Source organism: Mercenaria mercenaria, chromosome 3 (assembly GCF_021730395.1).
Source record: "Mercenaria mercenaria strain notata chromosome 3, MADL_Memer_1, whole genome shotgun sequence".
Lineage (NCBI taxonomy): Eukaryota > Metazoa > Mollusca > Bivalvia > Venerida > Veneridae > Mercenaria > Mercenaria mercenaria.
Window position 1 is genome coordinate 37,217,550 of NC_069363.1, and position 576,396 is coordinate 37,793,945.

At 34.2% G+C, this 576,396-nt stretch overlaps 10 protein-coding genes and 1 long non-coding RNA gene across 20 annotated transcripts in view; 6 read left to right on the plus strand and 5 right to left on the minus strand.

The window, feature by feature from the left end:
• Window positions 1-13,123, plus strand: part of LOC123548167 (uncharacterized) — a 13,884-nt gene extending 761 nt beyond the window's left edge. Inside the window, exons 2-3 of the mRNA XM_045335396.2 lie at window positions 9,121-9,231; window positions 10,485-13,123. Coding sequence (XP_045191331.2) covers window positions 9,121-9,231; window positions 10,485-11,638 — 1,265 coding nt within the window. The 3' untranslated portion in view covers window positions 11,639-13,123. The remainder of the gene's footprint in view (window positions 1-9,120; window positions 9,232-10,484) is intronic.
• Window positions 13,124-20,494: 7,371 nt separating this feature from the next.
• On the plus strand, window positions 20,495-21,670 carry LOC128555878 (uncharacterized). Its single transcript, XM_053539662.1, has 2 exons — window positions 20,495-20,603; window positions 21,053-21,670. Exon 2 carries the CDS (start codon window positions 21,068-21,070, stop codon window positions 21,668-21,670), a length of 603 nt encoding a protein of 200 aa, XP_053395637.1. The 5' UTR covers window positions 20,495-20,603; window positions 21,053-21,067.
• A 3-nt stretch (window positions 21,671-21,673) lies between these two features.
• Window positions 21,674-24,183, plus strand: LOC123546345 (ATP-dependent DNA helicase PIF1-like). Its single transcript, XM_053539917.1, has 3 exons — window positions 21,674-22,036; window positions 23,142-23,247; window positions 23,534-24,183. Exons 1-3 carry the CDS (start codon window positions 21,826-21,828, stop codon window positions 23,739-23,741), a joined length of 525 nt encoding a protein of 174 aa, XP_053395892.1. The 5' UTR covers window positions 21,674-21,825; the 3' UTR covers window positions 23,742-24,183.
• A 50,851-nt stretch (window positions 24,184-75,034) lies between these two features.
• LOC128555562 (uncharacterized) lies at window positions 75,035-80,127 on the minus strand. Its single transcript, XR_008370167.1, has 3 exons — window positions 79,570-80,127; window positions 77,560-78,476; window positions 75,035-75,511 (listed from the first exon to the last, which is right to left on the minus strand). It is a non-coding gene; the product is annotated as an uncharacterized LOC128555562 (long non-coding RNA).
• A 57,226-nt stretch (window positions 80,128-137,353) lies between these two features.
• On the plus strand, window positions 137,354-385,275 carry LOC123525056 (collagen alpha-3(IX) chain-like). 9 transcript variants are annotated; one of them, XM_045303754.2, is made up of 42 exons: window positions 137,354-137,505; window positions 157,677-157,755; window positions 332,322-332,600; window positions 344,843-344,905; window positions 347,730-347,786; window positions 349,452-349,569; window positions 350,815-351,037; window positions 352,174-352,392; window positions 353,210-353,278; window positions 354,200-354,223; window positions 356,350-356,442; window positions 356,949-357,056; window positions 357,419-357,472; window positions 357,940-357,993; window positions 358,496-358,549; window positions 359,111-359,173; window positions 359,443-359,502; window positions 359,757-359,801; window positions 361,563-361,616; window positions 361,936-361,998; window positions 362,871-362,915; window positions 363,206-363,259; window positions 363,922-363,966; window positions 364,462-364,515; window positions 364,805-364,858; window positions 365,062-365,097; window positions 365,402-365,464; window positions 365,951-366,034; window positions 367,520-367,573; window positions 367,998-368,051; window positions 368,895-368,939; window positions 371,261-371,314; window positions 374,683-374,736; window positions 375,616-375,678; window positions 376,042-376,113; window positions 377,161-377,199; window positions 377,519-377,623; window positions 379,690-379,722; window positions 380,314-380,460; window positions 380,919-381,075; window positions 381,331-381,498; window positions 381,953-385,275. In XM_045303754.2, exons 4-42 carry the CDS (start codon window positions 344,848-344,850, stop codon window positions 382,147-382,149), a joined length of 3,093 nt encoding a protein of 1,030 aa, XP_045159689.2. In that variant the 5' UTR covers window positions 137,354-137,505; window positions 157,677-157,755; window positions 332,322-332,600; window positions 344,843-344,847; the 3' UTR covers window positions 382,150-385,275. The 9 variants fall into 9 exon arrangements, with proteins under 9 accessions (XP_045159689.2, XP_053394192.1, XP_045159686.2 ...); XM_053538217.1 differs by lacking the exons at window positions 137,354-137,505; window positions 157,677-157,755 and adding an exon at window positions 167,062-167,083; XM_045303751.2 differs by lacking the exons at window positions 137,354-137,505; window positions 157,677-157,755 and adding an exon at window positions 187,425-187,569.
• On the minus strand, window positions 158,069-159,390 carry LOC123525058 (transmembrane protein 74B-like). Its single transcript, XM_045303759.2, has one exon. It carries the CDS (start codon window positions 159,062-159,064, stop codon window positions 158,621-158,623), a length of 444 nt encoding a protein of 147 aa, XP_045159694.1. The 5' UTR covers window positions 159,065-159,390; the 3' UTR covers window positions 158,069-158,620.
• On the minus strand, window positions 384,500-424,470 carry LOC123525055 (uncharacterized). 2 transcript variants are annotated; one of them, XM_045303746.2, is made up of 19 exons: window positions 424,202-424,470; window positions 416,775-416,894; window positions 415,606-415,698; window positions 414,663-414,755; window positions 413,984-414,067; window positions 413,527-413,606; window positions 413,036-413,210; window positions 412,618-412,818; window positions 412,179-412,376; window positions 411,400-411,658; window positions 411,024-411,117; window positions 409,291-409,743; window positions 408,318-408,382; window positions 405,354-405,499; window positions 401,400-401,527; window positions 400,344-400,450; window positions 399,323-399,462; window positions 394,463-394,587; window positions 384,500-388,075 (listed from the first exon to the last, which is right to left on the minus strand). In XM_045303746.2, exons 2-19 carry the CDS (start codon window positions 416,868-416,870, stop codon window positions 388,003-388,005), a joined length of 2,610 nt encoding a protein of 869 aa, XP_045159681.2. In that variant the 5' UTR covers window positions 416,871-416,894; window positions 424,202-424,470; the 3' UTR covers window positions 384,500-388,002. The 2 variants fall into 2 exon arrangements, with proteins under 2 accessions (XP_045159681.2, XP_045159680.2); XM_045303745.2 differs by having other exon boundaries at window positions 414,642-414,755.
• Window positions 424,471-444,285: 19,815 nt separating this feature from the next.
• LOC123523575 (uncharacterized) lies at window positions 444,286-452,562 on the plus strand. Its single transcript, XM_045301236.2, has 7 exons — window positions 444,286-444,416; window positions 446,347-446,520; window positions 447,685-447,782; window positions 448,690-448,829; window positions 449,673-449,783; window positions 451,358-451,509; window positions 452,232-452,562. The coding sequence occupies exons 4-7, from the start codon at window positions 448,714-448,716 to the stop codon at window positions 452,402-452,404; spliced, it is 552 nt and encodes a 183-aa protein (XP_045157171.1). The 5' UTR covers window positions 444,286-444,416; window positions 446,347-446,520; window positions 447,685-447,782; window positions 448,690-448,713; the 3' UTR covers window positions 452,405-452,562.
• Window positions 452,563-463,280: 10,718 nt separating this feature from the next.
• LOC123523574 (glutamine synthetase-like) lies at window positions 463,281-469,532 on the minus strand. Its single transcript, XM_045301235.2, has 7 exons — window positions 469,404-469,532; window positions 468,000-468,147; window positions 467,289-467,456; window positions 466,817-466,957; window positions 466,061-466,191; window positions 465,453-465,655; window positions 463,281-464,440 (listed from the first exon to the last, which is right to left on the minus strand). Exons 1-7 carry the CDS (start codon window positions 469,431-469,433, stop codon window positions 464,128-464,130), a joined length of 1,134 nt encoding a protein of 377 aa, XP_045157170.1. The 5' UTR covers window positions 469,434-469,532; the 3' UTR covers window positions 463,281-464,127.
• A 28,959-nt stretch (window positions 469,533-498,491) lies between these two features.
• LOC123523573 (glutamine synthetase-like) lies at window positions 498,492-514,867 on the plus strand. Its single transcript, XM_045301234.2, has 6 exons — window positions 498,492-498,631; window positions 511,372-511,539; window positions 511,881-512,021; window positions 512,633-512,763; window positions 513,335-513,537; window positions 513,696-514,867. Exons 1-6 carry the CDS (start codon window positions 498,511-498,513, stop codon window positions 513,997-513,999), a joined length of 1,068 nt encoding a protein of 355 aa, XP_045157169.2. The 5' UTR covers window positions 498,492-498,510; the 3' UTR covers window positions 514,000-514,867.
• Window positions 514,868-521,869: 7,002 nt separating this feature from the next.
• On the minus strand, window positions 521,870-524,878 carry LOC123525053 (uncharacterized). The gene is made up of 3 exons (XM_045303744.2): window positions 524,435-524,878; window positions 523,647-523,869; window positions 521,870-522,728 (listed from the first exon to the last, which is right to left on the minus strand). Exons 1-3 carry the CDS (start codon window positions 524,753-524,755, stop codon window positions 522,259-522,261), a joined length of 1,014 nt encoding a protein of 337 aa, XP_045159679.2. The 5' UTR covers window positions 524,756-524,878; the 3' UTR covers window positions 521,870-522,258.
• Window positions 524,879-576,396: the final 51,518 nt, after the last annotated feature.

Below are 576,396 nucleotides of genomic sequence, written 5' to 3' on the forward strand. Positions count from 1 at the left end.
CTGGTATTTTACAAGTTAATACGAACAGGCAGAAAAAAAATCCGTATTGTACCTTTTATATTGTAATTTGCCGGATTACTTTCATTTAATATACGACCGGTCATATTTTGGGAGACAATCAAAATCCCCTTGATCAAAATCCCCTACACTAAAAAGTGACAGGGTGTTACAAAATCCCCTTCATACTTCTGCAGGGGGTATCATAATCCCCTCTGTGATTTTTACTTATTTCATCAAGTTCAAATACAACTATATACAATTTAAAAGTCTATTGCATAAAGCACGTAAATATAATGTCTTTAGCAAACATAATATAATTTGGAGCACTGATATCTATATATCTATAATGAAAATCAGAGAGGGGATTATGATACCCACGTGCACTGCAAAAGTATGAAGGGGATTTTGTAACACCCAGTCATTTTTCAGTGGAGGGGATTTTGATCAAGGGGATTTTGATATACACTCCATATTTTTACGGCGTCTCCCATCTATAAAATACGCTGTCGTTGAAAAATAAAATCTGACATATATATTTAAGAAATATGATCTGATTTTACACTGTTTTAAATAAGGCTTTCTTTAAGTATAATATGTGTCTTTTACACATTAGGTACCACCGCCCCCTTTCCACCTCCCCCCCCCCCCCCACACAAAAAAAAAAAAAAAAGATCGAACCATGTTTTATCCGATTTTATAACTTTGACGAATATATTTTAAAAATTGTCTGATTGATATGTATTATACCTGCTGCCACTACCACGTCCATTCTTATGTCACAAAAATACATACGTAAGTTATTTTGTGTGTTGTTTTTTTTTTAAACAGCTATTTACAATTTATAATTACACAGGTGTAGGTTTTGAATTATTTTATTCTGAAATGGTTGAACATCACACGTATATCAATCCAGTAATTCTTAACATATAGACAAAATAGGAAGTTTAATGAATCGAAAATTATGGTATGTTTGTAAAATTAAAAAAAAAAATAAAAAGATAGAGGCAATCAGCGTGGTACAGGTATTTTGCCGTATTCAAGCAGACATTATTCATTTTAATATAACTACACATATTCCACCAATATATGAAGACTGTTTGCAAAATAAAAAATATGCAAAAGATTAAAATCGCATGATAATTTTACCTTGTAATTACAAAAAAAAATACCCGTATTGAATTCAAAACGCAATTACAGCCTCATCAGTGTTATAAACGTCTGTGTTGATTTAACGTTCCTTATTTAGAGGTATTTGGCAAGTTTTATTACAGGTCCAATAAAAAGGATTTATGCTGATGCATACAACATTTTATTACTTCTATAAATTATCATTCAATAGGATTACAGTATAGAAATTTGTTTCATGTAAAATTATCTTGAATTGAACATGTACAATAATTTATGAAAGTAAGTTAATCACGACGACATTTATGATAACTGTAAAGATCATGAAACCAGGTAAAATTTTCACGAAAACAAAACTATATCATTAAGTTACTGAAGTAAAATTCAATTCTGTTTTAAATGCAGATATTATTTACATTGCAAAAACATTCTTGTACACAAAAAATGCTCCGGACATATTTTCCAGCTTTAATTTGATCAAGGCGGACCTTGAATTTATTTACTAAAAATTATTAAGTAAAATATATACAAAAAATTCTGTATTTTACCTTTTTACGACAGTTTGCATTTGTGATCCAAGGGTCGATAGTCGATAGGAAAGCTATCTCTTTTAATGTTTAATTGACATAATTGGCATAATTGACACTTGATATTTAAATGTATATGAAATAAGGTGAGAACAACAACATAAGAAGAAATGCGCATCTCTTTCTTTTTAGAACCGAAATATTGAAATGCAATATTTATCTTATATTGTTAATTTGTGATATTAACACAAAATGAATTACTCGCGAAGTAAAATTACATTAAATGATTAAATCATTACTTTAACCTTTTGATTACAATACCGCATGTTCACACGGCATACTATAATATCGTCTGCTTATGACGCTACAACAACAACTGCGCGCTGAAGTTAATTTTTCTTCGAAATTAGTGGAAATAAACCGTCTGAGAACGAATCAAATTTTTATTTCACAAAAATGAAATAAATATCATTCAAAAGATAAATTCAATGAGAGTAGGAAAGTTCTTGCACCTAAGCTTTCATATCAATGGTTTTGTACAAAAAATGCTTTGAAGAAACGCATGTATGAGATTTTTGCACATTTTATATGGAAACAAAGAAGGGAAAAAATGACGAAATGATGGCATCAAACTTCATGCGAAGAACGAATCAAAAATTAAGATAAAATTTAATTAAAAAAAACCTTGTGATGAATCAAATGTTGAACTTTGGTAATATGTTTGCACCTAAGGTTTCTTATTTTTAGTAATTTTGTTATTAAGTAAAATGTGTACATGCCCTTCTTATTTCTATATAGAAAATCTGACCGCTATCGATTAATGGCCGGAGGAATATTCTTCGGTATGGGTAACTGAGATACACCCATTTTAATTTGAAACAAAGGGAGGTAATTTGACATAAAATCAGTCCATAGTTATCTACCCTGATTGTCTTAGTCCAACTTGTGTCAAAAATGAAATCCTATAAATGCTTACTGTCAGTGAGATAAATCCATTTTTAATAAAATCAGGGGAGATAATCATGCATTGGTAAATGCATGTAGAAGATACAGAGTACAAGCCTTTACAACAAGATATTAGAAAAGTTTTCATATTGATAAACCTTCAATCAGTTATCTAACATGACTGTTTCCTACCTTTTGGAGGGGAATATGAGTATTGTCAGCCATCTTTAATGCATTTTGGTTGGATATTCACAAATACACCACATCATCTAAAATATTGGAATTTTAACCGTTGTGGAGTAGGTGCAAATGTTTAATTATCTAATATAGTTGTAAAAGGACAAGTTTAAGTACATCTATTTACACTATATTTGAAGCTGATGATTTTAAAAGTCATAATGACAAGATTTTCATACGTTTTCATGACAAAGAAAGTTCTTTAAACAAGATCTGATGCATAGTTACTACCTAGTATCTACCTAGTATCTTACTCTTGAATTTTGTAATTGCTATACTGTAAACATTTTACTTACTAGATCATTTATTTTGCCATTTTTCTAGTATTTGCTTCCCTTTCTAGAGAATTTCTATTCATCCTATAACCTTTTGTACCTTTGTTTTAGCCCCTGAAAATAACGCCCTCATTTAGGCATATTCACAGCTGCAACTGCAACTGTAAGTATTTTTACAGCTATTCTCGTATGCATAATTCGAACCGTTTTACATTCGTGTTACAGCTGTAAATTGAAATCTACATTCTTGCATAAAACCTTTGTTTTTTGCCGATTTTGGGCATGCACAAACAGGGAAAAAACGTGTTCAAACAAGGAGATTCTCGTGAGCACGCGCTGTTGGTGAACGTTTTGAATATGCTGTTGTGGGTCCAACGTAAGCAAATTATGGATCCCGAATCAATTTTGGCCGAAGTCGAAAGGTCCGAGATTTATGAAATCTTTTCATCTGCTATATTATATAAAAATATCATTTTCAACCTAACTTTACTTTAACTTGTAATAAGCGCTACCTCTCTTGATACGCGATGAATTGACGTTCCTTATTATTGTATTATTACGCGTATTAGACTCAAAGTAAGTTTACACGCCGCGATTTAATCCCTGAAAATGATAGGCAAACAGCAATTTACAAAAATACAATTTCGTTTTCCAAATTAATTTGAGTCGAGAAAGTTGACATGCTAACTTTAAATCTTACACTAAAACTTTTAAAAAATGTTTGTGTCTACTTTACACATCTATGCAGTCTACTGATGCAGTGATGGTGTGTAATGTAAAGCATAAACATGACGAAGCGTAAAGTTTGAAGGATTTTTCCACAGTTAATGAACATTTGATAAACAGAAGGTATTTATTATATATTTTTCAATTTATTTGTAGATCTCACCAACCATGTTTGAGTTTATAAATCCAATCTAAGTCACAGGTGGCAGTATCATTGATTGGACACCCCCTCCCCACCCTAAGACCCCTGATACAACCCTGAAAAAAAATTCTGACATTCTCCGGTGTTCCTTAATATCCCCACCCTACAAGGCCCCTGATACAACCCTGAAAAAAGAATTTCAAATAACAAAACAGTACTTATTAGAAGGTATAAAGTCTGCTATATGCCATTTGCCAAACAATGTGGAACATACGATATCGTCGTTTCGGCGACTCAGACGCATTCTGACGGCATATCGCTATCCCTATCACTCACTTGAATAAAAAGGTCTGCAATTCCACAGTTTACCTAATTCAGATCCAATGAATGACTATATTCTAGCAAAATATTTCAATTTCATGGTATTTTGAGTTGTTGGAAGCCATCTTGGATTTGGCAGTACCTGTGTTGTAACACACGATCTGATTGGACGAGCGTTTCAGTTTCAAGATGGCTTCCAACAACTCAAAATAATGTGAAATTGAAATATTTTGCTAGAATATAGTCATTTGTTGGATCTGAATTAGGTAAACTGTGGAATTGCAGACCTTTTTATTTAAGTGAATGATAGGCATAGCGATATGCCGTCAGAATGCGTCTAAATCGCCGAAACGACAATATGATATGTTCCACATTGTTTGGCAAATGGACATATAGCAGACTTCATACCTTCTAATAAGTACTGTTTTGATAGCTGAAAAAAAAAATTCAGGGTTGTATCAGGGGTCTTGTAGGGTGGGGATATTAAGGAACAACTGAGAATGTCAGAATTTTTTTTCAGGCTTGTATCAGGGGTCTTAGGGTGGGGAGGGGGTGACCAATCAATGATACTGCCACCTGTGATCTAAGTTGATTATATCAATGTTGGAAAAATTCAAATTTTTGTGTTTATCAAACTTTGATCGCGATGGGGTGGGGTGTAAAGCAACATTTTCTAGTTATAGGCCTAGAGATTTCATTCTTAATGACATGAAGAATATAGGTATTGATACCAGTTTCTATTAAACGATAATATTTACATTTAAAAAGCGTAAGGGGCAGACTATTAATTTAAACCAAGCAGAATTGTGTTCTGTCGGCACCTCACCTGCAAATTGTGTAAAGACAGGATGCCGTGTAGGGTAAGTCCTTTTCTCATAATTCCGAGCCTCTAAAGCTAAAGTTCCTACCGATATATCGGAAAAAGGGGAAGTCATGCTTATTTTACATATATTTAATATTAAAGAAATTACCACAACAAGAATGTCCGTTCGACATGTATAAAATACGCACTGTTTCTGTATGCCCGGGAAATGCATAAATAAAACATGTGTCCATAACAACCTGAAACGGCCGACTTCGATCGGCTAATGTCAGCTGGATAGTCTTGTTTTTTCGATATTTCCAGCACTTAAGTTGTGTTTTATGCAAGAATAGCGATAACACACGTTTGTTTCGTGAAACAACATCTGCAGAATCCCTCGGGCTATGTTGGTGCACTCGCCCTACGGGCTCGTGCACCAACCAATCCCTTGGGATTCTGCAGATGTTGTTACACAAAAAAAACGTGCGTTAACCCTACAACTGTAAAACCAATGTTGTTATATAAAATCTGCAGGTGTAAATTTTAAAATAAGCATGACTGTAATTTTGAACAAAAAAGGTCTTTTACAGCTGTAAAATTTCGTACAGGAAGTTATGTATTATACTTTGCCTATATATCTGCTAATAGGTATGCTAACCTTAATATATGGATTGACGGCGGAAATACACAATCTTCAATGTTACGAATAAATATTTAGGACTGTTTCGAAAATGCATGTCAGTACGATAATGAGGCACTAAAATACTTGATTTCGCGTTTGAATGTTGTACATTGTATCGCAATGTGGTTATGTTATGTTGCATTGTTGTAATGTTGTGTGTTGGTTTGTGGAAAGATTTTTACGGAATTCCGTTAGGGCCATCGCCTTTGAATGTATTGATCTGAAACGCGATACCCGATAGTACGATGATGAAAACGCGAAATCACGAAACTACGACAACGAAAACGCGACAACACGATGATGATAACGCGATACTACGATAACGAAAACGCGATAATACGATAATACGATGATGATAATGCGATATTCTATCGCGTTTTCATACGGAATTCCGTTAGGGCCATCGCCTTTGAATGTATTGATCTGAAACGTGATACCCGATAGTACGATGATGAAAACGCGAAATCACGAAACTACGATAACGAAAAAGCGACAACACGATGATGATAACGCGAACTACGATAAAGAAAACGCGATAACACGATAGTACGATGATGATAATGCGATATTCTATCGCATTTTTACCATCGTACTCTCGCGTTTTCGCCTTCGTACTGTCGCATTATTGCATTTTCGTTTTCGTAGTATCGTGATATTGCAATTACATTACCGTTCTATCGCATAAGCATCATCGTACTGTCGCGTTATCATCATCGTACTGTCGCGTTATCACCATCGTACTGTCGCGTTATCATTATCGCACCATCGCCTTCCGGTTCGCATGTGCATGTTTAAGATTAGAAGATTAGAAGTTATAGCTCCCGCTCTCGATATACGGATATATGCAGATTCGAACACGGATCCTCGCGTGTGAAACTCATGATTTTATTGATGCTCCTCCTATAGCTACAGCTTCTAGTTAGCCAAAAGCAACATAATTAAGCATTCATTTTGTATCGGCAACTTAAGAGACATTTACAGAGAATTAATTTAAGGAGGCGAAGCGTGTGGCATGTTGATTGTAGAACAGGTTCAAAATGCTATGCAGATATAATTTGACTGCATTTCTTATTTCTGTAACATCATAAATACAATTTCTAAGTAAAGGGGCGTTAACTTTGTCACTTTTGGTTGGAAACTGCTTTACTTTTTATTTTGACAAAAGCAAATCGAAAATGAAATGCTATTTAATTTTTGCAGAAAATTGCCAGACGTTGATGCCTTAAAATGAAAATATATGCCATGAAAACTGCAAAAAATATTCTTCGAATATTTTCGAATGGTGTCTTGCGATGCTCCGATTTCAGTGGGATTATGCGTCTTATGGAATTCAACATCGATAAGTTGAGCATTACAAGACATGCATTTGCTTCTTTTTTCAGTGAAGAAATAAAAGCCATCATACTTGCGAAAACAGTTATCATCATATTTGTGAAAATATTCATGTCAGACAAAAAACCCTCTGACTATGGTACAAAATGAGAATCTCTTTTGTTGTTATTAATCTTATACTATATAGAAAACTCGTATCGATTGACCTGCAGAGTTTTTGCCAAATTACATATTCGGTTTTAGCTGAAAAACGTTGTACAACCCATGAAAAGACAATAGATATCATTTTGAACTTTAACAGTGCTTTAATAACAAGACAAATGGAAACAAGAACACTGAAGGGGAAATTCGTCTATGCGCATGGGTACCGGAAGGCGATAGTACGATGATGATAATGCGATAGTACGATGGCGATAACGCGAAAGTACGATGGTGATAACGCGACAGTACAATGATGATAACACGACAGTACAATGATGACAACGCGATAGTACGATAACGAAATTGCGAAATCACGATACTACGATAACGAAAACGCGACAGTGCGATAGTACGATGATGAAAAGCGACAGTTGGATGGTGAAAACGCGATAGTATATCGCATTATCATCATCGTACTATCGTACTATTTCGTTATCATAGTATCGCGTTATCTTCATCGTGTTGTCGCGTTTTCGTTATAGTAGTTTCGTGATTTCGCGTTTTCATCATTGTACTATCGCACTGTCGCGTTTCAGATCAACACATTCAAAGGCGACGGCCCTAACGGAATTCCGTAGATATTATGTAACATGGCATCACACTGTTGCCACTTAATTCGACATTATTATATAACAGTCTTATAAATGCAACATAACAGAATTGTGACGGGACGAAAAATTGAAAACATCAGCATAGCCTTTACATAATTTCGTAGCTATATCATGACAAGTGAAAAAATTGAGGTTAACGTTTAAAGGGGTATTATCCCAAAATTTCTTATTTGAAACAGAAAACGATCAATTCAAACACTGTTTCTCTATGCAAGCATAGTTTTGATATTTAGCCAAGTTAAATTCCTTTTATTGTTATTAAGGATTCGCTTAGTATAATTATGTTTAAAAAATAACGATAAATAAAGTCAATTTTATTTCTTTCTTAAAATTCTTTAAATAGTTCTTCCGAATTCACAGAAATATAAACATTGAACATAAATATGCCTTATCACTTTTATCCTTAACACAACATTTATTCATTCCCTTTGATGAAGATTATTTCGTGTAACGATATAATGAAATTATGCACTAAATAAATCTAACAAGCAATCGGACCTGTCTTGGTATTGCACAAGTTTCTTTGAGTTGATTATGCGGTCCAGTGGTAAGATACGAGAGCATAAGAGCTAAAGAGCGTTCGATCCCTCGCTCCTCCGACTGAAAACAAAAAAGCAACAACAACAACAACAACAAAAACAACAACAAAAACTAACAGTTAAACATTCTTTCCCGCGTATGAGCCCGCTAAAGGATTCAGGAGGGAATTACTTATATTACACTATAATGAATAATGAAAAACAAACACCCATGTTGCTTAGAACATTTTTGTCATACGTAAATTTCAGACAATATTACAAAAGAGTTCTTCCTTTCTGCATGCAGAAAGTACAAAGTGCAGGTATGATGAGTTTTAAAAACCAACCCGTCGAATGTTATTATTATTATAATTATTATTATTATTATTATTATATAGCATATTTATATAGCACTCTTTTCATATAAAAAAACGTTCAAAAGTGCTTTACATAAAAACATCTATATAATGAACAATAAAAAATGAAAATTGAACTTGCAGTTTCTTATGCCAGATGGGAGGGCATTCCATAATCTCGCAGCTGCTGTCTGAAAGCTCCTGTCACCAAAGCGCAAATGTTTGTTCCAATGTATGTTTATAGAACACAATTCGTAATGTAGAATACTTCAGAACAGAATAGACATAGTATAAAGTTTGATGTTTCATTTTATAAACAGCTCGCCCGAAGACAGCGGGTCTCGAATATCAACTAAAAGGAGGCCAGGATGAACATCAACATCTGTCGTCTTCTTCTAGACTATCAGGACCGATACGATATGGGAAATATGGTACAGTTTTTGTTTTAACAACTACTAAAATTTCAGTGGATGCTACAATCTATAGTTCATTAACCGACACGGTACGAAATCAAAAACTGTCACGTAACTACAAATATAAGCAATTTTGTCATCCTTTATGTTTAGATGACATGTTTTATTTCTGTTATATAAGACAGGAGACACTTGTCAATCAATGAACAAAGGCAAGGGTGTTCCAGGTGGGGGGAGGGGCGCACCCAGCGCGCACCCCCTAAAATCGCCAAAACATAGGTAATTTGACTTTTGTTTTGGGTGAAAAAATGCAAAATATGCATTTTTCTCGCTCGCTACGCTCGCATACGTATCTTAATAAGGGTGAAAAATGTTAAATATGCACTTTTTCTCGCTCGCTACGCTCGTATATCTTTTGTTCTGGGTGAAAAAAGTAAAATATGTATTTGTTCTCGCTCGCTACGCTCAAATACGCAATTTGTCTTTTGTTCTGGGTGAAAAAATATAAAATATGCATTTTTTCTCGCTCGCTACTCTCGCACAATAAAAATAAAAATCCGACAAAGTTTGCACGAGCTCCTATAACGCTCTTTACGATTTCTATGTTAAATAGCCCTTGGTAACCCCTCGCCATACAAATCTTCAGAAATCGGGCTAAAACATCCCGAGATACTTACACAAGAACACTGACATGTTATTTGGGTTGATTTTGTCACAAAACCACTAAATAAAGTACCTCAGTACGCCTAGAATACACCAGATGGAGCCATTATTTTCAAAATTTTTCGGAGGGGGGTGGGGGGGGGGGGCTGGGGGCGGGGGTGGTGGCATGCTCCCGGACACAGCTTGTAGCCCTTCTGTCGTTTCGACCTCACAAAACGTCAGTTTGATGTTTTAAAAATGAAATAAGCTAGGCTTATAATCATTATATTAAACTATTTCCTTACATACGGTTAATAGCTAAAATAGGATTTAAACGGATAATGGCACATTACATGACAGATTCTATTTCCCTGGAATAAAGCATTTACCGAAGCCTTAAATGTGGGATCTCTCTCATATTACGGCTATTTTACTTTGTAACCTAAAGTCTGCAATAAACAGAGTCTAATTCCAAAACCTCTTTTTTCGACAGAGGTCCATTTTGCTTGTAAAAAAAGAATATATACCATTTGGTTGATTTAATTAAAAAGACACAGAACTTTGAAGAAGATGTAACTAACAAAATATAATAAAACGTTAAAGCTACCTTAAAGGTATCTGTTTTTCAGAAATGCAACGCAATCTAGCGAAAGCCATTCAAGCAAGCGTGATGAATCTAGTAGAAGAACTGCCATTTAATGAAAGTGAAATACCCGACCTTCTCATCCAAGAAGGCTGCATTACAGAGGACGAATGCAAACAAATACGTGAAAAAACAGACAGGAAGACTCAAGTTAGAAAGCTAATAGTTTTGATAAAAGGGAGAAGTTATGAAACAATGAAAATCTTTTTGGATAGTATAAAACATTTTTGTCGTGAGACGGTTGAGAATATTTGGAAACAATACAATGAATTGATGAAAGGCAATACAAGAGGTCACAAATGTCCTACTTGTGAACTGAAAGAGAATGTAGATATTAAATATGTAATAGATTATCTATATGCAAAAGATGTTCTTAAAACTCATTTATTTGATGAGATAAGTGACAGTAACAATAAAGTAGGCGACCAAAATCATCTTTGGGAAAAAGTTCTACAAGCGTGTATCGGAAGCAATTTCAAGCATCTGGTGGACAGTTTGGAAGTAAAAGGACGTTACAGTCACATTGCAAAGTCATTAAAAGCATACTACAGAGGCGGTTTCCAAGATCCAATTTGTTTATGTTCTAGCGACGGATTTAGTCATATTAGTGCACTAACCGCCAATTTTGATGCAAATGAAAGTTCCGCTACCTATTCACCAGAAAGCACATGTACTTCAGCATCTGACCCGGATACTGAAGTGGAAAGTTTATCTGACGAAAACACGTCGCTGAAGCGTCCGTTCTTATCCAATAGTTCTAGTACTGAGACTATTTCTGTAAAAGATATAGAAAATATGACTAACATTGACATACCGAGTGATTTCGATTACATCTTCAAGACAAGATCAGAGGTAGGCAACGATACTGAAGAAAACACGGATATGACGCGTAGTGCAAGTGCGCTAAGTATAGAAACTCTCGTAGAAAACAGCAGCGTGCATTCATTTGTTCCTGTTGCAGAGGATGACAACCAAGAGTTAGAAGATGATCATGAATACCTAATCCCAGAGGATGAGCTTGGCAACCAAACCACATTTGAAATAGAATCACATAGGTCGCTAGACGAGTCACCAACTTGCCCCTGCTTTTGTTTTAAACGTTGTAAGCAAAGAAGCGATATCCCATTTCAAAATTTATGACGCAAAGAACAAAACTAGAAACAAAAATAAGACTCCGATTGCAGTGTTACAGAATAAAGTCCGTACAAGAGGAGCAGAATAGGACGTCCGCACAAGGTATATTTATATTTGGATTGCAGAAGTATAAGAGTATCGAAATTTGACTCCATTACAAGAGCAACGTAATGAGACTTCCGAACAAGAGGGGCAGAATAAGACTCCAGAATAAGAGGGGCGGAATATAACTTCATTATAAGTCTAGCGAATTAAAACACCAGTACAAGAGGATCGAAATAAGACTCCAGTATATGAGGAGCGAAATAAGACTCCAGTAGAAGAGGAGCGAAATAAGACTCCACCATGAAATTAGCGGAGTAAGACTCCAGAAAAAGAGTAACGAAATAAGACTCCAGTACTAGAGGGAACCGACAATTCTGTCAGAGTTGTTCAAAATATGGAAATACATTCTGAAGAGTTGCTTCTGTTTATCTTCGGATTGCTGACTGTCAAAACCCTTTACATTGAAATGGAGTTTATTTGAAGCATTTTACTGTTTTGCCATTATAAATTTATCAATAATATTATTATATTACATGTTCTTACATTAAAATCTATAATATCTAACTTCCGTGTGATCCGTGTACAAATAAGTAACAGTATACAATAATCATAATAGTGAATAATAGTTATCTAAGTTTGCTTGAATCTTTCTGTTTAATTTCAGTGTTGTTATATTTTCTGGTCCTTCAGGATCATTGATTTCAACCCATTTAGATTAGAAGATTAAATACTGCTTAAGCCGGTGCTAGGGGGCGTGGGCAGCGTTGTATTTTCCATAACTGCTCATGAACAGACTCAATCAAACCGAGTCTGAAATTATCATTGTTTGCCTTGTTCTCGATGCTTCCGAGGGATCTACTTTCAAGATTTATTTTTATTTATATATCATGAGCAATCCAAGTACACAATAGCTCATACTAAGCCTCAATATGTTCATGTAAGTAATATTCGCTTCTAGTTACTAAATGTAAAATTAAGAAATAATAAGTTCCCAAGTGTGGTTTATCGTAGAATAACCCGAAAACGAAAAACTCGGATTATTCTACAACAGATCACATTTGGGAACTTGTTAATTCAATTCTAACATGACATAACTAGTATCAACAGTGTTAAAAATGGTAACTACTTTTTATGACATGAACTACACGTGCTTCGCTCCTGGATCATTCTGTACTATTCTAGAGGATGACGTCACTACCTTGCACGTGCATGGGTTATCGCAAAATAACTGTTGATTGATTTTCTACCATGTGTATATAGGTTATTTGCTGGTCGTGTTAGAATTAAGAATATTTTTTTTATAATAATACTATTCATGTTTTAAGAAATAATATCTCAGTGGTTATCAGAATGTTCAGCATATCTACCAATGTTTCAGTATAATGTACATTGCTGTAATGTCACCAGAGACTATGTTTTACAATATAATTTGTTTATAATATTGCATTTAATACATTTTCTTTATCTTTAAATGTTTCAAAGCGACTTTATTTACTTCTCTTTTATGCATGAAGTCGTGTCGTAATTTTCTGCCTTGAACTTTAGATCACATTTCTTGCTAGCCAATAAATTTCATGAACTTTAAATCTAAACTTGTATCGAGTTGGGGCGGGGTCCTGTGGTGGACTGTTTCGCTGACTTCAAATAACTAGCCCCTCACCGATGTGGGTTCGCAACCTCGATTTGGGTGTAGAATGCATCATGTGAGAAAGCCATCCAGCTGGCTAACGAAATGTCGGTGGTTCTACTCAGATGCACGCCCATGTATGAAAGAATGTTCAGAGAGGCATTCGGGGTCCCCCCTCCCCACCCCCTCCATCAAAAGCTGGAAAAGTCTCCATATGACGATATATGTTTTTATGATCATATAGATTTCTGTGTTTTTGCGGCTATTTGTCCGAAAAAGTTCTGTATGTGTTCATTTAGGAGTACCTTCGTTATTTTTCAAGATGCAGATGGATATTTTCATGACAGTATGTTGACTGTGAGTGTTAAGACTATAAACATCATTTTAGCTTCAAACACGTATACATTGTCCTCAATATATTTTGTAACATTTTCATTTTTCCCGACTTCTTCTTTCCAGTTTTTCATCTCATTAATTCTTAGCATCGTATAACGTTCTTGACAACTTAACAACAGCAAATTATTCCTACTTTTAAAATGTAAGATTGGGTTGTAGGGAATACAAATGAATTAAATTCCAACATTATACGGCGTTCTCACGTAAGTGACGATATTTGACGTTTTTGACAAGCTTGACCTATATGATATACATATACACAAGATATTTTATGGAATGAAATTTAGTGTACTTTACTAAACACAAAAATAATTTTATGGGTATCTGTCTAACATCTAGATTTGATTTATACTACTTTGTATAAGTAGTTTAAAGAAGATAATAGGTAAGGGTAGATTTCTCGGAAGCACAGAGCACCTAAAACACAGCCTCAGAGCCACGCATTAGCAAAGTAGGCCCACAACAAAAAGAAGCTGTAATGGAAAAATATTACAGACGGGTTGCTTCAAACATCTAACAAGTACATATTACTTTATGTGAAATATAGATAGAGGGTGAAGAAGTGGTAAAATGGTGGGGTGGGGGTGTGGGGAATTTGAAGAGGAAAGAAGAACGAGGATGAAAATACAAAGGGAATGCTATGTTCCTTAATAACAGTCACTCTACAAAGTATTTGTTTTTGTTTTGATTTGGGTTTAACGCCGTTTTCCAACAGTATTTCAGTCATGTAACGGCGGGCAGTTAACCTAACCAGTGTTCCTGGATTCTGTACCAGTACAAACCTGTTCTCCGCAAGTAACTGCCAACTTCCCCATATGAATCAGAGGTGGAGGACTAATGATATCAGACACAATGTCGTTTATGAAATAGTCACGGAGAACATATGCCCCGCCCGAGGATCGAACTCACGACCCCGAGATCCATAGACCAACTCTCTTACCTATTGAGCTAAGCGGGCGGGCTCTCTACAAAGTAAGCGCAGACACTAATGTACCACAATCAAACACACACATACCCAAATAAATAACATAGAAAACAGTAGGGCATCGTCTTACACTCACAATCACGCAAACGCACCCATATAAGCAGGAAAAAAAACAACAATTGTGTACCTCCTTAGGATTCCGTCAGCCTGAATAAATGAGAGTCACGAAAACTAACACAAAGTAAACGGGGAGGGATGCAAAAAGTAGCGCAAATGCAAGGGGAAAGGAGGGGGGCAATAGGGGGTGTAAGGAGGAGGAAAAAACAAACAAGAAAACATACGCAACAGACAATACAAGACAGACAGAAAACCAGTTGAAAATAGGGGCACCGCCTTGGAACGGTCAGTAAGGAAAACTGGGGGTTTAAAAGCGTTTAGGGCATGCCAACCTCGCACTTACCCTATTTTCAAGAAATATGACAACACAATGTATATAAAATCCGCGCTAAGAAAAGACTCAACAGATAAATAAAGTAAAGCATAAAATTAAGGTAAATCTAAGGTATAATTACATCAATATAGTCAACAACTTGTCTGAAATCAGAGCACCAAGACCCTAACTTTTAAGGGCACAACTAAGAAAACTGTAAGACAAAAATCAACTCCCTCCGTCCATTGTATGTACGATTTAGGAGAAAAGCATCATGGAGTCTTACACTTTATTAGTCATCGCACCATCAAATAGGAAAGCGTAGCGATTAACTGTACAGGGGTCAATCACTAAACATGCACTGTGCTTCACAATTTTCGCATCGTATCCTCTTTTGATTAACTTTTTTATCCCATTTTACAAATATTTGATTAAAAAATTAAATAAGGACTATGTTTAATTTTCCGAATTTTATAAACTACATCTCCATAATATTGCGGGTGTGTAAGTTAAAGGTGTTTTTAAGTTCGTATTGTATTTTTTCTGACAGGTTTTCGTAGCTTATGATAACGGTAACCCTGTTGTAACAATTTCTTAGTGATATGAAGATTTCTGTCATTAAAATCATCTATCTTTGAGAAGCTCTTGCAAAACCAATAAGTTGTGAAATATAGACTCCGTATGATGTTGCTCGAAGGACATCTCCATCAAGGTGGGGGAAGTTGACAATTTCAAAATTAAAATCGTCACTTTTATCATATATTTTCGTTTCTAGATTATTATTCACAAATGTTAAATTTAAATCCAAAAATGACGCTTCTAAATCTGAAGAATTAGCCTTGTTTAGCTGTAACTCTTTTGGGTAAATATGTTTCACCATTTCTGAAAAATATTGGTTGTCCATATTTAAAATATCATCAAGATACCTTGAGGTTCCATTAAAAGCTTCAATAATTTCAAATTGTGTCTCAGTGGATAAGCTAAGCATGAAATCTCATTCATAACAGTGTAAGAATAAATCAGCAATGAGTGGGGCGCAGTTGGTTCCCATCAGGATAACAATTACTTGTCTGTAAGTTTTATTGCCAAATTTGATAAATATGTTATCTAGTAGAAACCTAAGAGCTTCACAAACCTGATCACAACTCCATAGGTTACATCTCTTAAATGCACTGTTAGAAAAAAATGCTCTAGTTTCATTGCAAGCCAGATAATTAACGTTTTCTCTTGCAAATGTTTTCTGAATTAAAGCTACTAGTTTGTCTTTAATAAGATTATGTGGTAAATTAGTATAAAGAGTAGAAAAGTCATAAGTACTTATATTCGAACATTTGAAGTGTTTGTTTTTTAGCTTTTTGATAACATCTCCAGAATTTTTAACGGACCAAAACAGATTAACAGTTCTCATATACCTTGGAGCAATACTTCTGTACGTGGTCTTTTATTTCAGTAAGGCAAGAAGTCAAAAGTAGAGAAATATTTTTTTGTAGCGTACAAGGTTGAATTTGCGATGAATCGAGCTTTATTTGGAGTTTTGTGAAGTTTAGGGATCCAGTAAAGAGTAGAGAGCTTTATCTGACTGTCGTCAAGAGCGACATTAAAATTCATACATTAATTTACATGACTTTTTGCAACAGTTTTCTCATCTTGTTGTGATAACTGGTAACTAAGTTCGTTTTGTAATATTTCTGTGTAGTGAATACGCCATATAATAATAATATTATTAGAAGCTTTGTCCGCAGGAGTAAAAACGAAATTCATGTGTACCTTTGATAAAGCTTTCTTTAAAGTTCGAAGTGAAAACTTGGGTTTAGGAGGTAATAAGGAAGTGTTTGATCCATAAAATTCAACTCGAGACTTTATGATTTTAAATATATTCTTTTTCCATTCAATGAGAGCGTTCTGATCTGCATTTTCTTTCCGACACCATTTTTTAATATAGTCATCAATAGAGTTATTTCAGAGAGACATTTTTCAAAGTTAGGTGACGAGGGAATTCTATATTTTGGACCTTTTGGAGAAAATATTTCGGATTCTTTTATCATTAAAAATCTTAAAATTACCCATTATGATATAACCGGCTGGTTGGTAACAGTATTTAGATTCTTTACAGTTACAACTATCTGGAACATTAAGCTCTATGTTTATATCCGAGACAATTTGATTGTAATTAGATATAACGTTTCTAACTGGTGTATTATATTTGTAACAGATAATAGGTGTTTCTGTATTCTTTAAATATTTAGGAATATAGTTAACTACAGATTGGTCTCTTAAAATACTAGGTACATCAGTAAACTCGATTCCTTTATTTATGAAAGATTATTTTAGAAAATTTCGTTTATGATCGGATTCAGAATCAATATGATTTTGTTTGTTTGTTTTGGGTTTAACGCCGTTTTTCAACATATTCAGTCATATAACGGCGGCAGTTATATAACCTAACCAGTGTTCCTAGATTCTGTAAGTACAAACCTGTTCTCCGGAAGTAATGCAACTTCCCACATGAATCAGAGGTGGAGGACTAATGATTTCAGACACAATGTCGTTTATCAAATAGTCACGGAGAACTACGCCCGGCCGAGATCGAACTCACGACCCCGCTATCCGTAGACAACTCTTACCTATGAGCTAAGCGGGCGGGCTCAGAATCAATATGGTCTAAGAAAATGCTGTTATAGTTTGAATCAATGAAGCATGTCGTAAAATGGATGTGTACGCATATAAATATTATCAGCTTCTTGATCAATTTGCCTCAACGAAGAAACAGATAAAGAGGTTAAACATGATAACATAGCACGTCTACCAGAGCGTTTTAGTATCATATGGCAATCAGCAACAGTCATTCTTTTGCGAAGTTTACGTTTGATATTCCCATTTTGTCGAACACCATGAGAACGAGTTTTGCGTCTTCTTGGGGAATAGATAGAGAACATATCAATTCCAGAAACTTTTGAAATATTTCCCTTTTGATAAATATTATCATTTAAATCCAATGGAAAGGGTGTTTGTAGAAATTTAATCCATTTAAGTTCAGAGATATGTCTGAGTTTTGGCTTGAAGCCAGAAGTCATGTTAACCTCATACTTTAATTGTTCAATGGCTTGAACAGAAACATCTTTAACGGAATGTCCAGTTTTACGAAAATGATTGTATAAAAAGTTTCGAAATTTATTATTATTACGAATTTTGTAACAGTGTTCCCGAAATCTTGTTTTAAGAGGTCGTTTCGTTTGCCCAACATACTGTATACCACAATTATGGGCATTTCATGTAAGAACATAAATAACATCAGAGGAATTTCAAGAAATGTCTGAATGAATATTTATACTGAAATTTCTGTTATTAACAGTAGAACGTATTGTCGAGTTACAATTAAGATGGGGACAGCACATGCACCTATTAGAATAAAGAAGCAAAAGTAGTTCACTCGTCTTATTATGTAGTTCCTTCTACAGAGAAAGAAGCCAGGATATCATAAATTTAATCATCTTTAAATGTATTTGTTAATAAACTGAGAGCACAGGAAGTTTCATTTTCCTTTTTTGTTTTTTAATTATTTTACATTTTCTCACTCAAGTGCAAAAACAACCTTACCAACGAAGATTGGGTGATTTGACTCCTTTCAATGTCTGCTTGACCTGAAAAAAAATACATATAAACGACTTCTTCACATTTATTGCTTCATGTATCTTCGTCAGAATGTTATAGGGTCCTTTGTTCAAAAGAGACCACTCAGCACCTTTAAGGGGCCACCAATTCTAAAGGCAGATTTACCTTTAAATGACTTCTTTTGAAGACCATCGTGAGTGACCTGCCTCAAACTTGATATTTTAACATGAGTATAAAGTCCTCTCTCAAGAAAGCTTTGTTTCAATTAGTTGCTATCAGAGCTAAAAATATAGAAATATTTCTAAATGACTTCTTTTCGTGCACTGCTTTATTGATCTTTATCAAATTTGATCTAGGTCCTTTCGCAAATGTTTTCAAACGGATGGGGAGTAGGCGTTTGGTCCCGTTAGGGATTTACTTAATCTAACGTAGAAATACCTTTAAAGGACTACTTCTCTTTCATGACCTGCTTGATCGATTTACACAAAACTTGCTCTGTAGTATCACTCTTACTTCCGCTCCCAAAGTTATTCATTATCAGTAATGCTGGCATGAATTATAAATAGTCAATGAAAGCACCGTAGGTTGTCGTGTCGGGATTGACATACAATTTCTCTCTGTCTCTCTCTTACATTGTGCCAAGGCAAATCGTAAACAGAACGGAGTTAAAATATTTTAAATTCCAAACGACATACTTGTATCCACTTTTACCTGCTCCGATAGACCGACTTTTCTATGCTAACATCTGTCAGTCCAATACATACTTTGAAATTACTGAGAAGTATTATACCGCTTGTACAATCCCAAAAGACAATATACAGACAAAAGGACATATTTCAGCCATAGAAGGAGTTTCTCTCGAAACGTTTAACCGTGTTTTGTTAGAGACCAAATCTACATAAAATATGCAAGCATTGCGCAAATCTGCAAACAGAGGGGAGTTTTCTACAAGCGTAATAAAGAAATGTCGGATATTGGAAACACAGGCACCAGTATCGGACCTGGGACCAAAAAAATATGACTAGACTGATATAAAACACTGTTTTCATCTTAGAAATGTCCAAAATGAAAAATACATAGCGAAATATGAGCCCCCTTCGAATAATACATATGTCTAGAGAAGGCCAGAATCTCGAGATTTGAGCCTGCGAGCAACGGGTTCACTTCCCGGACCGTTGTGAAATAAGTTCTCCAGACAATTAAATAAACGATGTATCACTATTTCACACGCATATTTAGCTACAAAATGAGACCGACCCCAAGTCTCTAGCCCTTCCCGTTCTTGAAATATCTACCAGGAAACGAGTGCTTTCCTGCGGCGAGTCCCAGGTAGACAGAAATCCGGCACAACGAATCGGTACGTAATCATCGACTAACACACGTTTGTCAGCCGAGTATAGGTCATATTCACCAGAAATTACTAAAACATATTACTAAATACATAAAATGGGACCACTCACAACAGTCAGTAGCAACTAATACACGCCAGATTGGCGTTTCAATTTTCTCCACGGTCTTTCGATTGCAGTCTACGCCATTGGCACTGATACGATATTATCCGAGAAATCCCAAACATATGTCAATATAAGCAGATGTAATCAGCAGTTTCATTGGACAATGCAATAAATACTTATTTTTTAAAAAAAAAAACATTTCTAGACATTTAATTTAACCAAAAAAAATAAATATTATTAGCAAGAAACGTAATATTTTCAAATACAGAAATGAAACATAAAAAAATCAAAACATTTGGGTCCCCGCTTGTACCTAACCAATTATTGCTGGACGGAGAACCAGTTAAAAGCGCGTGACATATGTAAACAAAGAACAAATACAACACAAATTCATCGTGAATAATTTGCTGTTTTATCACAATTTTGATGATCTCTTCAACAATGTGAATAGCTGTTATTGTACCAAATACGTCGATTTAAAGGTAAGGTTGTGTATAATCGAGAAATTCTGTTAATTTAGTTTGTTACAGAGAAAAGATTGTCTCCGTTGAATTTTTATGTAATTGTCATGATTGTGTATTAGTCTTCCGTGTTTTGAGGATAGGTTGATCATATTTGCATTTAGACTGAAAGCGTTGTGTGTGTTTTTAGGTGACCAAATTTATGTTTTTGCTTGCAGACTAACATTCTGTCATACATGTAATGCGTCTGTTGTCTTGTGATGAAAACCACAGGCACAAATATAAAATTTTGACCTGGGACAAAAAATATGGCCTTGTTTTCATCCTGAATGAGTCCAAAATGAAAAATGTGATGAAAACTTTCATCATAATACGATGTTTATTTAAAAAAAATATTTTCAACCTATTTTTTCTTTTGACCATACTGTAATTGGGCCTGTATAATAAAAAACACTTTAATTCTTTTTAAGGTTGGAATACTGAGAATGAATACCAAACAGATAGAAGCGTTGGATTTGGCTTTAGCAGGGCACAATCTTGTTATTACTGGCCAGGCTGGAACTGGAAAATCCTTCATTGTAGGCGAAATAGTGAAGAACTTAAGAGCTAGTGGGAGGAAAGTGCAGCTGACATGCACAACTGGTATAGCTTGTTTAAATTACAGTAATAACCTTGACACTCAAACCATTCACAGATGGTCTGGAATGGATGATGGGAGATACTCATCAAAGGAGACCGTCAGCATCATCAAGAACTCGCCAAATAGTGCACTAACTCTTGAGAGAATACGGCAAACTGAGGTCCTCATAATTGATGAGATATCAATGCTGAGCCGAAGTATGTTTGAACAAGTAGCTGAAATATGTTCTATTAAAAACCCGGACTTTTTGTTTGGAGGGATGCAGGTTATTGTTGCTGGTAACTTTTATCAGCTGCCCCCGGTACCAAATAGGTTATACAGTGACAATGGGGAAATGTGTTTTGAAAGTAGAACATTTCAGAAAGTTCTCCAACACAAAGTAACACTAGAAGAAATAGTAAGACAGAAAGATGCAACTCAGGAGACTATCTGTGGGAAATGTGGATGATGACGTCATAACATATATGCAAGGTTTGAATAGACCTCTGTCTGATACAGCAAGTGAACCAGTCATGTTATTCGCAAATAATAGACTGGCAGATGTGCTAAATAGGAAGAAGATAACAAGTCAGACTGGAGAATTGTACGAATTTCAAGCCAAAGATGATGGGGAAAAAGTCCCTGCTTGAACAGTTCACAGCTCCAAAGGTTCTTTGGCTGAAAATTGGTGCGCCAGTGCTTTTGTTACGGAATTTATCGCAGAAACTTGTAAATGGCCTTAGAGGGATTGTTGTGAAGGTCGAACCTGATGGTCCAGTTGTGCATTTCAAACAAGTTAACGTGACAACTAAAGTGAAGAAGATGACTTTTTCTGGTGAGTTTTACTGCACAATTGATTACAAGTTAGGGATGCTTTAAGTATAGGGGTCTGTCACAAGTTAAGATAAGATATCTAGGGGAAAGAAGAAGGAAAAAAACCCTGTTTGTTCTTTTTTTATTTTATATTTTATTTTAAATAATAAACACATGTACGTAAGCCATATATAGACTCTGCAAAATATACACTCATAACACATAAAATTGAGCCGCGCCATGAGAAAACCAACATAGTGGCTTTGACCAGCTTTGATCCAGACCAGCATGCGTATTCTGGTCAGGATCCATACTATTAGCTTTCAAAGCCTATTGCAATCAGAGAAACTGTTAGCGAACAGCATGGATCCTGACCAGATTGTGCGGATGCGCAGGCTTGTCTGGATCCATGCTGGTCGTAAATACACTATGTTGGTTTTCTCATGGCGTGGCTCATATAAGTTTGACACTGTTTAAAAATATATTTTTTGATACTAAATAATTCTGATTTGATGTTATTGTATCCATGGTATCCAGGGTTTGAAAAAAAATTCGTTGATTTTTTTCTTTATTTTCGCATTAATACAAAATCTATAATTAATGAGCCGCGCCATGAGAAAACCAACATAGTGGCTTTGCGAACAGCATGGATCCAGACCAGCCTGCGCATCCGCACAGTCTTGTCAGGATCCATGCTGTTCACTAAAGGTGTCTGTAATTGAAGTAGGCGATGAAAGCGAACAGCATGGATCCTGACCAGATTGCGCAGATGAGCAGGCTGGTCTGAATTCATGCTGGTCGCAAAGCAACTATGTTGGTTTTCTTGTGGCGTGGCTCATATAAGTTTAAAAAAATTTTTGATTTCATAAAAAAACCTACTTGGTATGTTTTTCTTTAGAAATTGCTTCTTCCCTTATATATGTTATATGAGTGATATATTTGCATAAAATTTAGTTAACAATTTTCCCCAAAAAATTAAATATTACAAATTTAAATATTAAATGTGTCTCTTGATTTTTTGCTATAATATTTTTTTAGAAATTTAATTATGTTCTTTATAACCATTAACCAAGTAGGTATGTTCATTTGCCAGGTATTATAAATCCTTGTAACTATTTATATTTCAGTATTTAGTCCATCTCTGAACAAGAATATCTGTACAAGGGAACAAGTTCCTCTCCGGCTGGCGTATGCTCTCACCATTCACAAGTCACAGGGAATGATATTAGACAGGTAATTAAATGATTCAACTTAAGTGTCTAGGCCCCAAGTTATGAAAAGTTATTCACCGTGGCTGAGATGAAATGTAGGTCCACAAATCAAATCTTTATTCTGTTAATCTATGAATTTGCATGTTTTCAAAGACATGAAAACATGCTAGTTTGTCTCGAAAATGAGGAAGCCACCTGTTTAGACTTCACAGAATGTTGATTGAATTGCTACATTGTATATAAGGCTGGTCCTTTATTTCTGATTTAATTTAAAAAAATACTTTAACTAAAAATTGTTTGTTTTTCAGTGTAGAGGTTAATTGCCGGGAAATATTCAAAGCTGGCCAACTAGGCGTTGCAGTAGGGAGAGTCAGGAGTGAATCTGGTCTCAGGGTCATAAACTTCCACCCAAGAGTGTGCATGCCACATGCGGAAAATGTAGGACACTTCCAGACTGCTCTAACTGTCAAACCTGAAGCTGACCTGAGGTGTTGCAGAAACAATATCAGGTTATAATTATAAACATTTACCATTTCATACTCTTTACAATTATAAAAGGGCCAGATTTAGTTCCCTGTTTAACAAATAAGACTGAGAAATGTGTGTAATTATGAAACACACCTGCACAGTCTGTAAATCACTATTATTACATCATAGTGTTAATGATCATAGTGGCTGGCTGAAAAATAAATCCTTGAAAAACAAGCAAAATATTCATGGATGAATACAGTCAAAGTTGTTGAAAAGTCTTAGAATCAAACTCATTTATCTGAAAGAGTGAATTGCTTGTGGAAAAAAACGTTGTTTGCTGTCAGATGCTATTATGATATAACTATAGAAGCATAATCTGAATTTACTGTATAATTAGCACTATTTAACATGTGTGAAATAATTTTTCCAGTTTATTCAAAAAAGTTACAAATTGTGTTTAGTCAAACATTGATTGGAATAAACAAACTTAGAGATCAGTATGGTATTCACCTTGAAATACAGCCTAATAACTTCTATGTGATGAGAAGTGGTATCAAAAAATAAAACCATTGAGCAAGTTAAGAAAAATAACCAAAATTTTTAGATATTTTAATTACAATTCATTTCAATACTAATATAATATCATGTACAAAATGTTGTAATCACATTTACAATAAATATTTTAAATGTACACATTATTTTTATCATGAACATAAGAGAGGCATATCATCAACCTATAGGACTGGAAACATAATTATGTCAATGTTCTGGATTTAAAAAGTCATGGAAAATTTGTGAAAATAATAAAATCAAATGTTGGAAAACAGGAACATGCTTAAAGCCACATGAAATATCAACAACTGAATTTTACTGATAGAGTTTAAAAATATCAGGTGTTTCATGTATAATCATCAAATTGCTGTCATATGATATTTTGACTTTGGTGCTTCTTTTATTTAAGATATCAACTGGTTTTATGAAGAACAAGTAAAACTGTAAAAGAATCTTGATATACAGTGAACTGTACTTGAAAATTTACAAAGCCCATAAATTATTGAAGACAGGCAACATGATATGAAAACAGTACCAATATCATCACAAGAAAGTTGTCTACCATCATTTAGGTTTCAAACATCTAATAGCCAGATGTGCTCATCAAAAAACCTTAACACTGTTTATAATCTTATTGGTTTGCATTTTTTACTGTCTGGAGATACGTCATCAGATGTTGTTCTTTTTTACCAGCACTCTTCTGATAGAATTTATAAGAATGGGCCGGTCCATTCTTTGAGGATTTTCCAGCATTGGCTTTATTAGAGATAATATCCTGGCCTAAAATTATAGCATTTATGTTACTGCGATACTGTAATGCTGTTGGGTTAGTATTTGCACCGTTATAAGTGGCTCGGTGTTGGTAGAAATGATTTTCAATTACGTCCGAATTGATTAGTGCAGGCGTTACAAATGCAGTTTTACAACTTGGTATCACGAGCTTACATAATTCACAGAATCCTAGCAAACATGCTTGAATATCCTCGTGACATTGGTAGGACATAACCCTTTTCGATTTCTCCTTACTTGAAATATCTTCTAATTGTGTACCATTTAACCACTGATTGAACCATTCATTTATTTCCATCAGTTCATAAATCCTTTCATCATTTATGTTTTTAATTGGACGCATGTCTTTGAAAAGTATAATCATTCTTGCGGTTTTCTGCAGTAACTCTATTGGTCCTGCCAATACAGATTTGTTTGTCAATGATGCCTGATACTGTGACAATAGATCTAACATTTCAGCATTCAAGACTTCCTCAGCCAAGTGGTTTCGCATTTTGGATTGCTGATTAGGATAAAGGTGATCATTTCTTAGTTTTCTATGTATGTATTTGCAATGCATTTTTTTTGGTCCCACTCAAAGGCATCTATCCATATTTGCCATTGTACAATTTTATCACCAGGTAGAATTATATTTCTAGTGCAGTGTTCATTAGTGCCACTTTTGATTAAATTGTTTCTTATTTTTTTGTACAATGAGAGATATTCATAGTGAAAACAACTGGATTAGAGGGGTTTGATGGATTTTTGGCAACAAATGTTGATAATTCTTTTCCAAGATTAATATGTAAGAAGCTCCTGTTGCTTTGTGCTCCATCCATAGAGGTGAATGCCACTGTAAAACCATACAACTGTAACTTGTCAACTGCTCTCCAAAAAAGATTGTGCAGATCATAGGATTGCACATTTGTTGTTATGAAATGTGCAATAGGAAAGCGAAAAGCTGTCAGTCCAACAAACATAAATTGTAAAGCATGTGTGCCAAGTTCTTTGTTGACTTTCCCTCTTCTCAGAATGCTGTACATATTCCCCTCATTTCCAACATCTTCAAAGCCGCACAGTTCTATAACATCACCAGATTTTGTTTCCTGTATATCTTGTTGTATAGACATTTCATCCAAAATAAGCCCGCCATTCCACCCGTCTGGTGGAATTTCGCGCCGTCTTGCCTCATGAAACATCCACCTGATTTTCAGAAATAAAAAAAAAATATGTAAAGAATAAATCCAACGACAGATATGCTGTGAAAATTTCTATTTATACCTTTTACTGCCCTCTAACTTATTTAGAACCCATTTCATGGAGTAAGAGCTCAGTTGGCATTGGCTTTTATTACTTTTTATGAAATTTATTAATTACCTCCCTTTATCATGAAAGTCTTAAAAGTGTTGAATATTTCTATTGATTTCAATATGTTTTACCTTTGCATTTGATAAGTATTGGGATGTTTCAGTAACCTGCCTGAAAACAGTGTGTACCTTAAGAGTTCAAAGAGTTCATCTGCATTAATGTATTTGCACAACCGAGGTAGGCGAAGGGAGATAAAAATTATTTCCTAAGCTTGCATTTCTGTTTGATTTTGGAAAAATATGTACTTCTTTGTGTAAATCTTTGACAAATTTAATAAAGTAGTGCATATATTCATATAATTCAATGGATGAAATATGAGCCGCGCCACGAGAAAAACAAAATAGTGGCTCTGCGATCAGCCTGGTTCCGGACCAGCCTGCACATCTCAAAGCCTATTGCAAATAGAGAAACCGTTAGCAAACAGCATGGATCCTGACCAGACTGCACAGGCTGGTGTGGATCCATGCTGGTTGCAAATGCACTATGTTGGTTTTCTCATGATCAATATCATCACAAGAAAGTTGTCTACCATCATTTAGGTTTCAAACATCTAAGAGCCAGATGTGCTCATCAAAAAACCTTAACACTGTTTATAATCTTATTGGTTTGCATTTTTTACTGTCTGGAGATATATCATCAGATGTTGTTCTTTTTTTACCAGCACTCTTCTGATAGAATTTATAAGAATGGGTCGGTCCATTCTTTGAGGATTTTCCAGCATTGGCTTTATTAGAGATAATATCCTGGCCTAAAATTATAGCATTTATGTTACTGCGATACTGGAATGCTGTTGGGTTAGTATTTGCACCGTTATAAGTGGCTCGGTGTTGGTAGAAATGATTTTCAATTACGTCCGAATTGATTAGTGCAGGCGTTACAAATGCAGTTTTACAACTTGGTATCACGAGCTTACATAATTCACAGAATCCTAGCAAACATGCTTGAATATCCTCGTGACATTGGTAGGACATAACCCTTTTCGATTTCTCCTTACTTGAAATATCTTCTAATTGTGTACCATTTAACCACTGACTGAACCATTCATTTATTTCCATCAGTTCATAAATCCTTTCATCATTTATGTTTTTAATTGGACGCATGTCTTTGAAAAGTATAATCATTCTTGCGGTTTTCTGCAGTAACTCTATTGGTCCTGCCAATACAGATTTGTTTGTCAATGATGCCTGATACTGTGACATTAGATCTAACATTTCAGCATTCAAGACTTCCTCAGCCAAGTGGTTTCGCATTTTGGATTGCTGATTAGGATAAAGATGATCATTTCTTAGTTTTCTATGTATATGCAATGCATTTTTTTGGTCCCACTCAAAGGCATCTATCCATATTTGCCATTGTACAATTTTATCACCAGGTAGAATTATATTTCTAGTGCAGTGTTCATTAGTGCCACTTTTGATTAAATTGTTTCTTATTTTTTTATACAATGAGAGATATCCATAGTGAAAACAACTGGATTAGAGGGGTTTGATGGATTTTTGGCAACAAATGTTGATAATTCTTTTCCAAGATTAATATGTAAGAAGCTCCTGTTGCTTTGTGCTCCATCCATAGATGTGAATGCCACTGTAAAACCATACAACTGTAACTTGTCAACTGCTCTCCAAAAAAGATTGTGCAGATCATAGGATTGCACATTTGTTGTTATGAAATGTGCAATAGGAAAGCGAAAAGCTGTCAGTCCAACAAACATAAATTGTAAAGCATGTGTGCCAAGTTCTTTGTTGACTTTCCCTCTTCTCAGAATGCTGTACATATTCCCCTCATTTCCAACATCTTCAAAGCCGCACAGTTCTATAACATCACCAGATTTTGTTTCCTGTATATCTTGTTGTATAGACATTTCATCCAAAATAAGCCCGCCATTCCACCCGTCTGGTGGAATTTCGCGCCGTCTTGCCTCATGAAACATCCACCTGATTTTCAGAAATAAAAAAAAATATGTTAAGAATAAATTCAACAACAGATATGCTGTGAAAATTTCTATTTATACCTTTTACTGCCCTCTAACTTATTTAGAACCCATTTCATGGAGTAAGATCTAAGTTGGCATTGGCTTTTATTACTTTTTATGAAATTTATTAATTACCTCCCTTTATCATGAAAGTCTTAAAAGGGTTGAATATTTCTATTGATTTCAATATGTTTTACCTTTGCATTTGATAAGTATTGGGATGTTTCAGTAACCTGCCTGAAAACAGTGGAGTTCATCTGCATTAATGTATTTGCACAACCGAGGTAGGCGAAGGGAGATAAAAATTATTTCCTAAGCTTGCATTTCTGTTTGATTTTGGAAAAATATGTACTTCTTTGTGTAAATCTTTGACAAATTTAATAAAGTAGTGCATATATTCATATAATTCAATGGATGAAATATGAGCCGCGCCACGAGAAAAACAAAACAGTGGCTCTGCGATAAGCCTGGTTCCAGACCAGCCTGCACATCTCAAAGCCTATTGCAAATAGAGAAACCGTTAGCAAACAGCATGGATCCTGACCAGACTGCACAGGCTGGTGTGGATCCATGCTGGTTGCAAATGCACTATGTTGGTTTTCTCATGGGGTGGCTCATATGTTTATAAAATTTGTACTTCGGGTAAAATAACGGTATCTTGGTTTGGCAACCAGGGTAGAAAATCAAATGTTAAAAATACTTCAACTGAAAATCTCAGGTGTATTAAGAACTGGATGGAACATAGATAAATGAAAAGGATTTAAACTTGATTTACCACCTTTAACACAAAAAGGAAAGATTTAAATACCTGAAAACGTCATCCTGGAACCCAGCTTTATTTTTTATAGTGCTCTTGTACAGGATAAGAATCTTAGGAGATGGGATAACTAGGAGCTTACTGGCTCTTAGATGTTTGTAGCCTGATGGGGATCTTGTATAGAGTTGCAGACATGAGTTCATGATTTCTCTACTCCATCTTCGACCTCTTGGATCTCTGGCATCATTTTTTGACTGACAAATTAAAAGCAGCAGCATTTCATCAATGGCATTCGGAATTACCTTTCGAAATTCTTCTTTCAAATAATCATCACTTATCTCATTACTGGATGCTTTACTATCTGCATTTTGATTTTCTTTATTATTGTTTTTCTCATGAAAAGTCATGTGTTTACAATTGCTGCAGGTATTTATTCTTGAATTGAAATTCAAAACTTTCCGACAGTTTACAGATCTTAGAATTCGTGATTCTGCATCGTTGTTACAGTCTTTTAATAATTCTACTGTGTGATATCTGGAGCATACAACTGAAGATGTAACTTTAACACCTTGACATATTTGCATGTTCTTCACTATTCTGCATATTGTTTCAATGTTGTCTTTGTTGTATTTATTACAAATGTGAAGGCTCTTCAGGTCTACTTCTTTTCCCCCAATACTAACTTTAAAAGTACCATCATTTCTAAATGTTAGCAATTTCATAACAGAGTGTCCATTCACACAGAACTCAGTTTTACATGATGCTTTAAAGTATTGTGTGAAAGAGCATGTGTTAAAGCAGAAAACTTCTAGGTACTTATCAAGTGTAGAACAGCAGCAAAGGTCTTTAACAGATGCATCTAAATCTAGGTTAAGGTATATTGGAGGATACTGTATTAATAAACTGAAAAGCCATTATGTGAAAAAAATGCATTCTACAATGTATGACTTGAATAAAGAAGAAGAGTACGAGAAGTGTCTGCTTGCAGTTGAACTTCTTCAAAGTGTGCGTGAGGAAGAAGAGTACTTAAAGTCTAACACAGATGATATTCAGTCATTGCAGGACGTAATCAGAAAGCAAAATATTGGAAGAGGGCTCACACACATAACCGATAACCTTTATTCATTCTTCTGCAATTTGTGTGAGAAGACTTTAAAGCTGCTAGTTAAGGAAAATCTGAACAAAGCCGGGGAAAATATGTATCAATATTGCATCACTGAGTGATGAAGAACTGCAGACTTTATTCTTTAACTGTTGTTCAAGTGAAAGGAGAAGTGATCTTTTGTCTGAAGAGGTAGATGGGGGTGAACAGTTAGTGAAACAGGAATTATTCCAAGAGATACGCAAAAGATTCCTGCATATAATGTTTTCCCAGTTCCGAAAGGATCTTTAACAGTCGTACAAGTTTGGAAAGACAATGGAGCATAGGAAGCAGGTACTTGTCAAAAAAAAAAAAAAAAGAAAAAAGAGACAGTGATGAAGTCAATTTCTTATGATTCAATTATAAAAGACAACACAAATGGGAAAGAGATGTCCCATTCACTGATGCGACGTTTGCTCCTTAATAAAAGTGACTTTCTGTCCCTTATGCTGAAAAGTCAGCTTGTCAAATTGTGTGCAGCATACAATGTGAGACCTCAAGGTAAAAAGTTAAAGGCTGATTTGATAGAAGCACTCTCCAAAACAGTTCCGGAGCATACTTCCATGCCTAACCCTAATGTTTTTCAATCAGTCGCCTCTGAGGAAGAAACAGTTGCAAGAACAGGTCCTACACAAGGTATGTCAACTGATGTTGAAGTTAGTGCAGAGGAAAGTAGACCCCTACAAATTGAAGAACCAGTACCTGGCACCTCTGGTCTTCATACAAGAGAGATTGCGTCTGGTACATCTACTGTCGAAACTGTAGATACTCGAGCGACGTCTCATTCTGTGGAAGGCGAGGATTTGTCAGCTGGTAGTCAAATGGAAGAGGAATCTGATGAAACGTGTAAAGTCTGTGATAAAGCAGAGGGTAAGACATGGATATTTTGTGATTCTTGTCAAAAATGGCTTCACGGAAATTGTGCTGGACTTAGAAGTAAAAGCAAATGGAATAGATACCAGAAACCGGGAGTACCATTTTTTTGTGAAGACTGTAAGTGAGATGGAAACAATTTGTGTAGACATAAAATGACAGAACATGTATAATGGAAAAGATAGTCTATGTATCATCTATTATCTATTGTGATTATTTTCTAAAGCTTCTCAGACTTTAAAAGTCTTATCAAAGAATTGTTTGTTGAACTTCACAGAGATGATTTGCCAACTTTGTTATATGTATATGGCAATAAGTTTATACTAAAGGCCATGTTTTCAGTTAAAACACATTTTTCTGAAGATTTTGAGATAACATGTATGTTCTATTTTAACACAATAAATCTGTGAGCAAGTCTCTTTCAAAAGGATTATTCTTAGTTGATTTAGAAGTTATTTAATGCTTTGCATTTGAAAATTCTAAATGCACTATTAGATGAGCTTAGCTCTACAAGTTACAAACGGCTTTCTGTTTCTGAAGGGAAAAAAAGAAAACTCCACGAAAAGATGAGCATTGAATTATAGCTCCAACAAAAGAAGAGTTATTCATGTAAAAAATGATTCTCAACAAAAGAAAAAGATGAGCATAATTGGCTGCTCCACAAAAAAAAAAAAAAAAAAAAAAAAAAAGCATTAACTGCGCCACTGCGGGTCCCAAGCCCCGGAATCAATTCTTTCATAACTGACAGGGTTTTAAGCAGGAGGGATGCTTTTTCACAGAAAAAATGTTACTGACTTTTTTAATTTTTTATATAATCTGACTATTGCTTTTTATTTGATATAAACTTGTTTCATGATTGCCATATCAAACAACAGAACCAGTTTTCCCTGATTCATTAAGTCTCTGCTAGTAATTCTCTGACAACCTCAACAGATACAGGAAAAGGGGATGGAGACAAATATTATCCGACTTTAAAACATTTGGTTGAAGAGCCTGAATACATGACGGAAATATATTTTCATTTTTCTTTTTCATCAAGTTTTAACTTTACCTCAGAAAAATTCAGTGTTGAAACATAGACCTGTCAATAGCACAAACTATGAAGTGTTGATTTGTATTAGAAATCTTGTAATAAGATAAACTGGCTGAATGCCTTGCTAGTCAAGGACTGACGGCAGATAGCTTTGAATATTTACCGGAAAGCCATTCAATCAAGGTTGTTTTTTTACATAACATCATTAATATGTTTTTCACTCACTTCATATCTTAAAGTGTTAACTTTAGCCCTCATAATCATGTGTTGAACTACAGGCCAGTCGATAGCAGAAAGTATGGATAGGTGATTCCTATTTGAAAACATGGAAAAATATCTGCCGCGCCATGAGAAAACGAACATAGTGCATTTGCTCGTTTCCTGGTAGATATTTCAAGAACAGGAAGGGCTAGAGACTTGGGGTTGGTCTCATTTTGTAGCTAAATATGCGTGTGAAATAGTGATATATTATTTATTTAATTGTCTGGAGAACTTATTTCACAACGGTCCAGGAAGTGAACCCGTTGTTCGCATGCTCAAATCTCGAGATTCTGGCCTTCTCTAGACATATGTATTATTTGAAGGGGGCTCATATTTCGCTATGTATTTTTCATTTTGGGCATTTCTAAGATAAGATGAAAACAGGGTTTTATATCATTCTAGTCATATTTTTTTGGTCCCAGGTCCGATACTGGTGCCTCTGATTAGAAACACTGTTATTTCATTTGAGGCTATGTTCTATTCAGGCGTAACTTGGTATATTTAATTCAATAAAGCGGTAAAGTTATAATAGGGACTAACAGATTTAAGGAAAACATGTTATAGTAATACAAACAGTGCTCAGCAATACCGCAAATGTCAATTTTGTTTTTATGCAATGTTTCACTTAAATAGCTAGCACTTGACATAATACCTGTCGCATTCCATGTAAACGTATTAAGCTTCTTTTTAAAATACTTGAATACAATTTATGGTAAACTGAACATTATTATGCTGATTCTGTCTACATCAACATCAAGTTTTGCGTATCTGTTCAAAGATTCACAACTCCAATTTCTTTGGTATTCTGGATATTCAGTCAGAGATGAATAACCACTCTCTAATACTGACTGCGTTGACCACGTGTCATCCATGGCCTGCATGACTCCTGGAGGCCAAACCCGTTTTTATCTAAGAGAGATATGTTTTACAACATTTAGACGTATGACAATACTATTTGCTGAACGCTTAAGAGGAAATATGCGCACCATAGTAACTAAGATACATATGCTGCTTAATATTTTGTCGATTACCCTCTACCTCAACTTCCTGTTTGTCAGTTGCCATGTTAGAGCAGGATTTCTCGGGATCAATAAATGACTCAGTTGTATTAAGTCTTTCCTCAATCTTAAACATATTCTGTTCAACAGCACTTACGTGCTTATTAGCTACATCTACTGACCCTACAAACACGCCTGCAGCCTCCATGACAAATGTGCTGCATTCAGATATTTCTGAATCAGATTTAAGTAGATCAAGGGACTTGGCTATGATTTCCGTTCTGCTATGCGCGTACTTTTGCATGTATTGTTTGCTTAAGTAACAAAAACTCAGCTTGTAAAGAGGAGACAGCATCTTGAAGCATGGTTATCTCTTGAGCACAATGACAAGGGTTTATAGAGTTAAAGTATCTATTTTGCAGTGATGAAAATGGTGTTGAACAAATTAGTCTGAAGGTATTTCCCTGTACAGTGCGACAAGGATATTATATTCCCGGACAAATGTATGTCCACTCTCTCTATTTAAGCAGAGGCTCTTTGTCTCGACCTGTACTTAAACCTCTGTGTTATCACTAAATAATAAAGGTTGTAACTCGAAGTTATTGTTTTGCAGCCATTCAAGGAAGAAGTAATTTCTTACCTGTTTACTTGTCTGATAACTTTGACAATAATGTTAATAATGTTACGTTGTGAGTGATCGCTCGCTCAGTATCTATTGTTCTTCACACATTGTCTTTTAACCGAGAAATGGTAAATTGTCTACATTTTCTGGAAAGTCAATCAAAGTCCGCACAATTTAACAAACACTTTGGTATAAATATTATTCCACAATTTGATATATATCCATTTATATTCTTGTTGTTTTTGGCTGTGCTCAAAACTTGAATTTTTACACCTCACACTACTTCACAAAACCTTTCTGAAAATACTTTTCATAACTATGATGGCGATAAGGGTCAAGTTGTTCGAAGCTTTAATGGGATATTCAAGGCTAATATTGCCTTTGTTTAAAATGTGGCTGCCACATTTTCCGTTATAACCATATAGTACATTAATTTCTTGTTAAATTCTATTTATGATGCGCAGACGATTAATTTGCCTGTGAGACGTAATCAAGATCAACAGGTCAACAATTTTGGGATAAACCTGTTAAATATTTGTAAAGAAAATGACATGTGTATTATAAATGGCCGCCATGATGACGGAAGGTGTTATTATCATTCTACTTTGAAAAATAAACCAGTTTCTGGTTTAGTTGACTATATTGTTACGGGATATGAGGGTTATCAAGATATAGCATATTTTTGTGTTCTTGATAAACAAAGTTATCGGATCATTGTCCTATTGTATTTGCATTGAATTATTGTATTGATTTACCACAAAATGATTCTGTAGAATACGATAAGATTTTTTTTGGATATATCCAAAAAAAGACTCTTTTCTAGAAGTAAATAGCAATTGTTTATTATTTGACAGTATTAATAGCCAATTGTTATCGGGAGAATATGATATAGACCACTGTATGAACGAGTTTTCTAATTTAGTTCATGGCATTTTTATAATTGTTTTGCCAGGACAGTGAATAGTCGTGCGAATTTTAAAAAGAAATAAATCTCCTTGGTTTGATGAAAATTGTAGAACGACAAAGCATAACTTTTTTGAAGCCAAACGGCTATATATATTTGATAGGTCTGATGAAAATAAATTACACTTTTTAAACTCGAAGCGGGTCTTTAATGAAATAAAGCAATGGCAAGTCAAGCTTTTATTATAAAGAGAAAATTAAATTGAGCAAGAAGTATCCACGTAAATTTTGGAAATATATTAAGAAATTTAAAGCCAATAGTAACACTGCTAATAACGTGAAATCTGGAAGAATTTGTCACTCGTTTTTTGAATATTTCTAATGAATCTCAAGGTCGATTTGATATAAATGATCACAATGTGTCACGTGATGAAACTGTAAATATTGATCAATTAGATAGATCAAATAACTGTAGAAGAAATAGAAAAAAAACTATCTCTACGTTAAACCGTTATAAGAGTGATTATGAATATAATGTATCTGATTTTTTCATTGATACAAAATTTTTTATATCACCTTATTTATGTAGTATATTTAATCATATATTTGAAAACTGTGTTTACCCAAAGTCATGGGTAAAGGGAGTTATTGTACCCAATTTAAGAAGGGTGATACGAGCAACCCCTCTAATTATAGAGGAATCACTTTAGTAAATGTCATTGGTAAAATCTTCTCACTGTTATTGAGAAATCGGATAAATAAATGGTGTGAATCAGAAAATGTTTTCACTGATACAAAATTTGGGTTTCGTGACGGGCGTTCTACAGCTGATGCTATTTTTCTTTTACATACTATTATTCAAAAAGTTTTACCAAAACGTTCTAAGCTGTGGTACATTTTCTTCGATTGTCAGAGAGCCTTTGATACCGTTAATCGTGATGCATTGTGGGTAAAGTTACTCGAAACTGGTATCAGCTGTAAATTGGTCAATAAGATTAAATGTTTTTATAATGTTGTTCAATCTTGGGTTAAATTGTCAAGTACAATGGAATTGTCAAAATTCTTTGAAGTTACAATCGGTCTCAAACAGGGAGAACCTTTATCCCCCCTTTTATTTATACTATTTATAAATGATGTTATTGGAAATTTGGATATTAATTCGTTAACAGACAGAGACAGAGATCTTGATTTGCTAACAATGTATATGATATTATTTGCCGACGATATGGTCTTGTTCACTACTGATCCGAAAAGCCTGCAGGCACAAATTGATAGTATTTACCAGTATGTAGAAACAAAGATAACATGAAAAGGGAGTCGAGCACTATGTGTGTTTATGTGTTATGTTAACAATACATCAAAATATACAAATTATTCTGACACTTATCATAATCTTTTATCATTGTTTGATAGAGTAAATTTTGATAATAAAACCAAACTCTCATTGTTTGACAAAATGGTGGTACCAATTTTACTGTATGGTGCTGAAGTGTGGGGAATCTGTAATTATACTAATTACAAATATGTTGATAAATTACATATAAGTTTGTTTGTTTGTATTTGGTTTAACGCCGTTTTTCAACAGTATTTCAGTCATGTAACGGCGGGCAGTTAAGCTAACCAGTGTTCCTGGATTCTGTACCAGTACAAACCTGTTCTCCGCAAGTAATTGCCAACTTCCTCACATGAATCAGAGGTGGAGGACGAATGATTTCAGACAAAATTACATATAAGATTCTGCAAATATATCCTTGGAGTCAAATATCAAACTCCACATAGTGATGTACTTTGAGAGTTTGGAAGATTCCCATTATCAATCATCTGTAGAGAAAGATCAATAAAAATTGGTTGAAAATTATGGAAAAAAATGATTCACCTATGTTTAAAATGTATAATGATCTCTGTCAAAATGTACAAACGAATTGTTGGGCAACAAGAATCAATTCAGTGATTGATCATCTTGGTTTTGGTAATGTAAGGCGTAATTATGATGTAAATGTAAATTATTACCCGATTACACAACGTAGAATTCGTGACCAGTACATTCAAGAATGGAGAGATGCCAAAATTGAATTACTATTGTAAATATTAAACAGATTTTGTATTCGAAGATTATCTTTCTAATATCACAATCGATGACCTGAAAAAAAACAACATTTTTCTAGTTTAAGATTGTCTTCTCACAACTTAAAGATTGAATTTGGTAGATATAGAGGTATTGAAAGAGAAAACAGACTGTGTAAGATATGTAGTCAAAATACAGTTGAATCAGAATATCATTTTATGCTGTGTTGTGACACATATAGAACAGTAAGAAAAACATATTTTAACAATATTTCATGATCTTGTGTACAGATTTTTTCACGCTTATATCGACAAACAAGGAGCTGCGTTCAATAAACGATTGATGCCCCAGGTGGCATCCTTGTCGATACAAAGCAACCTAAGTCCAAAAGGAGGTCAAGGTCAAACTGAGGTCAGGTGATGTTTGAAGATGAGAAATGGTCACAGGTTACATCTGTATTAGTATCAATTCATTCGTGTAAGCGGTATTGATGCTAGACGAAACGGTCCCATTTGGTTAACCAAGAGATGGCCCATATAAAGAAACCTAAGTCCAAAATGAGGTCAAGGTCAAGGTCAAACTGAGGTCAGGTCATGTTTGAAGATGAGGAATTGTCACAGGTTACATCTGTATTAGTATCAATTCATTCTTGTAAGCGTTATTGATGCTAGACGAAACGGTCCCATTTGGTTAACCAAGAGATGGCCCATATAAAGCAATTTAAGTCCAAAATGAGGTCAAGGTCAAGGTCAAGGTCAAACTGAGATCCGGTGATGTCTGAAGATGAGGAATGGTCACAGGTTACATCTGCATTAGTATCAAGTCATTCTAGTAAAGGGTATTGATGCTAGACGAAACGGTCCCATTTGGTTAGCCTCGTACGGATGGACGAACGAACGAACGGACGGACGGACGGACAGGACAATCACTATATGCCCCCCGCATCAGTAGATGCCGGGGGGGGGGGGCATAAAAATAAACATTTGCAAGTAAAAGTATTTAAATATATTAAAGAATGTATGTTAATAAGAAAAAATGCCTTGGAAATTTTAACTGTTTCATTGTACATGTATTTATTTTTGTCTTTTTCATAGTTTTTTTGTGTTGTAAATGGCCAAAGGCAACTTGTTTGCTGATTATGCCAATAAAGTTGAATTGATATTAATTACTTTCTTTGAAAACTGTCAAAAGTTTGAATATTGCTGAATGTACTAGAATGTTTAATTGAATTATCTCCCTATATGGCTCTAACTATAACAATTCATGTACAATAATAAAAAAGTGCTTTTCTAACCATACGCATAACATCTATTTAGAAAGCTGCTTCATCTGTTTTCAAGATAAAAATTTAAAAAAATGAACCGCCTAAAAGCATTATGGACTTTAAAACTAATCAGCTGTTAAATTTTGATTCAAAATATTTCTTTTAGTAAGAAACACTAGTACTAACGTACTAATGTTATAGTTTTACTGTAAAGACGATAATTAATTCATACAATTGTTTTTTGTTTTTTTTCTAAGTTTTCTAAAATGTCGAAATATAACTCCAAAAGTTAATTGACCGTACTCAAATCGAACATTTCTTGCACATACACATCAGAAAACCAGAAATGTGGACAATTTTTGAGAAAATCTATTGAAGATTTGTTTTGCTTAAATCAGTTATTTTTACGTTTAATTTCGACAGATTAATCCTTAATTGTTGCTACCCATTTCAGCATTTAAAAAATGCAAAATGCAGGCAAAACATTTTTTGGTAATAACATTATAATACCAATTTCGTTGTGTGAACTGCGTTATATAGTGAGTGGATGCATTCATTATACCCGTATGACAACTAGAATAACATTAGATATACAATTTTCTTTTTATAACATTTTACTGAAACAATAAAAAAACTGTTTCACAGAATATATTTACCATGGACATATATCTTTGTCAGATTTTTGCGTTTAAAATTGTGTCTGTATTTAAAACAAAATTGAAGTTTAACTGTGGACGGCAAAATAATGTTTCAATACAGGACAATACATTTAATTACAGGTATTATGACTTTACTTTATAAACAGTCCAAGATTGGACTTTAGAAGAAGCAAAGTCTGCAATACACGTTGAGACAAAAACAAATGGTGTTTGGTAACGTAGTTCACCGTTCTATAGTTTGCAGACTATTGTGTTTCGTTGCCATTAATTTATGCTATATATTTTTCATAACCAAAGCCATACATTTTCTTGACAATTTGATATTGCAAAACAGTACTTTTATACATCTTATATTTTCACAAAATTCCTATTTTACAGTGTTTTAAGAAAAGTTGATTATGAAAGTTATAAATTCACTTAACTGGACTAGCTGTGATGTAAAAAAATTCTAGTATATTTAATCAAAATAGACATATAGTCATCAAAGTTAACGAATATTGACTAGAGATCTCTATAAAAACAGCAGAAATGTAAGGGGGCATAGCTAATGCTGACTAGTAATTAATCATTATATAACTAACAGGAAGTGTAATAAAAAGATTTCAGTCGAGAGTGTTTTGATCAATTACTTTCCGCTTAATATTACAAATAAAAGTTGTCACAGTTAACGTAAAGAAGTGTGATTAGATATAACTCATTTAAAAAAACAGGAAACAAAAATGGTATATAGCTGATACCGACTGGTATATGCATTTGGTAACGTAGTTCACAAAAATGCGTAATTGTAAGACCTATATCATTGTCAAGCATGCTCTCCATGCATTATACCTATGTTTGCATATAATGTAGCAGTAACACACCATAGAGTCATCATATTACAACCAGAAAATGTAGAAAATTAATATATAGCAGTTGGTTAACTTATTTGATCTGTTACTAAACAACGATTGGTTAAAATCTGATTATTTGTGTCACTTTTATTTGATGAAATCATACATTGGACGCACCATCTTTGTTTACACAGAATACCGTGAGGAGTAGTCAGTGCCTTTGTGTATTGCTTCCCTAGAAATTAGTCCTAGGATTAAATATTAGACATTTTGCTGTTTTGAATGTAACATAGTTCACAGTGACGTGGTCTCAATAATAGGTTAAGTCTGTCTGACTTAATAAATATGATGCACAGTAAAACGTTTTTGCTTTAATATAATACTGTTCATTAATATGTATGTAGTGAGAAATAGGAATACCTTTGTTTTTTATTGCATATAGCACTAATGTATGGTAATGTAGTTCACAAAATAATGTAAAAATAACGGGGTATCGATTTTAAGGGGATTTTTTTTTAATTTTATCAACGGCATATGAACGAAATAATTTCATACTGTACCTTTTCTATGTTTTCACTGTCTTCGAGACTGATCATAGCACATATCTATACAAGTATTAGGTTTTAAATGATTAGCTAAAAATGGTAACGTAGTTCACAGGGACTTCTGTGATAAGACCGGGAAGATAAGCACTTTTGATCATTTGAATCTTGTTTTTCGAAAAATCTAAATATCTGTAACCTATAATTGCATCTTGAGATTTTATCTCACAATCCGGAGATTTTATCTCGCAATCAATGGAACACAAAATGTATATTAAACAAACCTAAGGGATAAGGTCTTTAAGTACTTGACGGAGAGGAAAACACTATAATTGTGAATGTACCTTCATTTTTTGTCTGTCAGTTTAAAAATGGATATGACGAAAATATTAAACTATCCCTTGTATTGAAATGGACTTTGGTAATCATTATAATAAAAGCACCTCAGTACATGTATTGAAAAATATAACACTTAACAATTTTATTCCAACGTAAAGCCTAGTGGACGTTCTCATATACAAAATGTCAATTTAGTTTGGCTAAGTATTGTTTTCTAGAAGTGGTAACAAATAAAACATTTCTTTTAACTGTGCCACGTAATTCACTAAGTTGTTTGGACTAGTTGTTACGATGAAACAAATGTTTATTTCTTTTTAAATGCGAGGTATAATTAACCAGTTTTGAATAACAGGACAGAATTAAAAAATTCAAATAGTGTGATGTTCACCAGTGTTTTACTATATCTTGTATTATGTAAATTGCATGTCATCATGCATAAAATGTGCTATTTCAGAGGCTTAAGATTTTGTTATATTGCTTGCAGTATAACCATGCAGCCAAGCAGCCAGGCTAGGTGCTTAGTCGATATGAAAGTCATAAAGTTGAACTGTCATTATAATGAAACTCGCTTTCTTCGCCTCGGCTTATCTCTATAATTGCTTCACCAGATTTTCGCCTTATTAAAACACGCGAATAGAATACATTAGTGCCGTAAAGTGTTGTAATCTAATCAGAATATTATACGTGCATGCCTTGAAATTTTGTACATTCGTTATATGTAACAGTTAGACTGCCGTAAATGAAATATGCGGCATGATTTTATTCCCTTCGTGTGTTTTCACTGATTCTTAAGTTTGGTTATATTGAATTATAAAGTTTCGTAGTGATAAGAATTGAACGATATACAGTTGTGTTTCTCTCTATACGGCTTATATTTTGTTTTCAAAGAAGTTATTTAATACCAGTTCATAAACACTGAAGAAAAGAATCATTCAAAGCATACGATTTTTATCAGCAGTTTTAGATGCAATTTATTTCTATACACACTATACGCGGCTTACTTCGCAAACGTCACGAAACTGATATCCCGTATATTATGTAACATGATGGTAAGTAATGTCATAAAAGTAACAGTTCATAAATTAAAAGAAGTTTAAGCTTGTTTCATCATCTTTTAATATTTTAATGCATTTACACGACAGGAGCTCAGAAACAAATTAGTATACGCTGACAAAATAAGAAACAAAAACATTTACTTATAAATCATGTTTTTATTCTTGCAGTGTGAAATAGTTTGGTGGCATTATGTGTCTGACTTTTTAACATAAATCTTAACGAACATAATTCCAACTATTATTTCTTACATTTTACTACTATAAATCTAATAAAGCCAACTTATATCACATTATTAGATTTATTAGATTCTATTCGGTAAAACAGAAAAAAAACCCTGATAGTTCTTTTTTATGCAAAAAAGAAAACAGGTCAATAGAGGGAATAAAATTGCCCACCCGCTTAATCATAACCTCGTTTATCCTCTCTAAATTCCATGTTGTATAGTTCTTGTCAATATTTTCCCATTTAGGGCTAGTCCATTACTTTAACTAAGGGCCATATGCAGCTTTTCATGGAACTGCACTCGAAATTGCCGGTTAATTAATATTTTCATTTTTGTCTTGGTGGGCGACATATTGCTTTTCCATTATTTTCCATTTTATTGCTAGCTCCCATGAATGTTACTGCATTTCATACACTGTTTTCTTCTTGACGCAAATATGCAAAAAGTGATGATTTAAAAGTCTTGCAACCCATTTTGTATTTAATTTAGTTTAAGGGTGAATAACCCTTTGACACTGTACATATATGGGCATAGGATTACGTAACAAAATTCCTTCAAGTAGGAAGTAATGTAAACAATGTAATGTGAAATATTTGGGTACAGGGATTCATTCCTAGCTGCAAGCCTTGTTGAAAAACTAATGGTTGATAAAAAGGTGTATTTACTTTAAATAGTGATAAATGACAAGAACTATGATCAGTGTTGTTTTATCTGTTAAGAGATTCAAAAATTAGAGTTCATTTAATTTCTTTATGCATTTATAATGAAACATGTACAAACCTTAAAAGCGTTTTACGCTACTTTAAAGGGACTAACCCACACATTTAAGGAGAAAAATGATTTCCCTAAAAAATCCATATAAAGTGAGAAGGCTACTCTGAAAGTGACTATAGTGGTAAAAACTTATAAACATAAGATTATTGCAAGATGTTCGTATAAATAACCAAAATTGATGTGCAGAAGGTAGTAAACCGTTGCAACGCTTTTGAAATAATGCAGAAAATGTTTGCATCTTTACCAATATCTAACTTTTATATTCATCCAGTTTAACATTTTTCAGTGTCATATATACAGACCGGTGCGACGTCATAAGTTGGAGCTAAAAGCGTAACGTCAGAAAAACGTCATTTTCTTACATTTGACGCTTGGATATAACTCGAGCGTTTACTTGTTCTTAAAATCATACAAAGTTTCTATTATTCTGTTTTCCATGAAAGTTTTTATATAAAAGACAAGAAAACTTAATCTTTTTTATTCCATTTCTAATTTTTCATATTTTTACGCTAAAACTTCCGAGCTTATAAGTTTATACTTTTCTTAAGTATCATAATGCACATCATGTATGTATGTCAACGAGTACAAATATTTTCAAACAACATATACATGTACAGTATTTTTTTTAGATCAAATGACAGACTCATTATAATTCTATGCCAAACTTGGTGGAAATGAACATGTTGAAACATTTCACCCAAACTGTAGGCGAGTAGCTTTAAGTCTACATATGTTATAGTAGTATGAATTTATATTATTGGCATTATAAAAAATCTATTCAGTTTTCGTTAGATCTATTTACACTAATGTAGACTGATTTCCGTATCTTATAGTATGACCTTGACATTTGCTTCAGAAGATTACAAAGTGTCCTTGACGTTTGCTTCGAAAAACTACACCAAGATGTTATCATGTTCTTGATACGATGTCTGGATGTTTAATTTGTTTCTGCTTGTATGCCTGATAAACTAGACAGTGCAAACTTTGAAAGTTTTAATTTTTCTAAACAGTACAGTTTTTAACTTGTGCAAGTAATTAATTATTGCTAGCATTATATATGTGATGACTATTATATGACATGATTTAACAGGCAGAAAGGTATTCAAAGCGGAAAGTGCTAAATTCGTGTACCTGCTGACGCACAACAGACTTTGTTTATATTTGGACTTTTATACGGAACTTTTCCACCGGGAAGTAAGTTTTTAAAAATCATTTACAGAGAGCATATTTCAGTTTTCCTACTTCAATAAAAGAAGTCGTAAGGATTAATGAGCTGTCTGCTATTTGTATTGATTCGGAATCTGAGCACCTTACTGAAATTTTCACACTTGCTGTATACTGGCGTCGCTAGACTAGCTCCTAGACTATGATATATCTTTTTTACATTTTATGACTGAATATAGTGAACTGAGCTAGCTTATATCCTATGTCCAATATCATGATAATTTCAACATCATTCCTCTGTGAAAATCTCTAAAATAGATTGGCTTTTGTCTCTATGAAATTGAATTCGACAAAAAGGGGAATAATGTAGAAATATATTTATTATCAGTCTAGTGCCTGGTCTATGGCGTCGCATGTGCATATCTCTTTATGTCTTCGTATTTTGCATTAAATGTAATATTTTATAAAGAAATGTTTGTCAAATGTAACAATTTTGTATTAGTGTAAAGGTCTAATGACTACCTGATTTATAATAACAAACATAGATATATATTCATATCAATATGTAGAACAAGGACATTTTTACAAATCTTAGTGTATGCAGTATGATGATACGTTAATTGTTTAAAAGCACTAATATAAAGCACTTTATTAGACTAAAAGGGAGGGTTTTCTTTGTTTCTACTTAAACATTCCTTTTCACACCAAACTAATACTTACGTAGGCGATTACACAAAAAACTTAACACAAAAATTATCTTATAGGTGTATCTTTCATACATCTAGATTTGATTAATACCGCTCTGTATAAATGTAATTCATCCGCCGTATTATGTAGTTGTTTCGAGTCTTCCGCAATTTCTCAATATATTAGCTCGATTTTATATCAGATTTATTATACATAAGAAATTGCAAGTTTGCATTCCCTCTGTGAATGAATAGCTTCAAATATAAATATTCATATTTAAACACCACTTTACTTGTTAAAAGATTTATCCGTATCAAGGAATGTTATGTATGACGTACTTCACATAATCTGCCTAATTCAACGCACATGGGGTGGCAAAGTTTTGTTCGATATATAGCTGGCAAGATTTCATGTTATATTAATGCAATATAATTACAATAATAGTTGTAATTTATTCTGAGACATTTCTTGAAAGAATAGCTGACATTTATAGAAAGAGAAGCCTAGATATCATAAACATAATCATCTTGAAATTTGTTTCTAAATTAATAGAGAGCACGGGCATTTTCATTTTCCTTTTATTTTCAAATTATTTTGACATTTTCTCACCAAAGTGCAAAAGCTAGCTTATTGACTTTTTTCCCAGAAACTGAGCTTTTTTCATTAATGGGTTCGAAACATTGATATGCAATTTTTTTTATTGTAATTCAAGATATAAATTAAACATAAAAACCTTTTGTCAAAAATAAAATAACAGATTAAACTCTGGAACATCATGTTAAATCTAGTGCTACTCTTAATGAGTTCAGGAGTGGTCTAGATTACTGATGTTCAAACCTGAAATATATGTTTTATCATCTTTTAACCTGTCACTTGTAATATAATAGTAGTGATTTTAATATTGCACACTAATTTGTGTTTGCAATAAAGGCTTAATCATCAAAGTGTTGATCAGACAGTCACCTCCCAGTCACAGTCAGTCATTGACAGTGAGAACTATCTAGTTCTGGCTTTCATAACTTATCTGACGCTGTTTTTATTTTCTGATGGTCGCATCCATTAAGTTATGGGAAAACCCCATTCGTTTAACTAAACCAGTGTCAAACCGCAACATCTCGCAAGTCTCTCGTGAGAAACTCATGATGTCATGCAACAGTTCTGAGCACGTGGATATTCTTGAAAATCAATATCAAAAGTTTCCCTTTTTATGAATTTAATTTAATCACAAACATAACTATTTTCGATAAACTCCATAAAACGACATACAAGTTCTCAGAAAATGTCAGTAGATAACGATTCTATACCACCTATTGGTTTTTCAAAATGAAGAGTACCCTGGTCAGGTGCAACTGCAATGACAAACAAAATACTGCAGACAGCGGTACCAACTTGAAACTTGTGTTCAAATTATGCTGCATGGATTATTAATGCAAGATCAAAAGCAAAATATTAGAAATATTGTAAAGTAAAAGGTGAGTCCATTGCATTTGACGAAATTATGGCGTGGCAGACTTCTGGCACGATTCCTGGTTAAGTGTCAGTACGGGATTCGTTTTAGCTCAGAGATACGTAACAGCATATTATATAAACCAAAGATTTAATACCCTTTTGTTTAAACATCTCTGAGCTGAAATTTTTACTAGGGACTACTGTGCAGATGTAGACAAATTGATTGTTTTGTACAGGACCGTAAAACGAGCCACGCTTAATGACTGTTCTTACGGGACCGTACAAACAGCCATGCTAAATCTATTTTAAGAAACACAACAACGACATGTCTTGCACATTCGTATCGCATTTTCTGGTAAACTGCCTTTCCTTTTATTGAACAACAGGTTTAATATAATATTAACATTAATGTATTGTTTGTAGAAATGGCATAGAAAAGCAAACTATTTGTAAATTTCTGCATTTATCTGCCGTCTTTACACAAAATCTTATCACGGCCGATCAGCCATTGTTGTTTCCACGTATTTAAATTTATGTCACGTGACACTGTCTTCGCTGGTTTACGGATTTCAGCGAAGCCTGGCGAGTGAATTAGTGACCAGCTGGTCATTAAATATTTTATGGTTTATATCCATTCGTATCTCAACATTATTTGGCCATCCAAGTCTAACTAACGGGCGAATTTGTTCATTAGACTGTTTTCTACAAATCTACAGAGTTTTTTGCTTTATTTTAAATAAAATTATTCGCGTTTCGAAATTACTTTCTTGGTAGTTTATCCCAGTACTAGTTTGGTCTGAAGTTTATGCTAGTATATTTGGGCGCTCTTTGTCACGTGAATTTCGTGAAATATTTCGGCGTATATAAGTGTGAACTGATATTGTTCTCACCACTCGAGGTTTATGATTGGCAGCAAACAGTCTGTACCCGCCCTCCCTCCCATGATGTATGTTGGTGCTTGTATTTCAGTTATAGCTTGCTTCAATGAAACAAACTGGCCTGAAAATTTCTTGTCTAGAATATTAAGTTTATTTTATTATAAAATAAATGTTGTTTTTGGTTTATGTTTACTATTCTACACAGGTTATGTTAAGTTTTGAATATATATAATGTGTGTTTGTTTTTTCTAAGTAAATCACTCCGATTGTTAGTTGTAAAGCTACAATTTTGGTTGTATCTGTTTGGTTCTGGTGATGTTTTTTCTAATAAAATCTTAAACACCAGATAAAATTAGAGATTTTATTAATTATTCACGCCTGTGTTTTACGCAAACTTGAAACATTTATCTTAACAACATGATTAAATTTACTTTTAGTCTCGTTTCAGTTCAAATTTACCCGGATACTAGATCGCTTGGAACCATACGAAGAACATTAAATCGATTGTTGAAATATGAATTTACTTCGCGAACAATTGTACACTTTTATGCTGCCAATTATATACCTTATTCCTACTTTTATTGTTTCTTTTTTATCTTGTTGAAGGTAATTGAGATTAGAGAATAATTGATTTACTCACAGCTTTAGCGTGAGTAAAGGTGATTTTAACAGGATTATAACTTTAAACACACAAAAACTAAACTTAAAAAAAGTCAAAGTATAAAACTAAAAATATAAGACACTGTTTATTCTAGACGTTTGTACTGTGTGATAAGTGTGGTGTTGAATACCGAAAGAGGAATGGGCATAGCCATGCCTTCATTAACATGACAGAGCCTTGGAATTGCAGTGTGAGATTTAAACTTAATACATAGGAACAACGATTTAGTAACAACACGATACACAATATACAACGATCCTTAACAAATGCACAACTATCCTTAACAAATGCTTATACAGAAGTAGTAGTATAAAACTTACCTATATACAATCCGATAAAAGTAACACAATAAAATGTGTTTAAAAATTAGCATAAAGGAATTTTACAAAGCAGATTTGGAATTTGGATTGGAATAAAAGGCCTATACCCCCCCCCCCCCCCACCCACATCCCTATCATATGAAATAAATGTGGCATATAACAATGCCTACGACATAATAAATCGATATTTAAAATAAAATAAAAATATTACACACAAAAAAGGGCGCATTCATCAAACTAAAAACGAAAGAAATTTTCCACGTGATGTCCGACACAAATTGCATTCTTTTCTGCTCTTTGATTTCTTTCCTGCTTCTTTTTTTTCTAGTGAAACTTATTTTTCTCGTTTGAGTTGTTAAATCTGATGCCATTATTAGGGCCAGATCAGACATTAAAAATAAAAATTTGAAATTTTGCAAATCGAAAGGAACATACAATGCACCACTGCGCTCACAAAAAGCCATCATAAATACTCCGCCAAATGTCGGATATGGGAAAACACTGTTACTTCATCTGATGATATGTTCTATTTAGGCGAAACGTATAGGAATCGACGGTTGTGCTTTACCAGAAAATGTGATAATACTCGTGAGGACCTGAAGATCTTTAAGCTTGATCCTTTTATTGCTGTTTTTTTTGTTAAGCTTGAGTATCGTTTCAAGGCAACACAACAAATTAACTATAGTGAACTCTACATGCTCTGCATAAAATGTTTTAATGAGATATTTACCTTTATTCAGCAAAATGTCTTTAGACTGTTTCAAGAAGATATCGCTTAATACATAGTAAGTAGCGATATACAAATGATTAACTGGCTTACTGAGAAAGTATAGAATATATTGCCTCTGTACGCAGACCGGCCAGACCCAATAGCTTACGAATCATGAAGTAACAACTGCAGAAACTCACTGTAAAAACCTACAATGGCCAGGAGAAATAGAAAACAAACTGGGAGAATAAAGTATTAATACAAAATTTCCGTCATGGTGTCAGCATTGCAAAATAATTTATTACCACATAGGATCTGAAATCGAACATTTGTTGCAATTGAACATAATCGTATGTTTGTAAAGTATTCAACAATAGCCTTGAAACTGTAAGCTTCTGCATATTCGAATTAGAAGGATGAAATATAACTTTAGCCTTAACTGTTCCGGATTTACGACCCTTTCGCTACAGAATTGAGCGATATGCCTGTCGCTCACAGACGTTCTTACAGGCATACAATGCAATTTATGTATATGAATTGCCGCTATTTCATATAAATATTATCATATTCTAGTATGAACTGTTTTTAATTGACATTGTATTTGTTCTATTTATCAATGTAAAGCGTACAAGTTTAACCTCAACATTGAGCATTAATTTTACATGCGACACTTTCAGCCCAGCCAGTTCTTTTTCATTTTATCAAAGGATCATACTGGACATCGAAACACCTTACAAGGCCATCACTGAGTCATTAAGTACATAAAAGGGATGATTGTTATAAATAGGGGCATTATGATTATTTTTTTTCTACGTACTTTGTAAGATATATAATAGGCTAGTCTGCTTATACCAATAAACTTGAGCAGTTTTTTTTACTTAAGATTTATAAAAGAGAGAATTATCAATCAGATCTGAGCAAAAGTGATTGCAACCGTATAAAATCTCAGAATGGAAAAAAAAGAATAGCTGCATTTCCGGGAGCTTTGATAAAGTGTTTCGGCTGCAAGTGTAATGAAGCATTACAACTGTAATCTAGTTCTGGATTGGCGTTTGTGGTAGACAGGAAAAGGTACAGACACGCAAAATACAGTTATAAGTGGTGAGGAAACGAAAGAAACAGAACAGAATGTTGTATTCTATCTTCATACTTAATCTCGGTAACATACTGATATTTAATTTATCTTTTTGACACACTGCATTTATCAGTATGCATGTAACAGATATTTTCGTCTGTACTGTTGTGTCATACTAAGATTAACACTTTTGATCATTTGAATCTTTTATTTCGAAAAATCTAAATATTTGTAACTATGAATTGCATCTGGAGATTTTATCTCACAATCACGTGTCACACTTTTGCTTGCACTTTGATATTTCTACATTGTGCTACCAAATGGATCAGAAAATGTATAGGGATAAGCTCTTTAACTTCTTGACGGAGGGGAAAACATTATAATTGTGACTGTGCCTTGAATTTGTCTGTCACTTCGAAAATGGATATGACGAAAATATCAAACTATCACTGGTATTGAAATGGACTTTGGTAATCAATATGATAAAAAAATTAACAACCTAAACCTCAGTATTGAAAAATATAACACTTAACAATGGACACGTTTCGCAATATTTAAGAATGGTTATCAAGCAAGACTTTATTTGTAACATAACGACTTCGCGTAAAAGTCTAAGTGATATAGCTTTACAGGTTAACAGTTTAAAAAAAACATTATCTAGACAATTTATTATTACTTATTAGTGTTTTGTTTAATTTATTAAGCTGCTGTTAACTTTCTATACAACACAAAGCCAAGTGAACGTTCTCATATACAAACTGTACAGTTTAGTTTGGCTAAGTATTGTAACAAATAAAACAGATTTTATAATTGTGCCACTTTATTCACTAAGTTGTTTGGACTAGTCGTTACGATGAAACAAATGTTCATTTTTTAAATGTGAGGCTGAGTATAATTAACCAGTTTTGAATAACAGGGAATAATTTAAAAAATCCCATAGTGTGATGTTCACCACTGTTTTGCTATATCTTGTATTATGTAAATTGTATGTCATCATGGGTTTCGTAGCCTGTATGAAAGTAATAAGTTATCTGTCATTATAATGAAACTCACTGTCTTTCTTTGCCTCAGCTTATCTCTATAAATGCTTCACCAGATAACACTTGAATAGAATAATATAGTGTCGCAAAAAAGGTTGTAACCTAATCTTAATATTATACGTGCATGCCTCAAATTTTTGTACATTCGTTATATGTAACAGTTAGACTGCCGTAAATGAAATATGGTTTTATACCCTTCGTGCGTTTTCACTGATTCTAAAGTTTGGTTTTATTGAATTTGATAAGAATTGAACGATATACAGTTATATCTCTATACGGCTTATATTTTGTTTTCAAAGAAGTTATATAATACATTCAAAGCATACGGATTTAGATGCAATTTATTTCTATACACACTATACGCGGCTTATTTCGCAAACGTCATGAAACTGATATGCCGTATATTATGTAATATGATGGTAAGTAATGTCATAAAAGTAATTGTTCATAAATTGAAAGAACTTTAAGCTTGTTTTCATCACCTTTTAATATTTTAATGCATTTACACGACAGGAGCTCAGAAACAAATTAGAATACGCTGATAAGATAAGAAACAAAAACATTTACTTATAAATCATGCTTTTATTCTTGCAGTGTGAAATGGTTTGGTGGCATTATGTGTAGACTTTTTAACATAAATCTTAACGAACATAATTCCCACTATTATTTCTTACATTTTACTAATATAAATCTAATAAAGCCAACTTATATCACATTATTAGATTTATTAGATTCTATTCGGTAAAACAGAAAAAAACTGATAGTTCTTTTGTATGCAAAAGAAAACAGGTCAACAGAGGGAATAAAATTGCCCACCCATTTTGTTAACAAGGCTTAATCATAACCTCGTTTATCCTCTCTAAATTCCATGTTGTATAGTTCTGGTCAATATTTTCCCGTTTAGGGCTAGTCCATTACTTTAACTAAGGGCGATATGACGCTTTTCATGGAATTGCACTCTAAAGTGTCAGTTAATTAATATTTTCATTTTGTCGTAGTGGGTGACATATTGCTTTTCCACGTTTTTCCATTTTATATAATAATAATAATAATAATAATAATAACGACTTTATTTATAGTCGATAACATATTTGGCTAAGCCAATTTACAATATGGTCCATCTAGGATAACCTCCCATGAATGTTACTGCATTTCATACACTGTTTTCTTCTTGACGCAGATATGCAAAAAAATGATGATTTAAAAGTCATCCAACCCCTTTTGTATTAGTTTAAGGGTTGTTCACCCTTTGACACTACATATATTGGCGTCAAATAGGAAGTAATGTAAACAAAGCAATGTGAAATTTTTGGGTACAGGGATTCATTCCTAGCTGCAAGCCATGTTGAAAAAATAATGGTTGGTAAAAAAGTGTATCCTTTAGTGATAAATGATAAGAACTACTAACCCACACATTTAAGGCGAAAATTAATTTCCCTCAAAATCCATATAAAGTGAGTAGGCTACTCTGAAAGTGACTATAGTGGTACAATCTTTTAAACATAAGATTTTTGCAAGGTATTCTTATAAATAACCAAAAATGATGTGCAGAAGGTATTAAACCGTTGCAACGCTTTTGAAATAATGCAGAAAATGTTTGCATCTTTACCAAAATCTAACTTTCATATTAATCCAGTTTAATCTTTTTCAGTGTCATAAATACAGACGCGACGTCATAAGTTGTAGCTAAAAAGCGTAACGCCAGAAAAACGCCATTTGGTCAGAGACCACCAATTCAAAAAAAGTACAGGGAACTTACTTGGAATGAGGTAAGTGTATACCTTGGAATAAGGTAACGTCTTTGCGTTCTGATTGGTCAGTCATTTAAACAAACCCAGGAAGAGATTATGTTTTCAAAATTGATATTTTTTTCACTGCATTTACAGTATTTTATTATACATCTTGACAAAATTTGCTACATTTTATGTGTATTGAAAAAAGTTTTATCAAACGAATTTCTCCCGCCATGTCAATGATGTAAACAGGGGGTCATCTCATTCACACGAAAATTACTTAGATAAAGTATCACTATTCATATGTTTTTCGTCCGATATATTGGTAGAACTAAGATAGTTCTTGAAAAACTTGCAATTAGATATACATGTTACGATATATGGAAGGCCGTACACGCCATAATGTTACAATGTAAGAATATGGGAAAACAATTGGTGGTCTCTAACCATTTCCTTACATTAGACGCTTGGAAATAACTCGACAAGAAAACATAAATCTATATCCTATGTCCAATATCATGATAATTTCAACATCATTCCTCTGTGAAAATCTCTAAAATAGTCTGGCCTTTGTCTCTATGAAATTGAATTTGACAAAAAAGGGGAATAATGTAGAAATATATTTATCAGTCTAGTGGCTAGTCTATGGCGTCGCATGCGCATATCTCTTTATGTGTTCGTATTTTGCATTAAATGTAATATTTTATGAAGAAATGTTTGTGAAATGTAACAATTTTGTATTAGTGTAAATGTCTAATGACTACCTGATTTATAATAACAAACAAAGATATATATTCATACCAATATGTAGAACAAGGACATTTTTACAAATCTTAGTGTATCAATGTGCAGTATGATGATACGTTAGTTGTTTAAAAGCACAAATAGAAAGCACTTTATTAGACTAAAAGGGAGGGTTTTCTTTGTTTCTACTTAAACATTCCTTTTCACACCAAACTAATACTTACGTAGGCGTTACACAAAAAAACTTAACAACACAAAAATTATTTTATAGGTGTATCATTCATACATCTAGATTTGATTAATACCGCTCTGTATAAATGTAATTCATCCGCCGTATTATGTAGTTGTTTCGTGTCTTCCGCAATTTCTCAATATATTAGCTCGATTTTATATCAGATTTATTATACAATAAGAAATTGCAAGTTTGCATTCCCTCTGTGAATGAATAGCTTCAAATATAAATATTCATACTTAAACACCACTTTACTTGTTAAAAGATTTATCCGTATCAAGGAATGTTATGTATGACGTACTTCGCATAATCTGCCTAATTCAACGCACATGGGGTTGCAAAGTTTTGTTCGATATATAGCTGGCAAGATTTCATGTTATACCAATGCAATATAATTACAATAATAGTTGTAATTTATTCCGAGACATTTCTTGAACGAATAGTTGACATTTATAGAAAGAGAAGCCTAGATATCATAAACATAATCATTTTGAAATTTGTTTCTAAATTAACAGAGAGCACGGACATTTTCATTTTCCTGTTATTTTCAAATTATTTTAACATTTTCTCACCCAAGTGCAAAAACTAGCTTACTGACGTTTTTTTTTTTCAGAAAATGAGCTTTTTTCATAAATGGGTTCAAAATATTGATATACAATTAATTTTTACGATTCTGTTAAAATTGTAATTCAAGATATAAATTAAACGTAAACAACTTTTGTCAAAAATAAAATAACAGCTCTTATATTGTTTTTGTACTTAAACTTTAAATATATTCATGCGAAAATCTTAATGCAGAAAGTGGAAAAATGCCATTTTCTTCTATCAAAACATTATTTGAACTCAAATGAATATTTTCATCTAAACAGTTCACATTGACTGTAAGCATTAAGAATTGCAGCAGTTTAATGTTAAAGTTACTTTCATTAATTGTGGGTAACGTTAACTTTACTGTTGAAATACAATAGAAATATATTCCATTGCCTTGCTTCAACTTTTATAGCACATGCTACAACTTTAAAAATCTTGTAAACAAAGTAGGTATCAAGAAAACTTTTGATCAGGGTTGACAGTAACTAACCTTTGATGTCGTTTTCAAGAAGGTATATTCAGATTTTATCAGCATGTCATAATAATCCAATCGGCGGAGAAGAATACACAAGACAATCACTAACTCAGTGACATTATGGAATCAAATTTATAAAAGATAGTTTTGAGGTGTTTTTATGCATCTTTAAATGATTATCAATTGCTACTTCATTGACTTTCAACAGCTACTAGAATAAATTTGCACGAGCGATAAAGTTTTCAATATATATCACAGTAATCAATCACATCAGTGACAATTTACCAATCTTGAAAGTTTTCAACGGTTTGCAACGAAACTTTTAGATAATATTTGAATATGCAAGACAGGTTTTTTAAGCAATGTTTATTTATTCAACAAATTCTCAGTTTGTATACATACAAAAACATGAGACAAATACAAGAATTTAAAGAAAACATTATATATACTCACGCAAATCAATGCGGGCAACTCACAATTACATTAATTTGATCAAATTAAGGAATCTTTAATTTCTATTAATAGCAAATTAGGCCGGGTTACAGGTTAAAAAAAGGTCAGATTATGTCATTCAGAAAAGCGTGTCGGTAAAGTGTAATTGATGGTAGACACATGTGCTTGGGATAACCATTTTGTTCATAACGGGATTACACGTGGGGAAATAAGAAGATAAATGATTGAAGTAATTTTACTAGAACTACGTTGTTTAAGAAGAACTTTATAATACAAGCTATGTAGAAGAAATTTGTTTCAAAATGTGTAAGGAAAAAAACGGAAGTAAGATTCTTGATAAGTGCCACATATTCTGTGTAGTTGTCACTGTGAAATGATCCAGTGACTTTTGTGTTTTGTATTAGAGAATATGTTGCTGTTTTAACTCGTAATAATTAAATTTGGTATGCATTGGGACATCAAATGTAAGGCTGTGGAGCAATAGTTATGGATGATATTTGAATGTACAACTCCATCTCGTACTTATATCACGGCTTTGGTAAATAAAAGTGAGTAATTATATCAAAAATGGAATCACCTTTTAAACACTGCAGAAAATAATAAGCTGAAGAAAACTCTGGTACGAATAAAATATTTTCTTAGGTACCTCTATCAGGTTACTGGGTACATTGGTGTATTCATAACCCCGAATTATATGTGTTAATTTTATACAACCATTCACTGATGTTAGAGCTAGCTAGAAATTGTTTTCGTATTTTTATCTTATATTTAGAATGTACCATCATTATGTTTAAGACTGTTTTCTTTATATTAATTACGTTACCACAAAGTCTTCTCCCTCTCTATAACCTCCCCTTTTATAGTTTTTTTCAGTACAAAAAAAATAAAATGTATTCTATTAACTGGTATTGGAAGCATCCCATAGGTTATGTTATTAAAACCGAGACAATTTGTACGTGTACGTGTGCGCGCGCGTGTGTGTGTGTGCGCGCGCGTGTGTGTGTGTGTGCGCGCGGTGCGGAGTGTACGGGGGATGTATGAGGGGATGGGCTCGTTTTAGCTTTTGGCTCAATGATTTCGGAGATTCTATTCATACCCTACGCTTATTTTAATTTTTGAACTTTACAGCAGGGAACTGACTGTTGCAATTATTCTTCAGCAAAAATACAGTGCAATATGGAAAATGATCATTTTGCTTAAAAATAGTCACAGGAAATGGCATACCTAAGTGTATTTAAAATTTGTTTGAATCACTTTTTTTCCTATATTTTACGACACTGCAAAAAGTTACAATCCTGAATATAATACAGATTTGAAAATGACACCTAAAATGACCATATTCCATCAACATTATCTCTCAAATAATGACAAGATAAGTTTTGAGTTGTAAGGACTAGATTAGAAAAAAAAGATAGCATTTGAATAGTATTTGCAGTGAACAAATTGGTGCAAGAGTTAAGATTTTATATTGTTTTTCCACAAAAATATAAGGTAAGTAATGTTTTTGAAATTGCTCTTTAAATGTATAGATTATATATTAGAGAAATGTATACAACATTTATCATATATTTACAGGTAAACTATATGCAGCACAAATGATTCTAACAAGACATAAATGATAAGTTTTCAGTATTTCCTTTGTTATTTTTATTTAGTAGTTAGCAGTCTATTTATTAAGCAAATGATCAACATAACCATCAAGCTATGACCTAATATTGAACAGAATCTGCATTCACTTCAGAGACAACGAATACAGCCCGTTATAAACTAAAGAAACACCTGAGTCAAATAAAAACTACAATAACAACAATTCTACACATTTGTGACAGAATCTTTGTTTTGAGATAAATAATTTTCTTCTTATTTCCTTTAAACAAATGAAGTATAGGTTAATATTACAATCGTCTTGGCCAGCGTTACTGCAATAAAAGTCATAAATAAACAATTTTGTGGGTAAATGGAGTAAATACTGAGTGCCAAAATCAGATATATTCGAATTTATCAGTGCCGCGATATAAGATTTTAAGGCATGTGTATTATATGCGGTCATAAAATTGACGTTGTGCTCTTGGTCCGAGAGCTCACGGACTTTTATTGCAACAATTGAGGCCAAAAGAAATTTTTACTTTTTTGGAAACAATATTTCATATCCTCCATGAAAACCCATTTCTTAAGTGTCAAAGCCGTGCCTATCTATATTTTGTTCACTTATGTTTGTGATAGGGGAGATAAAACTCACTTGTAAAAATTTAGGGGGTAGGGTAAAGTTAACGTCTACCAGTTTCTTCACTGTTTAATTACAGTAATTATCTGATTGTCAGTAAATGTATACATGTCAACCAATGTCAGCAAAAAGAAATTCATCATAAAAGAATGAAGGGCAAACTTGATATTTAAGGTCAAATGTCAAATTTATGTACATATCACAAAAATTGGCCTATTTGAAATTTATTTTTCTTCTTAAAAATTAGTTTGTTATCATAAATCACTCAGTTTTGTATATGTAATGTGTATATATCAGCCAAAGTCAGAAATGCAAGTCTTATTGCAAAACGTCAAGGTCAAACCTGATAATTGAAGGTCAAAGTTCATTTTCATGCGAAAATGTGAAAAAAGTTACCTTTACTTTTTCTAACCTGTTTAATATGTATTCATATTATTAGTCACTGAAGTTAATTCGTTTTAGTGTCTGTATGTCAGGCAAAGTCAGCAGTGCAGATGTAACCCCAAAACTGCCAAGGGTAAAGTTTATATCAAAGGTCGAAGGTCAAATTTGTGTGAAAAATAGCATGAATAGCTTCCTTTTTGAAATATAACAGCTATTTCAAATCATTATTAGTAATTGCTCGTGATTAATTTTAATGTATATATGTCCCACAATGTCAGTAATAAAGATATCGTCGGAAATCAGACAAGTTCAAATGTGATATTAAGGGTCAAAGGTCATTTTCATGTAAAAGAATGGAAAAATAGCTTTTTAACCTTTCTTTTTGTTAATAATATCTTGTTGATATTAGTCAACGATATCAGTTCATTTTAATGTTTAAAAATTAGGCGATGTCTGGTATGCACATATAATTTCAAAACATTTAAGGTCAACCATAATATCAAAGGTCAAAGGTCAAAAAAGTAAGTAAAATGTTGCAATAATATTACCTATTTGTAATAATTTTTATTGTTTAAAAGTAATTGTTTTGCAATTAAGTAACTGATCGTTGTTTATTTTACTATATATATGTCAGACGATGTCATGAAAGAGAAAATAAGTCAAGGTCCAACCTGGTATTAAAGGTCAGGGGTCATTTTTGTGTAAAAGATCAAAATGTAGCATACTTACTCAATACTTTGTTCAAAAACAATAGCTCGTTGTTATAATTTACTGCAATTTATTTAAATGTATACATGTCAAACAAGGTCAGTAATGTAGGTCTTATCCCAATAAGGCAAAGCCAAACCTATTATCAAAGGTCAAGGGTTAAATTTGTGTAAAAATTAGCAAAAAACAGCATTTTTGCAATGATTTTTCTTTATTCATTTAGGGTATTTCAAAACTAGTAACTGATCATTATTCATTTTAAAGTATATAATTATTATAATAGATGATATCATTCTTGAAATAATAATGAAAACATAGTCAAGGTCAAATCTGACATTAAAGGTCAAAGAAGAGGGCCTTCAAAAAACTCGCCATTATGAAAAAAACTGGCTGGAACAAATTGGGGAGCAAATGCAAAGATCCTACGGCAAGTCTACACAGGCACCGTACGGTCCATAGCAGAGTACGCATCCACCTCATTGGTAACTGCTTCCAAAACCAGTAAAGATAAACCGGACAGAGTTAAATTTCAGGTTTAAGGATAATCCCGGAGCAATGAAAACAACTCCAATAAAAGAAATGGAAAAGACAGCCAACGCTGAGCCATTAGAGACAAGAAGAGAGTACAAACTTTTTATGCATGCAGAGAAGGCAACGAGACTACCATCCCACCCACTCCACTCAAAACTCGAGAGCAGAACCAAGAACAGACTGAAACGACAGAGTCTCAACCACATCGTCAAAGAACTGCGAAAAGTGAAAGCAGCAGCACTGGACACAGAGGCAGAGCCGCTCGAGCCCGATGAATGGGTTCCCAGACAATGTGCTCCCAAGATCAGATTGGAGGTGCCAGGAGTAGAAGAAAAGGGAAAGCAACATCAGGCTTACCAACAATCTCTTACGCTAGAAATGATCAATAACCGCTATCAAGTACACTTTTGGATCCAAGCATCTACCGATGGATCAGTGGAAAATGCAGTTCAGAATGCTGGGAGTGGTGCCTACATCAAATTTTCAGACAGCTCTACTCTCACACTATCTCATCCAGTCGGCAAGAGATGCTCCAACTACAGATCCAGATGCAAGCCCTCACATCGGCGACATTCGAACTGTATGAGCGAGGAGAAAAGGAACATACTCCAAGTCAGCTCTTCAGGCTCTCTCAGCAAGTCCATCAGACAACTTAACCAGTCAGCTGCTGAAAAACATGAATCTCCTGTCTGAGAACAACAATGTAGCATTTCGATGGATTCCTGCACATGTGGGCATAGCTGGAAATGAAACTGCGCACAAACGTGCGAAGGAAGCAACCAGCCAAATACAATCCCAACCTCCAACTTCATACAGAATAGCTCAGACTCTGTGGAAGAACAGCTTTGCGTCAGACTGGAAGAACATAAATGGAGGCTACCCGCCAAATCATGACAGTCTACACAAGCTAAACAGGCACAGCCACACAGCCAATTAACTGTCTTCCGTCTGCGCACTGGAGACTGTGGCCTGAGAAAAAAACATATGAAGAAGCTGGGTGTTGCAGAGACAGCTAAATGTCAGTGCGGATCAGAGGAACAAACACCATTTCACATTCTGCAGAGCTGTTCCTATCTGAAAGAAGGACGCCAGAAAGTTTGGCCAACAGACATCCCATTTGAGACCAAGCTGTGGAGAGATGCCAGCGACCTGCAGAATACGGTGCATTTCATTGCCCAATCTAATCATAAGATATAAAACGGCCATAAGAAGATGGAAGGCTGTAAGGAAGTAAGTAAGTAAAGGTTAACATTAACATGAATTAACATCAAGTTATAACGACAAGATATGTTTGAACAAGGAAATAAAATAACAGTGCTATCTTTTGAATTTATTACCCGAAAATGAATTTTAAACTGATCTAGACTCTTCTTATGATATCTTCATTGTTGGCACTGACCCATATGTATATGGAATAACTATAAGATACTAATAATGACAAAATACCTTTAAACAATGAAAAGTATTGCAAAAATGCTATTTTTGCAATCTTTCACGCAAATTTGACCTTTTACCTTTGATATAAGCTTTACCAATCACTGTTTTTGAAATAAGATCTGCATTGCTGACATTGACTTACAAATAAACATAAGACATAATATTTTCAATGAAAAAAAAATGACAAGATTATTTTTAACGAAGAAGAAATTAAAAATGCTGTATTTTGAATTTTTACATGAAAATGATCTTTGACCTTTAATGTCAGGTTTGACCTTGACTAATTTTTCATTATTATTTCAACAGTGATATTGTATGTTATATATACTTTAAAATGAATAATGATCAGTTTTACTAGTAGTGACAAAAATAACCTACACAATAAAGAAAAAACATTGCAAAATTGCTGTTTTTTGCGAATTCTTACACAAATTTGACCTTTGATCTTTGATAATAGGTTTGCCTTTGACTTATAGGGATAAGACCTACACTGCTGACCTTGCTTGACATTAATACATTAAAGCAAATTGCTAACAGTGAATCATAACAAGTTATCTTTGAACAAAGTAATGAGTATGTATGCTTCTTTTGTTATTTTTTATACAAAATTGACCCCTGACCTCCAATACCAGGTTTGACCTTGACTTATTTTTTCTTCCATGACATCGTCTGACATATATACAGTAAAGTGAACAACGATCAGTTACTGAAATGATAAAAAACAACTACTTTTAAACAATAAAATTATTACAAATAGGTGATATTATTGCAAAATTTTACTTCCTTTTTTTGACCTTTGACCTTTGATATTATGGTTGACGTTGAATGTTTTGAAATTATATGTGCATACCAGACATCGCCTAACATTTATACATTAAAATGAACTGATATCGTTGACTAATATCAACAAGATATTATTTACAAGAAGAAAAGTTAAAGAGCTATTTTTTCATTCTTTTACATGAAAATGACCTTTGACCCTTAATATCACATTTGAACTTGTCTGATTTCATACGATATCTTTATTACTGACATTGTGGGACATATATACATTAAAATAAATCACGAGCAATTACTAATAATGATTAGAAATAGCTGTTATATTTCAAAAAGGAAGCTATTCATGCAATTTTTCACACAAATTTGACCTTCGACCTTTGATATAAGCTTTACCCTTGGCAGTTTTGGGGTAACATCTGCACTGCTGTCTTTGCCTGACATACAGACATTAAAACGAATTAACTTCAATGACTAATAATGTGAATACGTATTAAACAGATTAAAAAAGTAAAGGTAACATTTTTCACATTTTCGCATGAAAATGAACCTTGACCTTCAATTATCAGCGTTGACCTTGATGTTTTGCAATAAGATTTGCATATCTGACTTTGGCTGATATATACACATTACATATATAAAACTGAGTGATTTATGATAACAAAGTAATTTTTTAGAATAAAAATGAATTTAAAATAGGCCAATTTTTGTGATATGTACATAAATTTGACCTTTGACCTTAAATATCAAGTTTGCCCTTCATTCCTTTTTGATGAATTTCTTTTTGCTGACATTGGTTGACATATATACATTTACTGACAATCAGATAGTTAGTGTAATTAAACAGTGAAGAAACTGGTAGACGTTAACTTTACCCTACCCCCTAAATTTTTACAAGTGAGTTTTATCTCCCCTATCACAAACATAAGTGAACAAAATATAGATAGGCACGGCTTTGACACTTAAGAAATGGGTTTTCATGGAGGATATGAAATATTATTTCCAAAAAAGTAAAAACTTCTTTTGGCCTCAATTGTTGCAATAAAAGTCCGTGAGCTCTCGGACCATCTGTGTAATACAAGATATCCCTACGTTTGCTAATATCACTTTTAAACGCTTTACTGGTCAGTAACTATATTATGTTCCATGTAGACTATCAATGCATCATTGTCTCAAACTAACAAACCATATTCTTGCATTTTGGTGTCTTTCTCGTGACCTAAGTTTGTAACGTTGTAATACGCTACACGTCTGCTTAATTATGTGATGTATTTTCCGTCTTTACCTGTATAACTATTAACCGAATTACGACAGAATTGTTCTGTTATTGATCTTATCTTTTAGGATTCTATTTCTAAATGCGTGATTTCCTCGCAGTTAATGTAAGTGATGTGTATAATTGTTGTTATTTATCTTCATTTTATTCAAATGATTTATAGTCATTTTATCATTTAAATTAGAAACGTTTCCAAATTCTCAGTTATAGCTATACCGCTGAAATAGTTTCGAGCAGATGTTTTAGTGCATCTTTGTGATAGCGTCTACCTTACAACTTGACTTAGATAGGTCAACCAATACGATTTTACAAGATATTTTTATATATGTTTTTATCTCGATGGTTGATGCATTTCTTATTATCATCGTATAGTGTCCTCCTTTCTATATTATTCTGGAACTTTGAAACTAGCGAAGAGTTTTATATGACACTTGAAAAATTAAAACGTAACTGAAAATTTCGATTTTGTTTATTTTTGTAATTGTGAATTGACCTGATTACACAGAAAATGCATTTTTTTTGGCAATTGACATTAATGAAGATGTCATAATAAATCAAAATGATCAAACTTCCGCTCTCGGAGACATTTGGAATGATATATGGTTTACATGTACGTCCGGATCCGCAAATGGATTTAAGAAGACATTAGCAGATACTGGTTAGTTGTTCAATAATGAAACAAAAAGAATTTTGTACTCTATCATGGCATTAATCTCTGTAACGAACTGACGTATTTCTTGTATGAACATTTGCGCAATAAAAAAGGATTTGTCAGTACTTTTATGAATGTAAAAGTATTAAAACAAAACTTTTCTTATATATTTCACTATATTTGTTGAAGTATGCTGTTATGTAGAGTAACAAGCTTTTGGATTCATTCTATAGTCAGGCTGAAAGGTTGTTGTTGTCTAGTCAAACAGCTGAAACTGTGTAAAGTATGAGAGATTACATAACAGAATAAACATACTAATAAACAAATTCATAATATATCGTCAATGTACCAGCATACATTGTAGAATGTTATGAAGTCAGTAAGATATCTCCCTGTAACCTGAAATAAGAAGGATTTATTATGACAGACATCACCAAAATTAAAGTTGGTGTACCTTAATTCATTACAGAGTTTGTCAAACGAACACTTATCATTTCCATATCCATGCATGCATTCGAATTTAAAGGACAATTTTGTTTGCAAATGAAGTGTATAATTGCCATTCAAAACACTAGTGGACACAACATACGGATTTATTCAACTGCTAAAGATACAATTTATATGACTTATTTCTAAAAAGTCCCCAAAACAGTAGGAAACAGTAGGGAAAGATTATATATCTTACAAATTATGCAATATGATGCAGAATAATGCTTATGTGTTGAAATTAATTGTTAATAAAATTACTCGCAGTGCTTGTTTACCATCTTTACAATATTATAATGCATTTTACGCTACGGGAACTCTATAAATAAATGAGTATACGTTGACAACTAAATAAACAAATAACTCTGCTTATAAATCATGTTTTCATTTTTGTCATGAGAAATTGCTTGGCAGCATGACATGTCTGACTTTCGAATATAAATCCCACTAATATTTCTTACATCACAATATTTAACAGTTAAATTATCGCTTGTCTTGATACGTCATACTGATATTTGGACTCATGTAATGTCTAATTATCTATTAACGCATGAAGGCATTTTATTCAAAATAAAAAATATGATATAATATAATCAGGCAATTATAGCAGAACAGAACAAAACAGAACAGAAAGTTAATTAACATTTTGGATTTAAACATAGTTTATCATCCATACACAGAGTACATATATAATATACCATGTCAAAACATTTTATCATATCAAAAACTGAAATCAAAATAATTTGAATATTAAAAAGAAAATACAATCAGAATTTATTTAATGAGGGTAGATGTACAACTACAATAATAAAATATTAGGTACAGAATTAATAAAACTTCATCCAGATTCTCGTAAAATGTTTTCTCGTATTTTCTATGCAAAGCTTATGTACAACATTATTTATGAAACTATAACTGGGTCGCTAAGTTTAAACAAAGTCACCAGTTTAAACATGTTCGAACGACGTATATAAAACTCAGGAATGTAATGTTTGCGTAAAGCCTTATATTTATTACATACTAGCATGAAGTGGTATTCATCTTCCACTTCACCACTTCCACAAATCTGACATAACCGTTCAGATATTTGTAGTTTGTTGTTACCATAACGTGCAGTCTCTACACGAAGGCAATGAGAAGATACTCTCATACGTGTTACATAAAATCTTTGTGACCAACTCAAAATATTTAAATAGTTTCATATGCAAGATTTTCTTTCACGTATTTATACAGTGTCAGTTTATCGTTACTATCTATATCACTTCTCCATTCTTGCATAAAACAGTCAAACACTCTCTGTTTAAAGTACGGGATAAACATTTTACCGTGTATGATACTGTCTTGCACTTCCTACATGTATCCAAACCCATACTTCTCAAGTAAAGTTTTTACCTTATAAGCCCAGTTCTTTTTACCCACAAGCTTTGCAAGTACACAAACTTAACAATACAATTTTCTGTAGTCAATACTTTTATCCATAGCTTGATTATTTTCACAAAACGATTCACATACAGCGGATAACGCCGAAGTTCTCCATAGACACAAACATTACTAGTATTACTAGTTGACGTTTTAACATTCAGGAGTCTTTTACGATACATTAACTGCACTCTCTCAATATCGTTTGATTTACAAAAGCCCCATATAGCGTTTGATTTGTTTCTAATGTTTCTCCCGAATCAAACTACTTCAAAACATGTGAGATATTTCTAACGTATTCAAAACAGACAACTAATGAAGGCTTGCTTCGAAAGCTTTGATGAGTACATATTCTCTGTCTAGAGATACTCGACCAGTGATTTTTGGGGAAAAGGAATTATAAAATATTTTCCTATATCTTTATTTTTTCCCGTCAAAAGAGTAAAATTCACAATCACTTAAAATGTTATGTGAGTTCCATGGGCTTATTTTTGTAGTTCAACATTGCAATATACGATATAATAGGAGAGTTGAATGTACAAACCTGAAAGAAAATTACTTCTTTTAAGAACAGCTTCCGTCAGGTCTTTCTGCAAATATTGAAAACGTGTATACAGTTTAGTTGAAAATAAATGATGACACCAAACAGTGTAACTTCATCTTAAACTTTTGATTATATTATTGTTCAAAGTGACACATACATTAACGTTAACGTGAAGTGTCTTAGTTCGAATGGCAAAAACCTGAAACTGGATATGACTACATCTTAGTGCTAGAGAACCAAGTTATTATGAAAAGTTTTCACTACGGACATATTATGGTCTGCGTATAACACTATATTGTCGTCTTAACAGGGTTAAAAGTTTCTTTACAAAATTATGTATGACGTTTTGATAAAAAGATTTCTTCACGTACTTTGATTTTGGTAATGGACTGTTACTTAACTGTGCACCGGTAACGAGTAAATTTAAACAAAGGGCTTTATACTTTGAAATGAATGAACGGCAGTCGATAAAAATAATATTGATCGGCAGCGAATGCTAGTGAATTTGTGTGATGCTCGGTGGTTGAAATCCTGTCGGAAATATGAAACACGGACGTCTGCATGTATTTTAAAGCCTTTAATCTTTATACATATGTCATGCAAAGTTGTGGCCAATAAAGGCCGCTTAAAGTAAGTTTTATGATCTTACATTTTATCTTTTATGAGTACTCTGCTGGGAGAGTTAGGTTTGTGCTAATCGTCAGCTTAAATGCAAGCCTAAAACATATGCTAAATGTGTTTCAAACCGAGAATCAAATTAAGATGAAAGTAAGTATTATTATGAATTGTCTAACTAGAGAATGTTTCACACTTGCAACAGGCATTGAATGCATACGTTTATCTATCATATCTCTGTATAACATATGTTGACATTAACGGTTACAAACAATGCAACTTAACATTATGAATGTCGTTAAGATAACACTTTCATTTCATAAAGTACATCTAATTGGTAATAAACAATATAAACAGTTATAACCTTTATATACTTCCATATGCTGAACAAGGGCATTTTCAGAATTTTTTGTGTAACTGATATGATCCATAACGCGCACCTCACAGGCATATTAATCTTGCTTATAATTTTTCTCTACTAATAAGACATCCATTTAAATCTTTACCTGCATACAAAAAGCTAATATTTACTGTGGATAAAAAAATACACTAATAGTAGTAAATGTAGTAAAGTGTTTGTCCTTAACCTGATATACCGAACCATAAATCGCCCCGACTTTGCTAGTATGAGAACATTTTAACTTTTATTGTAATGATGGAGACAAATGCATTTTTGCAAGGAATTATTAGTTTTATTATACCACATTTATACATTCTTTTCATGTTTATAATTGTATATCTTAAAAACATTTTCTTCTTCATTGGTAGCGTAGTAGCACAAGTATTCCATTGGTTATAAAATGTTATTTTAGGGTTTCTTAGATTTTACCATTTTCAAGGTAAGGTGTTCAGTGAAATTTTAAGTTTTCATTATTTTGTGAATTTATATCTTCAGTCAAAATAAATATACTAAAACTACGATATAAAACAATTACATTTCTACAGAGTTGTCACCTAATACCGAAAAAAAAACCCGACTGAAATTGGATTTTCCGTATCAAGAAATTTTTTTAAAAGCCGTGTGTTTCACATTATCTTCTCATATTTTTAAAATTCAGAGCACCCTAGTCAACAAAGTTATCTTCGATTGTCCCAATTATCAGTGCAGTGACGTAAATGTTATACTGTATTTTGTAGTAATACTTTATGTCATTTAATTCAAGAAAGTTGACATTTTGTTGGATGAGAAGCTTCCATACTATTGGCATAATCAACTCGAAATTAACACAGTAAACACAGAAAAACTAAATTATCATGACATTTGATTCTTTCGAACGTCAATGATGTATTTTTTGTTACAAGGCAAATGCCATGGCACCTACTTTAGTGACATATTCACGGCGCAAAACACAAAATAGCTTTCAAAATTATTGTCATGCAAGTTGGAAATAGATTTTTTAAATAAATAGTCGATAACACTTAAGGACATCTATTACCATTTTGCTGTGCAATCTCCGTAAAATGTTGGAATACGTATATAAAATAACGCGAATAAATACGAAAATCATAAAGCAATGACAGAAGTTGTCAAGAGTGTAATGGTCTGAAGGATGGAAATTTGTTTTTAAACTGATATAATTGAGTTTATATACCTTGACAAGGTTTTATATTGCGTTTCTTAAAACTTTAAACTGCAACCATTACTTTCTGAACATGCCAGATACCTTGCCGGGGCTCTGCTTGCTTATATAAACAGAAAAATATTTCTTTTTTTTTTATTTTATGAATATGCAATCTTTACAAACGAATATCACATTTAAAATGAAGCCATGTTATCCATTTCACTGACATTTTTAGGTCCACTGAAGTTGAACGACCAAAGTAAAGTCTAGTCAAGCAGCCAAAACGATATAAGGCTATCAGTTACATAAAATGCATGTTCATTGGCCCAAAGTGACAGTTAAAAGGTGTGCTATCGTATTGTGTCATTTAGTGATTTATGTGTAATTGCATATAACTTAAACTGCCACGACGTTGAAGTGTTCTATAAGGAATTTATCGGATTTTTGCTGCAGAAACGCAAAGGTTAGTCTGTATTTCATAAAGTGTTTTTCCTTCTTTTTTTACTCAAAAGCTACATATATTTAGTTACAAAGTATAGAGATAGTACCTAATGTTTTTAATTATGAAAATCAACCTACCTATCGAGTCATTGATCAATATTTAATCCGTAATTATACCTGGATTATTGCAGGAAGAACTTCTCTCAATGCAAAGAACATTATTGTATGACATCGAAAATGTTTTAAGTCTATTAAGATAAATTAAGATCCACTATTAAAGCAATGTTATTTCTACCATATCAGACATCATGCATAAAATCAAGAAGAGATGTGAACGTTTTTGATTAACATCATACTCTAACAAATTGTATTAGCATTTAACAATGGAGAGGGGATTTGGATATAGATAAAATGCTTTGTCTATAAAAGAACAATTAACTTTGATATTTCCAAGTAAGCTACATTCAACAGCCCATATTTTGCAAAGCTACAGAATTCATTATACAAATTAAAGTGAAAAAAAACTTTCTTATGTTCGGACATTAATTTAGAGTGTATGTCTGACTTTTGATGCTTTAGGGAATCGAAGGTACGTCTGGCGATTAGGCTATTCCATCTATATTACAACGCCAGCTGAGTGACCGCACAGAAAAATTAGTCTGTGTCAATAACATCAACATGGCTAAAAAACGAAAATTGAATGCTAGCATAACTAAATACATGCCTTTCCTGGCGGGTTACTTTTCAGTACCTGGCGGGTTACTTTGCAGATGCATCATAGGAACTGCTTTTTGTAATATATTTCAAATCAATAAAGGTATATCTGGCTATAATTATTGTAATTTTGTTTAATGTTAAAACATTAAAATCTATAAGATCCTTTTAAAGCATGAAGCATAAATAGTGTCTATTACTAAGGTTTGTTCAACACCTGGCTTACAAGCTCACCATACTTTGCGCCACTGTTTGAAAAGAATTCCTTTGCGACAGTGATTCTCCCTGTAGAGTCCTTATTTTACAAATCTATTTTCAAAATATTTTTTAACACACGCTTAGCAAAAATGAGAGTAGAACTTATTAGTGTCAAAGCCACTTGACAGCGATTCTCCCTGTAGAGTCCTTATTTTATAAATTTATTTTCAAAATATTTTTTTACATATGTTTAAAGCAAAACTGAGAGTAGAACTTATTAGTGTCAGATCCAGTTGTTTTCTATAAAACAGGGGTTGGAATCGTTGTGTTTTTGTATTTAACATCCAGTCAGATAAATTTGCCACTAACTCGACTAAGCAGAAACTAAAGGACAATGTTATTCTCCTGTCATTTGGTCTCAGTGGTGGTGTATTTTCTGGTCCTTTAAGATCATCGAGTCCGTTGTGTTTATCTGTATGACAGAAGTTCGCTTACGCTGTAACAGTGGCAATAAAGATGAACAGAAATTAGATATATGGATGTACCCGTTGTTTTAAAAGCGACCGCTCTAATAAAATTTGCTTGTGATTGGCAACCTTTAAAAGTAAAAGATGTTTTTATGCACCTTGGTTCATAAACTGATGACAGCAAATTAATGCAGCGGTAACAAACAGGCCAAAACTATGATAAAAGTGGATAGCAAATAATATGATAGAGATTATGTTTTCGCTGTTTATCCATAGGTTCGTCCGTTTGTCAGTCGGTCCTTCAGTCAAAATGGTGCATTGGATCATAACTGGAACATAGATAGAAGGCAATATGGAAAATACGCAGATCATTTTATTTTTGTCTGTTTTATATGTCGCTAATCGTAATTCACAAGCGACATATCCTGTACAAGTCTTGGCTACTTTTTCATGAAACCTTCTTTAAAGATAGTGTGTGATTGGAAGACACTGCTTGTGTCTTAATTTAATTTCAGTATAAGAAATGCAGTTCGTTTGGCAACAGTTATGGCAAGAGCGCCTTCCTGTAGGGAACTTCTCGACAATAGACTTGTTATTTCTTGTCTTAACAAGAGTTTTATCTATTCTACCCATTTTGTAAGCTAGTGTTATTGAATTATTACACTTTGAAATTACCAAATCTATTCCACTATTATTTCACGCTGGTGCAATGAAAGTATATTAGAAAAGAACACGACAAATAATTATACCTTGGCACTCATGACGTAAAGCTTCAGCTTCTCAGACAAACTGGCAAGATACTTATCAGTGCAATGTATAACTCAAGTTTGTTTCTAAGAATTTTTGCTCTTATTCTTCATTTTGAAAGTGACATCTAATTTATCATTCAACAATATTTTAGAAACTTACTTGTCTCACACACCACGATTTTAAAAGACAAATTGACCCGTGTCGTGTGTGGCATTTAATGTGATTACTAAAAGGGTTGCCACTTTATTATTTAGAATTATATTGTTGACGCTTGTTACCAACATGCTTTGGATATTTTGACAACTAATTATTTACTTGCATGTTTTTCCCATGAATACTCTTAGAAAATTAAGTTTTCTAGATTCTTACATTCTTGTCAAAAATGCATATTTAAAAATTAATCAGAAGCCGTTTAGCGGTACTGAATAATTATGACATTTTATTGAAACGAAAATACATTGTAATAAATTAAATATACTCAAGGAAATATTTCCAGATGTGTTACTGTGATTACCTGTTTATAAGAATCATTTAACTGACATCTAAAACAGAAATTTAACAAAACGTATTTTTCCTCGGTTTAGAAGTGTTTAGCAAACGGTCCATTCAATCTTCAATCTTGTGTATTTTTCTTTTCGACCATATGATGTTCGGTTACGAAACGTTCCTACCTTCTAGAACCGATCAGTTTTGTAGTGTCTCATTTTTAGACGGTTTCACTTTAACAGAATAAATTATTCCAGACAAAGACATTTACTTTGTTTAGAAAAGGGGCTCATAATGCGTTTTATGTAATGAAAACTATTTGTGTAAAGCAGCAATTCAAACATACTTTTGAAACAACAGTTTAAATAACGGTAACAACAAATGATAATTTAAAACTTAGTGACCGTACTATTACTATTGACAATATTCAATTGAAATAGAATTATGAAATAAAATACTTCTAACTGTATATGATTGAACAAACTGTCAGAAAAAAGTAATGATTAAACTTAAATGAAGCTAAGACACAACTAAAGTGATAGAAAAATAGAAAACAATGTTATCAATTACTTCATCATATTAAAGGGAAGTAATTCTGGCCAGAGATGTTTATATTGGTCCATATGACGCATCAACTTATTCTGTTGAATGTTTATGCCATAATATCTGTATATCCGTGCTTGCTTGAAATTACATATTGTATAAGGAAAATGACAAAACTACAAAGTAAGTTTGACATTAAAGCTAGGGGTGTGGATGTTGCTTGAAACACAATGTCTCGTTATGGAATTCATTTGTGCCAAGTTATTTCAAAATCCATTGATTGCTGTATGACACAAAGCAGACCCTGCGTGACACATTTTCTCGTTATGGTGAATGTTTGTGCATCTTTTCGTGTGTGATGAAGTTATTGACCAGATAAGACAAATTATTTTAGTATTTGACTTTTCAGTTTGATCTTTGAGGCTTCGGATAACAAATCGTCACATTGTGGGGAATATATGTGCCAAGTATGATTAGATTATTAGATTCCGATGATAGATATACCATGCTAACCTTCGGCCTTAGTGTGCGGCCTCAACCTTTGAGCTATGGGGTCCGGGAGTTGCCCATGACAGATCGTCTCATTATGTAGAAAGAAAGTGTACCACGTAAAATTAAAATCCCTTGACGAATTGTCGAGTTATGGAACAGACGGGCAAATAATCCTATTGAACTTTGACTTTCCATAGTGACCGTGACCTTTGAACTGGAGGTCTGGGAGTTGTACATGACTTGTCTTGTTAAGTTCTTACCTCAAGGCTGATGACATCATGAAAAGAAAGGTGTTTACGTTCTGTTACAAACAAATTTTGTCTGTTTTTTCTTTAACTCAGTAGATGTTTTTGAAAAAAAAACATACTTCATTGAAAACAACTTGTTAATGAGTACTGCTTCGAAATAAGTTTGTCAGTTCAATTGATGGCGCGGTTGTCCTTTGAGTTGAAAGCTGTAGAATTGAAACTTTGCATTCTTTGCATACTTGTGCATTATATCGACTGTAATTTTATCTGCAATTCAAAAATGTCACAAAAATATGCTGAATTGCATCAATTTGAATCTAAAACAATGTGGTTATACATGAGAAAAAACGTACGTGCTCCTTTTATTTATATCTGGAAACATTAAATTCTTGCAACTTCTTTCTTTCCTTATCACAAAACTCGCATTTTGATAAAGCGTATTTTTGTGACTTTCGAGATCTGGCCATAATCGTAAGTCGCATAATATCAATATGTTTGCTTTAACATTGCGTAAACAAAATAATTATCTATAGGTCTATACACATGTTTTTCCAGAAATGTACATTCACCAATTTTTAAGACATCGTACAGCGAGAAAATAGATACAATATATTATGTATAATTACTATTATTAAAAAACTTTGGTTAGATTTTGTTCTATGAAACCTTAAAGAAATCAACCATGGATACCAAGTTAAAATTAGATAAGAGTGTTTCATATATTTTTGTGTATTTACTTACAGTAAAAATTATACATGTATATTAAAATAGTAAGACCTATTGTGTTCCAGGACTACATTGCATTTTTGCAAACATAACCACTTATATAGGAATATTTCATTTTCCTATCAAACAAAGAAGATCGAAACTCTGCGATATTATATGTGACCATGACTGAGAAAATGGGTCCAGATGAGGAATTTTGACATTTTCAGGTTTTTGCATATTTAGAAAGTATATTCATTCAGAAAAAAATCCTGAAAATTTCAGATGAAAATCTTCAAAATTGTCAATTTGATGACAGATTTTGTAACATAGGTATTAAAAATAAAAACAGTACATTTCAGTTATCCTTTCTTTCTAGTTTATTTCTCACATACTGGTAATGGCTAACAATTCTGAAATAAATTTATCTTTTGTTACAATTGCATGATATAAGTAAGATCCCTTCTTAATACACAAAATGATAATCATTTAAAATCTACAACAATTTCTATAAAAATATTTCTAAAATTGTGTTACCATGGCAACAAGTATATTAAAATCCCTTTTCTATGATAAAACTTAAAAAAAACATGTTAGCTTGAAATAAGAATTTTAAAAATTAAAATATTTTAAGGCATAATTTTATGTATTTACAAAAATAAACTGAAAATTTCCCATGAAAATATTAAGAATGTTTGGTTTTATGACAGTTTTTGTAACATGGGTAATAACCATAAGATAGATTTGTCATTGTGTCTTCATAACTTGCCTTTTACATGCTGATAATAAATGACTACTTTGGAAAAAAAGAACCTTCTATTACTATGAAATTTTATTTTTGTGATGCTTACTTAAAACATAAAAATACAGCTAATTTAAATCTTTCATATTTTCTATGAAAGCATTATTCAAATTGCGTTACCATGGCAACATATGCAATAAATTGCTTTTTCTGCAATAGTACTTAAAAATAAAAGCTTAATTTAAAATAATGTTTCTTGTAACTTGAATATAATGAAGTATATGTATTCGAAAGTAAAATTTGAAAATTATATGTGAAAAGATATAAAATGTTTGGTTTTATGACAGGTTTCGTAACACGGGTAATAACCACAAGAATAAACTATTTCAGTCGTTGTTTCTTCAGTTTGTGTTTTCACTTATTGGTAATCACTGGCTATTTTTAAATAAATGAATCTTCTTTTACAAAGAATATTTAGATATTCACTTAAAGTGCAAAGATCTAGCTGGCTAAAGTCCTTCACATTTTCTATAAAACATTATTAAATTATGTTACCATGGCAACATATGCATTTGATTCTGTTTTCTACAATAGTACTTTAAAAAAGAGCTAAATTTGGAAAAGTGTTTCAGATAACTTGAATATTATAAAGTGGTATGTATTCAAAAATATTATCTCAAAATTTCATGTAAAAAAATTAAAATGTTTTGTTTTATGACAGTGTTTGTAACATGAGTAATAACTATAAGAATAAGACATTTCTGTCATTGTTTCTTCATAACTTGCCTTTTACCTGCTGGTAATAAATAACTATTTTGAAATAAATGAAACATATATTACTATTGTTTTTTTTTTTTGTTTATGCTTATTTTAAAGTAGAATACTAGAAAGTACAGCTAATTAAATTTTTCCATATTTTCTAGGAAAATTGTGTTACCATGGCGAAATATGTTTTAAATTCCCTTTAACTACAATAATACTTAAAAACAAGAGCTTATTTTAAAAAAGTATTTCTAATAAGTTAAATATTTGAAAGTATAAGTATTCAGGAAAGAAATCTGAAAATTTCGCATAAAAACTTTAAAACAGCCATGTTCTGTAACGAAAGTTGTTATGTAAGAATAAACATTTCAGTCATCCCTTTCCTCATAATCTGTTTTTCACTGGCTAGTTATAACTGACAATACAAGAAAGTGAACATTCTTTTACCATTACATTATATACTGTAGATCCCTTACTGAAATACATATCCATAATTTCAATGAAATATAATTTGAATTATGTTACCATGGCAACATACATACTAAATTCCTTTTTCTAAAAATACTTTAATAATTAACACAACAGCTTAACTTTTGATGAAGGTTACACTGCTACAAGCTCTGGTGAAAAGTAAATATTTATTTCCAGCCAATACTTTAATGTAGGTAACTGAAACTACAACCTTTACTTGATGTTTAACCTTAACAGCTAAACACATCTACATGTATGTGAACTAGTCTAGTCCAGATTTCAATAAATGTGAGAGGTACAGGCATTTTGTTAGTATTTGGTCCCATATACTTTTTTAGTATAATTTGGGTACGCTGAATTAAACAGCAAAACAGGCTAAAGTGTTGTGTATTAAAACGTTTGAATCCAACAACAATTTCTATCTTTTACATTCACTTCCTTTTTTCAGTTCTCAGAAAAATCCTCGCCAATCACAATTTCAGTTTTCAGTTGAAGTGGTTTGGGACAAACAGAATCCTTTGACTTTTCAGACAAATACTATTCTCTTATGAGTTCATACAGGTACCATTGTCAGGCTTGTATCATTCCATGTCAATAATATTCATTTGGCAAGGGGGAGTAGATTTTAGTAAGTTAACTGGACTGTCACTTTTAACACTAACAATCCAGGTGTTTCTGCAGACATGATAAAGTGGTAATACTTGGTTATCTTCTTCAAAAGTTTAAAATATTGTGATAAGATATTTCTCCACTGGCAGAATGTGACTGGATTTAAACCACTGTTGACCAACTGTGCAGTGTTATGACCTTTCTTTGATGACTGACACACTGTGTCAGCAATATCATGTATTATTAAAGGTCTCAGCATTCACCCTCCTCCACATGTTCTTCTAAATTCAAAAGTGCAAGTCAGATTCAAACTTTGCATGGTCTGTGATCATTGTTGAATATTCAATCGATCTGTGATATCCTGTAACAAATAAGTAAAACATATTATTTTAAATAATTAACCTAGGAGTCTCTTTATTTAATAAAAGCAGAGTTATCACTACTTGATAATAGATGATTCTTTAATTTCTTACAACCAATGCTCTAAAATATTGACAAACAGACTGACAACAGCATGCTGTCAGTATATAAAATGTACTTTGTTTGTAGATTTTGATTACTGCAAATAGGATGTTCTAAAACAAGAGGGCCAAGATGGCCCTAGGTCGCTCACCTAAGAAACACACCATAACAGTGTAAAACATGTTTGACCTAGTGATTTCATGGAAACAAATATTCTGACCAATTTTCATTAAGATTGGACCAAACAATTGGTCTCTTGCGATAAAACAAGCATTTTCTTAGATATGACCTAGTTTTTGACCCTAGATGACCCATGTTCAAACTCGACCTAGATTTTATCAAGGCAATCACTCTGACCAAAATTCATGAAGATCAATTGAAAAATAAAGCCTCTATCACATACACTAGTTTTTCTTTGATTTGACCAAGTGACCTAGTTTTTTTACCTCAGATGACCCATATTCAAATTCGACCTAGATTTCATTAAGGCAATCATCCTGACCAAATTTCATAAAAATCAATTGAAAAAAAACAGTCTCTATCGCATACACAAGATTTTTCTTTAATTTGACCTAGTGACCTAGTTTTTGACCTCAGATAACCTATATTCAAACTCGACCTAGATTTCATCAAGGCAATCACTCTGACCAAATTTAATGAAGATCGATTGAAAAATACATCCTCTATTGCCTACACAATGTTTTTCTTCGATTTGACCTAGTGACCTAGTTTTTGACCCCAGATGACCCATTTTCAAACTCGGCCTAGATTTTGTCAAGGTAATCATGCTGGCTAAATTTCACGAAGATCAGTTGAAAAATACAGCCTCTATCGCATACACAAGGTTTTTCTTTGATTTGACCTAGTGACCTAGTTTTTGACCCCAGATGACCCATTTTTGAACTTGGTCTAAATTTCATCAAGGTTATCATTCTGACCAAAATTCATGAAGATCAATTGAAAAATACAGCCTCTATCGCATACACAAGGTTTTTCTTTGATTTGACATAGTGACCTAGTTTTTGACCCCAGATGACCCATTTTCGAACTTGTTCTAAATTTTATCAAGGTAATCATTCTGACCAAAATTCATGAAGATCAATTGAAAAATACAGCCTCTATCGCATACACAAGGTTTTTCTTTGATTTGACCTAGTGACCTAGTTTTTGACCCCAGATGACCCATTTTCGAACTCGGCCAAGATTTCATCAAGGCAATCATTCTGACCAATATTCATGAAGATCAATTGAAAAATACAGCCTCTATCGCATACACAAGGTTTTTTTTTGATTTGACCTAGTGACCTATGTTTTGACCCAAGATGACCCACTTTCGAACTCGGCCTAGATTTCACCAAGGTTATCATTCTGACCAATAGTCATGAAGAATAATTGAAAAATACAGCCTCTATCGCATACACAAGGTTTTTCTTTGATTTGACCTAGTGACCTAGTTTTTGACCCGAGATGACCCATTTTCGAACTCGGCCTAGATTTCATCAAGGTTATCATTCTGACCAATATTCATGAAGATTAATTGAAAAATACAGCCTCTATCGCATACACAAGCTAAATGTTGACAGACAGACGACAGACGCCAAACGACAGACGACGGACGCCGGACATCGAGCGATCAGAAAAACTCACCTGAGCATTGCTCAGGTGAGCTAAAAACATTTTTTGCATTTATTGGGTTAACCCTTAACCTGCTAAATTTGTAAAATTGACTACTTCATCTTTAGATAGAGACAGTACCATTTATAGCTTATAGGGGTTCTCATAGAAAATTTGCTAAGTGTCAAACACTGCAGATCATGATCAGACTTCACAGATGAGCATGTTGATCTTGATCTGCACTGGTTGCAAAGACAGACATGATAGCTGCCTCATGCAGTCTAAGGGTTAAAAGTATACACTGTTTTAACAGCTATCAAAAATGGTTGTTACCTAGTAAAAGTCTCCACAGACCGTACCACAGCAAGATGTTATTTCTATTCTAGCTAGCAGCATTGGAATATCAATACAGGTAGTGATGTACCATGCTCACAAGTTGTCTGCCCCTTAACCAACTGAGTTGCTTCATAAACAAGAGGAAACACTTGCCTTCCTGAAAAAAGATTTAAAAGTCTTTGGTAAAAGTATCTGTTATCTTCAGGTATCTCAGGAACCTTTACAGTCTTCATTCTAATCTATATTCTTGGTGCAATAAAACTGGTAAAAAAATTCAATCACATCACAATGTATTAGTCGAGAATGGATTAATTAAATTTGAAAATAATCACATTTCAATTAAACTAAATTACAATTAATTGATTTACTTCGAATACTTAATTAAAATTCCTATTATTTAGAACTATATTCTACAAGTTAATGAGATATCAACTTATACACATGTACATGTTGTGTTAAGCATTCAAATTATCCAAGTACTTATTGAGTGCCACATACTTTTCTCAGGCTAATAGCCAATGTAATGAAGACTTTACACAAACTGATCCTCCCTTTTGCCGCCTCAAAACCAGATTGTTGAAATTAAATTTCAATAATGCCAGTTTTGTCAGTTTAAGCCATTTAATAGTCATAGTACATGTACATACATTGTACAAATCATTAGTGTAGAAGTAGACTTATTTTGAATTGGCTCCAACAAAACCTAGACAGAGGTATAAATAAATAATATATTGCATTAAAATTTTGATAAGAGCCATTAGCTGCATGTTACTTAACTGATTCCTCAAAGCACATCCAAAATATGTTACATTTTCTTGGGATCTTAAAGTAAACAGACCAATTTCCTGGCTGTTGTAGGGTATATGAACCAGTTGTATAGTGGAATGAACCATCAAAGGAACAAGGAATATTATCTGAAAGAAGATATATTACATGTACTGTAAACATCACTAAAAATCAAAAACTTCATGAATACTAAATTAATAATGTGATTGTGAAAGGTTTCATTACCTTACCACAAAATACTATAAAAGTTATTACACTATGAATCTATTTTTTAAAGGATCATAAATTGTTTTACACACAGCAAGGCTCAAAAATTTCAAAATTAAAAAGATTTTCATTATATGGCATAAATTCCCACTATCCAAAAAAAAAAATCATCCTGTTACAAAACATTCTGAATCAATAATAATGGAAAGACAGTAGTCACCAGACAGAAATAACATGACTTATGAGACCCACAGCAAAAACATTTACCGTTTTATAAATGCAAGTGTCATGACATCCGGTAACTAGAAACCTAGCCGGTGTTCTAGCCAACCGGTAACAGGACGCCTCGCCTATCCAAATTTCTATCCTATAGGGGTTTTCTAGGTGTCCGGTAATCAATTTTAAAATATTGTATACGCCTTACAGGTGAATATTCACACCTATGCCAAAAAAATGATACAATAAATTTATTTCCTTACAGTATTCATATATAAAAAGATCGCCGAACAGCTAGAAAAACATTAGCGGAGAGGCTAGTCGTATTGTTGCCGGACAGCTAGAATGCAGGGTAGGCGTCCGGTTACCGGACATCTGCATATTTCCTTTTAAAATACCTTGGCTACTACTTGAGAGGGGACTTTTCGAGAAATGATGCGACACAGGCAGGCATCTATAAGTCTGCATCAAATTTATTAATTATCATTGCTACATGTATATTGTATTTTTCCATAATAATGCTTACTATGGACAATGAACTGATTTGATGAATCCTGGTCACCTCGAGTAAGAAGCTGCCTGCCTTCAATAATCTTTATGATAACCCAACTGGCCATTTTATATTAAATACACAGGCATAGTGAAATCATCTGTGTTTAGTGGCCACAAGATAAATTTCATAAATTTCCCTCGGTATGTTTTGGATTCACTTCCGGGTTAAAGACCGACTTATTTTCAGTGAAAGTTTCAAATATATTAGAGAATCTTCATTAACTACTGTTTATAAACGGTACTTACCTAATCAGTAAACAGTATAACAAGTCTCAGATCCGTTCATCGTTGAACAAAAGGTAGTTAAACAAAAGTAAACTTCACATGCTTCCCTGATAAAATCCGAAACCGGAAACATAGCGAAGGGGAAACAACTGCTTTTGAACGAAATATTTTGCCTCAGGCGTAATACCACTACTTTTTTACAGGTCTGATGTCTAAATATTCTTTCTGTAGTAGGCTGTTTCCAATCATGTAACAAGCAGTCGTACTTTAACGGTCAAACTTTTGCTAATTAAAACATGTGTAAGAAAGCTGCGCGCGTAAACTTGGCGCAACTTTAAACGTCGTTTCTCGATATTACGTCATGCAGCATCTGGACCGGTTTTCAAAGACGACGTCACATATAACAAAATTACAATTTGTACGTCACAATCATTACGTCGAAGTGTCAAACGTAACAGCGGCGCTTAGCAAATGAAAACCACACAGAGCGGGAAAACCTTTGGCGAATAGCGGCAAGGGTGTACATAAAAATCCTTGATAGCGTGTTAGAATTTAAATAATGTCTCAAACTATGATTTCACTTGTTAGATTTGTATTATAATATTTTTTTGAAATTCGCTCTCGTGCATCTGAACTCCAATCAACTACAAATCACAGATGTAGCATTTCTTCAACAACTATATTGTTAATAGCATGATTCTGGTTGAAATTATTTGAAAGTTTAGTGCAGTTGTTGCAATCGCTCACAGGTAGCATTGGAGTAGACTTTAAACAAACTGCAGCATTTATTTAATTTATGTATATATTAGACACTCTGCGCAGAAAGTTAGAATTACAGTTCAAATTGCAGAGACTACTCACACTATGTATGCATTTGAGAACTGATCCGTATGCGTATGATGATATTTAAAGAATACTCTCTACCATGTAAGTTTAGATACCTCCTATGTTTTAAATGAGCGCATGTCAGTTAACAGTTTACTTCACATGATTTATAACCTCATGTGAAGAATATGACTTGTATGTTAATGCCAAAGTTTGTGTTAATCTACAATAAATGACACTAATAATTATCCGGAGTATATTTTGACTTTGAGCTAGTAAATACATAGTTGATGTATAGTGATAGAGATTTGTTCGGACTCTTGTGTCTGTTGCACATCTACCATTCACCCAGTTTGACAGAGCCGTTTGTATTACTATTATATGACCATGCCATCTGTAAAAGTATGCACATACTTTGTGTTCGATATGTAAGCAGTTAAAAGTGTTTAAAGCATTTAAATAACTAAGATAGTACAAATGGATCTGATAACATGGTGTTAGTAATACAAGCTCATAAACAACATTTGAGCCGCGCCATGAGAAAACCAACATACTGCGTTTGCGACCAGCATGGATCCAGACAAGCCTGCGCATCCGCGCAGTCTGGTCAGGATCCATGATGTTCGCTAACCGGGTCTCTAATTGCAATAGGCTTTGAAAGCGAACAGCATGGATCCTGACCAGATTGCACGGATGCGCAGGCTGGTCTGGATCCATGCTGGTCACAAACGCACTATGTTGGTTTTTTCTTGGCGCGGCTCGTTTATCTTGCTTATATTTAACAGGCTAATACAACTGCCTGCTATATCATTACCTGTACTCAGAGAGCCGATACTTGCCTTGAAGAAACTCGCATTAGTTTAATGACAATTTATCGCACATAGACGGTTTCGATGAACCTGATACGGTAAAAGCTAAATATGTTTTCTGCAGGTAAGTAACATTTAACAGAAATGTCAAATACATATTAATCCTAAATGTGTGTATATAAGCTAACTAATTGGTATTCATAATACACAAACTTGCAATAAAACATTTCGTCAAAATTGCGAATTCGTTAGAAGGAAAATAAAAAAGACCCATGAATGCACTCGAAGTCGTAAAGTTTGAAGCTGCAGTACTTAATACCGAGTTTTATCAAATACTAGTAATAGGGATATAATAATTAAAGACATTAATACGACCTATATTTTTTCTAAAAGTTTGTCAGTGCTCATGCACCATTCTAACAGATAGGCAGACATTCAGTTAATGTAAATAACTGATAAATCTTTACAGTTGGAAAAAAGCGAAGTAATAAAATGGTCTTGATATATATATCTTTTTTTAGAATACAGATGTGTCATTGATGTAAAAACCTTGAAACTCACATGCATTATACATTTTCCTCTAGTCATGAGGAGACAAAAGATATAATTACCAAAGTATGAGTATAAAGAATGCACTAAAACGTTTGACCGACTTATACGAGATGCTTATTCACTGTGTTTTGAAATAAAAGATGCCTAAAATATTACGTCTGCATTCGACAAATTATTGTCTAAATATGATTTAGTAAAAAAATACAATTGTTTAAAAGAATTCATTTCACATGATTACTTAACATACAAACGTACAGATTTCTTAGAGAAACAATAAATAAGAATACGATTGTAACCTTAATACAACTGATTAATATATAGTGTTTGAAATCAGGAGTCATGTCTGTATTCTAGTCGCTATATCGAATAACCACGAATTTATATTTTACTTGTATGACATTTTGTATTTGACAATTTATTTGAGACATATCTATGCACTTGATTACTGTTATCTATTTTGTCAGATGTAAATATCTCTTAATTTTTTATCAGCCCGTTCGTAATACGTTGTTCTGCTTTATAATAATGCTATTATCAATTTGAAAAAAAAAAATAATGTTTTTAGTTGGGAGTGTTCTTAGTACTCAAACTGAAGGAATATTCAAACAAAACACAGTACAAAATATACAGAAGACAACAAAATGATCTCAAAGGTAAATAGTTGGTCTATTTTTCAATTTTAATATGCAGGGTAATAGGTTTCTTTCGTCTATTATTTACTTTTTATTCAGCTAATTGCATAACACAATGCATATCTCAGTTCAGTCATAATGAATGTGGGGATATCCATTTTCAAAATATTTCAAAAGTCATGATAAATTTTGATTTGTATTATAAAACAAAAACGTTTTAGAAATTTGTCCGCGTTGATTATTTCTTGATACAGTTCAGTTTTTGCCCTCTATCAACATTTTATCTCTTTAGTAAGATGATGATGTGGTAGTTTAACTTGGCCAGTAAAAAAGTAAAAAGAGAAACATTTGATGCATTTCCAACCTTTCGCTCAACTACATTATCTGACCTGTTGTAAACAATTTAATGTAAGAGTAACAAGAAATATCTTTAAAAATGATGGTCGGCGAATTGTAATAAGGAAAGAAGTTTATGAATTTTTCATCTAACATTCATCTTTCATCTAACATTTTGCAAAACTAAACACCGCACTTTAACAATTTAAATGGTTCTCTTTTAATTTTTCGCAAAGGTTTCGTAGGGTTGCAATTTTATTTCGTTTATCCTTAGACGAATAATTACTGCAGTAGTTTGATGAAGATTCATGAAGCGGTTCATGAGAATAGGTCATTAAACGTGTTTATATTTTTAGCTAAATTGGTCCCTACCCCCATTTGTAACAAAATAGCAAGAGACCTTACGATATTGTTACACATCGAGTTTGATAAAAATCCATTACATTTTAGTGGTTAATGCGAAGAAAGGCATATCTACTTTTAGCTATAGTGGTCCCTAACAGGGCCCAAGTTCCTATATAAATTAATTTGGAAGAGGACCTTATAATGATGCTCCAGACCAAGTATGACAAAGATCCACCAAGCTGTTCATGAGACGCTGTATAAAGGCATTTCTAGTTTTAGCTCTAGCAGCCCCTAAAAGGGGTTAAATGTCCCAGCTGAACAAAGTTGGCTGCGGGCCTAATAAAGATGTTACAAATCAAGTTTGATTAGAATAAATGAGAAAAAATCAATTAAAAATTTTTTTTATTTATTATTTTTATTTATTTCTAAAATAGGCCAACTGATCCCGCTTTAACAAATGCAATATTCGCTATTCATGAATTTTTGGACAATGACGTCACACCTATAAAAAGTGAAGGTCAAGCAAAACATACAATTGTAATTATTTCAATATTTCTGTTTCATAAGCAAAGTTTGACAGTAGTCGTATCACATAGATAAACTGTATGCAACGTACCTTCATTTCAGTGTGATGAGATTCAGTCATTATATAGCATATATATAATAAAACAGATTTCAACTGAGTTCAATATTTGCATACCATACTAAAGAAAGATATTCATATATAATAAATCAGTTAAATAATTTATAACAAATACATCAAAGCAAACAAGTACTCATTTTAATATGCCAGTTGAATATGTCACAAAAGCAAGAAACCTTTTCATATACAGACGACAATTGTAACAAGAAAAATCTTTTCAGAAGCACTACTCTACATAAAAGACTCTTATCACACCCTTATTCATGTGATACGCAGACCGTATTCAGCTCTTTCTTTAATTTGATATATGTTGGTATTTGAACAGGTTTTTATCATATTTATTAAACTTACTTATCATTTTGAGATATATCAATATTCTTGCTAAATATACTGAGCCAAAGTTAGCTTTAAAACTGTGAACAGCGTCGTTTAGGATAAACGCTTTGTCTACATTTCACTCAGCAGAGTGAAAGAAATTGACACTCTCGTCCAATCAGGCAGAGTGTTGCATAAATCTTCCATTTTGATAAATTATCTATAATGCGTTATCAAGTAGTTTGATTTGCTAACTGAAGTCACGTGGCATAGGTAACGAAAACGAATTTAGACGGCGTCGCCGAAAAATATGACTTATTTAGCGTCTGTGATATACAGTACGAATAAACAATGTTTTTAATCAAATAGCTCCAAAACCCAGAAGCACAGGAAGAAATTCCTCATCTCTACACTCAAAATAATTTCATTGGATGATTTATATATTAAACGCAGCTGCTCTGTCTTTCCGAAACGTGGTATAAATCAGATGTACTTTTACGTTATCCCATTTATTACGAGATGAGATTGAATTTTGACAATTATGGCAAAATGTAATGAGTTTATAATGCGTTCTCTAAATATATTATACGTATATTATGTACTTTCAATCCTATATAAACATTTGTCTATGTTGACTGTTTCAGTGTGAGATCGATATATCATTCACTGCCGCTTACCTTTTTTTGTTCAGCGGCAAAAAATCTTCCAAACAATCGCCACAGGGTAATGCGTTACTTTTCATTCAGTTGCATATTAAACCTTTGCTGTTTTTCAAACAACTACGACATCGGCTTAGTAATGAAAAAAGTATCTCAAGAATTTTTTACCAGCTTAAATCTATATAGCATTGGACAATTAAAAATGTATCGCTACATCAATGTTTGTTTATACAAAAAAAAAAAAACAATCTAAAAATAAAAGATAAGTGGACTCCATGGACTCACTGAGAACAGCAAACGCCACAAATCGTAAACTTGAATCTAAAGATATATGCGGAAAGTTGTTTTAAATACCCATCATTAAGTCCATTTCAATGATATAAAGAATAAAACACGGGAAGGAAAGGCTACGTAAAAGGGACCTTTAAAGACCCATCACAACTGGTGACCTATTTTCTCTACAACATGAACTGCTTGAAAATTATTCTGATAATACTGGTATAATACAGTTATTCTTCAAGATGATAATTGAACAATTAATGCATTGCGTGAATTAATGTATGTTCACACCTTAATCTGCAAACTAATTTAGTCAATCAGTTTTAAAAGCGTAGATAGATAACTGCCTTACACAGTCGAAACAAATGTGGTCTAAACTCAACCTAATAATACATTAAGTAATGTGTATACTGCTACATTAATCTAATAATATATTTAGACATTTAACACATTGTCTTGGTCTTATATATGTCACAGTCAATTTGTAGCTAGATACATTAATTTCTCTTTTTTTTTTTCGTGTAAATCATGTTTAATCACCATTATGGTAAATGCAAAAGAATATAGTTATTCTGTGGCGCGTCTTTAAACCCACTCCGTAAATGTGGTATAATGGGAAGTGTAAGTATAAAAGGGGAGGGGTACTAAAACGGAGTGAGTATAAAGGGGCCTTTATACATCTCCCATTTTAAGTGGAACCTTTTTACTTAAACTCACCCTTTTGCCGCATCCAATCTTTTATATGTTTCATATATCTAAGATGTAGGTATGATGGGAAGTAACACCACCAACATAAAGACATTATACAAAATATATATGACGAAACGGACAAAAACAAGTTTAAAAGTGGGTAAAGGTGCGGTTTAACGTGTTTGGGGCATTCAAAACTCACATCTTATAAGATAAGACAGTGTACATAAGACAATTCTCCTCTTAAGTTACGCTCTACCATCAGTGACAAAATACCAGACTGCATAAAGTAAAACATATAGATAGGGCCAATCTGATGTATCAGTATACCACGGTATTTAACAACATCTATGAAGGCAGAGCACATAGCTATAACAAGAGGGCCATGATGGCCCTATATCGCTCACCTGAGTAGAGTTGCTTGCTTGAACAAATTTCTTAGCTCAAGCTTTAAAAACAAAAGAAGTGACTCACAGGGCAGGGCCTCTTTTCACCCGACGGGCATAATTTGAACAATCTTGTTGGAGATCCACTAGGCAATGCTACATACCAAACATCAAAGGCCTAGGCCTTGAACTTTCAGATAAGAAGATTTTTTCCCTATATAAGTCTATGTTAAACTTGGGACCCCCAGGGTAGGGCCTCTTTTCACCCAAGGGGCATAATTTAAATAATTTTGGTAGAGGAACACTAGGCAAGGCAACATACCAAATATCAAAGGCCTATGCCTTGCAGTTTCAGGCAAGAAGTTTTTTCCTATATATGTCTATGTAAAACATGAGACCCCCGGTTCACCCCAGGGGAATGATTTAAACAATTTTGGTAGAGAGCCACAATGCAATGCTACATACCAAATATCAAAGGCCTATGCCTTACAGTTTCAGGCAAGAAATTTTTAGTGTTTTCCTATATAAGTCTATGTACAACTTGGGACCCCCCGGGACAGGGCCTCTTTTCACCCCAGAGGCATAATTTGAACAGTTTTGGTAGAGGACCACAAGGCAATGCAACAAACCAAATATCGAAAGCCTAGGCCTAGCAGTTTCAGACAAGAAGATTTTTAACGTGGTTTCCTATATAAGTCTGTAATGTAAAACTTGGGACCCCCCGGGGCAGGGCCTCTTTTCATCCAAGGGGCATAATTTGAACAATTTTGGTAATACAACATACCAAATATCGAAAGCCTAGGCCTAACAGTTCCAGACAAGAAGATTTTAAAGTTTTTCCTATATACGTCTATGTAAAACTTCAGATCCCCTGGGGCTCGGCCTATGTTCATCCAAGGGTAATAATTTGAACAATTTTGTTAGAGGGCCACAAGGCAATGGTACCTACCAAACATCAAAGGCCTATGTCTTGTGGTTTTAAACAAGAAGATTTTTACAGTTTTTTTCCTATATAAGTCTATGTAAAATTTGGGATCCCCGGTGCGGGGGCCTCTTTTCATCCCAGGGGCACTATTTGAACAATCTTCATAGAGGACCATTAGGTAATATTACATGCCAAATATCAAGGCTCTATGCCTTGTGGTTTGGGACAAGAAGATTTTTAACGTTTTTCCTTTCGGTTGCCATGGCAACCAGAGTTCTGCATAGAATTAAATTCTTTGAATAATTTTGAAAGGGGACTACCCATGGATCATTCCTGTAAAGTTTAGTGTAATTCTGCCCAGTGGTTTTCAAGTAGAAGATTTTTTTTTTAATTGTTGACGGACGCACGACGGACGACGCACGACGGACATTGAGCAGTCACAAAAGGTCACCATGAGACTTTGGCTCAGGTGAGCTAACAAGAAATAGACACAAACCAAGTTCAAAATAAAGGAACCACATTGGAATGGTCTGTGACATATAAAAATGTAAAGGAAACTAGGGAATAAACTCGAATACCAGCCTACATAAATCAAACAACATATATGTACATGTATGCTCAATAAAATAAAAGGTGCATTACAAACGTTGATTTCTTCGGCTATGTTTACAACTCGTAGATTTATATTGTATAATTCTGTGAAAACTAATAATTTTGTATAGAAATATGACTATTATACTTACAGGAGATTTGTTTTATAGATAAAGTATTTCTTGATTTTAAGTCTACTTTTCCTACTATTTCTAATATTTAAAGCTAGCAAAAGAAAAACAAATACTTTTGGCAAGTTACAAGTGCCTCTCAGAAAGTACACTTTTTACTTAGTTTATACCCTGCTGATTGCAAACTGTTTGATGGATTGATATTCGTTGTAATATTCTAAGTACATGTATTTGTATGTAAACACAATGGCCAGCTCAACTCAGTAAAAGATAAAAACTAAAGGATCAATGTATACTAACTAAAGGGGACTAGACGTCTCGTTTAAAACTGGATATTGTAGTATGTCTTCTTTTCCTGAAGTAGTTTCAAAAGCTATAGGAAAATCAAGTAACTTGAATTGTTACTTAAAGTATGTGCAAAGGAGCAGTCATTTATCTATTTGTCTAATTTTAAGAATACGATTTGTGCAACATGTATTCAAGTATGATTTTGTACTAACAATTAGTCGTAATGATATTTCATAATACCTTAATGATCTATATAGCTATTTACATACCTTCGCCCCATTACAGAGATCATCAAAGTCAACATATTGAAGAAAACGACAGTAGAACCTTATATTCACAATGTAATATCATTTACATTCAACGTTATAATGATTACTTGTTAGGCCTTTTCTACAATATTATGTAGTCGAAAAGTTTCATCAAGGTCATTATGCAACAGCTAATGTGCGTAGAATGACATGCATCATTTTCACTGTAAGGTCATTGCAAACGTATTGCATCTAAATGATACGTTTACCTGCTATCGACTGTTGAATATTAAGGAAGAGAACGCATGTCGTTTTAAAATAATGTAAACCAAGGCATACAGCAATCTGTGATGATCTCTGTTGACAAACACAACCCAGGGAAACGGCATTTTAAATTGCATCACCGAAATGTAAAGTAAACGAATGTTGAAATGAGTGCTCTTATCGGTTTAAATAAACAAGCAATGTTAAGCAACCTATTTCAAGGAAGAACAAAGACCTTTTTCAATTAAAAATATTTGTATATGTAAAAATAATGTGTTTAAAGATATTACTATAAGTTTTCAATAGTTAGAAATAATACCCTTTATTCTGAGAGCGATTATTTACTTCACTGAATCCTCTAAATAGTGAGCAGTAAGACACAGCTGCAGTAGTAGGCAGTGAACTTTCAAGTAGGCACCAAATATTTTAGATATATGTTTATTATTATTATTATTATATCAGATTTATATAGCGCCCTTTTCATGATAAACACGTTCAAAGGCGCTTTACATATAGCAAACGGCTAACTTAGCCTAGCTCTTTGCGAATAGAAAGTCTGGTTCTTTGACGTGCCCGGTGTATAGCACCGATACACGCGAAGCCGTCTTTCCTGGGAAGAACCAGTACAGGCCTCTAAGTTAGGTGGGAGACACTCGAGAGCATCTCAGAAATTTCCAGTGCCTGGACCGGGATTCGAACCCCGGATCTCTGGATTGACAGTCAAGCGTGTTACCACTAGACCACCGGCCCACCTATATGTTTAGTTAACTGCATCAAAGTACTTTGTCTGAAAATATAATTAAAATGTCATTTTCCGAAAAAAAGATTTATTTGAGCTGAAAAAATGACAAGAGTAAGATATCTTGAAAAAAAATGGAGACAACTTCGTTAAAACTTCAGTTGTAGGCACATAGTAGGTGACTATTGTACCTAGTCGTCTCATAACAACTCTCATTGTTGCCTTTACGGACCTTCTAGGTGACTATGTACCTAGTATCTCATACAAACCATGCACCTTTCACCTCTAGGCATAACAAAATATGCAAAATTACTACAACGGTCAGCAGTTGAAAAGAAAATTATGTAAAGATCAAATCAGTTAATGCCATTGGGAAAGTGTAACATTTTTTGGTGAAATTTGTAAATAGACGATCTTTTAGAAAGTTATAACCTACAGAATTGCACTAGGTAAGATATGTTGAGAAAGCTATTGCTGGAAAGAGAACAATCTCAGCTACCCATATATATGCGTCAAAGTATGAGAAAAATATCTAGAAATTTGAGAAAATCAAAGAAAACAATTTCAGGACTGTTACATGCATGACTGTGTTATCCTGCGTAGAAGATAGCATAGACACATTACTTTTCCTTTGCATTGATATAAGATGGACAAGAGTAGGATTGACAAACGGTGTTCACTCAACAATATCACTCTATAAACAAATTGTTTCCCTTGTGTAAAGAGGGTTTAGGGTAAGTCTCTACATATAGTAATCCCTATATGTTTTATTAATGACAAACAACATGTGTTATCGTCACTATCTTCCAAAATATCTTCTCTTCCACTTTTTTCAACATCGTATCTTTACTTCCTATAACTTCTGCTTTAAGTACCATTATCTTCAGGCAAGCACGTTTCTGTAATTTGTCAGATAATGCTATTGGAATAGCGGTCTCTGGCTTGCTGAAAATTTCTTGGCTAAGTATGACATTGGCGGTCTGACTGTAAGATTTGTGACTTCAGCCATACAACTGTCTTTTAATTTATTTTTTCCGTGCAGATGAAAATATCATATGGCGGTCCGGCTATTGACCTCTGAAATTTGTAATTCAGTTTGTTAAGTACGATTTGGAAATTCGTTAATATATATTTATAACTCGGGATAAAAGTATTTGGATAAAAATGGGATCGTCTATGTCTATACAAAATGCATTTGTTTCTTCTGAGAAGGCTTTTTGTCGAGAGAGTATTTCATCTTCATTTCTTATGACGTAGCCTATTATGCAAGCAACAGCAGTGTTTGTGTTTAATACTTGAATCTAATCGAATATTTTAAAAATCCTTCTAAATCCACTTTTGTCGTATAATTTTGAACAATTGTAGTGACAGAAATATTCGGTTTCTGCCTTTAAGTTTGAAGAAATTTTGCAAATTGTAAAATACAGGTGGCAGATGAATAATAATTGGTAAAACAGTGATACTCAATTCAAAGTTCATCAATTTTTATTGTTACCCTATCTGTCTGGAAAGATGATAGGCTTTTATTACGACACGTGTCTTTGATGTGATATGATAAAAGAAATTTACCTTTCCTTAATTTTGATGATGCTATTCAGTCGCTGTAGACCATTTAGATATTTTTCAGTCAATTAGCAGACCACCTGGAGAGTCATATTTTATGCCTGTAACTGTATATACAAGTACGGAAGTTGCTGCAAGATGCAGCAAAAGAAAACTCCCCGCCAAACAAAGCAGCATACGTAGTACTGATAGAACAGGTGATGATATAACGATACTGGTGTCTTTGTTGTAGACTCTAGGCAAACGGACAGTCTGATGGGGTTTCATGAATGTTGGAGAAAAAAACATTGCCTTTGAAGTGTGAGCAGGATTTTTATTGTTGTATTTAGTGACCTAAGTATTGACCCATGACCCATATTGACCTATGACTCATATACGAAAATGACCTCTATGAATGAAATGTATCGCATAGACAAGGTTCATGCTTAAATTCAGACTTACGTAGTTGTTCATCTGAAATGACTGAGTTTCAAACTTAGCTCAGATGTTATCAAGACCATTATTCTGATAAATGTCTAATTAGGAATATGGGCCCTATATGATACACATCATTTTATCCCGCCTAGGGGCGTGAAGCTCAGTTTAAAAGGAACAGGAAAGTTATAACCCAAGTGTTATATCTTGACGATAACGTTGGTGTATTTACTTAGAGGGTATTGTTGTTTTATTTTCACCTCCTCGTTAGGAGAACAGCTTATGAATACGCAGCAATGAATATTGACTAAACAGTTTACTGCTATAAACATCTTTACCACTACATACAGTCATATACTGATCAACTGGTATTTTGGAAGGACAAAACAGTCAATGTTTTGCAATCAGCCACCTCTCAAGAAAGACCATTGTTCTGATATCGCTAAAGGTCAGCCTGTAAAAAACCTACATTGAGATAATAAAGCAAGGATACTTTAAAATGCAAGTCACCTTGGTTCAAAGGCCAGTTTTTGCCTTATTGTTAGGTGACATTTGTAAAACGTTTTACTATAATTATGCACATCAAACATTAAACATATAAATACTGAACTTAAAAAGAATAAAGTAATCGAAATATAAAACTAAAAATATATGACACTGTTTATGGATGTTTGTTCCAGACCTACGTACTGTGTAACAAGTTTGGTGTTGATTACCGAAACATGAATGGGCATAGCCATGCCTACATTAAGATGACGGAGTTTTGTACCTTTAAGGAGTTGCAGAGTAAGTTACAAACTTAATGCATAGAAAAAACAACGACATATACACGATACACAACATACAACAATCCTTAACAAATAGACAACAAACTTTAACAAATGCTTACACAGAAGTAGTAATATAAAACTTACTTTTATACATACCAATAAAAGTAACACAATAAAATGGGTTTAAAAAATAGCATAAATTAATTTTACATGCTTGTACAAAGCAGTATCTGGAATTTTGGTTGGAATAAAAGGCCTTTACCCGATCATATGAAATAAATTTGGCAAATTAAATGCCTGCAATATAATAAATCAATATTTGAAATAAAATAAAAAGTAAAACTAATATACACGAAAAAGGTAAACTTCTTTCTGGCGTATTCATCAAACTGAAAACGAAAGGAATTTTCCACGTGATGTCCGACACAAATTTGCTTTCTTTTCTGCTCGTTGATTTCTTTGCTGCTCCTTTTTTTCTAGTGAAACTTAATTTTCTCGTTTGTGTTGTTAAATCTAGTGCCAATATTATGGGCCAGATCAGATATTAAAAATAAAAGATTGAAATTTTGCAAATCGAAAGGAAAAAAGTCGTCAATTACGACATACACTGCATTCACAAAAAGCCACCAAGAATAACATGTATTGCCCTGCTCTGTTGATTCGGTCCATGACATTAATAAAGACAAAAACTAATTAGTATACAGATGGTACAAACTAGCCGAAGCTGATAAGCATTGGTAAGGTTGCCGTGCAAGAGCAAACACGACATCGGTTTGAAGGAGGCTAAGCAATAAGAGTAATACAATGAGTATGACCAATATAAGGCTTGAAAGTGCAATGAAATAGGTCAAAACGGTGTTTTGTAAACATGTCATCTTCAAAGTTTTGAAGGCAACACTTAAAGATATGCTGCTGTCTTAAAACAGTATGTTTTATAATATGTTTGTCAACATTAACAATGAATAACTTTAAATTACTTAAACTACTGTGAAACCTTCTCAAAACTTCAGCATACCGTGATACGTGTGATTTAAACAAATCAACGGTGGCATGACGATATTTTGATTATTTCCACCACCTTTATATAAATACAGCTTAAACACATTAACGAAATTAAAACTATACAAGTAGTTGGTGTATGGTAACAAAGGTAACATGCCAGTTTTTAGTTATCTATCTTGGAAACAAATGGTAAAAGTGTAATGTTTCACTAATCACACATATGCAGTTAACTTTTCACGTCTCTCGTGTCTCTTTCTTTTCATTAATATAAATGTTGAGATTCAGACATCTGATTATTCTTATCTTTGTTTACGAATAGAAAAAGAAGTAAAAGGACAGTTTGATATGTAACATCACATCTGTTGATTTTAACGCAAACAAGCGTGTTATAATGCATGCCGTATCAGGTTTAATCGTCTTCACATAATCTAGCTATAGACAAAAAATTCAATCAGTTGTTTAACTCAAACACGTAAATAGTAACGTTTTCAGACTGCACATCCGTATTATTCTAGTGACGGCTCTAATTAGTGGTTAAGATAAAAAGCAACTAAAATATAATCTAGTTTGTATTCACACTAGGCGCTGGAATGTGGACATGCAAGAGTCATAGATATTTATAAGCATTGTTGCATTATGGGAAGTAAACATGGTTGTTTTAGGGAACGATGTGTAATAAAGAAACAAGATGACATACAAGGAGATGTGGAGATATAAGAAAGCCATTAATAGATTTTAAGCCCGTGATATTCCACATGTGTGTTCACACTAGTAAAATAAATGTAGATGAAATTTTAATGTAACAGTAAATCTGCCTCCGGATGTAGTTTTATGTCTGACACTTGGTTCATTAGAGGTATTTCTACGTTTGATTTCAAGAAAGTAACAACACAAATGTGACTGAATAAGGCCATTTAATAATAAATGACAGAACCTTTATGTGACTACATAACATAGTGCTAATTACACAATACAACAATTATTTTGAAATTGCTAAACTAAGCAAAATTTAATGCTTTAATGTAACTTTTTTTTTTAATCCACTTGACCTTCAAATAATCCACATTCTAATACACACTGTGTGTGGACACAAACTGGATTAAAAAATAAATCTGTTTTAAATCACATTTAAACTATAGACTGAACAGGGTATATATGTTATGTATATAATATTGTTTTCAGTATAAAGATAAAGAAAGTCCGATTTCAGTAATTGTAATGCGAAATTACGGAGCATACCCTAATTAGGTGTTTTAATGCGCACATAATTACCAATGTACTTAAAACATGTATACAAGTGTATTTTAGCTAATAGGCGAAATTCCACTGTGTTCTTTTATGTAACTGAGTATTAATTTTGCTTTATCTATTTATTTCCCTTCAGGGGTCTACGTTTTTGGAACATGGACATTTATTTTTGATCATTGCCCTAAATGCATATCAACAAATTGCATGTCATCTATACACAAGACCTAATATTTGTTGTATGCTATCATACACTTAAGAGTTTCAAGGCAAAATTACGCAGAATGTTTTATTTTTTCTAGTGTTTATCTATAAAATGAAATCATACCTTGGAAACAATTGACCGTAACTTTTGCTTAAACCTATAATAACAACAGTAATAATAACAATAATAATAATAATAACTGTATCTATCAAAAAAATAAACGAATCTTAAGAAGTCCTGATTTCAGGTTTATTGATACAGATATCGTTACGAGTCCTTGACATATAATTATTTAATAGCTTACTCTCGACACGATGTCTGGCTGTGTAAATTGTCTCTGCCTGCTGATCTGATTGGTGAATAAGATAGAATTTCTAAATTTTCTTCAGATTAGTTTTAATTCATTTTAATCATAAATGTTTCCTGAGGATATCTCAAGTCACTGTTGGTGTCTACGGAGTAGCAATCATTTGCAGATATCATCTGATACTTTATAACAAGCTGATGCCGTGGTTCTTTTTGCCGTCGTATATATTTCAACTTAGACCATGTATTTTGAATTAAGAGTAAAATGCAGTTGTTTTTATTCTTCTTTGTTTTGGGTTTTAACTTAAAGACAAATGGCGAGTTTTCTGCTGTAATGTTAGAGAAAGACTCAAGATGCTCCTCTTGAAATTATTGCAGGCCGGGCGGTCACTTAGGCAGAAATTTCAACGTTCCGTAGGTTAGCTTGACAGGTTCCTCTCAGGACGACCCGAACAATACTCGAATCACAACAGCAAGTAATTCAAAAGCATCTACAGTACCTTAAACACTCGGCCGCCATGGAAGCTGCCCCTAGATGTAACGCAAGATTGAAAGTTGTATTTCTGAAACTACTAATTTTAACTAAAACTGTCAGGCGTTATTTATGGCTTTGTTTTTGGATAGCATTCTTTCTTTTACTAGACGTGAAGTGACTTCTTCTTATGTTTTGCTACAGATAAAATGTAAATACGATAACTATGGAAATGGTAGAAAAGACAGTAACACAAAGTCAAGACTAAGGTGTAGCTGTGAATTATCATTAAGATGAATTAAGGTTACAGTTTTCAATATAATTTATTGCACAACTAAAACCCCAACACACAAGCACAATAAAACCTGTATCAGATAAAATCTGCTTTTGATTGCTTCTTAGTGACTTCCTGGCTCCATATGGATAGGGAAACCAGTTACTTTCAATGGGAGACATATGCGAACTGACTTAAAATGTAATGAAGTCATTTTTAACCAGGTTTTCGTAGAAAACCGGTTATTAGATTGGAGTATGTAGTTAGGCGGGCGGGCGTTTGGGCGAGAAGAAACTTGGTTTTCGCACAATAACTTCAGTTTGGAACAAGCTAAAGACACCAAACTTGGCCTATAGGTAGATGGTAAAGAGACGAAGGTTGGGATTGCAATTGGGATCATTTGGGTCAAGGTTAAGGTCTCTCTTGCTAAAAATAGAAAACATAGGTTTCTTCTCAATAACTTTAGTTTGCATTGATGTATTGAAATTAAACTTGGCCTATAGATAGCTATAGCTTATAGAAAAACCAAGGTTGGGATTGAATATGGGGTCATTGGGATCAAATTCAAGGTCAGGATAAGTTATCTAATCTTCACACTTAGAAAATTCCACGGTGATGCAGTGGTCTAGAGCGTTTGGGCCAAAAGCTACTTTTTAGTCAGTGGGACGGAAGGGCGTCGTTTCAAATCCTACTGAGATCCAAAAATTTGTTTTTCTTCTTTTTATATATATATAAAACGTCATTTTATGCCATTTGGTCAAGATCAAGGTTACAGTTATTTTTATTATTATTATTGTACCACATTTATATAACATTCTTTTCATACAAAATATGTGCGTTCAAAAGTGCTTTACAAAGAACACATACATTCATATATATACATGTAAATACATTGGTAAAAGATTAAAAGGAATAGTAATTAAAACGTTAAACGTTAAATTATATTACATACACTATTAAAAAAGAGCAATCCCTTTCTCAGCCTGTCATGATTTTGTTAATTTTTGTTTGTTTGTTCGTTTTGGGTTCAACGCCATTTTCAACAGTATTTCAGATTTTATTATTTTATATAACATGCGTGAAAGAGATGTGTTTTCAAAGAATTTTTAAATGCGGACAGTGAGCTTGAATCTCTGATGCTTGCTGGGAGGGCATTCAAAAGCTTTGGAGCTGCATGCTTGAAACTTCTGTCACCATACTTTACTCCTCGGAACAACCAAAGACGCTGGGCCATTTGCCGACCTTAAGTCTCCACGAGTCTTGTACACATCCAGCATATCGACAATGTACTTGGGAGATTCATTGTGCATGGCTTTGTATGCAAGTCTCAAGATTTTGAACTCAATTCGGTGCTGAACGCAGCTCCTTCAAGACTGTATCGCGGAGTCTTGGTTATGATGCGGGCCGCTGTGTTTTGTACACATTGACGTTTTTGTCCTGTGTCTTTGGAAATTCCATACAGAAGCGAGTTACAGTATTCTACTTTCGATGTGACCAGAGAGTTCACAAGAGACTTGGTAGCATCAGCTGTGATGTACTGCCTAATGTGACCTTTTTGCCGAAGTTGTTTATAACTAGCTCTACATAGAGAGTTAACATGCTGTGTCATGACATGTTTGAATCCATTCTAGCACCGAGATTCTTCACACAAATTGATGGTTTAATCCAAGAGGGCCCTACTTTCACGCAGATATCTTCGGGTTTTTTTGTGTGATTTGTGTGAAAAAAATGACCTCAGGTTTGTCGTTCTTGAGCTTCAGCATGTTCTGATGCATCCAAGAGACTATGTCTTTGAGACAGATCTCAATTCGAGATAGGGCTTCGTGTTGGTAGGAAACATTTTTTGACTTAAACGACAAGTATAGTTGCGAGTCATCAGCATAAAAGTGATGATTCAGTCTATGGCTTCTGCAGATTGAACCTATGGGTTTTGTGTACATGATATACATTTTGTAGTTTTTCCGGTCCTAGGACAGATCCTTGTGGTACACTGTTTTTCATGTGGACTGTAGTAGACAGTTTGCCATTTACTGAGACTGTTTGGTAGCAGTCATTCAGATAAGAAGTCATCCACTCTAGTGGTTTTCCAACAATCCCGAAGTCCTTTTCCAACCGTTTTAGCAACGTTTCATGATCGATAGTATCAAACGCAGCTGATAAGTCAAGCATTACCAAAATTGTGATTTTGATCCGTGGATTGAAGAATGTCATTTTGAACTTTGAGAAGTGCAGTTTCTGTCGAGTGATGCTTTCTGTATGCAGACTGGTACTGTTCATGTAGGTTCTTCGGAGTCAGGTGGCACTCAATGCGTTTATCTACAGTTACTGAAAATAGATTTGTTTCTCTAAAGATAGATTTTTTTCTCATTGTGATCATCAAAAAGGTGGTTTCCTCTTTATGATTTAAAGTTTGGACTTACTTACTGCCACCAAAATGTATGTACAGCAAGCTTATCTGAAAAAATAGTTTTGAATCATATTTGGGGTCACTGAAACTAAAAATAGAAAAATGGTTTCCACTCAATATCTTTAGTTTGGGTGCACTTATTATCAGTATACTTGGTGTGTAGATAGCTTTTATCAAACACAAAAGGTTGGAAATGTATATGAGGTCACTTGGACCAGGGTCAAGGTCAATGTAGCTACAAATAGAGAAATTGGGTCATATTTGAAATAATTTTTTTTTTTGTGCTGTGGAATGGAAGGGTGTCGGTTCAAATCTCACTGAGATCCAAAAAATATTTTGGTGACATTTTAATGCAGTTGGGTAACTAAAATTATTATGGTCATAGTTATAATAAAAAATAGATTTGTTTTCAGTTTGATAATCAAAATGGTGGTTTTGTGTTTATAACTTTAAATATAAGAACTGGTATTTTTGGTCACTGTTACTAAAAATAGAATAATGGTTTATACTCAGTATCTTTAGTTTGGTTGCACCTATTGTCAGCAAACATTTTGTTTAGGTAGCTTTTATCAAAGAATCATAAATTACATAGGGAAATGACACATTTCTTATACCTGAACTTTTGAATGGCATCATTGGATGCAGTCAGATATGTATAATAGAATATGACCATTTTTTAAAAGCACCTGTTGGCTAGATGCAAAGTTTGAAAACCTGGTTTTCGTGGAATTTCCACGTTTCTTGTCAATACAGTTAGAAGAAAGAATTAGTTGAAATTTCACAATAAGATTCCACTCATAATGGAGGGTAATAATCTTTGAGCACAAGTTGCAGAACGATTTGGCAATGCCAGTACATCACATGTCTTTTAGGTGTCTTTTCAGACGTTAATGACGTATTGGTGATCAACAAATGTTTATGTCATAGTTTCTTAAAATGTGAAACGGTTTTGATTTACTTCCACCTGCATCCCGTGTTTTGTCCTGTTTTCTATATAGAAAGACTGTGTAAATATGACACTGATAAAAACTGGTGTTGTTAAGAATCTTGTTATATTACTAGTTTAGAGCAAATCTGGTTATCTTGAAAGTATACATAAATACCCGAGAACGTAAGTAGGCTTGGTAAGCAATTCCGACCCTACTTTTGTATTTTTGTTTTTTACAAACCAAGTTTCTGGCTAGGGGAGGGTCTTAAGTAGAACCAAAGTTTTATGCACTTTATCGCCCGTCTCTAGAGGGCTGGAGACAGCTATATCAAGTCGCAACTGTAAGGCAAGATCTCAAGGGAGGCTTTTCCTGTCACAACCCGTTAGAAGGTTTCCTAGCGGATCCCAATCTTTAGATTTGTTTGACTGTTTACAGCGTTCTAGGGTTTGTTTGTTTACTTTACTCTCGTATTACAAATTCTAACTGCTAATTTACAATTATTAAGAGTCTCATCTGACCCTTTATAGAGCATAGAATTGCCAGAATGTCCATGCTGCGTCCCTTTAGGAAAACCAGCAACAGTGTCTGAACTTGTTTAGTACTTGAGTCTAAATGATTATTTTACAAGTCCTTATGGCGTCTTTTGTCTTATGTTTATAAATACATGCGAAACTTGGTATCTTGAATCCGGGGTGAAAATACATATATTAATAAAATTTTGATCGGATTTGACAATCCATTGAGATAACTGGTATTTCAAGATAGCGTGTTCGAGATATCGAATTCCAACTGTATTTATATTGTCAAAACGATAGTCTTCTTGAATGGAATAGGAATAATCTTTGAATGGAGATTAGATTAAACCCAGACAAGCGATAGGCTATGAAACATTGATATCGCTTAAACTTGACAATATTATACTTCCTGAATTATATAAGATGATTCATTTGCCTGTATCTTATCTCTTTGATGTAACAATATAACATTTTTATAGACAGAAATGTTTCCTCAATTATGATGAATTGCAAACAATGCAACATCGTCGCTGTAGACCAACTACAATATTTGATCAGTGTGTAAGGAGGTCGATGCAATTTTAATATATCTTTGTGATGTTGTTTGATTATCAATGATTTGTTTTTAGTGTAGGATTAAACGTTTCAATGAATTGGCTTTTTATTAGTTGTATGCGTAAATATCAAGGTTTACACATGCATGCCCACCAGAAAAAAATATTTTATCACATTTTTGAGGTCGTGGGAGTAAAATGTAGTCATTACATTATCTTGGCATTACACTAGTGTAATAAAACTCTGACGTTGACGTCATTTTAAGAAAATGAGACGTTAGTCGAATTGACGTTGTCTATAATAAGCAAAGACAGAAGAAATATTAATCCCCTTTATTAAATAAATGAAAAAAAACAACAACATAGTTTCATTCCCATTTTCCATTTCTAATGATTTCGCTGTCCATGCCAAAAAAAAAACAACAACAAAACAACGTTCTCCCAACTTTAAGTCGAAACCATATTCTTTGGTATAGAAAATAATCTAACAAAGAAATTAATGCTCATACTTACATGTCTCTTATAGAAATAAAAAAGTTATCGCAGAGACAACGCTGAAATATGCGAATGAATAAAAAATGATAAACAAGGGGTTCATCAATATTTTAACGTGACGTCTTAGCTTAACCCTATAATGGCTTGTATTAATTAATTGACAAATTAATGAACCGTGAACAGTAAAATAAAAACTTCTTTAATGTCTAGTAATTGTAGCAAAAATATTTCTTAAGAAAAAAACATTCACTCAAGGTTTTGCATCCAGATATTTTATTAACAATATCAATCTGAAAAACTGGTAATTAATTTTATTAAATGTTGTACAGTGTTTAACTGGTTCGGTTCATAAATAATAACTATATTGCATAAGAGAAGAACTGATCCACTTATAATCTATTTTGTATGTTATCCAGCCTGGTAACACAAAATGATACACACAAGAGCAAACGCAACCTTGCTACTAATTGTACTGGACACATAAACGAATACATTTTTTTGGGGAGAGGGTAACGTCACTTGGGGAGAGGGGACGGGGGAGGGGTTAACGTCACACCGTCAGAGTCCTTAAAGGCCCCTGGATAAAGAGGTCGATTTTGGGTAACTAACATATATGTGTACGTGTACAAACACGGTTCATAACTTAATACAGTTTTTGTTTAAAAGAATGTTACGCTGTTTGGTATGCAAGTGCAACGAAATAGCTCAGAACCGTTACAGAATTTTGCACTCGTATGTCAACGTTTTAATAAAAAAATGAAATGAATGGAAACTACCAATGCAACGTCATATAATCAGCCTATTCGAAATTTAAACAAAGCTTAAGCGGAATATTGTAGTCAAGACATGATGTACTTTAATTATATCCACTATCTATATACAAATATAGGTGCAATAAAGATATGAAAACATAGATTTTGCTTGTATTAAGGACCCGACTTATGTCACATGGTGGCTTTTAAAAACATACGGAGATAGCTACATTTACAGCAATGTGTAAGTTAACAAAAAGAACATTTCATTAAGTACATGTATTTTGCTTTCTATCTTGAAAACGAATAGCAAAGTTACAATTTTAATGGTACGGCACATTGTATCTGACATTGTGTACCTTTTCTCAACACTGTTACTGTTAAGATAAAGAAATTTGATTATTGCTATCTTTTTTTTTCAAATTGATAGAAACTAAATTGAAATGTCAGTCTGTCATATTGCATCAAAGTAGTTTATTTAATTTTTGGAAGACGTTATCATTAACTTGAGTGTCAGACAGGGTCTGATATAAGTTCTCTAATTCAAGTTTAAAACAGACTTAAGACTTGTTAGCCATTGCTATTGCAGGAGCATGATATGATGAAAAATATGGAATGAAAGAAAGAAAAAACAATTCTCAGTACGATATAGAACCCTTGATTGTAATTATGAAAAAGTCATCTCGGGCTATTATTCTGTAATTTTGAAAACTACCACTATTTACTGTGAAGAAAAGCGATAAAGAAATAATATTACATGTACATGACTGTGACACACATGTTACCATTAGTTCCTGACGAGGATTACTTTTATTTGCACCGTCCTGTAACATTGCAACTCAGTAGTATAAGAAATGATGGTGCGAGCGCAATTTTGACCCCCCTGACCCCTTGACCCTATTCTAAAAATCCCAAAGTCAAACAATTAAAAAACAAAAAATAAACGAGTTTTCATAGTACTATATGAAAACCTATAGTAAAATATGATTAAACACTTCCACCAAATATTTGCCAAAATCCTGCCAAGTGGCAGCAATGTGGCAGTCGCTGCCAACTTGACAAACTTTTGGCAGAACGTTGGCAAACACAAATTCAACCAATCAAAAGTCTGCCATTTTTCTGCCAAGTGGCAGCAAATGTGACAATGTCTGCCAACTTGGCAGAACTTTGGCAAAACTTTGGCAAATTATATTTATTAATAAAATGTAACTTATTTGATCTTATTTTGAATTAATAACTACATTATTAGTCTTTAAATGATTTTAAATACATTTGATATAGATGAGTTTACAAAATAAAATATATTGTTTGAAAGAAAGAAGATTTACTGATAATATAAATCCTCATTATGTTACAACAAAAAACGGGAGAAAAATGATAAGGGCTACTTGTTCATCTTGTGGAAAAATGAAATCAAAGTTTGTTAAAAGTACAGGGGGTAATTTAGATATTCACAAAGCAATGTTACCTTTATTACCTAAGAAAGGTTTAACACTTCCAGGATATAATTATTGTGGGCCAGGAAATCCCCTAGATAATGGACCCCCTGTCAATGAACTGGATGCAGTATGTATGGACCATGATTTTTGCTATGACAGTGATGTAAAAAAGGGTACATGTGATAAACAAATGCTTTCCAATTTAAATAAAACTAAATCAAAAACATTTGGAGAAAAGATTGCAAAACATTTAGTTGTGAAACCTATAATTAAAACGAAATACACACTTGGGCTGGGACAAAAATCAAAAAACGGGAAAAGGGGGTAGAGTATACCCCCGAAATAAATTGGAGCGATGAATTAGCAGAAGAATTACACAAACCAATTAAAAGGAAATTTAGGAAACGAAGAGTGATAGTTAATGATATTGATGATACTTGGTCAGCTGATTTAGTTGACATGCAAGCTTTTTCAAAATATAATAAAGGAGTAAAGTACTTGTTAACCGTTATTGATATATTTAGTAAATATGCTTGGGTTATTCCATTAAAGAATAAAACTGGAGAATCTGTTACTGAAGCATTTGAAAAAATAATTTCTGAAGATAGAATTCAGGGACAAAAGTCCCCGAAGACTGCAAGGATTCCACAAAATTTATGGGTAGATGAAGGAAAAGAATTTTATAATAAAAAGTTTGAATCATTTTTGAATAAAAATAAGATTAATATGTATCATACATTTAATGAAGGAAAGGCTGTAGTAATAGAAAGATTTAATAGAAGTTTAAAAAGAATAATGTGGAAATATTTTACAGCAAATAATACTTATACTTATTTAAATAATTTGCAGGATATGGTTGATAAATATAACAAAACAAAACATTCTAGTATAAAAATGACACCAACCGAAGCTAGTAAAAACTTAAATAAAGGTACTGTTTACTTTAATTTATATGGTGATTTAAAGATACCAAAGAGTAAAGCAAAATTTAAAATTGGTGATCGAGTTCGTTTAAGCAAACTTAAAAGACATTTTGAAAAAGGATATACACCAAATTGGACAGAGGAAATATTTATAATTTATAAAATTAATAATACAAATCCCAGAACATACTCTATTAAAGATTTAAATAATGAAATAGTTCAAGGTTCATTTTACGGACAAGAACTTTTACCTACTACACAAGAAGTTTTTAGAATTGAAAAAGTTATCAGACGAGACTATAAGAAAAAACAAGCTTTAGTAAAATGGAAGGGTTATAGCGAAAAATTTAATAGTTGGGTTCCGTTTAGCGATCTTGAACAAATTTAATTTAGAAATAAAAAGTTTAATTATATAAATGAGCAATAAAAATCTAATTTCTAATAATAATGGAATAGAAACAATAGATCAATTAATTATTCACTTAACTAAACTAGCTGCTGCTTACAGAAAAAGTTATAAATTTTGTGGGAGAGTAAGTACTGGGTTATATATTACAGCAGGTGTTTTTGGTTGCTCAGCTGCATTAGTACTTGTTCCAGCTATTCCTATATTTGTAGCAGTTGCTGGTGCTGTTCCATCAGTAATTACCATATTTACTAACAGACTAAAACTTGACGATAAGAAATTTATTTTAAAAACACATCATCACAAAATAAAACAACTTATAACAAAAGCACGGATTGGAAAAGTAAATAAAGAAGATCCAAATAAAGTTATTCAGGATATTTTTACAATACTATTAGAAATGCAGAAAGAAAAAAATTATTCAACACCTCTTGAAATGCACATGAAGGAATTTAAACTTAACGGATATAAAAGTAAAAAAGAAGAAGAGCTGTATTAAATTTTACGTGTGTTTTTTAAAGATTTTTTTCTATAAGTATATTATATATAGATGGTTAATAGAAAGGTAGATAGAATGATTATACCAAAATTATCTAGCACTTTAGGAGAAATAATGAATCCAGATGAAAATTCATTAAGAAAGTTCTTAAAAGAAGAAATGTTATAAATCAAAACTTGATCAAATAGTTAGCGATGAATATAAAAACCACGTCATTGATAAATTACAAAAATGTTATAGATCCTTATCTTCGTAAAAGAACTTTATTTGAATGGGACTGTGGTTGTCTATTAACAGAAGAAGAAAATGATGAAAGATTATGTGATTGTCCCAGACCAAATAATTATCGAAACAATCCTAAAAAAGTTATTGTAACCGACTGTGATACTAATGAAGAAAAAATATATAGAAGCACTTACAAAGCATCTAAAGAATTTGGTATTAATGCTGGGTTAATAAAAATGTGTTGTGAAGGGACAAACCGAGTAAAATGTGGAATATCAAAAGTTAATGGAAAAAGATATAAGTTTAAATATTTATTTCTTCTTAAAGATAATTTAAAACTTTATTTATTTATTTTATTACTTTTTTTTTATTATTTTTTTAATTATTTTTTGCTTGAAGATTTTTTTTCTAAATATAATATATAGATGGAAATCGAGAGATCTACAAAACAATATTATAAGAAACTTGAAATTAAAATTACATATAGACAAGATCCAAAAAATCAATTATATTTAACTATAAACGACTCTTATGAAATACTTAAATCTGAACTTAAAACTTTAAAAGGTATAAAAATAAACGTTGTTTTAAAAATAACTTTTGCAAAAATGGATAAAACTGATACAATATATAAATCAGCTTATTTTCAATCAAAGGCTTTAGAAATTATTAACACAAATGAAATAAAAAAAACTTTACATCAAGCTTTTGATGAAATAATAAATAGAATTGGTAATTGGATTTCTGAAGGAAGTGGCTGGAGAATAGAGTCAGTTGATGCTCATTATATAAATAGATATAAGTATAGTCCATTGGCTGCTTCAAGTTATTTAGAGTTACCAAAACCATTACAAAATTCAATGAAAGGATTAATAAATATAAAGAACGATGATAATGAATGTTTTAGATGGTGTCATTTAGCATATAAATTTCCTGTAACAAAAAATTCTGAAAGAGTTTCAAATTATAAAAAACATATAAACGATCTTGATTATACTGGAATTAAATTTCCTGTTACATTAAATCAAATACCTAAAATAGAAGTTTTAAATGAAATATCATTTAATATATTTGGTTATGAAGAAAATAGTATTTATCCATTGTACATATCAAAATATCAATACGAAGAACACTGTGAAATGTTGCTAATTACTAATGATAAAATAAATGATAAAATAAATGATAAAATAACTGATGATGACTGTAAGCCCTCAAGAACTGTAGTCCAACATTATGTTTGGATAAAAGACTTTAATAGATTAATGTTTAACAAAACAAAACATGCAAATAAAAAACACTTCTGTAAAAGTTGTTTACAACATTTTACAAATGAAAGAATATTAAATGAACATATTCCAAGTTGTTTAGCTATTAATGGTACCCAAGGCGTAAAAATGCCAAAAGAGGGAAGTAAAGTACAATTTAAAAATTATCATAAAGGTTAAGCAGTACCTTTTGTAATTTATGCTGATTTTGAATCAATAACTAAAAAAGTTTTAACTGCTTTACCATCAACTGAATCTTCATTTACTGAACCATATCAAAATCATATAGATTGTGGTTACGGCTATAAAGTTGTTTGTTGTTATGACGATAAATATACTAAACCAACCCAGATTTATAGAGGTCCTAATGCAGTTTATAAGTTTATTGAAAAAATGCTTGAGGAAGAGGAATATTGTAAAAAAATATTTAAAGAACATTTTAACAAAGAACTAAGAATGTCTAAAAATGATTCAACCGAATTTAAAAAACAAAAGTTTTGTCATATCTGTGAAAAAGAATATAAGGAAAATGAAAATCCTGTCCGTGACCATTGTCATATAACAGGAAAATTTAGAGGAAGTGCTCACTCAGAATGTAATATTAATTTTAGACTAACACACAAAATTCCTGTTATTTTTCATAATTTAAGAGGTTATGACGGTCATTTTATTATGCAACAAATAGGGAAATTTAAAAAAGAAATTAATGTTATTCCTAACAATATGGAAAGATATATGGCATTTATGATTTCTGACTTGGTCTTTATTGATTCATTCCAATTTATGTCTCAATCATTGGATAACCTAGTAAAAAATATTCCAGAATTTAAATACTTATCTCAAGAATTTGATTGTGAAAACATTAATTTATTAAAGACAAAAGGTGTTTATCCATATGATTACATGGATTCATTTAAAAAATTTAAAGAAACAGAATTACCTTCTAAAGAAGAGTTTTATTCAATTTTAAATGAAACTAATATTTCTGATAATGAATACGAACATGCTAAAAATATTTGGAATAAATTTAAAATTAAAACACTGGGAGAATATCATGATCTATATTTAAAAACTGACGTATTACTTTTAGCTGATGTATTCGAAAATTTTAGAAAATTATGTTTGGAGTACTACAAATTAGATCCTTGTCATTATTTTAGTAGTCCTGGTTTAGCTTGGGATGCAATGTTAAAAATGACTGGAATTAAGTTAGATTTAATAACTGATATTGATATGTATCTTTTTATTGAAAAGGGACTGAGAGGAGGAATAAGTTATATTTCAAACAGATACAGTAAAGCAAACAATAAATATATGAAGGATTATAATTCAAAAGAAGAAAGCAAATACATTATGTACCTTGACGCCAATAACCTTTACGGTTGGGCTATGTGTCAACCTTTACCCTCTGGAAACTTTAAATTTATATCCGAAAACACATTTAAGAAATTAATTGCAAAAGGTAAAACTAACTTTATAGTTGAATGTGATCTTGAATATCCAAAAGAATTACATAAAACCCACAATGATTATCCTTTAGCTCCTGAAAAAATTAAAATACCAGATCAATGGCTTTCTGATTATAGTAAAAATATTAAAACAGAATTTGAAATAGGAAAAAGTAATGTAAAGAAGTTGGTTCCAACTTTAATGAAAAAACAAAATTATGTAGTTCATTATAAAAATCTTGAACTATACACACAATTAGGGTTAAAAGTAACAAAAATACATAAAATATTAACTTTTGACGAAAGTCCTTGGTTAAAAAAGTATATTGATTTTAATACTCAAAAAAGATCTAAAGCAAAAAATTCATTTGAAAAGGACTTTTTTAAGTTAATGAACAACTCTGTATTCGGTAAGACGATGGAGAATTTACGCAAGAGGGTTAATATTAAATTAACTCATGATGAAAATATTTTATTAAAATACATAGCCAAACCTTCATTTGTTAGTTCAACGATGTTTAACTCTAACCTTTTTGGTATTCATAGAATAAAAGAAAGTTTGTTATTAAACAGATCTTGTTATGTTGGAATGTGCATTCTAGATTTATCAAAATATTTAATGTATGATTTTCATTATAATTACATTAAGGAAAAGTACGAGAGTAATTGTAAATTATTGTTTACTGACACTGATTCATTATGTTATGAAATAAAAACCAAAGATGCGTATAAAGACTTTTATAAGGACAAAGATTTATTTGATAATAGTGATTACGATAGTAATTCAAAGTTTTATTTTGATAATAATAAAAAAGTAATTGGAAAATTTAAAGATGAAGCTGCTGGTGTAGTAATTGTTGAATTTGTTGGATTAAGAAGTAAAATGTATTCATATTTATTAGAAAATGAAGTTAACATTAAAAAATGTAAAGGAATTAAAAAACTTGTTGTTAAGAAAACAATAGTTCATAAAAATTACAAAGATACTTTGTTTAATTCAACCCAAAGTAATCACACCTTTAAAGTTATTCGTTCTGATAAACACAATCTTTCCAGTTATGTTATAAATAAAACATCTTTATCATGTTATGACGATAAAAGATATATTCTTGATAATGGTATTGATACATTAGCTTATTCTTAAATTAATTAAAGTTTTTATTAAAGTTTTTATTAAAGTTTTTATTAAATTATAGAACCATAAATTGTTAACTGAATATTTTTAACGTTTAAAGAATTAATAGAAATAACATCATTTACTTTAAATTTATTAGCATAATTAACAGAAATAGATTCATTTTTTCTGTTATTTTTTACATCGTAACTTTGAAGAATTACATTTTCTTTATTTTTTAATTGTAATTTAGCTTCTCCTTTATCTAATTTAATTGCATCAACAAGAATAATTAAGATGCAATTAAAATTAATTGTTATATTATTACCTTTTTGAACTAAACCAGGACTAGCATTTACAGTTTTCCATTGAAATAATCCACCATCGGTATCTTGGGTATAACTTGTTAAAAACAACGGAGGTTTTCTTTTAATTTGTGTCGACATCCATCTTTCTATTTTATTTACTTTTTCATTTATATTATTGAATATTCCCATTATATTAATTATTCCAGTTAAATTTCAGTTAAATAAATGTCCTTTTTAGTTAAAATAATTTATAATAGTTTGTTCATTTACTCTTTGATTATTAATTTTTAGTATTTTATACAATAAATCATACAATGGTACTTTATCTTGTAACATTTTAATGAAAAATAAACAATAATATCCGCAAAGTGTACTTGTTTTGTCTTGATATTGAACATTGTTGTATTTTACATTTGGTATATACTTAATTACTTCTTTCGGCGGAGGAAGTCCAAATGGATCGAAGTATATTTTACCAATATAACAAACCCAATGTGTTCCAGGACCAACAGAGTCGTCCAAATTTATAATTCCACACTCGTCCTTTTCTTTTAATTTTAATAAATTATTTCTACTAAACACTCCCCTAAAGTTTTTAATTTTTAATTGTTTTACCCATTGTTCAATTTCAAAGTTAGAAATAGGTTTGTTTATAAATTTTATTTTTTTTTTACTATAGGAATTCGTCTGTAAGGTCTCCGTTGTGAATCAATCTGTAGACCAAAACCTTTGGTTCCTGGGGAATTTATAATTCCACCCTGACCATGTCCTTTTCCACTTAACAAAGATGTTATCAAAGGTATTCCTAGACTAGCAGCCAACATACCTAAAAAGCCACCGTCTTGTTTTTGTTTTTGTGTTAATTTAATCACTCCAGATCCTACTAGTTGCTTTCTTTGATTAGGTGTAAGATATGGTGATATCATATTTCTCTTATCATTAGCTACTGAAATAATACCATTTCCAAGTATTTACTAACACCAGTACTGGCCAGTCCAGAAAGGGCACCAATGCTAGAGGGGCTAATATTTTTGGAGCTATTTTTGCTGCCATTGGAAGAATTGTTTTTCCTAACAAACCAGCCAAAGCTCCTAAAAATCCACCATTTTGACCTTGACTGGACATTTGTTTCTTTGAAATTGTAATTTCTAATCCCTTCTTATTTGCAACAGCTTTTTTAATTTGATTAATTTGTGTTTTGTTAAAAGTAAAGGGAAGTTTCCATGTAATTGTTCATGTTTTTAATCTAAAAGTATGTGGAATTTTGTTGTTGTAGGCTCGGGCTAAATTTTTCTTTTGTCCATCTGTAAGGTTAATTTATATATCAATATAATTTGATGACATTATATATTTAAAATTTATTTTATTTAAACAATAACAAGTTCATTTCCAATAGTATTTATTTCAACTGTTTCCTCATACAATACAATTGCATAAACACGGACATGTGCTGCCGGCCGAACATTTAATTTAGCTGTTAATGTAATGTGTTTAGGATCTTCTGTTATTGCTTCCTTTTTATATTCCAAGTTAAAATGAACAAATCCAAACAAACTTTGAAAATTTGATCTATTTAGCAGACTTCCAGTAGTTTTGTTATTTTGTTTATAATAATAATTAATTACATCATCATATATTCTTGATATACTTGTGTATTCTGTTTCTGGATAAAAAACACCATTACCAACTTCAAGACGACAAGAGCTCAAAATACAAACATTATCATTTGCTGCATCAACTTTAAATGTATCTAATAAATGTGGATTCTGCCTTTGTGCATTACTTTTTTCAGGTCGTTGTAAATAAACAAATACATGTTGTGGTTTTGTTATACCAGCTGTTATTCTAAAAGTTATGTCCGTCTGTCGTGTATCAGTTGATTGTGTTATCATTTCCCTAAGGTATGACCATCTTGCTTTTTTAAATCTTTCAGTAGCAATTAGATCAAACCCAAATTCATTAAAAACCAAACGTGGAACCCATAGAATTAATTTTGTTACAATTACTCTACCAGCATCAGCAGCATTAGCTCTAAAAATTAATTCATCATCATCTGTCAGCTGTAGTGTTATTTGAATTTGACTTGGAGGTAAAATATTAGTTTCTAAACCCTGAAAAAATGAATAATTATTTAATGGAATTTTAGTGTTTACCTCTTTACCACCCTGGATTAAATCCTTTCTAATAGCAAACCCCGAATTATATTTAGCTTGATCCTTCCTGCTCTCAGCATTCTCATTTATATCTAAATAAATAAACTCATTTGTTCCAGTTGATTTTGCATAATCTTCAGATAGTTCAACTAAATTTTTTACATTTATTATTTTGTATAAATTATTACAATCATATACAATTTTTCCATTTTGTTTAACCACTAACTGATCAATTAATGAAGCTGCATTATTAATTAGAGCAATTTGATCTCCAACATCATAATTATTACCATCAGCAAGCTTATTTACTTTAAAACTTACTTCAAAATAGCCATTAAACCAATCAAAATATGAACTTCTATCATTAATTGTAAAGTGATATCCGTTTTTTTGTTGCTTAACATTATTTCCCAAAACAGATATTAAAGCTGTATCTAATTGAATAGGAGTTAATTCATATCTTTCACAATATTCTTTTGTTCTAAACATGTATATATTATATATTATTTTATTTTTTATTTTAGTTTTTATTTTTTATAAATTAATCTGTTAATACGTTTTTGTTGAGCTGAAGTTCCAGCACGAGCTAAAGTCCCAGATCCTGACAATATTCTATTTATTCTCATATGAATATCCTCCTCATTATCATTATTATTTTTATTATTTTTACTGTTATTCTTTTCTTGTAATTCCTTAGCAATTAAATTACCAACTGCCGGAGCAGGTTTCTTTTTAAGTTTTTCAATAATTTTATTAGTATCTCCAGTGAAGCTTCCAATAAGCTTCGCTGCAGCTAAATTTCCAACTTCTGTTCCAACCTTTTTTGTTCCACTTTCAAGTGCTGCTTTTCCTGCTGTTTCCAAAGCTTTTTTTCCAGCTGTGCTAATTGAAGATGCAACTCCGCTTGAAAGCAATTTCGTTAAAGTGTCAAAGATACCTGTTCCGTGTATGATTTCTTCTCCTGTGTGAGCATCAACATAAATAAATATTCCTTTATTTTTGTCATAAACTTTCTTGTACATTATATAAAACTAAAAGTTTTTAATTAAATTTCTTTTAAAATTAGTGTAAAACTTGTTTCAACCTCATTAAAATTAATTATTCTACCAAATACATCTGTAATATATATTCTAATTGAATTTATAATATATTTATTAATTTCAGAATATCCAACTCTTTGTGGTTCTTTTGTAAATGGATAAGCTCTTGTTAAATCTGCAGTACTTAAAGCATAGATAATATCACTGAAATTACCATCAACAAGTGAATTATCAATAAGATCACAATGAATGTAAATTGTATCCACAGAGTTAGTTATATTTGGTGTTTTAGTTCCCCATTCAGTATTTTCCATTTTTTTTTTCTCAAATCCAAGCAATGTATGAAAATTTGATATTTCCAAATCCAACTTAAAATTATCTGTAATTGAAATCAAAATCTTAAAACTACTTAAATCAAATTCCAAACTTATTGGAGCAATTTCTGATTTATCAAATTCATAATCACCATTACTTATTAATGTTTCCCTAATATAATTATTAATATCTGTGTAACTGTAAGAACCATTTGTAAATATAATATCTTTCCAATCCTTACCATTATGATAACGAATTCTTTTATTGTCATATTCATCACTAATATTATGCCAAGAATAGGTCATAGTGTTAATACTATCCAAACCAACAACATAAGTTTTATTTTTATCTAAAATTAAAGAACGACTAAATCTAATTGTAAAATCACTCGGAGTATTTTTATTATCTTTAACTGTTTCAGAACTTAATACTATTTTTTGTTCCATTTATATATTCAAGAAAAATAATTTTTATATAACATTTCATGTTGTTCTGGTAAAAGAGAATTCATTTTTAATAGTTCATCAATTATTCTAATACCTTCATTTTTTAGTTCTTCATTATTATTTCCAGCATTAATTGAACCACAAATTAACTCCAACTCATTAACCAATTCTTCTGGATTACATGGACAAACGTCATAACCTTGTCCCCTAATTACTTTTTTAAATTTCATAGATCTTTTATTGATAGGTAATCCTGACTTTTCTGTTAATTCTTTAAATATTTTTATTGAATGAATTGAATGTTTTTTATTATTGTTATATCTTTTATTAATCAAATCAATTAAATCATCATCAACTTTAGTGTTAATGACTTCTTTTCCAGTTATTCTATCCTTAGCAATTAATTTGTTTTGACCATAAAGTTTATTTAAGTTAATAATTAAATTACCATATTGTCCATTTGGTGAAACTTTATATGGGTTATGATATCTTATTCCTTTTCCTTTTTTAATTACCTCTGATTCATCAATCATTTTTGATAAGCGTTCACCATATATTTTAAGATTTTTTTTGTCTGATTTTAACTCTGAAACATACTCACCTACAGTCATAGGTTCTGCATCTGTAAATTCAATTATTTCATCTGGTTTTTCTTTACTATATTTATTTATATCACGAGTACATCTCTTTAATTTTTCGGTAACCTTTTTTCTTGTTTTTATCCAATCATTTTTATCTTTGTTTATTACTAACTCTGATAATACAGGTAAGTTCCATTCTGATATTACATCTTTATCAATATTTGCATCTAAATTTATCACAAATTCTTCTTCTGATTCATCAGTTGTTTCACCTATTTCTTCTTCTGATTCTTCAGGAAATTCTCTAGTGTCTTCAAACTTATCATCTTCATCATTCAAACCCATATGATCTTTTGGTGGTAATAATCGTATTGGTTCTTGGAATAGCTGTGGTACACCCTGGTATGTTTGTATGTCTTTCATTTCATCACCTAGTAACGCTAATTGCTCCTTAATTCCAGGTAATGCTTTTAACTGACTTGATAATTGTTCTTTTTGACTTTCTATTTTTTCAGTAATTGGCTTATAAATTTCAGTATACATATCCCGATTTGTAGCTTTTCTTATTTTTTCTCTCATTATTTCTTCTCTAAGATTTCTCATCTTTTGTCCGACTATTTTTTTTCTTATTATCATTTCATTAAGTTTTGATTGCATTTATATAATAATGTAAGATAATGTAAAATAATGTAAGATAATGTAAGATAATGTAAGATAATGTAATATTATATATAAATGGAAATTCCAAATTATGATACAAAAAGTGGTAAATCCAATAACTTTAAACAATTTTATCCTTTTATGCCAGATTCATGTTTTAGAATGTTAATATGTGGATCGTCAGGATCTGGAAAAACAAATACATTAATGCATATACTTCGAAAACCTCTTATATATTATGATAAATTATACTTATATGCTAAAAACCTAGAACAATCTAAATATCAAGATTTAATTAACAACTTAAACCAAATTGCAAAAAAGATTAAATTAGATCCAAATGAAATACTTGAATGTTCAGCTGATCCCGACCAAATTGAACCTTGTGAAAATCTTGAATCAGAAAAACAAAAAGTAGTAATATTTGATGATTTTGTATGTGAAGATAAAAAAGTTCAAAATGAAATAACAAAATACTTTATTCAAGGACGTCACAAAAACTGTTGTGTTATTTATTTAAGTCAGTCTTACTATAAAACACCAAAAGATATTCGGATTAACTGTTCACATTATATTTTATTTGAAAGTCCAGGTAAAATGGAAAATAATAGGATTTGTGATGAACAAAATATAGATCGTGATACTTTTGCTAATGCAACAAATCAAAAATATGATTTCTTATATATTGACAAACCAAGGAAGTTTTTAAGAAAAAACTTTACTGGTAATATATAATAATTATATAATGGGAGTTTTTAATGATGTAAAACAAATTAATCAACCTGACAGTATAAGTAAAGTTAAATTTGATATTGATTTAAGTGATTATGCTACTAAAAAGCAATACAAAAAGCTTAAAAAGGAAACGGAATCGTATCTTCACAGAAATAAGGAACTTGATAACACAATGAATAGAGCATTAGATATGGGAGGTAATGAAATAATCAACCTAGGAAATCCAGATAAACCCAACGATGCAGTTCCAAGACGGTTTGTGTATAAAAAAATTCAAAGTGTAATAGATGACTATAAACTTGAAGACATCAAAAGTATAAAACAAACACTAGAAGTAGAAGTAAAGAATATTGAAGAATTAACAAAAGATTTTAAAAAGAATTCATTATTAATTAATCAATTACAAGGTAAAATGAAGAAGAAATGAAAGCTATGGTTGATTCTATTAAAGAACTTGAAGAGAAATCTGATTTGACAGATGACAACATAAAAGAAGTATTTCGAGTTAATTTAAACATTTTATTCACCCAAATTCAAGAATTAAAAGATAGTATGATTAAACATGAAGAACTAAAAGACAAGATTATTGAAGCTGAGAAAAAGTTACAAAATATGTATCAGTTAGAAATCAGAACAGAAATAAATAAACTAAATACTGAAATGGCAAAAGGGAATCAAGATTTACTCGATACATTTTCAAATAAATTTGCAGAATATAAATTCTGAATTGGAAAAGGCAGCTTCACAAAGAGGTGATGATCATGATACAGCATTAGATAACCTTAAAAAAAGAAATTAATTCTAAAATAGATGACTTTAAAAAAAACAAATTCGAAATTGGATTAGTATTGTTGACAACCGTCACAATTTAAAATATGCAGAATTAAGTATATTACAAAAAAATTACAAGAAGATATTAATGAATTTAATGATCAAATTAAAAAAATAACAAATGATTTGGACTCTGTAGTTGAAATATCAGCTAAACAAGAAGAAGCAATTAAGATAATTAATGATAAAATTAATGATAAAATTAAAAAAATAATAAATGATTTGGACTCTGTAGTTAAAATATCAGATAAACAAGGAGAATCAATCACTGCTAATACCCAAGTAATTACTGCTAATACTAAAGCAATAACCGCTAATGTTGAAGAAATTACCACTAATGCTGAAGAAATTACAAAAGTAAAAAATGTTTTCTTAAAACAAGAAACACAATTAGCTAGAACAAAAGGTGTTGTTGACAATTTATCTGCTTCTGAAGTTGCTACAACAAAACGAGTTGATGATTTAGCTGAAATAATTCTTAAACTTAAAAAGAAAGACAGGAAAATAGAAAAAAGGGTAGAGGAAGTGAGACATGAAGCGTTTCTCTTTGAATACTATTATAATCATACTTTTGATTACATACAAATGAAAAAGTATTTTGACCGTCGTGGTGCCTGGATACATTCAACATATAAAAATATGGCCGATCTGAACTATTTAAATATATTTGAAATAAGACCTGGAATTATCTTAGATTATAAAGATTTTATAAGCATAAACCAACAATATAAAATAGATGTACTAGATATGCTTTTGAGTGGTGTGTTTATAGTCGGAAAAACCGGAACTTATATAATAGATATTAAGATTTTATTAAAGGGTGCGAGCTCTCCGGGTGAACCGTATAAACCGACTAAAAGCCCAATATCACATTTTATATTTAGGTGGCGGAATGATAGGCCTCAGGATGATGTTTTATTTGATATATTTGATAATGTAAATATAACAGCTGAGGCAGCTGAGGACTTTGACACTGATAAGTTAATATCTATGTATAAGAAAAAAATTAAAATTTATCTAAAACAAGGAACAATGTTTGATATTCACCCGTATAACGATTCAGCATCTACAGAATTAACATTATTGCTTTTGATAGGTAGTTACATAGATTCTACATATCGGATGAACCTATATCCTCTGGTAGAAGCAGACTTTTGGATTAAAGGGTTAATTAAAAGCTTAATTAAAGTTTTAATTACTATGTGTACCCTAATAATGTAGTTATTAATTCAAAATAAGATCAAATAAGTTACATTTTATTAATAAATATAATTTGCCAAAGTTTTGCCAAAGTTCTGCCAAGTTGGCAGACATTGTCACATTTGCTGCCACTTGGCAGAAAAATGGCAGACTTTTGATTGGTTGAATTTGTGTTTGCCAACGTTCTGCCAAAAGTTTGTCAAGTTGGCAGCGACTGCCACATTGCTGCCACTTGGCAGGATTTTGGCAAATATTTGGTGGAAGTGTTTAATCATATTTTACTATAGGTTTTCATATAGTACTATGAAAACTCGTTTATTTTTTGTTTTTTAATTGTTTGACTTTGGGTTTTTTAGAATAGGGTCAAGGGGTCAGGGGGGTCAAAGTTGAGCTCGCACCATCATTTCTTATACTACTCAACTCGATGGGGACTAAGAGCTGTTAAAATTACTGAACTTCTCATGGCGATGCCCATTGAGGCCGGCAATGTGTTGAAGTGATCTCTGTCATTTTGTCTATTTCCTTGCTCTTCCACTTTGTATTGTGTGTATAATTATGCTAATATTTCCCAAACACGTACAGAACTTGTTGCAGGAATTAGTGTATATGGATATTCTTAACTTCAATCTTTTCTTGTTTCCTCGTTGAGTATCTTTGTTGGCAAATTGTCTTGTATATTACTATGTAAAGGTACAAATTCATGAACCATCTCAAATACTATCAATAAAATGTTTTGCTATAAACAGAAAGATGACAAGATATCAGTTTTTCTCTCAATAAATTTCAAAAGTCAAATTCGTTTTTTTTATATCATGTTAAAATAATCATCGGCAATGCTATTTTTGGACATTAAATGGATGAAACGCAGACGTACTTTCAGCTTATCGCATTAATCACGTGATCTTTGGTGCTGTAAGAGATTATTTCTGAAAATGATTACAGTTAATAGATTTCTGTGATTGATTTATTTGAGACCAAACATTTAAGGTACAAATATATTGAAAGTATGTAAAATTTAATATGCTTCCAGCCCATACGAAAACCTCAAACCATGCTTTTTTATAAAACGAAGTTAAAGTTTAAACTGTAGATCGACACAACATACATTTTATAGTGGATTCAGCGGTCTTGATGAATTTTGTTATCTATTTATACATAAACGTTTGTCAAATTAAAAGTGCAAAAATTAATTATACTATTATTTCAAGTTTTTACAAGTTATTCTTACTCTATCCGGATAAAACCGAGATAAAAAAAATCAGTTTATCGTATCAACATTGAAATGTTAAAAATCAACTACTGTAAGCAAATCGTTCATTTTATTTTCCTGCTAATAGTATATTATACAGCAAGAGTCATTTCTTCTGGCTTAAAATTAGACAATTTGTTTTAAAAGCTTTAACACTGCAATCTGCCTTTTGAATACCATACGTCAGTTTGCCTTAAACCGTCTTATCTAGCAAGTTGAGTTTACACTAGGTCGTGTGTGGTCTTCGATCTGATTTTCTGCCTTATGCACGCATAGCGCATATGAGGTAAACCTGAAGGAAGTATTCAGAAATGTACCTTCCCATTTGTATAAATCTTCTGAAGAAATCATATAACTAGAAAAAACAATTTAAAGGCGTACGCTAGAATTCGGGCGAAATTTTTCCCAATAATAGATTTTTTTCAAACTTTGGATATTGAAGGACAATCATCTAAGAAACAAATATATGCAATAAAAGTCATAAGTTACCAGTAGTGAAAAAGAGTTATCTGCCCTTGAAAACGGCATTTTCTTAGATGGTTGTCCTTCAATATCCAAAGTTTAAAGAAATTCAATTACCTAGTTATTATATCTTCTTTATCAAACCCATTTTATATTAAAAACAGAACAAGCAATTAATGAAAACAAACTTTGGAGCTAAACTTTAAAATTAATAACTGAATGCGAACTTTATTTCGAAATGCCAATAAAAGTATGTTGTTGTGGTAAATGGTGAACTATACCAGAAGGCCCTTTAAAGCATATAATGTTACCAAGCGAAATAACAGCGGACTAGCTTCGATTATGAATCTGTTAATGAGAGGAGGAACATTGTAAACAACGACGATTAAGTAATTTTGGGTATTTTTCAACATACCTGCATTATGAGCAATTATTGTATTTAAGCCGAGGAAAAATTACAACAAAAATAGTAATATCTCAGTTATTTATTATCTCAAATACCATCTCGTGTTACAATGCATCTGTCAATGCCTAATGAAAGCATTTTAAATTGGATTAAAACGTTTAAACAGAATAAACACGTTACAGACCGACACTGGATATTTGGCTTTAAATGGTCGGATGTTTGGTAGCTTTTTTCCGTTTTCTTGTTTCAGTTGTGTATATTAATCCATTCACGAAAGAAACGTAGTGTTAAACTGTGGATAAATTGAACATCGCAGAGCATGGGTAAGTTTATCTCACATACAATTTATCAAGTAATAATAATAATAATGATAATAATGATAAAGCGAAATGAATCTAAAACCAAACGAAGCCAGCCAACAGTGTTAGTGAAAAACTGCCAAGCGCCGTTAAATATAAATACAATTTTACCATTTAAAGAAATCGTGATATTTCTTATGTTAGTCATAAACATTTTTACTAGACAGTTGGTTCATATCAGATGGAATTTTCCAGGTATCAATCGTTCCCCTTTTTATTTATTTTTAAAAAGAATACAAAATATGCCACTTTATTACAAGCTTTTTTGAGTTTGGTCTACCACGGGAAGCTTACGCTATATTTTAAAATTATTCATCCGTTCGTCAACATTTTTCTTTTAAAGATATTTTGAACAATTTCCTAGAGGCACTTATTTCAAATAAGTTATAAATAATACATCTAAACCGCACTTGGCTAGGAGTTTATGATGTATGTGCATTACCTCATTTTTATTTAATCGACTTTGCAATAACTATATATAATGTCCGCCTTGACATGAGAACGGGAGACCGAATGGAATTGTTCCAGCGTTGTTACGCCAGCCGCTGGTGCCTACCATTAAAGAGGATTTGGAAACAAATAAGCACAAAGCAACTGTGTTGTTAAAGTCAAACATCAAATATTTTCAACATGGATTACACTATAATAAGCAAAAACATTATTTATATAACTCCAGCGAAAATATTTGAAATGCATGACATTAAATGTTTTAATATTCAGTTGAATATTTAGGGCATACTACAAAACATGGAGTGGAGTGGTGGAGTGGTGTCAAAATTGGAGTGGAGTCGTGGAGTGGAGTCAAATTTGGAGTGGAGTCAAATTTACGAGTGGAGTCAAATTTGGAGTGGAGTCATCGAGTCAAAATTTTGAAATGTTGTATTAAGCCTGTGAAGCTCCATCTAAATTCCTGTTAACAAAATAATTGATTTATTGCCCTTTAGAGAAAATGCGAGTCAGTATATATATAATATATTTCTGAAAAAATAAATGTAGTGTCTATATCTATGTTCTAGTTCCATGTATTTCTAACACCTACCATGCGGTTGATTAAATATTTAAAGGTTTTATTAGGGTATATTGGATGGTTGTTGCCTACATTAATTTTCATTTTAAGTGACAGGAGAAAGGACGTGCATTATCATAGTGGTGTTAATTCCAGTTAAAAATGATGAAAAAAATTTGTAGCATTTTATGATGTAGCACTGGATTTATTATTTAAATTTGAAATGGCATTTGCATTTATATATTAAATGTTCATCACATGGAGATAACATGTTATTTTTCTTGTTAATATTAAAAGTAACAGACTTTTAGGTGAAACTTTATAAAATACATGTTTCTTATCTGTGAAATGCATTTGAGACCACTCGGATGAAGGGGATATTGGAATCATTAGGTCAATGTGACCATTTGAAGAGAATTTTCTTTTAAACATTACAAGCAACAGCCCATTTCTTAACGATCTTACCATCACACTTGCACCAGATTTTAATTCTTCATATCATTTGGATTGATGCAGAAATGAAAGTGTAAACGTGGGAATCATTTTATTTTTTATAGGTCAAGGCCTTATAGCTCTGACTCTGCTAGACTTTTTAGTCTGATTTGCCTTGTAATCACTCCTGATCTAGATCTAGATCTTAAGATCACTTCATATTGTATATAAATATGATTAGGATTCCAAAAGAAATCAAGATACATGTAATGTACTAGATCTAACAAGGTGATATGTAACAAATTGTGTTATACTGAAGGGCCGACAACTCTTGACTTACAGTATACAGGTGTAGCCCAGAATCAAACTTGTCTGAGATTTTAAGATTACATGTGCAAGGTATTTTATTTTGATATGTGTGTACATAGATGAAATAGTAATAAATTAACTAAATTATTTGCCCAATATATTTCCAGAAGGTATTTACATGTAGCTACCTGTGATAAACACAGAATGGTGAAAATCAATGAAAAATCCAAGTAATAGACAGTTTTGGATGCGCAGAAACATACCGTAGAAGTGGTAAACTTAGCAAGGTGGAAATTTTGGCAAATTGTAAAAATTCGCTAATATTTGTAAATAAAATTGTAATGTACCATAACAATGTGTTATCATTACACAAGTCAGGAAATCAGAAATTTGCTAAAATTTGTGCACCCCAAACAGATGGATTTCAAAAATTGCTAACTTTTTGACACTCAGAAATACGAGGGTCGTTCAATAAATAATGCTACTCCATGTGTAGTTCCTTAACTGGTGGTTATTTTTCAGTGCGGTTTTACACTGTAAAGCAATTTTTTGGGAACAAAGTAACATCGGAATAAAAAAATCGTTAAAGCCAAATTATAAAAAATAATTATTTGAATGAGGTGTACACGCTGGTTACTGGAGCATATCAAAAAATAATCATAACTTCGGTTTGACCTGGGCATCCAGGTCTCAGAATAATAGAATAACTTGTGAAATCTCATAATTCTATCATTTTTGTACGAGATACAGTAATTTGTGATGAGTTTGAGTTTGAGTTTGTTTTTAAGCACTTATTGCGTTTTTCATTTTACAAGAGAACTAAAACATCTTAACTCGAGGTTAATTCCATCTGAAATGAGTCTCGCTAGCGATTAATCTTAAGTTGTAAGAACTTGTTTCGCAATCGAAAATAAAGAAATTAGTGTAAACTTAAAATACAAGAATTTTTCAACGATCAACATCACACCTGACAAAATTGCAGAGGCTTATTGTACTCAACTCCTCATTTTTCGAGTAAAAATGTGCAACCATTTAATACAGTAACACTAAATTGTGGGTTGCTATAATGGAAAAATGTTTCATTGTAGCAACCTGCAGCCCGCAAAATATATACATGTACACAAAATTTCGGGCTTCGGGCTGCAGGTCGCGGGTTGATACAATAGAAATTTTGTCAGCAATAAAATTAATGAATTTAACACACCAACATGCATGCTACTTATTTTTTTATTTACCCGAGCTAAACGGTAGTCAATATTGCAATATCAGTGGACATAAACAATTTCAAACACTAATAATGCATAATCACAAATATTAAATTATTTATGTAACAAGTTTAAATATCTAAATTTTATCTGACTCATAAATTCCTCTTGTTTATTTTAAATTACATACTGTTGAAATAATTCATCTAATAAGATAATTAAACTTGTAAATTGATATTGATATTTGGTATTTAGAATGGGACTGAAAGGTTCTCATAATAAATCTGTCAACAAGTTTTGAAAATGATCTAAGGCCAAGTGAAAAATTTGTTAAGTAAAACAACAAAAACAACAAACTTCAATAAAAAAAAACACTGATGAGGAGTGTTATATTTGTTCACTGATAAAGGTTATGAAAAATAATGTCTATTATTATACCCAACCCATCAGAGAATACATCAAGTAGTAATTAGAACATGCTCCTACAGTTGTTCAGTTTGAACTTAGTTTTGGAAACTCGGTTATTACTTTTTACCAGTATTTTATACTGTGGTCTATTTGAATATGTTCCCATGGGTTGACCGCCTTTTGATTTGTTTACAACCGTTCTCAAATAAATAAATTTGTATTTCATATCTATGTGATGCTTTAAAATCTCTTCAAATCAACGAGATAAAATTTACTGACAATTAACAATTTGACCAAGCCCTCTGTTCCGTGTGGCTACAATCAATGTAAGACAAAAGCATTATTATGTTGAATAGTTATAAAAATATAAATAAATAAATATTATTGATAAAACAAATTTGACTCCACTCCATGACTCCATTCCAATTTTGACTCCACTTCTCTCCAAATTTGACTCCACTCCATGACTCCACTCCAATTTTGACTCCACTCCACTCCAAATTGGACTCCACTCCATGACTCCACTCCAATTTTGACTCCACTCCACTCCACGACTCCACTCCACGACTCCACTCCATGTTTTGTAGTATGCCAATATTTAGCGGACTTGAATTAGATTAAGTGGTAGATTAGTTTATGCCACCGCCTCGTGAATACATCTCGCATTATTTACTCATACAATTTAAGGTGAAGGAGAAAATCAAACACCTGTTTAGATTTTAACTTTATTTGCATGCTTGTAACAGGAGACTGATTGTTGGGATATTTATATCAGCAGTGAAATATACAGTAAACATACAGTTAATGTTTTAACAACCGGTTTACATTTCAAAACAATTAATATATAAAACCCTATACGTTTCTCTTTATGTCAAAACGCTTTAAATGGATGACACTTAATTGATCGCGCAAATACGAATCATGTTTCAGTATCACAGCTCTTTTGATGTGTTTTTTTTTTCATGAAATAATCTGTATGTAATTGTAAACAAGTAAATATGCAAAGCATGCTACTTCGTCGCTGTAGACCATCTAAGATATTGACGATCTGATTTTTAGTGTAACATTGTGATACCAAAAACAAATTTCATCTTTTCGCAAAGTCAGTCTCGTCATTAATATATTTTATCTGCATACATAAGTATATCTGTTCTTTCATAATTACATGATGAACCATAATTTGCTGCTGTTAATGAAGTAGTTTTGCATTGCCTCGCCAGTTCGTTACGTGCTATCAATGGTATCTTAGCTACTGTACTTATGATAGAGGGCATGGGTACATCTACGTCTATCTTTATTGGAGTAATGCTAAATACAATAGCAGTTTTCAATTACCTTCCATCTTTTTTAACTACTTGTAAACTCTTGAGAAACATGTCGAAATCAGACTTTCGTGTCATCTTTCAGTATTGCAGCTGGATTAATTGAAATGTGTAAATATGGTTGCGTATCAACCAAAAACCACTTAATTTAAGGCCGAGACAATACTTGGCTACAAGTAGTGTTAGAGTGATGCGCTAATTCATTACGCTATATTTAGATAAATGACATTATTAACTATGTCATGATGGAATACCTCGTGGCTGCGCCACTAATGTGAAAGATTTGAAATGCATGCCACTTGATGTTTTCATATTTAATTGGTGAATATTTAGCGTACTTTAATTAGATTAAGCGGTAGATTAGTTTATGCCACCGCCTCGTGAATACGTCTCGCATTATTTACTCATACCCATATTTTTTTAAATTAAGGTGAAGATGAAAATCAAACACCAGTTTAGATTTTAACTTTATTTGCATGCTTGTGACAGGAGACTGATTGTTGGAATATTTATATCAGCAGTGAAATATACAGTAAATATACAGTTAATGTTTTAACAACCGGTGTACATTTCAAAACAATTAATATAAAAATCCTATACGTTTCTCTTTATGTCAAAACGCTTTAAATGGATGACACTTAATTGATCGCGCAAATACGAATCATGTTTCAGTATCACAGCTCTTTGATGTGATTTTTTTTTTCATGAAATAATCTGTATGTAATTGTAAACAAGTAAACATGCAAAGCATGCTACTTCGTCGCTGTAGACCATCTAAGATATTGACGATCTGATTTTTAGTGTAACATTTTGATACCAAAAACAAATTTCATCTTTTCGCAAAGACTTAGTGTTGTCAAGTTAAAGTGAGTAATATGTTAATATATTTTATCTGCATACATAAGTATATCTGTACTATCATAATTACATGATGAACTTATTCCATAATTTGCTGCTGTTAATGAAGTAGTTTTGCATTGCCTCGCCATTCCGTTACGTCTTGTGCAAGTTTTATGGAATACATTATTTATATAACTCCAGCGAAAATATTTGAAATGCATGACATTAAATGTTTTAATATTCAGTTGAATATTTAGCGTACTTGAATTAGATTAAGTGGTGGATTAGTTTATGCCACCGCCTCGTGAATACGTCTCGCATTATTTACTCATACCCATATTTTTCAAATTAAGGAAAAGGTGAGAATCAAACACAGTCCTGTTAAGATATTAACTTAATCAGGGGACTAATTGTTGGGATATTTATATCAGCAGTGAAATATACTGTAAATATACAGTTAATGTTTTAACAACCGGTTTACATTTCAAAACAATATATAAAGCCCAACTCTGATATGTAGCAGAGTTCATGAACTCCTTATGCCTTTCTCTTTATGTCAAAACGGCTTTAACTGGATGACACTAAATTTATCGTGCATATACGGATCATGTTTCAGTTTAACAGCTCTTTGATGTGATTTTTTTTCATGAAATAATCTGTATAATTTGTAATCGTACACAAGTAAATATGCAAAACGTGCTACTTCGTCGCTGTAGACCATCTAAGATATTGACGATCAGATGTTTAGTGTAACATTTTGATACCAAACACAAATTTCATCTTTTCGCAAACACGGTAGAATAGAGGTAACATAGCAGAGTAGGGTCACACATGATAGAATAGTGGCAACGTACTAGAATAGTAGCAACACGGTAGAATAGAGGCAATATGGCAGAATATATGCTCACATGATGGAATAGAGGCAACATGGCAGTATAGAAGCAACATGGTAGAATAGAGGCATCATGGAAGAATAAAGACACACATGGTAGAATAGTAGCAGCACGGCAGAATAGAGGCAGTATAGCAGAATATATGCTCACATGATGGAATAGAGGCAACATGGCAGTATAGAAGCAACATGGTAGAATAGAGGCACATGTGGTAGAATAGAAGCAACATAGTTGAATAGAGGCAACATAGCAGAACAGATGCACACATAGTAGAATAGTGGCATAACATAATAAAATAATAGAGGCATACATGGTAGTATAGTGGCAACAGGGTAGAATAGAGGTAACATAGCAGAATAGAGCCACACATGAAGGAATGGTGGCAACGTACTAGAATAGTAGCAGCACGGTAGAATAGAGGTAATATGGCAGAATATATGCTCACATGGTGGAATAGAGGCAACGTGGCAGTATAGAGGCAACATGGTAGAATAGAGGCATCGTGGAAGAATAGAGACACACATGGTAGAATAGAATCAACACAGTATAATAGAGGCAACATAGCAAAACAGAGGCACACATGGTAGAATAGTGGCACAACATAATAACATAATAAAGGCACACATGGCAGGAAAGAGGCAACATGATAGAACAGAGGCACACATGATAGAAAAGAGGCAACGTTGCAGAATAGAGGCACACATGGTAGAATAGATGCAACGAGATAGAATAGAGGCAACATGGTAGAATAGTTGCATAACATAATTACATAGTAGAGGTACATATGACAGGAAAGAGGCAACATGGTAGAACAGAGGCACAAGTGATAGAAAAGAGGCAACGTAGGAGAATACAGGCAGACACGGTAGAAAAGAGGCTACACGCTGAATAGAAGTACACATGGTAGAACAGAGGAAACGAGGTAGAACAGAGGCAAACATGTAAGAAAAGGGAGTATGGCAGATCATAGGCTTACCTTGGAGAATAGAGGCACACATGGTACAGCAGAGGCACATGCGATAGAATGGAGATACAAATGACAGAAAAGAGGCAACATGGTAGTATAGAGGCATACTTTGTAGAACAAAGACACACGTGGTAGAATAGAGGCAAGATAGCAGAATGGGGGCTCGATAGTAGAATAGAGGCAAAAAGCAGAATAGAGGATCACATGGTAGAAAAGAAACAATACTGTAGAGCAGTATAACATAAGAGTATGGACTATTCAATAACCTTTGTTATACTGGATGAAACGTTATCTCTATATAATCATTTTGTAACATATTTTCTTTCAATGACTTCAGTTATAGATTAATTGTTATAGTGATTTGAAATGAGATTGTGCATCAGTAATAGAAGCAGATATCATAATACTTTCACCTTACCAATGAATGAAAGAATGCATACCTATTAATGTTGGATTTTTGTCTCTAACACTTTGTAACAAAGGAAAATATCACTTTAACAACGCTTAGAGTACATTGACACTTTGGGACAATGTTGTATAACACAACACGGGTTAGTGTTGGTGTTAAAATGCTAATAGGACGTTCTTTTGTAGTGGCAAAATACCCAAGACAAAACCGAGAATAACATATTGTTGCTGATGTAAACCTAAGGTAAAATTAGAAAATTAGTTATTTCATCTGTCACACAGTTTTTGTTAAGTCATTACATAACATGGTGTCATTTGCGAAAGAAACACTAATCATGACTGGGAGGACATTAGTGGTAATTTCACGCATACATTACATTGGCCTAACAGTAAGCTTAATTGCATATAATTAATCACTATCTAGTCAGGCTTTACATAAATAATATGTAAAGTAAGTTACCTTATGATGCAAATCTAAGTCTTAATCGAATATACATGTATAAAGAGTAAATAAAATATATACCACTAGGTAATGTTATTGTTAGATTGCATCATACTTTCATAAATTATGTTATTATTAGTTCATTATTAAAACAAGAAATATCAATAATTTTTTAAGGAAAATAACTGGAAATACTATTTTAACAACTAGAAAAACTATCATCAACAATTTTTGTTTAAAATGACATGTCGAATGTATCCACATATTGGCCACAAGACTAGAGCGTCTACGTTATGTTCGCTGACAGGAAAATTATTACATATACAAATGACAGATAAATATTGCTTGTGATCACACCGGTAATGCAACACATGCCAATACGAGTTAAGATAATATTTAAAGAAAGCAAAACAGTAATATCTTAATTAATTAGGGAATTATCTAAAATATGGAAAGAACAATTAAACACTCATAATTCAGCTTATCATACCATGCTGTAGCATTGATTATGCCTTTTGCGACCAGTGCAGGTCATGATCAGCCTGCACATGCGTGCAGTCTGATCATGACCTGCACTGTTCGCCATTCAGTCGTGATCTTTTTGGTATGCACCCCTTTTAACAATTAATGGTACTGTCCAAATTGAAAGAGGGACAAGTTCATTAAAGAAATTTAGCAGGGTGAGGGTTGGAGTTTGCATTCTTACTATGCCACAGGGAATTGTGAGAATAAACAACTAATTTCAAAGAGAAACCACACAGTCTGTGGATGAATAAAAATTGTGTAGTTCAAGAGAAATTGCCACTAAACTGATCTTGTACTAATTGCTTTTATTGCCTATTCGAAGATTTGAATTTTCAAGATACTAATGTGGCAAGTGGCGGTCCATGTCATTTAGCTTAGCAAATTTGGGAAAATTGGCTGTAAAGTGTAATTTGGAAATTTGAAAACAGCTTATCTTTTTGTAGTTTCCCTACCTATTTTGTCAACGTGACAATAAAAATTAAAGTGAATTGCGGTCATATTTAGCTCTTGGTTCGATCTACGAATGAGTTTTAGAAAAATACTTTAAACTGCCTATCATCCTAAATGGTTTGTATGGCCTTTGAATTTATGTAGTGTATAAATAACATATTTGTGACATGTGAGCTCTAGATAATTCTACAGTAATCCATCAAAGAAACACATCTTCAAATTTGTAATCGTAGTAATGATTGTTCTTGTCGGTCACGCTTGTTTCATAGCAATGCTGTATTTACATATCTCTAGATTCAAAGATTAAGCATTAGAACAAGCTATATCATTTTAGTTGATAAATGCTGAATAGTCTTGTATTATTTTATAAAGACTTGCACATTCATTAAGTCTATCCAATGGTACACATTGCATTCATCAGATAATTATATATCTTTTAAATTAATTATAGATAAACACACTAAGCTGTAATTAGTTTGTGTTATGCAGCATACTATCAGTATGTGCAGCAACAGTGCATCTTTATTGCTGACACAACAAATTTCATGGACTTGAGCTATGTTTACTTTAGACGGTGATTACTGCCACATAGACCACTTACCTGTGCAAAACGAACGAATTTATCTATTCTTTCGCGGCCAAATTGATGACGTTTTCACGCTGTATCTAAATGTAAACAAACTTCCTGCGTTATACAGACACAAACGGGATGTGTGTCTTTGATGTTATTAATGTGAATGGCTGACTGTTTGCTTCTATCTTCCTTTACTCTGTCTCCGTTCCTTTTACTATTTCATTAATTAAAAGCAAGCGGTATTTTTGCTGAATGATTGCATAACAATACATAGCAACGAATAGTTACACATAACACTGATACAGAATAAATATTTTATTAATACCCGTTTTTACTCACCGTTAAGTTAAAGATGGACCGGAAACGTCAATATTTGTCCTTGTCCCACCTTCTACAAGTTTCTTGAATTTCTGTTTGGTCAGTAGACGTCACATGCAGACAGGATATATTCCATATCCTGCTAGTAATTTTCCGATATGAATTTTAATTAAAACAAAATGGCTGCCGATTTGCTTGCATAATTGAATCAAGTCAGATTATAAGCTCCAGCTATAGACATCGTATAGTCGAGAGTAAATTTAGTGGAATTAACATATTTTATATAGCAGTTTGTCGAAGGACCATTTAATCTACGATTTAACAGGAAACGGGATGAAAGCCGAAGTTTCAAGACATTCCAGAAAACGTGAAATCTTATGATTTTCGAACGGATGGAACATAGTTTTTTTGTGTTTCTTATCAAAACCAGTAGACGTCTTGATTCCATATCGGTTGTGTCACGTCATCTTAATGTGTGTCGTTGCGTTAATTGTTTTATTTACGGTCACTATTGTCTATTGAACAACTTCAAAATTATAGCTTTGCAGCGAGAAATATTGACTGTTAATATTGCGCTCCTGAAGTCGCTTCAGAACTCATGCATATAACTCTATACAAAGCTAACAGCCTTTAAAAACCAAAGCCTTTCTATAATCTTGTAATATCTACAAAACTAAGGACCACTTGGATAGGAAGGCAGCAAGAGTCGGTAACTCTGTCGGATTCAAACAACAAATGCGTTAACATGCCACCAGTTTCCTTTTGTTAGCAAAGGCGATGTCCCAAATTTCAACTTACCTTGATTTAAACAAATTTCTAAAATGTTATAACAATTATATCGTCTTCACTGTGTGTTTTTGTTTGTTCTTTTGTTTGTTTTGTGTTTTACGCCGTTTTTCAACAGTATTTCAGTTATGCACCTGTCAATATTTTGCCCGCCCGGGGGAGCGGCGGGCATACACGGGACTTTAGACAGAAGACCATTCCCGACAGGCGGGAATTTGACAAACATTTGATGTACCAACCAGGCTCTAGGGTGGGATTTAGACAAAAAAGGTTGTCCCTAGGGTGGGGATTTAGACAACAAAATTTTTGAAATGTCAAATTCCCCCGGGTCGGCCCGCCGCCCCCCTGGGCGGGCAAAATATTGACAGGTGCATTATATAACGGCAGGCAGTTAACCAGTGTTCTTGGGTTCTGTACCAATACAAACCTGTTCACCGCAAGTAACTGCCAACTTCCCCACATGAATCAGAGGTGAGGTGGAGGACGAATGATGTCAGACACAGTGTCTTTTATCAAATCGTCACGGAGAACACACGTCCAGTCCGGGGATCGAACTCACGATCTGCGCTCTCCCTATTGAGCTAAGCGGGCGGAATTTTATAAACGTACTTTAAATATTATGATCGATTGTTCCAAAAATATTGGAGAAGGTTCTATGTTAAGTATATCAGTTAAGTATATGAGCCGCTGTTCGCTTTCAAAGCCTATTGCAATTAGAGAAACTGTTAGCGAACAGCAGGCTGGTCTGGGTCCATGCTGGTCGCAAAGGCACTATGTTGGTTTTGTCATGGCGCGGCTCATATACTGTTGTATTTGTATGTTTGTAGAAGGCCACATGACGCATGATGCACAATTTGTTTTTCTTCAAAAGCTGGTATTTAAATAAGTGTACACGCCATGTAATGCTAACCCTAGTAAATGTAATAACAGGATGCAGACAGACAGACACACCTATGCTGTATACTTATCATGCTTACATTTCTTATGCTCGTAAAACAACCTGGCTTATCATTACTTTCATACTGCGATTTATATTTAAGGCGAGACAATTCATTAGTTCAATGCAAATGTGTGCACAAACGGTTTTTAGTGATACATATTAACGCTTCTGAATGTCAATTTAAATAATGAAATCTCCTCTAACTGACGCACGTTTATGTATTTTAATAGTTTTGATTTATTTCCTTTTCTATCTTAATGCTTTACGGTATCATTTGCCTTCTAGCAAAACTTTGAATGAAGCTACTTCACAAATTAAAAAAATAAGACCGAAAATATCGTCGTATAGATTGACGAATGATTGGAAAACATAGTGTTTCTACATTACTACTTACACTTTTTGTCTCCGTGACCAAGTGGTTAAGGTCGTTGACTTCAATTCACTTGCCCCTCACCGATGTTGGTTCGAGCCTCCCTCGGGCTTTGAATTCTTCATGTGAGGAAGCCATCCAGCTGGCTTACGGAAGGTCGGTGGTACCCAGGTGCCCGCTCGTGATGAAATAATGCACGGAGGGACACAAAGGGTCTTCCTCCACCATCAAAGCGAGAAAGTCGCCATATGACCTATACTTGTGTCGGTGCCACGTTAAACCAAACAAAATAAATATATTTCTTGTAAGGAATAAAAATAAATTCACGGTAAAATGGCTGTTTCAACATAAATACATTGTTACGGTCGCTCATTTTAAGCCAATCTCTTACAACTGCATCTTTGCCTTAGTGGTTAGAGCATTAGACTAACACTTGAGAGCCACATTCAGTAGGGATTTTTCGTCGTAAAATGCTATGCTCTTTGATTTGTTACGGCTGAAAGTTCTTGAACATGACAGTCTAATTTGAATTCGCATCAGATTTTTTTTCAAGTGAGGTTGGTTGACGAGATTTACTTTTCAAATAGATATTATCCGTAAATTTGCATTTCAAATAAGATATAACAGTAAGCACATTCATCCGTATTTAAGTAGGACTAAGTTTATTCCGTATCTTGTAGATATATCTAAATTAAATATAGTTAATTCAATGATGACTTTCAACTGGTGGGACTTTTTACTATGAGTAATATCTTTTTCATTCGTGTACCAAAATATTACAAAATTACCTAACTTGTATTAATATTGCATATACTGAAATACCAACACGATATCTAAAATAATTTTACAGTTTATTTTATTGATGTTTTGGTGCCTTGCCTTTTTTAAGATAAACACAAACAAGTAAAACGGAAGCTACGTAGCATAAAAAAACGTAACTTTAAATGGCGGGTTTATACTCGTGATAAATATAATATTGCATAGTCAATTATGGTTTGGTAATAAAAACGCATGGCACCCAAAATCACCCAAATGAAACACAAAATACACTATAAAGCTATGGTGAAGTGAAACGTATTCAGACATATCAAATGATCAGTGAGTTATATGAAATATTCACGACCACGTCAAAACGCCATCCCTGTATCATGTACGGAAGCTTAGAAGGGCCTTCAGTTGTGAGAAAATGTTTTCACAAGTGCCGAAAATTAAGGCGAGATCCCTAAAACTTTAAGGTTTTTTCGAGTTGAAATTTCCGCATTGGTTCGAACTTTTCAAACAACTTGATTTGAATCTTCGTACAAAGACAGAAAGATTTTATTTTTCGTATTATTATTGTCGAGAAGTTGTACTTAATTACATCGCGGAAAAATCTTTGCGCGATATTGATAAGATATTTGCCTTTCTCGCCAAAAATACTCGCATTGAAGTAATTTATTTCTAACATCTCGACTTCAGCTTATTGCAATGAAAAACACTTTTAACATTTCGTACATTTCTTATCGACATGGTTTCCTATTCATCTTTCAAAATAAGTCACACGTTCCATATTGAGTGTCTCTATACCTTAACGTTACATTTGCTTTTTATCCTTCCCACAGGGGTATGGATAAACTGCGTTGTCCGTCCGTCCGTCGTCCGTGTTTCAGTCCGGTTGGAGCCTTATCAGAGACATGTCACTGTTTGGAGTATTTCAAATAAAATATGGTAGAAATGTTAATTGCTAGAAGGAAATGCCACCTTGCAAGTTTCAGTCAGATTGTCTGTGAAAGACAATGTTTATCGCCCTTAGTACATCTATATATAGTACAAATTTAGTGTTTTTATTCCAATTTCTGTCCGTCCAAAGCCATACCTAAAATACGGTTTAGACTATTTTTATGAAACTTGGTAGCAATGTAAACTGAGGTAAGGAAATGCGATCATGCAAGTTTCAGTCAGATGAAACGAGTTAATGCCCCTTGTACTTATATACATATATTATTTATGTAGAGTTTTATTGTCTTTCTATCCACCTGGAACCATATCTAAGACATTGTAAGGGGTATTTCAATAAAACGTGGTAATAATTTTGACTGCCATTGGTAAATGCGACACTGCACCAGAATAGTGCCCTTAGTACTTGTATAATGTTTACTATATATGACATTTCGTTGCAAATGGGATGTTGCAACCAAGTTTTGTACATATCAAACTTTCTTGACTGAGGTACGCGTTCTGATCACTGGGGTCAATGACAATGTCACCGTTACTAAATATAGAAAACTTATTTTCTCACAAAAATGAGATAAGCAGACCAAATCTGCTAGCTGTGTAGCCTTAAAAAAGAGCAACGTATATTTGAGTGGAATTTGGTACCTTGGGTCAAGGTCACTGTTACTAAATTATAGGCAAAGGATTCAGTCAAAAATCGGAAGTATGGAAATCTACACTGTAAAGCCCGAATTCTCGATTTTCATTAAACCAATCCTGAAAAATCTTTGACCTGATTATTATAATTAACATATTATAAAACAAGAGCCGTCACAGGAGACAGCGCTCTTGCTAGTTTCGATGCTGGATAGTGACATTGAGCACATTTGAGGAAGCTGGAGCTGTCACTGGAGTGTTTAATGACTCTAATCCGGATGAAGCTTAAGCTTGTGTCAAATGTATTTAGTAATAATAGATATAGAGATAGTGTATCAAAACATTAGATAAGTATAAAAGGGACATAATTCTTGGAATATTTCTGCAAGAGTAATGCCCCATGTTTCATATCATGTGACTAATAATGTGGAATAACTACTTTAAGTTTGAATCACTGAGATACAGCAAAAGTGCATCACAACTTTAACCTGAAATTCTAAGTAAAAAGGGGGCATAACTCATAATATACCGGTGTAAATGCTATTGACCTTATGACATATGATGTAGGTGATGATGTGGAACAACCATTTTAAGTTTGAATCAAATCCATTAGTGACAAAAGAGTTATGATGAAAAAGCTTTAAAATTAAACTAAAGTTCTAAACAAAAAGGGGGCATAATTTACTAAATATTGGTGTAATGGTTATTGCCCTTATGTCATATGATGTTGGTGATGATGCGAATCAACTATTTTAAGTTTGAATCAAATACGTTTGGTACTAACAGAGATAGAATGACAGTGCATCAAAACTTTAACCTGAAATTTTAAGTATAAAGGTAGATCATTCATAAATCATTGGCGCAAGTGTTATGGCCGTTGTGTTAAATGATGTGGATAATGATGTGGAACAATTGTTGTTAGTGTTTTTAATCAAACTCTTTCTATAATAACAAAGATACGATGGAAATGCATCAAAATCAGCCTAAAATCCTTAGTAAAAAACGGGCATGTTTCACGAAAAATTTGTGCCAGAGTTATTGACCTTGTGTCATATGATGTGGGTGAGTATGAAATGGGTGATGATGTGGAACAATTGTTTTAAGTTTGAATCAGATCGTTTTTATTATAATTTAGATAGAAAGTGCACAAAAAACTTTAAACTGAAATTCTGAGTAAAAAGGGGGGTAATTCATGAACTATTGGTGCGAGAGATATTAGCTTTGTGCCATATGATGTGGGTGATGATGAGAAATAACTATTTTATGGTTGAAGTATTCCATCAAGTAATTACAGAGATAAAAAGGTAAGTACATTAAATCTTTAACCAAGGTGTGTTAGCGGAAGGGCCGGATCGAGTAAGATAGATAAAACTTATACAAATAAGGAAGCCGACGTAGATGCAGACAAATGGATGATTGTAAGAACCCTATCTATTCTCTGAAACTAATTGATGTAGTACACTTTGTTCAGAGGCAGCTAAACATACATTCTGAGAAAAAAGTCTTATGCATGTGGTCATGTACCGTATAAAGTCTTGCAGTTACTTTCAAAGAAGTATTTGAGATGCCACTTCCAAAAATAATGTCGACAAAAATACGCGAAATGCAAAAAGTTTTTTTTCGGCATCGTGAAATATTTAAGTCGTCATCACCAAAACTTATCTAGCCATCTCATAAAAATTATTCCAACATGTTTATTCAGAGCTAATTTTCGATATAACAATATACGAAATGACAAAAGATTTTTTCTTTGCAACTAAATTTAAATCGTGTTGATGGAAAAATATACTACAGTGCGAGCATTTTAATGCGAGAAAACCATAAAGTTTTAGGCATCTCGTCTTAGTTTTCTGTACTTGTGAAAACATTTTCTCACAACTGAAGGTCCTTCTAAGCTTCCGTAATCATGTGTATGAAACGGGAAAAAAAAACGCCAAATAAGATGTTTATATTTCTTAAAATAGACAAATCTATACATGACTCAACAAAGTGTTTAACCATTTTGCCAGTGATGTTTTGCAAGTTAAAACCGTTGCTTTTAGATAAGTCGAATAAACTGTATCTAGTTTTTTTTGACATAATGAAAGGTAGATCTGTTCATTGATGGATGAAAAACACATTACCTGCATCTGAAACTGATATCAGACAAGTGTTTAGCTGAATGATGCATAACAGATAGCGGAAATGTGTTAATTGTCTATATATTTTTGAACTAGCTATTTTATAATGAATGCTGTAAAATAAACTAAAGCATGTTTTTATTCTTCTTTTTGTACTTCTGCAAGGTAGTGTTCCACTTTATGATTAGAGTTCAGTTCTGATGGATTTGATGTTTTATAATTAGTTTTAATATTTGAAGGAATATGATTTACTAAATGATTATTTTAGCAGAATCAGCTACCACCCGTTTTCTGAACCAGTTTATATAGTCGTCTGGTGAAAAATATTACTAGGAAGCCAGTAAGTCCTCCACTATTTACTCATACCTGTGTTTCAGTAAGCAGATTGATAAAGCACATATGAGTCGCACCATGAGAAAACCAACATAGTGCGTTTGCGACCAGCATGGATCCAGACCAGCCTGCGCATCCGCGAAGTCTGGTCAGGATCCATGCTGTTCGCTAACGGTTTCTCTAATTGCAATAGGCTTTGAAAGCGAACAGCATGGATCCTGACCAGACTGCGCGGATCAATGCTGGTCGCAAACGCACTATGTTGGTTTTCTCATGGTGCGGCTCATATAAAGCTTTAGTTATCAAAGATATTAGTAATTCCTATATAGTATTGTTGGAAAATTTATATTTACAATAAAGTATTTGGTTTGGCTTTCTAACGACGGCATATTGTATTCCAAAGTGATTATAGGATATAAACCATAAAATGAAAGGTAATAGGTTTCAGAAAACATTGATATGTTCCCTAACTGCCATGTGAAAACAACTGCATTTTCACTATGTTGTACTAATTGTGGAAAGTTGAATTTACTGGCTCGTGTCGTAGTTTTTTGGACTGAACAATATTATGATGTATCGGACCGGGTAATACGATAAGAAATTCCCGCATTGCCCCTAAAAATTTAAGAGAGGACCTTACAATAATGCTGCAGACCGAGGTTGATGGAAATTCATCAAGTGGTTCATAGGAAGAAGTCATTTCTGCTTTAGCTGCCCCTAAAAAGGTCAAGCTAAACCATTCGAAGAAACATAATAGAGGGTATGCCAGGATGCTACTGACCAAGTGTTGCAATTCTGACCAGTAGTTTCAGAAAAGGATGTCACCTAAGGAAAAGTTTGGACGGACGAACGAACGGACGGACAACGGATGATGAGCAGACTCAATAGCTCATTCGGAGCACTTCGTGTTTAGGTGAGCAAAAAACCCAATGCTTAGACATTTCCACTTGGAATATTTTTTATGTCCGAAGCTTATGTTTAACTATAACCACAGCATTTGTTTCTGAAAAAAAATATTCTACCAAAATAACGATAACATTACGGTTCTCTATTATCTCAAAATACCCGGATTTAAAGCATGCTCTAAATTAACCATCCTTGACACACACAATCATATCAGTACTAACGCTGTCACTTTCGATTTACTTACGGATGTTAGCAAGGTTTAATGCCACACACTGTCGGAAAATGTTCATTCAGCTAAAGTGACAGAGGAAATTGTGTTATGGTCTAAAATATTCATTGCAGTGACGTGAACTTTAAACAATTTTGTCTTCAAATTGATATTGTATTTAATCACATTATTTTGAAGGATTTACTCTGTCGTAACGTAAAGGTTAGTACATTTTACAAACTGATGATATGTTATTGTGGCATTCTAAGTATTGTTTAAAATACCAAACGTTCTGCCAAGAACAAACAACAAACCGAGCATTTTACAGACAACACTGTTGCAGGTATAACTTATGAAATGACACAATGCCCACCAATCAAACCGATCAAAGATACTTACTTTTATCTTCGATTCCTGACGCTACACCGTGAAATCATTCATGTTTGTAAGGATACATTTTTTTTTTGAATTTCGTGCTTTGCATCCACCTACAATACTATATCGTAACGAATAAAATAATGTTCTGTCTATTGTTTCTTTAAAAACTGATGTCAGTGAATTTTAATTCTTGCGAAATAGCCGTTTTAGCCTAAGTCGCGAATTTTTATCCTTACAAAATTGATTCACATTTCAATCCTAACATTGAACAATCAGTGTTCGCTGCAGAATAACATGTTTAAATCTAAAACCGCGTGATCTAATTTAATTTTTGTGTTGTTTGTTTTTTGAAATGATTCACATTTTTGTGATATCACGTTGTTTTCGTGAATACTATCCATCTACAGTCAAACACTGATGAAAGTGCATTCAGTAGAAACATTTATTGTCAGATTTCAGGTAAAATATATTGTGGAGAAATTTTTTTTAGATCAATTATGAAACATGTTAAGGAGATATTTCTAAGATCATTGTTAAACCTATTATCAAAGAACGAAAACTTCTGTTTTTTTTTGGGTATTTATGCGGTACTTGCTGTTTCCATCTCTGTTACAATTAGTTTTATAATATACCTATATAAATTCTGTCAAAAATACGGCTTGTATTTTAAAATTAAATGCGAACAGGCAAAACAATCCGTATTGTACATTTATTACGACCTTATCTTCGAACGTACATTAACTTTGCCGTCTTCCGCTTCTATAAAAGCAGTCTGCCAAGTATATAAAAAAATTATATGTATTTTATATCTCAGCTACTTAAAAGATTGTAACCGATTTTATTTTTATTTGTGTACTGGTACTAGTGTCACGCCAGATTTGGGATCTTTATGAATTATATTTTTCTATTATATATAATGTACTTTGCGGTAACGGAATAAGACATAGCGAAGCAATCTTTGTAACCCAGACGCGGCCCCAACTTGTTGCTGGACGAAATAAGTCATTTTTCCACAGTAAGCCCTGTGTTGTTAAAGTCGTTTTGACATGGTGGTAACGGATATCAAATTGTTACGAAACCATCTATTGTTAAATGGTTATTTTCATATCTTTAGTTCTTTGAACGAAAATGAGGCTGCTATGAACCTAAACAGTTTATTTTACTGTAACTATAAATTAAGAAACCCAAACCGAATATAATATGGTGAAAATAAATTTGATCACCATATGATACTAATCACAAGTGTGTGTGATAACTAAACTTTTATATGCGTTTTATTCATCCGTTATTTGAAGTTTACGGGTATGAGATAGACTTATTGGCTACCTGATTTTCTCCACTAGATGTTCGTATAAAATGTCGACAAAACAAATTCCTATTGAATCTGCTTGAGTAAAAAGTAAATCATACTCTTCCTAATGAATTATTTCCTGATTAAAACAAATCATAAATTAATAACTTTTTTTAATAAATCTACTGATAGTTTTCCAAAATATCACGCTTGAAACCTTAGAACAACAAAAACTGTTATTTTCAAGCACATAAACTTAACGCAAAACACAATCGTCTTTTAACGAAACGGGAGTGACTTTAAGATAAAAATCGGCGGTAAATCATGTTAATTTTATTTTAGAATTACTTAATAATCTGAAATATACTGTAAAATATTGGGATCATAGAGTACTGTGTCACCATATTTCAAACGTACGATAGCGGGTTTATACTATGTCTTGTTGTCGTGCCAGAACGACAACACGACACCACGTTAAAAGTAGGGCGATGACACGACATTTCTCTGTCTCATGGCACCCTATTGAATCGTGTCCTCATTCAGGCGGGGGCGTCACGCGACAAGACGAGGATTCGAAAAACGAAAACGTTGCATTCTGTCGTTTTGTCATACAGTCGTACTGGCAAGGATGCCACGTAAGAACATAAGGAGTGGAAAACGCAAAAACGTAGCGTCTATCTTTCTGTCGTACTATCGTCCTGGTGGGGATTAAACGCAAGAACACGAGGACACAACAAATTATTTGGCGTTGTAATGCCGTTTAGTTGACACACACATATTGGCTGATATGGCCGATTTAATGTCACCGTAATACCGATAGAAAATAACTTTACTCGTCTAATGAAAAGCAAAGCGGTCTCGGCTCAGTTGGGTACTAAGTGACGTATACTCTTTTTCATTTACTTCTATTATCGAAAAAATTCGTATGTGTAATTCAACTGCGAATGTCAGCGTGGCTTCCTAACAAGCCAGACAGAACGACAGCTCAACGGAATGCTACTTTGTTTCGCTTGGCACCCTTGCAAGCAAGACAAAACGACAAAATGTTATTTTGTCGTGTCATCGTGTAGTCGTGTGGCTCCCCGCAAGCACGAGGACACAACACAAATGAGAGCCAGCACGACAGAAGGACGCCTTACATTTGTCATGCCCTCTTGCTGTGGTGTCCTTGTGCAGTCTTGCTAGCGGGGGTACCAACAAGACAACACGACAAACATGATTTATCCTGCTGTCGACTTGTCGACAATAGGACTTGGCTAAAACGATCCATCACATAGCCACAGAGAAAAAGGAATCAAGATATCCAATTTCTGATAGAGACCTAGGGAGCCCGTTTGTTTATATTATTCCGTAAGCGTCGGAGATCAACACATTTTTGAAAACTCTACCGTGAAAACGTGGTTTAAGGCATTCGTCTGCAACACTTTTCTGAAATACAAATTTTGACAACTGGCGGTTCGATACCTGATTGGGAATATTTTTGTCATTTTTTCGGTAAAGACGAAACAAAGATAAATTAAAATTTTATTTAATAATAAAGACATTACATTGAAATACGTCCTATAGGCACACATTTGTGTGGTTTTTCATATACATTTGTGTACATCCGAGCATTGCCGATAGTAATGGTTATCAGTCGGGGTCTGTTTCAATTTAAGATGGAAGAATACTACACAGAGCAAATTGGCTCTGCTTCAAAAAGGTATATCATCCATGTTCTGTTAAGAAGGCAAACAATAGTTTCCGCTGTTTTTATCTGATATGTACGGAAGCATGGAGGGGACATCGGATTTTTTTTATGTGCAAACATTTTATAACGATATGCTCTTTTTGTGTTTAGATATAAACCTTTAAATTGTAAGCTCCTTCTAAATGTAACAACGTATTGAACACCAAAGTACATCTTTCAGTTTACACTTTTCACCATACATAAACCGGTAATCAGATATAGGCTTCCGTTGCAGTAAAATTTATGAGTTCCTGTTGTCAATAAAATGATCTGTCTTACCTTATATCTAAACATGGTTGATGCAGACTACCTCTAAGTAAAGTCTCTAAGCAAATCTGTTAAACCTTGCTGACAAAACCAATCATTTAAAAACATCCTTTAGATGCACAGGACGCAGCTATGCAAAATGATATCAGATTCATTTCATGAGAATAATGAAATGTGCCACAACTGTCACGCCCCCACTAACACAATCAGCACCAACTTTAGTAGAAAGCCCCAAATGACCAGACATGTAACAACGCATGATAGTTATTTCAGGAAGGCTCAGTATAGATGAAAATAACATTTCATCGTGTCATTTTATAAATATTTTGTACTTCAGGTTGATCAAATAACAAATTATGTTTGTTTTGATATATAGTTTCATATAAAAGAAGACTGTCATAGTTTTGATGGATGAGAATGGAGCTTATAAAAGTTCTCTAGCTAATTCATGATTTCATAATTATATTCATTTTTAGAAAACCTAACTTAAAAGAAAAAGTTGTAACATAGAGAACGAAACCCCTTGGTACTCAGTTTGATTGATACACACCGTATTATAAACTCTCCCAGGGATATGTTACATGCCACGTTAAATATTCATTTGCAGTGGATTTTTTGTCTTGTCTTGCATTTCTCTTCGTCTAGACATCTAGGTAATTATTCACTGCAAACTGCTTGAGCTTCTGATATACATAATATCCTTTTGTTGCAATAATTTGTAGCATAAAAACAAGCTACCCTAAGTTAATACTGAAGTGTATTTAGATGTACGACAATAATCAAACCATTCAGAAGATAACGCGTGGCGCTGAATACAAATAAGGTAATTTTGTCTTTATTTCGGGATAAGAGCGAAGAGTGTTTAAAGTTGTTCATACTTTTAAACATTTCAGCAAAAAAAAAGTGAAAATAAAAAATAGATCAAATATTACTATGTCTACTTTTAGATTTATTTGAATATCTCAAATTGCCAAACAAAGGACCGAAAATTTCTTTACCTTATACCCGACGCTGATAACACGAAAGGCTAAGTATATGCGAGTTCTCTTTTTAAGTCGGTATTTCTAAATGTTCACGCAGTTAAAATTTGTAAATGTATGCAATTAAGACTAGGAAGTTGCTGCCCAAAGAGCAATAATGTCCGGTCTGTTATCTGTTGCGGAACAACCTCAGTTAATCTAATATTTTGGTCAGTTAAAAGAGTATGTTCAATGCAACTCAGTGTACATAACAATACTTTTGAAAAACGGCGTTAAACCAATACTTACAATCAACTATTGATTGACTGTCTATGATGCGTCGTGTTTACCCGATGTTATACCACAGTCACACATACGGCGCGGATAGCTACGTTTAGCTGGTGGCACTACGATGGTGAAGCGCGACAGTACGATGGCGAAGCGCGACACTACGATGGTGAAGCGCGACAGTACGATGACGAAGCGCGACAGTACGACGGACTGTCACAATCGTACTGTCGCGCTTCGCCATCGCACTGTCGTGTTGTCACCATCGTACTGTCGCGCTTCGCCATCGTACCGTCGTACCTTCGCGTTTCGCGTTTACAGGGAGCAGGCGCTGGCCCTAACGGAACACCGTATTTTGGGGAAATGATCATGCAAACCTGCTGTAACAGCTTGTCGCCCTGCTTATTCATCCTCTTCGTCTTCCTCACTCAGTTTTCTACCAGAATGCCATGGAAGCATACAGTCAGTTACACGTCCATAGATAATAAATTATAACTAAATAATAATAATAAATTTCCCTCCTTGGTTTCCGTAGTACTCATACCCATTTACTTTAAATATTGGAAAAATAAAACACATATAAAACGTTCATTTATCATGTTTGCCAGCGATTAGTATCGTATTATTATGTAATTTATAGTCACAGCAAGATATACTGTTTAGGTTTCTAACTACAGGTTTTTATTTCAAAAGAATTAGGATATAAAACTCGCTGTTTGACAGGTAATGGGCTTCGTGAAAATTTGATATCCCTTACCTCAATGACAAAACGATTTAAAACTGACAGAAACAGCGGTATAATAATATATATATATTGACCGTAAATAAGCGAATGGCAAACACAATATCGGGTTCATTCCGTTAGAAATAATTGTATCAAACCTATACTTCCATGCATTTCCTTGGGCAACCTTTACCTGTTTGGTTAAATGTATCATATGGTATAAAAGAAAATGCAACGTATCGCCTGTCTCTCATTTTTGTAGCAAAAATGTTCCTTAGTCATAAGCAGCAGTACTACTAAAAATCATTAAGTACGCTCAGGCTTGCATATCAAATAATATTTGATACTATATAAGAAGTGTCATTTTCAGTACCCTTTTCAAACACATCAAATACGTCAAGTGCGATTACGTTATTTGATGTCGCTGATGACTTCATAATATTATTTGTTGTTATTTTTCTTTGAAGAAAACTTCAAGGGTAAACACTTCAGAAATGAAATATGTTAACAGAATGTTGGAGTCTTCTATCTATTTTGACAATCTATTTGTAACAAATAGAATGCAAACAAATTCAAATTTTACTAGTCTACTTGTTATTAAGTCTACTTCCAAATAGTCATGTATCATATTTATTCGACCTCATATGAAAAAGGAACTTTTATTATCTAAGTGGTCAATCAGATCGCAGTGATGTTACAACGGTCTGGACTGTCTCACCAGTTAGAGAAATAACTTAATCTAAATTTTCAGCTTGAATGGAGACATGCTAAATTAGTGCTTTCCATCATTTGGACAATTTAGTGATCATTTTAGCACACAAGTACATGTTCACAAGTTATAAACATACAGAAATTAAAATGATATACTAAATGCCATCTATTGGACATTGAGCAACAGGTAAGGAATAAGCGACACCTATATTTTGATAAATGAAAAACTTTATTCTGCAACCCTTAATATAATATCAAAATGCTCTATTGTCTCAAACGCTAAAATAGAAGTCCGAACTTCATATTCCGTGCTGTATCCTAATATAACAATACTAACATTATCACTTTCGCAATCACATACATTTTAGCAAGGTTGAATGCAAGTAAAAACTCTAGCTCCGCAGCCGAAACATAATACAATGCTATCAGTGACGAAAAATACATGTTCATTGACCCAAAGTGACAGGAAAAAGGTGCGTTACTGCATTGTATCATTCAGCAATTACTGTGGTCTCGCATATATTCCTTGCAGGGACGTGAAAAATAAACGTGTTTTGTTGTCAGATTACTGAGATAATTTATTTACAAAGTTTTTAAGGATTTACTTTGTCTGAACGTCAAGGTAAGTCTTTTTCTAACAAAAACAATTAACGAGTTATTGATATATCAGCCTAAACTCAGTTTTATCTTTTGCAAAACAAAGTTTATTCTTCCTTTTAAACAAGTTGCAGGGATATCGTCAGTACGTTGAATTTAAAATTTTCGGGTTTCTCCTTTTAGTTCATTCAAACAGCTGTACCAGTCGACGGACGACATTTTATTTGAATAAATTACTAAATAACAGAATGCCCTATTACAATCAAATTAATTCATTTGAATGCAAGTATTTCCCCCCAAAACGCACTGTTAATTTCGATTTATATGAATCGTGATACTTTTATCAATAAAAGGATGAATTTCTTTCATCTTTGTCTGCAAGATCATTGTTGCGTTAAATCACCGCTCTTTCAGGTTGTATGCATTTAGTATAAGCCTTTTTGATAAATTGATAATGTTGTGACAGATAGGTTAGGCATAACAAATATAATATACGTACGAAAACAAGTCAATGAATGTTTAACCTATAAAGTTATTAAACGTCTTCACATTGGACTGTATGTCATCAAGTAATCTTGCAAAACTCGAACTTTGGAAAACTTGACGATGTGAATAATTTGTAGTACTACTATCTAATTACCAATAATTGCAATAACGTACCATGTACATTTGTACATAAATGTTATTGTATAGTCAAAACTATCGAAATGTACGTATAGCAAAGTAATAGGTTATAGTCCGCCATCACAGAAAAAAGTCGGACTGAACGAGGGTACTAGTGTTCAAACTCGTCATCGTGTAATGTGGTCATCGTCGACCTAGCTGTATATCAGCTAAATACTTTCGTTTCATACGCAGTAAAAAAACTGTATGAATTTTAATGGGTTGTTCACAGCTAATTTGAGTTATGTTATGGAGTACGAATAAAGCAGATTCGAAAAAGACCAAGTTTTACTTAAGCATGGCTACATCTGTTTCGAAAAGTAAAAAATGTAGAACTAACAGATGTATGATTTTGGGAAATCAAAAACAAAACTTAAAACTGCCATGTAAGAATCAGTCCATTTATTCTGCTAACAGTTTACCTAAAACTGTCTTTACTTAACAGAAATAACTGATTTCTGTAGAGTGCAAACTGTTGTCAATATAATGCTACCCTTTTCTCTTAATTCTAAAGGAATGTGTTCTGTTTATGTAACTTCTAACAGAGATTAAAACCGTCAGTGCGGTGAGCATTTTCCAATTTGTTTATCACGGTGTTTTCTAATTTCTATCTAGTTGTTGTATATTATGAAGGGAAATATTTCTGTTCCGTATACTATAAAATGTTAGCTAAACATTCTAACCTGTAAATATACGTGGGTTTTGATTTAAGAGGTGTTAGTCTTGTTTATTTGAAAATTTCAATGCATGACATTATACCAGGACGTTTTCTTTATAATAATACTTTCCAAAACACTGATCTGTTGCAGTAACCACTAGAATAACAAGAGCTGTCCGTAAGACAGCCAAGCTCGACTATTCGAAATTTTGTCCCAGAAGCAGGAAAATATAACCCAAAAAAGGTTAAATATCAAAAGAGTTTTAAGATCAAAAGGGGACATAATTTGAACAAAATGCATATCAGAGTTATGGGACTTGCTGCTATCAACTAGTTTTATAACCCCGAAAGCACATGTGAAGTCTCAATTCAATACCTGCATTAGTTTTGGATATAGTAACTTGCATGTAAAACTTTAACCAGAATTTTCTAAGTCCAAAAGGGGGCATAATTTGCCCAAAATACATGTCAGAGGTATAGGATTTGACCCAGTGAGGTTGGTAATTGATCTAGAAAAAAGAAAATATAAATTTCAAATCTATATGCCTTTTAGTAATAGCTGTATGTATTCTATGTCCAAAAAGGGGCATAATTTGGCCAAAATGAAGGTCAGAGTTATGGGACTTGCTGCTATCAACTAGTTTTATAACCCCGAAGGCACATGTGAAGTCTCAATTCAATACCTGCATTAGTTTTGGATATAGTAACTTGCATGTAAAACTTTAACCAGAATTTTCTAAGTCCAAAAGGGGGCATAATTTGCCCAAAATACATGTCAGAGGTATGGGATTTGACCCAGTGAGGTTGGTAATTGATCTAGAAAAAAGAAAATATAAATTTCAAATCTATATGCCTTTTAGTAATAGCTGTATGTATTCTATGTCCAAAAAGGGGCATAATTTGGCCAAAATGAAGGTCAGAGTTATGGGACTTGCTGCTATCAACTAGTTTTATAACCCCGAAGGCACATGTAAAGTTTCAATTCAACATCTGCATTAGTTTTGGGGATAGTAACTTGCATGTAAAACTTTAACCAGAATTTTCTAAGTCCAAAAGGGGGCATAATTTGCCCAAAATACATGTCAGAGTTATAGGACTTGACCCAGTGAGGTTGGTAATTGATCTAGAAAAAGAAAATATAAGTTTCAAATCTATATGCCTTTTAGTAATAGCTGTTTGCACTTGCACGCAAAACCTTAAGTCCAAAAGGGGCATAATTTGGCCAAAATTCATGTCAGAGTTATGGGACTTGCAGCTATCAACTAGTTTTATAACCCCGAAAACACATGTGAAGTTTCAATTCAATATCTGCATTAGTTTTGGAGATAGTATATGCATGTAAAACTTTAACCAGAATTGTTTAAGTCCAAAAGGGGGCATAATTTGCTCAGAATACATGTCAGAGTTATGGAACTTGACCCAGTGAGGTTGGTAATTGATCTAGAAAAAGAAAAATAAGTTTCAAAGCTCTATGCCTTTAAATGATAGCTATATATACTTGCATGCAAGGGGCCTCCGTGGCCGAGTGGTTAAGGTCGCTGACTTCAAATCACTTGCCCCTCATCGATGTGGGTTCGAGCCTCACTCGGGGAGTTGAATTCTTCATGTGAGGAAGCCATCCAGCTGGCTTACGGAAGGTCGGTGGTTCTATCCAGGTGCCCGCTCGTGATGAAATAATGCACGGAGGGGCACCTGGGGTCTTCCTCCACCATTAAAGCTGGAAAGTCGCCATATGACCTATCATGTGTCGGTGCGACGTTAAATCCAACAAAAACAAAAAACAAAAACAAACTTGCATGCAAAAACTTAACCAAGGTTCGACGCCGACGTTGACGCCGACGCCGACGCCAGGGTGAGTAGAATAGCTAGACTATTCTTCGAATAGTCGAGCTAAAAACATTCAGAAGTTGCGCAGGATTAGGTAATACCTAAGCATTCAATAAGGTCACCAATGGCGTAGGACAATTCCTCGGCTTAACTCTCTTTAACTATCTGTACTGTATCAGATTGTTTAGAATTTAGTGGACCCAAAGTAGTAAGAAATAGATGTGAATAAACTGTTGTCCATATATCTAGTGTGTATACTTCTGGTTTTGGTACCTTATTAACAAAAGTGGTGTTGAAGTGAGTTATGCTAATTGCCACGTAAGTTATGTAGACATTATTATTATTATTATACCAGATTTATATAGCGCCCTTTTCATGATAAACACGTTCAAAGGCGCCTTACATATAGCAAACATCTCATAATTTATGCATTTTTACTTTCGTTCTCAAATTTTTGAAATCGTATCCTCTTTTCTACATACCAGTTTGGATGACTGAACCTGAAAACATATTGAAAAACACCCTTAGTCACTATAAAAAACAAGAGTGATTTATTGCTAAATATGTTGCTTAAAACGTTACATTATTCATTCGTTTTTTGTCAACTAATTGCGTAACATCTTGTCACTCCGTTTAGTGTTATTATTATATAAAGTCAGTGTTAATTTGTTAGTCTTTATCATACAAATGTTTAAGTACAGTGTCTGAACAAGTGGTTACATTGTATCATTTTGCCCTGAGGTGTCTCAGTGGCTAAGTGGTTAAGGTCGCTGACTTCGAATCACTTGTCAAGAACTCTGTCATATTAAAAATTATTCAGCTGACGTACGGAAGGCCGGTGGTTCTTCCCCGATGCCCGTGCCTGAAATAATGCAAGAAAGGACACTTGAGGTGTTCCTCAAATATTGAACGCTTGAAATTTACCATATGACATTATACTTGTGTTGGTATAACGTTGAATCTGCTATTTTTTGAGTTAACAAAATGGCAGTGGAAGCAGTTAACAGATCCAATTTGTTGTTTTGGTAATGCCAAGAAATAAAATCAATCACAGATTAATGTTTGAAGTGACAAAACTTAAAAAAAATATGCTAAATGAAAAAAGAGTAATTAAACAAATAAGCAAATACAAATGCGTTTTCTGTTACAGAATGAAACTTGTGGTTGATAAAATGCAAAAAAAAAGCCAACTGTATTGCTCAGTTTAGTGCAAAACCTTTGGAAAATAATTCTACTCTGTCGAATTAAAGCGCTGTCCATATATCATACATTTTCACATTGCATAACAAAACCTACTGATATATATTTTATTGATAATTTTCAGATATGTGAAAACGATTTTTTAAAAAACATTTTGAATATTCTTCCAGTCTTCTGACTTCATTTTCCCTTCTCAAGTTAACACAGCATTGCATGTTAAGCAAATGTTACATTAGTATCAAGTGTTTCGAGTGTGTAATTGAATTATTTCACAAGGAGTGTCATTATGCATGAATAATTGAATGCCAAAATTTCCAGATAGAATTAAAAAATTAACCTGGTGTTATTAATGATTAATATAAACGCTTTTAAATCTGTCTTTTTCCACATTTTCAAGGAACATGTTAGTACGTTTACACGACGGGTGTATTAAAACACATACAAGATAGAATTACACTGTCAAATAAATGTAATTCATTTTCTTTGTATAACTAATGTGCTTTCTTTCAAAAGCTTAAGTAAGAAAGGGTAACAATTAAGATATGGCAAGTTTTCAGATTAATTCAGATCCAATTGCATACCTCACGAAATATCTGACTTATATCAAGTAAAATAACTTATTCTTTAAGATGACATACATCCTAAGCTGACCACTATGCGGAGAACGGTTAGGTAAAATACCTTGAAGTAACCTCAGCCACAAGACGCAAATAAACCCACTATAACATCGATGCCTTAATGGTTGCAATGGACGCGATTATATATCCACAAACAAGGCACATAGAAGAAGTTAATATAGTAGGTAGGGAGAGCTCACAATATAATGTACCGCGATATTTCAAACGTGACATAAAACATTATGGACAAAGAGCAATCGGTCTCATTATAATGTTCAGTAACACTGAAAAGAAAGAACCCGTTGATTTAATTAAGAAATAATTCGAATATAAATTAATTCAAGCATTTTATTGAGACGTTCCTTAATCGATGAAATCCCATATTTTTCGTGTATTTTGTTTGTTTGTTTTTTGTTTTGTTTTCATGAGCGTATGCTTCAATGCGTAAACCGATAGCCGTTATATTCCAAAACGGTGTCTGAACGAAAAAGTTTTCTAGCACTCACTTTATTAGTTTGTTTCCTATCCTTTGACCAGGGTTTTGATTTAAAATTTGATTTAAAACAGTAGTTTTTGAAATTTCTGATGTCGGGAGAACAAAACCTTTAAAGAAATGAAAAATAAGTGCGGAAACGTGCTTACTTGGAATGATAATGATTTTTTTTCTGGTGTTCATTTACACAGGCATGATAAATGATTTGACGGAATTGTTCTCGTAGTTATGCGAAATGAACGACAAATATGATCGGCAAATCCATGAACTGCGCCAATCTACAAACAAAGCGGTTCATTATCGGTGAGAGTACGGACATGTACATTATTTGAATATGCAGTAACATATCAAGAGTGAGAAAATTCACAATCCAACCTCCTACTTAATCTCAACACAACTTGTTGGACGTGAGAACGTAAACAGACCAACTCCTCGCTGAGCTTTGGTCCAACAAAAGTTACCAAACAATCGATCGGGTCATACTGACAATAAAAATAAACCTGGCTATTTCTCAAAAGCTTTCTCAAATTCTACTACATGTAGCAGAATCTTTGTGTTTTCGACAGTGCAAAAACTGAGATACTAGCTGAAAACAAAGTCCGGATGCACGTACACACTCATATAATTAATATAAGATTTTTATCGTCTCATAAAAACATTGAATTGTGATAGCACATGAATGCATCTATTCTTGTCACCTAAACTTTGGATGCTTTCTAGTTTAATTTACATTATATGTAAAAACTACTGGCGATACAAATTCAAAACGGGATGTTTGTCTTTGATGGTTTTGAAGATAACGATCGCAAGTTTACATATTTGTCGCTGCTTACAAATTTCATACATGGAAGACCAGTAGAGACACTGGTTCACAATTTCTGCGTTTCGTAGCATAGCCTGAACAACTTTAAGGTGAACTATTAGAAGAAAAGGTTGAGCTACTGCACTCTCCCATTGCGTCGGCATCCCGATTTAGTTCAGTTTTGTATGTAAACTGGTATCTGAGACTCCGCAAAATGGAAATAGGTTGAAACTTCATACACCCATTCACTGTGATGATCTGACATGTACTGTACATGTTCCATAGCTCTGTTAGATACTTTAACAATGGTATACACCAAGTTTTGATTATATTTGTGTGTGTAAGCTTGTATCTCAGTAACCACTTGTGGGAATTGATTGAAACTTTACACATCCGTAAACTCTGATTGTATGACATGTACAAGTCCAGTAACTCTGTTTTGCATTTTCATAAACCTATGCCCCTGTTTTCATCTTTGCAATGTTTCGGTATAACCTGTTACATTGTATCTCTTTGAACATAGTAAGAGTAGAAAGTTCTACGACTCAGAATTGTTGCCAATTTTGTACTTGTTTATGTCTATGTTTTAACTTCTTTTAGTTACAAGGCTTCTTCATGGATTTTTTTTACCAATTATACTATCCCAACATCAATCTTAAAGTGCCGTAGAGTTTCTCCGTATTTGGATTCGGTGTTGTTATATTTTCTGGTCCTTTGGGATCATGGAGTCTATCCAATAGATGTGTAATAGAGTCCCGCTTTAAGCTAGAGGGCGTGAAAGGTGTTGCACATTTCATTACTTTTCATGAACATACTCAATGAAACCGAGTCTGCTATCATTCTTTTTGTTTTGCATTATATGCCTCTAACGGATCTTTTTACAAATTTTGTCACACTAGCGTTGCTATCCACCCGCAGGTCTTGTTCAGGCTTCAGTTTATAATCTGTGTATACTGTTGTTTATTTAAAGTGTAACAGACAGAAGGTCACATGATACACAAAACATTGAAATGTAATCCATGCAGATCTAACACATTGGTGTTACAAAGAAACCCCTGTAATACTTCTTATGCATATAAATCTATCTAGATAACCATTAGTTTCAAACAGTTAGCTAGTGTTTTGGAGATTTATGCGCATAGGTGTATTATATGATACGCTTCCGAAAATCGTTTTATATTTAATCAGCATTCCTTCAACTTCATACGTTGCGTTGCTAGTTTTGACTGATTTTAAACTTTTGTGAGGCTTAAACACAGTTTACTTGCTTTACAATATAGTTTTTATTATTATAGAATTTTTAATGAATCACAGGAAATGAAATAGTAACCTAATTTTAGGTAGAAAATGTAATTAACTTGTAGATTATGAAAAGTCTGAACGAACAACTTTCTCTGAATAGCTTGTTGTATTCTTTTCAACTATAAAGAACTGTTTCAAACTCAATATAAGTTAAATATCAGTTATAGAACCAAACGAATGCTTAAATGATTAAAACATATTTCATTGGTCAAAATCACACGAGAGACATTCTGATAGAATGACCGCCTGTAATGTGTGAGTTCCTTCAACAGAGATGTTAATATTGGAATGCAAAGTGGTTGTTAATAAAATTGGCCACCAAGACAAGTTTAAGTGTGTGTAAATAAAGAAGGTAGGCTAGTTTTCGTTGAACCTTTGAGTTAGTACAAGGATGTTTTTGTCTTGCTATCTATTCGTTTGTATTTATGCTATGAGGATATGAGACTTTGACACGAAGTATTTTGATAGAAAGCAAAAGCTTGGTGTCAACTCTGACAGAGGTGCTTTAATATGTGTCTTGTGGCCATTTTTAACGTTTTGCTCTAGGCTCTGCAGTCATTTAGTACGTACGTTCATGTTTCTGTATGTTTTAGTTGAGGGATTACAGAAGTAGGAATCTACGCGAGTATTTTTGCTCTTGTTCATATCGTCGCTCCACGCGTGTTGTGGATTCACCTGGCGCGGATAAGCAATATTTACTCTTTCTTTTATGCCTGGGAAATGTGATGGGGATGAAGAATTATGATGTGTACACATTTAATCGGTTAAAACCCCACATTGTGCTTTTGTCTCTGAGCGTTCCAAGGTGCTGCCTAACCGATTCCCACTTTTCAGTCTTTCTTTCCCCGTTTACTATATTTACTTTTTGTTTATACTAATCATGTTCACGTCCATACGTTAAAGATATTTAATGCCCACCTTTCAATAAAGTATTTTATCATGTGATATTTTCATCAAATATAGAAAATCCTCATCGATTTCATTAATTTCACAGAGACGGTTATTGGGTGATCCTTTCAAATAGATTGTTTAAATAAATCTCACTCGTCAAAACATATGGCCACCACAGTGCGTGGTCCCTTTTCCCTATATGTATTGAGTGAAAGCTAAACAATCTTGTCAGAAATTCGGATGCCCTTTATAAAGATTATTCCAATTATACCAATTCAACAAAAGCATAGACTCTGGAACTAGAAATATTATATTTCAAACAGAATCTGTTCCAAACCTGCTACTATTTTGAAATAATTTCACAAAAGTGTTTCTTGACATCTATCAGGAGTAAAATACTATTCTCGAAGAAATGATGACCGAACTAAATACAGAAAAATCTAAAAAAAAAAAAAAAAAAACCATCTACTCCTTGACAATTGATCTGATTTGAAATAGTTACATACAGACATGGATAAAAAATTACTCCTCAGAATCTGCAGGCCATTGTTAAAAGTAATTTGGCAGAAAACGTTTCTTGTGATAAAAGTTGTGAGCAATATATGACCATCATTTCTTTCTTGTTATACGTTATACTTATATCTGTCATTAGTTATTAGTCATCTTTATATGATGAAGCGTTAAACATTAATCTGAAATGGTATGATCTTAGCTATACGGACATGAACAGTTGTAGGAAATAGCCTTAATGTTTTGATAAATAACTAAACTGTATAAAAATGTTTCGAAAAAGTATAAAGAACTAATTTAAAGTTTCTTTACCGACATGCCATTCTCTACTTCACAAAATGCCCTAGCTCCTCAGGTGAAACACAATAACAGAAAATACACATTCGTTCACCAAAGTGACAGATAGTCGAGCACTACTGTTTTGTATAATTGTGACATCAAACAATTTATGTTGTATCTAGCATTCCTAGACGTAACTTGCAATGCAAACGATTATTGTTTCCATTTTATTTAGGAATTTAATCATATCGTTTTAATGAATGAATTATACTTTTTCGGTTTAAAGAATGTACGTGAAATAGAATGTACGTAAGTCGTTTGGACTTTGAAATAAGTTGGAGTTTGTTTCTTTCCGGCTTAAATCTCTCTATGCACTGAAACAAGCAGATGAGTGACCGGTTTTCTATCATTTATTCGGCTCAAATAATTCCTTTTCATAAAATGAAACCTTCACTATTTTTCAGATTGTGAACTTTGATGCAGTTAAGTAGATATTTATCTAGAATAAATAGTGCCTTCCCTATTCCGTTTGTATGTATAATTTCACTCAAAAAATACTGCTTATTTTGTTAGTTCTTTTTGAAAGCGTGCCTCCTACTACAATTGCTACTGTCACAACAACAACAACAACACTGCTACAAAAATGAGTTACTATTATTTCAGATATAACACTTTATATATACATTTCATTACATATGCATTCTCATTCTAAAATACTGACTTGGTTTTAACATATCGTTTTTGAATAACTGAAACTAAGAGGCATTAAAAAAGCGAATGTTAACAGAACTCGCAATAAAAATCGGATATTTGAGCTTTCGCACGTTTCTTATTGTTTGTGATATATGTCAGTTAGGCTAAATTGTACTTATACTTGTAAAATATCCTTCCTCACTGTGATAAAATGAGAGTGATATATTGCTTAAAACGTAGCATTATTCATTTTGAATTTTTGTCAACTAACTGCATAACAACGTGTCATTTGTATGTTTTTATAGGGATACTGTTAATTTGTTAGTCATGATAAGCCGGTGTCAAAATATATATCTCTATGTATTGTTTTTGTTAAGGTATTGGGCCACTAATAGTAATGTTTAAAAAATGGCATTTGCTTAGTATATTCTTAAAGTTGACCGTGTTTCGCACTGTGTTGCAATTTTTAAACAACTTTTACTGTGCCGTTTTTTATAAATTTCGTATAATTTATGGTATTCCTCAAGCTCAAGTAGAGACAAATTTCAAAGTGATGGCCACTATCCAAAACGTTAATTTTGATTAAAGAAACATCAAACTATCGGTAAACAATTATGAAACACAAAATGAAACTGCCAATATCATTTTTGTCTAGGGTGTCTCAAGTTAACGGATTTAACGAGACAGAATTCTAACTTCAACATTGAAAAATTAAGGTCGAATCCTGCGGGCCTCTGTAGAATTTTGCTCACTTCATTCAAAAATAACATTGGGGCGGAAGTAAAACCTACCTACATTTCTTCCACAATATGTAATCTAAAGAGTGAAGGCAAAATAGAGAACTTTTACCGCATGTAACTCAGTATTTATAAAGATGTCTAACTCTACCCCTTCTGTTTCAGAAGTAAATTCACTTTGAACAGCAAGAAATCGCTTATCAAATGACTTTTTTCCCACTTTTGTACAATAAATCAATAATTCAATAATGAGTCTTGAAAGAAGTAAAAACGTAAAAGTAGGTTTATGGTAGGAATTGAATACTCTTCAAAGAGGAGGTACTCTATTACGGGTTTAATACTTTTAAGTGAATTAATTAACGAAACAAACATAAGTGGCTAAAGAAGCAGAGTACAAAACTACTCTATATACAAAGACTTTAAAGATGCATATTGTTACAATTGTCTTATTTGAAATGATGGATGCTATAAATAAGTATGGATGCTATAAATAAGTATTCAGTTTTAATGGTATTTCTTTATCAGACCACAAAAAGAGGGTAGGATGAAACAAACTAAAAAATTCATATGATAATCACATGGTAAAGATTGTTATTTAATTGTCCCTTTTAAATATCATATGCTTGGACTGTATTACAGGTTTCTTCCAATTTGCAAATTTGATGTTATGCTTTTTTTATGACTTTATACAAATCATTCTTTTATATTCGGCATCCATTCAGTTTCAATTTGTTTGTTTAAACTTTTAGATACTAGAACTGTGGACTTTTCACATCGTTGTCTGTATCTTCTCATCTATGTCAGTTTCTAGTTCTAATACATGGAAAAAAGAAATTACCTGCTGTTTTATCTCGTAAATGTAGTTATGGTTATTAAAGTAGATTCTTTAGTATATATAAATAAACACCACCTTCCTTTTTCGGGCTAACGTTGCACCGCCTGTGAAGCAGATATTACATTAATTGCAAGTATTTCAGACGTATAATTGATATATTTCACCAAGCGGTGTCAATATGCGTGAAAATTGTATGGCAAATATTCCATTTCAGGGTAGAATTAAAATTTAATGTCTGTGTTATTGATGATTAACATAAATAAGCTTTGAACCTGTGCAACAGTCTACGTTACTGCATGTTAAGATAGTATTACACTGTCAAAATAAATGCAATTCATTAGTCATAAAGATCATGTATCGTTATTCTACCAACGATTTTGTTTTCAGTATCTGAATTAGATTCAGTATGATAACATTATTCATGATCATTTTATACCAGCTTCAGTTACTGCTTTTGCATTACCTGAATATAAGATTGAATAGCACGTGTTACAGTTATGCACGTAACTTGACAATTGAATACACAAACCATGACATTGATTAAAGTAAAGATTTAGGAGGTATTTTGCCCTTAACTTCAGCAAGATCTTTATCACAAATATCATTAAAAAGCGACCATTTTGAAAGAATTTAGGGATTCTTTATTGGAATCCGTTAAAACATCATTCGAACTTTTTGAACATTTAAAATGAAATTTTATAACGTTTTTTATGGCAATGAAAGCAGTAGTGGAGGTAACACATTTACCGAAAGCCACTGAACAGAAAACAAGGCACATACTTATTACTTTTTATCTGCATTGGATACGTGTATTAGGCATAGTATTTATATACCCAGGGACAAAAGAAAGTATATAAGAAAACACACAATAATTGTGTTAGAGAGAGCTCGTATAACCAGTGTATATTCAAACAACAAAGATAACATATAAAACGGTACAGACAAAAGGCAAGCTAAAATAGTAACGTTGGACAAAATTAAACCAATGGGTTTAACCTGAAGTGAACATGACGACAAAACAATGTAAAATAGACTAGTTACAGAATTTAGTGTTGTATAAAAAAATATGTATATACTCATGAACCTTTTGAAATTGTACAAGGTTAGAACCCTTAAGGATACGCATTGATAAGCTGTAAGACAATTTGAAATTGAATACTGAACAAAGTTCTTTTTGAAATGGCATTCATTTAAAAACTTATATGATTTTTAAGCTGTTAAGTTATCTATACTCTACTGTTTTTTCCACATTTTTATTGTTTATTGCAAGCGTTAACCTGCGTATCTTGTCACTACACAGCTGAACAGTAATTGTTACATATTAAGCAGCTGTAAGACCCTGAATATATCCGACAATATAAATAAATGACTAACCTTTTTATCATGGCTTTTATCATATATTTTCATTGTTTTCAATCTCATATATATACTGTATTTCACGTAAGAATACAAAACCATGTAATCAGCTCCCTTCGGGATACCGAAAAAGTATTCAATCAGAAATTACATACTGATATCGTCTCTACGTATCACGTGTCAAACGAATTTTCAGTCTTATTTATCTGAAATTTATGTTCCAAAAAGCGTAAAAGTTTATGTTAAAAACTGATAAAACGGCTGTCCAAATAGGTGTTACGCTTGATTACTTGGTTCGGAAAGCACAGCTTTCAATACCGCAAATGAACTTATTCCGTAATAGCCGTAAAGGGAGGTAATAAAACCATAGGTTCAAAAAATAACTTTCTTTTATGTTAATCAATATTCAAAGCTTTTGACAAAAATATGGAGAAAATAGTTATAGAAAAACAAAGGGGTTATGAGCCTTTAAGCTTGACTGATATAACTCTAGAAATATGTATACGTATCTACTAAAAGAGTCATTTAAACAGTAACTTCTTTTACAATGATGCATTCGCCTCTCATGGTTTTTGTCTTTTGACAGGCTGGGTCAAACTCAGGTGTCTCATTGGATGAAAGCCTGGCACAATCCACTATAGCCGAATACAACACTGCTGTTCAAGGTACTGTTATAATATACTTTTATGGTATCTACCAGTGACTGAAACTAGAACTGGATCTTATAAATTATAGATATGGGATAACATCTGTTAACTTTTTCACTGTTTATGACGATTGATTGTTATTCAAATGTATGTAACTTTATACTCAAACCAACTGAAAACTGTTCGTTCAATACCGAGAAAGCAATTATGAAAAAAAAAACACCTTTAGGGAAACGTTTTAGAAACAAGGAATAAAAATAGTATCGCGTAACTAGTGTAAATGGGGGTTTTCTTAAGAAAAAGGAAAAAGGCGAAAAACAACAAATCAATATGTCCTTTATTATGTATTCTACATTCGTTGCTGTAACAGATATAAATACTATCGATTTAATATATCAAATACATATAAAATTGTTAATAAAACATACGCCTTAATGGCACTTTATTTCGAATTGTTTAAAGCAACATTAAGACGTTTAGTTATATGGTATGAGGCTAATAAAATATCTTGGTACTATACTCAAGTCCGTCCCTTCTCAGATCAGTATTACTGTCTTCTCATGTGACGCTAAAGGTACTTGCACATTTTTCATGGTACATGAAGTTTTAGATGTTAACTAGTGTACTTTCCGATGGTTTATACGTATATTTTCAAGTGAATCAAATAATCAAAACAAAAGATTTTTACATTTTATCCATCATTGCTTGAACCATATAAACCATTTCAGGTTAGGGTCCGCGAAGGAGGTTCAAATTCTGTCTTCTTTTCTGCACAATTGATTCATGAAACATGAAGCTTTAGATGTTAACTAGTGTACTTTCTGATGATTTATACGTATATTTTCAATTGAATCAAATAATCAAAACAAAAGAAAGTTACATTTTATCCATCATTGCTTGTACCATATGAAACCATTTCTCGTTGGGTTCCAGTAAGGAGGTTCAAATCTTGTCTGTCTTTCTTTCTGTAAACCTCTCTGTCTGGCATTATAAAATAATACACAAAAACTCCCGAAGTAATAAGCCCACCTGCGGCAATGAAAGACATCCCAATCACAGTGCAAATATCTAAGTAATAAGATAGTTTAGCGTAATGTATTTCGATTTTCTCCATTTCACGGGCCGGAAGTGATGGATCGAACACGTGCTCTCGTGGCACTATGAAACTTACACACATAATAGCTACACCACATGACATTAATATAATTGCAATGGTTGTTAAAAATTCCTGCATGTCTTTCTTTGGGTTGAGACAATCCAGCCAGTGACAGTTTTCTTCCTCATTTCTGATGTTTGAATCCTCTATGCGTTCTAGTTCTGTTACCATTGTTTACTGATTTATTGAAAAGTTACATCTAGCTAAATACGGTATCCCAATATCATTTTACTAGACAATATCAGTTCACCATCTACTCAGTTTTCTCAAAGCCTGTATAAATGTTATACGTGTGCCGGTACGCCCTCTGCCTCATAAATGTAAATTTTCAGCCATATATAGTAACGTCATTTTTCCAGCAATTCCTTTTGATATGTGAGCACAATAGATAAAATATAACTGATAGAAAAAGAAGTCCAGAAGTGTAAGAATATGTATTTCCTCAACATATATGGCATTTGTTGCAATATATTGACTATTCCAAACAATAATCCATACACATGACATCTTACCTGCCTGAATAAGTATATTTAGATCTGGTGACAGCTGTTTCTGATATGATTCAATATCAGGTGAATGAGGCTGCTGATATTTTCATTCAGTATACATTTTCTTAAGAGAACATTTACCTGATATATTTGGATAAAAGGAACGTTCTTTATAATTATATACTTTTTTAATATAAATGAAACGTTACGCGTGAGACAAAATGTCTATCAAGAGATTCAATAGCAATTGTTAAGTTTATATTTTCTTTTTTTGGAAAATGTCATCACTGTTATCACTCTTGATGAAGCGTCTGCGTTACATGAAATAATGTCAGTCGTTCAATCATCAATTTTGAATTCAGGGAATCATTTTTCCTGAAGGAAATTCTCTATTTCTCCAGTCATAATACAGTACAAGAAATAGAGCAACTTGAAATACATGTTCATAAGCTTGTTATACGCCGTTTAGAAACCAAATGTGGTTTCGCATTACCTTTTTTAGCCCACCATCATCAGAGGGTGGGCTATTCAAATCACTCTGCGTCCGTGGTCCGTCCGTCCGTCATTCCGTCCGTCCGTCCGTCCGTTAACAATTTCTCGTTATCGCATCTCCTCAGAAACTACCGGGGGGATTTTGTCAGAATGATGTATTGGTACCCTAGTTGTGTCCTCCAGAAAATCAGACTGGTTCAACAATTTATGAGTGAGTTATGGCCCTTTGTTTATTTCTATAATTTACATAGATTTATATAGGGAAAAAATTTGAAAACCTTCTTGTCCAAAACCACAGAGCCTAGGGCTTTGATATTTGATATGAAGCATCATCTAGTGGTCCTCCAATATGATTCAAATTATTTCCCTGGGGTCAAATATGTCCCCGCCCCGGGGGTCACATGGTTTATATAGACTTATATAGGGAAAATTTTGAAAAACCTCTTGTTCAAAACCACAGGGCCTAGGGCTTTGATATTTTGTATGTGACATCATCTAGTGGTCTTCTACTAAAATTGTTCAAATTATCCCCCTAGGGTCAAATATGGCCCCGCCCTGGGGGTCATATGTTTTACATAGATTTATATAGGGAAAAGCTTTGAAAATCTTCTTGTCCAAACCACAAAGCCCAGGGCTTTGATATTTGTAATGTAGCATCATCTAGTGGTTCTCTACCAAGGTTTTTCAAATTATCCCCCTAGAGTCAAATATGGCCCCGCCCCGGGGGTCACATGGTTCATATTGGCTTATATAGAGAAAAGCTTTTAAAATACTACAACATTCAAATCTGGACCATATGTATATTTTTGAGTGGCAAGATGAACCTTGACATGAGTTGACCTTGATTTTGACCTAGTGACCTACTTTCACATTTATTTAGCTACAGCCTTCAAATTTGGACCACATGCATAGTTTTGTGCACCAGAAAAAACTTTGACCTTGATTTTGACCTAGTGACCTACTTTCACATTTTTGAAGGTACAGGCGTCAAATTTGGCCCATATGCGTAGTTCTGTGTTTCAAAATGAAATTTGACATTGATTTTTACCTAGTGACCTACTTTCACATTTTTGAAGGTACAGTCTTCAAATTTGGACCACATGCATAAATTTGTGTTTCGAAATGAAATTTGACCTTGACTTTGACCTAGTGACCTACTTTCACATTTTCTCAAGCTACAGCCTTCAAATTTTGACCACATGCATAGTTTTGTGTATCGAAAAAACTGACCTTGACATTGACATTGACCTAATGACTTTCTTTCCCATTTTTGAAGATATAGGCTTCAAATTTGGACCACATGCATAGTTTTGTAGTCCGAAATGAAATTTGACCTTGATTTTGACCCAGTGACCTACTTTCACATTTCTCAAGCTACAACCTTCAAATTTGGACCACATGCATGGTTTTATGTACCGAAACAAACACATGCATAGTTTTGTATTCCGAAATAAAATTTGACCTTGATTTTGACCTAGTGACCTACTTTTACATTTCTCAAGCTACAGTCTTCAAATTTGGACCACATGCATAGTTTTGTGTACCGAAATGAACTTTGACCTTAAGATTGACCTAGTGACCTTCTTTCATATTTCTGTAGCTACAGGCTTCAAATTTAGACCATATGCATAGGATTGTGTACCAAAACAAACTTTGACCTTGACATTGACCTAGTGACCTACTTTCACATTTTTGAAGGTACAGGCTTCAAATTTGGACAACATGCATAGTTCTGTGTTCTGAAGCGAAATTTGACCTTGATTTTGACCTAGTGACCTACTTACACATTTCTCAAGCTACAGCCTTCAAAGTTGGACCACTTGCATAGTTTTGTATACCGAATTAAACTTTGACCTTAAGATTGACCTAGTGACCTACTTTCAAATTTCTCAAGCTACAGCCTTTAAACTTGATGCACATGCATAGTTTTGTGTACAAAGAACTTTGTCCTTGAAATTGATCTAGTGACCTACTTTCACATTTCTCAAGCTACAGCTTTCGAATTTGAACCACATGCACAGTGTTGTGTACAGAAATGAAATTTGACCTTGAGCTAGTCAGTAAGTCTTGAAATTTGGAACACTCAAAAATGGCACATTGGTGGGCGCTAAGATCACTCTGTGATCTCTTGTTTTCTTCAACTAGTTTAAGTTTTTTTACGGAAACGTAGGAAACAGATTTTTGTGGAAACGCTACTTTTAGCATATTTCTAATTCTAATACTTTTAAGATTTTCTTTTATATAAACAAAGCCCGGACTTTACCGTGTATTGTCTTGTCGATTAGAACACATATTGCAAAATGACCTACTTTTATTCCGGTTTACTCCATCGTATTTAAAACCGCATTTGATTCCAGATTAGTATCCCTTCCTGGTGTAATTCGAACAAGTTAGAATGGAATTAAATTTTAGTTTTGCGTGCTTTGTTGGCAAATAAAACACGATTTGTTTTTCGTTCAGATGCGTCGTAATTAATCACTCAGGCATTTGACATTTGGCCTTCGTGATTAGATTACGACGCATCTGAACTCGAAACCATGTTTTATTTGCCAACAAAGCACGCAAAACTAAAATCTATTTCCCAGATAACTGTTTCTTATTGGTGGTTTAAATGAGACTATTTGTTACTGATGATTCCGTACAACTGCTCTCTGATATCTGTATGTTGGCTTTGCGTATACTGATATGCGTAATGTATTTCGATTTTCTCCATTTCACGTGCCGGAAGTGATGGATCGAACACGTACTCTATATGCTCATAACACTGTCATTATAAAACCGAGTGTTTTTCTTTCTTTCAAATTACTTTCAGTTATATTGTTTTGACAAATAGACATAACTCTTAGCTCATATATATTTTTCTTTGTTTCTAAACATGCTACAAATCCATCACACGTAAACGTTAAGAATCAATTCATTTTAACGGATTTGCGTTATACCATTTCCACAGTTTACAATTTCTGAATTAAACACAACAGAAACCATGTTCAACAATAACATTTTTGCTTTATGCTGTTTTCTTTTATTACACAGATGTGCTTCATTGACAATTTTTGCAAAATAGATCAATTTCATTGTAAATAAAAGTTATGAATGAATGAATCGTGTATCACAAGTTTAGAATGAATTATATTAAATGTTATTCACATTGTATAATAAAATTAGCAGGCGCTTTGGATGTTTATAATTTGTATGCCCAAAAAAAATGATACATCTTCAATTCAAAGTAAAACTAAAATAAAACTCTTAAGCAGTCACTTAAATTTTGAACAGCGTTCTGCTTTGATATGAAATGAGCCGTGCCATGAGAAAACCAACATAGTGGGTTTGCGACCAGCATGGATCCAGACCAGCCTGCGCATCCATGCTGTTCGCTGTTAAAGCCTATTGCAATTGAGAATCTGTTAGCGAACAGCATGGATCCTGACCAGACTGCGCGGATGCGCAGGCTGGTCTGGATCCATGCTGGTCGCAAAGCCGCTATGTCGGTTTTCTCATGGCGCGGCTCAAATGTATTTCAAATCACCGATCTGTAACATTTGTCATACAGTCTGGTGGGAGTTAATGAGGACGTGCGCACACTGATATTTGAACTGATACACGTCGGTTTTGCCGACGAATTGGAAAATGGGATATATGATGAAGTAGACATGTCACAACAGAGACACAAAACATATTGTAATCGTGATTTAAAAACTTACCTTGTCTGTAATTTGTACTGTAACAAAAGAAACATGGCAGTAATTTGTCCTCTGTCTTGTTACTTAATCCTGTAAATAAATCGTCACGGAGGTATGCTTTACTAGTTTGACATATGACATCTAACATTATACGTCTAAACATACGTTCTTTTCCATTTACTGCAACTTTGAAAATTATAAAATGCCCCATATACTGGTGGAAACAGGCGATTTGGACTTCCATTTCAGCTTTTCAATGACCAATTTCTAATTGATAAAATATCTAAATTCACTACACCAAAAAACCAGATTGATATATTTTTAAAACTTATTATAACAAATAGCACAACAATATTAATTGGCTCTGTAACACGGGATAACTAATTATACTCACAACCTGACATTTGTCTGGTAGTTGTTACTATTATTTATGACGTTGGATCAAAGCTTCTCTGTATTACATAGGATAAACACATCCATTTATCAAAATACATTTACAGATATAAAATATACAATCTACGATAATCGAATTGCAAGCTCAAGGACCAGATGTACTAAATAATAGAGAGGTTGCGACGTGTACGCAAATGTGTAGTTTACATAAACTCTTTACGTTAACATTTGAATCTTTGTTAGAACGTGAACGGCTACATTTTGTAAATAGTTCGTGTAGTAAATAGTCCACAAATGGAGTGCCAAAGGCGGGTGATTGCCTAAATCAGGTGGAATTGTAGACAAAATATCATTCGGCCATTTTGCTGACCGTGACTGTTTAATGCTCGGTCAACTTAACACATTGTTGGTATACAAGAAAAACCACAAAGAGCTCGATAGGCAATGAAAGCATTTTTATTTTATTGATATTGTGGCATAAAGCATGTTTAATTTATTGAAATGAATAGTCCATTGGGCCGGGTGTTGTGTTAAATTGATTATTATTAATATGATTTGTGAACCGATTAGCACATGTCACTATAATAAAATATTTACTTACGTACTTACTTACTTACTTATATAGAAGACGCCTTTCTTTCGGACATCATTATAATTGATATTCGTCCAATATCCTTACATCCGACGTTGATGCTATAAAAGCGATTTTTTACATAGCAAAGTTAGGGTAAAATATGTCTCATGCAGAAAGTTTTGTTTTTTTCTCTCACTCAGGAATACAAATTGAATGAACCATTAATTAGTTATAACTTGCTTATATTTGTACAAAAATGGATTTACAGAACTATAGATAATATAATAACATTTCGCACACGCAGTACTCAGTGAATTAACCCTATATAAAGCAGTTTTATTCAATTTTTGCAGATATGAGACTAAATATTCTACATAATGTAGTATTTCTAAACAATACTGTTAGTTGAACACCAACCAAACATTTAGGTTCTCTTATTTCAATTTCCACAAAAAGTTGTATACAGAAGGAGATCTCATTTTGATTCATAGTCACATATGACTTCTCTATGGTTTGATGGTATATTTATCATACATCTGACATTACTATAGCTAGTAAACTACGATAATAACAGGTGATTATGTTGACTTGAGCTACATGTAGGATAAGTATGTAGATTTGTAAAATGACGAAAACAAATTATAGGTGAAAATAATAAACTAAAATTTATTTTTTTTTTTGGTTTCTTTACACTTTTTGTTATTTGGGCTTAATTGATATAGTAAGTTTTGGATAATATGCTGATGGTTTTCTTTGAATTGCGAAAAGAATAGTTTTATTGAAATATATTGATTGGGTTTTTCTAAAACAATACAAATTTAAAAGAACAGAGGTAGTATTCAGGACAAAATTTATGTTGTATTCGAAGAAATATGATATAAAGTAGCGCTGCGAAACGAATAAATTTTCATGTACATCTATTATAACAGTGTCTGCTTCCTAGAAGTAAACAATGTTCTATTATGATCATTGAAACACATTTTAGGAGTTACTGTTTTGTTGTTTTTTTTTCAAAATATCAAACGAGAAATGATATTTTAGAGGGAGACATTCATTATCAAGAGTAATTACTAATTAAATAATTTCACAAATCGAAACAAATTATCTGACGGCATCTGATAGCGAAAAGGCACATCTAGAGATGATGAATCATAGATTACATAAATTCATCGAAATGTCAAATTGTTAGATACTGACTATTAACTTGTATATGAACAAGAAGTGTCCTTTAAAGAGGATAGACGATTACATGAGCACAATCCTCAAATATAAATACGTGTCAACGTGCCTTCCATGAGATTTAAGGACTAAAACACAAATCGCTATAATTTACCATATTTCTACAGTTATACGATATAAAATTCATTCTGTTACAGATGTAAAGACTTATCTAAGTTCTACTTTTGCCTGCAATGTAAACACCTACACAGACTTCTTAATACAGGGGTTGTGGGTTCGAGCCTCACTGGGGTCACGACCATGACTTCTCATATGACACCAGTACTGGGTTTTCCAGGAAGCGGACTCGAGAGTGGTTCAAATAAACTTTAAGCTTTCATCACAATCGAGCTGAAATAAATTAGTATAAACTAACTCTAAGTTCACTATTAATTTAATTCCTTGTGTAGAACCTACGTAGGCGGAAATACATATATCTATATCAGAAATTAGTTCATATGTGGTGCAAAAGTATTTTCCCGTCATTTGATTTACGAAATTCATTAGTGATGTTTTTTTTTTAAATATATTTATCACATAATCGTACTGTCAGAAATATGTTTCAATAACGTGAAGCTAGACTTAAAATATATTATCAGATTTTTTTCAGGAAAAGAACGTAGAATAACACTATGTTTCGTTGTAGAATTTTCACTTGTTAAGTGCTAACGTTTATCCATTAAAATCAATTCCAAAATAAAGTCCCGGCCCCGTGTTCACAAAACATTTTCAGTCTCAGCTGAGTTTGATAATGAAACTTTATTTGTCATTTATATCAAAATAGCATGATCAAAACTAAAGTTTAAATTAATAACGATTTTCAAATGATTTTTCAGTAATGATGGTCAGTCTCATTTAGAATTTAACCTTGAAGTTTTAGTAAAATTGATATTAAAATTTCAAACTCAAACTCAGCTGAGACCGAAAAACGTTTTGTGAACACGGGGCCAGACCACGCCCTACCAGGCACACAAAAAAACTACATCCGATAAACATTATTTCGGAGTGTATTTTAGTTCAGATGTCGAAAGATTTGCTTACGCATAGGCGCAAATTTTGCGCGAGGTGCAAATCGTGCACATATAAACGGTGATTTAGATTTAATGCTTGAATGATCAGCAGAAAACTCTACTCCCACAACCGTAATACAATACAAAACTATCGGTAATGTAAGATACATGTCCACTGAGCCAAAGTGACATTGCATGCTACTGTATAGTGTCATTTACAGATTATTTATAACCGGTTTCGCATTTTACTTGCAGTTAAGTTCATTTTCTCTCTACATTTCATTCAGGAATTTATCTGTAAACTCGAGGGGAAATTGTTGAATAGAAACGTTAAGGTTAGTCTAGTGTTAACAATTTAACCTTAGTTTGTACTTTTATTTGGTAGCAATAACTTTAAGATGAGGCAGGGTAAAACAATAACCTTTAAGCGTTAATAACATATACTTGATTCTGAATATAAGCCTATATTTAAACAGACAGATTTTATGTACATTTTGATTCGTTCTTTTTTTCGGTCTATCAATCGTAGATGTGGCGAAAAAAACTGATTACATAATGCCTGGTTGTAAAAAAAATGTATATACTGGCAATATCATATATAGTATAAGCAGTAGTTTGTCAACTTTTTCTCTTCGTCACGTGGAACAAAATTTGTTTTGAGACCGTGTTATTGTTGCCTAAATCTACAATAGAAAAAAAGTCGTAGATATACAGGTTTCCACCTTTATGTTAATTTATTTCGAAATTTAGGAAGTATTTTTTGATTGCTATAAATTGTTGACAAAGTGAATATAAGTGTTTCAAGACTGACTTTCTTTCCCATAAGAATTGTATACGAGTTGTGACCGAGTGGTTAAGGTCACTGACTTCAAATCACTTGCCTCTCATCGATGTGGGCTCGAGCCTCACTCGGGGCGTTGAATTATTCATGCGAGGAAGCCATCCAGCTGGCTAACGGAAGGTCGGTGGTTCTACCCAGGTACCCTCTCGTAATGAAATAATGCACGGAGGGGCACCTGGGGTCTTCCTCCACCATGAAAGCTGGAAAGTCGCCATATGACCTATAATTGTATCAGTGCGACGTTAAACCCAACGAAATAAATAAACATATTGGGAAATAAACATCAAAACCCGTTTATCAAAAAGCTGTTAGTCTGTAAGTTCGAAATTTATTTCAGTATATAAAAGAATATCCTCCGAACTGCTGCATTCTAGTTCTTATCTTAGATGGGACATTGCATTTTTGTTTATGTAAGTTACGTGTTTATATAAGATACCTACATTTATCGGAAGAAGTGCGTTGTGACGCGACTGGTAGTCGCATAATGGCGGATTCAAATAGTCCTCAGTTTTTGCTCTGGAGAGCTATTTTCCTTACTGTCTTTGCAATGTTTTGCTGAAATCACATGACAGATCTATGCTTGACATGTAGGTAGCATTTTAAAAATGAAATTCTAATGTGACAGAATTTGTCGTGGATACTTAGATCATACACCACTACTACAATTCAGGGTCTCATTTTAAACTGATTTTGCAGTGTGTGTGTTTGACTGAAAATATTTTTCTTGCATCAAACATGATCCCCAGTTTTCTTTTGATTTTTATTCAGCACTGACAGTATTCTTCAAGAAAGTGTGAGTTACAGACATTTAAAATGGGTCCTGATATGTGCTGCAGCCATTGGAAATATGTCAATTTTATATAGAATAAAGAAGAACAGTTATTTAGTGTGTTGTAACGTAAAATGTTTGCTATTCCAACCGTTGACGATTTATCGGATAAGAGATCTATAATTTCAATGAATGCAACATTAGATAAATTGATACTTTATGAAAGAAAGAAATAATTGAAATGCAAATTAATATGATGTATGAATGATGTATCATTTGGGTATGAAATACACGTAATGGCTCGATATTCACACACAATTAACATGCCCGTGTAGTTTAATCACAGAGACTACAAATCCGCGATTTATTTCTCAAAGGACATTAAATTTTGTCATTTAAAGTTTGGTTGGTAATATTTAAGTTGTATCGTGTTTTCATTAATGAGTTTCAGTAACTTGAACTGTGTTGGTTACCATTACAAAATGTATTTCAAATTTCAAATATGCGTCTCGACAAAAAAAAAAACATGAAAAAAAAACAACTTGAAAATGTTTGTTTTCTATTTTTGTTGTATTTTTTTTCTTCAAAAATAGCAGACTAATACGATGAAATTGTGTAATTTTTAAGCAAAAGTGGTCATTTCCCGTCAGGAATATAAATGAGGAAAATAAAACAATTTGAATACAGACAAATTTGCTCGAGAAACCCCGTCTTTTAAGAGACAAGTTGGAGTAATAGACCACTTTTTAAGTTTCTGTTTTTAGCTCACAAAGTGTGAGGGTGAGCTATTGTGGCCGTTCACCGTTTGGCGTCCGTCAGGCGTTCGTCGCCTTTAAACATCATCTCCTCCTAAACTACTAGGCCAATTTTGATGAAACTTCACAGGGATGTTCCTTTGATGGTTTTCTTATTTTTTTTCTTCAAAGAATTGAATTCCATACAAAACACTGGTTGCCATGGCAACCGAAATGAAAAACTTTAAAAATCGTCTAGTCCAAAACCACAAGTCATAGGGCTTTGATACTTGGTATGTAGCATCATCTTGTGGTCCTCTACCAAGATTGTTCAAATTACCCCCCTAGGATCAAAAATGGCCCCGCCCCGGGGGTCACATGACTTATATAGACTTATATAGGGAAATTGTTTGAAAATGTTCTTGTCCAAAACCACAGGGCCTAGGGCTTTGATATTTTGTATAAGCATCATCTAATATCCTCTACCAAGATTGTTCAATTTATCCCCCTAGGGTCAGATATGGCCCCCGCCCTGGGGTCATACGGTTTATATAGACTTATATAGGGAAAACTTAGAGAATCTTCTTGTCCAAAACCACAGGGCCTAGGGCTTTGATATTTAGTATATAATATCATCTAGTGGTCCTCTACCACGGTTGTTCAAATTATCCCCTTGGGTCAAATATGGCCCCGTCCCGGGGATCACATGGTTCATATTCGATTTATATATATGGAAAAAATTTGAAACTCTTCTTGCACAAAACCACATGGCCAAGGGCTTTGATATTTTGTATGTAGCATCATTTTATGTTGCTCTACCAAAATTGTTCAAATCCCTCCTCCCCCTAGGATCGAGTATGGCCCCGCCCTGGGGGTCACATGGTTAATATAGAATTAAATTGGGATAGCTTTGAAAATCTCTTTGCACAAAATCACATAGCCTATGGCTTTGATATTTATGTTTCCCCGCACCTCCCCCTCCCCCACCCCACACACTGGGGGAGACATATTGTTTTTGCCCTGTCAATCCGTCCGTCGCACTTCATTTTCGATCAATAACTTGAGAACCATTTAACATAGAACCTTCAAACTTCATAGGGTGGCAGGGTTTATGGAATAGACGACCCTTATTGTCCTTGGGTCACTGCATCAAAGGTCATGGTCACAGAGGCCTGAACATGGAAAACCATTTCCGATCAGTAACTTGAGAACCACTTGTTCCAGAATGTTGAAACTTTATAGGATGATTGGACATGCAGAGTAGATTACCCCTATTGATTTTTGGGTCACTGCATCAAAGGTCAAAGTCACTGGGACCAGAACATGGAAATCCATTTCCAATCAGTAACTTGAGAACCATTTGACCTTCAAACTTCATAGGGTGATAGGACTTACAAAGTAGATGACCCTCATTGTTTTGGGGTCACTCCATCAAAGGTCACGGTCACAGGACTCATCCGTCCGTCACACTTCATTTTCAACCAATAACTGGAGAACCATTTGACTTAGAACCTTCAAACTTCATAGTGTGATAGGGCTTGCAAAGTAGATTAGCTCGATTATTTTTAGGGTTACTAGATAAAAGATCAAGGTCACGGGGTCCTGAACATGGAAAACAGTTTCTGATCAATAACTTGAGAACCACTTGACCTAAAATTTTGAAACTTCGTAAGATGATTTGACATGTAGAGTAGATGACCCCTATTGGTTTTTGAGTCATTTAGTGAAAGGTTAATGTCACAGGGACCAAAACATGGAAAACGGATTCCGATCAGTTACTTGAGAACCATTTGACCCAGAACCTTTAATGGATGATCCATATCGTTTTTGGGGTCACTTGAGCAAAGGGCAAGGTCACAGGTGCCTGAACATGGAAAACACTTTCCCATCAATAACTTCAGAACTACTTGACCAAGAATGTGGAAACTTTATAAGATGATTTGACATGCAGAGTAGATTACCCCTAATTATTTTGGGTCAGTCGATCAAAGGTCAAGGTCACAGGGACCAGGACATGGAAAACCGTTTCAAATGCATTACACGAGAACCAGTAGGTCCAAAATGTTGAAACTTCGTGGGATTATTGGGCATGCCGAGTAGGGTTTGCTGCCAACCAATAGTGTCTCTTTGGCTTTTCGCTCCTGTCCCCTATTGACTTCTTGCCTAGTTACTACTATGCATTGAGGTAGACATGCGTTTTTCTACAAAAGCATCTTCTAGTTGTATGTAGTATCGTGTAGTAACCCTTTACCAAGATTGTTAAAATCATCCCCCTGGGGTTAAAACTGGCCCTCTCCCGAAAGGGGGGGGGGGGGGGGGGGGGGGGGGGAGTAAGGCACATGGTTTAAGCAAGCAACTTAACTCAGGCGAGCGATATAGGGCCATCGTGGCCCTCTTGTTTGTTGTTTAAAACACATTTTGTTGTACTGATAAACCATTTTTGCCCTAGGGCTCTTAATGAAGTTGTATTGTACAAGAAAATAAAATCTAATATTAACTGCTTCAGAAATATTTTTGAAGTTGAATCACTGTAGCATGCATTATTTTGAAAGAAGGTGTGTTTTGTACAACTCTTTTTCTCAAACATTCCAAAAGTACATAGAAGATCCTTTGGAACAATAGAATGCAACCAAGCAAAGTTATAACAGACACGGTTTGACTGAGCAAAACCACGACCCTATCATTTTTATTTTCCAAATTTTTAAAATACATTCTGAAAGTTTAAAAAATCAGGGTTTAATCACATCCTATATTTTGTAAACAAGATATTGATTCTAACACGCAGAACTACCTTAATAATGTAAAAATACTTCTCATAAGTTACAGGTAGCCAAAAATCAGCTTCAGATATGTCTTTATTTTGTTACGGATACACGACCATTAGAAAATAAAGATATCGTCAGTTAAGTTATGGAAGCCAGACGTAAACTGGAGTGTTATTCAGCTAGTTTTATTTTCGTTTTTTTTTTGGTTGTTTCATATTACACGGTTTTATAAACAAATCTGTCCGGTGAATAAAACAAGATAGAGTGGAAACATGATACCTTCTTAGAACAGTTCTGTCCAATTCTTTTGCAAAGCAACGTGCAAAGGAAATACTTTCTGTCAAAAAGATCATGAAACATGATAATTATCATTCAAAAGATGTCAAGCATGCAAAGCATAAATCGAAAAGTAAACATGCAAAAAGGTTACACTCAAAATTCTTTATCATTGTATATCTGTACGAGGTTATTGAGTCTTTGAGGCTGAAGAGGGCCTACGTGGCCTCATGACTTAAAATCAGTTACCATCTAGCTGGCTTGTGGAGGGTCGGTGATTCTACTAGGTGTCCCTTCCCGCCTTAAATAATGCCCGGAGGGTGCTTGCGGTTTTCTACAATTTCGTCGGTGTACACGATAAAGCCAACAAAAAATAAACAATAGAAAACGACTGACAAGCAAACAAAGTTTTGTATGTTGTTGTATTTGTCACGTGAAATGAAGAATCATTAATTTCGTCTCTGTTAAACGTTTTTGTCCAACTAACTACCTAACACCGTGTTTGTGGCAAGTGCTTTGTATATTAATTTGATTACTGTTCATTGTTGAGTGGACATCAGTTCTTATTACTTGCAAAAGCTAAACATTTCATCGTCCTAAAGCAATTTTAGACACTGTCATACTTGATAATTGTAAAGCATTTCTGCACGGGAAGCTTTACCTCATAGAAGTTTCTGAAGTACTTTTAGAATAGAAAACAATTTGTGTTAAAACTCATTAGAAGTATGTGCTGCCAAGTCTGATGTAGTATCGCATTTTTCACGTGATTTATTATGTTGATAATTGTTTGACAGTTACAGCAAAAAGGCAAGTATATTGCTTGCCGTAGATTTTGTGTTAAAATCATATAAAATGTCTGGAGACTTTCAAGTCGTAAACCATTGCACGGTAAGATACTATTTTAGATGATACCATCACACACTTTTTATTGAGATTAAAACACCCTTGACGAATAAAGTTAATTATCTGTATAAATATAATTACAATCAGATAAAAAGCCACTCGTTTCCCAAAAACGACATTTCTGAGACAAATTGAGATGTAAGTATTTCCACTATAGGTTTTGAATAAGTCTAGTTATGTTGCATATTATGCTTTGTTTATGCCTTTATGACTTACGACTTTCCATGAATTTATAACCACTAATTGTCTGAAACTAAAACCAATTATAGCTAACACAGTCGTTTCCACTTTATACGGGTATAATTCTATTACAACTTCCTGCAGTTGTTTGGTAATGATTTGATATGCTTAAAATTACCCATATATTATGGATGATCCAGGCGTATTCATCCGATGTTATTAAGGTAGTATTCATAAGGCATGTATTTTAAACATTATATCCATTTTGCAACTTTTGTAATCTTTTTTCAAGCAAAGCTCAATGAACCAATAAAAAAGGCGACATTTAAATAATCTTAGCTTTTAAATGAAATTCTAATATGCTTGTCTCTGTTAAAACACGCTTACGCTAGGATGACGTCACGTTAACGTGCGGTGACAAAGCTTTTGTTGCGACCAAGAAAGAGCTCTAATATTATTTTATCTACTGTTTTAGATTAAAGACATATTAGAACTAAAATAACTTATATCAAAACTATGTTTTAACACTATTTATACACTCGGGCGGTAATACGTCGTACAAATAATTTCACTCGGGCTGTGCCCTCGTAAAATTATTACGCCCGACGTATAACCGCCCATCGTGCACAAATAGTGTTAACGCAGTCTTTTGCTATAAATTATTTTTTAAATGAAATGCCTTGTTTGTGGGTTTAGGGAGGCTGCGTTCTTGGGAAACGGCTTTTCCTACAGGACACTAAAGCTAAGAAATTTGTTTAAAATTCACGCAAAACGCCTTAGATGTGGTTATACGGTTCCGGCAAAAATTAAAAATTGTACAGATTCAATTGTAATATTAACTTCAGTGAAGTTAAGGTATCATTTCATTCAGCCATAATATGATATTGCAATTGTTAACTTATTTCGTATCAAATTTATTTGTAGTTTGTTTTTTTTCGTGTTATTTATTTTTGTTTTTTAGCTCACCTGTCACAAAGTGACAAGGTGAGCTTTTGTGATCGCGCAGCGTCCGTCGTCCGTCGTCCGTCCGTCAGTGCGTCCGTGCGTAAACTTTTGCTTGTGACCACTCTAGAGGTCTTATTTTTCATGGGATCTTTATGAAAGTTGGTCAGAATGTTCATCTTGATGATATCTAGGTCAAGTTTGAAACTGGGTCACGTGCCATCAAAAACTAGGTCAGTAGGTCTAAAAATAGAAAAACCTTGTGACCTCTCTAGAGGCCATATATTTCACAAGATCTTCATGAAAATTGGTCAGAATGTTCACCTTGATGATATCTAGGTCAAGTTCGAAACTGGGTCAAGTGGGGTCAAAAACTAGGACAGTAGGTCTAAAAATAGAAAACCTTGTGACCTCTCTAGAGGCCATTATTTTCAAAGATCTTCATGAAAATTGGTCAGAACGTTTATCTTGATGATATCTAGGTCAAGTTCGAAACTGGTTCACGTGCCATCAAAAACTAGGTCAGTAGGCCCAAATAATAGAAAACCCTTGTGACCTCTCTAAAGGCCATATTTTTCATGGGATCTGTATGAAAGTTGGTCTGAGTGTTCATCTTGATGATATCTAGGTCAAGTTCGAAACTGGGTCAAGTGGGGTCAAAAACTAGGTCAGTAGGTCTAAAAATAGAAAAACCTTGTGACCTCTCTAGAGGCCATATATTTCATGAGATCTTCATGAAAATTGGTCAGAATGTTCATCTTGATGATATCTAGGTCAGTTTCGAAAGTGGGTCACGTGCCGTCAAAAACTAGGTCAGTAGGTCAAATAATAGGAAAACCTTGTGACCTCTCTAGAGGCCATATTTTTCATGGGATCTGTATGAAAGTTGGTCTGAATGTTCATCTTGATGATATCTAGGTCAAATTCGAAAGTGGGTCACGTGCCGTCAAAAACTAGGTCAGTAGGTCAAATAATAGAAAAACCTTGTGACCTCTCTAAAGGCCATATTTTTCATGGGATCTTTATGAAAATTGGTCTAAATGTTCATCTTGATGATATCTAGGTCTCGTTCGAAACTGGGTCAACTGTAGTCAAAAACTAGGTCAGTAGGTCTAAAAATAGAAAAACCTTGTGACCTCTCTAGAGGCCATACTTGTGAATGGATCTTCATGAAAATTGGTCAGAATGTTCACCTTGATGATATCTAGGTCAAGTTCGAAACGGGGTTTCACGTGCCTTAAAAACTAGGTCAGTAGGTCAAATAATAAAAAAAACCTTGTGACCTCTCTAGAGGCCATACTTTTCATGGGATCTGTATGAAAGTTGGTCTGAATGTTCATCTTGATGATATCTAGGTCAAGTTTGAAACTGGGTCAACTGCGGTAAAAAACTAGGTCAGTAGGTCTAAAATTATTAAAATCTTTTGACCTCTCTAGGGGCCCCATATTTTTCAATGGATCTTCATGAAAATTGATCTGAATGTTCATTCTTGATGATATCTAGGTCAGTTTCGTAACCGGTCACGTGCGGTCAAAACTAGGCCAGTAGGTATAAAAATAGAAAAACCTTGTGACCTCTCTAGAGGCCATATTTTTCATGAGATCTTCATGAAAATTAGTGAGAATGTTCACCTTGATGATATCTAGTTAAAGTTCAAAACAGGGTCACGTACCTTCGAAAACTAGGTCAATAGGTCAAATAATAGAAAAACCTTGTTACCTCTCTAGAGACCATATTTTTCAATGGATCTTCATGAAAATTGGTCAGAATTTTTATCTTGATAATACCTAGGTCAAGTTCAAAACTAGGTCACTATGTCAAATAAGAGAAAAAATGACGTCATACTCAAAACTGGGTCATGTGGGAAGAGGTGAGCGGTTCAGGACCATCATGGTCCTCTTGTTTGTTTTAGGGTTTGTTCGTTTTTGCTGTAAGTTACATTTAAGAAACGTAAAATCTATTTATACCTGCAACATATTTTTACTCATTTTGTCTAATTCAAAAATATGCTTAAAAGAATAAACCGTGTTCATGTGAGGTGATCTACATAAGTTTGCATAGTTTCTTTCTTTTTATTTTGATATTTCTGTTTTAACATAAAACTGTTTTGAACGGCTTGCTGTGTAAAACATGATGAATAATGCTTGTTTTTACATTTTTCTTGCGCACCTCTGAAACATTACAGGAAGATTACTGTCAAGACAACACTATTTATATTACTACAATTTTCAGCATAAGATCATGAAAGGATGAAACAGGCGTTATTCAACAGTAGTTGCATTATGTATCTCAAATGCTCTCTCTCTCTCTCTCTCTCTCTCTCTCTCCCGTTCTCTCTCTCTCTCTCTCTCTCTCTCTCCGTTCTCTCTCTCTCTCTCTCTCCCCCCCCATCTCTCTCTCTCTCTCTCCCCCCCCTCTCTCCCTCTCCCCCCCCCCCCCCCCCTCTCTCTCTCTCTCTCTCTCTCTCTCTCTCCCGTTCTCTCTCTCTCTCTCTCTCTCTCTCTCTCATCAGATCGCTCTGTGTCTATATTGGTTGAGGATGGCGTTCTGGGTAGCTGCTGCCATTGTATGTAAAGCACATTTGAACGTCTTTATCATCAAAAGGATGCTGCATACATCATGTAAAATTATGTCTTATCAGATATCTCCGTGTCTATACTGGTAGAGGATGAATTTAGCGTCCTGGGTAGCTGCTGCCCTTGTATGTAAAGCACATTTGAACGTCTTTATCATCGAAAGTGTGCTGCATAAATCATGTAAAAATATGTCTGTTTTCCTGCTCAGCGAAAGGGGTATTTGACTCGGATATTCGCCTTAGAATTGTAGATATAAATGTTTAATTGTCTGTTACTGTTTCTGTGTCTGTGTCTTTGAAATAGCATTCGTGTCTAAGATGAAAAATGTTCAGTTCTTCATTACTTTGCTTAATACGTTATTGCATTACCTGTGAGACAGACTTTTGTTACATTTTTGTTTGATGGTTGTTTATTTAATATTTAGATATAACCTTTTATTGTTACTGTTCGGTCACTTTATTCTCAAATTCACTAGGGTTGAAAATGCAATTTTCATAAATTCTCGACTCGGTTGAAATTAACAAATATCAAAACTGTGTGTACTGAAACATTATCGGCAAGTGTACACCCTGAGTTTGACTAATTCGTAGATTATTTACAGATATTTCATTGAAATTTAACTTTTACTTCTATAACATAACTGCTTAACGGCTCTTGAAATGTGGTAATAAATCATCTAAATGTCATATGCATTATTATTTAACATAAAATGACCTTATCTGATAACGCAAACCACTCATAAAGCACTGAATACCGTATGTCGATTACAATCATTCTTTCAACGAATCTACATTATATTTAACGACATTATATTTAACGACAGATCCGACTTTCATATTAAGCAAATTTGAAAATGTTGAAGATTGTTATGCGCCAAAGGACGGAATATAGTAATTGGACCGTCCATCTGTTCCGTCAGTGGGTGGCCCCTTTTGAGTTTTAGCTGGTTTGTTCGAAAGTCAAGGTCATGGTAGTTTATGTTTATGAGAGTTATTCAACATGTCATTAAGCAAAAGTATAAGTGTGCCAAAATACATCAAGAAAAAAACTCGTAACAAATTCCTACAGTTATACACACCCACATTGTCGGGTAGAATGGCGCGGTTATATATTTTATCAGGGAAGTATATCTTGTATTCTGAACAAACTGCATTATCAGTTGGCTGGTTTTAGTAATTATTTCTTTTAACGTTTAATTGTTTACTTAATGATCGTTTTATAATAACTTGCACAAAGACTCTAATAATCAACTGAAACGCTTGCTTTAAGAATAACACTGAATAAGTACAGTTTCAACCTTCAGCCGATCTTGGTCTGCACTGGTCGCAAAAGCAGAATCACTTGCCACCGGCAGGCTGAAGTTTTTTTTTTAATCAAAGGTTTTGATCAAAATCTGTCCAGACACCTAGCACTAAAAGACGTTTATACTTGCGAAAAGTTTTATAATCATATTGACATGCCTTATCAGGCGTATGTATTATGTCAGTTGAGACCCACTCATATAATGACACAAGATTCATTAAAATTGCAATTGTCAGCATTCACTTTTCTTGAACTAATTGATCACTACGTGAAAGTTCCCGTATATATTGGACTTTGAAATTTACTTTTACCAAATAGCTGTCGTAACAAATAATTAAAATATTAAGCATGTTTTAAACACATCTTTTTTAATAAATTTCTTCTGAATTTCCAATGTTGTTATACACCTAATCCACAATTTCCTCGAATTGGAAAAATATTGAAATTAAAAAAAATCTGCATTTCCTAAATTTGCAATCACTACTTGTCATATCTTTCTACTCATACAACGCACCTTATTCATCTCAGACTCGAAAATATTGACCTTCTTAGACAATTTCCCATTTTTCTGCAGTACACAACTTTGATTTTCCTTTCCTAACTGTAGCCGTTCTGTAAATAAAACGATGCTCAGTGCCAACAGATCTGTTGTATATGCTAAGAAAATGTCGGTCGCAATGAGTGAAATTCTGAAAGTTGCCAAGAAGTATCAATTAATTGCAATAAAAACACATATATAGATGTTAGAGTTATGCTGTTAATGGCATTACACGAAGGAGTGGTATGCCATGTTTTGGACGTGATTTCATAAATGTAATACAGCTGGGATTATTTCTCAAATTAACTGATAACGCAGGAATTTCCATTACCCTATTTATTTCAGTAATTGTGACAGAATTTATTTGAATACTTAAATGTTGTTAAAGGGTTCCTGGGTTCCCCATGTCGCACATGTCTAGACATTCATTGTCCAACAATTGGTACCACAAGCAAAAATAGCCCTAACACAATAAATATTTCATATTAGCTAATTTCTTCTCCACACGAGACATAACCTCCAGACTTACGCGGTTTTGTTTTAAACTGGCAATTTTGTTAGCAGTTGTAAATGAAAAGAAAAGCAAAGAGCCATAACTTTAGTTGGTGTTGGAAGTATTTATATATGAAATCACTTAAGTTGCCTTAGAATAGGTAGTCAGGCAGAAAAAATGTTCAGTAGAATACCAGGAACTTAGCCTTAATTGCTTAACTTGAATGCTTTTGTTCAATAAAAGTCAGTTAACCTTCCAATGTTTTTACATTTTTGCTAGTTTAGTGTTCGGTCAACATGACACAAGCAGTAATCGGAATACACTGTATTTGCAAGTGTTTGATACATATTCTTTTGCTCTATCTTAATTGTTTTTGCGTTACCTATAAATTACATACGTCTGGTCGATAATTCAACAGGTCATTGCTTTGTTTTTGATAAAGATGACGGTTTCCTTGGAATTTACAATTGCTCTGAACTAATTCAGATTTTACAAGCCGACACTTGAACCGAAATAGATCGATGAAAATTCTGAAAATAATTACTTGAAAAGGCAAGGATGACATCGTATTCTAGGTTTCACACGTAATTTTGTTCTATTTTGTCAGTAAGATGCAATTTATGACAATTGACTTATATCCTATCATTTATTTGATTCGTAATGTGTTCCATGTCTTGCTTAAATAGCATTATTATGATTGTTTGAAAGCAAAGTCAGCCATGTCAACTAGAACTAGATGTGTTCGTGATTTTTTTTTTAAAGTACAGAAGTTAGTGCTCTTTCGCCTTTAAATTGATTTCTCGGGTGTTTTTTTTTTCGGCTTCATTATTTCCTTTCATCATCGTATAGTAAAACAATTGTTATGTTTTGAAACGCATTTTAAAGAAAGAAACTTAGAATAATAAAATGCGTTTAAAATTCTGGTGACTTACAATATCGAGATTACATGTAAAATTTTACATATTCATCAAAGTTGATTTTATAATGTTGTGCATCACTGCTGCAATAACGGTACGTTAAAATGATACAGATTCTAGGACGAATTCAAAGAACATACGATTTGCTTTTAATTTCTTAGGATTTTGATATAATTAAGAAGTTTATTTTACCTCATGATTCTTTACCAACACTTGAAAATTCAGTACATCTTAGCTATGAAAACTGAGCCCATGTTACATATAAAAGTGCGAACTGATTAAGGTTCTTGGAATAAGTAGCCAATATACATAGTATTTGTAACTATTTGTAGTTTTAGTATACCGAAAAAGTTGTTTTGATATCCTCAAGGTAAAGAAAATAACTGTTCAACTGTTAATCTGACTTCAACTGACACACTTTTGCAACAAAATATTGTGTACCAAGAGTTATATATATCTACATTTCAGTTGAACTTTCTTTGACTGGAATCAATCATATGTTAAGTAAATATGTGGTTATGTTCATTTCAACTACCCATCATTGGTTATTAATGCCTTTCCTTTGCCACATGGGACTGCTTTTAATTACTCTGTCATGAATAATATTAAAATGTTTTTATCTTGTTTTCGAAATTCCTTTCATATGCCATTACTTTATCACGGTTCCAAATTAAATGCTTCGCTTTGATGTTGTTCCCATGAAATGTCAGATGTTTGTTTCCTTCCACAGTTACGTTATCTGCATTCATAAAATCAAAGAACAGAATGCAGTAAGGTGGAGATTAATTGCCAGTTGGTACACGTAAATGTCTAAGTTATGTAATTCGAATTCGATAAAAGTGTTTATACATTCGCCAAATTATATGCGGAATGCTACACACTTGTCGTGCGACTTTATTTAAAGGTACGTCCGATAGTATCCGATGCGCATCTAAGAATGTATTTCATAGCATATTTCCCTTTATTGTACTTTAGCTATTAGCAATGTAAGACAATGTCTGTCTCATCTAGAAGTGCTATTTTCTTCTACGTTTGTGAGAGTCACAGGGTAGATAACAAGTAAAACTACAAACAAAATATTTCTTCAGTTGACAAAGTCTATTGTAGTCACGTCTGCAGTAGACTGCTATTTAGGCTGTCTTTGAAATATGTAAGATTAGAATCATGATTTATTTGTAAAGGGAGGTAATTATTTAAGTTGTTGATATTTGACGCATAAACGCGCAAGTATGAGATTTAAGAAAGTTATGAGAAAATGTGTTTCTTTAAAGGAAACGTCCATACATGCCTTTCACAAAAATAAGCTGTTAGTATTTTCATATGATGACGTAAGTGTCATACCCTTTGTTGTATTTGTCAGACAGTTTTATGTTTGTTAAAGACAACCTGCACATAATGAAATATGAACATAAAAAAAATTATGAGTTGACACACGTGGCGTATTGTAATCTGCTTTGCTTGTAATATGCACATTAAAAAACATACCAGTGATAACAAAAACAGTAATCAGTAATTGCTCCTGCTACTTGATCGTCTTACGAGGGTCCTGAAAAAAGTTCTGTCACAAATGGGCTTCCGTAGTTTTATCCCAGGCATTGTTAAAACACTTCAATGCACTTTAATGGTGTGCCCAATATCGAACGATATCCGTTTATTTCGTGCAAAGTGCTTTTCAAATGACGAGTTATTTCAAATTGAAATACATGCAGTCATATAGACTGACCAATTTATTTGTACGAAAAGACGAAAAGACTGAAAGTCGTAGATATATCAAATACCGCAAAAGGTCAAAGCAGATATTTGATTAATTGTGTGGTATATATGGACCTCAGGCCATTTCAATGCGTACAGTTTTTAGGTGGGTTAAAGCTTTTAAAGCTAGGAAATTATCTGTCGAAGATGATACCCATTCTTGTAGGCCTAAAATCTCTGTTACCAAGGCAAACATCACTGCTTTAAAAGCTGTGGTCGAACAGGATGCGCGATTGTCGGTGAAAGATATAGCCAGTTGTATGGGCATATCAGAAGACAGTGTGCAAACAATTCTGGAAAAACAACACCTTAAATGTGCCCGGGAACTTTTGAAAACATACAAAGACTGTGATAGTCGGGTTATTTCTAATTTCTAAAAATAGCAAATAAATATGCAGAACGTTAATAAACTCTTAGATCAGTCACAGTATTAACAACGGTACAGGAAGGAATGGTTCTCTAAGTAACTGTAGTAAATTTGACATATGCTCAATAACTTTAACAATGCCTTATATAGTAATAAATATGCACAGTATGTAAGAGTATTAAGCTGTTTTGTTTTCTGTGCTTACTGCTTGTGAAACTTGTTTTCGTATCAGTTTTATTCGGCTACAACGAGTTTCTGTTATTGGAATAGACTTACTGTAACTATCGTTGACGTTATCTAAAATACTCACGTGGTGTTTATGCCAAACTTTGCACAGACGACTTTGAGAAATGCCTACATTTGACAAGAATAAAAGCCGATTACGGCTTTAATGAAAACTCGCTTGATTTCACAAAACCGGGATTTAAAAAACAAAAGATTAATTTTTGTTTCATCAATGTGTTATCGACTTTAACGTGTAGTAACATGTATATATGTTGGTAAATGCACGCTATGAAATATGTTTTAGATTTTTTTAGAACAAATTAAGTTATAAATATTTCTTCTGCAGAAGGGATAATGCAATTTTTCTTCGGGTAAACACGTCAATAATGAGTGCTTAATGAATATAAACACTTTACCATCAAAATCATTAAAACTAACATTACTTATAATTTCCTCCCTTCATACACACTCACGAAACTACCAAGAATTAAATGAATTTTTCACACGTGCAGCAAATAGTTCGTGTACTTTGTCAAATATAACATTTCTCAAGGCAGCTTCATACAATATTTCCTGACATTAAAGCCTAGAAATTCTGTCTCGACCTATATATTTACTATGTAATGTACCACTGATATTTATTTGTTTATGTTTTAAGTTGTCAAGGTTGTTTTGTGAATAGATAGATGGTATCTTTATATTAAATTTAAAGCATTTATATTTTATTGTGCTTTTCATATATTACTTTGAAGGATAAATGCTACTTTTGAAAAATGTTACAGATTAGATAATAAAATGGGAACATTTATATCGTTTGCAGTCATGACAAAATATGTTTAAACATTCGCAAAACTGTTAATTTTGTTGAGCGGTTTTGAAATAAATTATCAAGGAGACGGCGGGTACAATGTCCTTAGCTATTTTTCCTATACGTCACTGACTCCGCACAATTGCTTTATTTCGAAGACCAGTGTAGCAGTAGAAAATACAGTGTTGGCTAACTCGATCAATTAATTTTATCTGGCGTACAAAAACACTTACGCCAATGATTTCTGTGTTATACTGGACCCCCGATTACACAACTTTGCGATGCGATTGATAGTTACATTGGTGATATCCGCCGTTCACAAAGACTGTGCAATTTTATTCAAACTTTTTCCGTCGCTTATCAACGGCCGCTTATTTGAAGTGAGAATTCGATATAGTATATCTATCGTTTGTGTTGTAAAATAGGGCCATGGAAGATTTGGCATTTCTCATCAAGCCTGTTATTTTTCTGGCGTCTAGTTTATTCCGTATACAATTCATATATTACAGTCTTTTCGACCACGTTCGTACACGTTATTAACATTTTGTACGAAAACACATTTGCGTGTGTTTTTATGTGCATGACAAATTAACGAACTTGTCTTGTTCAAATTTAATAATTGATCACGGTATCATTACTCGTCCCATTCACTTTTGTTTGTAATACAACATAAGGAACGTGCAATGGTAGTGATGACGTAACGCGCAATTTGCATTAGGGATAAAATCCAAACGATCCAAGCGATATTTTCAGACTAGTGCACAGTTCACTATGCCATGATTTCATGCGTGTCGTGTTCGAACATAAAAAATAAATGCTAAATTCTAAGTAGTAGTTTTATTGTGAAGATGACTAAAAATCAAAGCCATTTGGACACTTGTTACCGGTTTTCCTTCGATAAAACAAACAAAACACACAAATTCATTTTCCTTGACGTAAGAAATGTACATACAATTTGGCAAATGACTTGTGGAAGTTTTATTTGAAACAAAATAAACATTTGAAGAATTACTGTTTTCCTTATCTAAAATTATCAAACGGAAAATGCTATTTAACAGTAGGTATCAACATTTGATATATCAAGTCAAAGATAAGTACATAAACAAGAAACACTAATGTCGTGACTTGATCTGATAACGAACACACATATCATTGAATGATACATCACAGAAATCAACGTGTCAAATTATTAACCATATACTTTCGTGTGGTATGTGAACTAAACGAAGTATACTTTTTTATCATCGGCGAAAGGTTCAAAATTTGGAAGTTATTTCCTTGAAAGACTATAAATTGAATGATTCTTACTCAAGCGATTCAGCTTTATTTTGATTGGAAGAAATTGGAATGTCTTTAACGGCCTTAGCTTTAACAAATGTTTTTGCACTCTCACGGTTTAAACAAAATGCAAATTTAAAGAACGGTAATGCTTAAATATTGTCAACTCATATAACTAGTCAACTCATATAACTAGTATATGGAAAATACTACAATACATGATACGCATACCCTAACACAGCCATATGTTAAATACTCAAATAAAAATTTTGCTAATTGTATTTCATATTAACCACTTCTCGGTCTTTCGCATTATTTTACTTGGTTCAATATTGCATGGTTTTGAAGGTATTGATCTTTGAAACGACAAAATCGTCAAGTATCTGCGGCTGTTGAACAGCAAACGTTCTACCGCTGCGTCATAATTCACGCATTTAATAGGTAAAATCAGTTAAAATGCCGTAATCTTATACGACGACGAGAATTTCCAACGGTAATATATTTCTTAATTTCTATGACATCAGAGCAAGCAATCTACTTACAACCTGACAGACGTATCAAGACAGAAACACGCAACAGGTAAATGTGCGTATTGGCTGCACATGCAGTTTGATGAATCCTTCAGCGTATGTTGAAGAACGTTATGAAGTACTGCCTTTAGTCAACCTTGCCCGCAAGGTTACAGTCTACATTACTGATCATTATAGAGTAAGCAAGTCTCTTTTTTTAAGGTTATCGGGTTCGGGCACGTAACAATCTTTCGGGCTTCTGTAAATGTTAATCTCTTTGTCCTTTAACTCATACTGGAGAAAGTTACAGGATATTGTTTTTGTCATCCTGGTTTTTAATTCTGCGTGTCATCATGTTCGTTGCACAATGAATATTCACACTTAAAATAAACAAGGATTAATATCAAACAGGAAATGCCATGTTCCAAAAACGCATCCTCCCCAAAACGATATTCACAGCACGCAGATGTGCACACTACCAACACACACACACACACACACACACACACACACACACACACACACACACACACACGCATACAAAGTAAAAATATGGTGGCTGATTTCTTCCATTTCGTGTTGTCGTGTCGGCGGGACGAAAATACGAAAACAAGACAGATTTTACACGAAACTTTTCAAATTTTGAGGTACGGGGGTTAACGGGGGTATTTCGTGTGAATAAGTTAATCTTCATTGAGGCCCACGCATATACGTAATTATTTTTCTATTTGTACAGACCCGGGTCCTTGGCCGGGGCTGATGGCCAGTCCTGGTGGGATTTAAAAACTGCTTATCACAGTCCTCCCCCTCTTCCGTCAGACACAATCAAAAAGGGAAGCGTAGTGTCCAACTGTAAAGGGGTGGAACACTAAACGTGCGGTATGTCTCAAAACAGTTTGGTCGTAACCTCTTTTAATACAGTTGGAAAATTACCGTGACCCAAGATCTTACGAAGTTTGTAGACCACATCCCCATAAATGAGTCTTTAAATTACTACTGAATTTTAAAACCAAATCAGAGTTACGATATTAAAATTTAGCAATATATTTACGCAATTTGTAATAACGGTAGCCTAGAAAAACCTTTCTTAGTGAGTATTTACATGTACTTTAAAAATGTGGTCAGTCTACATTGTAAATCACTTGAGAATAGCCATAGGTTAAAGTTTTATTGTACAGATCTAAATCCATATCCGAGACAATTTAATAAAATAAACTGTAAACACTGTTACCCAATTAAGGATAAAGGGTAAGGAATGTATATATCTCGAAAGGAACGTAATATCTTTTATTGTGTAAATGCAATTTCAGCGCTTAACTTCCGAATTCAATTGTCACATCACCTTACGTTGCAATTGTCGACACATATAATATCAAATGAGTAAATTTGTTTTGTAAATTTTATGCTGTAATTTATATTTTGAAAATGACATACAATTTGTTCACAATTTTCCTTCTGCAGTTTTGTCTAAATAAAAAAATAAAATAAGCGGATGGTCATGTGTGATATTATATCTGATCTACGCAAGTCTCGTATTTTCAAACAATCTTTTTCTTCAAACTTGAAGTTGCTGCATTTTATTTCAACAAGTGAGTCTGTTTTGAGCGGGTATTAGTTTACTTTCGAATGATAAAATACATACACCTAAGTACTCCTTGAAACACTACAGGCTAATTACTGTGGATGATTTTTGATAGCTTAAATATAACGACGTAATAGAGGATGCACATACAATATTATTATACCTCACTTTTGTCTACAATGGTAAAATCCCATTACCCGAAACAAAGATATTTTGACTATCAGAAAAATTTTCAACCTTTTAGACACGTGCAAGCGAAATGACTGTCAGGTCAGGACCGCTGTATTATTTTGATTGTCATATAAGGCAAAATAACTTATTCGGTTTTTGTTACTTCAATATGATTGCCTCTGTACACATTGTCGTACTGTAATGACGTCGCTATTCAATGTGTACACAACTGATTACCGCGCTAAAGATGAAACTGTTGAATTTATTAAATGAATCAAAAATTTTTTTAAAAAACTTTTATTTGTGTTTTGTTTTGTTCGGTATAATAAAATTAATACCATATGGCAGCGTGTATGAATCATTGTATTTGTCAACTCGAACAGAATGGTCACCACTCGGCTTTGCTCGGGGACATTCTGCCTCTGGTTTGACTAATCATATGTCCACACACGCCTGCCTTATTGTATCTTATGATATCGATTTGCATAAGATGTCATGATTGAGTCGTAGTCACATAAAATTCCGTTGAGGCGTCTAGAATAATGTTGTGTCTTTTAACGCCTTTATAAGACATTTCAAGTATACTTTGAATTAACAAAAATTCTCTGGATAATATACTTTTGTATTATCATACAATAAACAACAAAGATAAACAAAATTATATGCTTATTCAACAAGACTTACACTTTACATAACTAGAGTGTGATTAGCAAACTAAGTACCACACACTTGAGACTATAATCACCGCTGTGTTTCTAAAATACCACTTCACATTGCAACTGAATTTAACCTTTTTGTCGCGACGAAAATGAAGATTTGCACATTGTATATAAATTATATGAACTAAGTCTGTCTCAAGTTGGATATTCGTGTTTGTGTTGTAGATACGAAAGGTAGGCCATTTACTTATTTTTGGTCACTCTTTCTTTGTCTTAAAACAATCATGTAATAACAGAGATAGAAATTAGACATTATAATGTGAATGAGATTTTCCTACTTAAATTAAAGATATCAGTTGTATTTTGCATATTTTATCATGAGGCACCGCGCCTGTTTTCGGAAATTATACTGTGTTATCTCAGATCATACGTCCACCCACCGCCCCGCCGTGTCAACTCTGTATCTTTGACTATCCTTATGCCACTGAGGAATCTTAAATGAATTTTGCAAGTTTTTCGTATAATAAGACACAGTCGTTCAATGTTGCAGACATATAGGTGGAATCACAAGTCGCTCTGTATTTTAACTGTCATAACTGTGTCTGCCAGAAAGTAACTTTGAGGTCATGGTCTTATGTTTAAATAATATTTAATGTTCTCCACAGCCGTTTACAGTCTTGAAATATCATCAATTATTTACATAATAGGTTAGTATTTAGAACGAATCGTTCAACATTGTAAATTGATAGGCAAAATAAAATCAAATGTCAATTGTCTTTCATTAATTTTACCCCCTGGACAATTTATTTACTACTTGTCACTCCTACAAGAAATGCATATATGAACATACATACATCAATTTCATACCCCTCTAGATAAAGAAAATCGATATTCCCGCATATTTAATAAAGTTAAACTTTTGAATTGTTATTAATTTATTATGTTGGTGTGATTTATAAATAATAAATATATATTGACAGCCATTGCTGTTCTCAAGTGGCGGCATGAAGATGTATTATTCTAAAGTACATAATTTCCTCTTCCGATCAGCAATTCGCAATAATTTTCTGTACAACGTGACCGTGCATTTTTTTGCTTATTGACTACATTATATTCCGTACAACTTTGATTCGAATCGCCTTGTTTTAACTATATAGGCAATTCATGACGTTGACCGCATGAAAACGTTTGACGTGATGTTTCTTTATACGTTTAAAATGGAATCATGTCTGTCTGGCTGTTCGGAGAAATATAGGCATTAAATAAAAAGATTATTTGATATTGTCTTGTAAAATACGGTATACGTTTCGATTCGTGCCCTGTCGCACCCTATGTGGATGTCTTCGGATATAGCTCCTCTGGGATCTGTATTCGTAGTACGTTTTCGTATATATAGCTGCTGAGGAGCCATATTCTCCGTATGTAGCTCCCTTGCTAAAACTGGAGCTAACACGGAATACCTGTACCTCTATTCCGCATATAGCTCCTCGGTCTCAGTATGCAGTATAGACCATTAAATTGCTAATTCATTTAATTTCTGAAACTCAACTTGAAATACAGAATAATCCGGATTCTCACACTACGTTGAGTAATGTGTGTGAATTTGGCTCTTGAGATTGGCTATCGACATCCACATCTATATAAACTTGAAACTTAAAACTTGTTTATTTGCTTACACGCCTACTTCTACATATAAAAACATATTCAGCGGCGTTGTACAATAATAAACAGTTAAATGAAAATAAAGCAACAATTATTACATTAATATACATGCAAGCCGTCAATGCTAAAATGCACAACATTATATTATAGTACATTATTTACAGAAATTCATTATCCTTATGCCAGTGACATTTAAAAATAGACAGACATCAAATCAAATTTGTCGACAAAAAAACCCCTATGGATTCATGTCAGTGTTATTGCTCTACTCCGACTACAATTTTAAAATAATGTAAAGTAATTTCTGAAGAAATAAGTTTTCAAATGTTTCTTGAATATGTTCACTAATACACTTTGTCTTAAGTTCAAAGGCAGTTCATTCAAGAGCTTATGTTTGACAGTGCTGAAACTTCTGTCACCGAAGGTCTTTCTCTTGTTGTAAGGAACAACATAGCAATTTGATGATGATTCTGAAGATCGTGCGTTTTGGGACTTTACTAGACAACAGGTCAATCAGGTATTGAGTGGCATTTTCAACAGAACAGTTGTACATATAAGTAAGAATCTTAAAGTTAATTCTTGCCTTGATGGGTAACCAGTGCAGATCATACAATGCCTGTTTTGAACTATCACACCTATTGCGACCGAGCACACGTTTAGCACACATATTCTGGATACGTTGTAATTTATATAGTGAAAAACAAATGGCGAGATGCAGTGCCAAGCTCGGCCATCGGTATCCAATTTTATGCAGATGCACAAAAAGAATACGGAGCTGGAATAAATGAATGCCGAGCTTGGCTATCGGCATTGGATTTCTAAACCTCTGGGTCATGGTCATTGTCACAACATTGTCTCGAAGACATTTTTTTTCGCATTCACATGAAAGGTAAAGGCTTCCACACCTCTGCTGGTTGGATACAGATGTCCCCACTTTGACGTTGTACAGTTTTGGGACTTTGGGGCAAACAATTTATTTCGTCAAAGACTATAACTCTGCAGCTACCTGTCCGATACAAAATTAAAATCGTCACATACGCTTAATTAATATTTGTTTCAAATTTGTTGACTGATTCACATAGTTCAGAAGATAAATGCATGTCATAGTATAATCATTAAGTATTTGGAATAAATCAAGCGCCACAACTGCCAGACCAGATACAAAAAGTAAAACCAAGGTACCTAACTTCACTTGCCAGTTATCATTTTTGTAAAGTCTGATGGCTGTCAATCAGATGGTACCAATTTTCGGGACGGACGTACCTACGTACGCTCGCTCTCTTACTCGTTCGTATGCACGGGCGGAGAAAAGCAAATCTGTATGCCTCCCCCGCTTCCCTAAGGTCCAAATAACCCTTCACATACTCGTGTTTCGCATTATTCTCACATTACTGTTATAGCATTTTAATACATGTATAGGGAGTCCTATTGGGATTTGCACATACTTGCGTTTGCATACAGCTCCTCTATAGCAAGGAGCTAATATGAAAACGTGCTCCGAATGTGGTGTCCCGGGGAGCTATATCCGAAGGGAGCCATATATGGTGTGACAGTGCCCATCCGAAATAATAGTATTTCTTTCGTATTGAATTGGTACAATAATGAAGATGTGTCTTCCGTTTTCTCAACGATTTGAATTAGCAATGCATTGTGTTAAATGCATAGATTTTGTTGCAGTATCTTCTTGGTACAGTAGCTCATGTATCCTCGAAAAAGTTTTGTTTGAAATAATTCTACTTTATTTGATATTAATTAGAAATGATGCACATGGCATCACAAGCATTTCACAAATTTCCCAGAATGAAAATGCAATTTTTGTACTGACTGTATATATCAAAAGAATTCTTTGCAATTAAAGTTTTTAGCGACATACTTAAGTATGTCGCTAAAAACTTTAATTGCAAATATCAGCCGTTTGTAGATATTATGTCGTTGGTATTTGAATTTTTTACAGATAGCTCAGTGTGGTTTAAATGGAATTTCACATTTTTACATGAATAAATGACTTAGTAATGATGCTTGAAATGCAATAATAAACATTCAAATGTCAGTTGTATTATTACATATTTACTCATAAATTTCTGCCTACAGATGAGGGTAGTTAGGAAACGTTATTCAAACCAGTAAACATTATATAATACGGGAAGACTGAAACTTAGATGATGTTAAAGTTTCACAGTTTGGGTGAACTTGTAGTATAATCTCTTCGAAGAACTCTGTACATAAATTAAAAAAAAAAAAAACATATAATTTGCATCATTTTCATCATTTTAATAACGTCAAATACACATGGCACTCTCATGGGGTGTTTCACACGTGTACAGTTGTCAAGAGGATGAAATGCAAAATATTTTAAAAAAGAGCGCATGTTTAGTCATTGGCACTTCTTCTGTCAATCGCTGTGCTATTTGTTTTCCTGTTTGATGGTGCGATGACTACTCAAGTGTGATACGCTGTTATGTTTTTCTCCTAAACCCTACAAAAATGGACGTAGGGAGTGGAATTTTGTCTTGCAACTTGCCTAGTAGTGTCCTTAGGAGTTATGATGTTACGTTCTTCCTGCTTTGCCTTCTGATAAGTTACTGAGTACATTGATGTACTGTTACTCGGGTTTACTCTATTTATATGTTTATAAATCCTGATATTTTGTCTTATCTGAGAGGGGAATTATTTTGTTCACATTGGCTTGTCTTATTCGTAGAAAATGTGGTTATGTATGTGTAAAATTGCCATGATCTTCAACTTTTTTTGTCCGTTTCGTTTTATATTTTATGTATATTGTTTTGTATGTTAGTGATGTTTCTTCTTCCTTTGACCATCCCAGTTTTTATGCTATAACTATCCCCCACTTTTTTCTCCCACTTTTGAGTAACCCTTCCTCCTCATTCACTTTTAACAAACCTCCATTTTTAATATAATTTTTTCATACAATTTAAATGTTCTTATTGATGGATATTTAAAACAACCTGTCTACTATATCTTTCCATTACAGTTTCTAATTGTGGGTGGCTACTTTGCGATTTGTGACTGTGGCTGTGTTTTGCTATGCGCAATACGTCCAAAGGGTCGACAGTACCTTTTAGTGTTTAAAACAGAAACAGTACTTTATGCTAAAGAAAACCTTAGAACTAAAGAAATGTGATTAAATTGATTTTCGATATTAAAGTTCTACTAATTTCTAATTAATTAGTTGTAAACTATTCAGATACCGTGTATAGCTTAACTCATAAAACATGCATAAATACAAATTATTGTTTTTGGAATAGTACAATTTGAAAACTGTTTGGTTAATTACCTTAATTCGAACTTTTTGTTGATAAGGACATTACAAAAGTATAAGCTTTCTAGCTATGTATACAGTACAGTATATCAAGAGTCCAAGTGTTTTAAAAACAAAATATTTACACATATTTAATACACGTAGGTAATACCCGTTGTAAATGCTATATACTATCTTTTTTCTATACAATCGCAGTCCACACTATGAACATCTATACTATTCGTTAACGTCTTAACCGAAACAAAAATATTTTTATTGTACCAGTTAACCTGTTAACTGTAAATCATTGTTACTTTATCAAATATTTTAATGCTTGTCTAAATTAGGAAATAGGTTACCAGCAAGAAATGCATGGCTCAAAAACACGAATCCTTTCGCATTTCATACTCGCTTCGCTTAATTTAGCTTATATGATAGTTCATGCTGAGAAACTAAGTACTGTTCAAGAATGATGGATATGAATGAATATAGCAGTTTGCTGAAAAACAGGAAATTGTAATTTACTTGGCATTGTTGACTAATGAAGAAAATTAGCATAGATCATAGGATAGAGAATTGTAATTGAATATAAACAAACAGTATAATAATACCAACATACAGCAAAAATAGAAACATTCTCTTACTAAATACATAACTGATTAGTGCTTACACTTTACGAGTACTTAACACAATGGTAATTACCGGATGTTTCAAGTAACGCTGTTCAAACCACATTGTCTTTATTATATTTTTCATGGAAGTACTAGCTGCAACAATGTGATAATAGTTGACCTTTCCGAAGTTTCAAGAACAATGTCTTTAAAAACTCACTGCCTACTTCTTTAAAGATTAATTGATATCTGTACGTACACGATATCCAGCCGTCTGGTTTTCTTGTTTGATATTGATGATGTTCATTACAATAAAATATGTGAAAAGATCCTTTGGAAGCATAGAGCGCAAGCAAGAACTTGATTTGATTGAGTCTGTTAATCAAATATAATGAAAAGTGCAAAACTGTGCGGTATCCTATTAGAGTAAAAATGAGTGTTCATGTTTTGTGTAAATTGGAAAGTTTGCATGTTTTGTACGATTTTGAAATATTAGTTTTAAAAGTAAGTGACGGTGTAGGACCTGTTATGTCTGGAAGAAGCAATTAATTATTTCTGATTGAATTCAGTACTCCATGGACTGGTACCCAAACACCAGGTAGCCAAAGGCTTCAACTGGACTGGTACCCAAAGGCCCTCTTTAATGAACTTGCCATTCAATATGCCTGCCAGTCTAAAGCACTGAATATCAAATAATAGTTATGTTCATGTCTCCTTGTTCTATGACATATAACTCAAAATGCTTTGGCTAACTGCAGTTATGATAAGGGAAAAGTTTAATGCATTAAAATCTATAAAAAAAGGTCCTTTGAAAGCATAGAACGCGATCAAGCACAATTTCAGCAGACTCAGTTTGATCGAGTCGGTTCATGGGAGAAATGTGCAACACCTCTTACGACTCACACAAACAATCAATACACGAACCGAATTATTCAAACATTATTTTTAAACTTCGTATGGAAAAGATATAGATTTCAGTCGTATATGCTACTGCAAAGCCGGGCGCAGTGACCGACACATCTTATTTTTGTAGAAACAAATACGCTAAGTTCATATTTTTCAAGCGATTTCAATCAAATGCAGGTATAAGAGTTATTTTGCCAATAACGTGACAAGAAGGTTTGGCATTTATTGCATTAGGCACGAGATAACATAGCTAATAAAACTAGCACGAGCTCTTAAAATAATTAACAAAGTAGGAATTGTTATTACCCCTTTCATTTCCAGTAATTATGACAAAATTATTTTGAAACTCAAATGTTGTTAAAGCAATGTCTAGACATTGTTTACTGCCTGGAAATAACAGCAGTATAATTGGAATAATGGCATTTGGAATTGAGAATTTACTTTCCTTGTAATGAAAATACAACAAAAAATAAAACGAAAGCCCTTTTCTAAGTTGACGAAGGTTCATGTCTATAAAAACCTGCAGTCTTATGATATGTAGATAGGCAATAAAGTGTTCAGTTTGAATAGCTGCTTGTTCCGTGGCATTCATTTAGCAATCCAGACTTCTGCTTCTTTTTGCTAGCATAGTTTCAGGTCAGATCGGCATATTGCCTAACTTGCAACTGATAGATGTTTTGTCTTCCGCTTTATCTCTAATGTGTATTTTAACCTTTAGCTTGCTGGCGGCACGTGATTCTGCTTTTGCGACCAGTGCAGACCAAGATCAGCCCGCACATCCGTGCTGTCTGATCATGGTCTGCACTGTTCGCTATTCAGTCAGTAAATTTTCAGTGTACACCCCTTTGATAAACAAGTGGTACTGCCCAAATTGAAAGATGAACCAGTCTTTTTTAAAAATTTATTTACACCAGGTTATTATTCAACAGATATATTGATCTGTGCTGGTGTCAGTAATGTTTCCAAAGGTAATTAAAGTTGCTCTGAAAGGTATCAAGACGTTTTACAAGGATATACTATATCCAAAGATTGAATTGATAATTTATTGATGGCTGCAATACGTTTATTATTACATTAAATGGGATCAAACTTCAAGGTTTGATATTGCACATATATAGTATGTAAACGGTTTGTTGCTCAAACGTTATTTCACTTCCATTTTTATCATTTACTGAGTAATAAAACTCTTACGCATTGACGTCAGTAATGTGCATTTCTTATCATAAAATTAAACGTAAACTCAGCAAGAAGGCCAACCAGAAATAGAAACTGCAGTGGGTTGCTTCAAATATATATCAACAAGTACATCTGAATTATATTTGAGATATGAAAATGTGGATATGATAATGAGATGGGGTGGGGTGGTGGGTGTAATATCAACAGAAACAATGTTCAAGGTGAAGGAGATATTTCAGACTGTTAAAACATTTCTTATATTTCTTATATTGTAAGAAACGAACTATAGAACTCGCGGTAAGATTGAACGCCCATCGGTAGGATTAAGCGTCTTTCGGTAGAAATTTTGAAAACTGATCTTCATAAATTTGTCTTATAAATTATCAACCAATCCGACTAGTACGCCCTTAATTCAAGATCTCTTATCTACAATCATTTTTAATTATTTAGGATCATAGATTTTGAACATTAAAAAAAAATGATTTCATATATCCATTCAGAATAAGGCTAGAATTTCAGGCTGGTGGACTCATTGTACACTTTGTAAAATCATCCTATGTAAGCACCCAAACGCAACAAATCATACTATTATCAAATCGGTATAATTGAAATTGAAAAAGTGTAAACTTACAGGTCGCCCAACAAACAAAAATGAAACTGTTGCAGGCTCGGTTTGACTGAGCCTGTTCATGGACGATAGTGGAAGTATGCTACCGTCGACTCCCTATAGCTGCGAGTTGAGCAGAACTCAACATTTACATATGTTACAAGTACCAAAAAACAATTTAGTGACATCCGCAGATGTGTTCATACGGCGGAATATATAGAACCTTAAGTGGTACTCTTGGGTACAATTCTATGAAAAGCGGCGTATGGTCCCAAGTAGAATGATGAACTAGCCGTAAACGAAAACACAGAGTGGGGACCCGGGGGTATGGATCCTGCATATATCAGAAGCTGTCAAAACAAAATACATAGCAAGCGTCATATCAAAATGCTGCTTAAACAGCAGGGAGTCTTTTTTTTAAGTTGGTTCGTTATAGGTAATGAAATTTGCAACACATCTTATATTCTTCATACCGGCTTTATCACAGTTTGATTATATTGAAACCTTGGATGATACAAATGGACCAGAAAACATGATTACACTGAGTCAAAGTACGGCGACACATTTTTTATGAGCCACACTGCATATAAAGACTTAGTACCTTTTGGAAGTAGGAAAATGCAAACAAGCACACTGTGTCCAAGTACAAGATGAATTTGTACGACCGTCATAAAGCAATGCTCTCGAAGCTAGGTTTAGAGTATATCTAAGTTTTACAGTATATGGTTTTGAAAGGAGCGGCACATAATGGAGTTTCCTTTTATATGTAATGTTGAAAGAGAAATAAGCTCTTTAAAGACAAATCATCAGATACTAGGACACAACAGCAATCTAAGACTGTTTGTCACTACAAACCAGGTGTGAAATCATACTTTATCATCAATCATCGCTTTCAGAGCGGACATTGAACTATTATTTCTATTGAAGTGCCAAAAAAGCACAAAAAAATGTTTTATATCGTAATTCAAATATAGAAAATTGACATATATATAAATTATCTGCAAGCGATAGTTTCTAGGCATAAAATCTTGTTTCTTGTCTTAATCATAACAATCCGTCTCATTTATCAGTAGGATTTAAGAAATAACTTCTGATCTTATCTGCGATTGTATCTTGACATATAAATTGTCTAAGCGTAGCTTTATGTCCAATCCGACTGTTTTCAACTATTTATATCTTTTACAAAATAACGTCATTACAGTCTCATATCAAACGTTACTTTACCTTTCCAAGTCACGTTATCTTTTTATCAAGTTGCTTGGTTGCATCTTATGATTCCAAAGTATCTTTTCACAGCTTTTATTTAAAACTCTAAGTATAAATAAAACGTACATGATAAAAATATAATGCTATCCTAGGCGGGGGACGTTGGTTACCCTGTTACAAACTCTTGTTCTAATTTATTATCACAGCAGCATTGTTTGTGCCGTGTGGCGGCCGTACAAAGTCCCCCGTACCTTCAATCAGAGCTGTTATATTTCGATCTCTTCAGATCGTTCGGCACGATATTTATGTTGTGTTACATGTACTTTTTAATTTTTGAGCTTGAAAATTTCGGCCTGGGTGGTTCCAATACTCCCATTTTAATAGCTTTGGGAATCGATTAATCACTCCTTGGATATGGTGCCTACTTTCTGATTTTGTCTTTTGGCAGTTTCTTTGATATGCAGGTTCCATAACCTCAGATCCCTCGCTATATTCTAGTTTGTTTAGTTCTGCCCATTGTTTTCTTGTTTTGGCCAAATCCTTTATTATAACTGGGGACCATACGCCGCATTTCATGGAATTGCACTCTGTATATCATTGAAGGTTCCATGAACACTGCCGTATGAATACATATGCGGGTGTCTAAATTATATCTGGGTACTTGTAACATGTGAAAATGTTGAGTTCTGTTCAACCAGAGGCTAGAGGACATAGACGGTAGCTTGCATTTCTACCACCATCGATGAACAGGCTCAATCAAACCAAGCCTGCAACATTTTCATTTATGTCGTGTTGGGCGACCTGTGGCTGTCTACTTTTTCTATTTTATCAAAATGTCAAATTGATAAATATTGACTTTACCATAAACAGGTTCAAAATGTATAACACCTTATTCATTATGGATGAAAAGTTTTGACTGGGGCAGTGATGTCTTTTAAGAAGTCAAAGTTTAGAATAAAGCATTAATTTGTAAGTAACATGCAAAACGAAAATCGCATAATTAAAACACAATTATGGCATTTAAAGACGCACAATCCTACTAAAAGTTAGCATATGTTAAACATGCATTGAAGTAAATAAATGACCATTTTATGATATACCCGTATTTTGCTCAACTTCAGAAAATAAACTGGGTCACATAAGCTAATTTGAAATAAATGGGTAAATATTCAGTGTCGCCATATTTGAATGTTTCAATCTCAAAGCTAAGAGTAACGCAAGTAAAGAATGTTGAGGTTGCGTCAACGGTAGGTATGATGAAACACACGGTGGAAGACGTTTGTGGGAAGGCTGTAAGTTTAGAATAGTTTCATCATAGTTAGAGGTATAAACATTGATACTGATTATACTGTGTTTTGATACATTTCTATTGACAATAAAATATCGTTAATTGTTATTAGCGATCAGATCTAGTTGCAAAAGAAAAGGAATATATACCCTGATATGGATAAGTGATTGATGGAGAAAAAATAGATATTCCTTTCGGTAAGAATTGTATACTTTTCAAACGTCTTAATGAAAAAGGACAGTTTCGACATACCGACAAAGTTCGACACACCATATTTCGTTCTTCAAATGTGTTGGTTGGTAATAGTATTAAGGATCTTTTGCCTGACGGCTTAATTTGAAACCCGGATCCGTCTTCAAAATAAATGTTTTTTGTTGGTACTATAAAAAATGACTGGTAATTTTACTTGTGTTACCTACATTTTGTAGATTTTAATACTTGCATATTGATATCGTACACACAATACAAAATGTACATTCATAAACACAAAGGGTACTGCTCTTTTCACCAAAAGTGTAATGCAGGCAACGACTTTATCAAGCAATTTTGTTAGGAATTTTTGTAGCGCAATTTTTATTAAGATTTGATATTCGGTGTTACGTGCAATAATGCAGTCCTGTCATTAACGGAAACAAATAACGCGCTTGAATGACACGTTGAAAACTCGAGCTCCGCAACCGAAATGGAATATACGGTTATCGCTAACATAAAATTTGACCCAATGTAATAGCAAAATTGCATGGTTTTGTATTTTGTCATGTGGATATTATTTAAAACACAAAATTACGGACTAATGCGATGAAATGATGTAATTTGCAAGAATAGTTTGTTTACTTCCCTTTTTTAACATTTTAGAGGAAATTGTGGAAAGTGAATAAATTTGAATGAAATAAAGGAAAATGTAACATGATCCTTGAAGATAAAGAGGTCTAAGCACATGTCATTTCAAAGAGCATATTTAAACTCAATTTAATTCATATTCCTAAGTTCCAGTTCAGTTTGTCAAACAAAACATTAATTACTAAACTACTACTGGCAGCATAGCAACAACTATTTTTGTGATAGAGAAGCTTTGTACTGAAACGTTCATACGTTTATAAAATATAGGCATGAAGGGGGCAATTAGACGGATATGCCTCCGTGGTCCACTCGAATGTAGTCCATATCAATATATAGTGCAATTTTCCCGCCTAGTAAAGGCCATTTTCATGCCAGATATAAGCTTGTAAAAGGAATGTCCGCAGACGATCTTAAGCTACGTTATATGCTTCAAAAGTTGATTTGAAGCTGCCTTGTAAAATGAAAGTGAAAGTAGGTATTTCCTGGTGTCTACCTGCGCAATATTAGCGTTTTCATCACGTGTCTTAGTCACGTGACCATGGTTTCACTGCATTATGGTCAACCCCATATTTTTTGGGTATATTCTAATTGCCTAAAGACAGATCTTCAAGACAAGATTAGTCTCGCAGGAAGTGAAAGACTAGAAATCTTGATAAAAATATGTTATAAGTTGTTAATTGTATGTAGAAAATAGTAGCGGAGGCATTTAATACCTTCATACCTTATACTTACTCGGACACAAGTAAATTGTTGTTAAGAGATCGAGACCCGGGATGGTGAGCTTACAACAAGAGCTGTTTCAACAAAACTGTAGTAGTACATTATGTTGTAAATTATATGAGCCGTGCCATGAGAAAACCAACATAGTGGGTTTGTGGCCAGCATGGATCCAGACCAGCCTGCGCATCCGCGCAGTCTGGTTAGGATCCATGCTGTTCGCTAACAATTTCTCTAGTTTCAATAGGCTTTAAAAGCGAACAGCATGGATCCTGACCAGACTGCGCGGATGCGCAGGCTGGTCTGGATCCATGCTGGCCGCAAACCCACTATGTTGGTTTTCTCATGGCACGGCTCATATTATAATTGATGTAATGAATTTATATATATGCTACATATTTTCAGTATTTATTCTAGGCAAGCTATTATTCTAAAAAATGTTCTACCATTTCTTAGTTGTAAGAAACAGAACCATCTTTAATAGCTTTGCCAAAAATAAGATATGAATAATAAAGCAAAACAATTGCTTAATTTGTTTGCATTCACGTACGTTCGAAAGAGTTAGCACAGGGTTTGTGGCGACTGAGTAGTGACCATGCGGAGTGGCTGCGACGAACACAAGAAGAATATCATAATAAAAACTTAATATTGCAATTGATTACGTTGCAAAAAGTTGAGGGTATTTTCAGTTTCAAATAAATGTGTTGAAAACAAAATGAGCACTTTATCCTAGGATTTAATTAAACAAACATGTAAATACAAGTAAACGCAACTGACGTTACAGAACAAAGTGATTAAGGAGTTGGCACTGAAAGCTTTGCATTATTGCTGTGTAATGGTTTCTAAACTTTAGTGGTGCAATAAAATGAAAAGCATTATATGAAAATATATAAATTTCGGTGAGAGTTTTCACTAACAAGGGTTCACATATGCTACTACCTTCATACCTGACCAAACGTAAACACTATATGACTGAGGTAAGCATGTACAATGATTGTACTGACGTTTTATCTTTAATGCCGATGAAAATCTAATGTTAACTAACAACCGCTGTTTGTGAAAAAAGTTATTTTAATGATTCGGTGATGCCTCTGTATCTTGACGGCTTCGTACCTTAATAAACGGGTGTAAACTTTATTGTTATAGGTCAATATTAAGAATCTATTTTTCTTAAAGGGGGTGTTATCATTACGTCAGACCGTTTATCTGTCGGTCGGTAGACAAATTTATATCTGAATGTTAACTAGTCTAGAGATTAATTTGGTCTACAATTTTCATTCTTTCCAGGATGATTGTCTATGGTTAGGTGATGATCACTTTTGATTTATTGGCCAGTAAGTGAAAGTTCAATATAACACTGAGATCGGTTTCCTATCAGTAACAACAGAAAACGTGTGTCTGTAATAGTAAATCTTCATTGAACATTATACCACTATACATAACATTCCTACCATGTTTCATGCTATTCAACTTACGATAATCATTTAACAAACAAAGTAATAGGATGTTCTTTCCTCAGCCTAACTGTCAAAAATACTGTGCTCAAAAATTCATCTGACGAAAATTGAATAAATTTGATACCATCTCAGAACAGTCTTCCCCAATATTCCTGCAGGTAGAATTGCAGGGAATTTCTTTCAATCAAACAAAATCATTTGCAACCTGAGTCTAAATATAAAATTATAATACATAAATGTATGCATTTCCAGTCCGCAAGACAGCAACTGGCAAACACTCATTGTAATCGAGACCGTGCTTGGAATTTATTCTGTTAAACCAATTTCAAAATATGTGTTTTTATTACTTGTGTGTGATATAACTATAATCACTGATTATTGCTTGGTGGACAAAACATTTCGTCATAGATACCGTAATTTCATGCACAATTATACTTCTAAATTATTATTTGATCTTTTCCTGCCAAATAGTTTCAACAGAAGAACGCCACAGGAACTTTTTCATATAAAATATTTAATATATAAAACAAGTACCTTTTATACCGACAAAAAACAAGTCTGCACTGTCATTTATCAAAAGTATTGCTTCCAAAACATTTTACGTTATCGCATTTATCATGCAATTTTCGGTGTTGTGACAGTTACAGCAAAATTGCAGAAATATTAATTACAGTTAATGTATCTTTGTTGAAATTATTAAAAAGTCGTTAACCATGGCTCGATAAGATACTTCTTACAGATTAACATAACACATACTTTGTACACAAGAATAGAATAGATACGGTATACAGTATCATTAACTTTAGCTGGATTTGCACGTTTCTCAGAAAACGAAACGAATGTTTAGTATTGTCGCTGTATCACTTGTTTGTGGCTGCTTCCAATTATCCGTCTTATAGTTAACTAATGAAATTACCATTAATAAACTCAGGAGTCATACAACAAAAGTAAATTCTAATATATATGCAGACAAAATCATTTGGCGGCCTATATTGAAGCAATAAAAGACATCATTTCATAAAAATCCACGCTATGTACGATTATGTGATGCAAGTACGACCTAAGTGAGTGCTATATCTGATAAAACAAGCTTTGGAATATCAGTGGCTCCGTGAACTTAATTGAAGCATAAACTCTTTTCACATGATAATATATTCGACCACACACATGCAGTTTGAGTTTTAATGTTAAATCAGACATAATAACATAATACTGTGAGGAAAATTTGAATTGCGAACACATTGCGATTTTAATATTTCAAATTTTAGCCCTAAATCTACAAAAGATATCTGCTTATTAGTCCCCTACTGGTTTCGGGGACTATAGGAATGCACTTTTCCGTCATTCCGTCCATCCGTCCGTCTGTCCGTCCGTCCGTCCGTCTGCAATTTCGTGTCCGGTCCATAACTCTGTCATCCATGAAGGGATTTTAATATTACTTGGCACAAATGTTCCCCATGATGAGACGACGTGTCATGCGCAAAACCCGGACCCCTAGCTCAAAGGTCAAGGTCACAATTGGGGGTCAAAGGTCAACAGGACTTTTTTCCTGTTCGGTCCACAACTCTCCCATCCTTGAAGGGATTTTAGTTTTACTTGGCACAAATGTTCCCCATGATGAGATGACGTGTCATGCGCAAATCCCGGACCCCTAGCTCAAAGGTCAAGGTCACAATTAGAAGTCAAAGGTCAACAGGGCTTTTTTCCTGTCCGGTCCATAACTCTCCCATCCATGAAGAGATTTTAATATTACTTGGCACAAATGTTCCCCATGAGGAGACGACGTGTCATGCGCAAAACCTGGACCCCTAGCTTAAAGATCAAGGTCACAATCGGAGGTCAAAGGTCAACAAGGTTTTTTTCCTGTCCGGTCCATAACTCTCCCATCTATGAAGGGATTTTAATATTACTTGGCACAAATGTACCTCATAATAAGACGATGTGTCGTGCACAACTTTCAGACCCCTAGCTCAAAGGTCAAGGTCACACTTAGCAGTCAGATGTTAACATAGCATGAACAGGGTCTGTTTCGTGTCCGGTCCATAACTCTGACATTCATTAAGGGATTTTAATATCACTTAGCACAAGTGTTCCCCATGATGAGACGACGTGTCATGCGCAAATCCCGGACCTCTAGCTCAAAGGTCAAGGTCACAATTGGGGGTCAAAGGTCAACAGAGTTTTTTTCCTGTCCCGTCCATAACTCTGCCATCCATGAAGGGATTTTAATATTACTTGGCACAAATGTTCCCCATGATGAGACAACATGTCATGCGCAAAGCCCAGACCTTTAGCTCAAAGGTCAAGGTCACAATTGGAGGTCAAAGGTCAATAAGGTTTTTTCCCTGTCCGATCCAGAACTCTGTCATCCATCAAGGGATTACATATTACTTGGCATAAATGGTTTCCCATGATGAGACGACGTGTCATGAGCAACACCCAGTACCCTAGCTTAAGGTCAAGGTCACACTTTGAGATCAAAGGTCAAGAGGATTTTTTTCCTGTCCGGTCTATAACTTTGTCATGCAAAGCAAGATTTAGATATCAGTTGGCACAAATATTCCCCTGGATAAGACAACATGTCATGCGCAAGAACCAGGTCCCTAGGTCTAAGGTCAAGGTCATATTTAGAGGTCAAAGGTCAAATTCAAGAATGACTTTGTACGGAACATTTCTTCTTCATGCATGGAGGGATTTTGATGTAACTTGGACCAAATGTTTACCACCATGAGGCACCTTTGTTTTTAGAATTACGTCCCTTTGTTGTTACTATAAATAGATTTTATTGTAACTTTTTTATAAGTGGCGGTAGAGAAAAATCGAGACCACTTTTCTGTGGTACAGCATGCATGTTACATCCAATATTTAGGCGTATTTTGACCTATCTCTACCTGGTAAAGAGTGTCTTGTGGACTTATATTATATAGATTTTTTTTTTTTTTTTTTTTTAATTTCCCTTTTTTTTTACTATAAATAACTTACATGATAACTTTTTTATAATCAGCCAAAAAAATTCAATATGAAAACAGCTGTGGGTTTTTATATATGCACATTTTGATCCAAGTGTGTTGTTATAACATATTGTATATGTAGTACAATATTGTTTATACATCATTGACAGATATCAGTTCATTATGTTATACTGCAGTAGAGAAAATTAGGTGCCTTCCAGTATGGGACTTTGTATTGCATGGCAATACTTCATTCACTTGTTTAATAGAGCTATCAATGTAATGATACTTTCAACAAGCATTAGTTCATTATCAACCGCACTATACATTTCCCCTGTATGCAGGTACTCGGCATACAGTGTTTACAGTATAATAATTTTGAAGCACTGTTTGCATTTTCATTGCTAAAATGCTAATTTTTTAGCCTTCATCATAAGATAAAGACAGAAAACACGATTTTTTTCTCTTTAATGGTGGAGATTTCTCGTTTTAATTGTTGAATGTTTGTAATGCTAGATTTCAAGGTCAAGACAATACAATTTGAGCTCTGAGCTTAACTTTACTACACTATTGAATTGCAATACTTTAAAAAATGTAAAAATGGCACGTTCTTTGATGACTGTCCACCTTTTTTGACCTAAATACCTTCTACAAATAAAATTATCTTTTTTGGAACCGTGCTATATTTCTGTTGTGGCCTTGGTTGTTTTCATTCTTACTTACTCATTGAAACACTTTGATAAAAGATATGCTGGACTTCATTGATCCGAATAGTAATGAGCTGGACGTCATACATTAATTGAACGATATAACTGACGTCATAATGCGCTCCTTCAAGTTCGCGCTTCAGCTGTTTTTATCGCCGAATATAGGCACTTGTGTTTATTTTTTGTTGAACTGGCAATCAAATTGAGCCATGTTTGGAATTATTGAAACAACATCCCTGTTGTAATTGATAATCTTGCAGATCGCATTACCAACCACACAACTTTAACTTGACTTGACTTCCGGCACACATATGTACTCATTATTGTCATGGCCAATGAATTAATTATTAAAATGATCATTGATAATTGTGATCAGTGTCAATGTTCGACAGAGAAACAAATCTAGGGAAGACAAAGAAAGATGGAGTTAGAAAAGTTGTTAAGTATATATGAGCCGCACCATGAGAAAACCAACATAGTGCGTTTGCGACCAGCATGAATCCAGACCAGCCTGCGCATCGCTCAGGTCGTAAACGCACTATGTTGGTTTTCTTATATATCCGTCAAGAAAGAAGTGAACTGGAAGTCTTTTTTAATTGTCAGACAAGTTATTCCGGCTACTGGATTTATTATTAATTTACTATCCTTCCTGAACAACATCTGAAATTCTTAGAATTCACTCATGTTTTCTTCGCAAGTTATTTATGTATGGTAAACCACGATGATCAAACTACGTGCGGTATTCAACAACACTTGCAATATTTGCAATAAGAGTGTGGTTAGCACACTTAGTGTCTTGCACTTAAGAGAATAAGTACTACCGTGTTTCTAAATACTACACAAATTATTTCAACATTTCTGTCTTGACGAAAGTGAAGACGTTTAAGTAGAGTCTAAATTTGAATATTCGCTGGAGTGTTGTACACGTAAAAATCTGGGCGTATACATTTGTTTTTATGTACTTAATCTAAAATTAATTCATTTAAAAGAAATGTTCAGTTGTATAATGGTCAGTTGGTAGAACGCATCTTTCATCATGACAGTCCAGTTGCAAGGTCAAGGGCCAATTAGAATTCTTTCTTTGTCGTTTTTGAGTTTGAGTCAGATACAATATTTCTGCTTACAACACAACTTGTTATTTATGATAGCTGTTGCTGTAGTCTTAATTTTGTGAAAAAAAGTAACTAATGAAATTTAATGATGGTATACAAAAGGAGATGCATAGTATTTATCGCTTATTTTACGGGATAAATCACCGTGGTATCCGCTAAAATAAATCAACTTGATGTAAACAGATATATAGCTAAATTTCACAACATATGTTTTATTCCGTAGCTTACTGTTTGATTTAATCATTTTGTACTGACAATGTTCACTTGACTGTTGACTAGATGTTTCATTTTAGAAGGTATTTCATTTCCACATGAAATGATTTTTTGAACGATCACTGGTAGTTGTCTTCTTTTAACAATGTACAAAGCAATGTCAGAACAATTGTGCCTACTTCATATAGTGGCTAATGGCTGTTACAGTATTTATTTAACAAGTTTTAAAATAACTGGTTTAAAGTGTATTGTATATGTTATGTATAATACAGCATCTGCTACACAAATGATAAAGATAATCTCTATGTGGGTTCCATTTCTGACTGTGGCTGAAAGCGTTCCTTTTCAACAACGGTGTTTGTGCAATGCTGCGGTCGTAGCCAAGACTAGTGATGATTTGTTTTTACCAGTATTAGCGCGTTATCGGTGGAAGGCTTGTATGTATATCTACACTATTGTTGAGATATCGCCGGTGGTTGTGGAGGTGCCTCAATCGCTAGAGCAGTAACATTTGTCTAACATTTGTTGATTCTATGCGCAATACATGACTTTGGTTTAGATTTTCTTTAACAGTGACTTTTATAAGTAATATAAGTAAAATAAGTACGTTCTCTTACCTATGCAATATTGAATTCATTTTCTCAACATGCACTTACAAACATAAATCAACACAAAATATATCAGATTAATAGATCTAGATCTAGTTCTAGTTTAAGCTACATAAAATAAAATTAAAGCGTAAATTAAAATGCTTTAAAAAGCAACTTAAAAAAGCAACACTTAACGTATGAAAGAAATGTCTTGTGCTAGAACATAAATTTTACTTGCATTTTATACCTCATACATGTCAGTTAAAGTGATCGCTCAATTTAGCTAATATGCTACTTGATGGGAAACTAAGTACTGCAGTAGTTGTCTAAACTTCTAAAAACTAGTTAAGAATAATTAACTTGTCATTCATAGATCATCTATAGGATAGATTTTCAGCATTAACAAATACTATACGAGTTAAAAACGCAGCACAGAATTGTACATGTATTCTTAAATAAATACTTATTTGATTAGTGGCTACACTTGTACACTTAAGGAGCACTTACAAGTTATAACAATGGTAATTACCGGATATTACAAGTAAGGCTAGGCATCACATAATAAGTTATATATTTTACATTGAAGTAATCGAATTTTTTTCATATTCTAAATCAACAGTTTTATTATTTAATTCATTTTTGTGGAAATTTTCTTTGTCTGAATATAATCACTCACCAAACCACAAAATGACCTCTAATAGTGATGTCGCAGCATTCTGATGTCATAACAAAATAACGTCAGACACAATTTCAGAGGAAAACACTGATGGATACTTAGTGTTTAGTAAACTTGAGTTTTTATAGCGGCTTTGCTATAAATTATTTCTTCATTAAACTATGTTGTATGGCGTTGAATGTTCATTTAATGCGCGTGAACTCCAGCGGTGTCTGATGATGCTGACGTCATTCCTTCCAAACATTAATTTTGTTGTAATTCATTCTAGGACCGTAGTTTTTTGTGTCATCCTTTTTTAACCGCACTAGTAGAGGAAGCTAGTAAAATTATGTTAATTTACAACGTGTTTTGTAAAATTAATATCTGCCATGCTGTCAGTAGAAGTATGAAATTTGGATGTTTTGCCCAGCCGGAAGGGTGCCTGATATCGCTGGAAGTATGCCAGATATCGATATCAGGTACACAAGCTCACATAACCTTTGATATCGGCCACATACTGCTTATATCGTTTAAAATCAGTGCAAATTTGTTACTATATAAGTAACGCATGCAGAAAATCCTCATATCAACAAACTAAAGGGCAATAACTGTAAAATATTTACTGACAGCTTGGGCAAGAAACCATCAAATAAATAATATGGTTAAAGACCGTGTTTATCCTAAAGTTCAAGATCCAATCATACGTATTTTGATGACAAAGAATTAATGTTGCTCTCCATCCATTTTTCCTCATCTCTCCCCATGCCGTAGCCGTGTTCTAAAACATATGAAAGCGATGTCTTGCTGTATATGGTATTGTAATCTCGGTCACAGTGACCTACATTTTTGTTATGTGAAAACAGTTATCTTAATTTTCCAAGGAAGGTCTGTCAAATATACGAAAAAACATATACATGTAATTGTAAGAGTTATTCTATCAAGGTTTATTATTCCTTATATACTACGTGAGAATAAATAAAACAGCCGTATTCAAGAGTTAAAAAAACAGTTCCCAAGTTAACTGATAACGCAGGAATTCATTATTATTTACAGTAATATAACGTGGGTTATTTTGATACGTTATTGCTTTTTTAAATAGTGTTTAATGTATTACCCACGTTACAAATGGCTAGACATTGATTGTTTAACATTATGTACTGCGCACGCAAATTAAGCTGTAGATTGACAAGTATATCAAATAGGTTCATTTTGTTCCTGCAAGCAGCTTGTCTCAAAAGGTCTGTCATTTTTTGGACTTACGCATACACTCTCATTTGCTAGTGATTGTAAATGAAAAGTTCCATTTAAAGCAAAAGCCATTATGTAAGAAGTATTTACGTCTAGAAACACTTGATAGTATGTATGTTGAAAATATGCACTGAGGCAATACAATGTATAACTGTGCTATTTATCACTTCATCAACGACAGTCACTTTAATAATCTTCAGGGATTTATTTGTTACTTTCTTGTTTGGTTAAATAATTTGCCTGTTCTGGTCTCCAAGCTTTCAACATTTAGAGTGGAGGCTTTTGTTCTGCATATACGCTAGACAGATTACTCATTTTATTTATCTCTTTTATACGAAACACTAATTATCATCCCCCGTAGAAGAATTTGTCCGTCAGACTGTTCGTCCATGCGTGCGTCCGTCCATGCGTCCGTCCGTCCGAAATTATATATGAAAGTGCTTATAATTAAAAATGTATTGAAGCTAGGATCACCAAACCGTACATAATTATTAATAAGCACACGACCCTTCTAATATATTGTATTATCTCCGTTGACCCAGTAAAAGCAGAGTTTTTTTTCCCCTGAATTTGTTTGAAAAAGAAAATGCTTATAATTCAAAAAGGATTTCAGCTAAAATCACTAAACCTCATTATTAATTAGCTTATGACCTTTGCTTACATTATGTATTATTTCCCATAACCCAGTCAAAGCAGTGTTTTCTCCTTGATTTGGTAAAAAAAATGAAAATGCTTATTATTCAAGAAGTATTTTAATTAGAATCAGCAAATCGTTCCTCGCATATAGTTTTATCAACCTTGATCCAATATAAGCAGTGTTTTCGCGTGATTTGGTAATAAAGGGAATTTTTGGCTGTATGTAAGTAACATATTGATGGATCTTGGGAAACTGTGGTTTAGAAGAGGAAAACACGGCACACTCACATCAAACCCCTAAATGCATACCCATCATACATTTTGATAGCCTGAATTTAAAACCTGAGAAATTTAAGGCAAAATATTTGGCTTGCTCCGCTCGCAAAACATTACATCGTGTGTATCTAGAAGTGCCATTACTGATACATCAAACGGCAATAAAAGTAGAAAATGAAATGCTTACGTTTGCCTGAAATTGCTTTTTTGAAATTTTACTAATTCAGTATACAAATATAGCATAGCTCAAATAAACGGTAGATTGAACAATTTTACTTGCCAAAATGTTGCAGATGAAGGTACCATCAAGTCTTTATGGCAGATCCCATGATCAGCTGTATGAAGCTTAATAAACATACTTCAAAAAATAACTCATAATATGACAAGGTAGAGTAATGGTTCTTAGAAAACTCCATCTTCTCTATATATCTTACATCTAGTTGTATATATGTATGCAGTTTCCTTTGATCAAGTTCTTTTAGAGAAATGACCCCGAAAGGTAAATTAATTTAGGACAGATAATTGAAAAAGTAAGCAAGATAGAGTTAGAGACTGCACTGAATTTACTTATTGCATGCGTTTTTCTTCGTTACGATGCACTTATTATTTATCTTTGAAAATGAAAAACATAATACTACAGCATTCCACAGGATTCATTATAAATGAAGAATAACAGAGAAATGAAAAAATACGCGTCTATTGGAAATGTCGTCGATTTAAATTTGTGAAAATTTCATAACGGTCTGTTGAAAAATGGTAAGTGGCGCATTCTACCTTAAGTTAAAAAAAATGACTTTCATAGCAAACAACATTGTCTGCATATGATTTTTGCATATCTGTGATGTTACGAAAATTACGTCACTAACGAAGATTTTTTTTTCTCTTTTTCTCTACAAGAATTGCTTCGCAAGACTGCAAAAACTATTATTTTCCAGAAATATTATGTGTTGCAAGAAAATAATTTGACATTTGAGAGATTGTGTGAAGATTTTGGAAAAGATCCTTTCATTGATGAAAGTCGACTTCAAACAACCATGTCATAGAATGATATATCACTAATAACATGCATGCATTGTCAATGTTTTTGTTTACAGACTGTTAGTTATAAGGATTGCCTTGCATTTTATGAGATTACTGAAGATGAGTATTTTTAGTGTGTGCCTGCTAAGGGCTTCACTTGCGGTCAATATACCGACATTGTACAGCTAAGAGCCCCACTAGCTACACAGTACTTTTTATTTAACACATGTACTATTTTACCAGGGAGCATGCTAGAGACTGATCCCTGAATAGACTTTAAGTTTCAAGGTAAAACTAATAAACAAAAAAGATAAATGGCTTTGTTCCAACCGTTTTATGAATAACAAGAGGAATACATTTACTGTTTTAAAAGATCTTGCTCACTTTGCTGTCAGATCTAAGAACTATTTCGCAACAGAGGAAGAAAATGTTTGTATTAATGTAGTGCCGTAAAATATTATTGGTCATAAATATCAGTGATTTGACAGGTGTTGGCTCTCAAAAAGTCAGCGAAATAAATTTTAACATTTCAGTTACACCGCGGATTGATGATAAGCCACAGACAGAGACTGATTTCGTTTCATATTTTATAAAACAAATGTAACTTGAACCATTTCTTTTCAATTCCGTGTTTCTAACTTAAACATGAATCAAAATTTGAAAACGAATAAGTCTATCGTCATGGAAGAACATACATCGGTCCAAGAATTCGAACCTACAGCTGCATGATTTGAAGGATTTTGCTCCACCAACTGATAAAATCAAGAATGAAATCCTTGAAAGCATAGAACGCTTCAAAGCAAAATAAGTTCCAACTCGTTTTAGAGTCTGTTCATGAGAGGTTATGAAAGTAGGTTTATGTATATGTCAGTGCCATCAACATGTGGAATTACCTAGCAAACTGTCAGTTGTTTTATCATGTCTACAAGTTAATGGATCAATTAAACCATATGCTTCACTTAAACAGATCATCACGGTTTTAAAATAATCGCTTGTTTCTAAGTTTAATGACTACAAGTTTCTTTTTATGTTTGCCATTATGCATGATAGTATGTTGAAGCCATGTAGCATAAATGGCGCAACACTTTTACATAAAATTTTATCAAAAATGATAAAATTTGAATTATATTACAGTCGTTTTAAATTGAATTCCAACGCATGGTACCTTAACAGTAACAGTTTCAGTCTTTATACAGTACTCTGATTTTAAAAAAATAATAGTTTGCATCTTTGTAAAATGGAAAGGCTAATACTAATTTTCCTTTGATTGAAAGATAGTTAATCCATTTACATTGGACAGAGTAAAGGGTAAGACAATACAGAATGATATAACTATCGCTGTGAACCAGAGAAACAAAACATTATTTTAGAGAAACAAGTTTTTTTTTGGATCATTTAATACAGATTTAGATGTAGATTTGTTTTATCAACTGTTTCATACCACTGCCTGGTGAGAAACGTTTTTAAGTAGCCAATAAGTCTACAACATCTTACGCATAATTGTAGTTGAATAAGACACACATATAAACGTTGACTTAACTTGTATGTTTATGTTTGATAAGTGACTTTTAGGGATATTTATATTAACAATTAAATATACAGTCGGATCATATGTCAAAGGATTGGGATATTAAACTTTACTGCGAGAGGTAATACATTTAGCCCTTTGCTGTAGGTTAAAATAACTTAAATGCGATCGGATCATACACTGTGTCATTACATTATGGAAAACTCGATTCATTCTTTGGTTTCTCACGGCTCTTTCATATGATATTGTCATTGCAAATAATTTCTGTATCCTTGAATATGATTGATTGCAAACATGTTTTATCGTCGCTGTAGGCCGGGCATGATATTGTTTTCCACGTCTTTTAGCCCATAAAACTTACTGGAAGAAAAAACTTTATACGGATTTTTTGAGAGAAAATGTGTTTAACATATTTTATCGGAATCGATTATTTACATAATGATGCACAAATAATGAAAATAACTTGTTTCACAGTCTGCTTACTTATCATATCTTGTGTACGATATATCACGGATGTCACGGAAATATGCACAATATATCATTACGTTTCTCAGATTAGAACGCAAGGAAAATAATCACAGATATTCATGAAAGATGATGGAACGTGCAACCCCCTCATGCCCCTAGCTCCCGCTTAACCGGGATTCCATTACACAAAATCATTGAACGGACATTATTGTCCCAAAGTACTGGAAATAAAAACAACATGGGAATTATTTTAATGAGCTTACCGTATCATTTAAAGCAGTGTGTAGAAAATAATACTTCAATAAAGGATTCAGTGTATGTCTTAAAAGCTATATTCATTTTGGAAACCTTCCCCTAAAAGATATCAGTTTGTTCTAGATAGTAGACAAATCATTTTTCCTAAAATATTAAAAGAATCTTTGTATAATTGTGTACGACAACATGATGAGGGGATAATTTGTGTTATTTCTTAATTGGTATCTATTTTGTGTAGAAAGAGGGATAAGGTTACATTAAATTTAGTAACTTGGGGAAATGTCATTTTTCATTTCATAGAATAGTATAAGTTTATGTTTCTTTCTTCTGCTAGATAGTGTTTCCCATTTTAAGTCGGTATGCAGGTTGTTACAGAGCTTCATCGCGCCGGTAATAATTCTAGCTGCTTCAGTTTGTATCGCTTCTATTTTTTATCCCTGCTTATAAGATTATCAGTTTGTTCTAGATAGTAGACAAATCATTTTTCCTAAAATATTAAAAGATGCTGGTATTGCATTTATGTATTCTGAACGAAGATTGGAGAGATAATATGGTTTCTGAATGGATCCTTTCATTGATAACCAGTGTGCCCATACCACGTGACTTTGACGTCATTTTATGGCTAAGACGGCAAGCCAAATTCTGTCGATTCGATTCTTCAAAGTGGCGTAAGTTCTTTATTTCTTGATCAAATATGACCAAATAAAGCGCAGGCTAAGGAAAAAATTGAGTACTTCACTCACAAGTAAACGGTTTTATCAACAGATGAACAGTTTTGGCCTGAAAACGGGAAAACTGTTTTGTTTAGAGAAAATGAACATGGTAAGACGGCAAGCAAGAGCCCTTTTTGACAGAAAAACGGATGATTGTACACATCAGAGGTGTCGCACGTATTACCGATTCACAGGAATTTAATGCCGGCCCTGTTGGAGGCCTTAATTGACAAAAATGTAGCAGAATTATTTAAAAACTTTTTAAAAATCCAAAATACGCTAAGACGGCAAGTCCGCTAAGACGGCAAGTCATTTTTTATAGTAATATCGTCTATGGAGTCGCACTTCTCTACAAGAGGTCATTGGATGTTTACCAATAGTAGATCATTCTACTTATTGTCAAAACTATAGGAAAACATCAAAGAACCGTTATATAAGTGAAGTCATATGATGTTTTGAACTACATGTACGTTATATGCTTTTTTTTTCTTTTTTTTTTGGTACAGTTGCTAAATTGTGAGGCTTAATAGATAAATTAAACGAGAATTATGATTTGCTCTAGTAGGATTGGCATATAAGTGAGAACTGTTCTAGAAAGGTTAAGAATTCAAAAGCTACACATGTATACCATCTTGGATGTACCTCTGCGTGTCGGTCTTTGGATTAAAGTATGTTATAGCGTTTCGAAAACTAAAGAACAAATATACAGTTGGCAGCAGGCAACAACAAATAATACACATTTTTGACCTAATCAATACTACTTTATATGTTCACAAGTCTATTGTACATATAATGTTTGAGTTAATGTTTTCTTGACAAATCGTTATGTATTAAATATAAGGCTACTTATTAAGAAGAGCCATTTTGTCGACTTCCACAAATCAAAACACAATTTTCAGATATATAGAATAATGTTTTGACAAATAAGAATCTTATTCTTAACTCAGTCTATAAGCTAGAAGACATGCTTTAAAAAGTATTTCTATGTAGCTGTGTTCAAAGTATTGAGTAGAATAGAAAAATCTTATTTTTTCCCCAAAAATTTAACACGATATCACATATTAAAATAGAAATAGTGGAAACTCCACAGGTCGCTCAACACAACAAAAATGAAAATGTTGCAGGCTCGGTTTGATTGAGCCTGTTCATGGACGCTAGTCCACGCCCTCTAGCCCCGGGTTGAGCAGAACTCAACATTTACACATGCTAAAAGTACAAAAAGCACTTTAGAGACATCTGCAGATGTATTCAAACGATGATGAACATGGAACCTCCAATGATACACGTGTTGAGGCGTGTAATTCCATGAAGAGCGGCGTTTGGTCCCCAGATAAAATAAAGGGTTTGCCCCAAACGAGAAAACAATGGGCAGAACTAAACAAACTGGAATTTAGGAAGGGGATCTGAGGTTATGGAGCCTGCGTATCACAGGAACAGTCAAAAGACAAAATTAAAAAGCAGGCACCATATCCAAGGGATGATTAAACAATACCCAAGGCTATGAAAGCGGGAGTATTGGAACTACCCACAAATACACCAACTTTCACAATTCTTGGAGGAAGGGTTGAATAATTCTACACATATCTGCAAAATCAACTTTCTTGTTCAGCCGAGCCTTATAAAATAAAATGTACTGATATCACGACTTAAGTAATCGTGACACCAAAACATAAAATATGTTGCAATCCTACTTCTTTAATTCATGGGTTGTTGTCTTTAAACTCCACTACCTTGTTAAAAATGTTTGTACAAACGACCGACCCTGCTACAACAACAGTAGAAGTCAGTGGGGTCCGCCAAACTGGAAACTAGACCTGTATCTACCCCAAGATCCTACTGTTTCGACTTCCGTGCAGTTTTGAGATAACAAAAAAAACCATACACATGAAAGTCATCGGGAGAAGACGCAAATGCCCCGTTGATATGCTTTGATTCAATTTTGCTTAAAAGAAATCAAACTGTTTCATTTATCGGGCACACATACTTAGAAACTTCACATCAGGCAAACACCAACATTTGATATACTAAGATAAGATTTATTAATTGAGTCGGAAAGTCAAATTACAAGTAACATTAGCTCTGATGAGATTTTTAACTGACTACAAATTCTCGTTATGTACTGTTTTGATTCTATTTTGCTTCATAATCTATTTTAAAAGCTCTGTAGCTTTTACTCTGTTTTATTAACGTTTATCAAAATGACAACTTTCATGTAAATTTTTCAATTCGGTAACAATTATAATAATCCGGAACTGATGTAATGTTGTTAAAAGTCATAGTAAAGTACCCCTAACATCTAAATGTATTCAGGATTTGCAAGGAATGTCAATTATTTATCTTGTAAGTATTAATATAGGTTATTACATTAAATATCGGGACAAATAGGTAAGTTAACCAGACGTGTACTTGCAGCACGACCATTTTCCTTAAAGCCCTGCTCCCGTCCTACCTTTTAACCTTGAATTGTCACTGAAAAAGCATGAAAATCCTGACTATGAACAGTGACGTCTGTCAAAATAGAGTCTATTGTATATGAAATTCTATATGAAATACCTGTGGTTTTGCGTGCTAAAGGTTGGCACGTGACCGTTAACTGTTACCTATTGTAATCATGGGTTGCATACAAACATAAGAATTTGAATAGCCGCGGAGCAGGGCTTTAACCTGTAACGTGTAGCTTTCCATGTAACAGTGGAGCACTGTAGCAATTAATATACTACAGATATAATTATTTATAAAAAGGAAATCTTAAACAAATATTTTGACTCAGTTTTGCATCAGCCTTACAGAGATATTAAAACGATAAAGTAAAATGTTAAATAATAAATAATATGAATCGGTCGTTATAAAAGCTGTACAAAAATAAGGATAAAATAAAAATAAAGGGAAGTAGTTCAGAAAGAAAATCTATTTTTAAATTAAATAAAGCAGTTTATCATTTAGCTTACTCCTACACAGTGATCTCCCTTAATTTTTTTTGTCATTCGAATCAGGACAGGTAGAAAGAATCGCATGCAGATCTATATCCTATACAACTAGAAAAAATGATTCAGATCATATGCTGTTTTATTACTGACGAGTGCATTATGTATTAAGGCTAAACTAGAGAAATCTTTCTTATAGGTTTTGAACTATTTTTTTCACGGCATATTTTCATGCGCTTCGGTCACGTCTGCGGTTTTTCTGAATTGTTTTAAAGGAATACACCTTCGCTTTTTCAACTTAGTCATGCTCGATGGATCAACAGACTTAAAAACATAATTTTGATATGTAATGACGCATTCTTTAACCTTATTGTATTTACATATGTATGAAAATATCAACCGACTGTAGAACAATGTTTAGAAAACATCAATAAGAATATTTGTCGATTAGGCCAAAAAAACGGGCAAAAACCTTACTGCGGATTAATCTGTCTTTCAGTGAAAATAGTTAGTTTGATATTTTTGCAAGCTCTGGAATACGGTAATTATAGGTCCCAACCACTTCGTGGTTTCAACCTAAAAATCAGTTTAGCAACATCCGATGATGTATTCATTCGGCGATGCATATGGTAGCTTCAATGGTAATGTGTAATTCCACCAAAAACGGTGTCTGGTCCAAAGTTAAAATAATTGTTTTGCCTTAATGAGAAAACAGCGAGGATAAACCGTTCATATCTCTTTTGCCCAGCACTAGTGATTCAAAGAGAAGATGAACGATGATCAATGAATGTCACTGAACTTTTATGTAAGTGTTCATTGAAGGTTCCATGTTCACCGCCGTTTGAATACATCTGCGGATGTCTCTAAATTGCTTATTGTACTTTTAGCATGGGTAAATGTTGAGTTCTGCTCAACCCGGGGCTAGAGGGCGTGGACGGTAGCATGCACATCCACTACCGTCCATGAACAGGCTCAATCAAACCGAGCCTGCAACATTTTCGTTTTTGTCGTGTTAGGCGATCTGTAAAGTTTCCACTTTTCTCTATTTTATTTCACAAGGATTGATGAAACATAATAAACATGTTACTGACGGACGGATTGATAGAAGGATGGACGGCCTGTAATCACGGAAGTGTTGAATTACGTAAGTTGGTGCAACCAGGTATATCTAATAAAAATGACTTGCCGTCTTAGCGGACTTGCCGTCTTAGCATATTTTGGATTTTTAAAAAGTTTTTAAATAATTCTGCTACATTTTTGTCAATTAAGGCCTCCAACAGAGCCGGCATTAAATTCCTGAGAATCGGTAATACGTGCGACATCTCTGATGTGTACAATCATCCGTTTTTCTGTCAAAAAGGGCTCTTGCTTGCCGTCTTACCATGCTCATTTTCTCTAAACAAAACAGTTTTCCCGTTTTCAGGCCAAAACTGTTCATCTGTTGATAAAACCGTTTACTTGTGAGTGAAGTATTCACTTTTTTCCTTAGCCTGCGCTTTATTTGGTCATATTTGATCAAGAAATAAAGAACTTACGCCACTTTGAAGAATCGAATCGACGGAATTTGGCTTGCCGTCTTAGCCATAAAATGACGTCAAAGTCACGTGGTATGGGCACACTGATAACTGAAAACGATAAGTGACATGCATCAAGCCTCGGCATCAAACAACTATATCACTGAATAAGATATTACCAATAGCATGCCAGCATTTAAAATGAATTTTATGTTTATAACCAGTTATTCATATGATTTACCTTGCAGTTTGATAGGACACTAAAGATAAATAGCTAGCGACCTGGCTTATTGGTTTATGTACCGGTTGCTAATTCTTGGTGTCTAGGATTCATGATCACTTTTGTCAAGACCACATGCTAGTACCGCTTTTTCAAGTAAGCGGACTCGAGGCCACTCCACTTTTACCAAGACCAAGCGAAAATGAACAAGTATTCACTAGGTGGCTAAGATAGTGCCTCGCTGTGCTACTTATCGGTTCAAAGTACCTCCTGGCGGTTTTACCATTGATCATTTCAGAGAAGTGCCCTACTGCCTTCCTTTTTTGGTTTGTTTTGTTCTCGATGTTTAAAGGGGCTGAGTACTTCGAACCACACAATTACTACAGCATTTTCTGTCCTAGTTTTCTTTGTACCTTAAAATTCTGTCCCAGCAAGACTATTTTAATTCCTATTTCTAGGACAAATGTATAAACATGCATCTTGCATCTTGAATTAAGTGTGTTCGTTCAAGTATCGGTTGTATTCATTTTCTGGTACATAACTCAAAATGAAAAGAAGCAAGACTAGTTTTATTTATTATTAAATATTGCAACACACTAGTGCAGCATTCACTCTTGATTTTGTATTGTCATTCACATTAAATATCATTAAAACATTTGCTACGTCTGCAAAATTTCTGCAACGAGAATAAGATTATATAACTAGATGGCCTTCAGAATATCACGTTAACGGCTGTTTCTGTCTGGTAAAAAGGTCTGTAAGGTAGGTGTAGTGCCGTGTTATTGGTCATAAAATGGGCGAATCAACAGGTGTTGGCATGCTTTAAAAATAACATTTCAGGTATATCAATTATGCGAATTGTAGTTTTAGAAATTGTTGTTCAGAATATTTTTTATCTATAAAGCTATAGATTTCGGGGTTTCTTCATTTCTGCCAAAGATATACAATGGCAATCTTTCACTAAAATATTTATCTTTAGAAACTTTCTTCAAATGTATGAAATCCTCATCAAATGTATTAAACTTTACTAAATATATAAAGTTTGCATATAGATCTTTATATTAACAATTAAATGTCATGCAGTAACAATTGATTGTTAAAAACAGCCAGTTTTTTTTAAGTGGTACTACACATTTTTACTGTGTTTTTCTATACATATATACAGTGTTTACTATTTTAAACCTAATGCATAGTGCTGTTAATACACATAACTTTGTTAATTTTATGTTTGCAAAAACGATATGAATTTGGATCTAATATAACGTTAACATAATTATATTGAATATATTTCATGAAATAAACACGGAGATTTTTATCAAATCATTACGGCCAACATGTGTAAAGAAACTGGAGTGAAGGTTTCTATATTCACTGTGAATCAATAATTGAAAAACAGACATTTTTATACTATTCACTTTTTGTTTAAACGTAATAAATGGTACATAATAATCAACTTTGCCAGATCCTAATTATTGCCTATTATTTTTAAATAACTTTAATTCCATTTAGTTTAAACAATATTTATTAATATATCATGTACATAAATCACTTACTTACAATAAAATTTACAATCAAAATAATAAAAAGGATCTGAAAACTAGCTATACTAATTCATGTCCTTGACAGTAAAACATGTTATAAGAATAGGGTGTAACAACAGTATGGTTTTTGTCTAGTTATTTGTTAGTTTAAACTCCTTTTATAGTTTTTTTAGCTAGATAAATATGAATATTTTGAAATTAGTTGAGAAATGCTGCTTAGTACCAAGAATGTGCAGTTCGCGCCAATGGTCACCCGCGCGTCGGCGCGCCGGTCACATGGAGAATCGCTTCGATGCAACGATGTAATGCGACAGATATCGTCTGAGTCGTTGTTGGGTGTTCATTACCAAACAGTAAGTTATTAATGGTTGGTGCACAAGGTAATTCATTTAGGAGCAATTGTTTTTCTGGTATATAAATCAGACTTTATTAAATGTAGTGATTTGTTGTTTCTACTTAACCGCATGTACAATAGAGACTATTTGAAATTGATGTATGAAAAAGGTCATAATTTAGGTAACTACGGCCTAGACGGAGACGAGTATGTAGTATTTGACCAATCCTTCTTCCCGAGGGTTTGGATGTGTTGCTATTTAAGCCTTTCTTTAATACTGCTAAGGAAAGACTTGCTTTGATGTCTTCGGACAACGCGTTCCATTCACGAAATACGGATGGAATAAATGAATCTTTGTATAATTGTGTACGACAACATGATAAGAGTATAATTGTGTTATTTCTTAATTGATATCTATTTTGTGTAGGAGGAGGGATAAGGTTACATAAGTAACTTGGGGAAATGTCATTTTTCATTTTATAGAATAGTATAAGTTTATGTTTCTTTCTTCTGCTAGATAGTATTTCCCATTTAAAGTCGGTATACAGATTAATGTTACAGAGCTTCATCGCGCCGGTAATAATTCTAGATGCTTCAGTTTGTATCGCTTCTATTTTTTACCCCTGCTTATATGATTTTGCTAATAGTCCGCCTTTGCTTTTCTTATGTGTTTTGTTACCTCATTTCTAACTTTTCGAAATTTTGCCCAATAATATTCAATATTATTTTCTTTAGCTTTTTTGTGATTTCATTTAAAAATTGACAATTGTTACAGAAAAAAATTCAATAATTGAGCAATCAACGTTCGTGATATTTTAAATGGTCTTTCATACCAATTTAATTTACAGCTACAGACTCCCAGTTTCTATCTAAGCCGTCCAACTTGACGTCCGCTTTGGATGAGAAAGGAAGAGTATACCTCGTTCTGATACTATTGTAGTTATAGGAACTATCCAAATCAAAAGATAAATATTATATGTAATAAAAGGTTGGAAAGCCCTAAGCACTATGTTAGAAAGTACCAGTCCGCAGGATAAAATTTATAATAGCGTCCTCGTTACTGCTTATCAATACTAAACAATTACTTATTTACATGTCAGCAGTGCTATGAGAATCAACATGTGGGATGGCCTAGAAAACTGACGATTGTTTTATATTTTCATTGACATATCAATACAACCATATGCTTCATCGCAGTCTCAAAATGGCTGTTCATCTGTTTAGTGTCTGACAGAATTTTTATCAAAAAAGGCGACAAACAATTCTGATAAAACCTTATACAACTTTATTGCTAGAACTTCCTTTATTCCGATCCTATAAACAAATGTAAGCAAACTATTAACCTAAAAATACAAACGAATGAGATGTAGTGGTTAAATTAGAATGTACAGATTACATCGGGAGCAAATTAAAGTAGTAAACCCCTCAGGATTGCTCTCGCGATTAAAAAATCATTGGTTCATTTGCATCCGGCACAGTGTCTCATTTTGATTAGACGATGCAGGTTGATGAAATAGTCACCGCTGTGAAAATGTGAAAGAAGACGATATTTAAGAGAAACAACTTTTTTTTTCAAATGTTTAATACCGCTGCTTGGGGAGAAATGTTTTTTCTAGAACTCTTTACCTAAAGCAATAGTTTTCAAATAATGGCCGAATGAAAAACATATAAAAATGTTGACTCATTATGAGTGTTTAAATTAAGTAACTGATTGCTGAGATAATAATATCAACAATAAATAAAATATTCAGTTAGTGTTTCTATCGACCGGATTATATTTCAAAGGAATAAGAACATCAAACTGAACTTCGACAGGTAATGGGTTTAGTAAAATTTGATATATCTTTCCTTCCGGTTGAAATGACTTAAACTCCGCCCGGTCATACTCTTCATAAAATCGAAATATTCGTTGGTGTTTCAGCTCTCCTATTTCGAAAACATTTATGGCATAAAATATGATTTATCGCAAAAATGCTAAGTCTTTGCTGTAGATATCATCCTGTGTAATTTTATATTAAAAAAAACTACCTGGGCAGTGCATACCTAAAATAGATGTATATCATTTTATTACTACCGAATGGACATTTTTATTTTTATTTTTTTAACGTATTTATCAACCACTTTAAAAAATAAAAGTAAATTTATACTTTTTTTTACAAATTCCCATAAACTGACAGTGGAGATGATATTTATTTTGTTACTTGAAGATTATTACAATACAGGTTTTTTAACAATCATATTGTACTCATTATAAATTTAATTTAAGAGGACATAGTCGAACTTCATTGTAAATATTTATGATAACTTGTAATCACCTGTGACTTCATGTAAATAATTCACTGTATGTGATAATTACAAATTTAAGGCGACTGAGCAGGTTGTATTTTGTATATGTATTTACGAGGGCTGAAAAGAAAGCTTATTTAGCACAAGTTACGACAGTTTTCAGTTTATCCCTCTATTTTGACGATCGTTGTACACATGTCACTATAAATATTAACTGACTTACTTTTTTTTTTATCTCACCCACTTATTTGTGTCAATGAACTGCCTTTAGATATCTTTATTTTATAAAGAAGTATTTTAAGTATTTTTATCAGCAATTGTTATGAAATCCTGTGAAAATCTTTTTCATTTGATATCAGTTTGTATCGTTTTAATCTTTAAAAATATACTTTCTCATTGATGGTGACGAAAATTAACATTTTGTTCCCCTTATATCTGTAATGCATGATGCATTATGATAGCCTGGCTAGAACACTGATGTATAATGAAAAAAACTATATCATGAAAAATATAAGTAGATTCTTTCCATCATAATTGTTTTTCTATACTAACCAGTTCTCCGCAAGTAACTGCCAACTTACCCACATGAATCAGAGGTGGAGGACGAATGATTTCAGATGCTATATCTTTTCTCAAATCATCCCCGCACAGGGATGGAACACACAACCCCGCGATCCGTAGATCGGCGCTCTCCCTATCGAGATAAGCAGGCATGCTGATTATACTTTAACTAAAAACACAAGGTCTTTAGTGAAACAACAATTCATTACTTGCTTCTTTTCGAAATATTTAAAAGGTTAATGTAAGATACAATGACACAATTTGGAAACGCAGACCTATTGCAATGGTTTCAAAATTCGTTGAGGTATGGCATAGCGCAATATTATGTACATACCTTTTCCCATATATATCATTATTTAGATTACCCTGTGGCGCTTAAGCATAGGTGAAGAAAACATATCATTACAATGGAAGACAAATCGGACAACATACATATTCTTAGCTCATGCTGGAAGGCTGAGATAAATATTTCTAACATTCAAAAACAATGCCTTCGTCTGATTTTACAATGAAATATTTTCGAAATAAAATTGTTCATTGGTTCCTTCTTTACAAAGTAGACATTCAATTAGAGGGTCCTGTACTATAAATTTGAGTGAAATATTTACGACAGTGATAAAAAGAAACGACTTTGGAAAGCCAGAACATTGAATTGAACAAAGAAATGTATCTTTTCAGTTCTAACATATTTGTTGTGACGGTGTCCCTCATCTTAAAAATGAAAACGCATGGTCATCAAGACCGTTAATACAATTATTCACGTTTATCGAAAATTTGCAGTATTTCTTCAGTGCGAATTGATATAATATGTTAAATCCATGAAATATTATTATCATTTTATCGAAAAAGAAAGCATAAACAATGCAAAAGGATTTGATTGATGCAGACTGAAGTTTTGCTTGTTACCTAGACGTAATGATAACATTTAAAATAGGCTGAATTGTTCGTGGTGAAGTTTATCAGAAGAAAATCAGAATTCTTTTAAAATAGAAAACAAAATGGAAACCCAAAGGCGCTCCAGCACGGCAGATATGAAAACAAAACAGACCCACTGAAATGTATGCTACCGTCAAAACGTTCTGTCCTCAGGTTTAGCAGAACTCTATATTTACACACGCTAAAATAAAATTTAAAGACACCCTGAGATGTATTCATTTTGGGGTGCACATGGAACTTCGGTGATATACTAGAGTGAAATGCTATGAAAAGCTGCGAGATTTACAGCAGCAAAATGGAAAATAACAGAGACCTGAAAAAATAGAAGTCTGTCGGAAATATTGTCAACGTTAATTTGTGAAAATTCCATAACAGTTCTTTGAAAAATGGTAGGTGGCGCATTCTACCTTAAATGAAAAAAAAAACAACATAAAGCAAACAAGATTGTCTGCATATGATTTCTGTATATCTGTAATGTTACGAAAATTACGTTACCTAGTCAGAAAACTATTTTCTCTGCTAGAATTGCTTCGCAAGTTTGCAAGAACGACTGTTTTTCAGAATATTAAGTGTTGCAAAAAACAAATTTGACATTTGACAGATTGTGTGAAGATTTTGGAAAAAATCCCTTCATTGATGAAAGTCGACTTCAAACAACCATGTCATAGAATGATATATCACTGATACCATGCATGCAGTGTCAACGTTTTTGTTTATAGATTACTGAAGATGAATATTTTTAGTAAGTGTCTGCAAAGGGCTTCACTTGGTGTCAATGTACCGACGTTATATGTACAGCTAATAGCCCCACTGCCTACATTGTACTTTTTGTTTGACACCTACAGGCACTATTGTACCAGAAATGTGCTCGAGACTGATCCCAATAAACTTTAAGCTACAAGGTAAAAAGATATATGGCTTTGTTCCAGCCGTTTTATGAATAACAAGAAAAATATTTTTGATGCTGTCTTATCTTGAAACTTTCGCAGCAGAGGCTGTTTTTGTCTGGAAGAAAATGTTTGTATTGATTAATGTAATGCCGTAAAATTTTATTAGTCATAAATATCGGTTATTAATCCCCCGCCGTGGCGGAGGGATTATAGGAATGGTCTGTGTCCGTCCTTCCGTCCGTCTGTCCGTCCTTCCGTCCGTAACAAAATCGTGTCCGGTCCATATCTCCTAAACCCCTTGAAGGATTTTCATGAAACTTGGGTCAAATGATCACCTCATCAAGACGATGTGCAGAACCCATGAGACAGCCTTGTCGGTTCAAGGTCAAGGTCACAACTCAAGGTCAAAGGTTTGAGCCTGCCATTTTGTGTCCGCTCTATATCTCCTAAACCCCTTGAAGGAATTTTATAAAACTTGGGTCAAATGATCACCTCATCAAGACGATGTGCAGAACCCATGAGTCAGTCATGCCGGCGATTTAGCTGTCTTTCAGACTGCCTTGTTAAACAGGTGTTGGCACGACAAAAGTCAAAACAAAATAAATTTTAATATTTCAGGGACAGACAGAGATTGATTTCGTTTCATTTTTCTTTGTTAGTTTTAATACTTTAAATATATATTTCAGAAAACACATTATATTTCAGATGTAATTTTAATAATTTCTTTTGAATTCTTTGTTCTCCGCACCTCACTTAAACATGAATCAAAATTTGAAAACGAATAAGCTTAGGTCTATCGTAATGGAAGAACAAACATCTCTACAAGGATTCGAACCTAGAGCTACATGATTTGAAGGATTTTGCTCCACCAGTTGATAAAATCAAGAATGAAATCCTTGAAAGCATAGAACGCATCAAAACAAAATAATTTCAGACTCGTTTTAGAGTCTGTTCATGAGAGGTTATAAAATTAGGTTATGTATATGTCAGTGCCATGAAAATCAACACATGGAGTTACCTACCAAACTGTCAATTGTTTGATCATGTCTACAAGTTAATGGATCAATTAAACCATATGCTTCACTTAAACAGATCATCACGGTTTTCAGATAATCGTTTTTTTTTTCTCAGTTTTTTATATTTGAAATTATGCATGTTGAAGCCATGTGTAGGATAGACTGCATAAAACTTTATTAAAAAATAATTTATTTTACAGTCGTTTTAAATTGAATTCCAACGCATATTATCTTAACAGTAAAAGCTTAAGTCTTTATACAGTACTCTAATTTGAAGAAACAAATAATTCGCATCTTGATACAATGGAAATGCTAATATACTGATTGGCCTTTTCCTCGGTTTGAAAAATTGACATCGGACACAGTAAAGGAATGGTATAACGATCGCTGTGTACCAGAGAAACAAAACATTATTTTAGAGAAACAAGTTGTTTGGATCATTTAATAAAGATTTAGATGTAACTGTTTCATAACACTGCTAGGTGAGAAACGTTTTAAGTAGCCAATAAGTCTACAACTCCTTACGCATAGTTGTAGTTGAATGAGACTCATATAAACGTTAACTTAACTTGTATGTTTATGTTTGATAAATGACTTTTAGAGATATTTATATCAACAATTAAATATACAGTTAGTGTTTCTAACAACCGGATCATATGTCAAAGTATTGGGATATTAAACTTTACTAAGAGAGAGGTAATACGTTTAGTTAAAATTCGGTAGCCCTTTCCTTAAGTTAAAATGATAGGATCATGATCACTATATGGAAAACTCGATTCATTCTTTGGTTTCTCACGGCTCTTTCATATGATATTGTTATTGCAAATAATTTCTGTATCCTCGAATATGATTGATTGCAAACATGTTTTATCGTCGCTGTAGGCCGGGCATGATATTTTTTCCACTTGTTTTAGCCCATAAAACCTTCTGAAAGAAAAACTATTTGAGAGGCAATAGGTTTAACATATTTTATCTGAATCTATTTACATCATGATGCACAAATAACGAAAATGACTTGTTTCACAGTCTGCTTTCTTATCATATCTTATGTACGATATATCACGGATGTCACGGAAATATGCACAGTTAATCATTATTACGTTTTTCAGATTAGAATGCAAGGAAAATAATCACAGATATTCATGAAAGATAATAACTTGCACCACTCATCACGCCCCTAGCCCACTTAACGGGGATTCCATTACGCAAAATCATTGAATTAACATTATGGTCCCAAAGTACTGGAAATAAACACAACATGAAAATTATTCAAAAACGTATAAAATCATGAGCTAACCGTATAATTTTAAGCAGTGTCTGGCAAAATACTTATTTTAATAAAGGATGCAGTGTCTGTCATAAAAGCGAATAGCTGTTCAACCTCATGTCCTTGTTTTTCATAGTGAATATCAGACTTCCTCTTGTAGTCGATTTGTGTAAAGTAAAATAGAACTGACGCTTGCTGGAAACAAAAATCCATTAGCAAACACAAATGTCACTATATTCATTTAGGAAACTTTCCCCATAAGATATCATTTGTTCTAGATAGTAGACAAATCATTTTTCCTAAAATATTAAACTGTGCTGGTATCTATTTATGTATTAACTCAGAGACTAACTGAACGGAGATTGGACAGGTAATATGGTATCTGAATGGATCTTTTCATTGATAACTAAAAACGATAAGTAACATGGAACAAGACTTGACATCAAACAACTATATCACTGAATGATATATTACCAATAACATGCAATCATTTTAAATGTTTTTTTCATGCTTATAAGTAGTAAGTCCTAGGGTTTACCTTGGATTTTAATAGGTCACTAAAGATGAATACCCAATGACTTCTCTTAGTGGTTTATGTGCCGGTCACTAAATCTTAGAGTATCGGATCCAGCATTACTATTTACCAAAAATGCAAACTTAATTTTTCATGCTTAAAGTAGTAATCCTGGTTACTTGATTTATAGTCATAAGATATACCATGACTCTCTTAGTGGTTATTGCCGTCACTAATCTTAGAAATACGATCCCGCATTACTTGGACAAGATCACAGCTAGTCGTTAAAGTAAGCGGACTCAATACCGCTCCTTCACAAACACCAGAATGAAAGTATTCACTAGGTGGCTAAGAGAGTGCCTCACTGTGTTCCACTAATCGGTTCAAAATCTCTCCTGGCGTTTTTGTCATTGGTCATCTCAGGGAAGTTCCCTACTGCCTTCCTTTATTGGTTTGTTTTGTTCTCGATGTTTATAGGGGCTAATTTCGTCGAACCACACAATTCCTACATTATTTTTGTCCTAGTTTTCTATGTACCTTAAAATTCTGTCCCAGCAAGACTATTTTAATTCCTATTTCTAGGACAAATGTATATACATGCATCTTGAATCGGCATTAAGTGTGTTCGTTCAAATATCGGTTGTTTTCATTTACTAGTACATAACTCAAAATGAAAAGAATCAAGTATTATTTATCATTAAATATTGCAACACACTAGTGCAGCATTCACACTTGATTTTGTATTCTCATTCACATTACATGTCATTAAACATTTGCTACGTCTGCAAATTACTTGCAACGAGAATAAGAATATAGAACTAGATGGCATACAGAATATCACGTTAACGGCTGTTTCTGTCTGGTAAAAAGGTCTGTAAAGTAGCTGTAATGTCGTGTTATTGGTCATAAAATGGGTGAATCAACAGGTATTGGCATGCTTTAAAAATAACAGTTCAGGTATATCGGATATACGAATTGTAGTTTTAAGAATTGTTGCTCAGATTTTTGTCGAGCCCGTTTGCGTTGCGGATGCGGAGACATAATTGTGCAAATGGCTGTTAATCTCAGTGAGACAGAGTGTCATGCACACAGTTAGAGATCAAAGGTCATGTCAGATCTTGTCTTGTCCGGCCCATAACTTTGACATGCATTGAGGAATCTTGTTTATATTTGGCATGAATGTTAATTTCAGTGAGACAGAGTTTCATGCGTAAACCCCAGTTTCCTGTCTCAAAGGACAAGGTCACAGTTGGAGGTCAAGGGTCATGTCAGATCTTATCCGGCCCATAACTTTGACATGCATTGAGGAATCTTATTTATATTAATGTGACTGACTCTATCTCAAAGGTCAAGGTCACAGTTATGGGTCAAAGGGTGGACTCGACATGTTGCCCGTGGGCACCTAGTTTTATCTCTGAAGCTATAGACAGAGATCTATTCATTTCTGCCAAAGATATACAATAGCCATCTTTCACTAAAATATTTTATCTTTAGAAACTTTCTTCAAATGTATGAAATCCTCATCAAATGTATTTAATTTTACTAAATAAACAAAGTTTGCATATAGATCTATATTCACAATTAAATGTCATGCAGTAACAGTTAATTGTTAAAAAACAGTGGTACTACACATTTTTACTGTGTTTATCTATACATGTATACAGTGTTTACTAGTTTAAACCTAATGCATAGTGCTACCTGTTAATGTTATGTTTGCATAAACTATATGAATTTGGATCTAATATACCCTTAACATATATTGAATATATTTCATGAAATAAACACGGAGATTTTTCATTAAATCATTAAGGTCAACGTACGACTTCTTTATTGGAAGTAATTTGCTCTACCTACCGACACAATTTCATTTTTTTTTTTAATTTTACGTTTTTTTTTTTAAATAATTTTTGATTCTGTAAAGGAACTGGAGTAAATGTTTCTACATTCACTGTGAATCAATAAATGAAAAACAGACACTGTTCACTTTTTGTCTAAACATATTGAATAGTACATAATAATCAACTTTGCCAGGTCCTAATTATTTCCTATTGTTTTAAATGTTATTAATTTCATTAAAAAGCTGACGATTGTTATAGGAAAAAATCAATACTTTAGCAATCAAAGTTCGTGATATTTTTAAATATTCATTCATACCAATTTTGTATACAGCTACATACTCCCAGTTGTTTATATCTAAGCCGTCCATCTTGCTTGAGAAAAGGAAGAGTATACCCCATTCTGATACGTTTGTAGTATAGGAATCAAAAGAATTAATATGTATGTAATAAACGATTGGAAATCACTATCTTACAAAGTACCAGTCTCGAGGATATTATTTTATAATAGCATTATCGTTACTGCAATACCATACAATTACTTATTTGCATGTCAGCAGTGCTATGAGAATCAACATGTGGAATAGAATAGAAAACTGGCTATTTCAAGTTAACAAGTTGACTTATCAATAAAAACATATGCTTCATCGCAACCTGAAAATGGTTGTTTATCTGTTTAATGTCTGATAGAATATTGATCAAAACAAGTGACAAACAAAATTCAGATAAAACTTTATACAACTTTATTGTTATAACTCCCTATATTCTGGTCCTATAAAAATGTAAGCACACTATATCTTGATGGTTTTTAACCTAAAATATACAAACAGATGAAATGTAGTGGTTAAATTAAAATGTACAGATTACATCGGGAAGAAGCAAATGGAAGTTGTAAACCCCTCAGGGTTTCTTGATGTCCGTCGCGATTAACAAATAATTGTTTCATTTGCATCGGGCACAGTGGCTTAAATATAAAAAAATGAACCTTTTTATTAGACGATACAGGTTGATGAAAAAGTGACCGCTGTGAAAATGTGAAAGAAGACGATACTTAAGGGAAACAACGTTTTTTGTTTTTTCAACTGTTTAATGCCACTGCTCGGGGAGAAACGTTTTTCAGGTAGTCAATAAGTCTAGAACACTTTACCTAAAGCAATAGTTTTCAAATAATGGACGAATGAAACACATATAAAAACGTTGACTCATTATGAGTGTTTAAATTTGGTAACTGATTGCTGGGATACTTATATCAACAATAAAGTATTCGGTTAGTGTTTCTATTGACCGGATTATATTTCAAAGAGATTAGAACATCAAACTGAACTTCGACAGGTAATGGATTTAGTAAAATTTGATAATTCTTTCCTTCAGGTTCAAATAACTTAAACTCCGCCCTGTTATACTCTACATAAAACCGAATTATTCGTTGGTGTTTCAGCTCTTTCGTGAGATATTTCTATTGCCATAATGTATGATAAATAGCAAAAGCTGCAGATATCACCCTGTTTAATTGAGAAAATTACCTGCGTACCTAAAACAGAGGTATATCATGTTCATTACTTCTGCATATCCCTTGTACTTTTTAAGGTATTTGTTATCAACCGCTTTGTTAAAAGAGAAAGTCTTCATTTTGGAAAAGGTTACAAACTGTCAGAATACAGAAAACATGAAAAACATTTTTTTTTTTTGAAATTCTTATTCTCACAAACTGATAAAGACAGTGGAGATGATGTTTGCTTTGTTACTTTATTACCTGAAGATGGTTACAGTATCCGTATTTCTAACAGTCAAATTGTAGTCAATAATATATTGAACTCGATATACATTGTAAACATTTGTGATTACTTGTATAACTCCTTTGACTTTATGTAAATATAAACCGCTAACCTAAGGTGATTGATAGGCCCACTAAGCTCGTATTTCAAGAACTGAACGGAAAACCGTCGTAACTCCCTTTTTATTTAATATGAGTTACGACATTTTCATACCAGCCCTAGATTTCTATGATTAAGTTACACATGTCACTATAGTTAATAATTAACTTACTTACATACTAACTTGAACTTCCATAAATATCTTTATTTTAGTTTTAAGTATTTTTACCATTAGCAACTCTGAAGTCCTGTGAAATTGTTTTACATTTGATATCAATCTGTATCGTTTTAATTTTTAGAAATAGACTTTCTCCTTGTTGATGACGAAAATTAACATTTTGTTTCCCTTACGTCTGTAATGCATCATGCATTAGGTCTTATAGTCTGTCTAGAACCCTGATGTATGGTGAACAGAAATTGTATCATAAAAAGTATAAGTAGAATCTTTCCATCATAATCGATTATTCTTTTTCACTCGTGCAGTATAAAACTGTGATGTCTTAAAAGGTCTGGGATTATACTTTTAACTATAAACATAAGGTTTTTAGTGAAACAAGAATTCATTACTCGCTTCTTTTCGAAATATTTAAAAGAATAATGTAAGATACAATGACACAATTTTTAGAAACGCAGACATATTGCAATGGTTTCGAAATTCGTTGAAGTATGGCATGGCGCAGTATTATGTACATAATTTTTCCCATATGTATGATGACCCTGTAGCACTTAAGCTGTTTCGATACAAGAAAAAAACCATGTTATTTCAATGGAAAACAACTCATACAACATATATATCTTTAGCTCAGCTGAGATATATATTTCTAACATATAAAAAAACAATGCCTTCGTCTGATTTTACAATGAAATATTTACGGAACAAAACTGTAAAATGCCCATTGTTTCCGTGTTTACAAAGTAGGCGTTCATTAGAGTGTCATGTAATATAAATTTGAATGAAATATGCACGACGGTGATATAAAGAAACGACTTTGGAAAGACAAAATTTGAACTAAAAAAAGATTTTTTTTTCTGTTCTCATGGATTTGTAATTAATTTGGTGACACGGTGTCCCGCATTCTAAAATGAAAACACAATGAAAATTTGCAGCATTTATTCAGTACGAATTGAGAAAATATGTTATTTTGAAACATTTTTATCATTTTATCGGAACAGAAAGTATAAACAGTGCAAAACAATTTGGTTGATGCAGACAGTGGTATTGCTTGTTACCTAGACGTAATGATAACATTTAAATATGAATGTTGCAGAGCTGAATTGTTCGTGGTGAAGTTTATCGGAAGAATATCAGAATTCTTTGAAAATAGAAAAAATGGAAAGAAGACCCACTGAAATGTCTGCTACCGTCAAAACGTTCTGTCCTCGGGTTTAGTAGAACTCTATATTTACACACGCTACAATTACCAAAATAGCATTTAGAGACACCCACAGATATATTCATTTTGTGGTGTACAGGGAAACTTCAGTGATATACTAGAGTGAAATGCTATAGAGGCTGCGTGTAATCCCAAGGTCAAATAATGTTAAACATGACCAAATCAACTAAGGAATACAGAATAACTATGGTCCCAAATAAAAACCTAGCCCCAAATAGTGAACAAAATTGCCTAAACAATACTATACTTATTTTTGATATCTGTTACGCGAATGAGTCAGAAAAAATGTTGCTTGAATATTTTTGAGATATTAACGTGGAGACTGTCTGTACAAAGGTTAGACTGATAAAAGTCTCCGGATAGATCCTTTCATTGACGGCTGAAACACATTAATAACATGTAACAATAGTCGACATCGAACAGCTTTGAACTGAATGATACATTTCTGATAACATGCATTCGAATTAAAAATTTTTGTTTACTATAAGCTGTTAGTCATCGTGGATTACTTGCTCTTTATTAGGTCACTGGGGTTGGATAATTGTAGGTATTACCCGTTAGCTTCTTCGCCCAGTGATTAAGGTAGTCGGATTTGCAAGGTAGTGGATTCCGTACACAATCGTGTCAAAACCGCACAATTGTCATGTTCAAATCCTGAAAGCAGACTCAAGGCTGATTCAAACAAACTTAGCTTTTACCCCAACAACACTTAAACAAACTGATATTAGCTTTAGACAGAAACATGTAGTCCTCACCGAAAACGTAACTCGGCTCATGCGCACCTCTGGTCAAGGTCTTGCAAAATCCACTCGAGTCAAATACAACAGCTGTTATAATATCCCTGTTATACATTAATTCAAAACATATTGAAATATTGTTATATTAATTAGATGAGATGCTAAAATTTAAGTATTTTTACACCTTTCAGTTATTGGTTAAAGTTTTGACTAAAACATTATTTGATGCCGATTAGTATCAGATGAACTTCATAATAAAGTGTTCAGGTCATAGTAAATTTTGTGTTTGACCCAGAAACAACTGGGGCTGACATTTATCGGAAGACATATGATCGAGTTGAATGATAGTCAATGCAGACGAATGTTCGGAAAGAGTGAAGTGACTCGTAATTCTTACTGCGTGCATTACAGAACCATTTCTGCATGAAAAAATATCTAGCAGACATTTTAATGCGTGCTTAGTACTTCATTAAAAGAAGTTAAGACTGTTGCATATTCAAAAGTGTTTACTGGATGAAGTGTTGACAATATTAAATCCGAGTAAACTAAGCAGGAAATGCATGTATAAGCTTACAATGGAACCTTTTTATTTGATACTAGACTCGAAAACGTGCATGTAGAACATGATTCACAACACTACATCATTTGGTAATAATTAATTATTTACGTGAGGTTCCCTTAATTATGATACACAAACAGCTAACTACTTATTTAAAGCGACCCAAATAATACCACTTTCAAAGTCTGCAATCTTATCAGATCTAAAACATTGTTGATGTCAGGGAAACATTTGTAATAAATCATTACGTTATTCAGCTCAGAGAAGAACAATTAGGAATATAGATCTATAAGACGTTTCTTTGGAAGCATAGAACGCAATCAGGGAAAGTAGTAGAAGACTCGGTTTAAGTTTATCTTTCATGAGAGTTAGTGGAAAGTGCAACACCTGCGCCTGCCTGCCTCACCTCTGACCGCCGACGTAAGAAAAATTCTGTTATACAAGAGTCTTAAATATACTCCATAATCCAAAAAGGGCAATATATAATAACAAAACTAAAGTAATTTTAAAGCTTTTAAGGCTGAAAAGTCGTACGATTAAAGCAGTTGGTGGAAATGCTAATTCTTCTGATAGAGAGAGTGAAAACAAAAGTCCAGTTGAAAACAAATTTGTCAATGCGTTCATTTTAGAACTCTGTAATGTTAAGACAATTTTGTTAGTCTGATCTTCAAAAGTATAGTTTTGTGTTTCCGACAGTAGATAAACAATAATGTTTTCCAGAGAATTAGGTGTTACTTGAAAATTGTTTGAGATGTTGATAGAGAAATGACGAGAGGGATAATTGGACAGATAAAGACTTTGGAAAGATTCATTTGTTGATGACTCAAAACCATTAATAAAGTGTAACAAAAGTCGACTTCAAACAGCAATATCATTCGATGATATATTACCGATGAACATATCTGTATTTCATATCTTGTTGTCTGATTTTACTAACTATTGCAACAGCTGTCTTTAAGCGCTGTGTGGCTGCTGTAACAAATCGTCCTGTACTTTGACTCAGAGTTGTTATATTTTCTGGTCCTTTGGGATCATGGAGTCATTTCAACGTTTACGGATAATAGAGTTCCGCTTAAGCCGATGCTAGAGGGGCGTGATGGGTTTTACACATTTCGTAACATCTCATGAACAGTGACTCAGTAAAACAGAGCGTTTTTGCTTGGAGGCACTCTATGCCTCCAAAGACCAAAGAATCTTCACACAGGTTTTTATAGTCATAGAGGTTGCCTTTCATCTTAACCTTTATCCTGTTGGCGGCTAGTAATTCTGTCTTTGAGACCAGTACAAACCAAGATCAGCCTGCACATCCGTGCACACTGATCTTCGTCTGCACTGTTCGCTATTCAGTCAGTACATTTTCAGTGAACATCCTTTCGAACAATAAATGGTACTGCCGAAATTGAATAATAGACCAGTCCATTGTAGAAATTTAATTTAGCTGGGTAAAGGTTAATAGGCTTGGCCTAGCGGCTAAAGTGTCCGTTGTTTAAGCAGTTGTCAGCCGTCGCTTAATCAGGTTGTTACTATTTTCAAGACCTCAAACTAGTACTTTTTCCAGTTTGCGGACCTTTGTTTGACTCTATCAAACTCATAGCTTTCACAAGGACCGAGCTAAAACAAAGGACTATTTACCGAGGATTCTTTCCCATCTTTTGCTGTTTTAAATGTCACCATTTACACATTTATACAAGTTGTTAAAAGGGATGTTCTTCCCTATGTTTTCGTAACGTACAATCTTTCGCAGAATATATTCCTATTTTGTCCACTACGATATTACCTATGCGGTATTTGTTTTTAATCCAAAAAAGACAAATTACATAAATATTCGCACTCAGATAAATTTAATTGACGTATAATATTCAATGAAGTTCTTTGCAGTAACATATTTTACCTTATTTGAAAACAAAGAATGCAACAGCTTTATTTTGCGTGCTCATTCACCTTTATACGATTCTATATTGCACTTAAGGTCGGTCCACACCTTAGGACCGAAATGTAAAAGTTTGATGGAATAGTACGAACTTTGGCTCAGTTATAGATCAAACTCTATATTTTCAGAATATATATATATTTTTCGATTTGACGCTTATTTGTTTACGTTATAAGCGCCACCTGGTGGTACCCGATTTTTCACGTCTATTGCTATTTTTTTCTGTCATAATTTCACAATTTCACTAATATTTTGGCGATTTCATTTTTTTTCGATTGCGCATTCCGTTCCTAAGGTGTTGATCAACCTTAAACGTTTGCTATGTCTGCAAATAACTCGAAATAAAAAGAAGTAAATGAACACGTATAATGAGGGATCCGCACTACGAGAAAAAACTTACAGAATATCATACTTCCGACTGTTTCTGTCTGACAACAAAGTCTGTATTAATTAGTCTAGTGCCGTTGAGTTTTATTGGTCATAAACTAAGCGGATCAACAGGTGCTGGCATGCCTAAACATAATAAGAAATAAATTTCTAAATTTCAGGTACCCACTGATAAGAATCATTACTTATTCTTTTATGGAACTATACCGGTGTAATGGCAGTAATTAGGTCATATGCTTCGAAAAAAAGCCATTGATAAATAGATCCTTTTTTTATTCTTCTAGCGCTTTTGAGCGTAAAAGATACAATAATTTATTTTAATATGCATGAAATAAGACACGTTTTAGGCTTATGTTCGATTCTTCTCAAGTTGTTTATTTAAAAACGATTGTTAGGTGTTTATTCTGCAGATCGATCTTGAAATGCGGCAATATGAGGAAACCTGATTACTGTTGTCTTGCATTTCACTGCATGATATTCAACAACCATTCGATTTCTAAAGTAAATATATGGATTTCTTGTTGAAAATAGGTTTATGAATGAGTGAAAATATAGAAAAAAATATAGATATGGCACTGAAGTGACTGAAAGGTTTCTTTTATTAGTACATAACCTACACATAGAGTGATCATATTTGCTTTTTTGTTTTTCCTTTTCTTTTTTGTTTGTGTTAGGTAAAACAACGATTGCTACACAAAAATATTTCAGTTATATATTTCCGCTAGGTTTAAAATATTTTAAGCCGTGCTTTTGGATAAATATATTTTCAGTTTAGTTTTGAGTATGTTAGGAATTCGCCTAGCGGGGATATCTTTTCTTCACAGTGCCTTTTGACTTTTGGACATGGGAGAGCGGGGTAAGAGTGAGGTTAGGTGCGCACCATGACCATGTTTAAGCTCCCAAATGTTGGTTTTGCCACTGACCATTCATATACGATGTCCCACTAAGTTCCTGTATTTTGTTCGTTTTGTCCTCATGTGTTTTCTTTGTCTCTGTGTGTGTCTGTCTGTGTCTGTGTCATTATGTGTGTGTGCTTGTCTTTTGTATGTCTGCGTGCTGTAGGTTGCGCTTTAGGGAGACTGCATTTTTTAATATTCATTCTTGTTATTTCTTTGCTTTTTTGGATTTGGATATCATACAATTCGTACAATTACGTTTCATGTATATGTCATTGCAACAACCATCAACATATGATATTTAGTAGCAAACTGCAAGTTTCGCAATCGTGTATACAAGTAAAATCTTTACGGATCAGTTAAACAATGCTCTTTACTGAAACAGATCGTCGTAATTTCTTATCACATGATTTCTTCATTTTCCAATGCATTGATTTGTAACGGTTTTATGTGAAAAATATATCAATACTTAAATTAAAACTTATCCTGTATATATTCCGTCGAGAGGAAACCGAAATGAAAACGATGAAATTTCTTTGTAGCGTGTCCTCAACTGTTTGAAAGATAGTTTTTTATTCACTGACATCAGACATAGAAATGATAAAATTAAAAAACAATATTCATTGGATTAGTTTATCTCTGAACAGATGAGACGAAATATTACTCCGTTGTAGCATTTGTTTTTTGCTTATTAAATATAGCTTTAGATATAATTCTATTTTTCTCAACTGTTTTATACCACCACTTTGGGGAACATTCTTTACATATAGCAATAGTTTTCAAATAACGGATGAATAAAACATGTAACATAGGACTGAAAGTTTAGGTTTGTAAACTGATAGTCGGATATTTTATCGACAATCAAATATTCGGTTAGTGTTTCTAACGACAGGATTATATTTCAAAGGAATTAAGATATTAAACTTACCTTTGACAGGTATACAATATTTGATATCTCTCCCCTCCATTTAAAAATGATAAATTGCAAAAACTTCGATAACGTCGCTGTAGGCCAGCGCGCTCAAGTCTTTAAAAAGTACCAGTACTTTACAAAATATAACGAATTTATTAAGGGTTTCTTGACAAAAAATCTGTAGCATACAACGTGTTTTATGTATTTAACTTGATCCGCCTTTCTGTATAAAATGCCTTTGTCCTTAACCGTTGTTAAAATCAGAAATTGTTTAACTTTGTTTCGGGAATTTGAATCCACAAAATTATGACATGACTATAGTTAGTTTCATTTGAAATACTGAAGACAAATGACACTGATATGGTTTCATTACATCTTACTTAGTCAGCTATGCAGTGTGTACAGATTATAGACCAAGTAAATTCGACCAACATCTACACTTAATACGACATTTTTAACTTCAAATCTTTATTACTAATGTAATACCGAAACTAAGTTATGGCTTTATGACTCTCCCAAGACGTCAAACAAAACATGTGATAAATATTGAATCTATATTTGAGCCTGCCATGAGAAAACAACATAGTGGGTATGCGACATGCAAGGATCCAGACAGCCTGGCATCGCGCAGTCTGGTCGGATCATGCTGTTCGCTTTCAAAGCTATTACAATTAGAGAAAACCGTTAGCGAACGCATAGATCCTGACCAGACTGCGCGGATGCGCAGGCTGGTCTGGGTCCTTGCTGGTCTCAAACCCACTATTTTGGTTTTCTCATGGCACGGCTCATTTTAATTAATTAGATTGTACCTACAATGTAATACGACGGATGAATTACGTTTTGCTGCACTACAGAAAACATTTAGTTAATTGCTATACTCTTACTATCTATAATCTATCATGTTTATATTCATCGGTTGATTTGAATCAAATTGAAACATCCTGAAGATTTTAGGCATAAGAATGAAGGCAGAAGATAGAAGGAACTTAATAGTTGATAGTGTAGCTATTTACAATATAAAGTTTGCAGGTGATAGACAGATAGTATCTCTTGTAGCATTTGTGAGATTGTCTACAGGTGGCAGCGAATTTAAGATATGAAGTGCCGCAGGTGAAAGTTCTTAAGTTAGACATTATCTGTCTTAGAAATTAGACCTGCAGCCATAGATACCGCTGAGCTTCCTTTGTTAAAGTGGAATGCATAAAACAAATTGCTGGTTTTTGTTCGATTTCAGGTTAATGTTTTAAAAAACAGGCTGCTTCATTTTTCTCCAGTTTGATGGTTCATAAACTGATGATTTATTGTGCATTTTGTCTTGACATCCTGAATATGTGTACGATCTGTAAGTAGGGGGACGGGTGAAAGTTTAAATCTCAAGTAATCGAAAGGAAATTAGTAATAGGGAATGTTCGTGTGTTTGTTTTATCCGTTATATTATTTCTTATTGCGTTACGTTAGCTCGGCTTTATCTATAACTTAAAAAGACAATCTAAAGTATAGAAATTTATTATTCTCAACGGTTCCCGTGGTAAATGACTTTCCTAGGAACGCCTAGTGACATCTTTACACTTAAATATCTTCTAAGTTATAAGTTGGTTGATCAATAATATTCATCACATTTCTTGATGATATTGATGAATTATAAAATTATAATATAATACAAATTGCTTTTTAAATTGTGATGGATTAAAACAGCATTGTAGTCAGCATGTATAGAGTCTCAAATTGGTTTCACCAAATTATCGCACACAATATAAAGATTGTTTCCACTCGCAAACCACTATTTTAAGCTAGGTAGATTTAACCTAACAAATGGCGCAACGTAGACAAGAATCAATTTTAAAATTAAACAGAAAATGGACCGTTATTTGATTGCATGAAGGTGATTTAAATGTGTCTACTTTGAAAAAAATATAAGTTATATCCCTTACAATAAGTAGCGATGAAGACCAGATACAGTATTTAGAGTGGCGCAGTCAGGAGCGAAATTTAAATATGATGAAACACTAGTGATAAGATATTTTACATCTTAAATTTAAAAAACACCTTTCTAATTTATGTTTTTTTTAATGTATTATAACTAAATTTAATTTTCATGTATTATAACTAAATTATATCAATTTAACACGCGCAACGTGTTACGTGCATTACGTCATGATATCACAATATCTTTGTTGACAAAATGTTGAATAGTTCTAGTTGTCTAGATTTTTTACAATAGCGTGCATTCTTTTATCTTGGTATATGTTTTTATATACAATTATGTTTTTAATGAAGTATATTTTGGAAAGAATTCCCAAATATTTATAATTTATATTCTCTCGCATTCAAGTGTAGTTATGTACCAGAGAAAAAATGATAATAATTGAAAACAAATAAGTTTTTATACAGTTCATGCAGTAGAAGTTCTTCTTCGAATTAAAGACCGCACACATGGAATTTATAGTTTATTTGAGGTTTTTTTAGTCTCCTACCACAGGAACACCGGAGGGGACTATAATAATGCCCTCCGTCCGTCTGTTTGTCTGTCCGTTCGCAAATCTTGATCCTGCAATTACTCAAAAAGTATTCAAGCTAAGTTCGTCAAACCTGGTATGTGAATAGAGGGCATTGTGTAGATTATGCACGTATATAACTTATGTTTGTATGCCAAAGGTCAAGGTCACAATTTAAGGTCACGTGAAAATTATTTCCACTCCATAACTTTAAATACATTGATGGATTGTCTTGGTGCTACATACAAATGTTCCCCATGATGAGACAATGTGTCAACAGATGATCTATGCTTGTCTGTTAAAGGTCAAGATCACTGTTTAAGGTCAAGTAAAAATTTGTTTCCACTCCATAATTTATAATTGCAATAGAAGGATTATTTTTTCTACACAGAAATATTCTCCGTGATTACACTATGTGTCGAGCACATGACCCATGATTGTCCGTCAAAGGTCAATGTTACTTTTGAAAGATTTCCACAGATAGGGGACTTCTGTATTGCCACTGCAATACTCCCAAGTTTTATTCAACAAATTCTCAGTTTGTATACATACAAAAACATGATACTTGGTAACTTTTTAAAGGTCTTTTTTTCCTTGTTTTGTCTCTGTGCCATAGCCTAATCGAATTTCAGTAGTATAAAGTAACAGCTAACGTGTATTTATAGTTTTTCAAAGCTATTTCATTCATACATTGCCCGACTTTTACTTTAGTTGAGTCATGCATATATGATGTTTTCGTTGTAATGAGATTTCTCATGCGTTTTTCTTGAATGATTGTTCACTTTAACATGGGGTTTAGATCGTTAAAGATAAACAGATACAACATATCATATCAGGTAGTTTAAAATTAATACTGTTGTGAATTCTATGAAAGACACAGTACTTTGTTTAGCTTTAATAAAATGTTAGGCGTATCTTACAAATGTTTAACACTTTTACAGCTACAAAAAAGCAGTTAAATTCAGAGATTTTTATCATTCCTTTCTATACTACATCTATAATATTTATAAAATACGTTGCACACCATGACTGTATTCTAACAGGGTAATTTCACAAACAGAAAAAGTAAATATTAGATAGATTATAATAACGCTATGCAATGTAATGTTTATAATGATATTCGCAGTTTGGGCTGTTCGAACTTCTTTGCTTAAATGTCCTTTAGTAGGAAATATGAAAGTAATGCACTGGACACTCACAATTTTGTAGGCGGATTCTCAATGCTACTTAATTGATTGATTTAAACGCCACAGTCTCTCATAACGCTAACATATATCTGGGGAGCCCATATTTATATAACTGAAGAATGAACCGACAGTACAATTAGGTATATTCTGGTGAAAAAATTAGTAATGGTTATAAAATTAATCGTTATCATATTTGATTTCCAAATATGCGATAAAGTAAACACATACTTTTTCTAAATATATTTACAAGTTGGCACTAGTGTTCTCCTGAGATTAAATAATACCCAGAAGCGCACTAGAGGTCTCTTTCCCCCCCCCCCCCCCCCCCCCCCCCCCCCCCCCCCCCCACCCCACCACACACTTCAACAGGTGAAAAATCGTCTTATGACCTATAAATATGTTAGAATGACGTTATCCGAACATAAACCACAAAACACTGACTGACCCTACCAAAAGCGTATACTACTTTGCATTTAAACATTTCTAACTTAACTCATTTCCATTTAAACTTTCGTGATACTTCAACAAAAAGGTGATGCATATATTTTACTTTATCACTACTTTATATATTCATTGTAACTTATTTTTAATGTTTACATATTCTCCTTGCGCATTGATGGCTCAAAGAAAATAGTCGTGGGTATGCATTTATTTCAAAATATTTCAGGGGTATATTAATAAATCAGCTCAACTGTTCTTCTCAGTTTTAATGTATCTGAGAGCATATTCGTCATGCATGACCTCTGTTCTAGTGGATGCCCTGTGACACTCTCTTTAATGATCTTTTATGTCCCGTATTAGAGGAAAGGGTGTGCCTGTGGTTACTTTTTTTTTAGAAATCTGGCACAAGAAACAGGTGTGTAAAAGGAAACAAAAAACTTTGACATTAACGTAAACTAATTAAGTACAAAATCATTTTAAGTCTTTGTAAATTAGAAAGATTTGTTCCACATAGAACCTTGGCACAGAATGACAACTTAGCGCTGCTAGGTCGGTTTTGACAGATAATGTCTTTAGTCAAGTTACTTTTTCATTTGTTTAATTGATTTGTGACTGGTAGTTGTGAAGCCCCAGATTTCTGATATATTCAATTAATCTTTTAAAACTCTTTTCAACTACTTCTTAAGCGTTTTGTAATTGCCGTGAGAATAGAAGATCGGGTAAAGTCATTATAACTTCAAGCGTCTAGGGTAACAGCACCTCAGTTAAATAAATCTTTATCATTTAGTACTTTTGTTCGAGGCGGTACTCATCAGATCTCGTCATGAATGCGATTACCTGTGCAGTGACTGTACATATTAGCTCCTTTATTAAATCGATCTGCTATTTAGAAAAACATAAAAAGAAACATCCTTTAAACAGGATCATTAAAAAGTCATAAATTAAGTATTTCGTTATTTTTGTCATACAAAACTGCCTTGAATTCATTAATAAGAATATAGGGCCTGGGCATATTTATTTTGTAGCATTTTCATATGGCTTAATGTGTTTTGCGCACAGAGATCAAATGTTACTATTGAGGATACATGATTTTGTATTTCTTTTGTCTTGGGGATATGATACCAACTTATGGAGATAACAGTTATACCACGATTTCAATTTTGAAAATAGAGTGTAACTAAAGTAAGCAAAGTAAATTGTCCCTGAAGTAACTTTGTACACATGATTTTTGATAACATTCCATAGAAAGCATTTATAGGAAACAGACTGTGTGACAGATGCGGCGACGTGGAACAGCCCTGTCGATTAGGGTTTAAACCCATACCATAATCTTACCCTATATCTGACCCCAGTGTTCATTTATACAATACCAACTGGGTGGTTTTTTTTACCGCATACTGTCTGCGAGACACCATGAAAGCTTATCAACAGTTAGGTAATCGATGCCTTTACAGTGGTTAATGAGTATTGTTGACCGGTGTAATGATCGTGTCTTTATTCGCCTTATAATAATTACTTTTCACTTTTTTCCGAAAAAGCTTACTAGCTACTACATGCCTTGTGAAGTTTTATTACTGTGAAAATGTAGAACACACTAAGGCATAGCATAAGTGGATTCATTATCTACGTTTTTATACGACCGAAGGGACGTATTATGTTATGGTCCCGGTGTCCGTCTGTCCGTCTGTCCGTGCCCGCGAAATGATGGTTAAGTGACTTCATAACGGTACTTTCTCTTTGATGTCATTCATTCCGTTCTGTTTATGTGACCTTTTTTCTTTTTATGTGACTGATAGAACAATAGAGAGAACAATGGGGGTGTCACATAAATACCGTTTCGTCAGAACGTCCGTCCGTCCGCCCGTCCGTTAGCAATTTCGTGTCCGCTCTGTAACTCTTCAACCCCTTTAAGGATTTCAAAGAAACTTGACACAAATGTTCACCACACTGAGACGACGTGCAGAGCGCATGTTTTGGATGTCTCATTTCAAGGTCAAGGTCACACTTAGGGGCCATAGGTCATATGAGTGTGTTTCGTGTCCGCTCTGTAACTCTTGAACTGCTTGAAGGATTTCAAAGAAAATTGGCACAAATGTTCACCACACTGAGACAACGTGCAGAGCGCATGTTTTGGATGTCTCATCTCAAGGTCAATGTCACACTTAGGGGTCAAAGGTTATATGAGTGTGTTTCGTGTCCGCTCTGTAACTCTTGAACTGCTTAAAGGATTTCAAAGAAACTTGGCACAAATGTTCACCACACTGAGACGACGTGCAGAGCGCTTGTTTCGGATGAGTAACTTCAAGGTCAAGGTCACACTTAGGAGTTTAAGGTCACACATGACTTTGCTGTGTCCGCTCTGTAACTCTTGAACTGCTTGAAGGATTTCAAAGAAACATGGCACAAATGTTCACCACACTGAGACGACGTGCAGAGCGCTTATTTTGGATGACTTACTTGAAGGTCAAGGTCACACTTGGGGGTCAAAGGTCATATTTGACTTTGCTTTGTATATATTGCTATGCACTGCAGTGCTCTTGTTTTCATTTCGCAGATCCCTTTTTGTTCTCTTTTTTAATTACTTCCCTTTTTTGTTACTATATATAGCTTATTTTGAAACATTTTTATTATTGGCTGTAGGAAAAAACCGACACCACTTTTCTGTGGTACAACATGGATGGTACATCCAATTTTTAGATGTATTTTGACGTAACTTTACCTGGTAAGAATTTTTTTGTGGACTTAGACAATTTTTTTTTTGGGGGGGGGGGGGGGATTTCTTCTTTTTGTTGTTCCTGTCCTTTTGGCTTCAATAGTCATGTTCTTTAAATTTTGCTCATATCCTGTAATGTAACCCTTCCTGCGTATATTGCCCCGCTTGGCGGCGTTCTTGTTGTTCTCTTACAATATTTTTTTTTGAATTACTTCCCTTTTTTATTACTATAAATAGCTGATTTTGAAACTTTTTTATTATTGGCCGTAGGGAAAAACCGAGACCACTTTTCTATGGTACAACATGGATGGTACAACCAATTTTTAGATGTATTTTGACATAACTTCACCTGGTAAGAATTTTTTGTGGACTTTTTTTTTTGTGGGGGGGGGGGGGGGGGGGGGGGGGGATTTTTTTTCTTTTTTGTTGTTCCTGTCCTTCGGGCTTCAACAGTCAAGTTCTTTAAATTTTGCTCCCATCCTCTGAGATAACCCTTCGGGCGTATATTGCCCCGCTTGGCGGCGCTCTTGTTCTTATATATTACGGTTCTCCTGTGCATTCAAATGCAGTTTTACTTTTTAACGGTCTAAAATTCATCGTACACATCATAATATGGCACGAGCTATAGCCACATTGTTCCATTAACTTCTGAAGGTAGTATATAATTTCAATCCCCATATTCGTTTTCTGATTCATTGATTTCATTTGAGCGGCTATAAGAAATTTAAGTCTTCGTCTGTAAAATAAATTGGAATAATTGCTGTGAAACTCTTCAAATTCAGTTGTTTTTTTTTTATAATATATTGGTTGTTATTTTGCAAAATGAATCAGAGTCTGGAAATCGAGGAAGTTTGACTTTTATTACCTGATATGATACAACGTGTAGCCATCAGCATAAAGTGCTCGACTGCGTAATAAATCTTTTTATATTCGGATGAAGCAGGTTATTAGTTTTATTACGATTGCGTTTTATTTTAATATTTCATAAAACGTCAGTATCAATAAAAGCTTAATTGTCTTTACAACGGGGAATTTTACTTGTATAATCATTGTTCACTGTAAAATTTAGATTTCCACACCATTTAACGATTAGAGTGAATCTCTAGTATGAACGCCTGATTTTGTCTATAAATTGATTTTGAATACTGAGTGTGAAACCCCTCTATCAAGCTACCTTAGGGAAGGTTTGTTGTTTTCACCTGATGCCCTGTTGCCCACAGTAGCCTGCCATTATTTCCATAGGGACAGTGTAACTTCCTACATCTCAATAGAAGGGGCTTGAAAATTTCATCAACAGGTTGTATGTTCAAGTTCGATCGCATCCAAACACACCTTCGAATAATAAATAGTACTGCCCAAACTCAATGATAGATCTGTCCATTTTAGAAATTTAGCAGGTTAAAGATTAATAGAAATAAAAAAGATGTGTAATAGTATTTTCATAAATCTCACTCATAGAAAAATATCAAATTTTAAAACAATACACTAAACAACACTTTATTACAAATTGTTTTAGACAATTGCATTTTCATGTCTCGGTTGCAAACAGGTAGTTCCGAAAATATTTGCCAAAATAGATTCAAGATTTACACATACATGTAGACGCCAATTTCTTATATCAGATGAGTTTTATAAACATTAAAAGATATTATGATATCATATCTAATATCTGTTGGTCCACATTTTAAAGAATTTATTTTATTAGAGATCATGGTAATTGCTGAGGATTTCTTTTAATTTTTGTGAAGTACCCTCACAGCCTCAAAATAACGTTGCATTAAACCATGTTTTATGTATTAAAATCCCTAGTGTTGACAAACATTACTAGATGAAAGCACGTTTTTGGAACAAGTTATGTTTGAGGAAGCAGTTTATAATAGTGGAATATCAACAAATGTGTATTATTATGATAAAATACTGAAATAATATTCAAAACTAATTAATCATGTAGGGAGCTATTCCTTCCAACGTGTACTGTTTTCCAGTCCTACGCAATCCATTTGCAGCTTGATATACCTTCTGTATGGTGCCTCTGTAAAAATAAAACAGATTGCGAAAAAAAAACTTAATTCAGTAGAGCTGTCAGCAAAACAAAAGTCTCTGCACCAGCAAAATTTCACCGAAAAAAATTCTAAACATCACAAGATAAGCCAAAAACAAGTCTACTTTTCTCACCTATTCCCCCAAGGATGAATAAATTGTCGGAAGATATTTATCTTGCAAAAGATGAATGTATCATGCTGTTATGTAAGATATCCCCTGTGCTTGTGAGTAGCTGTATTATAGCCGATCATCTCCATTAGCCTTGTATTCACGACGGAACCCTGATAGCAGATTACTATGAAAATAAGATATGTTTTAAAACGTTGAAACTTCAAACACTGCATATCAGTCATAGCACAAATCAACTTGATAATACCTCAGTCGCACATACGGCGCGGAAAGCTACGTCTAGCCACGGATAAAAACGTAGTAATCCGTATCTATCCGTATTGAAACGTACCTGAGACGTACCTTAAAGTAGTAATCCGTATCAGTTCGTACCAATCCGTACGTCTCAGGTACGAATCGATACGGGTTACTACGTTTCTATCCGTAGCTAAACGTAGCTATTTGCGCCGTATGTGTGACTGTGGTATAAGTTAACAGATCGTCGTGAACGTTTCAGTTTCCAACTATCGTTTTCTGACCAAACTTCATTTGATTATCAGCTTGACAGCTGGCAAGAAAACACAAGAATACGTAGGATACTTGATAGGACACTTTCGCTTAAAACAATTGAACTACACACATAGTTTAGTCAATGAAAATTTCAACTAAGTACAAACATAGTTTAGTCTATGAATATTTCATTTAAATACAAACATAGCTTATATCTAAGTACACACATATTTTACGGGACGTATGTTCTCCGTGACGATTTGATAAAAGACATTGTGTTCGAAATCATTCGTCCTCCACCTTCGATAATTCATAGGGGATGTTGGCAGTTACATGCGGAGAACAGGTTGTTACTGGTACAGAATCCAGAAACACTGGTTAGGTTAACTGCCCGCCGTTACATGACTGAAATACTGTTGAAAAACGGCGTTAAACCCAAATCAAAAACAAACAAAAATCATCTACGTGCATTTATAATTTAGTCTATGAATATTTCATATAAGTACGCACACTTTTTTTCTATGAGTAAGTACACATCTAGTATATTCTACAAATGAAACTGCCTCATTTCTTTGTATCGGCACATTTTTCACATTTATCAGACACGTAAGCCAAAACAAGTTTGATACTCATTTATGCGTACCCTTTAGGAAGCATTTGAAGATATCTATCACAATGTTAATAAGCGTTAGAGGATTTCAGCTGGAAAATTATGTTATTTAAGGTATAGTAAGAATCTTTGTAATCATTTTATGTAGATGTGAGTATAAAACATTAGACACTGTTTCCGGAAGTAATGACAAGATAATGGCTTACCGAGCATTTGCTGAATTTTATCTTCGATGCACATAAAGTTCTGTATAAACATTGATAATAAAAGTACTTCATTAAAATATAAAGAGGTCTAAATGTAGCTGTACGCCGCTGAGAAAAGAATGACAAAAACACTACCAGAGCAACAATTACATAGGCCTCTCTCTGAGTTTCTCAGCCAGGCAGTATGTTCTGTCTGTCATTATTCCCGGCAGTATGTCAACAGTTTTGATAAACGTTAGAATAAATAAAACTATCAGAAATAAGCAAGGGTAAATATCGAACCTAAAAATGCCACGTTGAAAAAGGGCCGCCTTCCTAGATCGCAACCTAGAGCCACTGGCACCAGATCAGAAAGAAAATGCCTCCGTACGTGCTATACCCTACCCCTAGGTATTCTCTAAGAACCATGGTCATGAACGGGAAAATATACTAACCCATTTCAGTCGCGTATTTCATAACTAAAACTCGCAGTTCAGTAAATGTGTACTATTGATATTAAACAAGCGATAATTTATCTTCCATCGTGCACCAGTCACATTGTCTCAATATTCCATATTGCAGAGATGCTCCATATATTTTATGCTTTAGTCAACGTTTCAGAAAAAACTTGCGTGAACTCCCCTAATGAACATCCGGTCAAGAGGTCACGGCAGTGTGCACATGTTAAGCGAAATGTAAACAAACAAAAACAGAATGCAATATATTCACGGTTTTACGATAAGACTCGAAATGATGAATGAAATTCATCTTGTATATGATTTTGAATTTGAAATCGTACATTGGTATAGATCTATTCTGTTTATTTAATTTATTTTGCACATTTATGCTGCATATAAACATTATAGCGTACACGTGTAGTAAAATGACGACTGACATACATTTTCACATCAGCCAATCAGAGTGTGTCTGTAATCTAGACCGGAACTTCACCATGGAAGTTCAAGCAAGTTTTTTGTGTACCTTTGAAAAAACTGTAAACTACACGTTGTTTTTCTAAGATAAGAAGTATTGAAGAAATGTGACCGGTACACAACGGAAGATAAATTACTGCTTGTTTAATATCAATAGTACACATTTACTGAACTGCGTGTTTTAGGTATGAAATACGCGATTGAAATGGGTTAGTATATTTTCCCGTTCACGACCATGGTTCTTATAGAATGCCTAGGGGTAGGGTATAACACGTACGGAGGCATTTTCTTTCTGATCTGGTGCCAGTGCCTAGAGCAGAGCAATCATGGACATGTATACGACCAACACACATGCAACACAAAACGTACAGACCATGATGACGAAACGAACACAGAAAAACACTTGTGGGGAGATTAAGCCGGTTTATGGTGCACACCAACACCCATGTTGTTCCAAAGACACATGGTAGTGTTAACCAAAATCATCCCCGCAAGGTAAATTTGATATACACTTTGGTTATAGAAGGTATGGTAAATAAAACAAAGACATGCTGTTGTAAATGTATGCAAACTGATCAACACCAGCTATAAAACCATAATACATGTACGTAATGTACTTGCAGAAAGAATTACCATTTAGGTTCAACGAAACGTAAGACATGCTTCAATTATTCGAGCATTACACAAGCATTTACATCAGCAGTTTAAGATTCTGATCAGATCTTCCGTAAGTTTTGCTTGTGACTATCAAATGATAACATGTCACTCAGGAGTAGTTTTATATGTTATTGAAACAGCAAAAGTTTTATTGAAAACTAAATAACGCGTAAATCACTGCATAATCAGAATCCCCCCCCCCCCCCCCCCCCCCGCCATTTACTTTTTACATCAAATGTTAAGTCGAATCAATTTGGATAAAATATCCGAACTTCCTAGAGCCATAGATTAGTGAATTGCAACATGCCAGATAAAAATATTTATTTGTATATTTGTGAGATACTTATTATTAACGTATTTCAATATTCTCTTAGTATTTATCAAAACTGGATTCATTGAAGACGGACAAAGACAGTAAACAACATAGTAATTTTCACTGAAAAACCTTTCAGTGAAATTACTCAACATCAAATTTCGTCGGGACTTTAATTAAACTATTATGGCAGCGGCTTCTGCAAAAGCATTTAATTGAAGACCATGCATGTGTGGGTTATTTTGATGAGTTATCTTATGATTTATATATCTGCTCAACCAGAAGCCATTGAGCAGTGAATCTACCGAAGCGCGGGACACGCACCGCAATTAGCAATTTATTTTCCGCAGCAACATTACCAGCTGCTTGTTAGCTCCTTTCTGTGAAATGAGTGAAGAATGTTAAAGGTTTGCATAGAGATTCTTCTCCCAACATACAACTCAGTTGCTTGTGTAAGGCGTAAATTTAAACTCAGTATTTAAGTTAAACAAATGTTTCATTCAGACAAATCGATATTTGTACGACAAAGCGCCGAGCAGTACAAACGAGCGTGCATATGCATCAGCAAGTACATTTATTAATTTTGAGGCTGCTTTATATACACACCCGAGTCGTACAACACCTTCGTACCGGTTTAACATTGCATATGTACTCAAATCTGTGAAATCATGTCTCACAAAATCAGCAGTGACATATTAGTCCTTTTACTGGTCGCGACAACAGAATCTATACATTCTTTCTCTGAAATATTTCCTCCGATAGGTGACATCTGCATGGATACATATTTGCATTTACAAAAATATTAAGTAGAGAGAATTTATACGAACCAATCACCACCACAATATACCAAATTACATTAAAGTGTCTAGCAGTACACGTGTCAACTTACCTAATAAAATTAGTTTCGATGCTGCTTTATATACCTACCCGAAATGTACTACACATTAGTACTCATATCGCTATCATCATTTCTCACAAGTCAGCAGTTACATTGTCTTTTTTACTGATAGGGACCATAAAGACTACATAATTATTCTTTCTCTGAAAGTAATCTGGATCTCAACGATACAATGAATTTATAGAGATGGTTTGCATTAAGAGATATAATAATAAGCTTTGAACATCAACATGCATTTCTTCTTTTATTGGTTCTAATACCAACAGTTTATGTCAGGACTTTAATGTTTATTTGTACAATACAAACTCAACTATTATAATGTAAAATTAAACAAGTAACTTTTAGATATATTGAAGCATATGAGTGCTGTTAAGTTTGCAAGCTGCCTACTACCAAAATGCTGGTGAAAAATATCATTTTCTACTGCAAATATATGAATAAGGGCATATTTTCACCGATTGTAATACACACATCTTAACTTATCCAGTAGTAAAACCCATAACGTGAACATATGTAGTATTTCAGTGAAAAATACGGACCTTTCCAAATGTATATTACAAAATGTACATCTCAGTAAAATAATATAGCTGTTTGCCACCTTTTATATATCCATGGTTTATGTTACCATCTTTGTGTCGTTGTTTGCCTGTTTATGACTTTTGTCCGGAAGAAATAACTTATATTACACTGTCCTTCATCTTTGGACCATTAAAGGAATACAGGTGGATGTTTATAGCACCATTAACTGGTTTAGAATTTTAAGTTGAATCCTTCATTTGTATGTCTTTTCTCTAACTGGTTTACCTTTTCTATGTTGTTTGTGTAAATTAATGTTAATAATCTACTCATTCCGTCGAATGCTTTTGTTTGTTTCTATCTGAATCTAAGGTTGGCAGTTCCTACTGTATTTTCGTCCTATAGGTTGTTTTACTGAGATGGAGCTTGGGATTGCATATTGGGTTTCTAGGGTCAAGGTCAATGTCACTGTTGCTAAAAATAGAACAAAATTTTGACTGCTCTGTAACTTGCAGTAAAAGTGACCGATTGCATTGAAACTTGGTAAGGAGATAGGTTGCATGTGCCAAAGTTTGGAATAGCATATGGGTTACTAGGGTCCAGGTCATCGTTACTAATAAAAGAAAACACAGGTTTTAATCCACATCCTCAGTTTGTTCCGTTTCATGACATAACTTCCACGTCTGTGCTTGTTGTATCTGTTCTTCTGAAAAGCGTGTTTGGATACAGCCAAATATGTATGAAAGAACATGATCCGTTTGTAAGAGAGCATGATGACGTGATGCAAAGTTTGGAAAAAAAATCTTAGAATTTCTACACTCCTTGTTTCCCATCTGAAATAATTTTAAATAGTGAAAAGCTCTGACGACTTCTGTTGAAGAGATTCCCAAAACTGGAAACGAAACTTAAAATACCTCTCTATCAGCAGTATTTTATTACACTCACTGAACATCTAAAGAGAAGCAGTTAATGTATTCATACCTCCTAGGATAAATGAAATTATCGGAAGGCATTTATCTCGCTAATGATTTATATAATCTCTTACATCGTCCTGCCAGGAAATACATTCCTCGAGTCTGTACAACGTTGTATTGTCCTCATTCATGCACAGTAGTATAATTACACATATGTTATATACTTTGTCGAAAATATTGTCTTTTAGCAAGTCAAGTCATAGCAGCCGACCAATGACATTAAGGAAATATACAATAAGTGTACAGCTGTGTTATCGTATTAAAACCTCGCCATGTTATTTTGGAAGAAGCTGCACCTAACAATCTTCTGTACAGTAATAACAACAAAAAGGCACTGAGTAAATGATTTCTTCAAAAGTGTTACAATATAAAGACATTTGTCATTGTTTGTTGAAATTGTGATTAAGCTTAATAAGTTATTTAGGTCAGTCAAAAGTATGTGTTTTGAGGTGTAAAAAATATGTGTTCTGAGGTGTCAAAATATGTGTTTTGAGGTGTCAAAAATATGTGTTTTGAGGTCCTTAAAGAAAACGCACTTTCAACTTTGCGCCCTTGGTTGAAACAAGATGTAAATTTATTACTTAGTAGCTGCCTAGAAATATAATATATTATATAAAATACTTCTATTGAAATATGGACGGTCTTTAATTCCTTTAATAATGACTGGTTTTGGCAATCTGTGTAACTAACTAATTTTGCACCTGAAAATGGTATTTGGTACTGGTGGTGCATTATAAATTGCTGTTTGCCAAATACAGGTTTCACATATATGTTTTATCGTAATAAAACACTGTGTCTTTCAAATCCGTGAAAAGCCCGTCTCTAAGAGACAGGTGCATTCATTTTCATAGTTGGCACTAAACACTTCACGGGGTTTGAAGATGGATTTTCAAATTCAAATCAATCTAATTTAAGGACGTCCCAGGATCTCATGACAGGAAGAACGTATGAAACACTTAAAATTAAAACTAAATCATGTAGGTAGTCAAATTGTAAAATCTACCTTTATTGTATGAGCATTGAAAATGCACCAAATTTCTCAGATGTTTCAATAGTGTAGACATGATACAATATAGACATTCATCGTTTATAATACAGTGCTCATCTTACCAAGGGCGTAAAGCTGAATATTCTATTCATTTGTGTTAACTTTAAAATTCAGTATATCATTACAAAAAGATGTATCTTTAAGTATCTAATATGGTATCGCATATTTAAAAAATAACTAGATTTTAGCAAATAATTTTCTCATTGTGAAGTTACTAGAAATTAGCGCTGGTGTAAATAGTTTTGGAAAATAAATCAGCTAACACAAATGTATTAAATCCCTTAAAAGCAACAGCATGCCGAACATTCTACCAGTTAGAATCACAGTTGTTTTATTTATGTTTCTGACAGACGGTGCTTGCTTAAAACTCGGTCATTATCTTTTAATCATTGTTGTTGTTTGATGTATAATTGTGAAGAAGCTGCTGCATTTTGTTGATACTTAGTTTCTGTCTGCTGATACGACTACATCGACAGGTGCGCTACAATATGATATGAGCCATGCCATGGGAAAACCAACATAGTGGGTATGCGACCAGCATGGATCCAGACCAGCCTGCGCATCCGCGCAGTCTGGTCAGGCTCCATGCTGTTCGCTTTTAAAGCCTATTGGAATTGGAGAAACTGTTAGCGAACAGCATGGATCCTGACCAGACTGCGCGGATGCGCAGGCTGGTCTGGATCCATGCTGGTCGCAAACCCACTATGTTGGTTTTCTCATGGCACGGCTCATATATGAATTGCTAATATGGTCTGGTCAATAAGAAACAACAGCTTTTTACGATCACAGCCAAACATGCTAGCGGATAGTGCTAGAAATTAATATGATACTCCAAATTTCATATAGTTACACGTCTTCAGGAAATGCTGAATAATATTTATTTTTCTGCAGGGTATTTCGTTTTATGAATGAGTCCTTGTCACGTTGCACGTGGTTTATATTGTCACTTTTAATGGTTATGATTATAATAACCGCTGGAATGTGCATTTGGGCTTTGATCCCTTTTATTGCAAGGAAATTATTGTTTATCGGCAAAAACAACCGAACCGCAGATGATGTATTTATAGATAGTGTTCGTGCTGAAATAATTGTACTGTGTTCTCTTATGCTAAAGCGTAAAGTGATTCAATAAATTTATTGTTATGAAATATGCAACTTGCATTCCATGCAGTAGTTGTGCAGGTGCATCGGTTATAAAGATAAATTTTGATGTGTTTATCAATGCAGTTGTTTGCACAATGTTGCTTTTGTAACACTCAATCCAGCAATATCTGCAATACGGCTGTAAAACTTCGTATTCTGTATGAACAGTTATTTATGTTAAAGTCTTTGTTTTATTGAACTATAATCCAGTGACTCTGTTGCACTATGACTAAATAACAAATTGCAATAGCAGGAATGTATTACTTTTTAGCTCACCTGAGTCAAAGGCTCAGGGTAAGCTATTGTGATCACTCACCGTCCGGCGTCCGTCGTCCGTAATCTTTTACTTTAAACGACATCTCCTCATAAACCGCTAGGCCAATTTCATCCAAACTTCACAGGAATATTTCTTGGATAAAGCTCTACAAAAATTATTCAAATAATTGAACTCCATGCAGAACTCTGGTTGCCATGGCAACCGAAATGAAACACTTTAAAAATCTTCTTCTAAAAAACCAGAAGTCCTAGAGCTTAGATATTTGGTGTGAAGCATTGCCTAGTGGACCTCTACCAAGTTTGTTCAAATTATGACCCCGGATCAAAACTGACCCCGCCCCAGGGGTCACTTGATTTTACATAGGAAAATCTTAAAAAATCTTCTTCTCAAAAACCAGAAGCCCTAGAGCTTAGATATTTGACATGTAGCATTGCCTAGTGGACCTCTACTAAAGCTGTTCAAATCATGACCCCGGGTCAAAATTGACCTCGCCCCAGGGGTCACATAATTTCACATATATTTCTATAGGAAAATCTTCAATTTTTTTTAAAAATAAACCAGAAGGCCTAGAGCTTAGATATTTGACATGTAGAATTGCATAGTAGACCTCTACAAAGTTTATTCAAATCGTGACCCCCGGTGTCAAAATTGACCCCGCCCCAGGGTCACTTAATTTTACATAGGAAAATCTTCAAAAATTTTCTAAAAATAAACCAGAAGGCCTAGAGCTTAGATATTTAACATGTAGCATTGCCTAGTGAACCTCTACAAAATTTGTTCAAATCATGACACCGGAGTCAAAATTGACCCCACCCCAGGGGTCACTTGATTTTACATAGGAAAATCTTAAAAAAAATTCTAAAAATAAACCAGAAGGCCTAGATCTTAGATATTTGACATATAGCATTGTCTACTAGACTTCTACAAAATTTTTTCAAATCATGACCCCCGGGGTCAATTTGACCCCGCCCCATTGGGTTACTTGATTGTACATAGAAAAATCTTCAAAATTTTTATTAAAATAAACCAAAAGGCCTAGAGCTTAAATATTTGACATGTAGCATTGCCTAGTAGACCTCTACAAAATTTGTTCAAATCTTGACCCCCAGGGTCAAATTGACCCAGCCCCAGGGGTTACTTGATTGCACATAGGGAAATCTTCATAAATTTGCTAAAAATAAACCAGAAGGCATAGATCTTAGATATTTGATATGTAACACTGCCTAGTAGACCTCTACAAACTTTGTTCATGATCCCCGGGGTAAAATTGGCCCCGCCCAAGGGGTTACTTGATTGTACATCGGAAAATCTTCCAAAAAATTTCTAAAAATCATCAGTTTGACATTTGAAACATGTAGCTCATATTACGCAGGTGAGCGATCCAGGGTCATCATGACCCTCTTGTTTATATATTTTATTACAACGTTCGTTCTTTTATTGAAATCTTGCTATAAAAACAAGGAAGAATATCCAGCAGGGAAAGCCACGTTCCAAAAACGCAGCCTCCCCAAAGGCACACACGCACCACACACACACACACACACACACACGCAAACACACACACACAAAATAAACACACAAGGACCGTACTTGGTGCACACTCAAATATGGACCTTCGGTACGTTCAATACCCTAAGTCAAAACATTAAGGCTATTGTATCCCAGAAAAAAGAAGAACTACCAAATAAATATACGAAACGGTAATTAGTGACAGGACTGTTACTTTACTGTTTAAACTCTGTAACAAAAAGTGCACTCGTTAAATTAGTCCGTTTGTCCCGAAACTTCTTCAGTGTCTGATTAGCTTTACTGTCGATTATCACTGATATTTATACTTACTACTTACGTCGAATAAGAAAAACGTACCTAATTCTTTGATGTTACATGTTTTTAAGGCGATCCTATTATATTCACCCTTGTTTTTCTACCAAAAAACTTGCTTGTGCAAAACTCCTTTTTCAGTAGTTGTTACGGTCTTTCATTAGTTGTTTGTCGCTGACGTGTATACTTGTGGAAATTGACAGACGGACATGATTCTTGAGGTTAAGGTACTTTGTTATTTATAACAAGATCGATTTTGCTTGGGAAGAGTTTGTAACCCGTGGATACATTTCTAGCTTTAGTTATATTAAAATATGTTCTATCATTATCAAATATAATGTCAACAAAGAATTCCGTCTCCAAATAATTGTTTTGAAAACATAGATATATTTCGCCTTGAAACGATTATATCGGATTTATTTGAAGCTTTATTTTGATGTTCATAATAAAAATACTTATTTTTCTAAATTGCAAAGGGCAAACATTGTAAAGCAAATCGAGGGTTGAACGCAATACTGTAGTAACTCCTATTAAATAAAGAAGGACTTACGACAGTATTGCGTTCAACCCTCGAAATACATATAAACAGGAAAGGAAGTCAGACTCATTATGCTCGGTGTACATACATTTAAGAGAGTGTTGGTAAAAAAGGTCACAGTTACAAACGAAAAGCAGAAAAAAGCATTTATAAAATTAAATGATTAAATATGCGACAAATTATATATAAGGTATAGACATCATCTGAATACACCATCTGGGATTCATAATGATTTCATATGAGGGAAATAATAAATTTTCGAGCTTTAATCAATTGCCTGACGGTACCTGATGTACTTCTGAATGTGCACCTTGGCCTTTTATCTTCCAAATTCAAAAGGTCATCACGCGTGATCTAAATTGTGTCAAATCAACTACTCACTGAAAAGTGTACAAGAAACCTAATCAGTCATCAATAAAAGGTGCTGCCAGCTCCCATCAAGAGGTTATCTGTAAAAAATGATATCATGGCTGTAAGTTTCATCTGTTTCAAATGTTTTTATATTACTTTGCTACAAAATGAAATTCAGTCTGGAAATAGCCATGCACGAAGCTGGTACATTATCTTAAATTGCTAATTCATATATTTATATCATTATATTTTGGTAACGTGTTTTATGTATCAATAACATATGTTATATAACTCGTTTCAATGATTTATGATTGGGAACGATTTATTCATTTGCACTTATCTGCCTACGCCGAAACTTCTGTGTTCAATGATACTCATTCAGTTGTTAATTTAACAAAACATGAATATCGTTAGTACGATTTAAGAGTTTAAGGAACGAAAAAGAGCATATATATATAAAGAGATTAAACGTGCCAGAGAGACATCAAAAAGTGTACATTTGTATTCTAACAATTACCCATATCAGTCTCTTACTCGCATGGGATTATAACATGCTAACTTGCTCTGTTCCATGGTTGACAATAGACAGATTTTTACGGAACCCACTTTTACTGACGTCATTCTATTGTTATAACCGTTGATTCTTTCACGAATTCTCACTTAATTTTAGAATCTACGGTAAGCTTTTCGGTATCAAATTTTCATTAACGCCGCACCTGGGGATTGAACTGGTGGCTTCTCTGCCACACTAGCCTTGTTGTTGCCTAAAATTGATTTTTTTTTGGAACCACGTTTAAGGCCCGTTTATTTCATGAATACATCATATACACATTTATACAATATTATAATTTTAAAATGCATTACAGCTAATTACATTACTAAATGTATATATGAAAAGGTTTTATAAGTGTAACAATTTTCAACTGCAATTAAGATGAGACCTTTTATGTGGATTAAAATGGAAAAAAATATATGAAAGAAATAAGAAGGATAGTAGGAAAAAGACAATGTAAAGAACTCTTTCACGTAAGGTGAAAGGGAAAGGAATTTTAACAAAACGAAGTCAACCAGAGAGTGTTGTTATCAAAATGTTTAGTCTTTTTATTTATTGTTAAATAATTAAAATGGTTGAACAGTTACTCAAGGTTTCTCCTATATACTGTTCTCCCTTTCTTATTATTTCAGTATTTTTAAATGAAAACATTTAATGTGTTCCGAAAAGATATCATAGATGGTCCGAAATCTATCCGTAATTATTCCGTACTCCGACATTCATCATTACATATTTTATGTATACGTGTTCACAGTGGTATGCTGGAATTATGTCATATACCCGCTCTGCATACAGAACGTTGTGTGATGTTCATTTCTGTACTCTGATTTTCTTTGTTCATCTTCGAAGCTAATTATCACAAGACTGTTTAGCATAAGGCAAGAACATTATTCTGTTGAGAATATTTCGTCTCTGAAATTTCGTATGCCCGACCGGCTTTTCTTTATCTGTTGAAGGAATAGAAATGAATGAATAACACAGCCGACGAGGCCTTCTTTCCAGCTATTGAGTACCTTCATCGACCAGTTGAAGTCAGTGTCCTGGTTGGTGGTTACCCATGAAGCTTGTATTTATTTTTCCAAGTTGCAAGCTCGGTTTTGCCTCATCTTTCACACTTAATAGTTTTTAAATTGTTGCAGCCTTAAGTATCGAATAAATAGGATCTGAGAACTTCAGCTGTTTTTTTGCTTGTGATCTCCATTGTCATAGGTATGTCCTTGTACATTTTTAACACATGTCACCAGCAGCTAACTACTTTTAGAGTAGTTTCCTATTTCCATATCTGAAGCAAACAGGAGGTAAAAGTATTTCTTTGAATCCACGAAATTTCCGCGTAGGGAAAAATAATGCCCAGCTGCAACCAAGTCACACAATTCATTTGAGTTACTGGAATTTAGAGCATAAACTTCTCAGACGGCATTTTAGTTTCTTAGGTTTTCTTGAACCGCTTGCATCTTTCTTTTTGTGAGATACAGAGTTGTGGTACTTAACTCATGTTTTCTTTTATGCTTAAAAGATCAAAATGTGAATAAGCATATAAAAAACAAAGTATATTTCAGAGAAAATTCTGTTTAGAGAAACTCTCATTATTGACAAAATGATCTCTATTTTGAATGAATTGTAAAAAAATATTTTGATATTTTGTCTTGTAATGTTTGCAATAAGGTTTTTGTAAGAACCATTCCTTCGTCAGAAAATCGATTGTATTTGTTCTTTAACGAATAACGAAATTATGGTTAGAAAATCTACCTGAAACGACGCTGAAAGTAGTCCGAGAAAATGTCACGTAGGGCCTACATAAAAGGTAGGTCGCTACTCGGAATGAAGCTTGTAGATATTCACCGTGAGGTGTGCGACATTTATGGGGAAGGTCAAATGTCTCATAGGACTATTTGTAGGTGGGTAGCTATTTTCAGCTAAATTCAGGACCGGACAGCAGCAACTCAAAGATGCTGCTCGCACAGATCGTCCTGCAACAACTACGCCGAAAGGTAACATTGAAAAAATCCTCAATTTGCTAAAAAAAAAAGGATGCCCGATTCACCGTAAGGCAATTGGCCCGACTGACAAACTTGTCGTTAGCAGAGTTCATGGAATTTTGAAGAAACACCTAAAACTTAGAAAAATAAATGCAAGATGGATACCCCATTTGTTAACAGATGAACAAAAGAGGACCCGTGTAACAATGGCAAAAAAACTTCTGAACATGTACCTAAAATACAGCAAAAAGGTTTTTGATAATATAGTTACTGGTAATGGAACCTGGATTTATTATTTTGAACCAAAGCGGAAGTATTCCAACCGAATTTGGAGAGACGCCCAAGTATCGCCAAACGAATACGAACGGTGAAGAAGGTTTTGTATGTATTGTTTTCACTCATAAGGGTCCAATCATTCAAATTCCGGTACCAAAAGGCAGTACGGTCATAGGAAAATTCTATAAAGAAAGTTGTTCTAAGAAAATTGAAGAACTACTACAGAAGTCGCCGCCCCAAAACAGGACTTAAGTACCTCCGACTTTTGCATGATAAAAGAGAAAAGGGACACAAGACACGCATTGTGACCGAGTTTTTGGAGTCAGAGGTTACCGTCCTTCCACACCCTCCGTTATCGCCAGACCTGGCCCCCCTGCGACTATTTTCTGTTTCCCAAACTTAAATTATAAATATCATCTGTCTGGAAAGAGATACAAATCGAGAAATGCCCTTGGATCTGCTGTTTATCAGTATCTGATGGGTGTTCCCATAGAAGAGTATGAACAATGCTTCCAAAAGAGGATTGACCGGCTCAAAAGGTGTATTCAGGCTGACGGAGAGTATTTTGAAGGGCAGAGCAAGTTAAAATGATCAGAACATTTGCAGTATAGGAGAACCGATGCAAGTGACATTACTTTTGGAACACCCCTCGTAAGCATGTTTAATATAGATTAATCCATACCTCAAAGGGTATATGTAATACTTGGAATGCATTTTTCTGGCTAATGGTTTATGTTACCACTTTCATCATGCTGCCATGTAACATATATTATCCTTAGTGCTAATCTACCTTCAGTCAACCGTATCAGCTCTGTATGCATACTATTATTTTGGTTGCATTCCTGTTGCTTTTTTCCTTTTCCCCTAACACTCCCACCCTTTTATCTGTGCCTTACCAATTTTTGTACTTTGCATATAATTGAAATATACCTGTTGTTGGATTTTTGAAGCAACCCGTCTGCTATATTTTTTCCGTTACAGTTTCTTTTGGTTGTGGGTCTACTTCGCAGTGCATGGTTCTCTGGCTGTGTTTGCGGTGCTCTGTGCTTCCGGGAAATCTACCCTTACCTTTTTTATTTTCCAAAGGATCTACATATAGATTTTATTAACTACCACACCAGCTGTCTTAAACTGTCACATGGCGGCTGTAAAAGTATCCCCGTTCTTGGACTCAGTGTTGTTAAACGTTCTGGTCCTTTGGGATGATGGGAGTACATTCAGTTTAATTATGATAGAATTCTTCCTAAGCCGGTGCTAGAGGGGATGAGGGATGTTACCTCTAATGAACAGACTCAGTCAAACCGAGTCTGCTATAATTTTGCTTGTTCCAAAGGATCTTTATATAGATCTTATTTTATATTGTTAAATGAAAGCAACTGAATTGAAACATTTAAAGAAGTATTAACATCCACAGAAACTTTTTTGTATCTACAGAATAAAAAACAGTATGTCATATATTTTACATGTTGTGACATAACAAAATGCAGTAACAAGACAACTAATTTCTGTGAAGTATATAAATATCCATAGCTGCTGCACATTGTTGAAATACATATATGTTATAATAATGGTACCATTACAGCAGCAGGTATGTTAAAATAATTGTTATGATGGCAAAGTAATTAACAAATAACTTCATTTTACTGTTTACTGTTTACTTCATTCGTAGTACAAAATAGAACACTCGATCGCCATTTCGAAATGAATACGCAGTCTTCAGACATTTTTATTTGCCCCACGGGAGTTCTGTGTTATGAATGCGTTCAGAGCATGTAACATGTGATTTATATTGTCACCTTTAATGAATATTAGCATACTAATGCCAGCTGGCATTTGCATCAGAATTGAATTAATGTAGACTTTGATCCTTTTTATTGCAAATGAAAGTATGTGATATTATTACCGAAGCATTTCTTTGATTCATGATATTATTCTTGTAAAATAATATCTCACGTTTTTCTTACAGTAGTAACTGCAGAGATGTTTTTATAGATATGGTTCAATTTCTTTCACCATGCTGTTTTCTGCTGGCGCGTACAGAAATTCAATAGTGATGTAGTTTCAAAGCCATTAAATTTTGAATTAGATATATATATCGCGTGCTTCGTTTTTAGTGCATTAGTTCTTGATATCACTATTGTTTTTTTCTGGCTAAAGGAAACTTTAACCTTAGTTAATTGTATACAAATACCAAAATATCAGTAAAAAGGGAAAAAAAGCAGTTTGAATAAAAATGTCCTTGATTATTTACCTTGCATCTGCATATAGTCATCAGTAATATTTTTCTTACATTTCACGTACTTAAAAGCTGCAACATTTTGATAAACAAAGTGGACTATCTATGAAAAAAAATCGGCAGTTGTAAAATTTTAGAATTTAATTCAATTAAAAATATGCTCAAAATGTCGTATTTTGACGACAAAAGCTATCAACTTTTCGTAGTTACTGACGTTTGATATACATTTAAATGCAATTGTTTGCACAATGATGGTTTGGAAGCATTCTGTTCAGATATATCTGCAATATGGTTGTTCTGTATGAGTGGATGTTGTATATTTCATCTGTTGTTTACTTAAACTCTAGTCGCACAATGACAACACAATTCATTGCGATTGCAGTAACTAATTCCCGTTCTTATTTATCAACGTCCATCTTTTTTGTAAAGCCTGCTCTGAAACATTTCTCTCTCGCCGTTTTTCATCCACACTCTAACATGAACCTTCGTTACGTCCAATTCTTTCAAGCAGAAAAATAGTTCCAAACATTTAGGGTATCGTCTGCCAAAAAGACACCATCATATTAAAAGAATATACGGTAATGTAAATAATGATATGAAAGTTACTTTAAAGTTACTGTTAACAAAAAATGAACTATTTAACTTAGTTAGCTTGGCTCGAAACTTTCCTCATTCAGTTAATTGTTGTTGGTTCATTTTACCTTGACAGTCATCCATAGTGTGTATACTTTCGTCGTCGAATAAGACCTAATATAATGCAATTTTGTTCAGCGGCAGGGTGGCAGGCTGGGGTGTGTTGAACCGTGTGGACAATCTGTTATAAAAGATTACCTCTGGTGTGTATTTTTGTCTTACAGTTTTCTTAGTCGTGCCCTTAAAATTTAGGCTCTTGTTGCTCTGACTTCAGACAAGTTGTTGAGTATTTTGGCAAAATTATACCTTAAATTTACCCTTTTTATGTTTCGCTTTATTTATCTGTTATTTTTGCACTATGTTAGAGCCTTTCTCAGCGGGGATTTTATTTACATTGTGTTGTCTAACTTGTTGAAAATAGGGTAAGTGCGAGGTTGGCATGCCCTAAACGCGTTTAAACCCCCAGTTTCCTTTGTATAGGTTACTGACCGTTCCAAGGCGGTGTCCCTATTTTCAACAGGTTGTTAGTCCCCTACTGGTTGAAAACAAGTTTCGGGGACTACAGGAATGCGCTTTTCCGTCCGTCATTCCGTCCGTCCGTCATTCCGTCCGTCCGTCCGTCCGCAATTTCGTGTCCGGTCAAAGGCCAACAGGGCTATTTTCCTGTCCGGTCAATAACTATGCCATCTGTGAAGGGATTTTAATATTACTTGGCATAAATGTTCCCCATGATGAGACGACGTGTTATTTGTAAAACCCGGACCCCTAGCTCAAAGGTCAAGGTCACAATTGGAGGTCAAAAGTTAATATGTTTTTTTTCCAGTCCGGTCCAAACTCTGCCATCCATTAAGGGATTTTAATATTACTTGGCATAAATGTTCCCCATGATGAGACGACATGTCATGCGCAACACCCAGAACCCTAGCTTAAAGGTCAAGGTCACACTTTGAGATCAAAGGTCAATGGGACTTTTTTTCCTGTCCGGTCAATAACTTTGTCATGCAAAACAGGATTTGAATATCAGTTTGCACAAATATTCCCCTTGATGAGACAATGTGTTGTGCGCAATACCCGAGCCCTTAGCTTCAAGGTCAAGGTCACACTTGGAAGTCAAAGGCCAAAAGGGCTTTTTTCCTGTCCAGTCTGTAACTCGACAATCCTTAAAGGGATTTTAATATTACTTGGCATAAATGTTCATCACCATAAGACGGAGTGTGATGCTTAAGAACCTGGTGCCCGGGTCTAAGGTCAAGGTCACACATAGAGGCCAAAGGTCAAACACAAGAATGACTTTGTTCGGAGCATTTCTTCTTCATGCATGGAGGGATTTTGATGTAACTTTGCACAAATGTTCACCACCGTGAGGCATCCTTGTTTTTTAGAATTACGTCCCTTTGTTTTACTATAAATAGATTATATTGTAACTTATTTATTACTGTTCGTAGGGATAAATCGAGACCAAGTTTCTGTGGTACAACATGCATGTTACATCCAATTTTTAGGAGCATTTTGACCTATCTCTACCTGGTAAAGAGTTTCTTTTGGACTTTTTTTCTCCCCTTTGTTGTTACTATATATAACTTAAGACACATTTTTTGATAATCGGGCAAATAAATGCCATATGAAAACAGCTGTAGTTTTTTATATATATATAAATTTTAATCCAAGTGTTTTGTTATAACATATTGTATATATAGTACAATATTGTTTATACATCATTGACAGATATCAGTTCATTATGTTATACTGCAGAGGAGAAAATTAGGTGCCTTCCAGTAGGGAACTTTGTATTGCATGGCAGTACTTCATTCAGTCTTGTATTGTCTGTTGCATATGTTTTCTTGTTTGTTGCAAGCGTTTTCTCCTCCTCCTCACTCCCCCTATTGCCCCCTCCTTTCCCTTGCATTTACGCTACTTTTTGCATCCCCTCCCCCTTTACTTTGAGTAAGTTTTCGTGGCTCCCCTTTGATTTGGCAGCCGGAATCCTAAGACGGTACACGATTGTTATTTCCTACTTGTGTGGATGCGTTTGTGTGCTTGTGAGTCTATAACGGTGCCCTACTGTTTTCTTATGTGTTGCTTGTTCGTTTTTCTATGTTATTCAGTTGATCGTGGTTACCATTTCCTTCTCTTCCATCTATATTTAGCATAAATTAATATGTACTTGTTGGATGTTTGAAGCAACCCGTCTGAAATATTTTTCCATTACAGCTTCTTTTTGTTGTGGGTCTACTATACAAATACGTGGCTCTGGGGCTGTGTTTTTAGTGCTATGTGCTTCCGAGAAATCTACCCTAACCTATTATCTTTTGTTACGTAAAACATATAAAAACTGACGTGTTTTACGGGGGTTATGGTCCTGACGTCGTGTTTATAATTGATAAATGCTAGAACCTTTCTAAAATAAGGTTTCAAATCGCCTTGTAAACTTATTCGAAGCTTTGCTGTGAACAGGTTGAACCAATTAAATGACATTTAAACCTAAAGCAGATAGCTGTATATTGTTTTACTTTAATTGAGACAGACACATTATTCAGCGATTTCAGTTAATTTGTAAGGTATGTAGAGCTATAGGAAATTAAGATACCTATCTGTTAATTAAATTGAAATACTAGCCGTGACACTCTTCAATTTGAACTATTCTTATAAGAGATATCAAAACAGGGTACAACAGGTACTTCAGTTTGATTATTAGATAGAATGTGTGTTTACTACCTTTCATATTGTTTTGTAATATATGCGAAGTTGAAATTACATGAATAACTGATGGTATATTATCTCTGATGATTTATGTGGCGCGCAAAATTGGGAACAGTTTCTATATTTGGCCATATCACGAAACTCGCATGTACCAGTCGCCTCATTTTGTCAGTGTGCTGTTGTGGTTATTCATAGATGATTACCGCTGGTGTGCATATGTACGAAGAAAATGATAAAATGACATAATTCTTGAAACAGTTGTTATTTGCAGCAAGTTTTTCCTCGGGAAAATTTAGAATCCGTGTCTAGCAGACAATTTCTTGCATGATCTAAATGTTAGCAAGAACATTTCATTCGAAAAGCCTATTTTTAAAATAAAGATAAAATTCACTTTGCCTTACATTTATTTATTGAGATGCTTAGGTTTTCCTACAGAATAAAGAAACTTGAGTAAATACATACAGTACTCACTGCATATACTTTTAAAAAGACCGCCTTCATAAAACAAGTTCACTGTTACATACGCAAAGTAAAACAAGGCTATATAAAACCACATGATTATAGACACGTAGGAATTTGACATATGAGGAAAATATAAAAGTGGCCTCCTAAAATTATAGATTTAAACTAGTTAACCGCTCATGCCTTTCCCTCTACTTTTATTTTTTCCATTCCCGCACAATCGTTTGTCAACTTGACAAACAGAACTGCTTCCTCGCGCCTTTGCTGGGGACAAATATCAAGTAGGTGGAGAAATGCTCCGAGAACGAATCTGTACATAAAAAAACGTAAACAAAATATAATAAACAAACAACAAGGACAAAACAAACATATAAAGGAACAGAGCCGAACATCGCCTAGGAAAGGTCAGTGGCAAAATACCAGTGTTTTTTTTAAACCCCATTGCATGCAATTTCCTACTCTTGATTCCCAACAAGTTAAAAGTTATATCTGCCTGGCAAGTCCCTTACATACATCATGGTGAAAAAAAAACACTAAGTGTCCATGCATTCAGTGTCTGCAGAAAGCTGAGCAACAAGAAAATACTAGCAAGGGCTCTGTGAAGATTAAAATTGCAAGGAAAACACGATTTTATCCAAACCCACACAATGTTCAGTTTATTGTTTAAGATCTTTCAAATCTCTGCATCAGCAAAATTTCATCAAACTTTTCTAAACATCAAACGATATACTATGAACATGTTTACTTTATTCCCCAATATCCCCGAGAACGTATAAATCATCGGAAGATACCTATCCTATCTCGTTACGAATGTATGTAGCTGTTTGTTTCATGCTGTTTTGAAAGATATACACTCTGCATGTTAGGAGTGCATTATATTCAGGTATCTCCATTAGCCATGTATTCACGACAGAACTCATTCAGTCTGGCTGAATGATATCAAATGAAATCAGGTTACTGAGAGGCTCATACTGGAGAAACATAAATCACACTACATTATAGGCAAGAAAACTGTGATACTTGGTATCAAAGGCCGACAAAGAACTTTTAAGTAGTACAAGTTAATAGCTCTCATCCAGTTTAAGAGATGGAATCAACAGCAAGAATTATTGGTTTTAACTTTAAGAACTTGCAACTGTACCTGATATTACTTTTCATATTAAAGTAACAAATGCAATGAAAATAAAAATGAGCTCTTGAAAAATGTGAGCAAACAATACCAAAAGTAGAATATTATAGAAAACAACACGATTTCCACGAAAAGTAGGTTTAACTAACCTCAGACCTGCTCCATTTCACCAATGTGTCAAACAGGCCATAATTTTTACAAAGTTCATGCTTGTCCTGTTGTACTGCCTTGTGATAATAAACTTGTGTACAATGTTTCTTTAAAGTTAGTTAAAGCTGTTAGAGTATTAAAGAAAAATGATCCTAGGAAAAATACTTATAAATTAAATAAAGAACACAATACTGACAAAATGTGTTAGTGTGCGTAGCTATATCTATAACACACTCCAAAAATCTTCTAACGCAACAGTTAATTTAGAATACATTTTAAATGTGACATAGAAATTTCAGTAAAATTAAATTAAGCCCTCTTATAGTTTACCCCACTTAACGACTTAAGTCACAAAAACATACAGACATATTTTCTACGGAAACTTTTTATTTTAACACAAAAACAAATAACACAACATATAATAGCACCAGTATTTTGTCGAAAACTAGAATGAAAAGCTAAATTTTGAAAATTAGGTATTTTGTGCCCATTTACTAAAGATTCACTTAGTTATAGTACTCGCATACACTCTCGGTTACTATTGTGAAAATCTTCATATGCTCAAAGTCCAATGTAGACTGGAAAATAACAAAACAATTAAATTCGTATTAAAAACTTGTCTCACACATGCATATATTAATTTCATTTATCTTTGCAAAAGTGACTTTACAAAAGTTATCTGGCTTCCGAAATATTTTTACCTTAACAGGGTCAAATTGCAGAAGTTTATGTAGGTTTCGCTATTTCGTACATGCTGTTTCAAACAAATGTTTTACATAACTCAGATTTACCATAGAAATGTGTGCGAGCTGCTTATGAATGTAAATATATGCCAATTATTTTATTAATTGTTTGCGTCTAATTTCTATATAAATTAAAGTATTAAAATTAAAAAAAAATGAAAAAAAATGTATGATTTGATTTGTCTGCAATTTAGACAGCTATATGTTTTTTTTCTAAATGTGCGCACAATTTTAAAAAATATAGATTAAGTAGTCCAAAAGATATTGTCAGTGACTTTTATCACATGGTTCTTCTTTCGTATTACAATAAAACAAGAAATATCTTTTAAAAAAATGGTCGGCGTGATGTAACTGAAGCACAAGTTATACATGGGCAGAAACCTGTATTTTAAATCTTTTGGCAATGTTGAAAGGGGCTTCTGTGAAGTTTTGTACAAATGAGGACAGTAGTTCTGAAGAAGTCTGTGTTTAGAAATTGTGGAAGGACACACGACGGAACCAAACAATCACAAAAGCTAACTTCGAGCCTTTGATGCTTAAAAGATGTTAACAGTAAGCAAAAAATATTGAAATACGTTCTATATTTTATTTCTGGAATTGTTGGAAGCAACATAAACCCTTACCCTACTTCAGCTTATTATCAAATTTGTCTATTACTCAGAATGTGTACAGTACTGTTTTCACCGGAAAGATTGATTTAAAATTTAGAGTCTATCGGACATGTTGTTGCAGGTTAGTAAGGATTTGCACTTGTTAGAAAGTGTTGCTGTAATGCAGGGTAAGAGTTAAAGACTGTATAAAACAAATAACCTTTTTGTAAAAACAAAACTTAAGGAAAGGAAACTTAACAAAACAAAACAGAAATAACTTAACAAGAAAACTTAACAAAAGAGAAATATGTCTGGATGAGCAGATGAATATTTGGTTACGCACAACTGTTCAAGTGGTACGCATACAACCCGATGGTGCTGTACTTATAGAGGTTATAGATGACGAACGCGTTGTCATTTCACTCAGTGTCACACATGACTCAGAGTGGAGCATTTTCGGCCTTCCCTCCAATCAGCGCTACTCTTACAAAATCTCTCATTATGGCTGAAAATACCGAGAATACCTTACCAAGCAGTCCGATTGGTACATTATTCAGGCGGCATAAGGTCATACGAGGTCATAAAATCGTGCTTAATACAGCACACCGAAAAAACAATCATTGACGTCACTGGTGTGGTTTGAACCGCCTCCTTTCAGAATTTGTACATTTAAAAAAGTAGACCAACGCCTTTTTTGACCACAGAGCCACAGTGTTTGTATGTTGTTTTTTTGTGTGTGTGTGTGGGGGGGGGGGGTTGTTGCTCTTTTTTATTTTATCAAAAAAGGCACTTAACCTTTAGCCTGCTGGAGGCAAGTGATTCTGTCTTTGCGACGATTGCAGACCAAGATCAGCCAGTATATAGAAATATATACCAAAGAGTATTCGGTAGTATTCAAGTGAAATTCCAAGACACGTAAAGATAGTTGCACACTACTGGGACTAGTAACAGTAAACACTACATGAACAACCAACAGCAGTGTGAAAACAATTTGATGTACGCTAAGATAAAAACTATCAGACGACAACGTGCATGGTTGTAAACAGCCATATTATACTCAAATATTTACATTAGCTGTGTTAATTTCGGTTTCAGTAAGTAATCGGCGACTATATAACATGATAGCACATCAAGAAACGTGTGTTTGGGACCACTTATATATGTTCATGAAAAATCAGCAGTTGTTTGAGAATACTTAACAAGGAAAAACTCACTGCGTCAACAGAATGTCATAAATGTTCGATATAGATTGATCCATACTTCCTAGGGACCTGGAAACATTTATTACATTTGTATTGAATGGCAACACATGGGGCAGAATACTGTAATTTAGAGAAACTGCATCATCATTGTTTATCAAAATTGTTTATAACAAATTAACATTTATTCCAACATTCTTCCAATGTTTATCAAACACTGGCTTTGAAACAATGCAGCATGTAATGCTCTTGTTTCCAGAGCAAAACACATTTACGGAATTAATCTAACACGAACAAACACAAATAAACAACACAAATATTCTTTGTATTAACAGTATTTTATTTAAATTAACCCTTATCATGCTGGACACGATTGATTCTGCCTTTGCGACCAGTGTAGATTATGATCAGCCTGTACACCCGTGTAGTCTGATCATGATCTGCATTGTTCACCATTCAGTCGGTATCGTTTTGGAAAGTACCCCTTTTTACAGTTAATGGTACTGTCCAAATTAAAATATGGACAAGTTCATTATAGAAATTTAGCAGGGTAATGGTTAAAGAACATCAATGAAAAGGCTGTAAACAACTTTCGTCATAGTGTTTCTCTTCTGCAACGTCATTCAGTGTATGAAAATATTGTATTATAAGTTATTAATCCCCCGCCGTCCTTCCGTCCGTCCGTCCTTCCGTCCGTCCGTCTTTCCGTCCGTCCTTCCGTCTTTCCGTCCTTCCGTCCGTAACAAAATCGTGTCCGGTCCATATCTCCTAAACCCCTTGAAGGATTTTCATGAAACTTGGGTCAAATGATCACCTCATCAAGACGATGTGCAGAACCCATGAGTCAGACTTGTCGGTTCAAGGTCAAGGTCACAACTCAAGGTCAAAGGTTTGAGCCTTCCATTTTGTGTCCGCTCTATATCTCCTAAACCCCTTGAAGGAATTTTATAAAACTTGGGTCAAATGATCACCTCATCAAGACGATGTGCAGAACCCATGAGTCAGCCATGCCAGCTCAAGGTCAAGGTCACAACTCAAGGTCAAAGGTTTGAGCCTTCCATTTTGTGTCCGCTCTATATCTCTTAAAGCCCTTGAAGGAATTTTATAAAACTTGGGTCAAATGATCACCTCATCAAGACGATGTGCAGAACCCATGAGTCAGTCATGCCGGCTCAAGGTCAAGGTCACAACTTAGGGTCAAAGGTTTGAACCTTCCATTTTGTGTCCGCTCTATATCTCCTAAACCCCTTGAAGGATTTTCATCAAACTTGGGTCAAATGATCACCTCATCAAGGCGATTTGTAGAACTTATGAGTCAGCCATGTCGGCTCAAGGTCAAGGTCACAACTGAAGGTCAAAGGTTTGAGCCTTCCATTTCGTGTTCACTCTATATCTCCTAAACCCCTTGAAGGAATTTTATAAAACTTGGGTCAAATGATTACCTCATCAGAACGATGTGCAGAAATTATGAGTCAACCATGCCAGCTCAAGGTCAAGGTCACAACTAAGGGTCGAAGGTTTGAGCCTTCCATTTGGTGTTCACTCTGTATCTCCTTAACCCCTTGAAGGATTTTCATCAAACTTGGGTCAAATGATCACCTCATCAAGAACTCATGAGTCAGCCATGTCAACTCAAGGTCAAGGTCACAACTGAAGGTCAAAGGTTTCAGCTCTGTATCTCCTAAACCCCTTGAAGGATTTTCATGAAACTTTGGTCAAATGATCACCTCATCAAGACGTTGTGCAGAATTCACGAGTCAGCCATGTCAGTTCAAGGTCAAGGTCACAGCTAAAATCAAAGGTTTTACCCTTTCACTATCCATAGCAGTGGCGGGGGATTTAGCTGTCTTTCAGACTGCCTTGTTTTTATATCAATACGAGCCGTTAAGTGGTTTACATATCTTGCATTTTGTTACCATTGTTTTAGAAATTCACCTGGCGCTTTTAATTTTAACATTGTAACATGCATGGGTTTAAGAGTGTGCGCACTATTAACCTGTTGACTCTCCAGCTTGTTTTGTCATATTGTCAATATTATTGTGGATAGTTCACACATATGTACATTGCTGTACGGTGTCGTTTTAAGGAAGCAACGTTCATTGAATGTGGCTGGTTCATTTTGTAGTTAAATATCGAGTTGGCGCTGTACTTATATTTATTGGATGTATAGTTATTGTATATGAGAAAATACTTAATAGGCAAAGAAACTGGCGATCAGTGTTAAATTCAGACTTTAAAAACGCTCATTGCAATGCAAAGTTCTCACTCCCATCTTTAACAGAAACCATTTAGTTAAAAACTTAATATGTAAAGATACAATCCATTCGATGTAGCTATATATGTTTGACAACACAGGTGTCAGCGGGCGGCAGCTACGATATTAGTCTTTAATCAAATTGAGAATACGGCTGAAATATGTGATCCTGACCAAGCATTATATAGCATATAATTTTAGAATTTCAAATTAATATTCTGGTGCATTTTAAAAGTACAAAACATTATTATATTGTCCAGAATGTCGTATTAGACATCACACAAGAGAACTTCAGCATCGTACTCAATTATTAGCAATAGAGCAGTGAATCTACCAGGACACAAAAGGTAATTTAGCAAATTTAGTAATTTTGTCCGTAGCAAGCAATATGTTCGTATTGTTATACAAGGGTAAATAAAGTTAAGACCGAATTATATATCCACTTGCATCATGCTGTTTGATACGATATCTCGTCTGTTTGTAAACAGCTGCCGACTTCTGTTTAAGAGATACACAAACTTGCACAGCATCAGCAGTATTTCAATATAAATTAATCCATACTTTCTACGAAAAATAAAATTATCGGAATGCATTTATCTTGAAAATAATCTATGTATTAACCGCTTGAATCATACTGCAAGGTAAAATATCCCCCGAACTTGTAAAAACGTTACATACTCTTCAATCACGTATGTTAGCAGTACGTATGCTTGATACTTTATACTTTTTACTTGAGAACAGTTTTGTTTAGTTTTGCAATAATATGAGGTAAAACGGGTGTAATTTAGAACAGAACAGAATAATTTGTCTTGAGTCGCAAAATGTTCCCGTGTTCTTCCATAAAATGTACAAAATGGTAATGTTCTGGCAGCCTTTTATGCATAAAATGGTGCTCGTGCATGCAGGTGAGCTTTTGGGATTATCGGTCGTACGTCCACAATTTCTTTAATGATCATCTGCAGCTAAACTACTAAAAAAAGGACAAATATAAAACAGGGAAAGCCATGTACCAAAAACGCAGCCTCCACAAAACGAAACCCACAGCACGCAGGCGCGCACACTACCAACACACACACACACACGCTTACACATTCGCATACAAAGCAGACGCACAAAGACAAAACGAACAAATAAAGGAACACAGCGAGTCGCCGCCTTGGAAAGGTCAGTGGTAAAAACACCACTGGGGTTTATGGTGCGCCATAAACTAAGCCAATTTCAACAAACGTCACAGGAATGTACCTAGGATGGTATCTTTTTATTCTATATCAAATGCAGTGTATCCATGCAGAATTCTTGTTTTCATGTTAACCAAAAAGAAAAAACTTTAATTAAAATCTTCTCCAAAACCACGTTTCTTGAATGGTCCTTTTCAGGCTCCTTCAAATCATTTTGTTTCGTTAAAAAACGTAGTCGTCATATGGGCGGGGACAGTTTTATGTCTCTCTAGAAATCTTCGTAAAACGGCCGTAAGCATAGGAAATTGCTTTCCCTATATGGCCCGGTTTTAAAATAATTTTACAGTAGTGCTCCTTGTGTTCCTACGAAATGTTCCAAGAGTGATCCCTTCGAGAATTGTTCAACCCAGCTGTGCATTTCAGGAGATCTAAGTTCTCTATGGCCCTCTCAATGCCATTGTCTTTGGAAAAATAATTGTAAAGTAAATATTGGTGTTCCTTATTTTTGAAAAGTGTTAAAGCGATAGAGCTGTACCATTGTATCAACAGGTAAAGTACAAGGGTCCTGCAAAAAGTTCTGTCACTAATGGGCTTCCGTAGCTTTATCCCAGGTATTTCTTTTAAACGCTTCATCACTTGAATCAATAGCTAACGATATCCATTTATTTCGTGCAAATTGCTTTGCAAATGACCGAGTTATTTTAAATTGAAATACATGCAGTCATGTGGTATATAATGGACCTCAGCCATTTCAATGTGCACAGTTTTTAGGTGGAATAAAATTTTAAAGCTGGGAAGTGATCTGTCGAAGAAGATAACCGATTATGGTAGGCCTAAAACCTCTGTTACCAAGGCAAACATCGCTGCTGTAAAAGCTGTGGTCTATCAGGATGCGCGATTGTCGGTGAAAGATACAGCCAGTTGTACTGGTATATCAGAAGGCAGTGTGCAAACATACCTGAAAAAAGCGTTGTTTGCGCTAGGTGGATGTCTCATTTGCTCACTGAGGAGCAAATGAAACAACGCCTTAAATGTGCCCGGGAAGTTTATAAAACATAAAGAGTGCTGGGTGCACGTGTCTGAGCCACAGAAAAGGGCTGATAATAAGCAATGGAAGCGAAAAGATCAAAAACGCCCCTGTATTGCCAAGAGAACCATAAGTTCGAAAAATATATTGTACGCAATTTTCTTCAATTCTAGTGGGCAAGTCGTTCAAGCGCCTTGTCCGTCTGGTCATACAGTCACTGGACGATTCTACAAGAACTCTGTACTGAAGAAAGTGAGAGTTTTACAATCAAAAACGTTAAGAAAAAATGCTTTTTGGAAAGGATTATAAGTCCAGAATTTCTCTTGGCAGCGCTATTTATCAGTATCTCCAACAGGTACCAAAAGAAGACTACCTATCTGCTTTTCGCGATTGGATAAAAGGTTACAAAAATGTTTCAGTAAAGAAGGAATAGTTTGAAGGTTTGTAATAAAAATAATTTTGATAAAGAGTAGCACTTAAGAAATCCGAACCCAATGACTTTTACTGGACCCTCGTACTATGTAGACGTCCGTCCGAATGGTGTCAGGTTTGAAAACTGTCCGCCCGGCAAGCCGTCCGGTGCCCGCCTGTATTGTGACCGCGTGAACGAATAGATTCAGAATAGTCCGGCGCATGTTATACTCTTACAACCTTTGAATCGGCGCCCTTAGAAAAGAATCAGGCAGCGCCCGTTTTATTTGTGACTGAAGCATTATAATGTGGATATCCATACACTTTGTTTGCTTAATGATGATTTTGTAATTTTCAATCAAACTATAACCTTAGTATGTATGCATTCCGTGTTTAGCGGTTTCTTTTTATCAATTTGTCATTCGTATAAACGGCGGTGTCTACTAGTAGCAGTGAGCACAATGCCTCACTGCCTCAATATCACGCCGTTTATACGTGACATGATACCCCACTCAGTCACATTATACTGACAACAGGCATGCCTGCTCTACAACTATCCTTTTAATGCTGACCGCAAAGCAAGGAAGCCAATAGTTCCACCTTTCAAGTCGTGGGGATAACGTGACTAGAAAGCGAACGTTCTACTACAAGGCTACTTAGGCGGTTATCCTAAATGCAGTTGTTGAACATTCTGTTTTTCGGCGACGCCATCTAAATTCGTTTTCGTTACCTATGCCACGTGACTTCAGTTTGCAAATCAAACAACTTGATAACGCATTATAGATAATTTATCAAAATGGAAGATTTATGCAACACTCTGCCTGATTGGACGAGAGTGTCAATTTCTTTCACTCTGTTGATTGTGCTACGCTGAGTGAAATGTAGACAAAGCGTTTATCCTAAACGACGCTGTTCACAGTTTTAAAGCTAACTTTGGCTCAGTATATTTAGCAAGAATATTGATATATCTCAAAATGGTAAGTAAGTTTAATAAATATGATAAAAACCTGTTCAAATACCAACATATATCAAATTAAAGAAAGAGCTGAATACGGTCTGCGTATCACATGAATAAGGGTGTGATAAGAGTCTTTTATGTAGAGAAGAGCTTTTTTAAAGAATTTCCTTGTTACAATTGTCGTCTGTGTATGAAAAGGTTTCTTGCTTTTGTGACTTATTCAGATTGCATATTAAAATGAGTACTTGTTTGCTTTGATATATTTGTTATAATTTATTTAACTGATTTATTATATATGAATATTTTTCTTTAGTATGGTATGCAAATATTGAACTCAGTTGAAATCTGTTTTATTATATATATGCTATATAATGACTGAATCTCATTACTCTGAAATGAAGGTGCGCTGCATACAGTTTATCTATGTGATATGACTACGGTCAAACTTTGCTTATAAACAGAAATATTAAAATAATTACAATTGTATGTTTTGCTTGACCTTCACTTTTTTATAGGTGTGGCGTCATTGTCCAAAGATTCATGAATAGCGAATATGCATTTGTTAAAGCGGGATCAGTTGGCCTATTTTAGAAATAAATAAAAATAATAAATAAAAAAAATCCTTTAATTGATTTTTTCTCATGTATTCTAATCAAACTTGATTTGTAGCATCTTTATTAGGCCCGCAGCCAACTTTGTTCAGTTGGGACATTTAACCCCTTTTAGGGGCTGCTAGAGCTAAAACTAGAAATGCCTTTATACAGCGTCTCATGAACAGCTTGTTGGATCTTTGTCATACTTGGTCTGGAGCATCATTATAAGGTCCTCTTCCAAATTTATTTATATAGGAACTTGGGCCCTATTAGGGACCACTATAGCTAAACGTAGATATGCCTTTCTTCGCATTAACCACTAAAATGTAATGGATTTTTATCAAACTCGATGTGTAACAATATCGTAAGGTCTCCTGCTATTTTGTTACAAATGGGGATAGGGACCAATTTAGCTAAAAATATAAACGCGTTTAATGACCTCTTCTCATGAACCGCTTCATGAATCTTCATCAAACTACTGCTGTAATTATTCGTCTAAGGATAAACGAAACAAAATTGCAACCCTACGAAACCTTTGCGAAAAATTAAAAGAGAACCATTTAAATTGTTAAAGTGCGGTGTTTAGTTTTGCAATTTGAAACATGTTAGATGAAAGATGAATGTTCGATGAAAAATTCATAAACTTCTTTCCTTATTACAATTCGCCGACAATCATTTTTAAAGATATTTCTTGTTGTCCTTATTTTTTGTTAACTAAGATTCGGTGACTCTGTTACTTTATGACAAAAAAAATTACAATTACAGTAACAAATTCCCTGTGTTTTTATTTTTATCACAACGTAGAGTCCTTGCTCTCTCACCTTGCTTGATGAACTCGCCAATATGGAGTACCCTACAGACGAAACACTTGAGTAACGAAATTGTAATAAGTAACGTGAGAAATTGCTTTTCAGTTTAAACCTGTGTATAAAATGTGCATTTACGGAGGTACAGAAGTAAAAGTACAATTCAGTATAGTTAATTCGGTGCTTTCTTCACATCTTAATGTCTGCTTAAAATTTCCTCCAGGGAAAAACCTGCGTCATAATCAGATCTCAGCTGTTATGCAGAATAATCATAGTTTAATATCAGTTTTCAGGGCCGAAAAACGGTTGTGTTTTATACTGAAAAAGATTGTTTGAGTTTATATAAGCTCATTATTTGATTTCGCCCATCCTGCTTCCTTTTGCATTATCACTGTTTAAGATACATGCGGTTATCTAATACAGCTTGTAAACAGCTACATTATAGTCAAACATTTGCATTAACTATGTTAATTTCGATTTAACTGAGTTACTGATAGCACGTCACTAAGAAACTTGAGATGAGCTTTTATACCTTAATGAGAATTCAGCAGTAGTATGAGAAGACCAAAACATGAAAGATTCACTGCGTCACAGCTGAATTTCATCGCAATTAAAGGTAGATCATTTTCAGTATAGATTGATCCATACCTGATCGGGACCAGACATGTATAACATGTTTATTGAATGGCAAAATACGGGTTAGAATGCTATTTTTAGAGAAATTGTATAAACATTGTTTATGACAACTGCTTGTATCAAATATCCCAATGTGTTCCTAATGTTTATCAAACATTGTCTTTGGAACAATGTAACATGCATCTGGCTTTGTTTCAATAGGAACACACATTTACCGAATTATTTTAAGACGACTAAACACAAATAAACGACAAGAATATTCTTTGTATCAAAGGTATTTCGTTGAAATTATTGAATATCAATTAATAGGCTCTAAACATATTTCATCAAAGTGTTTTTATTGCCCTATCTTCTGCAAAGGCATTCAGTATATCAACATATGAAATTTAGGTTATGTTTTCTATTTATTAATAAGAGTCTTTTTGCATATCTTGCATTTTGTTGCAATTGCGTGTTTATAAAAAATCATCTGGCGGCTGACTTTTACATTGTAACATGCTTGAGATTAGCTGGGGATTAGAGGGTTGTGGGAACTATTGACCGGTTTTAACTAATCAGTTTACCAAATTAAGGCTGTGTTCATTTGTTTGTTGTGCCCCCCATGAGTGGTGGTGGGCATATAGATTTGGTCTTGTCCGTGCGTCTGTCCATCTGTCTGTCCGAAGTTCGTGACGCGCCTAGCTCAAAAAGTATTTTATATAAATTGATAAAACCTTGCATGAGTCTTTATAATGATATGAACTTGCGCACCTCCTATTTTTCGTCTGGCTCCGCCCCCTATTTTAGAGTTATGGCCCCTGAAATCGTCAAAAATGCACATTCTCACCTTGTGATGCGCCTAGCTCAAAAAATGTTAGATATAGATTCATGAAACCTTGCATGAGTCTTAATCATGATATGAACTTGCGCACCTCCTATTTTTCATTTCGGTATGTCCCCTATTTTTAGAGTTATGGCCCCAGAAATAGGCAAAAATGTCCATTTTAACCTTGTGATGCGCCTAGCTCAAAAAATGTTAGATATAGATTCATGAAACCTTGCATGAGTCTTAATCATGATATGAACTTGCGCACCTCCTATTTTTCATTTCGGTATGTCCCCTATTTTTAGAGTTATGGCCCCAGAAATAGGCAAAAATGTCCATTTTAACCTTGTGACGCGCCTAGCTCAAAAAGTATTTCATATAAAATGATTAAACCTTGTATGAGTCTTTGTCATGATATGAACCTGTGCACCTTCTATTTGTTGTCTGGCTCCACCCCCTATTTTCAGAGTTATGGCCCCTGAAATAGTCAAAATGCACGTTTTAACCTTGTGACGCACCTAGCTCAAAAAGTATTTAATATAAATGGTTGAAAACTTGCATAAATCTTTATCATGATATAAACTTGCACACCTTCTATATTTTAGCTTGCTCCACCCCCTATTTTTAAAGTTATGGCCCCTGAAATAGTAAAAAAATGCACATTTTCACCTAATTATGTGTCTAGCTCAAAAAGCATTTAATGTAAATTCATGAAACCTTGTCTTTATCATGATGTGACCTTTCTCACTTGGCATTCTTCTTGAGAATCTTTGTGCTTATTACAGAGTTATGCCCCTTGAAATAGCCAAATTAGTTGATTTTTTTGTTGTGATGCTCATAGCTCAAAAATATATGGCATAGAATAATGAATCCTTTTCATAAAATGTATGTTTAGGCTAAACCCCATTAACACTGCAAACATTTGAATTATTGCCCCTTATTTGTGACAAATGTACCAATGGGGGCACACCTTGCGTCCTACAGACACATTCTAGTTTTGATATATTTTTTCATTGTTCGTCAGTTGTCAGTAGTCAATAGTTTATACATCGATACATTGCATTTCATGGAAAGTGGCTACTTCATTTTTGTTTCAATATGGATTTATTCCCAACCCTTTGGCGTTGTAGATGTTAGAACATTCTTACAAAACAATGTCGATCTGAAGTTAATACGATGCTTTTTTTCGTGTTAATTTCAGACTTTTAAAACGCACATTGCAGTACAAACTATAAGACCGATTTATATAACCACTTGCAACATGCTGTTTGATTAGGTATCCACTCTATATATATATACAGCTACCGGATACAACATAAATATCTCTGCATCAGCAGTATTTTAAAACACTTACGAAACATCTTAATATGTTTATTATAAATTAATCCGTACTTTCTAAGATAAATAAAATTTTCGGAATGCATTTATCACGATTATAATTGATGTAACCACTTGAATCATGCTGCCAGGTAAAATGTTCATTGTACGCTAATGTCTTCAGCTGCATTGTAGCATATGTATGTTCACATTCATTTTCGTATTTATCGACATTGTGAAAAGTTTTGTTTAGTTTTGCACTGAAAACAATCAATCGGATGAATATAGAACAGAAGAACAGAATCATTTGCCCTGAGTAAATAATTCTTCCGATTTTCCTGCATAAAATGTACAACATGTTTATGCTTCTGGCAGCGTTGTATGCATAAAATGGGGCTCATGATGAAAATTTAGGATTGTTAGTTGTCCTTCAATTTCTCCTAAAGCCAATTTCAACAGACTTCCCAAGAATGTTCCTTGGATGGTATCTTTTTAGTTTCTTTCAAATGAAGTGTATTAATGCATAATTTTGTTTTTCATGTTAACTAATAGGAACAACTTTTTAAGTATTTTTCGAAACCATTTTTCTTGAATTATCCTTTTTCCAGGCTCATTCAACCATTTTGTTTCAAGAAACATGGCCGCCGTTAGTTTTCCCAGTATTTCTTTATTGTAAACTTCGAGAAACTCCTCTGAAATCGCTGGCCCGATTTCAAGATAGGTTGACATCAATGTTCCTTACGTGACCCATTGCCAAATTCCTCCAAATCATTCTGTTTCGTTAAAAACATGGCCGCGAGGTTGCCTTCCCTATTAGTCTATATGCAAAACCCGGAAATCTTCTCTGAAACTGCTGGCCCGATTTCAGAATAATTTCACAGCAGTGCTCCTTGTGGTCTTCTACGAAATTTATTTAAATAATTTCACTGCAATGCTCCACATCCTTCAAAATATGTCTTGTCGTTAACATACATGGTTGCCAGGTGGCGTAACTAGATGTTCCCATATGACTAAGAGGAAAACTTCAAAATTCTGTCGGCCCGATTTCAAATTGAACTTTTACGCAGCAATGCTACTTAGGTACCCTCAAGTTAATGTTTTTCAAGTTGATTGTCCTCCATGGTTATATTAAACTCTTCTCAGAAATCGCTGTTCCGATTTCAAAATGATTTCACAGTAGTGTTCCAAGGGTGACTCTCTATCAGGCTGGGAATTTCAGGCGAGTAATCTAACTTTAGTATGGCTCTCTTGATACCAGTGCTATTGTACATTTGTAAAGTAATTATATTTGTACCCCCCGACAACAAAGTTGTAAGGGGGGGGTATACTGGTTTCAGGTTGTCTGTCTGTCTGTCCGTCTGTCCGTCTGTCCGTAGACGCAATCTTGTGCGCACCATCTCTCCTTATCCCCTTGACAGAATTTAATGAAACTTCACACAAGTGATCAGTACCAACAGTAGTTGTGCATGGGGCGTGTTAGGTTCTTTTAGAAAAAAATTTTTCAGAGTTATGGGACTTTGTTTTTTTGTTACTATACTATATACATAGACACAATCTTGTGCGCACCATCTCTTCTCATCCCCTTGACACAATTTAATGAAACTTCACACAAGTGATCAGTACCAACAGTAGTTGTGCATGGGGCACGTTAGGTTCTTTTAGAAAAAAATTTTGCAGAGTTATGGGACTTTGTTTTTTTTGTTACTATACTATATACATAGACACAATCTTGTGCGCACCATCTCTCCTTATCCCCTTGACACAATTTAATGAAACTTCACACAAGTGATCAGTACCAACAGTAGTTGTGCATGGGGCATGTTAGGTTCTTTTAGAAAAAAATTTTGCAGAGTTATGGAACTTTGTTTTTTTGTTACTATACTATATACATAGACACAATCTTGTGCGCACCATCTCTCCTCATCCCCTTGACAAAATTTAATGAAATTCACACAAGTGATCAGTAACAACAGTAGTTGTGCATGGGGCATGTTAGGTTCTTTCAGCGACAAAAATTGCAGAGTTATGGGACTTTGTTTCTTGTTAACATACTATGTACATACAGTCTGCATATGCAATCTTGTGCGTGCCTAATCTACCAAACCCTTACACACCATTTAATGAAACTTCACACAAATGATCAGTACCAACCCTAGTTGTGCATGGTGCATGTTACATTCTTTTAGATAAATATTCTGCATAGTTATGGGACTTTGTTTTTTGTTACTATACTGTATACATACAGTCTATATACATACAGTCCACATAATTACGCAATCTTGTGTGCGTCAAATTGCAATGTACTGTGTCAGTGCATGCGGGGGGTACATTCATCACCTTTAGTGATAGCTCTAGTTGTTGTCAAGTTTTAGAAAGCTTTGTTATGATACAGTGCTAACACTGCCCCCAACAAATACAGCGCCACGTAAATAGTTTAATTGTTTTGATGGCAATGTCATCCACAAATACCTTTATTTCGAACATATATTTTACTATGGCTCCGATTTTTGCCGACAACTGCAGTCAGATAGTGCTAAACGTCGCATACACACGGACAGATTGGGAAAAGGGCTCGCCATTTTATGTCATTGTTTATCTTCAGATATTCTTTATTTGTTTTATTTATCCCCAAAGAATGTTTTGTTATGAATGAGTGCTAGCCTCGTTACACGTGTTTTATATTGTCACATTTAATGGTTATGGGTATGCTAATACCAGCTGATATATGCATTAAAAATATTGATTTGGGCTTTGATTGGTATTTATTACAAGTGAATCGGTATGATATTGTTAATAGATTCTTTCTTTAATTCATGATATCCATGTAAAAAGATATAGTTATGTTTCACATACAGCAGCAACCGCAGACGATGTATTGGAATGTTTATATTCATGTTTAAATAATTGCATCACGCACTGTTCTGTGATTAATGCATTGTGATGTAATATGCAACTTGCATTCAATGCAACATTTGTGCAGCTGCAACAGATATAGTTATGACATGCAATCTAATGATGTGGATACCGATACAGGTGTTTGCTAAATGATAGTTTTGTAATGTTCCGTCAAGCAATAGCATATATGTATATGCGTTTTCGGGTTTATCGGTTTCTTTGTAATATTTTTCAGTCGTATAAACGACGGTGTCTTCTAGTAGCAGTGTGTGTTTGTGTTTGTTCGGGTTTAACGTCTTTTTCAACAATTTTTCAGTCATATAAACGACGGTGTCTACTTGTAGCAGTGAGCACAATGCCAAACTTTATAGACACGTGGCATGATACCCGACCCAGTCACATTATTCTGACACCGGGCTGACCAGTCCTAGCACTATCCTCTTAATGCTGAGCGCCAAGCGAGGAAGCTACTAGTACCATTTTTTACGTCTTTGGTATGACGCGGCCGGGGATCGAACCCACGACCTCCCGCACTCGAAGCGGACGCACTACCACTAGGCTACCGAGGCGGTCTAGTAGCAGTGAGTATAATGCAAAACTTTAAGTACTGCTTGACTGGAATATCCTGCCGTTTACACGTGACATGATACCGACGAACCTCTAGAACTATCCTTTTAATAGTGATCGCCTAAAGAGAAAGCTACTAGTACCTTTTTTCATGTCTTTGCAAGAAAGTGGCCAGAACGCGAGCTTTTTGATTATCTTAAGGCGGTTATCTTAAATGCGGTTTTTAAACTTTCTGATAGGATATTTTTGTTTGATCCTTTGCTTTTTGTTCACTCTATAACAAAATGACAAACTACAATTACAGTCACAAATTCCCTTTAGTTTTTATCTTTCATCACAACGTAGAGTCCTTATTTTGGAAATTTTGCATGCAAGCTTTGTTCCTTCACCTGACTTGATGTACTCGTCAATACGGTATCCTAAACTTAACTCTACACATTATGGGGATCATATGGCAGTAATGAGACGAACGGTTAAAGTAACGTAATTGTGGACCCGTAATAGTAATGTTTAAAAAATTGCATTAACTTGATACAGTCTTAAAGTTAACATTGTTTTGCACTGTGCTGCAGTTTTTAAACAACTTTTACCGTGTCGTTTTTTTTTTAATTTTGTATAATGTATGATACTTCCTCAAGCTCAAATACAGACAAATTTCAAAGTGATAACCACTGTACAAAGCGTTCGCAGAGAATTCATTATACCAATAATTTTGATAAAAGAAATCTCAAAGTATTGGTAAACAATTATAAAACACAAAATGAAACGGTCGAGAACAATTTTTCAAGGGAGCCTCAAGTAGAAGGATTTAATCGGACAGAAATTTTGATCCAGCACTGAAAAATTATGCCCGAGTCCAGTGAGACTGTTTTAAATTTTACTCTCTACATTCAAAATTCTAATATACTTGCCTCTGTGAAAACACTCTTACGCTATAATGACGTCACGTTAACGTGCGGTGACGTCAAAGTTTTTGTTGCGACAAAGAAAGAGCGCTTCTATATTGTATCTACTGTTTTAGATTAAGGGCATATTAGAATCGAAATAATTTATAGCAAATAACCATGGGGCAGGAGTAAAACCTACCTACATTTCTTCCACAATATGTTAACTAAAGAGGTGAAATAAAGAAATTTTACCGCATGTAACTGAGTATTTTCAGTATGTTTTACCCTGCACCCGTCTGTATCAGAGGTAAAATTCTCTTTAAACAGCAAGAAATGGCTTATCAAATGAAAAAAACGCTTCTTTACAATAAATCAATAATAAGTCTTGAAAAACAGTTTAACTTACTAGAAAAAATAAAATAAAAAAAAATGTTTGGTCCTAGTGGGGATTGAACCTACGCCTTCCTGAAAAATAAGTGAAAGTAGGTTTATGGTATAGAAATTGAATACTCTTCAAAAGGAGGTACACTATTACGGGTCCAATACCTTAATAACAATCATAAAAATTGCTTTTTAGTTTAAAACTATGTATCGAAAGCGCATTTACCAACTTAATTCTACGTGATGATCAGATCTCAGCTGTTATACGGGATAATAATAGTCTTATGTCTGCTTTCAGGGAAAAAAAAATGTTGCTTTTTTGTACTGAAAAATGGTTGTTTGCGTGTAAAGTCTTTATAATTGAGCCGCGCCATGAAAAAACCAACATAGTGGCTTTGTGACCAGCATGGATCCAGACCAGCCTGCGCATCCGCGCAGTCTGGTTAGGATCCATGCTGTTCACTAACGGTTTCTCTAATTGCAGGAGGCTTTAAAAGCGAACAGCATGGATCCTTACCAGTCTGCGCGGATGCGCAGGCTGGTCTGGATCCATGCTGGTCGCAAAGCCACTATGTTGGTTTTCTCATGGCGCGGCTCATATAATTTTGCCGATCTTTCTTCCTTTTTTTTACAAACAACATTATCACTGTTTAAGGTACAGGGCAGGTGTTGTCGTGTTATGTCATCTGCAGAATCCATAGAGGTGCTATAACAGAAAACATGTTATTCTTGCATGAAACATGCAGAATACAGACTTTAATAAGTCAGTATTATGTATACACAATTTCGTTTCCTATTTGGCTTGTTTAACTACTAGAGTGCGTTAAAGGGCCATTATACCGTTCTCTATGAAACATGCATATACATAATTATATAAAACAAAACTTTTATGAGAGAAAGGTCTTCCGTGAATTTCTTCATCTGTCTGTAATACTTCTGGTAGAAGCCATGTATTTATCTAATATTCAATAACAGAGATAATAGTAACTTCATTTTTTTTTACAATTCATGGTCACAATTAATTTGAAATGGGAAAATTCATATTCGACAGTTTTATATCAGTTTTATTTATTGTTTATGTGTTGCTTTAATATTTACGTTTATTCTTCTATGAGATTTAAATAAAAAATATGACAATTCAGATGTATTCTGTGGTCAAAAATGGTTGAAATTTAAAAAGGAAATTACTCATCTATATAAATAGATATCTGTTTAAAATTGTTTACAAAATACATGGCAAATTCAAAAGTTTAAGAAGCGAGTGTTATTATGGGTGTTATTGTGAAAAATCATGTGCGCATCAGTAAAGAGAAGTCGACCGGTTTGCTTAGTAACAGACATTAATGGCGTGGTCACACTACACGTAGTTAATCGTAGTAAGGAATGATCGTAGTTGATCGTAGTTGATCGTACTAAGCGTAGTTACACGTAGATAATCGTAGTCAAACGTAGTAATGATCGTAGTTCGAACTTATGATTTGTCCGTAGTAAGCAAATAATTTTTCGACATGTTCAAAATCTGACTACGATTAACTACGATGTTTTGACCCTACTGTGACCGTAGTTTGAACGTAGTTGATCTTAGTTAAACGTACTTGATCGTACTTAACAGTAGTGTGTATCGTTTTTGATCGTAGTACAAGAAAAACACATCGACAGTACGGTTCAACTACGATCAACTAGGGCTCCACTACGGCTAAACTAAACTAGGGCTCCACTACGGCTAAACGCTTTTCCGTAGCTCAACGTAGTTGATCGTAATTTGTCGTAGTTGTTCGTACTTCGATCGTAGTATATACGTAGTGTAACGTAGTAACTCGTGGTAAGACGTAGTGATACCCTAGTTAACCCTACCCGATTTACTCGTAGTTGAACGTAGTTGTTCGTACTTACACGTACTTCAGCGTACGACAAACTACGTTTAAAATGAACTACGACCAACTACGTGCGTGAACGTAAATGTGACCATTGCTTTACAATATCGTAGAACATCCATGAGCGTGATAGTAATTAATTTTGCCCTTTCATTTACTGCTTTTCTATGGCAATATTGCATAGCGGCAGACATTTTTACATTCATATGGATACATGAAAAGAATCAGCAATATACCTGCACAATTTTAAAATGATTCAATTCTTAAACAACAAGACCCAGTACTCATATATACACGTATATTTGATATTTAAAAAAAATCAACAAAACAAATAAAAAAATGAAAATAAATTTTGTAATCAATGGAATCGATGATAAAATTATAATAAATGTTTTAATTCTGTAATGTTTGCTACTGAATCTATAACAAAGTTATAATAAATAGTATAGGTCAGTGCTAAATTCAGATTATTTGCATCATGAAGTGTGAACTACTCTACCTTTCGATCGTATCATATTGATATTTACTAAATATCACTCAATTTACGATATTTATACGATTTTACTTAGGTTATTCGGGGTTCTTCACGTGAAATAAAATGCTAATGGCTGAGAGAGTGTGCGTGCGATAGATCTACGATGGCTATCAGTATGAAGATACAGTTTAATGCTAAAATCTCTTGAGAATCGTAATAATTCGAATAATCTTCAAGAAAGTGTTCATTTACTCTGGAAATCGGGGTCACATTATCCAAACGAACTTTCGTTCCTCTCGCCCTTGCAACTTATTCTGCCTTTATGATTCTAGAATGTTGAAATCGAAATGCACCAAATACCCAAAACTAGGAAAGTATTTTCTCTGTAATTAGTAATATGTTTCAAGACCTTATCGGTCTGTTAATTTTTAATACTTGATTCATTAAGTACAATATTTTAGCGTACTTCTAAATTTTGAGTAACGAGTAATTCTATAGAAAGGCATATGTCTTATGTTTTAAATGACATAGTGAGTGCATTTTGATAAAAAGCCAATACATAGAAATGAGTTTATGTACATATTTTGTAATTATAATGGATTTCTTCTGCTTTTATAGAATGACTCCATACGGCCGAAAAAAGGTTATAAATGTTTCAAGCCATTCCACATACCTACCTAGGACAATAACACCCATGCTCAATGAATATGGACAACTGATTGTCAGAAAATATTGAAAGCCTGCTTAACTAAGCATACTTTTGACCTTCTTGTACAAGGTTACCTAATTAGTCCGCAATTTTAGTAATTAGCCTTATCTTTGGTCATCCTCCAACTTTGAAAACAATAGACCATTGCATGATCAAAGTAACTAGGTGTCTGTGCTCATGTCCAACTTGACATGTTTGAAAATAGATCAGTTATGGCCAATATCTTTCGGACTACAGACGATTTTTAAAATCTTTTAAGGCGTGACTAAAATACCGATCGTCTGACAACAAAGGTTATCAGGGGTTATACCACTTCAGCTCATGTTGAAATTTGGTATCCGATATATCACTATCTGTAGATCTGTTCAACTTCTCAAATGTATACACAATTAAGTTTGTTAACAAATGATAATTCGAAGAGACTCAAATAACTTTAAGTCAATATGGTAAAATATCAAGGGTATAGGTTAAAGATATAAATCAATTTAATCGGAGTCAAATCTCACCTCTGTGGGCCTTTTTGTTTGTGATAGTGATCAGTTAAAACAAATTAGTATGCAAGTCCTCGCCGTTGGTTAACTAATAACCTTATGAAACAATATGCACATGTGTGCCCTAGTGTTTTTGGTGTCATAATCACAAATTAGCCTATCAACCTGCTATTCTGCTTAATTGAACCAAACATCTGGGCTTTTGATAGACCTGTGATACGTTAAAGATCATGAAAACTGATAAAGATACAGAACATCTAAAACCCATTGTGCGTAGACCAAGAACATGTAATTATGCTAGTCGGGGTGGAGGTTCAATACAATAAACAAACACCAAGTCATCTTATGAACGTGTTTAATTAGGTGAACATGATTTATCATACCATATCTGAAATGACAGAGATTCAATATGCAAGAATAAAAGAAATCAGTTAAAAAAGAAAACACTTTTGTGCTTTTTATCTGTGGTCAGATTAGATGTACAGCCTTTCGTCGCTTCGGACAGTTACGAAAGCATCTCTTAACGTTTGTAATTTCAGCATAAATATTCATCTGAAGTTGAATCATAATAAACTTTTAGAGCTATTTTCCAGATAATTGAGTACTCAATAAAATCAGTGAACATATCCGTTCCAAGCATGGAACGGAACTAAGCAAAATAATAAGATACCATTTGAGCCGCGCCATGTGAAAACCAACATAATGGCTTTGCGACCAGCATGGATCCAGACCAGCCTGCGCATTCGCGCAGTCTGGTCAGGATCCATGCTATTCGCTAACAGTTTCTCTAATTGTAATAGGCTTTGAAAGCGAACAGCATGGATCCTGACCAGACTGCGCGGATGCGCAGGCTGGTCTGGATCCATGCTGGTCGCAAAGCCACTATGTTGGTTTTCTCATGGTGCGGCTTATTTGGTTTTACATGGTCAGAATCAGAAAGATAAATATATTTGACATTGATCTCGATGGCAGAAAAACGTATTGTTAGAAAATGAAAACGTTAAAAAATAAGAAATATAAAATTAAATAACAATCAAAACAATGGAGCTCACTTTTTAGAAAAGGACTAGCATCAGTACTCGGATTTTTTTTTTTTTTTTTTTTTTTTTTTTGATACCTATAATCTGATGTTATAGCTTTCTTTGAAACAGTAGAGGTATATTCTATTTCTAGAGGCCTAAGATCAAGGAAATAAATTTCAACAACACTTTCATTTAGCAAACAGATGTAAATATAAATTGAGTGTAGTTTTGAATTACTGTCAAACAGTATATTTGTCTGTGAATGAATATGTTATAATTAATAACATAGAATGAATTTATGCGATCTAAGGAGAAATGTAGGACCCCTTAGCTTGATAGTAGACAATCCTCAGATTTTCGATATAAACCAGTTATAACCATGACTTGTAATGCTATTACGAACAGAAATAATGAGGCTCTTAACCTTCCGCTAAAAAGCTGGCATGTTTAATTGTAAGTAATGAAACATGGCAGTTGTATATGTTTGTTTCAATTTCTTTAAACGCCATCATGCCATATCGTACAGATACTTGACATGTTAATTGATTCTTAAAATTTGTATTTCAACGAGAAGTTCATTAATGACATAATCACATCCTGCGTTTTAAGTAATTCGAATCTAAGTTGGCAATATTAAATATAACAAAAAATGTTGCTTCGTCTACACTGAAAAAGATTTTAGTTTAGATCTAATTTTTTATGGTATCGTTAAAATAGATAATCGTTGTTTGAGTTGGTGTCGTATCCTTTCATGGGGTGTATTGTCGCTTAAATTTCTCTTTATAGTCTCTTTCAATTTAATTTGAGTATATCGAACCAAGAGACAATTATACCTACCGCTACAGCCATGTCCGCCACCATTTCTCTTAAATGCTTTTGTTGCAGGCCAAGAGCAAATATTTAGCAATTCTGACTGTAGATTATGATGTTTAAATAAATATTCGTTGTTTGAGTTGGTGTCGTATGCTTTCATGGGGTGTATTGTCAGTTAAATTTCTGTTTATAGTCTCTTTCAATTTAATTCAATTCAATTCAATTCAATTTATTTTATTATTTGTAACGTAAACAGATACTGTTTCTAGTTACATACAGGAAAACATATAAACATAATTATAGTGACAAGTTTACACATAGAACATCATAAATATCGTAAACCTTCAATAATATGTTGAAGTTAACAATACGTGAGGTTGAAACTCAAAATATTTAATTATATATTGATGTAAGTAATTAAGCATTTCTTGAATTGGAATAACATAACATGGAACAAGATATATGATTGACAATATTGTGAACTAAGAAATAATCATTGTAGGTATCCTTATTGGTTATTGTAATATTTAATAAAGACAATATCGTACATAATACTAAGAAACTATGCAACAGCGAGTACATTCGACTGACGTGATAAGAAGGCATGATATACAAACTTTCCAAGTTTCAAGAGCGCTGAATGTTGTGTAGTGCTCATAAGTTCAGTAAATTTCAAAACACTTGGTCTTACATAGAAATATGGTTTGATATACATCTTTCTGATATCTCTGTAAAAAGGACAAATTATTATAAAATGATATTCATCTTCAATATCACCAGTATGACAAAAGTTACAAATACGTAAATTGCGGTCTATTCTATCAGCACCATAACGTCCAGATTCAATACGTAATTGATGGGAAGATAATCTCAATCTTGACATAGCAATTCTATATTTATTAGGTAATAGATCTAAATATTTTTCAAATTCAAAAACACATTTAAAAGTTCTATATGCAAACAAAGAACGACTGTTGGAAAGGCTATTGTTCCAATTTTGAACAAAAACGTCGATTATTCGTTGTTTAAACTGTAAGTGGAAAGATTTCAAGTTATAATATAATGGATTATTCCAAATATATGAAAAACCATAGGTATCTAACAGCATCTTAACATTACTAGCCCAATTTTTAACTCCTCTATTACAACCATCCAACATTGCTTCGTATAAATACTTAACAATAATGTTTTTAGAATGAATAATTTTGCACCAATATTTAATTATGCGTACATATCTATTAATAAATAGCGGATACCTTCCCAGTTCCCCATATACACCCATATTGCAAGATGATGTTTTAACATGTAACAATAGTTTGCAAAACTTAAGATGTATTCGTTCAATCTCTTTAGATTTACCAAAACCCCAGACTTCGCATGCATAGTTTAGTGTAGAGCCAACAAAGGCGTCAAATAACTGACATAGAGTTTTAGGTTTTAAGGAAAATTTACTTGTATTCGCTAACAAAACATTTAAAGCTTTTAATCCTTTCCCTGCTAGCGTTTCTTGATTTAATAAAAACGTACCAGTGTAATTAAATACGGTCCCCAAATAATTGAAGTTATCGACAGTTTCTAAGGGCATATTATTATACGTCCATTGTTCGGTTAATTTCAATGGACCCCTCTTCCTAAATACAACAATCTTACTTTTGTCTGGATTGACTTGAAGATTCCAATTTTTACAATACACATTTAAAAGATCTAAACTTCGTTGGAGATCAGAAGGAGTTTTACCAAGGATAACCATATCGTCAGCAAACAGCATCAAAATAAATGATATGTCATCCAAGGTTAAACCACTGTTAACACCCTCAAGTAAATATAACACTAAATCCTCAAGGAAGAGTGAAAATAATAGAGGAGAAATTACCTCCCCTTGTTTAAGGCCCACTGGACATTCAAAAAAGTCTGAGTATGACTTACAACCTCTTATACAAGCTTTCACCTTGGAATACATATCACGGATAATTCTTAAAGTGTTACCAGTAATACCTAACTGATGTAGTTTGTACCATAAACCATTGCGATAGACACTGTCAAACGCCTTACTAAAATCAATAAATGCACATGCTAATCGTCCATTTTCACTAAGAACTTTACTAATTATAGCATTCAATACAAAAATTGCGTCAACAGTTGAACACCCTTTTCTGAAACCAAACTGCGCATCGCTAATTATATTATTACTTTCAATCCAATTGCTTATTCTTTTGTTTAAAACACCTGTGAATATTTTAGAGAAACAACTAACTAAGGTAATACCCCTATAATTATTAACATCTGAAGGATCATTCTTCTTAAATAATGGTACAATAATACCTTCCATCCAACTGTCTGGGAAAAAGCCACTGCCTAAAATACCATTAAATATGTCAACAAGATGAGACAACAAAATGTCGCAAGATTCAATAAAATATTCATTCAATAACTGGTCACCAGCAAACGACTTATTCCTTTTTAGATTACTTATCACCGCCTGTATCTCGGACGCAGTAATTGGCATATCTAATTCATCATATACACAGTCATTACCGCCAAAGTCATGATTATCGCAAAATTGCTCAGCATCAATATTTCTATCGTTAGGCAACTGTGCATTTAGACCCGAAAAAAAAATGTAAAATTCATCTATACTAATACTGTTGTTTATATTAGACGTATTTTTACGTGAAAAATGTTTCCAGAATTCTCTCGAATTGCAATGGCGTAATCTTTTAATATTTCTCATTTTATTTAATTCATATCTACGTTTCTTAGTCTTAATAAGATTTTTATAAGTAGTTTTATAAGTACACATTTCTATCCTATTGGCATCGTTTTTACACATATTATATTTATTAACAGACGACAAATAAATCTGTTTTGCATTTAAACACTCGTTGTCAAACCATTCAGCTTTTTTACATAAAGAATCACTCGGCCTTGGCCTGTTTGAAACTACTACATGTTTGCAAAATAATGGTTCAGCAACACATTTTATAATATTTGTAAAATTGACAATACATAAATTTGCTTCATTTCTACATGTAAAGTTAACATCTTGAGTAATATCATTCAAAGCAGGCAATTTTGAAATTAAACCACGTCTAAAACTGTCACGTAGGTCATCATTCCATTTTATTTGAGTTCGGCTGTACGGAGCGTCATTACAATTATTCGCATTATTACATAAAATTGAAAAGGAAATGGGCGCGTGATCTGACCAGACAGAAAACGGTTCAATTTCAAAATTGTTTATACAACAAAAATCACAATCTCTTAAAAGCAAGTAATCAATAACGCTCGCTCCCATTGTACTAGCATAAGTATAATTGCCGACGTTGTAGTCACTACCTAATCGGCCGTTGGCGATACGGAATGAATTAGCTTTACACAAATCAAGCAGTTTTAATCCCTGGTTATTATGTACAGTATCCATCGAAACTCGACCTAAAGGCATATCTGGACCGTATGTATCATCGTCTATATAATCAATTAATTTATCATTTAAAATGTAATCCTTTCTGTCCCCGTTACCTACTCGAGCATTCCAATCGCCAGTTAACAATACAATACCACGTGATTCGTACATATGTATGTCATTTTGTAATAAGGTAAATAGGTCATCTGTAATAAAATTGTAGGCAGGTGAATTTTCAACCCATATATATACACCTGCAATAAAAACATCGTCTTTCATATTGAAAAACGTTTTATCAGCTTTGAGCCATATGATTGTATCATGGTGATTTTGAACAATTTTAATTCCTTTCTTAATTGAATCTTTTATGTAAATCACAACGCCACCACTACAACGCTTAGCTCTCCTATTTTGAAATTTCCTATAAAAGTTATAACACTTATAACCACTTATATCAAATTTAGATGTGCTGTTGGCCCATGATTCAAACAGGAATACAATGTCATATTTTGATATTTTATCTACAAATTCACTATCTTCCAACTTAGATCGGTTCAGTCCATTAATGTTCCTCGATAGAACCGATAGTCCAGCCTCACCGCACCGCTACTCACGGCCATCACGCACTGGCGCCCCGTTCACATAGAGCGTGTCGTAACTCAACCAGGCTGACCTACCCTCCCGTTTCGCCGCCTTAAGTTTGGGGATGAGTGCCTTTCTGCGCGCGACGATCTCAGGTGGGAGTTGCTCGTGCAAAAAGAAGTTGGTACCTGCAAGTTCCTTTTTCTGGCGCCTCACTATTTCTCTGTCTTTAAACAATGTAAATTTTGCAACTATTTTGTGATGTAATGCGCTACTACTCGAACGCTGGCCCATGCGATGTACCCGTTCAAAACTCATCTGGCTAACCAAATCCTGTGCTAATTTAAGGTGATCTACCATGAACTGACGAAGTTTGCACTCGGTTTGCTCGAGGGTTTCATGCTCATCTTCCGTTATATTAGCAAATATGAGATTGTTGCGCATGCTTTGCGACTGCAAATACAGTAAATCGTCCTGCATTTTAACCTTGTCCTTTTGTAAACGTGAAATGTCATCTTGAGCCAATCCAAGTGAAAACTCAACGTTATCAGCCCTGTCATTAATTTTGCTCAATTTTTCGTCAATCGATTTAGTATGATCCCTTACTAAAGTCCAAAGTTTGTTCAGTTCAGTTTCAAATTTGTTTACCTTTTTTTCAAGCGAGTCCAGAGTATTAAGACGTTTGTCAACATGTGTGAGTTTATCATCAATACGCTTCAAGAAGACCATTATATCACTGGTGGAGCTAGTAGACTGCATAGTTCCTGATTCGACCTGAATATTTACACCTGATATATTTGCGTCCGCCATCATAAAACTATCACAGTTCCCTTGAGCATTGGTTTCGAAAACAGAATTGTCCAGCTCAGAGGCAGATTCGTCAAATAGAACTGAATTTGCTATACGAATAGTATCACTTACACTTATACTACCACTGTTTATATCCGCCGGTGATCCGCCATTACGCGGGTTTTTTGAATGACCACTAATGCTATTGTCACTGCTATGTTTTCGTTTTTTATCACGTTTATTCTTCTTTTTGGAACCCATAGAACCATAGTCATACACACTGAGATTCACAGATTTGCTAAATAATTTTAGTGTTAATTTCCAATCGGATATTATTTGTAAAAATTAATAAAAATATCCAAAATATCTCCGGTGAAAAAATCACAACCTGCCGGTAAACCTGTCACGTGACAATAATTTGAGTATATCGAACCAAGAGACAACTATACCTACCGCTACAGCCATGTCCGCCACCATGACGCTTAAATGCTTTTGTTGCAGGCCAAGAGCAAATATTTAGCAATTCTGACTGTAGATTATGATGTTTAATGCTTACGTTAAAACAAAAGAATTCCATGACCGAGTGCTTAAGGTAGCTGACACTGTATATCATTGCTCTTGCCGCTATGACTATGAAACTTGTAATGGAACATGTTACGAAAACATCCATCTGACCTTGGCAAAGTCGGATTATTTATCAAAGTACTAATCCGTGCCTCGGCTATAGGCTCTTCGTCTTTCATTATTTTCTAAATCAGCAGTAAGACTTAATATTGTGTCTGTGTGACTTAAGACACAACAAACAATACTGACTGATACATTCTATCTCAGAAATACTTCTGTGCTGCAAAAACAACACATCTTCAAGAGAGCAAAATAAACAAAATAAAATGTCTTACATTCTTTGTTTATTATGCTTAGATAAAAACAAGCATGAAATAAAAAGAGGGAAATGGACTCGCACATATAAAAGCAGAAAATCACGCCACAATCTTGCAACTTCATAAATATACTGTTACGTTTTCTAAACTGCATTATCAGATAAAATAACTTCATCAGGAATTTTGGCTGATAACCATGTTGTGGAAATAATCTTTTCACAAAATGTGTAAACAAAACAATATGAAAGGAAATCGGATTCATTCTCATGATACTGAACAAGATTTTAAACATTTAATTGTAAAAATGACAAAATATTTATAGCTTGTTGTTAGTCTTTTAATTTCATAATGCGTATGTTCGGTATGTCTTGTAATGCATGTTATAATTATAGCAAGAACAATAGCTAAAATTCCTTTATACATAACTCCGCGAAACCTCTTTGTTAATACAGTCATAATTAGCATTTTGTCTACGCCTAAGGTTCCTTAACTTTGCATTGCTTGGACCGACTTATGCTCACGAGCATTTTATAGTCATCATGCGTATGAAATTTCCCTGGTGCCGTCAGTGTAATATTGTCTTAAATGGTTAGACCGGCTATGGAAACATATGTCACGTAAATCTTCATTTCATGACGAATATGTGTATGAAGTTTTATTCGAATATACATGTAGAAGCTATTTGCTTTTGTCTGTTTGTTTGTTCGTTTTGGGTTTAATGCCGTTTTTCAACAGTTTTTCAGTTATGTAACGGCGGGCAATTAACATGTAGATTATGTACCACTACAAACCTTTCTCCGCAAGTAATTGCCAACTTCTCCACGTGAATCAGAGGTAGAGGACGAATGATTTCAGACAGACTGTCTTTTATCGAATCGTCACGGAGAACATACGCCTCCACTAGGGATCGAACTCACGGCCCTGCAATCCGTGGATCTGCGCTCTTCCTAATGAGTTCAGCGGACGGGCTGAAACTGTTTGCTCTTAGACAAATAATACTTTGCAATGGACGGATAGCTCTCATGACCGTAAGATTACTGCTACACTAGTATACTGCCCTCCAAACTTCATTTACAGGGGTATGAACATGTCGGCCACACTTAACTTAAGAAATGAATATATGAAACATAAACATAATATTGTTTTATAATGAATGTGTCTGGTTTAGTATAAAATGCTTTACCATTTAGCATACATTGAACAACCTTGTCGTCTACCAAGCACTGAAATTGATTAACTGTCCAATAAAGTGCGGTCAGAGAGGAAGAACCTAATGTGTCAAGAGTTTGGAGTCGACTGGGCATTAAATATGAAATAAACTAGCCCGAAATGAGCATTGCCCTATAAAACTGTTTAGTCCGTTTATAAATGAAGCTCTTACCAAATTCAAGATACTGGAAATATATCCATTCATTCGGCCGTTCACCCTGTTCACCTTCCGAAGTACAGATGACTCAACAGTTACACAGCGATATGGAATTGCTTGTCTCGCCTGTTATACATAAATACGTTATGAATGCACTTTTCTTACGATTTTATGCTCCCCGAAGTGGATAGGGATAATATTCGCAACCTTGTCCGTCCGTCCGTCCGTCAGTCAGTCTGTCCGAGCCCACATTTGCATACTTAGGTGGCTATAGGAACAGTAGGTAACTGTACTTTTTCTTTATGTCATCCCGTAAGCTTTTGTGTGGCTTTTTTTTCTTGTCCGGAAGATAACTCAAAATGTAATAGAAAACCAAATTGTAACTTTACACAATGATAGAGCTCACTGAGTGGAAGTGCATTGACAAGGAACCATAACTCTAGATGGTCCCATTTTTGAATTATCTCCCTTTTGTTGAAAACCTTGTCCGGGGCATAACTCGAATACTGTGTAAGGTATGAACTTGATATTTTAGATATTGGAGGAAGTGCAGTGATCTCCCTTTTTTGAAAATTTTGTCCGGGGCATAACTTGAATAATATGTAAGGTATTGACTTCAGTTAGTGATAGGGAGTGCAGTGACAAAGAACCATAATTCTTGGTGGTCCCATTTTTGAATTATCTATTTTTTTGAAAACCTTGTCTGGTGCTTAACTTAAATACTATTTAAGGTATTGACTTCATACTTTATATATCCATAAAGCTCAATGAGAGGGAGTGCAGTGACAGTGGAATGGTCCCGTTTCTTAATTATTTCCCTTTTTTGAAAACCTTTCAAGAGCATAACTTGAATACTATATAAGGTATTGACTTCATACTTTACATATTGATAAAGTTCAGTGGGATGGGAGTGCAGTGACAAGGAACCATAAATCTAGGTGGTCCCATTTTTGAATTATCTTTCTTTTTTTAAAAACCTTGTCCGGGGCATAACTCAAATACTATGTAAGCTATTAGCTTCATACTTTGCAAATTCATAGAGAACAGTGAGACGGAGTGCAGGGTTAAAGAACCACAACTCTTGCTGACCACATTTATCCTTAACATAACCTCCGTAACTGAAAAGCCCCATATGCTACAGTAATTAGGGGAGCAGCCATCGGTGTTACCGATCACCTTGTTAAATTCATCAACAAATTTACTGATTAACTGAATTTACTGACAATTCCTAGTAAATTAATACTTGCTGCTGACATTATCCTTCAAAGATTTACTTTTGTACTTTTAACAGGATACCAAATATTCTGTAAAACCGTTGTTCAAACTGAAAGCTAAATGGTTTTCTTTTTATCTTATAAGTAATTTTACATAATTGTGGAACTTCTGTGTTCATGCGTGTCCTCGTGTTTAATGCTTCATAGTGGTATGTTTTATTTGTATGTTTGTTGTTCAGAAGATAAAGGGCAAGAGAAGCTTAATTATAAGTTTTTTTTTTCAGGCATTCATACGCTGAAATTGTTTTCGAAATCAGACAGATATTCAACAAATATTACATTATATAAGTTCAGGAAATGACTGACTATGGAGGTAGCCATTGTAGTATTTGTGACGTCATTTAAAGCACTGCTTAATTATGTATCCAGATAATACCTTAAAAATACATTATATTGCTAAATGTCTTGAGTATTAGACGTAAATCACGATATATTCTTCCGTTCTAGATGGAAGCATATATAATTTGTTTCCTAGAATTGAATACATACAATTTAATTCAAACAACAAAACGTACATGATTTTATGAATTTTTCAAATGTATATTACTTTCTCATTGTTTTTGTAAATAACAAATATCCAATAGGAAAATCCACGTTCTTAACCCTTACCCTGCTAAATGTCTATAATTAACTTGTGCATCTTTCAATTTGGACAGTACCATTAACTGTTAAAAAGATATACTGACTGAATGGCGAACAGTGCAGGTTATGATCAGACTGCAATGGTCGCAAAGACCACGATTGCAAAACAAAAACAAAACATAAAGGTACACAGTGGGGCATCGCCTTCGAACTGTCAATTGCAAAAGTTCAAACGTCGCCTTTCCCATATAAAGATAACATAAATTTAAATATATGTTCGTGATATAACATGGTAATTGAGACAGACTTATCAAAAATAATTTTACATAGACTCTTATTTGCAGCACACTTCAGAGCAAAACTATCTTGTTTCGCCTTGATTTAATTTAGATAACGTATTATATAATGGAAACACTGATGTCTGCATTTAGTTCTTTTCACGTTTGTCTGGTTGTATACTAAGAGCTACAATCTTATATTTAGATTGCACTTTAAATGCCAGGCCATGCAAATTTAGAACCCATGAATATTTCAATATTTCTTTTGTTATCTATAAGTGTGTTATACAAACCTATAATCTTTGAAATGGCGAACTGTTATCTGTCTCCAGTCAAAGTTTCGATTGTGTGGTATGGAAGACGAAATAGTTCTTATTGTTTGTGGTTACAAAGGGTAAAAAGCCTTAATGCATGATTTCTCTGTGTTGAAAAATGATTGACAGTTTTGAAAATTTTCATGTCTTATCTAATGATCTCTGGCCTGGTATTCGCTCCAAGTTTTTTTCTCTATACTACAAATACTTATCATGATTGACAAAACCTCACACGCATCAGTAACATTATGATCTTTTATCTGCTTGTTAAGAGACATATCTCAGTCTAACAGACAGTTGTAACTCGTTTGGTCTCTTAATTAGTGATCTTTAATTATATTACTGATTTCACATTGTGCAAGATAAAAAGTCCCTGTCATGAACACCTGTATGTTACTGTCTTGCATTACATGCAAATATCCGTCTATGTATTATGGTAATGTGGTCTTGTTAACCCGAGATAGACATAATATCTTAGGTTTGCATTTACGTTTCTCAATGAAATTCTCAAGGTTTATCTTTAGACAGTCGGTGTGCATTGTTTTTACAAATGCGATATACTATCTTCTCATGCAGTTTAGGTACCAGGTTTAGCGTGCTGTAGCTCAATATCACAGTGGGACAAATCCATGATTGCGCATACCTTTAATTCCTATTGAAACACTTAGACTATGATATAAAACTTCAAAAGGAACACGCGTTAGCTTGGCAAGGTGGTGCAATACTTTAACGCTACAATGTTATTTCGGTACGATTAATTTACATCAATAAAACTACAATTTAGTTTATAACAAAAGAATTGTTATCAGATTCAAACTGCAATTCCGACGATGTTTTATCTACTGGAAGCAGTATGAGAGGGGGTAAATTGGCGTCAGCGTGTTGGTCCAACGTCTGCTGGAGTTCGCCATTTAGATGTTTGTCGCGATAGTATCCCCTTGACAGAGATTTTAACTAAATTGCCTCAGACATTTTTCATAGCAATTTGATTGATTTAAGTCTGGACCTCAGGGGCATACTTTGAGATCGAAGCCAAATCAGCACTTGATGACAACCCCACTTACCGGCATTAAATAAGCATGCAACAAAATAAAATTATAGGAATATAATGAACTGGCACTTCCCAAGAGCTTTTTGCACGAAATGCTTATGTAATAATCGTCAACTTTCACAAAATATGTGTCATATGAAGATCAAGCCTGTACCAAATGCTTGTTATATGAAGATCATGCTTATACAAAATTCTTATCATATCAAAATCAAACCAACATAGAAAGCTTCTCATATAAATACAAATATGATTAGCTTACACAAAATCCCTGTCGTATTAAAAGATCATACTTGTAGAAAATTCGTATCATATCAATATAAAACTTACAAAAAATATTATCATATCAAGCCCAAACTGATACGAATTGCTAATCTATCAAGATCAATTGTGTACAAAACGCTTTCGTATCATAATATTTTTCTGCTTGTCAGTCTTAGTCTCAGTATTGTATGTTAGGGCTTAAAACTAATCCTTGGTGAAGAAACACGATTCTGTGCCAATTCCAACCTGACTTACGTACTTGATCTTCTAAACGAAGTTCTGAGAACGACCCATTCACATACGTCTTCTGTATATTTTGGATTTCCAGTATTGCTATTTTTATTTTAACCAATAAGACGACTTGTTCGAATGTCAAAGAGTAAGAAAAATGTGTGGTCATTCCAGGGCTCGAATCCGGGACCCCTCGCATACAAAGCAAGTGGCCTACCGAGTGAGCTAACCGGCTATCTGAAACAGTACGATATAAGAATTGTAAATATCAAAAGTCAAGGCTACAGGTAGATTTGCAAAATGTTGTAAATTAAGCTCTGACTGGCTAGCAAAAGGGTCGTCAGAACGAGGCTATGAATAGGTCGTTCTCAGATCCTATGCGTAGCGTAATAGGAGATGTACTTTAGTCAGATTGTGCCAATTCAATACCTCCAAATAAATTAGCGCACGTGTTGGTTATATATAAAGATATTCTTACGTTCCATGTACTGTATTTTATATTCGGATACATGTCTTGTAGGGAAATAGCTTAATGGTTTTATTTTCAGTCAGTCAGAAGTAATCATGGTAAAGATGTTCGGATGTGTTTTTTTTTTAAACAAATTACCTATTCCAATTAACCTGTACATTACATTCTTGACTTCTTGCCTCCAGAATTTTTATGTTTTAGGAACACGTTTTTGTGTGTCAGTCAAAACGCCTTTACGTGTCAAGCTAAACGTGTTGTATAATAGATATTAAGCGCCTAGAAACAGCAAGGTATATGAATGAAGATGGTGCAATTTTGAAATCATCTTTTGATATATCCCAGTGTATATGTATAGTGAAGTAGTATTACAATCTAAATGAAATGTTTTACTCTAAAACAATCATCAATGGTAATATTTGATTTATGATATGATGGATGTATATGTCTGTCTATATTAAACAAAATTAATACAGTTTGATAGCCAAAGCGGACAATAAAAATTGAAATATGAAATTGAAATTTCTACATATGCTTGAGGTTTCACCCGTATCAAATTATCATATTATTTGCTTTTATAATTTACAATTTCAGCATCATAGCAGTTTCACAGAAAAGAATATAACATGTATGATTATTATGTATTATGTTTGTGTATTTTATATATATATATATTATATATATTTTTTTTTTTTTTTTTTTTTTTTTTTCACAAGGTTGCGTGCCTGTATAATAATATATCATATTAAACTGCACTCACAACATTCATTTTAAAAAGATATTTTGTATGAAGGTTATTGCCTAAAGGAAATGGTGGACTACTTAATAATAAAAAAGCTAAAACTGTGGTATTAAATAAATTTTATGTAGTTAAGAAGATGTATTACCTTTTTTCGTGTTCTTTTATATCAGAAAATAATTTGCAAATGATAACAATCATTCCCGACAGAAGGATGAGTCGTCTTTGCAAAGATCGGATAATTTGGTATAAAGATTTATCTGACATCTATGTGTTCCTTACAACTGTTATAACAATCGCAAATCTGACTTTTAAGTTAATTAAATTTGTCATTTCTAAAGGTATGCGTTATCACTAAACATCTTATTGTCATTTTTGAAGTTACTGCTTGCGTGATGAATGTAATATATCCGGCTATTGGAAATAACTGGGGGCTCTCGATTAGAGTACGGGTAGTACAAAAATAATAAGTGTAAAATAACATAGAAAGAATTGTTGTATTGCTTTCGCACGACGGCACTGAGGTGATATAGATATATTTTTGTGCTAATACGTGCGGAGGAAATAAGTAATGCTTGCGCGCGTAAGTGGTACATGCGCACGAACTATCTAATATATGCGCACGCATTATGATGTTCTTTTTATACATAAATTATACGTGTTCAGATGTTTTAATACTAATACGTGCACGTGCACTTATACATGCAAAGATGATTTTTATACTAATACCTACGCACGTATTACGTTTAAAGTTAATAACCATAAATAGAAACGTACAGTCAAAGTAAAATGAAAGGTGGAAAAAATACTATTTCTTACATGGTGTCCACGGTAAGACTTATTCAAACAAATTGAACATTTCAGTTGCAAAACTAAATTACGACCTTGATAATAAATTCTGGGTGATTTACCAATAGATCTATATCATTTACGTACAGTTGATATCTGACCCTATCACGTAATATGTAATTTAGTTAGATTTTATTTGACTTTACTAACTGTACAAATATCTCAAATGCAATTACTTCTGACGCATGCGCGTAAACCGTAAAATAAATTGAACGTTTCATAAAATTGTTATCTCTCGCATATACAACAAGGGCTCTCAGAATGAATCGTGGACATATTATTTTTACAAATGTTATTAAATTATTTTCATAGACGTCTGATTGCAATTATTTACAAACAGGTATATTTTGTCTATTTCCAAGAAACTAGAAATAACTTTTTTAAAAATTCACCACTTTACTAAAACTAGTTCGAATCGTTTTTACAGTGAGTTTTGGTACGTTTGAGCGGCGCAATATGATTATTTTCAATATTCCATTACGCTAAATGGCCCATGAAGACATACAATACATGATATTATGGCAAGACAGTGTACAACATATAGATCTACATGTAACTGAAGTTGATGTGCGGAGAATGCGTGATAATATCAATGACTAATAAAATAAATATTAATGAAAATTACAAAACCATGCGTTTTACAAACCACACAATGTTATGATAAATTTTCAGACGAGTTTTGTATGAAGTCTATTTTTGTAAATTCTTTGTTTCATAAACATAACATGACAAAATATAACATGGTAATGTGTGTAATAAAATGATTACCATATATTATTGTCTTTATTAGCAACGTAATCATACATTGTAATCATACATTGATCTTGTCGAAACGAATCACAAGATCAACGTATTACTCAAAACTAACGAACTTGTGATTTATAAAACACATTTTACTCTACACTTGTTTTAGTGTAAAGTATACATCATCTCAAAAAGTTTACATACTAGGAGATCAACATTATTGTGGCCAAACATATACGTCACGCGTTCCATTTTAAATTGATGTACAATCGTAATTCTGATAAATGTCTTATCGTAATGTTTGCTGCTGTGATAAGTTACTGTATAAATACTTGTGAATTTTCGTGTAATTCTCAACATCTATGATTTACAGGGTAAGTCATCGTACATTGCTTTCTATTTTGGAACGTGGACATAAAACCTGGCATAAAACTTTTCGTTTTATAACTGAATAATCGTTGTATATTAATCTATGTCATAAAACTCTTTAGTTCGTGCAGATTGTTGTATTACAGTCAGACTGATCCAAGTACACACAGGTAAGCTAAACTAGTGTAAGTAGTTATATTGCCTTTAAATCTTTGCCATTTGTGCACTAGTATTTCTACGTGCAGTCTAACATATACATTTATATAAACACCACACTTTGGAAACCCAAAACTTGCACTTAATTTGCATGTAGTCTTTATTCACTACAGATGTTGAAATAAAAAACAACAATTAATTGCCTTCAGAACTAGGAGGTATATTGTTCCAAAGTATATTTTGCACAGCTTTATCAAGAACTAGATAAACTCACTGTTGCGATACTGGTTATACATGGTCATCATCATTAAGTGTAAATTAATATAGAAAAATAAATGGAGATTGGGACATTTAATTCGACTCAAATTAGAAGAGGATAATTACGTTCTCATCGGTGTAAAATATACCAGATGTCATATTCATATTTACAATACAATACAATACAATACAATACAATATTTTATTTAAGTCTTACTTTTCATGACATTACATATACATCCATAGTCATAATATTTACTGTCAAACAGTGTGATAATCTAAACCTTTTATTGCAATTTGTTCTGTATGACCAGCTAAACAGAAATAATTTACTTAAGTCCGGGGTGAAGTGCAAATTAATGTGCATCTAATAAAACACTTGCAAATGAAACATACTTCACACAACACGCTACCAGACACGCAATATTTTCCGCCTACTTGCACATACTTAGTACATCGGCCTGTTTGTGGCTAATTAAATTTCTAAATGTGTGGTATAAATTGGGGAAAATTGAAATTTGAGAAAATGCACACTTAACTTGAATTATTACTATACGCTTATTGATGCATACTAATTAAATGCATTCTAGTATCAATACCGGATGTTTTAAGCAATAAATTGAAAGCAGACATAGCTTGAGTAAATGATACCTGTGCGGTCTCTAATAAGATAACATCTTGAATTTTGATAATAACAAAATAATCTTGACTTGAATTGAAAGCTTAATATTGCATAATTATATATGTATGTTTAGAGTAAAAAAATGTTTATATGTGTGTGGGTTTTTCTACATTCGTTAATTTGACTGCATTTTAGAAAGGGCAAGTATGCAAGCTCTGCTGATGTGTAATAATTAAATTTGAGCCGTGCCATGGGAAAACCAACATAGTGGGTATGCGACCAGCATGGATCCAGACCAGCCTGCGCATCCGCGCAGTCTGGTCAGGCTCCATGCTGTTCGCTAACAGTTTCTCCAATTCCAATAAGCTTTAAAAGCGAACAGCATGGAGCCTGACCAGACTGCGCGGATGCGCAGGCTGGTCTGGATCCATGCTGGTCGCAAACCCACTATGTTGATTTTCTCATGGCACGGCTCATTTATATGTGAATTTACTGAAAAAAAAAACTATTATCTTGTATCATAAATGAATTTACTGATCATGTTATTATGAATTTACTAAAAAATACCTATTATCTTGTGTCATGTATGAATTTGCTGAAAAACAACTATTGCCATGACTATGTATATTTACTGAAAAGTAAGTATTTTCAGTATGAAATTTTGTTCTTCCTGGTCACAATATCATCTACTCAGAACAAAAAGGTCTGATTTATTGACATTAAGTTCTATGCTGAGGTGACGTTGTGATATAAGTTGTTGTGTTCTGTAATCAGCATCCTACCTTTTTCTTATAACAAAAAAAACAACACATTTTGAAAAAAAATGACTAAGTTCGCACCAATCACATGGAAAATTAGGAAATTCCGAAAAAAAAGGCAAAACAAGTTTACAGGATATTAAATTGCACCATTAACTGTCATGTACTTTAGACAAATGTCTCATAATTTCTGCTAGTACAAATGTCTGGCTGTTTCGGCCATAACAACAGAAAAATAGACAAGAAAATATACGTCAAGAACTTTATCTTTTGAAAAGGTTAGACCTCAATTGTCCGGGTAAATGAAGTATTAAATCTTTTTCATTTATAGCATTTTTAACATGATATCGACCATTGTCAATTGATTTTGGCCGAAATATTCATACTTATGGTAATAGTTGTTTTGTATTGTCATTCAAAATATACGCTTTATGGATACATAATGTTATTTACAGACAGATGAAGATATAGTTTCATGTTCTGTAAACAGTACTGTTTTGCTAGGAAAAAAGCTTTCATTAAATTATTCAATGATGAATTTTGTACTCGAAGATTCATTCTAATTTAATCCTAAATCTCATTTTCTTTCTAACTCTGGCAATTCTTTAATTTTTAGTGAATTAATTCTTACTTAGTTGTTTTGTAGCCAACAAAAACTTAACATGGAAAAAAAACGGTTAGGCTGTCGACAAAAATCATCCGTAAAACTCATTACATATTAATACTACTGAATATTAAAGCTTTTTTATCTTTGTTTACAACTTGTAGTACTTGATATTTATCACTGCACCTGTCTTTTAACTCAAAATGTCGTCTTGAATTAACACTTTACTTCACCGCGATCGACAAAATAGCTTACAACAGTGAGAAACATAGTTTTCAGTGATTTCGTTGGCATTTAGAAAGATCAAACTCTCTTCCACAAGCATATTGTACATCGGATTTCAATGAAATCTGTGTCAATGAAATCTGTGAACGATCCTTTGGAAGTATAGAACGCAACTAAACAACATTATAACAGACTTGTTGAATATTCATTCTTGTTTATTTTCCACTTTCCCAAAACACCCCACCCATTTATCTACCCCGTACGCCCCTTACGTTTTTGTAGTTTGCGTATATTAATTAAAATGTATTCATCCTTTTTTTTCCACTTGTGGGTCTACTTTGCGATTCATGGCTCTTTTACTGTGTTTGGGGTGCGCTGTGCTTTCGAGAAATCTTCTATTATCTTATATGCTTTCTTGATTGTGTTCATGGGATTTTACGAGGAAACTCTAACAAATCTCTTACTTTAATCAAATATTTGTGAAAATTGTTTAAAATAGAATGAAAGTCAAAGCATAGCACATATTTGGTAATCTTTATCGTCACTCTCTCCTATTTTATGATGCAATGACTACTTGAATGTATGACTATGATGCTTTGCTCCAATGGGCGAGAAAGTTTGTTTTTATCTCCTACTTCTGATTTCATTTCCTTAAAAGTTAATTCGCCATATAAGATTGCATTGGTATTCTAATAAGTCCGTCTGTTTAGTCCCCTCTTGGATTTTGTGCCGTTTTTTTTATTTTGTCTTTTGGCAGTTTCTGTGATATGCAGGCTCCATTCTCTAAATTCTAGTTTGTTCAGTTCTGCTCATGTTTCTTGTTTAGGGTAACAATTTTAGTCCACTGGTTGAAAACAGTTCGGGACTATAGAATGCGCTTTTCCGTCATTCGTCCGTCCGTCCGTCCGCAATTTCGTGTCCGTCCATAACTCTGTCATCCATGAAGGGATTTTAATATTACTTGGCACAAATTTGCCATGATGAGACGACGTGTCGTGCGCAAAACTCGGACCCTATCTCAAAGGTCAAGGTCACAATTGGAGGTCAAAGGTCAACAGGGCTTTTATCCTGTCCGGTCCATACTCTGCCATCCATAGAAGAGATTTTATATACTTGGCACAAATGTACCTCATAATAAGACGAGTGTCATGTACAACTTCAGACCCTAGTCTAAGGTCAAGGTCACAATTGGAGGTCAAAGGTCAACAGGGCTTTTTCCTGTCCGGTCCATAACTCTTCCATCCATGAAGAGATTTTAATATTACTTGGCACAAATGTACCTCATAATCAGACGATGCGTCATGCACAACTTTCAGACCCCTAGCTCAAAGGTCAAGGTCACACATAGCAGTCAAATGTTAACATAGCATGAACAGGGTCTGTTTCGTGTCCGGTTCATAACTCTGACATTCATTAAGGGATTTTAATATCACTTGGTACAAGTGTTCCACAGGATGAGACGACGTGTCAAGCGCAACAACCAGAACCCTAGCTTAAAGGTCAAGGTCACACTTTGAGATCAAATGTCAATAGGATTTTTTTCCTGTCCGGTCTTAACTTTGTCATGCAAAAAGGATTTAAATATCAGTTGGCACAAATATTCCGCTTTGTCATGCAAAAAGGATTTAAATATCAGTTGGCACAAATATTCCGCTGGATGAGACAACATGTCAGGCGCAAAACCCGGGCCCAAGGTCTAATGTCAAGGTCACACTTAGAGACCAAAGGTCAGACACAAGAATGACTTTGTCTGGAGCATTTCTTCTTCATACATGGAGGGATTTTGATGTAGTTTGGCACAAATGTTCTCCAACATAAGACAGATTGTCATGCGCAAGAACCAGGTCCCTAGGTCTAAGGTCAAGGTCATATTTAGAGGTCAAAGGTCAAATTCAAGAGTGACTTTGTCCGGAGCATTTCTTCTTCATGCATGGAGGGATTTTGATGTAACTTGGACCAAATGTTCACCACAATGAGACACCCTCGTTTTTAGAATGACATCCCATTGTTTTACTATAAATAGATTATATTGTAACTTTTTTATTACTAGCCGTAGAGAAAAATCTAGACCACTTTTCTGTGGTACAGCATGCATGTTACACCCAATTTGTAGGTGTATTTTGACCTATCTCTACCTGGTAAAGAGTTTCTTGTGGACTTATATTATATAGATTGTTTTAGGATTAATTTCCCTTCGTTGTTACTATAAATAACTTATATGATAACATTTTTATAATAGGCCAAAAAAAATCATTATGAAAGCAACTGTGGGTTTTTATATAATTATGCACATTATAATCCAGGTGTGTTGTTATAACATATTGTATATATAGTACAATATTGTTTATACATCATTGACAGATATCAGTTCATTATGTTATATTGCAGTAGAGAAAATTAGGTGCCTTCCAGTAGGGGACTTTGTATTGCATGGCAATACTTCATTTACTTGTTTTAACTGGGACCCATGAACCGGTTTTCATGGAATTGTATTGTGTATCATTGAAGGTTCCATGTACACCGCCTTATGAATACATCTGTGGATGTCTCTAAATTGTATTTTTGTACGTGCCACATGAATAAATGTTGAGTTTTGCTCAACCCGGGACTAGAACGCAAGGACGGTAGCTTGAATTATATGAATAGACTCAATCAAACCGAGCCTGCAATATTTTCATTGACATCTTAAGCTTGCTGGGCGACATTTGGAGTTTTCACTTTTTCTATTTAACAAAGAATGGTTATCAAATAAAGATACATGTACAAAATATAAGTATAATGGCACTGAATGATACTTAAATGAAGTCAGAGTATGGTATCCCGTTTACCTTCTCCCACTTGTATATTTTTAATAGAATTAAAATATAACTTTTGGATTGCTCCGTTTGCTCTTTCTTCCCGATACGGTGTCAGTTTGTGGATTGCTCCCTCACCGGTTGCCACCGCTTATACTCTTTAATTTTCTGTTCATAATTATCATCTGCGATTATTTGTGCTTGTTTACAAAAGTCTGAGCAAATAAAAGCGTAACAATATTAACTTTATAAATAATACTAAGTATAATAATAAAATTTAATGATTGAAATAAAAAATCTGATATTTGTTTTACATTATAATTCGTGCCGTGATATTCCTATTATCTGATTTACACACATCGACACCGTTCAGGTTGTATTGCAACTTTCCTGTTTTCAATACTAGTTGAAAACAACAGATGCTCTTACGGGAATTATCTCAGACACGGGTGTGCACCTTGGTAGAACTACCGTCCTTCCATAGGCTAGTTTCTTCACACGTCTAACCGATCAGGGCTTGTACCCACATAGTGTAGGAGTAAGACAGTAACCGCAACCACAGAAGGCCCCTTGTAATCTGTATAAGGCTGTAAATTATTCTTATGCTTGCTGGTTGTGCATGTAGTTTTATCTGTAACATGTGTCTATCGTTCTGTATGGAAGAGTGGTCAAAACTACCGGCGCATCATATAACTGCAATTGCAATGTGTATGCATGAGCAGTTGCAATTGTTTTTGGCAGACAAAAATAAATCGTTTTAGAATTTGTAAATACTTTGGAACTTCGCCTTTATGAGCTGAAAACACATCAAACGTGATCATTGTTCAAAATATGTATAAGAATTAAAATAACCCTATTGTATTTTTTAGATTATATGCCAAATCTGAAATTTGTTTGTAATCATTTAGCGTCATTACACCGACATTTTTCTTTGGTACTACCACTTGTGTTGGAGTCATGCTGAGGGGCATAGTAATAATAAACATGTAGTAAAAATAACACAAAGTAAATTTGTAGACACGTACATTCGAGATAATATGTTTGCAATTAATACGTAATTAAATAAGGATGAAATAGGCTATATGCATAATTACTTTTACGGCACATCGTGAGATATCGTACCTCGAAGGCCCTTGAAGTGCACGCCTTCTCACTTGAACGTGTTCAACTGTACTTTGTGTTATATTTTTTTTATAAGTTATAGATAAATTAAGATCTTTTGATTTCTAGTTTCTATGCATATTGCAGAGGCAAATTTCATCATTTCGTTGTTCTTTTGTGTGTGTGCTTTTTTTTTTCGAAAATAACATGCATGTTTTTGTTGAAAATGTATTTTTTCAAGAAAATATATTCATATCTTTTATAACACATGCAGTTTTAGACGTATATCAAAGCACCTGTCTTCTGGCCCCAAGATAATTTTTGCGGTTTTAGTGCCGAATAAGCACTCTACATCAAGATCTTTGAGTTCTAACGAACGTATTATCATAAGGAGGATTTCCTTTGCCTCCTTCCTTTGTCTTACCTGAAGTGTAATTTACTAGAATTACCCATTATCAAAAATTAGCTTATATTAAGCTCTCCATCACAATATGCGATATTAATTAATAATGTAATAATGTAGATGAAAGCAAACAAAATTGGAAAAGACGTTTAACGATCCTACGACCCTAAAAGCTCATCTAAAGAACTCGCTCATTCTTGAATAGTGTATTGAGGTTTTATCGAAAAGCGGAAATGCTCGCGTCTAGCATATCATTATTTTAAAAACGATATGACCCAGCAGAAAATATTTTGCACGATTTGTAAAACAAAATATAATATGCTTGTGATCAGCAACAGTAATCGTCAACCAATTCAATCCACCTTGATTATTTTTATCTTTCAAAGAAGTTATTCATCCCATAAAGTACAGTAGATTATCACTGTATCAATATGATTAATTGCACGGTATATATAATGATGTCATTAATAGAAGAAATAAGCAGAGCTAATGACTTTTGCACAGATTTTCAGTCTTGAATTTTTACTTTACTGATTACATATTCGTGTGGGTGGTGATTTTTCAGCGATGTGCTATGCAGTAAAGCTTAGTAATCAAAATTATTTGTGCATAACTAGCTTAGCTTGCCAGAATTGTTTACTTTAATAACAACTGTGTGTTATGTCTGCATGAACTGTATTTGTACTTGGCATATTACTGATTGAGCCAGAAAGGTTATCATAGCAGTGTAAATATTTTGGAACTTCTTTCGCTTAAAGATAAGCAGATCGCCCACTATTATGTTTAATAATGAACAAAACCTCAGACGCTTTCATACTTTAAGCTTTAGAAATAAACTTTAACTGCTTCTCATTTCCATGATATAGATAATGCAGCATGTTTTAGGATTGGCTTTCCTTATCTTGAATATTTGTTTTGAAAGGTAACCACACCGGAGAGTATTGAAATGTCTTATGTTGAAAATATGTTGTAACGTTTAACAAGATATGAGGAAAGTACGTTTCAGAGTTTGAAATGGAACTCCTACGTTTTTGTAATTGTCTTTCAACCAGTTTGAGAAGATTAAGAATTTGATGAAATGTCAAAACGGAATGCTTTCGCTGCAGAAAGAGATAACTATTATGCAAACCATAAGTTTGTTACGGAAAACATATTAACGTCTGTTTGTTAAGTAAGTTGTCTCGAGAACTGTTTTAGTTGACCTTTGTTTGAGTATGCTTTCATAAACGAACTGTGAATTAGAAAATGTATTGATTCAATTTAGTGCCATTAAATATTTGATAGAAAAATTACTTTGAACATGCGAAGAAAGTAATTTAGTACATACGTAGCCTTGCATTTCATATTCAATTCAAAAGGTGATAGAGCCTAGCAACACCGAATCCGACTACTCTACCCGTTCAGATGCCTCCAAATATAATTAACAAATTGCATAAAGAACGCTTTTAATTATTACATACAAATCCGACAACAAGGACAATACGAACAAATAACGAAACAGTCAGGTACCGCATTGGAATGGTCAGTAGCTAAACCTCCATTGCGGAGTTGAAACCAGTCATTGATATGTTAACATCCCATGTGTTCAAAATTTACATGACAGTAAATAAAAGTTATACAGGTCAGTAAATAAAAGTTATCCAGGTCAAATAAATACCTTACAGACATAGTTATATCAAAAGACACAACATATAAACAACAGAAATACTAATTTAAAATATATAAAAACAAACATACAAAAAATATACGTATGTTGTCATTGACAAAGGAGAACGCAGAGTAACAAAACTATCCGAGTGGGCTTTAAAATCTGCATGTCGTTGAGCCAAGACAAAATATAAGAGAAAAGCGCATACTCTAACTATAGAAAGATGAACACCAGAAAATTTGAAGTTTTCCGTAAAGATAGTTATAATATGTAATACTACTGCGTCATTAAGTTTCTTATCGCTGAAACATACGTACAGTATCAGACAACTGTCACTGTTACAGTAACTGCCTTTAGCTCCAAAGTCCTGTTTTGATTACTATAATGTACATACATTGTGTTCAACGCATGGCTTATGCCATTTTCTTCTCATAAAGAAAGGGCCAGAAGCAAACGAATACAATTTGATTTGTTTGTCCTTCGGTGTCATTATATGTCAATTCCTGTTTTGTTTGAAATACCGGCTTAATTGTTTTCTTTAAAGAAGGTTACTACATTGTCAGTCTGTGTACAGTTCTGATGGAAAATGCCACAACGATAAGTTTTAATTATAGCGAGTAGGACATCCAGGTAATGATTGATGTTCATTCTTTACTTCCAGGTGTGTATTCTAAAATTCAAAATTTCTTGTAGGTTATAAATATGTTTTCAATGCGAGCTTTCTAAACCAATTCAGATCGTTTTTCATTTTTGAAGGAACTGGCTATAATTTTCTGCTGTGCTAGAATGTTGAAATTATTTCTTATTTTGTTTGTTGAGGGTTTTCTTTCAAGATATATGTCGGTTGTAATCAGAATATCATCCCTTTTGTCTTAAGTTAGCAAAGCTGATTTAACTATTTCGGGAACATACTAACGACCGAAGTATCAAATACTAGTATATGACAAGACGGTGATACGTTTAGAAAAGTTCCACGAATAATTGTTTAAATACGTAAGATGATACTGCAGAGCTTTTCAAAAATCCATTTTTCGGCAAACCCGATGTAATTTGAAACATCAGTTTTAGAGGCGGTGAATCATAGGCATATTTACGCTTTAAGAATGTATCATTGACAAAAATCAGGCAATTTGCATAATCCAATGTCAGCACCAATGCCAAGCCCAAGAAGAATATCTAAAATGTTATCATGTTTGTGTTTATTCATTATTGGAATTTGCAAATCAGTTAGCTTCACCAAAAATACTAGATTCGAAATTCGTTCTTTTTTTATAAGAATCGCCATAATACTGCAGACGTCAGGATGTTTTCATCTTTTAACAGATAAACAGACAGCTGCTATTACTGTACCTTAACTTATGTAGTCTGTCATTTGATCAGTATGATTCATTTAAATGATATTTTTCAGTGCTTGGTGGTTCTACCCAGGTGTCCGCTCGTGATGAAATAATGCACGGAGGGGCACCTGGGGTCTTCTTCCACCATTAAAGCTGGAAAGTCGCCATATGACCTATCATGTGTCGGTGCGACGTTAAATCCAAAAAAATGTAACACAGATCTTTATATAATTATATTGAACATAATTATAACCTTGAAACTTTCTGTAATTGCTTACTCATTCTTGTTAATGGTGTGCTTTACAGTAGTGATGATCGAAATTATTAATCAAAGAAAGTTTGCCAGAGTTTTTTTTTTATTTTGTCTGCCTATGCCGTTGTATTTGTTCTTTGCGTGGGAACAAGTTGAGTCAGAATGTTAATATTTTGGAACATCTTCCGCTTGCAGATAAGCCGATCTCCCAGAACCATATCGAATAGTGCACACGCTTTATAAATAAATTGTAATTTCATCTCAATTCGTTGATGTAGATATTGCAGCGTACTTGACATTCACTTATCTTACATATTTGTTCCAAACTGGAAAATATTAAAATATCTGGTTAAACAAGATTTGGTTCTGACAAGTGCCTTCCACACATAATTATGGAATATCGCCTGTTTGTTTGTCAACAGTAAGCTTTCTCCTCAAACATATTATTTTACTTTTGGTTGATAATATCTTCAATAACATTTTATGAATTAATAGACTCATAAAAGCGTATTTTCTCAAAATACGACACTATTTACAACAAGTTGATCTTGCATAAATGCTTGTAAATTGTAAGCTATGTTCACGTTCATTAAAATCATGTGTAGATAACAGTTTTTATTACGTATGGCAAACGTTAATCTAAATCTTTTGTTCGATTTGTTTACGGTAATTGACTATCAAAATGATTTAATTGACGTCGAATTTAAAAAAAAATGTTTACCCAATGCAGCCCTTTGTATTCTTGGTTGTAATGATTCTAAAATACGTACAGTTAAAAAATTTAATCATTCGTCTAACTCTTGCACCAGTGTCATGTTTTGGTGTCTGTATTTTTTTTTTTTTTAATTTTGTGTTTTGTTTCTCTGTAATTAAGATATATAGTAAGTAAGTTTATTTCAATTCCAATAGGCTAGAAGCCCATGAGGACATAAAACATGCACAGTATATGACGAACAGTGAAATCAGCATGTACATATATAAAACATTTGTGTAAATGTGTCTACATTTTTTACATTTGGAGAAGGTTACACACTAATAATAGATTAGCATTAACAGCGAAATCAGCATGTACATATATAAAACATTTGTGTATATGTGTCTACATTTTTACATTTGGAGAAGGTTACACACTAATAATAGATTAGCATAACATATATATTCATACATAGTATCTACTACTAAAGAACTGAAAAATATTCCAGTCTTATAAATTAAGATATATTCCGGTCTTGAGTTGATCCTTAACGAAACGAAACAAAAGGAACAACAGACTGGATAATCATAAATCCGTTTCAAGAAATAACTACTGTGAAATATACATACATATTTAAATTACAACAGTATTTGTTTAGGCTGGTATAGTTTTACGGGAAAATGAAATATTGTTACTGATACATATTTGCATTTCTTAAAGTAAAAGCATGGTATACATATGCTCCCAATTTTTTCACGACTGACTGATTTTCATTATTTAACAAATCTATAAATTTATACATATTTGGTCTTCTACAGAATTTTAATGGGATATATTGTTTCCTCAAATCATTATACAATCTACATTCAAGAACAAAATGAAATTCATCTTCTAATACATTGCAAATATGACATCGACGTTCATTTACAGGAATACTTAATGGTCTAGCCCAACGGCCTGCCTCTATCTGTAGCCTATGAGAAGAAACCCTCAACTGAACGAGTGACTGACAAAATTTGTTAACAGAAAGATATTCCAAGTATGGTTGAAGTCTAAATGAGGCTATGTTTCGATAAAAGAGTGCACGTGAAGAATTTTCTAATCTATCGTGCCAATTTTGTATAAATTGATCATTTATTCTTTGCTTAACCATGCTTAAGAATAGGTTAGTATTACCTACACTTTGTTGTAACCAGGCATCATAAAAACCTAAAGAACATAACAAATTTTTAAGCAGTGAACACCAATTTACCTTATTTGGAGCATTTTCTAAGTCATCTTTTAACATTTTGTACACAAGAGTTACATATTTATTTTCATTTGTACACACAATTTTTGTCCAGTATTTAATAATGTTATAAAAATGTATACATTTAAAACTAATTCTACCCAGTTCACCATATATAAAATCATTCTGTGTAGTTTTCTTAACTCCTAGTAATTTCTTACAAAATTGTAAATGCACTCTTTCAATGGATAGATCTTTTGAAAAGCCACATACTTCACTGCAATAATTCAAAATAGGCGCGACTAATTTGTCAAACAACTCTAGCTTATTCTTTGGAGATATATTAGTAAATTTATAAAGGTATTTGTTTAACTTAAATACAGCTTTCTGAGCTTGCCCAGCCAAAGTGCTTTGAGCAGTGCTCAATGAACCACCACACGTAAAAACGATGCCTAAGTATGTGAATTTATTTACAATATCTAATAACTCTCCATCATAATAAAAAGCTAAATTTCTGGGTAAAGCGCCCTTCTTAAAAATCATTACTTTAGTTTTTGATGTATTAACTTTCATCTTCCAAGTTTTACAATAATCAGATACCAAATATATACAATGTTGTAATTCTTCCGCTGAGTTAGCAAAACAACTATATCGTCAGCATATAATAATAAAAATACCTTAAACATATGAACATCTATACCTTGAGTACCACTATGAATAAATACATCTTCTAGATCATTAATACACATTGAGAATAAAAAGGGAGACAAGCACTCCCCTTGTCTGACTCCGAGCATACAAGAGAATTCCTCACTAAGTTTGTTTAAGTATTTTACTCTGGACTTAACAGACTTATACATAGATTGTATAATATCTAAAATTTTTCCACGTAGCCTAACTTAATCAACTTGTACCACAGATTTTCCCTAACTACATAATCAAAAGCTTTTGAAAAATCAATAAATAAGGTGTAGAGTGGCTTCACTTGATTTAACATATGACTAATAAGTCCATTCAATACAAAAACATTATCTGTTGTACTCATATTTGGCCTGAAACCGGCCTGTGCTTCCACATATACATGGTATTCTTCGGCCCAACTTTTAAGTCTATTATTCAACATACGTGTGAAAAGTTTACCTATACAACTTAATAAGTAATCCCTCTATAATTATCTACATTATTTACGCTTCCCTTTTTATGTAACGGAACAATGTATCCTTCTGACCATTTTTCTGGAAAATATCCAATGTTAAAAATTTTGTTGAATAGTGTATACAGCACCGGCGCTAAAGTGTCTTTTCCAACAACAAAGAATTCATTTATCATACAATCTGGCCCAGCTGATTTATTATTTTTTAACTGTTTTATAGCTAATTTTATTTCACTAACAGAAATCTGCTCATTTAGTTCTTCAAACATAATTTTAAATTCATTGTTTTCATACTGTTCATTAAAATATATAACATCTTCATCTGGTACAAAAAATCTATCAGTAGGATTATTAACAGCTTTAAAATAAGTTTCAAAAGACGACAACGGTATATTTCCTGCCTTAATACCTGCAGACTGTTTTAACATACTCCAATACATTCGGGCATTTTTAACTTAGCTTTCATAAGAGTTGAAGTTTTTTCTTTGTCATAATCATACCGACATTTTCTAATAGTACATTTGTAATCAGACCTAGCTTTCACCATATTTTTTCTATTTACGTCATTCGGACAATCTCTATATTTGTTCAGTAAACGTAGGAATGTATTTTTCTTCTCAAAGCAATCTTCATTATACCATGGATTATCTCCCTTACTATTTCTATCGTTAATATAATTATTTGTATTAATATTCTTTTTAAACAAAGGTGATGCTACATTATCGATAATATTTCCGAAGTTTTGTATGCATATATCTACATCGGAATAAGAAGAGCATGAATTGACCTCAGTTGAAAAAGTGTTAAGATCACGTGAAATATCATCACTGTTTAACTGAGCAAGGAAATCTGCTCTAAATTCATCATTCCAAACAAATTTGTAAGTAATATTCTCTCCTTGTTCGTTCGAAGTAAATTCACTGCTCTCTTTACTACATAGAGTGTCAAAACTAAAAGTACAACTTATAAGGCAATGATCTGATAAAATGTTCGGTTCATCAACCTCGAAATTTTCTACATATTTAAACATTTCTGGTTTACATAATACATAATCTATGACACTACATCCACGGTTATTCACAAAAGTATATTTTCCTATTTGTGAATCTTTACCCTTTCTACCATTTACGATTCGAAAACTCGTTTGTTTACAAAAATCTAACAGTAATATACCGTTATTATTTACATGGCCTTGGTCTTGAGAGCACCTCGACATTTCAACATCAGTAACATAATCTTCTGGAAAAATATCAGTGTGAGACATATTATCATTTGAGACAAAGTCTGGTAACAAAGATGTCCTTGAATTGTAATCTCCAAATAATGCATAGTAACAACTATTATTACTACTATTTTCTACATGAATAACGGAATCGGAAAGTCTGTCAAAAATATTATTTTCTACCATAGTTTGCCGACTACTATCATCCGGCAAAATGTAACATAAACATATATACATGTCTTTATTAAGACAAAGCTTATCTGCTGAAATTTTTATCCAAATAATGTCATCTTGACTGGTGAAAAATAGAGTATCTTCCGACACCAGCTCACTTCTTAAATAAATAACAATACCACCGGAGTTGCGTTTACTCTTACTTTTAATTAATTTTCTATTTAAAGCGAAATGCTCAAAGCCTTCTACATAAAAATCTGAGTACTGTCCACTCCAAGTCTCTGTGAACATAACACAATCATTTGTATTAAATACATACTTTAAAAAATCAGAGTTTAGTTTATCAGTTCTTTTCGTTGACAAACCCTGTACATTTAGAGATGCACATCGTAGGCGAACCTTCTCCGCACCGTCCTAGTTTTTAACACTAGGATTACCGCTAAGGTCACAGTCGCGGTCACCGATATCGGGTCGATGTCTATTTATAGATCCTGGGGAAATCCGTTCTCTACTTGATGACACACTACGCCCGTATGGTTTTGATGTATTTGTGCGTCTAATGCTGCGGTTACGCGCACGAGAATTATGAGCAAACCCCATATTTTGATTACCGTCTGTCTGTGTATTTGATTTATTTGTGGGGATATTCACTGGAGCATTAGATCTAAAAATAGACTGTTGACTGTTTGGTGCATTTAATCCATTTGAAATTGTGACATGTGCAGATTCTTCGGATAATTCTGGATTAGTCTTTTCTGCACCTGAGGTAGGCGTTTCAATATTACAGTGACTAATCTTGTTTTTTCCACATTGAACCACTAATGTTTCATCTACAGAATTACTGAGATTTCTCTGTCCTAATACGGATGCAGAATCTATATGACTCTCATTTTGCAATGATACAGGTACACCTGGCGCTATTGATACTGTCACATTTTCTTGGGGAGGAAAGTTCAAACTTGCAGTTTTTTGAGGAGGCAGTACTTCCATTGTGGAGTCCTGTGGGGGTAAACTACTGGATATTATCTCAGACGCATTGTTGGGAGACGCGTCCGGCATACACATCACTGGTGCTGAAAATTCAGGGGCGGCAGCACTATATAACGGGGGTGAACTGTTAGTAACTTGCTGATTTAGACCTGAGGTTTTAGTGAACGATGAACACTCTTGAGGGTCAGCACTATTCTGTACGGGTATATTGTTCGTGAATAAGTCTCTTTGATTTAGTGCTGGGTAATTAGTATGCACGTCAGATTGGGGAAACGTTGCACTCTGAGGGAGGATATTGTTTATCATAGAATTCTGTAAAACACCTGTATTTGGTAATCCATTTACCTGATGTATTTGAGGATTAACTTGACTCTGGTAAAGATTTGTATAACCTCCATTGGCCTGGTTTATTTCTGGTCGCACAGGATTAATTCCATTTGGCACTACTTGTGGTATCATAGGTAGTTGAATTCCATTTCCAATATGTACTGCCTGTGCGTGAAACAATGGGAGTTGTCCTGGATTTTGAACTGGCGCTTGTGAGCTGTTATGGCTTAACGTTGGATTCATGTCAGGCTGATTCCCTATGTAATTAATGTTTTGAAGCCTGTTCGAATTAACGTATTGATCCCATTCCGGTAATTCATTATACACTAGTCGACCGTCAACTATCAACTTTGCAGGGTAAACAATTTTGACTCTTGAGTTCGGGTACAGCGCTCTATGTTGCTTAAATTTGGGCCAAAGTCTAGTCCTTGCTTCCTGGATTTCTTTAGGGAAATCGAAGTCAATGGAGATACCAGGAACATCTTTCAGTCTGTTCACCCTACTCATGATGTATTCGACATCCCCAGAATCTCTAAAATTCACAATAATTGGCCGTTTGTATGAGTTGTTACCCATTCTGCGTGCTCCTAGTCTGTGCGCGCGGGACATGTATATATCTCTGTAATCAATATCTAGTCTGTTTTCCAGAAATTCTCCAATAATTCTCATACAGTCTTCACTTTTGTTTTCTGCAAAGCCCCTAAATATTAAATTGTTCCTTCTTGATCTTGCCTCTATATCGATTGATTTATACGCAAGTGCACGCATCATTGATGTTTGACTATTTGTCACATTAACAACATGGTCAATTTTCTCGCTCACCTGTCCCAAGGCATTTTGGAAATTTTGCATACCTTTATGACTTGTCTCTTGCTCGTGCCTTACCAGCCTCAATTCATCGAACAAATGAATTAATTTTTCGTCCACTGACCCTGTTACAAAAGCCTCTCTTGATGCACACATAGTTCGATTTTCTATCTGGTCCATCCGTTCCTCCATTTCCCGCGCGTTCAGAATTTCAAATCTGTTTGAAACAGGTACTGAAAAATTTGGATTTAAGGTCATTTTCACATCGATTTATCCTAATAATATTCCTAATACTAAGCTTAGATAGTCCAGCACATATATCCACCATCCATTCCTACGATCCGTTAGTAAAACTTTTATAAAATTTGATAAAACACTGGAGCAAATTTTTTACACGTCTACACTGTCCGCCATATTTAATCATCAATGTAATGTAATTAAGATAGTATCGAGAGTATTTATACAGATACTACCTTGAACAATAAAATGTAAAATTTATCAGAACAGCTTTAGAAATCACGGAATGCAACCATGCAGACTCGGCTTTATTAATCTGCTCATGAAAGGTTATGAAATGTGCAACACCCCTCACGCACCGCCATCTCCGCTTGCACAGAGGCTTAAACGGTATATCTAGATAAGTACTTTGAATTGAAACCCTGATCCGATAGTACTATAAGAAATATAACAATATTTATAATACCAATGTAAATTTTTTCAGAAAAATGTAGATTGTGGGATTGATGAAGTGATGGCATGTCAACGTTTTGTGTTAAAAGTGTTTAGTCTAACTTGCCATGTGATCCACTTTCTGGCAAAAATTCACTACAGCTTTGAAGATCAATATACTGTTATAATAGCCTGTTATGTAACAATAATCTTACTTTAAAAAAAATCTCTCCAAACTCCTTCAGTTTGATTTTTGTAGTTTTATGCCAATATAATTGCATTATTTCTTGTTGTAATGAGCCTCTGGCTTTCTTTGAAATACTGACTGAATTGTTTACTTCAAAGAACATAACAACGTTGTGATTCTTTACAACACGTGTTTAATGGAAATTGCTTCGAAAATAACTTTTAAATTTTAACATCTACGCAATAACGAATAGAACAAGGTTAGGTAAGTTATAAATGTAGGAATTCACATACCTGTCAAATATTCAGACTTACCTAAAATACAACGATGCTAGAAAATAGATAAATACAGGTCTTTTTTCTTACATGCAAACTATCTAAGATGCGTCGAGATTGTTTTCTCAACTTTGATGGTACCCGCCCGCTTAGCTCAGTATGGAGAACGTTGGTCTACGGATCGCGGGGTCGCGAGTTCGATCCTCGGGCGGGGCGTATGTTCTCCGTGACGATTTGATGAAAGACATTGTGTCTGAAATCATTCGTCCTCCACCTCTGATAATTCATGTGGGGAAGTTGGCAGTTACTTGTCGAGAACAGGTTTTTACTGGTACAGAATCCAGAAACACTGGTTAGATTAACTGCCTGCCGTTACAGGATGACTGAAATACTGTTGTAAAACGGCGTTAAACCAAAAACAAACAAACAAACAAATCAACTTTGATGGTAGTAGTAATTCATTTGGTTGTTTTAGGTTAAATGCAGGTTTTTTCAAACGTATTTCAGTTATGTAACGGCGTGCAGTTAACCTTACCATTGTTCCTGGATTCTGTACCAGTACAAACCTATTTTCTGCAATTAGCTGCCAACTTCCTAACATGAATCAGAGGTAGAGGACGAATTATTTCACACACAATGTCGTTTATCAAATCGTTACTGAGAACATACGCCTCGCCGGAGAATCAAACTCATGGCCCCGCGATCCGTAGATTTGCGCTTTCCTTACTGAACTAAGTGGGCTTGGGCAGTGAGAGAAATTGCCATTTATAAAATACGTTTGTGAGAATCGATAAATACAGCTTTACATTATAATAAAACTTTAGAAGCATAAAACGCATCCAATCAAAAAAGTAGCAAACTCGATTCATGACAGGTAATGATATATGCAATAACTTTCACGCCCCCAGCACCGACTTTGGCGGAATTTTATTGTATTACAATTGATTGGACCCCATGATCCCAACGGGCCAGGAAACATCAACAATACCGATTCCAAGCACGGACAGACTTTTTTCAGCCGCCACACGGCATATAAACATTGCTGTCGTGATAGATTTTGAAACATATCAGAAGCTCGTTTGGAAGCATAAGAACGCAACTAGTCAAGATAGTAGCAGACTTGGATGCATAACCAGTTGTATTGTTCTGAGGTGTTAGAACAGTTTTAACAAGAGAACCTATAGTAGCAGGGGGATAAGTAATTTGCCCAAAATGATGCTGAATAATGAACAGAATATTCGGAAGCTTTCATCCTTCACGTTTTGAAACAATATCTGTCTGCTTCCAGTTTCCATGGTTTACATAATGCAGCGTATTATAGAAATTAATTTTAGCTTATCTGAAATATTTTGTTCGGAATTTTTTATCGTTACAAGATCTGACTCTGACAAGAGTGATTCACGCATCATTATAAAAATGGACCCCCCATGTTTCAGTATATTGCAACAGCGGATTATGAGAAAAACAAATAGTTCAGTGACTTTCAAAGCTTTTGCTCAAAACACGAGCTAAACACATTTAAATGGTGAAATGGCATAAGAGAACAGTAAAACATCTGTCCAGAATCCAGCATGTATAATTATGTTTGATTTTGTATAATTCATTGTGTCAACTTTATTCAAAAATGTGAATTTGAAAAAGCGTTTAATTACTATGTTGCAAAAACTATTGGATAGTAAGTAAGGTGATAGAAGTTACGACCAAGCACACAAGTAGACTGAATTCGTTCTTGTTTCTAACGAAAACCTCTTACAGGAATGCAAGAGAAATAATGGATAACGTAAATAATTCCTTTATGTTTTACGTGTAACGTACAGTGGACTCAACACTGAGCTTTCTGGCAAAAATTGTTTGTCCGTGTGTCAACAATTTTAATAATAATAAATTGAAAAACACATTCAAGTACATTGTACATAAAACTTACACAGAATATAAGTGATTTTTGTAAGCTTATTTGAGTGACACCAAGTTTTTGTTATCGAATTAATCAAAGTTTTCATATTTCGTACTGGTAATCAGTAACAGGCCACACTCCTTTTACAATTTCATTTTACTAATAAATAATTCATACGTTCTCGAGACATACACACGTTCGATAATAAGCCGGACTGCTTAGAAAACTCGGCAGTATTAACGGTCAAAAAGTCAATACCACGATAACACATTATGGTCACATTGCTAGAGCATCCATAAAAGACACATGGCATAAATGTAGCACAATTTTTATCATTGATATTATGATACTGGAATTATATTAGACAACAGTGCTTTATTTTATATTTTTAAGACATAAAAGACCAGAATTCATGAAAAGAAAACAAGAACCTTACACAGGATGTATACAGTCACAGGATTTCGGACATAACTGCTCCAATAACAGCTTAAGGACTCTTTGAAACTTACAAAATCTCCTCGTATATTAAATCAGAGCTGTTATATTTCGATCTTTTCGGATCGTTCAGTAGGACATTTTTCTTATGTTTAATAGTGGAAGTTTTTCACCTTGAAGACTTCGTTAAAGGTGTTTCCACTACACCGGCTCTCATGGTTTTGGGAATTGTTTAATTAAGAAATAATAGATATGTTCCTATATTTTATCAGTTAATAAAATATGGGCAGGAGTTTGGGTGCGTAATAATTAAATCACGAGTGCGTAGCACGAGTGATTTAATTATCCGCATCCAAACGACTGCCCATGTTTTATTAACTGATAAAATTATTGGAACATATTTATTATTTCGATTCTAACAACGCAAATAATTCGCATTTTACAGTACTACATTTTCAGCGTAAAACGTCATTCGGGTCATATGCTGTTACAATTTACACCCTGTGGTTAGAGAAAGTTGCATAGCCAATGTAACGTATAGATATTTGTTTCTTTTTATCAGAAGTTTGAGAAGTATTTATAATTTAGTAATCTAACAGCTCGCAAACTAATTATGAAGAGAATCGTCAAATAAAGCGAGTTGACCCTGTGTTACAAGTTACGAGCTTAACTTTATATGACGTCACATCATTATGACGTCATACTTTATGTCATACATTTATGACGTCACCGCTGAATCTTAATTAAGCTAATTGAATTCGCTTGTAGAGATCAAAATGTGTTTTACGGTCCTACACATAAGTCAATATGACATTTTATCATATTTACGTTTTTGAGATGCTGTTTTCAACCGTTTGGCCTTGAAATAATTTGTATGTAATGGAACTGAAGAAGAATCTCTTATTTCACAATCATAGGGGGTGAAATGTAACAGCCAACCATATTTTATCGTAGATTCATGTATAGGCGATTTTGCTATATGTTTATATACCAATTGCTGCAGATCGTGTTAGAATCAGCATTTGGATATGGTTCTTATGTTTTAATTTTGTCTTTTGACAGTTTCTGTGATATTCAGGCTCAATAATCTCTTATTTCCTTATCTTCTCTTTAAAGTTTAGTTTTTTACTTTCTCGTTTAGAGCTAGTCCATTATTTTTGAAGGGGACCATACTTCGCTTTCTATAGAATTTCATTGCAGTACTAAGTTACAAGTATACCGTATGAACACATCTGCGGATGTATATTAATTCGGTACTTGTAACATGTGTAAACGTTGATATAACAAGCACCTCCACCACAATTCTTCTTCAAGCTCCATCAAACCGAGCATTTTCATTTCTTTGGTGTTGGTCGACCTGTGGGTTTCCACTTTTTCTATTCTTCACAAAACGTATATAGTCCGGTATTATAATCGACAAGATAAGTAATGTAAGAATAATCTAGTTCAGCTTGGTTATTGGAGAGATTCCTTAATAGCAAATGGGTTATTGCCTTTTTTGTTGATTAAAATTGTCATAATTCCCATTTTTTAACAAATCATTTTCCCCATCCATTTTTTTTGTAGCTACATTCAAGACACTCGTACATAATATACATGGCTTCAAGATCTGGAACGCATATGATAATTTGCAAAATTGCTCATATAATATTGGATTTTTAAGCCCTTACTCTGTCAAAATTGCCATATTCCACACTATTTTGACAGTTTAGGTCACAGTTCTGAAGTAATCTCCATGAAACAATGAATGTATATACGTAAAATATCTCATACAGGTACGATAAATAGAAAAATTGCTGTAACAAAACCGTAATTATGATCTTTCAATCATCTTATTCTCAATATTTCACATTGTTATAATAGTATTACAAGCTCGTATTGATTGAATGTCTTCGTAAAAGATAACGAATAGTGCAATGCACCTAACTCTATTATAAATGAGCATTGAATGAACTTTATTTTCCCAATAGGATAGGAACAGAAATAATAATAAAATCTTAATAACTGGCAATATTGCCCTTATAACACCAGAGATATTACCCTTGGAGTAGTAAAAATTGATATTGTGCACGTTGTTAAAACATAACATTCCGCATTTCGTTAAATTTACCCTGATTACAAAAAGGTTTCGTTTTTTTTTTTCGTGGAGAACTGCGCTCATACAGTTGCGCAATATCTCGATATATAAATATTACAAAGCTATAGATGCTTTTCACGTTGTACAGATATTTACCCTTGGGCGCCGTTTCGAAGGTCGTGCTACTTTTTAAACAAGGATTTATCGCAGTGTTTTGAAATTCTGTTTCGTCATAAAGGGACAAGTAATGTTGATTAAATGATACATGTCAATGCTTTCCTCGCGCTGCTGGTTATTAATTCTTTACGGGTTATCGTAATATACCATGTTTAGAACAGAACCTGCGTGAAAAGGTGTACATTTTCACTTGTACTATACCTTTTTGCACCAAAATTGTCAGTTTGATGACAGTTCTGTTTTGATCTCTGCGTCAAAGAACATAACAAATCAAGAGTTTAAGTCCTGTGAGGCGTCTACTGATTACCCTAGTCTTATTTCAGAGCTTCAGCTGTTTTGCTCATCATTTTGAGATTCCCCATTTCTAAATTATCTTCCAAATCCAAGAACATGTCCACGTAAGCCATGTTACAGTTTTGCTTGAGGAATAGTTACGTAGTGCCGCAATACTATATGTCGTAAAATAACGTTTTATCAGTAATTTATGTTCTGTTAATCATTACATTTATTATACTAACTATAGTTATTTCAATACACATAAGCAGTACGGGTTTTATATGGCCCGGATCTGTCTAGTGTAGAAGTCTCTGCATCTTGCTTTGATAGTTTTGTGCAGATAAAAGATAAAAGACCTTATTGTAAACCCACACAAACGATGAATCATAATTCAATTCCTTTAATCATTTTTTCTTAGTTATTATTCATTATAATGGCAAGACATCAGAAATGCAAGGAATGGACAATACCTGTATAGTATTTCATTTCATTTGCTTTGACTGAATTAGATTGTTGTTATCTGAAATGAAATATGTAGTAACAATAATTACGTTATATTATTGACTCATAACATTTCTTATCTTCGTTTAACACATACAAAAGATTGATATCACGGCACCTGTCTCAGAAAATCTACCACTTCACTGTACTGAAGTAAAAAAGAAAAAGTCGTAGTGCCAACAAGTTTGATAGTTTGATAGTTTATTTTCAATATTCCATTAGGCCAAATGGCCCATGAGGATATACAATACATGATATATGGCAAGACAGTGTACATCAAATAAATCTATATGCAACTGAAGTTAATGTGCGGAGAAGGTTTACAATGCATTGCAAAATAATATCCTTAATGCGTGATAATATCAATGCCTAATAAATAGATAATATTGAAAATTACAAAACCATGCGTTTTACAAACCACACAATCTTATGATACATTTTCAGACGAGTTTTGTTTGAAGTCTAGTTTTGCAAACTCTTTGTTTTATAGACATATTTGACAAACTACAACACGGTAGTTTGTGTAATAAAATGATTACCATATATTATTGTCTTTATTAGCAACGGAATCATACGCTGACCTTGTCGAAACGAAATACAAGATCAACATATTACTCAAAACTAAAGAACTTGTGATTTATAAAACACATTTTACTCTACATTTGTTATAGTGTAAAGTATACACAGTCTCAAAAAAGTTTACATACTAGGAGGTCAACATTATTATGGCCAAAACAATCTGAATGTCACATAACTGGAATAGAGTTAGTACAAAGGATCAAATTATTATAACACAGGTCAAAAACATAAATAGTAAATGATACATACAAGTATAATGAGCACAATATACAGTCAGCATTATAAATAAGACTGAACTTATATGTATTTTCTAATCAAAATAAAGGCACGATTTACTATGCATATTCCAAATGATAAAACTATACATGAGTAAAACATACATATCAAACTCTTTTTCAGTCATCAATTCCTATAAGTATTATTATCGGCATTTAACTTTTCTTTTCTAAGTTCAAAGGCACTGTTTACGAATTTTCCAAACTTCCGTGCTAAGCATATGTTATCCGTATTTCAGTAATTCAGTGAATTTTGGCATATTTGGCCTCTTCCAATAGTAGCTTGGTATAAAACGTTTTCTTAAATCAGTATGTAGTTTACATTCCAATACAAAATGAAATTCGTCTCCTAAGACATCGCAAACGAAACATTTTCTATCATTCAAAGGTGTACTACTTGGTTTAGTCCATCTACCAGTCTCAATATGCAATCTATGAGATGATACTCTCAGTTTAGTAACACTATTACAAAATCGATTCACATTAACAGAGTTGAGATATGTTTGAAACCTAAAGTCTGATATTTGTCTATAAAACAGGGCCCTACTTGAGTTTTCTAGCCTACTCGACCAATTTTGTACAAACTGATATTAACCTTTGCTTCACATGATATAGAAATAGGTCAGTGTTACCAACACTTTGCATTAACCATGCGTCATAGAAACCTAATGTACATAGAAGATTTTTAACTAATGAGCACCAATTTGTTTTATTAGGGTTATCTTCACAGTCATTTTTCAATAAAGAGTATACTTTCTTTACATATTTGTTTTCATTTGTATGTAGTATTTTGACTGGAATGAGAGCCTACCTAGCTCACCATGTATAGAATCATTTTATGTAATCTTTTTCACGCCTAAAATGCGTTTACAAAACTGCATATGTACTCTTTCTACAGCATTACCGTGTATGAAACCCCAAACCTCACAAGCATAATTCATAATAGGCATGATAAGTTTATCAAATAACTCTAATCTATAAGAAAGCTATATGTATATTCAGTACCATACCAGAATTTGCTTTTTTAATTTAAAATTTAAACAAGAGCTGTCACTATTAGTGACAAATGCCCCTGAAGCGTGCCCAAGAATGCTAAGTTGTCTGCACAAAATATGCCAGAAAAGTTTAGGTATGAATTACTTTGTGACATTGACCTTGACCTGAGGGACCTGGGTCATAAGCATGACTAACCTTCTCAATATGGTTAACATTAATTTTGTGTCAAATTATTTTCAAATCCCTTGATAAATAGCAGAGTTATGGACCAGACAAGAAAAATACCATGTTAACCTTTAACCTCTAAATGTGACATTGACCTTAGAGCTAGGGGTCTGGCTTTTGCGCATGACACATTGACTCATTATGGTAAACATTTATGCAAAGTTATTTTTAAATCCCTTTGTGGATGGCAGATTTATGGACCAAACACGAAAGAGACCCTGTTAAAATTTGACCTCTTTGTGTGATATTGACCTTGGAGCTAGGGGGTCTGGGTCTTGCGCATGACACATCGTCTCATTATGGCGAACATTTATGCCAAGTTATTTCAAAATCCCTTTAAGGGTGGCAGAGTTGCATCCCGGGCAAGAATATACACGGACAGACGGACGGACAGTGCGATTTTAATATGTCTACCTTCGGGGGCATATAAAGTATGACAAAGGCTAGGTCTGAATTATTATACCAGCTTTACAGCAACATAAATTACAATGTAACTTCTAAAATGTTTTTCATCTTTACTTGTAATATGATTTTTTTCATTTGTGATTTTTCTGTTGTATTTCTCCTATCATTTCAGTAACAGCAGCATTCAGTAACAGCAGCACATTATCTGTAAAACACGCCGATACAATGACAAAAAACCCTTATGCTGACAGGGGCATATTTTGTCTCCAGCGAAAGCTTCTTTTTTTAAATACTTTGGACCTTTAAGCAAAATATATTACGTGAACGTTTTGCACAGTTCTCAGTACCATGATGTTATAACTTGTTAGACTGTTCTAAAATCACCAACCCTGACATAATGGCAAAGACGTTTGATAAATGCAGGTAGGTACAGTTAGAACCATTGTGTTTGATTGACTTTCCTATCGGGCATTTCATCGCTAAATACGTGACAGCTCTGTTGCTTAGTTTATTTGTAACGACAAGCATCAATAGTCTTTTCTAAGATTATTGCACACACTCATAACATTTATAACATTTATAGCATCATTCTGGAAGTGCATATAAAAATGTGGTGCAAGCTTCACATACAAAATATCAATTTGGATAACCATGATAACAGAGAATGAAGTTCATTTATAGAGATACTGAATTGATTTGTACTTAACAATGTGGATATAATGTCTGAGATATAAATTCGAGCAACAGTGAAGTTTGTGTGGTAAGATTATAATAAAGTGCTGACGCTCTGTCTTTTTTTCTGATATCACTTTTTAGATTGCTTTCTCTGCATCCAAATAATCTCCTGATAGATTTTGTTATTGATCTAAATTTGAAGTTTTCGAATGCTGATACAAATCATGTTATAAATCGCCTTTGCCAATTCAGATTTGAAGAACAATTGATAAAAATAAAATACAAAGTGAATGTTGTTTCTGCAAAATGTAATTAAATTATTTTATATCGTCTTTGATCTTTTATAACGAATTTATTTATTATCCTTATATGATCACAGGGTATCTAATGTATTTAAATGCATTTTGATTTAAGGTTATACCTTCGTATTCAGTGCGGTTTACAGATTATTTTTTATTTGCAATAACTATTTCATTTAAATTGTTAATACGACTGACTTAATACGCAACAGTGAGCAAATTATCTTGTTCAAAGGAATTGGTAACTATTTTACTGCCTGTCACACCTCTGATCTCGTCTAATTGAAATGCGGTATAAATAGAGAGATTGTGTAATTGTTCACAATTTAGCGTGTTTATCGTTTGAGACAAACAGGAATAAATCGTGGTAAAATTATTTTAATTTACAATCTTAATCAAGAAAGGGGTTTCATTAATTGAAGCATATCTACGCTCGTTCACAGTTAAATATGAAAGAAAACTAATGACTACGTTTAATGTTTTCGTTCATGCATAGAACGTAGGGTTTTTTAGTAAACCTCCGCGTTTATCGTTTTCAAATTAAAGGTACGTTATTTCAGATTGGAGCATACTTCTTAGATCATTTGAAATCCATTTAGATCGACGGCAATCCAAGCATAATGATTTTCTACCTATCATGTTTTGTATATTTGAGACAAATTAACTTTGCTTGTGTGCACTCAAAGAGTTTCTAAAAGGATCTATGTAATAATTGTTAATACGATCGCTACAAAAAGCTATATCTTTTATCGGATGGGTTTATTATGTTACGCCGTGGTAAAAATGTTTAAATAATACCTTTTTGTGTTTAATTAGTTGAATATCATTGATTAATTGATTGCTACCTGTCAACGACTATGAGCGGGTTATCAAACCAATGGGTAAACAGTAAAAAGGTGGTTGATTTGAAAACAATTGATTAAGGAGATTAGTGGGCTGTCTATAAATCCGTGTTATGTTGTTTTTCAGAGAGCCTTGAATGAGATTAGTTGCAGTTAGTTTGTGCGATGGTGTGAGAGAAGGCGTTTACTTTTACGCTGTTACACCGACGTGCATAGGACTGGGCTGGTATCTGTGGACACAGGAAGAAAAGGAAACTAAATAATTGAAGAGGTGTATTGAGGAGAAAAGGACTCCTGTGCTGACTGTTTTTTATATTCTAGGAGGAATAAACAAATATTATGTTATACAGACGGTGAAAAAAAAACCTGATAAATATTTTGAAAGGATAGTTGAAAATAAATAAAGGTAAGTGCTGCTTTATCAATATATTGTAACATTTTTGCAAAGTTTCACGCCTTTGAAATATCTTAACAATTAGGAAATTAAAATGAAATATTTTGATATTGTTAGTTATATGTAGAAGTAAAATACAATATATATATATATATATGATTTCCGTAAGTTTCTTCAAGACAGAACATCTTCAATGGTAGCTATAGAAATCATGCAGAGTAAGATGAGGTGTCTGCCAAACTGAAAGAAATAAAATATGTAAATGCTAATTCCAGAAGAGTTTGGGAGATATTTACTGCTGTTTTATTCCATGCCGACCTAAAATCTCCATCAGACATTTGCCATTGGTATCTAAATGGATATCATAAGCGATATGTTCGGAAACCGTATAATGTTGAAAGGTATTAGCAGGCAAAATATATGAGTTTGTGCACGTCAAATCTACTTAGGAGTCTGCTTTGAGAGAAAACAGTTTGTCATTTACTGCAGTGCTGCATTAATGAATTGCAAGTGGTTACTTATCAAAAACCTTGAATCAAAAACCTTGATTGCCGACGTCTATTCTAAGAGAAAGCCTTTAGCACGGTCTCGGTTTGAGTAGGTAGATTCTCTTAAAGAATTTAATTGTCTATTATGTTCGTAGATAAAGTTTTTACTTCTTCTCAGACTTCTCGGAACACTCTATATTAGGTATACAGAATGACGCTGTATTATCTGCACTAAATGACACCAAATATTATCTATATCACATAGCTGAAGTAAAAAAAAAACAACAACAACAAAAGGTGCCTAAAATCAATTAGTTTCAATCAATGAATGAAAATGCTATGTTTCGCAACAAGAGTTTACAACCACATCATCACAAATTTAGTCAAAACCAATTTTTTCAAGACCCTACTGTGAAATACAGTTAGAATAATTTTGGCTGACACAGCTAAAATCATGAAAAATGTTTGCTTTTAAAAGTGGTAGCTACGCGAGCTGATAAATAATTGTTGTTTAAAATAAACAACACAGAAACTGTTGCAATAAGAACTTCAGACACCAGAACCTTGCACCTCTTATTCAAAGTTTTTGCCTCTAATATTTACGCAGAGTGCACATCTGTTGTGAACAGGTTTTGGTTGTAACGCCTGTGTTAGCTCTTTTTCATCTGACAGTTGAATCAAAATTATACAGACTAAGCAGTTGCAGGATTAATTAATTTAAACTTGCAAAATTCTGCTAGTTCAAACTTTTTAAGAAGTAGCTATTATAGCAAATGAATAAATTTCAGATGAACGAAAATAACCTGAAGGATACTATTCTGTGACCTTGAATCAATAATATAAGAATAGTCACTGATTGTAACATGTTTGTGAGTTTCAATATTTATGCATAAACATGTATACTGCTTTTACAATTATATGATAAAAATTTCAGATAGGAAATAAATCAATTAATTTTATATAAAATTAGAATTTAACATTTTAGATGCAGTCGTGTGATTTACATATGCGTATAGTTTGAAAATTTATAAAAAAAAAACCTTCTTTCTGACCGATTTGATAGTAGAATTGCCTATAAATATATGAAACCTATTTTTTCTAAAACCACAGAGAACAAAGTGTGTGCTCGTTATAGACAATCTACTTCAAGATATTACGTATGAAATAATCATTTTTGACAATGATCGTTTTGGTTCGACTCTAAATCACCTTGATTCTCGTATCTTAAAGGTTATCTTGCTATTGTTTGGCAACATACAAATTGTTTGTTAATATGTGCAGGAATTTATTACAACGGTTGTAGTATATCAGTCACGCTTTGTTTCTAGGTTACATATGTTATTTTTATGTGAGATATGTTTTATTGTAATTGTTGTAATTGTTACTGTTTCTATTCGCCAGTGTTTCTTGTATTTGATCATATTGGATTGAACAATTGTTCCTGCACCAAACTGCTCTAGGCATTGCATGGAAAATATATTTTTTACTAACTACTTCTTTCTTTTTGAAGAGATGTTTTGCATGAAATTCTCCGTATATGATGTCACCATTAATGGTATTATATTGTACGATAGCACTGCTTGAAAAGAGCTTTAGGTGTTTTAATTGCTCTGCAGATGTTCAGTTGAGTCAACCATTTTATGAGAAAAGTGGTTCATCATAGTATGGTTTCATCGTCTATAAATGCTGTCTGTGTTTTGTAAATCTGTTTTTATATAACTGGTGATTAATAAAACATTTCAACATTTAAAACATTACATTGTTGTACATGTTTTTTTTAATATTGGTAATGATTAACGATTTATTTATGAAATAACTGTATACAGGTTCTGATCTCAATAAAGACATTACATGAATTAAACTTACTACTTAAGCTTAAACTTTGAGCGCATGATTTAGCTATTTATTAACTTATGGTTACTAAGTTCGTAACACCTGTTGTTATATCACTCAAAATCGAGAAGTTCGTATTCATTTATTGGCTACACTCAAACCTTTAAAAACGCATTTCTATGAAATAAAATTGAAAGAGTAATAGCATTTCATCAAAATCGCTATGAAAAAGCTACACTAAGCGTTAAAACCGTCCGTGGTAAATCAAATTGCCTCGTATATTTTCTTACGTTGAAAGATGTCCAATTCTTTTAACCGCAGCGAGTCAAACAACACAGGTTTTTTATAGAGAAGGCTATATTTTACTAACCATTAATGATCGCAACCCTCAAGAATGTTAATGTTTGACTCTAATGACTTTGTAGGTGAATTAAGATATTCTGTGTTACAAGAGAAGTTCGTTAAAAAGTATTCAACTATAATTACACAAAAGCTACCGATAACAGGTGTTCAATTTACACAAAATGCGCATATTTTGGACCTGTAATATCCGTGCCAAAATATTTCCAGTTGTATTACAATTGCATTACAACTGTTTTAAAGTCTGGATTAGGTTCAACTTAGTGTCATAGTAAGTCAAGTGTTATCAATGGAGCTGTCGATAGCTGTTCCATTTTACAATAACTGCATTTGTCATGCAATAGGAATAAAAGACTAATTTGTATGCTCTCTTTGCCCTGTACAGGACATTATGTACATATGATCTATTATGAAAGCTTGGGAAAATCTATTTTTCAGTTAGAGTAATGATATTAGCATTTTACTATTGCAATTTAATAACATCAGTTTTAGCCGTTGTATATCGGTCAGTTGTAACCAACTGATGGAGAAGGAATAAAGACTATATCTAACTTAACTAAGCAAAATAATAGCAGACTCGGTTTTTATCAAATCTGTTCATGAGAAGCTATAAAATATGCAACACCATTCATTACTCTATAACTCCGACTTTGCAACAAAAAAAAATGGATTCCATGATGCCCAATGGCAAAAAAAAATAACTTTGTGTCTAACTATACCTGGCAAATATTGTGAGCGCCATAGGGCATTTCAAAACTGCTATTGTAAATGTTTATATAAACCTTTGGAAACAAGCAAGTTAATTTTCTACTCGATTGGACTTACCCCTGTTCATAGGTTTACTGACAAGACTGGCAAGCAAGACAACGCTGTTGTAATTCTACATCGCCCCTTGTATATAATGTATTTAAGTTGTATGTTATACTCTGTTTGATGGATAAAGAAATCTTCACTAAGCATAACCACTATGTACATATAGTCATTAACTCATTATCTTCAAAAAGAAGTAGGTAGTCACTAATGTGATAACAACAGATATTTGATTTATTCATGGAATTATATCGAAATGTGTCGACATATTAGCCGATGTAAAAGATTATATATCAGTTCAGCAAACCAAGCAGTTTAGTATCCTGCTACACTTAAATTTTGATAGAGATTGCTATATTTTGTAGGGCTGTCATTGATTGGGTATTAGGCATATCAACGATACCGATATATCAGAAGACAAATATCGATGACACATCGATATATCGATTATTAAGTTAGATTAACAACCTATTTGTTCATATGCATACTAAATATCTTCCTGTAAATGCTATTTTTAGTTTTATTGCCTACTTTTCGTATTACTGTTTGATTGTGTTGTATTGGTATTTATGAAAATAAAAGAAACAAATAAAAATTAATAAAATCTTTCATTTTTATTTTGCCTTCACTTCTCTTTAGCATTTATCTAAATTTACAACTTTGTAAGCTTAATTGTTTTTGAGGGTCTGAGTGTTTATCTGGATAGTTTTTTCTCTCTGTAAAATATCGATTTTTGAAAATTGGAATCGATAATCGATCGACAAAAAAATATCGTTGATACATCGATATCGTTTCTATCGATGACAGCCCTAATATTTTGACAGTCAGGATGTAGTAATGATTCAGTCAGTTAAGGTGTAAGATATTGTAAAATATTTGATTGTCTATAACTTATAGATATGATGGTATTTTAAGTTTACGTCAAAACATTAAACATGAGATATAAAGAACGAGTCTGTAGTATTTTTACTTAATGCCACTATATATAACATATTGCATACTTGAAGTAAAAGAAAATATTAAGATAATTAAGGTTATTTGAGCCGCGCCATGAGAAAACCAACAAGGTGGGTTTGCGACCAGCATGGATCCAGACCAGCCTGTGCATCCGCGCAGTCTTGTCAGGATCCATACTGTTCGCTTTCAAAGTCTGTTGCAATTAGAGAAACCGTTAGCGAACAGCATGGATCCTTACCAGACTGCGCGGATGGCAGGCTGGTCTGGATCTATGCTGGTCGCAAAGCCACTATGTTGGTTTTCTCATCGCGCGGCTCATTTTCTTTTAATCAATGTCTTTTGTTACAAGAAAATGCTATGTTTCATATTACAAATGAAGTTGGCAGTTTTTGTCAATATTTCTAAATTATTTTGTTCAAATTCGTAACTCGATTATAAGTAGAACATTCGAAGTAGATATACTATAAAATGTTTCTCAAGGGAGAACGAAACAAGTGTTTACATCCATATCATCAACCAATACACTTGTTTTACTTCAAGACCCTACTGTGAAATGCAATTAGAATAATTTTGGCTGATACAGCTAAATTCCTTAGAAATGTTTGTTTCTATACGTGGTGGTTACACGAAGTTATAAATTATTTGCTGTTTAAAATAAACCATCAAGAAATTGTTGCAGGAAGAACTTTAGACCCATGAAGCTTGCACTTTTGCCTCTAATATTTACGCACAGAGCATATCTTTAGGTTTTGTTGTAACGCCCATTCTGACAGTTCAATCAAAATTATACAGACAAAGAAGTTGCAGGATTAAATCAAATGAAATTTTTTCGGTGTTTCTATTTTTACAGCTTGTTTATTTCAAACAATTTTAGAAGTAACTCTTATAACAAATATTCTTGATTTAGACAATTAAGACTTTACATTATTACGTAAATCAAGAACCTAAAGGATTCTATTCTGTGACATTGAATCAAAAATGTTAGAATAGACATTGGTATCACACTAAAATTGTAACGTTTTTGAAAGATTCAGTATTTCTGTTAATATCTAGTGTAGCTTTTACAAAAAACTTGATTTCCTTCTTATAGGCTAATATATCAACTTAATTTTATTTAAAACTGAAATTTTAACATCCAGATTTGCATGTATGCGTTGAGTAAGTTAATACATATTGTCTTTCTGACCGTCCGTAAATATATGAAACCATTTCCCGTAAGTATTAAAGAGAACAAAATGTCCGTTAGTTTCGAAATCCTAACTTTGATATGATCTTTTTTGATATTATCGTTTGTGATAGACACTATGTCACCTTGATTATCATATCTCAAAAATTATCTCACCACATTTTTGCAACATACAAATTGTTTGTGAATATGTACGGGAATTCATTACAATTGTTGTAATATAACAGTCATACATTGTTAACTTAATATGAGATATGATGTATTGTAATTGTCATAATTGTATTTTTTCTATCGCCAGTGTTTCTTGTATTCGATCATAATGGATCGAACATTATTTTTGTACCCTGCTGCTAGGCATTGTCTAGAATACATACTGTCGCATTTTTTTCAGTTTGAATTGTTCTGCATGAAAATCTCTCGTACGCGGTGCCGCCACTTATAGATAATAAGTGCCAGCATTAGGAAAAAGCCTGGTGTTTCTTTTTCTATTCTTGTCTGCATATGTTTAGTTGAGTCATGAACACTTTATGAGTAAAGTGGTTCGTCATAGAATGTTTTCATCGTCTGTAAATGCAGTCCATGATTTGGTGAATCTGCTGTTTTGTAATGGGTGATTAATACGACATTTTAATGAGATATCAGTTGTGATAAACAGGTTCCTGCATTGCAAATTGCCATCCTTTTTATAGGATTTACTTAGGTATCATTATGCTTTTTCATGTGCACATTTTTTATGCCCCCGAAGGGAGGCATATAGTTTTTGAACCGTCTGTCCGTCTGTCGGTCTGTCAGTCTGCCGGTGTGTCCGCAATTTTCGTGGCCGGTCCATATCTTTGTCATCGATGGATGGATTTTCAAATAACTTGGCATGAATGTGTACCACAGTAAGACGACGTGTCGCGCGAAAGACCCAGGTCCGTAGCTCAAAGGTCAATGTCACACTTAGACGTTAAAGGTCATTTTTCATGATGTGCATTCGTGTCCGGTCCACATCTTTGTCATCGATGGATGGATTTTCAAATAACTTGGCATGAATGTGTACCACAGTAAGACGACGTGTCGCGCGAAAGACCCAGGTCCGTAGCTCAAAGGTCAAGGTCACACTTAGACGTTAAAGGTCATTTTTCATGATGTGCATTCGTGTCCGGTCCATATCTTTGTCATCGATGGATGGATTTTCAAATAACTTGGCATGAATGTGTACCACAGTAAGACGACGTGTCGCATGCAAGACCTAGGTCCGTAGCTCAAAGGTCAAGATCACACTTAGACGTTAAAGGTCATATTGCATGATAGTGCATTGATGGGCATGTCCGCTCCATATCTTTGTCATTCATGCATGGATTTTAAAATTATTGGGCATGAATGTGTACCACAGTAAGACGACGTGTCGCGCGCAAGACCCAGGTCCGTAGGTCAAAGGTCCTAAACTCTAACATCGGCCATAACTGTTCATTCAAAGTGCCATCGGGGGCATGTGTCATCCTATGGAGACACCTCTTGTTTATTCTGTATCAGTAATGATTAACGATGGGACCATACGCCGCTTTTTATGGAATTGCACTCTGTGCATCATTGAAGGTTCCATGTACACCGCCGTATGAATACATCTGATATCTCTATATTACATTCTGTTACTTATAACATGTGTAAAAGTTGAGTTCTGCTCAACCCGGGGCTAGAGGACGTGGACGGTAGCTTGCACTTCCACTACCGTCCATGAACAGGCTCAATCAAACCGAACCTGCAACTTTTTCGTTTGTGTCGTGTTGGGAGACCTATAGTTTTCCACTTTTTTATTTTATGAATTCTTGAACTGAAGTTAGAGCTTATTTCATAGCAATTTATTTACATTCAGCCAGTCACCACTTATTGTTACAGCACGCAAAATAGAGAAGTTCGCATTCATTTATTCCATCGAAATTACAATATTACTGAACAGATATAGGAAAGTATCGAAAATGCTACACTAAGTGTTGAAACCATATCTGGAAAAACAGACTGTCTGAAAAATAATATTAATTGAAGGTTTTCCAATGTTGTTAAAGCAGTGAGTCAAACAACACACGTATTTGTAGACAAGGCTAAATTTTACTAACCATTACTGATCGCACCCTTCAAGAATGTTAATTGATTGACTCAACACATTGTATGTGAAGTAAAACTATTGATGTTACAAGACAAGTTCGTTAAAATCTATTTAATATTATTAAAGAAAAACTACTGGTACCAGGTGTTCAATTTACACGGAATGTGCATATTTTGGCCCTTTATAAATTGTGCCAAAATATTTGCCGTTGCACTACTACTGTTTTCATGTCTGGATTAGGTTCAGCTTAATGTAATACCAACACAAATGTTGAACAATGAAGCTGTCAGGAGTCGCTTCATTTTATAATAACTGTATGCCGTCTATTGCTGTCTTTGCCCTGAAATGTATAGTAATTAGAATAGTGACATTATCATTTATCTATATCAGTGTTGTAAGTTCATATTGACCAGTTGTAACCAAATGATGGAGATGAAGCAAGAAAGAAGTAGTATGAAATAAATTGCAATTACATAACTACAATACTCTCCTTTGGAATCATAGAAGGCAATTAAGCAAAAATAAGGCTCGGTTTTTACTGGGCTCCATAATGTCAAATCAACACTGACAACGCTATTGTAAATCTGTTTTACATCAGTATTATATTGTTGTTTTTTTTTATTAACGTGTGAAGAAACTTTCATTTAATTAATATTAATACCATTAGGTACATATGTGACATATCGTCTAGTTATAATGTGTTTAATATTCTCTCTTATTAAAGGAATGATATTGAAATGTGTCAACATGATAAATAAAACATATATATATTTAACTGTTACTCCTTAAACCATGCTTTTAGTAGCTATTATATCATCAACTTTGTGAGAGCACAGTATATTTAGATAGTCATGATGATGCCGTGATAAAGCCATTTTCTCTGTTTGTCTTTAGAAAGATTTTAAAAAAATATATTTTTTAGTTTCATGCCTCTTTTGTCAAGGTCAGTAAAATCTGTGAGAAATTCTTTCCGAGGCACACAATACAAACGAGCATACTTACAGCCGACTCGGTTTTATTTATTCTTTTAACGAGTTATGAAATGTGCAACGCAATCATGCCCGCGTGAGCCCCGATTTGAATGGTTGGTGGGCATTTTTAGTCGTGAAGTTAAGTAACGTCTAAAAGAAGACCTTTTAAAACCACCAAAATAATTGCACACTCGCTTTTTATTAGCTCACCTGTCACAAAGTGACAAGGTGAGCTTTTGTGATCGTGCGGTGTCCGTCGTCCGTGCGTGCGTGGTCGTCGTCGAACTTTTGTGGACCTCTGAGGCTTTCAGATCTTTGAAGTGTCAATGTATCTTGAGAATGTCAAGTGAACTGTCGTCCTCAAAGTCATAGTCTAAAAGAAACATGTGACCTCAAGCCTATATTTCAAATCTCATAATTGCCAATGTTCTTGTAATACTAGTTAATCTAAGGCTACGTGCCTCAATAGGTCTATAAATAAAACTTACCTCTTAGCCATATATTCAAAGACTCGTGAAATGTCAGATGTTATCTGATTTAGTAGTTCGAATGGTCACGTCATCAAACATCTAGTCAAATAAAAAACTGTGACCTCTAAGCATTTTCGGATCTTAATTGTCGAATTTCTCTTGATATATCAAATTAAAAGTGGGCAGTGCTTAAACTGGTCCCGTAGGTCAAATATAAAAAACCTTTTGTGACCTCTCTTAGGCCAATTTTTCATGGGATCTTATGAAATTGGTCATGAATGTTCATCTTGATGATATCTAGGTCAAGTTTGAAACAGGATCATGTGCGTATCAAAAACTAGGTCAGTAGTCTAAAAATAGAAAAAGCCTTGTGACCTCTCTAGAGGCCATACATTTAAATGGATCTCCATAAAAATTAGTCAGAATGTTCACCTTGATGATATCTAGGTCAAATTGAAACTGGGTCACGTGCCTACAAAACTCGGTCAGTAGGTCAAATAATAAAAAAAACCTTGTGATCTCTCTAGAGGCCATACTTTTCATGGATCTGTATGAAAAATTGGTCTAGAATGTTCATCTTGATGATATCTAGGATCAAGTTTGAAACAGGGTCAACTGCGGTCAAAAACTAGGTCATTAGGTCTAAAATAATAAAATCTTTGACTCTCTAGAGGCCATATTTTTCAATGGATCTTCATGAAAATTAATTGAATGTTCACCTTAATGATATCTAGGTCAGTTTCGAAACTGGGCTACGTGCGGTCAAAAACTAGGCCAGTAGGTCTAAAAATAGAAAAACCTTTTGACCTCTCTAGAGGCCATATATTTCAAAAGATCTTCGTGAAAATTGGTCAGAATGTTTATCTTGATGATATTTAGGTTAAGTTCGAAAGTGGGTCACGTTCCATCAAAAACTAGATCAGTAGGTCAAATAATAAAAAAACCTTGTGACCTCTCTAGAGGCCATGTTTTTCATGGGATCTTTATGAAAGTTGGTCTGAATGTTCATCTTGATGATATCTAGAATAAATTTAAAAGTGGGTCATGTGCCTTTAAAAACTAGGTCAGTAGGTCAAATAATAGAAAAACCTTTTGACCTCTCTATAGGCCATATTTTTCATGGGATCTGTATGAAAATTGGTCTGAATGTTCATCTTGATGATATCTAGGTCAAGTTTGAAACAGGATCATGTGCGATCAAAAACTAGGTCAGTAGATCTAAAAATAGAAAAAGCCTTGTGACCTCTCTAGAGGCCATACTTGTGAATGGATCTCCATAAAAATTAGTCAGAATGTTCACCTTGATGATATCTAGGTCATATTTGAAACTGGGTCACGTGCCATACAAAACTCGGTCAGTAGGTCAAATAATAAAAAAAAGCCTTGTGATCTCTCTAGAGGCCATACTTTTCATGGGATCTGTATGAAATTTGGTCTGAATGTTCATCTTGATGATATCTAGGTCAAGTTTGAAACAGGGTCAACTGCGGTCAAAAACTAGGTCAGTAGGTCTAAAATTATTAAAATCTTTTGACCTCTCTAGAGGCCATATTTTTCAATGGATCTTCATGAAAATTAATTGAATGTTCACCTTAATGATATCTAGGTCAGTTTCGAAACTGGGTCACGTGCGGTCAAAAACTAGGCCAGTAGGTATAAAAATAGAAAAACGTTGTGACCTCTCTAGAGGCCATATTTTTCATGAGATCTTCATGAAAATTAGTGAGAATGTTCACCTTGATAGGTAAAGTTCAAAACAGGGTCACGTACCTTCGAAAACTAGGTCAATAGGTCAAATAATAGAAAAACCTTGTGACCTCTCTAGAGACCATATTTTTCAATGGATCTTCATGAAAATTGGTCAGAATTTTAATCTTGATAATATCTAGGTCAAGTTCAAAACTGGGTCACATGAGCTCAAAAACTAGGTCATTATGTCAAATTATAGAAAAAACGCTGTCATACTCAAAACTGGGTCATGTGGGAAGGTGAGCGATTCAGGACCATCATGGTCCTCTTGTTTTGTCTGTCATTTGGCAATACTAACAAGCAATAACAAAACTACTGTAATTTCATTCCCCATCAGCAATTTACATTTTGTCAGTAATAACAATAAATTATATTCGAGTGTGTTATTTGCATTTCTATGATGGCATTTCCTTACACAAACAATTTGCATTATAACACTACAAAACCATGCAATGTGTTTTATCAATTAATTTTGGTATATCCAGAAAGCAGGTAGCAACTCATTTGGTATTATGAAATCAATACTTGATTTACCAGTAAAAATGTTAATACATGTCAGTTATTTAGGTATTTTATACTGAAAGATTATTCCATGAATACTTCAAACCATTGTCCTACTTTTTATGATATTGTAGCATTTAAACCCCGGTACTAAGATATGAAATTGTAATTAAGTACATTAGCCATTTTTAAGTCCGGATGTTTTGAAACTTCTCTTTAACTCTTGTTTATAAACAATATTGCAATATACAGCAAACACATCAATGAACAAAATACTGCATAATACAAAACGTATGTATTTAGAACAGATCAAACCGTACCAATCATAAGTACAGTAATAATAGTGCCAGTGTCATAACGGATGTAAAATGGATTTTATATCAATTCAGCCTGTGCATACCTAAGCTTTACTGAAGCTTTTAAGCATAGTTAGGCTGTGATGATGATGCAAAAATTCATTCCTTATCTTTGTATATCATTAAAGATTTAAAACTCATTTTGTCTCGTTTTGGCGCCAATAAAATAGGATCATCCAGAGGCCTATTATCAGCCTCGAGTCTGTCGTTTATGATTAGGTCATTACTTCTTAATTATGTTGCAAGTGTGGGAAACGAGCCTTTACATGAAGCTAGAGGCCGACTAACTAGTTAAGTAAATTAGCAAAAATAAACAGACCCCGAAAATCATCCGATTTCAAGCAGATGTTTGAAAAATATATGCATGTACGCATACCAACTTTGAGCTTAACCACCAACTTTTTATTACACAAATGCTAATTTGATTGAGGTAAATAAAAACCACAATATTCGTTTTATTATTCTATCAATGCTTTATTTTCAGACAACATGTTGCTGTTTATATGCGGCGTTGTACTTGTGTGTATAGTACCTTCCGTCATATCTCGTAAGTACTTCCTATATTTAGCCTATTTATTTCATTTGCACTATTTTATGTTTATAGCTCGGATTGTCTGCTTAATATATCAGCTTCATAAATATCTGTTTTAGCAACATAAGTTGTAGACATCAGTCTCAAATGTCCCTTTGGTTTGATTATCTGAAACATTTAACATTTTTCTTATTCCTTTGAAGTTTTTGAGAGATATGTCAAAAGCATACGTGACGTTTATAACGCTGCCTATGGGTTGTTTATTTTTTATGTGAGGGAACAAGAAATACGATGAACATTGTTCTGTGCACAAACCTTACGAACATCTATACCATACAACGAACAATCCTTTTAACGGGGTAAAAATCTTTTTCGTGGGATATAGGCATTTTTTATCGAGCTTACAATTTAGGCGGACAAAAGTCCCAATTCCATTTTAGGATCAGATCTACTTTCATGACTACAGATAAAATGATTTATGAGTTACTGCTGAAAACCTGTTCATATTTTATGTTTGATATCATGCCAGATTGCTTGCCGCAACTCTGTTGCTGATAATGATTAAAATGTTACAATATATAATTGCACCGTCATCATAGAGCTGTAAGCTAGGCATTGGAAAAAGTTAAAGGAAGTCTAAGTAATGTTGATAATGTTGATAAACCATATGAAGCATACATGCTATAATTTAATGTAACTGCTCATTTTAGCAGTGATTTTCATACATATTAACATATCATTGAAAAAAAAACTCCATGGCATCGAACTTTGTTGACCTAATCTGTAATAGAGGGGACCAATTAGAACTGTATTCAAAGGGATCAATTTCTAGGTCAACACAATTAAACACGCTGAACCTTTAATACTACAAAGCGAAACTGCTTTAACAACCAAATTTGGCTGTCGAAATTCCTAAAAAAGAATTACATAAATCATGTAAAACTGTCCAATTTCTATCAGTTTTTGAAGTCTGTTTGTCAAGCACGTATTTTATTCTGAAATTGTCTTTGTTCTGCTTAGTTTGTTAAGTCAAATGAGATGTTATCGTTTATTGATTTCTTTTGTCTTCCTATTCAAACAACCGTTGTAAGTGAAGTTTTTAGATAAGCAAGATAACCACGGTCTATCAGTATTATACAGAATTTGGGTGGTCAAGCGAAAGAGCTATCAGTTTTCTGTTCAAATTAAGACCTATCAATATCTCGTAAACCACGATGTCAAGTACTCGTGCCACCCTGATAGACAATTAAAACGACAATCACTGTATGCTAAATAACTTCCAACATACCTCAGCCGACACAAAATTTGAAGGAATTTCTGACACGTCGCCTTTTCTTAAATACATGAAACAGTCTGTACCGGTCCATTGAAATAAACCGAAGAAGACTGTTTGTGCAAGGTCAACGTCAAAATTATCATATTCATTTTCCAAATGTGACAACAGAAAAGACAATTCATTACAAACATACTTTGATGAACACTGTCACATTTGTCATGCAATATGCATATCCATATGTAAAATACGCCCTAATTTTAAACAACAACAGCATTTTAAGATGATTTGGAGGAAAGTTAAACTCTCTCTCTCTCTCTCTCTCTCTCTCAGAATTGTGAAACAATGAACTCATGTCATATATAAAGAAATCATTTATCTATTTTCCTTAACGACATTTGGTAATATTTCGTACAAAATGATTAATACATTTTAAGATTAAGAACATCATAATGAAAATAACGAACTGTTATTCCAAATATTTGCTATTTTTTTGTTAAGCAATATATATATATATATATATATATAAAGTCAGATCATTGACTATGTATTGATTCTTCGAGTTTCAAATTAAATTCTTAAATGATCATTACTAAATGTTTAAAATACTCGGTCGTTATTTCGAGTTCCTTTCCCATGGTGCAGGTTATTTAAGATTCTTTTTTGCTTATCTCATCCGCATTGCTAGGTATGTAGACCATTAAAATTGCTTTGTACTGCAGTACTGATCTATCATTATAATTAAAACATGCCAAGCGAGCATGAACTTAATTGTCTTTTATCTTTAGTTCCTAAATGAACCTTTGAAAGCATGTAAAGTATCATTTATGAAATCTGCACATTATCTTCAAAGTTAGTCACGGTTTAACAAAACTATTGCTCTGCACTGAGAATCTTAAGATCAAATCATTGCTAATATGCACTAATTATGCTTTAATTATGTCACAATTAGTGTATTCTCATACGAGAATGTATCGTTCAGTTTTTATAAAATATCTGTGGTATCAAAGTGTAAAGAGACATCTTGATTATGCACATTACTGTATACACCAGTGCACATATGTTCATGGTTATTTCGCCGGCGAAGCAACTTATTCATCGCAGGAATGCTTTCTGATTATAAAGTTTCACACTTGATTTACACAAAGTGTACACTTTGTTTAATTTGCCGAACGAACAGTTTAATTTATTGGACTCAAAGGCGGATGATTGTTTAAAATGCAGAATCATAAATATTCTGTAATATCTTTTTTCAACATAGAGCGACAATGAACTATTTCACGTGGTTATCATTGATTTCCCGGTGTATTGCACCTGTTCAAGGTCAAAAGCATTTTAAACATCTTTAAAGCAATCCAAAATACGCACGCACGCCTTATCGAATCAATCTTTTTCAAGTGATTCTGCAATGAGAATGTAATAAGAGGTGATGCAGTGTGTTCTTTTGCACACTACCGTAATACACATCTCAGAAATTACAAAACATGATCTTTTTCTGAAGTTTACAAAATTGATTACGTTTTGAAATAATGCATATTTTCACAATGTTGAAAGGTTTCTTTTCAGAGGGAAAATTTGTATGTCCGGAGGGCGGCTTGGATAGTCAAAGTTATGATGTCAAAGGTAAGAAAATTAAAGGGAGGCAATTTGATTTAAATTCTTTAATATATCAGTTTGTTTGTTGTTTTAGGTTTAGCGCCGTTTTTCAACAGTATTTTAGTTATGTTACGGCGTGCTGTTAATCTCACCAGTGTTACTGGATTCTGTACCAGTTCTAACATGTTATCCGCAAGTAACTGTCAACTTTCCCATATGATTCAACGGTGGTAGACACACTGTCCTTTAGCATTCGCAACGGAGAACATACGTATAACCCGGGGGGTTGAAATTACCACCTTGTGGTCCATAGATCTACGCTTACCCTTTTGAACTAAGGCGGTTTGACCATTTAGTTACAAATAATAAATTTTCTTTGCAGTACGGACTTTTTGTTTCAGCCTGTGGCTCAGGGGTGATTTATGTTTCAGATAATGAATTTTTAGTGCAATACAGATTTGTTATATCAAACTGTGGCTCAGAACATTTCTGAAAATTATTCTTTGACCATTGGTGGTTTAAGGAGGAATATGAACAATGTCTGAACACTACAGCATCAGTGCTTTAGAATTTGCAAGAAATGTATTAATTTTCAATTATCCAAAGAAAGTATTGATGCACGTAAAACTCATTCAATAACTTCTTAAATAATTTTCAAGTTCAGCTGTTGATGCGAATCGATACTTTAGTGGATACTTTTGTCTGTTTCTGCAGCAATAATGTTTGGATATTTCAATTCCTTTTTATATTTTTCTGTAATTTTGCTTGCTTGTGATGTTAAATAAAATCAACATGTTATTTGTTTTAAAAATGTTTTCAACAATATATTAAAATATTAAGACTCGAGGTAAAATAGATTCACAAAATGGTAATAATTTAATGATTTTACCTACCACGAACAAGAAAAGTACTTAACATCTACGTTGAGTGTTAAAGACCTTGGTAGCCATTATCAGATTTCGGCGAGAATTCAATTTGCTGAGAAAACATTTTTGTAAGTAGTTCCAATTATTTTCTCAATTGCGTTTGCAGACATGAACTTTTTTCGCTAATGATACGTCGTGAGTATGGGTATTATGATTAAACGTATTGCCAATGTCTCCAGACAGGGTTTGGAATCTTGGAATGTTGCTATGTACTTTAGCAAAATGCGTAAACACTTGTTAGCGTTTATTACAATGAAAACCAGTGTAATTTCGCTGAAAAACATTTCTGAAATCGCAGTCGTTGATTCGTGCAAAAACAGTAGGTTGGTTGTTTGCTGGGACAAGATAAATAACTGCCTTATTTCAAAAAGAGTTGCATTAATTGAATTGGAAGATTCATTAGCCTTGTAATGTATGATGAATTAGTTTTTGCAATATCAAGACCTGCTGTATTCAGATAAATGAGGTATTGTATACTGCTGCCAAACGCTACAACTTAAGTGGGTTCAACACTGCGCCATTGGATCATACCGGATTACACAACAAATAACGGAGCAAATTGGTGTAGCAATTAAGTAAAATTTACCAGATTTGAAACATGCGATCTCTACATTTTGCCACATAAAACAAGAAACTCCGGACGAAGGTATATTTCAACAACATAAGGAAAAAAAACATATTTCCAATTTAGCGTCACCTTGTTCTTACAGCATGCTTGCTTTTCTACATACTCCAAATATCTATTTGTTCCTTATGGATTTTGCAGAATTTGATTTCCTGACAAAATTCAACGTTCAAAAATTGAAGAAAGAGAGCAGCTATGGGCAATATGGAACCGCTTATAGCATAACGAAAAAGCAAATCCTTAAAGACGAAAGGAATTGGTATGATTTTTTAAAAAGAAAATACTTCTCTTGCGTGATCATAGTCTCAAATATATTTCTGCACCCAATGTGCTTTTTTCTATTTGTGACTGGTAAATTTGTCACTTTATTACAAAAAGTAGTGCATTCGACTGAGCAGAAATGTTTATCTACTTGTTTTTGGTTGTTTGTAGTAAAACAACCTCATATGTTTCATTTTAGAAGTTGTTTGTATATATTGCTATGTATGCTTATATACCATTAAGATACCATTCGTAAAATTAACTATGTTCAGTACACACTTTACATCCTAATATGAAATAATAAATATATATAATTAATAATATACGCTAACAGTGACGTCAAATCGAGTTTTTCATGATTTACTGTTTCACATATAAGTCTTATTAGCAGTAATATAATATTAAGCAGACACATGTTACACTTTCGTGAAATTATATCACAGACCTCTTCTTTTTCATGTTAAAATTTAATACAACACCTTTCACCTTTATATTATTTCTTTGCCAAACCACGATACGAAAAGAAATCTGGAATCTAGTTGTGAAAAGGTGCTTCATATCTCGTCAAAAATATTTGATAACCTCAAGTTTTCGTGATTTCTTTCATCAAAATAATTAAATATTTTACAACTATCATTATTTGTAGACTGATGCGTAATATAATTGGAACATAAGTAGTCAGTTTTTGTTTTAGAGTTTAGAGCTACTTAGATTAATGGTGGTTATGCCAAAATCTCATTTACATTATCGAACAAACGAGTCAAAAGATAGTCTTTTAGTGTTAAATACATTTGACGACGTTAATTTCATTGGTACATCGTTACCGATGTTAATCTGCATTTTTCTAAAGAGGCCTGCTCTGCGGGAAGTGGTTATTTTTATCTAGGTGTCTATCAATGTTTCTAATATAGATCGGACTGGGATCTAGGTAACCCCCATCACCAAAGCCGGTGAACATCGTATATGACTAGATTAACGGATCATGTACAATATTAGAAGATCATTTTGAAGCATATTTTACGTCCAAGCAAAAATAAAAGCAGACTCAGATTAATTAAGTCTGTTCATGAGAGGTAATGAAATATGCACCACACCTCACGCCATAGGCACCGGCTAAAGCAGACTCTATTATACGGATACAATGAATTTGCTCCTTGATCAACAAAAATAACAGTTTTAAGTCCAAGTACTGAGATATCTGTAACGACAGCCGCATAAAAACCTACCTCTTTTTCTTTTTCAGGAATCTTTTTGCCGATGAACTTCCTAGAAATTTCGTTTTTGTAACAATTTACCAAAACAATCAGCGCAGACAAGTATGGAGTTTATTTAACATCAGTGATAGTCAAGGAAAGTCCCATTTAGCTTTACTTTTAAATGGACGTGCAAACGAGCTCTCATTGGTGTACAAAAATCAGGACAGGGAAGAAAAAAGTGTTACATTTGATAAAAAAGTAACCAAACAGGTACTATATGAGACATCATTTAATGAAAATATTGTTGTTGTTTTTTTTTTCTTAACGATCTGTAATGGCAACATTTGTATATTAACAAATTTTAAAATTACTAAAGGAATCTGTAAAATAAATTCAAAAGCAAACACATAGTAAGGTGAAGATATAACATGTGCTGTATCATGATGCACGCCTACACAGTAAAATACACGCTTATACAACAAAGAGCTTTACAGCATGTGCGATTTTATATTGCAGTTCAGTGCTTCTATTTTGAGGATATAAAACCTTGAAAGAGATATTTTCAAAGCTGTCTATTAATAACTATTCATATGATCATTAATTTTGATGATTTGTTATAAAAATATGTCTGGAACATTAAGAAGATACAGCTAGATATCCCATAAATACTCGGTCTAATCTAATATGTAATAGAAATTTGGCATTTGCGACTAGTATCCCGACAAAGTTAAGTACAGATAATAGTCGGACAACTAACGATACGTTTTAAGAGCCTAAAACATGTTATGTCGAATGAAAAGATTGGTGTACATCTTTTTTGTCAAAACTAGTGTTTAATTGGATTTGTAATTGTGTACCTGTTCATTATTTTTCATTTAAAACCTATAGATGTAGGGTTAGCAGCGGTATTAGACATTTTTGATTGTAATACATTTTTTGAACAATAAATATGTGCAGAAAAAAGAATATTACAGTAGTGATTTTTCAAAACATGTTGTTTCTCAACTTCATCTAAACAGTGTTTTTATCAGACACTGTACGGATTTGATACGTTTATTGTCCGATCGTACTTAAATTTCTTGATAGGATTTCTGCATATAAACAAATAATGCAATAAACCTGACGTTAAGATAAACTGGTCAATTTAAAAGCTTTAAAATTATATCTGAGGTTTCTGCAAACGATCATAGCACCCGGAAAGTGAAAACAAAACAATTTAAAGCCGGTAGTTGACGTGTCTGATGTATTTGAACTGAACTTTAATAAAAGTATGTATACAAGTCATATATGTCTCATAAAATCGAATGATCTTTATCTTAAGTTGTGTTTTAAGCAAATCATAATTTGTAACATATGCTTTGAATATATTATCTACTATTGTGATTATTACAAATATTTCTTTGAAGGCACTAATGACTAAATCAACTTGGCACAAGCTTTATCTGAGTCTGGTCCGAACAGAGCGTCTTAACAATGAAGGATTCATGGAGAGCGTAGATGTCGCCACCATTAATGTAGATTGTAAATGGACAGACAAACAAACGCTTAATCGGACGAGGGAGGAATACGTCGATCCAAGTGGATATACGTCAATAGCAAGAGAAATTAATGGAAAATCGCATAGAGTATGACTTATAAACATACATGGGAAATGACTTGTAATACAACTGGGGAAATTGTCCTTTGTTAAAGTTGTTCATTGTTTTATGAATATTGATACAGTCATTTGTAAGAGTAGTATTTCTCTGACGACAGTAAATACTGGTATTTATAAGACTGTTTAGTTCTGCTCAACCCGGGGCTAGAGGGCGTGGACGGTAGCATGCATTTCCACTACCGTCCATGAACAGGCTCAATCGGGCCGAGCCTGCAATATTTTCGTTTATGTTGTGTTGAGCGACCTGTGGAGTTTCCATTTTTTCTATTTTCATAATGCATCTTCTCAAGTCGAAAATTCAACACCGTCCGTTGCTATCATTTTATTTCCAAGAAAATGTAATCATTGTCCGTGATGTTGAAAACAACACTTTCTAAAAAAGTACAAAATGACTTGTATTGCAATCAGGAAAATTTTGAATTATTGTTTTGTACCGTATCAGCATATTACTTGAAAGAGTAGTACATCTATTCTGAAGTTCAAAACAGTTCCTTTTACATCATTTTACTTCCAATAAAATCTTATAGCTTTTGTTTGTGTTATTAAAAACATGCCGATTATTGTTTTCGACTACTTAGTTTATAAGCTATTTTGTTAAAGATATCTTTTCTTTAATATCTGTTAGTCGTTCACTTTTTCTGCCATTAAAACAGTGGCGACATGAAGTACATGCGTGTTTTTTTTCACAGTGCATGGTTTGGTAAAAATTATGTTCTATCTTTTGACTTAAAATGACAAAAGCGAATATCAGTGAATATAACATATTGTATTTTCCATGTTCGCAGATGAAGATATCGTGGATGTTGTTCCATTGTAATCCAAATATGAAAAGAAACTGCGACGAAATCAAACAGGTAAAATTAAATCAATAACTTTATATCTACTCTCATAGTGCGTATTTCACAGTCTATATTTGTAGTACTCATTTCGAAATCACAAAGAAATGGATCTACCTTCACCGCAAGGACTTTTAGTATCAAATATATCATCGAATTATAGACGTTATTTTCTACTAAATGATAAAAATCTTTTGAAGTCTTACGAAATTGCATTTTTTATTGTATTTTAACAATATTTCGTATACAATAGAATACATTTAATGAGATGTTGTAATGAAGACCTATTTCTTCGATTGTAAAACATGAAAAATATATACACTTCTTTTTATCTATTGCTTATAATTCACTTGTAAGAGATATATAACAAATCACTTAAAATAACAATCTTTTTTAAGAATTTAGATAAGTGCATAGAGAAGACGGTAAACTTGTGCTTTGATATATTCACAGATTCGATTATTACGAGGAGTTGAGCCTGTGTTCCCATTTATTCAGATCTTGAAAAATATTTTTTCATTTACTATAAGAGTTATTTTTATTAAACGAAATGTGAATTAATTGATCTTGGAGGATTTCAAATTACATAGGTCATATGGCACTTTATGACAGTTTAAAAAATCATCTGCTGAAACTTAAAAGCAAAAAAAAACATGTTTGAAGCTTAGCAAAGTAAGTTTGAGTTAGCCATTAGTGAAAGGTTATGTAGTACGTAGTGTGCAACACCCTTTACGCCCCGAGCACCTAGCAAACGTCCTGTTAGAATAAGAAAGCTAAATTGAATGATAAATTATTAACCTTATACTCTGGTTTCGCCTTATATCATTTAGTGTTTATATGTTTTGATATTTCTATTGAAAGTTCGCACAATTTTCTTTTGTCTCGTACAAAACCATTCAAATCTTTTTAAGAATAAACTTTCCTACATTAAAACAATAGGAAAACCCAGTCAAAGACAAACAGGTATTTGAGAGTTATCATTTCTTTTAAAGTTCAAAGTAGTTTTTCTTCTGACCTTTATCTACATGATACTACTGAATGGCCATCCTAAATATATATCTATATATATTTCAGACTTCGTAAAACACAAAATATTGCTTAATCTATACAAGTAGACAAGCACTAATTTTTTGTATAGATCCTTCTTGAATATTTATGATGGCCATTTGTTGATACATAGCATTAGTTTTGTTGTTGTTATTTTTTAGCCTTTTGACATACGTTAAAACGTACTTTTAGTGACCCTGCTTTTTGAAAGAGGTTTTAGTTCAGTTAAGTTTGACCAATTAATACGTTCCTTTCCTTATGTAGATTGTTTGAACTAGAAAAAAATGAAAGAACGTTGGTCGGCGTCTCATCATATTCGTTAGGTGTTTTTAGAGGTTTTAAACATTTTTGAATAAAAGGTGTTCTCTCATTTTTCTTTGCGCAGTTTACACTTCTTTCTTTGATTTTTCGTAACTATATAAAACGTCAGAAATCTGACCTTTCAGTTGTAATCACGAACCGTCCGTCGTACGTCGTACGTCCTTCAGTCGGCCGTCCGAAATCTTCCTCAAACGAACTGTCCTCTGAAACCATTTGATGGAAACTGATGAAACTTGAACTGGATGCATCTTGAATGATCTTCTTTCAAAATGATTCACTAAACTTTATTCCTTGTCATGGCAACGGAAAACTTTCTTATCAAAAACCGCAAGGCCAACACCCGAGTTTTTTGTATGTAGTTTTGTCTAATGCTCCTCTACCTACTTTGTTCAAACCATGCACCTCGTGTCAATATCAGGCCCGCTTTTGGGATGACATATATAGAATTATATAGGAAAAAACTTTTAAAATGTTAGATATTTGGTATGTATCACTGTTTAGTAATCAGGTCAAAACTTGCTCCCGTTCAGGGTTTCACCTTTTTTTCGTAAATTTTACATATAACGGAAAAACTTAAAACATCTTCTGGTCGAAAACCGTAATGCCCTGAGCATAGACATTTCGTAGTTGTCCTAAATTACCAGAAAGGGAGAGGGGGCGGGTGGGGGTCACTTGTTTTATGTTGACTTGTACAGAACAAGATTTGATAATGCAAATATGATTATATGTCGCAAACTGTTACCACAAGGAATGTTTAAGATCGCCTTTCATGTATAATATATAAAAACCTTCAACTTAACACTTAGCAGTACATATCTATTTGAGTCAGTTGAGCGATATAGTTCATCGTGGCCTCTTGCTTGAACATGTAGACCATTTGCCTATGTCAACATTATGTGTGTCCGGAAAGTTTTAAGGCCATCCTCAATCAAAGGCTTGAATGTAATGTTTCTCCTGTCTCAATGTATTTATCACCTTAACGTTTTTAAACTCGTGCACCATTCACTCCAACAAACTGTGGCCTATTTTTTCCGCCGAATTATGCTTTGATACATGAAATATTCTTTTTTAACAAATAAACATCTTTCCTGGCATGGCATATCGTTCTTGCCTCCAATCCTGATTATAGATTAGAGATAATTCAAAATGAAAAATATTGATGAATTTCTTTCCTGGCTCCGCTTGTATACAGTTACTCCCCTGGTAAGACCTTCGATTAAGGTGCGATACCAACATTTTACTGTTATATAGACGTCATCAGCTTGCCAAATGTTCTGAAAAGTACACATGCATGCTTATTCAGTTTTTGGTCAGCATGTTCCCTTTTCAATTTAACCTGTTTCCCTGCATACATAAATCATTACTTCATCGTTTAAAACTTCAATAACACTAAACGCGGCGAAAGTACGCACTTTTGTTATTCATTTTTGTTTGTTTTCTGTTCAAACAGTTTCAGTATGAAAAACAAATATTCAAAATGAATATTTAAAAAATAACTGTGCACATGCCCGCATCATGTTGATATAAAGTAGGGCCTCTTCGTGATATGATTTTTGCAAATGTTCTATGATGATAAATGTGTTTTACAGTCAAACCAGTTTCTGATAAAATACTGATTTCTCTTGCATTTTCCTCAGTGACAAACTTCTCATTCTAAGCCTATTACACTGTATGCATAGAAATTAAAAAAGCGGTGATAATTAACGTTCATTACATTACAGGTTACAAGTCGCCGACGTGGGGACCAGCCTGATGAAAGTGCATGCTCCTCAGTAACGTGTCCAGCTGGACCAGCTGGACCTAAAGGAGAATTTGTAAGAGAAACCATTTACGCTTTAAACGCTATCGTACTAAGTTACTTTAAGAAACTAGATAAGGTCTTTTGCTGTAAAAATATGATAATACTAAGGAATTTAAGCTGGCCCGTTCAACTCAGTAGGGAGAGTTGCAGAGTCGTAGGTTTGATTCCTGAGCGAGTTGTGTATTCTCTGTGACGATTTGATAAATACATTATGTCTCATGTAATCCTGATGTCTGAGTCCTCCTTCTCTAAGTCATGTGAAGAAGCTGCCAGCAGTTTTATAATTAAAACAATATTTGAAAACGACCCTAAAACATCTTTGAAACCACTTCTTTAGAGGTTTTGATAATTTTAGATACATATAAAGAACACAGAAGCTACATTTGTTTTATTGACAAAGTATAATTTACGTTTTAAATTTGTATTACCTATGTATTGAGAAACATTATGTAAATTTATAGGAAACATGTCACATTTATATAATAAATAATGCTGCACGTATTAAAACTTGTATTTTAGGGACCCGCGGGCCCGCAAGGACCAGAAGGGACTCCTGGAATACCCGGAGTTGATGGACAAGCCGGTGTACCCGGTAAACCTGGAGCTCCTGGAAAAAGCGGGAGAGATGTAAGTAATTAAATTTCACCGTTTCTTATTTGCGTATAAAATACGGTGTATATGAAGTGAGATGTGAAACACAGGCCAATGTATATGTAGGTCGCGAATATGCAACTTAATTCTTACAAATGTTTTCAGTACCAGTGGGTTCTACGTTAGACAATAGTCCAATATACATAGGTTTCAGATCCTTTTAATATCCTATACATAAATTTATGTCTTTTCACATGAGGAGCTACTACATGCATGTCATATAATTTAAATATTTTATGTTTAACTTTAACATCAGTTGTGAGCTAAATCTTTCTTAATCACCTATCCATAAATACTGGCATTGCAGAAATCCTGTATAGCACTGTTTTTCTTTGCAGGGGACACCAGGTCAGCCTGGACAACCAGGATTGCCAGGGGCGCCCGGAGAAAGGGTAAATAGAACATTTGGACATGTCGCCAGGGTGTAAATGCTACAAAGATTATAGATATGAACAAAACAATACAGTCAAGTGCTTAAAATAGTTCCAATTCAATCATGTAAATGATTTGCCCAGGTTAGAAATCTCATATGTCATATAAGTGGATGGTCACTTGTAAACCAACTTTAAATAAAACAAACATTTGACACTTGCATCAGTCAAATGACGGCACATGCTATTATTTTAAACAGTTTAATCATTAAATGTCTACGATTCATACACAAAATCAAAGTCATGTATCAATAAAGCCTAACTTTGCTTATACTTTTTAAGAGGACCATATGCTAGACTGGCTGCAGCCAAATATGTTATTTTTATGATTATTATTATTATACTATATTCTAAACAATCAACAGTCGGATATCGTTAAATATATTTATTGTTTTTAAATGCTTCAACTATTGCCTATCTATTCCAAGGGTTTCCAAGGTGAGGATGGGTTACCAGGTATTGATGGAGTTCCAGGAAAAAGGGTAAGCAATCTCATCAGTATTTAATGTTTTCGCCTGAAAATTAATACCAGTGATAATCTAGAAACCGGTCAAAATATCACTTATTTTCTTCATAGCTGAAAGTATGTTTGACAACACTTTAATTGCAAGACGAAAACTCTACAAAAGACCTGAAAAACCTAATCCTCTGATTCAGTGCAGTGTTTATTTATGCCCGTATTTAAGACGAATTGTAAGGGTACAAAGGCTTTGTAACAAAATTAAAAGAAAAATAACGTTTATCGCCATGATATTACTACTCGATTATGTATGCTAGAAAAGCGTTTACGCATGTTTATTATATATTTTCCTGATACAGGATCTATCTATCTTGGTACACGGGCTCCTCGGGCACCCACCAAACCCTCAAAACAGATGATATAAAATGAAAGCACATGTCCATACTTCTTTTAGATAAAAATTTAAGAAACTTTGAGGTTATGTAGATTGTTTTTGTTAAAATACGTTTTGCGTTTTATTACAGGGTCTTCCAGGAGAGCCTGGTATTCCAGGAGAAGAAGGAGTTCCAGGAAAGAGGGTAAGTCCTAGTATTTATACACTTGAGGTCGGGAAGAAAGTAAAACACTCTAAAATGTAGACATGTGAAATAGGCCTACTAAATAAATTGGTTCAGCAAGTTTCTGAAACTTAAGACATTGTTTCTTTTTTGAGTAACCATGTCGTCGAGCAATATTTTGCCCTTCTTTATGGCTAACGCCAACATATTTTTAGTATTAGTAAATATCGTAATATATAGAATGTTCGTCTGATCTTATTGTTACAACCTGTAGTGTGGTAAAATGCGCAACAAGTGAGTATAGTAGAATCAGTTAATAACTCATTAACTTGTTTCGAGTAAGATCTGATAATTTTAGAGCCCTTTGGTAATCATCGTAAGCAAGAGATCAAAGTGTAAATACCGTTGAAAACATAGTTGTAACTATAAACTAGGAGTGTAACCTCTGCACTTCAAGTAGAACCATATAGATATTTGTTACTGTTATGTTCCGCCCTGTCCGTTCGCATGTTCGTTCAGTTGCATATTTTTGATAAAAGATTGTGAGGTTTGTGTTATTCTGAATATTTTGTTTTTACCTAGGGAACGAGAGGAGAAGCTGGTAGACCAGGGGAACGTGGAGAGCCCGGCATACCTGGGGAAAGTGTAAGTTAATAAACAATGGCACAGTTTTGACACCATCTTTGAACGCACTATAAGAAAGCAAACCCAAGCTAAAGAAGATTTCATTTGTTTTTCTTCATGAAAAAAGCAACTGCCTGTATTATATGTTGTAATCGGTAAAGACGTGATCAGTACGTGAACGTGATCAGATAATAGTAATAGCAATAATAGTAACCAACCATAAAATGTCACCTCTCAGCTAAGACATCAAATACTAGTTTTAGCTATTATTGTGTTTAATTTTGTTTCAGGTTATGGGACCTCCCGGGCCACGCGGTCCCGTTGGTGAACCAGGAACATCAGGATATGACGTAATTATTTTGTGTTGCTCAATTAATACTTATTATTTTTTTTTTTTTTTTTTGATTTGATATATCTCTTGTATCAAACATGATAAACATAAATGTATATTTCCGGATTTTCCTTAATTTTATAGTCGACAAATGAATGTATGTCGGTATTCAACAAAATATATCAGATGAAAACCAAAAAAAACAACATTGTATTTGTCATGTTGTTCAATGAAATAATTGAAATAAATACTGATAATCTACATGATTTACAGGGCAATCCTGGACAAAATGGTCAAGATGGAATTCCTGGCGAAAAGGTTTGTCATTTGTTAACAAAATTAACAATGTCTATTATGACATTAATGGTACCTATCTATCAATTACCTACTTTTCTGCTCGCTAGTTATCTTCTAACTCTACAAGTGTGTTATATATTTTGCTCAGACTTTGTTCATTTAACTCTAGACAATGTCCTACCATGCGAAAATAATGATTAAGCAAAAGTCAGATAATTACAGGTTACGTTTCATGAAAGGGGACGCACGTAAATAAATATTTTTAACGGTGTGGCGTTTCATTCCACATATTAACCGCCACCTTTATAATCTTTCATCAAGTCTTTATCACTCTTCTATCTTACACCATTATCTTCAACACAGTCATTAACTCTTTAAAATGTTTCACCTTTTGTGTAACTTTGATCTCTTTGTTGCCAATTCAACGGACACGAGTCTTTTACCTCTGTTTCTATATTTACCATTATTTCGTTAAGAAGAGAACTTTTCATTTTCACTTTGATATTTTGAGACAATGTTTATTTTGATTAATTTGCAGAAATAATGAGGGACACATATTGCACATTGTGTTTTATACTTAATTCTATTGATACAGTGACTTAAAATAAAAGGCAAGACTGATGTTTAAGAAGAAACTCTTTTTAAAATCAGCCAAATGTAGAGGTGATTTAAAATAAACTTTTATTGTTTTCATTCAAGAATTATGATGAGTCCGTATAATGATTTTCGGCATGATATCAAAGAGTTAGCTTCTGTCCATAAAAGTGGTGAGAAACTGAAATGATCGAGTAGATATTCTGACTTGACTGTTTCGCTAAAACGACCATGAACTTTAATTCGGACAGTTTCGCAGTGATATTACGGTATTAGTGAAATGTGATGAATTTTAAAAATTCATCCCATCGGTATCATTTTTCACATTGAACATCTGCAAGATATTTGATATTTTTGTCTATAGTTGATGACAAAAGTATACTTACAGCGATGTCAAATATTTTGAGCTTCAGGGTATTCATGGCCATTGACCTCTCTTGCAGTTTGATCTCCTAGAACGTAACTCGCCGCTTACTTTGAAGAGTAATTAATTGCTAATTTAGATTAGTATTTAGCTTACGGCAGTTATTTTAAAAGACATTGAAATGTCTTAGACCTACGCGGTTATTTGTTTAGTTCATATAAAACCTAGGGAAAGTTTGAAGTATATACAACAGAAGTTGATCAGGTGTAAGTCCTCCGTCTATTTTAGGGGTATCAAGTTGGCAAATAAATAACATTTTTATTACCAATACGATTTTGATATGGTTTAAAAATATTTTCACTCACATGGTGACAACAAAACGCCATTACTGTTATAATAGTGAAACTTGTTGTCATTTAACATAAAGGAAATACGAAACTTTAAACGAAATATTCAGGCAAAAGATGTTTAGTAATTCTATCAATATTAGAACGAAACTGCTGCTTTGAATTATTTCTTTCTTCTTTTAAAATTGTTTGATGCAGTGAATAGATAATGTTTGATTTATTGTAACACTAATCTTTTTATTTATTATATTATCTTAGTTCTTATACGATACCTTTCTTTCGTAAAAATAAATCAACAACAAAATGACTTTTCTTTAGAGTTAGTAACTGAAGGTGATGTAATTATATTCGTGAAAAAGTCAGCTGCCTTGTATAAAATCTTTGATTTTAAGACTATTGGCAAAAATAATTAATATTTCAGGGTGAAGAAGGAGATCCCGAATTTATGACTATTTGTAAATCTATTTAATATTTCAGGGTGAGAGGGGAGATCCTGGTCAAAGGGGAGACAGAGGTCTTCCTGGCACTCCGGTAATTTACAAATACTACATATTGTTTTTGTTGCTAATCAGGCACATTTTATAACATTTATTTTAGTTCTGTTGTCTAAGACATAGAATGAATTAACAATGTAGAAATGTTACTGACGTATATCAAATAAATTGGCATTTTTTCGTGTTATTTAGCCGGAAGATGCAAATTTTCCTCGATGAAAATGTTCAAAAACTAATAAACCGTTAAAATGGAATAGTTTTAACACAATTCAAAGACTATATAAGTTTATACATTTATTCAAGCTTTGAACTTTTCTTTCTTTCTTTCTTTGCCTCATTTTAAGTTTCATTTTCAGGGTCGTGATGGTAGTCAAGGTATTCAAGGTATTCAGGGACCTCCTGGTCCACCTGGACCACAGGTAAACATTATAGAATCGCCATAAAGAACAAGCTTATTCATTACTCATTTATGTTAAAATGTTTTCGTTGAACAGGACCTATACTATCAAAGTTCGTTTTATTTATTGAATTAGTTTAAGTTATTTATTTTTGTTAAATGTTTGGAGATTATTCAATACAGTTAACTTGCCTGATCTATGGAGTTAAGATGTAGGTTCATATAGGTCTACCTCCACTGGTGTCTACCAATACATTTTCATGATCTTGAATTATAAGTCATGCATTAAAGTGGAATTATGCGCATTTTTCAAGTAAAAAACCCAGCTGCAATATATGTATGTAAAAAGGTTGGAGGAAATTATAGCTTTTAACCCAGTATACCAAACTCTTCCTGTTACCAGTACGAACTAACTTTCCAACTATGACTTTCTTATTCTGACTGGGGCAGTCGTTTTAAGAAAAGTCTAACTGCACGCAGGAGTTGCTTCCCTTCAACTTCAGAAATCTCCACCTATAGGTAAGGGGGATCACTGCGTAGGAGATTGAAGAAAAGAACTTTTATTTCATTAGTCCGATTTCTTTATTTCTATAGCATCAACTTCAAATATTCATTCGGCATTATCATTAATTTAACATATTTAAATGCTTTTATAAAACATTCACCAAAACACACACGATAATTATGCAGTAAGGTGCGCATAATGCCACTTTAAAACATTGTTTTAAGTAATGTACAATATTTCTTGTTCAAACATTGATAATGTATATTTTGAATGACGTAATTACGAGCAAACCATTTTCAGATGTTATGAACAGTCTAAATGTAGGTTAAAAAGGGAAGCATAATTATGAGCTTTTTATTAGATATACCTTTACATAATTCCACCTGCAGGCTGTCGTCTCTAACGAAATTCAAGAAGAAGTTCAGCAAATTCCTGTAAGTTGTAATTTATTCTTTTTATTAAACATATTTCAGTTGTTATTCAAAAGTATCATAACTCTTAAATTCGGATTGTACTTTTATGGCATTTCTTTGAAAAAACAGAAGACGTATTTCTTTATCAGATTTTGTTTGACTCTTCGGGTATATATGATGAATAAAAAAGCTAAAATCAGCTGAATTGATAATATTCCATTTCTTGACGACTAGTGTAGCTTAATAATTATATAACAGGTTTATGTGTTCACATTTATATTTATATAAAATCTATCATGAATTCATTTCAGGGACCACAAGGTCCACAAGGCGCTCAGGGATTACAAGGTCCTCCAGGAGTATCCGTGTGTATTTTTTATTGTTTTGTTCTATTACGTGAAAGTTTATAGAGAATAATAGGTTAGTGCCGTAGATGAGAAAGTTTATCTGGCGAGGTGGAGGAGGTTATCGGGTGAGCCAAAGGCGAACCTGATAATGTCCGGAGCCGAGCCAGATAAACTTTCTCCATCTTAGGCACTAACCTATTATTCTATTTATCTTGTCATTACTTCATTTTCCGATATTTGGCAATTTATTTTACAAAAATAAGTGTGCTACAACCGTTTTAACGACGTCATATTCGTAATGACGTCACTTATATAATGACGTAATCACCGACAAAATCGCAATAACTTCTTTGTTTTTGAATAAAAACTCATTATTTGACCACTCATTTTCTTAGTTCGGACATTTCCAACACAATGGTGATGGTTTCAATGCAAAATTTCTTAGGACATCAATATCGATAATAAGGTCACATGATCAACTGACCGTATACCACTGGTCACGTGTCAACTGACGGTATATCAAGAAAGATATACGGCACCCTGATATCGGGTCGAAAATACTGCAAGTGACAGGATAAATAACAATAAAAGATAAAACTCTAGTGTATTTCATGTTTTTGCAATCCTTGCTTATTTCGCTGTCTATTAATCACAATGATTCCTTCTATTTCATGATACAGGGAGAACCAGGTATTCCAGGAGAGCCGGGCCAGCCAGGAGAACGGGTAAGTAACTCTTTATATATTAGTTTACTAACTCTTTTGTGTTACTTCCCTTATGCCCATGTTATACTGTTATTAGACAAAAATTCTTATATTCACCCATCTGTAACTTTTAAACTCTGTTAATAAATTTGAGTTGATAAAGCTATGCATTTATGTCAAGGAATCAATATGTATTCGTAATGCTACTTTAAACAATCCTACTTGATATGTTCATCCTCTGTTACCATGTTATATATTATTATCATAAGTATGAACATTTACATTTTCATATTTCCTCTATAATATGACTTTACTTTTCATTTGTATGTTACACTATTACCATGTATATACACTTGACATGTTAAAAAATGTTTACAGATGTGTTTAGACGATATACTTTATGTATAAGTCTTAATAAAAATCTGTTCTGTTCCCTTACCATTTATTATTCGCTTCATCTATTTACAAATGTATTGATTTTCGCTTGTTTTCCATAATTAAATCCTGTTGTTTTAGGGACTGACGGGAGAAAGAGGAACTCCAGGGAGAGATGGCGCTGATGGAATACCGGTAAATATAAACTCACATAAAAAACTAGATTTCAAATGTATGTAGATATTTGTTCTAGTTAAAAAGTAAATAAGTTAAACATTTTACAAATGCAGTATTGTAGGCAAACATTAGTTATTTTAATAACGAAAATACTGATTTTTTCCTAACGAGACAAAAAATGACAAAAAATGTAATACAAGGACCGGTTACGCAACGATTATGCGAATACAAACATTTTTTTTTCTTTTCTTATATGAAGATATTTTCCTCCCCATACCTCAACTAATTGAATAATTATTCATTTTAGGGCCGACCAGGAGAAAGGGGTCCTGAGGGACAAGCTGGAATTAAAGGAGAACGTGTATGTTCCTACTAAATGTTTATAAATTATTAGAAGATATACGTACGAAAGATAATAAGATATAAACCTACGAAAAAGTCTCAAATAAATGGTTTGTAAGTCATTTTAACATGTAATATTAAAATGTTTTATATATTTTATACAATCATCAGTATCATTAAACATGTATCTTTGTTTTTAATCATCGTGTTGTTCTATTGCAGGGTGATCAAGGCGCAATGGGGTTGCAAGGACTTCCGGTAATTAAAATTAAATTTTCGGTCATGTATGTTTATAGTTGTACGCTTTGAGGTTCAATTTCATTATTATTGTTAAAGGATAATTCTTCAAATACTTGCGTACCAAGCAACTGCAAATGAATTTCTTGTTTTATATGTACCATTCACAGTGTGGTTTAACCACCAAAACTAAAATTAATATGACAGCTGAGCAAAAGTACTGTTGGCACAAAGAATTTTTCGTAGTATAATGCAGCATTCCATTGTACCTCTATATTGTACGGTATGAATTATGTGTCTACATTACCCACACTATATATTGTAGGGTGCTGACGGTGCCCCCGGCATACACGGGGAGAATGGGGAGAAAGGAGAACGAGGAGAAAGGGTGAGTATTGACTATTGTTTTCAGGGTCTAAGCAATATGCATCTAACAATAAATATCTTAACAAGTTACAATTCAAACCCGTACACAATTATTTTCATTCAGAGGAGAAAGAGCACAAATAGGTCATTATGCTAGTAGTATTATCAGAAGAAATGATATATTCACATTGCATTATTAACACTAGAACAGAAATATTAATATTGCAAACACAAAACCAATGTGTAATGGTGTAGTCATAGGTGTTTAGGAATGCATCATTAGGTCTAGCATTAATAAAATAGCAAAAATATAAATATTTTTGTTAGTAACTGAAATAATGATAAATAAACATATCTGGAAAATAGACGCATTGCACAGACTGACATTGAGACAGTTATATAAATTTTAATCTAATCTTTATATATCCTGTGTTGATATAGAGAAACAAATGTTCAAATTTTGTCACTAGTGCCATAAGCATGTAATTTTATTTCTGTTATTTTGCAGGGTCTACCGGGACCCCCAGGGGAGATTCAAACGCTGAGGGATTTGGAAGCTTCGGTACTTGAAGAATACAAACAACAGTTCCGAGTACTACTCCATTGTAATTCTTGCATGAAAACAGACTATATACACCCCTTTCAAACATATAGCCTATTATATACGGAAATTATCTTATTGTCTTTTTTTCTGGCGCTGCACAAGATTAGTTTATATTTCATTCAGTTACGTTTTTCTTGTTTATATTGAAGCGCTTTATAATACTAATTAACACTTGACACGTTAGACATTATTTTACAAGCAAAGTACTTGTACAAGTGTGTGTTCTATCTAACTCTTGTTCTTGTCATTCTAACGGTTGCTTTTATTGGAAGCGTGTTGAACAACACTCTATTTATGTACGGAACATGTTTGTTTTATTTTTTTTGTATTATTGAAATAAGTTAATTTTGTCATTTATCTTTAAACATGCACGCAGAAGCATTCTTAGGGCAACTGGGTAAGTGTTTATTTAGTTTCCACGCTTTCGCAACAAAAACTAAATATAAAAGAATGTGCCGCAAAAATCACGTAGAAAAATTCACTTGCTAGCTTCCTCGGCATTTTTACTTTTGTTTACAGTTTATACCCCGTGAGTAATTAAATGGAGTAGTATTTGGTTTGAAAGATTCTGTCTTACAGCATATCTCAATTGCAAATGAAAAAAAAAAGAAATTAATATCTAAAGTGAACTGCATTCCGTTACTTCCATATCTACCCGCTAAAGAGTTATCTTTCATCTATACGATATTTTATCTTTTAATAAAAAAATCCTTCACAAACTATTTATGTTTTGCCTGTATTAAAGATTTGTCCGTTTCTAATAATACAGACCTACACTTGCGAAGTGTGTTTATATTCTGTAAACGTACGATCGCTTTTATAAACGTTACATGTATTGATTTATTTCCATTTTTGGATATGATTCATACGTTTTAAACAAACAAACATCTTGCGGTAGTCTCCATAAGCTAAATATATGGCTATGACAGCAAAAATAGTGCGCGCAGGCAACCTTACTTAAAAGCAATTGCAATGTATTTGCGGCGAAAAGAAATGAAGCAGTAAGACGCTTTTGCGCATATGCTCTAAGACGTATCTTTTATATGTTTTGTCTTATTTAGTTATGTTAATTTGTTCTGCTTGATTAGATATTTTATGTTAAGACTGGATGGAATAAATATTTATTTTCATTAGAATTTTAAAAAAGCTTAGTTTGACATTACCATCTACTTATCCAACAGAAACAGTATGTTTAATTAAGAATAAACTGTCTCTCGAATTCCACCCAATCTGTTTATTCTCACTTTACAGTTATACACTTAATACTGTGTAGCTTTGTTAAAATTATCAGAACTATGTATATTTTCTCTATATAAAGAGCAGAAAATATTAGTATATGTCATTTAACTTTTTTATACGCACTGTTTACGTATCGAAATATTCCAAACATAAAATAAGATTCTTATTCAGCTCGATAAGGAAAATCAGAACTTATTGTGCAAAAAACTAATATATACTCATTTTTGCCGTTAGGGGCCAGCCGGAGCACCTGGACCACGTGGTGAACAAGGTACACGCGGAGAATCGGTAACTATAAATAGAATCAAATATGATGAAAATATTATTTCTTTCTGAAATGGCGACACAAAAAGTCGTTTTTGTGCAGTAAAGTGGTAAAAAATTTAAAGATTATAGGTGTGTGCGTAGGTGTAACAAACTTTTAAGCAAGATATTGTTACGTAGAAATAGACATTCATTAGTGTAACAGTTCGTAATTTGAGAAATTGATAAAGTGTATTTGAAATAGATTTTACATTGTGATTAGGAACTACCAGTTGCAGAAAGTTTTATAAATGTTCGAAATTAGAATAAATTGTGAAGTAGAATTAGATACTATTTAGCCTGTGTGCAAACTGCTTTACGAAGAGATTTTGTTTTAAATACTTCACAGTTAAATCTTTTAGTATATAATTATTCTGAATATAATAAATACATACATTTTAATGTCTAGGGACAACCAGGTTTAGCCGGGCCACCAGGAGCGGACGGAAAAGCCGGAGAGCCGGTAGGCACTTATTTTCAAATATTTTGATCAGCAACCTTATCACTAAAAATAAACTATTTACAAGTGTTAATGTTTTTAGTACATCAGTCTGCTACCCGCCACTTCCACGTGCTTCCATGTATACAGGTAAGCACTGTGAGCAAGTACTGCCAGCAATAGTGAAATCAAAGCGCTGACAGCACAGAAAGGTTGAAAGCCGCATTTGATGTGCAATAAATCACTCCGCTGTAACTTCCATGAAACAGTATAACATTTAAATGATATATTTTCTTTTATCATGTGAATTGAAATGAGCATGACCAGGAACTTTTACATAGAAATTATGTTAGGGAGATAAGCGGTCGGTATACTCGTAAATAATCTGTAAAGTAGTGCGGAAATAGAACGGCGGATTAATCTGCTTCAGTGAAAACTGTCATTATTGAATTCTTGCAGTATGCAGAATACGGTTATAATAGGTTTCAACCGCTTCGCGGTTTCAGCCTAAAGAGACGAAGTTATAAATCGTTTTATAATTCGGAAATCTAACATGAAAAGATAACAGTTGAATTATGATCAGTAATACATTAATGCCACACGATAGGCTAGGCAAGGTAACTGTTGTTTTGGAAAAAGACGAGTATTTGAGGTAGCCGGTATATTTATGCAATAGCTGAATATTTTGCGCATGTGTCATGTTAACATCGTGGAGGATAGGAAATGGAAATAACGACTGATGGTCACAGAATGAGTGTTAACCTAATTAAACGTGTAAGCGGCTGTACTCATTGCTGTGCCAAAAGAGTTTGTAATTCGATACTTATGTTGATAGATTCAAACGTTAGTTCAATGTATTTATTTAAGGGTCCTCCGGGAAGAGATGGAAATGACGGAGAGCCAGGTCCACCAGTAAGCATAATGTTTTAGTCACATAAGTTTATCATTTATTCCAGTAACACTCTTTATTCTGCGTTTGCTAGCGAGATTTCTACTTTGACATTTAATTATGCTCCTCGAAGGGGGAGCATATACTCGCCACTGTGTCCGTCCGTCTGTCCGTCCGTCAGCTTCCTGTCCGGAGCATAACTCAAAATGTATTGAAGATACTTACACAATGGTAGAGCTCATTGACAGAAAGTGCTGTGATAAAGAACCATAACTCTAGGTGGTCCCCTTTTTAATTATCTCCCTTTTTGTAAAAAGCTTGTCCGGAGCCTAAGTCAAAAACTATGAAAGGAATGACTTGATACTTTACATATTGATACAGGTTAGTGGGAGAAAGTGCAGTGTCAAAGAACCATAACTCTAGCTGACCCAATTTTTGAACTATCTCCACTTCCGTGAATACGTTTTTTCCGGAGTATAATTTGAAAACTATAAGAATGAATGACTCGATACTTCACACAAATAGAGGTCATTGAAAGAAAGTGCAGTAACTAGACCTTTAACTCTAGCTGATCCCATTTTGAATCATCTTCCTTTTTGTAAAAGGGATTAACTTGATACTTTATAACATATAGATGGAGGTTAGTTTTAGGATGTGCAATGTCAAAGAACCATAACTTGAAAATTTGAAAATGGGTCATCTGGGGTCAAAAACTAGGTCACTAGGTCAAATCAAGGAAAAACCTTGTGTATGCGATAGGGGCTGTATTTTTCAGTTGATCTTCATGAAATTTGGTCAGAATGATTACCTTGATAAATTCTAGTTCGAATTTGAAAATGGGTTATCTGAGGTCAAAAACTAGGTCACTAGGTCAGATTAAGTAAAAACCTTGTGTATGCGATAGGGGCTGTATTTTTCAACTGATCTTCATGAATTTTGGTCAGAATGATTACCTTGATAAAATCTAGGTTGAGTTCGAAAATGGGTTATCAAGGGTCAAAAACTAGGTCACTATGTCAAATCAAGGAAAAACATTGTGTATGCGATAGAGGCTATATTTTTCAATTGATCTTCATGAATTTTAGTCAGAATGATTATCTTGATGAAATTTAGGCCGAATTTGAAAATAGGGCCTTCTGGGGTCAAAAACTAGGTCACTAGGTCAAATCGAAGAAAAACATTGTGTATGCAATAGAGGCTTTATTTTTCAATTGAGCTTCATGAAATTTGGTCAGAGTGATTGCCTTGATGAAGTCTAGGTTGCGATTTAATATGGATTATCTGAGGTCAAAAACTAGGTCACTAGGTCAAATTAAAGAAAAATCTTGTGTATGCGATAAAGACTGTATTTTTCAATTGATTTTTATGAAATTTATTCAGGGCGATTGCCTTAATGAAATCTAGGTCGAGTTTGAACATGGGTCATCTAGGGTCAAAAACTAGGTCACTAGGTCATTTTTAAGAAAATGCTTGTTTAATCGCAAGAGACCAATTTTTTAGTCCAATCTTAATGAAAATTGGTCAGAATATTTGTTTCCATGAAATCACTAGGTCAAACATGTTTTACACTGTTATGGTGTCTTTCTTAGGTGAACGACCTAGGGCCATCTTGGCCCTCTTGTGTATGAAATATTTTCCGGTGTTTTACTTGAAAATTATATAAATGATTGACTCAATACTTGCCACATTTCTAGAGGTCAGTGAGAAATAGTGCAGTAACTAAGACCCATAAATCTAGCTGGCGTAATTGTTTAATTACCTCCCTTTGTGTTAAAAACTTTTTTCCAGAGCATCTCCTTAACTATATAGTTTGAGAGGGGGCGGGGGGGGGGGGGTGCAGTACAAATTAACAATAACTAGATTGCCCTATTTTTATTTATGTACCTTATCCTAAGATTAACTTGAAAACTGTATAAAGGATTGCTTTTATACTTAACACATTTATTAAGGTGTTTGAGAGGAAGTGAAGTAAATAGGAACTATATAACTCTACATGTCCTTGTTCTTGAATTGCCCCGTTCCTTTCTGGATATTTGCTTCGGTGAGCAGCCGTGCAATGTTGTTCTTGTTTAAGAAGCCTTTGCAAGTATTTTCTGTCTGATAACCCCCATATCATATTGTTATAAAAGTTAATATCTATAGAAACATTTGCGATCAACATCTTAAACACAAACACTGTCTGATAAAAAGGTATATCAGAGCTGAAAAGTAAAACCAGGATATGACCTGCAAGAATGAGCATGCAAGTAGACATCATAAATAATCATTAGTAATGTAACAATGACCCTCACAAAACCTGAGTAGTTCCTCTTTGTTTACCATACCATTTTGTTCTCTCTTGTAGGGATTACCAGGAGAAGAAGGAAGACCAGGGGCTGAAGGTCCAAGAGGCCAACCGGTAAGCATGAAAACATGAGTGAGTTTAAAGTCTCGAGCCAGGTTATCATGTATAGGGCAACTTTTTTGTTTGTTTTCTGCTTAATTACACTATCGTGTATTACCATTTAAATATTACTTTTTTATTCTTGTCTGAATCACTTCTTCGAAACGAAAGATTTTTTCAGTAAATGTTTAATAATTCTACACGTCAAACATTTAGCGATAAATATTTATAGTATAAACAGATTCCAATTGAGATTAAACTATTACGAATTGTCTTGTTAAATGAAAAGAAAATGATTATTTGGTCAAAATTTACTCCAAGGAATGCATTCGTTTGTATCATGCTTTAACCTGCCTGCTGGCGTGCAGGCTAATCATGGTCTGCACTGTTCGCTATTCAGTCAGTTAAAGTTTCAGTTAACACCCCTCCAAATAATGAATGGTATTGCCTAAATTGAATGATGGGCCAGTCCATTGTAGAAATTTAGCAGGGTAGAGGTTAACCGCAAAACGCATTTTTTACTATAATTTAATGGCTATATTTAAATTATTGTAGCAAATGCTTCGGATTAAGTTAATACGTGCTTTCTATCTTCATCATGGTAAAGTGGTTTTTAAACACTTCAAGCCTTCTTCAGCTTAATTGGTGATCAAGATTTGATTACACTATGTTTGAATCCGATAGTGTACGTGACCCAGACTAATGCTAGCTCTTTCAAGTTTTTGCAGATACAGCCTTCGTTATTTATGATCAATTAAACGGTCTCCGAGCAGCAACTGTTTCTGTGTTACCGTTATTTCTGTTTAGAATTAGTTTCATTCACAGAGGAATATAATCAAAAACCTTTCTTCTTTTTATTTTATTTAGATTTGAACATTATGTAATGAACAAGGTGCGGCAGCAATATTGATTATGCTAAACATTTGTTTTTCAGTTTGATGAATCTATTTACAAAATGAAGCTTTAAGAATGTAGTCCTGTTTAACCAGTACTTGAGATATCAAATTAATTCAACTTTTGTAAAATTGATAAATATCGAGAGACAAAGTCCCCATGTGTTGAAAACAGTTTTAGCGTAAATCAATCACTGTTATTAATCCCCCGCCGTGGCGGAGGGATTATAGGAATGGTCTGCGTCCGTCCTTCCGTCCGTCTTTCCGTCCTTCCGACCGTCCTTCCGTCCTTCCGTCCGTAACAAAATCGTGTCCGGTCCATTTCTCCTAAACCCCTTGAAGGATTTTCATGAAACTTGGGTCAAATGATCACCTCATCAAGATGATGTGCAGAACCCATGAGTCAGCCTTGTCGGTTCAAGGTCAAGGTCACAACTCAAGGTCAAAGATTTGAGCCTGCCATTTTGTGTCCGCTCTATATCTCCTAAACCCCTTGAAGGAATTTTATAAAACTTGGTTCAAATGATCACCTCATCAAGACGATGTGCAGAACCCATGAGTCAGCCATGCCGGCTCAAGGTCAAGGTCACAACTCAAGGTCAAATGTTTGAGCCTTCCATTTTGTGTCCGCTCTATATCTCTTAAATCCCTTGAAGGAATTTTATAAAACTTAGGTCAAATGATCACCTCATCAAGATGATGTGCAGAACCCATGAGTCAGTCATGCCGGCTCAAGGTCAAGGTCACAACTTGGGGTCAAAGGTTTGAACCTTCCATTTTGTGTCCGCTCTATATCTCCTAAACCCCTTGAAGGATTTTCATCAAACTTGGGTCAAACGATTACCTCATCAAGGCGATGTGCAGAACTTATAAGTCAGCCTTGTTGGCTCAAGGTCAAGGTCACAACTGAAGGTCAAATGTTTGAGCCTTCCATTTCGTGTCCGCTCTATATCTCCTAAACCCCTTGAAGGAATTTTATAAAACTTGGGTCAAATGATAACCTCATCAGAACGATGTGCAGAAATTATGAGTCAACCATGCCAGCTCAAGGTCAAGGTCACAACTAAGGGTCGAAGGTTTGAGCCTTCCATTTGGTGTCCACTCTGTATCTCCTTAACCCCTTGAAGGATTTTCATCAAACTTGGGTCAAATGATCACCTAATCAAGAACTCATGAGTCAGCCATGTCAACTCAAGGTCAAGGTCACAACTGAAGGTCAAAGGTTTCAGCTCTGTATCTCCTAAACCCCTTGAAGGATTTTCATGAAACTTTGGTCAAATGATTACCTCATCAAGACGTTGTGCAGAATTCATGAGTCAGCCATGTCAGTTCATGGTCAAGGTCACAACTGAAGGTCAAAGGTTTCAGCTCTGTATCTCCTAAACCCCTTGAAGGATTTTCATCAAACTAGGGTCATATGATCGCCTCATCAAGAACTCATGAGTCAGCCATGTCAACTCAAGGTCAAGGTCACAACTGAAGGTCAAAGGTTTCAGCTCTGTATCTCCTAAACCCCTTGAAGGATTTTCATGAAACTTTGATCACCTCATCAAGACGTTGTGTAGAATTCATGAGTCAGCCATGTCAGTTCAAGGTCAAGGTCACAGCTAAAATCAAAGCTTTTACCCTTTCACTATCCATAGCAGTGGCGGGGGATTTAGCTGTCTTTCAGACTGCCTTGTTCAAAATAATGTATAAGATTTTTGCTATTAATTAATAGGTCTTTTATTTACCTTTATACAGCGATATATTCTCCCGACAGATAATTTTGTACCAAAACAACAGATACATACTTCTTTCACAAGAACATTTGTATACTATCATCTATAACATTACATCATTATATAACTTTATAATATCTACATTTCAAAATGCAGAACTAGACATAAGAAAAATTCAGGATATACACCCCATTGCTTAAAGAAAATTGCTTAGATTCCTGCATTACATTTGTTTGATTTTCTGCACAAGTGGGAATGATGTATAACAGATTGTTACAGATAATACAAATTGCATCAAACGCAATCATTCTTTGACGTAAGGAAGTGGCCATGTATTTGTACATTGTGTTAAAGCATAAGGCAGAACACCCAGAATGAATGAACTTCAGTCTGGTCCTAATGTTATTTTTGCCATGATTTACATATGCACCTCTTGATCCTACCCTAGAGAAAATGCCATCAGAACAACATGTTATAAATGATACAGTTGATTTCCACATTGTTGTGTTACCACCTCTTTGCAAGTATCAAATAACTATATATGAATATATCACTATCATATGAACGCTAGGAATGGCATTGTGTGAAGTAGAGGAAACTACAAATAGATATCTTTATTTGCTAATGGTTTACTTTGGACAACTATTTTGTACTATTCTGGTAGTATATTCTTTAATGATGGTATTAGGTAGAACTAATCCTAACTCTATTATATCTCTATTAGCTTTCCATTATGTACTCATCATGTCCCTTAACATGTTTATTTCAGGGGACTCGAGGCGATAACGGATCACCAGGGCTACCTGGAGCACAAGGACCGAGAGTAAGATTGTTTCTGCCTTACAAGATTCCTGTTGCAAATTGTAAATTATACAGCTGATATTAAGTTAATATCATTGGTCATTATTTGCTTGATGATTTTATTACTTTAGCTATCCTGTTTTGAATGTATACACATATATATATTGATCATGGAGATTATATTACATATAACTCTCCCTGGGAAATTTAATTGTTTCTTAAATACTGTCTTTTACAATAATGTTTGTTTCGAGTATTTTCAATACTAATCACTTTGACTGAAGTTGACCTACTTGAAATTTACAAAGAGCGGGAGAAATACTTGAAAGCCAATTAAATCAAGAGGCCGTACCATCTGAAAAGGCGTTGAATAACCTACATCTTGTAAAATACAAAAAGCAGACATTCACGTACAAATTATTCAATAAATTAGATTAACATAGATTCACAGCTTTATATTAATCAGTCTTCATATAAAAACCAACACTCAGCAGGTTTCTTTACTGTCTGCATTCCTGTCCAAAGTAATCAGACCTCAGAACAAGTGTGTTTATTTAAGAGTAAAAGTGGACATTTTTCTAATTTATCTCTACAAAATGTTACTCAAAAACTGTTGTTGTATTATAATTGTGATATTATTGGCCACTACCATATATGCAGAGGGACCCGAACGTAAGCGCAAAAATAGGAAAAATAAGCGAAGAAAATTGAAGGAATTTAGAGTGAAAGGAACAACATATACAGTAAGTCTTCAACTATATAAATATATATATATATATATATATGATATAGATTGGACATACAGGGCGTATTCTCAGTCAAAATGAGGTATTTCGTCTACCTTGTATAACATAACGTAAGTACGTAATTTTCGCATGTCTTTATACTTTTTCACAAACAGGGTCCAGTTGGCGAGAAGGGAGAATCAGGGTCCCGTGGAGCTCCCGGGCTTGATGGACGAACGGTACAAACTTCAGTTAAACTAAAAAATAAGTGAATCCTTAAGAAAAGCATTTTTGTTTGTTATAATAAGTATAAGCATTTCAAAGCGTTCTTTAAGAATAGACAATATTTCAGCAGCATTCAACGCTTAAATGTCTAAAACTTAAAGAAATAAGTTTTCTATTAATATGACAATGGCATCTCAATCTTAAAAGCTTTCTAACTTGTCTTTCAATATCAGATTCTACAACTTTTGATAATCAAAGCAAAATTAAGATTAAAGTCCATGTTTATTTTATAAAAGGGTGTCAAATAATATTTAAATGCATTCCTAACAGATAAAGAAATGATTTATTGCATGTAATTCTAATTGTTCGTGTATTAGGGACCATCCGGCCAACCTGGACCACCGGGCCCTATGGGCATGATAGGACAACCCGGTCCTCCTGGACCTCCGGTAAGATATCTGTATTTCGCGGGTATTTATATCTGTATTTCGCGGGTATTTATATATCGTCATTTTCGTTTTGTAGCGTATGTGGTAAAAATCTATTTTATAATAAACTTAGCATACTGTTTTCACTAATGTTTCACAATGGTTTTCGTTAATATTTAATATCTTTATCATTTGTTTATGAAAATACATTTATTATCAAAATAGGTAACGTTAAATTAGGCATTGTGTTTTTTCCTTTAATGATATACTGACAATTTTTTATTCATTCTTGTGTATTGTCATTTGGAATGTAAGCTTTTTGGACAGTAATTTATTACATTACTGTTTTGACTTCTAAAGTCGTTAGAATTTTTAGAATGTCTCAGTTCATATGGAAACAATGACTTTTAAACCTTTGAAAAACTTTTTTTTTCAACCCTTTGTCTCATGAAAAGTGTATTTTAATAACAGAAGGTACCCTTTAAATTTGTATCTTAAGTTTAGAAAAGAAAATTGTTACTTATTTGTCGCACAGAAAATAACAAAATCAAGTTCACACAGAATTCTGTTTAATCTCTTCAGAAAAAAAAGAGAACCGAAAAAGAAAGATTTATGCATAGTTGTTTCTCGCATTTAATGTGTGTTTCCTGTTGCATTGCCTTATCAAGTTACTCAGTACTGAAGTGTTAGATTGTATAGGTATTTGCTCAATGCTGGTTATGTCAAGGACTGTACTAAAAAAGAAGTCCTTTCTTTCGAGTGCATTGAGACAAGTCATAATTGATCACATATTACTTAACAATTTCACATTTGTAACTTCTGTACAGAATATGACTTGCACATGTAATTTCTTGTTAGAATTATTTTTGTACATGTCTATAACAAATTATACGTTAAGGGTAATACGTTTATCATTGTCTCATTTAAAGCAAAGATATGCTAATTTATGAAAGCAAAATATTTTCCTTTACAAAGTTTTGTATTTAAGTAGTATAAACTTTCGACGTATTCAGGATATGCAAATTAGATGTAATGTGTGATCGAAACTTGTTATTTAATGAATTACAGGGCCCAGCAGGACCAGCTGGAGAAAAAGGATCCGGATTGGTAGGTTTTCAAAGTTAAATGTTATTTACTCCACATTAGATTATCTGCTTTGAATTTGTGCGCGTGATGAATTTGTTCATTCCCATTGTTTACTTAACATTTATTTGACGAGAGTAAATGCCCTATTACTTTCAAATATATCATGGTGATGCACTCTTGATTACTACGTAAGATTTTTTTCTGATAGTAAAAGTCACTGTATTAAATAAGATTCTTTGTATTTTGATTTTATGGATTTTATGTTTATTCTATGTATTCCTTTTTGTTACAAATGATTTATTGAACGGGTTTCAATTTTAATTTATTTTGTCATTGTTAGGAATTTGGTACATATGATATACTAGCGTCAAATGGACAGGAAATGCGCGGTCCACCTGGACTGCCGGTAAGTGTCCAGTGTAAAGAGGGACCTCCTGGACAACCGGTAAGCATTTAGCTCGCTACGACCATTTCTGCTGAATCCTTTTTTTTCCTGAACTGTTTTATTTTGGACTCTTTTTTTGAGTTTATTCTACCCGCTATGTAATGTCTTAGTACGTTTTAGAAAACATGAATTATTTGTATTGTTTACACTTTTCTTTTCAACCGTTTTTCTCTGACTGAGCTATCGTTCATTTTGTTATTTTGATTTTGATAATTTCAAATTTAGTTTCAAATCTCCATAATTTATGTAAAAATGCTAATGTTTTCAGAACGTCAGTTATATTGATTTTATTTGCTTCGTACACTAACTTATTCAATTAGTAATAGAGATCGCATTTTATTTGCCTTCATAGCCAGTTGCTTAATACTGATCGCATTTCAATTTCTTTCAGGAAGAGAGAAAGAATTCAAATTGTACTGATAGTTACTTTTAAGATCACGTGTAATAAAAGATCATGGTTGTATAGAGCTATTTACATATTCATGCAAACCGGATGTTCAGATTCCCAAAATCTCTATTTATATCTATTTTGTATTTCCTAAAGAAAATTAGCAAGTATAGTAATTTTGTACTTATTCAACGGAATGTAGATTTTCTAAGATGTCATAACATTTAAAAGACAGAAATACAAAACAGAGTTCGTATGTATGGGTTAGTATGCCTGTAAACTTCTGATAAGGAGCCGGCCATATGAACTTCTCGTTAGGGGAGGGGGGAGAGGTGGCGGCTGAGATTTTTCTTGGAGCCAGGAATGCTTAAGTTTCATATTTTTTAGAGTAAAAAATAAATCATTTTCTTTTTTCCGGTGTTACTGACATTTTTATTATTAAAACTTTATAAGCACTATAAAGATATACGTTATGCTTAATAGCACATGGAAAGGCTAAATGCAAATTTGTTTTTTTTGTCTTCCGTGATCAAATTTTCAAAGAAAAGTAGTTTGACTCCAAATATTTGTTCCTATCCTTGAGCACTGTCGTAAAATAAACAGTACTTTCAAACTTGCTTAATATATATCAAATGTAATGATTGGTACCAAAACATTAAATAAACTACTAGGACCATAGACGGCGAAAACAACTGGATGTTCAGTAACAAATAAGTAGGTTGATTTGATACAACCTCCCCCCCCCCCCCCCCCCCCCCCCCCCCCGCCTCCACTTTGAAAATATTATAAATATGGTAAATTTTGAAAGTTACGCACAGACTGAGCTATAACAGATAACTATTCTAATGGATGTCTTATACACACCAATATGTATCAGTAGTAGAGGGGATACGAGAGTCCTGTTCCGAAATCGTTTGAAATTTATGAACGCCTGCTTTTGAATTATAGAGGATTTTAACTCTGAAGTATGGTTATCATTTGTTCTAGGTTTAAGTGATGAAATGAGGAACTAGTTTTTGAAAAAAAAAATTGAGTAGGACGTTTGTTAGGATTTGCGACCCTTGTAGGAACTGGTGTAAAAGATTGTTTTGAATATTTCATAAGCCTAATGCAGAATTCTAATAAGATTTCAGTGTAAAACTCAGGGTATACCTGCAGTCAAAATGGCACCATATAGCTTCAATAATCATACTCGGTACTTGCTAAATATTAAAGCGTCGGTGTTCTGCTCTGTAGCGAAGAAAGAATGTCGTGTCTTTATATATATATATGTACTAAAGATAAATTTTTAATATAAAAGCAATTCAGCAGCAAAGAATATGGCTTTAAGAGTCATTTTCAGCAAACCAAAAGTCAGATTTATTTCATAAAAATCCCAGCCTCTCACACTTCTCCGTCCCGGGAATATCAATGGTCGACCCTTTATTAGAATAGTTACGCACACTGCTGCCTAAAGTGTGCTAGATGAATGGCGGAATCATATAATCATTTGTTATTATGGTTAATATATTAACTGATATCATTTGAATTATATACATGTAATTAACTTTAAACAATAGAATGTAATTGATGTATTAACTTTTGTAAGCGTGTAACATTACTGGAACATACGTTTTGCTCATGGTCGAATCTTTAAAATCGTGTTTCAACCAGTTTACTTATATTTATACAAATTCAGGGACCATCGGGGGCTACAGGAAGCGCAGGATTGGTAAGTTTTCTCCTTTTAAACTGTTTCACATACCCATAAGTTTTACTAGCAATTTTATATCCGTTCCGACAGCGACGCGTCTCGTTCGGTAATTTAAAAGCCAGAAATGTTTCCCAGAAATTTAACAGATAAGAAACAGAATCCCATTAGATTATTTAATTAAGGATAAAGGATTATGTAACTGAGATTATTGCGGCCTCTACATAAAAATGTAAATGAAACCTCTTGATTTATAATGAAAAGAATGCTTTGAAATAGGGTATGTTGAACCAATACTTGTTTGCCGTTAATTACCATCGCATGGTGTGTGTTTCATTTCATTGGTTAATTGAATTTTATGTGTTTTTGATAAGACGAAGGCATTAACTAGATAACACAGGAGAATAAGGCTTTGATGCTTTAATTCGAGATAGAAATCTATCATTAAGAAACATGGCTACCGGAACCTTAATAATGAGCATATATGTTTTTACACATTATTATGTTTCTGAAATGTTTCAACAAAGAAAGTGCACCCGTAATATGTAAGTCGTGTACAATTATTACTTAACAGCATGAGATTTAATGCAATCATAAATACTCATATTATAGTCGGGTCCGAGAGGTCCATCTGGAGAGCGCGGGCCACAAGGTAGTTCAGGTGCCCCTGGAACACCAGGACTTCCAGGGCCGACGGGACCACCTGGTCCTACGGGAGAAAGAGGACAGCCGGGATCACCTGGTATGCCTGGACTCCCGGTAAGTTTATTTGTGATTCGTAAAACAAATAGAAAAAAAAGTAATCTGGGTTAAGATTCATCATTTTCCCGAAATTTAGATATGGTTTCAAATCTCTAAATGTTACCTTTACTTGTACTATAAATGCTACTGCACCTTCGCAGAGATTTTTGTAATTATAGAAATCTACTTCATGTAAACATTTGCAGAAATCTGTATTTGATAGAAGTAAAGCGAATTCAGAATTTACTTGAGCAAATACGGGCCTCGTTTATTTGTTACTTCCTATTGAAGAATGTGTTAATATTAAAGTAAAAGAGGCTACTGAAAGTTGCATACACTGTATATTCTGTCAGATCGTGAAATTACGTTACTTGACTTAAGAAGAATTATGTGACTAGTTAAGTCTGATCAATTTAAATGTTCAAATCATTATGACTTACTCGCTTTAACTAATTCAAAGACTAATCAAACTTCAGGGCAGGAGCGTATCCGACGAAGAAGTCAGACAAATCTGTTTCCAGATATTACGTGAGCAACTCGAAGACTTAGTCGCAGATTTACGTGGGCCAGCAGGTCCACCAGGTGTTGGAAAACCAGGAAAATCTGGACCGCCCGGACCAACGGGTCTGCCAGGTAAAAACGTGTTCTATTCATACATAAATAACATATAAATATTGTGGTCGTGGTGAAGGTCAAATAATAAACTACAAGTAAAATGTTTTAAATGTATTTCGAATTTTGGCGTGATGAAAATAGATTTTTGACTTCAGTTACTTCTTAAGATTGATTTTCAGTAGAGTTTGAAGGAAAAGATTCATCTGATAAATAATCATATTTCTCGTATCTTTTGTGTACACTTCTGTCAGAATCTGGTGTGACTACTTTAAGGTGATCGTGGAGAGCCAGGTCAGCCAGGAGAAAGAGGTTTCATGGGACTTCCAGGTCTGCCAGGAACACAGGGTCCTGTAGGACCACCGGGAGAGCCCGGAATGAAAGGAGATAGGGGATTCCGAGGAAGAGGAAAAGACGGTATAATGGGACCACGCGGAATGCCAGGTTTGATATTTTACATTTTGTGGTGATATGCGGTGTGCAGACTTCTGGAATTCATTTTTCGAAAAAGACATTAGTAGTTGAACAACTAATGAACAGTTTAGATTAAATAATGCGAACGCAATAGCAACACTATCATGCGACAGTCTTGATAATTTCGTAGAAAATGTGTGTAATTTAAACACTGAATTCTTCATACTGAATCTTGTAAAATTGTGAATATCATGATAATAGATACAAAAATTCATTATTTTTGTAAAACCATCTTCAATTGTTGCTCTACAACAATCGCAGCATATTATCTACCTTATGTGAAAGTTTTGGAGTGAATAAAATGACAATAAAACTGTCTATAACACAACGCAGTTTGTATTTGTGGACTTTACAAATATGTAATATAATCCGTGCAAATTGTAAATATCTGTATGTCGGATATATCAATGTGCTTTATTTTTAGGACAACCTGGACCCACTGGAGTCGGTCAGGAAGGTAGACCAGGAGAGAGAGGTCCCCCAGGATTACCTGGAACTCACGGCCCACGGGGTCCGCCTGGTAACCAAGGAGCCCCGGGATATTGCGAATACTGTAATTTTGCCCCAGCAGGAGGGCCACAAATAGTTCGACTACCAGGAAGTAATGTCAAGGGGCCTTAAATATCACATACCATGAAGATATTATTTTATCAAACCAAATCAAAAAGACTTGTGATAATTCTGATTGCTTATTTGTTTCATCTTTTCATTTCTGTTTCATGTAGTTTACAGCATTAGTCCATTCGTTCTCGCTAGTCCCCGCTTTATTCCCTAATAGTGTACACCTGCAGCATGCTGACCCGGCAAAATTTATATTCATTCTTGCCTTTAATACGGTGAATTCTTCATTTTGATACTTGGTGTAAATAGTAATTGTCCGGACTTCTGGAAACAGTACATATAAATGTTTGGTACTTTCCGCTGTTAGATGTTTAAGAGTGATTAAAACAATTGAAAACGCTTTTGACTCGAAAAAATTAGTCCGCGTTTTTTAATAAAAATTATTTTTGAACGAATCTTGAATTGTATATACTGTTATCACTACGTGTTTATGTATGTGTAAACGGGCCAGTATGTTGTAAAATAGTTCTTCGACTTTAATGTATTAATTTGACCAGTAAAATCTTTCGTACCTGTAGCATGCTTAGGCTTCATAAAGTCCCATTTATTATATTTCTGTTTCACTGTAGTTATGTGTTAACGTTTAGAATGTATAACATTTATATACCTGATTTAGATGCACTGCATGTGACCAGTAATCATTATCATGCCAGTATTTGTTATTGTGTGATTGGTTTTATTATTATTTTCAATCCTTTTTCATTCATTTTATTGTTTTTATCTGTTTAGAACAAAATGTTGGACATTTTAAAATGAAAATACCTCTATTAGTCTATTAACATTTGATCACCGCTGTATCTGAATCGCATTTGCTAGCTATTTTTGTGATCATCTGAAACGAGAAAAGGATCTTCATTCATATTGGGCAATACCATTTGTTATTTGAAGGGGTGTTCACTGAAAATTTACTGACTGAATAGCGAACAGTGCAGACCATGATCAGACTGCACTGGTCGCAAAGGCAAAATCACTTGCCGCCAGCAGGCTAAGGGTTGATATTAAATTTATTTTATTATTTTACGTAATTTAGACATTTTTCAAGACACACATGTTTCGATTGTTTGCTTATACTTTTATAGCACGCTTGCATGTAATATTTTAGGTACATGCTAACATAGCAACAAAGATCGTAGGTATGTGTACGCAGCGGACACATTACGACACAAAGCATGTATATATTGTTCAGATATTTTTCGAAGTAGCGCATGTATATTTGATTTGTGCATGGCCGTTTCGCCAGCTCGTGGGCAATGCTCTTTAGTAAAATTATAACGCCAACAGTATCATCACAAGATCTCGGTTTTCTGCCACTAATTCTGACTGAGCAGTTATGTAAGATCTGTAACGAATATGTACTAGAAAGTAAAGATTTACAAACATTTTAATCACAGTGAAAGTTAGTTTGGGAATTTCATAGAAAAATAACATGAATACTAATTCAACACAGAGTTAATGAAGGACGAATAAGTTCATTGTAGACAAATAACAAAAGACTTTATCAATATCTAAATAAAGTAATAAAAATATTTTTGATAAAGAGTCCATTAAGCACGAAGATGTTTTATACTAGTTAATAACTATGGGAAAAGTTTATCTTGTTAAAATTAGGAAGACCCTTATCACAGATTGAAAATCTGCACGTGTAATAACACTAAAATTGTCTGAACGATAGTTTACTTACTTGTACATTTCGATATGACGATCTTGTACGAAATTGCTCTCTCAGATAAATTGCAGGCAACGCATACGGAGATGCGATATTTATTAGGACCCTATGGGCATCACTTCAGGTTTAGTAATTGCACATTCGCTCATTTTGCATCACATTTTTCTCACATTAAACATAATATTGCGCATTTTACTTATGTCTTTGTCTGTATTTAAGTACATGTCTTTTTTACAATTATTGGCATACAAGTTAAAATGGCATTTCTTTAATTGAGATTTCAAAGTACCAGCATAAGATTTTTCGACGTTTATAATCCTGTCATTAAAACAATGTACACGTGCGTAATAATGCGTTTAAATCCTTTAGTGAAAACAAAAGCCATTATTTTGTACGAATGAATTATTCTAATGGCATCATTATAAACGTTGAGTACTATTTTAATGAAAATGTTTTTATGTTACAAGAAATACAGACGGTAAACAACTTTTTTTTATAATTCATACTTAAATTTAATACATCGTATGAAATGCATTTTACACATAGGTCAATTTGTCGCATGCATTAAGAGTAGAGCTAAATAATATGTATATATACGTGCCATACGTAATGTTTTATATTAAAACATGATTTTTACTTTTTATTACTCTATTTTTCAGCACTTTTTATGCCAGTAAATTCATATTTTATCATGTTAAAGATAAGTGTGAGTTTGTTGATCTGACGATGTTGTTTTATACATTTTAATACCGAAATTTTGTGTTTCTGTACTAACCAGAGTCTCCATTGTTTTAATGTCATGACAACATTTCGTATAGTTTATGATATTATCATAGTATATATTGTGGTAATACAGTATTTAATACACTCTGTAGTTCATTGTTTTCGCATATATCCGCGTATAAATATTCCCTGGTAAGCTGAACATTGTTGGGTCTTTTTTCAAATTATAGGCTGACTAGGGACAACATGTTACTGGTAGCATATTTATTCATGCAAACACATCAAGTAATATAATTGACATTCACCATAAATAGAGACTATTTTCAGCTTATCTTGACAGTTTCATACAGGTACCATCTTGTTTAAGAATTAATTTTGATAATTTTGTTCACAAAACATGTACGAATATCAGGGTAAAACAACATTTGTGTAGATATCTTATGTCTATAAAATTACAGCTATAAGAAAATTTGCATAAAAATTATTTGAGATATAAAGGTAAAATTGTTATGTTTGGATATTCCTCTTCACTTTTTATTTCAATCAAAATTAAGTTATTTATCTACATTTATTTAATTTGAATATGGATCAATATTACTCTAAGTTTTGACTCAAAAGTCATGAAAAAAATAGAACTACTGCTTGCTAAAATGAACTTTTTACAGTTATGTCTGTACCTTTGTCGTATTCAAATAAATTGTTTTGTCTGAATCTCAAATAAAAGCTTTTTTAAACTTCGTCTTTTTATTATCTTTTTATTGTAGTGTGCATTGTACCCTGTTGAGTAATTGGTTGATCAATCGCAGTACCAATCACAGTAAAAAGTTAACCTTCACCCTGCTAAATTTCTAAAATGGACTGGTTCATCTTCTAATTTGGGAAGCACCATTTTTCATTCGAAGGGGTGTTCACAGAAAATTGACTGGCTGAATAGCGACCAGTCCAGACCATGATCAGCCTGCATGGACGTGCAGACTGATCTTGGTCTGCACTGGTCGCAAAAGCAAAATTACTTACCGCCAGCAGGCTAAGCAATATTAACTGCATACTCGCTTTGATTGTGTTCAGTAGGTGCATGAAATGCCTCTATTACCCCAAATGACCAGAAAATATACCAACACAGCGTCCAAGTACAGGAAAAGTTTTACAACTGTTGTGATAGTTAAATCTTTAAAGACAATAACTGATCCGAAAATGGTCTTGTGAAAATGTTTGAATTCAAGAATCAAATATTCCATTCCTTACTTAGATTCCTGAAGTTGGCAGTATCGTATATGCTGGTTTGTATGTTTGTGATTGTTCATCATGGAACAGTTATTAAAAAACTGAAAACAAAAGCAAAAACACATACAAACAGTTTATCAATATATTTTAAATGTTAATTAATAATTGGAAAGTTTAGTATACTATTGCCCGTACTTGGACTCATTGTTGTTATATTTTCAAGTATTGTTGGGTCTTTGAGTCCGTTCAGTTTTACTGAAGTAGAATTCTGCTTAAGCCTGGAGGGGTATAAATTGCAAATTCTAATACCTCTCATGAACAGACTTGACTAGATCGAGTCTGATATTATTTTGTATTATTTTTCTTTGTAGCATTTATGCTGCCAAAGGATTTTCTTATAGATTGTATTGACAATGATGTCATGGAGTGACTTTTTTCTTTTTAACAAGGAAATGTTGCACAATTTCAAGGAAGAATTATTCATTATTCTAATAATGATAGATGTAATAACACATGTACTTAAGAAATAATAAGTTCCCAAATGTGGCTTATCATAGAATAACCCGTGTTATGAGTTCTTAAGCGTAAGAATATATCACGAAGGCCGCAGGCCTTCGTGATATATTGTTTCGCATAAGAACGAACAACTCTGGTTATTCTACGATAAATTACACTTGGGAACTTGTTATTTCGATTCTAACACGACATACTAGTATCAACAGTGTTAGAAAAAATGGTAATTACTTTTTACGACCGTGCTACGCACCTGGATCGGATGACATCATTGCACGCGAGTGGTTTATTGCAGAATAACCCGAGATAGATTTTGCTCAACATGCATATAGGTTATTCGCTGGTCGTGTTAGAATTTGATATAACCATAAGAATCATACTTCTAAAATATGATTCTTGAATAAGATGCACAAATAGACAGGTTTATCCCTTATCAAAGATTTTAATTAATATAATGCAAAAAAACGCCATGGACCTACGTTCGTAGGTACAGCAGATTCTTATATCATTTCAGCTTCACAGTGCATTGTGTAATTATCAAGTATATACTAGGCAAATGAAACCGACAATAACTTGAGAAATAATGATCCCTTTCAGGATACTTTTTGTGTATATTTGCTTTTCATAGTTGATTATGACGCCTAAATTTCCATTATATAATATATAACACATAAATAACGCATTTGCTTTGAACAAGACTGAAAATACTGTGAACATGAAGAGAATATTTTCGAGTAGTGCAGAGCAGAGGCTGACAATATTATTCCAAATGTTGACAATATTTCTGTCTTACGAAAAGCAGTGTAATATTTATTGTAATATTTCGAAAGACTGAAAACAAAAAAGCACTTTCCTCAGATCACCCGAGACGTTGTTTTTGAATAGTAACAAATCAACTAGGTCCAGTCTATTAAAGACATGTATATTTTACTGGGTCGATCTCACTGGCGCCAGACCAGAAAGAAAATGCCACTGTACATGTCATACCCTACCCCTAGGCATACTGTAAGAACCATGGTCATGAACAACAAGTGACATTTTATCTTCCATCCTGCATCAGTCACACTGTCTCAATATCTCATATCACTTTCTCTGGTGCCATTGGTCGATCTGCATAATAACATAACCTCATGAGAACGTCATGGTAACAGTAAGCAACGTATACATGTTGGTGTGATTCAGATTTTATTAATATATATATATATATATATATATATATATATATATATATATATATAGAAACGGAAATAAAACTTCAACGTTATAGTTGCAGAATTTATACAAATGGAAGTAAATGCATGCGAAGTTCTACACACATGATGCTTGATGTTAGACAGAAAGGATTTATGGCAAACTTTGAATCAAGTAATATCTAATATGTCTTCATGTCCTCTCTCTAAATAGGTACAGGTCGACAGTTCTTTAGTTTTAATGAATATATTGCAATTGTATTCTTTTCTTCAACGCCGTCCTTTTAAAAAAAATATGAATTTCGATTTACTTCGGAATATGGTTAAACGGTTTCTTCTATGAAAATGAGCTCGTTAACGAATAATAATTTTTTTATATGTTTTGGTTGCTGGGTCAGTTGATGTATTACCACGCTGGGTCATACGGGGAGGCCACGATATATGTGTCATATTAACGATTAGTATCCGGGCCAAGCATTGTCTTGACCGAGATATACAGGTACTCGGAATCCAGGGCTTTTGTCTTATTTGTCGTATTTATTGTTTGAAAATTGCTTGAAGTGACTCTCTTGTTCGCCTGTCCACGTGTTTAGCTTCTTCAGAGTTGAGCCTAAAATATAAAACATTTACTTAATGGAAACGTAAGACTTACTTCAGAGCTGAAAATCAAATCAAAATAAGATAGGTGCTGTATATAATGTGCCTCATTATAAATTTACTGTAACTTGATCTTGGTTACTCAAAAAAAGTTATTATTTTGAAATAAATAAGTGTAATATACCGGTATTCAAGAGAGTTCGTTACGAAACGCCTAAACGGTGAATGTCATTATGCAAATGGTTGCTAGGAACGTTTTCTCCGATACGTTCCCATTACATGTCTCAACATGTTTGAAATACATTTTTAAATTCGAGTTGTAAACATCAGGTGCTATACTATATATTTCATTGACTGAAACAGCTGTCCCATCTTCTTTCTACCACAAGGTTAGGTATTGTCAATTATATTTTAAGTTTGCGTTACAAATGATGCGACAAATGATAAAGAAAGTCTGATATTCAGAGACAATTCACTTTTTGATATGTTTCGGTCTTAAAGTACTGCGTTGAACGACAGATATACTTGACAAATTATCAAAAGTTGCCCTGGATCGCTTCCTAAATTCTATGTTTCGATCCCATATCGGTGAGCGAGGGGTAATCGATCCGAAGCCATCTACCTTAGACACTCTATCACGAAGGCCCAATCAATAATTATAGACCATCAAGCAGCAACACGATCAGCGATAGGCGGCAAATTTATATTATTATAGGAGGTGTTTGTGTTTATTGTAGGTTAAACACCTTTTGACGTTTTTAACCCATTAAATGTTTAAAAGCAATGTTTTTATATATCAAATAACAAGTTCAAACTAGAGCTATCACTGAAGGTGATGTACCCCATCCCCCACGCACGCACTGATAAAGTACATTTGATGCGCACACATTTGTAAAGCAACAATAAAACAAAGTACCATAACTCTGAAGATTTTTTCCAGGAGTCTATGCGAGCACAAGATTGCATATGAAGACTCTATGTATATAGTACAGTAACAAAAACAAAGTCCCATAACTCTGAATTTTATTTTTCTGAAAGAACCTAACATGCACCATGCACAACTATTATTGCTATTGATCACTTTTGTAAACTTTCATTAAATTGTGTCAAGGGGATGAGGAGAGTTGTTGCGCACAAGATTCTACGGACATACAGACGGACAGCCTGAAACCAGTATATCCCCGTTACAACTTCGTTGTTCGGGGGGTACAAAAACAACCACTTAACATAAAGTTTCGAATATACAACAGATAATGTAGAAGTACGATTCTCCCTCTCAATGAAGACTAACAAATGTAAAATCGGCACTGGTTCAGAATTGGTAGAGTGACAATGATCAGAAAAGGCCCCTGTTTTAGGAGTAGGTGGGACCCCTCTGTTAACAAAGCAAGTTATATACCAAAATGTTTGGTAATGTCTTTAGTATCTGGAACAGCCGGTATAAATTGGCAAATATGGTGGCGTTCCGAAAAATCCAAGATGGCGTCCAAGATGGCCGCCATAATTGTGAATTCAGTGACAATTGTATGTAACAATGTTGTTATTTTATTTATAAAGGTAATGCTAAGTATTTGCATAGATATTATTTGTATTATGATGTACTTCATATTGGAATATAGCAGGGACCACATCAAGGTCAAGGTCATTTCAAGGTCAAATTACAAAAAAAGACCTAAAAATGATATTTCCTGTATATAGTTTCTTACTTTAAATGATTTTCATATTCACTTTGATCACAAATGTAATAGAAAAACTTGTAATTGGGTGTTTTTCATTAAAGTTATATTTACAATAAAGAGTACTGATATGTTGTGGATACTAATACATTTTCATACCGGTACATGTTGTCTAAACTAAAAGTCGCTGTTTCTGTAATATCAAAAGGTGAGGAGGGACCTCTCTGTTAACAAGGCATGTTATATACCAAATAGTTTGGTAATGCTTGTAGAATCTGGAACTGCCGGCAAAAATTGCCAAAATAGGGGGTGTTTCGAGAAATCCAAGATGGCGTCCAAGATGGCCGCCATAAATAACCAATTCCATGAAAATGTATGTAATAGTATGGGGTTTGATTTATAAAGGTAATGCTAAATATGTGCATGGATATAGTTTACTATTATAATGTATATCTAACTGAAATATAGCAGGGACCACCATAGGGTCAAGGTCAAGGTCATTTCAATGGCAAAGTACTTAAAGTTCCCCAAAATTTGATATTTTCTACTTATTTTTTTCTCATTTTAAATGAGTTTTACATTCGCTTTGGTTACAAATGTAAAAGCGAAATTGGTAATTGCAGGGTTTTCATTAAAGGTTGTATTTTTGTTAGACTATTTATATAATGTGGACAGAAATATTTTTCATACCCGTACATGGCTTCCAGAATTGCTCCAAAACTGCTGTGTTCATGATAATTTAATGTTCAACTGTTACAGATTAATTTTAAAGGTATAGCTACATTTGTGCACGGAAGATGTCTTTATTATTTGTATACTCTTTCTTTTATAAGTTTACTTTTGATAAAGAATATTCATGTTTTGTGAAAACACCAGTACATGATGTCCAAGATATATCGCTGTGTCCTTGATAGTTTAATTTTTTATAGCGACAGTATCATTTTAAAGTTATAACTAAAAGTTTAAATCTAATTGTACAATATACTTTGATCATCTTTTTTTTAATATCAACAGACATTTAGGAAAGAGTATTTAGAATGGTCGTCTGCTAACGGCAAAATCCTGCAAAGAGCTTTGGTCAAGTAGTACATCATCTGATATCATACAAAATTATTTAAGCCTACTATAAATAGATAATGATTTCAGTGAATTCAAATCCATCTTTTATAATAAACAAAATAAAAGATAAATACTTTACTGAATTATTGTGAAGAGGTGTTAAAAACAGAGAATAGAACATCCCGTTATAACATGGGTACTGAAAAATGCAACAATTTGCTTGTCTGTTTTGAGCATAGACAGGTAATCAATGCAAAAGAACATTAACTCTATCACTAATTTTCAGAAATTTCTTTGTTGCAATTAAAATGCCACCATCTGTGAACAAACTTAATAGCAAGGGTGAGTTCTCATATAGGAATGGACTGAAACTCCACACAGTTTTGATTTTGATGATCTTTCATTAATTGCATAGGCTTCTTAACTCTACTTTACACTGTTACACAATATGCCCCTTTTTGGTTTAATTTTGTATGAAAGCTGGTAGCTCAGCACCCACTAATGAGAATGGATATAAACTTCACACACCTGTCCGCTGTGATGAGCTGACGTGCATGCTACACGTTCCATAACTTTGCATTGTTTTTTTTCAAAAGTGTTCCCCATTTTCAACAATTGTATTAATAAAACTGACAACTGTTAAATTGTTTAACGTTACTGTCCTCCGGCAGCTCTTGTTTCCAAACCAAAGATAAAATGTGCTTTTCAACCATTATGATTGATTTCAGCGCTATGTCAAAATCTTTTCCAGACAAAATATGCCCTGCTGTAAGATTGGCAAATACATCAGAGTCAACCATTAGGTCCTCCAGACCAGCATCACCATAAATATGCCCAGTCTCATTTAACAAAGCCATCATGCAAAGCATGTCAACTTCTATTGGTATAACAACTTTTTGTTTTCCGACAGCATTTTTGAACTACTATGAGTATTTGTGCATCTTTCAGCAAACACTTCTTTTTTGGTCAAATAATCCACCTTCCTGTGATATCTCGATTCAGCAGTCACTAAATTACCTTTTGAACTATGTAATATATTATACAGTTCAGTGTCATTCTTTTATTTTGATGTTTCTGGAAGCTGTAAATAAAGTTTTGAACTTTCATCAAAGATGAAATTCCTTTGGAAGCACAGAATGCAACCAAGCAAAACAATAGCAGACTCGGTTTAATTGAGAGGTAGTTGTAAATAGGATACCCCCATGCCCTCTAGCACCAGCTTATGCAGAACTTTACTACCCATGAACATTGAGTGGTCTCCTTAATCCCAAATGACCAGAAAAAATAACAACACTGAATCCAAGTATTTACGGCCGCCACACGGTACATAAAACTGCTGTTGTGATAGTTGATAAAATCTATAAGAAGATCCTTTAGGAGCATAAAATGCAACTAGGCAAAATGATAGCAGTCTCGGTTTGACTGAGTCTATTTATGAGAGTAGGTGTAAAGTGCAATATCCCTCATACCCCACCCCCCCCCCCCCCCCCCAACTCCTCCCCACTAGCACCGGCCTAAGCATAACTTAAGGTAGCATAGGTTTACATGCACGGAATGAATTGCTTTTCATTTACAACACTATTTTAGCTATCTTGTCATTAAGAGTTTTGCAAACAGCTAACAAAGACTCAAGGTTTCTGGGATCTACATTGTATTTCTGTTTTATTTTCTTGTTTAGAACAGAAACAACATCCAACAGAAATAAAATCCAACCGCTGCTGCTTCCATGGTGTTCCTACATGCAAAAATGTGCCTCCACAGTTCTTGGAGTCGCTTTTTTAAAATCACTGTAACCTTTTAATGAATGAATGTCATAACTTCGATTCCCGGAACTGACCATGCCTCTTTACTGGAAAAAGTCGGTAATTTCTTATTGAATATGCGAGTCTAAAACTAGTTCTCCCCAGGAACGAAGACAAGACTTATCATCTGCCTGTCTGTCTGTCCGTAAATAACTGATACAGTGTTTAAAGGGCGGGCATTAAATCCTTCAAAGTAAATAGTAGATAAATTCACATATAAACTCATAAAAAGATCAGACTTAAGACTCCCCCAACCCCCCAGTAGTCTACGCCAAAACGCAAATTACTGATAGTATATCTTTTCACTTTTCCCTCCTCGCTAATAATGGTCAAAACGAACAAACAACGCTGTTTCTATTTGGACGTAGTTGAAATAGGTACATATTTGTATTTTCCTTCCTTCGTCTGATAAAATATTTTGGGGCATTTCTGTATTTTGACCTTAAAACGACCTTGACATTGACCTTGAAGTAATCAGCATTGTATGACAATTTGATATGTATAATAAAAATAGATAATATCCATGCAAACATTTAGCTTACCTTTAAAATTAATCTGTAACATTTGAACATTAAATTATTACGGAAATAGCGACATTTTTGGTCAATTTTAGACACCATGTACTGGTATGAAAAGTATTTGTTTCCACAACATATATATGCTTTGTATTAAAAATATAATTTTTAAAAGAAAAACATGCAATTACCAATTACGATATTACATTTTTAACCAAAGTGAATGTAAAAATACTTAAAATTAGAAAAAAATGAGGCAATATCATTTTTTGTGTGCGTTTTGTACTTTGACCTTGAATGACCTTGATCTTGATCTTAAAGTGGTCCCTGCTATATTTCAAATTGAAGTACATTATAATATAAATAATATCCATGCAATTATCTAGCATTGCCTTTATAAATAAAACACCCACACTGTTACATAAAATTTTCACGGAACTGGCAATTTATGGCGGCCATCTTGGACGCCATCTTAGATTCCTCGGAACGCCACCACATTTGCCAATTTATGCTGGCAGTTCCAGATACTTCAGACATTACCAAACAATTTGGTATATGACATGCCTTGTTAACAAAGGGGTCCCACCTCTTCTTTTGATATCCCCAGATTGTCACCCTACCAAATAGTTTCCCCGTAATCAGAAGCAGGGTTGTTTTAAATGCTATTATAGAAGACATATTAACTTAATTAAAAATAAAATGACACCTTTTTATGAAACAGCATGAACTAAATGTTAAGAACTTTAAATATTCCATGTAAATGTTCACGAACTGAATATGAATGTTATTTCTCTCTTTATAAACCCGTGAACTTGAGGAATATATCTATATATAGTTTACTAGTGCACGATGTATAAATAATTATTTTTACGCGGTAAAATTTTAAGTACTATTTTGAAGTTTATAGCTGGCTGCATGGCGGTTTTATTTTGGAACTATTAACGGCTATAAGTGCATTTATCTACACAATATAGATGTAGTAACTATTGGTAGTACCTAACATTTTAAGAACATAAAGATAACAAGCTGTGAAATACATGTAAATGTGCTCTCAAAATGCATCGTAAGAGTTTTAACAGAGCCTACTTACTAATCAGCAATGGATTTTATGTTTCGATAGTACTTTTTACAGTTACGGAAATTCTCAAAATCAAACTGGACAAAGGACTCTAGGAACTGCCTCTATATTTACATTCCTGGTTGGATAACTCCCATTCTCAGACATTTAGAACAGTACAAAATGTAATGCCGTCAGCTCAATGCTTTTCCTTGTTCGTGTATTAGTTGTTGTTAAAATTACACAATAGAAAAACATAAAATGAATATCATTTGGCAAAAATGAACTTACCATTTTCTGGCGCATTCTGAAATTTCTTCAACCATTAAGTTCAACTGTAGTTTAGGCAGTTTGTCCTTCAGCTTTTTGAGAAAATCTGTGCAGCTTGAAAACTTGTCTCTCGCTAACATAAGGAGCTGTTTATAACAGAAGTAGATGAAAATAGTGTTACGCAGTTAGTTACGCAGATATATTGTATCAGCCTGCCACGGTGTTTTAGTAAAGAAAAAAAATATCCACAAATAATAACTGCTATTGTATTTCTTAAAATGATATAAAATAGAAAAAGTGGAAACTTCACAGGTCGCTCAACACAACAAAAACGAAAATGTTGCAGGCTCGGTTTGATTGAGCCTGTTCATGGACGGTAGTGGAAATGCATGCTACCGTCCACGCCCTCTAGCCCCGGGTTGAGCAGAACTCAACATTTACACATGCTAAAAGTACAAAAACAATTTAGAGACATCCGCAGATGTATTCATACGGCGGTGAACATGGAACCTTCAATGCTACACCAGTGTGTAATTCCATGAAAAGCGGCTTATGGTCCCCAGTTAAAATAATGGGTTTGCCCGAAACGAGAAAACAATGAGCAGAACTAAACAAACTGGAATTTAGAAAGGGGATCTGAGGTTATGGAGCCTGCATATCACAGGAACTGCCAAAAGACAAAATTAGAAAGCAGGCACCATATCCAAGGGGTGATTAAACAATGCTTCTGTTGTTGACTTTAGCGGACGCTAAGGAGCCAATATAATTATAGGTTACGGTATTTGAGTAAAATCGGAAAATGACTTTTTTCCCCTTTTTTATCAAGAACACTTAACATTTTTTATCTCATATCAGACAGAGTAACTTCTGGATAAATTAGCTAAAATTGCCCCAAAAACACAAAAATATGAGTGTTTCTACCTTAAATTCTTGTCTCAAAACCTATTTTTTGTAATGCATTCTTTCAAGATATAGATATTACAATTTGATCTGTTATAAAGCATGGAACAGGACAACAAATGACATTTTACGAAAATAATTATGCCCGAAAAATCAGATGTGCCTTTGGATGTGCATTAAATCAATGTTTCGAAATAAATTGCTTTTAAAACGACAGTACAAAATTAACATCCTCGTTGTTTTTTTGTTTTTTTTTTTTTTGTTTTTTTTTTTTTTTTTTGTTTTTTTCTCAATAATGAAATATGTTAAAATGGATATTGACCTGCTAACGACATTGTTAGATTAGCAACTAGTAATAACAATCGGTATTTTCCGTTCAATGACGTATTCTCAGTATGTGAATTCGACATTCTCCGGTCGTTATGGAAACTCAGTATTCTTTCATGTCCGCACGGTGTCGGAATAGATTACGAGAAAAGGTCATCGCACGGAAACTGCTGACTGTCAAAAAGGTTCCACTGTCTCAAGACCAATGCCACATGATCAAAGTTTCTACATCCGTAATGGCTCATACACGGAATATGCGTGACGCTGCAATTCCAATTTTTGTTCTAAGAACTCAATATAACTACGTTTAATATAGGAATTTATGTTCTCTTGAGAAAAAAATTTATGTTATTTTTCAGTAGGCATGCAAGAGCTATAATTTCTGCTTCTGGTTTTTTCAATCCAGTCCATATAATATAACGTGCCTCGATTAATCGATTTCACGCACGAGCAGTTCACGGGTGTGGTCATGTTGGTCATTTTTATATTTCAAACCGGTTCATTCCTTCACAAACAACTAAGCAGGCAAGTTGACACTTCGTGTACAAAAAAAACCCACCCCCGTCACCCCAACACTTTTTTGAAAGAATTTCTACTGCCGTTTTATGTAATTTCAGCGCCAATACACCAGGTCATGCCACATACTTCCACGCCGATATACAGTGCCTTCCTCGGATAAAGACAATTATTCCTGCCATGAAGTCAAAACCTTGCAACCAAATATATGAAGGCTTCATTATGGATTCTTTGGATTTTGAACAGTTAAAAGGACATTTGTTGTAAATATCAGAAACGTTCAGTTCTGTATTAAATACAAACGCTTTTCACGTGTTCTACAGTAGTAAACACGCGGGCAGCAGTGGACTTGTTTATTTTGCTGCAAAATCTCATCATCTTAAGATCAACAAAGCCAATAGTATCAGTTGAAAGACTAGTTTTAATTGATAGTCGTGACTTTTGTTCCCACCGTGGCTGATATATTACTGCATAAACATGACACAAAATAGTAGTGCAGTATTCTGTTTTGCAGTTTTATTCTACCTTAAACAGTAACTGATGTCCTCCCATTACATGTGAGCTTATAAATAAAAATTATGATCCACAAAATTGGCTTGCCTTTAAATGGCTTTTGATAAGCGGCTGTATTGCAAATGTCCAAGCTCACTTCCTAGGTTAGTCACTACATCAACATTCAATGTTTTGCGGTCGACTGGCTTTCACTTATCACTGGTGTTAAGTTTTGTTTGTTTTGGGTTTAACGCCGTTTTTCAACAGTATTTCAGTCATGTAACGGCAGGCAGTTAACCTAATCAGTGTTCCTGGATTCTGTACCAGTACAAACCTGTTCTCCGCAAGTAACTGCCAACTTCCCCACATGAATTATCAGAGGTGGAGGACTAATGATTTCAGACATTATGTCGTTTATCAAATAGTCACGGAGAACATTCGCCTCGCCCGAGGATCGAACTCGCGACCCCGCGATCCGTAGACCAACGCTCTTACCTACTGAGCTAAGCGGGCGGGCTCACTGGTGTTAAGGGCGAGCGTTCTTAACCGTTAGAGGGGGCCTTGACCTAAATGGGCGGCCGTTCAACAGTGTTCCTCGAAGTGACTGTAACTTATTTAGAACAGGGTTAACAACTCTTCGGCCAATTGATCATAGATCCGTCGACAGTTGATACAAATGCATTGGACTTGTAGGTCAGTACATATGCTATATATATATAATATTTGTGGACCACTTTTGCTACAAACCTCTAACACCTAGGTCATTTGAAACAGACATGACCCCCATGTGTCTTTTGTTGAGTGTTCAGGTTAGTGCAGTCATTTGCTTGGATGGTTAATCATTGCGTGGCACATGTTGCCCGATCCAAACCTAGCAACCAAGTCCATTGTACAAATAATACAATGAAGTATAAAAAATCTACTTATACATCAAATACAAATGTTAATTTTGCAGACACAATTTCAGTGTTATAATAATGTTTTCCCTTGCACTTGCGTTGGATTCATTTTTTGTTTCCTTTGAATACATTATCATTATGTTGAAAATTCGTTGAGCATCTTGGCCTCGGATTTCGGTAGCTGAATTTGCCTAGCACAATGCATTCTCCTTGCATTGTCTAGTGCATGTGTGCTTATCATATTCAGAGCTTCAGCATCACAGCGTTGTCTATTTTGTTTCTATGCATTTTGGCTAGAAATCTATCATTTCATGCTTCGTTTCATGATGCTTCTATATCATACAATATGCTATGCTATTTCATGATTTTTCTGTAATGATATTATAATAACAAAAGTCACGGCCTTATCCCATTCATCAACATTTGTTATTTATTGTCAATAGTCAGAAAGCGACAGGCCGCTCTTACAGATATATGGTTTAAATCTAGGCCACATCCCACCATGGTTAAAACAGTCTGTCACTTCTTATATATAGTCATGTCCTACAGATAAAATAATTGGATTTGCATTTGCATCGGTTCAAAGGAACTGATGATAGAAGCCGAACTGAACATTTACAGCTATCATATTTATGTTTTGTGTCCGTTATGATAATTCAAGTGCATTGATCAATGTTAAAGAACACGCGTTACCAACATATGAATGTTGAATCTGACTATCTTTAGGATTAAGCTTTTCAGTAACACGTCATGTAAAAACTTTTTCTGCGACTTAAGTTGACATCAACACAGGTAATGATCAATACATTTATAAGATCCTTCTAAAACAAAGAAAACTGGCAAGCAAAGTAATCACAGACTGGGTGTAACTGAGTCTTTCGCGTCCCTGAAAGACATTTAATAATGGGGTTCAGGAGAGAGAAATAATTGTTTGACATCCCGGTGCACGGTATAACTCTATAAAATGGCATAAAATGGACTGACTCTATGGTACGGGCTTGAATTCTGGTATATGATTGTGAAAGAAGTTATTATTACAGTCTTCCGGATCTACCTTTGACTTTGGTTCCATGGAAATCACTTGCTTTAAAAACCAATATGCGGCAGTTTTACTTTGAACGGACTGCAGACTAGTAGGAAAATGTAGCTGGCTGCTCATTTCTATTATTTTCTAAAACAGTGAGTGTGTTAGTGGTATATAGTCATGCAATCAATTTTAAATACGGACCGTATTCTAAAATTTAGTTTATTTTTTGTTCTTGTTTCCTTTTGCTTGGTTTTAACACAAGTTTATATTCATCGACGATTCTCTGTGCCCCTCCGGACATTTGGACAAGCATTGATGGGCACCTGAGTAGAGCCATCGATCTTCCGCAAGCCAACTGGAGTCACGTGAAAATTCTAAATCCATGATTGTCAAACTCCCAGTGAAGATTAGGGCTCTAAATTGCTTTTTTGTACTTTTAGCATGTGTAAATGTTGAATTCTCCTCAACTCGGGGCTAGAGGGCGTGGACGGTAGAATGCATTTCCACTACCGTCAATGAACAGGCTCTATCAAACCGAGCCTGCAACATTTTCGTTTTTGTCGTGTTGAGCGACCTGTGAAGTTTCCACTTTTCTCTATTTCAGCAATCAAGTCGATCAATGGCCTAGTCCGCCGGCCTTAAGGGGCTCCTAGAATTCAGTGTTACATTGAATTTGAACCTTTCGCTGATTGTTTCCCTAAACAAAAAAGTATACCTTACCTTACATCTGCGTTGTGTTGGATCATTTATTTTCACTTCTCGCTCAGAATAACTTAAACCTAGTTCAATAAATATCCTGTCGTCTTCTCCTCCAAGTTGTTTTGCAGTAAAAAGTAAGAACTTGTCATCCAGAGGGGAAACTGTAAATTGATACTTCGTAATGTCAAAGAATGGTGTCAACCGGATTTTGTCATTTAATGAATTTCTTATAAGACTCTCAACACACACTTATTCATACTCACCGAACACTTGATGCATATATCAAACTGATTGGATGAATTTTTATATATGGAAGTATTTTTGAAATACGTTACTGTCCAGTCTGATTGATCAACTTCGCACAGAAATAACGCCAGTTTCGTTAAGAATGACATTTTCACAAGTGTCAAGAAGTTAAGAATGCTCAATGATAGATATATACAAATCAGCTCAGCTATTCAATCGAAATATAAGCTTCTAGAATCAATAAAGGAAATATATAGAAGAAAGAAGAGGTTAATAATATTCATGTAGATGAAAGACAAAAAAGTTTTATACTAGTACCCATCTTGCTGGGATAGGAATATATATATATAACTAACTGTGTGTTCATTAATAAATATCTGACAGAATATATAAAAAATAACAAATGGTTTAAAATGAGTTTTAATTTTATGAATTATGATAGATAATGACATAGGCTTTGGTGAACCAAAAATGCCCTGCTGCACAGAACAGGACATCTTGGAAAACGAAGGTTTTATAATTATTCTAATCAGATGGAAATGTAGATTCCATATGTTGCTAAAGTTACTTGCTTGTCTCGTTTATTTCGCCCCTTTGGTATATCAACTACTTTCATTGAAACTAATATCATTATTTCGATAAACATTTGTATTACTTGTATTATCTTCACTTTTTTAATCGTGATCAAGTTTTCTAAGTTAGGTTAAAGCAAATTACTTCTTATCAATATTTGCATATAATATGCTTCGGCTTTAATAGCAAAGTGATTCCATCATCTGGTCTCTACGAGACTAACCTGGTTTTACCCTTAGGATTTTGAAGCTGAACTTGACTTCCTGCTCATCTCTTCCTTGTTCTGCATACTTCTTTAACCATTTTCTCAGACCAGCGTCATTTCTTTGGCTAAACAAAAAGATACAATATGGTAATTACAACAATATCTCGAATCGACTTGTGTGGCTTTTGCCATGCCAGGATCCCACGACAGTCGAATGCATCACTGCAGATCAAGGAGTCAAAATATTGAATATATTTCCGCATCCGACAAGAGGTGAACACAAGGTTTGTATCCGTTACCGAAATACGTGTTGTATTTAGACGGAAGATTCGTAGGTATATAGTAAAGAAATATTTTTGAGTATCTACGGGTTTCGCAAGGAAAATATGCAATTATAACTCTTTGCAAATATCGAACTTAGGTCGATGGTATGACTTTACGAGAATATAAGCCGGTTAAACACGAAATTGCGACAGTTTTCCGTAACACTACGATACAACGTTACGACATGAATCTTTGCCATCATTTGATATCTCCCTGATTGTGAAAGTCAAAATATATACATTTTGTACAGATAAATTATTAAATAACCCTTTTATTCACTGATACTTATTTTTCCATTATAGAACAGGAAACAATCAAATTTGCACCCTTCCATGTTTATTCTAAAACTACAACTCGAAACAGGTGGTCGATATATTTTTAAACGAAAACCTTAATTTCTAGGGCTTTAACTGCTGTTAAACATAATATAGATAATTGTATCATTATAAGTTAACCCTCCCCCTCCCCCTCCCCCTCCCCCTCAACCGCCCTCGACCCCGCCCCCGACCCCGACCCAACACACACATTAAAACAAAAATTTTAACAAAGAAATTTTCGTATCCAATACAGAAACATATTTTGCATTCGGGTGTTTCAATAAGCAAACCGTTGATTGGAAGAAACAAATGTTCATTAAATTTTCCGCGCTTTTTTAAACAGCATTTCAATAGCGGCTTATCGCTGCATTCAAACAAAATCGTTTTCGTTGATACATATGAAAGTTTTCAAGTATTAATAAAGGAAACTTACAACTTCATCACATCCTTTAAAACAGCCTCTTTCACTTTTGGCAATTCAGCTTGTCTTGTCGCAAGTACAAAATTGTCTAATTTTTCATCCCAGCTACTTGACTGATCATCCCTCCATTTAAACAGTATCTGCAAATAAGGCTATATGAATTAGATTCAATTCGGTTATCCCGCTTAAATCTATTCAAATGTATTTCAACCTGTTAGTAAAATCTTAAAGTTTAATCAAATATTGAAGATGCATATTATCATTCCTTGACTTATGCAAATTTATTGTGGTAAGCTGCTGAAATATATCTAATATGCTTGACTCTGTTAAAACACGCTTACGCTAGAATGACGTCACGTTAACGTGCGGTGACGTCAAAGTTTTTGTTGCGACCAAGAAAGAGCGCTACTATATTTTATATACTGTTTTAGATTAAGGGCATATTAGAATCGAAATAATTTGTAGCAAATGAGTGTTTTAACACTACTTATACACTCGGTCGGTAATATATAGATCTATACGTCGTACAAATAATTTCACTGCCCTCGAGAAATTATTACGCCCGACGTATAACCGCCCATCGTGCAAAATAGTGTTAAAACACTCTTTTGCTATAACTTATTTCTTAAAAAAAACCTGGTGTTATATCCAGTATTAAGTAGGTCAGGTCTTAAACCAATGATGAAAGAACACCATAATTCAATTTTCTGAGATGCGTACAACAGAATTTTAAGATTTGTGCATTGCAATTGTTTTTTCATTACAATGTATTATCGATAATTGGGCTTTGGCGTTTTATATCAATTACTATTCAGATATAAAGATTACAACAGCAAATGTTTCAGCCTATTTACTAATCGTAAAACAGGATTACATCACAATTATGTTGGTGTAATGCTGGAAACGTTTCGAAGGCAACATTTTTGTTTATTAGGTTTAAAGATAAATCTCAGGCGTAGAGACATATTTCAGCCAAGTGTCTCTCGGAAAGTTAAGCGACAATAGTTGTGAGAATATTCTTTTTGAAAAGTATGGAATATAGAAAATTTGTCAAGTCAAATATTATCTACTGCAGTAAGTCAAAAAAATAATGGGATGTCGGTCGTTTACATACAAAACAATAGAACGAATACTAGGATATCACTCATTGGACTTTTATGTCCAATTTATAGAAGAAGAAGAAGAAGAAGAAGAATGTTTATTTGTACTAAAACCCTCAAAAGGGTCATTGACAAAGCATCAATATAACATAGTGATGAAAAACATTGCAAAGCATGACAAGATGGCGAGATAGCATGTGTATTTGCGCAAGTTACTCTTTAGTAGGATTTATGATTTCTATAGGTTGTCGAAATGAGGCAACATTTAAAGAGAATAAAACATAAATTCGAAGCACACTTTCACATGATATCTCGTTAGGGAGAGGCAGTGTAATGCAAAATAGTACAATAAAATAAAACATTATATATTATTCTCTACTATAGCAATGACTTTACGCTGGTGAAAACTCCCAAATATATTTAAAATAACCATAGAGGGATTTGCTCTTTAACAGAAAGAACATACACCCCGATCAGTCAAAATCTTATGTAAATGTACCATCAACAAGAGCGCGCGTGTCCTACCGAAACGAAAATGTAGAGCACAGCTTGGTGATAAGTACTTAAGCAATAATATTTAACAAACAGCTTAGGTCTTTTCAGCAACGTAATCATTCCCAGAAACAACTAACCCATTACAATACTAACTAACATGTAAATTGCCAAAACATTCCATATCAAGAAACAATCGTGACAGTAAATATACCTACATGTACAGCCGCAATAGTTTATAATGAGATCTATAACATCTATAACACCTATAGTGCACTGTGCAGCTCTTGGCGTTTTTTGAAACCATGATATGCAAACAAACTTAGATTTCGTATTTCTGATACATTTTCAGATGTCATTAAAGCAATAAATTTAAAATTACTAGGATGGTTCCAATAGTATTTCTTGATATATTTAACACGCATTTCTTTGAATATGTTGCATTCAAGTACAAAATGGTACTCGTCCTCTAGAACGTTACAAAGTGGGCATATACGTTCATTAAAAGGGACACAAACCGGCTTTCTCCATCTACCAGATTCAACAGCTAATCTATGAGATGACATTCGTAAACGTGATAAAGCTATTCTATATTTACGAATAGTGATAACATCTAAGTATTTGCTAAAACTAAAGCTAACTATTTTTCTAAAGAATATAGCTCTTGTCGATTCTTCCAATCTGTTATTAAAATCAATCAGCCATAGGTCTCTTATTCTTTGCCTTAGAATGAAAATAAAATATTCTTTGTTTTCGACACCTTGATTCAGCCATACATGTTCAAAACCTAGCTTTACAAGTATTCGCTTAACATTTGCTACCCAGTTTGTTATGTTTGGGTCATTAACAGTGTCATTTTTTAACATTAAGTATGTTTGCTTAATATATTTAGATTCTGTGCATGTGCATATTTTTAACCAATATTTTATAATATTGAAAATCCTATATGAAACTATGCTTTGTCTTCCAAGTTCGCCATATACAAAGTCATTTTGTGTTGCTATTTTAACACCCAATAGTCTTTTACAAAAACTAAGATAAGTTCCTTCTACCTGCGGAGCTTTGTAGAAACCCCACACCTCTGAGGAATACGTTAAAATTGGCATAATTAATTTGTCGAACAGATCTAATATGTGTCTAGGTGACAAGTCTGTAAACTTATATAAATACTTATTCATTTTGAATATCGCCTTTAAAGCTTGTCCAGCTAACAGTTTATCATGCTCGTAGTATGAGCCACCTGAGGTAAATAGCACACCCAGATATTTGAAGCTTGATACAATCTCTAATTTTTGATCGTTATACATAAAACATAAGTTCTGTGGCAATCTGCCTGATTTTCTAAACACCATAATTTTTGTTTTCTTTGTGTTTACTAGTAATTTCCATCTTTGACAATATTCTGCTAAGATATTTAACGAATCCTGTAGTTCAGTTGCGCTTTTTGCAAATAAAATGATATCATCGGCATATAACAACAAACATATTTTTATCATACCAACATCAATACCCTCTATACCTTTATATACGGATAAGTTTTGGTTTAAACATCAAAGTCGAATATAACACAAACGAAGAAGAGAACTTCGAAACAAAACCAAAACATTATTCACCAGTCTTAAAATTAAATATTGAAAAATATCACTTCATTATTACGTAATGGCATCTTTTTACATGTTTTGACATTTGAGATCATTGTGTGTGTGAACTCTGACCTCTGGTTATATCCGCATTTTGTTTTTAGTCATAGTGACCCTGAAAATAGTCACTTCTACTATTCTCGAAGCAAAATCGTAAACAAAAATGCAAGTTTCATCAGTCAACACTGCACAACTCAACAAAAAAGGCATCTTCCTGGCTGTATAAGAAATTTGTTCAATGGTAGTTCAAATGCTTTGTTACTTCTTATCAAGTTGTAGGTTGTGATCATTAGAAAAGATGACAGTGGTCGATAAAATCTGAAGCTGGTAAAGCGTGATTTGTGAAAATCCGAAGCTGGTTAAGCGTGATATGTTTGCTACATGATTAACGACTTAGCCTGTGTCTCGTATAGAGGCCATATTGTGTTTTGAATTATTGACAACAACTGAATCAAAGTGAACATAAAAATCTACAAGGAAATGACATTGAATTTGATATGAACTAAAAGCTGATTTCAGGAAATCTGGCTATAAATAAAGTGTTCCATTAAGACTGAATAACTAGCCACATATCTTCACATCTAAACTAGGGAAGTCAATATACTGTCACTGACCCTATACAATGCATATGCAAGCATGAAATACATACCACTGAAAATATATTTATGTCTGTTTCTTGAACACCTCTCGCATAAACAAAAAAATCTTCGATTGTTTTAATGCAAAGTTTATACCATTCCACTCCTTTTCACAGGTCCCATATCTTGAAAAGCAAACAGTTCTTCACAGGTGAACCCAAGATGTATACCTAGAGAGAACCATTTATCTCCAATTCTTCTCTGTGCAATATCTTCAATAATCTTGTCACTTAAAAACTTGTCTGAAAGGAAAACTTTGTATTTGTAATTCGACATGCTTTATGATTTTGACATGAACCAGTACATTTGCTCAATTTAAACCTGGGGTCAATAACATTACAAAGCCATGCATTACATTAGATAATAAATCAAAGTTACCCATAATACTGCCGTTGGTATTCATTATATTACACCAAAGATATATTAGAAATATTTGTTTTCATGATTGAATTGCACAGTCAAATTTGAATACATAATACATCAACCGTTGCTGAGGAGATGTGCTAATATTTCTACTTACAACTGCATCTTATTGGCATCTTGCAAGCAAATGTATGTTGTTTTGTTGAACGATTCAAAAGCCAGTTATTTTAGCAGGGACATGCCTAATTAAAATATGACTTTTATCTTCAGTTCATAAGGAATCCTACTTTGCTTTATTCCTTGCATATACCAGTTACCTGCACATGACGAAGAGGTGTGAACCTCTGTCTGACCAGCATACAAAACGTTATCCGTATAGTCATACGACAAAGAAAGGATGATATTCCAAAACTGTCATGTTGGTCTATATTATTGTATGTGCTTTCATATATGATGTGTACCTCTGGTTGTGTTTAAAGTGCTAAAATTCCGTGATTTGTAATTTTACTTTTCTTTGTTAATGAACTTTCTTTGATACTGAATCCAGGTTTTAGTTCACACTATGTTCCGCCGTGGTCTCATTTATTTACTGTAGTGAATGTTTGAAATCTTAAAATTGTTTGAATTTATGACAAACCGTTAGAAAAAAATGGAAATAATATTGCTTTATCATATGCTATTAACGAACAACTGGAATATTACAGTAAATGTATCTTTATCTCAACGAAACAGTGCTACAGATGAAATACAATATTTTTTAATTTATTCCGTATTGTTACATTCCAATAACAGTGAATGCATGTTTGTGATTTTTTTTTTTTTTTTGTAAATTTCACTTTGCAGTCGTACCTGTGTAATTCGTTGATATACACTGACGAGATAAAGAAACGCCTCATTCAAACTTGGTATACAATTTTTCGTTAACTGTGATTCAAAATTAGAAAAGAACAATTCCATTCGCAAATTAGATGCTTTACAAGAATTTATGGTCAATAAGAAATCATTTCATTGTCGCATTAAGCTTAAATCTTGAATTTTAATAGCCCGGTCGGAGAAATTGCATTAGAAAAATCAGTAGCGCGTGTGGCCACCTCTGCTAGCAACCACAGCAGCAAGGCGACGCCTCATAGAGCCGCACCAGTTGCGTAACAGATACCGTAGGATTCTGGCCCACTCCTGGTGCAGCGCTGCTACCAGTTCCCGGACGTTGGCTGGCTGGGGTTGACGTTGGCGTAACCGCCGTCCGAGATAATCCCACGCGTGTTCAATCGGATTGCAGTCCGGTGAACACGCCGGCCAAGGTAAAACATTAATGTTTCTAGCCTGTAGAAAGTCCCTGGTGACGCGTGCAACGTGAGGTCGCGCGTTGTCGTGCTGATAGACTAATCCTTGACATTGACGGAATAAAGGGACAACTACATGACGTAATATCTGGTCGATGTAACGCCTGGCTGTGAGATTACCTTGGCAAACGACGAGTTGGGACTTAAACCTATGGTTGATTGCTGCCCACACCATTACTCCACCTCCACCGTAACGATTGTGCTCCAAAACGCAATTGTTTGCGTAGCGTTCATGGCGTCGTCTATAGACACGGATACTTTGTTTGTTTGTTTGTTTTGGGATTAACACCGTTTTTCAACAGTATTTCAGTCATGTAACGGCGGGCAGTTACTTAACCAGTGTTCCTGGATTCTGTACCAGTACAAACCTGTTCTCCGCAAGTAACTGCCAACTTCCCCACATGAATCAGAGGTGGAGGACTAATGATTTCAGACACAATGTCGTTTATCAAATAGTCACGGAGAACATACGCCCCGCCCGAGGATCGAACTCACGACCCCGCGATCCGTAGACCAACGCTCTTACCTACTGAGCTAATAGACACGGATACGTCCGTCGGCGTTCCACAAGTTGAAACGCGACTCGTCACTGAACACTACGTTCTGCCAACGCTGGCCGCGATGGTTGCGGGCCCAAATAAGACGTTGGTGACGGTGGCGTAACGTTAGAATTAGACCGCGGTAGGGCCTACGACAGGTAATTCCGCGTTCTCTGAGTCGATTTCTCACTGTATGTCGACTAATTGGACGTCCACGGTTACCTACAACTATACGTGACGTAGATTGCGCCGTCACAAATCTGTCACGTAAATGACGTTGACGTATATAATTATCCTGTCGTATTGACGTTACACGCGGTCTACCTGAACGTGGTCTATCGATAGACGTTCCCGTGTCTCTAACACGTCGAATAAGACGCACAATTGTCGAACGAGAGACGTTAAAACGTCTAGCAACTTGTTCCTGCGTTCGCCCACATTCAAGCATAGCCAAAACCTGAGCCCTCTCTTCAGAATTCAGCCTCGGCATTGCGAAAACTAATGTTTTTTTCAGAGAATAGCTGAAAATATGGTTGTGTGTCGTATTACACATGTACATGTGCAAAAATCGTTCATCAAACCACATGGTTTACATGCACGGACTGCACGAGGAAATCATGACCAGGTACATGAAGTGAACAAATGGCTGAATGAAATCGCGCGAGTTTTTGTTCACTGAGTTTGTCGGTCAGAGTACATGTAGTTTTACTACATTTCACAACAATTAAAAGCGTTAGGAAAAAAATAACGCCAAATTTCAATGAGGCGTTTCTTTATCTCGTCAGTATAGTTTATGTATATCAAAATTTACTCACCAGGCGAAATTGAGTTTATCTTACACGCACTGAACCGTATCGCTAGTGTTGCTATACATTTCTTGCTGAAAAAAAAGATTTTCTAAATAATCATCCCAAATACAATTTTATTTACTAATCGAAACTTATAGGACTTTTGGATATTTTGCGCAATATTTTTTCATATTACCAAACAAACATTTTATGAACTTTTCACGCAATAACATATTAAAATTTCAACAAATTTTAATGCAATTTAATAATTTTATTCGTTTTACGATCTCAATTTTTTAACCCTGCTAAATTTCTATAATGAACTTGTCCATCTTTCAATTTATGTAGTACCATTAACTGTTAAAAGGGTGCTTACAAAAGATACTGACTGAAGGGCGAACAATGCAGATCATGATCAGACTGCACGGATGTGCAGGCTGATCATGATCTACACTGGTCGCAAAGGCAGAATCAGTCATGTCCAGCATAATAAGGGTTAAAACGTCACAAAATATAGATGATGTTTTAATTTCAATATATGCTGACATATTATTCGCAAGGTTACAAAGGAATACATATAATGATCAAATATCAAACTAATCTAAATTTGATACTAATATATGGCAGAATAAAAGTAAAATATATAAGAAACTTAAATGTACTGTTGGTAATTTAATTAAAATATATTTTAAAATAGGCGTCGTATATCGAGGGATATGTTCGATCACTGTAGATACACATTGGTTTTTCAGCGCTTAGCAGAGACACTGACAGACAAGTAAATGTCAAACATAATCCGAACAATAAGCTTAATGTGAAGATATTCTATGTAAACAATGGGGTAAAGTGGAAGTATAAAATGTGTTTAACTGAGTGAAATGTATTGTTGTTATAACCGTCGTTTATATTTTACCAAAGTCTGTTGTCCTATAAAATGTATAACATATCGTTGGGGATAATACGTTTTGGAAATAAAGGATATCAACTGAAATATATTTACCCATAATCCTCTATTTTCTTTGGAACATTTTTCTTAAAACTTAAAACTCGTCCAGATGGTATATCCCCACAGGATTCTGTTTCAACAGTAAATTGTTGAGATTTAGGGTGTTTACCTTGATATTGGATTGGTAAAATGTCTGATCCAAGAATAACTTTAGCCCCTTTTAAATTAAATTTTAACATATACGTGCACTTGGTATCTATTTCAAACGGATCCGTTGGTCCACACTCTTGCTCCTCAAAATTCCGATTCAACCAATCCTGCAGTCGATTTTCGTAGTCATTTTCATGGCATAGCACTACCTGAACTACATACTCTGATGTGTTAATTCGATGATTCACCATTGCAAAAAGTTTGCACAATTGTTTATTGCCCTTTGATCGTGAGAACAATTCACTGACAAACTCTTTTATCAGGTATCCGATTTTTTTCACATTCAGAACTATGTAACTGAAAACATAAAGTTTTGATAAAGTTACAGTGCTTTTTCATATTTAAAGTAATGGGGAGTTCAACACATTTCCTTTCATAACTTACATATAAATTGTTTTTGTTGTTTTTTATTAAATTATTCCTCAAGAAATATTCGACGTTAAGCAAATTGAAAGAAATGCAGCCTACAGTTTTAAGCTTTTTCAATTGTACTAGCAATGCAGTCTATACACTGGATATGAACAATGATTGGTGTATATTTATGGTCATACGAAGAATAAGCCTTGGTACCTGGGCAGAACCATCGAACTTCCGCCACCCAACTGGGTGGCTTCCTCAAATTAAAGAATCATATACCTCAAGTGAGGATTCGAACACACGGCGGTTATAGGCAAAAGTCAGCAGCCTAAACCAACGGACGCCTCTTGGATGTTAGTCGTATTAATCTTATTCATAAAGTACATTTAAAGTTTGGTTTACACAAAACTGATGTTCAATAGTGATGTAGTATAATAAATATAATATATACTTAGAGAATTATTTTCAAAAACAGACTTCATATCTTAAGTATCTCTAACCATTTTGAATTGAACGGACGAGTCAATTAAAATGGAGTTTGTCAAAACAGAAGTGATGTCCATTACTTACTGTTTAATAACTATTACTTAAACTATACACTTGTTATTAAGCCTGTCACATTCGCCCTTTTGGGATTTAATTCAATCCCTGTATATCATCTAAAAATATTCAATATAAAACATGAAGAATTCCACACTGTGAATGAGTCTTTATGATTAAAAGATCAAAATGAAATGAGTACTGATGTCCGGTCAGTCGGGATACTGTTAGGAATTCGGGAATTCAAACATGTCTATCATTTACAATTAAGCATAGTGTAGTGTTTTGGGTGAGTACTCATTGAATAACCGATTAGCTCAAACGGTTAAGCGCCAATCTGGTCGTGAATTCGAATCCCGCAGCAGAAACGTATTTTTTTGATGCAAATTGAAAGTTCATCCCTATTCTAAAACTATATTAAGAATTTGCTCTGCAAAGATCATAGAAATGAGCCATAAAGTGCAATTGCTCAATTCCCTAAACGGACATGACTCCTGGTAAACATAAATTTGAAAATTCTTAGCAATTTATGTTAGATATAGACCATTATAAACCAGTTTTGCTTAAGTATGTATTTAAATGAGTATGATATAGAGAACGACTACTTTTTGCTAATTTTATATCAAATTTCAATTGAATGACTGATACTTCTTGACAGTTTAAGAAAAGAAAATACTAACTTTGCAAATTCTGCATCCTTGCATTTCACTACTTTTCCTTTAGCTTCGACATTCACATGAATTTCCCAGTTACCTGATTCAGCACCATCTGCTCCTGTATATGCATCGAAAAACGAAGTTAGTGATAAATTATGCTATTTTATTTAAAATGATGTGCGTTCTTCTGCTTTGTTTCTCATTCTAAGTGGTCCATGTATTATGTCCGCACACATAATTCGTACAGAATCTTCCGTTTATGATACAGAAAGACAAGGATGAATATCCAACATGTAAAGTTCAACAATGAATGAATGAATAAAGGTCTATTGAAAATAGACTTTGTACAAAAGCAATGAATGGAACTTTAGCTAAGCAAGAAGACATGGAATAAATATACCTTGCGGACACTTCAACACAGCTGTCTGTAAACCATTTTCTTCTTTTGGCTTTGGTAGTTTTATATAAAATTCGTCCTTATTGTAGGAACGATTACTTGCAGCAGACGATGACCGGCTAACATCTACAGCATGGTCCTGTGACGCAATACTTGTATGTCCAACACTAGTTTGTGTACTGATACTCGCCACAGAATGAAAGTCCGAATGACTGCCGAACCCACTGTCACTTGATTTCTCAGGACTCTCAGCTCTCATCACCTTGATAATAATCCTCTAGTTATTATTTGATTTTTACGTAAATTGGAATAAACATATACAAAACAGTGCTTGCTTTCTTCTTAATTTCAGGTTGAATAAAACTCAAAATGTAAGTGTCATGTCCAAATCTAATAATAATGCTTTATTACACCATTAGTACGGTGTATAGCTTAGTACGGTGTATAGCTTAGTACGGTGTTTAGCTTAGTACGGTGTATAGCAAAAAAAAATCAAATATCGTCATCTGTGACACGGAGTTTGTATTAAATGATTTTGTTAATACCGCATGAGAATGATATTAGACAGGCTTGAGTGAAGGCCACGGCTCTAACCAGATAAGCTCCTAATGCCCAGTTGGGTACTGGGGTGTGTTCTTCAATTATTCAAAGCTAGGCAGCCGTCGTATGATCTAAAACTGTATCGGTGTGACTTACAACCCCCAACAACATTTTCGTTTTCAGTTGGATGGTACATACAAATCATATAGTATTACGCATATCAATAACGCTTGCATGTTCACCTGCAACGTTATTTCTGTACTGTCTGGTGCCCCACCTGCTGGAACCTTCACTGCAAATAACTGTTCAACCGAGGACTGGATGGTCATGTCTTGATTTGGTTCAACTTTCTTGCTGTCAGTCTTGATGCTCATAAAAATCCCAAAAGAAACTATAGGGCTGCTTCCATATGCACACAGTGTTATTCCTTTGATTACAGCCTATATATATAAAATATATTTGTTTTGAAATAATAAGAGACCACTTAGGGGAAAGGGCAGATTACGACCTCTTTGCACAACAGGCCTTTCAACATAGAAAAGTTCGTTCTTTAATGAAACAAAAAAAAAGCTAAACATGTTGTTCCTTGTTAGACGTGATGTCTCAAGAATGTTTGACTGCATGTCTTACAAATTTAGTATCAGTATGTCTCATTCTTAAGACTGCAAGTAAAATTCGCACCTTGCTTTTAACTATATCTACGTTCCTGTGTTCTTCTTGGGAGTTCTTTCCAACATCCGTCATTTGTATAACTACAAGCTCTCTGTATTTATCAGGTTTATCCATCCCCGACAGCGGTATGTGTACGTCACATGTAATGTTTTTCTCAACCCTGTATTGGTAGATATCGCTAATCAATTCCATTCCTTCTGGTATGGAAACCTGTAACAACATACTTGAACCATTATTAATAGACCATGACTTTATTACAAATATTTGGACGTTGATTCTCTACTGAGCCGGTAAAACTGACGGAAATACCGACCCTTATTTTTTCTATTTGTTAGCAGTTACAAATTCATGTATTACGTATAATTCAAAAAGCAAAATAGATTGATATTTCATTCATAACTTTTCAACATTTATGAAAGATATTTACCATTGGTATTCTTGTTGTGCTTGATTGGTATTCCACTTCCATTCTGCAAACATACACGATAAACGATTCATCATATCCTTGAATACTAATATCAACCGGCTGTCCATTCCTTGTGACAATATGTTGAGGTCGACCACTGTTTGCTGGTATCTCTCTTCCACCACTCGCAATTTTTCTGCATTATGAATCATACTTTAAGCAAGTGTTTGTTTATCATTTTTGAAAAGTAAAATTGTACCTTACCTAAATTGTGCTTCAAATATGACTTTTAGTATGTTACTTTATCAGACAGAAAAAAAAAGTTTTCCAGGAAAATCATTTTATTTCACCATGGAAAAATAATTTTATATCACCATTTATAGAAAATTTCATATTGGACGATTGAGATCCGAAAATCGTTTATTTTCTAAAACTTAACCTGACTTGCATAAGTATTTTATATTCTTACGTATGCTCTTTTAAGAATAAATAAAAGTATCGTTCATAAATACCCGTCTTCAAACCCTTTCCGAATGATGCCATATTTTGACTTTGAATCTTCATCTAAAATGCTGAGATTATTTTCAGGAATCTAAAAAGTGAGAAAATATGTTGACATATACAAAATACTCTTGTAGTCTATTCCCTGCATATATATAACAGAACTCCGCTTAAGTAACAACATTTTTAAACATTATTTTTCTGTTGTCTGGAAATACGTAGTTATCGACTGTTAAAGTATGAACTTCCTGTTGTTTATTTTTATCAAATAGGACAAACAGATTTAATATTCATACCTGACCAGTAACGCCTGACAAACTGTTCCTCCTGCTATCGATAAAAGCTAAACAAAGGTAAATGTGAAACAAATCAAAACTGAACAAACGCCATGATGGAAAAAAAAACTTTTTACTGTTTTTAGTATATTTGTTGCTCGAACAGCAAAATACAATTGATCAGAATACTTACCTTTGCTCCTAGAAATTGAAGAAAGTCTTGGCAGGTAAAAGCCTCTTCTTCTATTGCAATTTGTAGTGGTGTTTTGTCGTTTGTCTGGAAGTACGAACGTCAAAAAATGTATTTTAACACCAATTCAGGGAAACAGAGCAGTGAATGTGAATTATCTGCAACCTTGTACATTATAATACGTGTCCATTTACTTGATTTTTCATGAATCACTACGCTTTTCTATATACGAGTCAAAGTATACATGAACTACTTTTTTATTGTTATGTGTTGAGCCAAATTTTACACGTAAGAAAACTTTTGTATCAGAGCAAGTTAATAGTGAAGCCCTCCAGCGAAGGCTAATTCCTTTCGAAAGACTTTTCAATGATTTGCTTTATTTTCAGAGGCAGTCTAAAATCCTTTTGGCTTTGATAACCATTATTTGTATGGTATGGGTTCTAGATCATTCACCGGCCTTTTACGTAGTAAGCCTAACACGTGATTTATAACCGGCTGATAGGCAAAACGTACATTTACTGGCTACCTTTTAATTTGATTGAAAAAGTGTTGTTTTTTATCATTCAGCGTCAGTGTTGTCCATATTGCAGTTGTATTTGGATCGGTGTAATATCATTCATCGTTCTGGAGTAAGTTTAAAAAGATATTGGTTAAGGCTTACTTCTGATTCAGGACCACATACCAGTGCATCATAGTCTGCTCCGTGTATAACCAAATGCATTAATGTCTCAACAAAATCGCGTTCTACTGCTAGATGAATGGGCTGTTTGCCATCCTGAAATAAGAGATGTGCAAGTTGATAGTTCTATTAAAAAGATAAAATATCAAATCTAGGCAAAATGGATAGTTTGTTTTAAGTATTTTATTTTATACTTATATATTTCGAGTGAGTGTGACGGAAGACTGTAGTCTTTTAAATCAAGGATATTTCTTAGTCTGCTTCCTTTAAAAAATGCGCTGGCATCGTATAACAAAAGGAGGTCGTAATCTCACCAGGCTCGAACCAACAACCAAAGTGTCAAGCTGTCGACACCTCCTCCTACAGATCACAACTGCATTTTCCAGCTAGTGTCAAGATAAAAAAATTAAATTTAATCTGTGTTCATCTCTATTGAAACTGAAATTCTAAGAATGCAGAAATATGTGTTCAAATGACATTTTTCAAACAATCTGACTGAAGTACATCTCCTATTACGCTAAGCATAGGATCTGAGAACGACCTATTCATAGCCTCGTTCTGACGACCCTTTCGCTAGACAATCAGAGCCTAACTTACAACATCTTGCAAATCTACCTGTAGCCTTGACTTTTAATATTTACAATTCTTATGTCGTAATGTATTTTATATCAGAAAGCCGGCTAGCTCAGTCGGTAGGCCACTTGCTATGTAAGCGAGGGGTCCCGAGTTCGAGCCCTAGAATGACTGCACATTTTTCTTACTCTTTGACATTCGAACAAGTCGTCTGATTGGATAAAATAAAAATAGCAATACTGGAAATCCAAAATATACAGAAGACGAATGTGAATGGGTCGTTCTCAGATCTTCGTTTAGAAGATCAAGTACTTTAGTCAGATTGTTTTTCAAATAGACATGATATGTCCTTTAATATATTAATATACGGTACCTGAGTTTTAAGACCCGGATTTGCACCATGCCCGAGAAGTACTTTAACGCATTCCACGTGGCCAACACACATATGTAAAGGATATGTTCCATTCTAAATCATTAGAGAAAATATCAGTTTGGATATTGTAAAGAAAGAAATGTTGAACTTAAAAGACCTGCTCCAGTCCTACCTTTTAACCTTAAATTGTCACTGAAAAAGCATGAAAATCCTGACTATGAACAGTGACGCCTGTCAAAATAGAGTCTATTTTATATAAAATTCTATATAAAATACCTGTGGTTTTGCGTGCTATTGTGGCGCGTGGCCGTTAACTGTTACATATTGTAATCATGGGTTGCATTACACACAATAGAATTTGAATAGCCGCGGAGCAGGGCTTTAAATCCATCCATACTGTTTGTACAGCTTATTTGACACTCTGGTGGACCGTTATATACCAGTAACAAAGATCGGTACCCGTTCCATACCGGACCGGAAAGGTAACGAAACCGGGATATATTGACTGGTGCTACATGTATAAGATATAAATACCACACACCACACCAGTGAGAATGACATAAATATGGTCAACCTGAGAAACAGAAAATTACAAGAGCCAAGTTAAGGGTTGACAAACTTACTGCCATCCGCCACTAGTATGTGATATTTATTTCAAGTTGAATAATAATGAGGTATGATAATAAATCAAACATTATAACTCAAATAAATAAATTGATGTAAATGTGTATAAATGTGTTTTGTGCATCCTCATGTCACAAATGTATTTGTGCTGAGAGTATTAAAATAAACTGTATGCTGTAACATAATAACTCAAGAGTTAACAATAGCTTAAATATGTGAAAAATGATATAGTTTCCGCCAAAAATTATCTACAGGAACCATCATTCAACTGACATGCACTACAAATAAACTTTAGACATAATAGAGCAACAAGACGTTTAATGATGATTTAAACAAAAGGTTGATGTATTTGATATGATTTATTTGATAACCTAAAATTCAATAAATCAGAATGTTACACAAAGGTCTATTGTAGGCCTTTTTTTACCTTAATGAACTAACAAAAATGTTAGATAGGACATATAGTCAGTAAGAAAGGTAGTGACGATGTCTACTGGAAATGTTTGAATAACACACAAAAAATGAATAATGTTTTCTGTATATACCTGCATAATATTCAAGTTCACATCTTCATTAACGACCTGATCGAGTAACGTGGCATCGTTTTCTCTGATTGCATCCACTACTCTCTCGATCGTCATGCTTGAACTTTGTGTACTAAAGAGCTGCAAATGAATTTCTTGTTTTATATGTACCAATCACAGTGAATTATAACCAGCATAAATAAAATTTACGGATAGGCTTGATGGCTTGTGCTTTAAATGTTGCTCGTAACTTGTCTAGTATGACCAAGTACATGTACTGCAAGGTAGAAATGTGATTCTTGGACACTCTTCTTTGTCAAGTTAAAATGAAGTCCTCTTTGAAACTTACCCATTTCTGCAGATTCAAAACCAAAGCGAGAGAAACCGCCTATCTCGACTAGAAATATCTTAATGAATAAACAAAACTGTTTTGTACATAATGCATTAAATAGGCAAACAGAAAAAAAAGTTATCTAGAAGGCAAATCTCTTCTTAATCCCGAGGCGCGTTAATGCCTAAAATTAGTAATGCCGAGAAAAAAAATTATCAAGGCAATTTACATAATTCGGGTATAGTAAAATTACAGAGCATTCAAAGACGTTGTTAATTTGTTCATTTTAGTTTTTATTCGTATTTCAAGTTGTCTTGAAAGTAAGTGATGATATTTTTCTTCTTTCTCCGACCACTTTTACCATTTGACACCTTCTCCACTTTGTTCAAATTTATCATTAAAATCATAAGGCTTGTAATTTATCTACAGGATGAAATTACTGGTACCCTGATTTATTTTTAGTTGCTCTTGTACAGTATGTTATGCCCAATTTCGGGGACTCTATTCTTACTTCATATTAATATGAAGTCATAAGTATGTAAACAGTGATCAAAAGGTAAGTATGTTCGTTCTAGTATTTCAAAGTGGAGGAAAAGCCCCAAGATATGCAAATAAAGCGGATGTTTTTACAGGTCAAGCGGTAATCACTCTTACCTACCCGGCTTCTTTGTTTCGGTAAGGTCTATAAACACCTTATAGACCACTTAATTAGTCTATAACAATTACCAGACCTACTTCTTATGTGAACACGAAAATTTCTATGACGGAAAATCCCAAGTGCCTGTAGCTGGTTCGAACCCGGGTCGCTCAGGTGCTAGTCCAATGCTCTAACCACTGAGCCAAAGAGTCGACACACTTATGCAGTTGTCAGAGATTAAATTTAAACGTACAGATTATGCGTAAGCGACGTAACAATGCAGTAAAATCATGAGATGTCCGTGCATGTCATTTACGGTGCGCGCGTGATTGACACCATAAATATCACGGGTTATAAAAAAAATATTCGACCAGTTTTACATATCTTGAAAACTGATATAAATACCACTTTGCTGTAAACTTTTAACATTCAATTTTAAATACATGTAGGTCTTGAGAGATTTGTCTGAAAGTTAAAACGGGTATACTCTTTTGTCTCATGAAACAGGGCATTTTATTTAACAAAAAATAATGACAATGATATGATTGCAAAAAAGGGCCTTCTGTGCTCCCCAGCACAACGAGGATTAAGTAAGTAAGTAAGTTAAGTATAACTGCAAAAAATACAAACACCACAAATTTCCTCCAAGTTTATTATTAATCTGCTAATGAAAATTGTGACGATTTTCTGTACAATTAACATGGAACATAAATGACAAAGAAAATAACCCAGTTAAATGTCCGTGATATAACGTTTCAGGACGTATCTGAAATACGATTGACAGTTTAAACACAATCTAAAGGCAGTTTTAAGTAGTGGTAATGAGTGGGACACTGGTCATTTTCTGTAAAATGTTCTAATTTTTCTGAATATCATTTATCCTGTTGACATTTTTATGCTTTTAAATATTATTATATATTTTGGACTGCACAAAGTTTTGTCGGTCTTCTGCCATTTACCTGACAGTCTTTCATTTGTGTAAAACAATCAGTTTCCTTGATCCTATACTTGTACTGACTTTACATCCACAACTAACTGACAAGTTCTTCACGTAAATCAGATGTCGGGGACGAGAACGACTTTAAACGAAATGATGTTTATTAAAACCGTTGCCATGTCACAGACAACAAAGGCCTCGAACTACAAACCTCTTAATTAGTAGTACTCGTTACTAGATGGAAGGGTTTGGGGTGTGCGTGGTTTTTAGCACGTTTCGTTGCGTCGTCTTTGCGCGCTCCTGATCAGGGTATATTACCTCGGTCGGATTATTTTGCCCGGATCGGGGAAATACAAAAAACAACAAAAAGAACACAAGTTTCAGTATTTCTAGAAAAGGACTAACATTTATATGTTCTATAGTTTATATTTTTGATTAAGTTTACGTATATATCAACAAACAATGCAATACAAACACGCCTGCGTACAAGTTTATCCGTTTTTCTTCTGTAAAATAGCTGAACCTTTATACATGTATCTTATAAAGTTGTCAAGATTGTATGAGTATTAGCATTTTCTTGATAAAAAGTTATCAAAACTTTAGTGTTTTCTATAGTTCCTATGTTCTCCCCGTTACACCGATCGGTGTATATTATCTGTGTCAATCGAGATGATATACCCTTGGAAGAAATGCCAAGCCTGCCAAGATTATTTCACCAAAAATATACAAGAGAACCCAATTACGCTATTTGTGTGTAACATAATGGCAACGCACAATTCACTGGTTAACGTGATACGGATGACACGCATTTCTTGTGATAATGTAATGATAAATCTATATAAATACATTTATCCTACCACTACGCATTTATCAGGCCGATATCTGCCTGCCGTGTAAACTTGAGGTTTATTCAGTCAATGCAGGTTTATACCGTCAATGCAACTGACGGACTACTTTTTCAAGTATATGTGCTATAGGCAATGTAAACTGGGCCAAGAGTTCGAAGCTCAAACATTTCATCATTTTATGAGGACAGCCACGGTAAAAAAATCAAAAATTGGTTCACTCTAACCTAGTAAACCACCATACGGAATGGTACGGTGACGGTTTTTTAAAGTCTGTGTGAATCGTCCTTGACTTTGTTTATTTTGGCGTTCACTCATTTTAAATTAGAAATTTACACAAATAACCAGATTTAAGCAGTCGTTTATTGTAATTATTGGATCTAAACTATTCATGGTGGAAGGAATTTCATTATCTCACATTGTCTTGTACGGAAATGGAGTAAATTTAAGACTGCGGGCATTTGAATTCGTCTCAAGCGTGGTTTTCGGCTGTATTTTATCCGAGTCAAAACCATGCTGCTTGTTTTGTACGCGAATGCCCTGTTAGCACCGATGATTTATAATACACAGAACTTCAGAAGGCAAAGTATGAGGCATGAAATAATGTTTTATTGTTAGGAATCGTGTGTAACTGCATCAAGCAGACAAGGGGGTTGAAGGCGTAGGAATTCACAAGTGAGTGAAATTCTGGATTATTTTTGTATAGAAAAAACATTTTGAAAGTAAATATATGTTATACACAGATTTTATTGACTGCAGGATAAATAGAATATTAGGTTACTGTCTTTCTTAACTTAATTTATCCACCTCGTCTCCGAAAGGTTTATCACCCTCGGCAAGCCTCGGGTGGATAAACCTTTCTCCAACTCGGTGGATAAACTTAAGTTAAGAAAGACAGTAACCTAATATTCTCTATTTATCCTACCACTAAGCAATTTTTCAGGCTGATATCTGCCTGCCGTGTAAATTTGGGGTATATACCGTCAATAGAGGTTTATACCGTCAATGCAACTGAAGGACTACTTTTTCAAGTATATGTACTACCGCCGAGTCACCTATTTCCGTTATGATAAGAATTTACCGGCAGATAACTAAATGAATACACAGTCAACAATATTTCTAATGATAAATATGAAGAAAGCAACTTACGTCGATTAATCCAATAAAATGTCAACAAAATCGGCTGCAGTTAAATAGATGGGCGCGGCAGTGTAAACTGGGGCAAGAGTTCGAAGCTCAAACATTTCATCATTTTATGAGGCCAGCCAAGGTAAAAATAAAAATAAAAAAATAGTTGACTCTATCCTAGTAAACCTCAATACGGAACGGTACGGTGACGGTTTTTAAAATCTGGATGAATCGACCTTGACTTTGTGTATTGTGGCGTTTACTCATGTTTAGTTAGAAATATACACAAATAACCAGATTTAAGCAGTCGTTTATTGTAATTATTGGTTCTAAACAATTCATGGTGGAAGGAATTAATTTCATTTACTTCACTTGCAAACACCCAATTCACGATTTCAAAAAAATGTGACCCCTTAAAAAATTAAACTCTTGAAAACGCTTTTTAAACATAGCTTATTGTGTTGCATATATAGAAGGTATCCTAATTACTGTAAGATTTTTAAGACGGGAAAGTGTGGATATTGGAAATTATACACAGTTTTCCAAATTGAAAGAATTTGAATGGGGCTAAAATTTCATTTTTTTTACTGAATGGCTGCATAAACTCTCTAAACAAATTAGGGAAATCTTCCTTTGTAATAGATAAATAAGTCATATTAAAATAAATCAAATACATATAGGACAAAATGTTCAATTAGCTACGGTCACTTTTGCTACAAAAACTGAAAAATGTGTTATGTGTCAAAATCTAGGACATCTAACACCCAATAAAACTTTAACAGCAAACTTTATGTTAAAAACACAATAAACACAACTGATTTATCTTTCATACACATACAAGAGTCCAAAAACATAATTTTCATCTTGTAAACAAAACCAACAAAAAAGTTGTTGTTGTTGCTACTCGGGGTGGATAAACCTTTCTCCAACTCGATGGATAAACTTAAGTTAAGAAAGACAGTAACCTAATGGTCTCTATTTATACGGCAATATATATTTAAGTAGCAAATTAAAAAACTAAATGAACGTACAGTTTCTTCTAATATGCCAAAAAAAGTATAAAATACAATTCGCGTCAAATTCTGACCAATTGACTAAACACACATTGCTGACCTCAGAAAGAGACTATAATCCTCTTAATGTTTGCTAACTGTACACGGATTTTTCGTGTGTCCTAATAGACCTTTTCGGCGTAAATGTACATGTGTACGACTACGTACATGTATTATATACTTCGGACAAAAACGGGGGGTTGTCTCAAGACTACAACGAAAACTTTATCATCGGTTATTATTAATATCAAGTCTCATAGTCATGGCACAGCTGAGTTTGACCACCCTAAGCAATGGTCTTGCATATTTTGAATATCGAAATATTCTAAACAAGTATGATAGTTCCGTAATGATAGAATATATTTGCCTCCTCTAATTTTCGCTCCATACCGTGAAATGTTAACATAAATTTGGAATCATAACCATATTTCATAAGAAACTTTGGGCCATCAAACTATCCATATCTATATTTAAGTGATGACCACTAGAAAATCAGGGGCGAGGCTGTTAGAAAAGTATATAAATGATTATGTATTCCGGTTGCAACATTTAACGTAATATTATATCAGTTATAAAGAAAATACATTTCAGGAAATATTCTAAAAGCTCGCAAGACAAATTACCCGCTTTTCTCTCAATGAATATTACAGTACTAAAGATACACTACTGCCTCCTAATCAAGGTATTCTGTTCTGATCCATATCCTCTACATTATGTATGAAAGACAGTATTGTTATAATTTGACAAGGATATCCACAAAAGCTGGTCAGACAACATCAAGGAGTGGACATCACTGAAGATGCCTGTCCTCCTTACACATGCAGCAGACAGACCAGCCTGGAGAAGAATTTCAGCTTCTTCGGCGACAGACTCCCCCCTACGATGAAGACTTCGTCAAGGGACGAGTAAGAAGAGTAAGTAAAGCCACATATAAAATCGCTTCTCGTGCAGTAATTAAGTTTCACATATGCCTTTTATCAATTTATAAATGTTCATTCATGTTATTTGGATATGATACTGTTTAGAGAATGGATGTTTCGTACCAGGTTTTCTATGTACACAAATAAAGGGGAAACGAATCTGAGCAAAATCTGCCAGCTTAAGCTACTCTCATTTTCTAATGGCAGTCCCCTAATTATTGTATCTGAACAGAACTACCATCAGCAGTGTTTTTATTCCCGGGTGTCGAAGACCCGTGAGGCATACGGTATCCGTCGTCCGTCGGTCCTTCGCCGTGAATAACTATCGTTTTCAGTTCCTTTTACTATTAAAATCAAATAAAACTTTATATAAATTGTCAACATCAAGTGGGTATGCCTCTTTTCTCCAGACAACCATTAGTTAATATTAATACAAGCCTCATAGGCATGGCACAGCTAAGTTTGACCACCGGGGGAAAATCTGATCTTGCTTATCGCACGGTTGGTTTGTGCAAGACTTTTTATTACATATGTTCTTGTTTTGGCTTTGTATGTAATCTGGCTGAATTATTCGTTAAAATATTTGCTATTCAAAATGTGTCTAGTGTTTTGAGAAACCCTCCAGAAATTGATCGAAATACGTATACATGTACGTAGTCGTGTACATCAATCTGACTAAAGTACATCTCCAATTAACGCTAAGCATTGGATCTGAAGACGTGCTATTGATAGACTCGTTCAGACGACCCTTCCGCTAGCCAATCATAGCCTTGCTTTCAACATTTTGAAAGTGAAAGTAGAAGTTTAAAAAATCTATATTTAGTCTAGGTTTTTCATGTTTATTATGACGACCACATCATGACTGCGCCATCGTGTTTTGAGAGGTATCATATATCACGGTACGTATTTGGTCACGTAAGGGGAGAATATGCGTCAGGCAGCCGTCTAGCTCAGTTGGTAGAGCACTCGCCCTGTAAGCGAGGGGTCCCTGGTTCGAGCCCTGTACTGACTGCACATTATTCTCACCCTGTGACATTCGACGCTATTTTGAAGGTTCTGCCAAATGCTTGTTGAAACGAGTCGTCTGATTTGTTCAAATAAAAATAGATTTGCGAAAATAAAAATAGCAATATCGGAAATCCAAATATGCAGAAAGATTAATGTGAATAGGTTATCCTCAGATCTTCGTTTAGAAGATCAAGTACTTTAGTTAGATTGTCGTGTACATTTCCATTTACGCCGAAAGGGTCTAATAGCTGACAAATATATTTACAGGTGTGTAGCAAGTTGGGCATTTTGTTATATTAGTACACGTGGTCTTGTTCCTTCTTTTATTTATTTGTTTTAATCATGCATATATACGTGTTACAACCGTTTTACATATCCGAAACTAATCTGGACTATGTAAAACAAAGAAGCATGTAGGTTCTCGGAATAGGTCTGCATTGCGTTTATAAACCTGTGAGAAGATTTGTAAACCTCGCTCGCTACGGTCGCTCAGTTCACAGGTCTATAACCACCATGCAGACCTATTCCTCAAACAATAGATATTACATACAAAATGATACTACGTAAATCGATAAAGAAGGTATACTTACAATACTTCATATGCGAATAAACAAGTTCAATACGCAATAACAGCGTATCCTTTAACTACCCCACTTACAGTCATCACTATATACTGTGATTATTATTTAATTTAAAACACATCCATGACACTTGTTCATATTGTTTTAACATTCCAAATTGCTTTTAATATCCGTACAAAATGTGATATTTTTTATCTCAATATTATTAATAAAGGAAGTAAAGTTGAAAACTCGTTCAATCGATTTAAATCACTGCATGAATTCAATATTTATCTCCAGTCGAAATGATAAGATATATTGACTAAAATTAAGGATACAAACAACTTAATGTAAATCTTTACAAACGCTTATACACTTATGGAAGCTAGGGAGCGACCTCTACCTTCTTGCTTCTAACATTTATGTTGTCACTTGATTTGAATTAAATACTCGGAACATTTCGTGTTATTTAGAATATTTTTTATCACGATCAAAGTTTTTAAAAACGTTATATTATGTGCAAAATTATCACGAAGAGAGCGATATGTGAGCAGGGCACTTAATGCACAATAATCATAATGAACCGGGATACCGAACACCCCCGCGTTTCTAACGTTATTTAGTATCGTTAATATTTCTATATATTTACATTCGCCCTGTTCTTTTCCATTGAAAATTATGACGTTCATTTCGTATGAACAGCAAAAGGAAAGGCGCGAAAGTTACGTCGCTGCTTAGTGAAAACCTTCCGCTGTTTTGACAACGTCCGCGTATAGTCAGGGAGAACGTTCCTTAGATGACGTCGCAATTTTTCCGCCTGGTGCACATAATGGCCGGGAAGCTGATTTTAATGTTAAATGCCACAACATATGTGCGATTTATAATATTATCTTGTTTACTAATGGAAAGGAAATATAATGTAAATATAAGAAATGAAACTATATTTTCGGTGTTCATGCGAAATGGACGACGGAATACCTATTCTGTCGTTTATTTCGCATGAAAACCGAAAAAATCATTTCATTTCTTAAATAGATAACACGAAATTTGAAAGTTCATGATACGTTTTAGCTAATGTCGAAAATATAAAAAGACTAAACTTAGCATGAATGATGCTCAACAAAATTGGTTAAAAGAATTCTATTTAATGCAGACTTCTAGTTGCCATGGCAACCAAAGAGGAGATTATTAAATCTCAAAAGCCGCAAGGCCAGAACGAAGATATTTAGTATGTAGTGTTCTCTATTAGACATTTGGTTTGTAGCATTTCTAAGTTGGTAAGTTGGTAAAAAACATGCATATTGGGTAAAATTGTCTTAGCCACTTGTTTTATATATATCCTTAGGACACCGGGCACATTTTTATGCAATCTCGCCAGACATATGTATGTTTTTGACAACACAGAAAACGACGTCACTCGACCTTCAGCTATTTCCGGAAGAAAAGAAAATGAAAGTAGACATGCAAAACTTGAAAACGAAAGTCGCCTTTGGATTGGTCGATAGCCAAATGTATGCGGTAGAGTTCTTTCTTTTTTTTTTTTTTTTTTTTTTTTTTTTTTTTTTTTTTTTTTTTTTTTTTTTTTGGCTAATGGGGAGTCAATTTTCAGAATTTTCTAACGATTTGAAAATACCTGGGCTTTAGCACGACATGTCAGCTTTTCATCTACAAAAACATATTTGCACTCGGAATAAACACAAATCCAATAGGGGTCCGAAACGGAGCAACGGTACATAGTGATTTTTGGAACTTCGTCAAACCGCTCAAAAGGTCCTTTTTTGATGTTGTCTGAAATTGTCAGTATAAGCCTCGGGTGTAAGATATTTCCGTATTTGAGAGCTGGAGACCTAGACATTTCAGAAATATTTTCAAAATGAATTTCGTTTAATAAATGTTGATTCTACGGAAGCGTGAAAGGGCCATCAGACGTTAATATGTTTTATCACGTTATAGGTGCGGAAAGGATATATATAGCTTTCCATAGTAGAGATAGTGCCTAAAATGTTAAATAATCCAAAAAAAAATAACGCTCGTTGCTTATATATAACATTCAACTTATGTCTTAATTTGATTATTTTGAGGCATATTGTTTAAGATTTTCTGCATCATCTTATTTGATTTTCATGTAGAACCTCTTGCAGATAGCTATACCTGTCAATACATAAATAGATATTTAATTCTAAATTTAATATTAATTAATGCGGGAAGAACTTAACTCATTCTGAAAAAAAAAAGTCAAATGAATGCATATTGTAAGACATTACAAGACGTTTCAGTAGAATACATAAATTTATTTCCACATAGAAAAAAACTTTGAAAACATTTTTGTCTAAAACCTCAAGACCTTTTGCTCCAATATTTGGTATATAGCATTTCCAAGGTTCCTCTTCCAAATGATTGTGTATCCAGTTGAGTCATGAGGGCGATATATGACCATCACAGTCCTCTTGGATTTATTTTCCTTTCGCCTAGAGAATCTTATGCGGTATTACTTTTTTCATTATAGTTTACTGAAAATATATATCTTGCATGATAATAGCATTGACTGCTTTTATTTTCTCTTTTTAGATATAGGTTAAAGCGCGCTTTAAAGATTGTTTGTGCCCTTACGTTTTTGTTATAACTTCGGGTATATACGTTTATCGTTTACATTGGTTTCACAACATTAAATTATTGAGGTAGTATATTTAAAATCTTTCGGCCTCTTCTTCTTATATTTCATTTGGTGATGAATAAAAGCATTTATACATTTCGAAGTGTGTAAAATACAAAGGGTTAATTGAAATGAATTAACTTGGATTTTAGTGTATGTATAGGGAAGTTTTAAAAGCATTCTTTTATCATAAACCGTCCTTACCGATGGTTATCAAATTTTCTATACGTATATTGATTTATACGATGTAATCCTTATAGCGGTTATATACTTAAATATTGAAAAAATGAGCTACGTCATATCTTATATCAAATGTGATATTAAAAGATAGCTAAAGCTGGGTGTGAGGGGCGCTTATGAACACAACCGCTTGGTTGCGTACTACGGACTTGTAAAAAATGATATTGACCGAGGACGCAGACCAATACAATATCGCTTTTGCGGACCCGCGCGCGCACTCATTTCGACTAATCAAATGAGCGCATTTGAGAAGGGTATCATATTTACAGTTAGTTTAGTTTAAACATAATTTTATTTCAAACAATGTTTACAACATATACAAATCTACATTACGCAATACATAAGATAAATGTATGAAAAAGGATTAGATCCGAAAGCTAAAGCTTATAAAGGCCTTCTCCTATAAATAAGTACTATAATAAATACGTTATGACAGTGCTTATAATCTTGTCTGAAATAGCACATTTTAATACGGAAAAAGCAGTAGTAGAGCCTTAAATAATGAGCGAAATATTAGAACAAAAGTTTTTAAAGTACTTAAGAGAGATAAGCATATATCTATTAAGTTGTTGGGAAATTAAATGAAATTTACACAGAGAGAGGGAAAGAAGGAAAAAGATGAATAGGAGATGAAAGAATATTCATTCGGATCGCCAGTGAAGCAGTATAGCATATAGCATTCAGTAAACAAATGCTCATAAAAAATCGTCTGCTTTCCCGGGTGTAGTTTTGGACTGCTTGGAATATTTTAACGTTGATTTCATCGTTGATCTTTCGGTCTCCATTCAGAAGAGTATGAAGTGTTATGGTGCAATAGCTGGAAGTAGTTTCAAGAAGACGGACTCTGATATCATCATAGTGGTGACATTCAAAGAAGAAATGATGGTTACTCTCTGGAAGACCACACTGACAAAGAGGTGTCGGAGAGATGTTTTTTTCTGAACAAGTGCTGGTTTAAGGAGCTGCATTCGGTACGGAGCCGAGCATGATATACTTGCCATTTTCTATCGCCTACGTAGAAATAATTTGGGCACTTCGGAGTGTTAGTTTTCAAATGCATTTTGAAGGAAGCTAATGAAGTTGAATTTTGCAATTCTCTTGAAAGAGTGTTCCAATATCTAAGAGCAGATGGAAGAAAAGCATTGTAGTAAAGAGAAGTTCTGGTGCGTATAGGCAGAATGTCAGTGGCGTTACGTAAATCATACGTTGACGTTTCCCCTACAGATGGTGGGACAAGAGAAGAAAGATAGTCAGGAATAAGGCCGTTTTTCATTTTGTTAAGTAGAATTAGCTTATGGTTTTGTCGTCGACTTACAAGAGGTTTCCAAGGGACTTCTCTATGCAGTTCATGAAGAGATACAAGTTTAGTAGCCCCAGAAACAATACGGGAAGCTTCTTCCTGAATTTTGTTGAGTTCGAGTTTCTCATACTGTGCACAATTGATATAAACTACATCAGCATACTCAGTAAGAGGTCTGATGAAAGATAAATATATTACTTCTAAGAATCTTCTGTCAAGTTGAAACTTTAGTTTTCTCATGATATTTATTCTTTTCCATGCCCGTTCGTTGATGGAGTTAATATGAGAATGCCAAGAACCATCGTCAGAAAAGTAGCCATCAAGATGTTTGTGACAGGTTACCGAGGAAATTGGTCATGATTAGAAGATGAGGGTGAAAAGGTTTAGATGATTTACGTGAAATGGTCATTGCTTCTGTCTTGGAAGGATTAAACGTAACTAACCATTTATCAGCCCAACTGCATATCTTGTCGATGTCAGATTGTAGAGTTACTGCAGCTGAAAAGGATTATCAACAATTATATGCAAAATGGTGTCATCAGCAAAGAGATGTACATGGCAGCCCAAGTCATTAACAATATCATTGATAAATACTAAGAATAAAAGAGGGCCTAAAATAGAACCCTGAGGGACTCCTGCATCTATTGTTGACCAGTTGAATTGGGTACCTGGTGGGACAACGCTCTGACGTCTGTTAGAGAGATAGTTAGAAAACCAATTCAATAATCGTCCATTCAGTCCAGCATTTTTCAACTTGAAGAGAAGCCCTTTATGACAAACTTTATCGAAGGCCTTGCTAATATCAAAGAAGACAGTTCTTACTTCGAGTCCATCATCGAGAGCTTTACAGAAGGTATTGTACAAATAAGTGAGCTGATTCACAGTCGAGTCCCCTGGCGTAAATCCAGATTGTAGAGAAGATAGGAAGTTATTATCACAAAGAAACTTAAAAAGATACTTAAATAATATCCGCTCGAAACAGAGCAACGAAATCGTTCGGTAGTTGTTAGGTAAAGACGGGTCACCTGTTTTGAAGACAGCACAGACATTAGCATCTTTCCAAATTTGAGGTACTGAGGTAACTGAGGTTAAACAGAGAACAAAGGGGAATTTAATCACGTATGCTGTTTCACACAGTATCTGGTTGCTAATTCCATCTGGTCCCGAGGTTTTGTTAATATTTAAAGATCTCAGAGCGTCTTCAACGTCTTGTGGTGTAGTGGAAATAAGGTCAAGTTTATTTCTCTCCACTTGATGAACATAGTCAGAAAAGTCCTAATAAAGTCGATTAACGAAGCCTGGCTACAAAAGAAATCATTCAATAGATCAGATTTTGATTTAGAATCCCAGTCGGTATCCTCGATTTTACGTCTAAGTGCTATATAGTCGCCACAGTCGTATTGCCATATGAAACGTTTAAAGGGCTTACCACGGGGCTTAGCAAATATAAATAGAGCATAAACAGGACAGTGGAACCGTTGATTCTGGTCTAATATTGGTACCCCCACGCCAGAGGTTATAACTCTATGACTACAAGATACAAGAAGTACATGTAGATTATCATAATATATACAACTTTCAATGAAATAAGAAGAGAAATTAGATATTAAGTGTGGAATAACTACTTATTTACTTAACACCCCCCCCCCCCCCCCCCCCCCCCCCACACACACACACATTAAATACAATTTCTGCATATTAAAAGAAAAAGGTGCAGTTCATTGACTGAGCACATCTAGTTTACTAATGTTGAATAATCAAAGGGCAATTTTTCATTGGAAAAATCTGTCTACCGCAACATAGATAAAATTTGTGCACCTCCATTTGAGGGTGACGTATCGTATGATTGTTTTTGCCTAATTCCGGCAATCGGTTGCTAATATATACCCCTGACTATGATGGCGTTATAGTTTAGTATTGTTGAATCATTGAAGGACAGCAACTCAGTGAAAATCATCCGAACGGAACATGAAGATGATATGCCCATCTCCTCATCGAAGTGAAGTTTCCTATGAAGTTTCAATTAATTACAGCAAGTGGTGGCTGACGAATACTCCGGACAAGACATGGTACTGTAGTATACTAGTGTTAAATAATCGAAGAGCAATAACTCAGTGAAAAAACTCATCTGACCGAAACATGAAGATAACATGCGCATCTCATTTTAATGATAAACGTGCCTATGAAGTATGGCTAAATTCCAACCAGTCAATGAGTGGTTGCTGAGAAATTTCTTCGGACAAGAATTGTGCTATAGTTTACTACTGTTGAATTATCAAAGGTCAATTATTCGGTGAAAAATCATCTGACCGAACGATGAAAAAAATATGCGCATATCCTCTTTATAGTGAAGCATCCTATGAAGTTTCGCAAAATCCCAATCGGCGGTTGCTGAGAAATACACTGGACAAAAATTGTTCTATAGTATAGTACTGTTGAATAATCAAAGGGCAAAAACTCTGAGAAAACTCATCTGGCCGGAACTCGAAGACGACCTATGCATCTACCCTTGATAGCAAAGCTTCCTTTGAAGTTTTGCTAAATTCTAACTATTGGTTACTAAGAAATATTCCGAATAAGAATTGAGGAACGGATGGACGAAGCTGAGACTATGGTGCCGAGAAATAGCACCATTGCAAGGTTCCAAGAGAGATAGAGACATGATCAGGTATCAAGAGTGATAGCGACATGGCCAGGTGCCAAAAGAGATAGAAACACGACAAGGTACCAAGAGAGATAGCGACATGACCAATTACCGAGAGAAATTGCGACAGCCCAAGGTATCGAGATGGATAGAGACATGACCAAATGCCAAGATATATTGCGATATGACCAAATACCAAGAGAGGCAGAGACATGTTAAGGTACCGAGAGAGATAGAGGCAAATTACCAGGTACCAAAAGAAATAAAGACACGATCACGTATCGAGAGAGATAGCGACATGAATTGGTACCGAGAGAGATACAATACGTCACATAGCTGATATCACATAATTGATGAAAGAAGTACTCAGTGAATACAATGTGTCATATAGCTGACGAAAAATTCCCCAATCACCAAAAGGTTTCACATAGTTGATGAAAAATTTCCCTAATGAATACAAGGTGTCACATAGCTGATGAAAGAAATCCCCAATGAATACAATGTGTCAAATAGGCCTAGCTGATGAAAAATTGTCTAATGACTACAAGGTGTCACATAGCTGATGAAAGAAATCCTCAATGACTACAATGTGTCACATAGCTGATGTCACATAGCTGATGAAAGAAGTCCTCAATGACTACAATGTGTCATATAGCTGATGAAAAATTCCCCAATGCCTACAAGGTGTCACATAGCTGATGAAAAATTCCCTAATGACTTCAAGGTGTCGCATTGTTGATGAAAAATTCCCCAATGACTACAAGGTGTCACATAGGTGATGAAAAATTCCCCAGTGACTACAAGGTGTCACATAGTTGGTGAAAATTTCCCCAATGACTACAAGGTGTCCCATAACTGATGGAGAAATCCTCAATAACTACAAGGTGTTAGGCTACTGTGATAAACTGATAACACTGAATATACCCCACTGCAAGGTTTAGTCTCTATTCACTATTATTCTAAAAAGACTATTTAACAGATTTCAAATAATGCTTATTGCATGTGCTTCTTACTTTTCACATGTCAGCATTTGGGTGATTCAAAAAAGATGAAGCGTAGGAGGATAACACTGTCCGCATCGAATCACTGATACATTCGATTTTAAATAAAATGAAAGTTGACAATTTCACGTCTATCAGTGTCTGCGAAGTGCAGTTTTTCTTTATTTCGGTGTAAAGATAACCTTTGATATTTCCAACTTCGGTCTTGGCCTTATGAGATGACTTATTCTTGCAAATCGGACTGGCGTTTCCGGTTATTTTACCCATGCCGGCAAAACCCATCTGGCACCTCCTCCCCCCCTCCCCCATTGCCAGATGACTCTCGTGCTGTTAATGACAACTACTGGTTCATACACTAATAATATATTGTTTATGTAAAATATGAAAGAAAGCAGGTACCTTGATAGTTTCTCTCCGTTCCTTATAGTATATTTCTCGATTCAAAATACGTTACTTTACCATAAAAACATAACATTACGCTACAAACGACAAAACTAAAGTGGAACTTTGTTATTGTGCGTAACGCAAAACATCATGACGTCACTTCTGCTTACGGACGTTAATTTCCCGCGCTCTACTATAAGATGGAGTGCTAGAAAGAAAGTATTTCTACCTGTTATTTTTAAAATACGGTATGCAAGAAAAATAATTTGCCAGAATAAAATACTAACATGTAGACGATATGCAAGAAAAAATATCAGTCATGTGTTTACGAATCCTCATTATCGCCCAATGCGCAGGTGCCCTCGGGACGGATATTTCTATCCGATTCATAAACACACGACAGATATTATTAATATTGTAAGTGGCTGATAAATTGAGTTATACTACAACAGAATCAGAATGGGTTGTTTATTCGGCTCTTGTGTGATACTTAGCTCAGTGTACTTAAACACGATATTTGAAAATAACTCAAATTAGCGAATTGCAAAGAAAGTATATTTATAAAGCATAATTATAAGCGTGCTCTATCTGTAACAGGTTTTGAATGGTAACAACAGATTATAATAACTTACTGGAATAACCTGAATGAATGCAAACACAAAGTGTTATGCTAACATACCCTGAAGCAATTTTGTTACAGACAGGTCAACGTTCGATGTAACAAACTTAATAATTGTCAAGTGTTAGGAAATATTCCTACGTGTGGAGACAGTATGATTAATTTTGCTTGTTTGGATCTGCGTACATGTATGATTATTACTCAGCTATATAGTTAGATCAGTAACTAAATATGTACTTCCTATATAAATTAAAATATTAGTACTTTAACATACATAGCTTGTTTTACTATTACTGCTAGATCTATTAATGTTCTGGTTGCTTTTATTATCGTTATTATCGATGTTGGTGTTGCACTTGTTATTAAACCCTTGTGATCGTCATGATATGTCCTTTAAAATATTTCAAATCCAGACGCTGCAAGCCCGTTTTAGAAAAGAAGTCAGTCCTACTACATCAAAGGTTTAGATTGACTATTGTAAGATTCTTTGTACTGTTACGTAATCTTAGAAAAATTGTAAGGCTAAATAATAGCAGTGTTATTAAGAAAGACGTCAGACAATACTCAACATTAGTTATCTAAACTAGGTAAGAGCAGTTTTCTTTACCTCGGTATAAAGATAATTATAGGTTATTTGATTTGTATCGAGAAAGATGCACGAGTCCTGCAGCGTTAACATTGCGCGACTTCAGGCGAGAAAGAACCTAATTTTGACCTTGGATGTTCGTTCAGCTCGTGTGTATTTTACAGGCCTTTGATCAAACAAAACGGACAAACGACACTGTAAACTTTGTAAAAGGCTCGTACAAGCAAATTATGAAATTTTAGATATGTAAAGTGAGAGCGCATTTAAAAGATTTTTCCAGTTTAGCTTTCACATGTCTACAAATGCGTCGTCACGTCGAACCATTTGAACACAATGAATAGAAGTCCATAAAAATATGAAATAGACCACATTTGCTGATATTCCATCAAGCGATATTTCTTTTGGCCTCCCAAGTGATCAATAAAAGGATGCTTTACTACAACAGACATAGTAAGGTAAAAACCCATCAAGAGATTTATGAAAGGAATCCGTTTAAATGATTCGAACACTGGTGGTCACTAAAAGGTTAAAGTGAAAACAGATTTATCTGAACTATTTGAACAAGAGAGAGAGAGAGAAAGAGAGAGAGAGAGAGGTCCAAGAGCAAGTTGAAACAAAAGGGTTCTCTAATCTTATCTCTGGTAACCTCTAAATGTGGTCTAAAACAACTCTTAACAAACCTGAAAGGGATCCATGCTGACGGATGCTAACACACGACGATAAACGGCGGTAACCATCTACTAAAATCTCAGACTGACAAACAGGACTTCCCGTGCCGTGATCACAATATTTGTTAGATATTTCAGAAGTATTTACAATTATCAAATTAGGATTCAGTGCAATTTTACTACTTGCTTTTGTTACATACCTGTGTAAATAGTGTCAAGTTAGATCTGATTTGGAAGCACGCGCTAAAATATATTTTTATCCCCCGCCGATGAAATCGGGAGGGGGGTATTAAAATGGCGTTGTCCGTCCGTCAATGCGTCCGTCCGTGCGTCCTTCCGTCCGTGCGTGCGTGCGTCCGTCCGCAGCCATTTCTCAGTAACTAGCTGGTAGAATTTCATGAAACTTGAAATAAACATGAACCAACATACTGCTATGATGTCCGTCAAGTTTTTTTTTGTTTTTTGGATTGGTCAATTTCCCTTAGAGTTATTGTCCTTGATGTACATAACAAACCAACAAATTGGTAGAATTTCATGGAACTTCTTTCATTCTTTTTTTCATGAACATTTATTATAAACATGTGAAGTTGTGTACCCACACCTTGTCACCACCTTGCCTTGGTCACACACCCTCCCCAACCCCCCCCCCCCCCCCACATAAAAACAAAATATTACTTTTTTTTCAAACCTTCCATGAATATTTGTCAACATGCAAAGTTGTACCGTTCCCCAACCTCACTCCTCCACCCAGTCATGCCCACCACCCCGATCGTGCATCCCCCACCCCCCCCCCCACCCCGCACCCACTCCCCATTTTTTTTATTTTTAATTTTTCATCAATATTTATAATCAAATTGTGAAGTTTTGTACCCTCACCCGGTAACCCCCGCTCCCCCCCCCCCCCCCCCCCCCAAAAAAAAATGCATTCATTTTCTGTTAAAATGATTTTGACTAATGAAATTATTTGCTTCTTAGTAACATCCCTAACTTTTTGCCGGATATATTTTTTGCCATTCCTCACCACAAACCCTTTCGGCGGGGGATACCAATTCATCGAATTTGCTTGTCTATACAGAAACATTCTTCTACGATTAGCCGAGATGAACAATTTACTTAATACATTCAAAACACATGACAGCATTCTTGACCAAATGTCCGCAATGCATATAAATTTCTGTATTAAATAAACCAGACACAGTAGAGGAATAGAGTAAATTTGTTTTTTAGTTTTATGGATTTTTGATATTAGAAAAAGAGAACAAAATATCTTTTTTCAGCCTTAGAGGAAGAAAGGCTCATTTTGCCTTTGTTTACAATTTCCTTACATTTATCTCTGGAGACAGAAATTTACAAACGCTGGTTGAAATCTTTGGAAAGCTTCCCCGAGAAAAGATTATGAAGTTGTATAATTTTACAGAACGAACTACGTGGGTTCATTTTTTAATCGGGTTGATCACGCATCACGATTAAATGTTTTGTAAAATACGGAAATAAGACGGCTACACCTTGCACAAGCTACGTTTTAGGGTAAAGTTTACAACCAACAAAAGATCAATATTGGCTTCAGAGACATTTTACGATGGTGACTCTATCTGACTGAAAACTAGATTTTGAATTGCGTTGCTTATGGTACATGGAAACATTTCTTTATACTTAGTCATTCAGTCTAGTAAGTGATACAGCAATTACCAAAGTTCAGGAACTGAAACATACGAAAGAGCACTTTGAGACTCCATTCTATAACGCAGTTTTCTGCATTTGTATTAGGCCACATTGCGTTTACTTCGAGCTGTTCCTATGTTAAATGCAAAAATGCCCTTTTTCATAGTTTTGTTATATTTCTTTTTTCTGCTTTTTATTACTAAGAAATTCTCTAGAAACATATATTTTTGCCGAATTTAACACATATCTAACTGTAAACAGTAGGTAAATGGTCGGCCGAATCTTACAAGCAGTTGGTAACATTTTCACTTTCATCACGTATTGTGTCTGTGTTTGACATTTTATAAATTATCTTGCTACAATAGCCTGGTGTCAAATGATTTTCCTGAAAAGTTAACTAACATCTTTAAGAGAAAAATTGACGCACTTGAGTCAATAGCTTTATACATACTGCTTTGCTACTTGTAAAAGACGCATTAATATTCCCCTAAGTTTTCCTAGAAATCTTGATATGCAGAAGACAAATAAAAACATTTAAATATTACTAAAGAATATTAGAGACCATTTCCTCTTTCATTCTTCTAATAGTATTTAATAGATATGTAGAAGATTTGTTATTTTTCATGAATATGAATATATTGTAAATGTAAACATGGAATGCATCTAACCGAGAAGTGAAACAGTATCTATATTATCACGGGCGCGTAGCGCAAGTGGACACATGTGAAAATTGTCGCACTTTTCGTTAAGATATATTCCATATTTATGGAAAATAACAAATCTGCTATTTGTGAGATGTTATTAGAATAAAGAAATAGAGCGGAGAAATAAACAAAACGAATATCATTCACACATTGTGTGCGCACATTATCCCATCACTTGCAAATAGGTAAAAAAATACTGAAGTACATTTCTTCAACTAAGGGTACAGTTAGATCGATCTATCAAAATGAACATATAAACAATTCAATAGTATTTAATTGGTTGCCAAAAATGTGATTTTATTCGTTTTACTACCAAAGCCCGTTTTTAAAAAAGTCACCAAAATACCCGCGAAAGATGCGTTTTAAAAAATAAATATATACAATTTATAGAAATAAGAAAGTGGTTGTTTGAATTTTGCATACATGTTAAATGCTCTTTTACGGTAGGTCATGACAACGACAATATTTATTCATTTTTTTTTTTGTAAATTCTAGATGTTTTAGTGTATTTTTGTGACTTTTCGAAGACCCGTTGAAGTCGCACGCAAAATAAGCGAATTTATATAATAGCTACGGAAGCTTAGAAGGGCCTTCAGTTGTGAGAAAATGTTTTCACAAGTACAGAAAACTAAGACGAGATGCCTAAAACTTTATGGTTTTCTCGCATTAAAATGCTCGCACTGTAGTATATTTTTCCATCAACACGATTTAAATTTAGTTGCAAAGAAAAAATCTTTTGTCATTTCGTATATTGTTATATCGACAATTAGCTCTGAATAAACATGTTGGAATAATTTTTATAAGATGGCTAGATATGTTTTGGTGATGACGTCTTAAATATTTCACGATGCCGAAAAAAAACTTTTTTGCATTTCGCGTATTTTTGTCGACATTATTTTTGGAAGTGGCATCTCAAATACTTCTTTGAAAGTAACTGCGAAGACGTTATACGGTACATGACCACGTGCATAAGACTGTTTTCTCAGAATGTATGTTTTAGCTGCCTCTGAACAAAGTGTACTACATCAATTAGTTTCAGAGAATAGATAGGGTTCTTACAATCATCCATTTGTCTGCATCTACGTCGGCTTCCTTATTTGTATAAGTTTTATCTATCTTACTCGATCCGGCCCTTCCGCAAACACACCTTGGTTAAAGTTTTAATGTACTTTCTTTTTTATCTCTGTAATTACTTGATGGAATACTTCAACAATAAAATAGTTATTTCTCATCATCACCCACATCATATGGCACAAAGGCCATATCTCTCGCACCAATAGTTCATGAATTACCGCCCCCCCCCCCCCCCTTTTTACTCAGAATTTCAGTTTAAAGTTTTTTGTGCACTTTCTATCTAAATTATAATAAAAACGATCTGATTCAAACTTAAAACAATTGTTCCACATCATCAACCATTTCATACTCACCCACATCATATGACACAAGGTCAATAACTCTGGCACAAATTTTTCGTGAAACATGCCCGCTTTTTACTAAGGATTTTAGGTTGATTTTGATGCATTTCCGTCGTATCTTTGTTATTATAGAAAGAGTTTGATTAAAACACTAACAACAATTGTTCCACATCATTATCCACATCATTTAACACAACGGCCATAACACTTGCGCCAATGATTTATGAATGATCTACCTTTATACTTAAAATTTCAGGTTAAAGTTTTGATGCACTGTCATTCTATCTCTGTTAGTACCAAACGTATTTGATTATCATATGACATAAGGGCCATAACCATTACACCAATATTTAGTAAATTATGCCCGCTTTTTGTTTAGAACTTTAGTTTAATTTTAAAGCTTTTTCATCATAACTCTTTTGTCACTAAATGGATTTGATTCAAACTTAAAATGGTTGTTCCACATCATCACCTACATCATATGTCATAAGGTCAATAGCATTTACACCGGTATATTATGAGTTATGCCCCCTTTTTACTTAGAATTTCAGGTTAAAGTTGTGATGCACTTTTGCTCGATCTCAGTGATTCAAACTTAAAGTAGTTATTCCACATGATTAGTCACATGATATGAAACATGGGGCATTACTCTTGCAGAAATATTCCAAGAATTATGTCCCTTTTATACTTATCTAATGTTCTGATACACTATCTCTATATCTATTATTACTAAATACATTTGACACAAGCTTAAGCTTCATCCGGATTAGAGTCATTAAACACTCCAGTGACAGCTCCAGCTTCCTCAAATGTGCTCAATGTCACTATCCAGCATCGAAATTAGCAAGAGCGCTGTCTCCTGTGACGGCTCTTGTTTTATAATATGTTAATTATAATAATCAGGTCAAAGATTTTTCAGGATTGGTTTAATGAAAATCGAGAATTCGGGCTTTACAGTGTAGATTTCCATGCTTCCGATTTTTGACTGAATCCTTTGCCTATAACTTAGTAACAGTGACCTTGACCCTAGGTACCAAATTCCACTCAGATATACGTTGCTCTTTTTTAAGGCTACACAGCTAGCAGATTTGGTCTGCTTATCTCATTTTTGTGAGAAAATAAGTTTTCTATATTTAGTAACGGTGACATTGTCATTGACCCCAGTGATCAGAACGCGTACCTCAGTCAAGAAAGTTTGATATGTACAAAGCTTGGTTGCAACATCCCATTTGCAAAGAAATGTCATATATAGTAAACATTATACAAGTACTAAGGGCACTATTCTGGTGCAGTGCCGCATTTACCAGTGGCAGTCAAAATTATTACCACGTTTTATTGAAATACCCCTTACAATGTCTTAGATTTGGTTCCAGGTGGATAGAAAGACAATAAAACTCTACATAAGTAATATATGTATATAAGTACAAGGGGCATTAACTCGTTTCATCTGACTGAAACTTGCATGATCGCATTTCCTTACCTCAGTTTACATTGCTACCAAGTTTCATAAAAATAGTCTAAACCATATTTTAGGTATGGCTTTGGACGGACGGAAATTGGAATAAAAACACTAAATTTGTACTATATATAGATGTATTAAGGGCGATAAACATTGTCTTTCACAGACAATCTGACTGAAACTTGCAAGGTGGCATTTCCTTCTAGCAATTAACATTTCTACCATATTTTATTTTAAATACTCCAAACAGTGACATGTCTCTGATAAGGCTCCAACCGGACTGAAACACGGACGACGGACGGACGGACGGACGGACAACGCAGTTTATCCATATCCCTGTGGGAAGGATAAAAAGCAAATGTAACGTTTAGGTATAGAGACACTCAATATGGAACGTGTGACTTATTTTGAAAGATGAATAGGAAACCATGTCAATAAGAAATGTACGAAATGTGAAAAGTGTTTTTCATTGCAATAAGCTGAAGTCGAGATGTTAGAAATTAATTACTTCAATGCGAGTATTTTTGGCGAGAAAGGCAAATATCTTATCAATATCGCGCAAAGATTTTTTCGCGATGTAATTAAGTACAACTTCTCGACAATGATAATACGAAAAATAAAATATTTCTGTCTTTGTACGAAGATTCAAATCAAGTTGTTTGAAAAGTTCGAACCAATGCGGTAATTTCAACGCGAAAAAACCTTAAAATTTTAAGGATCTCGCCTTAATTTTCGGCACTTGTGAAAACATTTTCTCACAACTGAAGGCCCTTCTAAGCTTCCGTAAATAGCATAACATGATTTTTAATAGTGAATACTTATCAACAGCATATTGATCTAAATGTAGACTAAATTTCGAAATTGTACGTTCAGAAATTTTTAATTACTGGCAAAAGGACTAATGGCGGGTTGGCTATTTAGTTCAGTATAGAAGTTATCATACTGTGAATTAAAACAAGAAAAAAATGTTTTAAATTTCCCAATATTACGAGAATTAGTCGTGCAAAGTTTAGACCATATAGACTTATTTAAATAACTGAGATATATATTTAGTTCGATATGACGACACTATCGCAAAATTGTTTGTAAATATAAATATCTGGAGCAAAAGGATAAGTTTTGAAGTAATGAGATAACTTTCTAGGTAACCATATTGATAAATTTTGGATACTTGTTAGATTACGCGGGTCCCTAAGTCTTAACACGAAAGTTAAAGGAGACACTATTCACTGTCTATATGAACGTAAACTTACTTAATCAAACAGGCAATAATTAAATCATTAAAATTGTTGTACAATATTGATCAATCATAAATACTTTATAGTGTCTAAAACATAAATCATTCAAGCAATGAGAAGACTTCATCTAATTTAATGAGACGCGATTTCACTTTTAAAGTTTAGCAGTGTCATAATTAAGTTATCTTAATACCTTAATGAAATTGCATACTGAGAAAACATCTGTTTTCAGCCTTTCAGAATTACGAACAAAAAAAAAGATGTAAATACAAATATATCAGTTTTGCAAAATAACTTTTTACACATCTGTTGATGCATAGCTTTAGGACCGTCCTGAACAGTCTTGACCTAAAACAAGAAAACACGTATTCCTAATCCAATATATATATATATTACAAAATATAAACCGTTACTCCTGGACAAGTATGTAATAAATAAAAAAAAAAGAAAGAAAAACATTCAATGGGTTTTCCTCTCTATATATTTTTGTCTACCGACCGGTTTTCATCTTTTCATTATATACATATAATATATAATATAGAATTGTGAGACATGAAAACAGAGATTTGAGTATATATATATGCAAATGTTGAACCAGTACGAATGTGTAGTACAATTCGGGCTCGTATATAAAGCAGCGTCGAAATTAATCTTATTGGGTTAGTGGACTTGCTGTGGCATGTGCGTGTTTGTTTGAACTGCTAGGCGCTTTGCCGAAATTGGTCTGGTATATTGTGGTGGTGATTTAGTTCGTATAAATTAATTAATAATATATATATATGTGTGTCCTGATGAAATCGGTCGGTAGACAAAAATATAAAGAGAGGAAAACCCATTGGATGTTTTTCTTTTATACATATTATCTTTTAACCCTTCATATCATGTGAAAGCAGTTAGTTGTCACATGCTAAAGTACCAAATGCTGCATCTATGAAGTATTTCATACTTTTATTTTAGCATGTCACAACTAACTGCCTTCACATGATACGAAGGGTTAAAAGATGTGACACCTACGAAGTTAAAGTGCAAAAATGGGACGACTGATACTTGTCTTGCCTTTAAGTGTTTTTGTAGATAATTTTTACAAGTTCACGACATATTTCTTTTATTTAAAAAAGATAGGGACTGTCCAGATTAAGTTCGCTGTCTATTGTCAGTAAGATACACACTATACCGTTTTGACGATTAAATATGTCACATCTAGTGAAATCATTGAAAACCCTGATCATCGTGTGACCTTTTTTACTTGCACTAGTATATATACAGCGTATAATTAAGACATAATAAGTTCCCAAGTGTGGTTTATCGTAGAATAACCCGTGTTTTGAGTTCTTATGCGTAGGAATATATCACGAAGGCCGTAGGCCTGAGTGATATATTTTTTCGCATAAGGACGAAAAAACTAGGGTTATTATTCTACGTTAAATCACATTTGGGAACTTGTTATTTCGATTCTAACACGACATACTAGTATCAACAGTGTTAGAAAAAATGGTAACTACTTTTTACGACCGTGCTAAGCACTTGGATCGGATGACGTCATTGCACGCGAGTGGTTTATTGCAGAATAACCCGAGATAGATATTGCTCTACATGTATGTAGGTTATTCGCTGGTCGTGTTAGAATTTGATTTCACTGTTTTAAGCTGCACCATTTTTAGTTACACTTCAGACAGTTTTCCTCATGCTTGACTATTTGCAAACTGTACAATTCTTTTATCGTTGCAAGCATCTAAGCATTTAAGTACGGTGTTCCGTTGGGGCCATCGCAGTTTCGTGTTGTCGTCCTAGGGGCGAAATCGCGAAAACGCGATACTTTCACACGAAAACACGAAGAAAAAATATCGCGTTTTCGCGTTGTTGATATCGTGTTTTCGCGTTATCGCCCTTGATCTAACATCGTCTTTTCGTGTTTTCGCCTTCGTGGTTAGTAGGGCGAAAACGCGAAAACACGATATTGATAGCGCGAAAACGCGATATTTTTACTTTGTGTTTTCGTGTGAAAGTATCGCGTTTTCGCGTTTTCGCCCTGCTGACCGCGAAGGCGAAAATACGAAAACACGATATTTTAATATCGCACTTTAGCCTTCCGGTTTTGCATGCGTAAACATGGAAAACGAAGTAGACTCACATGTCCGAGATTATTTTTCAGCCGGTTTTTCATTAACTGAAACACTGACCTTGCTAGAAATTAAACAAAGGGTTATTGTTAGGTAAGTTATACGTCTAGGTGATCAAGGTGTGATTGAACTACATGCATATATCACGTACTTTGTAAGTTGTTTACATGTTGTATACATTTACGGTTCATGTGATTTTTTTGTTTTAGTTGTTTACGTCACATAGGCCTTGTTCTATCATAAAGAATACACCAAATTGTTCATAATAAGCAGAAGAAACTTTTAAGATACCGGTATTCCCACGGACAACACATCAAACTTCTTTTTCAAAAGTATTTTGTCATTACTTCTATTATCATTGTGCTTCTAACATATTTGTCCAGGTACTCCAGGAGTTGAAAGTGTTACAAACCATGTACATATAAAATGCAAACATTGCAAAATGAAAGTGAAAGTAGAGCTGTCAAATTGACAAAAACTGAAGAATTTCAACAAATATAAGAGTAAACTATTTTTTATTTCCCGGTGTACCTTGATAATTATGTAAGACACATAGCAAGAACAAACTTATAGAAAAAATATGTTTGAAAAAGAAGTGTGATATTTTGTACAAAATATAATGCGGACAGTTGAAGTACATGTTTTGTAAGACTAAATACCTATTACCAAACAAGGTGACCTCTATAGAAAGTATTTTCTACTTATTCTGAACAACTCCGTATATAGATATTATGGGTCTGCCGTGTATGAACCTTGAAGGTACAACGAAAACGGTCCGCAACAGGGAAGTCACAGACATTAGGCATATCACCATCCCAGACCCGAAACAACCGCATACACGGGAAAAAAAAACGCAAAGACTTGGTGGTGAGGTTTTTACACGTGATGGTAGCAATAACTGTAGTTGTTGCGGTAAGTGCCAGTTACCCTTAGTGCTGATACCCGTTACCTTCAGTGCATGTGTGAAATATGTCATAATTGGTGTCGGAGATTGTTGCCTTTGGTGTCACTGACAAAGTTATCTTAAGTGCAGGTTGCTTAGGGTGTCAAAAATTGTTACTCTTGGTGCATGGTGTTACCTTTAGTGCAGATGTTACCGTTATGGTTGTTACATGAAAACTTCATGTACAGGGATGTTTCCGTTGGCTTTGGTCTCATTTCTGTTTTCACCTAGAATAGCAAGTCAATCTGGAACATAGTGTCTCCACCCCCCCCCCCCCCCCCAACCCCCCTCTAACACACACACACACACGCACACACACAAATCATGCAGTTGTTGCATATGGTGTCATTGCTGACATTACTGTAAAATAAACGTCGGTATACCATGAAAATAACTCGACTCGTCAGTAACTGAATTAAAGATCGTGAGATCAAACCCACACTATGTATTATCATACTCTATTCGCCTGTTTGTTGATGTTTTTACTAGCGCTGCGCATTGACATTCTTTTATTATTCCAGCTATCGGCAACTTAAACGGCATTGTAAAAGACTTGGTCTAAAGAGGCGGCCAAACTGGAATCGTGCTGTCGTTCAAGCAGCTATTTTGGTAAATATCTATATCAGTTCATTTTCACAAATTTTTAAATAGGAATTTACGTCTTGTTGCTTGAGATGCAAGGAACTGACTGATAATGATACACGATATATGAATATTCCTGAGATAGCTGAAAAAGACCTTCTTTAGAGTTGGTATCCCATTGGTGTTCTGATAGAGATATAGCTCCAAATGTATGTGTTACGAGACAAGCAGCTCAGTACAAAACAAAAGATAGACCCAGAGTAATATGGCTCTATTCCTGTCAATTTTAACGTCTGAGATACGAAACGTTTTGTATCACAATTACGTCTGAGATATGAAACGTTGAAATGTATCACAATAGGAATATAATGTACTGGCATATATAGCAACTTCGAGATATGCGATGACCTGAGACTAGCGCAATGAATAGATGTTGTTGTTAGTTTGTCTGGTCGATAAAGATTTTTGAAAGCTACAAGGTCGTTTGTTGGGCTTGTTTATTCCTCTTAGTAAGGTTTCTAGCTAGCTAGTAGTTACCATGTAGATAACTATTTAATTTGTTGACTGCCCTGGATGTTGACTGAAGGATTGACGATGATGATCAGGTTTATATGTAACGTCTGTCTAGGTTATTTTACCCTTTTGTATAGAAGCCAAAGTGTGCCCACATCTCTGATTGGTTAAATGTTGAAGCCAAATGGACACATGTTGCGAGAGCATATTGCCATTGATTACCAATCTGATGCCAATTAAAATATCTATTAGCTGGCCAATGCGGTCCGAGGTGAACAGATACCGTTTTGATTTTTGGCGCAAATTCGCTATCGTTATCCAAACTTGTGATAATCAGTACTAACACTGCAACTGTCCATTAAGATGGCATAGAGACTCGAGAAATTCTTTTTAACCTGTATCATTCAGGCTGAAGTTCAGGGTACAGGTGGAAATCTCGGTGGTCGGGCCATGGCTAGTAGGTTGCGAACAACGTATTGAATAATGTTAGGGAGGTTTGTATTGCTGCTCTGTACCATGTAACACTGAAACATTGTGACTTAGTTATTGGCATTTTCAAATTTCTGCTTAACATACTTAACATGCTATATTTATATCTTAAATGCGCCAGAAGTTTGCATCAGTTTATTATTTCACATTTGTTGTCAGTGAAACTCGTTATCTAGAACTCTAGCTATTTGTTTCCGTTAAAGTGTCTTTTGGAGTGATGTTACTAATGAGTGAAAGTACTAAATATTTTCTTATTACTTGTCATGAAAATTGTGATTGTGTTTTCATGTTACTGTTGTTATACAGTGTGTCCCAGAATACATATCCACTTAAAAATAAATTACAGTTAAGCATGATTGGTCTCAAATGAAAGGAAATGGATGTAAGTTTTACAACTATACAAACAGAATTATATCATTAAGTATCACACTATCTGATAATGACGCCATTAATGAAACTATATTTATGTTCTGGTTTTTTTTTTTTCAACCCCATTTTTCTTTCAACTTTTTCTTTAGTGAGTTTGTTTAGAATACATTAAAAACTGTTCATCATTATACGAAAAGAAAATCTTAGAATAAATTATGATACGTACTAGTACTTACTAATAGATAAACTACGTTAAACCTCATAAAAGACAATACGTGAGATAAAGAATATGAGAAAAGGACCGGAATGCACTGTTTTAATAATGATTTCATCCATATTTATTTCCATAATACTGTAAATCTAAAAAGCCTTTCTTTTTTGACCAGTCATGCATACTAGTATTTGAAATTTATTTTAGCAAAGTTAATATCATTGTGAAGTGGAAATTTATTCTGGGACACCCACTACTAATATTTATGATATCGTTATTCAAAAATTTTAGATGTACTAAGTGCAAAACTGTATAATTGTAATTACTATGCGATGCATTATAGATGAATAAATATGTTTAAACCAAATATTTTAGACATAAGGTACTGCAATATCAAAACATCATAGATCCTGAAGGTGTTCAGGCCAGACTGTCAAACAGGCTTTTAAGAAGAGAATACTTTAACAGAGGTCCGAATTTTCTAATTCACATTGACGGTTACGACAAGATAAAGAAGTATGGGTTTGGAATCAACGGAGCCATTTGTGGGTATGAGTTTTTCAAGTCATTTCATTGTCAGTTAACTGTCATTGTTAGTTTATAACTTTGGCCGATATCTGTCTTTTAACAGCAAAATCCTTTAAGACCATCTTTGAATTAGGACCAATATGTTTTGATTAACTGAAACATTTTCAGCCCAAATAAGAAATAAATTGAACCAGTTTACTGTTTAGGCCATGTTTTGAGAGAGCAGATGTTGTCTTAATAGCGAGGATACACTTTGATCAAATGAATGTTTTAAATGCTAATTGTTATCAATTTTTACATTTTATTATTTATATAACTGTTAATTTTACATAAACTCTATGAACATTTTCCCCTTTTTATTGTTCAGTTGCTATAGTTTTTGATCGTATGTCCGATAAATTGATTATTGAAATGGTGACTAAAACCTTTTAAAACCACCTTTATTGTAAACTTGTGAGTACTAATTTAAACATTTTGAAGAATAAGAATAAGTAATGCTGAAAATGCACGTTTTATTCATTTGTTTTCGAAAGTTAAGCTTTTGTTTTTCAAATCTATCATTGAGCTACCTGCAATGATAATTCTAAATCTTTCAAAAACGTGCAGAAAAATATGTCGAGAAATATCCTTAATGTTTTCATGTAAACGCCAACGCAAGTAGGACTCAAACTAAATACAGACAAGTTTTTATTGATGATAATAATTAAATGTATTAGACTAGGCATATTAAATGTAATTAAATTAATATCGTAAATTGATTTCCTTAGAATCATAGATGCCAAACAAGTTCAAGTTTTCCATGAATACTTTTTGTTTCCTGTTTCCTTACCTACCCTAAACTTTGGCAATATTGTTTTTAACTTTTGAGAAAAAAGGTTGCAGAATTGCACTTTTTATGCTTTAAACATTGTCAGTGATATTAGAAATCAACTGCGTGACCCCCTTATTTGTATTTATTTTTGGACAACAAAAAATCTGAATAGTATCACTTAGTCCTAAAAAATAATTATAAATAATTTCCGTTTGAGCATGTTACCAGACACAAAGAATATTTAGGCCTTATAAAAATGGGTTCAATTTTGAAATACATGTAAATACAATAAACCGCAAGAAACTCATGTTTAGAATACACGTATGTCTGATACTTTTTAATATAGTTCTACTCAGTTAATATCCTTTTTTCAGCTTTCCGAGACGGATTCTTTGGCTGAAAGTTGCACATTCCAATAATAATCCGAATATCATTGCTGCCTATTTTCTAGAGTTCGTAAAAGAAATAAGAGGTGAGCAAGTTACTAATTACAATAGTAATGACCAATCATTTTCACTGTGATATGGGGTAAGGTTATTTCTGTACTGTGCGCGGTTATTGCTTACTGCACATATGTTATACATGTATGCACTGTCACACCCTTTATAGCTCCCTTCGGATATAGCTCCGCAGGGAGTTATATTCGGAGCACCGTTTCGTATATAGCTTCCTTGCTAAAACAAGAGCTATAAACGGAACACCTGTAGCTTTGTTCCGTATATAGCTTCACGGTGTTTTTGTGTAATTATTCCCCGAGGAGCTGTATCCGAAGGGAGCCATATAGGGTGTGACAATGCACAGCTTCTTGTGACAAGTACTGATGCCTAGTAAAAAGTAGTTCAACTTTGAATATACCGGGTTTATCCCGTTAACAAATTTAAAGCGTATTTCTGACAATGCTGCACAAAATAGTCCCATTTCATGAACACTGCGGATGAATTATCAATGAACAAGCAGTTCTTATTCAACCTGTATCCATTCACACTGACCATTTAGATTATATAAGATCTATCAATGATAAGGTATTCCAGCCCGTGGTTACATCACAATCTGGGTCAGGCAGAGTTCGTCCTTGATATGAGGCATATTAAATTTGCATTTGTTTCTCATTCATGTATATTCATAGACTGGCATTTAAACAGAAAATAAATCTACCAAAACCCCGCAACCATCAGACATTTCAAGGCTTTAATTTACTTTACAGATTCTACTAACTGTATTGTACTAACTCTGTGTGTTGAGATCAATGATCCCTAAGGACCAGAAAACTATACCAAAATCAAGCCTTGGATATCAGTGTAGGTTACTTGAACATTCCGCGTTGTAAAGTATAGATAGAGCCAATAGTTGTGAATTCTTTTTAACGTTTATTATATAAGGGGTTCCACGGTGTATCAGGATGGATGCGGGTACGGAAAATGTTGTTGTGGAGGATATGCAAAAAACATTCAGATGGTATCATGGTGACGATATGGCTGGTGAACGAAGTGTTATCGTCGGTAGCTCGCATACAAACCAGGTTAGTAAAAGTGTCAGAATGCAATACGTTTTTGTTCTTTGAATTTGCGTCACAATACTTTTTACACCCTCTCCCCGGATCGAATGATCGGGGGCATATTGTTTTGGTTCTGTCATTCCGCCAGTCCGTCTGTGTCACAAAATTTTCACATTGCTCATAAAATGAAAACGCTTCCACCTAGGTATTCAAACTTCATATGTAGATGAACCTTGTTGATCTCCACATCCGTCAACTGCCTTGACCCTTTACTAGGTTAAAGGTAAAGGTCACCGTGACCCCAGATAGTGAAACTTTAATCTGACCCATAAAACATAACTGTTTAACGAAAAGGTTGCTTGAGGGGGAATAGTGTTTTCCGGACACATCTTGTTCAATTTTATTCATATAATATATCCTTGTCCAAGTACTTGTAAGATCGCTACACAAACTGGTATAACCCTTGTGGTTTTGGGCTCCCTTTAATGGAAAAATGAACAGAACTGCAACCACCTTGAAGCCGTGCGCGCATCGTAAGAGCCGACTTAATGGGCTTTAACAATTGAAATCATTGAAACTGAAGATTCCAGCAGGCGGGTGGTTTTGATATCATGCCTTGCATTTGCAAGGGTTCTTTTGAAATGCGTGAGATAAGCTAAAATAATTCCTGTGAAAAGAAACTTGTCAGGTACTTGAATAATTCAGCAACTAGTACTGGTAAACTGATTAGCGATATGCTGAAAGCGGCGTTAAGTTAAACCCCATTCAAACCAGCAAACAAATAAATCGGTATAAACAGTGATTGAAAAGATTTGGCGACTCCAAGTTTAAATTTGCATACACATTATTGTTTCCTTATTTTTATAGGATAGAGTGTTGGTGGCGACAGTTACATCAAAGATGCATAGCGGCATGGAAAGATAAATTTTGTCAAATGGAAGAGCAAGGGATTTTCGCAACAGCAGATGGTATTCATGTGTAAGTTATTGTTATAAGGTTGAAGATTAGTAGCTCCACTATTCAAAGAATAAGTTGGTCTATTGGATTGGCACATGCTTCGTCGTCGGAGTCCCGACTTTGTTAAGTTTTATATGTAAATTGGTTTGTTATTACTCGCTAATGGGAATGGCTTGAAACTTCACACATTTGTTCATTGTGATGATTTAACATGCGGTGAACAGGTTCCATAACACTGTTATGCAGTTTTACAGAATTATGCTCCTTTTTCGACGTGTTTCTGTTGACAAGGCTGTTGAATAGTCAAGCGTTGCTGACCTCCGGCAGCTCTTGTTTTAAACATTATCGGTCCCCATTGATTATTATCTTACCTATTTTTGATATTAAATGTCTGCTTAGGGCAGTGGTAAAGTGGTTAGTTCTGAATCCGTGTTAGGTTCTACTCCTGTTCTGGGTGTATGTGATTTTGGTTGTTTTTACATATTCCAGAACGATGGGTTTCTCTGAGCCATCCTGTTTCTCCCACTTCTTAAGACAACAATCGCCTGTAATACCGGTGCCAACTTGTGAAAGTTTGCTTTGCAGTCGTTGTAAAATGTATATGTTTAAGATAAACCACATGAAAGTTGGCGACGCACTAGGGTGCGCCCATCCCTACAGTAAATCATATCAGTTGTAGAATCACGATGTTTAGTCATTATGAGGACTCGCATACCTAATTTCATCAGGCGACACCTTATGTTTATAAGCAGAGTTATTGTCCTTGAAATAGCAAAAAGCCTGCCCATTTTGTGATTTTAACACACCAGTCCTAGATAAAAAAAGTTCTGTTGTAGAATCATGAAACCTTTCATTTATATTCATCAGGATGTGAACTTGCGCATCTTGAAATGTTTGTCCAGCCTAGCGGAATTATTTGCCCCTGAAATACATGTATTCATATTGAGCTCCTTCCTCAGACATATTTATTGTAATTACATTTATAGAATTCACGATATAAATTTTTGCATCTTCTGTATTTCTCTGGTCATGCTCTTTATTTTCATAGTTATATGTTCCTTAAATTGTCATAAATGACCGTTTCTTACTAAGGATGTCGAAACACAGAAGATCGATATAATATCGATACATGCCGTTTCAAATACATATCGACACACATGGCATATGTGATACATAGGCTAACAGTTAAATGTTCGAGTTATAATTTATCTATGTTCCAATGTTTTTGACAAAGAAAGTGTTGTCAAAAACGTGTCTTCCCCACAAATCGGCACTCACAATAATCTCTAAAAGTCACTATGTACCTTGATTGTTACTTAGTACCTTAGATATTTGCTAACATATTCCTCAATTGCTCTATGTTGAAAGAATATATGGTCGCTGGACAGTCGACTGCGGTGGGTGCCACTGGATCCGAGCATGCTTAGAAAAAGGGTTTATGGAACAGAAAACTTATTTTGTAAATGTATGTTTTGATAACCTTATGTCATATTATGTGTACAGTATATGGTCGCGCTGCAAAACAATTGCCAGTTTTACTTTTTGTATTACTTTTTCTCAGTTATAATTGTTATCGTGTTTGTTTCTTGTTGCAGAAGTTGCGTCAGATTCTGTTTTATGCAACTTATTCAGCATGAATTGGACTTAATACGGGCAGAGTGGAATACACATTATATAAGGAGGCAGACACGGGAAGGAACACCTTGTGGAAAGCCAGACATTTTATATTTGTATCCAGAATTATATGGTAAACGAATTTAATTATGGTCTTGCCACAATAAACCTTTTACTGAGTGAAAAGGGAACAAAAACGAACTTTTTAAGTATTTATTCTGCTCTTGTAATTGTGGTGTAAAATGTATACCCGTGTCAACACTGCAGGAATAGGTCATGTTAGCTTAACAATGACCCAACAAAAGTTGCGTACATACAATAAGTATAGCAAGAAAAGTGAATGGACTGTGGAATAGATGCGACTTCATACGTCAATGATTTTGATAAAAACATGCAAAACAGATGTCAGTATTTAACTGCAACTAAAGTGGAGTTAGTTTTTCTATAAAAATCAACACGTCGGATGGGATTCGAAACCTTGATGGACAGTTTGTTTTGGTCTTTTACATTGCCAACCATATTAAAATGACTCTAGCAACTGTTCCGTGTTCAACCGAAGTTGACCGCCTATCGTAAAGACTACCTTTCCCTAGAGATCGTAACGTATTATATTCTAATTCGTACCTCCGTATTGAAACTGAAATACATGGGTAAAATAAACTGAAATTGAAGGGAATATCTAGTTCGTTAAAATGGAACACTGACATTACTTATGTGCACAGAATTGTGACAGCAGAGTGAATGTAAATTATGCCACGTGATGGTCCTGTGTTGAAAAACCTAATTACCGTTGTTGACCTTACTTTAATGCTAGTAACCTTTAATGCTATCCACCTATTTTTTTCAACCGGACAGGAACTTATGACTACAAATTCCCAGTTGATGAGGCAGACTGCGAGTGTCTGGGTGATAACTGCGACGTTCCATCTAGCACTGGAATAGACGAAGAACTAGAAGGAAGATTTCTTCAAATGATGGAACTGGATGGAATGCGTATGCCGGATACAGCAGCTTGCTTACCTGGCTAATAAGCAAACTTGACTAACTGCTTGAGCAGAAATGACATTCCATTAAAGGCATTCGTTCTAAAGATTTACTGAGAGTGGGGCAGTTTCGTCGGTCTTGTCCTTTACTTAAAAGTAAAAATAAAGATGTTGATTTGTTATAAAGTTTTATAAATTCAATTCAATTCCTTGTTCCTCCATGAAGTATAAAGTCTCAACTTCCATGTTCTTTTTTATACGACAATTGACATGTTCTCTCTAAGAAATCGTTGGAAATAGTGAAAGTTGAAAAGTATTCTGAGCAACATCTGTTGTTGTGATTTCTGGCTAACTGTTTCTTTTGAAGCAAACAGCGAAATAGGTCCAACATTAAAGTGACTTTTTGGTGCTACGTAGGAGCCTACAAAGCAAGCTAGAAAAAAGCAACAATTTGTGTATCATAGATCTGTATTCCCTTCAAAACAACCAATTAATAGTTTTGTAAATGAATGATGAAATCTATCAACAACTGGATCGCTCACCTGAGTAATATGAGCTACATGTTTCAAATGTCAAAATGATGATAAAATATTAAGAAAGTCAGTAAGTCACATTCATGCTCAATAAAATTCAGTTTTACAATGTGTGTGCAAAACGGAGTATGTCATAAAAATTTCAAGGCTGTATCTTAAAAAACAAGGAAGTAGGTCAAGGTCACAGTCAAGTGACATCATATTACTTGGGGTCATCAGTTAATTATAATTAAACAGTCTTGGAAATAGGATCATATGATTTTTTAAAGTATTTTTCCTATATAACTCACATAATAACTAATTGACCCCAGGGCGGGACCTCTTTTAACCCCTGGGGCATAATTTGAACAATTTTGGTAGAGGACTACTAGACAATGCATTATACCAAATATCAAAAGCCTAGGTCGTATGGTTTCAGACATTAGAAGATTTTTAAAGCTAGTCTATATAAAACTTGGGACCCCTCTTTTCACCCAAGGGGTACAATTTGAACAAGTTTGGTTGAGGACCATAAGACAATGTTACAAACCAAATATCAAAAGTCTAAGTGTTGTGGTTTCAGACCAGAAGATTTTTAAATAATTTTTTTCCTATATAAGTCTATGTAAAACTTGGAACCCCGGGTCGGGGCTATATTTGAATTTGAACAATTTTGGTAGAGGACCACTAGATGATGCTACATACTAAATATCAAAGAAGATTTTCAAAGTAATTCAGAGTTTACTTCATGGTAAATCAGTTAACAAAATTCATAAGTAGTACAACTATTTTGTCTCGAATACCCGATCCCCCCTTCCTCAGTAATAACATAAACATGTTATCATTAGACCTTTATCACGGACACGGACATGGGAATGTAAATGTACTCTGTACTTCGTTCAAATTTGGGGGGTTTTCTCAAACATGTTTTAGGAACTTGTATTAAGAATATATATGATTATAAATAAAAGCGCATAGTGAGATAAAGGTTTAGCCCATTAAAGTAGCATGTTGTATAGGCTAATGAGCGACCTGTGGAGTTTCCACTTTTTCTATTTTACAGAAAGCAGTCAATGCGTAGAAAAAATACAGATCTTTGACCTATTTGTTATTATGTGGGAAAGGGTAGGCTGTACTGAAACAATAAAAAAACAGAAACACAAATAATTGAATAAAAGTAAGGAATATGAATAGAAATTACAATGAATAACTGAGGGTCGATGTAGAAGTGTATCTTGGGTGGGGTAGGGGGCTGTGGGAGGATGAGGGGTTTAGGGTTTGGGTGTTTTGAATAATACAAATTTTATCTATTTTAATGTCTCATATTTTGGTGATCAGTGTGTAAGTGTCAGTGTGTTGGAGGAAAAATTAGAAACAAAATGAGCTGTAACACGGCCTGTAAACACTGGCTCCACCTGTTTTTGGTGGCAAACGAGGTTAGTTGAGTCGAAGAAAGAGCTAATGATACTTCCAAGGTGGCGCTAAGTTATAAAGAAAGTCTACTTCTGTAACAACATGAAACAGAATTTCAGTTAAACGGGTATATGGTTCCAATCATAAAAGGTTTGGATATATTGGCAGCTGCAGCTAATTTTAAACTTATTTGATACTTAAAATGGAGACAAACGTTTGAGGTTAATCTTGGGATATTACATGCTTATAAAAACTCCAGCTTAAGATTCATTTCAGGTTGCTTGGGTCAAGGTTGTTGTATCTAAAACGATAAATCTTGTTCACCGATTTACTATACTAATTTGATTGAACTAGTTTCACCAAACTTGGTTATTACGTAGAAAAACAGCTACCGGGAAATGAATTTAGTTCTGATTGAGACATATTGTCACCAGACTTGGTGTATTGCTAAAACCACCTTAAGAATGTATTTTTGGCCGCTAAGATGAAAAAGATCAACTGTTCAAAATTTGTTTTACTGATTGGGTTGATTGTTGTCAGACTGACAAGTTAAATGTCGTTAATTTACAAAACTAAAAGACTATTTTATCAAATGGCAGGCAACAAGTAAAATTAAAGGAAAGTGATATTTTATTAAACTGAACTCGGTAATGTTTCGTAAAATGTAGATATATGTGTGTTCGTCTGTGTTCTCCTTACACAGGCAATACTTATTCCTAGCAGAGTATACACTGTCAAGAATTATAAAAATATGCTGTGTCTTGATAATTAGGCAAAAACATTTGAATTTGGTGTCTTAGAAAATAAAACGCATCTCTGCGGTTATGTTTTTCAATTTTTATGTTTTGAGAAATCCCCCAGATTTTGACCATAGTACATAGTACGTGTACATTGTCCGTGTCCGTTGTAAAGGTCTATTACAAATACCGTGCGCGAATAGTACAACCATTGTGTTTACTATTTGTTAAGATTTACCTCTATTTCTCATGCTAGAAATAATTTACATTTGATAGTGATAACGCACACTCGCCGGGAATCTGTCCTTGCGGATTTGGTCGTTTTCATTGCTAGGTCTTGCTCAATCCACTTCCGTTGTTTTAAAAATGGCGTGAGTTGTACCTCGTCTTTGTTTCAGTATGATCGGCAAATTCCGACATTTATATCGAAAGCTGTGTGTTATTTGGTAAGTTTAAATGTATGAGAAATGATTATCAAATCACAGCAGGTAGTTGTGGGTAGACATTAGAGATATTGGGTCAATTCGTTTCACTTTTGCGGCGTACGCCGTTTCGCCGCGTACAGCCGGCTAGGCGTTCGTTTGGCTTGCCAGCTCTGCCCGGGTCTATCCGGCGTACGCCGATGTGCGCCGGTCTTGCGAGATAGGCTAACCGGCAAATCATATATTTTCGCGATACAAAATCGAGTAAACATTTGAATATTTGGGTTAGTACCAGTAAATGTAGAAACATGCTGCAAGAACTATTTGCTAACTTATTTGGAAAAGGCCGCAAGAGAAAATCATAATAAATTGGAAATTTATTTATTTTGTTTTTTGTTTGTTTTTGCAGCTCTCGTGGCTGGCGTACGCCGAAACGTTCGTTTTATTAATAAACCGGCGAGATTTTTTTCTTGCCGCCCACGTGACCGGCGTGCCCCGGGTTGAGTGAAACGAATTGGCCCATTGCCATGTTTATGGCCGATGGAGAGTTAACAGGCTTTTCCTATAATTTTATCTGGTGACCTAGTTTTTGACCTCAAATGACTCATATTTAAACTTCACCTATAGATTATCAAGATTAATATTCTGACAAAGTTTCATTGCGATATGTTCATTAATGTGGCCTCAAGAGTCTTAACTTGCTTTTCCTTTAATTTGGCTTAGTTACCAAATTTTTGGCCCATCTGACCCAGATTTGAACTCTTTAAAAACACATTTTGAAAAAAAAGTTTCATTAATAAATGGTCCCAAATGTGGCCTCTAAAGTGTTAACTAGGTTTTCCTTTGATTTAGCATGGTGACCTAGTTTTTGAACCCAGATGACCCAATGTCGAACTGGTCCAAGGTTTTATTAAGGGTAATATCCAGACCAAGTTACATTAAGATTGGACCAAATTGTGATCTCTACACTGTTAACAACCTTTTCCTTTGATTTGACCTGGTGACATAGTTTTTGGGCCCAGATGACCCAATATCGAACTCGTCCAAGATGCTATTGACTATTGAGGGTATCATTCTGACCAAGTTTCATTAAGATTGGACCAAAAATGTGACCTCTCAGTGTTAACAGTCAAATTGTTAACGACGGATGACTACTATATATAATATGATATATAATTATGCCTGTCCCCATCTAAACCCACATCTTGTTTGAAAAAAAAATGAGTCATGTTATTACATGTATGTAATCTGACACTAATAAAAGTAGTAGGTGTTGTTGTTGTTGTTGATGGACACAGGGTAAACACAAAAGCTCACTTTGAGCACTACTTGCTCAGGTGAGGTAATAAACTCTCATTTTTTCTCTAATGGCACTTTTGCTTGTAAAATGGGGACTTATGTCATTCGCAGAATGTATTTTCAGTAAAATAAGACAAGTTTCATGTTAAAGTGCATGTGTTTATGGCAAATACAAAGACAAAACTAAAACAGAGCTGTTTACTGTGCGACGGTGTCATGAAAGCGATCTACAAAGAATTAGTGGATTCGATCTGGTGCCGTTTCACTCCAAATCACCCCATTTACTGTTCATATCTTCACACCTTATTAATTGCAGTTGCGATTATATATTGGTTTCAATGGTTTGAAATTTTAGAAAATATAGTCCTGTATGCGACACATCGTCGCATTACGGTCTTTTGATGGCGAACATTTGTGACAAGTTATTTCAAAATCAATTAATGAACAAAGAAGTTATGTCACTGACATGAAAAACAGACCATGTTTCACATTTGTCACTTTAAAAAAAAAGGAAAATAATAAGATAGACATTAACTACATATGGCCGATGTTTGTATGTAAACTTTGAGATAGGTAGGTGCAATAGCGTTGAAGTAATTGCACGACCAAATATATGAGGACACATATACAAATAGACTGAACTGACAGACCACATGATGATTGCTTTATACCACCCTCCTTCAAACATTGGTTGCGGGTTCTAAATATGAAGAAATACTGAAGGAGCATAGGAAACGCCGATATTTTGTAAAGAAGTCACTCACAAACAGGCATACAGTCTTTTTACCAAACTCGCAAGCACTTGTACAGAAATTAAGCAAGCGTGCATACAGTCAGGAAATAACACCGAATCTTCTTTCATTTACGGTTATAAACAAATTGGATTAATTTATAAATGATTTATTGTATTTTACTAAACTAGTATTGTTTCTTTATCCATGAAACAGTGGAATTTACATGTAGGCCATTCTTCAAGCAAGAAAATAAGTACTTTTGACGCCGAGTATACAATTTCTAGACAAATCAGTCATTGATCGAGTTTTTTGCTATAATTCTACCTGTCATCAGAAACACATTATATACAGAAGCAAATCATGTTTAGCTTCCAATAAAATGTAAATATACATACATTCAAAGCGAATCAGTCACTTTAAAATGCTGTTTTCAGCTTTTAGCTGTAAGTTTATTGTTTTGATCACTCGCAAGAGGAAGAGGGAATACAGTCGTTTATAGGGTGTGATAATGACCTTGGTATATTTGAAATGGCCCTCCGTTAATTGAAGCAAGGGGTGGACGTATTTTGCATTTTCCTGCGTTTATGATATACAAATTTTCAAACGATAACGTCCAGTCGGTAGCCATATAAGTTATCTTCACCCAGCTTTCGGTATTATATGTTTATCGTTGTTTGTTAAAAAATATCGAAAGTACAGTGCCAGTTTATAGTGACGAAAAACTCGTAGCCGTGCGTGAAAATGTAATTTCTGTACAAAACGTACACTTTACGGGATGTTAATTGATTTGCACATATACATAAATTTATACAGTAATTTAAGAGTTTTAACTTCTAAAACATCCCATTGCAAAAATATTTTGGTACAAACAACATTTCGTTGTTTGATGTTATATACACGACGATTTTGTTGTTTGATTCTTCTACCGAGATGCCCTCTTGAACTTTTCAATCCAATATAAAGATTGGCAACTAGTAATATTTTAAAGTGAATATACCGGTATATATACCAGAAATGATTTTATTAATCACTTCTTTCTTAATAATTTTTTTTAATGAATATGCATGAGTCCAAGATGGCGGCGCCCTACTGGAATTCAGATGTCTTTGATGATACCCTTGTATCCATTACCTGCTCAGTCAATTGAGACATGTTCACCATAACTGTTCCTTCCCTTGAGAAGGGACAATAAACTACGACAAAAGATTTATAAAATGGGATGATACAAAAAGTTACCAATATCAGCAACTTTTAGCAACAAAAATAGATAATGTTAAAAATCTTCATGATAAAAGACAAATAGTTTTCAGTTTGGTAACACCTACATACAAGAAAATATATATGTAAATTTCTAATGTATTTATTGTTGCTATATATTTAGACACACTGATGAGCCATTCACGGCGAAACTAGTTTGTGACTTTTCTATCAAAATTTAAGAAAATCTTAGCGAGCGTGTGAAAAAACTAGAAATAAATTTGTTAAAAATAGAAACAATGATGAATAGCGCAGACAGTATGTGACTATAAAAACAATATAATAAAACAAAAGAACAAAAAAAAGTTATTAAGAAAGAAGTGATCTCAATAAACGTATTAAATCAAAAATCGAAAATATTTGAATAAAAATTAGACGTAAATATGCAAAGAATTTTATACAAGCTAAACGCTTTATATGAATATTTTAAATTATTGTGCGACACGGGATTTTGACGAACATCTGATTGATAAAAACGGATCTCTCTGGGACTCCGCAGTATAGTTATGAGCTATAAGTGCAGACACGCCTCGATGATCTATATATAATACGCAGGTGCTCGCTGTGTTAATCACTTAACATACGGATGAAACTCTTACGCTAGAATGATGTCACGTTAACGTACGGTGACGTCAATGGTTTAAAGAGCGCTACTATATTTTATCTAGTGTTTATATTAAAGGCATATTAGCATCGAAATAGTTCATGCCAAAGCCGTATTTTAACACTATTTTTACACTCGGTGGGCCCTCGTAAAATTATTACGCCCGACGTACGCCCATCGTGCATAAATACATGTACACTCATTTGCTATAAATTATTTCTTAAATCAGATCGAGTCATGTTAGAATGTGTGGTCCCTTTAAAGATTTCATCTTTGGACATCAAAGTCGTTCATTAGGATAGTCTAACAAATTTGACGCGATCTTAGGGTATTTGGAGGGTTCTTTTTTGTACAGACAATAGATCCACATTTCCAGTCAGGGATATAATATTATGTGTCATTTATTTGGTATGAAACAAGCGCATATGTATTTATAGCCAAACATTTTTATTTTAACATAGAAGAAGCATTTATAAAGATGTTCTATTCAGTAGGACATGTGACCTTTTCAGAGAAAACATTAAGTATGTATATAGAAAGCAAAACCACAGATATTCGATAATACTTGTAGCTGAAAAAAATATAACATTTTTGAAATGATAAAACTTTCTACATTGTAGATTTTATTAAAACTTCTTATCAACGTTTGGAATTAATGATATATAAATTGGAATATATGGCCAACTTAAATGTATATTTCTATGTGCTTTTTTTAAATGTTATGAAATATACGACTAAATTCATGTCAGATTTTAAAACATAATTGGAATCATTTCATTTGTCAACATCTTAACATTTACACTGTTACATAAAAAGTGACAATTACAATTATTATACACATGAACACCAATAATTCATACATAGATTTTTGATCATATATTACGGGTCTAGGCTACATTTTATGTTATTCAGAACAAGGAAGTTACTTTATAACTTTCGGTAATAAAATTGTGCAGAACTAGTGCTTAAAATTGTTCATTTGCATATACCCATACCTTTTAACTGAATTAAAGGCACTTATTTATAAAAAAAAATGCAATTTTACAACGGTACCCAGGCATTGTCTTGTAATTGAAAATGTGTCTAAAACTTATAATTGATTAGCAATGGATTGAACTAGCTAGGACTACGTCAATAAAAATGAATAAAACAACAACCAAATAAATAATGAATAGAATGAAATTTAATACATGTTTATTTTAAAATCACGTTCACATTCTTTTCGGTCACTTTTTGAAAAGGCCGAGAAGGTCAATAAAACGGGAACAATAAAACAATTAGTCATATTTCAAATGTGCTTTCACTAAAAAAGTAATCACATAAGATATACAAATATATATACACGCTTTTACCAATTTTTGCCATGATTTTTTTTTTAACTTTCCTTATATGGAACTTCTCTGGTCAAATAATGCTCCACGGAATTTTATTAAAGACTTGCACATGGCATATCGTCATGCAACATTTGTCACAACCTGAATTTGCTGCTTTTAGCTCCCGTTATTTGTTCATTTCAAGGACAAACTTCCGCAGACTCCATCTGTAGTAAATGCCATACAAACATACATAAGTATATAAACAGACAGACAGGCAGACACAAAGACAGATACATAGACTGACAGACAAACGACACACAAAACGACACCCAATGTATGGATAAAATATAGAGAGAGCATTTTAAGACACTGGCCTTATTCTCAACTGATCACGAAAATCAAGCCTACGTGCTATTTACATTTTTTATTTTTTGGAAATAGAACTCATTAATAATTATTGCGATTTGGGTGGTTATTTTATTTCTACCAGTAGTGTGAAAATGTAAAAGAAAAAGGGGTCAAAATGGCCAAGGAAGGGTCGAAATGGCCAAGGAACACCGTAAGTTGGGGTTGAAATGTATCGGGGTGGAATTTACGGTCTCTAGAAGCGTTTGCGCAAGTCAAACCGGAAGACGAAATTACGATATAAAAATATTGTGTTTTCGCTTTAAAAATATCGTGTTTTCGCGTTTTCGCCTTTGTGCGAAAACGCGAAAACACGATACTTTTACACGAAAACACGAAGCAAAAATATCGTGTTTTCGCGCTATCAATATCGTGTTTTCGCGTTTTCGCCCTACTTACCACGAAGGCGAAAACACGAAAAGACGATGGCAAATCGAGGGCGAAAATGCGAAAATACGATATTAAGAGCGCGAAAACGCGATATTTTTTGTTTCGTGTTTTCGCTTTATAGCTTCGTGTTTTCGTGTGAAAGTATCGCGTTTTCGCGTAAAAATATCGCGTTTTCGCGATTTCGCCCCTAGGACGACAACGCGAAACTGCGATGGCCCCAACGGAACACCGTATTTAAGAGATACAATACTCTCTTTATATTTCGCTTAAAAGAGAAGATATGAAAATCAAAAAGAGCGACCAATTAAGTGTACATTATCTGGTGTGTATAACATGAAAATAATAAAATTATTAAAAATCATATAGATATGACAGGTATATTAATTAACGATGTAAAAAGATATGTTTTTCGGTAGTTGCCTAATTCTTATTTTTTAATCCAACATGGAAACATCGTTAACACCGAAGGAAGAATAAAACACCAAAACTAATTTTGATATACGTGCAAAACATGTTGGGAAGGTACTCTCTATTTGTGAAACTTCTTGAAAACAAGATCAGTGTGGACTTTTTGCAATGCTTTGTTTATCAAAAGTACACTCCAAAGAATAGATTGGGATAGTGGGGGTCTGTCAAAAATGCTTTAAGAAACCTGTAACTAATTTAACTTTTCTCCAAGTCGAGACCAAGAAGCATAGCAATTGAGGACACACGGTATATTGTGTTTCGTTCTTGCAAAATCATCTAGTAAATGAATAGACATAATAATATAAATATATAATAAGTGACCTTTCCATTAAGTGCCTGTTTACATCCCGCACGCAAACGTGATACTTTAATCCAAGGTCCATTTATTTATACACTGAACCCCTTTCCGTATAAATTATCTTTCCTAAGACCGTTGCATGGCAACACACGAAAGTGGCCAATCAAAACTATCCATTCAGTTAAAAAAATCAATAATATTATAAATCCAGGTGTGGCCACTCCCACAAAAACCAGACAGTCGTGCTTTCCGCGCTAGATCGAAAGTTATTAAATTATTTTCCCACGCTATAGAGATTTTGTTAAAGACCTTTTGGTAATTTAAATTCCGCTATCTATTAAAGTCCCATCACGTTTCATAATTTAGAATTACAAGAGACTATATTTTCTATAAGATTAACTGTACACCATTATAAATACTTACAATACAAACATAGCCATCATGGCTTGTAACTTTCATTACTAGTACTCAGTAAATAGCTAGCGTCTACGATGTAAAAAAAAATCTATTTAAATATACTTGACAATGTTACCTTACAACCAAATTTGATTAACTACGTTTCTGTAGTTATTTTTCCTCTATGTAGATGAACTAAAAGAACACCACTGTCCCCATAGGGAAAATTTATACGAACTAAATCACCACCACAATATATCAGCCCAATTACGGCAAAGCGCCTGGCAGTACAAACGAACATTTTTTTTTTCGAGAAATGAATGTGTTTATAACGCCTTTCGAAAAGAAACTTGCCCGTGTAATAACAAACAATATGAAAGATCATAACAGTATTTCTTTATATATATTCAAATATTTTAATTCAAATTCAATTCAAATATTTTATTAAAGTCTCATTCACATTACATGTACAGAACAATTTACAAATATCAAATATCACAAGAACATGTAACAAAAAATATGAAAGATCAATGACAGCAAATATCACAAGAACATGTATGTGACCAATCATAAATGACTTATGTGAGACTATACATATGGCAATTTGTACACTATGACAATATAATAAAATAAAATCACATCAATGAATCTAAAAATGTTTCCATGTTGCTGTTTTTTTTTTTTTTAAACAAATATACAAAACACACACACACACTCTTGCGTAAATTTTATAGCATGTTTTGGCAGCAATATATGCATTCTTATCGTGTTTAAATGTTGCAAGTAGTTTTTCATCATCTGACAAATTTTCATAGTTAACATTTGGCATACTATTTATTGCAGAAATCAGTTTAGTTCTACATTCATTATACAAAGGGCAGTTATATAATACATGTTTCTCATCTTCTAAAACATCCTTACAATTTAAACAGCATCTTCCCCTTAATTTACAGTTTTCATATCTACCGGTCTCCCCTCGTAATGGTGCTACGCCACATCTAAATTTTGTAAAAGCCGATCGATAATGAAAAGGCATATTTGATTTTAAATATTTCTCTGAACAAAAATCTGACTTAAAAATTCTATACGTTCTCAGCTTATTACCACCATTTCCTCTTGTAGAAGTATTTCTGTCTAACAATGCTTTCCATTTCAACTTTTCAACATTAAACAATTTTTCTTCAATGAGGTTGATTACAGGGTTATAGTTTCCACCGACATGATTCAACAAATGAACACAATTAATATTCTGAAGACAGTTTTTCGTTCTAAAATAACTATTCCTAATATATATAATATATATATTGCTTCTAGATCCGCACAATTTTCGAAAGCTTGTCTTCTTCAGAAATAATGTTTTACACATCACAAATTATTATAGCAATACAAGTTAGTTAATTGCAAAGAACAAGATAATGTTTAAATATTGTTTTCAGAGATCCTCTTTTTTAACTTATACAAATATTGTGAACGAGGTGCTAAAATTTAACATAGAAATTTCTTATAAACGTGTAATGCTAAAGAATGACTTCACCATTATGATCGAACAAAGCCGCTACAGCAAACACACGGCATGCATCATAAGGATCAGCGTTAGACACTGGTCTTCTTTCTTCAATATATCCTTTGCCTTCATTTGCCACATGTGTAGGTATTCGTATACTTGACTCATGTTTATCACCTATTGTGTATTTGAATGTATGATATGATGGCATGTAAAAATCACTGTCCAAATACCACTTCATTTCTTCTCCATTCGATAGATCGTAATATTTGAACATTGCTTCTTGTGGATATTTTGAAACATTTTCTATGATTTCATATGCAGTCCTAAAAAGAATAATATACCAAGATATTTCCTGCAATTTCATTTAACATGATGTTTGTGTTTGGCTAGATACTTCTTTGTTAATTTAGCGCAGTGACAAGCGGGAGTGCGCTTTCAAGAACAGATGAAGTATATCGCGGGCTTAGTGCAAAACGGTTGTAACTCCTTCTTTATTTCATATAAGTTACAACCGTTTTGCGCTAAGCCCGCGATATGATTATTCTATTTGCTAGTTCATTATTTATGATAGGCAAGATGAGTTTTTTTTAACGTGGAATATATTCGATACGTTTATAATTAGTGAGACTTTAAATGTTGAAATCTCATTTCAAGGCCTATCAAACTAGAAAAGATTTTATAATAATACTCTTCGCTCTTTAGAAGCCCGCCCGCTCAGTAGGTAGAGCGTTGGTCTACGGATCGCGGGGTCGCGAGTTCGATCCTCGGGCGGGACGTATGTTCTCCGTGACTATTTGATAAACGACATTGTGTCTGAAATCATTAGTCCTCCACCTCTGATTCATGTGGGGAAGTTGGCAGCTACTTGCGGAGAACAGGCTTGTACTGGTATAGAATCCAGGAACACTGGTTAGGTTAACTGCCCGCCGTTACGTGACTAAAATACTGTTGAAAAACGGCGTTAAACCCAAAACAAACAAACTTTACCATCTCAAATGTACTTAAGTCATCGTAGTATGACCTCAGTTTTTGGAAGCAGTTATATTGAACCCCTATCATAAGATCCATTTCAGGGACTCAAAAATATAACTGTAATAAAATATACTTAAAAGTACATTAGTTACAGTATCATTACTTTTTGTTGTTGGGTTTAACGTCGCACCGACACAATTATAGGTCATATGGCGACTTTCCACCTTTGATGGTGGCTTCCTCACATGAAGAATTCAACGCCCCGAGTGAGGTCCGAACCCACATCAATGAGGGGCAAGTGATTTGAAGTCAGCGACCATAACCACTCGGCCACGGGAGCCCCTGCAGTATTAACATACTTACTTTATACCACCTTCAGCACGAGTTTTCCTTGTGCTGAAATTAAGATGAAATGTTTGTCTTGCATTTGTATCCCGAGCACAGTCAATGTTCCGGAATGATATCTTTACGTTGTGTATCTCTGCAAGGCGAACGAGGATATAACGGGCAAGAATAAGCTGGTCAGCGGTCTGAATTCCTTGCAAAGGACCAACTTGAAACTCCCACTGAAAGAATTATTATCAGTAATTGATTTATGTTAATCATAAATGGATGATTATGCTGTATAAAGTCACACCATTCCTCACTTGAACTTTCAGACTACAACTCATAAAAATTAACTCGAAATGCAAATTCTGTTTTCATTCACCAGAGAATGCTTGAGGCAATAAATAAGCAATTATATTTAAAAGACCTCATGCTCTTATAATTGTTTTGTGTGAAAATACTAGCTAAACAAACAGTAGAGAGACGTACCAAATCTAAAATTATCCATGTCGATGCTGAGTTAGAGCTCTGTAATTCGATTTTTGCTCTCTACTGAGACAAACAAAAGCCTTTTCCTATGGTTCTGGTTATAACTGCAATGCTATTTCAGGTAAGTTCTATCTAGTTCGCTATTTATTGCTTACCTGCGACGGATTCATTTCTCTAACGCTTCCATACATCTTGAGACCTGCATAAATACAAGCCCGAAGGTGAAGGTCAACAAACTGGCGCTCAAACCCAACATGGTCTCCTATTGTCATTTCACTGTTGATATCTACAATTTCATATCACGTATCATTTACGAACTACTTAGACATGCATGGAAACGAATTTAAACTATGAAGCCTAAGTCAAATAAAAGCACTGCGGAAAAAAGGTATATGAGCCGTGCCATGACAAAACCAACATAGTGGGTGTGCGACCAGCATGGATCCAGACCAGCCTGCGCATCCGCGCAGTCTGGTCAGGCTCCATGCTGTTCACTTTTAAAGCCTATTGGAATTGGAGAAACTGTTAGCGAACAGCATGGATCCTAACCAGACTGCGCGGATGCGCAGGCTGGTCTGGATCCATGCTGGTCGCAAAGCCACTATGTTGGTTTTCCAATGGCACGGCTCAATTATAAGGTCTGATACGTTTTACACATTCATTTAAATGATCTCTCATGAATCAATATTGAATTTCATTCTTTAGCACGGACATTTCCATGCTTGATCGATGATGACAAAACGAAACATTTGAATTCAATGGTTTGTGTCCTGTTTTACTAGGCAAACGAAATCTTGGAGTTCATGAACTTTGATGAGAATGTTTAACCATTCTAATTGTTTCAAAACTAATAACATTTTAAATCCATAATATGTTTCATTATGTGCCTTATGGTCTTATTATTCACATACCTATCGAAGGCTCAAACATACTCCAGTCTAAAGGAATATCATTCTTATCAGTGATGTAGAATTCTTGTTCAATTCCAAACCACGGCTCGTGTTCTGATACTTGTTCCAATATTTCTTTACATTTTTTCCTTGTGTTAAATGCTGTAAAAACAATAGCTTCTATGCGTCATTCGAAAACTCGTAAAATAGAAGTACTTTCGTCCAGAGATATTTTTTGTTCTAGTGTGATTTTACTACAGGCATAACAATATCACTTTATTTAAATGATTTGCACAGTATCTTCGACTTCCCGATTACACTTACGATATCTCTGTATTTCTGTTGGATTTCGCGCTATATACGTTCTTGGTGCGTAAGCAAAGAGAAAATGTAAGGTAGTCTAAATGGCCGGGCACAAACTTTCATGCGCATTTTATCTTCTATACAGTTATACAGATTCTTAATACTTTTGCTTATCTGAATTTATACTTACCAACGTCATCATTTCTTTGATCAGCGTAAATTGGCTCACAGAGAACTATTTTATGTTTGCCTAACCTGAATGGATCTCGGCACATGGCTACAGGTCTCATAGCCAATTCAGGCGCCGGATGTTCAGCCTTTTCGGAATCATACTCATTTGCGTGTCTTATTGGGCATTCTTAAAAGTAAAAATCAAGAAGATATGCTTGGCTGTAAGTGTGACAATATGCATATATGTAACAAGAGCATGTGTCGGTACACTCAACAATGCTTATTTATTCTAAAACTTGTTACAGTTAAAAGGGTAAATAAAAGGAGAAAAAAATGTAGGTTAAGATAAAAGATGATGTACAACTGGTTTTATTTGAACGTTGGAGGCAACACAACCTATGATGTGCTTCAAATTAGACATATTGCTTACACATATCATACATACAGTTTTTCTAACAGTGGATACTTCATTTCTCCTATTTCTCTTTTATTCTATACAGGCCTTGAAGTCTTGGATTATTTTGTTTGACAACGGAAACCTATTTTAGCATTGCTAAGGTCCCTTACTTACAATATTGACGCAAATGATAAGAAAAAATAGAGAAATATTTTAACCATGGTAAAATTGCATTAAGAGCATATAGGTACCAAGTAATGAATCAAGCGACGAATGGAAATAGTATGACGACATTTACGGGGTACTCATTTAATATGTTTTGATTTTCCGGACCTTTATATGACTTCGGTTCAAAATCTACCACATAAGTCTTGGTGATCATTTGTAAGCGTGTGTAATTCATCATAGTGTATTCGAGAATAGTCGTCTCGCCATCTTCCGGAAACTGCATAGGCTTTATCGTGTATTTTTTCGTGGTCATCTGAAATAGTAGACATAAATATATTACAAAGCTGTGTATGACATTTTTGTATATAAACCTTAATTTAAAACATTAGATGTAATTCATTACACGCAAATTACACAAACTTGTATCGTAAGTATAGCATTTTTTATATATGATATAACATAACGTCATTTTTATTCATTTTTCAAGTTACTTCATGTAAAGTCCTGTTTATGATACACAGAGTGAAAACGCTTCATCGGTATATTATTTTAAATTCTTGCATTTTTATGCAAATATTCAGCTGTCTATTTATGATTATTCATTAATCACGATTCAATACATTTTGTCTCTTTAGTGCTTTTTTAAACGTTATTATTGGGATCTGTGCACGTGTTCTTCGTGCTGTAATTAGTTTCATACAACAGTCACAGTGTACATTTACACTTTTTAAGTCGACAGCTATATTTTCCTAAAAATTGTTCAATATTTCTGCAATTTAATGTCTCTCAATTATATTCCTTATCGGCTTTAATTCTGATCAAAAGTATGCTTTCCCAAAGTCTTTTACTTGAAGCGCTATGGCGCGACAAGATCAAAGACCGGGCTGTTTGAACGTGAGGACAGACTGCATTCCAGGGATCCGCTGCTGAAAACACCACGCCATCGTTTTTAATTTCATCAATTTTTTTCCACAGTTTAAATTGTCTAAAAGGTAAGTAAATAAAATAACAATAAAATAGGGCTCTGTTCATAGAACATCTCATCAAACGTTCAAAATGTCAAGACCATTCCATCGAAATTTGAAAGCGGTGTCTTTGTTTGTATATTGTTTCCTTTTTTGTTTGTTTTGTTTCACTGTTTTTAGAATTTCTTTTTCCCTCCTTTTTGCTTAACAGTTTAGCATTTTGCAATTCAACGTTTTTATCCTTTAACGGTATCACTATTTTTACGGATATTTGATATCCGTTACCGACGACAAAATCTCTATTAATCCGAATAAAAACAATCATGATGTGTGACAAATAACAAATTGTGATAACGGACATTTGAATTGCATTGCAACTGGTAAAATATCAAGAACAGGGTGGAATATTTGTTAAGTGTATATAATAGAGTTAATCTGCAAACTATGAAAATCTTTCAGGAACATATTCTTTCAAATATCAAAGGAAAACGTTTTAAAATTACTTCATTGTACCGTAAAAATATGAATGTTAACTAATTATTTTTTTTTATTTTTACTTAAATATATATTTTTTGATTGCAAGATTGGAAATAGATGTTCTTACCTCTGAAATATTGGAGTAAATGTGTTCCATTAAAGCAAAAATGTACAAAATAAGTGCGCTAACACGATGTAATTATCAACTGACGTTATGTTATCCAGTAACCGTGAATATATACATGTGCGATTATATTAGTCAGATACAGAGTAAAACCTGATAAAATTATCGCTCTACAAATTAAAGCTGTTTGGTTTACTACTTCAATTGATGATTAGCTCTTTCCTCATATGCAGCATTAGTTTTGTTTATAATTTAGGCACAGCCGTATTTAACTCCTTTTCATGACCTGTAAATGACCTGTACCGTGGGACAAAACTGGCAATTCAGATTGTTTGATAACTAACCACAAGTATTTTAGCCATATGAAAGTTTTATGGAACAGTCTTGCACACTAATTGAAAATGTTCAATTCTTTCACTCTGTGTCTTGTGCGACGCTGGGTGAAATAACAAATGACAAATGTTTACAGTTCGGTCAGTTTATTTAGCAAGTATTTTGGTATGTTTAAATAGATATAATAAGCACATGTATGTCTAATAAATGCAATAAAGTCCTGTTAATTTTTTTTCTTTATAGATTTATATAAAGAGCTGTGCGAATAAATAGTACATACTGCATATTACGTTAACAAAGGGTTTCTCGTGACAATCTTTTCTATTGTGTGAAATAAACTGCAAGTCAGCATACCCGAATGAAAATTTAACACTAGCCGAATGACAGGTAACCACTGCCGAATGACAGGTAACCACTGCCGAATGACAAGTTACCACTTCCCACAGCCAAATGGTGTAAAGTGACAATATTAGAATGAAAAGTTAGCAGTTTGCACAGCCGAATAACATCTAACTATATCATTATGTAAATGTTACAACATCAGGATGAAAAGTTTCCAATAACGAATGACAAGATACCATTGTTGAATGACATCAAACCACATCATATCGTAAAGTGCAAAACATCAGAATGAAAAGATGCCACTAGTCAAACCACCAAGTGACAAAAAAGCACTACCAGATGAGGTTAGCACTACACCTAATGATAAGTTTGCACTGCTGAGTAATGAGTTTACACAGCCGAATGACAAGTAACCTCTGGCGAATAAAAAATTGCCACAGACGAATGATGTAAAGTGACAACATCAGAATAAAACATTAGCACTGCCGAATGACAAGTTAGTACTGCCGAATGATACGTAAAACCTTACCACAGCTGAATGACAGTAAACCGAGAAAAGTTATGTCTGACGTTCCACGAGTATCCCGTGTTTTGTTGATACCGGTATGCGGAAGAATGGTTTTGTTTACATTCAGCTATTTAAATCGCTTGACCGTCGCTTTCTTTCATTAATAAGAATCACATACCGTTTTCGCCAGTGTTTAATTATTTTCCAACTACACTGTGCCGATTTTTTTTTTATTATATTTTTCTTTTTTAAGATGCTGTTTAGCGAACATATTTCGTATCATTTGAACTGAAAACAAAGGTTCTTTCATTGTTTTCATGTGTAAATGTCTATATCACTAAATTGTTTTTCCGTCTTTTATAACTTACATGTAGTTTATGCATAGCCATCCATTTAATAAATAGTTGTTATATTAGTATCGTGTTTAAAGGCTATCCATGATTATTATTCTATGTTTCATGGTTTGGTCCAGAATGCAAAATTGCTAAAAATGTATATAACAAAGCAAAGAAAAAGTACTACAGATACCCCTCTGAATATAACAGATTAGTGTATAAAAAAACTTGTAAAAAAATACAAAGTAATAATGAATACATACATAAATAAACTTAATACAGATAACCAAAATAAGCTTAGAAATATGAATAAAAATCAGCCCAAGATTATTGGAGATTTATTAATAAGTTAAACGCAACTAACAAAAAAGCAAAGCAACCAAATTTGAATGACTTACATAACTTTTTTAAAAATGTGAATAACAGACAAGATTATGATATGGATGAAACTGAGATAATGACAAAATTTTAAACTCAGTGATTACTATAACAGAAATTGAAAACTGTATAGGGCTACTTAAAAATAACAAATCTGCCTAAATTGATCATGGTCCGAATGAATACATTAAAAGTTCAAAAGATAAAATGCTACCAATTTATGCCTCCTTCTTTAACATAATCTTAAACACTGGATTGGTACCAACAAAATCTCCAGAAAATTTTAGAACTATCACACTATTTAGCTGCATAAGCAAACTCTTTACCTCAGTTCTGAATGAAAGACTTAATAAATTTCTTAAAACAATTAATACATTATCAGAAAATCAAGCAGGAAACTGGATATCAATATAAATAAAACTAAAGCAATGGTCTTTGGGTCAAAAAATGATGAAAATTTTGAATTGACCTTGATAACCAACCTATAGAAATTGTAAAATCTTATAAATATCTAGGCATTTTCTTTTCAAAATCTGGAAGCTTTTTAACAGCAAGAAAACACTTGGTTCAAAAGGTAAGAAAAGCAATGTTTTTGCCATATAAAAGACTAAATAACCTCTCTTTACCTCTAGACTTGGTGTTAAGACTTTTTGATCACACTATAGTACCTATCTTGCTTTATTCATCGGAAGTAAAGGGAATATGAGAAGAGTAACATATTAGAAAAATTACACACAGATTTTCTGAGAAAAATTAATAATCTTAGGATATCCACGCCTAACTATTGTCTCTATGCAGAATATGATTGATACCCATTAAATGTCTTAATCAAATGTAGAATGATCAATTATTGGAACAGATTAATTTTTTTTGCAACCAAAATAAATTATCACACCAGATTTACAAATATATGCTTCAGATACCTAACTTTGAATCGAAATGGATCAAAAGTATAAAACAAATTCTTACTCAAATAGGAAGACCTGATATATGGCAGAATCAGAACAACATACAAATTAAATCACTAAATAAAACTAGTAAAACAAATTCTTATTGATCAAAACTCCCAAATCTGGCATGACAGTTTACAAAACTCAGCTAAAGGATTAAACTATTCATCTTTTAAAGAGGGCATTAAGTTAGAACTATATTTGCTCAATATGAAAAAAATCTGAGTTTATTATCTCCTCAGATTTAGAACGTGGAAACCACTTTTTTTTCCCCTGTGAAACCGGTAGATGGGATAATATTCATTTTACACAGAACTTGCTTTCTATGTAATACTATGGACGTAGGGGATGCATTTTACTATATTTTAAAGTGTCCCATTTTCTCAGAAGACAGAAAAAAATACTTGAAAAAAAATACTATTATACTAGGCCAAATGTTCTTAAATATAAAAATATTTTGACAATAAATTCGACATACTAGTTATCAAAACTTTGTAAATTTTTAAATATTGTCACAGGTTAAAGTAAAATACCAATAATATCAAACAATTTTATAGCTCTATGATTTCAAGTATCTGTTTACATATAAACAGTTCTATCCTATGTATATGCATGATTATGTACTGTATATGTCACTCATAGCTTTAATTAAGTATCCATTCTTTCCAATTTACTTTACTTATTCCTGTCAATAAGCAAATATTGGTCTTATGTTAAACTTTATTAGATTTATTTTTTACTTTTTTGAGTAATTACTGTTCTAGCCTCTAGCATGAGTAATAAAATTTACACTAGCTTGTTATTTGTCACTATTCGGAATAAATGTTTTTTCTCCTAGATTCTATTCTTAGCCTTAGACTAGTAGATGTTTTATTGTTTAGTCTTTTTGTCTTAATGCTATGGGAACAACAAACACACTTCTTGCGAATATTCCTTCTTATAATATCAAAAAAGATTATCCCTGAATCACACACTACTCATGACAATTATGTCATTGAAGCACTCTTGACAATTATGTCATTGAAGAGCACATGAAGACACAGTATCTCGTGGTCAAAACTAATAGTCTAGTCCTATATAACTTTATGTAGTATATAGTCTTTTTTCGACATTAAAATTCGGTCACAGTATAGGTTGTTTCAAAGATTATCATTGATTGCAGGAAAATTGTAGTAACAATTCCCTTTTTTGGTCCATTTACTTTTGCTTTTTATATATATTCTGTAATTTAATCACCTTTTTGACTGATATGCAAAACAACAACCATGATAATACTATACATGTTATTACATGCACTTCGTACATGCTTGTATCACCATGTCATGTTGAATTGAATGTATTTCTTGCATTATATACTCAAACAACTGTTTTGTACAAGTTTAGAGTTAATAAAGGTATGTTCTGTTCTGTTCTGATAAAGTTGCACGTTAACAGGACAGGTGAGTGAAAATAAAAACATTAGAACCATTCGTTAACACAAGACGTTCTTAAGAAGTGAAATCGATCTCATATATTTGTAAAAAAATCACATTCAATGTAAAAATTCCATGTAGAATGTTGGTCGTCATATTCGTCAAATGGCGTCGCAGAATCTTAGCTACCGTCAAAGTATTGATCTTGACAACATTATATGATTTACTTTGTCTATATATTTAGCATGCAAGCCATATGCACTATTAAAGTATTTCTAATTTAGGTGTCTATAATTCTATTTGACATCTTTCCTTGTTTTGGGACCTTCGGGGCTGAGTGATTACGGTTGCTTACTTCAAATCACTTGCCCCTATTTAAAAAAAAAAACGCCCCGCTTAAGGTTGTAGAGTTCAACATGTGAGAAAACGACCAACTGACTTTAGGAATGCCGGTATATCTACCCAGGTGCCCGTCCAATATCCTTAAACAATGCATGCCCGGAGGGTTACCTGGAGTCTTCATACAACATCAAACAGCTGAAAAAGTCGCCATTTGACATGAATTGTGTCTATATCCTTGCTTCTTTTGCCTTAAATAGCTTCGTAATGGTAAATTTCGTAATGTATAGATTTAAAGGGGTTTACCTCCAGATGGATGTACACAAAAATAACAAAAAGGGAAATTACTTCTATCTATTGCCAAACTGTACCTTGTATCTGGCTCAGTAAACAGCTTTCCTTTGATCTTTCACAACAGCTTTAGATAAAAGTTTATTTTCGACATATAAATACACAGTATTTACTTTTTTGTCAAAAATTAATTGCAACTTGTATGTTGTATGTACTTTCCATCTGAAAATTACAAAAAGTACTTGAAGTATCTGCTATGTCGTTACTAACATAAGTATTTGAAAGAGGCTATATATGAATGCCAAATATTTTTCACAAGTAATTTTTCATTCAAGTAATTACTTCTGACAGTAAGTCATTGCTTTATGCTCTGCTGATTTTTTTTTATATTTCAAACCAGTGCGATGACATTTGAAGACTTTGACCCTGATGAGTTGATTAATTCCGATAGGGAAATCTGTCCAGATTTTCAGTAACTGTTTTCTTAGGGAAGAGCTATTTGCCAAATTATTTAAACATGTGTCTTCAAATTTTGATAACCCAGGTCAAGCTGGATTACATTGAATTGGAGAGGTGACTACTTAGTACAGTTAAACAGGCTGGGCACAACTCGTTATTTATCGCGTATACGGCAAGGTCATTTACTAGTAAGTAGAAACTAAAACAAAAATACCCGTGGTGACATTTCAACTTCATTATTTCACGCTTTCTGCTTCCTGATTTCACGATTTCCATTCATGAATTCACGAATTCACGATTTCTGCTTCCTGATTTCACGATTTCCACTTCTCGAATTCACGAATTCACGATTTCACGATTAAACTTCACGATTTTTTAATTTCACGATTTCCACTTCACGAATTCACGATTTCTTGATTTCACGATTTCCACTTCACGATTTCAAGATTAAACTTCACGAATTCACGATTTCTTGATTTCACGATTTCCACTTCACGATTTCAAGATTAAACTTCACGAATTCACGATTTCTTGATTTCCACTTCACGAATTCACGATTTCAAATTGGAGAATGGAGGGGCATTTTCAGATGGGGGAGGCAGGTTGCAGAACATATTCAGATGTGGGAAAGAAGCAGAATTATAGTCAAAGTGGCTAAAAACTAGAGCTACCCTGATATTTTGTAATTTTGGAAGTTGTTAGGTTATCAATATTATTAAGTGGGTCTGGAGGTAAAATGATCCTGACAGCATTATACATTTTCACACCTTCTTTCGTTTTGTTATTAAACTCTCCAGAATGGCACGCTGGTGCAGTGGGAATGGCTAGGATTAGCAATCTGGTGAATCAGATGCGGGTTCTAATCACGCCCGCGCCAGATATTTCTGGGATGCTTTTCAGTGTAGCCTGTAGTACCTGACAATTTATTGTGCGTGTTGTTTTCCCTTCTTTTGTTTTTTTTTTTCAATTATACATACATTCATTTATTTATTTATTTATTTATTTATTTATTTAAGTCTCATTCACATGCATACAAACACATATAAAACATAAAAACAACTTTAAAAATGCATATGACCATTCTTGACATAGAATTATATGAGACTATCTAATCAAACATTAAATGACAACCATAACGTTTCTAGTTAATAACTAAAACAAGATATACCCTGTGATCACAACACCCTAGTAGGGGTGACTATTGAGGCCAATTTTGACTATTGCAATACTATTGATATTGCTTAAAAACTATTGCGATACTATTCTATTGCAGGTTACTATTGCGATACTATTGCAATAGTTATCGGCCATCCTATTTTATACAGTAAAGCTACCAACTGGCATTGTTACACAGTGTAAGAGACGGCACAGTTTATAATTGCTGTTAACACACATTGAGATGTTTGTATAAATGAAATGGACAGAAATAATTCTAACATTAAATATTTCTTGACTTCCTTAGCTTTGGAACAATAAGTAAAACAATAAACCTATGCAAGGTATACTCAAACGAATCGGCCATTTTGTTGCGAGTGTCAACATGTTTAATAACCCAAAGCATCGAAAAAGACGAAAATTAACGGATCGGTTTAAGGTGTACCAGCACTAAATGAAGGGCCCTACAGAACAGTTTGCTGTATAATACAAGTATCCTTCTTTCTCCATGTCCATAGTACATTTTCTCATCTAAGATTAACAGGTTATTTAAATATATTTAATCAAAGTTTCTAAGAAACTAAATTTATTAATTATCTCCAGACTTCTCAGTCCTTTATGGTAGTTAAATTCCGTGAGGGTAATTATTGTAATGGAGACGTAAATATTTTCCGAGGCGCAAATGAAAGCTGGCTCTGTTTCTTGGTTTATAAATTATAAATTATTTCTGTATTTACTAAAATTTCAAAACTATCGAAACTATCGATTGTTGAAGGAACTATCGGCGATTGTTATTGGATTGTGACTTTTCTATCGATGCATGCTATCGGGACACTTAGTATCGCAATGCATCGATAGTTCGATGTATCGTTACACCCCTACACCTTAGTACTTTATGTGAACCAGAGAATATGTATGCAATATATATATACACACATGAAACATTATTAAATATACCATAAGAACAAATGTATATATCGGGTAACGGGTAATGAATATGTACCAGGGTACTGACGATTTTCTACCCTACCCTCGAGTACCCGGGTACTCGTTTCAGCCCTACATGTAATGATAAAAACTGTGAAATCGTGAAGTTTAATCGTGAAATCGTGAATTCGTGAAGTGGAAATCGTGAAATCAAGAAATCGTGAAGTTTAATCGTGAAATCTTGAAGTGGAAATCGTGAAATCGCGAAATCAAGAAATCGTAAAGTTTTATCGTGAATTCGTGAAGTGGAAATCGTGAAATCAGGAATTCGTGAATTCATGAAGTGGAAATCGTGAAATCATGAAGCAGAAAGCGTGAAATAATGAAGTTGCATTGTCACCACGGGTCTTTCGTACAAAACGGGTCTTTCGTACAAAACAGTTACAGTTCCTTCAACTGTGATAAAATGCCACGAATCCATATTATGAAAGAACTTATTTGACCAGTTAAGCGAAAAGACACGTATTGCTGACAAGAGAAAGAGACTATAATTATGTTTATGACCCTTACTGGGAGAGAAAACTTAACACATATCTGTTGTTAAATGGTCATGGGATGACCTTATTTATTTGTACAACATATAAGAGATAATCATTGAATTGTAATACAAATGTATAAGCGTTGCATTGGAAATCATTTTTCTATAAAACAGTCAGTGAAAACAGATGTATAAGATTAACGAATGGTAACGAAATGTGAAGGGTTCGTTCGAAATGGCAAAACTGTAAACCAATGTATAAAATTCTTGAATGGACACAAAATGTAGGGGGTTTCTTCGTAATAGCAGACAAATCAATAACATTAAAAAGTTTTTGACATGGGTACCTCCTTGTATTTTTAATAACTACAGTGGTGCAGGGGATGGCGGTGGGCCAAAACGCGTATTTTTCTTTGTGTTTATCTAACCCACGCTAAAGTAGACTGATTAATCCGGTTCTGACCAGTTTTGATAGAACTAAATTCCTGACCATTTGCCGTCATATTCCTGACGGTTACTCCCTCCCAGTTCATGTCATAAAATACGCTACACCGTGAAGTGTAGCTTCCCTTAAGGATTACTGTATGTGCGCAGATTAGCTGACAAACACATTTACAGGCACGTAGCCAGCTGGGCATAATATTGTATTACATACTACCTGACAATTTGTTGTGCGTGTTGTTTTTCCTTCTTTTTTGTTTTTGTTTTCAATTATACATACATTCATTTATTTATTTATTTATTTATTTATTTATTTATTTAAGTCTCATTCATATGCATACAAACACATATAAAACATAAAAACAACTTTAAAAATGCATATGACCATTCTTGACATAAAATTATATGAGACTATCTAATCAAACATTAAATGACAACCATAACGTTTCTAGTTAATAACTAAAACAAGATTTACCCTGTGATCACAACACCCTAGTACTTTATGTGAACCAGAGAATATGTATGCAATATATATATACACATGCACTGATACAAACAAATACTTGCATTAGCATCTATATATATAAACATACATATATATTTCACACATAAATATATCACATACATACACACACATATATATATATATACATACAAATATATACACACAAGCATATATATATATACATATACATACACATACGTACATATATACACATACATACACACACACCCACACACCCACACACACACACACACACACATATATATATATATATATATATATATATATATCAACATACATATATACCCATATACAAAAATACACCCATACACATATAAACACATATACATACATACATGTATGTACACACATTCATTCATACAGCAAACGTTAAACAAACCCGGAACCAACTTGGACTGTTTGATAGGTAAGTCTCTTTGAAAATGATCATGGGTAAAATAGTTTTATCACATGTTTGACGTCGCGGGAGTGTAATAAAGTCATTAAATATAAATGATAATACACTAGTGTAATAAAGCTTTGACGTTCACGTCATTTACAGTATAGGAGACGCTGGTCAAATTGACTTGTTTATATAGTAAAAGAAAGTAGATTTGTTGATGTTTCGACAGGAAATGATAACATGTGATAAAAAAGAATATTACATTTGTGACTTTCCAGATTGAATTTATTCAACTCGTTGAATAAAATTGATAAAATGCTCGGCAGAGCCTCGCATTTTATCATTTTATTCAACTCGTTTAATAAATTCAATATGAAAAGGCACCAATGTAATATCCTCTATTGAAAAATAGAGACAACTCCGATAAAACGTTAATATATGCGTAGATGACTGGTTACTTTCCATGTACTTTTACCATTAGGCATCGTAACAAATGCACAATATATGCAGATAGATTTGAGCAAATGCTTTAATTAGTCTGTAGTCAGGTATTTGAAAAGTAAAATATGAAAATATCAAACCAAGGTATGCCCTGATGAAATTGTGACACTTTCTGTAGAAAAACCAACAAATGGACCTTTTAAACAGTTAAAACCCCCAGACTTTCATAAGATGAAATATACTGCATAAGCTACTTATGGAACAAGAACAAACTATGCTGTCTAAATATATGCATCAAAGTTCGAGCCTCAGAAAAATGTCTAGAGATATGAAAAAGTCAAAGAAAAAAACAACAGAGGACTGTTAGATGCACGACTGTAAATATTATGCTATATTACCACTAAAATGATATTGGCCTTAGGAAAAATCTTGGTAAAAGTCCACTAGACAATGCCATATACCATATATCTAAGCTCTAGGTCTTCAGGTTTCAGAGAAGAAGATTTTTGAAATTTACAATATAACCATATAGGAAAAATAAGCCCAGCCCCCTGGCAGCTATGTTTTTTACCAAAATATAATGGCTTAAGCAATTTTGGTAGAGGGTCACCTAGAGATCATTTCTACAAAATACTTTTTGAAATCCGACTAACAGTTTCTAACAAGGAGATTTTTAAAGATTCTCCTTTCGGTTGCCATGGCAACCAAAGTTCTGCATGGATTTAAATTCTTTGGGTAGTTCTGAAAGGAGACCACCCAAGGTACATTCCTGTGAAGTTTATTGGTGTAAATCTGCCCAGTGGTTTTGAAGAAGAAGACTCTTTTTAGAAATTGTTGACACACGACGGACGACGCACATCGAGCAGTCACAAAAGCTAACCTTGGCTCAGGTGAGCTAAAAAGCCATTAAAATATAATTTAGTTTGCAGTCACTCTAGGCAGCGGATTAAAAGTATATACATGCAGGAGGCATGAATATTTATAAGCATTGTTGCATTATGGGAAGTAAATATGGATGTAGAAACATGGTTGTTTTAGGGAATTATTTCTAATTAAAAAAAGATAACAAACAAGGAGGCGTGCAGATATAGGAAGAAAATGTAGAATTCACAGCCATTGCATCCGACATGTTCTCCCGCCAAAATGTAAGAATTTGGTGGGATTATAAAACCATAATATTCAACATGTGTTCACATTAGAGAAATAAATGTTGATTAATTTTAAATTAACATTAAAACTACATATGGAGGCAGTTTTAATGTTACATTATATTTTTTAATTCACCTGACCTTCAGATACTAGTACTACATATTCTAATACACTTTGTTTGTGGACGCAAACTGGATTAAAAAAAATAAATCCGTTTTAAAACACATTTAAACTGTAGTCTGAACAGAGTAAGCGAAAATATAGCTACTCTGGTCACAATTAGTTAAAAAAAACTGTAAACAGAGATTTGAGTACTTATGCAAATGTTGAACCAGTACAAATCTGGTATAAAGCAGTATTTAGCGGATTTGTATCATAATACGCACATCATAATTGGTCTGGTGGTTTTGATGGTGATATGTTCGTATATAGTCTACTTAAGATATAGGTCCATGTTTTTTATCTTCAGCGCTTTATATATTTGATAGAATATAGCGCTTGAAGGCATACAGATACTAAATAGGATCAAAGCACTGAAAGTGCTGACAGCAAGGGGCTCATTGCAGATTTTGGATGTCAGTTGGACAAATGTATACACTCAGTAACACCAGCCTATTAAGTACCACCATTAAAGCCAAGATACATTAAAACATATACTGGTTTCATGCAAGATTTCAACAGAAGTTCAGTAAGAACCAGTAGAGTATCAGTCACGACTCGTGACGACTTTCTCACATAAACAGGTCAATGGCCAAGTTTACGTCATTAGAGTGAGTAACAGAGATGGGCCCCTTAGAACTAAACGCAGTTGAAGGAGATATCAATATATTTGGTCCATGATGTCTAACTTTTGAATGTTGACAATTATTACCGCTGATGCGCAAGACCATGACTTAGACATTCCCACACGTAGAAAAATCAGATTAACAAAAAATGCAACCAGTGGCTTGTGAAAATCACGGAGACACTTCTGAAGAGGAATCCCGGAAAATTGTTTTCGAACGGATTTTTTTTACAAATCCGAAACTTGCACCGCAAAACAAATGGTCTATATTAATATTGGCTAATTGTATAATCATTTCAAAACAATAATTCTATTTTGGTATTTATTCTATTACTTGGGGCAAGATGATAAATACTTTTGTCGGAATTGAAACTGATTTAATTTTGTTAGCGATACAGCGTCAGTTATGGGGGCAATGGACAGTAAATTTGAAAATTGCATGAATCTGCGTTGATACAAAAAAGTATAAAATATTTCACTTTTATCTTTATAGCTCTTTGGTTGATACCAGTGCGAAAAATAAATCATTAAAAACTCCACATGCTATGGATGAAATCTGGTATAATGAGTTATATAAGGAGGTGACAGTTATATATTTGGCTTAGTATTATTGCTTATTGTATTGAGAAAAGATCTAGGCCATTTTAATTGTGAATTTCCTGGAATAAGTTTTATTATTTTGGAACATACGCGTAATTACTAAACGGCTATTTTCATGGGGGGCGGGGGGGGGGGAGCATTTTTAGAGGGTGATGTTTCTCAGAACAGATTATTTTTCTTATAAGTAACATAACATGTCAATATTTTTCTAATTTTGATAAGAAGACATGTAATACTAAATGACCACATATATGGTTTTCATATCATTGAAATGCTCTAAAGTGCTGAAAATGAGGTCTAAAATAGGTAGAATGTAACCATTACAATTTCGGGTCTAATTTTTCAGCTGATTATGCAGTTTGTGTGTTTGAGGGAAAACATTTTTCTTGCATCAGACGTTACCCCCACTTTTCTCTTGATTTTTATTCAGCACTGACAATATTCTTCAAGAAAATGTAAGTTACAGACATTTAAAATTGGTCCTTATGTATACTGAAGCCATAGAAAATTTGTCAATTTTATATAGAATAAAGAACAGCTATTGTCATAAATTTTCCCCTACCCCACTTTTCTCGTGCATTTTTCTGACATAAAAAATCATAAGAAAGTCATTTGATAAATCAACGAAATACACTTCTACCAGATAACTGTTAGCCCACAGCGACATTGACTGCACACGAGTTCGTTAAGTGATAAGTTTGAGTCTGACCCTTTCCGATTAATTAAGTTGTAGCCATAAATCTTAGCATGTGTTGTTCCAAAATCTGACCTCTACGGAGGTGACGTTTCTTGTATAAATTGGGAGCATGCATTTACTGGTGCATAGATTTTTTTTTAATTTAAAGGCATTTCTCATCAAAATAACGAAAAAAGTCCTTGACTACCGACTTCGTTTCCAAGCTACGAAGACGCAAACATTAATAAAGTCTCAAATGGCGCTATGGGCGGCGTTTGACGTTGCGCATTTTCCCGCTTTTTTTCTGACGTTACGCAAAACGTCTTATTACTAAAACGGCGTGTGCTGTTTGCAAATAGATATCTAGCCATTCCGTTTTAAAAATCTAATACTTTCTCAAACATACTTTCATTATTCTTTCTTGTATTTACAAATCATTATACTTAATAGTTGTCATTATCACGTGAATATATTTGGTAATTTGCAAGTTACCTACTTAGAAGATTGTACAATTGCGAGACAAAGTACAAATAAGCAAGTGCATATACATTTACATATACAAATATTCAGACGGAAATAATCTGAATTTTCTTTGTATCCCGCGGTAAAAAAAGGCCGTATATTTTTTTTTTTTTTTTTTTCGCATGAAATGTTAGAACTTATTTCATGAAGATGTGTTAATTAAGTATAATTTAAGGCACAACTGGCGGTAAATTATTTCTTTTGCATAGAGAATGTTACAATATGAAATAATCTCTTATTATTTTATATCACCCCTACCACTCCCCCACCCCGCACCCCACCCCCATCCACGTTATGTTAGGATGGGGCAATTGGTGTTGCCCTCGCCCGCCCGTCTGTCCGTCAGTCCGAATTAGTGTCGGGCATATCTCAGAAAGTATTGACCCAGAGTCATCAAACCTCACAGGATTGTTATCAGCATTACCATTTGAATACATAATGTTTTAATTTGATCTCACACAGTCAGGCTAGTGTTATGACCCTTGACGTAGTCGAAAATATACATAAAAGTTTGTGTCGCATGTATCTCATTAAGTGCTTCAAGATTTTTGTTGCATATATCTTAAAAATAATAGAGACATGAAACCTGTTACCATGTAGGAATAATATGCAGCATGTGAAGTTGTAACATATTCGGGGTTGAGCGACCGCCAAATACTTGTTTTTGCTATAATTTATCTTTTGGAGCTACTGCACCTTTAGAAACAAACTCAGGCAGTTGTATAGAAAGATTCAAACAGTCAGACTAAAGATTTTGTTTTTGAACATCGGACAAATGGACGTACCGGCTTACTTGTTGAAATGTTGTCAATAACAAATGTTGAGCAAGTTAATACCGATAGGGAGTTTGGAAACAATAACAGTTAAATTGTCAGTATATCATTACTACCTAAAAAACAAAACAGAACATCAAATGTTTTTCATAATTTTTCATGTTTATTATGACATGGTTGTATGTAATACAGCAATGATATAAAATGTCTGAATGATAAATAAAATTTATACACATCAGCTGTCTTCAAAATATATATGAATTTTTAAATGCTTTTCATAATTCTCAAATGTACCCATTGTCATACAGAAAATACTTGCACATACACAGCATTTATAGTGCTTAACCACCAAGATAATCCAGCCGAGAATAAAAACGTCCGGTGTATCGCCCTCCTGCATCGCTCGGCACCATTATTTTCGTCTGGTCACATGCTTTAAAAATATACATCTGTTTTGGACAGTCATTTGCAGATAAAGCGGTACAGGTCGCTCAAGGTGTGCATTTTGGGCCATTTTTGCCTGAAAATTTAGTGTCCTGTAACCGGCGTTTTACTCGTGTTTTTTTTTATAATAGAAACAACGGAATCGGCAGACTGAAAATGTCACATGATGAAATGCTAAGTATATGCAATACATCCGCTCAACTCTTCCCTGGAATTTTTCAAAATTGGATTTTAATGATTTTTTTTTTCGCACTGGTATCAGCGCATATTTGTGGAATTTTCAAATTTACTGTCCCTTGCCCCCATAAGTGTGTTGTAACCTGAAGCGACCGGTGTCTCGTGATAATCACATAGGAGTGGTTTAGTTCGAGGTTTATCGAAACTTGCTCACATGCCATTAGTATGACTTCCACGCGACACCAACCCGTATGCTCTATCTTATCCTGCACATAATCTTGTCACGTGATCAGTCATGATAACATTAAATACAATTTCAACTTAATTAAAAATTATAAACAAAAGTTGAAAGCAGTGCGAAACACAAAGAAGGTTTCCAATTAAAATTGTACGTTAATTTGCTTAAAATCTATAAGCGTTACAAATCCTTTCTCTTCCGATCTATGTTTAACCGTTAGTTTGAAATTGAAAGAAGTATAATTTGTATTTGATCGGAAATTAATTCAGTTCATTTAAAGTAAATATTAATGAAAAACATACGCGAATACCTTTGGCTTAAGCAGAAAGATTTATTTTTCATGAAAAGTATCTACAATGTACTAGTACTTTTAAGTTTTCTCAAAATTTAATGACTAAATCAATTTTCCAGATGTAGATCAACACGATAACCTAGAAAGAAATATCTTTTAACAGTGTAGGGATAATACACGTTTTTTTGTGTATTAACGTCTGCAGAAGCCCGCGGGATTGTTTGTGACCGAGACCGAAGGTCGAGGTCACAAACATATCCAAAGGACTTCTGCAGGCATTAATACACAAACCAAACTTGTATTGTCGCTATTCTTGCATAAAAAAAAACATTACACGACGACTAAATGCATTGTTTTCATATGTGATGACTTGACGATTCCGGTACATTTTTTATTTACCATTCTTGTTGTTCTTGGAAACGGTAAACATGTTTTAAATATCCATAACCGGGGCACACATAACAACAACACTACTAAAAGCGTGATTTGAAGGTTTTTGAGCATCTTATTTTTATTTTTAGTTATTACAAACGTTACATTACACATAATTTTGCATATAACTTAAAAATTTGATAAACAGGAACACAATTATTTTAAGAATAACAACTTTACATTCGAATTATTTTGAGTACGAACAAACAGAGTACGGATGAGTACGAAGCTAGTGACTAGTTTTCGAGGTTTATTATATGAATTCTGCGAACAATCAGGTAAAAACAAACCGACTGATACTAACAAAAATCATTAATATAATACCTAAAAACGGGCAATAGCACAAGTTACACGCGATACTTATTTATTCACAGTTATTTACAATAACTGAACAGACGCTTTGTAAAGGGAGTAAACTCTAAGAGAAGCTAGTGTGTACATTGATGGGGGCAGTACGTTTGGGGTAAGAAACTGATACAGCTAAACATACTATGGATTACATTGTATCTATAATGCTACAAGAAGAGGTTATTATGGAATAAACGAGATGCAGATGCCAAATATCAGTCTGAGCAGAAATACATACATACGGCCCTGGCAAAGCATTTCAAAAATAAAAATCATGTATTAACAGCACGTGAATTGCCTTGTTTGCACACGATTATTCTCCCGTTTATACATGGGCGGATCCAGTGAAAAAAGAAGTTTTTATGCAAGAATAAACGTTTCAATCAAGATATGAGTAATTGCAAATATTTTGATATGACAGTGTCGTCATTTTGAACTTAATGTTTGTCTACTTGTTTTCAGTCACTCTAGATAGATGACAGGTCAATACATTAACCTTTCATATCTACCGGTATCTGACTAAGATACTGTCCAAGTCAAATATTCATTGATAGAAGACGCTTAAAGGGATGAATGAAACTTGTACAGTGTAACCCGGTACATTTTGTTACTCCTGTGATAAAGCTATGTTGTAAGAGCTAGCTTTTAACAGATAGTCACGGCTTATATTTTGAGATAAGAAACATTAAATATAACAAGATTACGGAAAGTAGGAAACTTATGGTACATTCTTGCATAAAAACTACTTTTTTCACTGGATCCGCCCATGTATAAACGGGAGAAAAATCGTGTGCAAACAAGGCAATTCACGTGCTGTTAATACATGATTTTTATTTTTGAAATGCTTTGCCAGGGATGTATGTGTATTTCTGCGCAGACTGATATTTGGCATCTGCATCTTGTTTCTTTCATAATAACCTCTTCTTGTAGCATTATAGATACAATGTAATCCATAGTATGTTTAGCTGTATCAGTTTCCAACCCCAAACGTACTGCCCCCATCAATGTACACACTAGCTTCTCTTAGAGTTTACTCCCTTTACAAAGCGTCTGTTCAGTTATTGTAAATAGCTGTGAATAAATAAGTATCGCGTGTAACTTGTGCTATTGCCCGTTTTTAGGTATTATATTAATGATTTTTGTTAGTATCAGTCGGTTTGTTTTTACCTGATTGTTCGCAGAATTCATATAATAAACCTCGAAAGCTAGTCACTAGCTTCGTACTCATCCGTACTCTGTTTGTTCGTACTCAAAATAATTCGAATGTAAAGTTGTTATTCTTAAAATAATTGTGTTCCTGTTTATCAAATTTTTAAGTTATATGCAAAATTATGTGTAATGTAACGTTTGTAATAACTAAAAATAAAAATAAGATGCTCAAAAACCTTCAAATCACGCTTTTAGTAGTGTTGTTGTTATGTGTGCCCCGGTTATGGATATTTAAAACATGTTTACCTTTTCCAAGAACAACAAGAATGGTAAATAAAAAATGTACCGGAATCGTCAAGTCATCACATATGAAAACAATGCATTTAGTCGTCGTGTAATGTTTTTTTTATGCAAGACTAGCGACAATACACGTTTGTTTTGTGTATTAACGCCTGCAGAAGCCCTTGGGATATGTTTGTGACCTCGACCTCCGGTCTCGGTCACAAACAATCCCGCGGGCTTCTGCAGACGTTAATACACAAAAAAAACGTGTATTATCCCTACATTCTTGATATCGAAAACAAATAAGACCGGGGTCTTCCTCCACCATCAAAGCTGGAATGTCGCCATATGACCTAAAAAATTGTGTTGGCGCGACTTTAAACCCGACGAAAATAAAACAAACAAATAAAACCGGAATAAAACAACGGCATAAAACAGTTTTCACATCTGATTAAATACTTAAGAATAATGTACAAACATCAGTACAACTAAAAATTTCTTTGTCTCCGTCAGTATTTTTTTTTTTTTTTTTTTTTTTTTGGAAAACATCGAGTCTGAATCCAACATCGGTTTACTTTCTTCTATGTAAAATTTCCCATTTCCTGCGGCCAGAATTTATACAATCCAGAAAATGTTATGGATGTATGTGTGACCACTCAGCCTAAAATGTAACTTATGGGTAAAAAGCGTGCCTGTGTTTTTATCAACCATTTCGCTTAAATGTAGGAAATATTACTCCATTCTACATGTTTTACAAGTAGATCTATGAAATATGTATTTCTTAATTCGAAACGTTATTGCTTTGAGCAAAAATAACGATATTTTCCTTTCATATAAAACATAACTTTTAGCTCAACTGGTCACATTCCTTGACTATTGAAATACTTAACTAGAGCTATCACAAATGTGATTCATGCCTTCATCTGGACTTCGTCGACATATAGAGCAAAAACAACACAGGACCATAATCCAGGAAATTAAAGAGCAATTAAGAAATCCCTTATGCACAACTAGGTATCAACATTGATCACTGCTGAAAATTTGAATAACAAATATGAAATAACGAATGAGGAATTTAGATCACAAGAATTTCTCAATATCAGAACATTTACACACACAAAAAAAAACTTCCTTCTTGCACAATTAGGTATCAATGTTGGTATGCCAGCTATATTGCAAAAACAGCGTTCCAGGTAATGATAAAAGGAAGTCGTCGTTATGTGAAAACGTGATCCAGGATTCATTTTCTTCTTTTATACCATAGTACATAAACATTGTTCATTGTGATTACTTTCCAATCCTTTCGACCAGCTTGCACAGATATCAGAAAGTTAAATAAATGGAAACACTGGCATTGTGTTTTCGCTTTATCGCATCGTGTTTTCGCTTTATCACATCGTGTTTTCACGTCAATGCATCGTGTTTTCGCGATTTCGTCTTTAGGACGACAGCGCGAAACCACGATGGTCCTAACGAAACACCGTATCTTTCAGACTGTTTGAAGCGGGGGCTATTTACATGCAAATGAAAACCGTTTCTTTTGAAGAAATAAATGAGCATATAAGCACTGTTTGCAAAAAGACCCCGTTTATATCATATATCTTAATTCTAAGCAATTTTCCTGTAATTATTCACCAAAAAGCCATGAACACATCATTTCAAATAGGCCTATACCGTTAAACTCTAGTAATGTTAGATTCTATCTTTGGCTATCTGATAGAGATGAATTGTGCAAATTCTGTGATGTAATGCAGTTGATAATGAATACTGTTACAGCAACATTTTGAGCGGATACAAGCCTGGTTGAAAAGTAAATGGTTATTATAGAAAGGATTTATTTATTATTGTATTTTTTACATTTTATAACTAGTAAGGTCTGTTCCTAAGTGGTTTTTTATTCAGATATGGAATATGTATCTAAACAATGAAAGAAACAACTAATCATATCTTGCAAGTTTGGAAATGTAAAAGTATTCAATTTGCAACGCATGAAAGAAATATAGTGACTGAATGTTTACGTTGTGTAAGCATATACCGGTTGCAGAAAATTATCAATATCGTCAACATTTTTCATAACATTTTCATATAAATGTTATCGGCATAGATATTCTTTGTATTTTATCGTAAGTAATAGTGTTGAACCAAAAATGGAAATAAAAACTCTCGGATTAACCGTTCGGCTGGACATATGATTGAAATGAATTTAATACATACAAAAGCATCTGTATAGCAGTATTCTTTGACGAAACTTTAAAAGAAAGGGAGACTATTTTAAATATAATCACAAACTTTATGTCACAAAATGGTATACAATTATCAACCGTTACCTTTGAATTAGATTAGAGCAATTTTATTTTATGCTCCTCAGTGAAATACGAAAATTTATCAGTGGAATAAAATTGATATTTTCACTGTTTCAAACAGTGAAAATATCATTTTCATTTTTCATTGGTACGGAACTACAGTTGAACGCGAAAGAATATGAATTATAAATAATAGAAAATTCTATGCAAAATATACTTCAGAAAAGATGTAGATGTATAGAAATACTAACAGGATCAGAAATATATACATTCAATCATAACAAAGTGTAACAGAAATCAGGAAATGTAACAGAACTATTAACAGTTTTTCTACCAAGATATCCTGACGTCATGATATTATGACGTCATGATGAGATGCATGTGACGTTGCGCGGACAAACTGGATATAATTTGGTTAAAACCATTAAAAATACATAAATAAATAGAAATATAGAATATTTGTTTGTTTTAGTGTAAGATCGAAATATATTTCATCGAGTGAACACTGTAATGCAATATTTTCACGAGTGACGCAGCCACGAGTGAAAATGTAAATTATGGTGTTCACGAGTGAAATATATTTCAATCTTACACTGAAAAAAAAACAAATATTCTATTTATTTTATGCATTTTTAAAGGTTTTAACAAAATTATACCCAGTTTGTCCGCGCAACGTCACGTGCATCGCATCATGACATCATAATATCGTGACGTCAGAATATCTTTGTAGAAAAAATGTAAATAGTTCTATTATGTTTCCTGATTTCTTTTACATTTAATTATGATAGAATGTAAATATTTATGATCCTTTATTATTTTTATACATTTATACCTTTACTGAAGAATATTTTGCAAAGAATTTTCTATCATTTATAATTCATATTATTTCGCTTTCAAGTGTAGTTCCGGACCAGTGAAAAATAAAAATGATATTTTTAGTTTGAAACAGTGAAAATATCAATTTATTTCACTGATAAATTTATGTATTTCAATGAATAGCATAAAATAAAATTTGTTCCTTTTAAATACAAAAGAAGCACTTACTCCGAAAAAAGATGAAAACTACGAGTACTTAGTTGTTTATTTCAAATGGGAATAAAATGAATAGATTTGGAAGGAACATCTACAGTTGTTATATAAAACTCTGCATCTTAGTTGTTACAATATAGTACAATATATTGACGCTTCCTTGTAAACCAAAATGCATTAAACTAAACATAAAATAGAAAAAGTGGAAACTCCACAGGTCGCTCCACACGACAAAAACAAAAATGTTGCAGGCATAAAACTCGTTTAGTATTTTTTTTTTCATGAAAATGAAAGGAAGTCAATGAGATAAGTTTTAATTCATAAATTTTCAAGAAACATATTTCTCAGAATGATATTATTTACAATTCATCTAAAGAAGTTCAGATATTTTAAAAATCGTATATCAAGTTTATAAACGATTCATTGAAAACATGTAGAAAAATTCGTCAAAAGAGCACAGCTGTCAAAACTAAACAAGTGGAAGGTATCAATAAATTATAGTTTCTTAAAGTGAATGTTAAATTTTTATTAACATGATTTTGCATTAATAACTGATTTATTGCAATCAGTTATTCCCCGACAAATGCTCGTAGTTAGACATGCGTAAGAATACCTTCGATTGGCAATAAAATATTTTACTCTCCTGATAAGGCAATACTGTAACACCTTGAACAATGGGGACTTACCGTTTTCTTGTAATTGTGTGCATTCATTGATCTTGGCTATGATTTGACCTGTTTCCGTGACATTTTCTTGCAAGCTGACAGTAACGAAACACAGAATTGTACACATATGTGTTGATCTACATAATATGACCGACCAATCACACATTATACACTCCCATGTTCGTTTTAATCTTATCCAATCTCTGTTTACATTTACCGAGAGACATCCGTTTCGGCTAGTGCACATTTAATCCAGATTTTGTAACATTTTCCTACATGCGAATCACTATAGACTTTGCACAATTAACCTTTAGTATTTAATTGTTTGTTAAAGATAAGTGTCATCCTTTTGTACAGTCTGAGTTTTGTATAAATCACAATATTTTCATGATAACTCGCTGAATTTGTCACATTTCCCGACAGGATATGCATCGTTATTCGCACTGCATTGTTGGACTATTTACCGTTACTAAGCAACATTAAATATCGTTGTCATCCTTAAAGATGTTTAAAGCTGATAAAAGCCTTAGATTTAACCCCTAGTACATAATTTTACTGTAAATGTCTGTTTTATTGTATAAAGTATCCATTTGAAGCATTTGGCAGAATTCTTCAGTAATTTGAGTTTGTGACCAATTATTTTCGGTCACTTGGTCACTGTGACCAATTATTTTTGGTCACTGGCCATTTTTATTTGGTAAATTTACCGTGTGACCAATTTTGACCAGTTTTCTTGGTCAATTTTCCTGCCTACTATAAAAGGGCCAGATTTGTGACCATCTGGGTCATTCCAGTTCTGAACAATAAGCTTAAGGGCACTTTTTGCTAGTCCTGAGAATTTTACCAATCTTTATCTTACATTCAAATACAATAGTCTCAGCATGAATTATATTGGTGTAAGCACATTTTAACATAAAGCTGAAGTAATTTTGATATACATTTAGAAGATTTGAAGGAACATTTATTTTTATATTACTGTTCAAGTGGATTTAATGCAAAAACAGCCTTATTGAAATGAACGTTACTGAGTACACATGCACTCATCTTTTGAAGTTATGGAAAGCCTATACAGTCTTAATAATGAATATTTGTACTGATGTTTTACAAGTCCTCATTGCTGAATGGTGAATTATTTAGACCTTTTGGGATATATTAAGTGAGGAATAGAGTTTAATGCTCAAGCTAATACTGCATTTAATTAAGTTATGGAAAGCTAACACTGTCTTCTACATAAATACTGTGTGACATTATAAACACTGCGTGGTATCTTGTGAATTGCTGAGTTCTTTTGAAATTTAATGTGATTCGTGTAACATTTTATTCGTTGATACTTTGTGTTTGAATTACTTGTGTAACTTATAAGAAAATACACAAATTAAACTTCATAAACTGTTAGTACAGAGTTCCTAGTCTTTGACCTAATACATTTGAAGAAGCTTTCTCATGTCGATCGGCCAAGTCCTCCTGAAAGTATTTAGCTCCTAACCGAAGGCTACATCCAGACAGAATAACTACCCTAGTGCGTAGCAATTTTTGGTGTCAGAAGTGGGATCCAGTGAAACAGTTCAAACCTGGATCCAGTGATACGATCCCAAGCCAGCATGGAAAATACCGGTGAGTGCACACCGCAAGCTGTCGACAGCCAAGGTCAAATATTCTTTAGACAGACAGCACAGAACCAATGCACTGATATTGATACAGATGATGATGATGTACAATCGATAGCATCATATCATACCATAAATAGGGCAGGCCAAGCAGATGTCACTATGAACACTTCATTCATCCATCACAATGAGAACAGTAATTCCCAAGATCAAGTGGGTAGTATGATGAGAGATGTGCATGGAGTCTTACGAGATGTTGTCAAAGAGTTGAAGAACATATCAGCAAGGCAGGTTCCACCAGCAGAACATGCACACAGTACTGCACCAGTGAGAAGAAGGGGTTTTGAACCTGCATCAGATGTGGCGCCGTACATTCAAACAGAAACAAGAGATCAACGAGACTGCAATTTTAGGTATACACCTACTAGTCGAAATGTCTACAACGGTTTCGCAGAACCCGCAGTCATTTATGATGGTCATCCTGAAGGCATGGCAGTAAACGAGAACTGTTGGAGAAGGCAAGCAGAAAACAGGCCTCCATTTAGCAATGCAGCTAATTACAGAAATGTTGAGTACAGGCAGAGAAGTCAGCAAACGCATCCTCATTTATCTGGATTCATTGATATCAAAATACCAGCATTTACCGGTAAAGAGGATTGGGCGGTATGGTTGGCAAAGTTCGAAGCAATGGCACGTAGGTATGGATGGAACGAAGATGACAAGTTAGACAACTTACTTCCGAGGATTGAAGGACAAGCTAGTGAGTTTGTATTCTCCCAGCTACCAGCAGCTGTATTAGACAGATATGATGAGCTCATAGCTGAGCTGACAACACAATACCGCATAGTTGAGACCAGCCGTTCCTTCGCAGCAAAGTTTAGTCGGAGGAATCAAAGGCCAGGCGAGACAGTGGAGAGTTATGCAACAGAATTGAAACGCTTGTATGGAAAGGCACACGGCTACCGCAATAAGCAGATAAGAGACGAAGATCTAGTGAGGCGGTTTCTTGATGGACTCCTAGATCAAGAGGCAAAATTTCAGGTGGAATACCACAAGGAGCCGAAAGATGTCGATGAAGCGGTATACCATGTGGTAAATCTAATACAGACGAGAAACAATTGTAGAAATGAAAGGCGTAACAGATACAATGAGCGACAAGTAAATAGGATCCAGGATGATGACCTTGATGAATTCGAATGGGAAACAGACTCTGAGACTCACATTATAAACAGGGTACCAGGCAATAAACTGCGGGGCATAAACACAAGAGGTACAAAAGAAAAGAAAAAGGACACTCAAGAAGACCTATTGAAATGTCTTATGGAAAGAGTGGAGAAGTTGGAAAAGACCTTTGCCAGCACCACAGACAGATGGTCCATAAGTGAAGTAGAATGCTACTGTTGTCATGAGAAGGGACATTACGCTAGAGAGTGTCCTTCCAGAGACGGCAAGAGTTCTTTATCAACCATACAGGATTCAATGGCAGATGGTCCTTTAAACTACAGGGGACCGACTCTCGCGCCCAGAGAGAGGTCCATGTAAAACAGAGTTCACATAGTTTGGAAGAGGGCAGAACAGAGATATATCCAGAAAGCAATGTGTCTGTGCCAGCCACCAGTACTAAAGCTGATCAGGGTCTTAAGGAAGGGGTGTGTGTACAGGGTAAGGTTGACAGAGAACCTGTGACATTCACCATCGATACAAGGGCCTCAAGCAGTATTTTGTCTTACAGGGTGTACCAGAGGATGCGGGATGGTGAGAGGCCATCTTTGAGAGATCCATTAGGGTTAACCCATGCCATTGGCAGTGATATAAAAGAGGGCAGTATTGGAGAGTTTACCCTTACATTGGGGCCAGTGAAAATGAAAAACCAGATGGTGGTTGCAGATATTGAGAATGACGCATTGCTGGGTTGTGATGTTTTGGCGGAAAGTACAACTGGACCAGCAGATATACTTCTCAGTAAGAGCGTTATATTAATGGGAGGGAAAGAGATCCCATGTTTGCCAAAATTGTGCAGCAGAAGTGCTAAAATAGTGAAAGTTGCTGATGATGTCACCATGCCAGGGGGAGAAGAGGCGCAGGTATATTTATTCACTGAAGAGTTTGAAGAAAAGGATGCAAACAAAGAAATGGGTTATCTCATAGAAGCAGAATGTTTGCACCCAGAACAGAAGGGAAGTATAGAAAACGAGGAAACGGCTGCAGCATCAGCCACTATATCAGCTGCATTGGAGCATGGAAGAAACCTTTGTAATGCTGGTAGAGAAAGATCTGAAGGACCTGCAAACAAGAACAGGCCAAGAAAAGGTCAGCCTGGACATAAGAAGAAAGAGGCAGCAAGGACTTTCATAGAGCCAAACGATGGTTGTGGCCCGAATCAAGAGAACGGCTACAGACCTCATGATGAAGACCACCGGTATCTGAGTGGCCGCGCCAAAAGGACCAAACTGGAGACACACGGTGATCCAGGGGAAGCAACGTTGAAGGAGTTACCTAAACGAAAAATGTCAATGTATCGAAAATTCAAATATCAGTGTTAGTGGTGTTCAGAAATGAAAGAGCTAAATGGAAAATTTGTGGTTTTAATTTAATGTGAAGAAAACAAATGATCAGTGTTTATTCATATTTATAATGGAGAAATAAGTAAAAAGTAGTTTTGTGGTGCATTAAATTGGTGTTAATGGATGTGTAATTCTGTGCAATTTTATTATTGAATACGAATACAGATCAAATGACGAGTGATGGAAATTTTCTTTTTGGTATGTTGTAAAGAAGCAATTGCTGTGTCTAGATGCGTTAAATATTTAGTAGAGAAGCACAAAATGTGAATTTTTGAAATGGGCAATTATGCCATCGATTATTAGTTGTAAATGATAAAATGGAAGCATATGAATCCTAATGATGAATCTTTATCTAAAAGTGCAATTTTGAAATAGTGTTTTTAGTACCGCTGTGTAAAAAAGTTGCATGAAGTCATGTCTCAGTATGAGAAAATGTTTCTATAATTTATGGTTCATTAAAAGTTTGTCTAGAGAGGCAGTTCATATTTTTAAGTGAGTAATTTCAAGTGATTTTAGGTAAGGGTTCCAAAATTCTCAACAACTGTTGAGTTACTGTTGAAGGATGTAGCCTGACTGTAAAAGCAATGAGATGACCTGGAGGGAAGACAACTGGCTGGACGAAGTGATGGCTGTTTAGGGTACAGACTCGGTACATTACAAAGTTGAGGCACTTTCATGTTAAATGAAGATGCACGACTCCCTTAATATGGCTGTATCGGAGGCAAAGGTGAAATGTGACAATTGAAGCTTGGACCTTCTTGCAAGTGGTTGGGTAGAACAGTTGAAGCTGTGGATTTTAACACAAATGAAGTTAACTATTCCAAGACCGGTGTGACAGTGACATTTGACGCATGTACACACATCCAGTACAATAATGGTAAGAATCTCACTGGATTATATCAGAGTACGAGTCAACCAAATTTGGGGCCGGACAAGAAGGGCGAATATTAGTTGGGACACACTTCCGATATGACGAGCAGCGTGCATACAGGAAGATGATCTGATCATAAGCTTTCGATGACGAAAGAAGTTCATCTGTATCAGTCACGCGGCATTGAGGCGTTATTGCCAAGAAAGCATAAAAATCTTTACATTATGTCAAATCAGGTTTAACCGAGGGCAGTTACCAATTTTAATCATATCTTACCCACGTTTTGATGATGAAGGAATCCAGAAGACTATCCATTTGCGAGGGCACGCATGACCTAGAAGATAGCGGATGACCAGAAGAATGCAAAACCCATACAGAAGGGAATGCATAAATATCCAAACCAAATCAGATGTGAAGTTACTTCCTTTTAAATGATGACCAAAGAAACTTGACAATTCAATATATGGTCATTTAGTTAAACTTTTAATTTTCATTGGAACCATGAATAACGAGTAAAAGTTTTGTACATTTTTCCGCGAAATATAAAATAAGAAATACAATAACTTTTTAAGTCTAAAACTAGAAAGATTAAGGCTTACAGAACTTTATGAGAGTTACTTTGTGTGACAACAATTAAGATCATTCATATTTGAGAGGAATATTAAGTTTTAGGACTGCAAAAGTGTTAAGTGATAACAGTTACCAGAATATATGACAGTGTGACATAACTTTAAAATTCGTTTTTTGACATTGGTAAGGCAATCGGAGTTTTGCCTTAAAAAGAAGGGGGTATTGTAACACCTTGAACAATGGGGACTTACCGTTTTCTTGTAATTGTGTGCATTCATTGATCTTGGCTATGATTTGACCTGTTTCCGTGACATTTTCTTGCAAGCTGACAGTAACGAAACACAGAATTGTACACATATGTGTTGATCTACATAATATGACCGACCAATCACACATTATACACTCCCATGTTCGTTTTAATCTTATCCAATCTCTGTTTACATTTACCGAGAGACATCCGTTTCGGCTAGTGCACATTTAATCCAGATTTTGTAACATTTTCCTACATGCGAATCACTATAGACTTTGCACAATTAACCTTTAGTATTTAATTGTTTGTTAAAGATAAGTGTCATCCTTTTGTACAGTCTGAGTTTTGTATAAATCACAATATTTTCATGATAACTCGCTGAATTTGTCACATTTCCCGACAGGATATGCATCGTTATTCGCACTGCATTGTTGGACTATTTACCGTTACTAAGCAACATTAAATATCGTTGTCATCCTTAAAGATGTTTAAAGCTGATAAAAGCCTTAGATTTAACCCCTAGTACATAATTTTACTGTAAATGTCTGTTTTATTGTATAAAGTATCCATTTGAAGCATTTGGCAAATTCTTCAGTAATTTGAGTTTGTGACCAATTATTTTCGGTCACTTGGTCACTGTGACCAATTATTTTTGGTCACTGGCCATTTTTATTTGGTAAATTTACCGTGTGACCAATTTTGACCAGTTTTCTTGGTCAATTTTCCTGCCTACTATAAAAGGGCCAGATTTGTGACCATCTGGGTCATTCCAGTTCTGAACAATAAGCTTAAGGGCACTTTTTGCTAGTCCTGAGAATTTTACCAATCTTTATCTTACATTCAAATACAATAGTCTCAGCATGAATTATATTGGTGTAAGCACATTTTAACATAAAGCTGAAGTAATTTTGATATACATTTAGAAGATTTGAAGGAACATTTATTTTTATATTACTGTTCAAGTGGATTTAATGCAAAAACAGCCTTATTGAAATGAACGTTACTGAGTACACATGCACTCATCTTTTGAAGTTATGGAAAGCCTATACAGTCTTAATAATGAATATTTGTACTGATGTTTTACAAGTCCTCATTGCTGAATGGTGAATTATTTAGACCTTTTGGGATATATTAAGTGAGGAATAGAGTTTAATGCTCAAGCTAATACTGCATTTAATTAAGTTATGGAAAGCTAACACTGTCTTCTACATAAATACTGTGTGACATTATAAACACTGCGTGGTATGTTGTGAATTGCTGAGTTCTTTTGAAATTTAATGTGATTCGTGTAACATTTTATTCGTTGATACTTTGTGTTTGAATTACTTGTGTAACTTATAAGAAAATACACAAATTAAACTTCATAAACTGTTAGTACAGAGTTCCTAGTCTTTGACCTAATTCATTTGAAGAAGCTTTCTCATGTCGATCGGCCAAGTCCTCCTGAAAGTATTTAGCTCCTAACCGAAGGCTACATCCAGACAGAATAACTACCCTAGTGCGTAACAATACCATAAAAATAAAACTATAAAATGTTTTACCTATTTTGCCTGAAAATATATAGTTTTCAAACTTGATCATTAATTTTGTTTCGTTCTACTTAGATGGAACAAGGGCGAATAAAACCTATGACATTTCCCGAAGGAGAGGACAGTCCTGTAATACTTGAATATGTTATTGCTGACTACAGACGCATTAACATGATAACAAGAACGTATGTGGTGAACTTCGAGCCTAAGTCAGCTGAAGGTAGATTTTCACTATTCTTTGATTGAATCTAAACCACCTTCCATTATAAACTAGAATTGTCTGTTATTCAGAAAAAGTATCAAGTGATTTTGAATTATATCTGTCATAAAATGTGTTTTACGTCGGTACTAGACCAGTGAGTAACAAGGTTTCTGTCTCTTCTATCTGAGTAAGTGTCTCGTTCCAATAGTACTTCTACTGACGTTGTCAATACGGTGCGCTTATATGGTCTGTTGTCTATGAAATCTATGCTGTGTTTAGGGTTATATCTTTCTAAAAGGTAAAATTGTTGCATCTTGATTTAAAAGATGGTTTCTATGTATGGTTATATCTTTCTAAAAGGCAAAATTGTTGCATCTTGATTTATGAGATGAATTCTGTATAGGGTTATATCTTTCTAAAAGGTAAAATGGTTCCATCTTGATTTATGAAACGAGTTTGTTTGATTTGATTGCTTTGTTGAATGAATCTTAAACTGATTTATCATTAATCTGTACATTGAATTTCAAATCTACAGCTTTTACATACATGTACATATGACAAAATTTTAAAATTCATTTAAGCGTCTGTATCGTAATACAATGACTGTCACGACATATGGTATATTTAAGAAATAATATATCTCATCCAGTGATTTGTCGTTGAATAAATCATTGTTTGGAGTTCAGATGCGAAGGAATTATATCATGAGGGCGCAGCCCGAGTGATTTAATAATACGCATCTGAACGACAAACAGTGATTTAATTAAGAGCAAATCACTAAATGAGATATATTATTTCGATTCTAACACGTTACCAAGTATTTTTAAGTACATTCTTGACGACATTCATTAAATATTTGCCCGTTTTCAATTGGTTTCTTTTCCAGCGCGCCGCTATGCCGCTTGACGCCATGACGTAATACTTGTGACGTCAGAACAGTGATTTGTTGTATAATAATTCACTGTTTTCTGTCTTTTTAGTTTAATAAGAAAATGAATCGGATCGTGTTAAAAATATTCAACATAATATAGTTCAGAAACAACAGATACGCTATAAATAGCTTAAGGTAATATGCGCCACCTAACAATTTTCAACGGACTGTTATGAAATTTTACCAACTTAAAGTTGACGATATTTTCGATTGACTGGTATTTTTTCCAGTTTTTTGTTATTCTCCATTTTGCAGCTGTAAATCTTCAAACATGACCACTAACCTCATTTTTCAGCAGAGCGCAAAATGACGTACTTGAAACAGGTTTTTTAAGTAGCGTTTTTATATACAACAAAAATACGGCAAAAATTCTTTATTTTCAAGTTTGTATTAAAATCATCTCTCCAATGATATATAATTTGTCAAGTTTATTTCGACGTCACATCGGAGGCAAACGATTTATGACGCAAAACTGACGTCGAGCTTCATCCAAAATTTTGCGTAAAGACGCCATATTTAAGAAACTGCCAGATAGTTTTTTGAATAAATTTGAACAAGCGTGCAAATTTTCAATCGCTATCGAATCCGTAAAAGAAAAATGGGGGTCACCGATAAGATTTCGTTCTATTTACCGTTGCGGTTCCCCTACCCCCAGTTAAAATAACGACGTTTTATACTTATTTCGTAAACTTCCATTAATTTAAATTCAGTTTCTGTTTATATTTGTGGATATATGATATTAAATTCCAATAATGATAAAACAAAGATATTATTTCATGAAATTCTTGAAATAAATGAATGATTTCGAGAAAATGCTCTCCTATGCGACATAGAAATACAAACAATCCTTTCATTGAAACATGAAATGCGTATCGGTAAAGTGCGTTCTAGCCAAAAGTCGTATTCACCGGGCTTACGCTGATTTCTTATTTGTAGTTACAGCTTCAATTCTTAAACAAACTTTTTTTTAAATTTGAGAACATAAATAATATTTGTCGAAATGCTAAAACATTAGCAGAAAAGTGAATATAATCCTTTGATACACAAATCAAATGTTATAGTTCTAAACAAAATGTTTGTAGTCAATCTTTAAGAGATTCTATTACTTGATATTTCGGTGTACATCTAAGACTTCGTTTTAAATTTATGTTCACGGAACTGATAGTTACCAGGTATGATTCATGCCGGGTCCAGATATTTCCATGTCAGTGTATTTTTATCTTCCTTTGGTATTCTGTCGAACGCATGATAGGGACAAAAGGAACCGTTTTAGAAAATAATACTGCACGTGACATGTGTGCACAAGCCAGTAGCTAGGAAACAGGCAAAAGTTAGAACTTCCTCGGTGGAAGTGCATTTTGCCTGTTCGTGTAGTCGAAAAGTTGATGGCGGAAACAGGATTCCGTACTATAACCGCATCTAAACTCTAACCTAATCCCAAATATACATGTGAACAAATCGCATATTCGAACCGTGTGAAAAGCTGTTATTATCATTATTTATTATTTAATATCCCCTACAATGTAAAGATTGCATACTTCTTAGGCAATGAATGAACCGTTAATGCACACATTAAGGATGTATTAGTTTTTTTTTTTGTTTTTTTTTGTTATCGTTTTTGAAATCTTTGTCAGTGTTTAATTTAATGCATGACTTCTGCATCTGAATTTTGACATGTATCTACCCACACATTGCAAATATTTTAAGTTTTCTCGTGCGAAACGTAACCTTTTTCTAGTTACTGTATTTGCAAACGCAAATTCAAACTGCGTAAATTGCTATATGGTATCTAGACTTGGATATAGATTGATAGATTTAATTGCAAACATGACAAATCAATATATAACCAGGGGGAAGGACGTATGATGGTATGCTGTAAGGATTAAGTGAGCGAAATGTATCGCTGTAACAAAAATGGCGGACGAGTCTTTGGCGGACACCGTTTCCGGTCTGAAATGTAAACAGACGGAAGTAAATATTCTGTTACAAAACTGCAAATTTCTGTTATTAAACGCACAAGATAATCACGGACATTGATACAAATCATTAACATTATACTAGTGCTATCCACGAACGTTGAGTTTGGTGCTCTGCTTCATCGCGCTGTCTGGCTACGACGACTAGAAGATTCGCCCCACCCAGCTGTATCTACATGCTTTTCCTCCGTTTTATAAATTACTAAATTTTTAATCTATATGATCATATTGGATCTGCTAGGTGTGTTGAGCTTGTTTACCTGTAGAGTGTGTCTACTATCTTTCTTTCTTTCACTTCTTGTTTAATATATATTGAAATAGAAACACATTGTCATTATAAGCGGCTGTGCCGTACATACATCAACACACAAAATATATATTTACACAGCGGCTGTGCCGCATATATATGATGTATAATAAAGTTGCACGGAAAGGTCCGGGTCGACATTTTCTTGATATTTCAAGAATTGTTGGTTCTACATTAGACCCAAAAGAGGAACATCATGTCCGGTATAGTGTGTCAAGACATATTTGTACTATAAAGGGTAAAACTGTAAACCTCATACAAAATTTAAATTTGAGGAAGATAGCGTCTGAAATAGGAAAAACCCTTAGTAACGTAACACGTGTCACACCATTGGCGTCTGGCAGTTTGCTGTTAGAGTTTAAAAGTGCGGAAGCACTGACTATGGCCTTAAACCTCTCTAATGTTTATATTGGAGGGTTTTTTTGTGATATTCAGCTGCCGTCCTCAGTTCCGACATTTGACATTGTAATACATGGGGTGCCGGTTTCTGAAAATGCTTCAGATTTTGTCAAACAGTTAGAATTTGACACATCTAGAGGAGCTCAGCGTTTAAAAACCAAATATGGTAAAGATTCTGGGGCTATAAAAATCACATTTAGTGGAGCGTGTCCCCTACAACTAAGGGTAAAAGATACAAATATAGTGTATCTAACTGAAACCTATATACAGCCTCCAACTCGTTGTTTTAATTGGCAGGACTTTGGCCATACGGCCAGTGGCTGTAAAGGACCCCCCGTTGTTGCCGATGCTCCGGGCAACATAGAACCGACTCCTGTAGTTCGCCGTATGTCAAATGCATAAACTGCGGAGATGATCATGCGGCGGCCTACAGGGGTTGTGTTCAATACACAAAAGCTACGGCTATTACAGCCATATCAAAAAATAGAAAAGTTTCTTGGGGTAGAGCAGAAGCTATTTTAGCGGAAGAACTCGCCATTATTGAACAAGAAAACTTAGCCCGGGGTCCGGGGACTGACCCCTCCCCCACCTGTTCACCAATTAAAAAGCAGGGGGAGCAAATGGCACACCGGTTACAGAGCAGTCAAACAGTAAATGACCTGTATAGCAGCAGTGTGCGGGGGAGGGCTGGGTCCCCGGAAGCCAGGGATTCGAACCAGTCCGAAGTTGTACAAAATAATTCTTATGGCAATATACATGATACCGCACAAAAAGCATCTACCCCAATGGGACCTAAATGTACAAATGAAAATCAGGTTCAAAATATATTAGAAATCTCTATCCCAAAAATAATAACAACAAATAAGAACATAGAGATAAATAGTGAAGTCCCATTTGAGGTACCGGACTCTCCGTCAGTCTCTACGGGATCTAAGGATATCACCGTCAGTGACGACGGAGGGTTCGACATCACAGATGAGGACTCAATAGTTTCCTTACACTCCTCACTTTTTAACTCTAGCACCTCTCCTCAAAAAAATAAGAGTAAAGTTAAAACAGGAAATTATAGTAATTTATCAATTTCTGGTTTGGTGGCTATTGAAGAAACTCCTACAAAAATGGAGTCTATAGTAGTTGACAGATCTGCACAAACTTCACCTCTATCTGGTCAAAAAAAATCTGTCCATTTCAAAATTCAACATCAAGAAAAAGTAAAACATACTACCATTGACGATTTGACTAAAATCATCAAAAACATCATAGCAAGCAAAGCTAGACCGGCAAAAAATAAGTTACACCTTTTTATTAAAAATAAATTAATCAGTAGTTTGGATTTAGAATCAAATAAGGAAGAGGTGCTAGACAGTAAAATCACCAAAAAAAAAAAACATATTTAGAGCAACATCTACCCGGGGCACGGCCATGATCGGTGGGGGATGTAATATTCCTAGCACCCCTAGAAAACTAAAATGTGGTAGACAGCAAATCACTAAATTGATCAAGTCTCCATTCATTAAAACAATATTAAGTAATAAAGTAGGGGGAGGTAATATCAACCATGTCTAAGTCTTTAGAACTTATTAGTTTTAATATACAAGGTTTGACCAGTGTCAAACATACAGAATTAAAACTTTTTTTAGAAAATAACCATTATATTGATATAGTATGTGTCCAGGAAACAAAATTTACTAGTAATTGCATTAGGACTATTCCTGGATACTATTCAGAATTTAAGCATTATTCCAATCCAAAAACAGGAAAAGGGGTTATTGCTGGGGGACTAGCAATATATATTAAACATGGAATTAACTATGAGGTGGTCGCTGTAGACAGCCCCAGGGACAAAGATGGGGAGGTGGTCTATGAAATTCAACTGATAAAAATATATACACTAGGATCTCCTCTATTCCTGGTCAATTTATATGCAAGGGGAGGTAACCTGGAATCACTGAACAAGATAACAGAACATCTTGTTCAAGATAACAATCTACAAGACTGTGTCATAACAGGTGACTTTAATGCTTATCATGAAAATTGGGGGTCAAATTATACAGATAAGAGGGGTAGGGATATTTGGAACTGGGCAGAAAATCATAGTTTGGTTATTATGAATGATGGTACTCCCACAAGGTTAGACAAAAGTAGAGGTATATTCTCCTGTATAGACCTCACTTTGGCCAGTCCCAAGATTTCGGCACAATTGGCATGGGGAGTAGTTAATGATAACATGGGATCAGACCACTTCCCCCTATATATATCATTAAATACAAAAATACAAGAAAATATAGAACAGAAATATGGGACTAAATATAATTATGAAAAGGCAGATTGGTCTACTTTTCATCAGTTGTGCTTAGGTATTGAACCTGAGGATGTCTACAGTGATAATATTGACACCTTTACCACAAATTTAACTGAAAAGATACTGGACATGGCTGAGAAATCTATTCCTGTCTCTACCTCTGGACCAAGAAAGGGCAGGTCAGTCCCGTGGTGGAATGATGCCTGTAAAAATGTGGTACAGGAAAGAAAACAGGCAATAAACCAATTTAAAAGAAACCCTAGTCCTGATAATCTTGACAATTTGACTCAAGCAGAAAATAAAACCAAACAGGTCATCTTGGAAGCTAAAAAACAGAACTGGAAAGAATTCTGTGAAAATGTATCAACTAGTAAATGTAGTGCAAAAATATTTTGGCAAAAAAAGTAAAAGAATTAAAGGTATAGCTTCCAACCCTGTACCACTACTAAAACTAAATAATAACATAGCAAAAACTCCCCTTGAAAAGGCTCAGTTTCTGGTGACGCACTACAAACAGGTCTCAAGTGACTCAAATATGTTACCGGAAACCCTTCAATACCAGGCAGATTTTGAGTCACGTCACAGAAATACAGTATATGAGCCGGGGGAAAATGATACCCCTTTAAACCTACCTTTTACTCTTCAAGAATTAAAAGATAGCATTAATAAAAGGCGTGATTCTGCGGCGGGGCTGGATATCCTGTCCTATCAAATGTTTAAGCACCTGCCCGATACTATATTGGAGTTATGGTTGTTACTATACAACAGGGTGTGGCAGGGGGGTGTGTACCCAGCAGTGTGGAGGGAGGCGTGTGTGATACCACTACATAAAAATGGAAAAGATAAAAACGACCCTAAATCATATAGACCAATTAGCCTTACCTCCCACTCAGGGAAATTACTGGAGGGGATGGTAAAGGCTCGTTTAGATCACTTTCTGGAACTAAAAAATATCATAATCCCCTTTCAATCTGGCTTTAGAAAGGGAAGAAGCACTTTGGATCAGCTTGCGCGTTTGCAGCACGATGTGATCCAAGCCAAAAACAGATCACGTTCAGTGCTTGCAATATTTTTGGACTTAACTGCAGCTTTTGATTTAACGTGGCATTTTGGAGTACTATATAAACTTAAAGAATATGGTATCACAGGCGCCTGCTTCCAGTACTTAAGGTCCTTCATTGAGGGCAGAAAAATTTCTGTTAGAGTAGATGGGGTACTTTCGGATCAAGAACCTCTTGAACGTGGAACTCCTCAAGGTTCGATCCTCTCACCGTTGCTCTTTTCTATTATAATCAACGGTCTCCCAGATACTCTCTTAAACTCTGGGATAGTCATCAGCCAGTTCGCAGATGATTCTGGAACGTGGAAATCAGGGTCCAATTTGGTCAAACTAGCCCAGGATGCACAGGCAGGTTTGGACTCACTATGGGGATGGGCTAAAAACTGGGGATTTAAATTTCAGAAACTAAAACAGTAGCTATTCTTTTTGGAAATAAAATACAGCACACTTTGAACGTTAATTTAGGCGGCACACCAATAAAATTTGTTAAAGTTGCTCGATTTTTAGGAGTACTATTGGATAAAAAAACTCACATTCGAGCAACATATATTAGATTTGGTTAAACGGTGCCAGAAGGACTTATATGTTATGCGTATGTTAAAAGGCACAGATTTCGGAACAGATAAAAATAGCCTTTTACTACTATATAAGTCCCTTATACGTTCAAAAATAGATTATGGTGCTCAAATCTATTCTGGTGCTAGCAATACTCTACTCAAAAAGCTTGATAGAGTCCAAAACAATGCCCTGAGGTTGGCCCTGGGTGCCCTCAGCTCCACCCCTGCACAGGATCTAGAGGTAGAGGCAGGAATACCTCCCCTGAAACTAAGAAGAATGGAACAAACATTAAAATACTGGACCAGAATCAAGGCCTCTAAAACTAATAACCCTGTACACACTTTATTAGGTACAGGTTACTTTGCTAAATCAAAGTACAAAAATTACAGTCTTCCATTTGGGGCTCATTCCGAGGAATTGGCTGAGAATTGTGGCCTAAGAGATGTAAAGGTTGCTGAACACAGACCCTCCGTGGTTCCGCCATGGACTCTCAAATTGCCAGATGTTGATATTTCATTAACTGAAAAAGTGAACAAATCTGATTTGCCGCAATTCGCAAATACAGAAACAAAAATCTATTTCGAAAAATATTCAGGTCATGTACATATATATACAGATGGATCCAAATGTCCGAATTCAGGCAAGGTAGCTTCTGCTGTTCTAGTACCATCAATGAATTTCGAACAAATCGATAGGTTAACTAATAATACAGCCATCTATACAGCAGAACTCCTTGCCATTAAAAATGCTATGTGCTGGATTTTGGCCAATAAACCAAGCAAAGTGGCCATTTTCTCGGATTCACTATCATCACTGACCTCACTGAAATCAAATAATAGTCAGTCGAGGCCAGAACTATTGTCAGAAATAATTAATTTATTTAATGAGGGCTTGAACGCAGGCCTAGAGGTCACCATAGTATGGTGTCCAGCACACATAGGTATATCTGGCAATGAGAGAGCTGACTTGGCGGCCAAGGCGGGACTGATGTTGGACAGCGTAACTAAACATATTGACCTCTCACCCACTGAAGTATACTCCAGGATTCGAACCTATATTCTGGCTAAATGGCAAGCAACCGTTTCTATAGGTGAACCGAAAAATAAACAAATTAAGACTTCAGTGGGGCTCAGCCGTCCAGTGGTCTATTCGCAAGTGAAAAGGGTGGATAAGACCATAACACGGCTGAGACTGGGCACAAACCTGTTGCCCGGTAATATCGGGCAATATATCAGGAAGATTGAACCGGTTTGTGCCCAGTGTAGAGTGAAATATGATACTAAACATCTGTTACTAGACTGTGGTGAATTTGGCACCAATAGAGAAGCTTTAAAACAATCATTATCATTCTGTGGCCTCAATTATACAATAAAAAACATACTAGATCCACCAAAAATTAATAGAGTAGCTGTCTTTAAAGCATTAGAAAAATTTATTCTGGACTGTAGATTAACTGATAAAATCTAAAATAAACATTATCAAGGTTTTCTGCTTCCCACATGTGTTTCTTTTCATAACCTAAATATCAAATACAAAATAGTGTAAGATTTATACTGGATTTTCATACTTGACAAAAGAAAGAAATGTATAATACACAATATAACCAAAAGATCTGGTTATATAAAGCATTGCATAATTCTATAATAACTTTATAGTGTAAAATAATATTAATAGTACATGTATAAGAAATTTAAATAATAATGAGGTTTATACTTGACAACAACAGAGTATAAACAAAATTTGTCAGTATTGTCAGAAATACCTAATATTTCTATATAATCCCAAAGAGGGTTTTTTGAGGGAGTGCGGACTTGCCGTACATCCCCATTGTATTTAATATAATGGAATAAGTAAAAATGAAAATTAAATAGTATAATACATATTAATAAGATTGTGTCAGATATTCATCATTTTACTTTGATAATATAGAACACAAAGTTGGGTAAGCAGTAAACACAGAATAATAACAATAACTGAACAGATATAGGGGTGCTAGTATATTCTATTCTATTCTATTCTATTCAATTTATAATAGATATCCATTGGATTATCAACATTTTACATATATTCTTTAAATAAAAACTCTACAACAGTTAATTGGCATTTGAGCAATTATGAGAAAAGACGAAAGACGACCGAGCGAGTTATTAGCTAGAATAGTTGAGCAACATTATACTTATATATAACCGGTCACCCCAGGAAACTCTAGTAATTACCAATCAGCTATAATGGTTATGGCTGATTCAGCAAAGGGGATAAAGACAGCAATAAGCTTTAAGAAAGAACAATAACAATAAAAAACTATGTTTGTTGCTTCTTGTCCTATCCACCCAATAATACAGTACAGACGCCATGGTGTACACGAATTCATATGCTATAACTGTGTAGGTTTTAATTGTTGCCATATCATGTGACCCTCATGTTTTATCTGTATATATGCCAAATGTAATTATTTTATATAAATTGTTATTTTTTAACAGTGGCCCTAAAAAGTAAGCCATGAAACAGTGTTTTCTATATATTGGATTGTTTTTATTATTCATATCTTAAACAGGGTCACATGAAAGGCATTGTCTTAAATATTGTTTGATTGATGACCATTATTATTCATATGGGAGGAAGGGAGCTACATGTTGCCTGATATGTTAAAAAAGTCTCCATATTGTACATAAATATATACTATTTTTCTTTTATAGTATAAGTAATTTTAGCAGTTTACTGCAGAAATGGGCTCAATGTAAATAATATGGAGCAAAAGTCATCATGAGCCCATTCAAGAGTGAAACTGTCTTATATATGTTCAACAAGACAGTTTCACCACATACCAGGCAATACAGACATTACTGATAGCTAAATGGGGCTTTAGTCTACAACTCAGATTTTTCAGAGTTGTTAGAATCTCAATGTGATATCTGGCAACATTGTTATTCTTATATGGTCATCATCAATATTCAGTAATAATAAGGTCCAGATAATAGTTAAGTATGCCAAAAATAAAATTTAGGCAAAATGACAGAGGCAGTATATAAAAATGATTATGGTTTATGTAAAAACATATTATTTAACATCAAAAATGATTTATTTTTTATTTACAGTAACAATCAGGTGGTCAAATTCGTTTTTTCTGGTTTTTCAGAAAAATCGGATTGACCTACTTGATTTGTAAACAACTTTAGGACAGCCAATCACGACAAAGCAGACAACGCGGTTTTAACCAATCAGCGTTGGCCTGCCAAAACCGTGGTTCGGCTGAAAAATGTAAACAAACAGAAGTTTTTCAATAAATTTAGGACTTTGCTGTCTCTGTCACACTTATAAATATAGTTTTAAATATAAAATATATTTTAATAATTGATATAGTATAAATTGGGGAAAACAAAATGCCTTGACACACTATATGAGGTACATGAAAGAAGATACACATAAAAATGAAGAAGTGAAATAAGTCAGTCTTTCCTTCTAACTGTAGTTTTTATGATAAATGTATGGGATTAAGTTCCCATCTTATTCACAGTCCACTGGAGGTCACTTTGACCTACTTTAGACTGTGAATTATGGTACACACTCTACACGTAGCCTATAAAGTGTTGTTATATAATTGAAGCTATGCTCGCCCATATGGTCTTAACCGGTGGCGAGGGTAAACAAGCTCAACACACACACACATAAATCCGATACGATACGGAAGAATGGACATTAATGTAATCACGACTTCCAGAATTGGAATTTCACTAATATAAGATAAGAAACTTCGCGAATTTAAATTTCTGACCCTCCCGTCGCGAATTCATAAAGCCGCGAAATAATTCAGGGTGTAGGAATTCGCGAAATAAGGATCATGCGGATATAACGTGATTTACAGTATTTCAAAAATGAATTTGATAATCTCATTAACTTAAAGATGATATTGTTCAAATGAAGAACTTTAAATAGCCACCTTACCTTCTAAGGCTTTACATTTTATTGCAATTTTGGCATTTTGAGCCTTTTCATTTTCACGGTGCCGAATTTGAATTGTACGCACAGGCGTATGCCCAGGCACGCCGCTGGCGGTGAACTACGTTGGACTCCGCTTTAGTACGGGCAGCCTCGGATAACTACGTTCAGCTACGTTTCAGTACGGATGACTACGTTTTAGTACGTTTAACTACGGATGAATAAGTTTCAACCAAGTTGGACTAAAGTCACGCTCAAATGGCTACGGATCGCTCAAACTTTTATGCATGTTCAAAAGTTGGAAAAACTTGCAAGTTTGGGATAAGTCTTGAATACGTTTTGACCAAGTGTTGGTACGGATTGATACGGATTACTACTTTGAAGTACGACTCAGGTACGGATAGATACGGATTACCGCGTTTCTATCCGTGGCTAGACGTAGCTACCCGCGCCGCGCCGTATGTGTGACTGGGGTATTAGGCAAATTTGTTTGTTGTCTATAATAAAATCCGTCTCTTTGTCTCGTATAGAACATTTTCTCGAAAACATTCATCTGTTTGAAGAATATCATGAAATAACGTCTTGATTTTATCATTATTGTGATATTATTTCATTATATCCACCAACAGAAACCGAAACTGAATTTAAATTGATGGAAATTTAAAAAATAAATATAAAAGCGTCGTTTTTTTAACTGGGGGGTAGGGGAAGCGCCGCGGTAAATAGAGCGAAATCTAAAACGGTGACCCCCATTTTTCTTTTACGGAATCGATATCAATTGAAATTTTGCACGCTTGTTCAAATTTATTCAAAAAACTATCTGGCAGTTTCTTAAATATGGCGTCTTTACGCAAAATTTTGGATGAAGCTCGACGTCAGTTTTGCGTGTTTTGCGTTATAAATCGTTTGCCTCCGATGTGACGTCGAAATAAACTTGACAAATTATATATCATTGGAGAGATGATATTAATACAAACTTGAAAATAAAGATTTTTTGCCGTATTTTTGTTGTATATAAAAACGCTACTTAAAAAAACTGTCAAGTACGTCATTTTGCGCTCTGCTGAAAAATGACGTTAGTGGTCATGTTTGAAGATATACAGCTGCAAAATGGAGAATAACAGAAAACTGGAAAAAATACCAGTCAGTCGGAAATATCGTCAACTTTAATTTGGTAAAATTTCATAACAGTCCGTTTAAAATCGTTAGGTGGCGCATATTACCTTAAATGACACGCTTTCCTAGGAAATTAATAAATCTAACAAGTATTTCTTTTCTTTACACTGAAGAGTGTCCAGTAAGATGCATTTGTATATGGGACTCTTCAAAAATGATACCTCCATGTCCCGATTTAGCTCTGACGCCTGTGGCAATATGCAGAGACCCTTTCAGACTTGGGCGTCACAAGATAGTGTTATGTGAGGCCCGTTATGTGGATAAGCCTGACAAAATAGTAGGTATGTTCTTATTAATGTTGTGCTGGAAGTAGGAACGGCGCTGAAAATGCTTTCATTTCTCATAGGTACAGATCCCATATTATTTCATAAAACATGATATAGTTCTGAGCATCCCTATAAGATTTTTAAAAAGTTTACTTTTAACGTTCGGCTTTGCTAATAGGCTATACCATCATCAAAAGATATAGCATTTATTGTGATATAAGCCACATATGCATATGAAAAAAATTGCACTGTACATAGTACGTGACCCAAAAACAAAAAAACAAACGAAGAATCGTTTCATATATTATTCCTTATGTAACAATTTTTTCCCTTATTTTAGCTCTTATGTATTGCAGAGTTTAACACAAGGATCGCGTGCAAAGAAATGATGGACAAAGTTGCCGATAAGGAACCATTGTACACATTTGAACAAGAATACTTTGTAGTTGATGAAAACGACGTTCCACTGGACTGGAGCCATTACTCACAAGAGATAGGTAGATTTCTGCAGGTTGCCCATTTAAATTTTATATTTGAATTGTACATATCTAAATGGTTGTATGATTCAAGTTGTATAACATTACAGAAAGAAATATCTTTAATACTAAAAATGAATGTTTTACAACGATTCGCTTGTTGTTCTACTATTCAAAATTGACAGATATACGCCCTCAACTTTCTAATTCAAACGAATTTATATATGAGCCGTGCCATGAGAAAATCAACATAATGGGTTTGCGACCAGCATGGATCCAGACCAGCCTGCCCATCCGCGCAGGTTGGTCAGGATCCATGCTGTTCGCTAACAGTTTCTCTAATTCCAATAGGCTTTGAAAGCGAACAGCATGGATCCTGACCAGCCTGCGCGGATCCATACTGGTCGCAAACCCACATGTTGGTTTTCTCATGGCACGGCTCAATTATAATCTAAATTCTTCATTCGGAAAAATAAATACACGTTATGATTAACCAACATACATTTAAACCAAACAATGTTTGGGGTTTAAAGTGTCTTGACTGACAGAATGCTGTCATTTTGATTTAATGTCTGTGTTTGTTATCTACAATAAAAAGTATTTACTTTTTCATCAAATGTTTGATTTTTTAGACTTTGATTTCGAAATTAATGTCGGCAGTCACAGCTGTATAGAGCGGGATTTGGCGGAAACCCATCTTCGGGCATGTTTGTACGCTGGACTTACTATTAGTGGAATGAACAGAGAAATGTTTCCTTCTCAGGTATGACCGTGTTCGCACTATCAAACTTCACCTGTTTAAATGTTTTCCACATGTTCAATGATTTGAAAATGCGTCCAGATATGCGTGTTTAATGAAGCACTTCAAAACAAAATACTATGACTACCGAAGGCAGGTGTTGCAAACCCGTCATCAGTTGGTTTTTAAAACGCTAACTTCTTTGAAAAAACTACTGGAAATATCTGACAACATTCATCTTCTGGTCTCACTGGTTCATACGATCACATGCTCTGGTGATCTAAACTACCACTAAAATGTTTGCGGCGATGCCGTAAAATATTGCTTAAAAGGAAAACATATTCCATATAACTCTAACGTAACTTGAGTTTCTTCAAATATTTTCATTTTAACGGCAAAGATCAGCCATTCTTTTTCTGAAATGTCAATCAAAGAAAATACTGAAACAAAATGTTGAGTGCCTTAAGTTCTGTCAAGAATACTAAGTGTCTAATAACGCAACCTCGACACATATTTCAATGTGAAAATTAGATGTTCACTTTCTCCAGTGAAACCTACAATTTGAAGATTAAGCAAAACTGTGACATCATTTCAGTGGGAATATCAAGTTGGTCCCCTGCCTGGTTTGGAAGCTTGTGATCAGGTGTATATTTCAAGATACATTCTAATGCGGTTAGCCGAGATGAACAATTTACACGTTACATTCAAAAACCCTGACTGCACACGGGACACTAAAGTGAGATCCGCAATGCATCTGAACTTCAGCACAAAACAAACTCGAGAAGATGGGGGCATAGAGTAAGTTCCCACTTTTATTGTTTTCTTGCAATATATAGATTATGAGTATCAGGGTAAAAGACGGAAATACTCGTTTCCAATATTGAAATAAACAAAAAAAAAAGAATCTCCTTTGCGTGTACATTACTGAAATTAATTTTCATTTGTCTCTCTTACAGACATCTACACAAACTGATTGAAAACGTTGAAAAACACCCACAGGAAGCAATTATGAAGTACTACGATTTAAAAAAAGGAAAGGAAATGCGCTGGTTCCTTTCTGGGATCGCGTATATGCCACATTACGATGAATTCATTTGTAAAGTTGGGGAAAAAGACGGTTGTACCATCAGAATTCCAGCACGTGTTGCGTTTGAAGGTAAAGGTTACCTAGAAGAACGGAGACCAACATCAGATTCTGATCCTTACGATGTCTGTCGTGTATTTACAGCGGCCGCTGTATTTGAGGCAAATGGATTATGAATAGTGATGGGTCTGGCACCTGAGAACATTTTCAATTATTCAGTCACAGTGATATAACTCATCCTATCTGGAGAGAAGGAAACGAAGTATGCATATATATATATATATATATAGTAGAGAGAATTTATACGAACTAAATCACCACCACAATATACCAGACCAATTACGGCAAAGCGCCTAGTAGTACAGACGAACACGCACATGCCACAGCAAGTCCACTAACCCAATAAGATTAGTTTCGAAGCTGCTTTATATACGAGCCCGAATTATACTACACATTCGTACTGGTTCAACATTTGCATATATATACTCAAATCTCTGTTTTCATGTCTCATAAATCAGCAGTGACATTTTAGTCTTTTTAACTGACTGGGACCAGAGGAGCTATATTTTCTCTCTCTGAAAGTTAACGGATCTCAAGGATATATTGAATATGTATATAGGTAATTTGCATTAAGGGATATAATTATATTCAGAACAGTTGACTTTCCCATACGTGAGATCCGCTAGGATACAAGTTCGCATTATAAATTATTATATAGTAGAGAGAATTTATACGAACTAAATCACCACCACAATATACCAGACCAATTACGGCAAAGCGCCTAGCAGTACAGACGAACACGCACATGCCACAGCAAGTCCACTAACCCAATAAGATTAGTTTCGACGCTGCTTTATATACGAGCCCGAATTGTACTACACATTCGTACTGGTTCAACATTTGCATATATATATATAATTCTGAGATTCTGGTCTAAAAATTTTATGAATGTTGTTTTATGTCACAAATGTTTGGGGGAAGTCGGTTGGATTGTTCTTTTTCCAACTTATTTCTGTATTAATTGCAAAAATGCCATGAAGTTCCCGTTATCTTGTTACATTGAATTATTTCTTTATTACGGGAATATTATCTGGGAATGTATACGTTTCCTTAATTTAACGCGCTGTTAGTATATAACTGGTGCGTGTCCAGTATCAACGAAATGTGTTGCCTCCGTAAAAAAATACACTAGTATGTGAACCTGCGCATTTTATCATTCGCCCTCGGCGAAAGAGTGTTTGTCCCTTTTTGGATAATCTTACTTAAATATATATTCAGTTTAACCTGAATATATATTTGAGCGAGATCTAAAATATTCGAAGATTTTTTAAGATGGAACAAAACCAAAATTCAAACTGCGACGGATTATAATGGCATATATCTTACTTCAAAATGTGCGGGTTGTTTTCTGCTCTTTATCGTAAAACGTCGTGTTTGCTTATAAGAATTTATATCAAAACAATTACTAGTACATAATTGTCAAAACCAGAAAATTACATTGATATGATATTGTTTGCTTCTGAAAAGCCATTACAAAAATATACATTTTCATTTACTTTGTTATTTCGGTGTCTTTTTACTTATACACGACATTTTTTCGAGATTATAATGACATGTCACTGATTGTAGATGCAAATTGGAATATCCGGTTTGAGGGTAACTGTTCTGGCGGTAACGAGGCTCTGCCGAGTTGCCGCTAAAAAAAGATACCCGAGATCCAGATATTTTCATCTGCATTTGTAACCAGTGGTAGATTATTTTGCTTGCATACCATATTTTACAAACTATAGAAAAAAATATGAAATACTAATGTAGCACTCTTCCTTCTTACAGAAGCGTATATGAACAGACTCGATCAAACCGAGTCTGCTATTATTTTGCCTTATTGCAAAGCGCAGGAAATTGACGTCCGAAACGAGTAAAGTTAATTTTTACATGCAAAAGGAAACTTATCATAAAGCAATAAACATCCACTACTGACCGCTGACATTTATATATAAAGCGACAGTCGTGGGCCTTAGCATTCTTTTCTTCTGACCCCAAAAAATAAACATGGCCATCTACTGACCGCTGGTCATCAGCAGTATCTACAACCCGCTATCCCGTCATCCCCACAACACTATTTTTGCAGTATCTATTCACATTCTGTTCACGAACGACCCCCTAATCCCCCACAAAAATAAGCAGAACAAAACACGGTTTTTAGTTTCTATTATTATTTTTTCTTGATATAATTTCTTACTTCTGGTACTATCCATCGGACGCATTGGTCGAATGCTAAAACGCTTTCCTACGGAGGTGAAGGCACCGGATTCGATTCCTGGCTACTCCCATTGCGATGTGTCCTTGAGCAAGGCAATTTATCACGATTGCCTCAGTCGACCCAGCTGTAATTGGGTACCAGCAAATTCCTCGGGGTAAGGTATAACTGGTTTTAACTGTTCTCAAAATAGGATCGCCCAAATGCTCTACAGAGCTTATGTTCATTGCTTCACAAAGCGACGGTAAATAACTTTTACCTTTACCTTTACCTATCCATTAACCGTCACCTTATACCTCACTCTAACAACGAAAGCTTATTTATATTTAAGAAATAATTTATAGTAAAGGAGTGTTTTAACACTATTTATGCACGATGGGCGGTTATACGTCGGGCTCAATAATTCCACGAGGGCGCAGCCCGAGTGAAATTATTTGTACGACGTATTACCGCCCGAGTGTATAAATAGTGTTAAAACACGGTTTTGCTATAAATTATTTTGATTCTAATACGCCCTTAATATAAAACAGTAAATAAAATACAGTAGCGCTCTTTCTTGGTCGCAACAAAAACATTGACGTCCCCGAACGTGAACGTGACGTCGTTCTAGCGTAAAAGTGTTTTAACAGAGAAAAACATATTAAAATGTTTATTATTTCATAGTATACATTCATCCGCCTTCCTATATTAATCCCCAACACCGTTGTACTTACATTTTTATAAGATGTACTCGTTATATCCACAATTAAAAGTCGTACACTTGATTTCCAGGTTTAACAATTATTCCAAATTCAAATAATTTCTTGTTAAGTGTCAATGTTTTATATCACTTCTTAATCAATTTACTGTCATAACTATATGGTATGAACACTTTCAATAAATTATGTATACATGTTATACAGCTAGTTTGCCAATATCTTTAAAATAACACATTTAACACCTTTGAAGCTTGAAATAAATTCAAAAAATAATAGTTTTAACATCATTTCAAAATAAATGTCAAATCGAACTAAGCAATCATATTTATAATTGTATCTTTAAAACCTCAGCTCATTACAGAATGCCAAAGACTACGCATCAATAAATAAATGGTATTTTATGATACTAAAGCTCTCAGTTGAACAGTACATTTATCTTAATACCTTTTTTAACATTCATATGTGAGATAACTATTTTGATATGACTTTTTCATTTTGACTCCGTTAAGGTCAAATATTTCGATATAGGTGTTTTTCATCCCTAAACACTTTTGAAAGGATAAATGAATTGAACATATTTTTGATACTTGGGATGACTGTTTAATGTTAACATATTTTCTACTTGAGACTATAAATACGTGAAGATTTGGAAGTGTATGCAAATTTAACAAAACGTCTGTACTAATTTCTTTTGGATAATAAACCAGAACAAGGCTGTCTGAAAGACAGCTAAATCCCCCGCCACTGCTATGGATAGTGAAAGAGTAAACCTTTGATTTTAGCTGTGACCTTGACCTTGAACTGACATCGCTGACTCATGAATTCTGCACAACGTCTTGATGAGGTGATCATTTGACCAAAGTTTCATGAAAATCCTTCAAGGGGTTTAGGAGATACAGAGCTGAAACCTTTGACCTTCAGTTGTGACCTTGACCTTGAGTTGACATGGCTGACTCATGAGTTCTTGATGAGGTGATCATTTGACCCAAGTTTGATGAAAATCCTTCAAGGGGTTAAGGAGATACAGAGTGGACACCAAATGGAAGGCTCAAACCTTCGACCCTTAGTTGTGACCTTGACCTTGAGCTGGCATGGTTGACTCATAATTTCTGCACATCGTTCTGATGAGGTAATCATTTGACCCAAGTTTTATAAAATTCCTTCAAGGGGTTTAGGAGATATAGAGCGGACACGAAATGGAAGGCTCAAACATTTGACCTTCAGTTGTGACCTTGACCTTGAGCCAACATGACTGACTTATAAGTTCTGCACATCGCCTTGATGAGGTGATCGTTTGACCCAAGTTTGATGAAAATCCTTCAAGGGGTTTAGGAGATATAGAGCGGACACAAAATGGAAGGCTCAAACCTTTGACCCTAAGTTGTGACCTTGACCTTGAGCCGGCATGACTGACTCATGGGTTCTGCACATCGTCTTGATGAGGTGATCATTTGACCCAAGTTTTATAAAATTCCTTCAAGGGGTTTAAGAGATATAGAGCGGACACAAAATGGAAGGCTCAAACCTTTGACCTGGAGTTGTGACCTTGACCTTGAGCCGGCATGGCTGACTCATGGGTTCTGCACATCGTCTTGATCAGGTGATCATTTGACCCAAGTTTTATAAAATTCCTTCAAGGGGTTTAGGAGATATAGAGCGGACACAAAATGGCAGGCTCAAACCTTTGACCTTGAGTTGTGACCTTGACCTTGAACCGACAATGCTGACTCGTAGGTTCTGCACATCGTCTTGATGAGGTGATCATTTGACCCAAGTTTCAAGAAAATCCTTCAAGGGGTTTAGGAGATATGGACCGGACACGATTTTGTTACGGACGGAAGGACGGACAGACGGACGGAAGGACGGACGCAGACCATTCCTATAATCCCTCCGCCACGGCGGGGGATTAAAAAAATGCATGATATATATATATATATACATCTCCCTCGCTCTCTCTTTCTCTCTCTCTAAAGTTTTGTTAGATTTGTCAGTATAAGTTCTGGAGGATTTTCCAGGATCGTCAAAGGGTATATTATTTTAGGTAAAGCAAAAGTCTTTATACAGTAATTTTTCCAAGTAAAGTTAGTTTGTGTTTTTGCCGAATATTTTAAGCAAATATATAAGCCTGTCCATTTTACTTAGATGGAACAAGAGCGAATAAAGCCCATGACATTTCCCGAGGGACAGGACAGTCCTGTAATACTTGAATATGTTATTGCTGATTACAAACGCATTAACATGGTTACAAAAACATATGTGGTGGACTTTGAGCCTAAGTCAGCTGAAAGTAGATTTTATTTATTCGTTGATTAAACCTAACATAAGACCCTTTAGAAGCTAGAATTGTGTATCATTTTCAAAAAAGAATCTTGTGTTATTGAATTGTGTCTGTCATATACATGTGCTTTCAAAAAATTGTGTTTACGTCGGTACTACGTCATTGAGTAACATTGTTCGTTATTAATTTTGTTTTTTACTCTCTCTTGTCTGGTAGTGTATATAAGCCACATACTAAAGATAAATTCCAGAATTGTACATTGTGTATTACAATGAATTATGTACACTGAATTTCAATTGCACGGCTTTTACTTACATGTTTATATAACAAAATAATGAAATCCATTGAATTCTCAGCGTGTGTGTCGTATTACAGTGACTGTCACCATATATTCGAATACAAAAGATACGCTATAAATAGATAAAAGGATTCGACGTTTTCAAATACGGATAGATACACATTCATTAGAAAAAATAACTAACATTGTCAAGTATTTTTCTTCAAACTGAAGAGTGTCCAGTAATGGAAGTACTGGTGTATGGGACTCTCCAAAAATGACACCTCCATGTCCCGAGCTAGCTATGACACCTGTGGCAATATGAAGAGACCCTTTTAGACTCGAGTGTCATAGGATAGTGTTATGTGAGGCTCGTTATGCGGAAATAGTAGGTACGTTTTTATTCATATAGTTCTAGAAGTGAGAAGGGCTCTGAAAAGGCTCTAATTACTTGTACAGACAGATCACTTACTATAACATAACATGCCACATAGTTCTTGGCATCCCCATAAGATTTTTGAAAGCTTTGCTTTTACGACTGGTTTTGGTAATTGGTTTAGCGATTAACAAAGGACAGCAGTTGTTGTGATCTACGCGACCTATGGACATGGACTACACTGTATATAGTAGCTAGCCAAAACAACCCAATAATCAAGACAGTAAGGTAAAAAAACACATCTTAAACCTATTATTTTGTTTCACAAAGAAACGTTTCAAATATTATTTCTAATATAAAAATAAACTATAGCTCAGGTGCGTTGCAGAGTTTAACACAAAAATTGCATGCAAAGACCTAATGAACAAAGTTGCCGATAAAGAACCATTGTACACATTTGAACAAGAATGTTTTGTAGTTGATGAAAACGACGTTCCACTGGGCTGGTGCCATTACACACTCGGGTTAGGTACGTTTCTGCGTAGAACAAATTGCCCATAATATAGTTAAATTATACATATTGAAATGGCTGTATGGTTCACGCTGTATAGTATCAGTGAAAGAAATATCTTTTTAATAAGCAAATGCGTATCTTACCACGATTCGGCTGTTATTCAACCATTAGGAATGGAATTATCATCAAAGACGTCCTCAAATTTCGAATTCAAGCTAATTCAGAAATAATCTAAATTCTGCATTCGTAAGAAATAAATACGCGTCTTGATTAGCCCACACACAAGAAAGCCAAATATGCATAATTGGAGTTTAAAGTGTCTTTAGTGACAGAATACTTCTGTCATTTTGATATAATGTCTGTGCTTGTAATCTAAGATAAATAGTATTTCCTTTTATATCAAAGGTTTGATTTTTTAGACTTTGAATTCGAAATTAATGTCTGCAGTCACAGCTGTATAGAGTGGGACTTGGCGGAAACTCATCCCCGGGCATGTTTGTATGCAGGACTAACTATTAATGGAATGAACAGAGAAATGTTTCCGTCTGAGGTATGTCTGTGTTCGCTCAATCAAACAACATGTGTTTAAATGTCATCCACATTTTCAATGATTTGAAAATGACTCCAGATTAACCCATTTCAAAATGAAATACTCTGGCTACCGTATGCAGATGATGCAAAGCAGTCATCAGCAGGTTTTCTTGAAGCTGACTTAAAGCAGCGATATCTGCCAACATTAATCTTCTTGTCACATCGGGTCGTAAGATGAGACGCTTTGGTGATCTAAAACTAAAAAGCACTAAACGGTTTCCGGATGTGCCGTAAAAACATTTTCAAAAGTAAAACATATACCATATATCTTTAACAAACTTATGTTTCTTCAGATATTCTCATTTTAACAGCAAGCCTCATTGATTAATGTCATAAGTAAAATTTAGTTAAACCATTTAGAATACATAATAATACTTAATTCATAGACAAAGACCTCCGTGCCCGAGTGGTTAGGGTCGCTGACTTCAAATCCCCTCATCGATGTTGGTTCGAGCCTCACTCGGGGCAATGAATTCTTCGTGTGAGGAAGCCATCCAGCTGGCTTACGGAAGGTCGGTGGTTCTACCCAGGTGCTCGCTCGTGATGAAATAATACACGGACTTCTTCCACCATCAAAGCTGGAAAGTCGCCATATGATGTTAATTGTGTCGGTGCGACGTTAAACCAAACAAAAAAATAAATAATTCATAGACATAATGAGAAACAAAAGCAAGTGGGTCGGGCTACAAGTTATAACAGCATTCTATTTCAGCCATTCCTCTTCTCGAATGTAAATCAAAGTAGATACTGAACCAATGTCGACTTCCCGAAGTTCCAAGAAGAATTGTCACGTTCTAATGTAAAATTAGTTGTGACTTTTCGCCAGTAGAACCTATCACAAGAAGATAAAGCAAAAGTGTTACATATATGTTTAAACATCATTTCAGTGGGAATATCAAGTAGGTCCCCTGCCTGGTCTGGAAGCTTGTGAGCAGGCGTATATTTCAAGATACATTCTAATGCGGTTAGCCGAGATGAACAATTTATACGTTACATTCACGAGACACTGAAGCGAGATCCGCAATGCATCTAAATTTCAACACAAAACAAACTCGAGAAGATGGGGGAAATTTACAACAATTTGAAAGATACTGTACAGTTAAATATCATTATAATGATTTTGATCTGAGCTAAAAATGTTTTATAATACTTTGTAATTCTGAATATATGAAACATTGCATGAATAGGGAATTTGAGCTGATCAATTTTCATTCACATATAGAACTGATTATGCTAAAATGTCAAATGGTTTAAGAAAAGCGGAGAAAACAATTACAAAAAAAAAACGGATTCATTTTATGAATAAAACAATTTGAATCTTTATGACAATTTGAATCTTTAAGATAATTTAAGAAAAGATATGTTGCCGGCTTATCAATTCATGATCTAATAATAAACGAATGTTTTCATGTCTACCATTATATGTTACTTTAGTGTTTGTCTACAGTTCATCCTTCAATCCAACGTGTTTGGTCACTTTAAAATTGAAGTTATTTTGTTCTTCCTCAAAGTGTGGTTTTGCATCTGCGTGGTCTTCATTATCGCGTAAGATTTCAAACCGCCTCTCCTCAATTTTTATAATATCAGCCATTTCCGCTTCCTGTTGATGTTGTGCCATGTTGTCGCCCGGTAGTTCATGCCTAAAGTTCCCATTAACAGCGAAAAGAAACTGCATTATAGCAGTGTAATTCATTTTCCCGAATTTGTCGACTTCAAATCTGATAGCATCAATTTTTTCTGCTTTTCCGTTTTCAGTGATAATTACAAATAATTCCGGCGGGTTGATGTACATGTCCTTGAGTCCAAGCTTACGTAAATCCTCGCTAGTCGGGCGAACAACTTTTCCAAACAGAAAATATTTTTCAAACCTTTTAGCAATAGCTTTAAATACAGAGGGTGTCTCGTCTTCGTCTGAAATGATCCGAAAGTACGTATCAAATTTGTTTGAAAATATCTAGGGGTATCACTGAGAGTTATTAAATATCCCCAGACACCGCTTTGTTAAAAGAAAAGTTCGGGAGCGAATAACTATGCAATGACTTTACTGATCCTAACAAAATGTGAAGCACAGTTAGTTACACTCCATGGCAGATTTCATGAGGTTCTTGGGTAAGTTAATGAAGAGAACACCATTTTAAGTCTAAGAGGGTGCATCATTTTCAATTCTAAAACGCTAAAATTCTAAAAAAAATGCCTATTGATTCTACCAGGGCCCGATTTATTTCTCTTCTAAACAGAAAAGACTGAAAACTTGTGTTGTTTAAGAAATAATATATCTCATTTAGTGATTTGTCGCTGAAAAAATCATTGTTTGGAGTTCAGATGCGAAGGAATTATATAATAATACGCATCTGAACGACAAACAATGATTTTATTCAAGAGCAAATCACAACATGAGGTATACTGTTTCGATTCTAACACGTTACCAAGTTTTTTTTTTGCAACATATCAAATGCATAAAATACCGGCCAAACTGTAAGATAACTTTGACTTATTTACGCATGAAATATACAAGGTACTGTTTATTTTAATGAGGTTAGCATTTATATATAGATTTGAAGGTACTGTGAAACCACTATTTTCTGTCCTGGGTACCACCAACGATCTTTTAAAGCGATGAACTGTTAAAATCACACGTTTGTTTGTCTTCGTTAGTAATCATAAATGCAAGAACTGTGTTAGAGCTCGAGCTTTGCGCCATTACAACGGTTAACTTAATCGCCACGCTTTCCTTTTTATTAAATTGTATTTAATATTCATAAAAGAAATAAAGGTCGCCAAATCTGGAGCGTTCAGCTACTGGTAAAATACAATATCAACAGTTAATACCTGTAATTATATAAGCCGGAAATTTCGATGGCCGTGACGTAAAGCATTCAAGCAGCAGGTCTCGTATACTGTCTCCTGAAATCCTTTGTGTTTTATCCGGAAGTGATGCAAGAGCTGCCGTGCGAGCCTCGTTCTGGCTATTTACCAAACGCCATTTTCTTTCCTTCGTTTTTCTATCTCCGTATGGATAAAATCTCGCAGGTCCTTGAGAATTGTCGTATTCCTGAAATGTTTTTGAAAAATCATGATAAAGCATTCGAAATATATGCCAGATTCTGCTAAATTCAGGCGCGGAATATTTATAGGCTATAGCAACTGGGCTTATCCTTAAAATGAAATGACATAATTAAGGAAAAAGGAATCTAGTTCAGTTTCAAATGTGTTTATGAAATAATCAGGTTCTACTGTTGCTACCTCAGCGCATCCAAGATACCAGTGGTTTCAACATTTTGCCTTCTTAAAAATATAGTAAAAGCCATGTGTTCTCAGACTGGTCATTTGAACGGTGTGCTAAATTGTGCAGAATTTCGAATTAAAAGTTATTAGATGAATAGATCATGAAGACCTTTTGCAGCGTTTAACAAAGTAACATGAATTCTTGCAAGAATTGTTACATACACATATTTCTACTCTACTGATTTACGCATTCGAAAGTGTGCAGAAACCATATAACAAATCGGTCCGAAGGAATAAAAAATTGTATCCAGGTTCATTTATCTCCCTTGCGTTACAGGTTAGATATCTACTTAAATACTTCCCGGTTCTATATAAACATGAAATGAACTTACCAGCGAATCTATTAAGTCTCTCTCAGTCGTTACATCTATCAGACCAAACCAACATAAACCTCGAAGATGTGTTGCCACTGTCTTCCACTCTTTTTCCACATACCCATCATGAAAAATAACTATCCACGGATCTTGATTTCTTAACAAAGTCTGGGTGAAGTTTTCACTGGTCAGCGGAAACAAGTCCTGGTACCTTTCATCGGGAGAAAAGGCAGGTGTTTTAACATTAATTGTTTCTTCACGACTACTTCTTTCGTCAGTTAATACACAGTTGATATTTATAAAACAAACAAGAACCACATTTATCAATAACTCCGCCATTATTGAACATTTTAAACTCAAACTATCTTAAAACAAGTAAATGCTTAATCGATAGCTAAACAGATAAACTTTGGGAATATACTGAACCAAATCATATTAACTCTACTCGACGTTAACTACATACTTCAAGTTTAAGATTTCAAACTGCACTTTTTACAACAAGGAAGTTTGGATTATTTTATTGAGATTCAATGCATGTATATATTAGATATATATAAGACTTCTTCCTTATTTTCCAGGTTTTAAATTAAAAAGAGAAATATGTGATGCGCCATATTTATTTACTGTTTTTCATTTGTCTCTATTACATGTCATATTACAGATAATTTGTTAGGAAATAAATCAAAGTACGTCTCAACAAGTAACAAATCGCCCTCTAACGTTCTACTTTTGTAGAAAAGAGTTTAACAATGACTAAAAATGTATCTCTTTTTATACAAGACAAGGTTTAAAATAGGCCAAACAGTGAAGAATAATGCCACGTCACTGGCCAGAAAAGTAAACAATAACCAATATTGTCGGATAAATGAATGGCTGTGGTAGTCCAAAGTTGTTTAAATAAATCGTATTTATCAAGTTTGCTGCAGAGTCCTGGAATCATCTTACTTCTTTCACCATTTACAACATAAATCTATGTGATCGCCCTAAGGCATCAAATTAATTCAAATGATTAATGTACTTGCTATATATAGGACCGGACATCATGGCGTTTCCAAAGTATTGGGAGACGCATTGGCCCTGAATAGAAAGTGTAGAATTTCTATAAACAAGTGAATGAAGTATTGCCATGCAATACAAAGTCCCCTACTTTTCTCTACTGCAGAATAACATAATGAACTGATATCTGTCAATGATGTATAAACAATATTGTATTATATATACAATATAATATAACAAAGCACTTGGATTAAAATTTATGTAAAAACCTACAGTTGTTTTCATTTGGAATTTTTATGGCCGATTATAAAGAAGTTAGCATAAAAGTTATAAATAGTAGGAACAAGGTGAAATTAATCCTAAAAAAAAATAAAATATATACACAAGTCCACAAGAAACTCTTTACCTGGTAGAGATAGATCAATATACACCTAAAAATTTGATGTAACATGCATGTTGTACCACAGAAAAGTTGTCTCGATTTTTCCCTACGGCCAGTAATAAAAAAGTTACAATATAATTTATTTATAGTAACAACAAAGGGACATAATTCAAAAAAAGGGTGCCTCATGGTGGTGAACATTTGTGCCAAGTTACATCAAAATCCCTCCGTGCATACAGAAGAAATGCTCCGGACAAAGTCATTCTTGAATTTGACCTCTGACCTCTAAGCATGACCTTGACCTTAGACCCAGGGACCTGGTTCTTGCGCATGACAATTCGTCTCATGGTGGTGAACATTTGTGCCAAGTTACATTAAAATCCCTCCATGCATAAAGAAGAAATGCTCCGGACAAAGTCACTCTTGAATTTGAACTTTGACCTCTAAGTATGACCTTGAACTTAAACCTAGGGCCTGGGCTTTGCGCACAACATGTTGTCTCATCCAAGGGAATGTTTGTGCCAACTGATATTAAAATCCTGTTTTGCATGACAAAGTTATAGACCGGACAGGGAAAAAATCCTATTCACCTTTGATCTCAAAGTGTGACCTTGACCTTTAAGCTAGGTTTCTGGGTGCTGCGCACGACACGTCGTCTCATCATTGGGAACATTTATGCCAAGTAATATTGTAATCCCTTGATGGATGACAGAGTTCTAGACCGGACAGGAAAAAACCATTGACCTTTGGCCTCCAATTGTGACCTTGACCTTTGAGCTAGGGGTCCGGGTTTTGCGCATGACACATTGTCTTATTATGGGGAACATTTGTGTCAAGTAATATCAAAATCCCTTCGTGGATGGCAGAGTTATGGACCGGACAGGAAAAAAGCCTTATTGACCATTGACCCTCAATTATGACCTTGATCTTTGAGCAAGGGATCCGGGATTTGCTCATGACACGTCGTCTCATCATGGGGAACATCTGTGCCAAGTGATATTGAAATCCCTTAATGAATAACAGAGTTATGGACCGGACACGAAACAGACCCTGTTCATGCCATGTTAACATTTGACTGCTAAGTGTGACCTTGACCTTTGAGCTAGGGGTCTGAAAGTTGTGCACGACACATCGTCTTATTATGAGGTACAACTGTGCCAAGTTATTATTAAAATCTCTTTATGGATGGGAGAGTTATGGACCGGACAGGAAAAAAGCCCTGTTGACCTTTGACCTCCAATTGTGACCTTGATCTTTGAGCTAGGGGTCCGGGTATTGTGCACGACACGTCGTCTCATCATGGGAAACATTTGTGCCAAGTAATATTAAAATCCCTTCATGTATGAAAGAGTTATGGACCGGACATGAAATTGCGGATGGACGGAATGACGGAATGACAGAATGATGGAAAAGCGCATTCCTATAGTCCACAAAACTGGTTTTCAACCAGTAGGGGACTAATAACCTTCCACCCCTAATTCTTCCATTATTAATCAATATGCATTATTAGTATGTTCGTGCAAAACGCCCACTCACAAGACTTACTTTATATTACGTAGAACTTACTTGTTTTGTTTTTTTTTCAACCGTGAATTTTATTAGCAACTTTAGGTATCATTAAGCAGTCAATCTAAAGATTCAACAATTAAGTTTTACATCGCATAGGTCACATATTTATTTCAAATAGTAAAAACGATTATTTTGACCACAGTATATTACTCATGTTAAATTTGACGGATAAAAGGTTCGTTTAATACCACCATGCGTCATTTTTTATAAGTTGCAAGGGTGATTCTCAACCGTAAAATTTTCATTAAAACATTAATCAGATTGGATTAGCTAAGATTTTGGAACGTTTTTGGAATGGTGAACGAAATCAACATTCCGTACCGCATCTGTGTAAAGTGGCGACTGGGGCGATATAAGAGAAGATGATAACTGATCAAAATTACCTTATCTTGGCCTCTATTAAAAGAAAAGAAGTTAGATACTTTTCATCAATAAAACAATGAAACGAGAAACAATTACTAAAAGAAGTTACAAGAGGGCCATGATGTCCCTATATCGCTCACCTGAGTACAGTTTTTGCTTGAACACATTTTAAAAATGGCAAACTGATGCTAAAATATTAGAAAGTAGGTCAGTAGGTCACATTCATGGTAACTGAAAAGTCAGTTTTAAGACCGGTATGCAAAACGGTACACGTCATCCAAATTTCAAGGCTGTATCTCAAAAAAAGAAAAATAGAAAGTAGGTTACAGGTTACAGTAAGGTGACACGTAATCACTTGGATACAACAGGTAAATATGTAAACAGTCCACCTATATAACTCATATAACAAGTGACCTCCAGGGCGGGGCCTCTTTTCACCCCAGGGGGATAATTTGAACAATCCTGTTAGAGGTCCGCTAGGCAATGATACATACCAAATATCAAAAGCCTAGGCCTTGAACTTTCAGACAAGAAGACTTTTATTTTTTTCCCTATATAAGTCTATGTTAAATCTGGGATCCCCGGGTAGGGCCTCTTTTCACCCCAGGGTAATAATTTGAACAATTTTTGTAGAGAACCACAAGGCAATGCAACACACCAAATATAAAAAGCATAGGCCTTGCAGTTTCAGACAAGAAGATTTTTAAAGTTTTTTCCTATATAAGTCTAGGTAAAACTTGATGACCCCCGATTCGGGGCCTCTTTTCATCCCAGGGTAATAATTTGAATAATTTTGGTAGAGGACCACAAGGCAATGCTACATATCAAATATCAAAGGTATAGGTCTTGTGGTTTTAGATAAGAAGATTTTTAAAGTTATTTCCTATATAAGTCTATGTAAAACTTGTGACCCCCGGGGTGGGGCCTTTTTTCACCCCAAGGGCACAATTTGAACAATCTTCATAGAGGACCATAAGATGATGTCACATGCCAAATATCAAGGCTCTAAGTCTTGCGGTTTTGGACAAGAAGATTTTTAAAGTTTTTTCTTTCGGACAACCAGAGTTCTGCATGGAATTAAATTCTTTGAACAACTTTGAAAGGGAACCACCCAAGGATCATTCCTGTGAAGTTTGGTGAAATTCTGCCCAGAAGTTTTCAAGGAGAAGATTTTTTTAGAAAATGTTGACGGACACACGACACACGACGGACGACGCACGACGGACATTGAGCGGTCACAAAAGCTCACTTGAGCATTTGACTCAGGTGAGCTAAAAATACATTGTATTAAAAATAAAAATGCTGAATGACCAGTTTCGAGGTGTTTTGCATCTATCCGAAACCTGATTGCTCTACCTACTCGGCTAGCCAGTAATTTTGCAAAAATTTCTACTTTTGCATAAACATGATATTGAATGACAAAGTAAATCCGAATATCTAACAATTCCTTTAAATTAAACTCCGCTGAAATCCTAAGTTTCTTAGGGCAACGTTTAAAGGCTTTGATTAAAATGTGGCTGCCACATTTTTGTTATGCACATAAACAGGGGGTCGAACGTGTTTGGGTTCGTTAAAAGTTTATGCGAGAGCAAAAGGTTAATTAAAAGAAAATGGCGGATATAAGCGAAAGTGAAAGTAGGTAAGTACATATTTTAGCCATTTTATCTCAAGTTTGCTGATTTAAAGAATAAAGTCGTCTGTACATCGTGTGACGACTATATTGAAGAGTATGTTACAAGTTATAACAACGCGCGATGAAGTGTGTTAAAAAGTTATTGAATGCATAAGTTGTTTTGTTTGTAAACAACACGTGGACACGCCATCTGAAGAAATGCTGCAAACAAGCTATATGACAAAATGAATTACAAAAATGTGACACTCACTTGCGCATTATATCCAGAAAACGCATTCCGTATAAAGTGTATGTTCCATAAAATAACTGTACGCCTAAAATATGGTTTGTTGAGGCAGATAAAGTGTGAATAAACTGTAGGAATAAAAAATTAGCAAATAATTTACATTTAACCGTTTTTAAATACTGAGGAAGAATTTATAAAACAAGAGGGTCATGATGACCCTGGATCGCTCACCTGAGTAATATGAGCTACATGTTTCAAATGTCAAACTGATGATTTTTTAGATTTTTTTTGGAAGATTTTCCGATCTACAATCAAGTAACCCCTGGCCGGGTATCATGATTTGAACTAAGTTTATAGAAGTCTACTAGGCAATGTTAGATATCAAATATGTAAGATCTAGGCCTCCTGGTTTATTTTTAGCAAATTTATGAAGATTTCTCTATGTACAATCAAGTAACTCCTGGGACCGGGTCAATTTGACCCCGGGGGTCATGATTTGAACAATTTTTATAGAAGTCTACTAGGCAATGCTACATGTCAAATATCTAAGATCTAGGCCTTCTGGTTTATTTTTAGAAAATGTTTGAAGATTTTCCTATGTAAAATCAAGTGACCCCTGTGGCGGGGTTAATTTTGACCCCGGGGGTCATGATTTGAACAAATTTTGTAGAGGTCCTCTAGGCAATGCTACATGTCAAATATCTAAGCTCTAGGCCTTCTGGTTTATCTGAGAAATATGATATCACCATATCTTACACTAAATCAAAGAAAACAATTAGTGGGATCTGGAGTAATTAAATTAACACAAAAACAAAAACAAGACGGTAGGTTTCTAGGTATGCTGGCTGCTAGTCTTGGAATACCTTTGATTACATCCCTTCTTAATGGAAAAGGTATACAAATTGACTCTCAAAGAAGACCTTACAGACGTCTTATTGTAAATAAAAGTAAAATTTATAAACAAAACCTATTTCTAACTTTGAAATTGAACAATGGGTAAAACAATTAAAAATTAAAAACTTTAGGGGTGTATTTAGTAGAAATAATTTACCAAAAACAAAAGGATCAAAGATGAAGTTTTCGGTTGAATGTGTAATTATAAATTTGGACGACTCTGTTGGGTCTGGAACACACTGGGTTTGTTATGTAAATAAAATATACTTTGACCCGTTTGGACTTCCTCCGTCGAAAGAAGTAATCAAATATATACCTGAAGTAAAGTATAACAGCATACAATATCAAAACAAAATAAGTGTATTGTGTGGTTATTATTGTTTATTTTTCATAAAAATGTTACAAGATGGTATAAACATTTATGATTTACTGTATAAAATACTAAAAGTTAATTATGTAAAACAAAATGAACAAACAATTGTAAATTATTTTAATTAATAAGGACAAAACTATTGTAAATTGTTTTTCAGTGTGGAGTTTAAAGTTTCCTTCTGGATTTGTTTTTTTCATTTTTAAATATATGTTTTCTTCACTTTGTGTGAGCTTTCGGCTCCCAGGGATTTACGTCTATCAAACCAGAGGTTTTCATAGTAAGTTGTTAAAACCTGTGGTTTTTTGAGTTTGCAGCTATTGGTCAGTTTGGACCAAGGGCTGGAGGTTAATTGAGATCAAATAGTCCTGGTAGCGCTATATTTCTAACTGATTACGTCTATCATATTTCAGAAAACTTTAACAACACTTCACTCAAGTAAACTATTTCATAAAACCTTGATCATAAATAAAATTTTGTCCTTGGCAATGTGAAATCTGAAAATTTTACCAAAATGTAGGCTATTTATTCACATTATTTATCCTTTTCACTGAGTTTATCGTTAAATGTCAAGAAGACATTACTAATTCAGCGACTCTAAACAGCTTATTGTTGGATAAAATTGCAAAAACTAGCAAACGCTCGCTGTTTGTTTTTGTATGACATGCAATTTTAAAAGAAATTTTCAAAACGATTTCCTATTCACAAGAAACTTGATTGATCGAAAATAAAGGTGTGCAAGGGGAACTCAGCACATTTTGAGATTGTCCATAAAACTATATACAAAGATCTGTATCTAGGCATACTGCGCACACATGATAAAATAAAATATTTTAAAAGAAACGCCCTTTTCCATCCGGGCTATCCAGGATCTGAAAGCCGTAGAGTGGTCTGCCCTTGGTTTAACTATGCAGACACTGTTAAATTTCAAGCTAACAAGGGCGTTTCTGGAATTGTAGCTATGCCCAGCCAGCATTTTCTTTCAGCATAGAAGAAAAAACTATCACAAAGACCTAAGGTCGGGAAATGTGGAGGGAGGGGCAATTTGCCTGACCTGTTGGTCCTGTAAGTACTGCTGTACAATATTGTCATGACTGAGACAGATGCCCTGTAATCCAGTTTGAAGGCGGCGTTTTACGTGATGATATCTATCTGATTTTAGAACCTTGTCCATGTAAAACTTTCCAGTAAACTAATCTGTTGGGTGCACTGTGTATTTGCATGGAACTGAAGAACCCGTTTGCAACTTTGACTTCTTTTTGTGATGATTGCTCGTTCTTACCCTTTCCTAAAAACAAAGACAAATATCAAACCTAATATAAGCCTTTGTTTGTTAGTTATCCATGCGTCTTTGAGATTCCAAATAATATACCAATGTCTAATTCCCTGTGAGAGTTCATTTAACCTCCTCTTACAAGAAACTAGTTTGTGAATTTTCTATTATAATTCAAGAATATCTAAGCGGAAACTAGCTTGTGATTTTTCAATTAAAATTCAAGAAAATCTAAGCAAGCGTGGTTAAGTCATTTTATAACTTTACATATTTATATATTATTAGCAGATTTTATAGAAGTATATGACAGTGGTCAAAATTAGGAACTGTATTCTTGTCAAACAACTCATTCAAAAATTCAGTCTAAAAAAGACTTGTATATATTGTGCCTTTTAATTTTTTTAATAACGAAATTAAAACAAAAACATGTGGAACAAAAAGAAATTATTTTTGCTTTACGATGAAGAAAGATATTCTGGCCTTCAAATTCTGAAGAAAAATCCCGGTCCCCGACCCTCAGAAATTCAAATGGTCAGCTCAGCACATGTTCTTAGTGTACACCTTTCCCCCTGGCAAAAACAAACAAGCAAAAAAAAAACCCCTATGCCTTATAATGCCTCCCTGATCAACGTTATATTTCAGCATTACCTTTTAATTTCATTTTAAGAGCGTATTTTTCTTTAAGTTTTGTTCAAAGGTAGAAAAAATCGTTTGAACTAGCAAACAAGGTTTGCAAAACTGAATCATTGTAATTCATTCTCCATGTATTGTCTCATATTTCAGGTAGGCGGTGTCACACCAGGAAAGCATTTGATCTTTCGCTGTGCAGCTTGAAAAGAGGCAAAATAATAATAATAATAATAATAATAAGCGGTTTTATTCTACACCTTCGTCAAAATTACAACGTATTATTATCACTCCCAGTTTATACTCAAAACAGGTAAAGCAGACAAGGCTGTAGTAAAGACAGTATGCATTCTTACATGGATAGTCAACAGCTAAGCAAAGCTATACCCGAAATTCTAGATCAGAAATTGAGGAAATAAAAGTTAAGGTTTATTTTTTGGTATGTCTATTGAAAAGAAGGGTGTGTGGTGGTGGGGGGCGGAGTGGGAGTGGGGAAGAGGAATGGAGGTTTTGTGACGGCAATGACGGAATCCTAATTAAGGCACAAGAAACTAAAAGTAATTGCGTTTTTGGTGGTGGTGGTTGGGGGAGGGAGGTAATATTTATGGTTTGTGTGTTGTGGGGGAAGTGAGTAACATGGATTGTTGCACTAATCACCACCCATGTATATTCCTTAAAATATAATGGACAAATTTAAACACGTTTGAACAAGCTTTATGACCTTGACATTTGGACTACCAGCTAAGTTCAGTTCGTCTTACTGCCACATATATGCAAAGTTTTGACCACGCTATGACCTTGACCTTTGACATATTGATCTGATTCTGCGCTTTGCACATCATCTACCTACCTAAATGCTAAGACAGAATTCAATAACTTAAACTTTTATTAATTTATGCCGTGGACACGAAAAATGACGGATAAATTTGAGGTTTCAGCACCAATTGTGACCTTGACCTTTACCTACCTACTCGTTTTATACGCCGTGCACATTGTCTTGTCGCTACCTGTTTAAAGTCAATACCTTGAATATCTATTAAGTTATGCTACGGACACGAAATATGACGGATAAATTTGACCTTTGTGACATTGGCATTCAACTTTCCGACTCGGTCCACAATTTCTGCACACCACCTCATCGCTATCTACCTAAGGCCATACCAAATTGATTAATAGTTCTTCGGAAAATTTTCAAAAAAAATAGGAGCGGGCGAGCGAAATTTTTATTTTATTTTTTTTTTCTCAATTTTGATTTTTTCAGAGGCGGGTAGATTTTACATGGAGCGAGCGGGCTTTTTTTTATTTTTTTTCCCAGCTTGGACCTTTGAGGAGGCGGTTATGATTATACATAAAGTTAACATTTCTTTAGAAATAACACAGAAATCAAACATTTACAGTGTGGGTATCACAGTATATAGCTTTTCTATATGTTTTAAAGACTACATGAATGATTTTGCAAATAAATTCTTGCCAAAACTCACTGAATCGCTTTTTTTTATTTTGTTATTATAATTACTAAGGGATGAGTGTCTTATTTTTAATTTTGATTTTTCTACATTAATCTGAAGGCGTGCCTATTTAACGGCACATGATGAGGAATATTTAAGACAAAACAGGCACATGTGTGGAATAACATTTCTTCTGAAACACAGTTAGATGGCTTTGACACATGAACAAATTTGTGCCCCTAGTGGAACTCCAACCCATAGAGGTGAGGGGAAGTAATAAACCACTTGACCAGTGAGACCAAAGGGAGTTGGGCAGACAGATGCTTTGACATTGCTCAAATCCCTTTGGAATAATTTCTTAACAGATCAGGCTAGCTTAAGTTTTTGTGGTAGAGATTCATTTCAGGCAAAAAAGATAACAGACGGTCAAAGAATGATCCCAATATGGCCACCCTTAAAAGTGGTTTGTTGTGCTTTGACTGAACTAGAAATTTAGAGTTGGGGAGGTCTGTTTTATTTCAGTTTCTTTCGTTCAATCAATTTACAGCTAATTAATATATCCTGGCGTCATGTGTACAAACAGGCAAAATTGGGGTTACAAAAGGACAGATTTTGTTAGAAATTATTTTCATATCAACACTACTTATTTGAAAAGCTAAACAATTTTTAAATTGACAAAATGCGTTTTGATAGAATATCTGACTGCTGTACTAAAAAAATTACGTTCAAAAAGATTTGGGCCGAGACAATGTGATAGGTCGGTCAGGATCTGTGAACAAATATTTTTTTTAAGATAGTAGTTGGCCTCAGCTTTGGGCTCTAGATATAACATGCTGAACTAAACAACTGATAACAAATGGTTTGAAAACTTTGTATCTGAACAATATTTCCAAATACTTTTAACTGCATCCCCGTGCATGTCTTACAAGTCGGGCTTCGTTCTTTTCACTGTATTGAACAAAAGTAGAATTTTTTTTTTATTATGTGCCTACTTCATTACCTACCGGCACATCGAAGGCCATGTGTGGCACTAGCACAGACACTCCAGATTTAAAACAAATGATGAACAACACCATAATTCCTGACTTTTTGAGTTTGGGACATCAGCTACATGTATTACGGACGTATGAAATCCGATCAATATCACTTTGACGCATTAAAACGGCGATAAAACCTGTTTTGCCGTTATTATTCCGGACCGCGTAATCGGAAAAAAATTTTTTTTCGGAGATTTTTATGTACGTGCGGGCGGGTGATTTTTATTTTTTTTCTCGGGAATGAAATTATTGATGCGGTAGTTCCGACGAACGACATATCAATTTGGTATGGCCTAAATACCAAGTTTAAAGGCAAAATTTTGTAAGTTATGGTCCAGACATGAAATATGACGGACAAACAGACGGTCAAACACACAGCATGCCATCACATAGTACGTCCGTTTTCCAATTCAGACTTTTAAAAAGTACTGTTATCAATATTGCACAAACATTTTCATAGTTAAAGGGATGTAATAAAAAGCAATGTATTCAATCATACTTTTTGCAGGGTGAATTAGTAATCAAATCTTTTAATTATATAAGAGAAAACAATTAACGAAAACAGGATTTTACGAGAATTGATATGCTTTATGTTCATAGCCAAAATGAGGCTGCCACAATATGTACAAGTCATTATAACCCTTTAAGGCTCTGTCTGCTATCAAAAGCAATATATCTGCTCAAATGAAATTATAGTTATTGCTCCATATCATGCTTGTGTTTGGCTATCAGAAGGGAAGCTTAATCCCTGAAGAGGAAACAGGATACTAAATATGGTAATTTGTTTCGGGAAGCAAACTCACCATTTTCTGTTTCCTTCAGAAGGCACGCTTTGTAGACAAGATACACGGTGCTTTGACATATTAACAGAGCATTTACTAGTAATATACTAGTAATAAGAGACTTTTTTGAGAAGTCAACACCACCCTTTGACATGGTAACATAAGACACTATTTGGACAAGTTAACATCACACTGTGACATAAGAACATAACGTATTTACATAATAAAACACTGTTTTGACAAGATAACACCGCGCTTTAACAAGATAACATAGCTTCTTAACATAATAGCAAGCTCGGTAGACAAGATCACACGGTACTTTGACATGATAACATAGCACACTGTTTTGACAAGCAAACACTACAATTTGACATGTTTGCATGCCTAGTTAACATAATATTAAGGCACTAATTGGACAAGTAAACATCACGCTGACATGAAAAAAAAAAACTTTTTAACTTCATAAGATCCTGTTTTGACAAGTTAAGACCACACTTTGACAGACATGATAACATAGTTTTTTAACATAATAGGACATTGTTTTGCCAAGTTAAGACCACACTTTGACAGACATGATAACATAGTTTTTCAACATAATAAGACACTGTATTGCCAAGTTAAGAGCACACTTTGACAGACATGATAACATAGTTTTTTTTAACATAATATGATCCTGTTTTGCCAAGTTAAGAGCACACTTTGACAGACATGATACATAGTTTTTTAAGATAACAAGACACTGTTTTTCCAAGTTATGACCACACTTTGACAGACATGATAACATAGTTTTTCAACATAATAAGACACTGTATTGCCAAGTTAAGAGCACACTGTGACAGACATGATAACATAGTTTTTGAACATAAGAAGACACTGTATTGCCAAATTAAGAGCACACTTTGACATACATGATAACATAGTTTTTCAACATAATAAGACACTCTATTGCCAAGTTAAGAGCACACTTTGACAGACATGATAACATAGTTTTTTAACATAATATGATCCTGTTTTGCCAAGTTAAGACCACACTTTGACAGACATGATAACGTAGTTTTTTAAGATAACAAGACACTGTTTTTCCAAGTTAAGACCACACTTTGATAGACATGATAGCATAGTTTTTAACATAATAAGACACTGTTTTGACAAGGTAAGACCACACTTTGATAGACATGATAACATAGTTTTTTAACATAATATGACACTGTTTTGCCAAGCTAAGAGCACACTTTGACAGACATGATAACATGGTTTTTCAACATAATAAGACATTGTTTTGCCAAGTTAAGAGCACACTTTGACAGACATGATAACATAGTTTTTCAACATAATAAGACACTGTATTGCCAAGTTAAGAGCACACTTTGACAGACATGATAACATAGTTTTTTAACATAATAAGACACTGTTTTGACAAGGTAAGACCACACTTTGATAGACATGATAACATTGTTTTTTAACATAATAAGACATTGTATTGCCAAGTTAAGAGCACACTTTGACAGACATGATAACATAGTTTTTTAACATAATAAGACACTGTATTGCCAAGTTAAGAGCACACTTTGACATGATAATATGAAATGTCCCGAAATAAGACAGCTGTGGCGTTCCATAATCCAGACTAATTATTGTAACTAACACCAAATAATACTCTGATACGATAATACGTTATGGAGACAGCTGTAGCGTTATATAAATATATATATATATATATATATATATATATATATATATATATATATATATATATATATATATATATATATAGGTCACCGTCTATAATTATGTCGCTGTTGCACAAAACCGATTTGCACATCCTTTTTCAAAAAATATACAATGCGAATAGAGAACAATTAACAAATAAATTTAAATGCAGAAGTATGAACATACTACAATAACATTAAAATGCCTTCGTTTACAATGTAGCACCGTTTGGCCTGCCACACACACAGTTCATAATAAAAATGTTTATCCGTCGGAAAAGTCGGTTCATACTCCCACTGAAAAAAATCAGACCAGCTGTTTTCTTGGCGCTTTGGTGTAATGGGTGAGATTTAAACCTTTGGTGGTAGATGCTTTCTCATTTTCATATTGAATGTAATATTTTTTGTTTGGTTTTGTTTTAACTGTTAGACGGAAATTCGGTGTCATTGTATTTCTGGATGCGCCCTTAAAGTATTCTATAAGATATAAAACAATATTTAGCTGATTTTTTATTATTTTATTGATACTGGCGTCCGAACAGTAACGGCTAATTTTTTCCAGTTTGTTTCTTTATGTCCATAAAGAGTTAATTTGTGTTCCCTGTGATGAAGTCTTAGCTAATCTGATTAAAAAATCATATCCTTTATGCAACGCTTCAAATACATTCAAGGAAGGTCGTTTACTTAAGGTAGACTGGATTAATCATTCTCTTGCCGGTTTGTCGATTTCAACATTGGTTGGCAGGTAAAACTGCAAGTTGCAATGACATTCTCAAATTTCACTTCTTTCTTTCGGAATTTGTATATAAGCTTCGGCGAACGCTGGGACTCTCACAAACGGTTGCAAATAGACTCGGAAAAGACATTAATAATTGTAACTCTGTTGAGAAGAAATGGAACGTTTTCCTAGCTTTAATTTGCGATAGCGTTACTGGCGTGTCTTGTTGTTGAAATTACTGGTGAGTGGTTTTAAAATTTACAAAATTTGGAAAAATTAGTAACAAACTGATCCTTTTTAATTGTTACAACAGATTTAATATTTCTTGCATAATCAAGAAAAAAATAGTAACTGCAATTTCTGTTTTGTCAAAAACAGTACACTAAATGTTCTTAAGTGTTTGCATTTTTATTTTACAGACTCTGACTAAAAAGAAATTTATTTATTTATTTGGGTTTTACGGCGCACCAACACAGTATAGGTTATATGGCGCCAAACAGGACTACAAATTTTGGTTTCACATCTCATTTACATCGAAATGAAATAAAAACACGAGGTATGGAATCAAAATTTGCATACCTGCTGGAATCACAGAGTTACAGCAAAACCAAGTGTCAAGACCCTATTAGTCGCCTCTTACGATCATGCAAGGGTAAGGCAGTGGTTCCAATTCTTTTCATACACAGAGCGTCCCAGAACCATATGGGGCCTAAAAAGAAATCTTAGCTCGATATTTTCATTGATTGATAATTGAACATGAATGAATTAAACAGCATTCCGTTAGCGCATGAAATGGTCTCCATGATCTACACCTTAAACATTGTTTGTTGGTTCTGTACCATTCATTTCTTAAAAAAAAATTTATGATACACCTTAATATCTTAACTTTATAATGCATGAGTTTATTACTTTAAATTGTCCAATATGGAAAAGGACACATTAAAATTTTAATTTGAGCCGTGCCATGTGAAAACCAACATAGTGGCTTTGTGATCAGCATGGATCCAGACCAGCCTGCGCATGCACGCAGTCTGGTCAGGATCCATGCTGTTCACTAACTGTTTCTCTAATTGTAATAGGCTGTGAAAGTGAACAGCATGGATCCTGACCAGACTGCGCGGATGCTGATCGCAAAGCCACTATGTTGGTTTTCTTATGGCACGGCTCATTTCTGTATTTTTGTAATATTTTGTACAAAAGTTGGTAACATTCCGTTCATAAACACAATACCTATGTTTACTGACTACATGTTGTTATTTACTAGTATCCATTATTTTAGGGTTTTTTTATTTCATTTATTTATTTATTTTGAAAACAATAAAGAGTTTTAGATAACTTAAATGTTTCCATCATCAGTCTTATTTTGTCAAATCCTTTGTTAAATCTCACATCTAGTACCAATATTAATTCTTTATACCGGACAGGAGTTTCCAACGTTTTAAGATATACAGACACTAAATAAGGAAATGGCGCGAAAAAAGAATGGTGGTCGCATGATAGCGCATTCAAATAGTTCTCAGTTCTTTTTTGCTTTCTAGAGATACTTTCCATATTTTCTTTGCAATTGTTTGCTGAAATCATAGGACAGATCTAAGCTTGACATAAAGGAAGCATTTTTATGATGAAATGATAGCTTGACAGAATTTGTCATGGAATCTGATGACACCATTACTACCATTTTGGGTTTCATTTTTAGCTGATTTTGCAGTTTGTGTCTTTGACTGAAAATATTTTTCTTGCATCAGACATGGCCACCAAAATTCCTTTAATTTTTATTCAGTATTGACAATACTCTTCAAGACCACTCTTCAAGTGTAGGTTATACAGACATTTAAAATGGGTCCTGATGTGTGCTACAGCCATTGGAAATTTGTCAATTTTACATAGAATAAAGAAGGCCAGCTATTTCTTCCGTTCATGCCTTAAACGGTTCTGGTCCCCAGTAATCGTAAGGCATTGGGTATTTCCTATTAAACTGTTCAACTTTGTAATAAGTTTAAATCTCGTGCAAAAAGGAAACAAAATAATATATGATAAAGATATCATGGAAGGATGATTCCAAAAAAATAGCGGACGAACAATTCAACTGCGTACGTATATTTTAAAAACATATACTTTTTCTTCTTTTATGCACATGCGTGTCATTATATTGCTCTTTTGACAGGTCAAGGTTCTACTATCTCCCCCAACCAAAAACAAAAAACACACAAAACAAACAAGACAACAACAACAACAAAAAATAAGACAAGGAAAGAAAAAGATTTAGGAATAAAAACAAGAGCTGTCTCCGTAGGATGACACATGCCCCCGATGGCACTTTGAATGAATAGTTATGGCCGATGTTAAGAGTTTAGGACCTTTGACCTACGGAGCTGGGTCTTGCGCACGACACATCGTCTTACTGTGTCACACATTCATGCATAGTTATTTTAAAATCCATGCATGAATGACAAGCCCATCAATGCACTATCATGAAAAATGATCTTTAACGTCTAAGTGTGACCTTGACCTTTGAGCTACGGACCTGGGTCTTGCGCATGACACGTCGTCTTACTGTGGTACACATTTATGCCAAGTTATTTGAAACTCCATCCATCGATGACAAAGATATGGACCGGACACGCCCATCAATGCACTATCCTTTAACGTCTAAGTGTGACCTTGACCTTTGAGCTACGGACCTGGGTCTTGCGCACTGCATGTCGTCTTACTGTTGTACACATTCATGCCAAGTTATTTGAAAATCCATCCATCGATGACAAAGATATGGACCGGACACGCCCATCAATGCACTATCCTTTAATGTCTAAGTGTGACCTTGACCTTTGAGCTACGGACCTGGGTCTTGCGCACTGCACGTCGTCTTACTGTGGTACACATTCATGCCAAGTTATTTGAAAATCCATCCATCGATGACAAAGATATGGACCGGACACGCCCATCAATGCACTATCCTTTAATGTCTAAGTGTGACCTTGACCTTTGAGCTACGGACCTGGGTCTTGCGCACTGCACGTCGTCTTACTGTGGTACACATTCATGCCAAGTTATTTGAACATCCATCCATCGATGACAAAGATATGGACCGGACACGAAAATTGCGGACAGACCGACAGACCGACAGACGGTTCAAAAACTATATGCCTCCCTTCGGGGGCATAATAAGCAAATCTAATAATTCGTGACATTCTTTAATGCTGGGTATACATACTGTTAATTTTTTCACCAAATTAAAGATATACATTAAATATGTCATTTTTATATAATTATATTCAAACTTTTTAAACAGGTAATTGTACTGTTAGCTACAGACAACCAGATATAAGGCCGTGTCCTGAAGATACGAATGATGATGGTACCGACTGCTGGCGAGGATCTTACGGAAGAGGAGCAGGCCGGGTTCCAGACAAAGCGCCTTGTCCATCGGGAATTAGGGACGACGGCACAAGTTGCTGGAGTGATGCACGTATCTATGGCAAAGGTTGTTGTTGTACTATTTGGGGGTGCTGTGGCAATTGCAAATCCGGATACCATTACGACGGCTGCACCTGTCAGAAAACTGATGTCGGTATCAAACTGACATTGTTCCAAAGATATCGATGTAAGAGTGACGAGGAAATGAATGGCCATTTGTGCTACCCTAAATGCAAAGTGGGATATTACGCAGCCGGATGTTGCATCTGCGTTCCTCATGGGAAGCAAGGCATTGAAATACCGGCCAAAGATCGAAAATATTGCAAAGACGGATCACCACTGGTCGATGGACAATGTCAAGTTGAAGAATGCACATAAGAACTCTCCTGAAAATACTAAAAGTAAAATCGACAAGGTTTTGAACCGATATTGGAAAATCATGCCAAATTTTTATTAAATAACGTGATTTTAAAATGATCATTATTAAACAAAATATAAATATATACAAGCGAAAGAAATGCATTTTGCAATATGCTCAGTAAAAAAAGTAAAAACAATTTGAATTTTACATGGTTATCTGCAACATTACGTTTCTATTTACAAGGAATGACAGCTTGAAAACTTGTTAGAACTAAGTCCTAATCAATATGCTTATGTTTTGATATTGACAATGTAATTTTTGTCTATAGTCAAAGTGGTAGAATACATTTACCATAGTGTTAACTGGCTGTTTATCATTTACATTTGTTTTGCCTAATACCCGTTTTGTTTTTCTCTTCTTTCATGTAGCTCTAAATGTAGATCTAAGCTATCAGCTGTATATAAATAATATATATTTCTCCGTAGTATAATCCGTTTTGTATATATATATATATATATATGTTTTGAAGGAAAATACCGTGTTGGTGTTACATAGATTAATAGCGTAAAATTACAACATAAATATACGTTTTCTTATGAAAGTATCAGTGTCGCGGAATGTTTACTGCTGTGAAATTGATGTCACATGACTTTTCTTATATCATACTGATCAAAACATCTAAGCCGCTATTCGAATTTATTATTTTGCATAATTCTCTTAAAACTAGTTAGCTTTTTTGCATAGAATCTGAACGGTATGGAAAAATAGCATTTGCGAACTTACCAACAAGTGGGCGTGATTTCACCAATAATGATAATTATTATGATATTACACCGTTGGTTAAATAAACTTGTGGGTGGGGTGGGAGTGCGCTGGCCTTAGTTCTTTTGTTCAGTATCTATTTTCTTGTATCTTGTAGTCAATAGCTGTCCTAAGCATTCTATATACTTACAATATAGATAAAAAAAACGTTTCAATTAATCAGAGAATATTATGTCAAATAAATATTAGCAAAATGTCTTTTGTTCACTATTCAAATCCATGAACTTGTTAGATGTTAGAATTTGCCGTCATTGTTTAACTAGAGACTGATTTTGAAAAAAGAACATGCTTCTTTTAATTAAATGGGAGTATCTAAAATGGGTATGCCTTATCTTGGTTTAACACAAAGATTTGTGACTTGAATGTTAAAGGGACTGCCCTCCAGATCGTACGACAATAAAGTGTTGTTGTTTTTGTGTTTTTTAAGATATCAGGACATATTTGCTGTATTTAGTCAGAAGGATTTGAAACAGATACTAGCCCATAATCTGTTATTGAAACGCATGAGAATTAGTTGCTTTTACTAATTTCCCATCCAAAAGTGAAAAGCGTTGGTCACGATGTATCGAAGGTAAACTGCCTTGGACCTCCCTGGTATATAGATCAAGATGATAGGAAAGGTTTTATTGCCGAGGCTAACCAGGGCTCGATTCCACGCTCAGGCATGGTTAAGAAATAAAAACTCATATTTTAGTGGTCATAATGTGACCATCTTAAATTTTAAAGAAAGATCATTTTAGCCAAAATTAGAGCCCAGTCCCTTTCAGCAGTACAATTCTTCTTGGGATTTTGACAAACCTCAGATGAATGAGAAAGATATAACCATGACTGCTGTCGAGATGATAGTGCAAAAGTGTAAATATAGTGAAATATAGCTCTCTTTACAAAGGCCCATAACTCTGCAAAACAAAATCCTGTTTAATATGCAAATTGGCTGTAGGTACTAGTCATTCCGGTAAAATTTATTTCAAATCCAGTCAGCATTATAGGTGAATAAGTACACATTATAAAAATGACATTGATTACATCTCATCTATATATAGGAAGGCATAATAAACGTGCTTGCAACATTTTTATTTGTCAGGCGGCCGTTGAAGTTACCACTTTTAAGATTTTCTGTTTGGACATTTCGGCTGAAGTGATTCCGATATTCCCGTTTTCATACTTTTAGGTATTGTTTAATCACGCTTTTGATATGGTACCTGCTATTTTTGTCTTTTTACAATTTCTGTGATATGGTACCTGCTATTTTTGTCTTTTTACAATTTCTGTGATATGCGAGCTCCGTTACTTTGAATCCTCACTCTAAATTCCAGTTTGTAAAGTTCTACTCACTTAAATTGTTTCTCGTTTAGGTCCATCATTTTAACTGTGGACGGTAAAGCGTTTTCATGGAACAGCACCTTCAAGAATCATTAAAGGTTCCATGTACACTGTCGTATTAACACATCTGTGGATCTCTTAATTGTATTTTAGTACTTATAACATGTGCAAATACCGAGTCCTGTCCCCATCCCCAACCCGAGGCTAGACGGCGCTGACGATGGCATGCATTTTCACTATCAATGAACAGGTTCAAACAAACCAAGCCTACCACACTCACTTTTGTCGTATTGGCCGACCTACAGAGTCTACGCTTTTTTTTAATTCTGATATTCCACCAGTTGCAATACCACAAAGCTCGCCTTCAATTCTAACAATCTTTGTTACTTGACGATTTTGTCGTTTCATAGATCTATTACTTCAAAAGTGCAACATTCAGTCAAATAAATGAGAAAACAAAACTACATCAAACTTAAGTAACAAATTATGCTTATGTATATAGTTATCATCTACATGAAAATAACTTGGGCTGTTTATAATAGCCTTTCGGCATCCACACGCTTTACACAGCCAAATCGGAGGAACAGGCTGCTTATTTGAGCATGTCCTATGCTAGCTATGCTGCAGTTATTATTTGCAAGGTTGACACAACATTTTATGGTGAACGCCGCACGCGTTATGCTACTTGGTCTGTTGTTTAGCGTGTTAACTTGTAACCTATGTCTAAGCATGGATTATCTTCTTATATTTCTGGTTTTAAGAATTACTAGAAATGAATGAGAAATGGAGCTTACTTGAAGAAAGGTTCAGGGTGGAATTTTAATAGAAGAATCATCTGTAGCCAACGCCAGTATTGATTAAAATTACAGCTAAATTAGGCTATTATCATCCTGTCATAAGGCGCTGTCAAGTTTGTTCAAATGTTTCAGTTTGACTGCATTCGCGGGTTGGGGAAGAGAGCTTGTATCACTTGTACCGCTGGGTCTCAAGAATAACCTTAGCTAGATGTTCAAATGCCTCAACATGGTTCCGCTTGTACCGCTCGACTGCACTAAGTGGCCTTCAGAATAAACCCTAGATAGATGTTTAATTTAATGGTTCCGCTTGTACCGTTTGACTGCACTCAAAGACCTCAAGAATAACCTTATGCAGATGTTCAAATGTCTTCAACGGTTCCGCTGCACTAAATTTTTGTTCACTCCGCACTTTAAATTCGAGATATATATAAAGTTCTAAATACATGTATAGTATAGCTACTATTGGCTAATACACTATTCTTATGGTCAAAATCCTTCACTAGAACATTTGAAAGTATAGACAGCTATGTCTGTAACAACTATGAATTTCCAAGCAATACTTTCTCACTCGCTATGCTAAAACGTATGCCAAAATCAAAGTAAATCAAGCGAAGAAACAAGAACAAATTCATGAATTCACATTATTTGAGATCTGATATAGACCTTCGTTGTCTTCTATCTTGTTATGTATTTTCTAGCTTCAATATTTTTGAAAACAAAAACAATCGTGTATAGTAACAAAGTTAAAGCAAAACTTAACGAAAACTGACACGTATTTATACTGTAAAGAGAGCTGCAAACCATTTCTATAATACTCAATTTCAGTCATACCTTATAATACATTGTAGGCATGTACTCAACGTTAGTCATATAAACTATCAATTCCTTAATTTCTACCCGGAAAACATACTTTCCATTCCATACTTCCCCGGTCAGTACACTACGAGGCGCAACTCAACCGAACTCCGTTGTGGGGAGTGGGGGTGGGGCGGGGGAGGTATACTTTCCCGATCAGCACATTATGATGCGCTCTGTTGTAGGAGTATAGCTGAAAAAGTATGACCAATGAAAATTATTTAATCCATTATTCAATTGTGAACCAAAAACATGTTCATTCATTACGTGTATGTCTTCCAATTACCATTTCATAAAGTTTTTAATACATGTGAGTTATTATGACTTTAACTTATTATAATTAAAATATAACATAAATAGATTTAATAAATATATCTTTATTTATTCAATACAACTATTTTCAAAACGTGATAAAATTGTTTCTGTAATATCTTAACAGTTCTCTATTAGGAAAAGTAAATTCGATGAAATGTTTGTTACAATTATGTACAGGCGTTTAAAGTTGGTCTGCAGTTTCAGTTCGCAATCAAGCGCAAATTGCTTTGCATTTTGCACTTCGAATTACAAAATTGATTTTTATAATGCAATACACGATGTATATGATCCTTGATTTACTTTTCAAGAAAGATGTTAAAGTTTTACGGTTTTGAGACTTTGCAAAAAGCAAAATGAACATTCATTTTCGGTTTAATATATCTTTTGAACTGCACTGCAATTTTTAAGAAACATGGTATTGTTTGGGATTTTGAAAACTGCAAATGTAGATGCGCGTTTTAATTTACATTTTTCTATGGTGGAAGTTTAGAATGAATGATCAGTCTTAAATTGCTACGGGCCTCACGGAAACCGTTTTTCTAATCACAAATAATGCCATGTTGTTTCCCCAGCTTAGTCGCAAGCTTGTTTAGAATATAAAAATAATGTGTGTGTGTGCATGCGCGCGCGTATCTTTTGTACGTGGGCTTGCAATGCTGTGGTTTACGTTGTAGGTTTACTGCGCTTAAGGAATGTTGCTTTCCCTTTTGAATATTCATTCTTGCTCCACTTTCACTTGTGAGGTTTGGTGAACGTCAGCCTAGCTGTATATATAAAGTAGTGTAAACACTGTAATATATGACAAATCAAGGGCTATAACTCTGTTGAAATTAACTGAACTTAAACCTGCCGATGAAATGTATAACTAAGCTTGGCACTGATAACTCCTGTAAGGTTTGGCGGAATTTACGCAATGGTGTAATTGGGTATTAAAAGTTGCCAAAAATTTACACAAGAGGGCCATGATGGCCCTATATCGCTCACCTTTAGTTGCTTGCTTAAACAAATTTCTTTGCTTAAACTTCACTAACAAAACTTAGGTGAGTAGGTCATGGTAAAGATTATTCAAGATAACTATTGAAATCTGTTTAAAAATTTAAACTGGTCGTCCAAATTTCTTCTGTAGCTTCAAAAACAATAAAGTAGGTCGGTAGTTCTGGTTTAAGTATACTAAAGACGAGTACTGAAATCAGTATTAAAAGTTATAAACATGATGCAAATTTTTATGCCGTACCTTCAAAAACAAGACAGTAGGTCTGTAGGTAACGACTAAGACAATTAAAGATGAATATTGAAATCTGTATCAAACACTATTCTTGTGGTCCAAATTTCTTTGCCATTGCTTCAAAAACAAAAAAGAATATGTAAAACAAGGGACCACCCGGGCGTGGTCTATTCTGGCCCCCAGGTCATGATTTGAACAATCTTGGTAGAGAACCACTAGAGCATAACACATACAAAATATCTAAGCTCAGGTACTTATGGTTAAAAACAAGAATTTTTTTAAAGGTTTTTTTCCCTGTACAAGTCTATTTAAACCAATTGTGCCCCCCAGGGCGGGGCCATATTTGACCCCAGTGGATAATAGAGGACCACTAGATGATGCTATATATACAAGATATCAAAGCCCTAGGCCCTGTGGTTTTGGACAAGAATATTTTCAGAGTTTTTTCCTATATACGTTTATATAAACCATGTGACCCCCAGGGCGGGGCCATATTTAACCCTAGGGGAATAATTTGAACAAACTTGGTAGAGGACCATTACATGATGCTACATACCAAATATCAAAGCCCTAGATCTGTGGTTTTGGACAAGAAGTTTTTCAAAGTTTTTCCCCAAGTAGGTCTATATAAACCATGTGACCCCCGGGGCAGGGCCATTTTGACCCCAGGGGATAATTTCAACAAACTTGGTAGAGGACCACTAGATAATGCTACATACCAAATATCAAAGCCCTAGGCCCTGTGGTTTTGGACAAGAAGATTTTCAAAGTTTTTTCACTGTATAAGTCTTCATAAACAATATGACCCCTGTGGCAGGGCCATATTTGACCCTAGTGGGATAATTTGAACAATCTTTGTAGAGGACTACTAGAAGATGCTACATACCAAATATAAAAGCCCTATGACCTGTGGTTTTGGACAAGAAGACTTTTAAAGTTTTTTTCCTTTCCGTTGCCATGGCTACCAGAGTTCTGTGTGGAATTCAATTCTTTGAACAATTTTTCAAAAAGACCATCCAAGGATCATCCCCGTGAAGTTTCATCAAAATTGGCCTGATGGCTTAGGAGGAGATGTTGTCTAAAGAAAAGTAGAAGGACGCCGGATGGCCGGCTGGACGGCAAGCGATCACAATAGCTCACCCCAAGCATTTTGTGCTCAGGTGAGCTAAAAATGCGATGAATAAAGAGCAGTTACTCCCCTGATAATCACTGAACCAGAAAATGCTGATAATATGCTGATGAAACTTAGCACTGATCACTCCTGTAAGGTTTGGTGTATAAGAGAAGTGGCTAATGCATAGTATTTGGTGATCCAAGGTCCATAACCTAAAACATTGTACTGGGACAGAACAACGACATACACAATTATGCTTAGCATTTAGCAATGATTACTTAAAATTTCATGTAATTCCTCCTTGTGATATTGGAGCAGCTGCACAGACAAGGTAAAATCAACGAATCAAGGGCTATAACTCGGGAACATGCATGATGATGCTTGGCTCAGACCACTTTGGTGGAAATCTGCCCAATAGTATAAGAGAAGTGGTCAAAACAATAAAACTTTAGATGAATCAAGGGTCATAATACTGCTGAAAATTATTAAACAGGAAAATGTTGATGATATGCACAACTAGGCTTGGCAATGGTCACTCCTTTGAAGTCCGGTGTAAATCTGTCTAATGGTGTTGGAGGAGATGCATGGACAGAAAAACAGACAGCACTCAATCAACATGCCTCCCCCATATTGGAGATATAAACAAGAGGGCCAAAGTGGCCCTACATCGTACATCATCGGAGAACCATGGTCCCCAAAGATAAAAGTGCATAAAAATGTTAATAACTACTTCCTGGAGAGTAGCTGATGTGAAATCTTCTATAGTGTACACAAGGCTTTTCTTTGATTGGGTGCCCTAGTTTTTTACCCTACTTGACCTAGTTTTGTATTTGACTGAGAAATTATCAAAGCTGAAAGGAAACATTATGACATGATTTGAAAACAACTGGACTTTAAATGTGACCTCTAGCATGTTCACAAGAGTTTTCTTTGATTTGTGAGGGTGACCTACTTTTTGACCCCAGATAACCTGAGTTCCGAACTCCATCGAGATATCATCAAGACAAACTTTCTAACAATTTCCCTTCAATGTTGGTCTTAAAATGTGGCTTTTATTGTGTTCTCAATGTTTTCCTTGATTTGACCGGGAGACCTATTTTTTTTTTACCCCAGATGACCTAGTTTCAAACCCATCCAAGAAACCTTCAAGGCAAACATCTTGGCTAAGCTAATGACAACCAGACTTAAAATGTGATCTGTATAGTGTTCACAAGGTTCTTCTATGATTTGACCTGGTGACCCAGTTTTGAGAAAACATCAAGGCAAACATTATGACAAAGTTTCATGACAACCTTACTTAAAACGTGACTTCTAGAGTGTTCACAAGGTTTTTCTTCGATTAGACCTGTTGACCTACTTTTTGACCCCAGATGACACAGATTCAAAGCCGAGGTTTCTTTGATTTGACCTAGTTTTTGATCCCAGATGACCCAGATTCAAACTTGGGACTAGAGATCATCAAAGCAAATATTCTGACCAAGATTCATGAAGATACAATAGATAGTGTGCCCTCCAGGGTGTTCTTCAGGTAAAATGTTGATGATAGACGTCTAAGACAAATGCTGATGACAATAGCTCACCTTTGAACACTTGATGATCTAAAAACAGACCCATGTCATTTGTAAAAAAAAACCCTAAACATAGGCCTATTCCAAGGGTCATAGCTCTTGATATGTCATAAAAAAAAAACAAAAAACAAGACTAAGCATTACATTTTCAAACATTTATTAAACGAACTTACGATTAATAAAGAGAAAATTCATCACACATATACATAATGTCACATATAGCATACAAAATAACAAACTTGTAAAACATACACTTTAATTTGGTATCTTGAATTCAAAGGGAGCGTAACAGAAATTCGACTAACTAGAAATGTGTCCATGGGACACAGATGCCCCCACTACATGACAAAGGACACAAATTTTTTCCTAGGTCAGAGGCCATAACTCCTACAATACTGAATGAATCTGGATGCGAAACCCCAGGTGCACAACTGCAAATGCTGACCAACATTCTTTTAAACTTTGGTGACTCTAGGTCAATTAAATACTGTTGGAGCTACACACGACACAACATTAAAATGACCAATTTTTAACTAAGTCAGGGGCCATAACTCATACAGGACTGAACAAATCCGGATGCGAAACCCCAGGTGCACAACTGCACATGCTGACCAACAATCCTGTAAACTTTTGTGACTCCAGGTTAAATACTTTTGGAGCTACGCGCGACACAACATTAAAATGATCAATTTTTAACTAAGTCAGGGGCCTTAACTCTTACAAGACTGAGTGAATCCGGACGCGAAACCCCAGGTGCACAACTGCACATGCTGACCAACATTCCTGTAAACTTTGGTGACTCTAGGTCAAATACTTTTGGAGCTACGCGCGACACAACATTAAAATGACCAATTTTTTACTAAGTCAGGGGCCATTACTCCTACATAACTTAATGAATCCGGACGCAAAACCCCAGGTGCACAACTACACATGCTGACCAACATTCCTGTAAACTTTGGTGACTACGTCAAATACTTTTGGAGCAAGGCGCGACACAACATTAAAATGACCAATTTTAACAAAGTCAGGGGCCTAACTCCTACATGATTGAATGAATCCGGACGCGAAACCCCAGGTGCACAACTACACATGCTGACCAACATTCCTGTAAAGTTTTGTGACTCTACGTCAAATACTTTTGGAGCTATGGCGACACAACATTCTCGGAAGGACGGACAAGGGCAAATCTATATGCGCCACCCCAACCCCCCAAAAGTGGGGGCATAAAAATGGTATTTTGTGCACATGATTTCATGATGGGACTTGAAAATGTTTTCAAGAAAGCCAGAATTTTACGACAAGGGACTTTGAGATATTAAGTTTTTCAACTGTATATGGTTTACTTATAATTAAAGGAAAGTAATTGGTATAAATAATTGTAGTAAAGTCAAAATATAACAAGAGGGCCATGATGGCCCTATATTGCTCACCTGAGTACTATTGCTCTTAATGATAAGATCAAGTTTTGACATAGATCACATGGGCATACACATTAAATATCATCAGGATAAATATTTTCTTGTAACTGTCCCTTTTGACCTATGGGTACATACTAGTCTGGGCCATTCTCCATATCAAGTTTGAGGCTCCTAAGTTAAAATGCTGCATTTTTGTACTAGCATGGCTATTTCTTACCCTGGAAGACTTAAATAACATTTAAAACCAATCTCATTAGATGCTGCTGAGGTATATTCATTTACATAAAATAAAGGAGGTAATTTGTCATAAATTTTGTAAAAAGTTATCTACCTCGATTGTCCGAGTCCATCAGATGGCATAAATGACATTGCAAATCAGTATCTTCATTGGTTACCGAGATACACCCATTTTAATTTGAAAAAAGGGAAGTAATTTGACTAAAATCAGTCCATAGTTATCTACCCTGATTGTCTCAGTCCAACTTATGACAATAATGAAATTTCAAATAAGTCCTATAAGTACTTTTTGATTAAAGTCGGGGGAGGTAATCAGATATAAAATAACTCTGGAAACTATGATTGGTTCTGACAGATTCATCATGGAATCCATGATTTATTGTTATTGTTGTTGAAGATATTCTGCAAGTTTGTATCAAATCAAACCATAAATGAAGTCTCTATATGGCTGCAAAAGCCAAAATAGCAAATTTTGGACCTTTAAGGGGCCATAACTCTGGAACCCATGACAGGATCTGGCCAGTTATCGAAAGGAACAGAGATTTTATGCCAATACAAGTTGTGTGCAAATTTGATTGCAGTTGATTGCAAAATGTTGTATCTATCGTGTTCACAAGCCAAAAATAGCAAATTTCGGCCCTTTAAGGGGCCATAACTCTGGAACCTATGATGGGATCAGGCCAGTTTTCGAAAGGAACCGAGATATTATGCCAGTACAAGTTGTGTGCAAGTTTTATTAAAGTTGATTGCAATATGTGGTCTCTATCATGTTCACAAGCCAAAAATGGCAAATTTTGGCCCTTTAAGGGGCCTTAACTCTTGAACCCATGATGGGATCTGTCCAGTTTTCGACAGGAACAGAGATATTATGCCGATACAGGTTGTGTGCAAGTTTGATTAAAATCAAATACAAAATGTGGTCTCTATCGTGATCACAAGGAAATTATGAATGGACAGACGAAGGGTGATCACAAAAGCTCACCCTGTCACGTAGGTGAGCTAATAAACATTCATAAAAATAACTTGCAATAAAATAACTGACTTGATCTGTCCTGGTTGAAAATATTTCTGACAATGTAAGATAAGAATAAGTAATAATTGTTAGTCACAAAACACTTAAAGAAACTAGATGCTTTTGTAATAAGTGCATGTCTTCCCCAATGCATAGTCAGATAGGCAAGAAGTAAATTGGGGACAGTTGCAAAGTCAAAGAGACACTGATGGATGATTAGCTGCAATAGGGACCATCCCACTAAGTTTCAACATTCTGGGCCTAGTGGTTCTCAAGTTATGAAATGGAAACGGCTTTTCATGTTCAGGCCCTGTGACCTTGACCTTTGATCGAGTGACTCCCAAAATCAGTTGGGGTCATCTACTCTGCATGTCCAATCATCCTATTAAGTTTCAACATTCTGGGTCATGTGGTTCTCAAGTTATTGATTGAAAAGTGTTTTCTACATTCAGCCATCTGCGACCTTGACCTTTGATCGAGTGACTCCCAAAATCAGTTGGGGTCATCTACTCTGCATGTCCAATCATCCTATTAAGTTTCAACATTCTGGGTCATGTGGTTCTCAAGTTATTGATTGAAAAGTGTTTTCTACATTCAGCCATCTGCGACCTTGACCTTTGATGGAGTGACCCCAAAAACAATAAGATCATCTACTCTGTAAGTCCTATCACCCTATGGAATTTGAAGGTTCTAGGTCAAATAGTTCTCCAGTTATTGACTGAAAATGAATTTCCAAAAACGAGATAAGGAACATGTGCAATGGATGTCAAATCATCATAGTAAACAAGTGTGTGACATTTCAATCCATTCCATTTAGTGGGTACTGAGATAAGCTTACATACAAAAACTTACCAAAAACCACAAAGTCGAAAAAGGGGCATAATTTTGTAAAAATGCAAAGTAGAGATATGGAAAACAAGTGTGTGACGTTTCAATCCATTCCATTTAGGGGGTACTGAGATACCAGCTTACATACAAAAACTTAACCAAAAACCACAAAGTCGAAAAAGGGGCATAATTTTGTAAAAATGCAAAGTAGAGATATGGAAAACAAGTGTGTGAAGTTTCAATCCATTCTCATAAGTAGATACTGAGAAGCTTACATATAAAGCCTTAATGACAATAAAAGGTAGATATGTAGAAAGAAGAATTATATTTGATGGGGATTTTACATCAAGGACAGAGGAAAGCTTCACAAATCAGGAATACCATGAACATCAGTTGAATGTACCACCATTGTCTGAAGTAGGCTTTGATTTTGTGTCGAGATTTTGCCTAGCCTATAACGCACCTTGTCTGTCTTGTAGTGGTAAAAAGAATAATCAGTTTTTCACACAAGGTCCACCTCAGTGTAAACTGTCACAACAACAACAAATAGGAGAGATTTCTGGAAGTTTGATGAACTTTGTTCGGAGACTACCGTCTGAATTTGCTAGGCAACCAAGATCCCTGGCAGTAGCAGACAGATGGAAAGCTACAGAGTTTCGTCAGTTTTTGTTATACAACGGACCAGTCATTCTAAAAAAAGATGTTCCACAAAAATGCTTAAGCTTTTTCGTTTGTTTACTGTTGCAATTTCAATACTTCTAGATTCTGATGATGGAAAAAGAAGAAATTATTTGGCATCTTCTGAATTTTTTCATCGAAAATTCCGAATCCTTTACTGTATATAATGTTCAAGGCTGACGATGTGGAGAAGTTTGACTGCTCTCTTAATGATATATCTGCCTTTTCCTTTGATAATCACCCTCAAGACTCGCTCACCTGAGAAACACATCATAACAGTGTAAACATGTTTGACCTAGTGATTTCATGGGAAAAAATATTCTGACCAATTATCATTAAAATTGAAGCAAAAACATTGAGTATAAACAAGTATTTTCTTTGATTTGACCTAGTGACCCAGTTTTTTACTTCAGATGACCAATATTTGATCTTGACCTAGATTTCATCAAGGCTATCATTCTGACAAAATTTCATGAAGATCAGCTGAAAAATACAGCCTCTATCGCATACACAAGGTTTTTCTTTGATTTAACCTAGTGACCTACTTTTTGACCCTAGAAGACCCATATTCAAATTCTACCTAGATTTCATCAAGGCAATCATTCTGACCAAATTTCATGAAGATCAATTGAAAATACAGCCTCTAACGCATACACAAGGTTTTTCTTTGATTTGACCTAATGACCTAGTTTTTTACCCCAGGTGACCCATTTTCAAACTCGGCCTAGATTTCATCAAGATTATCATTCTGACCAAAATTCGTGAAGATCAACTGAAAAATACAGCTCTATCGCATACACAAGGTTTTTCCTTGATTTGACCTAGTGACCTAGTATTTGACCCCAGATGACCCATTTTCGAACTCGGCCTAGATTTCATCAAGATATTAATTCTGACCAAATTTCATGATCAGTTGAAAAATACAGCCTCTATCGCATACACAAGCTAAATGTTGACGGTCGACAGACGATGGACGCCGGACATCGAGCGATCAGAAAAACTCACCTGAGCATTGCTCAGGTGAGCTGAAAATGGCTGTTAACTCTTGAAAAAAAAGTTACGCATTTGTGAAGGAGAAGAGAGCAATTGGAACTCTTGTTTGTGATATTAAGAAAGAGTGTACTAACAGTTTTTTTCATGAACCGATGCTGTTCGAAATTTGTGAATATATGCTTCTTACCTACTTTAAACAGGATCAGACGAAGACTTGTAGATCCGACAGAAATACATAGAAAAGTTGTTTCTGTGCCATATGAAAGAGGATATGTACTTTCACATTTGCTGCATGGCATGGAAAGATATAAATGGTAAAAAATGCATGTTTATAATTACTGATTCCTGGGTTAAATGGAAAATTGTAAAACAGAGATAAGAGTTATGAAAATGAAAAGTTTTCCATTCAACCCTTGAATTACAGTTGATCTACCATTTTTATACCAAATAGTTCTTAGTTTTTTTGGTTTTTTTGACTTAAGTTCATTTTCTGTGATTTTGTTTTAATTTTCAAAATGACCTGTGACTTTCTTAAAGGGAAAATAAATGTATTCATACTCCAGATGTGGGTCTGAGCAGTTTTGGAAGAGGATGGGATCATGGGACAGAGGAGGAAGGAAAATTTCCAGCTTCTTGGATATGGAGTGGAATGTTCTATTGGCCAAATTCAAAAAATGAAGGGAAGGAGATGTGCGAGGGCAAACTACCAGTCGCCTCATGAAGACAGTTTCCTTTAATAAAGGATAAGTTTAAGTCTGGTAAAATACTTTTTTCATGTTTTTTTTTTTCAGGTTTATAAAACTAGGCCGTTATCAAGTCCCATCACTCTGACATGTATTTTGTAAAATTATGTCCCCTTTTGAGCTTAAAAACGTCTGGTAAGGTTAAAATTTTGCATATAAATTACTACTATCTCCAAAAATAACGCAGACACGACTAAAATTCTAGATATTTTGACATTTAGGGTAATATCCCTGCTTCTGGGGCAAAAGTTTGAATAGTCGAGCATTGGCTGACTTACGGACAACTCTCGTTTGACATAAGTTTAGTCCAGCATCACAAAGCTGCTTCCCATTATTTTGACTCTAAATTCTGTAGCATGAAGCATACCTAAATAAATATATATTCTACGTTTTAGCAAAAAGGAAAGAGTGCGAGTTGTATGAGTATACAACATCTGTAGAAACAGAGGAAGACAATGATTTTAAGAAAAAAATGTTATGGAAGATTTTAATACAGGTATATATTTTACAAGAAATGTACTTTCAACTGAATAGTGGTATTATTTGATTTAGTGAGTTGGATCCCTCCCAAGCACACATAAAGTCAAAACACTTCTCACAAACAATGAAGTCGCTGCATGTTGTAAATTTATAAGAACAATAAACTTAACAATATTGATAGTATGTATGAATAAATCCAATATAATTTCTGGAACTTAGCTGACAGGATACTACAGCAGTTTTCGTAACTGGTAATAACTAATTTGTTTTAACATTGCCTTATAAGATTTACTGTGTTTAAGCCTGATTCTGGATAAAGGCACACATCACTTTAAATACTGATTAAAGCCAACTATTATGTGCCACTTTTTATACTTTATCTGTTGAGAAATTCAATATTCTTGAATTTAGTTGTTCATACATTGCCTCATTTGAATGTGTAAAAAGTGATGACTGTGATGATCTAGAGAGACCAGAGAAAAGTTTTGTTTTGTTTGTTTTGGGTTTAACGCCGTTTTTCAACAGTATTTCAGTCATATAACGGCGGGCAGTTAACCTAACCAGTGTTCCTGGATTCTGTACCAGTACAAACCTGTTCTCCGCAAGTAACTGCCAACTTCCCCACATGAATCAGAGGTGGAGGACTAATGATTTCAGACACAATGTCGTTTATCAAATAGTCACGGAGAACATACGCCTGGCCAGAGGATCGAACTCACGACCCCGCAATCCGTAGACCGACGCTCTACCTACTGAGCTAAGCGGGCGGGCCCAGAGAAAAGTTCACTAAGCACATGTGTTCAGGAAGTTGACCAACAAAAAACTAGAACTCAAAAAGAATTCAGTAAATAAAGAATTTAAATGAATGATGAATCCTCATTTATATTAAAAAGCATCAGTTTTCTATGGTTTGGATGAAAGGAGCAGGTGCATCAGGAGAAAATTGTGCTCTAGCTATGATTCATGAAAAAAAAATTGTTGTATAGTAGAACATTTCAATATAAGATAACTTTCTAGTCTTTTATTTGATTTTTATGAACGTGAGAAAAATGTCTTAAGGACATTGGTAAGAAGAATACAGTCATGTAGTTTATTTTTACACAGAGCTTTATGATACCTGCCATGAGTTAAAAGGAGTCTTGAGACAATAATGAAAAAAACAAAACAAAAAATTACACCTAGACTTGCCAGATCCACCAACTAAATACACAGCATCACTTGCTGAAGATCTGGATAATTCAGGGATTTCATCTCTTGCTTTGTTTTGTAAACCACTGTAGTCCAAGGCTCACACTGTTTAAAAACAAATCTGTATTGTGTTTGATCAGTAAACATTTACAAAGTTTTTTACCTTGTTTCACAAAGCAATCACCTTTCAAAGCATCAGTCTTATTTCTATATGAACAGAGCAACATTTCCCATGCTTGGGGATAGGACCCTCTAACTTAGTAGGGATGTTTGTCCTGACCAGTAGATGACCCTGATGGCAAAGGTCTTGGTCAAGGTCACCATGACCTTTAGTACCAAAAAGCTTGATAACTCTGCAACGCTATGGATAACATGATTCAGGTGAGCGATATAGGGCCATCATGGCCCTCTTGTTTGGTTGAAATGTTCACCGACATATGTAATACCGGAAGCACAACATATCATTTTTAGCGTATCCCATTTGGGGTTACATATGTTGGACACCCAACCCACCCACCCACCCCCCACTGTTCCTGAACTGACTATCACTACAATAATATATTCTTTTTCAGAGAGCATTGCAAAACAATAGGAAATCTCAACCTACCCGACGAATAAACATCGGCTGGAAACATGATTTTAAAGGGCATATGTTCAAACTTGTAGACAGTAGGAAAGGTGGGGGAAGGTTTAATCTGGACGTCAACAAAGACGCAACTATGCTGAATGTGCAAACCTTAATTTGTGAAAAGTATTTCCCAAATGGAGAAAATCTCGTACTAAACCTTCAATTGAAAGATACTGTTTATTTCCTTGCAAACTTTACCGGCGAAAGAATAAAAACAAAAAATGAAGACGGGAGCCCAATATTATTTGAGGATTTTTTAAAGGATGTTAACACATCTCCAATAAGAATCTATCTACATACAGCCATGCAGGTATTTACTTAATGATAATAATAAGTATCTCTTCCATAAACAGTAGGTTTTATTTTTTGCATGCATGATCCACAGAGGAGTAAGTCATAATATGGGGACGGAACTGTACCACAAGAAAATGAAGTAATACTATATAGTGTGTTAAATCTGACCATGCACATGTGTCACATTAGTCTTTCCTCTTTATTTTACTTTAAACATATTGAGTATTTTATATAAAGCAAACAAACTGCATTATTCTACTTGATATTTATATTAATAGGATCTGTTAGGTCTAGCAGAGAAGCTTCCCTATCTTGTTCTTTTGTTTTACACTTAATCTATGTTTACTACTGATGATCAGGCTTCATATTTGCATAATTCTGCTCGAAACAATTGTTGACCATTGTACTAACTGAAATTTTATTTGTTGGCAGGTTCTGCAATGTCAAGTCGTGAGAGTCGAGAGGTGTCCCCAACAGACTTTGGTGAGATGTCACCGAGGCGTTCTCCCCACAATCTTGTTAAGCCAATGAAAACTTCTAGTGGAAGTCATGTCTCCCACAACTGCCTTGTTTGTCTGAATTGTTCAGACGAATGGTTCCTATCAAAAATGTCTAGTTTGTCTAGATGGTCTAGACGAGTAGATCCGATCAGTTATTCAAGGGCCATAATTCAAAAGTGCCTGGGCGGATTTGGCTAGTTTAAGTTATCGAACTTTGCCAAGGTCTTATGGTCAAACACATTTTGTTCAAGTTTGGTGAAGATCGGATGAGAAATGTTCAACTTAAGGAGTGCGGACAAGCTTTGTGACAGACACACAGACAGACAGACACACAGACAGGAGTAAATCAATATGTCTCCCACACCACTGTGGTATGTACTCAACACGGACAGACCACACAATCCAGGTGGTTTAACACAAGTACCAATCTCACCATTCCCCATTTCACAGGAAAGTAAGTAGGAAGTATTGACAGCAGCTGTCTGGAAGCATAAAATTCACATGTTAACTTGTTTAAGGTATTATTTTCTACAACCCAAGGAAATTGATGGGATCAAAGAGCTTGCCCATTTGATATCTACCTTTATGATGTCAGTAAACTCTGTGTTGATAAAAGGTAAAAAATTCCTGTATAACAATGCAAGTCCAGTAATTATGAAGTGTCACATTTGTTTTCTTGTTCTTTTGTTTTACACTTCATCTATGTTTGGTATTGATGATCAGGCTTTTCACGTTTGCATAATTCTGCTCAAAACATGTTTGACCATTGTACTACTTGAAACTTCTTTTAGTTGTTGGCGGGTTCTGCAATCTCAAGTCATTAAGAGTCGAGTGGTGTCCCATCAGACTTCGGTGAGATGTCACCGAGGCGTTCTCCACGCAAGCTTATCAAGACAATGAAAACTTTTAGTGGAAGTCAAAAACAAAATACTTAAAACTAATAGACCACTCCAGTAAATTTTCAGAATTTCTTTATACTTTGTGTACGGACTGAGAATCAAGTTTAAAACAGAAATATGTATTAAAAATCATAGTACCCAGGCCTGATCTTGAATTATCTGCCCTTGAAAAACAAACTAAAACATCCAATTTTCAAGGGCAGATAATTCATGATCAGGGCAAGAGAACTGTGTATTTTATTCTTTATTTCTATGTCAGACTTCATTTTGCAGTCAGTATACAAAGTTTAAAGCTCACCACTGTCACAGGAAAGTAAGTAGAAAGTAGCTATTGACTTGTAAGACAACTATCTGGAAGCATAAGATATGCAACTTTATTTTGTTCATTGATAATGGAATTCAAGACATTTTTAGATTTATGCCTCTAAATGTTTCGAGAACATTACACTGGCAGAAATTATTTTAAATGAGGTGGAAAGCGTCAGAGATGGCCAGACCATTTTTTTTGTAAGATTTTATTTTATTTTATTTTATTTAGTTCTAATATCATAAAATTAAACAGAACATAAATAACTCCTGACCTGATCAGTCAAATATAATCTCTGATGATGCTGATAGTACTATGTTGGCTATTATTTCATTGATGTATTATTGAATGACTTTCAGGGTTCCGCTGAAAAAAGGATCTTGACGAGGTGAAAGACAGGAGCCAGTTGGGATTGCCAGGTGATGCGAGAGATCTTCCTCTAAAAGCAAGATCTTAGAGGTATTTGAAGACCTAAACCTAGCTGTCATTAAAATCTCCAGAGGACTGCAGGAAACTGGTAAACAAAATAGTTATAATTATTACATACTAAAGGGTTCGCAATAAGCTACTTTCGTGATAGTAAAAATTCTCAAAAAATTGTAATATATTAAAGCCTTATTATTCAATTCTTCAAGAGGGAAAGATGCCGAAACCGTATATTTAAGAAATTAGAAATATCTTGGTATGGAAAAAGATGTCTTGAAAGAAACAATTGTGAAATACTGTTTGAGCCTATTACTGTGAGTGAGGAACAGGCATGAAATGTAAAATCATTTACTCGCGATCGGTCAAAATCTGGCACATGTTAAGAACTGGAAGGATAACACCATCAAATATGAAATATGTGTCTGTTGGGTCGTTTGAGAATCTGGCAATTTCTATGGTTTGGTCTATCTGCGGAAAGGCTAACTTCAAAAACAGTGCCATTGTGTATGGATGCAGTCATGAACAAGATGCTAATAGAGATTATGCTGCACAGATGAAACAGGGGCTTCAGTATTTCAGCGTTTCATCTTGTGAATTATTTCTAAACCCAAAGTTCCCATATCTTGGTGCTACACCGGAGCGATTGCTGTGGAGATGGGATGCTTGAAGTCAGTGTCCATTTTGTGTCATAGACTCGGCAAGTTTAAAAGAGGCAGATGATGAATGTCTGAAGGAAAGGCAGCTGAAGAATATACAAAGTGCAAACGCATTTAACCATGACTGACAAAAAGTACTGGAACTTTGTAGTATGGACACATCAAGACATGCATATAGACACACAGATACAGCTTTTGAAAATGACATAATTGAGAAGTTGAAAACCTTTTTTGCCTGAAATAACTGACAGCCTCATCTCGCGTGAACACAGCCTTAAGCTGAAATGTATTTCAAAGAAAGCTTTGTCCTACAAGAACAACAATGATTCCAGAAACAGTTGTGACGGTACCTGTTGCTTGTACTGTCAAACTAGTTTGTTCATGTTGGAATGTTCATGATGAAACATCCAACAGGGTAATGAAAACTGTGAATATGGAATGTTACATTTTGAGTGTGTTAAAGTGAAAAGGAAACCAAAATCTCCATAAATTATTACTGCTCAGAATGCAGAAAAGCAAAATGGTAACTTAAATTTGGAATTATACCCAAGTGAAGACATGGAATTATACAATAGTTGAGAAAGAACTTCTGTAGCAGTGTTACAAATATACTCCACTGCAAGAACAGGAACACTGAATAAATTAATTATCTGAATCTCAAATTGATACTTCCTCATAATTTTTGCCTTACAAAAATGTACATTCATTATTACAGACAGTGGAACCAGCCTGTAAAGACCATAAATGGAAACAACAAAAAGTGGTCTTTGTTAACAAATGTCCTCTATTAACAGGTTAAATATCATTAAAATGATCTGTTTGGAGATAATAATAGTGGTCTTTTTAGACAGGTTTTGTAATGGTGGTCTTTATTCACAGGTGGTCTTTAACACATGACACAGATTCGAACTTGATCTAGAAGTCATCAAGTCAAACATTCTGATCAATTCTCATGAGTTTCAAACTTAAAGTGTGGACTCTTAGAGTGTTAAAAAGATTTTCCTTATATCTGGCATAGTGACCTAGTTTTTGACTCCTTATGACCCAGTTTCGAACTTGACCTAGAGATCACCAAGTCTAACATTCTGACCAAGTTTCATGAAGATAGGGTCATAAATGTGGCCTCTAGAGTGTTAACAAGCTTTTCCTTTGATGTGACATAGTTTTCCACCCCACTTGACCCAGATTCGAACTTGAACTAGAGATCATCAAGACAAACATTCTAACCAATTCTCATGAGTTTCAAACTAACTGTCGACTCTGGAGTATTAACAAGATTTTCCTTTGATCTGACCTAGTGACCTAGTTTCTTACCCCACTTGACCCAGTTTCAAAACTGACGTAGAAATCATCAAGACAAACATTCTGAAGTGCCTGGGCCCATTTGGCTAGTTATCGATTAGTTATTGATTTTTTGGGGGTTTTTTTTGTTTACTCGTTAATTAGGTGTTTTGTGATGAAATATCAGGCTTCTGTGAATTGATACAAAATTATAATAAGGCCTTAATCTTTTGGAATATTACTCATAATGGAGAACATAATTTAAACTTTTGTTTCCTCTTCTTGTGAATTTTGTTGCGATTCACTAAAGAACTAAGTATGGGTGGCGGTAACCGGCAAAATTAGTAAATATACAATCCATTCATAAACAAGTCAGTCAGTGAAGTGCATTTCAACGCCGTCTAGTCTAAAACTCCATCCCGTCCAATATATTTGCATTCAACGCATTGTTTTTTGAAACCATTTAATGCAAAACTTCATTCCATCTATTTAAACATGGAACGATGCATTGCAAAACTTATTGCGATGCACCGTACTATGAAATCATCAAACAAAACATGATACCATGTAGCTCAATGTGAAGCTGTTTAACACAACATGAGTACGTGCTGTGTAAAATGAAATGATTTATTACAACTTGACACCGTCTAATGCATATTGAAACCATGTTGTTTAATCGAGAGCGGTGTATAAAAACTTTATGCCATGCAGTCCAATGTGAAGACGTTTAACGCAACATGAGTTTGTGCAGTGTAAAATGAAATGATTCATTAAAGCTTGGCGCCGTCTTATGCATACTAAAACCATGTTGTGTGATTTGGAGCTGCGTATCAAAATTTGATGCCATGCAGCCAAATGTGAAGCCGTTTAACGAAACACGAGTACGTGCATTGTAAAAGATTAATACGACTATCAGTTCATAAGTTTGACCTGTTATAAATGTAGATTCTGGATCAGTTTTATACAAAAAATATCTTAAAAACTTGTTTTTTTTAAAGAAACGGACATAATTATTATGTAATATTATCGGCCACAGATGGGGAGTTGGCGATGGCTGTATCATCCCTAATTTACCCCACCCGCTTCTTTGACAGTAACGTTGTATGACAATCAGGCAGTGTAGCTAACATGAAACAAAACGTTGTCAGCAACTCGCTTACAGTTTCTGTTCAGCCATAAGTATATTGAAAGTAAATAACACATATTAGATGTAAATCAATAGTTTTACAGACAACTATTACATTTAGATAAATCTATCCTATATTTTAGGGAAAAAAGTGTATACTGGTCGTGTCTAATCGCATTCGTTCAGAGTACCAGCACATCTGAGCAGGCTATGACTATTTTACGATAGTGCGTACTGTTTAGAGAAACAGAGTGGCATGAAAATTATATTGGAGGCATTTATATACATGTTGACATGTAATAGATTCAGCATGTATATGCTGGTACTCAAAAACAGACACTGGCTTTGTATAGATCTAGGTTGTTTGGTCTACCATATCATGTTTTTACATGTTCATCAATTTTTATGTTCTCTGCCTTTCAGAATATGTCTTCTAAAAGCCGTGGACAGATGTGTTGTAAGTATGCGTGCAACAACTGCAGAATGTTCTGACAGGCATTCATTTCTTTAACATTCCAAAAAGTGTCCTCAGTGAAAAAAAACTCAGGGAACACTGGTGCAGTTTAATAAAGAGACAAGACAGTCGTGATGGTTTTACCATAACTCCAAGAACAGTATTTGCTATGAACACTTTACGGAGAGCGGTATCAAAATAGCTCTAAACAGCAAACGTTGATGTTTGAAGCCTGATATGGAGCCATCAATATTCAAATGGTCAAAGACATCTTCACGTAAGTCACCAAAAGAACGCATACCCATGTCTCCAATAAAAAATGAGACAGTCTCAGAAGATCATGAAGAAATTTACATAGCTACACCCTTGAATAATGTAAGTTACCTTGTATTTTGAAATATAAATGGTTCATTGAGCGTTGAAATATGATAATTTGAACAAATTATCAATACTTTTTTATGACTTACAATGCTTATAAGATGTGACATCAAGAATTGCGTTAAAACAGTATGACATCGCTTGGATAGATTTATTTATTTCATGTCATTTATGGGACAAGTAATGTGTATTGCTTAACTTAATACATTTGAATATTTAGAGTTTGAAATAATTTTACTGAAAAGTGACTTTACAATGTGTTTTTGGTCTTATCATGGGCCTTTAATAAACCTCTGTATTCTCATGGAACAAAAAGATTTGTGAACGGAACTTGCAATTTATAGTTTTCTGCTCTATATTTTCAGCTAATTTTGCAGGTAAAATTTTTTGACAGACTTTATATGAGATTTTTATGAATGGTTATTTATATGTAAACATAAATTTACATAAATGTTACTTATTCATTTACAGAACTTTTACCACTCAGAAGACACCCCAGAGTATGAGCCTCACATCCATGTCACTACAGCATAGATCGCGTGCCAAACAGACCCAGTCCTGATAATCCCTGTGACAACCAAATAGTTGAACCTACTGTAGATCTGAATGACCATAGCTATTCAACACCATGTAAGGGTCTGTCAGAATTAGAAATCGTAAGAGAACAGCAAAAACAAGAGGGCCATGATGGCCTTGTATCGCTCACCTGAGTACCATTGCTCAAAATGATATGATCAAGTTTTGACATAGAGCACATAGGCATACACATTAAATATCATCAGGATAAATATTTTCTTGTAACAGTCCCTCTTGACCTAGTCAGGGCCAATTTCCATACCAAGTTTGAGGGTCCTAGGCTCAAATGCTGCATTTTTGTACTAATATGACTATTCCTTACCCTGGAAGACTTAAATAACATTTAAAACCAATCTCATTAGATGCTGCTGATATATATTCATTTACATAAAATAAAGGGAGGTAATTCGTCATAAGTTCAGTCAAAAGTTATCTACCCTGATTGTCCGAGTCCATCTGATGGCACAAATGACATTTCAAATCAGTATCTTCATTGGTTACTGAGATACACCCATTTTAATTTGAAACAAAGGGAGGTAATTTGACATAAATCAGTCCATAGCTATCTGCCCTGATTGCCTCAGTCCAAATAAAGACAATAATGAAATCTCAAATAAGTTTTATAACTATTTACCAAGATAAATCCATTTTTATTAAAATCTGGGGAGGTAATCATGCATTAGTATATCCATGTAGAAGATACAGAGTACAAGCCTATACAACAATATATTAGTAAAGTATTCATATTGATAAATGTTCAATCAAGAGTTATCTAATATGACTATTTCTTACCATGGAAGACATAAATAACGCTTCAAACCAATCTCATTAGAAGCTGCTAAGGTGTATTCATTTAGAAAAAAAAATAAAGGGAGGTAATTTGTCATAAATTCAGTCAATATGTATCTTCACTGATTGTCCAAGTCCATCTGTTGACATAAATGAAATTTCAGATCAGTATCTTCATTAGTTACGGAGATATACACATTTTAATTTGAAATAAAGGGAGGTAATCTGACATAAAATCAGTCCAAAGTTATCTACCCTGATTGTCTCAGTTCAACTAATGACAATAATGAAATTTCAAGTAAGTCCTAATATAAATCCATTTTGATTACAATCAGGGGAGGTAATCAGATATAAAATAACTCTGGAACCTACGACTGGATCTGACAGATTCGTCATGGAATCCAAGATTTATTGTTGTTGAAGATATTTTGGAAGTTTGTATCAAATCAAACCATAAATGAAGTCTCTATATGGCTGCGAAAGCCAAAATACCAAATTTTGGACCTTTAAGGGGCCAGAACTCTGGAACCCATAATGGAATCTGGCCAGTTCAAGAAAGGAACCAAGATCTTGTGGTGATACAAGTTGTGTGCAAGTTTGGTTGAAATAAAATCGTAAATGAAGCTGCTATTGTGCAGACAAGGTCAAAATAGCTAATTTTGGCCTTATCAGGGGCCATAACTCTGGAACCCATAATGGGATCTGGCCAGTTCAAGAAAGGAACCGAGAATTTATGGTGACACAAGTTTTGTGCTAGTCTGATTAAATTCAAATCATAAATGAAGCTGCTATTGTGCAGACAAGGTCAAAATAGCTAATTTTGGCCCTTTCAGGGGCCATCACTCTGGAACCCATAATGGAATCTGGCCAGTTCAAGAAGGAACCAAGATCTTATAGTCATACAAGTTGTGTGCAAGTTTGGTTAAAACTAGAATGTGTCTGTAGGACACAGGGTGTGCCCCCCACTGGTACATTTGTCACAAATAAGGGGCAATAATTCAAATGTTTGCAATCTTAATTAATGGGGTATAGCCTCAACAAACATTTTATTCATTATTCTAGGCCCTATACTTTTTGAGCTATGAGCATCACAAAAAAAAATCCACTATTTTGGCTATTTCAAGAGCCATAACTCTGTAATAAGAGCTTAGATTCTCAAGAAGAATGCCAAGTGTGCCAGGTCACATCACGTTAAAGACTCCAGCAAGGTTTCCTGAATTTACATCTAATACTTTTTCAGCTAGGCACATAATTAGGTGAAAAGGTACATTTTTTTACTATTTCAGGGGCCATAACTTTAAAAATAGGGGGTGGAGCCAGCCAAAAAATTAGAGGTGTGCAAGTTTATATCATGATAAAGACTTATGCAAGTTTTCAACCATTTATATTAAATACTTTATGAGCTAGGTGCGTCACAAGGTGAAAATGTACATTTTTGACTATTTCAGGGACCATAACTCTAAAAATAGGGGGCGGACCCAATTGAAAAATAGGAAACAGTCTAGGAAATATAATCTGATAATTTTTTAAGTATTTATTCCTACATAACTCATATAACAAGTGACCCCCAGGGTGGGGCCTCTTTTCACCCCAGGGGCATAATTTGAACAATCTTGTTAGAAATCCACTAGGCAATGCTACATATCAAATATCAAAGGCCTAGGCCTTGAACTTTCAGACAAGAAGATTTTTTTCTCCCTATATAAGTCTATGTTAAATTTGGGATCCCCAGGCTCGGCCTCTTTTTCCCCCAGGGGCATAATTTGAACAATTTGGTAGTGGACCACAAGGCAATGGAACATACCAAATATCAAAAGCCTAGGCCTTGCATTTTAAGGCAAGAAGAGTTTTAAAGTTTTTTCCTTTATAAGTCTATGTAAAACTTGAGACCCCCGCGGGGCTGGGCCTCTTTTCATCCCAGGGTTATAATTTGAACAATTTTGGTAGAGGACCACAAGGCAATGCTACATACCAAATATCAAAGGCCTAGGTCTTGTCGTTTTTTAAGACAAGAAGATTTTTAAAGTTTTTTCCTATATAAGTCTATGTAAAACTTGTGACCCCCGGGGAGAGGCCTCTTTTCACCCCAGGGGCATAATTTGAACAATCGTCACAGAGGACCATAAGATGATATCACATGCCAAATATCAAGTCTCTACGCCTTGCGGTTTTCGATAAGAAGATTTTTAAAGTTTTTCCTTTCCTTAAGTTGCTTTGTCAACAGTTTATGTAAAGTACATTTTTTGTTATGTAATTAAGCATCTGTTTAATCAATATTGCAAAAAGCAAAACTGTATTTAAAACAAACAGTATGAATTGGTGGCTTTTTCAGGTATCTAAGTGTGTGAAAGTAATCTCTTCAAAGGTGAAAGCAGTACCAAAGCTATCTGGAAGGAAGTATGTGTGCACAACCAATGGAAAGGACAGTCTGAATGTTTTGAGATCCAATGTTGTCTTAACATCAAAAAAGGTTTGATTTCATTAATTTTTACTTATCATTTTTGGAATGGCAAGATGGCTAACTTCATATCTTGTTTTTCTCTTGTCAGAATACACACTAGACAGGAAAGCGTTGTTTATAATCCCCTTTGGGCACAAGTACAGCCATTTGTGTAAAAAATTAGTGATACAATTAATGCCTCCTGGGTGTATCATTCTTCCCAAACAGTATGTAAACGGTGCAGGATTCGGAACAACCTCTGTATATTATTATTGCAAAAGCAGGAGTACAAACAAAAGAATATGAAAGGTCTGCTGGTCAGATTTTCAAAATGAAGAATGTGGCCAGGATGTTGTGAATATTCGATACTTTATTGGAGTTGAGATGACCTTTCAAGTTTTAGAAGATGCTGTGGACAGTGTAGCATTTTGTTGGACTTTGCTTGCTACCATGAGGGGAAAGGGTTTTGATTTCTTTGTACAAAGTTTGTATATGTTAATCCTATAATACCGTATTGTTAATGAAAGTTTGTCCTGGTTTAGGTGTTGAAATATCTTTGAAGCTATGTAGTCCGTCACCTTCTCTTCAGGGCATTTACAGGTACAACATTACAAGCTTCCATATGATAAAGTCTTAACCATGCTGTGAGTTTGTACCAGCAGTTGTGTCAGGAAAGTGAATTGCAATCAGTTCTTTAATTCCCTGCAGCTGAGACCTTGGTGGATAGTAGATGGAGCATAGTAGCTGCTAAATATGAAAGAGTATTCTGCATTAGACAAAATTTTCTTGCAGCGAGACAGGCATTTCCCATTAACCAATGCCGGCAAAAACCATCTGACACTCCCATGTCAGATGAAGCTTGTGCTGATAATGAAAATTAACTATTCATGTTATTATATATTTTTATGTAAAATGCGAAAACAATCAAATACCTTGATAGTTGCTCTTCATTACATGTAGTAAATTTCTCGAATAAAAATAAATTAGAAACTAGAATGTGCCTGTAGGACACAGAGTGTGCCCCCCACTGGTACATTTGTCACAAATAAGGGGAAATAATTCAAATGTTTGCAGACTTATAGCCTCAAAAAAAAAATTATGAAAAGGATTCATTATTCTATACCATATACATTTTGAGCTATGAGCATGACAAACAAAAAATCCACTATTTTGGCTATTTCAAGGGCCATAACTCTGTAATAAACGCTAAAATTCTCAAGAAGAATGCCAAGTGTGCAAGGTCACATTATGATAAAAAGACTCAAGCAAGGTTTCATGAATTTACATTAAATACTTTCTGAGTGAGGCAGATAATTAGGTGAAAATGTGCATTTTTTTGACTATTTCAGGGGCCATAACTCTGGAAATAGGGGGAAGACCCAGATGAAAAATATCATGATAAAGACTCATACAAGGTTTCATCAATTTATATCAAATACTTTTTGAGATATAAGCGTGTCACAAGGTGAAAATGTGCATTTTTGACTATTTCAGGGGCCATAACTCTAGAAATAGGGCGCGGACCCTGATTGAAACTAGAGCTATCACTAAAGGTGATGATGAATGTACCCCCCGCATGCACTGACACAGTACATTGCAATTTGACGCACACAAGATTGCATAATTATGTGGACTGTATGTATATAGACTGTATGTATACAGTATAGTAACAAAAAACAAAGTCCCATAACTATGCAGAATATTTATCTAAAAGAATGTAGCATGCACCATGCACAACTAGGGTTGGTACTGATCACTTGTGTGAAGTTTCATTAAATTGTATGTAAGGGTTTGGTAGATTAGGCACGCACAAGATTGCATATGCAGACTGTATGTACATAGTATGTTAACAAGAAACAAAGTCCCATAACTCTGCAATTTTTGTCGCTGAAAGAACCTAACATGCCCCATGCACAACTACTGTTGTTACTGATCACTTGTGTGAAATTTCATTAAATTGTGTCAAGGGGATGAGCAGAGATGGTGCGCACAAGATTGTGTCTATGTATATAGTATAGTAACAAAAAAACAAAGTCCCATAACTCTGCAATTTTTTTTTCTGAAAGAACCTAACATGCCCCATGCACAACTACTGTTTTTACTGATCACTTGTGTGAAGTTTCATTAAATTGTGTCAAGGGGATGAGGAGAGATGGTGCGCACAAGATTGTGTCTATGTAAATAGTATAGTAACAAAAAAACAAAGTCCCATAACTCTGCAAATTTTTTTTCTAAAAGAACCTAACATGCCCCATGCACAACTACTGTTGGTACTGATCACTTGTGTGAAGTTTCATTAAATTGTGTCAAGGGGATGAGGAGAGATGGTGCGCACAAGATTGTGTCTATGTATATAGTATAGTAACAAAAAACAAAGTCCCATAACTCTGCAAATTTTTTTTCTAAAAGAACCTAACATGCCCCATGCACAACTACTGTTGGTACTGATCACTTGTGTGAAGTTTCATTAAATTCTGTCAAGGGGATAAAGGAGAGATGGTGCGCACAAGATTGCGTCTACGGACAGACGGCCAGACAGACAGACAGACAGACAACCTGGAACCAGTATACCCCCCCTTACAACTTTGTTGTCGGGGGGTACAAATAGGAGATGCGCAAGTTCATATCAAGATTAAGACTCCAGCAAGGTTTCATGAATCTATATCAAATTCTTTTTGAGCTAGGCGTGTCACAAGGTGGAAATGTGCATTTTTGACTATTTCAGGGGCCATAACTCTAAAAATAGGGGTTGAAGCCAGACGAATAATAGGAGGTGCGTAAGTTCATATCATGATAAAGACTCATGCAAGGTTTCATCAATTTATATCAAATACTTTTTGAGCTAGGTGTGTCACAAGGTGAAAATGTGCATTTTTGACTATTTCAGGGGCCATAACTCTAAAATTAAGGGGCGGACCCAGATGAAAAATAGAAGGTGCACAAGTTAATATCATGATAAAGACTCATGCAAGGTTTCATCAATTTATATCAAATACTTTATGAGCTAGGCGCGTCACGAACTTCGGACGGACGCACGGACGAACGCACGGACAAGAGCAAATCTAAATGCCCCCACCACTCATGGGGGGGGGGGCACAAATGACAACAAATGACAAAATGACTGGAACTTTGTCTTTTTGTTTCATTCAAACATCAGATGTTTATTTCCTGCACTTTGTTTAAATATGCTGCAATAAGAAAAAGTGATAAAAAAAGGTATTTCGTATTTAGTCTATAACTTGTAAATACTGCATGCAAGAAAAATAATCTACCACTGGTTATAGATGCAGATGGGACTATCTTGCACTAGGGTAACTGTATAAGTGGAAACTCAGTGCCAAAAACAGTAAACTAAAACCTAGTATTCCCATTTGCATCCACAACTACTGACAGATAATTATAATCCTAGAATAAAGCTCTAATAAAAGTGAGAATGTCTGTAAATCAACCTCTTTGGCATGGAAATTAATATTGAGTTGTTGAGAAAAAAATTAAATTTATATAATGCATTTACAGGTGATAAGGTAAGTTTATACTTTAACAAACTCATTTCTTGCCATTTACCAAATCATTTGTGGCTTTATTGCATACATTGTAAAAAGAATTAAGGTGGTCATCTGGTTATAACTAGAAAATGCTTTGTAAAAAAGCGCATGTCTACCTCAATGCAAAGTCCTATAGGCAAGAAGTCAATAGGGGTCAGGAGCGAAAGTCAAAGAGACACTGATGGTTGGCTGCAATAGGGATCATCTACTTGGCATGTCCAGTCATCCCGCTGAATTTCAACACTCGTGGCCTAGTGGTTCTCAAGTCACTGTTCAGGCTCCTGTGACCTTGAACTTTGATCAAGTGACTTCAAAATAAATAGGGGTCATCTACTCTGCATGTCCAATCATCCTATTAAGTTTCAACATTGTAGGTCAATTGGTTCTCAAGTTATTTCCAAAAAATGATTTTACATGAACAGGCCACTGTGACCTTGACCTTTAATAGACTGACCTCAAAATCAATGGGGGTCATCTACTCTGCATGTTCAATCATCCTATGAAGTTTCAACATTCTGGGTCAAGTGGTTCTCAAGTTATTGATCGGAACTGGTTATCAATGTTCAGGCCCCTAAGACCTTGACTTTTAACGGAGTGACCCCAAAAACAATAAGGGTCATTTACTCTGCATGAACAATCATCCTATGAAGTTTCAACATTCTGGGTCGAGAGGTTCTCAAGTTATTGATTGGAAATGGTTTTCCATGTTCAGGCCCCTGTGGCCTTGACCTTTAACAGAGTGACCCTAAAATCGTTACGGTTCATCTACTCTGCATGACCAATCATCCTACGAAGTTTCATCATTCTGGGTCAAGTGGTTCTCAAGTTACTGACCGGAAATGGTTTTTAATGTTCGGGCCCCTGTGACCTTGACCTTTCACAGAGTGACCCCAAAATCGTTAGGGGTCATCTACTCTTTATGACCAATCATCCTATTAAGTTTCAACATTCTGGGTCAAGTGGTTCTCAAGTTACTGACCGGAAATGGTTTTCAATGTTCAGGTCCCTGTGACCTTGACCTTTAATGGAGTGACCCCAAAATCGATAGGGGTCATCTACTTTGCATGTACAATCATCCTATGAAGTTTCAACATTCTGGGTCAAGTGGTTCTCTAGTTATTGATCAGAAATGGTTTTCAATGTTCAGACCCCTGTGACCTTGACCTTTGACGGAATGATCCCATAATCAATAAGGGTCATCTACTCTTTATGACCAATCATCCTATCAAGTTTCAACATTCTGGGTCAGGTGGTTCTCTAGTTATTGATTGGAAATGGATTTCAACGTTCAGGCCCCTGTGACCTTGACCTTTGATGGAGTGACCCCAAAATCAATAGGGGTCATCTACTCTTCATGATCAATCATCCTATGAAGTTTCAACATTTTGGGTCAAGTGGTTCTCTAGTTATTGATCGGAAATGGTTTTCAATGTTCAGGCCCCTGTGACCTTGACCTTTGACGGAGTGACCCCAAAATCAATAGGGGTCATCTACTCTTCATGACCAATCATTCTATGAAGTTTCAACATTCTGGGTCAAGTGGTTCTCTAGTTATTGATCGGAAATGGTTTTCAATGTTCAGGCCCCTGTGACCTTGACCTTTGATGGAGTGACCCCAAAAACAATAGGGGTCGTCTACTCCAGCAGCCCTACAACCCTATGAAGTTTGAAGGTTCTAGGTCAAATGGTTCTCCAGTTATTGCTCGGAAATGAAGTGTGACATATGGACTGACGGACGGACAGGACAAAAACAATATGTCTCCTAGGGGAGACATAATTACACTGAATATTAGTCGATCTAAGCATATGACATTTAGTCAGAAGTGTCCATATTTCCATATTTATTTACTAAATATTTGTGAATTTAATGTCATATTACTGATACATGCTGAAGTTAATTTTGGCCATAATCCATATACTGCATGAACTTATTTAAAGTCTTAAAAAAGAATGTTTCGCTTTAATTTGCAAAACCTTGTAGTTGAAAAGGCTGTTTTCTAACTTTGCTGTAATCAGCTAAATTTCAGAGCTAAATGTCTTCAGGTGCTTATTCATATCAGGACATGTACAGTTTCTGAATTAATTTCAGAAGTCGACTTGAGTTACAAATTTAAGGAAGATTCTTTAACACAAACAAGTAAACTTTATTGCAGTTTTATTTATTTTTAAAATTTTGTTAACAGGACAACCCTTGATCAGCTCACCTCGTACAGTGAAGAAATATGAGTAAATGTGCCCATTTCAGGAGCAGCTGGAGGTAACAGTGAAGAAATATGAGTACATGTGCCCATTTCAGGAGCAGCTGGAGGTAAAATTTGTATTATTTTAAATGTTTTAAACACTTTAGACTTGCCACCAGTCCATTATAACTGTGCTTAGGGTTTAATTTTCATTAAAGGTTTTATTTTGATCAGTTTTTAGCTCAAAGAATAGGTACTGCTGATGGCTTTGACCATTCGTCAGTGTCCACATCCGGATTCTTGTTTGTAAAGCTTTTGTTTGTAAGCTGGTTTCTCAACACCCACTAATGGGACTGTATTGAAACTACTGTGATAAACTGGCATGAACTGTGTATGTTCCTTAACCCTATTTTGCATTTTTACAGAATTATACCCCTTTAATCGCCTTTTGTTTTCATTCAATTGACAAGGCTGTTGAATAGTCAAGCATTGCAGTTCTCGTTTGTTCTGACAAGTGTCTTTATAGAGTTGCTACTAAATTAAAACCATTTATTTTATGCTTTCGGATGAAATACTGAGATATAAGTGAAAAATATATTTGATAATTTCACAGTGAAAAATATCAAATATATTTTTCACAGTACTCCAGTTGGGACTACTTTTAATAAATTCCCCTTAAAGTGCCTCAAACACTATCAATGGTTACTTCCCTTCTATGCAATTCGAGTGACCTCCCCTAGATTGTTTACAAACAATACATGTATAACGTTTTGACGTCTGCTTACTGTCAACTGTCATCATGGCCGAATCGGAAATAGATCCTGAAATTATGAGACAAATAGTGGATAACTTCTTTGATACAGAGCCATTTGGCGACTTCCAGGTAGCACAGGGTGGAGAAAGAATGTTCAGAGAGGTGGATCCTGATGAATTCCTCGTTGCTAATGAAAACGAAAACACTCGTAAGAAAACTGTCTGTGATATGAAGCTTTTCAACGCTTTTTTGATGTCAAGAAATGAGGATAGGTTGATTCAGTTTATTCCACCCGAGGAGCTCAACAATCATCTCTGCAATTTCATTTTGGCAGTAACAAAAAAGGATGGGTCAGAGTATGAGCCAACGACACTCAATTCATTTTTTTTTCAGATAATGCAGCACCTTCACCCACTTTGCCAATCAGCAAGGGATAGTGAGCTGCTAGACTCCAGAAACAGGGTATGGCGACTTGCAGCTCAAAAGGCAATGCATTTCATGGTTTGTTTTATAATAAATGTATATGTAGCTAAACTGACTTGCTAGCAACAAACGTTTCAGATAAAGGCAAAAGAAGAATTTTCAGCGGCTAAGATGCAAAGCAAGTGTTTCAGATGATATTGTTTCATATTGTTCAAATGTTTGCTGAGATATGAGTATACCTTATTGTCAACAGATTATGATAGCAAACAAAATAATGAGAATCAGTGTTTTTTGTTGTGTATTTATATTACACTTCTTTGGATAAAAAAACAGTAGCAATGAGATTGAAGTCAATAATTTTTATTAGGACAGAGCCAAGCAAAAGAAAAGTACAATTTACTTAAAAAGATTCCTGATGTATGCCTTGACAGATAGTATCATTAATTTTTAGGGTAACTGCTTCGGCATGGGGTGGGCACTTTAAAGAAGCCATTGTGGTAAGCTGCTTGTTGAGAAGATGTTATACCATGATACGATCGATCATGACAAGAAGGAAATGTTCATGAAGCTGAATGGCTTTCTATTTCATGGAATCTGCCAGTGCAAAGATGAAGGTCTTATGTACACCTTCCTGAAGCGATGGGACCAAGGAGACATCAATCCGAATGAAGCCAATGAACGCTTTAAGGAAGAAAAGGTTTGATTTTTTATGAATAACATTCTTCAAAAGTATATGCACAAATATTGATAAAATTGAATGCAAAAATATTAGTTTACAGTAAAACTCTGTTATAAGGAACTTGTTGTGGTCACAAAAAATGTTTGTTACATAAGAGGTACTATATATCCATATAGCGAACAAAGTTTGATGTAAATGAATTCTATAATGGATATCTGATGCATAGCAAACAGGACTCACAAACAAG

What these genes read in the sequence shown, in the direction of transcription:
- LOC123525056 (XM_045303754.2), top strand. Translation starts at nt 344,848, where the DNA reads ATGTTGCTGTTTATATGCGGCGTTGTACTTGTGTGTATAGTACCTTCC. An exon ending in CCGGCATACCTGGGGAAAGT is followed by an intron (nt 359,174 to 359,442) that starts GTAAGTTAATAA and finishes ATTTTGTTTCAG; the next exon opens with GTTATGGGACCTCCCGGGCC. An exon ending in AAGGTCCAAGAGGCCAACCG is followed by an intron (nt 371,315 to 374,682) that starts GTAAGCATGAAA and finishes TGTTTATTTCAG; the next exon opens with GGGACTCGAGGCGATAACGG.
- LOC123525058 (XM_045303759.2), bottom strand. Translation starts at nt 159,064, where the DNA reads ATGGTAACAGAACTAGAACGCATAGAGGATTCAAACATCAGAAATGAG.
- LOC123525053 (XM_045303744.2), bottom strand. Translation starts at nt 524,755, where the DNA reads ATGGCGGAGTTATTGATAAATGTGGTTCTTGTTTGTTTTATAAATATC. An exon ending in GAGACTTAATAGATTCGCTG is followed by an intron (nt 523,870 to 524,434) that starts GTAAGTTCATTT and finishes AAAACATTTCAG; the next exon opens with GAATACGACAATTCTCAAGG. An exon ending in TCCGGCTTATATAATTACAG is followed by an intron (nt 522,729 to 523,646) that starts GTATTAACTGTT and finishes GGATCATTTCAG; the next exon opens with ACGAAGACGAGACACCCTCT.
- LOC123523574 (XM_045301235.2), bottom strand. Translation starts at nt 469,433, where the DNA reads ATGGAACACATTTACTCCAATATTTCAGAG. An exon ending in TATGTTTGAGCCTTCGATAG is followed by an intron (nt 466,192 to 466,816) that starts GTATGTGAATAA and finishes ATGAAATTGTAG; the next exon opens with ATATCAACAGTGAAATGACA. An exon ending in CGTGCTGAAGGTGGTATAAA is followed by an intron (nt 464,441 to 465,452) that starts GTAAGTATGTTA and finishes TATTCTTTTTAG; the next exon opens with GACTGCATATGAAATCATAG.
- LOC123525055 (XM_045303745.2), bottom strand. Translation starts at nt 416,870, where the DNA reads ATGACGATCGAGAGAGTAGTGGATGCAATCAGAGAAAACGATGCCACG. An exon ending in TATGTGGTCCTGAATCAGAA is followed by an intron (nt 414,068 to 414,641) that starts GTAAGCCTTAAC and finishes TCGTACTTCCAG; the next exon opens with ACAAACGACAAAACACCACT. An exon ending in AATCCTAAGGGTAAAACCAG is followed by an intron (nt 399,463 to 400,343) that starts GTTAGTCTCGTA and finishes ATCAATTTACAG; the next exon opens with TTTCCCCTCTGGATGACAAG.
- LOC128555878 (XM_053539662.1), top strand. Translation starts at nt 21,068, where the DNA reads ATGAATACCAAACAGATAGAAGCGTTGGATTTGGCTTTAGCAGGGCAC.
- LOC123546345 (XM_053539917.1), top strand. Translation starts at nt 21,826, where the DNA reads ATGATGGGGAAAAAGTCCCTGCTTGAACAGTTCACAGCTCCAAAGGTT. An exon ending in GAAGAAGATGACTTTTTCTG is followed by an intron (nt 22,037 to 23,141) that starts GTGAGTTTTACT and finishes TTTATATTTCAG; the next exon opens with TATTTAGTCCATCTCTGAAC. An exon ending in CAGGGAATGATATTAGACAG is followed by an intron (nt 23,248 to 23,533) that starts GTAATTAAATGA and finishes TTTGTTTTTCAG; the next exon opens with TGTAGAGGTTAATTGCCGGG.
- LOC123523575 (XM_045301236.2), top strand. Translation starts at nt 448,714, where the DNA reads ATGCGGGTACGGAAAATGTTGTTGTGGAGGATATGCAAAAAACATTCA. An exon ending in GTAGCTCGCATACAAACCAG is followed by an intron (nt 448,830 to 449,672) that starts GTTAGTAAAAGT and finishes TTATTTTTATAG; the next exon opens with GATAGAGTGTTGGTGGCGAC. An exon ending in TTTGTATCCAGAATTATATG is followed by an intron (nt 451,510 to 452,231) that starts GTAAACGAATTT and finishes TCAACCGGACAG; the next exon opens with GAACTTATGACTACAAATTC.
- LOC123523573 (XM_045301234.2), top strand. Translation starts at nt 498,511, where the DNA reads ATGACATTTCCCGAAGGAGAGGACAGTCCTGTAATACTTGAATATGTT. An exon ending in CGAGCCTAAGTCAGCTGAAG is followed by an intron (nt 498,632 to 511,371) that starts GTAGATTTTCAC and finishes TTTACACTGAAG; the next exon opens with AGTGTCCAGTAAGATGCATT. An exon ending in CCATTACTCACAAGAGATAG is followed by an intron (nt 512,022 to 512,632) that starts GTAGATTTCTGC and finishes TTGATTTTTTAG; the next exon opens with ACTTTGATTTCGAAATTAAT.